The sequence below is a fragment of the Hippopotamus amphibius genome, chromosome 9 (assembly GCF_030028045.1).
Source record: "Hippopotamus amphibius kiboko isolate mHipAmp2 chromosome 9, mHipAmp2.hap2, whole genome shotgun sequence".
Taxonomy (NCBI): domain Eukaryota; kingdom Metazoa; phylum Chordata; class Mammalia; order Artiodactyla; family Hippopotamidae; genus Hippopotamus; species Hippopotamus amphibius.
This window is the reverse complement of record NC_080194.1, coordinates 10410752-10862657: the sequence shown is the minus strand read 5'-3', so window position 1 is coordinate 10862657 and position 451906 is coordinate 10410752. Positions and strand designations below refer to the sequence as shown.

At 45.3% G+C, this 451906-nt stretch overlaps 2 protein-coding genes and 1 long non-coding RNA gene across 6 annotated transcripts; 2 read left to right on the top strand and 1 right to left on the bottom strand.

Moving 5' to 3' along the window:
- The first annotated feature begins 50870 nt into the window (after nucleotides 1-50870).
- On the top strand, nucleotides 50871-87549 carry LOC130829310 (uncharacterized). Of its 2 annotated transcripts, none has more exons than XR_009047482.1 (3): nucleotides 50871-51077; nucleotides 86361-86540; nucleotides 87411-87549. It is a non-coding gene; the product is annotated as an uncharacterized LOC130829310 (long non-coding RNA). The 2 variants fall into 2 exon arrangements; XR_009047483.1 differs by lacking the exons at nucleotides 86361-86540; nucleotides 87411-87549 and adding exons at nucleotides 77348-77516; nucleotides 80430-80621.
- Nucleotides 87550-98147: 10598 nt separating this feature from the next.
- Nucleotides 98148-345594, top strand: LDLRAD3 (low density lipoprotein receptor class A domain containing 3). Of its 3 annotated transcripts, none has more exons than XM_057695997.1 (6): nucleotides 98148-98253; nucleotides 170916-171062; nucleotides 212856-212981; nucleotides 232786-232920; nucleotides 340561-340906; nucleotides 342609-345594. In XM_057695997.1, the coding sequence occupies exons 1-6, from the start codon at nucleotides 98208-98210 to the stop codon at nucleotides 342844-342846; spliced, it is 1038 nt and encodes a 345-aa protein (XP_057551980.1). In that variant the 5' UTR covers nucleotides 98148-98207; the 3' UTR covers nucleotides 342847-345594. The 3 variants fall into 3 exon arrangements, with proteins under 3 accessions (XP_057551980.1, XP_057551982.1, XP_057551981.1); XM_057695999.1 differs by lacking the exon at nucleotides 98148-98253 and adding an exon at nucleotides 138437-138526; XM_057695998.1 differs by lacking the exon at nucleotides 98148-98253 and adding an exon at nucleotides 140907-140913.
- A 37318-nt stretch (nucleotides 345595-382912) lies between these two features.
- COMMD9 (COMM domain containing 9) lies at nucleotides 382913-400125 on the bottom strand. The gene is made up of 6 exons (XM_057750573.1): nucleotides 400066-400125; nucleotides 392743-392868; nucleotides 390793-390932; nucleotides 389383-389417; nucleotides 388404-388507; nucleotides 382913-387375 (listed from the first exon to the last, which is right to left on the bottom strand). Exons 1-6 carry the CDS (start codon nucleotides 400114-400116, stop codon nucleotides 387235-387237), a joined length of 597 nt encoding a protein of 198 aa, XP_057606556.1. The 5' UTR covers nucleotides 400117-400125; the 3' UTR covers nucleotides 382913-387234.
- Nucleotides 400126-451906: the final 51781 nt, after the last annotated feature.

Here is a 451906-nt window from a genome sequence, read left to right as displayed (position 1 = left end):
ATGTCAGAGCTCTTTCTCAAATTGAGTTACTTTCTCACTATTGAATAAATTGTAATTTGAAAAGCTGGTAAAAGTGCCTTCTTTTGGTGAGCCAAGCCAATCAATATGTGCCATTTAAAATTCTCCTTTCTGCTTTTCTCCTGTTCAGGCAGGCTGGAGAAAAAGCAAGCCTTTAAAGGCTGAGATTACTGACCTGAATTTCTTAATGGAGTGATTTTCTTTTTTTTTTTTTTTGAGTGATTTGTTTCTGAAGAATAGGCAGTCTAGGGCCGGCTAAGTGGACTGCTTTCCTGGAGAGAGCGGAAGACAGGGCTTGCCTGCTGCCTGTCCACTGGTCGGGGGGAAAGGGGGGAGGGGGAACAGCCCCTACAGGAATCTGCTTGGAGAGGAATCCACTCCCACTGGCCCCAGGGGCCTGTCCTTGACAGCTGTCATAAGTATTGATCAACCACAAAAGCAGATTTTTAGAACAGTAGGTACCTGTTATAGAACACAAATATTTATGTGCAAAACTCGGAAACTTTGGCTCTAAAATCTTAAAAGGGGCTATTTTTGCCTGGTGGGATTATGAGTGACTTTTTTTTCCCTTTTTGCTCTTCTCTAATGCTAATTTTTCTTCTATAGTCTTATGTCCCTTATAATCAATGTGTCACTGGGCTACTAGATACTAGCCTATTCTATGTCATCCAATGACTCCAAATCCCCTTTCACTCTCTTCTCACATCTCCTCCACCTCTCTTTCCCTCTTCATTCCTTTTTCAAAGTGATGGTTTTTTAAAAATAAAAATAAAAAAGTTCTTTCTCCCCCATTTCTTCTCCATCCTACAGGGACGAGAAAATCCTGTCTGTGCTGCCCTCTCTCCTCTCTCCCCTCCCTTCCTCCCTCCTCACAGCCTCACTGAGAATGCTGGGGGTTCCAGAGTGGGAAAGGAATTTCTCCCACCCTCAGCCATATGCCTGCTCCATCAAATCCCCTAGATGTTTTACTTAGGAAGGCACCGCCCATGGGCACAAGCAAGGGTGGATGGCAGGAACAGGGTTGGCACGTGATAATAAGGCCATTAATCTATCCTGCAGAATTTCCTTTTCCTGAGCTCCAGGAAGAGTGGGGCGAGTCAAGTGCCGGGACGCAGATCCACAAGCTGACCTTTGAAGCACAGACATGTTCGGGACTTGCCAGTTTCTTCATTTGTCAATAGGGGAGAATAATGTCCCTTCCTCATCAGTGTATAATGAGGATCAGATGAAATAATGGATGTGAAAGTGTTCCAAAAGGTCAAAGTCCTACAGAATGAATCACCAGGCCTAGTAAGTCTCTCTTCTTAATTTCTTTCCTATCTGTCTTCTCTCAGCTTCCCTTGAGCCTACTCTAGTCAAGGCCATCATCATCCCAGACCTGCTCTTTTGGTCTCCCCGCCTTTACCCTTTCCTCACCTCAGTCTCTCCTATACATTAATGCCCAGTAATCTTTCTAAACCCCGTTACTCAGCAAGGTGCATCCCTCAACAAAAATTCTTTTTGACCAAAACAAAACCCCAAATTCTTAGCCTGGTGGTGGTGGGCAGAATTCTAAAACTGAGCCAGTGACACTCATCCTGTACAATCCATTCTCCTCTGAGTGTGGTTGGAACCTGTTAATAGGATGAGCTATCACTCCCATAATTGTGCTATATAGCAAAAGGGAAATTATCCAGCTGGACCCAACTTAATCATATAAGCCTGTTAAAAGCAGAGAGTTTTACCCAGCTGGTAGCAGAAGAGAAAATCAGACATTAGAAGCATGGGAAGGATTCAACAACAGGCAGCAAGGAAACAGGAACTTCAGTCCCACGACCACAAGGAGCTGAATCCCATCAACTAAAGGAGCATGGATGCTGATTTTTCCCCAGAGCCTCCAGATGAGAGCCCAATGTGGCCAACACTGTGAGTTCTGCCTTGTGACTCTTAAACAGAGACCCCAGATGAGCCTACCAGGACCTCTGACCTACAGAACTATGATATAATAATGGTGTTCTTTTAATCTGCTGAATTTTTAGCAATTTGTTATGCAATGTCTTAATTTAAGCTGCCTTAGTGAAAACCCATAGACTGGATGACTTAAACAACAGAAAGCTATTTCTCATAGTTCTGAAAGCTGGGAAGTCCAAAATCAGGGTGTCAGCATGGTCAGGTTCTGGCGAGGACCCTCTCCCTGGTTTGTACATGGCTGTCTTCTTGCTCTGTCCTATATGGTGGAGAGAGAGAGATCATCTCTCTGGCCTCTGTGAGGGTACTAATCTCATTCATGAGGGCTCCCACTCTCATGACCTAATTACCTCCCAAAGGCCCCACCTCCTAATACCATTACATTGGGGATTAGGGCATCAGCGTATGAGTTTTGGGGGAAGAAACACACACAGCCCCTAGCATGCAGCCGTAAAAAATGAATACGCTTGATATTTCAAGACCTTAAGAGTTCTTATTCAGCCTACATCTCTAACCCATCTCTCAAACTTAAGCTCTGGGGTGATTGTGGGGTCAAACCTGCACTCTGTCACTTGCTGGCCAGTAAATAGCATCTATTCCTTCTTTATATATTTAGAACATTTATAGAACCTTCCTCATGAGATTGTTGGGAGGATTGAATTAGATAACCTAGCAAAGCACTTCGTACAGTATCCAGCAAAAAGTATACGCTGGATAAATTATTTTTTTCTTTGTGGTGTTATTATATTCTCTGCAGACGTTCCACTTAAGCCAAATGGGTTTATTTATTAACGTGGGAAAATGCATTCTTTTCTTGGCTCACATCACACCCCCTCCCGTTGCTGATCTGCCTCTCAGATACCCATCCTTCCCGGCCTTGCTCAAATTCCTCCCTCCTCTGGGAAACCTTCCTAGATCCTTCAAGCTCATAGTGGTCTATTTTGTGTTAACTGCTCAAGAACGAGAGAATGGTGTAAATACTTAGACTGTCTCATCTCTAATCACTTAAAAGGATTTTTTTTTATTATAAAAGAAATGCCTGTTTGTTAGAGATAACTGGAAAAATCCATAACAGTTCAAGGCAGGAAATACATCACCTGCTGCCTTTATTAACATTTCTCCCGGTCTTCCTGTTTTTGTTGTTTATGGATATATAAATGTATAGGTATAGGTTGCCTTCAGAGAATAAATCTTTGCCTTAGTCCACCCAGGGCATGCATCTGCCTGAGAAGAGACTAGGATGTGTTCCCAGAAGGGATTCATAGGGAAAGTACAATGTGACGTTTGAGCCTTAGTCATGCAAAATAGGATTTTGCAGAAAACGAGGGTATTATGAGAAGTTTTAGCCAAGGTTCCTGCATTAGTTTCCTATGGCTGCCATAACAAATTACCCCAAACTTAGTGGTTTAAAACAACACAAATTTATTCTCTGACAGTTCTCAGAGGAAGTCTTCTGGGGCACAAGACGTTGTTAGGGTTCCTTCTGGAGACTGCAGGAAAGGCAGTTCCTTCCATAGTCCAGTCTCTACAAGCACCCACATTCCTTGGCTCGTGGCTACATCACTCTGATCTCTAATTCCATAATCACATCACCTCCCAGCTTTAACCCTCCTGCCTCTCTCTCATTCTATTGAGATCTGGTTCTATTGAGATCACCTGGATAATCCGGGATAATCACCCCATCTGAAGATGCCGAACTTAATCATATTTGCAAAGTCCATTTTACTTTGTAAGGTAACATAGTCACAGGTTCCTGGGATTAGGATGTAGCCGTCTTTCAAGGGCCACGATTCTGTCTACCAAAGTGCCCTCGAAAATAGAGCCTGAAGTAAGGATTGTGTGCTGATAGTTTTATTGTGATGTATAAACCCAGGGCAGTAAGAGTGAGGAGAAAGGGAAGTAAAGCAACAAGAATGCAAAGCAATGCAAGATGATGGTGACTGAGCAGACCACTGGCTCAGGATGAGCTGAGGACAGACACACAGCAGGTTGATCAGTGGGTGAATGGTTCAGCCCTGTGTGAGTCTCTGGCAGGTTGTACAGAGAAACTGTCTCTTGGAGCAGTCAGTTGAAGGGAGGAATGAGAGGGAATTTCTCTGTCAGGTTCCCTCCCATCGCTGATTTCCCATTGATCAAAGGTTGCCCCACGTGGAGAGAATTCCTACATATTTCTGGGCTGCATCATTTGGACCCCTCTGAGAGTTTTTTGGAAGGCCTGCGCCCTTCAGTGTGGTATTGTGTCTGAATCTAGAAGAGGTGGGAGGAACCAGACACTCTGAGCATTTGGTCAGCCTCAGGAGGCCTATAGGGAAGGGACAGCCAAGACAGAGCCGTCAGCTGAGGGGCCAGATCGCAGGTGGAGCCAAAAGAATCTGAGAAAGCAGGTGAAGTCAGGAGAATCTGAGGAAGTCCCTGAGATGTATCTGACACATTTCATACTTGAATCCCTCAGATCTACCAGACCTCCCTACATATCCTCTTCCAGCTCATAATATGAGGCCTGCAATAATTTTTGAGAACAAGATGGCCTCACTTCTCCCTGAGAGGGGAGGTAAAAACCTAATCACTCACAGAGTCCCTTCATGGTTATGACCAGCCTAAATTTCCAGTAAAACAGAAGGCAAGAAGATTAATGGAGCAAGCTACAGTCCCCACTGTGCTGGTCCCCAGGCCTTGACCAATATTCATCATTCCATCCTCTACCACCCATTCAGGCCTCTCTCCCCCTTGGCCTGCACATCTGCTGGTCTACGTTACTAGAGCTTGGTGTGCCCTATCTGGTTACATGGGAGATAATTTGACACCAAAATTTTATTCTCTCCAGAATGACTTCCCAGGCATTGGAGCACCAATCTGGAAAATTGGCTCTGTGGTATGTCAAAAAATAAATTAGGGGACTTCCTTGGTGGCATAGTAGTTAAGAATCCACTTGCCAATGCAGGGGACACGGGTTCGATCCCTGCTCCAGGAAGATCCCACGTGACACGGAGCAACTAAGCCCGTGTGCCACAACTACTGGGCCTGCACTCTAGAGCCCACGAGCCACAACTACTGAAGCCCGTGCGCCTAGAGCCCTGCTCCACAACAAGAGAAGCCACTGCAATGAGAAGCCCGTGCACCGCAATGAAGAGTAGACCCTGCTCGCCGCAACTAGAAAAAGCCTGTGCGCAGCAATGAAGACCCAATGCAGCCAACAAATAAATAAAGTATTAAAAAATAAAAAAAATAAATTAGGCTGTCCCTCTCGTGTCCACGGCGAGGATGAGGTTGCAGTAGGTACAGGGCTTCAGGATCAGGCAATAGTGCCTTTTGCAGCTCAGTCATTGGCAACCAGGTCGGCAAGGTTCCCGGCTGGCTTAGTGTCACAGGACCAAACAACTCTGCAAACAGGAACAATCAGCAGATACACCATTGGGTAGAGAGGAGTTCATTAAGGGCTACCGTGAAGAGCCCTAGGTGTTTGGAAGGAACTCGAGGATGGGAAGCTGCTAGGGAAGCAGTTCTAATAATAAAATTATTTTTGCAATAGCTACCATTTATTGAGCATCTGTGTGCCAGGAGCTATATGAGGCCCCTTTTTAAAAATAGTTGATGGGAAAAACAACATTGAAATAACCACAGGATCTAAGATTAAAAACTGCCTACACTTCAGTCACCTAATTAAATCAATATTTTCCTTTATTCCACATGCAGATCCAGTTCTTTCATATTCCTTATAACGATAGATATAACTTAGAATATTAATTTCCACCCTTTCACTTTAATTTTTACCATAAATAATATTTGCATTTTGTGAAAATCACAATTTATCTTGCTCTCTTCTGACTTTCCCTTCCCCTACGTTGTAACCAATGTTAACAGCCTGGGAACACCTCTCTGCATCCCTCTTTCTATGTTCATGGCAATAATAACAGCAAACCCTTGCTCAGTGCTTATTACAAGATAGGTATTGGTTTTTTTTTGCCACATTACCTGTTGTAGCTTGTTTAATCCTCACAAAAACTTTAAAGGAAGTATTAGTGTTATCCTCAGTTTTTACACATGAAAAACCTGAGGTCCAACATACACAAAATATTAAAAAATATAAACAAATACCTATATACAAACAAAGGAAGTTTTTTGATCATTGAAAATAAATAGGAAAAGTGGAACACACAGTACACATTTCACTGCAGTAGCTTTTCCAGTATCGGATATCATTGCCATCTCTCTAGGTCAACAGGTCCAGCTCTAACAATTTTTAGGAGCAAAACAAGGCCCGTTGTTTGAATGTCCCATCATTCATTGGCCCTGTTGATGGGCATTTACAGTGTTTTGACTTCTTTTGGCCACTACAAATAATGTAGCAATAAATATCCTAGAATGTAAATCTCTAGGTGCTAGTGCTTTTACTTCTATAGGATAGGGTCTATGGACGTTAGTGCCAAATCTGGAATCCTCTGTATGAAATGATAAGCACAGCCGTGAGCTGAGCCAAAGTATCAGACTCTTGAAATATGTGAGCTCCTCAGAGGTCAAGGAGAGAAGATATACCATTTACACGGCCAAGGGGATGGTAGCCAAAGAAGATACAGAACTTAGGTGGCCCTGAGTTGGCCTCCTCCTGTGCCCTCCTCCCAGGTGGAGGCCAGCTCAGGGCCCAGCCTCCATGCATAGCCCAGTCAATTCACAATTTCTTTGGACACCTCTTGGGCATAGAGAGCTGTAGTAACCACACTGAGTACCGAGGTATCCACCTCCTAGTCTCAGAGTGCTCATTCCAAAGAAGGAAAGGAGGAAAAAAATGAAACTACTTATCACCTCTTTCCACCTCTCTAGGAACTCTTGTTTTGCCCTGGGGTGGTTCCCGTTAGTCTCTGCATCACATCCTGCATTTTTGTAGCTGTATCACTGGATTAGGATAACATCATGGAGGGAAAAAGTGAAAGAAAACACAAGAGATAAATGAGAGAGGTGACAGATAGTGGTTGGAGTGAAAGAATAGATATTCTTGACCTGCCTAGTGGGAGAGAAAAAAACTTAAATGAGTGTTTACAGTAGTCTAATATGTAGAAAAACATGTATGTATTCAAGTAGGAGAGCATCTTGGAGTAACAAGAAAAATGTAAAAACTGATTGCAGTAATTTAAAGGGTTTATTTTTCTTGCATAGCAAGAAGCCCAAATGTAAGTAGCTGCCCGGCCGGCAGCTCAGCGATATCAGGTCCAGCGTCTCTGTGTGGTTGCTGGGTCGAAGGGAAGAAGCATTAGTAATGTTGCTAGATGTTCCCAAATTCCGCTATATAAGGGTCAGACCATTTTGCATTCTCTAAAATACAACATATATTTTAGACAGAAGATAAATATTCCTAACACATAAAGAACTTCTAAAAATTGAGAAGAAAAAACACCAACAACCCTATAGAAAAATGGGCAGAGTTTATGAATGGTTTTGCACAGGGGAAATGCGAGTGACCCCAGTGCAAATATATTGTAATAGCTCAACTTCCTCTGAATATGAAAAATGCAAGATAACACTATACCGAGATATCATTTCTCAGCTATCAGATTGGCAAAAATCCATAGTCCAACAACATATTCCGTTAATAAAACTTTCAGGAAACAGATTCTCTCATAAGTTGCTGGTGGAAGTGCAAAAGGATACAGTCCCATGGAGGGGAATTTCAACCATCTAGCAAAATTACAGGTTCTCCTGACCTTTGACGCAGCAGTCCCACTTCCAGGAATCAATCTCAAAAAGTGAACTGGTAAAAATACAGTGACGTATTATAAGGATGTCCATTGCCAGTAACTGTACTAGAGAGAGGATGGAAATGATGCAGATGTCCATCAGTAGGGCTCTGGTTGAATACATTATGGTGCATCTGTACCATGGCATATTCTTTTAAATTTATTTTTATACACCTATAAAAATGCATACGAAGGCTCTCTATGCACTTACTTGAAATAGTTTCCAGGATATATTGTTAAGACAAGCAAGTTAGAGAACAGGGTTTATAGAGTGCTATCTTTCATTTGAGAAAGGGGGGAGGTATATGAATATAGAAACATATATGCTTTTGTTTATTTATTTATTATTATTTATTTATTTATTTAGGCTGCATTGGGTCTTTGTTGCTGCGCGCGGTCTTTCTCTAGTTGTGCCGAGTGGGGGCTACTCTTCATTGCGGTGTGTGGGCTTCTCACTGCAGTGGCTTCTCTTGTTGCAGAGCATGGGCTCTAGGCACATGGGCTTCAGTAGTTGTGGTACATGGGCTCAGCAGTTGTGGCTCGCAGGCTCTAGAGTGCAGGCTCAGGAGCTGTGGCACATGGGCTTCATTGCTTCACAACATGTGGGATCTTCCCGGCCCAGGGCTCGAACCCATGTCCCCTGCACTGGCAGGCAGATTCTTAACCACTGCGCCACCAGGAAGTCCCATATATGCTTATCTCATCAAAAGGTAATAATGGAAGAAAAAACCAAAAACCAACAAACATGGGGGACTTATACGGAGAGAGAAGGGACAGGATGGAAGGGCACAGTTGGAACCTAGACAGCTGCATGTAATTCATTGTATCGTTTTAACTTTGTAGCCATGGAAATGTTTCAGATAAAAATAGAGTTAAAGACAAAGAGGAAATTTATAAAAGTTGGAAACATGGAAACTCATAACAGTAATAGCATATTAGATTGGTAGTTTAGCAACCCAAAGAAGAGTGGTTACAGATGACTCTATAAACAGTATGTTGACAGTATGTCCTTAAAGGGGTAGATCCTAAGGACTAAAAAGAACCATGAAGAAATCTTAAACTGCATTCAGTGGTATATCAATCAGGATAGACTACACTATGTTCTAATAACAAACCCAAGTCCTGGTGCCTTCAACAACAGAAGTTTCTTTTCTCCCATGCTACATGTTTATTGTATGTTGGTTTCAGCTCTGATCTGTATCATCTTCCCTCTGTGACCCAAGCAGGAAGGGAAGAGCATCTGTGTGGAATATTTTGCCAGTCATTGAGACAGAAGACATCTTCCTGGAAGTGACCATCACTCTTATTCCACTCTAAATTTTTTGGCCAAAGAAAGTCACATAATCTAAGCTCAAAATGTCAGGCATGTATGATCCTCTCTCAAGCACGCTCTCAAGATGAATCTCAGAAGCACTGCAGAGATTAACACCAAATATGGGTGAACAATAATACAATCTCACACAGAGAGTTAGGAAGATTCGTATTTTTATTTTGAAACTATCGCATGCATTATTGTAGGATCAACAAATACGTACTTTTATTAAGGTCATTACAAAGATCTGCAGCATAAAAGACAAAAGACACAAGTATAAACCCAAAGAACTGGAAATTGGGAGTACCAATATGAACTCATAATTTATCTTTCTGAAAAAGAGGAGAACATCGTAATTGTCCAATGGAAAGGTTTAGAAGCAATGGCAACCTTGCAGCAATGAATACGTCTCATGCCTCAGTTGTGATCTAAAGGCCATTTTCTTCTGAAAGGGACCAGCTACACCTGACCTAGCCCAGACCTACTCCACCCTGCTCACCTTCCTCACTCTGGGCCTCAGTCACTTCCCCAGCTTTCCGCCCAGAGCATCCCGTCCAGGTTTCCACTGCGGCTCTGATTGTAAATATATACTACTGTGTAAATATATGTTGCTGCTACTGCATCCACCACAGTGAGGCTAGCCATTAGCAGCACCAACGGATGGAGACCACGATGCACCTGTGCACTTCTGGATTGGACCCACAGACGTTACGGTTTCCCCATCAGCTCTTTGGAGGGCCCAGTTAGCACCACCTAGATATGCCAGAATATAACACCATTTAGCACAAATATCAAACAAAGATAGGAGGTGAGAAGTAACCACTAGATGAATTGCTTGCCTTTCTTTCTTCCTGGTGGATTGTTCAGAAGTGCAGCAGTTTCTCATGACGTCCAGTGTTATCAACGAACCACCAGTGCTTTTTGTGTTTGCGAAGCTCCGGCAGCTTGGTAATTACTCCTTAGTGATTATTCTCCCTCCTCTCATGCCTCTCTTGCATTTTCCCATGTATCTTGCTTTCCTGGGATTGCTCATCCCAGTAAATTGTTAGAGCATAAATGTTTGCATCACATTCTATTTTCTACCAAGCTCGGGCTAAGACTGTTGTTACTAGAAGTGGCGCTTAAGAAGCAGACCCTCAGGATGGATTCTGGTGTTGGGTTGTCTGCCTGACTGAATGCAGTAAGCTCCCACTGCGATTGCTGAGCAGAAACCCTGATAGTGATATTATGATTACGAAAGCTGTCACCTGTGGACAATTTTTATGAGGTGAAATTTTCAATTATCAGGTGGCTTCTGCACTTGATCGTAAAGAGATGGGACGTGGGTAACTGCTTTTGAGGGCACTGGAAACTTTGAAACAAGAAACTAATGCACCCAGGACAGTCCATTGCCACTTTAAGGCACACAGAGGGCCTGTCTGGTAGCCTTAAAGTTTCCATCTCCTACCCCTGCAGGTCAGATCATGCTGAAAATCAGTTCAAGGATCTGATTATAAAGGGTCAGAACTACAAAGGATACTAAATGTGTAACCATAATAAATGTCTATGTCGAAGCAGAGCCCTGATGGAAAAAGGGTGGGGTGCTAAGACATAGGATGGGGACATTGGGTAGATGAGCTTCAGATTCTTGAATCAACATTCTCAAAACTACCCTGACTGGGAAAACACAGCCCCATCCTTTTCATCAGAACAGCCTCCCTTGTCTGTATACCGGAATCATTACTGACCTTACCTGAAGTCAGTGCCTCACTATATGAAGCTTGGTCTTAAGATCCTCTTCTACTCCTCTTACTGTTCCCAGGCTAATAACGAGGGTCAGATCCCAGCACGCCTGTGTGGGGAGTTATAATCCCCACTGTGGGAGGAAATTGCCTACGCCTGAAATAAATTTTAGGAACGGGCTGAGTTGTACCAACAGGAATCAAGAAATATATGTGGGAGTGGATCTTTAGGATGTTAGACTAGAAGGCGCAGAACATCTGAGGGCACACACCTGTGTGTGTTTTGACAAGGGCTCTTTGAAACTTGGACATGACAATGGCGTACAGTAAATGAGGTAATAATGTCGGAACCGCCTTAGCAGAATATTGAAGAAGCCAAACAAGTCAGGAAAATACTAATGGTAGAATGGAGTAAGACCTGAAAACCCATCACCAGACTGTGTGCTCCTGGAGCACACAGACAATGGCTTATTCACTAAGGCAACAGAGACTTCACTCGTGAGAGGGGCACTGGCGTCCTCGAAGGCCAGGTTGACAATGAGGGATATTACCATGGAACCAGGCCTCCTAATATCAATAGGAATGGTGGGATTCTGGAATGGCAAAAAACATGTGGCAGCACCAAACACCAGGGCAAGAGGCCTGATTATTATAATTGGCAGAAGGCCAGAGTGGCACTCAGGACACCTTGACCTGCATTTGCGGCATTGGCTAGTAGACTTGGGTGTTCGTAATAGTCAGGCAGGTGGACAAGACTGTTCAGTTTTTATAGTGAAAAAGTGCTGATAGCTGGAGAGCAAAAGGCTAATCCCTATCCTTCATCCAGTTTCAGATCTCAGTCAGCTCACAAACCCTTAGGCTGTAGACGCAGAGATTGGATCCTCTTAAAGAAGTACCCCCTAATGCCATTTTGAGTATATATAGGAAGTAGTGCTCCAGTATTTCCCCAAAGAGACCTGTTGCCTTTTGCCAGGGTAATAGTACACTGGGGGAAAGTATATGGGTCCACCCTTGTTTATTTCTCTGGTTCCCAATGATAACTTTGGTTAGAATGTATAAATGGGATTAATGTCTTTAAGAGATCCTTCATATTGGTTCCCTGGCTGATGGGGTTAAAGCCATTTTTATAGGAAGGGCCATGTGGAAGCTGTCTTTTGTCCTAGCCAGGAGAGTAAGTCAGAAGCAATACATCATTTTGAGAGGAATTACAGAAATGAGTTCTACTATCGAAGACTTGAAGGATGCAGGGATAGTAGCTCCCATCACATCTCTATTCAATTCACTTCTCTAGCCTTTGCAAAAAGCAGACACATCTTGCAGAATGGTGGTGGGAAATGACTGTGAACTTAATCAGGTGGCCCCAATTGCAGCGCAGCTGCCTTGCCAGTTGTAGTATCTCCGACATTTGATATGTGGCTGTTAATAGGGTGAATTATTTTTTCCTTTATCCCTAATAATAGGAAGGTCAAAAGCAGTTCTCCTTCACATAGCAAGGAAAGCAATAGATCTTCACTATTGTTTCCCTGTTGAGAGATGTATTGCAGCAAAAGAGGTAGGTGCCACCGGAGTCTGGCCCACCTGTTCGTGTCACTTACTCGTGCCGTCTGGATTTGGTCAGGCCGAATGCTGAATGGAGCATTTTTTTCATACAGTGGATTATTGCTGTATCCACCCAAACTTATGACTCACTGGCTCCGATAATACTCAGATCACAAGGAACATTTGTGGTTACATAGTCATTTAGTGTCCCATGGTCAGGCGTTAGTCATGGGTAGAGCCCAGTATCAAGGCAGGGCCTTGCTGCAGGGCTCCAGGAGTCTGTGCTGCATCTCTCTTACTGAAGTTTGTGGAAAACCCCACAGCATCATTATCTGCCATAGTTACCTCTGGTACCATCAGAGCTGCAGGCTCATATAGCCTAGGTTGGGGGAGCGTGTACGACTGCCCAGACAAGCTGGGGAGACCTTTTTTGGCTCCGAGCCTCACTGGAAATTCTCATCCCTCTGAGTCACCCTACAGGACTTGGACTTGGCTCTAAAAGCGCGAATGTAATGTTGACTGTAGCCAAAAATGGGCTGCTGCCACGTCACAGCTCCACTTAGAGGTGGCCCCAGAAATCATGGTGGAGGAAATCCTCCCACTGGACAGAGTTGCCAGCAGTACGTTGGCTTAACGTGTGTGGAAATGTTGACTTCTTGCCAATAGTGAATGTCTCAACTTATTGATCAGGGACATGGTAGGAAAAAGACTACAGTCCATATACCACCTCCAGTGTTCTCACCTGCCAGGTGTCCCTGATCTGGCCTATTAGCTGACATTTCACCCGGCCATTCCACCATTTTTTATCAGGCTGGTCATCCCTTGATGATGAGGGGCATGAAAGACTGTGCATCTTTGGTTTGAGCCTAGTGGGTCACTCCCGCTTGGTAGTAAAATGTGCTCTTTGGTTTGGTGGTAATGTAGTATATGGTTCTATCATGATAGAGCAGGCATTTTGTCAGCCCTTAGATGGTGGTGGATGGTGGTAGAGACACTGAATAAATCAGGAACAAGGAAGTCTGGGGAAGAGGTACCTGAATAAACTTATGGGAATAGGCACAAAATATCTAGTTGACATCAGCTAGCCTCTCTCCTTGGCCTCTGCAGTGCTTGCAGAGTGGGCCATGAGCAAAGCAGCCATGGTGGCGGGAATGGAGGCTACACGTGGATCCCAAATCATGGGGAGTCCTCTCCATCAAAGCTGCCCTAGCTTTGATGCTAAATGCCTAACATGCGAGCAGCGGGGACTGATTCTGAGCCCTCAGTATGGTTCCACTTATGGGGAGATCAGGCCGCCTCCTGGGAGCAAGTAATGATATCAGAATCCTTCCACTTTTTTTTTTTTTGTATTGGAAGATTTTAATTTATTTTATTTTATTTTTAATTGAGTATAGTTGTTTTACAATATTGTGTTACTTTCTACTGTACAGGGAAGTGGAGATCTCTGAGCTATGCAGCAGGTTCTAATAGCTATCTATTTTATACACATTAGTGTATATATGTCAGTCCCAATCTCCCAGTTCATCCCACCCTCCCTTTTCCCCCTTGGTGTCCATACGTTTGTTCTCTATGTCTATCAGACTCCTTCCACTTTTGAAAGTCATTCTCCCTGCCAGCCAGAATCACCAGCTACTTAAGATATAAGGGACTTCCTTGGCGGTCCAGTGGTTAGGACTGCACACTTCCACTGCAGGAGGCATGGGTTTGATCCCTGGGCGGGGTACTAAGATCCCACAAGCCACACAGCACGGCCAAAAAGAAAAAAATCAGTCTCTCAAAGACATAGGTTTGGTTTATCTTCCCACTGTGCCTCCACCAGCACCACTATCTGAAGGTTGACAGAATGCTTGAGCTATATAATATATGATATTCTACACTACTTCATGCTAGACCGGAGAGAACATTTTACTACAAAGCAAATACGAAACATTGGGCTCAAAAACCACAAGATACTCCAGTTTTCCATGTACCTCGTCGCCTAAGGGTGACCAGCCTGACAAAAAATGGTGGAGAGGCCTGGTGAAGTCTCAGCGAAAAGGCCAGCTCAGGGATACCTCAACACGCTGAGCCAGAGGCAGGCTACAGTGCTAAAGTGTGTGGGTCCAGAAACCAGAGGGTGAAAGCAGCCTGGGCCTCCTCACCCTCACTCCCACTTGACATGCCAAATTTCAGCTTCGTGTTCTTACCACTGTGGCTTCTATTGGTCTAGGGCCTGGGAACCCAGACGGGGATGCTTTCACCAGGGTTATAGTAAGGACTCCACTGCACTGGAAGTTATAGAACTAAAATAAGTGGTGGAGGAATGAGATGGGGAATGTATATTTTGGCCGTTGGGCCAGCTGTGGTGGTAGGGACTGTAGCTTGGTTTGCTAAACCTCTTTAGGTCTTTTTAGGAGATTGCAACTGAATATTTCCTGAAAGAATTAGACTTGTACCTCCACTCTCGGGAAAGAAATGAGGATGATTTATTCCATGTGAGATCTGAATATTATAGGAGGGTGGGCGTATGTCTGAGAGACAGAAGGGATGGAGGAACCAGACCCAGTTAGTGAACTAGCGCACGTCTTCTTGGCCCGTCTCCTCCAATGGTCCTTGCACACTTACCTTGCTTCCTGGTCAGTGCAGCCCTGACAACAGCTCACACTGTTGTCTTGGTTGGAAAGCGGTGCCCACGACCACTGCCACCAACACACAGCAGTCCCCACGTACAGCAATGACTGGCAGGGAGAGACCATCTTCACTGCACACTGATGGGTCTGGACACGTGGAGACTCTGGCTTCCCCTACAGCTGTGATGGGAGCCAAGAAACACAACTGGGGGGTGCAGGGGGGTCACAGCACGTGAGAGCAAGTGGGAAAAAGGCAGAAGGTGGGCTGCCACCCTTCTTCCCCCACCAACAGGCTGTTCTGAGACACTGTGGCTTCACACCTCCTGTCTCAAGAGGTGCTGTTCAACCAAGCTATTGACTGTGTTTCCTGTGAAGCAGGGCGGCCTGGGGGTGCCTCCCCTTGTGCTCCATCTCCCCCCACTGCCTCGCTTTCTGTGTTCACCTGCCTTGTTTCCCTGGAACCGCCCTCTTCCCAGTTAAGTGTTAGCGTATATGTTTTTGCCTCAGCCTCTGTTTTCTACTGAACCCGGGCTACTCAGAAAAATGGCTGATTACCCTCCTGGAGAAAGAAATGCACACGATGAGCCTGGGATATCTTGTTGTGCAGGACGCTAATGGTGTCGTGTCAAAAGGACACAGGAGCCAATTTGAAGGGGTTCCAACCGGCCAAAGATAGGACAATGTAGGCATCAAAAGAAATGTTGACCACAGTGGATTTAAACACATCAAGTATCTTTAAAATCATGAGTTCTTAATGCTACCAAAAGAAAAAAATCATTGGTAGCTGGTGCACCAACTCAGCTCTGAAAGTTGATCAAGAAATCCATTATGTGTCTATTCTATCTTCTCTGTAAAAATTATACTTTAGAGGCATTAAATAGCTGATGAACTAAATTAGAATTCTATCTAATCAATGCAGAGGAATGATAGATTTAGAGAATCACCTGTGATGATTAATTGTACGTGTCTACTTGACCAGGCCATGGGGTGCCCAGAGACTTGTTTCTGGATGTGTCTGGGAGGATGTGTCAGGATGAGATTAACATTTGAATCAGTAGACTGAGTAAAGCAGATTGACCTCCCCAATATAGGTGAGCGTCATCCAGTTCATGAAGGGCCTGAATAGAACAAAAAAGCAGAGGAAGGAAGAATTCATTGCTTCTTCTGTCTGACCACCTGCGCTGGGACATATTGGTTTCCCCTTGCCCTCAGATTGGAATTTACACCATCGGCCCCGGGGTCTCAGGCCTTTGGACTCAGATTGAATGAACGACAGGCTCTTCTGGGTCTCCAGCTTGCAGGTGGAAGATCATGGGACTTCTCGCCCTGCATAATCCCACGTGAGCCAGTTCCCCGTAATAAATCCCTTTGCAGAACCCTGTTGGTTCTGTTTCTTTGGAAAAACCCTGACTAATACTTCACCATGTTGCAAACACGAGTGAATGAATAGATTTGGCAGTGACTTTCAATAAACACTAACATGATTAGACCAAAGGTTGATAGGAAACGTGATCGCGGAGAGATGACACATCTGAACCCAGTGATCATTCCCAGGGTCGCGGGAAGTGAGTGGGGCAGATACTCTCTTCTCGTGATGTGATGCAACAGAAGGCACCACCCATGAATACAGAGCCTGAACCTCATCAAGCCTTTAAATCTGACAACCAGCTTACAGGAAATTCAGGGCACGTAGGAACAAGTTAAACGACAACACCACGATGCGATCAGGCAAACCCAGAATGTGAGAGATTCTACGACAGGACACATGACCCAATTTTTCCAAAAAAATAATTGTGATGTATGAATTTTGGCTTCTGATTGGAATGAACCAAGTATTAAAAGACATTTTTGAGATAATGGGGAAGTGTGAGCATAGACTAATAAGATGAGATGGTGCTGTTAAGTGGTTTTTGTTCGTTTTATTAGGTATGATAAGGCATTGCTGTCATGCTTTTTAAAGTTCTTCTCTAATATAGATACATACTGACCTATAGATTCCTGGGATTTCCTTTAAAATACTCCAGAAAAAAAAGTGGGAAGGTATAGATGAAACAAGGATGGGAAGTGTTAATTGTTGAAGTTGAGTGGTAGCTACCTGGGGGTTTTTATACCATCCTCTCTACTTTTTTGTGGATATGCTGGTTTTTCTACTTTTTGCCCCTAGATCTATTCTCTGTTCTGCTTTGCCTTACTCTATGCCCTAAGAGACCGATCTTGTTAGAGGGAATCCCCCAGACCTCTGTGTTGGCTGGTGTCTGGGTGGGCTCGGCCAGCGGGGGTCACCAGCAGCAGGTTAGCAGTTCGGAGCAAAGAGCAGTCAGGACATTTATTCCCCCTCGCTTCCCCTGCGCCTTCCTGAGGTTCTAAAAGCTCTGTTCTGCTATGGCGGTGGTAGTAGTTTGCTAGGGCTGCCGTAACAAATGACCACAGCCTGGGTGGCTTCCACAACAGAAACCTCTTTCTCACAGTTCCGGAAGCTAGACGTCCGAGGTCAAGGTGTTGGCAAGGCGGGTTTCTTTGGAGGCCTCTCTCCCTGGTTTGCGGATAGCTGCCCTCTCTCTGTGTCTTCACGTGGTCTTCCCTTGATACACCTCTGTGTCTGTATTTCCTCTTACAAGAAGAGGAAATACAGACACACCAGTCATATTGCATTAGGGCCCACCCAAAGGACCTCATTTTAACTTCTCTCTTTAAAGACCCTATCTCCAAACGGGGTTTAGGACTTCAATACATGAAATTTAAGGGGACACAGTGCAGCCCAGAACAGCAGGGGTCAGCACACTTCTGCTGTCATGAGCCGGACAGTAAATATTTCAGGCTTTGCAGGCAATACAGTCGTGATCACCGCTATGTAACTTTGCCATCGTAGCATAAAGCAGCTACAGACAATATGTAAATGAGTGAGCATGGCTGAATTCCACTAAAACTTTATTTACAGAAACAGGTGGCAGGCCAGGTTTGGCCCACGGGCCATTGTCCACTGACGCCTGCACCTGATGACAGCTGATGGTCAGCCCCCTTCTCGTGTGTTCACTTCTCAATGATCTTCAGGCCAAAGGGCGGTAACAGTTCCAACCGTTGCTAATCCCTGGGTGCCACCCTTCCCCGCTCTGGTTCCGTGAACCCTGATCCCACTCTCCTTACCTGCTTCATTCAGGTCTCTTTGGCTAAATGCCTTTTGGGTGTAACACGCGTTTCTGGGCAGGACACATTGAAATAGCATATGTTCCAAATTTCCCATGGAAGAATTGTAATGAAAGAAAACAACAGATTTGAAAAGCAAAATTGATATGACTTAGTTCTTGGCTCTATGGCCCAGGGGCTGGATAGAGAATCTGGCAGGCACTCAAGGTGGGAACCAAGATGTAAGTAGGGAGCACGCCCAGGGCCTGACCAAGCCAAGAGACAGGCCAGGGGGCCGTCCACCAGCCACGGGCTTCCCTGGCCGCCACCTGGGGGCGAGCGTGGACAGTCACGCCTCGGCAGGGCCAGCGCAAGGATGTGGAGGCCACCACCTCCCCCTGCTGCCACGCGTGTGGCCGCAGGCCTTCTCCCCACACGCAAGCACTGTCTCAGAGAGGAGCGGGACCGTGTGAGAGGCTGAGAGGGTTTTTGTTTGTTTGCTTGTTTGTTTTACTTAAAGAGGTGGACCATGATGGCTAAAAACTTGCATTAAACTGAGTGTACAGGATTGGACTAGAAAATATTTTATCCAGCGGCTGGGGGCCTGTGAAAAAAATCCGAGTAGATAAGGACAAATAAGGAAACTACATTTTCTCGGCAGCCCCAAGAGACGTGTGGGTAATTTGAGGACTGGATGCTACTGTCATAGGCCTGTCCGCTGAAGCGCTAGTCAGAAAAGGGAGCCTGGGCCTCCTGTGCTGAAATCGGCTCCCAGGTGTTTCGGACGCAGGGGTGTTCCTGGACAAACCCAGAGAACCACAGAAGCCAAGGGAAGCTTCGCTGAAAGGTGCAGAGGCGGCCTGCTACCCACTCCGGGAGACAGTCCTCAGCCCTCACCAAAGGCTTCCAGTCAGAGGGCCTGAGAGGAACCTCCTTCACCACAGCTTCACCGTGCTCTGCCGGGTACTGAAGTCCCTGGGAACTGAAGCCAGCCAGCTGCCAGCCGGCCTCCTCACTCCTCTTTCCTCTGCTTTATGAATCCTGAGGAAATTGCGCATATTTCCCTGCCTTGGGTGCTCAACGTGCAGCTGTTTGCCCCTGTTTACCTACCTCCTGAGGCCGTGGGGAGAGGAAACGAGGAGGGTGAGCTCATGGGAAGGGGAAGCAAAGCAGGGGGAGGGGCAGAGCCAAAGGGCATCCCTCACTCAGGTGAGCGCACGGGCCCTCCCCGACTGCGGGGTCTCAATCCTGGATATGCTTGTGAACCTGTATCCAGAACGCCTGCATTCATCCAGAAGCACCTGGTGGTCAACGTGCTGTGCTGGCTGGGCAGTCGGGGCCTTAGTTTGGGCCGCTGTAACAGAATACCCTAGACTGGGCGGCTTATAAACAATGGAAGTTCATTTCTCAGAGCTCTGGAGGCTGGAAGGTGAAGATCAGGGTGCAAGCAGGGTCAGGGTCTGGTGAGAGCTCTCTTCTGGGTCTTCATGTTGGGTTTTCACATGGCAGAGAGGGTGAGAGAGTTTTCTGGAGCCTCTTTTATAAAAAAAAAAAAAAGGCGCACATCCCAGTCATGAAGGCTCCCTAAAAGCCCCACCTGCTAATACCGTCACACTGGGGATTAGGATCTCAACATAGGGATTTTGGTGCAGTCGCAAACATTCAGTCCGTAACAAGGTACTTAAAAATAAATTATTAAAAGTAACTAAAATTATTTTCTTCCTTCATTCAACCAGAATGTATTGAGCACCAGATTTGAGCAGGTTGATGTTTTAGGCGCAAGGGGTAGAGTGATGAATAAGATGACAAGGTAGGAGTGAGATAACAAACGATACACAGGTACATGTGTACACACACACACACACGTATATACTTTATGTGTTTGTGTATACATACATTAAATACCTGCATGCTATACTCATGCTCATGTGTATACAATACATATATAACATGAGGTAAGGATGGGTGCTTTGAAGAAAAATGGAACACGGTGAAGGGAGAGAGGACATCAGGGGTCGGTAGCTCTGTCCTGCTGCAGCAGTGTCTGCCCATTTTTTCTGTAAAGGGCCGGACAGTAAATATTTAAGGTTTTATGGGCCGTATGGCTCTGTCACCACTACTCTATCCAGGTTACCCCACTCCTTGGGGCTTTGGGGAAAATACTTAATCCCTGTGGTGCTGCCATTTGCATGTTAGAAAATGGGACTCAAGAGAGTCCCTACTTCTGGTGGTTGTTGAAGGATTACATGAAACAATATTTTTAAAGTTCTTGGCACCAAAGAAACACAAAAGATTGCTGCCTTTGTTACACCTCCCACTCCCCAAGTCTGCAGGTGAGTAGGGCCATCAGGTCACCTGTCCTGTCCTCACACTTGGTCCTATCTGTGCAGACCCCTCTCTGCCTTCTGGTCCTTGGTATCAGAGGAGGCCCAACCTCAGACTGACAGCCTGGTCTGAAGAAGCCCCTTGCGAGAGGAGGCAGAACCCCCACACAGACATTAGCTTGATTCACCTTGTTTACTCCCTCACAGCAATCCTGTCCCTTTGATAGAAGAAGAGACTGAGGGTCATGGATGACGAGAAGTGCTCAGTTGTCTCCATGACACCATTCTGTTTGACACATCATGATGCCTCACAGACAGGGAAGGGTTCCAGCTGAGACAGGAGCAGACCAAGTGGTCTAGAGATGGAAAAGAAGGGGTCCCTCCTCCACTGCCGTCCCTCCCCCTGCCAATGTTTAATCTGCCCTTGAGATTCCCCAGATTCTGCAGAATCACACCTCTCCGGTGTTCCCTCCTGCAGCTTCTGTGCAGACCCTTCTCTGGCTGCATCAACACCACCCACTCTGTGCTCCGTAGCCCCAGGGGCCTCCTAGTATGACTAATACATTTGCATTAATGAATAATAAAAGCTTCTTTGATGGTGGGAAGAACTCCCAGGGAATGTTTACATTTCAGCAGTTTTCATTCATTTGAAGGTGGACATGTCCCAGTGCTGTTGTCAGGCACCCTGGCAGCCCCTCTGAAGATATTTCATTTTGGTGAGGAAGGGGATAGGGAAGCTTTGCCCCATTTTGACCGATGAGGAAACTGAGGCTCCAAGAGTTTATAAATGTAGTAATGCCTTCCTGCTTAGATCATGCCACATTATATGCCACTGAAATCAGGACGATAAATGCCATCATATATATCAAGCATACAGTTCAATAAATAGTGTTTACCTGCCCCTCCCCCTTTCCAATCCACCAGCCTCAAGCTGGAAGAAATGTTTAGGTAAGGTAAGGAAGGACAGTTGAAGCAGGACATTAAGAAGGATATGGAGAAGGAGAAAATGAAGGGCTACTTGCACAGACATATTGCACATTCATCGTATCACAATTTAGCACTTGCCAAACCTAACCCACTTCCCATAAATCCATTTACTGACATCTAGAACCCCCACTGAGAAATCTATTTCTGATCTCCTTTTGAAGACTTATTTAATTCTCAGTGAGCATGGCCCAGTGACAAGATATTTCCAAGCAAAGGGAGGGAACCTAATTCTCTTCTTGGTTTCATTTGTTCTGGAACACTTGTGAGGGCTCAAATCCAAGGGGAGAAGAAATACCCTCCGACTTCAGGCAGCACAGCAGGGACATAAAGAGGAAGCAACAATTTCCAAGTAAAAGGAGGCAAGTAAAAGCTCTCTCAACACCACTTTACCAACTTATCATTTGTTTGAACTTGGAGGGAAATAGGACTTTCCAAAGCCAAGGGCATGTGGAACAAAATGAATGTTTCAGTCTTATTCTGCAAAGGTTTAAGAGGAAGTATACTTTAACAGTGGAAAAGGGATGGATGGATGGATGGATGGACGGATGGATGGATGGATGAATAGGTAGATGCATAGGTAAATTGGTGAATGTATGGGTGTCAGGGGTGGGGCAAGTGGATATGTAGGTGCATAGATGGGTGGATGTATAGGTGGATAGATGGGTGAATGGGAAGAAATGGACAGAGGAATAGGATGGATGGATGGATGGATGGATGGATGGATGGATGGATAAATAAATGGGTAGGTGCGTGTGTGTGTGTGTGGTGGGTAGATAGGTGGGTTATTGGATGGGAAGACAGTATAGATAGATAGACAAGGAAGAAATAGAGGGATGGGTGGATGGATGGATGGATGGATGGATGGATGGATGGATGGATGGATGGATGGATGGAAATTTAGGTGAATAGGAAGATAGGGCAGCTAGGTGGCTAGCTAAATTCTGCTCATGTTTGTGTTTTGTTTCACCTATATAGTATTTGAATTAGTTGGTCTCATTAAAGCACAGAAAAACATACCTAAAAATCTGGATTTTTGGCCTCACCTGAAAAAATCAGAGGCTCTGGGAAAACTGGGCCTACATTCCTTTGTGGCAACAACTGCCTGGAGCTGAGTAATGGCTGCCCCCTTTAGACAGATGTGCAGGTGTCAGTCTCCCAGACAGAGTCTGGGAGTCTCCCAGAGTGGGGACCACTCCACAGTAGCTCTGACACCTGCCAACTTCACTCTGTGACATTATCTACCTGTCCAGTAGGCATTTGTTAATTTATCGAGAGACCTAGTAACTATATAGGCCCTTTAGTAAGTAGGCACGTGTTAAGTTTATTATTCAGCAACTCTGTCCTCAGGCCCCTGCTAAGAGGCTCTCCATTATCCCTTTTCATTACTTCCAGTGGCACAATCCAAACCTTAGAGGATGGGGATGGAGGGCCTTGCTGCGCTGCATACCTCTTCAGTATGGAGATCTAACCTCTTAGCATGACATGAAAAGCATTTCAGGATCCAAATTCCCACCTACCTATTCAGCCATGCACATAAACTACTCTATCCCCCTCTGCAAACGGAAATATCTAAACTGCTTTCCCCTTAGGCTGGACATGACCCTGCAGTCCTTTGCCTTTGCTTGTGCTATTTCTTCAGCCAGGAATGGGACTTCCCATCAGTTTTCGTCCGTTTGGTGAGCTTCTCATCCTTTAAGGCTCGGTATGAGCATGGCCACCTCCTTGAAGCCTTCTCTGACCACCCTCTCCAGACAGAATGAGATACTCTCTTCTCTCTATGCCCCTCACTTGGACAGCTCCACAAGCACAGCCCCATGTGACTGTCTCTCCCAGGAACCACACCCCCCCGTTTGTATCCTCAGGACCCAGCACAGTTTCTAGCCTGCAGCTGGTCTCCGTACATGTTTGTTACTGAGTTATTAGCTATGCTGTGCTCACTTCATCACTGAGATGTCAAGAAAATGCTTTACTGCTAGAGCCACTCAGGCTGTACGCTGCACACCTGCAGAGGGCACGGACATAGATTAAAATAGGAATGGCACCCCTGGACTGTGCGGTACACAGCAGTATTGGTGAACGTGCCCACAGACCATCCTGACAGGCAAACCACAAGAACAGAATTACCACCCTCCACCCGACGCCAAAGTCCATCAGAATAGATTTTGTCTTATTTACTAGCTATGTAACTTTGGACAAGTTACCTAACCTCTCTGTGCCTCAGTACCTTCATTTGTAAAAGAGGGATAAAGAGTCCCTTCTTGATGGGGTGGTATGAGAATTATATTGAACAGTGGTGTCTGACCTAATCACCACCACCATCATCACCACCACCACCACCATCATCATCGTGACCACAAACACCATCACCACCACCGCCGCCATCACCATCACCATCATCACCAACACCACCACTACTTAGACGTTCTGGATTACTTTGGTTCTAGACTATGAAGATTTGTTTGGCCCACATATCATACAGCCCATGGAGCTCTGTATAGGGTTGGCCTGGATGCCCCCTCTCCTGCTTCAACATCTCATGGAAGTTCAAAGCTCTCCCTAGGATTTCTCAGATTCCCAGGGTTGGAGGATTTACATTCTCAAGACTCTTGTTGCTGTTTGTTCCTACTCTGGTCTGTATCACTTTGATATGAAACTCAACTCCTTCCTCTACCTACCCATGTATACACACATGCACACACACACACACCCCACTCCTTCTAAGCATTTGTGGGTATAGGAGATTTCCCCCAATCAGGGTAAGTTGGAGGGTGGGGAGAGATGGAAAAGAGTTGTAACCACAGACTTGTAAAGAACTTCAAATTAACATTACATATCCCAGTGCTTTAAAGGTCCCCTGGCCACCATCCCACCAGACACCTGTCTCCACCAGTCTTCCCTACATATCGCGTGGTCACCAGCCTCACACTTTCTCATGGGCACACCTCTCCCTGCCCCTCTCTGAAACAAAGTACCAGTTGCTCTCCTGAACTCACTCAGACCAGTTTAGCTTTGTCCTCTGTCACCTTGGTTCTTGCCAACACCCATGCTCCTGGGATATTGCCTCCAACTCAGATGTAATTCATTCCTCAAGAATTCTGGGGCCAGCTTCTAAGGCACTAAAATTTTCATCTCTGCTGTGCTTGAGTGGGGCCAGCTTCCCAGGCCTGCAGCCAGTGCAGATACATAGAAATCCATATTGAGAAGGGCCATGCTGTTCAGTCACTATCTTGAAATTCTTAATAATTTTATATTTAAATTCATGTTTTATAAGTGAAACCCAGTGGGTCTTCACTTCAATGAGGCTTGAAGCCTAAGTCATGCATGGTCTCCCCTCCAGCCACCTTCCTGCCTTCTCAGGACAGATCCTCGTCTACCTGCTCACTGACCCCTGGTACCTGGGCCCGCCTGGCCTCCTCCTCCCCACCACTGCCCCATGACCTTTCTCCTGGAGCGTACAGAAGGCATGCACTTATGCTGATTCATTAATTGAAGGTATAAAACTCAGCACATAAAGGATGTTCTACAAATTTCTTGTTTTAAGTTGCCAGGTCAAGGGCCCTTCTGGTCTGAGGCCCCACGTCTAGACCTCTCCAGGCTCTTGGCTTTCAATTCTCCCACCTCTGAGTCGCTCCTTTATTTCATCCTAGACCTGATAACATGGTCCTTCCTCCAAATAATATCCAAGTAGGGACTTCCCTGGCAGTCCAGGGATTGGGACTCCATGCTTCCACTGCAGGGGGCACTGGTTTGCTCCCTGGTCAGGAAACTAAGATCCTGTATGCTGTGCAGTATGGTCAAGGGAAAACAAACAAACAAACAAAAACAAGTACTATTTTCTTCTATCAATTGGGTGTCACTTAGTCCAGAGGCTCTCACTTGAGTCAGAGATGTCTATTATTTTCCATTATTCTCCTATTAAGGTATTCTGTACAGAGCTCCATCTTCTTCCTCAGAATCCAGCTCTTCCTCTGTCATTTGGCTGTAGTTCCTGACAGCCTCTGAGGTGTATCTATAAGCTCTTTTCAACTCTGATACCAAGGGTGGAGTTTGCCAAACTATTCCTCATGTCCCGCACTCATCCTGCCTTCCTTCTCCCCCACCCATAAAGCTGAAGCCACGCCCCTCCCATCCTCAGTTCAGTCCTTCTTTCTGGGAGTTGGGCCCAGAGTTGGTGGTCTGCACTAATGAGGATGTCCAGGCTAGGCAACCTTCACTTCACCCCCATTGTGCAAATCCTGGTTCGTTTGACCCCTGAGCCCATGTTCTTGGAAGCATTTCCTCATACCCTATCCTGAACCCAGGTAAGGCTACCATGGCAGACAGTCTTCCATTGGTCCAGAGTTGCCTGGGTCACCTGAACTTTCCTGGATGGCTTTGGGTGAGGACAGTTATATCTCTGCACCATTTTCCCTCTACCCCACCTACCACTTTTTCTCAAATTGTCAGGAGACCAAAGCCTAAAACTTTGTTCAAGGGAGCTAGAGAAGTAGCCTTGACCTTCCTCCCACAGGCTCTCCTCACAGCACTGAGTGGGACCCTTTTGAATCAGATGGGGCAAGTGACATGAAGCCAAGTTAATGACTAGACAGTACCCCTGACTTTCAAGAATCCCAATTCTCCAGTTGCTTTGTAAGTGTTGATAATTGTTGAGTTTGCCATCTTTTCCAATACAAGGGAAGGCTGTACCTATACTACCTTTCCCACAGGTGCCTAGAATGGGGTGGATTATCAAACATGGACAGCCAACGTATAGGTCTGTATGTGGCCATCTCTGCCCAGCCTCTTCTTCTGGTAACTACGATGATGGATTCTTTTCAGTTGTGTCTGTCTTCCATGTCATGTGATTCATGGGGGCTGCTGGTCTAGGCATGTGACCTAAGCCAGACCAGTGAAATAACCCATCCCCCTGGCCAGGGTAACTTGCCAAGTGAAAGGGGCATGTGATCCACACCGACCAATCAGGGACCTTCCCTGGGATTTTATATATGGGCTCCAGGAGAGAGAAGCTCTTTTCTTCTGCTGGCGTTTCCAATGAGAGTGATGTCAGTCCAGAGCTTACATAGTTTGGGAGCAGACCTCTCTCCTCTTCTTCCCTTTTGCCACTGGAGTGTATGAATACATTAAGGGAAGCAGAGTTTGGAGATGGGAGGAGGAAAAGATGGCAGAAAGGATTAGAGAGAAAGGGAGAGAGAACAGTGGAAGGAAGAGGGAGGCCCTCCAGAATCCAGCACATGCTTGTAACCCGTTCCCTCCACCTCCTCTAATCAAGCCTCAGCTGCTCTATCTCTGCCTCTCTCTTTGTCCCTTTAGCTCCTGCAACCAGGCTTTGATGTCAAATTATCCCAGTGAAAGAATCTGACTAGTCACCCTTGACCTTGCTGGACCGGATACCACCTCATAGGCTGAAAATTAGAGTATGGACGGGCTGTCCTTAGGCAAGGTGATCGATCCCCCTATGACCAGAGAGATGGGAGTCACAAAGGTGCCACAGCAGCAGCTTAGAGGAAGGAACACCCAGAAAGGAGGTGGAGACACGGCACAGCTTCTGGGACTGTGGCTATCCAGTGCCGCCAGCTGTCCCCAAATTGGGTTCTTTAATATTTAATACTTGTTCATTCATGGATGGAAACTGCTGAGTTGATTGCCTGTAACTAACTCATACAGAGTTCCCCCAAATTAAAGGGAGCTAGACATGAGAGACAAAAAGCAATTTCCTCAAAAAATTAAATTTGTTTTTTTTCTCTCTGTGTCTGATTTCCTTTGGATTGGCCCTGATTTCCTTATGACTTCCAAAATGCCCAGACTCGGCTTGCATCTAGAGCCGAGTCTCCGGGCCAGGGCCAGGCCCAGGCCCTGCCAAGAACAGAGAGGCTGGCTCTGCAGTGAGGTCTCCCTGGGACATATTAACCGCTGTCAGGGTGTGAAAGATGATCAGCTGTTAGATTAATTCCTCATAAAATATCACTTAGGCCAGAGCAGGTTAGCTAAATATGTGGTCTTAAGAATTATACAGAGCTTCTCTTTTGGCTCCAATAAAGAAGAGAAAGGCAGGGCTACAGAGGTATAATTGTGTGGGGACCTGCAAGCCTGCCTCTGGGCTGGCTGCCAAGGTACTTGAGGGCAACACCATTACAATGAGAGGGTTGAGGTTTTCCTGTCCCCCACAAGATCTTCCCTGCACCCGCTAGCCCTGCAGCTTCCTTCAGCTGAAGTGGACATCAGTGGAGATCGAGAGGTTCCCTCCCTCCTTTCCTGCGGGCAAAACCCAGCCTCCAATCTCTGTAGACTTTAGTGAAAGATGCCAGGAATGTAGAGTGTAGGGAAATGCGGAATGTGGTGAAAATGCTTTGTCAGAGGTACAACAATGATAACACACAAGTTTTTATTTCATCACTGAAAGAAGCATGATACTCACAGCTCTCCCTTAGATGGCCTCTGCTCTAGCTATGCTGGTTTTCTCAATATTCTTCAAACACAGCTGACATGCCCCCACCTCAAGACCTTTGCACTGGCTGTTTCCTCTGCTTAGAATACTTTTCCCGTAGATAACTACGCAGCTTGCTCTCTCATTTCCTTTGGGTCTTTACACAAACGTCACCTTCTGGATGAAGCTCTCCCTGGTCACTGTATCTGAAGTTTCAGCCACTCCAAACTGTTGCTATTCTCCATCCCTGTTTCATTTTTTCCCTCCTTATCCCTGATTATTATTTACACTTGATACACTTTACTATTTAACTTATCTGTTTCTTGTATAGAATATAAGCTTCATGAGGTCGGGGAATTTTTTTCTATTTCATTCACTGCTATATCCCCACCAATCGCCCCCCTCTTATAAGATCCTGCTTGTACAGTGCCTGGCACCTAGTAGGTGCTCCAAACATATTTGTTGACTTAATTAATCCATTGGAGTGAGCCCATGTTTGAAACTGGATCTGGGTTTTGATGTGTGTTCAGCCAGTTAGAAACATTACTTCTCTCTGAGTCTCAATTTCCTTATCTGTAAATCGGGTATAATATCTTTTCTGTAGGGTTTCTGGGAAGGGTCATGAGATAATGCATGTACAGGAGTGCACAGTGTCTGGCTCGGAGTAGGAATTACATAACCAATAGTTATCTTGCTATTGCAAGAACCTCCGTGGTTGTTACTACCCAGAAGCTTGAGAACAGTTCAATAGAAACAGAAAGAGAAATGAAAACCTTCAAGTCTGCCTGGATTGGGAACTGGGGGCAAAACAAATCTTGTGTGCAGGGAGTTGTGGCTATGTAAGGCCGTGTGTGTGCGTGTGCGTGTGTACATGTGTGTACACACCCACACACGTGCATCCCATTCATGTAGAAGTTGAGTTTCATGGGTTTGAATCCCCATCACAGTTATTCCAAGCTCTATCTTCGGATGCCTGTGTGAGCACAAGTGTAGATACCACACTCATACACACAAGTACTCAATATACACAGTCACACACAAGGTGGTCCCTCTACCTCACCCCCACCCCCAAGGGAGAGGCTCTGTAACAGGGCAGCTACTTTACTGTTTGTGTCTTGGAGGACTTGGGAGAGAAATTGCACCCTTACAGCCACGACTGCATTCAAGTTCCTCCCCAGATGCCGTCCCCGGCCCAAGTATGACTCTCTGTCCCTCCTCCCTGACCCTCTTGACAACCTCAGACTGAGCCTTCTGAGTCTTCTTGAAGGGACTCACTGCTTCAAGACACAGAACCCCTCTAGTGGTCTGACTGCAAAGGGGAGTGACGGCACTGCGTGAACATGTGCCTGTCCCAGCCTCAGGCTAGGTGGACAGAAGACACACATGGAGCAGGACAATCGTGGAGCCAGAGTATGAAAGATAAAGACTTTCTGAAGGGCTTCCCTGCCATGGCAAGGCACCCTGGGGTCCAGACAAGGGGGTGGCTTCTGGGGCAGAGCAACACCTGATGAGAATGGCTGATGTGGTCCTCCAGCCTCCGGCCTCTCCATCCCACCCCATCCTGCGCTCCCTGCCACAGTGAAAATAGCGCCCTGGGAAAAGAACTGGCTTCAGAATCAGGCAGTTTGGGGACTGAAATCTTAGCTCCAACACTTGGTAGCTGGGAGAACTTCAGCAAATTACTTAGCCTCTCTGAACCACAGTTTCATCATCTGTCAAATTATTTGGACAATAACTCCCTTGTAGAATTGATGGGAGGATTTAAGCCAGAGCCATCATGTATTGCTGCTCAGGTTGTGCACTGCACAAATCCAGGTAGCCACCATAAGGCCGCAAAGTCAATGACAGTGCTTGGATTGTGCAGGTATGAAATATTGTGTTAGAAGCATCTGACACAGGGCCAGGCACCTAGTAAGTGCTGAATCATGGTGGCCAAAAAGCAGGCTTATTAATCATACTTTTAATTCACAAAGGGACAACAACCTAGCTTTCAGCTAGCATAATAGTTTCAGAGTAGAAAGTTACAGCCATATGAGGCAACTTAGGTGGTGGTAGAGATATAATATCCTCAGGGAATCTATTTTCATTGTTCTTTAGAGCCCAGAGCTCTAGAAGTTGGTCACAGCTCTCTGTTTACTGGACATTTTCTTGGTGAGTAGTCAGATAGCTTGCAGTGCCTTGATGTATGTGCTCTTGAAATCATTTGGTCTTAATGAGGTGAGGTTTGATTTAAGTGGAGTGTAATTGCCTTTCCCTATAAAACAGTGGTTTTTTTTTTTTCTTAAAACATAATGCACAGGAGGAGTCCCAGTGAGACAGCCAGGTCTTACCCCGTCTGCCTACAGTGAAGTCCAGCAGCTGGCAAGTCACACTGACAAGCAGAGAACCTCCAATCAGCAGTTCAGAGCCTCTCTCCCAGATGTCCATCAGATATTAAGGGGCAGATTACTGGAAGACAGAGACTAAAACAACAATCCAAAAGAAAAGTCACAAAAGAAAGGAAGGGAAGAAGGCAGAGGGGTGGGGGAGAGGAGAGAGAGGAAGGAAGGAAGGAAGGAAGGAAGGAAGGAAGGAAGGAAGGAAGGAAGGAAAATGGAAGGAAGGGAGGAGGAAGGAGGGAAAATTAACTCATACAATTAATTCAAAGCAGGAAGCAAAATAACACTTCCCCCAAATTTGTGATTAGTAGCCATAATGAGAAGATGTTACGACTATAAAACAAGAACAAGGGCTCATAGTAAGAGAAGATGAACAAGAAAAAAACCACCTGGAAATTTAAAATGTGAGAGCAGAAATAAAAATGCAGTTGATAAATGAGATGATACAGTAGAGGACATACCCCAGAAACTCAAACATAAGAACAGAGATGGAAAATGAGAGAAAACGATACGGTCTGTCTGACGGTCTAAGTCCAAATAATCGAGAGAGAAAAATGGAGGGGAGGAAGAAGTAATAGAACTTTTTCTAGGACCAAAGAAAGTAAGTTTCCAGATGGAAGGGGCCTTCAAAGAACCTAGCATAATGAAGGAATTCTCACATCAAAGTCTGGCATTCCAAAATTTCATGTCACCAGAAATAAGAGACGATCACAAAAGCTGTCAAGGAGAAATAGATATCAGAATGACATTCGACTAGAAGGCTGCAGAACAATGCTTTCAAAGAACAAATGATTGTCAACTTGCATTCTGTAACCTGCCCAATTATCAATCAGGAATGAGTATAGAATAGAGACGTTTTCAGAAACGCAGGGTCTTAAAAAGTTTGCCTACTATGTACTGTCTGAAAGAAGTTACTGAAGGATGCGATCCATCAAAATGAGGGAGTAAACTGAGAAAGAGGAGTGGACCAGCAAGTCATCCATCCAGCACAGGGCAGGGGAGAAAGGGAATTTGCAGGAGGATGGAAGAGAGAAGACCAGGAAACAGCTGAAGAGGAAAACCAATCCAGAGCAAAGTAGGAAACGAGAGGTATCCATGCAGAGTGATGCTGGGAATAAAAAGTAAATACTGGTAGATTATTTGACGTAGTTGATTGTGCCAGGAGACATTCCATAGTTGTACAGAAGGTTTTACCAGAAATTTGAAGAACACCGAACAATTTTTAAAAGCAGTTAAGTACCAGAAAAGTAAAAAATCATACAACTACCTCCTATAAGAACTATTAAAATTTTCTCTCCATAATATCTCTTGACAAATTATACCCTTTTCAGACAGCAAGCATTTTCTGCTTTTCATTTTATTTTTGCTTTTGAGACAAAAAAATTTCACCCAGAAGCACACTAAGTATATATGCCGTAAGAAGTGATAGTTTGACACTATAATTTTAGGCAATGACACACATGCCAACTGATTCAACAGTTTCCAGTCAGAGACTAGCGTATTGGACCAATGTGAGATACTTACTCTGTTTGGATGCGCCCCAAATGCTTTGTTATGCAAGGAATGCCAAACAAGAAAGACCTTCTATAACACTTCAGTCTGTAAAGGTGCACACTCTTTCCTTGTGTTTCCAAATACTCTCATCTTTAGCCTTTATTTAGTCCTAGAAACATTTTTTTACATACTCCAACTTTAAGTGCAGCTTGAGTGAAAGATATTCGTGAGCCCAAAAAGTTTGATGAAGAAAATGGTACAGCAAGAACATAACTTCAAGAGAATGATTCCTGCAACAGTCATATGCTTAAGTCTACTCTTCCTCCTTTGGTGAATAAAATAAGCCTTCATTACATCACAGTTTATATATATAATATATATATATGTATGTGTATATATATACACATATATACATATATATAAATGTGTATGCGGTATATAAACACACACACAAATTGTATGTACTGTCAAGTTATCATGTATTATTTATTTAAACTTGCTTTTATTATTCAATTGATTTATTTTTCTACCTGTGAAAATTGTCTGGGCACCTGGGGTTGCACTGGAATGCATCAATACTTTCCCCATTAAAATTAATGGAATTCTTTTCTTTCATTGAACAGCTTTTTACTTGTTTGTAGGGTTTTCAGGATCAAACTAAAATCTGTAAAAGGAATAGGTATTTAGGAAATGAAGTGTAAATACACTACTTGCCTCAGCAGTGAACACTATTAACATGGCCCCAATCATGAAAACCACAAAAAATGAATTTAACAAAAGTTCTGATTTAAGGCATATGGGTGAGGGTGCTATGTCAGAGCTGAATCTTCATCTTTCTTATTAGGAAGTCAACATATGGCATATAAACCTGGAAGGTCAAGACTGGCGATACTAACGAGTGATTTAGAAAAACAAAAGTGAGTGCTAGAAGCAGCAACTGAAGGGGTTAAAACCGGTTGCCTCTGGAAACGAGGACTGGGATGAAGACGGGGTAGGAACTCTTTGCTATAAACTTCATAGGACTGTTTGACTTTTTAAAGTGGGCAATAACGTTGATAAAAATTTAAATTATGTTTAAAAAGGTAATAAATATTCATTAGGAAAGCTCAGAAAATACAAAAATGGAGAGAGAATAAAATAAAAGCCATTCATGACATATCAACCCAGAAAAACCACTCATGAAACACTGGTTTTGAGTTTTGAGTTTTTCTATTATACATGTGCTGCTGAGAGAAACCTGGCCTCTGTTCACTGATGCCGAATAGAAACACGGAGACAGAGCTTTGGAGGAGTGGAAAGGAGTAGCTTTATTACTTTGCCAGGCAAAGGGGGAACACAGTGGCTAGCGCCTCAAGAACTGTGCCCCCCTCCCTGGGGAATGGGGAGAGGTCTTATAGTCGGGGCTGGTGGTCAGGGGTAGGCGATAAGGATCAAGGCGGTCCCAGTCCTGCATTCTTCTGATGGCTCAGTGGTGAGGGAAGTAGGGGCCAGCATCCTCAACCTTCAGGTCCAACTGGTCTGGGGGCTACGTGCTTGTGGGCAGCACACCATCGTTCACTTCTCGCACCTGGAGGGGGTTTCAACGTCTGCAAAATAGCTCAAAAATATTGTTGTGTGTATTGTTGCTGGGGAAACAGGACCTTGCCCCAAGGCTGCTCTTGCCTGTGTCTCCCAGGTCTCGTGCATCCCCTCCCTTCATGAATCAACAACTGCTTGAATGTGCCCACTGGAACTCAGGGAAGGTCATGGAGGCTGTATGAAGGCTGTTTTCCTATCATCAAAGAAATAGGGGACACAGAAAGGCTTTGTGCCCAGGAGCCCCACAGGGCCCTGCTCAGTATCACATAATATATGCACATTTTTTTTTAAAGTATGAGACTGTTGTTAATATTGTTTTGCAACATGCATTTTCCGACAAAGTCACTGTGGGGAATTTTTCTGTATCGATATTCATCTACTACATCATTTTAATGGCTGCATATTCCCCATCATATGGATATACTATAATTTATTTAATTCAACTCAACATGAACCACTAATTATTCAATCAGCCTAATTTTTCCAGCAAACAAATGCAACTTTAGCTTATTTTGGGAAGATAGCAAAAAAGGATTGTGTTCTCTTTCTACGTTGTGTTCAATTGTTGTCTTCAATAATTTCTATTTTGCTTTACTAGCAAAAGAGTGAGAGATTTCACTTGCTCTGAGATTTTCCTCTGACAATCCACACTGTTTCTTTTTGAAATATCTCTCCCGTTAAAATTGTAAATGGAATGCATACGTGGTAGATGGCTGTTCTTGCCTGGTGATGTCCTTTTTTGGTTTTTAGATAACAGCACCTCCGTTTTCCTTGGTAGAATCCCTTCTCCTTCCTCCTACAGTGCTCAGCCCATGTGGTTTGGGTGAAACTGACCCCACCTTCCAATCCAGAAGGTGTTTGCAGCCTAGTTTTTCTTTCTAGCCTCAGTGAATGGTTCAGGGGTGGATGTGTGCACAGAACTGATTCAACAAAGGTCAACTCCAGACTTTTACTGGAACATTTAGAAAGGAGGAATTCTTCTCACTGGGATTGCTGAGCTGAGAAAAGTGTAAGTCTGGAGGAGCCATTCGCCATGACAAAGGGAGAGGCTGCTTTGGGATAAAGCCAAAGAGCAGGAAGGATGGGCTAATAGATGCAGAAAGTGAGATTCCTGCTGACACCTTTTGTGCACCCGGATCAGCACTGACTGGTGTCCTTAGCCACAGCTGCATGATTTAGCAAACTTCCCTTTTTTAAGTGAATCTTTTGAGTTGGGGTTCTGTCATCTGCAAGTGAGTGCGAATGTTATTAACATAGATTCAAAGTCAAATAATTTAAACAGAACAAAAACCATAAGGTGAAAATTTAAAAATTTCCTCCTTACCCCCTCAATTCTCAGTTTAAGCTCCCCAGAGTCTGTCCTTCCTTACGGTTTCTTACATATGCTTCCAAAACATGTCTGTGCATTTACAAATATACCAGTTTTTGAAGATATACAAACAGGATTATACTATCTCTATTGTCCTGCAACTTGTGTTTTCTACTTCACCATGAGGTGAAGGACACCTTCCCTCACCACATCTGGACATTTAGTTCATTTCTCCTAAGACCTGCAAAGAATTCTATTATATGAACATCCCATATTCCAACCAGTCCTGTACGGATGGCTCTTCAGTTCCACTTGGTTTTTCGTCATTAGAAAGAAGCTGTGCTGAGCATCCTTCTTATATAGTTATATGTGGCAAATGCTGAAGACACTCATGCTTCTGGCCCCTCGTTACCCAGACCCCTCCCTTCCAGGATACCTTTAGTGGGATATGTGTAAGCAGTTGCTAGCTGCACAGTGGAAGAATAACTTTCAGAAATGTTTCTACTACCCACAGTGCCAACTCACAGGGATCAAGATACAAAGGTACAGGGCCATAGATCATGATTCACTAAAAACATGTGATAACAGAATTATGTAGGGAGTGGAAGAGAAATGGTCTGAAATGCACAGAGCCAGAAGCTAGTCTATAGAAATTTCTTCCAATCATCAGAGGTATGAAAACGGTTTTGTTTCTCACTGAAATCTGTCAGAAACATACTTGATAGTGCAACATGTATAGATACCTATAAATGTACATATGTTTTTTTTTCTTTTTTGATGAGAATCGTGGAGCATAGAATACATCAAAATTTCTGTCTTTGTAGGGCACAAATGTGTACAAGTAGTACACACAGTGACTATGTCTGTGGGAAGCGGCATGTTTTTTGCATCAAAGAAAGCTATCAATAATAAATGAACAAATTTCCATTTACCATGCTATGAGAAAGACTGAATTATCTTCTTATTCTCTTTATAAAAAAATTTCAAATGTCATCGTTTGTATAAGAGTGATCAAAGAATATGCAGCCAAAAATAAAATGTAGGAAAGAAAACATAATGAGTGCATCAGGCAGTCAATTAATAAAAATATTACTTTACTTCTCTGAAGTTTGTGATGTTTATGTTATTTGTCACCATTTTAGAATTTGTCATTTTTGTAATTTCGTTTCTCATTGTCGGTAAATATTCACTTTTGTGCCTGACTTGTATTTGTAATTTTTTTTAAGAGATGCTCTAAAATTTCATGAGCTTCAGACTCTACAAAACTTGGATTCATACCTGCATAGTAGCAAACATATAATATCTGAAGCCAGACTGTACAGCTTGAAATCTCAGGTAAGTCAGTGCTATAGACTGAATATCTGTGTCCTCCAAAATTGATGTGATGAAACCTAATCTCCAACGTGATAGAATTTGGAGGTCAGGTCTAACGGAGATGATGAGGTTGTAAGGGTAGTGCCCTCGTGAATTGAGATCAGTACCCTAACAGGCCGCCCTTGCCCCTTCCACCATGTGAGGACACAGCCAGAAGGTGGCCGTCGATGAATCAGAGAGAGGGCTCTCATCAGAACTCGACCATGCTGGCAACTTGATATTGGGCTTCAGACTCCAGAACTGTGAGAAATAAGTTTCTGTTGTCAATAAGCTATCCAGTCTAGGACATTCTGTTATAGCAACTCAAGATCAAGGCTAAGATGGTGATCTACCAGCTCTGTGACCCAGGTCAGATTACTTCACTTCTTTGTGCCTCAGTTTCCTCATCTAAGAAATGGGGATAATAACCTCAGAGGGTTGTTGTGAGGATAAAATGAATTAATACCTATATAGAACCTAGAACCTGGCAATCAGTAATAGTCAATAACAACTCTGGTTATTCTGCACTTGTGTAGCTATCTCAACAGGATAGGTTCCTAGAGATATAAGTAATTATATTAATTTTAGTAAAGAATGTGCCAAACTGCCCTCCAAAAGCCATGCCAGCTTACCGTCCCACTATGTACATAGTGACATACATCAGAGTTGTGGAGTCAGGAAGCCCATCCCAGATGGACCTATGACTGTGGTCTTGACCACATTCCAGATTAGTTCAGTCCCCTGAACCCTGTTGAAGCCAAGCTGGTCAGTAGCTGCTAGGAATGGTGGGCCCTGCTCCCAATTAACCCATCCTGCAGAGCCCATGAGCAGCTCCCATGTACCAAGCACCTTCCCTTCACTGCGCTCAGCAGCCCTGTAGGTCAGGCAGGGCGGGGCAGAGGTTATTCTTTCATGGAAGATGAAATTGTGGCTCAGAGAGGTAAGGGACTTATGTGAAGTCACCCCAGCAGATAAGAACCAGGGAGAGGAGCAAGACTCCAAGTCTTCTGAAAACCTAATGCATTTCCCACTACACCTTGTTGCCTCTCAAAAATCTTTCCATTAATGAAACATACTCTTTAAAATGAAATACATTCATAATGAAATATACCCTTTTCTCCAAGTTCGTTGTGAAGAGCAAGCATTAAGGCTATATCATGTATTAAGTGTGCACTTAGAAAAATAAATTTAATTGCATCTTCATGATTCAGATCAAATCCACTCTGTTTTAAATTTTCAATTATGGTAAGATATAGCTGTAGAGAATGTGCTTTCCATCCTAATTTGAGACCTCAGATGGCAGCTCCTTTTGTACTTCTATCTTTAAAAACCTACCTCCCCCATCCCCCAGTCTTGTTATCTTCTCTTCAACTTGCCAAACAAACCTTCTCCAAAAAATAGAACTGATTAAATGCCTAAGAGAAGGAAGTGAAGAGCTCAAAATTAGTAGAGTCTGTTCCCACATGTTCAGGCTAATTTAACTTTTCTTACATGACAAATTAGAAAGCAAAAGAAAATTTTGCATAGAAGGACAATTAAGAATAGACTAGAGGTGTCCTCTGTCCCAAATTAGGACAGGATTCCATAATTTGGTTTTACATGGATGACATGCAGGAACTAATGGGTGGATGCTTTTGTTCTCACCCAGCAAGTGGGTGAGAAAACAAACTGAAGATTAGCCCACGATGAAATGTACCTCAGGCCTTCTCTTCAGCAAGCTGGACTAACTACCATGTTACACGCTGTCTAGCTCATGGAAAATGTGAAAATGCCCAGGGCCCAGGGAAGTGTGGTCAAGTCTAAAGACAGATGATAGATAGATAGATAGATGATGATAGATAGATAGATAGATAGATAGATAGATAGATAGATAAATAGATAGATGATAGACAGATAGATGATAATTAGATGAATCAATGAAACGAGAGACTCCTCTCCAGAGAGATTTATTTGAATATGCAACACAACAGCTCCCAGGCCATCTTCTAGCTCACCAACTCTAGTAATTTTTAGTGACTGTCTCCTTCCTCAAAGCTCTAAGAATACTCAAAAAACCTGCTCTGCAAGTATAATTATGGGGGTAGATTTTTAACGTGCAGGACTTGGTACACAGAAGCCACTTATTACTCCAGTTGCCACAGGAAGTTTCTTTCTCTGGCAAAGCATAGATGTCTACATGTAGAGATTCCCAGCTGCTGACAGCCTTAAATTAGCCAGAGATTTGCCTCTCAAAATGAGCTTTACAAGAGCTCAAAGGTCAATTAACCCTAAATAAGAGCTGGCAAGCTCCCTATCCACTTCCTGATGAACCAGAAGAAGAGAGAAGATAGACAGTAAGGTCTGAAGTTTTGAGCATCTGGTTGTAATATCAAATATAATTTTTTTTAATAACAGGTAATAGAAAATGACTGTGGCTAATTTAATTAAAATGAAATGCTAGCATTTATTGAAAGGATTTATAATGGCCCAGAGAATCCCAGGAAAAGCTAAACATAAGAACTTCATCAAGAGTAGAACTCCCAATAGTTCTGGGAATCTGGGGAGCAGGACTCCAGTAGCTCTGGGAAATGGCCTGCCTCCAAAGAACTGCCTAGGAGAAAGGCCTTTTCAAATTATTTTTCCATCAGGTTCCCCCACCTGATTCAAATTGTTGGGTGAGAACATTTGATTCGCCCAACCTTGGCACAGGGGCACAGGACACAGGGTACACAAGCCCGTCTGTGTACAGTGTCACAGGAGTTATTCCCCAAAGGCCAGCTGATATTATTTTTTTTTACGTTTTATTTATGTCTTTGTCTTTATGTATTTAAGTATTTATTGGCTGCGTTGGGTCTTCGTGGCTGTGCATGGGCTTTTCTCTGGTTGCAGTGAGCGGGGGCTGCTCTTCGTTGTGGCGCGTGGGCTTCTAATTGTGGTGGCTTCTCTTGTTGCAGAGCACAGGCTCTAGGCCCACAGGCTTCAGTAGCTGCAGCACATGGGCTTAGTAGTTGTGGCTCACAGGCTTTAGAGCACAGGTTCAGTAGCTGTGATGCATGGGCTTATTTGCTCTGTGGCATGCGGGATCTTCCCGGCCCAGGGATTGAACCCATGTCCCCTGCATTGGCAGGCGGATTCTTAACCACTGTGCCACCAGGAAGTCCCCAGCTGCTGCTATTATTTTTAAAAGGCCAAAGAGATGTGGGCAAACAAAAGCAACAGGAATTCATTGTGCTTAGTTTCTGTCTGTAACCCAAAGAAAAATGTATGCCAAACCTTCCAAAGATTTCAGGGCCAACGCACAAAATGCCCAGTGTTCTGTTTCTAAGAACTAAAGATCATAGACAGGAATGAACTTTCCCCACCCCTACCTCACATATCAAGGACAAGACCCACACCTTCAAAGGAGATAAAGGGTATGGGCTACAGAGCAGTGAACAGCGAAGCTCTGTGCAGTGAGAGCCATGAGAGGACGGTGCAGGGTAACATAGCCCGGTGCCTGGCCTGACCTGGACTCAGGGAGGGGCAAGAAGGAGTCAAGCGTGAGTGAGAGGTTGGCAGTCTATAAAGAGTATGATGTCGGAAGGCAGGAAAAGGAGCACGTGTTACCTTGGAGGGGTGCTGACAGTGGTTCCGTTGGTCCAGAGCACAGGGGTTTGGAGCAAATTGAACTATTGGCCCCAATACTTCACTCTCTGCTGGCTCAACCTTGCCCTGGGCAGGATGAAGAGTACTTCTTTCTGCGTTGACTTTGACTTGACCATGAAACTGGTAGATGTGTCAGTGCACCAATCTCAAGAGGCACCTTAAGAGCCTGTGTCTTAGGCATTGTGTGTTCCACTCACCTCCATGAGTTCTGCCCCTGCCATGAGAAGGCCATGCCTCAGCTTCTCTGCTGCCCCGAGGAGGATGAAAGACACATGGAGGAGGGCCTTCAGGCCAATCCACAGAACTGCATCTAGAGGTAGAGCCACGCAGCCAAGCCCAGTCTAGATCACCCAACCCAGCTGCCACAGCCTGAAGCAGAATTGCTCCAGCTGACCTTCAGACCCATGAGAATAAATGATGGAGGGTTCAAGCCCCTGAATGTGGGGGTGGTTAGCTATGCAGCATTACTGTGGTAAGGGCTGAGGTATATCAGAGTGACAGTAAAGGAGCCTGAGAAGGGACCAGAGAGGTAAGCAGAGGCTTAATTGTTGAGGGCTCACTAAGCCTATTAAGTTGAACTTGTATCTTAAGGGCAGTGGAGCCCACTGAAATGTGTTATGTAAGGAAGTTACACAGTCAGATTTCCTTTTTAAAAAGCTCACAGTATGGGTTTATAAGGTAGACAGGGTTGGAGGGGGTTGGGGGAAGGGGCCAGGAGAGATTTCCTAAAGTTCTCAAACTAACAGTTTTCTGAAGTGTACAATTGTACGCACTTTTCTTCCAGGTATATGGCTTTCTTATGGACTTTTTTAATGGTATCTTTAATGAGCGAAAGGTTTAATTGTTATGAGATCCAGTTTATTAAACTTTTCTTTTACAACCAGTGCTTTCTGGGTCTTTTCTAAGAAATCTTTGCCTCTCTTAAATTAGGGATGATATTCTCCTGTTTTTTTCTAGACGCTTTATAGTTTTAGGTTTTAAATTTAGGTCTATGTTCTACAGTGAACTAATTTGGGGATATGTTGTAAGGTGGTGTCAGGATTCATTTTTGCCCATGTAAATACCCAGTTATTTCGGCACCTTAAAAGAGATGTTTTTCTTTCCACATTGCATTGCCTTAGCTCTGACGTAAAAACCTAATTGGCCATATATGTTTGGATCTATTTCTGGATTCCCTAATCTGTTCCACTGATCTGTTTTTCTACTCATACACCACGTTGTCTTCATTACTGTAATTTGAAATCAGGTGATGTAAGTCATCCAACTATGTACTTTTTCAAGATTGCTTGACTATTCTAGGACCTTTGCATTTCCACGTGAATTTTAGAATTAGCCTGTCAGTTTATACCTTCTTCCCAAAAAAGACTACTGGGATGGTAATTAGGATATTTCTATAGATTAATTCAGTGGAACTGACATCTTAACGTTGAATCTTCCCATTCTTCAACATGAAATGTCTCTTTATTCAGAGCTTTAATATTTCTCAGTAGGATTTTGTAGCTTTCTACATAGAGGTCTTAAATATCTTTCATTATCTTTGTCCCTAGGTATTTCAATTTTTCAATGCTAAGGTAAGTGATATTGAGTTTTTTATTTTCCAACTGTTTGTAGTTCTTTTACATAAATGCAATTGATTTCTGTATATTGGCCTAGTATCTTGCAATCTTTCTAATGTTAAACACATCCTACATAGCTGAGGTAAACTCTACTTGGTAAAAATGTATTATATCCTTTTAAAATAAAACATTAATTTAGTTAAGAAATTTTGCATATAGGCACAGGAGGGATATTGGTCTGTAATTCTTTCCTTGCCATGTCCTTGTAATGTTCTTAACCCTGACACTTACTGGAGTTATGCAGGACTCAAAATGAGTTGAAAAGTTTTCCCTCCTCCATTATTTTCTGAAAAAGTTTGTATAATGTTGGTATTATTTCTTCCTTAAATGTTTGATAGAATTCATAAGTGAAGTCATGTGGACCTGGAGTTTTCTGTGGCAAGGCTTTTAATAATACAGAGGTATTCCTATCTTATACTTCTTATTTTGTGATTTCTGTAATTTGTGTCTTTTAAAGAATTTGTCAATTTTAAATTTTCCAATTTATTGACATGAAGTCATTAGGTATAGTCTTTTATTTGTCTTTTAACGACTATAGAATCTAGTAGTGTCTTACATTTCCTTCCTGATACTGACAATTTATGTTTTCTTTTTTTCTTGATTGGTCTAGCTAGAGGTTTATCTGTTTTATTACTCTTTCCAAAGAAAACTTTTGGTTTTGTTGATTTTCTCTATTATTTGTCCACTTTTTAGTTCACTGTTTATTATTAAAAACTATTACTTACTACTTTTTATTACACTCATCATTTCTTTCTATTTGCTGTGGGTGTAATTTATTCTTTCTAGTTGCTTAAGATGGAGGCATAGATAATTGACTTAGGCCTTCTTCTTTCCTGGGATAAGCATTTAAGACCATACATTTTACTCTAAGTACTTCTTTAGCTGAATCTCACACATCTGGATATGTTGCAGTTTTATCACCAAGTCAGAATATTTTCTTATTTTTCTTGTGATATCTTTTTTGATTCATGGATTATTTAGATGTGTATGGCTTAAATTCAAAATATTTAAATTGTTCTTGATTTTTATGTTAATTCTCTTATTGTCAGAGAATACCTTCTTCATGACTGTAATCCTTGGAAATGTACTGAGGTGTGTTTCATGTGCCAACTTATGGTCTATTTTGGTGACTGTTCTGTGTACATTTGAGAATACATATTCTGCAACTGTCAGTCAGTATTTGATGAAATGCCAATTAGGTTAAGTTTGTTGATAATCCTCTATATCTTTTCTGATGTCTTATATGTTTATGCTATATGTTTATATAACATCTATCAATTCTTAAGAGAGGAGGGTAAACCTCTTCCACTCTCATTACGGATTTGTCTATTTCTCCTTTCAGTTCTAACAGTTTTGCACTCATGTATTTCAACTTGTTGTTGGGGATATATACTTGCAGGAATTGTATGTCTTCTTAATGAGTTGACTTTCTTGTCATTATGGAATGTCCCCCTTTATCCCTTGTAATTGTTCTTGACTTTGTCTGATAATATGGCCCCTCTTGTGTTTTCACAATCATTACATAGTTGTCCTTTTCTACTCTTTTTCTTTTAGCTTGTATGTGTCTTCATATTTAGAGACTGTCTCTCATAAACACTGTATAATTGGGTTTCATTTTTAAAATCCAGTCTGGCAGTATTGCTCATTTTATTAGATTGTCTAGTCTGTTTAGATATAATGTAATCAGTGACTTGGCTGGGTCTGATTCTACCATCTTGCTGTTTGTTTTCTCTTTGCCCCATTCGTGCTCTCTTTCTCATTTCCCTCTTTTCCTCCCTTTTTTTTTTTTTTTTGGATTAATTAAATGTTTTCTAGTATTCCATTCTATCTTATCTATTGGCTTTTTAGCTATGCCTCTTTGTCTCAATTTTTAGCAGTTGCTCTGGGGGTTAAAATAAGCATATTTTAGTTATCAGTCTATCTGTGATCGTGAATTAACTTTATACCACTTCACATATAATGTAACAACCTCATGCAGTATACTTTTATTTTCTCCTTCTTATGGCTTGTGCTACTGTTGCTAATATAACTTGCTTCTAAATAGATTATACACCTCACAGTACTTTGCTACTGTTTTTTGGTTTTAGCAGTCAAATGTCTTTTAAAGAAAATTTTTAAATGAGAAGAATGTCTTTTATATTTGTACCCAACATATTTTCTATTTCTTGTACTCTTCTTCATGTAGATCTGATATCTTATTTTTTGCCTGGAGAACTTCCTTTAATATTTCTTAGAGTGTATGTATGCTAGTAAATAATCCAACTTCTGCTTATCTGAAAATGTCTTTATTTACTTTTTTTTTTTTTAAGGCTGTTTTTGCCTGATACAGAATTCTAGGTTGACTGGGAACTTTTCGTTTTTATTTATTTTTTTTTATTTTAAAACTTCAAAGATGTTGTCCCATATCTTCTGACTGGTTTTATGACAGATGAGAGATCAGCAGGATTTCTTATCATTATTCCTTTGTATGTAATCTGACTTATTTTTCCTCTGGATGCTTTTAAAATCTTTTTTATCTTTGGCTTCCAGCCATTTGTTTATGAAATGACTAGGCGTGGTTTTCTTTGTACTTATCTTGAATAAGGTTCATTCAGTTTTTTTTTTAATCTGAATGTTGACATTTTGTTTGACCAATATTATTGGTCATTATTCCTTCCATTTTTTTTCTTGCCTCATTTTTTCCTCTCTTCTCTTGTTAGGACTCCACTTACACTCATATTATACTGCCTGATGTTTTCCCACAGGTGACCAAGTCTTTATTTATTTTTTAAAATCCTGTTTTTTTTTTCTCTGCGTAAGTTTAAATAATTTCTGTTGATCTGTTTTCAAGTTCACGAATCTCTTCTTCGGGATTGTCCAATCTAATGAAGTTTTTCATTTCATAAATTGTGTTTTTCAGTTCTAGAGTTTCCATTTGTTTGTTTTTAAAGTCTCTCTCCATAGAGAATTCTATGGATACATTGAGAAGTCCATCTTTTCCCTTAAATTCTTGAACTTACGTGTAATGGCTGTTTTATAATCATTGTCTGCTACTGACTGCATTTGTGTCTTCTCTGGGTCTGTTCCTATTGACTTTAATCTCCTGGTTATGTGTCACATTTTCTTGCCACTTGTGTGTCTAGTAATTTTTTTGAATGCTGAACATTATGAATGCTACAGTGTTGAGTTTTCATTTTAAAGAATTGTTTTCTTTTAAAGAATGTTGAGTGTTGAGTATTACTTTGGCAAGCATTTAATTCATTCATGGCTCACTTTGATCCTGTCAGGGCTTGTTTTTCAGCTTTGCTAAGGTGGATCAAGAATAGTCTGTGTGGTAGGACTGGAGTAGTCCTGGTCCTTGGATTGGCCCCTCTGGGGTCTCAGCTATCTCAGCTAAGTGCCCAAAGTGTTCAGTAACATGTCTACACTGAGACTGGCCAGAAGCCCAATGTCCCCCATTACTGTGTAACCTCAAGAATTTCCATCAGTTCATCGTCTCTCAGTAGCTAGTCTCTGCCCAGCCATGCAGGGTTTTGCCTTGCACATGTGCAGCTTTGTACTTGGCCAAAGCCTGAAGGGGACATGAGTGCAGATTTCTGGGGCAGCTTCTCTGTTCAGTTCTTTCTTCTTTGATACTCTACCCCATTAATTCCAGTTACCTCAGCAGCCTGAACTCTGTTGCCTCCACCCAGTAAGACAACTGCTGTCTTTTAACATATACTTTCTCATGCCACCCTTTGGAACATATCCCATGGTAAAAAGCTAGACTGAATGTAGGGTTCACCTCATGTGTTTGCTTAAGGTTCACTGACTGTGTTTTTTTGTAAATCTTTGAGTAAAGATTTTTTGTAAAGCATTGAGTAAAGCTCTTGGCACATATTAGGTGCTTAGTAAGGTGGTTTTTAAGGAGGAGGGCATGATTAATTTGGCTCACTTAAGTCCTGCTTCTGGAAATACCCACAAGGCTCATCAAGGGGCCTATCCAGAGAATCAATCTCCATCTCCTGCTCCCACTCCCTGTTTCCCCTCAGGGTAATCAACTTTCTCTTTAGAAGCTGGCAAGCAGTCTTTTTTGCACATTTGGGTTACACAGTTTGTAAAGCTTTGCGCATTCAGAGACTGATCAGAATTACATTCATCCACAGTTAAGACGTACACTGTTCTCTGGGGGAGTTGATATAGTTTTTCCAGATCAGCTAAATGCTCTCTGGGAGAATTATTGGTGGGGAGGGGAGGCTGTGAATAACCTAGAGAAAACCATCATTCGAAATGTATCTTTGAAGCCCTGCATGTAATTTCTCATGTGATCAAGAAGAGAACGTCTGAGGTTGTTCAAAGAAGGATGCTGAAGAGAGGAAGATGGTGGCTCCAGTGGGACCTCCCAGGAGGATAAGACCAGATGTAGGAGGCTCTTAGGCAAAAGAAATCCCCAGAAGATGCCTCCTGGCTCTTTTTATTCACCTGAAACACCCAGTTCCACCTCATCTTCCTGTGGCCCATTTTCTGGACCAATGAACCAGATGAAAAACAGGCCATTTTCTCTTGTTTCCGTCTTGACTGGGAAGATCAGGTCTCCAAAGGGAGGTTTATTTCAAGACTGCTTTGGAGATACATTTGGATTTTTCACAGTTCACTGTTATCTATCATTCTACACCCCCTACACCCGCCTCACACACACACTATATAATTAATGCCATCCTCCTTTCTGCAAAAGATGTGTCCTTTGGCTTTATGGCTTAATGACCCCTTTCTTGCCTTAGAGACAATGAATGGACAATTTGAGTTTGGAATTCCTGTAGTTTGGCCGGTGGAACTAACACTCTAATTAAGATTTCCTATTCACCAACAAAGCACTACTCTGCCCCGGCCTGCATTTTGGTTCAGAAGCACAAGACAAACAAGGGATTGAAAAGACTAAATGTGTGAGAGTTTTAATTTTCCTCTGGGGGAAAGAAAACAACAAGTTAAGATTTTCCTCCAAGCAAACAAACTGTTTTCCATATGTTTCCAAGAAAAAACTGCTTTCCTGTTATTCTGCACGTTCCATGGATGATTCCAGTGGGGGGATCTTAGGGAGCTGCATGTTTTCTCTTATTGCAGGGAAAATATGTTTTCCCACTCACAGGCTCGACGCTCTAGTAGTTGGGTTTAGGACGCCCACTCCATCTCCACTTCTGAAAGGGAGCCAGAGAACGAGGAGGAGCAGGGTTTGGTTTCTACAAGCTGTGAGGACCACTGGGTAGGGGCCCAGCGGGTCCTGGACTCATGGGCCTGAGTAAGCTGCCGTTCCATACTCCTGTCCCTGCCCCCAGGGTAGATGGCGAGGGCGGGGGGTGCCTTCTGCAGAAAGATGGTCTAGAATATCTTCTACAGTGTAACCTCTGGACTCTGGCTCCTGGGACATCTGTAGACCCCCACTCTCAAAGCACGGAGCAGGGGCTGGGGTGAGCCTTCTAATCCTCGCTAGGCTATTAAAAACACCTGATCTTGTCATTCCCCTATTTCAATACCTTCAATAGTTCCCCCATTGCTTTTAGGACAAAGTCCATACTCCCCAGATTTTCTCACGAGGTAAGTTCTCAGTAACCTGGTGCGCCTGTATTTTTACTCTCATCTTTCACTACTCCCTCTGTAATCCTCTCTCCACTCCCCTCCCCAACCCTCACCACGTTCTCCCCTCCAGCACACAGAAATGTTTGCAGTCCATTGAACGCACTGGATTCTCTTTCAGCTTGGGACGTTGTTCCTGGGGGCGGGGGCAATCCTCACATGCCCCACCTTGCTGACTCCTGTTCGTATTTCAAATCTCAGTGCAGGATCGCTTCCTCCAGGGAGCCTTCCTTCTAGGCTGGGGTGGGTGTCCCTTCTACCTGCTGTCCTAGTTTACCACACTTACCTCATCCCAGCTGTTCACTGACAAGTATTACTGGGCAGGTCTATGTAACAGCCACTGGGCTCGGCCCTGGGGATACAGTGGAAAGAAAATAGGAATAAACAAGTAAAAGAAGCAAATAAGTAAGGACATACCATTTACATTAAGTACTGGGAAAGAAGAGGATATAGAAATGGAAAATAAGGAGTGAGATAAAGATTACTATACTATATTTTTTTAAGATTTATTTATTTTTATTTATTTATTTTTGTCTGTGTTGGGTCTTTGTTGCTGTGCGCCTGCTTTCTCTAGTTGTGGCGAGCAAGGGCTCCTCTTTGTTGCAGTGCACAGGCTTCTCATTGCGGTGGCTTCTCTTGTTGCAGAGCACAGGCTCTAGGCGCATGGGCTTTCGCAGTTGCAGCATGCAGGCTCAGTAGTTGTGGCGCATGGGCTTAGTTCCTCCGTGGCATGTGGCATCTTCCCGGCCCAGGGATCAAACCCATGTTCCCTGAATTGGCAGGTGCATTCTTAACCAGTGCGCCACCAGGGAAGCCCCTACCTGTACTATTTTACTCTAATTTCCTCTTTACCTCTCTGTCTTTCCATTAGAAAGCAGTTCCTCTAGGGCAGAGATTTCTATTAATCACCTCTTTATTTCTTTTTTTTAAATTAATTAATTAATTTATTTTATTGGCTGTGTTTGGTCTTTTTTTGCTGTGCAAGGGCTTTCTTTAGTTGCGGTGAGTGGGGGCTACTCTTCGTTGTGGTGCGAGGGCTCCTCATTGCCGTGGCTTCTCTTGTTGTGGAGCACAGGCTCTAGGCACGTGGGCTTCAGTAGTTGCAACACATGGGCTCAATAGTTGTGGCTCACAGGCTCTAAAGCGCAGGCTCAATAGTTGTGGCACACGGGCTTAGTTGCTCCGCAGCTTGTGGGATCTTCCTGGAGCAGGGATGGAACCCGTGTCCCCTGCATTGGCAGGCGGATTCTTAACCACTGTGCCACCTAGGATGCCCCCAATCACCTCTTTATTTCTAATGCACAACATAGGACGTGGCATATAGAAGGCACTCGATAAGAGTTTGCGGTTTGAATCATAACCATTTTCTGTTCCATTTCTAGGCTTATAGTCAACTCTGATGAAAATTGGAAATGTCAAATCTTTTTCCAAGAGGAGTAAACTGGGTAATTTGGGAAACAACCTCCAAATCTGCCATGCACCTATGATTCTTCATATGAGAGGAGCGTGTTTTAAAATATGTCCTCAGAGAGAGTGGCCCAAGATGGTGGAGTAGAAGGACCCTGAGCTCACCTTCTCTCATGAGCACACCAAAATCACAACTATCTGCAGAACAACTATGGATGAAAGAGGCTAAAATATGTCCTCAAATTATTTGACGACACTCCCTCAAAAGATGTAGCCTAATTCTCTTCCCCGTGAAGGTACGCGGGTCTTGGTGACTGACTTCTAAGGAACGGGATGTGGCAGAAATGATGATGTGCTCATTTTGAGGCAACGTCATGAAAGGTAGAGACATTGCCGCCTCCCTCTTTCCCTCCTCACCTTGTTGTGTGGGAGGCCAGCTGCCACATTTTAAGATGATCCAGCAGCCTCTGGAGAGACCCATGGGGTGAGGAACTGAGGCCTCCTGCCAACAGCCAGATGAATGAGTATCTTGGGAGTAGACCCATGAGTCCCGGTCAAGCCTTCAGATGACTATGGCCCTGGCCAAAACCTGGCTGCCACCTAATGAGACCGCAGACACTTAACTAAACTACTCCCCGATTCCTGACCCCCAGAAACCTACAGGTAATTAATGTTTGTTTAAAACCACTCCATTTGGGAGCATTTTATTATGCAGCAATAGATAGTTAATATAATTCATCTGCACACTTGAATGTATGTAGAAAGACAAAGGAGTTAGCTGGACTTCCTCTGCAAGGAAGGACTCTTCCGTTCCACAGAGGAAAGGAGGATTTGTTTGCAAAATCAGAAGGGTAGTTACTTTTTTATCTTTAGGGAGACTGGGCCTGTCTTGGGATCCTGGGTTTCTGTCTTTCTCCACAGCATCTCCCTATGACTCCAAAGGAGCTGTGAATACAGTGTAGGCTTGTCATTTCTCACTCATGCTGCTTGCAGACTTTCTACGTGCTTAGCCCTGTGCTAAAGAGCTTTGCATATATTAATTCATTTATGCCTCACTACAACCCTGTGAAGACTGTTATGGTCCCTGCTTCACAAATGAGGAAACTAAGGCACTGAGCAGTTAACTAACTTGCCAAGCAGGCTCTTAATATTGGAAGAATGAAGGCCTACGCTATGACAAGCATTTAACAGACACTTTAATATTATTTCATTTAATCAAAAAACAAATCTGTAAGGAATAGATCAAAGCCCTGTCATTTAATGCTAACAAAAATGAGGCCCAGGGAGGTTAAGTGACTTGCCCATGGTCACACAGGAAGTGGCACGTATGGGTTCAAAGTTAGGCCCAGCTGCCTGCCTGTTCCCACTACCCTCTCCCTGCTCTCAGCTTTAGATGTGTGCTTGGCAAATCCAGAAAAATCACCCAGGTACTGGCCAACTGCCTAAATGGGTAATGAGGTGACAGCCCTGAATTCACACACCCCCAGGCACCTCCAGGGAGCGGTTCCCTGCGCCCACATCTATGCCAATGTGCTTTACTGCAAACCCTAGGTAAGAGATGTGTGGGCAAAGCAGGCAGGGAGGAAGCAGGATAAATGGGATGCAATAAAACCCAGCAGGTTTGTCTTCAGGGCGGGAGTTCAGTAAATCCAGAGGCACCTGTGCTTGTGATGTTCCTGAGGCTGAAGCTGCCACTGGGCTTGCCTATACTTCCTGGATAAAGCAGGAATTCAGAGGAGATGGGGGGAAATCTCTTCTGACTGTCAGGAGTGGGAAGAACCCCCAACCATGAAGTCAGACAGGCCAGCCCCAGGACAAATCGTGAAGTGAGGGAAATTTGTACTGTGTGCCTATCTACCTGCCTGTCTGTGTAGGTGCGTAACCTGCTTCCCTGTACCCAGCATGCACTCACTCATCCTCATCGGTTTTAGTTCCCTCCCTTTGCCCCTCTCTTCCTTACTCAAGGCCTTCAACCGCAGGGTTTGAAATACCCCCTTGACTTAACATGGAAGTCAAGATGGCTTCCTCATGAGCTAGAACCTGTTAGTGCTCCCTGAATTTCTTTAAGAAAATGGGTTGGGAACTCCTCTTGGTACTTGGGATGATTGAGTTTTGCCACAATACAGGGGAAGAAAAGAGAGCTGTGTGGTTCAAACTTGAGCACTTAAAGATCACCTGGAGACCGAGCTACAAACAGACTGCAGTTTCATACCAGTATTCTGATTCACTGGGTGTCCCTGTGAGTCTGCATTTGTAAGCCATCTGTTGATCACACTTTGAGAAGCTGAAAGAAAATTACCATTTAGAGTGGATCCATTAGGCCTGGATTAACAACAACTCCAAGCAGAGCTAAGAAAACATCCCAGTGAGAGGGCTCAATTCATACTTCTCATTCTTTGAAAAATTATGAAGACCCTGGTTGCCTCTAACCAGTTGAACATAAAATTTTATATCAAGAGATGAAGGGAGAGCTTGTCTGCAAAATCAAAAGGGCAGTTGCCTTTTTATCCTTATGAAGCCTGGGCCCATCTTTGGGGTCCTTCATTCCCCTTGAAGAGCTGGTTTTGTTCATTTCTTGTTTATACCTGTGGTAGACAGAATTTTGGCCCCCGTGACCTTTGCTTCTGGCTTACACCCATGAATATGTTATGTTACATGGGAAAAGGGACTTTGCAGTTGTAATTAAGGTTACTCATCAGTTGGCTTTAAAATAGGAAGATTATTCTGGATTAACTGGGTGGGTCCAATGCAATCACATGAGCCATTCAAACTAGAAGAGGAAGGCAGAAGGGAAAGTCAGGGAGATTCAGAAGGCAAAAATGATTTAACATGGTGTTTTTCACTTGAAGATGGAGGGGCTATATAAGAATGAATATGAATGGCAGCTCAGTTGATAGCTAGCCAACAAAAAAGACCTCAGTCCTACAACCTCAAGGACTGAATTCTGCCAACACCTTGAATGAGTTTGAAAGTGGAATCTTCTCCAGAGCCTTCAGGTAAGAGCCCTGCTGGCTGACAGCTTGATTTCAACTTTGGAGTACACTGAACAAAATCCAGAAGTGCCTGCCTTATTCTTCACCTACAAAACTGTGAGATAGTAAGTGGGTATTGTTTTAAGCTGCTAAGTGTTTCTTACACAGCACTAGAAAACTAACAATATCTAAGTGCTGTTATTTTTTTAATGTTTTGGTCTGGATTTTTTTTTTTTTTTTTTTTGGTTTGTTTTTTATAGTCTAAGACTTGAATTCATTGATAGATGGTTTCTCACAGCCAAGCTCCCTGCCTCTCTTGGAAGACCCTGTCAGGTTCCATGTCTTGCAGGAAGCTTTCCTCAACAGAGTCATCTTTTATCATCAGCAGTAATGGTCTTTGCCAAAAGAAAGTTCTTATTTTGTTGGTAAGTGAAAGTTAAGGATGGGGTGAAGGTGATAAAGGATTGAATGTATGTATGGGGAGGTGGGGTAATGTTTGGGAGCCAAACAGAAAGATAAGTTGGATGATTCATTCATTCAAGAAATATTTTTTTTCTTTAAGAACTTTTATTGAGATACAGTTAAAATACAATAAACTGCATATATTTAGAGTGTACAATTTGGTATTTTTTCCTTATTAGTAATGTATATATGGCAATCCCAATCTCCCAATTCATTCCCCCCCAACCCTCTCCACTTTCCCCACTTGGTGTCCATATGTTTGTTCTCTACATCTGTGTCTCTATTTCTACCTTGCAAACCAGTTGATTTGTACCATTTTTCTATAGTCTGCATATATGTGTTAATATACGATATTTGCTTTACTCTTTCTGACTCACTTCACTCTGTATGACAGTCTCTGGGTCCATCCATGTCTCTACAAATGTCCCAGTTTCATTGCTTTTTACAGCTGAGTAATATTCCATTGTATACATGTACCACATCTTTTTTAGCCATTCATCTGTTGATGGACATTTAGGTTGCTTCCATGTCCTGGCTATTGTAAATAGTGGTGCCATGAACATTGGAGTGCATGTGTCTTTTTAAATTATGGTATTCTCAGGGTATATGCCCAGGAGTGGGATTGCTGGCTCATATGGTAACTCTATTTTTAGTTTTGCAAGGAACCTCTATACTGTTCTTCATAGTGGCTGTATCCATTTACATTCCCACCAGCAAAGCAAGAGCATTCCCTTTTCTCCACAACCTCTCCAGCAGTTACTGTTTGTAGGTTTTCTGATGATGCCCATTCTGACTGGTGTGAGGTGATACCTCATTGTAGCTTTGATTTTCATTTCTCTAATAATTGGTGATGTCGAGCAGCTTCTCATGTGCCTCTTGGCCATGCATATGTCTTCTTTGGAGAAATGCCTATTTAGGTCTTCTGCCCATTTTTTGATGGGGTTGTTTGTTTTTTTGATATTGAACTTCATGAACTGTTTATATATTTAGAGATTAATCCTTTGTCTGTTGATTTGTTTGCAAATATTTTCTCTCATTCTGAGGGTTGTCTTTTCGTCTTGCTTATAGTTTCCTTTGTTGTGCAGAAGCTTTGAAGTTTCATTAGGTCCCACTTATTTATTTTTGTTTTTATTTCCATTACTCTAGGGAGTGGATCAAAAAAGATCTCGCTGTGATTTATGTCAAAGAGTGTTTTTCCTATGTTTTCCTCTAGGAGTTTTATAGTGTTTGGCCTTATATTTAGGTCTTTAACCCATTTTGAGTTTATTTTTGTGCATGGTGTTAGGGAGTGTTCTAATTTCATTCTTTTACATGTAGCTGTCTAGTTTTCCCAGCACCACTTGTTGAAGAGGCTGCCTTTTCTCCATTGTATATCCTTGGCTCCTTTGTCATAGATTAATTGACCATAGTTTATCTCTGGGCTTTCTATTCTGTTCCATTGATCTATATTTCTGTTTTTGTGCCAGTACCATACTGTCTTGATCACTGTAGCCTTGTAGTATATTTTGAAGTCAGGAAGCCTGATTCCACCAACTCCGTCTTTCCTTCTCAAGATTGCTTTGGCTATTCGAGGTCTTTTGTGTTTCCATACAAATCACAAAATTTCTTGTTCTAATTCTGTGAAAAATGCCATTGGTAATTTGACCAGGATTGCACTGAATCTGTAAATTGCTTTGGGTAGGAGAGTCATTTTCACAATGTTGATTTTTCCGATCCAAGAACATGGTATATCTCTCCATCTGTTTGTGTTGTCTTTGATTTCTTTCATTAGTGTCTTATAGTTTTCTGAGTACAGGTTTTTTACCTCCTTAGTTAGGTTTATTCCTAGGTATTTTATTCTTTTTGTTGCAATGGTGAATGGGAGAGTTTCCTTAATTTCTCTTTCTGATCTTTCATTGTTCATGTATAGAAATGCAAGAGATTACTATGTGTTAATTTTGTATCCTGCAACTTTACCAAATTCATTGATTAGCTCAAATAGTTTTCTGGTGGCATCTTTAGGATTTTCTATGTATAATATCGTGTCATCTGCGAACAGTGACAGTTTTTCTTCTTTTCCAATTTGGATTCCTTTTATTTCTTTTTCTTCTCTGATTGCTGTGGCAAGGACTTCCAAAACTATGTTGAATAGTAGTGGGGAGAGTGGACATCCTTGTCTTGTTCCTGATCTTAGAGGGAATGCTTCCAGTTTTTCACCATTGAGAATGATGTTTGCTGTGGGTTTGTCAGATATGGCCTTTATTATGTTGAGGTAGGTTCCCTCTATGCCCACCTTCTGGAGAGTTTTTATCATAAATGGGTGTTAAATTTTCTCGAAAGCTTTTTCTGCATCTATTGAGATGATCCTGTGGTTTTTATCCTTCAGTTTGTTAATATGGTGTATCACATTGATTGATTTACATATATTGAAGAATCCTTGCATTCCAGGGATAAACCCCACTTGATCATGGTGTATGATCCTTTTAATATGTTGTTAAATTCTGTTGGCTAGTATTTTCTTGAGGATTTTTGCATCTAAATTCATCAGTGATATTGGTCTGTAGTTTTCTTTTTTTGTAGTATCTTTGTCTGGTTTTGGTATCGGGATGATGGTGGCCTCATGGAATGAGTTTGGGAGTGTTCCTTACTCTGCAGTTTTTGGAAGAGCTTGAGAGGGATGGGTGCTAGCTCTTCTCTAAATGTTTGTTAGAATTCACCTGTGAATCCATTTGGTCCTGGACTTTTGTTTGTTGGGAGATTTTTAATCACAGTTTCAATTTCATTACTTGTGATTGGTCTGTTCATGTTTTCTATTTCCCCCTGATTCAGTCTTGGAAGGTTATACCTTTCTAAGAATCTGTCCATTTCATCCAGGTTGTCCATTTTATTGGCATATAGTTGCTTGTAGTAGTCTCTTATGGTGCTTTTTATTTCTGCAGTGTCCGTTGTAACTTCTCCTGTTTCATTTCTAATTTTATTGATTTGAGTCCTTTCCCTCTTTTTCTTGATGAGTCTTGCTAGAGGTTTGTCAATTTTATTTATCTTCTCAAAGAACCATCTTTTAATTTTATTGATTTTTGCTATTGTTTTCTTTGTTTCTATTTCATTTGTTTCTGCTCTGATCTTTATGATTTCTCTGCTTCTACTAACTTTGGGTTTTGTTTGCTCTTCTTTCTCTAGTTTCTTTAGGTGTAAGGTTAAATTGTTTATTTGGGATTTTTCTTGTTTCTTGAGGTAGGATTGTATTGCTATAAACTTCCCTCTTAGAACTGCTATTGCTGCATCCCATAGGTTTTGGATCATTTTCTTTTTATTGTCATTTGTCTCTAGATATTGTTTGATTTCCTCTTTGATTTCTTCAGTGATCTGTTGGTTATTTAGTAGTGTATTGTTTAGCCTCCATGTGTTTGTGTTTTTTACAGTTTTTTTTCCTGTAATTGATTTCTAATCTCATAGCGTTGTGCTCAGAAAAGATGCTTGATACGATTTCAATTTTCTTAAATTTACCAAGGCCTGATTTGTGACCCAAAATGTGATCTATCCTGGAGAATGTTCCCTGTGCACTTGAGAAGAATGTGTAATCTGCTATTTTTGGATGTAATGTCCTATAGATATCTATTAAATCAAGCTGGTTTATTGCGTCATTTAAAGCCTGTGTTTCCTTATTAACTTTCTGTCTGGGTGACCTGTCTGTTGATGTAAGTGGGGTGTTAAAATCCCCCACTCACTCAAGAAATATTGATTGCACGTTTATTATGTTCCAGGTGGTCTTCTAGGAGTTAAAGATATACTGGTAAATAAGACAAGGTCCCTCTCTGATGAACTCTACATTCTAGTGAAGGGAGGCAGATAATACGTAAGTCGACAACTAATAAAGAAATTATTTCAGACAGCAGTAAGTCCTACGGGGAGAAAACCTCCACTAATATATGGCTTCCAGAGGAAGCCACTTTAGAGACGGTAGCTGCTAGAGTCCTCTCTGAGGAGGTATTGTTGAGCTGAGACCTGAATGATGAGGAGTCTGGAATGTGTCCAAACAGGTGAACAGTAATTGCAAAAGCCCTGAGGTTGTAAGGAGCCTGACGTGCTTACTGAACAGGGAAGTAAAAGACAGTTGACAAAGATGCCTTGAGCAAAGGGTAACGCAATAGCTGAGGTCAGACTAGTAGACAGAGGCCAAATCAACCAGAGCCTTGTAGACCACAATTAAGAGTTTGGGGTGATTATCTGCACTAAGCAGCCACTAGATGTGGAATATTATTGCAACTGCTTCCAGACCAGTCTCCCTGTATTCAGTCCCTTTTCCTTCCCAGTCCCTCCTCTATTCTGCTGCACCTGAGTGACCCTCGTAAATGGTAGGTCTGGCTATGTCACTCTTTAAAAACTGCCAGTGAATCCCAGGGCTCACAGGGTGAAGTCCAGACTGGATTGGGCAGACCCTCATGGTAAGTCCCCATCTTCACTCCCAGGCCTGTCTCCGGGCCTCCCTCATCTCAGCCCTACGATCAGACCACATTAAACCATGCTTCTTCTTCTGAATACCCTCTACTTTTCTCTCCTCCATGTATCAACATCAAGGGTTACAAGAAAAAAAAAAAAACTTCCTTGCAGCAAGTTTACCCTAGGGACTGTGGATAAAGGTAAGAGTTGATCTAGAGGAAACAACAAGGATGGTGAGTCAGCAAGGGACCAGCAACAGCAGGGAGCTGTTACCTGAAAAGGTCTGAAAAGGCAAGAGGAAGGAGTCATACCAGCAGAGCCTGGTGGGAGTCGTAGCTTTGGACAGGAGCTGGGGCGGGGGAGGGGGGCGGGCAGTGTGCAGCTGCTGTCAGAACCTTAGCAGGCTTGGAGGGAGCAAATAAGTATTCCAACTGCTCTAACCTTGCACTCTCCTGCCAGGGCCTCTCATTGCCTACAAAACAGAAAGCCAGAGGGCAAGGCTGCTTGGTGATGTGGTCATAGAGGTCAGCTATGGGTCACAGAGGAAAAAAAGAATGGGCCAGATGGGAGAGGGCAAGGCCAGTACCCAGACTTGCTGTTCTCATTACATGGAATATCTTCTCCCTGGCTTTTTACCAGGAAAACTAGCAGTTTCTCTTCAAAGCTTTCTTCCAAAACCTACCTGAGTGGAAGGAAATATTTGGATTTAAAAAGTATTCTACTAAAGGCCTTTCATTGTCCAAGAAGTAGCAAAAGCATTAATTTATATTAAATTGTTTTAAGTCAAGAACATATGGTATAATTTCTAGGGTATCCACTTAAAAAAAGATAAAAGAATGTAATATATAAAAAGATAAAAGAGGGTGGAAATGAAATCATTAAACGCTTGAATAATTGGAAAGAAGGCAACAAAGAAGTTGAACAAAGAGGAAAAAATTATAAGATGTAGATTTAAACCAAATATATAATTTTTTCAGCATTTACACTAATGTGTAAATGAACCAAATGCTTCAATTAAAATTTAAAAATTGTCAGACTGAATTTTTAAAACTCAACTATGTGAAACACTCCTTAAGTATAAGGACATAAGAATGTTAACTATAAAAGAATGGAACAAAATATAGCATACAAACATTAAGGAAAGCAAAGATAGTGTAGCTATACATAACAAACTAAATATTACAAACATACTAAATATTACAAAAGAAATGATATTTGATGATGATAGAGTCAGTCCACGAGGATTGATTTAACTCAGTTTAGCATGACTCTGCTAAAGTTTTATGCAGTAATAAATAGCCTCAAAATATATGAAACAAAAGTTAACAGAACTAAAAGGAGAAATAGGTAAATCTATTTCTCAGTAAGTGATAAGGTAGACAAAAAATTCAATAAATAGAACAACACAATTAATAAACTTAACCTATATTGAACACATTCAACAACTGCAGAATATATATTTTATTCAAGTGAACATGGAATATTTACCAAAATTGACAATCTACATGACCAAAGCAAATCTCCATGAATTTAAAAGAATTTAAATCACACAAAGCATGTTCTTTGTGCAATTGAAATAGAAATAAATGACAAAAAGGTAACTACACAATTGGGAAAAAACTATGGAAACCTAAATGAATGGAGGGATAGACAATCTTCATGGATTGGAAAGCACAATATTGTAAAAATGACAGTGTTCCCAAACTGATATATAAATTTAATGCAAGCTAAAACAAAACCCCTGCTGTTTTGTGTGAGAGTATGTGTGTTTGGTGGGTATTGACAAGCTGATTTTAAAATACATATGGGAATGCAAAGTGCTAAGCACAGCCAAAACAATATTGAGAAAGAACAGGGCTAAAGGACTAACACTATCAGGTATCAAGACTTATAATGTTATATAGAGTGTAGAATTATTGCAAAAAATATACAAATAGACCAAAATAACAGAATTTAGACTCCAGAAATTGATACACATATATATGGTCACTTAATTTATGATAAACTAGAAAAACAGATTTGCTTCAAATAAATTGTTCTAGAGCAATTAGAAATCTTTCAGGAAAAAATCTTGATCCTTACTTTCCATTACACATAAAAAACAATTCTAGATGGTTGCAATCTAAACTGAAAGATAAAACAAAAATGTTCTAAAAGTAGGAGGACCTCTTTGTGCCTTGTAGTAGTTAATATGTCTTTAGCAAGACATTAGAAAGTACTAAAAATAGAGGAAATTGGGCTATGTTAAAATAAAGAACTTTTATTTTTCTAAAAACATGATTGAAAGAGTGCCAAGAAAGTCCACAGTGTGGGATAAGGTGTGTATAATACGTAATTCAGAAAGAGGACTTGTATTCAGAAAATATAAAGAACTACAAATCAACAAGAAAGTAAACAAACATACAAGTCAGTTAGTCAGTGGAAAAATGGCAAAGACTTAGACACTTCACAAAAGAGATCAGTCAAATGGAAAATAAACCTATGAAAAAATGCTCAAGTTTATTAGATATCAGAGAAATGCTAACCAAGACTCCAGTGTGATATCACATCTACCAAAATGAATAAAACTAAAAAACCAGATCTACTAAGCATTGGCTAGGATGTGGAGCAACTATAATCCTGTATACTGCTTGTGGGACTGCAAACTGAAGGTATTTATGAAAGTTAAACATATGCAACCCTATAACCCAGCAAATTTTACAGCTAAGATATCCAACAGAAATGCAGTCATCTGCTCCTCAAAAGACACATGAAGAATATCCTGTCATACTAGCCCACATGCAGTGTCATACTGGAAGCCACTCCAATGCCTGTCAATGTCAACATTGTAAATAAATGTTGTATGTTCACATAATAGAATACTAAGCAGCAATGACAACAAATAAAGTACAATCACATTCAGTAACATGAATAAATCTCATAAACACGATGCTGAGCCAAAGAAGGCAGAGAAAAGTACATAGTACATCATTCTATTTATATAAAGTATATACAACAGACTTTATTGTGTTCAAAGTTAGATGGTAGTTACTTTAATGAGTGGGTAGTGGTTGGCATGCCAGAGCTTCTGAGGTGCTGGTTACCAAGGATGTTCAATTTGTGAAACTACACCAAGTTGTACGCTAACAATTTGTACACTTTTCTCTATGTATGTTATATTGTAATGAAAGGGTACCAAAAATCAATTCCTGGTGGATTGATAAGTAGGACTACTTTAAGACTAACAACTTCTTGAATAACATAATCCCACTGAAAGGGGAGAAGAAGAAAAGAACTAACTTAAGTTACTCTGGAAAGCAGGATGATAATTATATTCTGTAAAGCTAAAAGCAAAAAGAACTGTGTAGAAACACTGTACTCTAGTTAAGTAAGTGTGTTTCTCATAAAGGGTATGGGTTAGGAATTCTGAAACTAATTTATGCATGTATGACATTTGAACAAATAATACATTGTAGGTCATGAGAGTTGGGTTTTTCACTATCAGAGAAAGAAGATAAAAATTAGAGAAGTGGGAAGGGTCACATGAGCCCTGTGGTGTTGGACAGAATCTACAGTATGAGTTCCTAACTTTTAATATACACACACATATATATAGATGTGTGTGTGTCTGATGTATACATACCTACATATACTTCTTATTCCTTTCTGTTGAAAGAGCCTAGAAGCAATGACACCCCAGTAGCAATGAGCACACCTAGCACCAAGAAATTGCTTCTAAATACCAACCTATAATTCAAGGAACCAGGAATCGCTGGGAAAATGATTGAGTCTAGGGTTTGGACAGGGAAAATACAAGGTGAGCATGGAGCATCATGTGGAACCAGAAAGTAAGGAATTGCCAAGGGTCAAAAAAAAATATGGGTGATGTTCAAAAGGCACAAGAGCCAACTTGAAAGAGCTCACATTGATGAAATCTGGGGCAATTTGAGGAATAAAATAAAAATGAAAAAAGGAATATAACCAACAGAATAAAATAAATGTCTATGAATCCATACTAATACAATTGAATAAATAAATGGGAGCAAAAGGACAGCCCTTCCTTTCATCAGAATTTCCAATTAATTAATCTGGAAGGAATTATAGAAGTAGAAAATTACTATTAGGCAAACAACATAGTAATAATTATTACAGGCAAGAATCATCAAGTGATGCCAAAATTAGTGGATGAAAATATAGTGAGAAACAGGGTATCTGCACAGTCTCCATGTCTCCCCATGGGATACTTATTACTTACAAAGGGAAAAATAGTAATTTTACTTTGGAGAATCCTGGCACACATCACCTTAATCAACTGATCAAAGTCAACCTGGACATAATAGGACATATTAATATACATGCCTTCTGATGTGACACACCAAGAAGCACAACGTCACATCCATGGTATGCGTGCCACCCCCCAATACATAATCTCAACGACTCATGCAAAAAACTGACAACATCAAGTGTTGGATCAAGGATGGGGCAAAACCAGAATTCTTACGTATTGCGGGTGGTAATGTGAACTGGCACAGCCACTTTGAAAATCTGTTTGGCAATTACTTATTCATACAGGTAAACATACTCTCACCATACGACCCAAGAGTTCCATGCCTAGGTATACATCCAAGACAAATTATAACTTGTGCTCACACAAAGGCTTTTACACAAATTTTTATAATGGCTTTATTTGTAAGAGCTAGAACTGGAAACTCAAACGTCCACCAGCTGGTGAATAGATAAACAAATTGCGATACATCCACACAGTGGAATACTACTCAGCAATGGAAAGGAACAAACTACTGATATGCGAGCATGAGTGTATCTCAAATGTACTTCTTTCTTCTAAGTGAAAGGAGTCAGAGGCAAAAGGTTCTATGTTGTATGATGCTATTTACATGGCATTCTGAAAAAACAAAACTACAGGGATTAAAACAGGTAGTTGCCAAGAATTGGGGTTAGGGGTAAGAAGCTGACTACAAAGGCACATGAGGGAATTTTAGGGGGTGATGAGACTATTTTGTATGTTGACTGTGGTAGTGGTTACCTGACTGCAAACATTTATCAAAATTCAGAACTGAATGCTAAAAAGGATGACCAAAAAAACAAAACCCAATAAACCAAAACTTCTTAACGATACCATGTTTATAGTTACTAATGCTTAAAATAGTGTTGATAATCATAAGACAACACCAGACAAAACCCAAATCGAGGGACATTCTACAGAATAACTCTTCAAAAGTGTCAAGGTCATAAAGGACAAGGAAAGACTGAGGAATTGCCACAGATTGGAAGAGACCAAGGAGACACGACAATGTGGGATCCTGGGTTGGATCCTGAAGTGTAAAAAGGATAGTAGTGGACCATTAGCAAAATGAGATTAAGGTCTGTGGATTAGTTAATAGTATTGTGACAATATTAATTTTCTGGCTTCAGTAATTACGCTATGATTACATAATGTGTTACACTTAGGGAAAGCTGGATGAGGGGTATAAAAGAACTCTGTTATGTTTGCAAGTCTAAAGGTTTTATAAGTCTAACATTATTTCAAATTAAAAAGTTTAAAACCATTCATAATTTCTATTTATCAAAAGATTCCATGAGACTGTAAAGGCAATCCGCAGAATGGGAGAATGTATTTACAATGTACATATCCAACAAAGAATTCATTTCCATAATAGATAAAGAAGTCTTACAAATTAATAAGAAATATATATGCATATATATGTGTGTATATATACAGTATATATGTATATATATAAAACACATTAGAAAAAGGACAAAAATTGTGCAAGGTGCTTCATAGAAGAGAATATCTGACTTGGCCAATAACAATAAAAGTTATGCAATTTCATTTGTCATCATGAGCACGCAAAATAAAACCACAATGAGACGCTGCTTCACACTTAACAGAATTGCTATAATTAAAAGGCCAGTAATACCAAGTGCTGGCAAGGATTTGAATTAATGCTGGATTTTCACATCCTTTTGGTGGGAGTGTAAATTGGGACAATCTTCCAAAGGTAAAGATATTTGTGCTTTGTCCCCCAGCAATTCTGCCCCTCAGTATATAGGACTAAAAATATATGTGTATATATTCACCCAAAGACATGCACAAAAATGTGATAGCAGTACTATTTGTAATAGCCCCAAACAGATGCAAACCAAATGTCCATCAACATGAACTGTGGAGTATTCACGCAATGGAATAGTATGCAGCAGTAAAAATGAAGAAATTACTGTTATACATGATAACACAATTGAATCATAGAAACATAATATTGAGCAAAAAGCGGTAAAATTCCTCTGTGATGACAGATGTCAGAACAGCTGTTACCTTTGGGGAGAGGCAGGCCGTGGTGACGGGGAAAGGGCCTGAGGGGACAATGGCTACGTCTGTGTATTCACTTTGTGAAAATACATTGAGCCATACCCTTATCTGCATTTGTTACACTTACAAAATATTGAACTCTTAAAACCTTTTGGAAAGAAAATAAAGGAAAAATAGCAATGTTTTCATAGAACTATTTCAAAGTGCCACTGTTTTGAAAAAAACACAATTTTCTGGGTAAAACACTTCTCTGTACGGGTGAAGATAACATCTGGGATCAGACCTTTTAAATGCAGGTCTGATGTAAAATCCAAGACTTCTATATGCTGAAGCAGTTGCAGCAACGTAAACAGATGCCAAAAGTAAGCAGACAGAAAATTAGAGAAGAAACTAGCCATAGAAATCTGGAGAACCAAAAACAAACAAAAAAATTAGTTTCTAAGAGATCAAATTGGAGAAGTGAAAATACATGTTTTATATGATAAGCAAACCACTCTGCCCATGGTGATTTCGGGAATCTGCCTTCTCAAAGTGAAAGCCATGGGTTACCACGTGGGGCAAGGATAAAGAACGAGAAAGATACATTGCATAACGAAAGGGCATCAGAATGAAACGAAGATAATTCCCTTGGACATGAAATGCAATCAAGTCAAGACCCATATTTTATCTCTGCTGAAGGCAGTCTTATTTGTTAGTAAAGTGCTGGGATAATCAGCCATTGTTCTCCCTGCCAAGACTGTCAAAACAAATACAAGCTTCTTAGCTCAGTGCTGAAAATGTCTGAGCCTTTAGAGAACAGCTGGGCAGAAAGCAATCTTTTCAGTTTCAGCACATTTTTCCCCAAGTATTAGGCTGTCCGAATGCAACCCACATCAAAGCATCCGTGACACCCACTGCAGGGACAGACCTGTCATGTGAACACAGCCTATCAAACCCGAGCAAGCAGAATGCACAATGGAGCCACTTTAAACTTGTCCAACTCCACAACTAGAGGAACAAGGACTCTGAAGCATAAAAAGCTACTCTAAACAAATAATTTCTTTGAGCTGCTTTTTTATAAATACAAAAAAAATAATGCTGGTCTGCTTGCAAAATGCTGTGTCTCGATAAGGCTCCGGGAGCGTTAGAAATGATTCGTGATCTCTTGGCTATCCATATCAATATTGCCTAAGGGACACCTTCTCCCAAGCTTTTTCAGAATTATTCTCCAGCTATTAAGTCAATTTTATTAAACCATGTCTTATTCATGGCTTTGTAATTTCTGCTAATTAGGAAGTGTATCATTTAGGATGTTTGGGGTTGCAAGTAACAAAAAATTAAAAATCAACTCAACAGATTTAAACAATACTTCTCTTATCAAGTAACAAGAATCTAGGATGTAATGTACAACATGGTGACTACAGTTAATAATCCTGAATTGCATATTTGAAAGTTGATGAGAGAGTAGATCTTTTTTTTTTAAAGCTCTTTATTGGAATATAACTGCTTTACACTGTTGTGCCAGTTTTTGCTGTACAACAAAGTGAATCAGCTGTATTTATACACATATCCCCATATGCCTTCCCTCCCACGACTCCTTCCCACCTTCCCTATCCCAGCCCTCTAAGTCCTCACCCATCATCGAGTTGATCTCCCTGTGTTATGCAGCAGCTTCCCACTAGCTATCTGTTTTACAGTTGGTAGTGTATATATGTCAATGCTATTCTCACACTTCGTCCAGGCTTCCCCTTCGCCCCCCCCCACCCCCACCCCACCCCCGGCCCATGTCCTCAAATCCGTTCTCTACATCTGCATCTTTATTCTTGCCCTGTCACTGGGTTCTTCAGTACCATTTTTTTAGATTCCATTTATATGAGTTAGCATATGGTGTTTGTTTTTCTCTTTCTGGCTTACTTCACTCTGTATGACAGTCTCTAGGTCCATCCACCTCACTACAAATAACTCAATTTCATTCCTTTTTATGGCTGAGTAATATGCCATTGTGTATATGTGCCCCATCTTCTTTATCCATTCATCTGTTGATGGGTATGTAGGTTGCTTCCACGTCCTGGCTATAGAGTAGATCTTGAAAGCACACATCACAAGAAAAAAATTTTAAACTATGTATGGTGACAGATGTTAAATAGACTTATTGTGGTGTCATTTTACAATATAAACAAATATTAAGTCAGTACATTGCACACATGAAACTAATATAATGTTATATGTTAATTATACTTCAATTTTTAAAATAAATAAATAAAATAAAAAAGAATCCCAGAGGTAAAGCAGTTCCAGGTGAGTTAACCCAGTTGCTCAAATGGGTCATCAAAGGCCCAAGCTCTTTCCTTATTTCTGCTCTCTTATCCTAATGCTAGGTCCCCTCATGGTCATAAGATGGCTGCCACAGTTCCAGGCATCACATCCAGATACTAAAGTGTTAGAGGATAGGAAGTGTTCCTGTGAGTTTCTTTTTATCAGTGAGAAAAATATCTTTGCAGAAGGCCTCTCAGAAGATTTGTCATCATGTTTTATTGGTCACAATTGTGTCATATGCCCACATCTAAGCCAAAAGTGATCACAATGCAACCATTAAACTAATTTACTTCTAAACACAGGCACAGGGTAAGCTTTCTATGCCTGGTGTGAGGGAGGAATGGATACCCAAATATATGTGGGATCCTGCCAGCTAAGAAGAAAGGGGAACAAGCTGTTAGGTGGGCAACCGTCTGTGTCTGCTATGATTGGGATGCAGAGCAAAATATGTTTAGCTAAGATGAATTTTTGGCTTAACCATGTATGCGCAGAAAGCCTTTTAGAGTGTGACCTTGGTTATTGAAAATTATTCTGAAACATATTAACCCCCTTTTTTCCCTACTATGTAAAGTGGAATGACATCTTTGATGCCTCCACACAGTGACACTCCTCTTCTCCGGCCCCTCGAGACCTCCTCCTTTATCCCCATCCTCAGGATTGGAGTAAGGAGCAAGCCTCGGCATCCATGTCTTTACATCGGGCTGCTGCCTCCTTGGTCATAGATGATTGGAGCTGAAGTGTATACAGTGGACCCCAGCTGGACCAATCAGCTTCTCTTCCCTGGGAATCTGGACTGCAGGCACCATCTGATTGCATCAGTTTCTGGGCCTGTGACACAAAGTCTCCAGAATTATCAGGCAGCTGTTTTCACATTTGGGATGTGAAGAAAAGTTGATGTTTGGGAAGGTAAAAGTGAAGCAGACATATAGAGAGACACAGACACACGTTTTGACTCAAGTCCCCTTAAAATCTGCCCCCCCACCCCCACCGCTGGCACACACACCCAAATCCAGACCCAAGCTAGCTGGAGATAGCCTACGTTACTTGCAGCCAGGGTCCTAATCCGTAACCTGAGAGCACAGCGTCCCTTTTCCAGGGTGACTGAGGGATGCTGCGGCATTTTAGGGTCATCATTCAGAACTTCCAGTTCTCATTAGTCAGAGCTCTCTGTGCATAAAGCAGAAGCAATGAGTCATACCTGTCATAAGTCCACCCCAGAAGTTGCTACAAAAGTTGCCTTTGTTTGATGTAAATCCTAACTCTTGGTTCATTTCCTAAAGCTTTAATTCTTCTCCCTAAAAAAGTGTTTAAGCAAAACACTTCACAGTAAGGAGGACGGTCAACTGTGAGCGCTGTGTGTTGCGTTGTGCTGTGCGTTGGAGAGGCAGGGGATGGGACTAACATACTGAGTTCCAGCAGTTTGCTTTCCATGTATTGTTTACTTTAATGCTCACCACATACCACGCAGCAATCACTATTAAAACATTTTACAAATGAGAACGCGGAGTTTCGCAGAAGCTGATTGATTTTGTTAAGGGGAGGAAGAGTTTAAACCCTGATGTCAGGAAAACCACAGCTAACAATGTTTTCGCTATTCCACGTTGTCATACATTAAAAAAAAAAAGTGCCTCGATTGGATGTCTTGTGAGATAGATTCTGACGAATGGACTTTTGACTTTGGTTATTATGAGTATTTACCATACTAATACCAAATATGTTGTATATTCAGGGAAAGAGACAGACTCAGGGAGGATGACTACCTAGCACCAGATCTATGAAGATATTTCTACATTTTCTAAATTAATCATTGCTCCATCTGGTAGAAACAGAGGACAACAATTTTTAGCACCTTACTTATAAAGGTGGAAAACCCAGAAGCCAGAGAACGTTAAGTGACGGATGCAAGAGCCTTCACTGGACCTAGAAACACTTTGTAACCATCTGGTTCTGGCGCTCGCAGTAGGTGTACATTCTTAAGCTGTTGATTTTTCTTGACTAATTAAAGCTGATTGGAGTTTTAGAGTTTGGCTCTGTTTTTGTTTTCCCCCATCTTTCACATGCTGTCTTGCTGCTGCCAATTAGCAATAATGTTGGAGAAGAGTCAGTCCTGGCTGTTCCCAGCTTGTACGGGAACCTGTCAGAATGAGATTAGGTAGCATCAGGCAAAACCGTACACTTCAATGTGGCTTGTTGCTAGCAAGACAATTGTGCAATGTTTAGATCAAACTTTCCAAACTCAGAATTGTCACAGACACATAAAGCTGTCCCTCTGGAACATGCTGCAAATCAGAACCAAATTTCTATCCTCCTGCTGCTGTTCTGCAGGCCAGTTGACTTTTCTCAACCTAGTCAATGTTTTCCTTGTTTTATTTAGTTTTAAACAATAAGGCGGGTGACTTGTTTTTCTTCATTATGAAGAAATGTCACATGCTTATTTTGATGCATTCCAACATCACAGACATAAAATATAGAAAGGGAAGATTTATTTTTTTTATTAATTTTATTTATTTATTTATTATTTTGGGGGGGTACACCAAGTTCAATCATCTGTTTTTATACACATATCCCCGTATTCCCTCCCTCCCTCGACTCCCCCCCCACCCTCCCTCGAGTCCCCCCCACCCTCCCCGTCCCAGTCCTCTAAGGCATCTTCCATCCTCGAGTTGGACTCCCTTTGTTATACAACAACTTCCCACTGGCTATCTATTTTACAGTTGGTAGTATATATATGTCTGTGCTACTCTCTCGCTTAGAAAGGGAAGATTTAAATTGGAGTTTGTAATACTGTCAGTAGCTTTTCCTGTAAATCTAGCCAATGTCAAGAACATCTTGGGGAATGTAAGCCACAGGAAAACTCCAATTAGTCAAAATGCCCAGGGAATGGGAAATTCCAGGTTATCTCAGAGTTCCCCAGAAAACCTTTTCACATAAATGCTTAATTTTGAAATCTTACCGAAAGTTAGGAGTTGAATTTCCTGCCCTAAGAAGCACAGCTTACTCTGAATGTGATTTAATGCTTCTCTGATAGTTGAGGGTCAGGCTGGACCTCAGGCTAAACACTCTGGACCCTAATTCCCATTGTCCAGAAAACAAAACAGGAGATTGAGTAGAATTTGTACTTGACCCCAGGATATGTTTTTGAAGTTCCTTGGATAAGCTTTTTCTTCCATGTATGTTGCTCCTTTTTTCTTGTAGAAGAAAAGAAAATTCTGCAAAACTGGGGGTTTTGCCTATACAAATTCCAATAAAACCAAGATTTTACTGGATTTAAATTTTTTTTGTTTAGTGCTAATGAAAGATGCAAGTGAGGCCTCAGCCACCAGGACTTGGAAGCCGTCCTCCTCCCCTTGGCCTCAGGCCCTGCACAGGGGGAACTGGAGGAGCAGCGAGTCCCTGCCCTAGCCTTCCCTGCATTATCACTCCCCCCCACCAATACAGAACAGAGAGGCAGGGGTTCTGCACTTGGTCACTTCTTCCCAGATTATTTGTCACCGTCTAGACCAGGGTTTCTCAACCTTGGCATTACTGACATCTCAGGCCAGACAATGCTTTGCTGTAGGAGACTGTCCTGTGCACGGTAGCGCAGTGTGTTTAGCAGTGTTTCTGCCCTCTACCCACTACATGTCAAGAGCCTTCCCCCGAGCCCCCCAGTTGTGACAACCAAAAATGTCTTCAGACATTGCCAAATGTTCCCCAAGGGGCAAAATGCCCCCCAGTTGAGAACTACCAGTTTAGACAGAGACACACTTATTCTTTTCTCTCCCCCCTCTTGTCAAGATTATGAGTTTTCTTGGCCTTGGCAAGTAATTTCATAACATATTTCCTGTGCTATTTCATGGAGGAAAAAAAAAATCATTCTCTGATGAAAGTAATGTTTTGATTTGAATTGTGCGAGGCAGGTCTCATTAAAGCAACTGCAGGTTTGGCATTGTTTCTAGAAGGCGGTAGATGTGTTTTCTGAATCAATGCTGATTTTGATTTTTAAATACTGAATTTTCATACTTTCCTAAATTTCCTTTGAGGTAATTGTCATCATGGACATCAAGTCAGGGCCTTAGCCACAGCCTCTCGTGTGCTACTGTCATCCTCAATCTCATATTTGTGTCCATTGCAGAAATATTTTTACTACTGTTGCTGCTTCCTAATGCTTAAGAGATTTTCCACCCAGTTTTTTTTAATCCCTTATTCCCTCTCTCCAGTGGATTGAGTTACATTTAAATTAGATGTTCTTAAAAAATAGTCAGGGACTTCCCTGGTGGTGCAGTGGTTAAGAATCCGTCTGCCAGTGCAGCGGACACGGGTTCAAGCCCTGGTCCAGGAAGATCCCATGTGCCGCGGAGCAACTAAGCCCATGTGCCACAACTACTGAGCCTGTGCTCTAGAACCCACGAGCCACAACTACTGAGCCTGCATGCCACAACTACTGAAGCCTGCACACCTAGAACCTGTGCTTCGCAACAAGAAGCCACTGCAAAGAGAAGCCCACGCACTGCAATGAAGAGTAGCCCTGCTTACCACAACTAGAGAAAGCCCCCTCACAGCAACGAGGACCCAATGTAGCCAAAAATAAATAAATAAATAAAAACAAAGAAATAAATCAAAAAAAGAATAGTCAGTAGATTCAGAAAAACATCTGCTTAATTGGTGAAATTTGGGGGTTAGTTTTATATCCTTGATTTTAAGCCTACAGAGATATTTCTGGTAGAGAAAGAGAGAGGAGTTAAATTGTTTTGGAGAAGCAGATTTTCTGTATGTTTAATGCTACAGTGAAAGTCTCTGTGCAAAAATCCTTGTGCACATGTCTCAGCAGAACTTTCAGCTAAAACTTGAGAAGACAAATACAGGGTCAAAGGGTATGACTGTTTTTAAGGCTCCAGACATGTCGCCAAATCATCTCCGGAAGGTGGTGCCCATTTTCAGTCTCTTTATTGGGGATTCTCTTTAAGGGCTTCCGTCTTGTTCTGTCAGCCTCCTCCAGGCCTGTGAAGACATTTCCCACAGGACCTTCTTCAGATATGTCAATGTAATAAGATCCATCTCAAGATATCTGTCAACAGCCTCCCTGGGCCCATCTCAGACCATCTGTCAGCAGCAACTCTAATATATTTTGAGAAGATGCTGAGGCAGTTGCCAAAAACACGTTTGCAATATTGAATCAGGTTTTCCAATCAGTGAGGTTGCAGAATTGAACTGTGTGAATGGCAGGTGACAATCTTAGTCCAATATCCAGAGACTCCTAGAAGGAATGTGTCCTTGTAAATTTTAGGGCAGCTACAGGAGAGGGAATGTGGATTACCTTTCACGTGAATTCTGTAGAGCTCACACCATCCCAACCATGTTGTAAACCTGGCAGCAAGAATTGATTGCCAAGGCTCAGCTTCAGGCAAGAGTGGGGAGGAAAACACCACTTTGATGCAGGGCTGTAGTAGTTGGAAAGGTACAGTGGTGCCACCTGACTCTCACACATGCAGCTGGTACCCTGAGTGGGTGTATATTCTGTGCCACCAAAGATACATAAGTGTGATAACAGACGTGCTCCCAGGAGATAGAAAGAATCAGCTTTCTTACAGTGTATGAAATGGTCTGTAAACTGGAAAGCATTGTCCGTATACAAGTTTATTACATTTGTCACTGTATTGTTATGAGCTCTGAACTGACTTTGAGATCTGGAATTTAAAGCATCTAGAATCTATCCGTTTTATTTTAGATGCACCAAATTGTAATTGCCTGGTGTCATCCCTTCCCTAAATGCTCCCTGGCCACTTGAACTCTAAAGAATCATGGAGCGCAAACCAGCCTTTAGCTTTCAAGAAGCTGGTATAAATTTCAAGTGTTCAGATGACCAGAGTTGCCTCTGCTCTCAAATGGATGATGTATTCTCTTTACTCTGTACCACTGGCTGAGTCACTTTTTGAAGTGTCACAGACAAACACAAAGTCCCCAAATACCCAGTCTGTTCCTCAGCTCCCTGGACCATATCATCCCCTTGACATCTAGTCTGAATGAAACAAACCACCAAAGCCAGAGCAGATAGAAACCACAAGGAATGCATAGGAGACAGAGCCCAGGGCCCACCACCTTGCCAACGAGGCAGACTATCTGGAAAGGCAGGCCTGACCTGAAGGGCTTCTCTCTATAAATAGCTTTAATAAGAACGGGCTGTACTTAGCCACTTTCAAACAATCTCAAGGCATCTTATCTGTTTCTCCTGCATGTGGCTTGTCGAGGATAAGAATGGCCTGAATTCTTTCTGTCATTACAAGGCAACCAAAATGGGAATTAAAACAGCGAAGATTTTTAAAGTAGCTTACCTATGTTATTTCATATGGTTGTTTCAATAATTCTACAAGCTAGGACTTTTTAATGTCTCTCAGAGAAAAGGAAACTGAAGTCCAGAGAGGTTAAGTGTCTCACCCAAGGCTACACAAGAAAGAAGTGGCAAAGCCAGGACATGAACCCCAAACTGCCTGACTTTAAGGTCTCTGATCCCCCCGTTATAGCACAGTGGAGTCCTGGGCTGGAATAGTCTTTCTGGATCAGTTCTGAGAAAACCTCATCCCAGCAGATCCACAACCTTCCAACTCTGTCTCAGAGCTGCTATTGAACTGCTGGGGGAAAGGAAATGGGTAGAAGGTGAGAGATCCAGTAAGAATGGGAACTCAAGAGATTTTATCACTTTGATGAAAAATGACTATTACAAGGCATGATATAAATTTGCTTATAAATGTGTGCAATTTTTGTGTTAATTTTTCTACCTAAATGAACCCATTCTACTCTACAACAGCATGTATACTTTGCCTCTGTCTCCTTGCAAGTTTCTGTTTCGTCTCACACTCCTAGGACCTGGGAGCCCTGGCCATCTGTGTCACATCTAGAACTTAGAATTGCCTTTCATCTTCCTTCAGTCCTGAATCGGTATGGAATTCAGGGACAGTATAGACAAGAGTGTATGACTGTGGCAGACATAGTCTGCCCAGTTAGGGTCCCATTTCCCCAGTCCTCTCTGCCTCGAGCTGGGCCCACGGGACTAGATACTGCCAAGAGACTGGGAGGTAGTTAAGAAGCAGGTGTGTTCCTTCAAGCTCCCTCTCTTCCCTTCCACCTGGATGCAGAGAACGTTGGGGCTCAAGGGCAGTGATTCTGAAACTTGAATATGCATCAGAATCAACTGGAAGGCTGTGAAAGCACAGATTGCTGGGCCCCATCCTGAGAGCTCTTATTCACCAGACCTGGTTGGGATCTGAGAATATGCAAGTCTTACAAGTCCCAAACGCTGCTGATGCTGCCAGTCTGGGGCCCATGCATTGGAAACCATCGCCCTAGAGCAATGCCCCGGGGAGATCTTGCTTGCACTTCGTACTCCTCTGGGGGCTATTTTAAACATTTTGATGCCTAAGCGGCTATTTAAACCAATAAAATCAGTCTCCTGGGGTGGGGCCTGTGAATTAGCATTTTTGAAGCTCATCAGGTAATTACAAAGTGCAGTGAAAAGTTGAAAACTTGCCTTAAAGTGGAGGTTTAAGGTGGAAAGAACATGAGTCCTTAAATCACTAAGTGTAGGAGAGCAGTCTGTCGGTGAGAAGCATCCACTTTAGGCTGTTACGTGAACAAGAAATAAACTTTTGTTATGTTAGGCTGCTCAGATTCCGGAGGTGGTGTGCTACTGTAGCCAGCATTACTTTAACTAATACGATAATGCTAACTATTAAGAACAGGTTTTCAGAAATTCTTTTTTTAAAAATAATTAATTAATTAATTAATTTGGCTGTGTTGGGTCTTCGTTGCTGCACTCAGGCTTTCTCTAGTTGCAGCGAGCAGGGGCTACTCTTTGTTGTGGTGCACGGGCTTCTCATTGCCCTGGCTTCTCTTATTGCGGAGCATGGGCTCTAGGCACATGGGCTTCAGTAGTTGCAGCACATGGGCTCAATAGTTGTGGCTCACAGGCTCTAAAGAGCAGGCTCAATAGTTGTGGCCCACAGGCTTAGTTGCTCTGTGGCATGTGGGATCTTCCTGGGGCAGGGATCAAACCCATGTCCCCTGCATTGGCAGGCGAATTCTTAACCACTGCGCCACCTAGGAAGCCCCAGAAATTCTCTTTTTACCTCCTGCCTTGTTCTCCTCTGAGAAGGAAAGTATCTATCTGATTGGTTCCAAGACACTTATTGGCTCACATTTTCTAAAGGTGACATTTCAGTGGAAATGAGATTATAGCACACGTAGCATAGATAGAGTCTCTTTTGCTCTCTCTTCCTTGCAGCCAGAATGGCAGGGCAACCCTACATTCCCTTCTCCCCCGCCCTTTACTTTCTCTCTACTTGGACACACATTCATCATCCCACCTGGAAGCCAATGCAGAGTTCTTGACCCAGCCTAACAGGTGTTAAAGTAGCCAGATAACACCCAAGATGGAGTCACTCATGCTAAGCCCCACATTGGCAAACCAAAACCTAACGAAGTTTTGAGGCTCAGTTCTCCCAGAAAAGGAACACTGAGGTCAACCAATCAGGGCTTTCCTGCTCAACACAAGTTACCTGACACAGCTTACTTTCTCCAAGACTTTTTTTTTTGCTCCATGTAAGGAAAGCAACGGTGCTTTAACCAATCCCTAAATGGCCAGTATAGCTACCTCGCTTCTGCTCACTTTGGTCTATAAAAATCTCTTGTAAAATGCTTTGGAGCTCCTTTCTAGCTGCCAGATTGGATGCTGCCCAATTCCTGAATGGCTACCTAAAGCCAATAAGATCTTTAAAATTTACTCAGTTGAATTTTGTTGACATAGGACTTGGGCAGCCACTGGGCAAATATTCTGGGCAAAGGGGACACAATGCTCTCTTTTCCTTCCCTGATGCACGTCAAAAAACAAAAATCAAAACCAAACCGAACCACAGCGACAAAAAACCTGATCAAACACACATCAGCCAATGCCAGAGAATATCCAAATGGGTTATATCTGAGAATTGGGATTGAACAATGAGGAGAAAGAACATGAGGACCACCCTTCATTCTTGAATCTGCATTAGGGTTTTGGACCAAAGCTCTCCCTAAAAATAGAGTGCTTCTTACTACCTGCATGTGGCAGTGCAGAGAATGTGGTTGGTAGGCCAAAGCAGGATTCAGGTGATTCTGGGTTCTCTGGCCCAATGTCTTCGTATACCATCCCTTAGCGAAAAAGATGATGTAATCAAGATGGTAACATAAACACCTAAAAGGTATGGTGACCAAAGAAACGACATGGATGACTTTTTGAGAATTCAACCCATATCTGTGTTCACTTTAAAGCAGGTCCAGCAATCACTCGAATAATAAACTGGACAGATTTTCCCCCCATAAAAACATCAAGTGTTACATGGAAAGGAATGGAGAGGCTAATGGCTCTAAAAACATATTTTGCAGCTTCTGCCTTCTCATGATAAATGTGAAGCGACAAATACCCTCAGGTGAGAATTGCTTTCCTGGCTGAAGGGCTTTGATCTGCCGCCGGCTCCCTGCCACCCGCAGCTCTTGTTCTTGGGTCTTCCTCTCAACTTACCCTAGCGAGAGATAGACAACTCTTTCAGTTGCAAGCAACAAAATCCAACTCAAGACAGCAGGAGCCCAAAGAAAATTTACTGAATCACATAATTAAGAGTCTGAAAACAGGGCTGATTCCGGGGTTCAAACACTGTCCTCAAGGTCTCATTCTTTTCCCGATTTGACAGTATTTCCAGACAGACGCTCCCCATAGGTACCCAGATGCTTACAAGGTGTCCAACCTCATACCTCTCGTTCAAGTCCAGCAAGGATAGATCAGGAATCTCCTTCCCAGAATTCCCAGGGAAAGTCTCATTGCCTCTCTAATTGGCTCTAATTAAGTCGCATGATTATTAATGAGCCAATCATTGGCAGCCAAGGAAATACAATGCTCTGATTGGCTTAGGCCTAAATCACATGCTCTATTCTTAAGCCCAGGGTCTAATCCTTTTCGAATCAGTCCACTGTAAAGGGAAAGGGCTGGTGAAGTCAGGAGAAGGAGGTATGGAATCTGAGTGGCCAGAAAGCCACAGATGCCTGCCAAGGTGCCCCTAACTTACTGAGTCAGCTCCAGAAAATTCTTTAACTTGTTTCTTCCAAAAGGCAGTTCAGCAGGCACATCTAATTTTTTTTATACAGCTTTTCCAACTAGTGACAATAAAAGGGGACAATAGAAGGGAAAGCTGGAGACAAGAATAAGCCTAAAAAGGGACCAGAATCCAGGGGCAAAGATCTCCTAGGAAGAATAAGACCGTTGGAATGAAGACTGTGTTACCGGATCTGATTGTCATTTCCCCAGGCAGAGCAGCCCGCAACACAGGACCTGGATACTAAGTGTTGGAGATATTCTTTTTTCGAGGAGACTCATCAGGCGGTTGCTTCTTCCTGTTAGCTGCGGGCCACTTCTCTTTCTCCACTCTCTTGACACACACACACAGGTCCTTTTATAATGCTCCATGGAAACCAGAGATGGAATGAATCAAAAGTGGTCAGAGGAACCATTGTTCTCCCTTGTAAAATAACTGAACCCTTGTTAATTTGTTGCCAGCCTTACATTTCTCCCGGAGAGATCCCCGTTGGATGGAGGCTGTAAACAGGAAACTTGAAAGCCTCTGTCATCGTTTGTATTACTTATTGTTTGTGGGCAGCTGCAGGGGATTCCCCATCCCAGAGCTCGTGCCTGGGGGTTGAGTCCTAGTGGGGAGATGAGCAGTATCTATTTCTAAGAACCCTTGGAGGAGAAGCTTCACTTCTTCAAAAAGAAAGTAGACATGTGGCTCAGGGATGAGGAAAGAAGCATTTTTTTAATAGGTGGCAGACTTGCCAGAATGGTAAAATAACTCTTAGTTTTATTTGGTGTACAATCAGCAGGCCCCCGCACTGTGGCCAGAAGAAAATATAAACATCCCTTCATTTCCTATGGTACAGCTGAAGATGGGCTACAGCTATTGAGAACGCGGAAGCGTTGGGGTGTTAGGGGTAAATTGCAAGGCAGAGTGTACGTCAGAACTCCTCCTGCACGTGTCCAAGGGAACCCTTAGTGCGAAGATGGTGCCTCGTGAGGGTTAGGAACTAGGATTCTGGTGCCAGACTGCCTGGGTGTGAATTGTAGCTCTCACACTCACTGGTTGTGGGTTATCGTGAACGTTAGCTAAATTATTATATGTAAAGTGCTTAGGAAAAGGACCAGCTCATAGCCAGTACTTGTATGTATTAGCTATGGTTATTACTAACCACAGACATATACGTGGCAACTTAATAGAACATTAACTTACTGTTCTATTTTCTGTATTTCTTTATCCGGGGCATGGGGCAACCTCCGCGTGGCAAGCAAGGGCTGACCCCAGCACCAGGGCAATTCTGTATTAAGTCCTTATTTCCTTGGGAGTCCCACTCTGACTTCATCAGAGTGGGAGCCCGTGTATCCAACCTCATGCCTATCTAAGAACCCAGCCTCCTCACCTCATGCTCTGTACTTGGATCTGCCTCTTTCCAGGGTGATTAACTATTGAATTTTCTCTGAAACTCTTCCCACAGAGGTTATGAGCTCAACCTTTAATCTCAGAAGTTTCTTCATGGCTGAACACAAGGGTCAAATATCAGTATAGTTCTCAAATTCTCAAACTTTCCAGTACAGCTCTCCAAATCTGAGTTGTCTTCCGTCTTTGGAATGTAAACCCGATGAGATTGGGGACTTGATGGTGTTTGTTCTTGAATCAGGTAGTCACTGGATTTATTTATTGAGTTAATAAGTGGATGACTGGATGGAATCAGCCTTGACTTTTATTTCATGTAGAACATCAACCTCACAGACCAGGTTGGGTTTTGCCCAGTTCCATTTTCTCAGTGTTGGCCGGTGCACAAGGAAGCTCAGACCTGCTGGTGCCTTCTGCAGCTTTCTTGGGTCTCCGCTCTGTAATTCCCAGTAGCGAGCCACTCCTCACCCCCTCATATACCCAGAAAAACAAATTAAAGTATAGTCTAAATCTCTTCAGGAGGGAAAAAAGGTTTTCCTCAAATAAAAACAAAATCAAGCAATACTGCCTGTGAAGCAGGCAATTTACCAAATGAAACATTTCTCACAGTAGGGACCAAATGGATTTCTAGGTACATTCAATAAAAATTGAGGTGTTATCTTCCAGGTTATTTGATTTTGTGGGGTCTCTGTACCTTTCATTGCCTTGAGCTATTTTACAACTTAGTAAGTGGTAGCTAATCAATACCAATGCAAATAATTCTTTACTGTAGACCTATGTGAGAGGTTTCTCTTGCTCCTTAGCAAACTACCACAAATTAAACAATTTACTGTAACATAAATTTATTATCTTGTATTTTCTGTGGGTCAGGAGTCCAGGCACATGTTAGCTGGGTCTTCTGCCCAGGGTCTCAGCAGGCTGACATCAAGGTGTTGACCTGGTCTCTTCTGGGGCTTGGGTTCCTCTTCTAAGGTTACTGATGGCTGGCAAAATTCATCTTGCAATTATACATTTGCAGTCCTGCTTTCTTGCTGGCTCTCAGTTCTCAGATTCTAGAGGCTGCCTGCCATTTCCTGTCACGTGGCCCTCCGCTACTTGGCGGTTTGCCTGTCAAAGGCCAGCAGAATCTTCATGCTTCAAATCGCTTCCTTCAGGAAGGGTCCGGTATCTTTTAAGGGTTCCCTTGATTAGGTCAGACCCACTCAGGCTAATCTCCCTTTTGCTTAAATCGTAGTCTCAAAGATTTAATTACACCTGCAAAATCCCACTTCACCTTTGTCATCTAATGTAACCTAATCAAGAGAAGAAATCCATTATATTCACAGTGCTGCCCATACACAAGGCGAGGGGATTATACAGGATGTATACCCCAGGAGGCAGACAGCTGAGAATTCTACCTACCACCACATGCACATGGCTTTTGAAAGCTGTCCCCACCATCCTCCGTCAAGCCAGTGCTGCATCTACTGAATGGATTTATTTCAACCTATATGTGTATGTATCTGCTTTTTGAATTCTCCCTTGATCCCATTGTATCATCTTACTGGTTCCTTAATTAACGGATGTCACATAAAATCTTTGACGTGTTCATTTTATATTTGTAGGAGTCATGATTTTGAAAATATTTTACTTTAACATCACTTTTATAGTAATTATTTCATAGTTTCTCTTAAAACAGTGGATATGTTGCTTACTTTTCCATGCATAACAAAAGGGTTCTTTCCCTTTTCCAGAAAATACTCCAAAGAAGTATTCAAATTGTACCTCTTGACACCTGATACTATTTGCTGCTTTGAAAGGATGATGTTTCTAGATTTTACTGACCTCACTTTAAGAGGCTTGATCCTGGCACCCAGTAACACCGCTACTGTCACTTTAGCATTAAAAGGGGCAAATAGCCCCACCTTACGACTTTTAGATTAACCTCCTTGTTGTGTACCCAAAATAGCAAAGGACCCTGCTGACATTTTCTCCTGGAATCTTGGGATTCTAGGATTTTGCTACTGGGACTGGCAGAGGGTCTTCTCCTCTCTGTGTTCAAAATGATACACATTTCTCATCCCTACTAATGACTTTGTGGGGAAGAAAATGTCAGTAAAATTAGTAATCTATGCTTAGCATGGTGCCTGGTACAAAATAAGTGTTCAGTAAACGACAGCCCTCTGCTTTCTTTCCAGCCACACGGCGAAGAGTGAAGAGAGAAAAGACATGGGTTCCCTGCCTTATCCTGGGCTCAAGCTCCTTAAAGGCAGGGCAAGTCTCTCACAAGTAACTATGGCTCCCAGCCCACTCCTGTTTGTTTTCCTAAGCAAAGCAAAATCTTGCTTCTGCCAGAGAAACAAATGAAAGCATCATACCAGTTAAATAATACGTAATAGTTGTATTGGTATCCTGTCTTCTCCCAGTCAGCTAACTGTGTAATGTGTAAATGCTTATCGGGCATACAAAATCAAACTTCATAAAGGGTTGTAAAGTGAAAGGAGTGATTCTGATCCGTCTGGCGGAGTACAAGGCCACAGGAATTGTATTTTGCTTCCCTTTCTCCTGTTGCGATAGCCCGTGGGTGGACAGTGGGTGTTTGTCAAGTGGAGTAAAACTGAAGCTTTGTTCTCACTCAAGAACAAAGCTAGTGGCAGAGGCTGAGCTCTGCTCAAGTAAAGAGATCAGGTGCCCACTCGGGAGGTTAAGGCGAACGTCCCTGTCTGCGCATGCGCAGGAAGGCTCCTTGGGGGTCAGAAAGGGAGGGGGCGCCACCGCAAAGTAAGTGTGGACATGCACCCACAGGCCTCAGTGGTGGGATCCATCTTAGCAACATTTGTGCGTGCATCTTGGGGAGGGTCCTAGGACCGGTCAGGTGTAAAAAAAGAAACAAGATAATCAGGCAAATGTAAACAAAGACCCGGAAGGACGGTCCTGTATAAATGGTTTAAATCACCTCTTTATTATGTTCCTCCTTCAGTCCTCTCCAGGTCTGTGTGTCTGCCCTGCTTCTGACTTAAAAATAAATAAACGTTTTCTCCGTGTGTTCTCCCATACATTGTGCCTTGTCTCTAATCATAAACTTTGTACCTGTTTTGCAGTTTTTGCCTCCTTGAAACATTTTTGCTTTCAGACGGGGTAAGGATCAGGGAATTTTGCTTCTCGCCTCTAGCCCCTGATGCACTGGCGGCTAGGTTCAATCCCTACACAGAGAAATAAGATTCTACTTCAAGACGACTGTCCCTCCGAGAACACAGTCAGGAGCCAGGCTGACATTCTGGACAATCATAACAAAATGATTTGCCTGTCCAAGTTTAAAAGGCATCCATCCCATTTTTATAACTGGTCCCGCTAGTCCACCCCTCATGCTACCTCCCTCTCAAGTTCCCTCTCTCTTTGCCTCTGCCTTCAGAAGCAAAGGCTGTACCATCATAGCTTTTGCCTCCAAAGCCATTAGCAGATGTTGAGTATGTTTCAGCAAGAGGTGTTCTGAAGAGACTGAAAATCCACATGACTGCCTTTATGCATTTTTCATTACTACATGGTAAGGGTGACATAACAAGCTAATTGAGAAAAAGCATTAAAGAGGGGGCTTAAGAATGGGGAGGCGGTGTAACTTGCAACGTACAACTTGAAAAGGCATTCGAGCGTGAGCAAGGCAAATCTTGGAAATTGCTTCCGGATCCACTGTTATAGGTTGCAGCTGCTAGCTGTATTGATTATTTTTATGTAATTTACTTGTTAGAATTTCTGCTAATGGACACTTCTGAATCATCTTCTCCAGTTAATGTATCTAATACCCATTGATCAGGTCACTGGCTTATTGGTTACCTACTTTGCTGCTAAATGATTCTCTATGATTGCTCTTTTCATTACACATTTTTATTCCTGGAGCAGCTTCTACTGTGTCCCATCACACTAATGGAAATTATTGATATGGAAATTACTAGGCACTGAGCTTACAAATTCTATGATACGCAATAACATTCCATTTCTTCAAGTGGTAGAATTGTCCCCGTATAATTAGCAGTAAATATTGACATGTCAGTGAAATTAGTTAATTAAGTTATCTCAAAGCAAAAGAACAAGAAGAAATATGTTTAGAAAGGAAAGGAAACACCAAATATTTTACATTATTATGCTTACTTTGGTAAAAATAAATATAGCGAGTTTGATGTTTATGTTTAACACTTTGTGTTGAAAATTCTTTAGCATCCTTAATTAAACACAAGAATGTTTTTGATTATAGTTGCTGCAAACATGCCCATGTTACAGATAGAAAAGTTAACCTCGACTTCCCTGGTGGTGCAGTAGTTAAGAATCCGCCTGCCAATGCAGGAGACGGGTTCAATCCCCGGGAAGATCCCACATGCCGCAGAGCAACTAAGCCCGTGCGCCACAACTACTGAGCCTGTCTCTGTCCTCTAGAGCCCACGAGCCACAACTGCTGAAGCCCAGATGCCTCGAGCCTGTGCTTCGCAACAAGAGAAGCCACTGCATGAGAAGCCCCCGCACTGCAACAAACAGTAGCCCCTGCTCTCCGCAACTAGAGAAAGCCCGCATGCAGCAATGAAAACCAGTGCAGCCAAAAATAAATAAATAAGTAAATAAATATTAAGAAAAATTAGCCTTGGTGTCGCTAATATGTACATTGTGTTGTCCAGTATGGTAGCCACTAGCCACATGTGGCTGTTGAACTCTTGAAATATGGCTAGTCCAAATTGAGGTATGTTCTAATTATAAAATGTACACCAAATTTTGAAGAGTGTAAATATCTCATGAACATTTTGTTGATTGTATGTTGAAATGATAGTATTTTGGATAGTCAATAAAATGTATTATGAAATTAATTTTATCTCTTTTTTTCTTTTAAAGTGGCTACTAGAAAAATTGGAGTTATATATGTGGTTCACATTACATTTCCCCTGGACAGCACAAGTCCGAAGTGTGTAGTGTCTAGTGCTATGCTGTCCAATAAAGTAGCAAATAGCCCCACATAACAATTATGTTTAATTCTAAATTGCTTTAAATTCAATTTAAAATTCAGTTCCTCAGTTGTACTAGGCATATGTCAAGCACTATTGCCGTACATGGCTAGTAGCTACTATTCTGGACAACACAGGTAGAAAAGACTTACAGAATCCTAGAAAATTCTGCTGGAAAGTGCTGGTCTAGAACATCACTAGGCAGGCATTGGAACTGAGAATGCCTCTCTGCTAAGCCATTGTCCACTGAGACTGTAATGAAAATAAATGTGTCATGGTAAAGGTAAAACTGCAAATAGTGATAGCGTGTGGGTGGCAGTGATGGTTATTAAATAAGGGATTCGTCCTTGGAAATTCCCATCTTCTAAGTGCTGCTCAGAGACAATGTTTATCCATTGGGGTGATCACCTAATTTTGATGACAGAAAAGATGTAAATTAGGTGGAAAAAACTAGAAACACTTAGGATGTTTTGTTAAGTTTTAATGAACACGAGCTTCCATGTCACCTCTGATCCCCTCTTGGCAGGGGTCTGATATCTGATGTCCAAAGAAGTTAGGCTACAAAACAGGGTCTAGGTCTAGGAGCCAGAGAACACCAGTGTTTATTCCCCTGGGCTGCTGCGCCGTGGTTAAGGGAGTAATGAGATCAGTCTGTTTGTTTAGGGGTTAGGGGGCTGCAGGATGGGGAGGTCACAGATGTTAAAGTACGCACGTAAGGGGAAAATTCTAGGAAGTCAAGAGTCAAAATTATTCTTAAACCGCCACCTTCAGAATCACAAGCCGAAATTAATGTCTTCAGTCTCTCTTTGATTTTAGCTGTGACCTCGTTTCCCTAGAGCCAGAGAAGGCCCAGGAGTAGTCCGAAAACCATGGGAAGGAGAAAAGGGGGGAGATGAGCCAGTTTCTCATCTTTTTCCTTTGGCACACTCTCTTTTTTGTGATGGAAGGGGGAAGAGTGTCCAAACACACTTATTTGAACGTACACACGATGGAACGCCTCTGCAGTTCTGTTTGCTTTATTCTGTTTGTCCAGGAGGGAAGATACCAAGAGAATTTGTTATGACTGTCCTCTGTTTTCAGAGAAGGAAACCAAGCCTGTGAGTGATTAAGTCCACTGCCCACGGTCACTAGCTGGTTAGTAGCTAAACCGGGATTTAAACCCAGGTCTCCCTGAAGCCAGACTCTGCTTTACATCAAAATGCCTGTCTGGGGCACCCAAGACAGGGCACAGTAGGACTCCCTGCCGCCACCCTTAATGGGTATAAACGAGTTAACACTGTCTATTGCTTCCGAGGTGCATTACTTAGCCTGTGGGAGTCTCCATGGGCTGGAGTACAGAGGCTAAGAATCTTTGTCTTGTCGCTGATAAATGACCTGCCGGCTCTTAATCCTGGTCGCATATTCCTCATTTGTAAAGCTGTTGGCATATTTGCACTAAGTGGAGTGCTCTCTGCCAGCTTAGCTTCCCGTGGCAGTTTGGGATTTTTTTTTTTTTCTTTAAGATTTTATAGAGCTGAGTATAAAATGGGAATGTTTTCACCAACGCGTAAGCCTCTTTAGTGAAGCTAATTTATAGAATTTAAATGTTCCTCTCCAGCAGTTGAAACCCAAATTCCTCAGTAGTGGAGAGTGGGGGCCGAGAAACAGGAAACCACTGTTTCATTGTACATGCTCCACAATAAAAAATTCAACAGCCTAAAAAGTGCAAGCCGGAGAGAATTTTTTTAGACATTTTCCCCTACAAATTTGAGTCACGGTGATGAACACAAAAAATTGGACGCCTCTCTTCTTTTTTTTTACCCCCCACGGGGCCTGGCAGCCGTGGCTTGGACCTCTGGGGTGACCCAGCCTGCGTGGCACAGTGCTGGGCGTGGCACCCAGCCAGTCACTCAAGTCACCTTTGCCAGGAGCTCACCTTCCAGCCTTCCCTCGGGAACGGCGTGACCGGGCGGTGAAGAGCCAAGTTGGGCAGCTCCCACGAGGCCCTTTTGCACAGTCGGCTAGAGAGCTTAGCACTCAGCCAAAGTCTGCAGGAAGCTTCCGTGGTAAGGTTTTTTTTTTTTTTTTTTTTGGAGCTACTTTCTGCTTCTATTTTATATCCCCATCCCTGTTTTAGTGTCTGTTTTTGTTTCCAAATGATGAGCCTGCATGAAATCTGCCTTCTCCATTCTCCTGTGGAACCAGGCAATATATATAAATAAGTAGGTATTTAATACATCAAAAGAGCAGCTCTTTCTCCTCAATTCTTATCTATGGCTTTAGGAGTTCAAAACCTTCCTTTTGTCTCTTGTCACTTAACCCTAATCATACCCCAAAATGCAAAATCCTCTGCGGATATGATGGGTTTTTTTTTTTTTTAATTGTATGTGGCTGACACCATCCTAGCCCTCAGGTTCGGAGATTATGGACACTGGATACTAGTAGAATGAATTCAACAGCTAACATTGAATAAGTGCCTTCTAATAGAGACCTCATCCCATTGAATTCTCACAACAGTCCTGAGACCAGCACTGTAATCATCATTCGCATTTTGCAAATGAGAAACAGGATCAGGAAGATTCTGTAACTTATCCAAGGCCACACTTGTGGCTTGTAGATGGCAGGGCAAGCACCCTGGTCTGAGTCGTGTATGTCTCAAGCGCCACACTGAGCAGAAGGCCAGCTTTGCAGATTGCCCATGATGGAACAGAAAGATGTTCTTCAGGCTGGCCTCCAGACTGACTGAGACCAGAAGACAGGGTAAATTCGGGTACCTCTCATTACATGACATAGCTCTGTATTTGGAAATCATCGTATTAGTCCAGGCTAAGGCAGACTCGGCTACAATAATAAATCCCAAAGTACTGGTGGCTTAGCGTCATAAAGGTTCATTCTGCTCACGCAGAAACCCTTGTGGAAGCCCACGCTGGAAGGAGACATTGTGTGTGCAGCTGCTTCAGTTGAATTCCCATTCAGCCTGAATGGGAATTCAGGTACCAGACCTGTGAAGGAAGAAGCCTTCACATGCTTCCTGCTCTTAATGTTTGATATCACCTCCAGCTAGTCACATCTTCTTAGCTAAGGCCCCAGACATCCTGCAGAGAGAGAGTAAGTCATCCCACTGTGTCTTCTCTGAAGTGTTCTCTACGGAATGTAGGACCCTATTAAAATGATTGTCGTTTTGGGGGTGGCTGGTTCTGAGTCGACAGATAAACTCAGCATACACACTGGATTTGCACGTGCTGCACACTATACCTTTCAGTCACTCAGCAAATATTTACTGAGCATATGCTAGGAGCCAGATGCTACTCCGGGCCTATATCAGTGAACAAAGCAGATAAAGACTCCTGTCCTTGCGTTCCACAGGGAAAATAGTTGCTGGTTTTCCCAAATAATCATTTAAAATCTGTTTTTCTAGGAACAAAAGTAACATTTGCTTATTCTATAACATTTAAGAAATATAAGGATGTTTACAAAATACAAAAACATCCAACAGAAAATGATAATCCCCATGCGGCAGCGATGCGTGATCACTCACTATTGTGTTATCTTACGCACAAACACACACGCACACTCTCCAAACGTCAGTCACATTATGTATTCAGTTTTATATTCTATTTTTTTTTCCATGTAGGGTGTATTGCAGACTGTCTTAGTCCATATTTGGGCTGCTTGTAACAAAATACCCGAGGCTGGGTGGCTTATAAACAACAGAAATTTCTTTCTCATGGTTCTGGAAGCTGGGAGCTTCAAGATCAGTATGCCTGCAGGCTGGTTGTCTGGTTCATAGATGGCATCTTTTTGCTGTGTCCTCACATGTAGGAAGGTGTGAGGGAGCTCTCTTGGAGCCTTTTTTATAAGGGAACCAATCCCATTCATGAGGGCTCCACCCTTATGACATAATCACGTCCCAAAAACCCCACCTCCTAATACCATCACCTTAGGGGTTGGGATTTCAACATTTGAATTTTAAGGTGACACAGACATACAGACCATAGCACAAACTTTTCCTCACATCACAAAATTATGATTTTTTAAGCTCTTTATTGGAATATAATTGCTTTACACTGTCGTGCCAGTTTTTGCTGTGCAACAAAGTGAATCAGCTGTATTTACACATATATCCCTATATCCCCTTCCTTCCATGACTCCTTCCCACCCTCCCTAACCCAGCCCTCTAAGTCCTCACCCATCATCGAGTTGATCTCCCTGTGTTATGCAGCAGCTTCCCACTAGCTATCTATTTTACACAAAAGTATTATCTTTAATGGCTGCATATTGTTCCAGCCTGTAGCAATACCAACTATTTAACCATTCTGCAACTATTTTACGTTTAAGTTGATTCTGATTTTTCACTGTGATAAGCAACTCCCCAAAGAACAATCTTGTACACGAATCTTTGGCTGCATCTCTGATTAGTTGTTTAGAATATAATCAGAGAAGTGGGATTACTAGTTCAAAGGGTGTTCAGTTTCTTGATAAATATTGCCAGGTTGCTTTCCAGAGTGTTAGCACCAATTTACATTCTCACCTGTATTTTATGAGATGCCACTCTCCTGCCAATATTCAGTATTAGAGTGTTTCTAATCTTTGCCAATTTGTTACATTAAAGAATGGTATTTCATTTTAAGACCGGTTCACTGCCTAGGTTGCTCAGTAATTATTGGGATTTGCTTAAACCTGAGTTTTAATCCCAACTCTGGCACCTTCTAAGGAGATATGTAACCTCTCTAAGCATCAGTTTTCTTTCCATCAAATGGTGATAGTTATTCTGAATTCTTGGGATATTGAGTGGATTAAATATGTCAGGTTTATAAACTGTTTATGAAAAACTGTTTAACACTGTGCCCGTCACAGAACAGATAAATGGTAGCTATTATCCTGTGTGTTATTCACAACTCAGAAATTATCAACACATGAATAGTTCCAGCCTTTTTTCTCCCCCTGTGTCTTAATGACGATTCTGATTTTGCTCTACCATATTTCTTTCCCTTCTTTCTCCTCTAAAGGGGGGCTGCTATCCTTTTGGGCTTTTGTAAATTAGAATTAGTAAGAATGAGAGAAAAAAGTACAAAGAGACACCTTGACCAGGGACACACCCCCCCACCTCCAGCGGCTAACAGTAGTGCACGTGGATCTGGTGTTGGCTGCGAGTAGGTTGGTGGTGGCAGAGCTTAGCTGGGTGGTTCTGCTTCAGGCTGTGGGCTCACTGGACTTAGCCCCAAGCTGTGAATGGGTTCAGCTCTGCCCCAAGGGTCCTTGATCTGGGGCCTGTATGGAATAAGCAGAAAATACCCAGTGTGTTCTCATAGTAGATCACCAGAACAAATGAAGTCAACAGAACTCACAAACAAATTTAACGCCTTTACTCCCATTACATCTGCTAATATTCCAGTGGGCAAGGCAAGTCACGTGGCCCAGGCCACCATCAGTGCAGTGGGACGTCTCCTCCCTGACAATAGAAGAGGGAAGGGAGTGAATGTGTGCTGAACAAAGGATCGTAATGGACGTGGCCTGGAAATTTCTGGAAGAGGATGTTCGACAGTGTGTGGTGGAAGGAAACTGGGAGAAAAAAGTGAGTATGAGACATGTTGGGTACATGTGACATCTTACAAATCAGAATCCTTTTGATTTCTAAAAGTCTCTGGTTAAGAACTTGTAAATTACTCTCTGTCTGTCTGGACTGGGCTTTATCAAATGGTCCTTCTCCTTGGGATTGACCTCACTGTGTAATGGCTTGCATGGTGTCACATAATGGAAACAATTACTATCTCTTCTACTGTCACAACCCTACATAGCTCTTCCTCTTTGCTTATCTTAGAAGTTTTAAGCATTTTCTGATAGGTCTGTTTCTTTTTCTTCCAAAAGTACGGATAGTGGCTTCCTAGTTGTGATTTACCAAGCAGAGGTAGTTTCCACAGGAAGTGTGTCAGATGCCCCACTGCCAGCTCATCTAAAGTAGGGCAGACAACAAGTTTGAGAAAATTTGGACAGAAGAGCCCAGGGGCAGAGAATGAGAGCAGCCCACTGGTCTAAATCATGGCTCAGAAGCTCCAAATCCACTCACAGAACCTTCTGGTGAAATCAAATAGTGAGCACAGGGCGTGACACTGGTGACAGAGAGCCAGAAGAGCTCTAATGAGAGGAACCGGGTCGTTTTAGTGGCCTTTATTGTCTGTGTGAAAAGCTTCCCCTCGCCTCCCTGGAGAGACCACTTACCTGGAAGATGATACCCAGGTTTGCTCAGCTCTGCGGTCAGCTGGCATAACCTTACCCCACATTCCTGGTAGGACGAGGGGCTTGTTAATAAGTTCATCCCAAATATTAGTTCTCATCCACTCTGACTCTAGGTAGACCAGCTGAAACCTTGGCTGTATTAGCTCTGCTTCTGTCTCTAAACGTCATCTGCTATAACTTTACCCAAAACATTTATGCTTTGTTTCAGAGAAAGCCGTGTTTTGACCTCTTAAAAAATCCAAGCTAAGAAGAATCACAGACCGTGTGAAGAATTACACTAAATAATTGGTCCTCAGCCTTCCTAGCGCTGTGGCATGGGGCTTTCTCTGGAATAATAAGCAACGTATGTGCTTTTAAATACACAGTATGTTTGAGTATTGGGGGTAGGGAATTGTCTGTAACTCTGTCTCTGTAAGTCATCAGAAGACATTTTAAAGAGTTTTAGAAAATCTATGGCCGAATTGGCTGTCTCCCTATTTCCATAAAAAGAAGAGAGTATGTATATAAAATATCTTCCTTCCCATCCACAAACAGTTGCTTTTTTTTTTTTTTTTAACTTTCCTGAAGTCCCATTATAGGCAATACTTTCACAAGGTTAAACGCTTCGACTCAGGAGTTGAATAAGGCAGGTTTCAATCTTCAGCCATCTCCTAGCTCTATGACCTTTTGTAAAGTACTTTACCTTTCCTGTGTCTCAGTTTCTTCTTCTGAAAATGAGGAAAAGAATAGGACCTACCTGTGGAATGTCAGGTACCTGGCATAGCGAAAGCCTCATCACTTGCGCGCGTCGGAGTTGGGCTGTGGCTACAGCGGGCAGCTTCCCCACATGCTCGGGCTGGATCCTACCTCTAGCATGACCGCGTCTCTCCCATTAAATTGCCTGGTCCAAGTCCTTGTCTCAAGCTCTGCTTAAGGGAATCCCAACTAAGAAAATTCTCAACAAATATTTGCTCTTATTATTTGTATGGAAAACCTTTTCTATTCCTAGGAAGACCAGTTTTGGAGCTCAAGTTAAAGATACATGTTGAGACTCTTTTTTTCTCATTTGATATTTTATTTAAATCAAAAGATATACCAAAGGGTAAACATTGGCTCCTTTAGTTACCCATTTAGCAAATTCTGTGAAATCAGACTCTTCCCCCAATACTGGTTGTTTCTGTACCTCTCTTCCTCTCCTGCCTCTTCTCACTCTTGCTTTAGAGAGGAGCTGGACAGCCGGTGTGATGTGGGGGGCACTCAGGTGACTTGGTGTCTTTACTCAGCAGTCAGCTCTCTGTATTGGGGTGTGCTGCCCAAACCTCAGCCCTGGGTGTCAAGATTGGCAGTAGGTGCTCCAGAGTCCTTTACCCAATCCCTTTTTGATCCCGCATACCGGCATTGGCAGGACAACTGAGCAGGATGAAGATACTAGCCAGTGACCATAGAACATTTTTTCCCCCTCAGGGCAAAGCCAACTGGCCCACAACAGTATCAACCTCCACTTTGGCTTCATTGGCTCAGTGCTGAGAGATCTGAGCCAACTGGCCTTCATGGACGGCTTCTAGCATTACCATGGCCTGATCTTTCCCCCTTGGAAACTTTCATTGTAATTACCCTGGTGTTTTGCCACCATCAGCCTCATGGCTATGTGGTGGAGAGCTGAACCTTGCAGGTGGGTGGGCACACCTCTTCAGGTGGGCTTGTATGGGTAAAAGCCCTCCTTCCAGTTCTCTTTTAAATTCAAAACCTCCCTGGCTTTGGCCACAAAGGCACAGGCATTGCCAAGGTGACTTTATTATGTGTATCTTGGAGTATATTGCCTTTTGTGTATGCAGTTCTGTTTCCTGGAATTATGACTTCTGGTAGGATTGGGGTTGATTTCTGGCTATCGTTTTTCCAGCTGAAATGTTTTATTGTTTCACTGTGCCGTTTCATGAAGTTTAGTGAGGACACTCATCCTGCTCTGGGAAGGTCGTTTTAGAGGGTGTTACTGCTCTCAGCTTCTCCTCCTGCCCGGCCAGCAGCCATGAAGTGTGAGAGCAGAGGTGAGCTGCAGCTCTGATGCTTATTGACTGTAGGACTGTAGCCTTATGCCTTGACCTCCCTGGACCTCTGTTTGCTTAGCTGGAAAGTGGAAATAAAGATAGGACAAAAGGGATCAATTGAATCAAAGTAGGAAGCAATCTAAAGTATTTGTTCATTTAGTAAATATCAAAGGAACTCTTGCCAGAGTTCCCAGCCTTAGGGAGTTAAGGTTTGGTGGGGGAAGACGACACATTAATGGTCAACTAAGATACAGACACATAAATCCTACAAACAGGGATAAACACAAGGTGTTATAAGAGCGCATGGGAAGGAGGCTTCACTCAGTCTTGGGCTCATGGAGGGCTCCTTGGGAGACGTGTAGGAAGATTAAGAGCTATTAATGGTAACATTAGTTATGATTCGTCAGGTGCTTACTATGTGCTGGGTTGTATGCTGAGCACGACCTGATTTAGATGTCATAATTGTGCCAGTCGCATGGGGTCTTAATCTCCCTTTACAGTCAAAGAAACCAGCTCAGAGAGGTTAAGTAACTTGCCCAAGGACACACAGCTAAGTGGCATGGTCAAACTTTGTAACTAAGCTTGATCCCAGAATGCTTGCTTTTAACCACGGTGCACATCTCTTCATGTATGACTCTGCTTAAAACTGACCATTTGTGACTTCCTGTTGCTCAAAGGTTAGTGACTAAACTGCTTAACCGGCCCCAAACCTCTTGCCCACTTCTCTGGTCTCACTTTTGCCTCTCTGTCTGCTCCTAACCCCCGTGACAGCCTCAGCAGCAGCTCATGAAGGATATACTTGGTTGAGAAGTCTGAACTCGCCCTGTGGGCAATAGGGAGCCGTGGAGGCTTTAAGCAGATTGAGTGGCAGCAAGACAAGACCTGAGAAGGCCAGTTAGAAGAAGGTTGAAGCAACTCAGGCCAAGGTGCAGGGGTATCTGAACGAAGGGAGGCGCAAGAGGGAAGGAGAAGAGTGAATTGAATTCAAGAAGTGTTAAGTAGGTAGAATCTACAAATCTTGGTGACTGATTGTGTTGGGGAGGAGTGAGTGAGGAGTCCAGGCTTATCCCCAGATTTCTGGCTTGAATAACAAAGCAGAGGGTGCCAGCTGGTTTTAAAGAGCTGTGATCAATGCCTAACAGAAGCAAACAATACCTGTAATTCTATCACGTTTTTATTACATGCATGTTGAAGGGTCCTGGAAACTGTAAAAAATTTCCCTTCCCTGTCTCTTTTGTTCCTTCTCTTCCACACTGGGTGTGGGAATGCACTGAAAACTACAAAAAAAAAAAAAAAAAAAAAAATCCCTCTTCTCTCCTCCCCCCACCCGGAATTGAGCTGCAAACCCACACAGCATCAGCCCCAGATTAGGCAATCAAACAGCACCCGAAATTAAGCTTTTAAACATTAAAATCAATCAAGCCCAAAGAATCTAACTTGAAATGAAGAGGTGTTTAAAAGAAGTAGGCTGAGGTGCACCGAGAAAAACAACTTAAATTATTAAAGCGGAGTTTTCATGGTGCAGAGAAAATGTTCCAATAATGTCAGATTAAAAATGTAAATCTATTTACCTTTCAGATGGTTTTTTCGAGTGCTCTTCTTAAAGTCTACTGCTTACCTGTTTGTCTATGAAAAAGAGTCTGTTACTCAGGGAAGGGGATCAGACCTAGCATGCTGGAAACATTGTCCTGCGTTTGTCACTGAGTGAATATCTCCTATCACTGTTGGCTTGTTAGTTAATTACTGTATAAATTTCCCTACTGAAAATGGAGATCTTGCTCAGTGTTGGGTTCTTCTCAGAACTCAAGTACCAAATGTTCATAATGTTTAAAAAGATGGTTTCTTTCTTCTCTATTCATTCCCCCACTTCCTTCTTCTTGACCCCGTGGTGCATTTGTAGTATTGTAATTATGACATTAAAATCACTTTTATTTCAAGTGACTTGGATGACTAGAATATAAAGTTAAGAGGGGTTGGAGACAAAATTGCTCAGATGGAGAAACTGAGAGGAAGAAAATTTTTCTTAAGTCAGTGACCTTCAAGTGAACTTACATTCAACAATGATGCAAGGAAAGCAGACAGGTCATGTATTCATTCACCAAATAAAACATCTATTATCAGTGCCCTGGAAAAGAAGTATGTTGTGAGCCCCAAATGCAAGCTGCATATGAAATTAAAAATTTTCCATATTAAAGAAGCAGTAAGAAGCCAGCCGAGTTAATTGTAATGTTATTTTATATAAACCTATATATCTAAATACCGTATTTCAACCTATGGTCAGTGTAAAGATTATTGAGATGTTTCACATTCCTTTTCGTACTGTCCTCGAAATTCAGTTTGGGTTTTATACTTAGCATCTGTCATAATAGCCACCTTTCAAATGCTCAATCTAGCTACACCTAGTCAAATGTAGCTAGAGGCTACCGTATTGCGCACTGCAGATCTATTGTATATAATTCAAGGACAGTCTTTCCTCTAAGTGATAAAGCAAGAAGAAGTTTATACACTTAATGAATCTACTCTCCCATCCCCCTTTCCAATTGAGAAAGAAAAAAAAAGTGTCTGTGATGAAATCTGGCAATATAGCTCTGTTGATAAATTGCAGGTTAAATTCTTTTTCATATAATTGTTGGTTGGTTCCAGGACTGGTTGCAAGTGAAAAATAACTCTTTTAAGAGTGTAGACAACTTCATTCAAGGGGCAGTAAACCTGAGGCATTAAAATAAATAACAAGCTGCATGTTTTTTTCTTTAGATGGGTAAAATTTTCATCCTTTCAGATGGTACAAATTTTCATTAATAAATGTCAGCAGATCTCTCTTCCTCAAGCTAGTGACTATATTAAACATGAATTATAAGAACTCTGTTGGTTCTCAGCAGTATTTTTCTGTAGATTAGTCTGACAGTTTAAAAATATATCTATACATTTGGCAGCTCTGGGATGACTTTAATTTCTAGCTGGGAGACATGTCAAGTTCAGCATTTTTGAGCGGTGGGGACTACTCTAATTAGATGCATCTCGAAAAGTTTTCTGGGAGTTGAATTGTATTACATAGTAAATCAAGTTCTGTTTGGTGTGCTGAGCATCTTCACCTCTTTAGTCGCAAACCCAGTGAGCCCATTATCTTTCAAGCTGCAAATACATTCTGGGTTTTATGAACTGGAGGTTACTTTGCTGTAGAAGGCAGAGAGGTTCAGCATGGAATTATGGGAATCCTTTGGAATCAAAAGGATCTGACTTCAAGTCTCGGTTTATTTCATGGGTTATTTTGGGCCAGTCACTTAAATTCTCTGCACCTCAGCTTCCCCATCTGTGCAAAAGGGATCATAATTTTCAACTCAGAGATTGCTGTGAAGACAAATGCAATTGCAAATGCACAATGTCTGATACAGACACTTGATTAATGACAATTCTCTCTCACTGCCTTCCTCCGGGTAATGAGATTCAGTGATGGTCAATGTTCACAGACTCAATGCTTATATTAAGGTTTCTGTATTAATTATCTGTTGCTCTGTAACCAATTATCTCAAAACTTAGTGGCTTAAAGCAACAAACATATCTGATCTCCCAGTTTTCCTGGATCAGGAATCTGGGCACAGTCAGCTGGGTTCCTCCGTCTTAAGGTCTCTCATGAGGTTGCAGTCAAGCTGTCAGCCAGGGCTGTGATCTCATCTGAAGGCTTGACTGGGGGAAGATTTGCTTTCAAGTTCAGTCATGTGGTTGTTGGCAGGGTTCAGTTCTTAGTGGGCTGTTGGATTGAGGGCCTTTGTACCTCAGTAGCTGTGGCTGGAGGCTGTTATAGTCCCTTTCCAGTTGAACCTTTCCATAGTGCAGTTTACAAATTGGCAACTGGCGAGGGGGGGGGGGAAACAGGTGCCTGAGTGTGGGTGTAATGTAGTTTTGGAAATAACACCCATAACTTTTGCTGTATTCTCTCTGTTAGAATTGAATCACTAGGTCCAGCAGCACTCAAGGGAGGGGATGACATAAGAGTGTGAATTCCAGGAAACAGGATCATTGGGGCCATCTCAGAGGTTGCCTACTACGGACTTCCGCAGCTTTAACCTTCATATTTCCTAGTATCACTTCCCCTTCACATGTAGGTCCTCAGCCAATAATGCAAATAAGAGCTGAACAAATCAGGGCTGTGAGTCTGCAACTCTGCAGAATGCTTCACATAGCCCTTATGATAAAGGACACTGTATTGCAATTTGATATATGTCTGCCTCCCCAGTTAGACTGTGAGCTCTATGAGGACAAGGAAATGTGTACTCACTGCAGAAATCCAGAGTCTACAACAGTGTTTGACACAGTTCTCTCTCAATAACTGTCAAATAAGTAAGGGGATCAGTGAGTTCTCTTGCTTCATGCAACAACTCTAGGAGGTGAGCATGATTGTTATGTCTGTTTCATAGAAAACTGACACTTGGAGATAAAGTGACTTTCTCAGTTTCACACAGCTAGTAAGTGGTGGGACTTAGGAGCTCAAGTATTTCAAGCCACCTCAAAGCCCGTTCCTCAGTTACTTGACTTTGTGGACTCATGATAATCATATGTGAGGGGTAGACAGTGCCCGCATGTGTGCGTGTGTGTGCTGGGCATTGTGCGTTTCAGGAGGCGTGCAGTCATCTTCTGCCACCAGGCAGCCTCTCAACAGGCAGATTCCAGCATCCGCTGCAGTTTGGAGTGGAACAAGCCTTCCGTGGCTGTATCCTCAAGTGAATTTCTGTTTTCTTCACATACCAGAAAGAAGAACGAAAATCAGATGAATAAAAGGGAGCACATAGGGCATGGAATATGGAGCTCTTGTGAGCCACAGAAGTGACTGGGGGAGAGGGGTGGACCGTCTCCTACCATCTCTCTGCCTGATTTTAATGAAGCTAATGCCTACTTGTTTTCAGTAAACTTTTTGTAAGTAAAGTTTCTGTGTATCTTTTTAGTGTCCCTGGCTCTTCCTCCTCTCGGTAGTTCCACACATGTCCTTACTCTTCTTCAAGCTAAAGCATTTTTTTAAAGTTTGAAAGTTGCTTAGGTGCTTTGGAAGAAAGGTAATGATAATGACAATAATTTTAAAATAAACTATGATAACAATCAAACGAACATTTGAGTGCTTACTATGTAGCAGGCAAAATTTAAAGTGTTTTCCAAGTATGAAGTCATTTGAAAGGTCCTATAGAATCATTGTCAATCCTCTGGATGGCGTTAAAGGCAGAAGTACTAGTTCTCTATTACTGCATAAGGAATCACCCTGAAAGTTAGTGGCTTAAAACAACAGTAAATATTTATTATCTCTGACAGTTTCTGTAGATCAGTAATTTGGGAGTGGCTGAGTGGTTCCAGCTCAGGATTTCTTACAATAGATAGTCAGATATTGGTCCAGGCACAGTCATCTGAGGGTTTGATTGAGGTTGGAAGTTCTGCTTCCAAGATGGCTCATTCCAAGTTGGCAGAAAGCTCAGTCCCTCTCCATATGGGCCTATCCACAGGGCTGCTTGCGTGTCCTCACAACACGGTGGCTGGCTTCACCCAGAACAAGGGATCTAAGAGAGCAAGGAAGAAACTGTTATGTCCTTTGTGACCCAGCCTTAGAAGTTACCCATTGTCACACCCACAATATCCACTGGTCACACACGTCGGCTGGCCCCATTCAGTGTGGGAGAGGACGACACAAAGCATGGCTACCAGAAGCCAAGGAACTTTGAATGCCATCTTGAAGACTGGCTATCACAGCAGCTGCTTTGTAAGTATGAACCACAAGTACAACCACACCAGCATCTACCTTTTCTTGAGCATTTACTATGTGCAAGGTACTGTGCTAAAGACTTTACATATCTCATTGACTCCTGACAGCAACCCTAAGATCCAGGTGCTCTTATCATCCCCATTTTACAGATAAGGAAACTAAGGCTCAGAGAGGCTGATAACTTGCCCAAAGTCACAGACTAGTGCGTGGCAAGTGAAGAGAATTGGAGCACATGTAAGAAGAAGCTGAGCTCAAGTCTCCTTTGTGCTATTTTCACCTGTGGTGTCACTGGAGCTGCTGTGAGGAGTTAATAAGAAAAAGTATGGGAACTATAGAGCGTTCTACCAAAGACCACATAGAGACAAAACTCTTTCTTCCCTCCTCCAGCAATGTGAAGCCATGTTCGAAGCACATCTCCAAGGTCAGAGTGTCTCATTTTTGGTAAATAAGAGACACGAAGCACTCTGGTTTCGATTTTTATGAAACCAGTTGTAAAAAAAAAAAAAAAGAAGAAAAAATACTTGGGACTGGCTCCCTGAGATCTGGACAATTAGCACAGAAACCTATCACATTTTCTGGAAACTGAGTGTCCTGTGCTTTTGATAGAATTCTAAAGAACTGGCAAAGAGGAGAGTAATAAAGTATAAAGAATGGTTTTACCTCCTGCCCAGCTTATATGGTGAAGAGGTTGGGAGTGATTCAATATAAGTAAAAAACAACCATTGAACGTAAAGAGGGCTTTACATTGTTGGAATGATTTCAAAGATATTCATATATTTAAAAGAAATGTGTGTGTGAGAGAGAGAGACAGAGACAGATACAGAGAGACAGACAGAGACAGACAGAGAGACAAGGCAGGCACACTAAATCATTCCCAGAGTTGAAGTTCATGTGCCCAAAGGAACACAAGGAAACAAGAAAAAGGGTACTGGGTCAAGTCCATTCTCCTTCCATATTCCTAATGTTTGGGGGCAAATGAGCAGCTGTAAGAGAAAGTATTTGCCTTCTTGTGTATCATTATCAGAGGCCAGAGGGGCCTCATTCTGACAGGCTTCCTGGAAAAATGCACATACATACACCTGAAATTTGCATAAAATTTGGGGGGCTTTAACACTCGCTGAAGCCCATGAGATGAGCTCCCTAGTGCTCACGGGTCCCAGGATAAAACCCCCAGATGCTAAATCTTTTGGAGAATTTGTTTATGTTTTCCATACTTGACAAACTACTTTGTAATATGGTACTTGCTCAACTCTCCTACATCGCATCCCATTTCCTCATTACCTTGAACTGTCACTGGTATTTTAAAATTTTGACCTGATCTACTTTAGCCTTCATGTTTCCAGACTAGAGCAGATAATTAAAAAGCGAAGGCATTGGATTTCAGTATCCTGCAGGTTGTGCCCAGTGCATCTCAAATCTAATGTGGGCATCCTGTCTGCAAGCTCCCTCCCCTGCAGTCCCAGCACCCACAGCCTCCCTGCTCATCCAAACAGGTACAGTGTATAAACAGTAAAATTCACTTGTTTTAGGTGTGAGTTTTAGGGATGTAGTTCTCTTAAGTTTTGACAAATGTATAAAGTTGTGTAACCACCACCATAATCAATATGCAGAACCATCCCACCGCCTCAGAAAGCTCTCTTGTGCCCCTTTGCACTCATCCCTCTTCCCCAGGCCAGCCCCTGATAACGACTCCTCTGATTTTGGTCCCTATAGCTGTGTTTTGCTCCCTTGCCCTCACCCCTTATGTCTTATAAATGGAATCACACAGAATGCACCGTTGGAGGCTGGATTCTTTCTCTTAGCATGCTTTTGAGATTCTTTCACGTTGTTCCATTAAATGACGGAACACAATTTGTTAATCCAGTCCTCAGTTGATGGACATTTCCAGTTTCTGGCGATTACTTGCATTCATTCTTTTTGTTGTTGTTGTTCGGTTTTTTGTTTGTTTGTTTGTTTTCCTGGGGAGGGGAGAGGCTGGAGCATGAAAGTATCATTGATTCTTCCTCCATCTAAATCCTTTGAGAATTGTCATCAGTGCTGTCTTGGAGCTCCAACTGCACTGGAGCAGCTGTTCTTTTTTGTTTGTTTTTTAAAGAAAAATTATTTATTTATTTATTGGCTGTGTTGGGTCTTTGTTGCTGTGTGTGGACTTTCTCTAGTTGTAGAGAGCAAGGACTACTCTTTGTTGTGGTGCCCAGGCTTCTCGTTGCGGTGGCTTCTTTTGTTGCAGAGCACTGCTCTAGGCATGTGGGCTTCAGTAGTTGGGGCTCGAGGGCGCCATCATTGTGGCTCACAGGCTCTACAGCACAGATTCAGCAGTTGTGGCCCACGGGCTTAGTTGCGCCCTGCCATGTGGGATCCTCCCTGCCCAGGGCTGGAACCCGTGTCCCCTGATTTGGCAGGCGGATTCCCAACCGCTGGGCCACCAGGGAAGCCTGCAAATTGGGGCCCAAATTTCCCCCGGTCTAGGTAGGTAAGATTCAGAGGAAATAAAGCACAGGACAATGCTGTGTGCCTAGTCCACGTGTGGTTCACCATCAGTTTCCAAATCACCTAAAAGTTTGCTAGAAAAGCAGAATCGCAGGCTCCACCCCATACTTACTGAGTCAGAGTCCCGGTGCGTGGGATGCGTAAGAGAAGTCTGGGAAGCACTCACAGTATTCCACTCTTCCTACTCAAAATAATACATATATATGTATGTATATATATATATATCTTTTTTTCCCCCTCGTAACATTTGGCCCCTTCTTCCCTTCCAAGTTTTTCTTTCCCTCCCTGGAGTAAACACATTTTGCAGTTCCGTAAAGAATTCAAGTTTGGGACTGAGGAGATGGTGAGCGCCGCATCCTTGGAGGATGGAGCAGCAAAAAGAGGGAGGAAAAAGAGAAAGAGAGGGCAAGAAGAGAGCCCGGGCGTTACGAGATCCTCGCAGCCAGAGGGGGTTGGCAGCGACAGGCCGCCAGGGCCGGACCCTCCGCGGCCCCCGGGGCGGCCTCTTCGAGCCTGGACACTCGGGGCAGGACCCGGGCGCGGCGCGCAGCCGGGTCGCTTGCAAAACTTCGCGGAGCCGGGCCGAGGCCGGCGGGGCCGAGGAGGGCGGGGCGGACGGGGGCGGGGGGGGGGCAGGGGGGCGGGGGGAGGGACAGCGGGGGGCGGGGCCGGCGCGGCGAGGGGCGGGGTCAGCGGCGAGGCCGCGGGGGCAGCGACGGCGCCGGGCAGCGGGAGTGGCGGCCGCGCCATGTGGCTGCTGGGGCCGCTGTGCCTGCTGCTGAGCAGCGCCGCGGGTGAGTCGGGGGGCGTCCGGAGAACTTTCTGCGGGGCGCGGGGCGCGGCGGCCGGGCTGCGATCGTGCCCCCTCCCCTGGCCCGGGCTGCGTCTCCCGGCGCGGGTGTGCACGGAGGGCGGACCCCGGCGCCGGGCTGGCCGGGACCCCGGCGAGGGGCCGCGGCGGGGTGCGCGCCGTCCTATTGTGTGGGCGTGCGCGCCGGCTTGTGCTGTGCTGGGTGTGCACGGGCGGGGCTTTGTGTGCAGGCGGCTCCGGGGAGCCCGGCAGCTGCCCCGATTGGGCGTAGCTGGAGAGTTCGTGCGTGCGTGTGTGTGTGTGCGTGCGTGTGTGTGTGTGTGTATGTGTGTTGTGTAGGGGAAAGGAGGAAGGGAGGAGACAGGAGAGAACGCTTCCCAGATCCCATCATCCCAGACGCGGGGTGCTAGGTGCTGTGCTAGCCTCCCCAAGGCCTCTTTGGCTTCTCTTCTGTGCACCCCCCGTGCCTCAGTTTCCTACCTGAACCGCGGGGGCGAGTGGTAATCGCCATTCCCTGCCATTCCTCCCTGGGACTGTGTGTGGTTTGGGCAAAGAGAGATGAAGCAGGGCCGGACCTGGGAATTATTCATCTTTCCCACTAATTCCGGGAGCAGGACATTTATTAAAATAATCTGATCACTCCCGCTAGACCTACAGTAGACACCGTGACGGGCGAGATGCCCTGGGAGTGGACCGGGCTTCATCTGCCAGCCCTTCGAACGTGGCAGCGCTGTAGCGTGTGCATCCTGAGGTTCCCAGGAACTTTTCTGCTGATGTGGGTGCACTCTGAATTCCAGCCCGGAGCCCTTCCCCTGCCCGCCGGCCACAGCTGTCAGCTGCCCCTCCTGGGGTCAGCACACCCTTGGTCCCCTGATGTTTATTTCTGGGCAGCTGATGCCCAGAAAAGTAGGTGACGGGGCCCAGTGGACTTTCTTCAGTAGAAGCTGGCTTGCCTGACATCGGTGTCATCCACATTCATGCCTGATTCTCCCAGATGCTTCTAGCTACTTGCGGTGGAGGTGTCTTTGGAGGTCTGTTTGTTGGGGAAGCTGAGACTCACTTAACTCTGAACTTCCCCCTCCCTGGCAGGTGTGCACTTGGAAAGAGAAGTCCTCCTCCTTGCCTGAAGGCCCTGGTCCTGGCCATCCTCAGAATCCGCTGGGTAGCCTTCCTCCACTCTCAGACCTATGACATCATCCCCACTCCTCGGAGACTCCCATTTAGATGTCTGTGGGTTTGCTGTGGCTTCCAGTGAGGGTGGAATGCTGGTGGCTGCTGTGGGTTTTTTACCAGGTCTGGGTCAGAGTGCTGTGTGTTTCTCCTGAAATATTGGGCCACCCCAGGGAGAGAGTTCCAAGGGGACACTGGCAGTCACAGATAAGCGTGAATGATTCTTTGGAGGCTGTTAGAACGGGCAGATTTCCAGGACATCTCAGACACAAAGACCTGCCTAGATGCATGCTCTCAGTTTGCATTGCCCTGGTGTGTCCCTTGATAACGCCCAAGTAGGACAGTCTGGAAGCCAGGTCTTATGCGTGTCCTCAGAGAGCTGCTTGCGGCCCAGTAGAAACTGTTATTTATTGCATCTCCCAGTTAGTACTGGCTTGCTTTGGTTGAGTCTCCATCCCTGTAAAAATAGCTGTAAAGTTAATTTTGTCTTTCTCTGGTCAGCACTGGTTATTTAATATGTGTGTGTACATATAAAATAGGGCTAAAAGAAATAAAATAGTCACAGTGGGGAGGGAAAGATGTGTGTGTGTGTGGGGGGGGGGGTTGGTCACAGAGCACCTAGCTGTCCCAGGTGGTGGTTTTCTGTTATCTGCGGTCATTAAGCTTGTGTGGTTTTGACTCACCTTTACAATTAAGTTGCTGGTTTAGAAACCTCTAGGCAGGTTGTGGGGGGGGGTGTGTTTTTCCTGTTACGTTAACCATCATCCTTCTAGCAGGGATTCCACTTTGACTTGACATGTTACCAGAAACAGGGCTGGTTAGTTTTCTTGAAGCTTTAGTGGCTCAATTTGAGGTTCATAGTGGGTCAGAGACCCTACCCTTCTATCGCATATCCTACACCTCAATCCTCTTGTGGGAAGTTGGTAGAACAAGAGAGATTATAAGCGCTGGTGCTTTGGATTTCTGTCTCTCTTTAATAGTCTGTGAAGGAACCTGGGGTCAGAGGGGAGCCCTAGTCTGAGTTCCGGGTCTTTGTAGGGCTGGAAGGCCACTGCCGTTTCAAGAGCAGTCTGGAGGCCTTTGTTCTTCAGGAACCCTCTCAGACACTTTCGTGTGTGTGTGTGTGTGTGTGTGTGTGTATTTTTTCTTCCTTTGTTTTTATTGTTTGTAGTAGGGAAGTGAAGCATCGATTTTGACCGTTATGATTTTTTAATGTATCCTGTGAGAAACGCCCAGCCTGTCTGATGTCCAGCTTTCCTTCCCGTGCTGGGCTTGATGAGTTTAAGCGTGTGGATGGTGAGGCATGTCTAATGGTGGCCAGGCCCTGCGGGGGGTCAGACGGCTCCCCTCCTTCCTGGCTGACCTTTTAGGGACTCCCTGACATTCTCTGTCTGTCAGTGAAAAGGCTTGATTTCTCCCGTGTGTACCCAGGAGTGTGGGTGTTGACCTTTTCTCCTGGAGAGGTCTGCCTAGTGGTGTGAGCGGGTGGGTTTTATTATTATTTTTTTTAATGAACTGAGTGGCTTCATGCAGCCCAGGCGGGTCTATGAGGCTGTGTGCACCAAGTACAAATAAACACACCTTGTGGCTTTTCGTCTTCAAAGAGATGGATGAAGGCTCCCTGCTGGGGTGTGAGATGTTTTTTCCTGACAGCCCACTTAGGCCTTTTGCCTTGTGATAAGTGAAGGAGAGACAGGGATGTGAGCCAGTAGGAGAGGGAGGATGGTACGTTTTGGGCCTCCAAGGCTGGTGTGGATGCCGCATTGTCGGAGTTATCTGGATAACCTGAACGTGGGCTTGTATCATCACCTTCGTAAAACTGTTTCGAGAATTTGGGGATTGAGACGGTTTCTAATCAGATAATCCGTGAAAGTCATGGTCTTTTCAACCTTGCCTCTTTCCATGGGCAGGGAGAGGAAAGGGAACCCAATATTTGTGGACCGTCTCCCATATGTGAGATGCTTTGCTCACTGTGAAACACACAGTCCCGTTTAATTTTTCCAATGATGTTGTGTGACAGGAAGGCGTTTTGTGGTTCCTGAGAGGCCATCCGTGCCCAGGGTACCACATTCTAACTCAGGTTCCTCTTGGCCCCCTGTCTGGGCTTTTCCCCCTATTTCTAGGCATCCTTCCATGCCTTTCCCCCACGTGCCTTTGTGCATTTACAATCCATGAGCTCGTTTCCATAGACAGCCCACCTTCCCAAATCTGTTCACTGTGCGGTCACAGCAGTTGGCATTTGTGGTAAATACATAAAAATAAATCCCAGTCCTTGAGTAAAGATGGAACTTTCAAAATAGCACCCGTATTTTTGCTCTGTGCATGGGAGAGGCATACCTGGCATAGAGATACCACCGGCCACACTTACATTTCTTGACCCCAGTTGTAGTTACACAGGGGTTTGTTTTCATTCATTAAGCTCTGTGTTTACCTTTCCTCCTTTTCTTATATGTTTATTGTATTTTACAATTAAAACGTAAAAGCTGTTATATGCCATGGAGGACTCAGAGTGACGGAACTGTTTCTAGCCATGAGGAGGCCCTGAGGGCAAATTATTTTTGGCTATGGGGTTGTCTTGTTTGTTCTCTTTCCCTCTTTCTTTCTCTCTTTGGGGTGTTTTGGAAAGGCATGGGCCACCCTCACGGTGCAGCTATTTTTGCCTCTGCCTCTACCTGACAGTTGGGGAGATTTTTAAGATGGCCGCTCCTGTGTGTGTGTACGCGTGTGTGTACGCGTGTGTGTGTACGCGTGTGTGTGTCTTTCTTTCATTGTAATTGTTGTGAAAGAATCTACTCTCGGGTCCTGAGGAGTGCCCTTAAAAATGTTTGCTGAGAGACCAGCCAGGTACTCTGAGGATGCAACATTTGCCTGTTACATCTGCTGGATGTTTAAAATTGCTTACAGGGTAAGTGGACTTTTGGGACAGGGTAACTGCTCGGTCAGAGGGATGGCATGTGTTTATTTCAATTCAGGTAGGATTGCTAGGGTTTCTGGAGATGGCTGCAGGGAGGGGGTTAGTCTAGGGAAGCGTCTCTCAGCCTTGGTGCTGTTGCCGTTGGGGCTGGAGAGTTCTTTGTTGGGGGGGGATGTCCTGTGCATTGTAGGATATATAGCAGCATCCCTGGCTTTTGATGACCGTAGCAGCCTGTTCCTCCCTGTCTCCCCCAGTTGTGACAACCAACAGTGTCTCCAGCTCTTACCAGCTGTCCCCTGGGGGCGCAGTTACCCGTGTTTGAGCACCCCAGTTAAGAACCCCTGGTCTGGCGCGACTGCCCCCCTCGCCATACATCTCGAGCGTTCTTACTGCTCATCCAGAAGTGTCCTCTGGATGTAGTGGTTCAGGATGGCATCCTTCTCCCAAGGGTGTCTTGGGCATCAGGTTTCTGCTTTCTGTTTCTGCAACACCACAAACTCAGTGTGAAAGTACATTTTTATCCAGAAACACCCTCCGCACTGACCTTCTCCTCCTGCTTCCCTCTTGTGCGGTAGTGAAAGCGAGGGTCGTTGGAGATTGTGGATTTGTTTCCCTTGGGAGAGACAGGCTCAGAAAGCAGATAGAAGGCAGGTGGCGGGTGACACCAGAAGCCGCTTGGTTCCCTGAATGACTGCTGAGCTTGGGAGGCTCACTAGCCCTGGGCGCTGGAGGAGGAAGCTGTCTGAAAGTTTGCCTTGGGAGTTGCCTGTTGAAATCTTAGCCTGGAAGTCCCCCTGCCTCCTCCCTACCGAGCATCCTCCCTACAGAGCAGTCATTGTTTCTCTCAGTTCCCCACCCCTCCCCATGATTCCTTCCCCCTTCCCATCAAAAGCAGTTAGAGCTTGAGTTCCTTCTGCAGGTGGGTAGGCGTGGGGGAGCCCCAACTGTTTGTACTAGCAGCCAGTTGGTTTTGGAAAAATTTTCATCTACTTTCTTCTCTCAAGTCTTTTGCAAGTTACCTTCTGTGTCACTTTGTAACTCTTGCATTCCTTTAAGACACTTTGCCTCCCAGCTGTCCTTCTCCTTTGTTCGGTGGCCAGCCTTCCTTGAGTTTTTTGCTTCCTCCTCTCTTCAGACCAGCAAGGGTGCATTGTCTGCTGCTGTCTTCTTTTGTGTGTGAAGTTGCAGGAAGAAAGGAGGTACCAAGAGAAGGGGGCTGGGTTTGAAGGGGAGAAGTGCCCTCTTCCATAAGGCACATGAGCCTCAGTCATGTCCTCTTCCACAGGTTTCTCCAGGGAGCCCCAGCTTCCCGAGCATGCCAGTCTTGCTTTCTTTTTGTCTCTGGGTAACTCGAAAACCCCTCTTGACCCTTTATTTGGCACTTCACTAGTGCAGTACCAGCTCTGGGCTCTAGGGGTGCAGGGCTGTGTAGAACTTGTTCTTGGCCCTTGAGGAATTAAATGATCCAGTGATGGAGATGGGGTTGTTTACCTCTGTCATGATCTGGGAGGGCAGAGGCACTTAGGGTTTTGGAGGCGTTCCTCAATGTGAGATATACATTGGGTCCACGACCTTCATGGGAACAGAGCTCTGAGGATGTCACAAGGCCTTGGCAAACGTGGATGTCTGGTCGTTGGGAATATTAGTGGATGGGTCATTCTTTTTAAAAATTTTTTATTTTATATGATTTTTAAAGGTTACTTTTCATGTACAGTTATTACAAAATGGTGGCTATATTCCCTGTGTTGTACAATACATCCTTGAGCCCGTCTTACACCCAGTAGTGTTTGTATCTCCCACTCCCGCACTGCTACTTTGCCCTCCCTGCACTGGTAACCACTCGTTTGTTCTGTACATCTTTGAGTCTGCTTCGTTTATGTTACATTCACTAGCTTGTCGTATTTTTTAGATGCCACATAGAAGTGATATCGTACAGTATCTGTCTGTCTCTGTCTGACGTATTTCATGGAGCATAATGCCCTCCAAGTTGGGTGGGTCATTCTTGATCAGGTTTCAGAGGTGACGGCGCATATCCTAGCTTGCTTCTTTAGCTTTCGCTCTCCGGATAAAATGTTGGGGTACGTCTGTGGGTGTTCTAAGGCTCCTTTATCTCTAGGCTAATGAGATCCTAACAAGACATTTCTTCTGTGGCTTTAGGCAACAACCTTTATCTTGTCATACTACCTATAGATACGTATATGTACATACTACATATACGGTATATGATAAATATGTACATGTATAATATGTATATGTTGGTATATATATATATACACACATGCACGCATATCTTGGTCTTTATATATATATATCCTACCACTTTTAGTCTCTAATCCTACTAGATTATGTCTTATATATATATATCTATATATATATTATACCTCTTTTAGGCTCTAATCCTACTAGATTATAAACTCCTTAAGGACCAGGATCATAGGTTAAATGTGTATGTCATATTTCTTATTTCTTTTGAGGGTCTAGGAGCCTAGTAACAGCTACCACTCACTGGAGGCTTACTCTGCCTGGCAGGATGCCAAGACTGTACATGTATCATTTCATTGTAATCTTCCTGAATTAAAAACATTACAAAAATCATACATCGGATATATGCTCATGATAAAACTTTCAAGCACAATAGAAGTCATTGCAATAAAACATTAAAATCTTTCTTCATCCTCTGTTTACATTTCTCTCCTCTTTTGAAAATTACTATTAACTGTCTGGTATATATCAATGTAGTCCTTGTGGATTTATACACACACATGCATGTGTGCCCATCGGGTTTAATGAGCTCATACTTGTCTATATTTGTAGTTTTTTGACTTGCTTTTTTTACTTAAATACTGTATTTTGTCAATTGTACTTTGAGTTACGTGAATTGGTCACACCTGCCTCCTGTTGTTTAGACCTTCTGGTTGTTCCAAAGCATTTGGCATTTTCCCTCAACTTCACTTGCAGTTCACTTTATCAGTTCGTGAATGGCACTCCTTTTGTCTCTTATCTCAGAAACAAAATTTAGTATGGTTTCAGCTATTTGTGGATATCTTCAAGCACCTTCCTTTAAGGTGCTTGGCTCATGCTTTGCAAGAAAATATGGAATTGTAGTCATTCTCCAATGACAGATACTTGTTTCTCTATTTTCAAATTTGCATAGTTTCCTTGCCGTTTTGTATACACAATAATTTTTCATTTCAGTGCAAAATTTTAGTGTCGTCTTTTAAAAGACATTCTGAATAGTAGATAAATTCAACCTCTGCATTACCAAGAATGCGTAGAACTGGATGGAAGTGATGACACACATCAGCGGCTGTGACCAGCTTTGCCCAGGAGCTGCCGGTGACCAATAGATTACAGCTTCTGCTTACTCTGTGCTCTCAAAAGATACTGTTGCCCGTTGGGCACATCTTGATTTCAGAGATGTTACACTATTAAAGATGCATTAGACACATCCTGATTTCGGCTGATTTCGGAGATGTCCCAATACCAAAGGTATGTGTCTTCTTGGCCATCTTTCTTTTAGTTCTTATATAACTACCCATCTTTTAAAAACAGCTTAAAAAACATCTGATATAGGTGAATACCATAATTTTTTTCATGCCTCCTGTGCTGAGAAATCTTACTTAATTTTCACAGCAGTTTATTTAGGTAGACAGTATGCGTTGTCATTTTTGAGATGGGGAAACTCGAAGGCTAAGGAACCCTGTGGCCAGTGAGAGCTGGTTTCAGAATTGGCATGTAGGTCTGCACAACTTTAACCTGTGGTCTTGACCACTGGCTCTACTGCTTTGGCATTGAGTAGACACTCAAGTTCACGTGTATTTGAGCTTGTGTACATGTGAAGAAGGAGGTGTCCTCCCTAGCGTGTGCTAGAGAATTCCATCACTGGATAGTGAGTGGTGTCAGTACTGAGTCCATGCTTATTATGTTGGATAGAATGATGTGTTGGAGAGCCATTGGTCGGGGGCGGGGTGGGGGGGGTACCTCAAGTTGATTTTATTAAAGTGGCCTGTCCTTGACAGATTGAAACTGACATTTTGCTGTTCCCCCCTGTGGGGGACTTGTTGTCACAGCCATTTAAATTGGCCTTTGTAGAGGCTTCCTTTATTAAAAGAAACAATAACAACAATAAACAAATTATTTCAGCACCATGAGACTTGCCTCTGAATGTATTCACGATGGAGAATTTTTTCCCCCTTTGATGGAAATACGAGGATTTTGTTGGAATACCAACCAAAAGCAATTTCTTTTTCGTCAGTATTTCCTTCAAGTAGTGCTGGGTGCCAAAGAGAAGGACCCACTGTTTGTAAAGTCTAGAAATACAATTTCAAGGCAGAAATACAGTGCTGATTATAATGTCTCATATAAAAAGAAAAATTTAAGATTTTTCTTACTTACTCATTCTGAGCTTAAGCTTGTATGGTTCACATATGGGAGAACGTTTTCTGAACTAGTCATTGATGTTATTTGTTGCAGAAGGTGAAATGGTAATGTACTGCACCAGGAAGAAACCCCAGCTGGAAAGAATTCGCCCCATCTAGTTGCCTCACACCAAGGAACTCTTGTGGGTAGTAGGTCCAGTGTTGTGAGGAAGGAACACTGCAGGTCTGAGAAGCGTTAATAACAAGAAGCAAACCAGAATTAGCCTCAGAATTCCAAACCCTCCCTCCCAAGTTCTCTCCTGAAGACTGTCTTTCTCTTTAATGAGTCCTGGTGGTACCAGGAGAGTGTAAATTGGGTGAATTCACAGGTGCTCAAGTCCAACTGTGATGTTTGACAGGCAGCCTAGTGCTGGCTGAAGACGAGGGTTGTCTCTGGCCTGGAGGGAGGCTGCAGAGAGGGAGGGTGGCCAGTTAGCTGACTCGGGGATGGGCCTTCAGGAACTGGGTGCTGGAGGGGTACAGCCTGTATGAATAACTTGATTTAGAAGACGTGTGGACCCAAGGTGCCAGCGTTCCATGTGGGACACTTGTGTGTCTGTTGGCAGAGAGAAATGCAAACATAAAGGGTGTGTCATTTTATTGCATTGAAATCCCTTCTCGTTATTATAAGGCCTGGTGAGGTTAGCTTTGGGGATATCACAAATGCGCTGTCTTTGATGGCCTTACCGGAACATTTTCCCTCAGCTTTTGCCTTGAATCAGGGCAGTGTTCTCCAGGAGTCATTAAACTAATTGGACATGGCTGAGAAGTGAGCCCTCGTCACACTTGCAGCTCCACAGTCCGTTGAAAAAAAAAAGGTTCTCAGTTGGTTTGGAAAGTGCTAAATTTAACTTGTTTTTTATTATAAAACTAAGATGGGGCAGTTTGGGGACAAGGGAAACGTGATTAGCAGCATAAAGGGTGTTTCATCAGAAAAAAATTTCATCAGAAAATAATCCAAAGCTGTTAAACACTGTTGATGCTAAGAGAAACCAGAACAGAACTGAATGGGGGTTTCAAAAGCAGATTTTATACAAGTTTGATTAAAAGGTGTGATAGGAGGGAGCTCAGCTGGCAGGGCCCTGGCGGAGCAGGACTGGAAAGAGTGGATGCTAATTGTTGTAAAAGAGATAAAGCTGGAAAGAATGACTCGCATCAGGAATATTCTGTAGTAATTAAAGATTGAATTAAGCTTGTAGACGTTATAGAGAAATGATAACTGTCTGTGGAACCGATGAAGGGCAGTCGTGATGCAGTAGGGGAAGATTTAGCATGCCCAGAGTTCATTTATGTTGCCCAAGTAGGTAACAATGACAATCCAAGAAAAGCTAACAGATGTCGAAAAAACAGTGAGGGTGCTCAGTTTCTGAACAAGAAACATACCAGAGGATTTGGAGTGGATCAGGAGTTGGACTGTGTGTTCAGGGAAAGGAACACTGCCCAGCATTGAGGGGGCGATCTCAGGATGTTTTGAAAGTACCCATAAAATGTAACTCAGCGATAATCTTGAACAGAAGAAAGAACTCTCCCATTCTTGTGTGATTCAAGTTCCATGAGGTGGGATAGGGTCTGTCGTGTTCTTTGATGTCCATCTTATTCGCTGTTATAGTGCAGCATCTGAGTCAGGGCTTGGCTTCGTGTCAGTCACACAGTAGGGTTTTCTGTAAGCTACCTGGAAGGTACGGAGGTGATCACTCAAGATAAGTGACTGTGACTTTGAAGAAAAGAAGCAGTTGAGGGAAGAATGAAATTTCGATGTTGCCCTTCAGTGACATGTTGTTTCTCCTCTAGATTTTAAACCCGTCTCATTCAGCTTCCAAGACCTGCAGAGATCTTTACAGAGACACCTGTGGCTTAAAAAAATGACAGAAAGAAAGAGGCCTTGGAGAGGGAAATGGATTATAGCAGTTGTAAAATCAGGTGATAAATTAGACAGTTGGGAGTCTAACATGTGGCATATAAAAAGGGTTTCTGACAGGTGAATGAAAACTGCTGTGCATCTTAATTCCATTTGAAAGGAGTTTACACAGTTTACTTAATGAATACGCGAAGTTACCAGGGGGAAAAAGTGAAAACAGTTCTGTCTTATAAAATATCAGTGTTAAAAGCATTAAATAGTAAGAAACTTAAGGTTATCTTCTGGTCAAATTTAAAAGGAAATAAAAGTTTGCTACTGAAACCACACAAATGATTCAAGGAAGGTAGCGCATCAATCAGTATAATCTTATTTTTTTATTTTATTTTATTATTTTTATTTTTTATTTATTTTTTTAAAGAACTTTTATTGAGATACAGTTAACAGATAATAAACAGCATATATTTAGAGTGTACAATTTGGTGTCCCAATCTCCCAATTCATCCCCCCCCCAACCCTCCCTGCTTTCCCCACTTGGTGTCCATATGTTTGTTCTCTACATCTGTGTCTCTATTTCTGCCTTGCAAACTGGTTGATTTGTACCATTTTTCTATAGTCCACATATATGTGTTAATATACGATATTTGTTTTTCTCCTTCTAACTCACTTCACTCTGTATGACAGTCTCTAGGTCCATCCATGTCTCTACAAATGTCCCAGTTTCATTGCTTTTTACAGCTTAGTAATATTCCATTGTATATATGTACCACATCTTTTTTATCCATTCATCTGTTGATGGACACTTAGGTTGCTTCCATGTCCTGCCTATTGTAAATAGTGCTGCAATGAACATTGGAGTGCCTGTGTCTTTTTGAATTATGGTGTTCTCAGGGTATATGCCCAGCAGTGGGATTTGCTGGGTCATATGGTAACTCTGTTTTTAGTTGTGCAAGGAACCTCCATACTGATTTCCATGGTGGCTGTATCAATTTACATTCCCACCAACAGTGCAAGAGTGTTGCCTTTTCTCCACACCCTCTCCAGCATTTACTGTTTGTAGATTTTCTGATGATGCTCATTCTAACCGGTGTGTTGTAGTTTTGATTTGCATTTCTCTAATAATTAGTGATGTTGAGCAGCTTTTCATGTGCCTCTTGGCCATCCGTATGTCTTCCTTGGAGAAATGCATATTTAGGTCTTCTGCCCATAATCAGTGTAATCTTAGAGGGAAGTGAAGGGTGACAGAAACACATAAGTTATAAAACTAAGTGTACAACAAAATATCACTAACTCTGGTGGGAAAAAAAATCACACATCTATTCATTGTAGGAGACATACTAAAATCCAGGCGATACAGAGTGAGAAGTTAGAGAAATAGAGTCCTATATGCAAGGGCTACTTTTGGGATATCAGATAACCAGGGTTCCTGCAAATGGCAAAAGTTGCATTAAACAACAAGTATCTGATAATGCCATGTAGAAAGACATGAAGAATTAGGAACATAATTAAAGGGTGTTGAAGGTTCTTTGAAGATAAAATTAACGAGTGCTTGCCAAATTTTGGAAGGTTAAAATATTTAAAGAGTACCTAATTTTAATGTTTCAAAGAAAAGGTCCTTGGGAATAGGGAACACCGAATCTAAAATGTGCTAGTGGGTTGGCAATGAGTGTCTGCCGTCAGGGATGGTGGGTGAGACCAGCTGCTTCCTTGGGACTCCCCTGGGGGCCTTTCCTCCACACACCTGCTCCCTGGGTTTGTGGAAGTGTTTGCTAACCCAAGCTTTGGGGATAAAATCCTTCCTGCTAATGAGATGAGAAGGTTGATTAAGCTTCCAGTTGGGCTTAGTCTGACACCAGTGTCTGTGGGTGGGAATTTACAAGGGCAATTTAAGGCCTGCTGTGTGGATAGAAAAGGAGACTTTGCAAAAGTGAATGAGAAGAAAAATCTGTTTTTACTTTTATATCTTAGTATGCATTGATGTTATTTAAATTATTAGAAAACATTTTCCTGGTTGAGTGTAGTGTATTTTCTCCTTTAAGTTGGTAGTATTACCGTGGGATTATGGTGTAGAGCTTTGCTACTCAAAATGTGGTCTCCAGGCCAACAGCATCAGCATCACCTGAATCAGAATCTGCACTTTAACAAGATCCTCGGGTGATTCCAGCTCACGTTAAACTTTGAGATGCACTGATGTGGTAGCTAAGAGTGCAGACTTCCGAGTGAGCCAGACTGGGTTCAGATCCCAGCTCACTGCCTCAGCTTTGGCCAGGCTTCTTCAGCTTTTTCCAACTCACTGAGTCTTCATCTGTAAATGGGGATAATAAAGGTCCCTACCATGTAGAAATATTTTAAGTGAGATAATGCAGGTGGGGCTTTTAGCTTTTATTATTGCTCACTGATATAACTAAATGTTATTTAACATTTAGTAATACGTTAACTAAATGTATTTAAATAATTATTCAGGTTTATTGTAAAAATTTGGACAAAAATTTAGAAAAATGTAACTTACAGTTCTGCGATCTAAAGACTGTTAACATGTTGGTTTATTTTCTTTGATTTTTACGTAGTTTCGGTCCTATGGAGAGTATAATTTCACATCCTGCTTTTTTCACTTGTGAATATAGCATTGGCATTTTTCATCATTAAACTGATGTGGGAGAACAAATGGTCTAACATCCCAGAATGGCTGGGTGTATTCTTTGATGTTGGCTATAAAAATCTACTAAACCAACCAAGTCAGTGGCATGCTCTTTCACAGCTTGTTTCCTTGTCTATACATATGGGCTACTATTACCTGCTCCATCTGATTTTACCTGGTGGTTGTTGAATATCCTTTGAGAACCATGTATGGGCAAACAGCTGGTAATAGAAAAAATTCTGTTCACATCTATGTTACTGTAAGTGGGTGGTCTTGCTATGTAGGAAAAGCCTAGAAACATAATTACCTCCATTGACTCCACAATTCCACTTCTAGGACTTTATTCTGATGAAATAGTTTGGGATGTGTACAAAGATTCAGCTATGAGGATGTGTTTACCAGCATTGTTTTTAATGGTGAAAGGCTGGAAGCTAATGCTTCCTAGAAAGGGTGAGTTATCACATTAACGTGATAGAATACTATGCAGACAGTAAGAAAGATGCTCTCCAATATGATATCCACTTGCTACGTGTGGCTACTGAAAGTTAAGTTAGTTAAGATTAAATAAAATAAAAAAGCAAATTCTTCCATCACACCAGGCATATTTCAAATGCTCAGTAGTCCCATGTGTCTCGTGGCTGCCTTACTGGGCAGCTTAGATGTAGAACATTTCCATCACTGAAGAAAGTTCTATTGGATGACACTGCTCCCAAAGAATAATTCTTATGTGGAAAGAAAATTCTTAAGAAACAGAATGATTCAGATTTGTAGCATGTGTGTGTTATATGTTGCCCCTTGGTGCTTGGGGCACAACATGGCATTTCTTCATTTTTCTTAACTCAGTCAAATCTGGCCCTGCATGCCCTCACTCACCAAAAGCTGGAGATTTGGTGTAAGTCAATTGTTGAATTCCGTAGGTTCTGTCTTGGCCCCTGGATGCCTGACCTGGTCATTGGCGTTACTATTGCTTTTTGTCCTAAGACCTGTTGTTTAGCTTGGACGTTCTTGTCTGCCAAACACTTCAATCCACCCCTTCCCATAAATTAACTCTCCTCCACATTTTACAGCAGTGGTTTACAAGCGTTGCATGGAGAGGAAACCACTATGCCCCTCCCCCATTCGGATGGGTGGGAAATGTTACCTATGGGGAGAAAAAAGGCAGAAACCGCACTACATTAGTAATCAATAATAAGAAAACATCTCTCGATTTGTTTGTGTGCTCAGCTTCAGTCTGGTTTGCAGACCCTGGTGGATACTGTGGAAGAGGGCTCTGCGTGGTGGGCCCTTCATCCCTGCCGCTTCCAGCAGCATCAGGCCTCCAGGCACCCAGGCCTCTTGAGGAACATCCTCCCTGCCTTGCCAGTTGGGTGAACCGATACAGATGACCCTTGCCCTGACTTCCTTCTATTTCTTGTTGGGTTTTTAGCAAATGATTCTGGCCAGCTTGACTGAGAAGGCTTTCCCAGCTCGTTCCTTCCCCCGCCTCTAAACGCAGCTTTGTGTCTGTAGTGTGTACCCTTGCTTGCTGTCTGGTCTCACTGTTGATTTAAGCTATGCCTGTGTTTGTACAGTTTTTCAGACAAAGCTTCCAATACCCTTCACAACTCTAGTAGCGAATTTCCTTGTCTAGAAAGCTTTCCTCTCATATTCCATTCCCAGCATCGAAAGAATTTCACTTCTTTTTAAGTTTGATATGTGTCTGTTTTGCGAAATGATTATTAGCAAGTAAGTTTAGTGAATACCCATCAGTTTACAGAGTTACAGTGTTTTTTTCTTGTGCTGAGAACTTTTAGGATGTGCTCCCTTAGCAACTTTCAAATATACAATACAGTATTGTTAACTCTAGTCACCATGCTGTACCTTACATGCCCAGAACTTAGTAAGAATAAAGCTGGAAGTTTGTACCTTTTTACCACTGTCACCCATTTTTCCACTCCCCCCGGCCCACCCCCTGCCCCTGGCAAACACCAGTCTGTTTTGTTTCTATGAGTTCCGTTTTTTTTTTTAAAGATTCCACATATAGGTGAGATCACACAGTATTTGTCTTTCTCTGACGTACTCCACTTGACATAATACCCTCAAGGTCCATCCATGTTATTCCAGATGGCAGGATTTCTTTTTTTTTTTTTTTATGGCTGAATAATGTTCCATAATCTCACTTTTTAACGGCTGCCTCTACCTTGCTTTTGTTCATGTTGAACTTCACACGTGGTGCTCCAGCTTATTTATGCTTGTTCCCTACCCTTGAGTGGTTCTTAACCTATATGGTTATAAGAGTAGCCTGGGTGTTTCAAAATACATACTTTTTAATTACTTTCAATTCTGGAATCTCTCAAACATCATAAAAGGACCGAGAATAATATAACAAATACTCGTGTACCTGTCACACAGATCTATCAGGGTTTTAACATTTTCCATATAAATTCAGATTTCTTAAAGAAGAATCTATTACAGGTTCTCTCAAAGACTCTCCCCCATCTGATTACCTGCTCTTCTGCCCAGAGGGCACTACCATCCTCAAGTTGGCATGTAGCCTTTCTGTCCATGTTTTAATCTTTTGCCCCGTTTGTGTGTGTCTCTCCAATGCATAGTATTTTCAGGGGTTCGTAAATGCTGTCATTCTGCATGTACTTTTGCAACTTACTTCTTTCATTTATTCTTATAATGTTGAGGTCCATCTCTGTTGCCACATATAGATGTGTTTTTTAAACTGCTCTAGCATATCCTGTTGTATAAATACACTGAAGTTTGTTCACTCATCTCTTAGTAAGACATTTAGGTTGTGACCATAACTAGCCACACTGCGCTGAAAATCCTTGTGCACAAAAGCAGAACTTCATAATATTCTGGAAGTAGAATCCTGGATCAAAGGGTTTGCACATTCTTTGCCTGTCTAGATATTGCCAACTTACCCTCTGAAATGGTCCTACCCATTTATACTCCCATTAGTGGTTTATGAGAGCACCTGCTTCCGCACATTTCTTCCAATATTTGGACTTGAGTTCTTAATTAGTCTCCCCAAGGGCACAAAGTGGTAACTTGCTATGGTTTCAATGGCCTTTCCCTAGATTGCCAGTGAGGGGTGTGCGGTGGACTGTGGCTAGGCCTCCCCACCTTGTCCCCCAATCCCAGGTCCCCCAATTGGATGTAGGTGGAGAACCGGGAGGGCACTGGGCATAAGTGCAGGTAAGAGGTGGTTGCTCCAGTGTTGGCATGGCAGGAATTTCCAGGTCTGGAACTCCAGGCCTTAGGGGTAGGTCACCAGGTCTAATTTTGCGGGAGGGTTGAGTGTCTGCTTTCTGCACGGATTCTGGGTGCTCCTGTGGCTCAGCATCTCGAAGGCAGTTCTGGGCTCCTCTGTCCTGGTGGGTGTCTTACTTTGTGAAGGCTGCGGAGGTCACTGAACTAAGGGTGCTCCATGGAGAGAAAGCCAGCAAAGCAGTGGGGAGCCACTCTCTGGACTTTGCTTCTGATGGAGGTATGATGGCTCAGAAGGCAGGCAGGCTCTTGAATCAAATGGTCTGGGTTCAGATCCTGGCTGTGTGACCTTAAGCCAGTTACAGAGCCTTTCTGTGCCTCAGTGGGCTCTTTCCCTGTAAGAGGGAGATAATGCCAGCCTCATAGTATTCTCGGGGACAGTGGATGTGATCATGCACTCAGGGTACTTAAGCTGGGTGCCAGGCAGTTCAAGTAGCATCACCACATGCTTATTAATCCATGCTCTGCGGCTGGCTTTCAGGGCTAGGGGTGTCGTTTATGCCTGAACTCCCAATGTCCAGCCCAGTGCTGGTACTGAAGTGGGTGCCCAGTGAATGGTTGTTGAATGAATGTATGAGCTTCTGCTTCGGTGTGAACTTCAGTTTGTCTGTACCGCAGACTGTGTTAAGCCTATTGAGTTTTATTTCTAGGAGCAATGGAAATATTTTTGACCTGGGATGACTGTAATCCGGATGGTGGTCTTAAAACAGAGATGAGGACTCTTGGTCCCCCTGGCATTTTCAGTCCTGAAGTTTTTGGTCACCAGCCATGAACGTGAAATCAGGTTTTTCTGACTCATTTTCACGCTGACTTTGAAAAATTTATTCTTTCCATTTCCCCTCTCCCTGAGATGTTTTTCCCTTGCCTGCTTGGCCTTTCTGAAACACATTCAAACAGCTCTTTTTTTTTCTCCCTTTGGTGGCTCTGAAATACCCAAGTATTTGGAGTTTGCACTTAAGCGTGTCTACAAGTTCTAGAGGGTACACTTCTTCATGTCCTAGGACATATAGAAGGGTCAGTGCTAAGTTAGACTCTGGAAGGAGAGTCCTGAGAATGGTGGATATATTGTAGGTCTGCTGCAAGTTCCGGTGGGTCATCTCAGTCTGTTTTGCCTCTACAGAATCCTTTTTTCCATTTTTAGATGGAAGAGGGTGTACACACCCTGTGGGGCCATCATGCAGACTAAGTGACTGATGATAATTTTCCATGTGTTGGTTCTGCTCTGACTTCAAGGGAATGAACAGCTTGCTTCTGGGTGGTTCATTAACTTTCCTGGATTCTCTGGAGCACTTCCTTCTAAATGAGTTCTCAAGGTGAACAAAAGAGCCTCCAAGATTTTGAAATAGAAATGCCCTTCCTCTAAGTACATTTAGAGGAAGACATATGCACTGTTCCCTTGTCTGTTTAAAGGATTTTCATTTATTTGAGAGGTGGGGGATGAGAGCAGAGTGGAATGAAATCGAACTCTCTCTGGACTTGAGTTCTTTGCATGCATGGGGCACCATACAAAGGCCATTTAGTGGATCCAGAAACCCAGGGGGAGGAGGAAGAAAACAGAGGGTAAAGGGCCAGCTTAGTAAAATAAATACATAACAATGCCACATGGAAAGGGTGACTTGAATGAAGGGAGGGAAATGTGGTAAAGACTAAACCAAAAGAAGACAGAATCAAAACAACACAGCAGTCAGAGTGCAAAGTTGTACGTGTTAATGGGAGAGCAAAGTAGAGTCATGTACTGACGGTTAATGAGAATTGTGGGGTGGAGAAAGTGCCAGGCCCAGGGACAATGGATTTCAGTCCCACTGGATTAGAATTTTAATTACTGTCCATTTGCATTGCCTGGGATTTGGGGATGAACATATTTGTGCGTGTGTATGTGTGTGTGTGTGTGTGTACATGTGTATATACACAGCCCTGTATATAGATGTGTGTGTTTATAGACATGTAAACATTGCTAGCTTTGGTTCTAGGAAGAAATTCAGCATTGGACATAGCTCATCACAGTACCTCTGCTTCTCTATTTTAAAATGATCTATTAGGGATGATATCACTGGCTTTTTAGAACAATTACTTATTGTTCACTTACTTGTAAGGCACTGTGGCAGGTACTGGTGGATGTACAGAGCTCCCCTGGACCCTAAGTAATTGTTTTAGCACGAGAGGAAAGATGTGCACATAGGTCTGAATGAGGCATATGTGGTCATGTGGAGAGAGAATGCAGTCGGGAGAGTGGCACAGACCAGATGCTGCCCGAGTTCAGAGGAGGACCACACTTCTTCCAGCGGTGATGGGTACACAGGGATTGTGAAGGTGGCCCCTGACATGGGCTTGGAGGAAAGGGTGGGAGTGAGGCTGGAATTCCAGGCTGCTAGAGGCAGAGTCCCAGAGGTGGAAAGGTATATGGTGTGTTTGGGGACGCACAAAGATTACAGTTTTGCTGGAGTCTCAAGGAGCAGCGGGAGATAAAGCTAGGAAGAGGGCGTATCTACCATGCAGACTGCTTCTACTAACCGTGTTCCCAGTTAGTGGCACCTGCTGTGTCCCAGGCACTGTGGAAAGTGCTTTACACACATGATTTTGTCGAATCCTCTCGAGATCCCCGTGAGGTAGGGACTGTCACCATCACAGCTAGACCCAGTAGGGGACTGATGCTCAGAGAAATGAAACAACTTACCTGGACTTGGATAAGAGCTAGTCTGTGGACCCCAGGCTTTTCCAGCGCCAGGGCCTGTTCTTTGGTGGGTGGGGTAGTGATGACCAGAGATGCCAGTGAGAGCTTGGGCTTGTGCGATTGGCACTGGGAAGCCTTTGCCTTGATGAAATCTGTTTGGACAGGCTGGGCTTGGCCTTTTCTGGAGGCTCTGATATGTCTGAGTAATGAGGGCCTGTCCCGGGCTGTCAGATGCAGGAAGCGGTCTGGATTTGGAGACCTTGGAGTAAGCAGTTTCCCTTGGATGGTGAGAGCAGCAGCTGGGTTTGTAAATTAGTGAAGAAGTTGAGCTGGGGAGGAAGTGCAGGCAGCCATGCATGGGCGTAGCCAGGGAACTCCCATACTTGAATTTATGGACCAGGACAACCACGAAAAATAAACCAGAAAAGGCTGGACTTCTGATGTTGGCTCATCTACTTTTATTGATCAAATGAGGACAATGAAAGAAAAATCACCTTTTACCGTATCAGCACCGCTTTGTAATAGAAATCACATTTTAGCACAGCACTGTAAGAGTGGCCCATCCTCAGAACAAGGGGTGGCCCTTTAACGGGGTGAGTTTAGTTCTAAGGAGAGATGCAGCAAATGTTCCTTGAGATTCTTATTTCGTCGCTGACCACTGAACACTTTGCAGTGGACCAAGGTGTTCTTGCGATGCACACTTGGGAACCGCAGGTAGAGGCTGTCTTGTCCTGAGGTGTGACTGCCGGGGAAGGAAGCTGGAGGCAGAGGCTGGGGGCAGTGGAGGATGTCGGCAACCTGTGTGCAGGTGTGCGGGTGTTTAGGATTTAGGGCAGGGTTTTCTAGGGCCAGGGAGCCCTGACGATGTCAAGAGGGACTGGGGAGGGCTCCTGAGAACACAGGAGGGTGGGACACGCAGGAGAGAGGAGGGAAGGAAGAGGAACGGAGGGGGTGGGTCTGACATCTATTTAGCACCTGCCAGAGGCGCATTATGAGAGATTTTCACGTACTCCTCATAAAAAGTCTCTGGGAGGCAGAGGCACGATTGTTCCCATTTTATAGGTGAGGAAACTGAAGCTGCAGGTATTTGATGTACCGAAGCCACCTCACAGCCAAGTTGCAGAATTGGGGTTCACGTGCTGTTTGGAACCTAAAAGGTGACATTTATTTGGAGTAACAGTCGTGATGTGTTGAGGCTCTTCTGCGTTTCTCTTGGGCCTTGGTGGTCGTCTTGTGACCTGGTGACTGTGTTGGGCACTTATATTCCTAAAGCGCAGCCTCAGTATTTGGCAGCTGGCAGACGGGACCATATTGATGTGCAGATTTCCTAAGAGCCTCCAGCGTGTGCACCAGTCCTTGGATCAGCTTCACAATTTTATCCACAGGCCTGCATCGTGGAAGCTCGTGTCTTACCTGTGGGTGGCAACCGGTGCTCTGGTTTCTCCACCTCGGGAAAAGGCGATCCCCGATGTTCAGAGCCGCCAGGATTCAAACCCTGGGCCTGCCTTCTTGTCCAGGCCCATCTCACTCACGTCTGTGGAGCGTCTCCCTCACATTGGTGTGAACCCCTGGAGGCCCTCCTGGAAAACTCATAATGGAATCTTTGAACAGCTGCCCAAGGATGGTTTTCAGATTTTCAGCCATTTTTCTCTTTTAATGGAAGCTCCGTCTGGCTCGTTGGTTAATGGGTCCCAGCTTCTCCTAGGCCACTTATTTCCTGATTTTCAAGCATTATCCGTGGAGAAAATCCACCCTGCAGGAGCTTATGCCTTAATGAGCCCAGTCAGAGTCGCTCTAAAGTCGTGGGCAGCAGCTTTGATCGTGGTGATGGGCGCTTGGGTTCCACCGAGGTGGGGCATGGGGGTCTGGCCCTGCCCATGACGTATTCATCGCTTCCTTGGCCGCACAGCCTGCCCGGCTCTGCTTGGGAAGGACCAAGCCTCAGCTCCGGGCGCTCTCTCTCCCTACAGCCTATGTGGCTTCCAGGGCCTCATGTCTGGACGTTTCTGCACAGCTGGGAGGCAGCCAGGTGTTGGAAACAGCAGTGCATACCTTGGGTAAACCCTGGTCCAGCAGCCCATGCGGCTCCTTCCTGGCAGACCAGCTCTTCCTTCTCCTCCTCCAAGGCATGTGGGGCCCACGTGCGGGAGCACGCTTGCTCAGAGACCCACTGATAAAATATTTACATCAGTGACTTGGTACCAAGCCTGGTTGTATGTTTTAAAAGTCTTAACGACGCATCAGCCATAAGGATGCCGGCTTCCTGACTTTTGGTTTCTTGCTTGTGGTTTTTGTTTTTACGAGGAGTGAAGAAGCCGGGGCCCGATCTGCTGGGAAGGAGGCTGCTGTGTGGGAGAAACTGTTCCCTTGTGTGGCGTGTTGAGAGTCCCGTGTGCCCCCGGCAATGAGCTTAGTGCGTGACATCCGTATCTCTTATGTCTTTAATCCTCTCACCATCTCCTAGGTGGGTTGAATTGTGTCACCCCCAAATGTATGTTCATGTCCTCACCCCTGGTATTTGCGGATGTGACCTTATTTGGAAATGGGGTCTTTGCCAATGTAATTAAGATGAAATCTTGCTGGATTAGGGTGGGCCTGCGTTCCAAGGACTGATGTCCTTAAGAGGAGGGGACGCACAGATAGCTACACACAGGGGAAGATGACCCTGTGAAGACAGAGGCAGAAATTGGAGTGATGTAGGTACAAGCCAAGGATCACGGGTCACCACTGGAAGCCAGGAGAGGAAGCATCTTGCCTAGAGCCTTCAGAGAGAGCGTAATCCTGCCAACACCTTGATTTCCAACTTCCGTCCTCCAGAACTGGGAAGTATAGTTTTTTGGAAGTATAGTTAATTTACAGTTTTGTGTTAGTTTCAAGTGTGCAGTAAAGTGATTCAGTTATTTATACATATATATATATATATATATATATATATATATATATATTCTTTTTCAGGTTCTTTCCCATTATAGCTTATTACAACATATTGAGTAGAGTTCCCTGTGCTACCCAGTAGGTCCTTGTTGTTTACCTATTTTATGTATAGTAGTGTGTGTGTGTTAATCCCACACGCATAATTTATCTCCCACCCATCTCCTTTGGTACCATAAATTACCAAAATTTGTTTCCTTTGCCTGAGTCTGTTTCTGTTTTGTAAATAAGTTCATTTGTATCGTTTTTTTAGGTTCCATATATAAGTGATGTCATATGGTATTTGTCTTCCTGTGTCTGACTTACTTCACTTAGTATGATCATCTCTAGGTCCATCCATGTTGCTGCAAGTGGCATTATTTCATTCTTTTTTATGGCTGAGTAGTATTCCACTGTATGTATGTAGCAAATCTTCTTTATCCATTCCTCTGTCAGTGGGCATTTAGGTTCCTTCCACGTCTTGGCTGTTGTAGATTTCTGCTATTTTAAGCCACCCAGTTTGTGATAACTTGTTAAGCAGACCTAGGAAACAGTACAGTAGGAATTACCTAGAAAGGAATTAATCCCATTCTGCAGACGCACAAACCAAGGCTCAGACATAGTAAGCATCCTGCCCCAGGTCACTCAGCTCGTGTGTGGAGACAAAGGAATGAGGGACTGCATGGGGCTGCTGCCAAGGCCATGCTTTCTGGTCACCTTAATGCGCAGTTAGCACTCAGAGGGAGGTCACACAGTTGCAGTGTAGATCTGCTTTTGATCTGGATTCAGCCAGAAGTTTCTCTCGGTGAGACTCTGGGGAACCCTTGCTTTGGCTGAGGGGACACAGGTATTTCCTGTCCAAGGGATCTGAGTGTGGGGTGGAGATATATTGTCATTTCTGTGACATGACATGTGTGTTCAGGGAGGTTCGTAGGTCATCAAGGGCCAAGCCTCATTCTACAGAGAGGTTGGACAGCTTGCCCCAAATCTGTCAGTAGTTGGAAAAAAGAAGAGAAATAACAGAAGATGGCATCCTTCCTGATCTCTCTAATCCTGTCTGTTCCCAGCTGTGCTCTTACTTCCCAGCTGTGCTCTTACCTCCGTCTGCTCTGTCCCCACTCCTTGTTCTCAGCTGGGAGGAACAGAAGGAGGCAGGGGTCACACGTTGGAAAGATATTATTCTAAGGGCAGTGGGACCCCCATGAGACTGGAGGGTTTATGGAGGGGAGTGCCGTGACTTGTCGGGTATTGTTATGGGCTGAACTGTGCCCCCTACCAGTCCCAAATTCATGTGTTGAAACCCTAACCCTGTACCCCAGAATGGGTACCTTTAAAGATAGAGATAGGGCCTTTAAAGAGATCGTTAAGTTAAAATGAGGCTAAGGTGAGCCCTCATCCCATCTGATCGGTGTCCTTATTAGAAGAGGAAATTTGGACACACAAAGAGAGGCCAGAGATGCAGGCACTCAGAGAAAAGGCCACGTGAGGACACAGTGAGGAGGTGGCCGTCTACAAGCCAAGGAGAGAGGCTTCGGGAGAAGCCAACCCTGCCCACACCTTGATCTTGGATTTCTAGCCTCCAGAACTGTGAGAAAATCAGTTTCTGTTGTTGGAGCCATTCAGTCTGTGGCATTTTGTTCCGGAGGCCCAGCAGACTCACAAAGACTTTTCAAAGCGGAGTGTGGCAGCAGCGGGGAGCACGGATGGGAGTGATGTCGTGGGCACCCAGAGCAGCTGGGAGCTTGCAGGGAAGAGATGAAGGCAGCCTGCCCTAGCGTGCTGGCTGCAGAGGTGGAGGGAAGCGGGCAGGTTACAGAACAGGGTAGAGGTGGAATCCACGGGCGCTTGTCATCGATTACTGGAGGGGGCCTGAGTCGGGGAACAAATACAGGAAGACCCCGGGTTTCTGCCTGGATGAGTGGAGGCTGCAGTCGCGGGATCCAGGGAACACCTGCAGGCGTGGGGGGCCAGGAGTCCGAGTTGTCTGTGGGAAGACATCCTGGGTTTTGTATCTGGAGCTCAGAGGAGAGATCTAGGCAGTGATGGGGATTTGGAAACTGCCAGCATCTAGAGGGTATTAAGTCACAGGCGCCAACGAGGTAGCATCTGAAGTGGAGGAGAGCTGAGCTTCGTGGAGCACAGAACTCTGAGGACTCCAGATCCACAGGGAAGATGCCGCCCAAGGAGCTCTAGAAGGGGAATGGCCAGCTCTCTGTGCTGAGCAATGAAGAAGAGTTTTAGGACATGTGCTGGGTGGAGACAGAGATTGGGAATCTTTAGTGTGGATGTGTGGGGAAATCAACCAGGGAGTGAGGGGAGTCTTAAAGGAGGAAGAGCAGGGGACCAGAGCAACCACAACGGCTTAGACATTTTCATCGTGATCTGTCTTTAAATTGGTGATATCTATAATGGTTCTGGGACTTCCCTGATAGCGCAGTGGTTAAGAATCTGCCTGCCAATGCAGGGGACATGGACTCGATCCCTGGTCTGGGAAGATCCCACATGCCGTGGAACAATTAAGCCTGTGCACCACAACTATCGAGCCTGTGGGCCGCAACTACTGAAGCCCGTGCACCTAGAGCCCGTGCTCTGCAACAAAAGAAGCCACTGCAATGAGAAGCCCAAGCACTGAAATGAAGAGTAGCCCCCGCTCTCTGCAACTAGAGAAAGCCCGTGTGCAGCGACGAAGACCCAATGCAGCTGAAATTAAATTAAAAAAAAATTGTTATAATGGTTCAAACTTTGAAGAAAGTGTGGTAAAAAAGTAGTTCTCACTCTCATCCCTGTTTCCTCACTGTGCAGGTTACCAGGTACCAGTTATACTAGTTCCCCAGCCCAGAGGAAACCAGCCCCCAGATTCTTGTGTGTTCTTCCAGAGGTAGCTGTTTATGGCTACATAATATATAAATGATATGTAATACATAGACAGAGGTTTATAGGTGGATGTTCATATATAATATCCATCTATAATGCATATATATACTATTGTGTATATGTAGTCTACATTTAATTTCTTTATAGAAATCATAGCATACATGCTGGTCTACAATTTTTATCTATATACTGAATTGAATTTTGTTTTGAAAAAGAAATACAACCATATAGTTTAATACTCATAAGGTACAAAAAAGGCACACAATGAAAAGTCTCCCTCTCACCCTGTCCCCAGCCACTCCTAGTCTCCTCTCTGGAGGCACCTCTTGTTTGTTTGTTTGTGTGTTGGTGGTTGTTTTTTATTCCTAAATATATTTCAAAGCTCTCTCTATCAGAACAGAAAGAGCTGCCTCATTTATTGTTATGGTTGATGGTATTCATGGTATTCTGTTTTGTGGGCACACTGTAAATTACTTAACCAGTCTCCTATTGGTACATAGGATGGTTTACATCCTTGCTGTGACAATGTTATAGTAAATAGCCTTATACATAGGTTGTTTTAAATATCCGTAGAATTGTTGAAGAGCTGAGTGCGTTTGATGTTTTTGTAGTTCCTGCCTAACTGTCCCGGCAGAGAGGCTGTTGCAGTTTACCCCCACCAGCTGTAAACGTGGGTGCCAGTTTCCCCACTGCTTTCCAACTCACTATGTTATCAGACATCTTATCATAGTCACTGTCTCATTGTATTGCTCTTGTAATGAGTGAGCATCTTTTTAAAATTATGTTTTCTTATTGATTTGTAGGAGCTACTTATATATTAGGGAAATTAGCCCTTTGTGACATATGTTGCAGAATATGTCTTCTGACTTTAGTCAGATTGATTAATCCTTTCTTTCTAGATGAAAAAAATTCTTCCAGATTTTCACATCAGTTTAAGCCTTCCTCACTCCAAAACTACATGTTAAAATTTTTGTGTTTTCTCCTTTTGATTTATTTTTAATATTTAAATCTTTTATCCACGTGAAGTTTATTTTGGTGTCATGTGTAAGTCAAGGGCCCAAATTAATTTTTTTCCAGGTGGCTACCTATTTCTTCCAATCATTTGTTCAATAATTCCTCCTGCCTACTGACTAGACCTGTTATTAGTTTTCTATTGCTGGGTAACAATACTGTTACCAACGTAGTGTCTTAAAACAGCACACGTTTATTTTCTCACAATTTCTGTGGGTTAGGAGTCTAGGCGTGGCTTAGCCAGATTCTCTACAAGGCTCCAATCAAAGTGTCCGCTAGAGCTGAAGTCTCATCTGGGGCTCGCCTGGGGAAAGATCCATTTCCACACTCACGTGGCTGTTCGCAGCAGGCAGCTGGATCGAGGCATCATTTTCTCACTGGCTGTTGCTCTCAATTCCTTGTCATGTGGGTCCCCAGCAAGACCTTTTGTTTCATCAAGTCAGCAAGAGGAAGGGGGGTCCTGCAGTCTTCTATAACATCTTGTCATGTTTGCTTTGCTAGAACCAAGTCACAGTCCTGTCCACATTCAAGGGGAGATGATCACACAAGGGCATGACACCAGGAACCATGGAGGGGCCTTCTTGAGAGTGTGTCTGCTACCTTATCTTTTTATAATGTGATTCTCTGTGTATATTTGAACTCATCTCTCTAATGCCACCAACTCTTAAAGAGTTCGTAAAGGAAGAGACACCTGCTCATAGATGGGGAGGTGCTGCCATGGAGCTGTGCTCATCTTTCCCAACTCCCTGGCCTTGGAGTCTAACCCTGGCCACTTGTGGACTCTGTTTCATTGTGGCACTTCGGCATCTGGCTCTGTTCCTTGGCTGACCTTGATACGAGGGGCTGCCTGCTGCCTTCTTGTCCATATACCATGTCTCCAGGCTGAGATAACCCAGCAAGTGCTTGGGTGTAATGAAAGTTTGCAGCCTCACTTCCTTGCATTTGGTCCTGGAATTCTGTGTCTTATTAGAGACGCTGCTCATATTAATGAATTTTACCTTCTGGCCGCACCACTGCCTCCAGATGCAATCAAGTGTGTGGTTGCAACTTGAAAATGTTATCCTGGTAGAAGGCGGTAATAGGATAAGCTATGGGGTGTTTCAGATGCTGATGGATTAGTACTATTCTCCCTGGAGGACAAGAGCATGCACAGTAGGCCTCTGGAAGAAGGATGGAAATTCTAGTAGCTGTGTTCTCTCCACTTTTGTTCTCCCCACATTTCCTGAAGTCAATTTTGTTACCTATAATTTGTGGCCAAAAAAAAAAAGTAAATAAACCCCCATTCCCTTTCCCAAAAGTCATTATGGATTGATTGGCCTGCTGGGAGGAGAGGATTTAAAAAGTAATTAAGAGATGATGGGTTAAAGGAAATTAACAAAAAACCCAACAATAATGAACAGTAGATGAACTGATATGCTAATGGTGTCATCTCTGGCACTGGGCTTTGTAGGGTGGAGAGGTATAGGGTGATACACTGATTCTTGGTGAGGTTGGGGAATGGGCCCTCTGGCTGGTCTGGGCCAGGCAGCTGGCCTGGAAGGAGGAGGGCAGTAGGGGGCTTTTGAAAAAGTGGAAGCATGTGAGACCAAAAGAGAGGATTTTTCTGTCGCTCTTATGTGCTGATGGTGGTAGAAACTTCTCAGAGCAAGTAAGGACTTGGGTGCTCAGGAGGATGGCCACTTCGAAGATGCCCTTGGCAGGGCTGGAGAATCAGTGGATGCAGAGAGGGGACCATTTGGCTATTAGGGTAGGTGGAGCTGGACTGGTGCAGAATGGAAGGCTTTCGTTTCTCTAGGAGAGCAGGGTGCCAAAGGGAGGCCCAGGCCCTGAAGTAGAAATGGGGTGGTCCCACAGTTGGGGGGCGTCAGGGTAGGATAAGGTGATGTTGGCAATAAACCTGCCAGGTAATTCTTTTTTTAAAAAAATTAATTAATTAATTTTATTGGCTGTGTTGGGTCTTTTTTGCTGTGTGCGGGCTTTCTTTTAGTTGCGGTGAGAGGGAGCTACTCTTCGTTGTGGTGCGCGGGCTCCTCGTTGCCGTGGCTTCTCTTGTTGCAGAGCACGGGCTCTAGGCACATGGGCTTCAGTAGTTGCAGCACATGGGTTCAATAGTTGTGGCTCACGGGCTCTAAAGCGCAGGCTCAGTAGTTGTGGTGCACGGGCTTAGTTGCTCCACGACATGTGGGATCTTCCTGGAGCAGAGATCAAACCCGTGTCCCCTGCACTGGCAGGCGGATTCGTAACCATTGCGTCACCTAGGAAGCCCTGCCGGGTAATTCTTTAAACTTGTTGTTAGTGAATCGTATCATGGTAGAATTTGAATTTTCAATTAAGAAAAACATAGTGGTAGGGAATAATTCTGTGAATCCAGAGATGTGAGGGGTCAGTGTCCTGAGGGGAAAAGGAAGTTTGTGGAGACGACTTGCTGACCTACGGGTGGTGGGGCTGGAAAGTTTCACCGCTACATCAGGTGATGGGAGCTGGCTCAGGGGAGCCTCCGAAGGAGGTTGTATAGAGAAGAGAGGGGATGGGGGTGCTGGGAAAATGGACGAAGGTGGTTTCCTGGAAACACTGACACAGGCACACTCAGGAATGAAGATGCTGATATATCCCGTGTACACTCCTTTCCCCTCTCCCCGGCCAGTGAATGAATTTTGTTTCGTTCTTCATCAGATTTACTATGTCTCAGGCATTGTATCAGGCACTTGGGGATTCTGAGCTGAATGACACAGTCTTCTCTCCAGGAGCTCAGTGGAGTGGGTTTGGGAAACACCCTTTCAGGTGTCTGAGATGCTGTTGGAATGAATGAGACTTCTTTCCCAGAAGAGTTTGTTTTGGTTGAATTGTGTTGTGTGGCATGGTAGACAGTGACTTAAGTGGTATGTGTGTATGTTTAGCTGTGTTATTTTAGCTTTTTATTTTTCTTGGAGTCTTAGGAATAGATGTGCTTAAAATTTATTTATAAAAGTGTTTTGTTTGGGTGTTATTGGTCTATTGAAACTCAAACCAAATTCAATAACTTGCTTAATTTGCATGAAAAGTGCATTGCTCAGGCATGTATTTAGCTCCTTGAGTAGCTTTCAGGGCTCGCTGGAGGTAGGTAATTCAGGGTGGCTTGGTGGCTTCATGTTGTCAGAGACCCAGGCTCTTTCTCTTATGTGTTCCTGTGCTAACTACTTCATGATGCAAGATGACTGCTTGAATACCAGCCATGTCATCTGAATTCCAGTCTGGAGGAAGAAGGAACACACTAAGCGGGATGGGCTCCCTCTTCTTAAGGATCCTTCCTGGAAATCAAACCCAGAACTTCTTTTTACTTCCTGTTGGCCAAAACTTAGTCACGTGGCCACATTCTGCTGCAAAGGAGATTCGGTCTAATCAGGAGTCCTCTTAATAATTAGACGAGGAAAAACCATAATAGAAAAAAGAAACCATAATAGAGGATGCATGAAGAGATCAATTATGAGGGAGAAAGGAGCAAGTCATGGAGTCTTACTTCTGAAAACTTCTTTTAGGATAATAAATGGTACAGGGTATATCACATCACTGAATTAGTATATTATAGAAAACATGTTCTCCCAGGCAGCCCTGAAAGAGGAATAAGAGGTGCCTTGGGAGAGCTCAGGTGGGGAGAGCCCCGATAAGGTGCTTTAAGGTGGTGGAGTGAGGGAAGACAGACAGCAGTTTCCAGCCTGAACGCCTTACCCCACAGCGGACGCTCTCGGCTGTGGATGTTGGTTTGCAGGGCTGCATCTTCTCACGCAAGCAGCCCATGGAACGTGCTTCAGCCAGGGTGAAGTCTTTTCATTGATTTAATGATGGCTTGTGATTCTCCAGAGGGATGCAGGGTGGGATAGCCAGTTTACAACCAGGAGCTCTGACTCATGTTTTGGGGGAGGAAGGGAAGTCACACCGAAGCATCTCCCCCATTGCATCAAAGGTAACATCCATTGTAGGCTCTGGGGGCTGGATTCCTGCCTTCCTCCAGTCTCCTCCCCCTCAAGGTGGGCATGCCTGCTGTACAGAGCTGCACTATACAGTCCTCGTCCAGGGTCATCCAGGCTGTCCAGGGCGAAGTGCCTCATCCTTTCTGTTTGTAACATTCAGGTGACGTGTGCCTGGTACTGATGTGTGCTCAGTGTTCCCTGCGAGCATCTGCTCTTCTTGCTGTACTAAGCTTCTTGGTTCCCTTGGGGCTGTTTCTCGCATATCTTTGCGTCCCCAGCGCTGCTCTGCTTGGGATGTGTGGTGGGACCCAGTGCCTTAGACGTGAGGGCCTTTCTAGGTGGCAGTCCTGAAAGGGTTTCTCTGTTTTCCTAACCTCTTGGTGCCATCTAAGGAGGAGGCACTGCTTTACCTAGAGCAGATTATCGAGCTGGAAAAGACAGTTAAAAGGTAAATTGATCACCAGCTGAGCCTGGAAGAGTCAGCTCCTTGAAATATTTGAATTTTAAACACCCACATTCAGAGCTGTTTCTCTAACAGTCTTAGTGCCTTGGGTTAGAGGGAGGGAGAAGGATTCCTTTAGCTTACACGATTGCTTTAGCTCTTGATGCTGTGCCGGAATTTGGGCACCAGCACGCAGGTGGTATGGTTTCTGCTGTTAGCACACTGCAGCTGAGTGGGGCGGGGAATCCCAGATGGGACAGCCGGGTGGTAGAGTTTGGCCACAGGCCAGAGCAGGCCGAGGATGGCCCTCAGAGGGTTTACAAGAAAATACCCAGCTGTATAGTTCCTTAATTCACAGCTTGATCATCCTGGCTAGTTTGGGGATCAACCAGCCTATGACCTTTGTGACTTTGGGAACTGCAGTTGCATTCATTGGCCCTGCGATTGTTGGGTTGAAGGGTGCCAGGGTCTCTGCAAAGGTGCTTTGTAGTCTGAATGAAGCTCATTCCTGAGGCCGGGCAGAGGCTGGTCCCCCGGCAGTGGGCGGTGTCAGAGTTGGACCTCTTGCGTTAGCAGAGCTTGCTTTCTTGCTCCATTGCTTGCTTTAACATTGTTTGTCTTTTTTATTATAGCCATTCAAATTTTTTTTATTGCAATAAAATTGACATGTAATATATTAGTTTCAGGTGTACAACGTAATGATTCGATCTTTGTATATATTGAAAAATGATCATCACAATAAGTCTAGTTAACATCCTTTACAACACAGTTACGGATTGTTTCTCCCCTCATGATGAGAACTTTTAAGATTTACTGTCTTAGCCACTCTCAAATACACAACCCAGTGTCCTTAACTATAGTCACCAGGCTGTACCTTACACCCCCAGAACTTGCTTACTTTGTAACTGGAAGTTTGTACCTTTTGGCCCCTTTCACCCATTTCACCCACCCTCAACCTTCTGCCTCTGGCAACCTCTCTGCATCTGTGAGTTGTTCTGTTTTTCCTTTTTTTTTTCTTTATTTTTTTTTTGTAGATTCCACCTGTAACCTGTAAGTGAGATCATACAGTATCTGTCTTTCTCTGTCAGACTTTTGTTTCACATAGCAGAATGCCTGAAACGTCTGTCCATGTTGTTGCCAAAGGCAGCATTTCCTTCTTTTCTGTAGCTGAACAATATTCCACAGTGTGTATATACATTTTCTGTATCCGTTCATCTGTTGGTGGACACGTAGGTTGCTTCCTCGTCTTGGCTGTTGAGTATAGTGCTGCAGTGAACGTGGGGGTGCATGTACTCTTTTCAAATTAGTGAACTTTAGGTGAGTGCTGAAACCATGGTTGTCAGAGTTTCTAGTCTATTTGTTTTAGGTTCTTGTCATCCATTTGCCTCTTCTGAAGGCATTAGGATAAGTGAAGTTAAACTGAACCAGGTTAGTTCAAGTTCTTTCCTATGTACCATGCATGAAAGAGAATTTATAAGATACATTGAACCTCGTAGTTCTATGCGGAGACATGTGATGTCATAGGTGGGACAAGGTCCTTGAGCCAGTGGCTGTCTCCTGGCTAGGGCTCTCCTAGTCCCTTGGTTTCAACCTGACTCTCAGATCTGTCCTCTGACCTTCTTATTAGCTGTTTATCAGTGCTGAGCTTTATCAAGACTGTTAGAAAAAAAGGTCTCATATCCCTGCTCTAGAAATGTCTGAGCTGATTTTGAATGTTCTGGTCTTTAAAATAACAACGTGATGGACAGTTTTTAAAAATGGAGCCTCTTAATTGAGCCTTAATTTCTTTTGAAGTAGTTTTATAAGATTTATAACTGTGTTTAGTAGCTCTCTAATGACACCATCATTTGCATAATGCTGATTACCCAGGCAATTCAAAGTAATTTATAGCTGTATCTGCATTATCAGGTGGCACATATTAACCCCATTTTATTGCTGGGGAAACTGAGGCTTCTTTGACCCAAAAAAGTCAAATCACAGGAGAGGAATTACACTCAGGATTCAAGATTTCCTGGTATTTCCCCTCTCCTCGTCACCCCTGTCTTTATGGAGATGGGCATGCCCTTGTTAGGGAACGAAGCTACTGGCTGGTTAGTTAGCTGGTTTGAGTTACTCCTTTTGGAAATGGGATTACTGTTTGTTTTCATGTATAAAAAATGGAAATTCTAGTTCACTTGGCTCTCCCACTGGGAAGGTTAATGAATGAATGTGAACTTTGTTAAACAGTTTGGGGAAATGACAGAATGAGAAATGTTATTTTATTAATGATAAACTTGGGTTCTGCTTTCGGGCCTCATGCAGGCATTTTTCAGTTTCTCAAATGTGGATGCCAAAGGTGCTGATAAAGCTTAGTCTACTTACTTTCTGTCTAACCCAGCCAAGGACTTCTTTTAGAATATTCCCGTACAAACCAGATGTTTTGAAATAGCTTGCTACCAAACCGCAATTATTAAATAATAATTTGTATTGTTAAAACATTAATGAAAGACTTTTATAACTATGAGAGATTCCATTCAAGGAAGTAGTTATTGTTAGCACATTAATGTGTTTTGATTTCAGTACACAAATGGACAAGTTTGGTTGGTCCTTTTGAGTTAGTCCTGGGAATATTCGGTATCTCCAGCCTTCTGGGGACCTTAGTTTGGGAGCTTTTGTTGAAGACCCATGGGTCACTGCTGATCCCAGAAAAGTCAAGGCATTATCATTTCGGTTTTGGTTTCCAAATTGGTTGAGAAGTTTCATATACAAAGAAAAAGAAAAAAAAAATGAAGAAAATCTTTCTCTCTGGGGCCCAAGGTCTACTTAGAGCTATGCCCAGGGACTTTTAGTTCTCTTTTCTCCACTTTCATGGTCATTAGGTCACACTTCGGGGAAAAACAGAAGGAAGTGGGAAGGCAGAGCCAGTGGAACGGACGATTTCACTGTGAGAGCAGGGGCTTTACAAACAGTGACTTGAGACCAGACCCGAGTTCTCTGTTTCTCAGCTGCGTGACTTTGGCTTTGTCACTTAGCCTCTCTGGTCTCAATTTTTTCATCTGCAAAATGGAGGCAATAACTGCCACAGTGGATTGTTTTGAGGTAAGGACTAAATGGAATCATGTTGATAAAAAAGCAGTGTCTTAGACTAGCACCCAGAATAGAAGCTTTGTAATATTAAGAACAGGAAGTAACTCATGGAAGTTTCAGATCTTATTGCCCTTACGTTGAAAAGGTTTGTTTTCACATCCTCATATTTTTTAAGCATATACTTCTCTGACGTTCCTTTAGAAGGTCCTGATCCTGTGACTTTCGCCCCTCTCTTTGGGGAGGGAAGTCAATTTCAGTGGGACCCTCTCTTGGCCTGAAGTTTGCCAAAGCCACCATTGGCATAAATAGCCCCCTGGCAGGATGGCCTTGGGAATCCAAGGGTGCTTGCATTTCCCACCAAGTCGGCGTTGCCCTGGCTTCAGCTGTGAGCCGGAGCCAGTGGCAGCGCTGCTCAGCCCAGGCTGTGGATGTGCCGTGTGGGTGGGTGTTTGAAGCACATTTTGGTTTCATGTCAGAAAAGCTGCATTTCCCACTCTTGGTTCTTCCAGTGAAAGATCAAGAAAGGTCACTTCTTACTTGGCCTTGTGACCTGGAAGCTGGAGTTCCCTGGTCCTTCCAGCACCAGTTTTGCCTCCTTAGCTGTTCTCAGTTGCAGTCATTAGGCCCACATTCAGGGCCTCTTTGAAGACTAGGATCATATCTATCCTATATTGGGTACATAAAATATATTATCAGAATAAATATATTATCACAGTGAATTTTACCTGTTCCTTTTTAATTTTTTTTTGTAATGCAGCTACTAGAAGCATTTAAATTACATATGTGGTCTGCATTATACTTCTTTTTTTAAACATAATTTTATTTATTTATTTTGATTTTTGATTTTTGGCTGCGTTGGGTCTTAGTTGCGGTGCGCAGGCTCTTCGTTTCGGCGCGTGGGCTTCTCTCTAGTTGCATTGTGTGGGCTTCTCTCTAGTTGTGGTGTGTGGGCTCCAGAGCACGTGGGCTCTGTAGTTTGCGGCACCCAGGCTCTCTGGTTGAGGCATGTGGGCTTAGTAGTTGTGGCACGCGGCATGTGGGATCTTAGTTCCCCGATCAGGGATCGAACCCGCATCCCCTGAATTGGACGGAAGGGGGATTCGTTACCGTTGGAGCACCAGGGAAGTCCCTGCATTTTATTTCTATTGGACCATATGCTGGTTACCGCCATCTTCTTGCATCTGTGTAATAAACGGCAGGGACCTGCCTGGGTTACATGGCTGAGTTGAGGGTTGGTGGCAGAGGTGGGCGTGAGGTGCTCTTCTTGGCTAGCGTTCCTTCTGGAGGGTAATGCTGGAGGGTCACACGTCCCCCTGTAGGGGGGTGCGGGGAGTTGAATCCCCTCCCCGCAAAAGATATGTCTACCTAGAGCCTGTGAATGTGACCTTATTTGGAATAAGGCTCATTGCGGGTGTAATTAGGATCTTGAGATATCATCCTGGATTATCCAAGTGGGGTCTAAATCTAATGGCATGTGTCCTTGTAAGAAGAAGAAAGAAGGCTTTGTGAAGACAAAGGCGGAGACTGGAGTGATGTGTTCCTGACCTAAGGCACATCAGGGAGTGATGCTGGCAGCCACCTGAAGCTGGGAGAGGCGTGGACTGGATACTTCCACAGAGCCTCCAGCAGAACCAACCATCCATACCTTGATTCTGGACAAGCCACATGTTGCAGTAGTTACGGCAGCCTTGGGAAACTAATACGTGGGGAGAGGGCAAACCCACTATAGCTATTGGGCGTGGGCACGGAGTTCCCTGAAAGAACTAGAAGAAGCCAGTGCAAAATCAGGCTGGGTTGTTAAACCTCTTGCTGTCACAGACCACTTGGAATTATTCTGGAAATTAAAAGTGACAGTGTATACAAAGTGCATAGTGCAGCTTCCACAGTGAAGGATGCTTTCATTGTTATGTTGAAAGGCATTCTGCCGTTATCTTTGACCTTGAAGATGAGGTGGAGGCAGGTCTCCTTTGGGTCAGTAATCCTAGTAGTCTAGGGATGCTTAGTGTCCAGGCATTTTCTTTGTGGCTTGTGAGGCTGTCCTCCAGGTTTTTGGGTTATTTTCCTATTTGTTTTTTTGGCTAAGGGAAGAGAAGGAACAGTTTGCTAATTATGCGGGGTTTTTTTTCCCCCTGCTTGATGAGAAATCTCTCTTTTTGGTGTCATTAAATGCTCAAATTGGATCCCTCATTTTTGGGAAAACAGCACGACATGCTGGTTTACCTAGACATTTAGGTCTCCCGCCAGGATTTTTAGAACGGGCCTCACACTACTAATTACAAAAGAGAAAGGGGAAGAGAAAGACTGTTAGATGGCTGTATTCAGTGCACCAGGTGGTTTTGCACCATTATTTCAGTTCATCCTCAGGTTAAGCCTGTAAGGTGGGCGTTATTACCTGGTTATGGATGGGGAACCAGGTCTCTCAGGGGCGAAGTGACCTTTCCGGGGCACCCGGCAAGTTGGAGAGCTGAGAGCCGCACCCAATCAGACCAGTCTTACAGCATCAAGAGATCTTTTCTCTGAGGAAATGGCTGCATCGCAGCTGAAGGTGTTATCTGGGCTGCTTCGGGTGGGGGGGGCTGTAGGTGTCCCTCTGGGTCCCTCCCCTACGACCCGCACACCCAAGCGGGCCAGGAGCCGTCCCTGCAGCGCATATTTTGGAAATCATCCTTGTTTACTTGGTGCTTCCTTCCACCTCCCTCTCTCTGATTCTGCCGATTCTCTGTTACACTTGTCGCTTAACTTTCTGACCTCTAGCATTTTGAGTTTTTTCTTTCAGATGAGTCGGGAGACACCGTGGGCTTCATGGGAGAGGGTGTGTCTGCACCTCCTAGGAAGGGGCCTTGCTGAGGTGGAGGGACCTTGGGTGGATGGCATGTCACTGCTGAGAGTATGCACTGAGACCTTTTAGCACCCTGGCTCCCAGCAGGCTCTGGCTTCCTGAGGGAGGCAATGGTGCTGGATCCTCAGGGGAAGTTCACCTTATGGTGTGTCCGAGGTGGGAGGGGGCTGAGCCCTGATGCCAGTGTCTGGAGGGACACGTATTTGAGAGGAGAGTTGCACTGATGAATTCACATGAGAATGTTTCCCTTTTCACAAGAGGTGTTCACTACCAAACGTTTGTTTGTGTCATGTAGCCGGGGGCCACCAAGACGGGACAAAGATCTCTGCTCCTTACAGAACCATTCTAGGTGCAGCTGGAGTGGACCTGATTATCTCTGGGAAGAGGCTCACTTCTGGTTACTACTGTATTTTGTGAGCAAGAAAATACCAATGTCACTGCCTTTTTAAGCGATCTTCTCCTGAAAACCTTCTCATGGGAAAACCACTCTGTAGACACAATGGCAAAATTTGGTGCCTGTTAGCTAGGAATCAGGGCATGGGGTTTATTTAGAGCTAGACAACCCAGCCCAAATCCTGGTTCCACTATTTGCTCCCTATGTGACCTTGAACTTGTTACTTAGTCTTTCTCAGCCTGTTTTCTCATCTATAAAATGGGGGATGAAAATGGCTAGCTCTCAGTTGCTGTTGGGATTTTATTGACAGCTGTATTATAGGGTTACTGTAAAAAATGACTATAAACTGTCTGACTTACCACAGGAATGTATTCTCCCCCAGTTCTGGGGGCTGGAAGTCTGAATTCAACATGGCAGCAGGATTGCTTCCTTCTGGAGGCTCTGAGGGAGAGTCTGTTCCATGCCTGTCTCCTGGCTCCTGGGGGTTGCCGGCCACACGCGGCACTCCTTGGCTTGCAGCTGCATTACTGCTGTCTCTGCCTTCATCTTCATATGGCCTTCTTCCCTGTGTCTCTGTCCAGATTTCCGTCTTATAAGGATACCAGTCCTTGGATTAGGGTCCACTCTGACCCAGTATGACCTCTTCTTAACTTGAACCTGCAAAGAACCCTCCTTCCAAATAAGGTCACATTCACAGGTCCTCGAGGTTAGAACTTGTACATACCTTTTAGGGGCACGCAATTCTACTTACTGCGATAGCCTTGGTAAAGTACTGACACAGGATACACACATAGTGGGTCTTCAGTAAATAATAGTTTCCATTACTCTTCTGAGTAGAGCGGGAAAACCTACGTGGAACTTTCTAACTGAATTTTGCTGTATTTTCACGCCTTTGAGGCTTAGAGTGTCAATAAAACCGGAGCATTTTCTGTTGTTTTTTGGTAATGCACAGCTTTTATTTGCAATATGATGCTCTTCTAGGGTATGTATAAGAGCTGCCATGCATCTCAATTACAGAATACGTTTGGCATTTGGATTTTGAGTGACTTTAGCCCAGTGCTGTCAAGGTTTCCTTCGGGCACTTTTGTCCTGCTTAACGATGCAAAACAGAAAATGCACACAAATGGTTCCCCCAAATTAGGCCTGTCATCGTTATTGCTTCTTTTACCTCCAGGGCCCCGAGCTGCAGAAGCTTTTTCACTGCGAGGCAGGGAGGGCTCTAAATCTCCCGCCTCCATATATTACAATTTATATTACACGCGAACATGGTGAAATTAATTGTGGCCAAGGCAGGGAAGACGGGAAAAACCTATAATGGTTTATCATGTTTTGTGGGCTTTGTGAGGGCCATAAATTGAAGGCATATAGGAATTGTATTTATTCCTTAGATTTCACAAATTTGTCATGTTCCCTTTCTCTAAGGATGACAAGTTCTTCAAGACAACAGGATCTCTGATTTGGAAGTAGAAAAAGAGGCGACCATGGAGATGATCCCAGTGTCCCAGGCGACTGCAGAGCTGTGCCTCTCAAGCTTCTTTGGTTACATGGCTGTTAATAGCTAAATTATTAATGCAGCTTTGCTGGTGGAGGGAGCTGCTTTTGACCGTTGTGTCTCTGACATCAGCTCTTTAATAGCTGCAGTTGTAGGAGTCAGATTTCCTGTGGAGCAGTTCATAAATTGAATAGTGTGTGTGTGTGTGTGTGTGTGTGTGTGTGTGTGTGTTGGAAGGAGCTTGTAGTAGCCTCTGACCTTATTTCATGAGTGCTTTTGTGTCTGGAACCTTGAGATGCAGGAATTTACATCTTGGAATTGGATTCCTCTTGGAGCTGCTTAAACAAGGACATTTACCCATTACTGAGTTCCACTGGTAGCTCAGCAGCTTCCATCAGCGCGGAAATGCCCCCTGCCTCCGTCTGTTTGGACAGTGAAGGTGCATATTCCATTGAAATTCACTGAGATGATGGGCTCTTCAAGATCCCAGTGAAGCAGTTTTGGCTGTCGATTCTCTGTGGCTGCATCAACGGGAATGCAGCTTTGATTTGTTGGTCTTTGTTTCCTTTTCCAAAGGAAAATCCATGAAATGATTTTTATTTTAAATCACAGGGTTGTATAACTATCAGGAACCCTGTAGCTCATTGGCTTCAAACTTTGTTGATAGTGGCCCGTAGAAACATATTTATATATATCCACACAAGCATTTGTACATACATAGTTCAGAGCAGTGTTACTCATAATAGCCTCAAAGTGCAGACAACCCAAATGCCCATCAGTGGATGAGTGGATAAATAAATGTGTTATATGGAATGACTGCTCATGGGTTTGGGGTTTCCTTTTGGGGTGACGAAATGTTCTAAAATTGATAGTGGTGCCGTTTGCATAGTTCTGAATACAGTAAAAAGCTGTACACTTAAGATAGATGAATAGTTTGGTATGTGAACTATATTTCGATCAAACTTAAAAATCACGCTTACGTCGCAAACTGACATCGGCGTTTGTATGAAGCCGAATTCAAACTTACTCTTTCTGTGCCTGGCACATTCTGACTTATCCCAATCTATTCCATTCCAGCTCTTTACAAAGTTGCTGCATGTGACCCACCAAATCAATTCCATAATCCACACTGTCAGAGATTCTACTCCCTTTGACAGACGAAAAAATCAAGTTCCAGAGCTTAAGAAGCGAGCACAGGGTTGCACAGTTTGTTAGTGGCGGAGCTGAGGCTACAAACTGGGCCTTCCGATGCCCAGTCCACTGTGTTTGCCAAGACATTGGGTGTTCTTTTTAAAAGAGTGAGTGGAATTTGGGGTAAAAAAAGGTGCTGGCCATGAATAGCCTCCTTGTAAACACCTCATGAGGCCTGGAGTGGTGGAAGGCTTAGGACACAGAAAAGGGCTGACTGCAGTCTTGCGTTGAGCCTAGTGTCCAGTGCAAGACACATGGCGTGGCTGCAGCATATCCAGAAGGCCCTGTGTGTTTATTTTTCAGGCAGAGATGCTATTTTCTGAGCATTGCAGAGTAAAAACATAAGAAATTCCTAGCTGCCTGGCTTCTGGCCCTTCTACTGAAAGTAAAATTCGAGATAGGGGATGACAGAAAGTTAGGAAAATGCAAGCAGGCAATGAGGGAATAAAGAGGAGCTGGGTTCCCCTGCAGCTCTTGCATGAGTCAGGTGGTGGCAATTAATTGTCCCTGAGTAAACAGCCCTGGCCAGAGATACAAATAAAAGAGAATTTTTCCCGGGTAAAGGATGGGGAGGCGGTGGGGAGTGGAGGTACCCCAAAGTCCCTGGTTAGTCTAGGTGCCCGGTGCCTTCGCTGCAGGGTTCATTTCTGAGGACTGAAGGGCTGATCCAGCCCTGCTCTCTGCTCCCGGGTCTGTGAGAGACCATTTCATGGGCAGGGCTGTTTTTTCACTGTTTTCCTCAACTTTTGGACAGAACACTCTACCTCCTTCGTTAATTATATGTGTAAATATTTGCTCCTTCCTAGCAGGACCATTTCCTATGTTAAAAAGGGGTCACGTGGATTCAAGGTTTTCTTTTCTCCCTCCCACTATGAATGTAGTTCTGGTGAAGGGGGACAGAACACCTGCTGTTTAGTGAGGTGTGGGAGCAGCCTGTTTGTCCAGTGGTCTGGCCTTCAGTGGGATTCCTGGAACCCCGACCTACCTAGGAAGGAATCTGCCATTGGATTGACATTGGATTGACGTTGGATGACAGCAGTGAGCCTGCTGTGCACGGTTTCAGTGTGGGTGGAGATCTGTTTGTTGATCAAGAATTGATGTCCTCCTTGGCCTGATTGAGAGGGTGGGGGGCAGGAACCACGCTGGAGGGAATCCGAGCCGCAGAGGTAAGTCAATAATACTTAATAAAACAATAACAGAAACCAGTTTGAGTTTAAAGTCTCACTTAAACTCTCCCAGCTTCTCAGCATAGAGGCTAAGACACTGCTGAGATTGAGATTGGGCAGACCTGCCTCAAGTCCTGGCTCTCCAGCTGCCTGCTGTGTGACCTTGGGAATGTTTGCTCCCTTTCTCAGCCTCAGTTTCCTCATCTGTCCACTGCGGATGGTAATGTCCTCACCTCATGGGATGACAGACGGTACACGCATAAGCACTTAGTGTGCAGAATGGCCCATAGCATGTGCTCAAGCAGTGACAGCCATCTACATGATCAGGTGGTGACTTTTCTTATTCCCCTGTGACAGATCAGGAAGCAGAGATGCAGAGAGCTTATGTCACCTGCTCAGGGTTCACAGCTCAGAAGGAGTGGGGCCGGGACCTGGGTTCAGGTGTGTCTGACTCTGGACCTCGTGTTTTCACCACGCTGCCCTCCTTGCTTATCATGTAATTAAGGGGTTAAGTTTAGAGAAGTCACCTTGGCCTTGGGCACTGGACCTTGCTGCCTTTTCAGATCTGCAGGTCTTCCCAAAGGGAGTTGACTCACCCACGCGACCTCAAGGATGTTCACTGGAGAAAGGGAATCACACGGCATGTAAGAGTGGGCCGGCCTGAGCCTCCGTTTCTCACGTCCCTCTTCCTCTGTTCCTGGAATTACTGGGGCCAAGGAGGTGTTTTCCGCCTCCCTTTGGAACTGAAGATCTCTGGGCTGGTTTTGGGTTGTGCAGATTCCTTTGTCATCCAGTTTTCAGCCTTTTGTGCATGTCTGTTGCAGATTACAATCGGTCCTGGCAGATACAGGCCTTCCCCCCTCCCTCCCCCCACCCCCCCACCCCCGCTTCTTTCACGCTTGCAGACATTCCTAGGGGCTAATAAGTATTGGACGGGCCCAAGAAATTGAATAAACACACCTAATATGAGGTTGATTTTCAGAGGTCCTCCCACCAGCCTCCTTTCAGCCATAGCGTATTTGGTCTCCATCAGACTTATGTGTGCAGCTATGTGAAATCACTTAGAGTCTGTTGGGCAGGGCTGATTAAAAAACAAACAAACAAAAAGCCCAATAAACAATCCTAGAATGAGCCTCTGGAGAGGATTATCCTGGATTCCCTTGAAAAATATCCTCTGTGGCTCCAGGGAGGTCAAGGTTGTGATTCCAGGGGGCCTGTGGTTTGTGAAGGCGGCGGATCCTCTAATTGGGGCCTTGGTCTGGTGGCTTGAGGAGTCCTGTGGATAGTAAGAGCAATTTAAAGCAGGCTTATTCCTGGAGTGGTTATTGCTTTTGTTCAAAATGGCCCATCGAAGTCAGGCCCTATTAAATACAGCCGTTTAACTGACACTTAGCATCTTTAGGGAGATAAATTATCCTTCGGCCTGGTCACCTCCTCTTTGAAATTTGCTCACCGCTATAAGCCCTGGGAGGGTAGTTGGGGCAGACGCGTCTGCCCACGGCAGCCCACGCATCAGTCATTTGTTCAGCACACGTTCAGCGAGGACCTGCTCTCCATCACTGTGAAGCTGGGATGTTTGATGAAAATGGGCCTTGCTTTGAGGGGGATGGCAGCCCTTATTCAGTCATGAACGCTGATTGAGCACCTACTGCATGCAGAGCCCTGTGCCTGGCATTGTACCGGAGACATTGGTGGCAGAATGTGCGTGCCCGTGGGGCCCTTACAACCGTGTGCAGAGGACCCACTTGAAGTCACCTAACAGGGTACAATGTAGAACTGAGCATATGTTCTGTGAGGGACAGGAAGATGCCGTGAGCACAGGGGAAGGAGTGACTGGTTCTGTCGGTTGGATTGAGGAAGGCTTTGTGGCGGAGGTGGCGTTAACTGATCCTTGAAGGACATCCTCGCGGATGAAAGTCAACCAGATTAACTTTAAAGGAGCTTAAAGCAGGGCTACTCTTTAGGGACCTGGACCAGAGCCAGAAGGCTCTCCAGGTCAGAGGCTGCTCCTCTCCCCATCTGTGTGGATGCCTGCGTGGTCTCTTCTTCTTGGTGTTCCCGGCCTTTTCCTGGCACAACTGCTGTGTTCTTGCCCTGCCCGCTCCTTCCTCCAGCTTCACGTTCACGCCATCCCGGTCCTGTCTCCCTCATGCTCTTCCTGCTCAGCATCCTGCTCACTGGCCACCTGTACCCTAAAGACCCCAAGGGAGGCATCTGTGCTTCCTGCTCGTCTTTTCTGGTTGTGCCATGGGTGTCTCTGGTCCCTGGCAACCCCGTCTTGGATTGGAGGCCTGCCTCTGGTGCAGTAAGCAGGGATCAGGGTCCAGCTCGAGCGACAGTGGTAACCTGCTCCTCAGCGGCCCTGGGCCCACCAGTGTCTACGAAGGGTGAGCCACCTGTGCTACAGACCAGGCATTGTCGCTCAAGAGGGGTCTCTGAATGTGCCTACGGACATGTCTCCCAGGATGTTCTCAGCAGCTCTGTTTGCAGCAGTGAAACGTTGGAAGTGGTCTCAGTGTCCGTCCAAAGGGACTTAGTAAATAAATGCTGGCGCTGTCCTAAAATGGAGTGCTATCTGGCAACTAAAATTAGGGGACTAGATCTTCACACATCAATGTGCATAAATCTTTCCAGGAATTTAGAGCGGGAAAAAGAAAGGCTCTATATGGTATAGGACACTTGAGTTTATTTTAAAACCACACAAAACAGGACTGTCTGTCTGTCTAGTGTGTATGTATATAGTGTGTAGATATAGATACATGATTATATATCCACACACATACATAGTACATCTATATAGTACATGTGTACATATATATATTATATACACACACACTATCGAATTATGCATGTGTAGTAAAAGTAGAAAACATGGAAAGAAGATTCACACCAGGTTTGTCGTTACCTCTGGGGAAAGTGGAACGGAACGGGATGATGGGTGGGAGGGTGCTCTCAGTCATTCATCTTAGTAGTATTTTATTCCTTAAGAAAGATGTGAAGGGACTTCCCTGGTGGCGCAGTGGTAAGACTCCGAGCTCCCAATGCAGGGGGCCTGGGTTCGATCTCTGGTCAGGGAACTAGATCCCACATGCATGTTGCAACTCAAAGTTTGCATGCCACAACTAAGGAGCCCTTGTGCTGCAACTAAGGAGCCGGTGAGCCACCACTAAGGAGCCTGCCTGCTGCAACTGAGATCCCATGCAACCGGAAAAAAAAAAAGATATGAAATATGGCAAAATGTTAATATTTGTGATTTGAGGGGTCTGGGCCCATGAGAATCTATTATATGAAAATCTGTGCTGCTTTTTACCCTTGAGATATTTCATATTGTTAAAAAGGATGTTTAGAGCATGGGAGATTGTGTGGGGGAATCTGGAACTTAGTCTGTCCTGGTGATACAGGTAGAAGGTGGGTGGGGGCTGCGTCATGCAGGCCGTGAATCTTCTCGCCAGTGGGGTTTCAGGTGGAGGGCCGGGGGAGGCATGAAGCAGAGACGGTGATGTGGTGAGTCCTCAGTGAGAAAATGACCGAGGGGGGAAGAGGTTGCGGATCCAGAGATTGGGTGGGATGCTGTGATGATGGTCCAGACAGAGTGGATGGGCGCCAGAGCCGGGAGGGAAAGGGGGTGAGTGGGAGGGCATGAGGTGAGGCAGCGGGACCTGGCAATCACATTCCCAGGGCGCCCTTACCTCTGTGCCCTTTACACTCCAAGGCGATGCTGGCTGTGGAAGTGGTGGAACCGGTTCACCTAGACTTGAGGGCTATGTGTTCTAGCTGTTCCGTGGTACCTGCTGTATCAGGGAACTGCCCAGAAAAGCAGATTATGGTTGGAATGAGAGCTTGGAGAGAAAACTGACTCTGAGGAGGTGGTCTTCTCCAGGTCTGACTGGTCAGGTGAATGTCCACGGCATTTTGTGATTTGAGGGTCATGCAGGCAGTCTTGAAATGTAAAGTGTCCGTTACATTTCCAGGTCACACATTAGCGATGCCACTTATTACAGAAAGATTCTGTGGAGGAATTAACTAATGAGCTTCATTTATGCATTACTGTATAGTTTATCAAAAAAATCTTTTAATTGAATTCTTAGGGGAAACTGTCTCTTCAGAGACAAAGCTAACCTACTTTGATATATTCTCTGACAGTTTGGTTCTATGATGGTCTTGGTCCCCATTAAAATTCTGAAAAATAATGTTCATTGCTATTCTTCTTTGTTATTTGTTGTTGAAAATATAGTTAATCAGAAAGAAAATAAAAATCAGCAGTAATCCTACTATTCAGAAAAAATTAGCATATTATCCTTTCTGACATGTTATATATGTGTTTGTAAATATATAGTTTTAAAACATGGTGGACATTTTTCTATTCATTAAAACATTCCTGTTTTAGTTTACCTTCAGTTGTTTTTACCCTAACTCTGCTGGTCAATATAATTTTTATTAGCTTTATTTTCTGTAGTCTATATTATGGAAACAATAGACTTTTATGTTGTCTCCTAACTTAGGACGTCTGTTCTAATACTAATTGATTTTTTTGAAACCACACAAGACCTGTCTTAACTGAGCTGCTCTCTGTCTAGGGAGGATGTTTCCACGTCCAGTCACCAGTTCTTCTGCACCAGTTTTAATGGCTGTATTGAATTCTGTCCAGTAGATGTTCCATGATTTATGTAACCACTCCCAAATTTGGGGCATTTGAGTTGTTTCCCAGTTTTTGTTGATCATAAGTATCGCTGTGGATAACGTGTTTGTAAGATGGTGTTGGTGCACATCTATAGTCCTTTCTGTGTATTAGAAAAATCCCCAGAAATCCGACACCCATTCGCGTCGCCGGTATTGAACGGCCAGGAGCAGAGACCGTTGTCTGGCACTGGTTCCTGTAGCACAGGAGCCCCATAACTCACTGCTTCAGCCTGTGTCGTTGCTTCTTCCTGTGTCATCCTCACCCTTTTGTTAACAGCTAGACGCACAGCCAGACTGCATTATTCTCTTAGTATGACTGCCTTGCCCGGAGAAGAGCCCCGTTGGTAACCTCATTTACTACCATTTCCTCTTGGTGCGTTTTTTCCTCCCTGAGCTCTGGCTCTTTGTCTTAACAGCCACTTAGGGTCACGTTGGGTCTTCCTAATCTGGGCATCAGGCCCCGCCAGACTCCCACTTGGCTGAAGGCCAACGAGTCTCACTTCACAGACGAGGTCCCAGAAGGTCTTGGGTTGCTTAGGTGGGTCAGGGTCCCCTGTGGTACACCCATCCCATGGCGTCCCACTTCCTGGTAGAAAAGAATGAGAAAGGGACCACCTAGGTAATGAGGTGGTGTTTTTGTAACAGAAGCCCACCATCATCCTGCAAATTTATTAATGTAACGATAGCCACTTCCTGCAAGTTTATTAATGTAATGATAGCCACTTCCTCTGTAACTGTGTCAACTCTATTCATTAGCTCTCTGGTATAAATTAACCTTGCGTGTGTTATTAGGTTACCATATACATTTTTGTTAGGTAAAGCCACACACATTTCCAATTAAGACAAAGAATGTGCAATTTCCTGAAGTCGGGATTGAGGTCGTAACCTTGAGTGCTCAAAAATTCCAAGTTTAATTAATCCACCCAATTGTGATGACTAAGAGGAAATGTCCTATCAATATTAGATGTGATGAGATGCCAATCAGGCTGTGACAAGTCCCTCTTCTGATGGCCCAGCCTGATCTTAACTTATCTGGCTGGTCCAGGCAGTGTCGTCTATCAGCGTGAGCGCGTCCCCTCTGGACGCCCGCCACCTTCGATCCTGATACCCTTTCTCTGTGTCAGTGTAAACTATACACAGATTTTGCCATTGTGGGAGTCACGTGCTGCTTTCCTTCCCCGTCACCTGTGTTTTCTCAGCCTTGCTTTCCTGCTACAGTAGAAGTTCCTTCAGTCCGGAGGCCTGTGAGCTTTCCGAGCTGAGTGGCATCGGAGAGGCTTGGTCCTGCCACGTCCTGTTCCTTGCAAGGAATGAAGTGTTTTCAGTGTCTTTGTCCCTCTTCTCAAGAGTCACACTCCAGAGAGGGAGCATCTATTCAGCTTAGATCACAGCAGTTCCCTTTGCCTAGAGTGTGCAGGACCGCTGGTTGTGGTTCTGTTACATCGTAGCCTTTGAAAGAGAGGTAATTCCAATAAAGCAGAGGGAGAAATGGGCACTGAGTCACTTAAACCAATCCCACTGCCCGTGTCCACTGTAGCTGTGGCTTGAAAACAGCCTGCTCACTCCCCCCCCCCCACGCCACCCCCCGCGTGGGCTCTGGGACCTTGTGGGTGGCACCATTTGATATTCTCTGGCTCCAGCCATTTGGTCTCCTTTAATCTTTTTTCTCCCTGAATCGTGAAGGCCGCATAGTTATCAGAGTGACAGTTAACTTACAGATGAGGCTCTCAGTTTAGAGAAAAAAGCCTTGGATTTAGGAGGTATATATAAGTGGGTTAAAATTTTGGCTCTGTGACTTACTAGGTGGGCGATCTTGACTTTCTGCATCCTTGGTTTCTTCATGGGTGCAACTGAGAGGATGGGACACCTCCCAGAGTTGTTCCGAGAATTAAAAGGCACAGCCTTGGTGAAGGTACTGCACTGCATGCCCGCGACCTAGGAGGCTCTGAATGGACGTGTGGTGTTTTCTGCTTCCCCAGAGCCCCGATGAGCACCTGGGACAGGCTGTCCCTCCACAGATGGTGCAGCTCCCAGGATTTCAGAGCGTGAGTCTGAGAGTCACACAGACGTGTCTCCACACTGAGTATGTGACCTTGGGCAAGGTGTTTAGTCTCAGAACCTCGGTTTCCTCATCTGTAAAGTTAGCGCTAGTTCCATCCCCACGCACACGGCTGTAGTGAAGGATCACATGCAGATGTAGGTTTTGTGTCCTTAACGCAATGCCTGGCACGTAGATTGTCCTCCATTGCACGGGGTGAAATCTCCCGATGGGCTCAGCCCCAGGGATCCAGACCCCACTTCCGGCGGCATCTGCCTTGCTGCACTGGTGCCTGTTCTGGGAAGCAGCACTTCTGGCTCAAGAGACAGGTGCTGCTCTTACCCCACCACCCTGTGCAGAGTTTCCCCTCCCTGTCCCCTATTTGTGTCTCAGCCCCACACAGTGGACCTCGGTGACCCTCGATCTGCGGGGAGAACGTTAACAATTCTAATTCCAAGAGCTTCGGAAAAGTCCCACCTCCCCAGCAGGCACTCTATATTTATGCTTTAATCTTCATAGATTCCTCTGAGCTGCTCTCAGCTCTCCCGAAACCCCGGAGTAAGTGGACATCGTGCATGCACCCAAAGTAATTAATGCACTTTCTACTAGCGAGGGAACATGTAATTTGCAGGAATGTGTGTCAAGACCCACCCTGCTAAATTTATACCCTGTAATTTGCAGCGTTTGCTGGCATTGCATGGGCAGGTGGGTGAGTCTAGGCTACCTGCTTTGCAATTATATCTGCTGGCCAATGTTGCAGGATTGAGTAACTGGGGAGATGGAGATCTCAATCGTTTAAATAAATTAGAACCGGCTCTTGGGACCCATCCGAGATCGCCCTCTGGTAGAGGAGGCTGGTGAATGATGTTTTCTTTGCACAAACTTGAGAGCCTCTGATAAGGGCCAGGAGGGGAAGAGGCAAAGACGCGAGTCTGCAGGCTTTCCTGGGTGTGGTGGACCACAGGCCTCGAAAAGGCGTCTCTGTAGCACTTCCCACCTCTGACAGGCCTCTGGAAGAGGAAAACACAGAACTAATGTAACAGAAATGGTTTTATGGTCTGTTTTATGAGCTGCATCAGCCCTAATAATTGGCTCTGGGGAGATGCTTGTCAGTTTTTAAAACTGGAAGTCACTTCATAGCCTCTGCAGACTAGCGATTTTTGTAAAGTCCTCATAAATTTTCTGTTTTGAGCAAGCTACAGAAGAATCTTGTGGCTGACGTGCAGGTTTCTTGTTCTGTGGGGTGCTGGGGGTGGGGGGCGGCGCTGTGTGAGACGGCTGGGCTTTCTTTTCCCATGTCATCTTTTTTGGGGGCCAGGTGGAAGAATTCAGCAGAAGATAAAATAAAATGCAGTCAGACCCAGCCCTGGTATAAATCCCAGATCCTTAATTACTCCTTGTGACCTTGGGCAGACTATTTAACCTCCCGAGCGGCCTTTCCTCATTTGTGAAATGGAGCTAATGATTCCTTTGAGTAAAGCTGTTGTAAATATAAGATGTTTGTAAAGGCAGCTGGCACGTGGGGAACTCAATAAATGGCGATTATCATCAGTGCCACTTATATTTGGGGAAGGCATTTTATTTATCAGTTGTAAACAACACTTGGCCACACAAACCAGGCAGAATTGGTAAACAAACTGGGTCAAATCCTTTATTCTTTCCAAAAGCCAGTTGTGTGTACACCCTGAGACCTGAAGGAGTCGGGATGGATGTAGTGGATGCCACTGATGGGAGTGGGACTGTAGCTAAAGAAAAGCCTCACTTGTCCTAAGTCCAGGGTTTCTTAAAGAGGCTGGGATTTTTATTCGGCCTTGGGACCTCCGGAAGCCTTGAAAAATAAAAGGAGGAATTTAGAATCTGGAGAGAGAGAGAACGAGAGAGAGGGAGAGAGAGATTCTTTTCTTTCCCTCGGGAGTTGGTTGTGGTCCAGGATTGAGGCTTTAAGTGCTCCTATTGCAAGATAGGGTTTGTAAATTCACGGACAACTCTGTGGATCTCTCACTTCGGCCAGGTGAGAAAGAATATTTTCTCTACGTGTGCATGCATGCCTGTGTACGTGTGTGTGCGTGTGCATATGCATGTGTTGGGCACACGTATGACATGTGCGTGTGCGTGCATATGTGCCTTTGTCTGTTCTCCTAAATATTTATGGGCTGGGAGGTTGCAACTGGGAAAGGCTGGTGTGTAACTGGCTAAGTACTAATAAGCATGTTCAGGAGAATTGAGGCCCTTGTTTTGTCTTCATTAGAAATGAATCCGCTCTCCTTCGCTGTGTTTCTGCAGGAAACTGTGCTTGCTGTGCAAGGAAGAAGTGCTGCTTTGTTTTCCTTGTAGGCCTTCCAGCTTGGGCTTCTATTTCCACAGAGGCCTTATTTTTAAAAACATGTTTTTACAGCAGAATTATAGCTCTGGAGATTACGGCAGTCTCTTACAACTTTGGTTATGAAAAGAGTTTGTGTAGTGTTTTTATTTCTTCTAGTTGACCATTTTCTCACCCTCCTTTTTCTTCCCCTGGGACTGTGCCAGGTATCTCCTTCCTGTGTGCTTTCTTCTCCTTTGTCCAGCACTCTGAGATCAAGGCCTAGCTCCACACTTTCATTGTCATCCTGCTTCCTGGAATCCAGGGAAATGGATTTTCTGCTGTTCTCACGTCCCAACCTGTCTCCAACTCCTACCTGTGGCTGCTTCCACCTTTTCCTTCCTAGAACGTCCCTGAAGAGTTCATTTCCTTCTCTTGGCATCACTTCCTAGGAAATTCCCTTTTCTGCTCTGAGACTGGCCTTTTTTGTTTCCTTAAATCAGATGCTTTCAAACAGTTCAGGTCCACTGGTTTGGGATCAGACATCATCTCTGAGGCTCTGGATGAATTCCATTTGCAGGATTTGGGTGGCTGTCCTGGTCACCTGGCTGAAAAGAAAGCTTGGAAAAAAGTCCAGAAGACAGTCCTGCGTTATTTTTCACTTCCATACCTGAAAAATTAGTTTCCATTAGAACAGAGATGGTTTTTCCTCCTGTCAAAGGTGTCTGTCAAAAGGAGGGAGGTGGGACCTCGAGGATGAAATGAAACTCCTCAGGAAAGGATGGCTCTCCCCTGGCTGTGCACCCTCCCAGGTGGGTTGGTGCTATTGAAATGCAAATGCCATTTGTTCTGTTATTGATTTGCTCGCAGAAAGTAGCAGAAATTTAATCCATGCAGAAAATGCTATGAGTCACTTCATCTCCTACAAGAGTTTAATTATTATTATTATTATTATTATTATTATTATTATTATTATTATTGCAGAAAGGAGCACATCCAAAGGCAGGTCTAGAAAAACAGCTTTCAGAAAGCTAGTTTTATTTGTCTTACGAAGCAGTTATTTTCCAGAAATCTGTTAACCGGTATCAGGAATTTTCCAGCTTTGCATACATAACCACTTATTACTGTCCGATTCTACTCCCTGCGTTTCTCTCTCTTGTTGCTGCCTTTTGAAGATTTAAAGGAAGTTGTTTACATAGTGCTCAGCAACACCCCGACTCCCGCCATCAAATCCCCCCAGCCGTGGAGACTGAAGAATACACTTTGCTCCCACGTGCTTTTGTCTGGGTTGTCCAAATGCTCCACTTTGAAGCTCGGTGGAGCGTCCTTTACTGCTTGTTACACTTGGGGATTGTCTGCCCCTCGCTCCAACGGTGCAGGCTGAAGAAGTACAAACAGAGTGCAGCGTTAGCTTGAGCAAAACATATAACTAGGACAGTGGATCTGCTGCCAGAAATACCATCTGCTGTTTTCCAAAGCCAGAGATTGATCACTTGGGTCGTCTCCTCCTTCCGCAAATAGTCGCGGAGAACCAATATATTTATTTACTTTAAGTTCGACTAGCTTTTCGTCATATTTCCTGTTATTGGGGGAAATGTATGTTGGAGTTAGTGGAGCCAAACCCAACTCTGATTCCCAAACAGATGCCTAAACATTTCCAATAGCTTCCGACTCGGATTTTCTTACTGTTTCCCTAACCCCCAGTGTCTTTCTAGGTGGGGCTGCCAGGTTAACCGTTCAGAAGTGTTCCTCATCTCCTGTCACTCCCCTGCTTGAAACTGGCGTTGGTTTCTCATTGTGTACAAAGTCGAGTCCACACTCCGTAGTCTAGCTTTTAAAGCTTTTCTCAGCCTTCCGTCTGTTGTTCCTCGTGACTGTTTGCTTTTGTGCTTCTGCTTAGATTAACATTTCATTTGGAATGCAGGTCTACACCCCCACCGCACCTCCACCCCATCGCTGCAAAACCAGCCTGGTTGAGAATGGCTCCGCGGAACATTCCAGGACGCGTCCTTGGAATACATTGCTCCTTCCTTAGAGATTCCTACATCCCATTTTCTACTCCTTCCTTGTGGCATTTATGACCCCGGCTTTTACAGTGACAGCTGTTGAGGGGCACGTGCCTCTCTGCTGGTCAACTGTAGGCTTTGAATGTGCCCCCACCGTGTAGTCCCCACAACCTGGAGTATGTTAGATGCCCAGTAAGTTCTTTGTGGGTGAGCGAATGAGAATCAGTTGAATGAATGACTGGATACCATGCAACGCAGCACACGCTGGGGAACAGGTAGCTATTAAATGTAAGCATCTGCACTGTGGACCCAGTGCAGTGGTGAGATGTCATTGTCCAGGAGAACATTGCCTACAGCAGTTTAGCAATGAGAATGCAGCGGTTGCCTATGGAGACCAGTGTCACGTCCGGATGGCCCCCCAACACTCCAGATGTGTGTTGTAACGATTTGTGTATCGGAAGTGCCACTATTCCAATAATAGGCAAATTAGGACCTTGAAAGGGTGGAGAGAGACCCATAGCTCTTGTGGCTTGTGTTTTCTTCATAATAAGGTCTGTTTTTGCTGTTTTGAGAGTACAGTGGTGGTAAAGAAAGAGTGCTTTGGGAAGCCCGATGGACTTTGATTTGCATCCTAATTTTGAAACAGGAGGAATTGGGCCACCGTCCACTCTTTGGCCTTTTATGGTTGGCCTCAGAACTGTTAACGGCACTGGCGGGTGTGTCATTTAACACATGCTGATGTATTACAATGAGCATATAATGAGGCTCAAGGTCTACTGGAAGTGGAATCTTCCACCGTCTTGGACCTAGCTGGTTCTCGCTAGTTTTCATCATGTACTATGGCTGTGTCATTGTTTTAAAGGGTGTGCCCTGCCCCCTTTCCCTCTTGTTTCAGTTTGTCACCTTGAGTCTCACTCTCCTCACCTGTAAAAAAGGGGATAAAAGCTACTCCGTAGGGATGCAGCATGGATTAAGTAACACGTGAAAAGTACTAGTGCAGGTCTTCACACATCGTGGTGCTCCGTAAATGTAGGCATCACTTCTAAGAGAAGCTTGGGTGGTGGCCTGCCGCTGGCTTCATGCATCCGCGACCTCATAGTCTGTTTTTTGTCACTGCTGCCCGTGAAGAAGGTGGTTTCTGACGACTGATTTTTATTCGTAAATTTAGATTGCCTTCCTTCTATATTCTGAGATTAGGAATTCTTCCTTCTATACTCAATAGAGGTTAGGAATTCTGAGTGCTGTATCTCTATTGAAAGATGTGAACCTCTTGGAATTTTGAAACTGGAAAAAAAAAAAAAACTATGGATGGAAAAACTGGAAAGAAAAAACAAAACAAAACCCTGGTGCTTGGGGGCAGAAAACGGAAATTTATGCAGTGTTTTAAATTCTAACTTCATTATACTTCTGAAGTTACGTGTTAATTTTGAAATATTATTGGCTTGCCTATAGATATTTGCTCTCTTTAGAGCTAGAAATGCTGTTCTGATTTATTTGTATGGACATTCTGAACAATATTTTGTTTTCTACATGTTTCTGAGCTTTCTTCTCTCTTGTTCTTCAAGCAGCACTGCGGAGAGTGCCCGATTCCGAGGGAAGTTTGGTAAAAACAGACATTTTCTTGAGCTTGTGTGCTGTTAGCGGGGCCCCTTAGCCTCTTGGCAGTTTGCTTATGAGCACCGACTTTGAAGAACTATTTTTTGGATGGTGTTTTTCAAAATAACCCCTTCTCTCCTCAGGAGTTTATAAACCCCAAGGGAGCGTTGGCGGTTTTCCCTCCTGTTGAGGAGGTGACAGTGATGGTTCCAGGAAATCTACCCCCCCCGCCCCCGCCCAGTTTTGCCTACACTCCCAGGCTGTGGCTCAGTTCCTCACGTTGATGTGTTATCTGCTCGCATCTGGAAGGCGCTGGAAGAGAGCTGCTGCCAGGCGGGGTTTGCTGGCACCCCTTTTTTTCCCTTAATAAAGACACTATTTTTGTGAAGCCTTCAGTTGGTTCTTTCTTTTCAGGCTTTCCTGGTGTGGTCTTTGGATCTGTGACTTGCTGCTGAACTGTGGGTCTGTGATTCTTGGGCCTCGTGAGGTGTTCCTTCCACACCTCACCGCCTCCCTGCTCTCAGAGTCTGAGCGTTGAGCCGGCCTTTTCCGTGTTTACACAAGTTTGGGATTTGTCCTGGGGTGGGGGAGGTGGCAGGAGATTGAATTGCTCTGGGCTGCGGTTGGAACAGAAGCTGTTTGTTTTGTGGGAGCACGAGAAGCTGATCTGAGTGACAGACAGACAGCAATGTAGTGTTATTTGTGTGCAGAATACAAGTGGATGGTATCACCAACCTGGGCTTTGATGACATAGACAGAGTTGCTGGAAGGGTGCAGTAGGCAGGTGCAGGCCGGTACCCCGATGCTCTTAAAATCAGACACTCCCCTTGGCAGGATGGCTGTCCTTGCCTGCTCCTGCTTCCATGCCGTGCCCTCCGGAGGTGACAGCCACCGTGCTGGTAAGCTGCAATCAGCCTTCCTTCCCTGCGGCTGAAGCTTCTCTCCCTGAACATCTGGGCAGCAGTGGGGGTGACTTGGCAGGGCCTGTTTGAAAGCATGATTATAGCAAGAGAGAGAGAGAGGGAGGGAGAGAAAGCCAGATTCAGAGTTCCCACGTCGCCTCAGGCAGAGATCAGCATTTAGTTGCCTAATTTGTGGGTTCATCAAATATAAATCGTTTTGGATTGCTTTTCTCTCCGTATAGTTTTCTATAAACTTTACATTTTTCTTCCTGTCAAAGACAAACAAAAAACCCTTTTTATTTAACCAAAGAAGTGGGGAACCCTCAAACTAACCACATGGGAAAGTTCCCTGAAGACCCAGGTATCCCTGAGAGCCAAGAAGAGCCCCCAAGAGTTTGGGGAGTGAGGTTGAAGGTAGCCAGAGGTGACCTTGACTTTCCAGGAGGAGAGTCCCAGACCGGGTCAGACTCTTTTTGGAATGAGGGCTGGAGCGGCCGTGTGGCCTTTGCAAATGCTTCGCAGAGGCTTGTCCTTCAGCCAGGTTCGGTGGCTGGGTCCGCAGAGCCTCCTGCCAGGCCTGGGAAGTCTGCGTGCTTGGGGTTTATCGGGGTGGGGCTGATGCCGTTTTGGGCATTGGAGAAAAGGAGTGGGACTGTTCTGATATTAGGGGAAAATGAGCAAATCAATTAAAAACAAAGGCTGGACATTCCATTCCCCCCTCCTCCCACTGCCAGTCCCCCCGCCCGTCAATAGATCGTGGCATTGTGGCCTGGGGACCTGGCGTGACTTTGACCCGTGGGTTTGCTGGCGGCTCTCACTGTGGAAGGGAGGAGAAAGTCCGAGAATGGACGGAGATGGTGCCTGTGAGCCAGCTACTGTTCAAGAGACGTTCTTTTATTAAGTAAACTTTTTACAGAAGTTTAACATACAGACTGAAAAGTGCACAGATGTAAAGCGGGGAGCTCATGAATTTTCATGAAGCAAACACACCTGGGGCACCAGTGCTCAGATGGAGAAACAGAGCATCACCAGCACCCCAGAACCCCCATGGTGCCCCCCCCACCCCATCCTGGCTTCCAACACCATAGGTGACTTTTGTCTGGTTTTGAAACTAGCAGGAATCAGAGCACCTGGTTCCTTTTGCTCAACCTTAAAAAACATCGTTTCCTCCCCCTTTTCCAGGAGGCGGGTTTTGGGATGACCGTCCACCCACTGAGGTTGCGGGGACAACTCTGAAACCTTGGCGACCAGACGTCCCACCAGGCTTGGGCTCCAGGCTCTGGGGCTTTCGCTCCAGGCGCCCTTGAATGAGCCCTGTGTCTTCCAGCAGAGAGTGTGGCTTGCTGCCACCTGGAAGGCCCAGGAGCGTGGAAGCAGGAGTCCAGAGCCGCTATAATTGTGGGCTCACAGCAAGCCCAGCAAGCCTTGGAGAGACTCACCACATTCCTCGCAGAGGACAAATTAGATTTATAGCCCTTAATCAGAGTCAGGGCCCCTGGTGCACACACACGGGCCACCGGGGCGGGGGCTTCCTGTGGGGAGAGGGGCTGAGCAGGAGGGGGCCCTGGAGGGGCGGCCACAGTGCTTTTGTAGAATATGTACTTGGGTTCTGAAAGGGGGTCAGAGGGAATATAGCCCTTAGGTGATTTTCCAGAGTAACTCATTAAGAAGCGGCCATCCACAGGTTTTTCCAAATGATTCCCTATTCAGGTTTAACATTTTATTTTGTTTTTTTATTTTTAGTTTGGGCCAGCGGTGGGGGCTGTCAGTTTCATAACTATGTAGAAGTATTCTTACCCAGACTTGTTTCTCTTAAGTTTTAAGGCATCTTTGTCTTTTTTTATATTTTGTAAAATTCATGAATGGATGACCTTTTCCTTTTGGCTTTTGCTTCTTAAAGAAGCCTCTGCGTGTGCGCGTGTGTGTGCGTGTGTGCGCATGTGTGCATGTGTGTCTCTTTGTGTGTCTGTGTATGTGTGTGTGTGCCTGTGTGTGTGTCTGTGCGTGTTTGTGTGTGTGTCTGTGTGTGTGCGCGTGTGTCTGTGTGTGTGCGTGTGTATGTGTGTGTGTGTGCGAGTCTGTGTGTGTGTCTGTACATGTCTGTGCGTGCCTGTGTGTGTCTGTGTGTGCGTGTGTGTCTGTGTGTGTGTGCGCGTGTGTGTGTGTGTATTTTGATAATGAGCAGTGTTGTGCAATTCCTCCTTCACATTACTGGAGGTTATTACTCTTAGAAGTTCTCCAGGCATATTTACTATGGCGATATTTTAAGAAATTCGTCTTGAAGAAAAGATGCCAAGAAAATATAATATATATATGTTATGTTTTCTCTCTATATATTTTCTATATATAGAGAGAGAAATATTCTACATTATATAGGATGTACATAATTTGGGGGGGCTGCATTGGGTCTTCGTTGCTGCACGTGGGTTTTCTCTAGTTGCAGCGATTGGGGGCTACTCTTCATTGTGCACAGGCTTCTCATTGCAGTGGCTTCTCGTTGTGGAGCACGGGCTCTAGGCACGCAGGCTTCAGTAGTTGTGGCACATGGGCTCAATAGTTGTGGCTCCCGGGCTCTAGAGCGCAGGCTCAGCAGTTGTGGCGCACAGGCTTAGTTGCTCTGCGGCATGTGGGATCTTCCCCCATCAGGGATTGAACTCGTGCCCCCTGCATTGGCAGGCAGATGCTTAACCACTGTGCCACCAGGGAAGTCCCTATAACCCATGTTTTTAAAGGACCTCAATTCCTCCCCTCAGCGTGTATGTTCTAAGAGCGTGCAGGTGTAAATGTCAGTACAGGGGCTTATATATGATCACATACGTTTCTAGAGATAAACAAGACGTGGATTATGCTCTGCTTACTGTTCTGCCCCTTGCTTCCCCCCACCGCCTATGTTGTAGATGCTCTTCCATGTCAGTACATTCTGGATCCTGATTTTTGTTTAAGGGCTGCAGTGTTCTAGCTGGGTATGCCACGTCATATTTACCCATCTCCCTCTTGGTAGGTGTGTAAGTTCTTTTAAGTTTTAATCTTTTACAAATAATAACGTAAAAAAAATAATAATAATAACGTAAAGGGAAAAAAGGCCTTCTGCCTGTTTCTCTATGCATTTATATATTCCTAAGGATAGATTCCTAGAAATGGAGTCAGTGAGTCCAAAGCTAAGCTCATGATAAACAGTGCTGGGCACTGCCACATAGCCCTGGAGAGCTTGTACCAACTTATGCTCTCACCAGTAGCGTCAGAGTGCCAGTGTCCCCACCTCCCATGCCAGCTCTCAGCATTATCCACCTTGTTAACGTCTGCTGCTCAGATTGTTGTAAAACATGGCATTTCCACTTGCATTTGTTTAACTACCCGTGAGGTTGTACATCTTTTATCCGCTAGCCATCTGCATTTTTTGTGACATGCTATTTATTTCCTTTATCCATTTGTCTCTTGGTTTCTTATTGATTTTAAGGAGTTTTTTGCAAATAGAGAGGCGGAGGATAGTTTTGAAAGATAACGTTTAGGAAAAAAAAATCATCTTGGTTGGCATTCTTGGCTATAAAGCTCCATAAAAGGTCATCTAGTCCATCTTCTTCTTCTTGGCGCTGGTTAAAGGCTTTGGTTTTCTGTTTTGTTTTTATTTAATTAGGTGCAAATTTTCCTCTTGGCTGGAGAGTCCCGGCTGTCTGTAAACGCATTATCATTGGTGCAGCACGGGGTGGCTGGTGATGTGCCCTGGAAAGGGAGCGGTGCCAGGCAGGGGTTGGTGCCTGCTGCAGCTGGTGACTGTGGCTGTTCAGTGAGAAGCTGAATCCCTCGCCTCGTTTAAAGACCGCAGCATCTCATGTCTCCAGCATAAAGACACATGATCGATGAAAGAAGAGACAGGGAGCGGCTCTTGAGCTGTGCTGGCGGTTCTGGTTCATTGTGTTTCTTTATTCTGCTGGCATTTCCTAGATCCGTGCTGCTCCCTGAACTCTCCTGGCAGGTTCACACGGAGCCGGTATTCTTCCCTCCGCGTCCAGAGCCCGTGGAGGGCTGCCACCTTCCATACTGGTAAACAAACCGGGCTGTTTGTTCAAAGGAGGCCAGGGCTGCCAGGGATGGAGGTAGCTGGGGGCCTGGGTCCCAGGGCTCCCGTGGCCATGGATGACAGGCAGACCCTTGACAGAACGGCTTAGACCCCTACGTTCCTCCAGGCCACCCTCACTGCCTCCCATAGGAGAGGGCTTGCTGCTTTGCCTGCTCTAGATGAGAGTCCCAGCCGCAAATGCCACTGTCTTTGGTGCAGCTGTCACTACTCCCTGGATACGGAAAGAAACAAACAAAGGCCAAGTGTGTGGGGCGATTCACTGCTGGGGGGGCGGGGATCGACCTCCCCGTGGGAAGCCCAAAGCCTTGTCTGGGGCCACCTGCAACCCAGTATGGAGCAGCAACAGAGGGGGCCTGACTCCTGTGGGTGTTATCAGCGACTAGATGCACCTGGGCCCGGTGCTTCTTCCCCAGGAATGTGTGCCCAACCTGTGCGCCGGCTCTGAGAGCCTGGGCCGTCACAGAATGTTGGCTTTGTCTCCCGGGCAGCTGTGTCAGCTGTTGCTGACAGCCCATGCCCTAGACAGAGTCCTCGTGCCCAAAAGTTCTGGAGGCCAGCTCTTACCTCTTACCTGGGCTACATGTGAATTTTTACTCTGAGCCATGAAGAGTTGTGGGTTTAAGCTCTTGTGAATCCAGAAGTGAAGATGGCTTTGTAGAAAATCCCAGATTTCTCTGGAAGCAGAGTCATAATAATGATGTGAATAGGTACTAATGATATGAATAAAAATATTTGGGGATCCCACTCCTCCACCCCCATTTTTCAAATAATCAAGTTGAGATCAAATTATTATCTGGGTATGAAGAAACATGTCTTCGTTCTGTAACTCTTAAGCCGTATACAAGTGTGGACTGTCCACACGATCGAGGAATAATTTTAATGTGCAGGAATAATCCACAAAATATTGGGTGAAAGACTTTTCAGAATATTACAGCACAAAGAAGCAACCATCCATATTGCCATCCCTCCGTTCCACATTGTGTCCTTGGCTCTGGGCTACATTAGGACGCGTTCCCTCCCTTGGTGTAAAAGTTGCTCATGGGGTGTTGCGGGAAGACAGGCACACACACGATGGAGCAGTGTGATAAGCAAGCAGATAGAAGTTTGTGCAAGTTATGCTGAGAGTTCTGACAGGGGAGCTTGTAACGTGACCTGTGCGTTAGGGAGGAAGCACGGGAGAGGTGGGCTGGCCAGGACACACAGGCCTCCTGTACTGACCTCAGGGCCATGGCCTTACCCTTCATGGGATGGGGCTATGGGAGGATTTTAAACAGTGAGGGATGTGGTCAGATTTGCTCTACAGTTATGTGAAGGATGTCAAGGTCAAGACTGGATCTCAGAAAGTCAGCGAGGAAGCTGTCAATGCAAAGCCATAAAGGGAAGAGAGAAGGATTTGAACTAGGGTTGTGAATGGCAGGGGTGGCGAGGAAAGATGGAAGTGGAAAATGTTTTGCACTGGTTGATTGATGTGGGTGGAGGTGAGGGGGAAGGATGGTTGTCTGTTTTACCCACTGAAATACTGAGCAATGCAGGAGGGACAGGTTTAGAAGAAAAATCCAGAGTTCTGTTCTGGGCCTGCCGAGTTTGTGTCCGGGGTGGAAGTGTCCTGGGCCGTAGGGGATGGGAGCATGCAGCTGTGGGTGGAGGATGGAGTTGAAGGGAAGAGAGCTGAGGTGGAGGTTGACCCTCAACCTCCAACGAGACGGCTCATCCGGGGAAGATGACTCTGTCGCTCAAGCAGTGGGAGACGCAACTCTGGAGGTGGAGGATGGATGGGTGGAGGGAGAGGAGCCTCCAAGGTGATGGAGGAGGAATGGTCAGAGAGCCAGGTGTGTGGGGAAGGTGGGGAAACAGGAGAACGCGGTGTTAGGGGGGCTGAGGGGATAGAGCTTCAGGAGGAAGGAGCTGTCCAGCTGGTCCATTGCAGCAGCGTTGTGTACAAGGTAAAGACTGAAAATAACTTTTGAATAACACATGTTGGGGAGGGTGTGGAGAGAAGGGAACCCTCCTACACTGTTGGTAGGAATGTAAATTGGTGCAGCCACTATGGAGAACAGTATGGAGGTTCCTCAAGGGTTACCATATAATCCAGCAATCCCACTCCTGGGTGTGTCTCTGAACAAAGCTATAATTGGAAAAGATAAATGCACCCTTATGTTTACAGCAGCACTGTTTACAATAACCAACACACGGAAGCAACCTGAATGTTCATCAACAGATGAATGGATAAAGAAGATGTGGTATATATACATGATGGAATATAACTCAGCCATAAAAAAGAATGAAATAATGCCATTTGTAGCAACATGGATGGACCTAGAGATTATCTTACTAAGCAAAGTAGGTCAGAAAGAGGCAAATACCATATGATATCACTTATATGTGGAATCTAAAATATGACACTAATGAACTTATCTATGAAACAGAAACAGACTCACAGACACAGAGAACAGACTTGTGGTGGCCAAGGGGGAAGGGGCACAGGGGAGGGTTGGATTGGGAGTAGTATGGGACTAACAGATGCAAACTATTATATATAAAATGGATAAACAACAAGGTCCTATTGTATAGCACAGGGAACTATATTCAATATCCTGTAATAAACCATAGTGGAAAAGAATATGAAAAAGAACACACACACACACCCCCCTGAGTCTCTTTGCTGTATACCAGAAACTAATACAACATTGTAAATCAACTCTGCTTCAATAAAATAAATAAATAACTTTTAGATTTAGCAATTTGGAGGCTGGGGAGGCCATTGGTGACTTTGTGAGAACAGACCCAGGAAGGCGAAGGAGGCAGGAGCCAGCTGTGCGTTCGAGGACTGAAGACTGTGCAGGCCGCAGGGGCTGAACCTGTTGAGAGGTTAGTCATGGTGTCGGCGTTTACCAAGCCTTTGACTTCTTTCCGGCGTCTTGGTGCTGAGCTGCACCCATTAGCGTTGCGTATATTGCGTTGGACTAACCTGCACTGAAGCCACGTGGTAGGGCAGCTCCAGGTTATCGAACAATCGTTTCTTAATGAACAGCTCCTGTCTCCCAGTCTCCCATCTCCCTGATAGGATTCTATTCTGTTCAGTTCAAGGTGGATCCTTTTACACTTGAGATCAGCTTTCCTCTAATTATTAATCATGTAACTTGTATTATAATGGTATGTCTTGTGTAATGACATATTCAGTGCCTAAATGACATCTAGTTTTTATATAATAGTCATTCTTTAATAGTGAATAATAATACCTTTAGTAAATGAACTCTGGCTAATCATACGGCTTCTGTCTGCATGTTGTCATAAAACATATGAAAGTCCCGGGAACGTCCACTGAAAGTTTAGTATATGTATTTTTTCCGTAAGAGGTTTTCTAGTGCAAAAGATACACAGTGAGAGTTGAAATGTTTTCGGATCTGGGTCTACGTGAGTCCAATACCAAGATGGACAAAACAGCCCTCTGGTCGCCCCAGGGAGCTTATCAAGCTTCTGTTTGGTCCATATCCATGTTATAGATGAGAAGACTGAGGCACAGACGGCTTAAGCCGTGCCCTGAGCTTGGGAGGAGTGGAATTAGAATTCAGAATTTGTGGGCTTCAGGCCGACCTGAAAGAGACCAGCTCTGGGATCCCTCTTTCAGATTGAATTTGCTTTGTTCTCTGGGCCATCATAAACCACCCTTCACAATGTGGAGAACCCGCACAGGTTCACCTGCACTTGTAGTTACCAAATCCAACAAATCTCTTGCAGAGGTGACTTGCTCACTCTGCAGTCAGCGCCCTTTCAGGTATGTAGACTGATGTGGGGACTCCAGCAGTAAATACTGCTTAATTCTGGCACTTGCTCGATGTACAAACATCATTTGCTCAAGAAGTCAGCTAATTCCTCCTGATGGAGGGCCTGTTGGCGCGCTAAGCATGGAGGGAGGGTGTGCACGTGAGCAGATTGTAGAAGCAGGATGGGCTGGTTTAATGGATTAAGCTACTTAAGAAAATTTAAAAAGACGCAGCAGTTATTATGTATTCCCCCCTTGCTCGGCGGAAACAGGCCGGCGTTTTTGATTTCCCTGGCAGAATTTCTCTCCTAATCGGAAGTGATAAACTAGACAGTCGATCATTTGCTGAGACCTGATGGGAGATAGTGACTCATCGGAGGGAACCAGAGAGCCCTGGACTCCGTAGGGAATGGGGCGCAGGTCTGATTCGTGGCCCTTCAGAGGTTATTTTCTCCTGGGGCCGGCAAGTGGGGGACCTGTCATCTCCATGTGGTTGGCACAGGAGGTCGGAGTCCTCAAGTGCGGAGACGAGAGTTGAGTCTCCTCCAGGGGCTGGAACCTGGGTTCTCTGGCCAGTTCCAGCCCTGCCCCTCCGATTGGCTGGCTGGTATCTGGGTCTTAGTCTCTGTGTTTAAAAAGGAGGAACTGCCTTCAGTACCTTCCTTGCGGGGATGTTTTTAGTTCTTCAGAGGAGGAGCTCTGTGTAAATCCTGAGTATTATTTTTAAATGTTGGAGAATGTATCTAGGACGGGCAGATGGCGAGTGCCTGACGTGGGGACCGGGGGTATGGCCACAGAAACAAGAATGAGCGGTCAAGAGCTGGAAAGGAACTTGGATGTCATCTATGACTGCCTTATTTTACACCTGGGGAAACTGAGGCCCAGGGGGATGGAGCCATACCTCCAGATCCCGACAGTGAATCCCATGTACCTTTCTCTTTTGAGCTGCTTCATAACCACGTGGTTTGGAAGGGTTGGTTCGTGGTTATAGTTTGGCTGCTGTCAAAGAGCCTTAGGAGTGATCAAAGAAGGATGAATTGTTTCTTAGGAATGATGAAACTGAGACTGTCTTGACAGTGTCAGAAGAAACAGCCAGGGTCAAATTGTGAGCCCCTTTACTACGTTCTTAAAGCCTAGTGACTATCTTCAAAATCTGCTTTTTCAGACCTAAGTGACCACTCGTCTCAGCCAGCCAACCAGCCCCACCTGCTCAGGCTGTGCCCTTTCCAGGGAGGCAGAGGGAGAAAAGGGGCCCAACTTTGTCTAAGTTACCACTATGCCAGCTCTCTGAGGAGAGGCAGGGAGATTGTGGAGGGAAGGAAGGAGTAACAAACTAGTACTGTTTATTAAACTCCTACTATATGCCACCTACTCTGTTATATTTACTTTATCCCTCTATTATATATGTGTGTGTGTGTGTGTGTGTGTGTGTGTGTGTGTATCTCACATCCCTCTATCCCTCAGCAATGCTAACAGGGAGGTGGGGTCACCCCAGTTTCACAAGTGGAAAATTCAAGCTCAGAGAGGGTGACTCACCTGTCTGAAGTCACACAGCTGGTTACAGTGATAAGAGAATCTGGCATTTGGCAATGATGATGGGGCGTGCCGAATCACAGCCTTGGGTGCCCCAGCTCAACCCCCTCCCCCATTTGCTCAGCCTCCTGCAGCCCCATATTGGGGGGTGGGGTGAGGGGGCAGATGGCATGGGCTATTCTGAGAAAGAAAGCTTTCCTGTGGCTTTTTCCCATCCTGACATCTCAGGGAGTTAGTATTTAAAAAATATCTGACCTTCTGGCTGGGCCTTGCTATTTTTATTTTTGGAATGTCATGGCTTAGTTAGTTGGGTGGGTAAATCTGTCTTATGAGATGTGTTTATTTTTTTCCTCCACAATCCGCTTCTGCCCTGCAACTGTTGCTGCCTTTCAGAAAATGAAAAGGGTTTGTAATAGACTGAATCTCGCAGATGGATGTCCTTGCATTTTTTTTTCTCAGTGTGAACACTTGCCCCCTTTTATCTCTCCTCCTTTTATAGTGGATGGGATTTTTGATGCTAGAACATTAGTGGTAAATGGTTCCATATGTCTTTCATAGACTTTTCTCAAATATTAGTGTAATATTTGTTCTTTATAATACATTTTATTAATGAAACATTTTTTAAAGGATGAGAAAAAAGACCAAGAATAACACAAAGAAAGCCTGTGTGCTTCCCCCCAGCTTCGTTGAATTCTTTTTTTTAACTTATTTATTTTTATTTATATATTAAATTTTTTTTTGGCTGTTTTGGGTCTTCTCTGCTGCATGTGGGCTTTCTCTAGTTGCGGCAAGCGGGGGTATTCTGTTGTGGTATGCGAGCTTATCACTGTGGTGGCTTTTCTTGTTGTGCAGCACAGGCTCTAGGCGTGCAGGCTTCAGTAGTTGTGGTATGCAGGCTCAGTAGCTGTGGCTCACGGCCTCTAGAGCACAGGCTCAGCAGTTGTGGTGCGTGGGCTTAGTTGCTCCGTGGCATGTGGGAACTTCCTGGACCAGGGCTTGAACCCGTGTCGCCTGCATTGCCAGCCAGATTCTTAACCACTGTGCCACCAGGGAAGTCCCTCCATTGAACTGTGATATTTTGTCATCCTCGCTTCAGGCTGTTTGAAAGAAAGAAATCTTACAGTTGAAGTTCATGGAGTGCCCCCTGATCCCATTCAACAGAGGGTAACCACTGTCTTGAATCTGATATTTTCCTTTCCTGTACATTTTCAAAAATACCTTCACATCTGGATGTAACCATAGAGTAGTACGTTTTTCAAGCTGGATTTAAGTTATATTCTGCAACTCGCTTTGTTCGTTAAGCATTAGGTTTCTCCGGTCGACCCATGGTGATCCCTGCCACCCCAGTTCGTTAAATTGCAGCCCTGGCTAGTATTCCGTGGTTGTGAATGGACCCAGTTCTTCACCCGCTGTTCTCTTTTTGATGACCACTTGGTGTGTCCTGCAGTTTTGCACAGCAGCAGTGCCTGGGTGAAGGCTCTCTTGCTGCCGTCTTGTGCACACTTGCCCCCCGGCCTGGGGTGTGCACCGCCGGAGGATTGACTGGGTTAAAGCCTCCATGCATATCTTGAACCTCACCGGGAGTTGCCACATGACCCTTCTGAGTTGCTCTGCACGTGCAGCCTGGCGGTTCACGTTGTATCCCATCATCTCGCCACGTGAGAATGTCGGACTTCAGAATTTTGCAAGTCTGATGGGTGTGAAAGAGAACTCCCTTGTTTCGTTAATCATTCTCTGATTACAGGTGAGGTTGAGCCTATCTGAAGCGGCTATTTGAGTTTTCTCATCCGTGAACATACCTGTTCATTCCATTCCTGACCGGTTTTCTGTTGGGCAGCCTATGTTTCCATACATGGTCTTGTAAGAAAATCCTGAATATGGGTCTTTGTGGCTTACCTGTATGGTGGATACCATTTCCAGTTAGTTGCTTATCTTTTAAGTTTGTTTATAGTATCTTTGGATGCCTGGCAGTTTTACATTTTAATGCAGTGTTATTTATCATTGTTTATGGCCTGTGCTGTTTTGAGTCTTGTTTTAGAAATCCTTTCTTACCCTGAGCTCATGAAGATATGCTTTGGGGCCTAAATGAAGCTTATTTTGCTTTTCTGGCCTTATTTCTTGGTTTACTTTGGTATTTTCCATACTTGTCATGGGTTTATCTGTGCAGAGCGGAGTATAGGCTGCAGAACGATTTCCAGTGACTGTACGAGTGGTTGCAGCCGTCCTGGGGCAGATGGGCCTGGGTTGAACTTGGGGTCAGAGGTGAACCCCCCTCTTCTTGATCCTTTGGCTGTTTCTGAGAGGTGCTGAAGTGTGGGGATGATTGGTCCGCTCTGAAGCCTGGCTTATCTGCAAGCCTGATAAATTGGTTATAAAGTTGTCCCCTCTTCCATCTTTCAGTTTATCTTCACTGCCTGATTCGTACTTCCTGCTGTGCTGTCGATTGCAGCTGAAAAGACAGAAGGCACATGTGGCCAAGTTCTCACCTGGGCCTGCCATGTGGGTCACCCTTGGTGAGGACGTGGCATGTGTGAAAAGAGAGCACCTGTAAAAGCTCATCCAGAAAAGTTCTTTCCTTCTCTTCCTTCCCTCCTAGGAGCTCATGTTTTACAGAACCAGTCTCATTTGCCCATTGTCTTTTACACAGAAGTATAAGCAGGTTCAGGTAGCATTTAGATAAATTCACAGAACCTGAGCATGTCAGAACCAGACGGGTCCTTAGGAGTCATCACTCATGCAGTCAACAAGCATTTTCTGAGTGTCTGCTGGGTGCCTGGCACTTGCAGGGAACACAGGGTAGCAGGGCTACTGTGAAGGCAGAGAAAGAGAACGGATGTTAAACTCCTGCCAGGTGTTAAGAGCTTCAGTAGATGTTAGATTTTCCCTAGTGAGAAGTCAATCATCAACTTCTTAAGGGCCATTAAAGGGAGGCTTTAAGAGGGTTGGGGATCAGGGTGGGGCAGGGCTCAGAGCTCACCTTTGAGAATCAGCGTCTTGAGGAACAGCATCCCCCAGTGGTGCCGTCTGGCCCCTGAGCCGTGGACCCGGGACCTTGCAAGGGCAGCATCCTGACAGCCCTGCAGATCCCCGCGACGTTAATGCCGCTTAGACATAATTTTCCTCATGAAACGCAATGAAGCGTAACTAAAAATGTAAGTAACAGCTTCGGGCCCTTAATGAGGCTATAAATACAGTTCGAAAATAATTTACAAAGCTATTTCCTGGTGAAGAACTGTCCTTTTCCTAGACCTGTTTGCGTTCTCTTTGCTTGCCTCATTATACTAGCCGTTGGCTTTCTTTTCTAACTCATTTTAAGGAGGAGACAAAGCATGTGTCTTTTTTGTAGTGGCTGCTGCTGTGCATTGCACGGGCAGCCAGGTGAGGCGCAGACGCTGGGCGGACAGCTAGGCTCACTCACTGTTCAGGTGACTCACTCCATCTGTGAATTGTTCCTGCAGGAAAGTTACACCCGATCTTCCTTCAGGGTCAGTGTAAATGTAATACACGGTGCGTATACATATGAAATCTGTGGATGCCAAGGGTCCGCCTTCCTGGGCTAAATCCATGCGTCATTTTATAACTTCTCACCTATGTCCCTGTGCTGTATCTTCCTTGAACAGGTGGGTACGCAGAGACTGGGGCTCCTGGAATGAGCTCACGGGGCGGCAGGGCAGTGTGCCAAGTCTCGACAGAGATGGAGACCTGGCTCTGCTTACATGCTTGGAGACAGAGGGCCATCCTCACTCCGGGGCTCAGACGTCCACGCATGACTGCTCCCTCGCTGGTGACAGCCAGGATGCTCCCCGTGGCCAAGCTCTAATGGGAAGCAGTTTGGTGAGAACCAGATGGTTCTGGGAAGTGCTCAAGACAGATGTCTCTGGTTCCACCTGACTCCGATGCCGCCATGAGGAGCAGTCTGGGGGAGCAGTCCGGAGTCAAAGGGGATTTTCCAGGATTGTTTAGAAACGAGTCATTACAGACCTGCTCGCTTGGTGCTTTCGTGTGCCCGTGCATGGACTGTACGTGTGTATTTGAAGGAGGGAGTCGAAGGGAAAACAGGCAGTTGTCTTCAGTGGCCTCATAACGTTATGTTGGTGGCATTATGTTCCAGGCAGTGGGAAGAGCTATGTTAATTCTCCAGGGAGGTTTTAGAGACGATCTAGTTGAGATCTGCAATTTGGAATGCTAAGCTCTATGTGTGTCTGTACGTTGATGTGCCTGTGTCTTGCTTTGCTCTTCATTGAGCCTGCAGACCGATGATCGGGAAGCAAAAGATAAAAACTAAGGTGACTGGGCAGAAATCTGAAAGCAGGGCCTGCTGATAGCTTGCAGATGCCAAGTCTGCATCTTGCATCACCATAAGGGGTGATCTTAGCGACAGGAGATCAGCAGAGGGAGAGAGGAGCATGTGGAGGTCTCCAGCTGGTGGAAGAGAATTCCCATTTCTCAGCTGGAAAGGTCAGCATTACTCACTGCACGTTCCCGAAGGAGCAGGATGCAGCAGCTGTCTTCAGTTTTTGCAGTGCGTCCTCATCACAGTGAAATTTGTGGGTGCCAGAAATTTTGGAAGAAGCTGCAGCAGCAGGCTCTTTGCTTTTGCCCAATGAGGAAGGACTTGCAGTTTCTTTTTTTTCATTCTTGGTGCAGATGGTGTAGTTATTTTAAGTAAGTGATGTGCTGCTGCAGTGAAAATGGGCAACTCTTTTTCATTTCTCAGCTTAATGAAAAAAGGAAAAGGAGAAGGAGAAATCCCAGCTAGCCAACTTTGTGCTAATGCTTGTCTTTTTGGATTCTAAATGTGTCCCAAGACACTGAGATGGGATAAATATTTCAGCCACTAGAAAGTCCTGCTGTCGGCCCGAACAGATTTCTAACCTCTTTTAAAACAGACAGGGTAGTAATTTACTTGCACAAATCCAGACACCTCCCTGTCCCTTATTTTTAACTATGTATGTACAGATCCCACTCACCTTCCAGCGGGATGAGGCGGGGATAGATGGAACTTTCCAAGGAGGAGCATGAGGGTTGGGGGATAAATCAGTAACTTAGCATGTGGTTTTCTTCTGAGAATGACCACAGATATTTATTGAGAACCTATGAAGTGTCAGATGCCCAGGACTCAGTGCAAAACAAAGCAATGCCCTTCTGCCTTCAGGTGCGTGCAGTCTGGTGAGGAGATAGTGCAGATTCGTCCGTGAGTGCAAGCTGGGATGAAGGAAGACACAGGACACTACCAGAGTGGAAAACAGAGGGATCAGCTTTAGGTTGGGTGTCAGTGAAGGAACCTCAGAGTCAGTGAAGTAAAGCTGAGGTCGGAGGACGAATGGGATTAGCCAGATATACCAGTTTGCTGGGGCTGCTGTGACAAGGTACCACAGAGTGAGTGGCTTCAACAATAGAAATTTATTTTTTCTTGGGACTTCTCTGGTGGCGCAGTGGTTAAGAACCTGACTGCCAATGCAGGGGACACAGGTTCGAGCCCTGGTCTGGGAAGATCCCATGTGCCGCAGAGCAACTAAATTCCAGCGCCACAAATACTGACCCTGTGAGCCACAACTACTGAAGCCCATGCACCTAGAGCCCGTGCTCCACAGCAAGAGAAGCCACCGCAGTGAGAAGCCCAAACAGCAGCAAAGAGTAGCCCCTGCTCGCCACAATTAGAGAAAGCCCGCACGCAGCAACAAAGACCCAACGCAGCCAAAAATAAATGAATAAATAAATAAACTTTAAAGTATATTTTTTAAAAAATGAAATTTTTCTTACGCATCTGGAGGCTAGAAGTCTGAGATCAAAGTGTGCAGGGTTGGTTTCTTTGGAGGCCTGTCTCCTCGGCTTGTAGATAGCTGTCTCCTCCCTGAGTCTTCACATGGTCTTCCTTGTGTGTCTGTGTCCTAATCTCTTTTATAAGGATGCCAGTCCGATGGGATGAGGGAGGACCCACGCTAATGGCCTCATTTTAACTTAATCACCTCTTTAAAGGCCCTATCTCCCCATAGAGTCACATGCTGAGGTACAGGGGTTAGGACCTCAATATATGAATTTGGGGGACACAATTCAGCCCATAACACCAGGTGAAAGGTGCGCGAAAGAATTGGGGTGAGTGAGCAGCGTGTGTGGAGGACCACTGCAGGGAGGACATCCGTGTTGGAGGAAACGGTGGGAATGAGGTTGTAGAGGTAGGCGGGGCCTGATCATGGCGGGCTTTGTAAACCATGGCGGGGGTTTTATGTTTAGTATAAGGGCACAGAGGAGCCGTCAGTAGTGTTTAAAATCTCCCTCTGCTGTGAGGAGAAGGAACTGGGGGGAGTGAGAAGTGAAAGGTGGAAGGTTGGTTGAAGCCAGGATTTCTCAAGTTGGCACTCGACATCTCGCGTTGGGTAGTTCTTTGTTGTGAGGGCCTGCGCGTTGCATCACAGGCGTGCAGCAGCATTCACGAGAGGCCACGATCAAGAATGTCTCCAGACACAGCCAAAACTGCCCCCCGTTGAGGACCCCTGGTTTAAAGGGGCGCAGGGTCTCGGCAGCTTGGCTTGAGTGGTGCCAGTTCAGTGAGGCACCTTGGATGGGTTTGAGGAAGATTTTTGGAGACAGAGTCAGCAGGATTTAACCTCTCTTTGCCTCATGCTTTCGAGTTTGACGATCCTGTCACTCACCTAAAGCACAAGGCCCTGCACCGCTGCCTGCGTGATGGAGTTGCTCAGATGCTCACAAAGACTGCTTCTCCGAGGTATCGTTCACCTGGCCCTGCGGATGTGCGCTCCTGCCAGTAAGGCACTGGGAGCCCTGCGGCTGCAGGACCACCTGTGTCGAACCCACGTGGCATTTCATCTCTGCGTCGCACCCTCTCATTTGTCAAGTGCCCGTGCCCCCAGCCTCTTGACTCTCAGAGCAAGCACTTTGGAATCGAATCTGGCCTGTTTTCTGGCCCTGGAAATCAGAACAAGAGTTCACAGTCTCGGTGATTCTTCCAGGGGGCACGCCTTCGAGGCACGAGCTCTGCACGAGAACGTGTAAGTGATTTCCGAACAAATCAGAGCAGCAGTTATGTTCTGGAGCTCTGTAGAGTTCCCTGCTGGCGGGGGGAGCCCAGAGCAACTGTTAGGAAGCAGCTGGAATGTGTAGGTTTTCAGGGTTATGATTGTGTGTCTGGCCGGGATCCAGCACCTGGCTGTCCTTCTAGGCTTCCCTCCTGTGAGACCACTCCAGTATCTCACACCTCTGCCCAGAGATGGGGAATTGCTTTCATGACCATCTCAGGGTTGGTGGTGGCTTCCTCAAGTCCAGTGTTGAGAGGGAGTCTGATATTGAGGGTGGGCTGACTGGACAGAGTCCCGTGATGAGTGATGTCTGACGTGGGTGGAGAGTTGGGAAAATAGAGGCACAGTACATTCACGATTCCTGACTATCAGAGCTGTGTAGGTTTTTGTTTTTGTTTTTGTTTTTTCATTCCATACCCGTTGTGGCCTGTGCTGAGCTTTCCTGCCCTGGTCTTTGCCATCTTTCGGTAGACCTGAGGGGTCCTTATGTTTCATCTCTGTGTCTGTCAACGAACACTGCAAATGCCGCTTCTTTCCTGTGACCTTTCTTTAATGCCTTGAATTTTGACTTTATCTTAAGAACATTGGGGAACCATTCAATGGCTTTTTAAAACTGAGAAGTGTCATGATCGATTTGCTCTTTAGAAAGATCCCTCTGGCCGCAGAGATGGACTTGAGGGGAAGCAGGGGTCACTCGTGGCAGTGATCCTGGTGAGAGATGGTGGTGATTTGGGCCACCATCATGGCTGTGGCAGTGGAGGCTAGCCTTGGTGATTGGCCATCGTAGGGGGTGATTGAGTGAGGAGGGGACAAGGAAGGGTTTTAGGAGCCCAGGGCAGATTTTTAGGGCAGATGAAGCCCCTTGCAACTGCTCTCTAGAATTCTGCTCTTCTAGAATTCTTCAGTGAATTATGAAAGCTCACTTTCAGTAGGGTGTCATGTACAGTATTAATTCCATGCAGTGGGGCAGGTGGTCCACAAGGAATACCCGTGGCACCTGGGCTAACGTGGTACCACTTGCCTGTGGCTGTGTCTTTTCCAATTTGTTACCCACTTGTTCCAGTTGTAAAATGTTTTTAGTATCACCCCAGTAATACCATAGCCATGCAGCAGAGTGACTGCCCATTTCTCCTTGGGGAGGTCAGGGAACACTACAGAGACAGAGTAACATAGAACTTCTGTGCTAACAGGTATGTCAGGATTTACCAGGAGACCCCATGGGTTGAAGGGCATTCCAGGTAAAAATCACAGCACGTGTAAAGGATAGTGGGATGAAAGAAGGTGTGATGTCAGCAGTCTGGCATGAGATGCTTCTCTTTGGCAAAGCTTGTGGAAGAGCATCATGGGTCCTGCTCTCCTCCCGCTACCCCCAGGCAAGTCTGGACACTTTTCTTAGTACAGGGCACTAAAATTGTTAGTATACCCTTGTGCCTTTCCAGCCTGGAGCAGGGAGCCCTAGCTTTCATCTCTGCGTCTTTAGCACGTAGCAGAAGTGTCTGGTCATAAATGTTCAATAAATGCTTATTGAAGACTGAGGAGGGAGCCCTGGAGGGACGGGTCTTTTTTCCTCCGTTTCCTCTGAGGCCGTTTCATTTCCTGATGGCTCCTGATCTCCCAGCCATTGATCACACTGGCTCAGACGGATCATATTGATCCAATTCTAGCTCCCTTGACAGTCTGCCCCCAGGGTCTGTTGGTGGATGAATTCAGCTCTCTTTGGCCTTCCCTGTTTGCTTTCCAGCCCAAGAGTTGGCACTTTTGGGTGAGGGCCCTGGCATTCTGTGCCTGTGATCAGTGGAGTCGAGTGTATACTTTGGAGCCCGGTGCAGAATCTCCGGGAACTCTTGGCAAGCAATCCAGGGACCTTGGTATTCTCTTAGGGTTAGAAGGCCTGTGTTGAAGTTTTGGTCTCGCCTTTCCTCCCCGTGTGAGCCCCGGCAGATCAGTTTTGTGGGCTGGGGCTCCTGTTTCCTAAAGTGAAATGATCTCCCAGTATTCCTGCTGACTTGGCCCAAGTTCAAGGATTCTGTGATCATAGGGCCACAGAACCTGAGGCCTGGAGGGAGCCTGCAGTTCCTACTGGAGGCACTGAGAGTCCCACACTTACTTCCATCTTGGAACCTTCCTTTTTAGCCACTGCTGACGTCCAGAAAAGAATGTTTGTGTTTTATGATTAGGCTTTTCGACAGAGAAAGAAGAAAAGTCTGTGAGTGCCTGTTGTGTGCTCAGCACCAGCGAAGGGCTTTCCCTGGATTTCTCCATTTAGTCCTGGCAGAATCCCTGGGGATGGGGCAGATTATGGGTCCATTTCACAGATGAGGAAACTGAGTCCCAGAGAAGTAGTGTCACCCACCAGAAGTCTCACGTACACAACCCGTGTTGAGAAGAGTTGTGGGGGTCCAGGTCCCTGCCGCCTTGGCGGCGCTGTCTGACCACTGTGTCCCCTCTCTCCCACAGAGAGCCAGCTGCTCCCTGGGAACAACTTCACCAACGAGTGCAACATTCCAGGCAACTTCATGTGCAGCAATGGGCGCTGCATCCCCGGCGCCTGGCAGTGCGATGGGCTGCCCGACTGCTTCGACAAGAGTGACGAGAAGGAGTGCCGTGAGTGGCCCGGCGCTTTGCTGGGGGGGGCGGAGTCCTGGGGCATCGGGGAGGAGTTCCAGGTCTGGCTCAGCCGTGTACCCTCTGATGCTGCCAGTGGCAGGGCTGGGGCCTCTGGCCAGCTGTCCCCTGAATGACGGGCCTCTGGCCTGCCAGCATGCCTTCTCCGCCTGTAGCTCTGTCTCAGAGCATCATGGTCTGTGCAGAAACAGGGGTCTTGGTGGGGTGGGAGCCACAGCTTTAGGGGAGCAGAGGACCCTTCCACCAGGCTCTACTCACTCTCACCCAGGGGTACTCTCCCTGCCTTCAGTTCACCTGGATTTGAACCCAGGGCTGCCTGACCCCAAGGTCCAGGCTGGTAACCATCTTGCACATCTTCTACGTTGTGCAGTATTCTTGAAGATTAAATAAACTGTCGCTTCACGTCAAGTATCTAGCGTGGAGTTGGTACTGACTTTATAATAATCTGCTTCCAAATGCCCTTCTCTTTGCTGACACCTGGACATCATCTTCCACTGGGCACCACCAGGACCGGGATTCTTTCTGATCCTCCTCACCCCTCTCGTTCTTCAGCCTCTTTCCTGTTTTGTACCTGAAATCGGCGTGAGATTCGTGTCAGTGGTTATCTGTGAGAAAGGAGGCAGGAGGGCTGTGAGTTGAGAGGCCTCCCGGGAGGGGACCGATCATCGCCTTTGCCCTGTAGAGGCGTGTTTGTCTTCTTTGCCGGAGTGTGGTGCCGCGAAGCGCTCTGGCCACAGCACGCCTGCCAGCAGGAAGCACACCCAGGAGTGCTGGGCCCAGGGTTGTCCGGTGCCTGGGGACCACACAACTGGACAATGATTCTTGGCTCTTTTCTGGGCTTTGGGCACCAGGCCACAGGGCCTCTTGCACAGGAAAACTATGTGTTCTGGCTCGGAATCTGTCTCCCTGGGAGCCAGCTGAGGAAATGAGGAGAGGATGATAGTTTGAACGTTTCACCTAGCTGTCAGTGGGAGTTGAGGCTCAGCCTGTGGAAGCACAGGAAGGAGCACTAGGTTTGGGGCCCCCTCCGGAGCCAGGCCCCCTCTGCCTCGTGACGTGCATCCTCTAAGACTGGCCCCTCGGAGATCCGTCCAGAATCCCTGTCGCCCGCCTCGACTCTGCAGAGAGATTTTGGGAGGAAGTGGGTCAAGAGTATGTGTTCTGGTGGGAAGTACTTCATCGGGTTTGCTGGATGTGATTTCTTCTGAATAGACTACTATCCATAACGCGTTTTTAATTTTTGCAGAATTTTTTTTTAAAAAGCATTAAGTCTGTTTCAGCTTTTTCTCTTTCGAGCCTGGCTTCAAAATTGCTGGACGTTGGATGTTGTCATTTGAGTTTCACATGAGAGAGTATGCGTGAACCCTGTCCTCTATCCCGTTTTGAGTATTATTAAACACTCTGAATACGCAGGACGATCATTTTCAGAATATGGTGTGTGTTTGAACTCCGGTAAATGCAGATTGTCTTTAGCTGAGCTGGGCGTGTTCAGAACAGGACACTGGGACAAAATGCAGGATTGGAAGTTGAGACCTGAGTTTTCTTCCCAGCTTTGTCAATTTCGGCTGTGTGATATTAGCGTTCTCTGTGACATGCTGTGTCCTGTGCCAGTCCAGTTCCATGAACTCATGCGTAAACGGGAAGAGTTGGTGGAAAGAGAGGGCTAAAAAACAAGGAAAAGAAGAGATGGTGTGGGCAGCTGCCTGGCATGGTTTGGTTTGGTTTGGAACAGGCTCACCTTGGCTATTCTCCATTATTTTTTTCTCCTCATTTCCTACCCTTTACCCCCAAGTGTAGTAGAGACTTGATGGACATTTATTTAGTCTTTTGATCAAAACATAATTTAAAAAAACTGTGCACATAAACACAAGCATTCAAAAAACCTTTCCTCTGTTGCCCTTCTTTTTTCCTTTTGGTCTTTAAATGATAAAAACAGAAGAACACTATAAAGTTTAGACAGTAGAGGGAAGGAAAAGAAGTCCTTTTTCTGAGACAGAGTTTCTTTGCATTTCAGATTTCTTACATATTCCCTTCCAGTCTAGCACCTGAGGCTGTGAGCCCTGGAGAAGGGCAACGTCCAAATCCCAGCCCTCCGTCCCATCCCTCTCCCCTCATGCTGTGTGATCTTAGCGGAAGTTACCAGAATGGTCTAAAACTTATGCATTGGAAGGATTAAATGAGAATTCCTTAACTTTCTGCTGCCTCAATTCCCTTCTCTCCAAATGAGAATAGTCAGCCTTCCTAAGAGGCATTGTTTTGACATTTTAATGCATGTTAAGCACACAGCACAGTGCCTGGGTACAGTCAGTGACTTGTAAATGTTAACTGTTATTGGTCAGTTTGCACAAAGTATCGTCATTGTCATGGGGACACATGATTGAGTAACCTGCTTTTTCAACCTCACTTCAGAGACCCTTTGCCACATTGTCGCATATGTAGCAACTGTAATGGTTGTTTTGTGAGGTTACCTGCTGTTCCATCAAGTAGATGCACTGTAACCTAATCATTCCCCTATCATCGAGTGTTTAAGTCTCTTTTACTTTTTGACTTCTGCTGATCAAAATGTTTAGGGTCAATTAAGGAACTTATCCATGCCCAGAGGATAGAAAAACAGCATGGTTTCAACCAGAGCCAGGATAGGCTGGGCTGAGGTGTCCAGGATAGGTACCATCTGGTCCATCCTTTCCAAGGCTCTCTGAGAATGGTCCTTTAGAATTCGTGCCACCTCCTTCTGTCTTGCTCAGAAGTTACAGGGTTCTTTCTCTGATTCTTTGAAACAACTTGGTCCTTAGAGGAAGGAGAGTAAAGGTGGCTGATGGTCTCACTTGGGAGAGGTGATTGCCTCAGATGCCCTGTGAAACAGCTTTGGCATTTGGAAGAGAATACACTTAAACAAGAAGTCTTGCCCTTTCCACAGGGTGAGAGAAGGGCTCAGGGAAGCATGTCTTGGACGGATACGAGGCAGAGAGCAGCTATTCTGCATCCATGGCAGAGGAAAGATTTTTGTGAGACAGGAAGAAACTTTTTTATTATAAAGGTAATAAAATCCCATATTGTAAAAACTAGGGGAACAGGAAAGGAGAAAAACAGAATCCCACATACCGTCTGTATGCTAACAGACCCACTATTAGCATCTTACAAGTTTACATTCAGGCTTTTCTCAGTTGCAGTCACCATAGGTATACACTTTTATATTTTAATTTTTTCCCAGGTAACATTTCAACATTCTAATATTTTTCTATATTTTTCCCCATATTTCTCTACCACTTTTAATGCTTAAATAGTCCATTCACTTGGTATAATGTAGTTTATTTACTTATTGTTTGGCATTGATGTCATTTCCAGTTTTTCAGTGTTAGAAATAGTATTCATAGTTGTGAAATGAGGGTAGATATAACTTTCCCCTTGTTTTGAGAAATTTTCTTCAGCTCAGTTCTCAGAAGTGCAATGACTGGGTCGAAGGACAGGAACCTTTTCTGCCCTTGATCCAGACTGCCCACTAGTTCTGCTAAGTTCTGCACCAGCTTGCTCTCTCACTGGCAACATGTGAGACGTCTGGCTTTATTTTAGTCTTTTCAGCATTGGGAAATATCTTAAAAATAAAAGTTTTTCTGGTTCATTTAATAGCCGAAAGCAGTTACGTATTTTCATTTTCATTTTTTAAATTATCTGAAGAGGTTGAATGCTTTCCCATCCCCCTATTTACTAGTTGTATTTCCGACCTTGTGAAATATCTATTAACGGACTAGAATAAATTTCCAATTGGGTTGAGTCATTAAATTTTCCACCTGAGAGTTTTGAGAATAGAGGCTCATTTGGGGATAGTCTGAGTGTTATTTCTGTTCTTGATTAGTGGAATGCTCCAAATGATTGTTTTATCCAAGTAACTTTTTGTTGGAATAAAGGAATAAGGATATGTTTTAGGAAAACATAGAAGTTCCATGAAAGCACTGACTATGACAAGAGCAGTGACATGCCATTACTTGAGCTTCCCCCAGCTGCATGATCCTGGGCTCTTTATATTATAGTAACTCGTGGATTGCCACAAGCCTTATGAGAAAGGGACTGTTAGTATCTCCAGATGAGGAAACCGAGCCACAGAGAGATGATTGCCAGCCGCCCCAGAGAGTAAGTCCTCATACCCTCCCTCTGTCAGAGGCCACTGGTGGGTTCACTCGGTCTTTTTGTGCACAGCAGGGATCTGTGTTCGTGCTGGACAGGATCATACTGTATGTTATCACTACCGACCTGCTTTTTAAAGAAATTAAGAAACATCTGTAATGTTTTTCTATGTACAGGCATACCTTGGAGATACTGTGGTTTCACTCCTAGACCACCGCAGTATTGGTTTCCCAGTGCATATGAAAGTTGTGTTTACACTATACTTTAGTCTGTTAAGTATGCAATAGAATTACGTACATATTTTAATTAAAAAATACTTTCTTGCTTAAAAATGCTAACCATCATCTGAGCCTTCAGCGCGTTGTAATCTTTTTGCTAGTGGAAGGTCTTGCCTTGGTGTTGACGCTGCTGACTGAAGGCTGGGGTGGCTTCTGAAGGCTGGGGTGGCTGTGGCAATTTCTTAAAATAAGACAACAATGCAGTCTGCTGCATCGAGTGACTCTTTCATGCACGATTTCTTTGTAGCGGCAATGCTGTTGATAGCATTTTGCCCACAGAACTTCTTTTAAAAGTGGAATTAACCTTCTCAAACTTGCTGCTGCTTCTTAGCAACTAAGTTTATGTAATGTTGTAAATCCTTTGTCGTCACGTCAGCAATCTTCACAGCATCTGCACCAGGAGTGGATTCCATCTCTAGAAACCACTTTCTTTCCTCATCCATAAGAAGCAACTCCTCGTCTGCTACAGTTTTATCGTGAGATGCAGCAATTCAGTCATATCTTCAGGCTCCCCTTCTAATTCTAGTTCTCTTGTTGTTTCCACCACGTCTGCAGTTACGTCCTCCACTGCAATCTTGAACCCCTCAAAGTCATCTGTGAGGGTTGGAATCTTCTTCCAAACTCATGTTAATGTTGATATTTTGACCACTTCCCATGAATCATGAATGTTCTTAATGGAATCCAGAGATTTTTCATTTTCCTTTGCCCAGATCCATCAGAGGAATCGCTATGTATGGCAGCTATAGCCTTACGAAATGTATTTCCTAAAGAATAAGACTTGGAAGTCAGAATGACTCCTTGATCCCTGGGCTGCAGAGTGGATGTTGTGGTAGCAGTCGTGAAAACAGCAGTGCTCTCATGGTACCTCTCCATCAGAGCTCTTGACTGACCATGTGCATTGTCAGTGAGCAGTAGTATTTTGAAAGGAATCTTTATTTCTGAGCAATAGGTATCAACAGTGGGTTTAAAATATTCAGTAAACCATGTTGTCAACAGATGTACTGTCATCCAGGCTTTGTTGTTCCACTGATAGAGTGCAGGCAGAGGAGATTTAGCACCATTCTTAAGGGCCCTAAAATTTTTAATGGTACGTGAGCATGGGACTGAGTTTAAAGTCACCAGCTCTGTTAGCCCCCTAACAAGAGCCTGGCCTTTGAAGTTTTGAAGCCAGGCATTGACTTCTCGTCTCCAGCTATTACATTCCTAGATGGCATCTTCTTTCCATATACAGCTGATCTGTGTGCATTGAAAGTTTATAGTCACCTTTATTGATTATCTGAATTCGATCTTCTGGGTAACTTGCTATAGCTTCTGCATCAGCAGTTATGGTTTCACCTTGCACTTTTGTTAAGGAGACGGCTGCTTCCCTTAAACCTCATGAACCAACCTCTGCTGGCTTCAAACTTTTCTTCTGCAGCTTCCTCACCTCTCTCAGCCTTCAGAGAGTTAAGGGCCTTGCTCTGGATTGGGCTTTGGGTTAAGGGAAAGTTGTGGCTGGTTTGATCTTCTGTCCAGACCACTCGAACCTTCTCCATGTCCGCAATAAGGCTGTTTTGCTTTCTCATGATTTGCGTGTTCACTGAAGCAGCACTTTTAATTTCCTTCAAGAACTTTTCCTTTGCATCCGCAGCTTGGCTAATTGTTGAGCATTAGAGGCCTAGCTTTCAGCCAGTATTGGCTTTCGACGTTCCTTCCTCACTAAGCATAATCATCATTTCTAGTTTTTTTTATTTTAAACTGAGAGGCTTGTGACTCTTCCTTTCACTTGAACACTTAGAGGTTGTTATACGGTTATTATTTGGCCTGCTTTTAATATTGTCGTGTCTCAGGGAATAGGGAAGCCTTAGGAGAGGGAGAGAGATGGTGGGATGGCCAGTTGGTTGGTGGAGCGGTCAGAACACACACAGCATTAGTTAAGTTCACCGTTTCATATCGACGTAGTTCGTGGAGCACCAGAACAATGACAGCAGTAACATCAGCGATCACTGGTCACAGGTCACCATAACAAATATAATAATAATGACAGCACTTGAAATAGTGCAGTCATTACCAACATGTGGCACAGAGACACAAAGTGAGCAGATGCTGCTGGAAAAACGGCTCCACACAGTGTTGCCACAAGCCTTCGGTGTGATTTGCAGAAAACTCAGTAACTGCAAAATGCAATCAAGTGAAATGCAACAAGACGGGGTGTACCTGGAAGTGTCTTCTCACATGGCTCTTAGTCCTGTGAATCTCGGAGAGAAGAGACTGTGCTTTATCACTGCCCCTTGCTGTCATAATAACTCTGCACCTTTCGAGAACATACATGTGAGCTGGAATCAAGAGCCTTAAGATCTCCTGCCACCTCTGTGTTCTCACCACCTGGGGGAGGGATCTTGGAGGGTCGAGATCTGTGGCACAAGGGGGTTCGTTTTCTTCTTTGAAAAACTGTATTGATTGCTATCTTTGAGGCATGTACAGACTTTTAAAGTCTCAGGCCCCTGGTGTGTGTGTGTGTGTGTATGTGTGTTGGCGGGGATGGGGATAAATTCAAGAATCTTGTCAAATGATAAAATTTTAACGAATCTCCAAATCCAGAGACGTAGAAAAACAGATGCAAAAATGGAATTTGAACTTTATTTGCTTTTAGTGTTCCCAGCCACTTCTTGAGCACAGCTTTTAACTGCTCTGGTGTGATGGCAGAAATCCAGGAGATTAAGTTGAGAGGGCGAGTTTGAAGTAATGATCACCAAGAAATGTAAAAGGGGAGGAAAGCCCAGTCCGAAACGCTTTCTTTTCTTTTTATGGTCTTTCTCAGCGTCGGCCTCTAGGTGGTGCCACACATAACGTTTTCTTCTAAAGCTGGTGCTCCAGGGCAGGCAGAAATGAGGGGGAGGAAGCCTGGCTTCTGCGTTGTTCTCCTTACCAAACTCCAGCACTCATTCAGCCTTTTCACCAAGGCACCTACGGCTTGGCGCCCATGCAGGATGCCGCAGGAAATCAGGCAGTTTCCACGGGATGGTACAGCTTGCTTCTTCCTCTCCTAGGCTGCTCTGTCTTTTCTTAGAAAAGGGGGCTGTGACAGCGGACGTGCTGTGGGCCTGGGAAGGCAGACCGTCAGTGAGTTGGGAGCTGCAGCTACAGTGGGATCCAGTCGGCCCCTTTGGCTGAGTAAGAAGCAAAACTGGTGTGACACTACTGTGTCCCCACCCTCCAGACTCATGTGTCGAAATCCTAACCCCAGGCCCTCAGAATGTGACCTTGCTATAGAAAAGAATGTGTTCAGAAACATAGATGGACGTGGAGGGCGTTACGTGAAATAAATCAGACAGAGAAAGACAAATACTGTATAATATCAGTTATGTGTGGAATCTAAAAATCACAACAAACTAGTGAATGTCATAATCAAGAAGCAGACTCAAAGGTGTAGAAAACATACTGGTGGTTACCTTGGGGCGGGGGGGGGGTGAATTTAAGAGGAGGGGATTAAGAGGTACAAGCTATTAGGTATAAAGTAAGCTGCAAGGATATACTGTACACCATGGGGTACGTAGCAAATATTTTCTAATAGCTATACATGGAGTATAACCTTGAAAAATTGTGAATTCACTATATTGTACCCCTGTAACTTTTATAATATTGTATATAAACTATACTTCAATTAAAAATGTTAAAAATTAAAATAGCATGAAAAAACAAAAAGAATGTGACCTTATTTGGAGATAAGGGCTTTGTAAAGGTAATCAGGTTAGAATGAGGACATTCGAGTGGGCCATATCCAACATGCCCTTACAGAAAGGGGGGAATTTGGGACACCGAGACCCATGCAGAGGGAAGACGATGGGAGGACAGAGAGAGAGGATGGCCATTGACAAGCCAACGAGAGAGGCCAGGGACAGATCCTTCCCCACAGCCCTCAGAAGGAACCAGCCCTAATGACACTATGATGTAAGACTTCTGGCCTCCAGAAGTGGGAGACCGTACACTTCTGTTGTCGAAGCCACAAAGTTGTGGTACTTGGTTACAACACCGCTAGCAAGCGAACCCAGCCATCTACCCATCTCTTGTTTTTGAAAACATTGTTGTGTAATGAGTGAGCGACAGCTGTCCCACAGCTGTGTAACAGGATGGCGGTCACAGACATCCCACTTCTGTTTTTTTTTCTTTAACAGTTTGAAAGTAAGAATCTTACTGTTACAGGTTGAATTATGTCCCTTCCGAAGACATGTTGTCGTCCTAACCCCCAGTACCTCCGAATGTGACCTTAGTTGGAACTGGGATGTTGGGGATGTAATTAGCTAAGATGAGGTCCTCCTGGAGTCATGTGGGCCCTTGATCCAACATAACTGGTGTCCTTAGAGAAAGCCGTGTAAAATATGAGGGACGAAGGCCATGTGACCACAGAGGCAGAGATGGGAGTGGTGCAGCTGTGAGGAAGGAACGCCAAGAATTGACAGCTGCCCCCAGGAGCTAAAAAGAAGCAGGGGAGGACTCTACCCTGAGTCTCAGAGGGAGTGCGGCCCTGCTGACACCTGGGTTGCAGACTTCTGGCTTCCAGACACGTGGGAGGATACATTTCTGTTGCTTGGAGTCCCTCCGTCTGTGGTGCTCAGTATGGCAGCCCAAGGCATCGAATGCACAGACGTCTCAGGGGCGATTCAAGTGGTTTGGGCTCCTGTGGGCCAGCCCAGCCCGGTAGGTGTGGGCTTTCTTCTGTCAACCTCCCTGCCCTCCCACCTGCCATGTCGCCCCAGGGTGGTGGTGGGGGAGCTGTGCTCTCCGTCTCTGCTGGGGCACCACTCTGCTGTGTCCCGCGGTTGAGCTGTCCCGTTTTCCTCCTGGTCTTGGAGCTGGTAGGCCATTGTTACATGCTGAATTTCAAAAGCCTTCTGAAGATGCTGCGCTTCAGAAAACGAGCGTCTAGACCATCACTGTGGTTTAACGCTGTGCTTCAGAATGAAAACCCACATTCCTTCCCAGCACTCGTGCTGCAGAAGGAATCCAAGACCTCTGTGTGTTAATGTTCTCCCTTTCTAGCTTAGTCATTTGGTTTGTGTATTTGTTCTTAAACATCTCGGGTAATTCCAGGCATGGCCTCCACTTAGTTTCTTTCGTCTCAAATGTCAGACCATAAACCCTGTGGTTAAAAACCGGGGCTTTGGGGGCCAGCCTCCTTTTATGACTTCTGAGGCTCTGGGCACCAGCTTACCTACCACTACACCAATTTCCTCATCTGTAAAATGAGGATAATAACAGTACCTACTTCATGGGTGATAGTTAAAACATTTAACAGGTGGTATGTCCAGGTGGTAATCCAAGTTAGAAATAGGGTGAAGATCAGCTCTGCGCACCACAGGGCATTGCTGTCCGTCTTAAATCAGCTAGTGTATGTGAAGCTCGCAGCTGGGGTGCCCGGCCCAGGTTAAGCATTCAGTAAATGCTAACTCACATTATTCCCTCAAAGGTGCCAATGACATTATCCTCAAACCCAAGTCTGCGGTGACATTTTTGGCCTCACGATGCTAGACGTCCAGCGTATCCCTCGCCCGCTCCCCCAGAGACACACACCGGCCCTCTCTTCCTGCTCTTGCTCTGAGAGCCTAAGCCTTAGAAACCCCTTCCTTTGCTGGGTCAATATCTTCTTTTCACTCCAGAGACTCTTGAACACACAGTCGTGAGCTCTTATGGAATTCTCATTGGCTTAGAGCTCCCAGGAGCCAGCTAGGCACGGAAGCTGCTGTATGAGGGAAGGAAACCAATATCTGAGGGCCTGAGGTGAGCCGGGCAGGCTCTTTGGGTCACAGGGAGGGGGGTTGGGAAGTCACCCTCCTGCGTTCAGCTGGGAAACTGTGTCTTCACAGCCCTGCACTTGGCCCCCACCCGCCAGAGTGTTCCCAGTTCTGCCTGAGTCCCACACAATTAAGCGCCTAAGTGGATTTTGATGACGGCATTTTGCTGCATCGCTTGAACAGTCTTCTGAAATCTCTGCCTTCACTCTGTTGGCCTGAAACCCGCACCACCTCCTGCAGCCTCCAAGGTCTAGGACTTGTAGAAGTCACAGCCTTCCAAGTCCTCTCCCCCCCTCCCAGATGTGCGCTTTGTGCCCTGTGCCGATGGCGCAGTCCAGATGTTGGGATTGCAGTATGAATTCCCAGGGAGTCACCTGACAGCTACTTAGGGACAATTTCCGGCTTGTCAGGCTACACTTGACCTTAACACGAATTTGACCATATGCTAACTTTCCTAAAAGGGCCCCAACTGCTGTTTGAAGATGCCAGCAATTTTGCAGCAGGTGGAGAAATACGAAGTGCTACAAAACTCTCCGGGTATATCAGTTGCCTGGGGCTGCTCTAACAAAATACCGCAGACCGATGGCTCAAAAGAACCAAAATGTATTCTCTCCCAGGTCTGGAAGCTGGATGTCCAGAATCAAGGTGTCCGCAGGGCCGTGCTCTCCCTGAAGGCTCTAGGGAATGGTCCTTCCTTGCTTCATCGCTGGCATTCCTTGGTGTCTTCGACTTATAGAGTCAACACTCCAATCTCTGCCTCTGTCATCACATGCCGTCTGCCCTGTGCTTGTGTCTCTGGGTCCAAAGTTCCCTGTTCTTAATAGGATATCCATCACTGGCTTAGGGTCCACCATCATCCAGCATGACTTCATCTTAACTTGATTATATACATGCACAGACACTACTTCCAAATAAAGTTCCACTCTCAAGTTCCAGGACACTAATAACCTACCACACCGGGTGCATATTGACAAGGTAGGGTATGCAGTGGTCAGTGGTCTGCGCCACCCAGGACCAGGCCTGCACCGTCAGCTCCCTGGATGTCCCTGTGCTGGGTGGGTTCTCACTGCACCCACTTGGGGAGATTTGTTTTTATTGTTTTACTCCTCCCTTTATAGCTGGTGGTCATGGAACAGGACCAGGTGTGTCAATAGAACAGGAGTAGTTGGAGAGCCTGGGGAGAGTGCTTTATATGAGAAAAGTAGTAAATTTTTTTTAAAATCAGTTATAGAAGCAGTCTTACTTCTATGACCTGGTGTCTTGATTTGGCTACTTCCATGATTTAAAAAAAAAAAAAGGTACTCAATGCTGGTGCATGTGTAGGGCAGCCTGTGAAAGTCCTGTGTCTTTAAAAGCCACAGGGGTGGGAGGTGCTGTAACTAAATTGCTGCCTGTAGTTCTCTGCCTTCCAGTCCACCTGGGAGGAAGTTCGGAGGACTCCCAGCCAGATTGCGCTGTAGGCAGCTTTTTTGTCCTACACAAGGACATGAAAAACATGAATTAGTTGCTAATGTTTCTAAATCGGAAACTTGCTCATAAAAATTGGGATTACCAGGTTTGCTTGGAAAATTAGATTTAGTGTTCGGATACTCTGCACTCAGGAAACCTTGTTTCCCCTCCGAGTCTATGGTGCATTTCACCATCTTGCTCATTCAAAGGCCTTCCGTGTTTCTTTAATTGTAAGGCATGCATCTTTTTACGTTTTCAGGTCTCTGAAAGTGAGATGCCTCTTATAATCGATGGGGTAAGAAAACATGTGTCCTAGTTTAATTGGCAGAGTTTTTTCTTTCTTAGTTGTATGTAAACTAGTGGCATCCCTTATAATTGGTGGTGTCTTAGAGTCGGTGGCATTGAATTAATTTTCTGGCATTGAATTAATTGTTAGCATATGGTGTTTCAACCAAAGGTGCTGACATTTCCAAACAGATAAACGTACCATGTGTGTCTGTTTTCCTTGGGGTGCTTGCTGTGCTTGGGGACAGGAGGCATCGTGCAGAGTGGGAGGGGCCTGTCCCTGGGGCCACAGGGCATGGGTTGAGTCCTGACTCTGGCACATGTGAGCTGTGGGCCCTGGGCAAGGTACTTAGCCTCAGTTTCCTTAAATCCCGTGGAATTTTTATGAGGATTAAATGAACTAAAACCTTGAAAACTCTTCACACTGCTCCTGGCACAAAGGAAGTGCTCAGTAAACAATAGCTGTGCTTTTATTGGCGGTGTGGAGTCACGTTTCTGGTTTAGATCTCAGCTCTGCCACTGGCTAGTCACTTTCCTTCTGGAGCCTTTGTTTGTTTTTCTGCAAAATGGGAGCAGATCCGGAAAGGGTGTATGAGAGTCAGATGTTCGCGTGCTGGTGTCTGGCACACAGCAGGCGCTTAATAAAATATGCTTTCCCATCTTCTCCCATCCCCAGCAATGCGTATTCCCTGAAAGGGAGAGTCTCTAGGGCTGCCAGAGAGTGTTTGATCCAGGCGTCCCTTGGGATCCTTCAGTCATCAAAGATGGGCTGGAAGGTGCTCGCTAGATCCTACTTTCTAACAGATTCTGTAAAGTAAGGAAGATGGACCATTCTATTTCAGAAATACTGGGAATATTCAGGATGACAGCACACTAGTCAAAGTGAGCAAGTCCTCTTCCTGGATCCTTTTCAGAAGACAGAACCCAGGGACCCCGTAATGCCCTGTTTTGAGGCAGCCTAGGGTGGGAGAGCCCTGTGCCAACACCAGTGATTTCAAGTCCCCGTTGCCCCCGGCCCCAGAAGGTGAGAGGAATCAGACTCTCTACTGGAGGTCCTGGTTCCCCCTCCATTGGAGCTGGGACAGGAAACCCCAGACCCTCTGGTTGGGGGTGGGGTGGGGGCGGGGATTGAGTCAGGTCTGTTGAGGTAAGGTGTCCTGGAGCCTAGATAAAGCGTGGTAGGAATATGTGCAAGTTAGGATCTCCCTAGAGGAGAGGAACTTTTTCATTTCTGGAGTCATCAAAGCTCCCAGTTGTTAGACAGTTTTGTTTTATTATGTGGTTAAGGCTCGCCCTCTCACATCCCTGCTGGTGTCATTCTAATCCTTTTCTGGTGGTAACAGGGAGACTCGAATGGCCTCTGCCAGAACCCCCACCAAGCCCCATTTGGTTTCCTTGGTCCCTACCAGGTGGTGGCAGCTGCTGTTTGGGACCTGCCAGTGCTTTCTTGGAGACCACCAATTTACATGCCAGTACTGTCACCAGCTGAGAAGTTAGTGGCACGGAGTCAACCTGAAGTCATCTTTCAAATCAACTCTTTTGCACAAGTTTCAGCTTCTCTCCATCTCTCTAGTCCTCCCCGCCACTTCCAGAGAACTCTTATTACCAGCGCTGTGTGCTGCCTTTTCCCTGCCTGCAAGGGGAGAATCTCAATGAAGTGCCCCGAGCTGGGAGGGTTCATGTTCCCGTGTCCCTGGAACGCGTGTGGCCAGGTTGTCTGGGCCCTGTCGTTCAGGCAGTGCTCTTGTTGCCAGGACTTCGCTGGAGCTGCAAGAGGGTGTCAGTGGTAACAGCCTCCACAATTGCTAATAAAATTTAAATGGCTGCAAAATCACAGAACATCAAAAAATTTTTTCCTGACACATCCAGGCAAATCTTGCTGATCCAAGTGAGGCTGTGACTATGCAGTCTTTTTATTTTTGTCTTTTAATGCAGACTTGCACTTTCATCTGCGATAAAGCTAGTTTGCAATTGCCTAATGACTTTTTCAAAAATTCAGAGGCAGATGAGAAAGTAATAATTAAAAGAAGAGGATACAGTGCATGCACGTGATTTCGACACGTGAGCGGAGTGGTTTATTTGCTAGTAACACTTGAAGACTAGTTTCCTGCCGGTTTAGAGTCGGAGCACAGGGGGGCAGAAGAGAATCTTTGAGGTCAGGAAGGTAACTGTATTCCCCTCTTAAAAAAGCATTTGAGGAACTTTTGGCTTTTGACGTGGTGACTACCATGTCCTTTGTTAAGATCCCTGCAAGAGGAATCCCGTAAAATGTAGGCAATGTCTTTGGGCAAACAAGGCTGTCAGGTTTTCTAGATTCAGTGGTTGGAAGAGAAAGGACTAAAATGGTTACATGCAGGTGTTCTGTGGCCCACAGCACAGAAAAGCTTCAGGTTAATTCCAAATTAGGATACAGTCTTTGACTCCTTTGGAAAGGCGTAGTTGGCATGTCCCTGGGTTGTTTATTTGTCTCATCAGTGCTTTTCATTTTGGGGGGATGCCAGTGTGGTGGCAAGGGAATCAGTGTCTCCGATTCTCAGCGCGATTTAAATATGCAGGGGCGCAAGACCACGTTGGTTCCTGCTGTCTCTTGTTGGGGGCAAGGGTTGTTGGCCTCTCCAGTTCTTTTGGGATCTAGCGGAAAAGCCTGTGACCGTTACTGACCTAAAGCACTTTAGGGAGGGATCGGGCACTGTTGGAGGCGCGGGCGATTCTGGTGAGGTGGCTTTCCTGGTTCATTGAGGGCGTCACGTGCCCCAGAGCAGGGTGGGCAGCCTGCTCTCACGGTGACTTTATGGCGGTCACCCAGCGTGGTGTGTTTTTTTCTCTTGGCCATTTTGTACCTTTCAGCCAACAAGAGGAGAGCCTGCCCGTGGCTGTGGATTTGTTCCCGAGTCTGCTCAAGCCCATCCCCGTGACTCTGCCACGTGTCTTGAGGCCTTTTTCTGTTGAGCTCCTGGACACAGCCTGTTCCTAGATGCTCAACCAGACAGTCCCACTGCTCTCAGTGCCCGGGCAGCCCGGTGGGAAGCCCTGTCGGGGATGGCAGGGAGCAGATGGTCCTGATGCAGAGTACAGCACGTCTGCGCCACTCGGGGTCTGACATTAAAAGCCAAACTGTGGTTGTTCCCGGTTCCCTGGAATTGAAGACACCAGCTGGCCTGATGCTGGGGAGGGGTGAGGGAGAGAGGTCACATGCTGCCCACAGTCAGGGCATGTTTCTGGGGTGCAGCAGTGACAGTGCAGGTGCTGGGCTGCCCCGCTTCCGCATCCCTGCCATCACTCACGACCCCTCTGAGTGTCTCCTGAGATGGGAATGTTGCTCCGCTTCCCCATTTTGCCTCTTGTTCGCAGTGTGCTGGGATGTTGGTTCTAGTGGTGACTTGAGGAAGAACCTGTGCGGCCGCCCTGACTTTGGGGACAGGTCTGGCATAGCAGTTAGGACCCAGGCTCTGCCACTGCGTTATCCAGGTCTGCTGAGATGCAGACGCCAGGACGAGATGAGGCGTCCTGGGAATGGGAGCAGGGGAAGGCAGGGAGGGCAGACATGGAGGTGGGGCGTTTGTGGAAGGAGAGGTGGAAGGAAGGAGAAGGAGGAGGGCAGGAGAGTCTCAACTGCAGTGCAGGCCACGAACGGTTCCACCAGGACCACAGGTGTCCTGGAGCGGAAGGCACCTGTTGGCGGTGTCCCAGGTCTCGCAGGGAAGGGCGGGTCTCAGCACGCCTGCCTGCCCCGTCAGTCAGTGGTGGAGAGCAGCCCATGGAAGGCGCGGCGTTGGCCCGAATGTGGCTTCGGGTCCAGTGGTGCAGAAGCTCCCATCAGTCGTGTTCCCTGCCCCCGGAGAGCTGGTGGTGCATTTTCCTGACCCCCACAGCCACTGATGAGCTATGTTTGTGCATTCACTAATGCACTGGACAAACATTTATAGAGCACCTACTGTGTGCTCGGCACTTGCTGGCACAGGGCAGGAGGAGGAGGGGGATGGTGAACAAGGACATCCCTGTCCTAGGAGAGGCCAAACAAGTCAGCCGAGGCGATGAAGCAGGGAACAGGGTGTGACCCATGCTGGGACAGGGGCACATCCTGGGTGCTGAGATCCCGCAGGAGGGAGCCCCGATCTTATCTGGGGCATCCAGGGAGTGTTCTGAGGGAAGCTGCTGTCTAAGCTGAGACTGGGAGGTGAAGGATGAATAAACCAGTAGCAGATGGAGGAACTTGCAGGGAAGGGAAAGCCTAATGGGTAAGCGGAGGGCGCTGGGTATTCAGGTCTGCCTGTGGTAATGCCTGTGGCTGGTGCGGAGGAGGAGCACTTTTCAGGGGTGTTTAGAGAAGTATGGGGTGGGGGGCAGTCATGCGGGGCCTTGGGAGCCAAGGGTAGGATATGAGCCCTGTGCCTAGTGGTCAATAGCCCGATGAGCGGGTCACATCAAAGTCTACCACTTCCCGGCTGTGTGACCCTGGGCAAGTTACTTAACCTCTCTGTACTTCAGGTGCCACATCTGTAAAATGGGTCTCAGGTAGTTCTGTTTCACAAGGTTATGAAGATGAAATCACTCTCTGCAAAACTCTTGGAACAATACCTGTCACTCAGTAAGCATTCAACAAACGTCAGTTGTCGTTCTTACCATCACTCCATGCTTTAAATTCTCGTGCACCAGAGTGCTGGTACAGCCGTCTCCAGTGCCTGCCAGCTGTCCTCAGTCCCCAGACTTATCAAAATGACATGACTCATACGTTTTCTGAATGAATGAAGGGGAGGTTGTAGGGTTATCTCCAGGGCTCAGCAGGAGCTGCTCCACATCGTATCGTCAAAAACAAAAACGAAAAATGAAAAAAGAAACCCCAGTGACTACGTTTTCCTTGAGTTTTCTCTTGAACAACAATTGAAGGGGGCTTTAAGCTGTTCCTCACCGGAGGTCCTGGTGTCTTAGGGAAGCCCTTATCCAGCGTTTCCTAAAACGCGCTTGGTGGGTCACCCGACTTACTATTCATGTAGATTTGGGGACAACTCAAAACCCACTGAAGCAGAGTCTCTGAGGTTGAGGCCCAAGAATCTGCCTCTTACCAAGCAGCGCTGGGGAGTCTTGTACCCATGATATTTTGAGACGTTCTTGACCTATGATTTAACTAACAGTCTCGTGAAGGAGGAAGTTATGTAGGACAGATCTTGCACCGTCAGCCTCTTTACATATCAGGGGAGCAGGGATGCCCAAGCAGAGCATCCATCCTGAGAAGCCCAGGCAGGTAAGAAGCATCCCAGCTAGTGTGTTGGCCTCCGGAGCAAAATATACTAACAGAGAGCGCTAAGTAATGTGGTAGTGACGTGGTTAGTTCCTTGATTTGCTTTTGAGGTGCTTTCGTGCATATTGTCTCCTAAAGAAAGCATATGCAGAGCTAGTGCTATCCCAGCGCTGCCCGTGAAAGCAAATGACTTTATCTGAGCCAGAAATGAAATGCCCAGGAAGAGGTGCCCGACCTCTGGAAATCTCAACAAGGAACGCCAACAAGATTAAATCCCTGTTAATGGCGGGTGACTCTGGGAGGTGGGATAATGGATAATTGCTCTTTTCTAACTTATTACTTCTGTACAAGAGGGAGTGCATGCTGTGCTTCAGAGCACACAACCCTGGCACAAACCTGCTGGGGGTTTCCTGGTTCCTCTGCATCCTGGGTAAGTTACTGAATCTCTCTGTCCCTCAGTGTCCCCATCTGTAAAATGGGGAATGATCAAATAGTATCGGCCTCATAGACTTTAGATATATTTATACCTGTTAGGTGTTTAGACAGTGCTTGACACTTACAAAGCCCTTGAGAGGAATTGGCCATTGTTATGAATAATATCGTTACATACGTGCAATAAGAGGTTTTTAGGCGATTAAAAGGTGTATAAAGAGAAAGGCTGCCCAGGTCCTAGAAACTTATGTGTGAAGGGTCTAGAAAATCTGCCGTAAGGACTGATAGGGATGTGTGAGGACCCAGCTCTCTGTTTTGGGGTCTCATTTTTTCATCTCTATAGAGAGGAGTGAGACTCCCATCAGTGTGTCAGCCTGTGCTTCTTGGAGGGCCAAGGGTTAGTGCCCCAGAGGGAGAGAGGAGAGCAGGGGAGCAGAGGGGCCTTTGAACCGGGGCCCTTCTCTCTCTGAGAGCAAAGCAGCTGCGCATCTCTCTCTTTTTAAATATCTGGTGGGCTTTGCATAAGATTTCATTTTCACAAGCGGGTCTGCAGTAAACAGACAAGAAGAGTCGAATCCCACTGGGCCAAATCCTGAAGAACTCCCTCCCACCCTCATTCCAGCCTGACATCTGCCATTCCAAAGGCAGTACGGTAATTGTCCTTTTCCAGAACAAAGCTCACTTCCAACATTCATAGCATGAGAGTTCTCAGAAACTTGCTTCTTCTGATGAGCCCAGACCTGCTTTCTGGAGCTCTTTAGCGGTAGCTGTGGGGCACCCGAGGAGCTAATGAATTCCCTGGTTTTAGAACCTGTTTTCAGGCTTTGGATGATCTCAAGTTCCAGCTTCACTGATTGCTCGCTGTGTGAGCGGGTGAGGGCCTCTGCCTGTCGAGGAGAGGATGTGAGGATGTAGGCAGAGGGCTTTAGTGCAGCGGTGGCGGGTGTCCGGGACGCCACTGCTCTGGGAATCGGAGGTGACTGGTGAACACGGGCTTGCCATTCTCTTCCTGTGGCCTCGGAAGAGTCACTCCGACAGCAGAGCTGACCTGTCCTCCGATGCAGACAGTCTCCAGGCCATCTTCCTTCAGGGCTGTTGACCCTGCTGATGGGCCATATGCCGCTAAGAGCCAGCTTTTTACAGTTCCCGTAGGGGCTTCCTGGAAGTGTTGTGTGAGCACCTTCTGGAAGTTGTGGGTCCCTCTTTAAAACAGTCACCCTAATACTAGTGGTCAGCCTCACTCACCCACAGTCATGGCCATGGCCATGGTTCCTGTGGAGGCCGTCAAGGCCACAGTCTTCCCATTGCTCCGCAGGGTGTGTTTCAGAAAACACACACTGTGGATGGTATGACCATGCTCTGATGCAAACCAAATCTTGGCACGTGTGAACCACGATGAAAACAATACACATGTGGGACGCACTTTCGCTGTGCTTTCTCTTGAACGTTCCAGTTCTTGTGCCAGGTTTTCCCTCCATGTTCGGCATTTCAAAAATATTTTGTTTTTCATTCCAGACAGTGGGAGTACAAAGGCAGATTTGTTTCATCACTTAATTTGCTAATTCTGCCAGGCTTTTTCTCCCACCAGTTAGCAGTCCTCCTTAAGGTGTTATCTTGAAGGCTGGCCTTTAGGAGAATTATGGAGGGGCAGGATCGTATTTACTCTGTCTGTGTGTGGCTGCAGAGGACGTGACTAACATCAAAACAAAACAAACCATTTAGGAAACTGAAGAGTGCTCCTGTGAGTGGCTTCTAGGGTAGGTTGGTAGGCTGCAGCTGAGCAGGGTAAGGGAGCAGACCTGTCTTTGTTCTTGACCCTGCGTGGAACTTAAGGCATGTGATTTTACTTTTCTGAGCCTTCTTTTCCTTCTAAGTAGAAACCTGCCCTCTGGTTTCTGCCCAGAGATATTAGTTATTTACAGGATTGACCTGACCCAGTTTGTTTGCCTCCCTTCTGATGGAAGTGTAGAACAGGAAAACACCAGCAGAGGCTGCTGCTTAAGAAGAGTGAAGATGGATGGATACATAGATGGAGGGATGGATGGATGGAGGGATGGATGGATGGATGAATGGATGGATGGATAAAAACAGGGATCTCCCATTTTGTAACCACATCCCCATTCCGAAGCCTTCCCGCCCTCCTCCCCAGGCGAGGTAGATGCCCCTGTCCCTGTTTCCATAGCCCTTTTCTACCTTATACTTGGAAACAAGCAGATACAGTAAAGGGCATTGGGTACCATCTTCCAGGTGACATTAGAAGCTTCAGGACAGCCAGAAGAGACCCTGCATACATCTTGATCACTGTTATACCCACAGGAAACCGTGTCAGCTCCTGGCACATGAAGGATGCTCGATACCTAGTTTTGAATGAACCAGTAAACAGATCCTTGCTTGCCTTCTTATATCCCTCTCACACTGCTGCTCTCTCAGAGCTGGTTTTCTCCTACCAGGGAGCCAGATGGGATTGCTAAGCAGGAACAGGACTCCTCCCACCAATAACACACACACACACACACACACACACACACACACTCTCTCTCTCTCTCTCTCTCTCTCTCTCTCTCTCTCAGCCCCCAGGATGTGCAGAGGTTCACCTGATGGACTTGCTTTAACAGACTGACCTCATCACCTTCTTTTCTCCCTCCCCCATCCTAATTCCTCCTTGTTAATGACTCATTCTTGTGAGGATGCTTTTTCCTCCCGGCCCTCTCCTTTCCCTCTGGGCCCCAAGGAGTGCGGCCTCTAGGACAGCCCTGCTTGTCTCTGTCTTTCGAAGCCTCTGCGAGGACATCTATGATTATATCTCGGTCATTGGGTCCTAATATTTTGCTGGGATTTGAAGACCAGAGGCAGGGGCTAGTGAGGGCTTCCGTGTGCAGATTCAGCTTTAACAGCTGCTCTGTTTAATTCCAGGCCACTAGGGACACTGTGTTTAGCACAGCCCCGGGGGAATGCTAAGCTTTGAAGCACTCTGGTTTTCCTGGGCTTTAGTATTCTCGTCTGTAAAAATGACTCGATCATCCCCATGCCCCCTGCAACTGTGGAGGTCTACAATTTAAAATAGAATGTTCTCCTCCCTGTGAAAACAGAAGGGTTTTCTGGCTTGTGGGCATACACATAGAGGAGTGGATTTAGGCCCGGTTAGGCTTAGGTGGAATGGCGGAGACCCGGAGTGAGCATGCAGTGTAGGGGCTCTGGGGTCAGACCGTGCAACTTATAACTGTGTACCAGGCACCGTGCCCAGGGCTCTACCAGGATGATCGCATTCAGACCTCATCCCTGCTTCCTCCAAGGAAGTCCTAATTAGTGTCCCCATGGTACAGATGAGGACTGAGGCTTAGAGAGTTAAGAAATTGGCTAAGGCGCTTGGGTGGCCCAGCCAGAGTTTTGAAAGCAGACCCTGAGGCTTGAGTGAGCTGATTGACGGCTCTGCTGTGCTGCCCCCTGCAGGTAGGTGCGTGCTGTGCCGCTCCGTACAGGGAGGTTTTCAGGGTTCAGAGCTTCTGGCCTCCCTTGCAGAGGGAGTGCACCCTGAATGCCCTATACAACACTTTCTCAACTGAAAAAAAGGATGACATTTTAAGTGTTTGGCCATTGTTCTGGAGGGTGCAGCAGGGGCTGGAGGCATCGGAACCTATATGGGGGTTCCATCAGCAGTCTCTTGCTGTCTTTGGTCAAAATCAGCTGCAGGCATATCTCGGGGCACTCTGCACTAGATGTGTGTGCATGAGGGTGCTCGGGTACGTTTCCTCGCACCCCCAAGACCCTCCCTCCATTCCAACACAGAACTTCTCAAATTCTGTATGTACTGGAAAGGCAAGGGGATCTTGGTAAAACACAGATTCTGATTCAGTGGGACTGGGGCGAGGCTGATTGCATTTCTAACTGATTGTCTGAATTTCTAACAAACCCCCAGGAAATTGCCAGTCCTGCGGGTCTGAGGTCTCTACTTGGAGCAGAGAGGGTCCGTGGGTCCCAGGCTGGCTGTATCAGAACGACTCAGAGTCCTCAGTAAGCAGCTCTCTAGGACCTTCATGGCAGAGTCCCAGTGAGCAGGTCTAGAATGGGACCCAGAAGCAGCAGGTGTTCCTCGGACCACACTATGAGAAAGACTGCCCAGCTCTGTGGTTCCTTAGCCTCTGTGGTCATTGGAGTTCCTGGGAATTGAGGCCACTTGGGGGAAGATTGGTTCATGGGCCTGGGGTGGGGCCAGGAGCCCTCTTGGGTCTTATTTTCCCAGGTGAGTCTGACCTTCTGTCCTGCACTCAGGTTTGGGACTTACCTTCAGTTTCTCCCCTGGCCCCAAGCTCTCCCTCCTGCTGGAGTCCTGCCAGCTCCTGCTCTGTTTTTCTGCTTTGCTGTGTCTGATGTGTACCTCTTCGGTCCTCTGCAGTCTGACTTGTGCATCCACCACCGTGGTGAATTTGCTCTGGGGACGGTCACCAGGCATCTCCTAGTTGCCAGGTCCGGGAGGTGTCGCCGTGCGATCCTGCCTGACCTCCGAGCAGCGTTCAGCGCTGTTGCCCTCATCCTCCACTTCCCTCCTCTGCTCGCCGGGGTGCCACCCCCACCCCATCTCCTGGCTGCTCTTCTCCGTCGCAGAGAGCCCACTGGGTCTGCTTCTCTGCCACAAACGAATCCCTTCCTTCCCATCTCATACATCCTCCCTTGATGAGCTCCCATAAACTAGTGATGCCCAAATATTTATTTCCTGAATGGTCTTTTTTAAACCACATATCAGGTCACGTTACTGCTCTCCAACTTAAAACGGGAGGCAGAGGACCTTGGAGCCGCCAGCCTGGGCTCAGACCCTGGTCCTGCCCCTTGCCAGCCAAGGACTCTTGTGCAGGTCTTTGAACTTCCTTCGCTGCAGTTCTCTCATCTGGAGGCTGGGATGAAGGGCCCAGTTATAGGTGGAGTGCCCAGTTATACTATGAGCGCTCATAGATGCTGCTTTGAGTTTGTTTTAATCATTCGTAATAAGGAATGTGAGTAATACCAGCAGCCCAGCAGCTCCCAGGTCACCTGTAGAGTCAAGTGAGACTCTGAAGTGTCTCTGACCTGACCCTTCCCTGCCTCCTGCATTCCTCCCCACCTCCTTGTCTCATGCCCCTGGGCCTTTGCACATGCTCTTTCCTTCTGTGCCTCTGTCCCCCTGGCACAGCCTTGGAGCCCCCAGGAGCAAAGGGCCATGCCTTCCTTTGTGTTCTGCTCAGTCTCAGGGGTTCTTTTTTTTTTTTTTTTAAGAAATGTCTTTTATATATATATATATACATATACACACACACATATATATGTATGTGTGTGTGTGTGTGTGTGTGTGTGTGTGTGTGTGTGTGTGTCTTAGTTGCAGCATGCAGTATGTAGTTCCTTGCCCAGGGGTTGAACCCAAGCCTCCTGCATTGGGAGCTCGGAGTCTTAACTGCTGGACCACCAGGGAAGTCCTCAGGGGTTCTTCTGATGCATGAGTCCTACTGTACCAACTTGACTTGCTCATATGTCTGTGTCCTTGTCAGACTCTTTCAGTCATGGTTTCATCCCTGGCATTGAGTGTGGCTGACACTCACCGTGAACTGTGATGGTCATTGTGTAATGAGCGAATGTTTGAGTGACAGTGAAATCGAAAGCAGACCCACTGGCGTGGAGGGCAAGCCCTTGGAGTGTGTGACATTATCTTACCTTGTTATGGTCAAAAACTTAAGAATCATCCTTGGGGCCTCTCTTTTACCAGCTGCCCCCATTCCCTAATCTAGTCCATCAGCAAGCCTGGTCTGAGCAGTGAGTCTCAACAAGGGGTGGTTTTGACTCCTCGGGTTAATGTCTGGGGCGTTTTTGGTTGTCAACACTGGGAGTGCTCCTGCATCTAGTGGGCGGAGGCCAGGGATGCTGTGAAACACCCTGCAGTGCAGAGGACAGCCGCTCATTCCAAAGAGTTCTCCAGCCCCAATGTCAATAGTGCCTAGGTTGAGACATCCTGGTCTAGAAGGTTCTGGTTCTGTTCACAGCTCTCCATCTTCCCCGCTCCCACACTAGCCCAAGGCACTCCTGTTACCTCCTAGGATGGTCTTCCTGCCTTGGCCTCCGTGGCCTCAATCCATTCTCCACCAGGCAGCTGGGTGATCTTCTACAAAGGTACAGCAGATATAATCACTCCCTGTAATGCTTCCCATCACACTGGGAATCAAACCCCGACTCCTTCGACCAGGCTGGGGAAGCCCTCCCTGATGTGGCTCCTGCTTTCCCCGACTCATTGCACCCCCATCCCCAGGGCGTTCTGCTCCAGCCCCACCCTGTCGACCTTCTTCCTGTTCTGGGTTCTTTCCAGTCTTTGGTGTGACCTTGAGATCTTCTCTCCGCCTGGGCTGCTCTCCCCTCATCCCTGCTCGGCTGGCTTCTTCTTGTCATTGAGATGTCCCTGTAACTGCTTCTGCCTCAAACGTTCCTTTCCTGATGACCCCAGCTACCCACACAGTCACTCCTATCACATTGTCTTACGTCTTCACATAACACCATCTGGCTTTGCGTGTTTGTTTGTTGGAGCTTCCCTGCCTGGTGTAGGGCTGTGTGCATCCCTGTTTAGAACAATACCGGGCACATAATCAGTTATCAGAAAAGCGATGGAGTAGGAGCAATAGTAATAGCTTATATAGAGGAGCCTAAGAATTGCTCTAAGGATTTGTGTTGAATCTCCGCATCATCTGCATTTTATAGGTGAGGGAACTGAGGCACCAGACATTTATGTAACTTGTCAAAGATCATATAGCCAGAAAGTGGCAGTGCTGGGATTTGAACTTAAGGAGTCTGACTCCAGAATCTTAATCACTCTTCAACATTCCACCACACTGCTTGTAGAGGAAATGAGTGTGGAATAAGGATGATGCATTCATATCCCTTCTTCCTGAGTACGCGATGGTAGGGCCGTCTTTGCAGGACTGGAATTTTGTCTAATCTGGCGTCAAGTGTTGTAACCCTCTCTCATTTTGTGACTCACTTATGTCTGGGTGATGAAGAGAGCGCACCCAAAATCTCTTTTCTTGTAAATGGTTAGCTTTTAATATTCTGGACCTAACTCTCCATACTCACCACCAATCTTGCTTCCTTGATTGCTTTGGCCACTAGGAAACTCATACTAAAATTTGAGCCCTGTTGCTCATAATTGTATGATCCTTCATGGAATGTGTTCTGTCTACTACCTTCTTTTCTTCTGTTTGCCTCCATCATATCCCATTTTCCTCATTTTTAGCTGATTTCCTTTCCGAAGCCAACTCAATCTAAGAATTGAGACGGAGCAAAAACAAACAAATATATGTGGAAAGCGTGTCCCTGAGCAAGTTACTTAGTCTCTCTGATTCTCAATGTTCTCTGTACAGTGTGGGTAATCATTCCTGCCTCACGTTCTTTTTTTGGTGGAGTAGAGATGGAGTAAAGTGTTATTTTCTTACTTTCTTCCCTCATTTATGGTGAGCATGAGGGAATCCCGTGCTGGTACCTGGCCCCGTGGAGGCGATGGAAGGCACCGGGTGGTTTAACCTGTCTTATCAAGTCACTGCTTTCCACTACTAACTGGTGGGCTCCATTACAGAGACGCACGGCAAATGACAGGCTGTCAGCTTGTCCTGTTTCTGGTGTCTGTTTCCACTATAGTAAATTGGTTTTTGAGCGGCAGAAAGATATTAGGTCTAGCAGGTGGAAAAGACTCCACTGCTGTGCAGTGGGCTTATATATAAAGTCTAGCCTGATAAATAGGAAGCATTTACTGGAAAGAAAATGAGTCAGGCTCCCAGGAACTTTTTATTACTGTGGCAACAGGGGATTTAGCCAGCCCCGCTTTGACTAGTGTATGCTGTAGTAGTGAGGAATGCCAACTGTTATGTCTTAATTGCTTATTAGCTCATAGAGTGTCCCAGTTTATACACTAATTGTTGCTGGAGAAAATAGCCCTATTTGAAAATGACCCAGTCACCCATTTCTTAGTACTGAGCCACTTTAGGGCTTTAACAAAAAACAGTAATTACAGTAATGAAAGCTCTTAGCCTTAGTGGTGCCGGGTAGCTTCTCAATGAATCCTTACAACCACATTGTAAGGTTGTTTCATCATCCCATTTTACCGATGCGGGAGTTAAAGTCCAGGGTAGTTGAAGTCCAGGATAACGCCCAAGGTCACAGTTCTGGGAAGGCGTGAAACCAGGATGTGGATCCAGGTCTGACTCCTAGTCCTTTATCTTTTACTGTTAATATAGGGTTATTTCTTTCTTTAAAGCGGAAGAGGCAAAAATTCAAGAGTATTGACTTTTCCCTAGCATAGGGTTCCTCCACCTCAAAACTATTGACATTTGGGGGCCCGATAATTCTTTATTTGTTGGGGGGCAGCATCCCTGGCCTGGCCACTAGATGCCTGTAGTACTCATCCTGGCTCCCCGCCCGTCTCCCCAGTATTGCCACATGTTGCCTGGGGAGCAAAGCAGAAGAACCAAGGAGGAATTTGGCCAATTTAGTACCTTCCTGGAAAAGAGCAACTCTTCCATCTCGGATGTCACCAACCCTCCTAGATTTCAGGAGTTCTTAGGAAGTCTTGTTTCTTTGTTTGGTGGTATTCAGAGAGCTGTGCCACTCATTGCCAAGATCTAATTTTAGAACATTCTCATCACCTCCAAAAGAAACCTTCTGTTATTGATTTCTAATTTCATTCCATTGCGATCGGACAGCACACATGGTGTGAATTCATTCCTCTTAAACATAGTGAGGATTGTTCTGTGGCCTCACAGTTGGGATTCCCTGGAGGATGTTTCGTGTGTGTTCTGTGTTGTTGGGTGGATAGTTCTCTGGAGAAGTCTGAGGTCTCGTTGGTTTATTCAGTGTCGTTCATGCCCCCAGGGTGGCTCATGACCGATGTCATTCCTCATTGGTTCTCTGTCTCGTCATTCTATCCATTATTGAAAGTGGGGTGTATGGAATCTAAAAAAGCAGTACTGATGAACCTAGCGGCAGGTCAAGAATAAAGACACAGAGGTAGAAAACAGACTTGAGGACAGAGGGCAGGAAAGGGAAGCTGGGACGAAGTGAGAGAGTAGCATTGACATATGTACACTACCAAATGTAAAATAGATGGCTACTGGGAAGCTGCTACATAACACAGGGAGATCAACTCTCGATGAGGGGTGATGACCTAGAGGGGTGGGATAGGGAGGGCAGGAGGGAGGCTCAAGAGGGAGGGGATATGGGGATATAGGTATAAATACAGCAGATTCACTTCATTGTACAGCAGAAACTAACACAACATTGTAAAGCAATTATTCTCCAGCAACTTTTGGAAGAGAAAAAAAGAGAAAATGGGGTATTGAAGTCTCCAATTCTTATTATTTAAATGTCTGTTTCTCCTTTCAGTTCTGTCAGGTTTTTTTTCATGTATTTTGCGGCTCTGTTTTTAGGTGTATATATTGTCTTCCTGATGGTTTGACCATTTCTTCGTCTTTAGGAACATTTTTGCTCTTAAATTCTGTTTGTCTGATGAGAGTATAGTCACTCCAGTGGTCTTCATTTGGGATAATTTTTTTTTTTAAACCCTCCTGGGTTGTTCTAATGTGCAGTCAGGATTGAGTGTCCCTGCTCTTGGAAGATAAGTTAGCAACTGAGGATTGATGTTTTGTCTTTAAAGTCAGCCCTGGGCTACCAAGAGATGACATCTGTGGGATTATGTGATTCCTGTGACTGGTATTGAAAGCATCATAGAACCCTCTGGATACCTTGGTGAAAACCTTTCCTAGAGCAAGATTTATAGTGGATTAAGTACTGTTATTTGGGAAACAGTTGTTTTCAGGTTACCTCATGACAGACAGAGAATGGTCTCTTGCTCAGCCTTTCGGAGCAGCCAGAGGCCTCCTCCTTGTCTGTGCCCTGTTGACAACCACCCAACAAAGGGTTACACCTGCCGTCTCTGAGTGAAAGACCTGTTGTCCGCGGGTATCACCACATTTAATCCTCACATCGTAGGCCTTTCCCTGGGGCTCTCTGCAGGTGTTGTAGCAACAATTAAGGAGACAGACTCTGAGCTCCAGGGCTGCTCTGTGGATGTGGATGTGGAGAGGGGCAGGTAAGAGGAGCTGTCGGACCCTTCTTGGAAGCTAATAAGAAATGCGCTTTCTCTTCACAAGTCTGAAGGTAAAGAATACACACAGAAATGAGGGTGTTTTAAAAAGGGAAACCTCACAGTTTGTCAGGGGCCCAGAGGGCAGGTGAGGGTGAAGGCTCTGAAAAGTAAAACTTGCTTTTGGCAAAGATGACCTTCACCGCCCAGCAAGATGGAAGGTGGTGTAGAACGGATTCCTCATTTTTCGTTTTTATTCAAACTGAAAACTATCTATGATTCTCACATCCCCTGACATTTTTTTTTCTTTTTTACTTTTTATTCTCATTTCTTAGGAGTTGTCCCTTGGATATTATCTTTCATAGAGTTAGATGATGCTGTTTTTGAAGTGTTCTTTTTAAGGTGGAAACCGTTCTGTTCTGGGTCTGTGCCCACATCTGTTCTTAATCCCAGGGGCTCTGATACATCATCAGGGAGTTCTTCCTCGAAACATTGAAAAGCCTCCAGAGGCTAAGTTATCGGACCCATATTTATTTATTATTGTCTTAGAGCTTTTTTTCCTCTCAAGGTTTGTCTCTAGAAGAATCAGTTGGGGATGTCTTGGTTTCCTGCTTACAGAGTCTCTGGAATTTGCATTTCAGTACCTACGCACACAAACGTACCTTCATACGCATTACATGCGTTATAAACAGCCAAAATAAGTAACCTCAGAAAACCTTTAGATTATAAAATAATGTCCTAATCCCAAACTTGCTAACTTGTTTTGCCTTTTTACTGTCATTTTTAATAAGATTATTTAAAGGGCAGTGGCAGGCACTTTGAATTCCCCGATCATTTATAGAGACTTTTTCCCCTAAAAGCCCAAAGAATATTACAGACTTGGCTCTCTTTAGTTCTTCCAGGGCTTTTTGGGAGGGAGGAGATTTCCTTGACTCACAGAGCCTTGTAATATCCTTATGAGTCCATAAAAATTTTCTTTATAAAAAACAAATCTGACACATCACTTTCTTAATAGATGTCCGCTGGCTCCCAGGGTAAGTGTGCAAACTCCTGCCTGTCTCTCTCTCAGCCTTACCTTCTGCCACATTCTGTGTTCTGGATACCCTAACTGCTCCCGGATCTTATAAACCACACCCTGTCACAGTTTGCATCGTTCATTTTGCCTGGAATGCCGTTCCCTCTTCTTTTTCACCCACACACATCTCCTAATCCTTCAAACCCTAATAAAAGGCACTTGCTGTACCATGCTCCCTGGTCCCCCAGGCTGCATGGGTTGAGCTCTTTTTGAAGTTTGTCTTGCACTTTGGTCACCCCCCACATATTTTTTTAATTAAAGTGTTGCTGATACACAATGTTTCAGGTGTCCAACAAAGTGATTCAGTTATACATATATCTATATGTATATTCTTTTTCAGATTCTTTTCCCTTATAGGTTATTACAAGATATTGAATATAGTTCCCTGTGCTTTATAGTAGGTCCTCGTTGTTTATCTATTTTGTATATAGTGGTGGGTATCCATCACCCGCGTATTAATTGAACATACGCTGTGGGCAGAAACTGTTTGAAAATAATAGTAGTAGCTAATAACTTTAATAAGAATAGCTAATACTATGTGATAATACTCTATAATACTGACACTAAATACTATATACTACTGTGTTTATAGTCTAATATCAAATAATAATAATAGCTAATATATAATATATATGATAGCTAGTACGGTATGAACTATCATAGCTAATAGTGTGTTCTGGAGAAAGTTGTAAGCAACTATTATCTTTCTCATTTAATCCCCACAGCAACCCAAGAAGGGAGGTACTGTTCATTTCACCATTTCCTGTTAGGGAAATGGAGGCACAGAGAGGTGAAGTAACTTTCAATACATCACACAGCCAGTAAGTGGTCCCAAACCACTTGATTCAGTATGTGAACCCAGGCAGGCTGACATGCAACCCTGCATTTAGTATATAATAAGAGTGTTGAAAGGTAAATGTTTATACAGTTTTTATAGTTCTTATATCTCATTGCAATTATCTGTTTATTGTCCTTTTCTCCCCCTTCTTCTGGGTCTGCTGTTCCTTAGTGAGGGGTTTCCTGCTGGCGGAAGTTATGTTTGATTCTCTGTGCAACCCCCACGCTTGGTCCTGCTTGTACCATAAAGAGACTCTGAGAATTAATGTTAATGGAATGAGTTGCTGAAGACTAAGGCCTCAGGTAGCATAAACATGACATTGGTTTCCATGTGATTTTTCTCAGAACCATCCATATATGTGAAGAAGAGCAGTTTGTAGAACCATGAACCGTGTTAGGGAGGGGAGACTGTTATCGGATTCCTACTAGATATCAAGCATTATGCGGTCTTCTCTACATGCAGAATCTCACACTGAAGTCTGTGCTGGCTTTATGCCCCCTTTACAGATGGGGAATACTGAGGCCAGTGGAGCTTAAGTGACTTGTCCAAGGCCTTAGCTGTTGTGGGGCAAAACGGGGATGGAAACCCAGATGCTGTCTACCCTAAACCCTTCTGACCTTTTAGCCCCAAGGCTCTAGACCTCCTATTTGTGTTATAAAAGAGGGGATGTTTAGAAAGAATTTTCTACTTGAATTTTCTTACAAAGCTGTTTCAACTAGATGCCTTCTTTCGATATTTATATTCCAGCTACCGTGTGGTCTTTTGCTGTCTCCACTCCCCAGTGTGTATGTATCTCTGGAACAGCAAGCTGACATTTTAAGAAATAATACATAGCGATATCTGATCAATAAACCGGTAGAGTCCACTCCAGTAGTCATGTGGAGTTGCACTGCTGGAACAGGCAAAGGGCTTTTTTGCTCAAGCAATAATGAATTTTCAAAGGCTTCCCGGGCCTGCGTTTGGCTCGCTGGGCTGTTTGTCATCTGCATTTTGACCACAATGAAAGGTCTGTTTCTCTCCCTCCCAGACTTCTTAGAGTCCAGGAATATATTGCTTTTTAAAACTCTGTTATTTTTATAAGGCCCTTTTTGCTTTCTTGCCTCCAACCAGGAAGTCATTTTTGACTTTTAAAAGGAACCTTAGTTTGACTTTTTACAAAATGAACCAGGAGACTGAATATAGTAGCGGTTTCAGATCCATTACATTCTGTAAAGTGTTTAGCCAGTGACGGCCGCGTGTGGGTATTCACTTTGGGGGTGGGGGGTGGGGGTGTGTATGATGATTCAAGGTACGTTAATTTTATAATTTGATTTTTTTCTGGTTTATTCTTTGGTGTAGGACTTATACTTCCCACGTCTTTAATGTGAGTGGAATGGCATCTAGCTCATAACACATTCCTTATGATAAATAGGGTTTTAAATTTTTTAAACTAAAGAAACAACACTGGTCCTTTTACTGATATGAGAAGCGAGTTCATACTGACCCCCTTGCATTTCTTCCATTTCCTCACTCTTCCTGCCTCCGGGCCTTTGCACGTGCTATCCCCTCTGCTTGAACAGCTGTCTCTCCACAGTCCCACCGGCACTGACGTTTCATCTCCTGTGTATCCTTGTTCTTTGAGGTATGACAGAGTTTGTGAATTAACATGAGTGCAATGAATAACCGAGTCAGGACTCAGCCTGCCTCAGCATCACATTGGTTTGCGCCTGGGCTGTGTGTGGGGTGTCGCCGCTGGGGCTGACGTTCCTCTGAGGAGGCTTTTCTGACGTCAGCCTGCCCCCCTGCTTGAAATTAGGTGTCCTCTAGCTCCCCCTTCAGTGCACTCCTGGCACTGCGTGCAGAGGCTCATTTACCAGCCGGCATCCTCCCCATCAGATAGCGAGCGTTGCTGCATCACCACACAACTGACTCAGGGCCTGACAGATAGTAGGATGCTCAGAAATATTTTGTTCTTTGCCAAGAGAGGGCAGTGGAAAAAAATGTTGGCCCCTTGGGCCCTATTTTGTGTTGTGCACAGGTAAAGTATAAATCCGTTAAAAAGTGAACAGACCTGGTTAAGAACTTGAAAGTTCTAAAAGGGCCTGTTTGTTGGAACAGCCACCATTTGAATATGAGCCCACAGCTTTTGGCGTAAAGCTGAGTTGTTTTGTATCTTACACCTGATCAGGGGAAGAAGAGAGAAACTGTTAAAATGGGGAAAGGGCATAAAGAGGCCTGTTGTTTGCTTGTGGCCTGTTGTCTCCTTCCTCTTACGGTAAATATGGCATCTAGGATGGGTTAGACTTGACTCGAGGGAGTGGTGGTCAGAGCAGGCCCCTGCAGCCAGAATTCTTGGAGTGGTTGCTTGTCTGTTCAGTGGCAACCTCAGAAAGAAAAAATAATGAGGTCTTTCGCTCTCTGGGCATAGACATAGATGGAATCTGCCCGAGAAGGGTATTCACACTTTTTAATGTTCGTTGGAATTCACTGTGTGCTTAATAAAGATGCAGATTCTCCCAGAGGATAGGCCCAGGAATCTGCATTTTACAAGCATCCCTGGGTATTGTGCTGTAGGTGGATCACTGACCTGCTCTTCATGAAACAGTGCGTTACGAGATGAGAAATTCTGGAGAAGTATTGGTAAGCAGGACAGTCCATGGAATGAGAAACTGTCCTTTGTCGGGTCTCTTAGACAGAGGGGAGAGCGCAGCCTGGGAAAATCAGCTCAAGGAGCAGCTCCTGGAAGGAGGGACACTTTGCATTAGCCCGTGATTAGTGTAACCCAGGGAAACCAGTTCCAGCAAAGATCGATGCTCCGTACCCAGTGCGAATTTAGAAAGATAGAAAGAAGAGTCATGGTTTCCTTGACTGGGTAAGAATGTCCCCTACTCTGCAGAGTAACGAAATACACAGGTGTTAAAATGAGGAGAGACAGAGACAGATGGAGCATCACAGAGCACTGGCAGCAGTGAGGGACCAACAGAACATACATGCAGAGGAACCGCGGGGTGTTCTCAGCCTGCTCCTAGGAATATCATTACCAGCAGGAGAGAATCAGCCCTCCTTGAATTTTCCTGGGCTGGAGGCTTTTCCCATAGCCATCTGTGGCCAGAAGGCAGTACCAGTTCCTCAGGGAGGAGGCAGTCGATGATCAAAAGATGCCAAAATGTGAAATACGCATATCCTTTGACCTAGCTGTTACTGCTTAAAGAGGGGGGAAAATAATGTGTGCATCTGGATCTGCATCGTTTATTGAAATCACCCCAAATATCCGTCAGTAATGGGACTTAGGGGTACATAAGATGCAGCAAAATTACCCTTAGCCATTAAAAGTGATGGTGTGGACCTGTAGTTATCAACATGAAAAGATGTCACAATATGTTGTTAAGTGACAAAAGCAGGTTTCAGAATAGCATAGTTATTTGTGTGTGCATTTAAGCAAAACTGTATGCCCAGCTTTCTGTTTATAAATTCAGTTAGTAGTTATTGACTAACCTATGTACCAGGCACTTTGGGGGGCTTTGGAGGGAGAGCAACAAACAAGATAATGGTCCTTTGCCACTTGGGACCAGCAGCATCGACATCGCCTGGGAGAGTGTTAGGAAGGCAGAATCCCAGGTCCATTCCAGACCTGCTGCATTTTGACATGGTCCTGGGGCTGTCCACTTACATGCGAGAGTTTGAGGGACGGTGCTTTTGGAGCATGTTTACCAAAATGGTGCCAGTGGATTTCCCTGGGTGGCGGCAGTTTGGGGTAATTTTTGCATTGCCCTTGTCCGTTTCTCAACGTTTGAATTTTTCACCGTGAGGTATGTCTTGACAAAGCAAGGATGCTAATCTGGCAGAAGACCCGAAGGCTCCTACTTCTGGTTCTGTGAGCTGTCTGGGGCACACGCTGGCAGGATCCTGGAGCGAGAATCAGAGGCGAGCACAGGGGGGAGGTGGTGGCTGTGGCTCATTGGGGTCACCCTGGAGGTCTGGAAGAGAGACCCTGAATACCCGCAGCTGAGGCTGGAGCTGTTGCTGCGGCCTGAGAGATGCTGTAGGTCTGATGAGCTGAGTTCCTGGCTGTTCTGGCTGAGCAGAGAGGCTTCGGCATTCAGACTCTGTCCAGCTCTTTAGTGTCATCACTACAGGAGAGTCTAGACCAGCAGCCATTGACAGCAGACCTGCACTGCAGTATCCATTATCTTCCAGGCCCAGTGGGCAACCCTGAGCCCTGCCTGGGCAGACCGGGAGACACAGGCATGCTGCCTGGGAAGAGCGTTTCTGTCCAAGGCTTGGGAAGTTCTGGCCATGTGGAAGGGGGGGCTTTCAGTGTCCTGAGCCCTTTTCTTGGGGTCTCTCTTAAATCTGATCCCTGATGAAGGGGTTGGCAGGGTATGACCCAATAGCACCCCACCTAAAGCACAGGTGTCGTTGAAAGAGGGTAGACGCAGGGGCATGAGAACTGGACTCCAGACCAGTCTGATCCTAAATTAACTTTGTGACTTTGGGCAAGTCCCACATTACCTCCTTGGGCCTCGGTTTTCTCATCTGTGAAATATGAGGCTCAGTCATTGAGTGAAGCTGTGTGGACTGCCTCCTGGGCCCCAGACGTTTTACAAAGGAAGATGGGGTCTTTGTTATGAAGGCCTCCGAACCTGATGACGCTGGGATGTCTTCTGGTTCCCCGCTCGTTCTGACGTGATCCCCAAAGACGGGTCCAGGGGCTTCGGCCTTCTTGCATTTTTCTTTAGGGCGATAGTGAGTAGAGGTTATTGCGGGTTTATGTCCTTGCTGGTTAAAAGAAGAAGTTGGCAATTGTGTTAGTCCTTCCTCCACTCCCATCTCGTTTTTAAGAATGTTTTATTTTACTGATTGGTGAAATCATCAGGCTCTAAAAGGAAAGGGAGGAAATAAACCAACCCCAGGAGAGCCCTGAGCCCTGTCTTGCTGCTGGTAAAAGCTGCTGCTTTGAAAAGTTGACAGAGCAGGTCCTTGAGAGTGGTGGATTCACGTTCAGTGGGATGGAGTCATCCTGCTGCCTTTGTCCAGGTGGTTTTAGACAGAGTTGGCCTTCCCCCTCTGCCAGGGGCTGCTGAGTTTCATGCTGAAATCTCCCCTTCGTGGAAATGGGGGCGAGCTGGGGACACTCCAGACTTTGTCCAGGACCCCTCGAGCCCCACGGGTGGTCGCGCAGGCAGAGAAGTTCTGTCAGCAGCGGGCTTCTCTCTGCCAGGTGCTCGCAGGCCGCCTGTGATCTGCCTCGCAGTTGCCTGAGCAGGTGCCTGTCGATGCAGATGTACATCATAACAGGACAGGCTCCCTGACAGACACGGAAGCTGAGCATCACTGACAGGGCAGGGAGTCTCGTGAGTGATTCCCAAAGACGGTGCAGGGCCAGGGCCAAAGAGCTGGTCAATGGAATGGTACCTAATGCATGTATAATTATTCTTGTTCTCTTTTCTCTTTCTTTGTCTCATAAAGTCTAGTCCTTTGGAGATGAGTCAGGAAGTAAAACTTGAGCCTTGACACTGTTTGTCAGCCGTGTCAGGCTCCTTTGCTTCTGGACCTCAGTTTTCTTATCTGTAAAATGGGTTTTTGTGAGAAGGAAAGGAGATGCTATCTGTGAAACAGAGCACAGTGCTCAGCCCGTACTAAGTATTCAGTAAGTGCTAGCCATGATCACCCAGCCCCACTGTCTCCTCTTATAGGCTCATTTGTATGTTTGGCAAGTATTGATTAGGTACCCGTGGTAGGCCCTGTACAGTTTGCAGCTCCTTCGAGAGCAGTGAATGAAAGTATACAAATGAGTGTGTGTGCGTCAGTCAGACCGCTCGGCGCAAAGCCAGTGACATCCCTCCTGTGAAGGAAAGAAAGAAGCAGAGTAAGTGCCTGAGGCTGGGGATCAGGGTTTTGACTGTAGACAGTGCACTGTTTAAGGAGACCTCAATAAAGTGGAGGAGTGAGCCATGCGACCCCTGGGAGAAAGGCATTCCAGGCAGAGGGAACCACAGGCTGCAAAGGTCCTGAGGCGGGCCTGTGCCTGATGGGCCCGAGGAGGAGCTGGGAGGCCAGCATAGCCAGAGCACAGAGAGCGGGTAGGTGTGAAATTGAAGGGGTGCTCCGGAGTTGCATGATGCTGTGATGGGGGCTGTAGCCCTTTGTAAAGTGTTGGGAGGGCAGTGACATTTTGAACGGAGGAGTGATGGACGTGCTGAGTTCACAGGGCAACACTCTCAGGTTAGATGTCAAAGCCTGTAGGCAGCCTTTCTTCCCTGATCCCCGAAAGGGTAACAGGTGCCTGATCCTCTAATCTGAGTGTCTGTTGCTGGATCTTACCTGTGAGTTACTACTGTGGTATCTGCTTAATGGTGCCTTTCTGTTTCCCACATCTCTTCTCTGTTTATTAATTGGAATTCTTCTCCCTCACTTACGTTATGTGTTCAACAGTTATGGGTCCAACAGATCTCTGGGTTACAATCCAGTACTCTTGTTGCTAGTTTTGTTGCTCAAGTTGTTCTAGCGTTGGCCTTTGGGAGCTCCGGCAGGTTGACTCCTGTGTCCTTTGGACACGCCTCCATCATATTTTGAGCACTTCACTTTTCTGACAACACAAGACACTCCAGGTTTATCTTGTATTTTCCCCTAGGAATGAAGCACTTCTCCAAGGAGCCCTGGTTCTCTTTATTGGATAATAGTATTTAGAAACCAAGATCTAGGTGCTGGCTGTGCTTATTGCTGTTGGGGTGTACTGCTGCCAGTCTTTCTTAGATGAGCTAGGAAATATACATATGTACACTAACCCATGCACACACATGGATCTATAGTTTTGTCTTCCTGTCTATCTATCCATCCGTCCATCCATCTATCCATCTATCTATCTATCATCTATCTATCTGTCTATCTATCTATGATCTATCTATCTATCTTTACAAACCTTGAGTTCATACTGATGCCTTCAATTCCAGTCCTAAACCTCAGGGTTCATTTTAGTCTTCTCATTCCCTTTATTTGTAATTTCTCCTTCTGAGAGTGAGAAACCTTGCTCTTATTATCTGTAATATACTTACCTACTTGTTCAATCCTAGTATTACACAAAAGGCAGTTTCAGAATTGTTGATTCATACCCCTGTGAGAAACAAATATAACTGTTTGTTATAGTACTTATAGAGATATTTATACATAAATACATATTTGTATATGTACTTATAGTATTTATATAGTCTGGAGTATTTGTGAACAGTTCTTTTTTTCTTTAGCCTTGTAGAATCCAGGCAGAATAATGTTTACCAGAGTTACTTAGGCTACTTCTTTTCTTCCCCACCTCCTTCAGTGTGGTGCTTATTTATCTGTAATATAGGTATCTTCATTTGTTGTTGGGTTTTTTTTTGTTTTTTTAGAACTTTATTGAGATATAATTTACAAGCCATAGAACTGATCCATTGTAAGTGTACAGTTCAATGTGTTTTTGTAAAGTTACATAGTTTTGCAACCTTCACCACAGTCCAGTTCTAGAACAGCTCCATCATCTCATCTCCATCTTGTGTCCATTTGCAGTCAATCTCTGCCCCTGCCTCTGGCGCCAAGCACCCACTGAGCTGCTTTCTGCCTCTATAGGTTGACTTTTTTCTTAAAAAAAATTAATGTAAAGAGATACTATCTGAGATACAGTGATCCTAATTATTTTGTTTTCCGTGATTGTCTCTTTCAGTATTTGAATTAATTATCAAAATGAAAAAATCTCTTGCAATATTACTTGGAAGTAATTTCATAGCTTCGAAGAAACTAATGTGTGAGATGATTTCAAATTAGTTTGTACTCTGTTCCTTTTCCTCCTTCCATTAATAGTGCTTTCATTCCCCAACTTGCCCAACAACGAGTATCTAAATGAGTACAAGTAGCTGGAAAGAACCCAAAAGCCATCCAACCATTTTGTAACCAAAGAATGATTCCAGGAGTGGTGTCCATGAGATGAGGTATAGATTCACACATGGAAGGTAAAACTAAAACTAGCAGCTTCCATAAGAAACCGTAGAATATTTTTTTTTAATCTGATCTGCAACTTGCAAGATTTCTTTTCTTTTTTTTTTTTTTAAACTCTTTATTGGAATATATTTGCTTTACACTCTTGTACCCGTCTCTGAGGTACACCAAAGTGAATCAGCTGCATCTACACACATATCCCCATATCCCCTCCCTCCCGTGACTCCCCCCACCCTCCCCATCCTGGCCCTCCAAGGCATCTTCCATGAAGTTGATCTCCTTTTGTTATACAGCAACTTCCCACTAGCTATCTGTTTTACAGCTGGTAGTGTAAATATGTCTATGCTACTCTCTCACCTTGTCCCAACTTCTCCTTCGCCCCTCACCCCAGCCCCGTGTCCTCAAGTCCTTTCTCTACTTCTGTATCTCCACTCTTGCCTGTCACTGGGTTCATCAGTACCATTTCTTCAGATTCCATATACATGTGTTAGCATACAGTATTTGTTTTTCTCTTTCTGGCTTACTTCACTCTGTATGACAGACTCTAGGTCTATCCACCTCATGACATATAGTTCAATTTCATTCCTTTTTATGGCTGAGTAATATTCCATTATATATATGTGCCACATCTTCTTTATCCATGCATCTGTTGATGGTCATTTAGGTTGCTTCCATGTCCTGGCTATGATAAATAGGGCTGCAATGAACATTATGCTACTTGTTTCTTTTTGGATCATGGTTTTCTCTGGATATATGCCCAGTAGTGGAATTACTGGATCATATGGTAGTTCTATTTTTAGTTTTTTAAGGAACCTCCAAACTGTTTTCCACAGTGGCTGTACCAGCTTGCAATCCCACCAACAGTGCAGGAGAGTTCCCTTTTTTTCCACACCCTCTCCAACATTTATTGTCTCTAGATTTTTTGATGATGGCCATTCTGAGCGGTGTGAGGTGATACCTCATTGTGGCTTTGACCTGCATTTCTCTAATAATTAGTGATGTGGAGCATCTTTCCATGTGTTTGTTGGCCTTCTGTATGTCTTCTTTGGAGAAATGTCTGTTTAGGTCTTCTGCCCATTTGTGGATTGGGTTATTTGCTTTTTTGGTATTAAGCTGTATGAGCTGCTTGTATATTTTGGGGATTAATCCTTTGTCCGTTGCTTCGTTGGCAAGTATTTTCTCCCATTCTGAGGGTTGTCTTCTTGTCTTGTTTATGGATTCTTTCGCTGTGCAAAAGCTTTTAAGTTTCATGAGGTCCCATTTGTTTATTCTTGATTTTATTTCCATGATTCTAGGAGGTGGGTCAAAAAGGATCTTGCTTTGATGTATGTCATAGAGTGTTCTGCCGATGTTTTCCTCTAGGAGTTTTCTAGTGTCTGGCCTTACATGTAGGTCTTGAATCCATTTTGAGTTTATTTTTGTGTATGGTGTTAGGAAGTGTTCTAATTTCATTCTTTCACCTGTAGCTGTCCAATTTTCCCAGCACCACTTATTGAAGAGGCTTGTTGTTGTTTACATTTCATTTTGAATGCCTCCCACACACACGTGGTTGATTCTAATTGTTTACTTTTCAGGTATGTGAAATATTATCATGGTTCTAAGAATCAGAGCTGTACAAATAGAGATGTGTGCGCCCTTCTTATTCCTGCTACCTCGTTCCGTCTCCATTTCCCCCTTCTTTCCAACCCTTTCCCACCCACCCCTGTAGGTAACCAGTCTCTCTAGCTTCTGGCTCATCCTTCCTATGTTTCTTTTGCACAGATGACCCAATACATGTATGTTTTCTTAAGTCACCTTCTTTTGCTATATGGAGGGGTAAAGTACTGCAGATACTCTTTTGCACTTTTTAAAAATTATTTTATTTATTTGTTATTATTTTTTGGCTGTGTTGGGTCTTCGTTGCTCTGCACAGGCTTTCTCCAGTTGTGGTGAGTGGGGACTACTCTTCATTGTGGTGCATGGGCCTTTCAGTGCAGTGGCTTCTCTTGTTGCAGGGCACGGGCTCTAGGCACGCGGGCTTCAATAGTTGTGGCACACGGGCCCAAGGGCACAGGCTCAGTAGTTGTGGCACATGGGCTTAGTTGCTGCGTGGCATGTGGGATCTTCCCGGACCAGGGCTCGAACCCGTGTCTGCTGCATTGGCAGGTGAATTCTTAACCACTGCACCACCAGGAAAGTCCCAGTATTCTTTTGCACTTTGCTTTTCTCACTTAACAGTATATCCTGGAGATCACTACTGTAAGTTCATAGAAGTCTTCTGTAATGAGCTTTTTATACTTTGGTAATCAGAAAAAGAAATTTAGCAGCTCAAGGATCAATTTAAAAATTCTGTAAGCCTAGCGGTGCTGATGAATAGCAAAAACTCTGCCATTACTTGAGCATCTAATGTATGCTGTGCTCTGTGCTAAGCATTTTATTATAGACTGTTGCACTGAATCCTTCCTAGGGCCCTATGAGATAGATGTTACCTCCAGTTTACTGATGAGGAAACTGAGGCTCAGTAATATTTAGAGACTTGCCCAAGGTCATAAAGAGTAGAGCCACAATTTAAACCCAGGACACTCTCTCCCAAGTTTGTGCTTTGTGGAGGGCACACCAGCACCATTACAGTATTTTCAGGTTAAGACAAAGCCATGTGGGTTTTTTAAACCTAAGCACATCTCAGACCTTAAAACCCTGTTGATTGTGAATCAGCTGTTGCCAGAGTTGGCATATTACTGATGGCAGGAACAGGAAGGTAATTTACTGCCTGTTTGTTCCAAAGAAATGGGCCTTCCTTCTTGAGTTCCACGGGTCCTGCCTCTAAAACAGGAGACAAGAGGGATGCTAGGTGGGGCCTGCTACCTGGGATGCAGCAGTACATCCCGTCTCACCTCGTAATCACAAGCCAGAGCATGCAGGACCATTAACGGGAAAGCACATCACCCCACGGGGCTGTTTGGTTAGCAGGGCACTCAGTCAAGCCCGAGTTACAGCAGTCTCTGTTGAAACTGTTTGTTCAGCAGGAGTGGAAGAAGGATTTCTTTGAGCAGGAGTCTGGCTTCTGTTGGGAGAAGTGACAGCCCCGGGCAGAGAGGCCGTACAGTTGAGTTGGTTGAGAGCGTGGCTTCCGGACACAGAGTGCTAGGGGCCTTACCCCAGAGCTAGATTTTCTAGCCATGTATCCCTGGGCAAGTCACTTCACCTCTTGAGAGCATGTCTGTAAAATGAGGATAAGAACCACACCCATCTTTGTCAGGGGACCCCCACGACCACCCTCAGTTTCGGTGATTTGCTAGAAAGAAACACAGAACTCAGCGTACAGTCATAGCCACGGCTGTGATTTATTACAGTGAAAGAATACAAAGCAGAACCAGCAAAGGGAAAAGGTGAAGCAGTGAAGTGAGAGGAAACCGAATCCAGGCTTCCAGCATCCTCTCCCAGTGCAGTCACACAGGAGGCACTTAATTCCCCCACCGTAAAGTGTGACATCACATGCAAAATGTTTTCTCCCAGGGACGCTCGTTAGAGACTCAGAGCCCAGCCTTTTTACCGGGGGCTGCTCACACAGGCACCCTCTGTCCAACATGTGCCCAGATCCCAAACTCGCAGAAGAAAGGCAGGTGTTCAGCGTTCACTGCACTGTTTGCATGAATAGTTTAGGCACACTGAGCAATCCCCGGGAGAGAATGGTGTGAAGCTTCCCCAAATCCCAGTTCCCAGATGCCAGCCAGGCGAGGGCCAACTTTGCAAGCAAGCTTCTCTGAGGATGGCAGCCTCGGGCCTCTTAGGTGCACAACTCTTTTCTGCTCACCATCCTATAGGGTGGTTGCTGCATGCCTTAACTGAGATGATGTAAAGCACTGGGCACACTGTCTCGTTAGTAAACGCTCACCAAATGTAGACAATTGCTTTGATAGGGTGTGAATTTTGAGTGGTTCTTCAGCATCTTCAGCTCCATTCATCATCCATCGACTCACCCATTCATTCCTTTGTTGAGCACGTTTTGATTGGGCCCTGCTGGTGCGGGGGTGGGTTTGGCCTCTTTGGGACCTTGGTGGCCGTGGGTGAGCCGCTCACTTCCTGGAGGATGATGCACGTGGGCTTCCAGTCTGGCTGGGTGTTGGACGTGGGTGCTGGTCGTAAGAAACTCTGGGGACTTCAAGGTAGATGTAAAAGGACCCAATTGCACACTCTGAGTTAGCGGGTTGGGTATGCGGTGGTCAGAAAACTTATCCTCCTGTGTCTCTCTGTCTCATTTGTCCTCCTGCAGCCAAGGCTAAGTCGAAATGCGGCCCGACCTTCTTCCCCTGTGCCAGCGGCATCCACTGCATCATCGGCCGTTTCCGGTGTAACGGGTTTGAGGACTGTCCCGACGGCAGCGACGAAGAGAACTGCAGTAAGTGCTGGGGCCCGCGCACCGCGCTCCCCTGTTCATTCCTGCTGGTGGACCCTCCATCTCGGTCCCTCTCATCTTTGTGCTTCTTATACCCACAGGCTCGGGGCTTTTCTGTCATTACCTAGAATCTATTTGTTACCACTTCTTTCTTGTGTGGATGTGTAGACGCTCAGGTACCATTTATCAGGGCCTCTGCTGAGTGCCCTGGGCTGGGGCATACGTTGCTTTCAGTTCTGACGATGGCTCTGTGCTGTGAATGCAGGTGTGTTATCCCCATCGACAGATGAGGACTTGAAGTACGAGAGGTCAGTGGACTTATCCAGAGTCGCACAGCGTATCAGGAGCAGAGCCCTGTTCTGGGCTCATTCAGACCCTCATCTGATTGACCTTCCCACTCAATACCCCATGTTTAGGTGCTTGCTTTCCTCTCACTTTGAATTCTTTAAAGAAAGATGTTTGTATATAATTATATACACACTATAAGAATATGCTCTTGGGAGTTGCCATGTGATCCAGCAATCCTGCTCGTGGGCGTATACCTGCAGAAAAGTCTAATTCAAAAAGACACATGCACTCCAGCGTTCATAGCAGCACTGTTTACAATACAGCCAAGACATGGAAGCAACCTAAATGTCTATTGACAGAGGAATGGATAAAGAAGATGTGGTCCATATATACAGTGGAATATTACTCAGCCATTAAAAAGAATGAAATAATGCCATTTGCAGCAACATGGATAGACCCAGAGATTATCATACTAAATAAGTCAGACAAAGACAGATATCATATGATATTGCTTATATGTGAAATCTAAAAAAAAGGTACAAGTGAACTTATTTATGAGACAGAAATAGACATACAGACATAGAAAACAAACATGGTTACCAAAGGGGAAAGGCGGTGGGAGAGGGATAAATTAGGAGTTTGGGATTAGCAGATCCAAACTACTATATATAAAATAGATAGATAACAAGATCTTGCTGTATAGCACAGGGAACTAGATTCAGTATCTTGTAACAAACCACAGTGGGAAAGAATATGCAAAAGATTATATATATAATATATATATGTAAACTGAATCACTTTGCTGTATACCAGAAACTAACACAACATTGTAAATCAATTATACTTCAAAAAAATAATAAATATGCTCTTGGAAAAAAAAAATGCAAGGAGCATCTCTGTGTCCAGAGTCACACTCAGCAGCTTCAGTAAGCTTCAGGTGTGCCTTTCTCACCTTTCATGCAGTTCCAGCTCCCCCAGCAATTTGCTTTGTACCTGCCGCGGGTCCCTCTGGTCACTGTTCAGTGTATTCTCTTTCCTTTCCCTTAAGTGTTTAGACTGCTGGAGCCTTTCTAACTGTAGTTAGCTTTGGACAGATTTACACATTTATCTTCTGCACTTACGTATTTTAATAACCCTTTTTTCTTCTGATTATTGTAAAGAACTTGTGAAATATAGAAAAGTATAAAGAGGAAAGCAAACTGCCTAGAAGGGAACACTGTTAATATGTGGGCTATTCTGTGATAGTCATCCCCCCATCCATTATCTACCTATCATCTATCATCCATCTATCTATCTATCTATCTATCTATCTATCTATCTATCTATCATCTATCACCTATCTATCTATCTATCTATCTATCTATCATCTATCTATCCATCATCTATCACCTATCTATCCATCATCTATCACCTATCTATCTATCTATCTATCTATCTATCTATCTATCTATCATCTATCTATCTATCATTTATCTAATCTCTCTTCTCTAATATGCTTAATTGAGGTGTTCTCTTTATTGTGATCATTTTCTCATTTTATTAATTTTTTTTCAGAACACAGGTTTTAATGACTTCAGTGATTGTTTTGATAAATTGATTTTTCCTTACCCTGTTGCTTCTATGTTAAGTCCCTGAGGAGGAGGGTGACTGTCTCCTGTGTTCTTTATGTCTTTCCAGGGAGCAGTCATTGCTGTACTGTCCCAAGAGGGACACAGAGAGTTTATAACTCTCCCGTGTGCCTTCTCCTGTTACCTTATTTCATCTTCTGGGTCTCAAATGGCAAAGATATGGCCGAGCTGCTAGAAAGTTGAATGGTTAGTAGAGTGGCTGAGCCCCAGCATAGCAAGGGTGGTGCATCTCTAACGGGGTAGCGGCCTGACTGAGCAAAATGGCTCTGGAGCTGGGGTCTGGCTTCAGATTTGTTTTTGGCCCTAGGGAAGCATGAGCTGGGCATCTTACATAATCCCCTTACACAGTGGTTTTCTCTACAATGAGGGTACTGATAGCCTGCTTTCTGGGTTTGTTGTGAGGATTCAGTGAGATAATACCCGAAGAGTGCTTAGTGTGGTGGCTGGTCAGGCTAATTGATTTTAAAAATACACAGTGGCTTAAAACAAAACTGAGTGATTAAGGGGAAGACCATATTTATTAGGATTTTGCCTTTGGTTTTGGATGGTTAGAAACGTACTTCTTTTGCCACACCCATAACTCTGAGATACATCAGGTTTTGTTCCAGAAGACCACAATAAAGCGAATATTGCAATAAAGCGAATCACATGAATTTTTTGGTGTCCCAGTGCATATAAAAGTTATGTTTACACTGTGCTGTAGCCTATTAAGTGTGCATTTGCATTCTGTCTGAAAAAAGCAATGTACATACCTTAATTAAAAAATACAAAACGAAAAAATTGCAATAATAACATCAGAAATCACTCATCACCAATCATCATAAGAAATATGATAATAATGAAAAAGTTTGAGTTACCAACATTGTGACACAGAAACACAAAGTGAGCAAATGCTGTTGGAAAAATGGTGCCGATAGACGTCTCCATGCAGGGTTGCCACACACCTTCAACTTGTAAAAAAGAAAATGCAGAATCTTGGAAGTGCAGTAAAGTGAAGCACAGTAAAATGAGGTCTGCCTGTATTCCATTTAGTCCTTTTGTAAGTGTGTATCAGCTTGATCTCAGCTTCCTGCTGTCCATGGGGAGCTTCTCATGGAACATGGGAGTTTCATATATATCATCGTACATGTGTACCAGAGAGTAATTCAATGGCAATAAAAGCCAGTGTGATGCATCACAGTATGTACATTCTAAATGTGTCCTCCTATGCACTCTTTGCCGCAATGAAACACCCCCAGTGTGATTTAAACGTTTGGATATTGGTCTTTAATTGTCTAAATGAGTAAATTATATTCATTCTAAATTGTCAGTGGGAATTAAGCCAGCATTTTCCTTTGCCATTTGAAAAGAGTGGTTCTAACTCACTATTCTGAAAACTGGTAAATAAAAGGAAAGAATCAAGCATTTTCCCTCCCTTTCATATGTGAATTCTACTTCTGAGTAGTTAAATAGCTGACTTAGGAAAGTTCTTTTTTATTGAAGAACACCAGCTAATAGAAGAATGGGAGAATTAAAGTGTGTCTATTTTCTAACCCCTAATGAAGAAATGGGTCATCAATGGCTGCTAAAACCATTAGATGAAAAATTGAAAGGGAGCTTTATAATGGATGGATCACGCAGAAAAGCCCCAAACCAGCAGTCAATCTTCTCACAGATGGCTTTGCATCAACGTTGCACTGCTGCAAGTGGATTGTAGAAACCTTACCACTCTGTGGATCTCTTTATATTAATTATAACGGTCTTCCATAGTCCATCTTCATGCTTTAGAAATCTCAGAAGACAATGTTTTAATTTTTGCTTTACCTTTTCAAGTATATTTAGAAAAAAAAACTCCAGAGGAGAAGAATCGTTTATTATATTTACCCAAATATTTACCATTCTGGTTGCTCTTCCTTCATTCCTGATGTTCCAGGTTTTTTTCTGGTATCATTTTCCTTCTGTCTGTAGAACCTCCTTTAGCAATTCTTTGAAAGCAGGTCTGCTGGCAACAAATTCTCTTAGTTTTCTTGCATTTGAGAATGTCTTTATTTCACCTGCTTTCCTGAAGGATGTTTTTACTGCGTATAGAATTCTGAGGTGGTAGTTCTTTCTTTAAAGCCGTTTTCAAATGTTGTGCCATTTCCTCTGGCTTCTTTTGCTTCCAGTGAGAAATTTGCAGTTATGGTAAATTGTTTTCTCTTAGAGAATACACCACTTTTCTCTGGTTGCTTTGAAGATTTTTTTGTTTTGTTTTGTTTTTAGTTTTTACCAGTTAGATGATAGTGTGTCTGGGTATGTGGATTTCTTTGTTTATCCTGTTTAGGTTTCTCTTTGAATCTGTAGAGTTTTGTCTTTTGCCATACTTAGTACATTTTCAGCTAGTCTCTCTTTTTTTAAAAATTTATTTATTTATTTATCTATTTATTTATTGGCTGTGTTGGTTCTTCATTGGTGTGCATGGGCTTTCTCCAGTTGCGGAGAGTGGAGGCTACTCTCTAGTTGCAGAGAGTGGAGGCTACTCTTTGTTGCGGTGAGCGGGCTTCTCGTGGTGGCTTCTCTTGTTGCAGAGCACCGGTTCTAGGCACGCGGGCTTCAGTAGTTGTGGCTCACGGGCTCCAGAGCGCAGGCTCAGTAGTTGTGGCACACGGGCTTAGTTGCTCTGCGGTTCATGGAATCTTCCCGGACCAGGGATCAAACCTGTGTCCCCTGCATTGTCAGGCAGATTCTTAACCACCACACCACCAGGGACGTCCTCTCTCTCTTTCATAAGATTGAAATATAGTTGATTTACAATCCTCTTTCTCTTTTTCTTGTGGGATTCTGATAACAATTTTAGATCCCTGAAACTCTTCATTTTTTAATCAATCTTTTTTCTTTTTATTGTCCAGATTGGATAATTTCTATTACTCATGTGTCAGGTTTACTTTTCCCTCTGTCATCTCCAGTCTGCTTTCGAGCCCATGCAATGTAGTTCTTTTTTATTTCAGTTACTATATTTTTCAGTTCTGAAATTTCCTTTTGGTTCTTCTTTATATCTTGTGTTCCTTTGCTGAGACTTTCTATTTTCTGTGTGTTTCGAGAGTGTTTCTGATTGCTTGTTAGAGTATTTGTATAATAGCTGCTTTAAAGTTTTTGTCACAAAACTCCAACTTTTGCCTTATCTTGGTGCTGGTGTCTGTTGATTATCTTTCCATGAGAGTTGGGGCTTTCCTGTTTCATGTGCCAAGTAATTTTGGAGTGTATTTTGGTTATTTTGATGATCATGTATGGCACTTTGGGTTTTGTTTAAATCCCACAGAGAAGGCTTATGTTTTTGTTTCAGTGGACAAATGACCCTGTTGGGGTCAGGCCCCAAGTTCCTAACAGCCCTCTGTGGGTTGTGGTTGCAGTTGTTTTCAGACTGCTTTTGCAGTGCTGCTTGGATCTGTCCTGTGTCTACACCTCCCAGTGGCCCGTCTGGGACCAGGGCAGTAGTCTGTGTGTTCAGTTCTCACTGTCTTTGGTGTGCTGATTGAGACCAGATCCATGCATGTGCAGCTGGGGGATCAGCCTGGGAGTTCAAAAACAACTTTATGAAATTGCTTTCCCAAGTTCCTCCCTCTCCATGATCTCTCTAATATTTGCTGGTTTCCTGGGAAGTCTGAGAGGGGGAGAAAGAGGGTAAACTTACCACCACTTCAGTGCTGGTTCAGATTTTGGTCCTCTTCCCCAGTTGGTCTGCTCCTTTACTTTTCAGAATCTGTGAGTAGCTGCTCCATGTATTCTGTCCAGGTTTTCTTTAGCTGCATTCAGTGGGAGAGCCAGGGTGTGGTGTGATAGCTGCATCTGACCCGGAATTGGATCCTCCCGCAAGTCAGTTTGAGCATCCCATGAAAAGAGACAACCAGACATTTGCCTTCTGATATGACGCAAAAGGAACACACATCACCTCTATGTGGTATCTCTGCCCCCAAACATCCAACCTATATCTGATTGAGCCTCTAAGTCTGTCTTAGTCAATTCAGGCTGCTGTAATAGAACACCAAACACCGGGTGGCGTACACCACAGAAACTTACTTCTCACAGATGTGAAAGTCCAGGATCAGAGTACCAGTGTGGTCAGGTTAGTGGTGTGGACCCTCTTTCTGGTCATAACCTCACATGGCCTTCCTGTGTGTGTGCACACAGAGAGAGGAATCCTCCTCATCTTATAAGGGCGCTTATCCCATCATGAGAACATCACCCTCATGACCTCATCGAACCCTCAGCACCTCCCAAAGACCCCACCTCCTAATTCTATCCATTAGGGGTTAGGGTTTCCACATGTGAATTTGGGGGAAACATGAACATTCCGCTCTTAACAGTAACCACTAGTTCACAGGAAATTCAGAGACAGAGGAATATGTTAGTGACCTTGTGGCTAAACAAACTGCTGGATTCAGAATGTGGAACACTCTGCACCACTTGGTTTCATCCACAAATAATAAATTCTAAGAAAAAAAAATAGAGGAAAGGGGAACCTACAGATTCAAAGAGACTAAGAAACAAACCGACCAGTTGTAATATGTGGACACTGTTTTAACCTTGATTCAGACAAACCAACGGTTTAAAAAATTGAGATAGTTAGGAAATCTTGAATTGTGATCATATATCTGATGATATTAAGGCAATATTGTTAGTTTTTTACCTGTCAGGGTGGCATCCTGTTTATTATTTTTAAATAGTCCTTATCTTTGAGAAACATATACGGAGTATATGAAAGTGAAATTACATGTTATCCGGGATGTGTTTCAAGCCTTTCTCCTTGGCCCGGGGGATGTGGAATGATGGGTGGGGTAGGACTGAAACAGCGTATTGGTAATTTTTTTTTTCATTTTAATTATGGGTTTATTGCTTAGACACTGGAAAATACATTTTTTCTTTCTTTTTTTAAATTGAAGTATAGTTGATTTACAATGTTGTATTAATTACTGCTGTACAGCAAAGTGATTCATTATACATATATATACATTCTTTTTTAAAATATTCTTTCCGTTATGGTTTATCATAGGATATTGAATATAGTTCACTGTGCTATACAGTAGGACCTTGCTATTTATCCAGTCCATACATAAAAGCCTACATCTGCTAACCCCAACCCCCTGCTTCATCCCTCCTCTAACCCCCTCCTCCAACCCCCTCCCCCTTGGCAACCACCAGTCTGGTCTCTATGTTCCTGATTCTGTTTCTGTTACATAGGTAGGTTCATTTGTGTCATATTTTAGATTCCGCATATAAGTGATATCATATGGTATTTGTCTTTCTCTGTCTGACTTACTTCACTTAGTATGATAATCTCTAGTTGCATCCATGTTGCTGCAAATGGCATTATTTTGTTGTTGTTGTTTTTGTGGCTGATAGTATTCCATTATATATATGTACCACGTCTTGTTTATTCACCTGTCGATGGACATTTAGGTTGTTTCCATGTCTTGGCTATTTTGAATAGAGCTGCTATGAACATAGCACTGCATGTATCTTTTTTAATTATAGTTTTGTCCAGATGTATGTCCAGGAGTGGGATTGCTTGATCATATGGTAATTCTATTTTTAGTTTTCTGAGGAACCTTCACTCTGTTTTCTGCCATGGCTGCACCAACTTACATTCCTACTACACTGTAGGAGGGTTCTCTTTTCTCTGTACCGTCTCCAGCATTTGTTATTTGTAGACTTTTAAATGATGGCCATTCTGACTGGTGTGAGGTGGTACCTCGTAATTTTGATTTGCATCTCTCTAATAGTTAGTGACGTTGAGCATCTTTTCATGTGCCGGTTGACCATCTGTATGTCTTCTTTGGAGAGATATCTATTTAGGTCTTCTGACCATTTTTGGATCATATTGGTAATTATTAAAGCCAGGTGATCAGAACACAGGGGTTCCCTATGCCAGGCTCTATTTTTGTATGTAATTGAAATTTTCCGTAATAAAATGGTAAAAAGAAATAAAAGGTAAAGGAGGAGTTTTGTTGGGTGATGTCTTGACTTCAGCAAATAATTGGAGAGACATATTTTTTTTAAGAGCTGTTATTGAGTTACAGTTAACAGACAATAAACAGCATATATTTAGAGTGTACAATTTGGTGTCCCAATCTCCCAATTCATTCCCTACCAATCCTCCCCACTTTCCCCACTTGGTGTCCATATGTTTGTTTTCTACATCTGTGTCTCTATTTTTGCCTTGCATTTCCTCTTTCATAGTTGTTAGCATGTGCCTTATGTATTGAGGTGCTCCTATATTGGGTGCATATATATTTATAATTGTTATCTCCTCTTCTTGGATGGATCCCTTGATCTTTATGTAATGTCCTTTCTTGTCTCTTGTAACATTTTTTATTTTAAAGTCTATTTTATCTAATATGAGTATTGCTACTCCAGCTTTCTTTTGATTTTCATTTGCATGGAATATCTTTTTCCATCCCCTTACTTTCCGTCTGTATGTGTCCCTAGGTCTGAAGTGGGTCTCTTGTAGACAGTATATATATGGGTCTTGTTTTTGTATCCACTCAGCCAGTGTATGTCCTTTTTTTTTTTTTTTTTTTTTTGGCTTTTTATTGGAATATAATTGCTTTACACTGGCCGGGATGGGTAGGATGGGGGGAGTCGCGGGAGGGAGGGAATATGGGGATATGTGTATAAATACAACTGATTGACTTTAGTGTACCAGTCTGTGTCTTTTGGTTGGTGCATTTAGTCCATTTACATTCAAGGTAATTATTGATATGTATGTTCCTATTACCATTTTCTTAATGGTTTTGTTTTTGTTTTTGTAGGTCCTTTTCTTCTCTTATGTTTCCCGCTTAGAGAAGTTCCTTTAGCATTTGTTGTAGGGCTGGTTTTGTGGTGCTGAATTCTCTTAGCTGTTGCTTGTCTGTAAAGCTTTTGATTTCCCCGTCGAGTCTGAATGACGTCCTTGCTGGGTATAGGATTCTTGGTTGTAGATTCTTCCATTTCATCACTTGAAATATATCCTGCCACTCCCTTCTGGCTTGCAGAGTTTCTGCTGAGAAATTAGCTGTTAACCTGATGGGAGTTCCCTTGTATGTTATTTGTCATTTTTCCCTTGTTGCTTTTAATAACTTTTCTCTGTCTTTAATTTTTGTCAGTTTGACTACTATATGTCTTGGCATGTTTCTCCTTGGGTTTATCCTGCCTGGGACTCTCTGCACTTCCTGGACTTGGGTAGCTATTTCCTTTCCCATGTTAGGGAAGTTTTCAACTATAATCTCTTCCAATATTTTCTCAGGTCCTTTCTCTCTCTCTTCTCCTTCTGGGACCCCTATGATGTGAATGTTGGTGCATTTAACATTGTCCCAGAGGTCTCGTAGGCTGTCTTCAGTTCTTCTCATTCTTTTTTCTTTATTCTTTTCCACATCAGTGATTATCACCATTCTGTCTTCCAGGCCACTTATTCGCCCTTCTGCCTCAGTTAATCTGCTGTTAGTTCCTTCTAGTGTATTTTTCATTTCAGTTATTGTGTTGCATATCTCTGTTTGTTTGTTCTTTAATTCTTCTAGGTCTTTGGTAAACTTTTCGATCTTTGCATCCAGTCTTTTTTCAAAGTCCTGGATCATCTTCACCATCATTATTCTGAATTCTTTTTCTGGAATGATGCCTATCTCCTCTTCATTTAGTTTTTTTTCTGGGGTTTTATCCTGTCCCTTCATCTGGTACAAAGTCCTCTGCTGTTTCATTTTCTCTATGTTTCTGTGGCTGTGGTTTTCAGTTCCACAAGAGGAAATACTGCTGATACTGCTTGAAATTGCTCTCTCGAGAGACATATCTTTAAAGAACTTTATTTCTGTGGTTGTGTTTTTCCACTGTTTGCATTCATTTTGGGGGTGGGGGGGTGGGAATAAGCAAGGACCAGTGTTCCCTTCTAGAGGATCACAGTGCTGAGATTTTGCCCTTTCACTTCCTTGCTTTCTCCTTTTTACTGTGTTTGGCCTCTTCCTCCTGCCTTGTGCGCGGACATTCTTGGGTGGAGGTGAAGCCCTGGATCCACTGGCAGCAAGCTCTCCCCAGGTCCTCTGTCAGTGAGGGTGAGGACTCCTGCCAGGGCCTGAGATGGCAGGATGGTCTGGGTGACCACGGTGGAAAATATATTCAAGCTGGATCTTCTGCTGCTGTTTTCGGTGTAGTCGTGCTCAGAAAACCCACTGTGTCCTAGACTGTGTTTCTCCCACTCCTGATGAATTCTTGCCTGAGCCCCTGAAGAGCTGAATTGCTCAGCCAGTGTGTCTGTATCTTTTAATCACGGAGCCCCTTGGTGCTTGTGTATTTCTGCAGCTTCATTCATGTCAACCAGATTAGATTCTACGTTTCCTCTTCCCCTTCAGCAGATCCATGGGTGGAAGCCTAAAGGAGCTGTGCCTCACATCAGAGGGACTGGGTGCACAGAGGATGCTTACAACCCATGCTTCTGAGCTCCATCAGCAGGGTCCCCTTAAACGCTCCTGTGTGACCTGCTTCCTTAGGGAGTCGAGCCTGGGCTGGTCATTCTCCTGAGTGTTGGCACACCGTCTTGGGCCTCCTCCAAACGAATGTCAGCTAATCAGAGAGGCCTGCCTTGAACACCCTGTAAAAATGACTCCTCTCCTCCCCAGTCTCCCACTCTGTCTCCATCTCCTGCTTCACTCTTCTCCTCTGCACTTATCACTACTTTTTGTTTATTTTGTGCCATCTCTGCTACACCATGATGACCATGAGTTGGTTTTGTTGCATGGTTCCCAGCTGGACTCCCAGTGCCGAGTGTATGGTCTGATTCTGCCTTAGCATGCGATAAGTGCATGTGGAAGAAATTACACTTCTCATGCTTCATCTTCAGTGCACATTGACCTGTCTGTCTCCCCACTGGAGTGTAAGCTTTTTAAGAACAGACTGAGTCTACAAACAGTAAATGCTGGAGAGGGTGTGGAGAAAAAGGAACGCTCTTGCATTGCTGGTGGGAATGTAAATTGATACAGCCACTATGGAAAACAGTATGGAGGTTCCTTGCAAAACGAAAAATAGAACTACCATATGATCCAGCAATCTCACTGCTGGGCATATACCCAGAGAACACCATAATTCAAAAAGACACACGCACTCCAATGTTCATTGCAGCACTATTTACAATAGCCAGGACATGGAAGCAACCTAAATGTCCATCAACAGATGAATGGATAAAGAAGATGTGGTACATACATACAATGGAATATTACTCAGCTGTAAAAAGCAATGAAACTGGGACATTTTTAGAGACATGGATGGACCTAGAGACTGTCATACAGAGTGACATGAGTCAGAAGGAGAAAAACAAATATTGTATATTAACACATATATGTGGACTATAGAAAAATGGTACAGATCAGCCAGTTTGCAAGGCAGAAATAGAGACACAGATGTAGAGAACAAACATATGGACACCAAGTGGGGAAAGCGGGGAGGGCTGGGGGGGGAACGAATCGGGAGACTGGGATACCAAATTGTACACTCTAAATGTATGCAGTTTATTGTAAAGAATAGAGAAATGAAAAGTTAAAAAATATATATATATATGAAAAAAAAAAAAACATACTGAGTTTTCTTTTATCCCCAGCGCCTAGTAGAATGCTTCATTTACAGGAAATAGTCAGTAAATGTCTGTAGAATGAATGGATCAAGCAACTAATCAAACAAAGGGTTAAAGAAGAGAGGCGGTCAGGATATATTGTTAGCGTGAGCATGTACTGGTCTCTTTTGAGGTTTCAGATGTACACCCAGAGGGCACATTTAGGCTGCACATTGTTCATTCACCACAGCTCCTACGTTCTTTCAGACTCTCATCCTCTTTCCCCAGTTTCTATGCCAAACACCATGCAGGATGCCGCAGGGGATATAGAGAGGGGTCAGATGCAGGACCCTGGCAATGTTAAGGTTATACCCAAGCAAGGGAGGCAGAAAGAGTCCTACCCAAATAATCACATGAGGGTTGACAGTTGGGAGTGCTCTGAGAACCACTGATGGGAGAGATTACTTCCCTCTGGGCTCACCAGTGGGAGTTGTTGAAGGAGTTGGACCTAAGAGGATGGCTTCCATTTAAAAGTTGGCAATAGAGTTTGGTGGAGTCTTTCAGGCTGAAGGCCCAGGCAGAAGCAGGGAGGTGTGCAGACTGTGCAGGGCAAAAGGAGCCACTTGGCTGGCAATGTGGCTCTATGCATGTTACATTTCCACATGCTTTACCTATGTGATCTCATTTTAACTTGATACTATTATGGCTTTCTTTTTGTAGATATGGGAATGAGACATAGAAAGCTTAAATAACTTGCCTAAGGTCACAGAGTAAGTGGCAGAGTTGTGACATCAACCCAGGTAGTTTAAATCCAGGCTCCAAACTCTTAACCTCTATACTGTGTGTCCCCAATCATTATTATTACAGTACCTGCTATGGGTCCCGTGCGATTCTCAGATATTTGGGTGCGTTATCTTTTTTTTTAATTTTTATTGGAGTGTAGTTGATTTACAATGTTGTGTTAGTTTTAGGTGTACAGCAACGTGAGTCACTTATACATATACATATATCCACTCTTTTTGAGATTCTTTTCCCATATAGGGAAAAGGCCATTACAGAGAATTGAGTAGAGTTCCCTGTGCTAAACAGTAGGTTCTTATTAGTTATGTATTTTATATACAGTAGTGTGTATATGAAAATCCCAGTCTCCTAATTTATCCCTCCCGCACTCCCCCCTTGGTAACCATAAGTTTGTTTTCTACATCAGTGAGTCTGTTTTGCAAATAGGTTCATTTGTATCAATTGTATTATCTTAATTTTCACAGAATCTTAAGACAGGGGCACTATTCCTATTTTCATTTTCTAGATGACGAAATTGAGGCTTCAAGGAGTTAAAGCATTTTTCTAATGTCATGTGGCTAGTAAGTGGTAGAGCTGAAATTTGAACCCAGGTGGATTTCATGCCCTCACCGCTAATCATTACAGAGAAATGTATGCTTGGAAGTGTAGGCTGGGGCCGGTCATGAAAAGCTAACAGTCCAGTTAATACGTTCGAGGGATGTAATGTACAAATGATAATATAATTAACATTGCTGTATGTTATATATAAACGTTGTTAGGATAGTAAATCCTAACCGTTCTCATCACAAGGAAAAATTTTTTTTTCTGGTTATTTAATTTTGTATCTATATGACATGATGCATGTTCACTAAACTTATTGTGATAATCATTTCATGATGTATGTAAATCAAATCATTATGTTATACACCTTGAACATATACAATGCTGTGTGTCAATCATATCTCAGTAAAACTGGAAGAGAAAAAACAGAAAAGTTAACAACCTGGGATTGTATTTTATACCCGATGAGGAGCAGTTGATCCGGAGCTGAGTGCAGAGCGAGGTCAAGCATGGCTGGAGCCTGGGGAGCTGGGACATGGTGGTCCCTTTAATAGGAGTAGGGCCATGGAGTGAGGGAGAGGTGGGGGAGAGGGGAGGTGGGCAGTTTCAGACATGCAGAGTTTGAGATGAGGGGACATTCAGGCAGCGGTGTCCACGAAGCATCAGGAGGGAAGATTTGGGGAGCCATCCACAGAAGGGCGGTGGTTAAAGTGGTGACATCGAAATTGGAGGGAGGCTGGGGGTTTGGACAGGAGGTAGGCAGGCTCAGGAGGCCTCTGCTAGGAGGAGGAAGCAAACGGCCATTAGCAATGAATCCTGGTCTGCCACTGCGCTGCCTCTAGAGGGGTTCTGAAAATTCAGATGCTCCGTGTCCTTAGAGGCTGGGGAAAAGGCAAATGGGATTAAGGAACCTTTGCCTCGTCCTGCTTGACCAGACTCGGAAGAGGGGTTTGCTCTGAGACGTGGCTGCACGTGGCCCTGCTCTGCCTCGGGGCCAAGGGCTGCTAGGAGAGGTCCTGGGGGGTGGACTCCGAAAGGAAGGCAAGAACTTGCAGCTGGCCACAGAGAAGCCGCCTCCGCTTTGAAGACCGGGGCTGCCAGCATTTTGGAGCAGTGCTTGTTAATGGGTCCGATTATTTGCAGAGAGGTTCGGGGCCAGGCGTCCTCCATCCCAGAACAGAGCACGCCTCAGGGCAGCTCCATCTCCCCCAGTTGCCCGGTTCCCAGGGAAACGGGGGCTGGGAAGACAAGATCCCCACGGAGGCCATGAGGTTGGGATGTTCGGTGAGGAAGTAAGCGGTCACCCCCCGGGATGGAGAGCAGATGGGGAATGTGGGGGATGGTGGCCAGGAGGGTCTCATTGATGTGTTTTGTCAAGAACCCTTTGAGGTGGGAGAGGGGCCGACTTCACAGACTTTAAATGAATTAAAGGCGCCATTTCCTACGTCCTGCTGGAGACAGATTGCTTCATTTCCTGTCTTGAAGCTGGTCAGTTGCTTTTGGATGACTGAAGTGGGCCGGGGGTCCTTTCCTTCAGATGTGGTTGAAGTAAATGCCGCCAGTTAATTAACCACTGAGTCTGACCTTCTCACTCCTCCCTCCCTCTGGCGGGAAGAGACAACTCTTTCCTGAGTATTGTGGGCTGGGAAACAGATTCTTAGATCTCTTTGTTTGTTGTGGTAATAATAGCTGGGAAACTTTGGAGTCGCAGTTGAGTTTTTGAAGTTAAGTCTGCAGACAGTTTTCCATCCTTACTGAAATAAATACCGTAAAATGTAATGTTCCTCTTCCTAGTTAAGGGAGTAAAATGATACATTTTTTTCAGTGACTGGGAAACCTTAGGAAAGATGAAGAAAACATACATGTAGAGCACATTAAATACTGCTAAAAGATACAGAGACATAACATCCCAAAGTAGGAAGGGTTTCGTGAGCAGTCAGTGGGGTGTCTGTTGATCAGTTATGTTTCAGGTTCCTGGGGGAGGGTCCAGGGCATCACAAGAACCCCTAAGACTTGACTTCCAATCCCCCAGAGCCTGTAGGGTTGGTCCTACATGCACCCTGAATTTGGCTTAAGCCTGATAAATGCTGCAGAGGTCCTGGAAGAAATATAGTGAAACTTGAGCTGCCTAGGGTCTTTGGGGAGATTTTATTCTGGGTAAGTGCGTCTATCTGTGACGAGGATCTCTCTGAGATATGTCACCTCTTGCCTGTTGGCTTCATCAGTATCTATGTCTGTTGGTGACAGCACAGGGCCATTCTTAGGAACGTTTGTTTTTAGACTGGGCTATAATACAGGATTGGCTTTGGCTCCTTTTAAAACTTTCTGGTCTCTTTTGAAGCTATCTTAGGCTGCTCTGCTTTTGGAATTCTTAAGGTGGCTTTTTATAGCTTTGTGGTCCCCTCCCATGGTTGTCAGCTTTTATTTCTTTCCAGCAGTTTGTCTGAAGGTTGGCAACAGCGTCCTCTCTCCCTTCCAGTTTGCTGTGTCCTTGGGAACCGGAACACAAACTTTGTTGGAATTTATGTAAACGGAGAATCAATAGACCTGGGGAGGGGAAGGCTTGCGGGTCCTTCCTGAGGACAGTCCCGTCACTGGAAGGGCACCAGCATCCCAAAGTGTGTTGTGATGGCTCGGAGGCCTTTTTTTTTTGGCTTGCTGCTGGGTTTGGGGCGTGTTCCTCTAGCATCCTCTGCCTCTGTTTCTCTGCCCTGCGTTGGGGGTAGGGACACAGTGTTTTATGAGGAGCCCTTGACAAGGAGGAATTCCAGGTGTGGCTGTTTACCAGCGCGTACCTGTGTCCTCTGAGCAACTGGGCACCTAAGTGTGAAGGATACTAAAGACAGGGATCTGTGGGCCAGGGAGAATTTTGTGGGAAAAGAGAAAAAGAAAAGGAAAGTGAGTGATCACTGAGACATTTCTGCCAGACTAGACTCTTAAAAACTTTCAGCGGAGTCTTTTAAACGTACTGAAGAGGAAAAATAAAATTAAATGAACACCTGCGTTCCCAACAACCTGTTTTAAAAATCATAGTACCTATAGTTATGGTTATATTATTATAACTATATTTACAATAGTTAATAATACTATATTATTAATAATACAGCATAATATTATAACTATATTAACTATAGTTAATAATACCATATTATGTATTTGAAAGTTGCTAAGAGAGTAGATCCTAAAAGTTTTCATCACAAAAAAGATTTTATAACTATGTGTGGTGGCAGGTGTTAACTAGACTTATTGTGGTGATCATTTTGCAGTATATACATATAGCAAATCATTATGTTGTACAGCTCAAACTAATATGTTATATGTGAATTATATTTCAATGAAAAAATCATATTACCATATTGCTTTACTTGCTTCAGATCTTTAAAATAAAAAAGTGTTACCAAATATCAGTACAAGTCTTCAGTACACCCCTCTCCAACCCGATTCTTCTCCCTTCTCTCCAGAGGCATCCACTGTCCTAAACTTAGGGTTGTTTCTTCCAATGCAAGTATATATTTTTGTACCTTCAGTAATTGGTAGTATTCTTTTGCCTGGGTAACTTCTAAGTGGTACAACACTATGCATATTCTTATGTAACTTTTATATCTTCTATAACTTGCATATATCTTCTATAACTTCTCCCCTACTATTGTATTCGTGAGATTGATCCATCTTGATTCTGGTGCCTTCATTTTTTAAAATTTTGTATTCTTTTTTATTGAAGTATAGTTGATTTACAATGTTGTGTTAATTTCTGCTGTACAGCAAAGTGACTCAGTTATACACATATATGCATTCTTTTTTTATATTCTTTTCCATTATGGTTTATCCCAGGATATTGAATGCCTTATAGTTCCCTATGTTATACAGTAGGACCTTGTTGTTTATTGGTTCATTCATTCTTCACTGCTGTTCAGCGAGGATTGGCCCCTGGGCCAAATTGGCCTACAACCTGTTTTGAAAGTTACTTACTTCAAATGAATTTGTTACCCGTATAGCAGGTTTTATTGGAGCACAGCCCTGCCCTTCATTTACAAATTTTCCACGGCTGCTTTGTACCACAATGGCAAAGTTGAGTATTTAAGACAGAGTCCAAGACCCAAAGGTTAGCAAAGCCTAGAATATTTACTATCTGGCTGGGTACAGAAAAAGCTAGCCATCCCCTGCTGTAGAATTCTAACAAGGTAGCACATGGTATTAATTCTCCTGTGGGTGAACATTTGGGTCATTTCTAATATTTTTATTTTACGAACAGTGCCTCAGCAGACATTTTTGTTTGTTCAGGATTCTCTCCTGGGTGTGTAGCTGGAAGTGAAATGACTGGGCCGTGGGACATATGCCTCTTAAACATCATCAGGTATCACTAAATTGGTCTCCAAGGTGGATCTAGCAATGTGCACTCCCAAGAATAGTCTCTGAGGCCCTCTCTCCCTCCCCATCCTGGCCAACAACCTGGGATTTTAAGACCTTAAGTTTGGCGAGTCTGCTGCAGTTAAAGTGATGCTTCATTACTGGCCATGGTCAACACGTCTTCACGTTGTCATTGAGCGTTTGCCATTGCTCTGATGGGAATTGCCTGGTCGTGTCCTTTGCCCATTTTCCTGTTGAGTTGTTTGTCCTTTTTCTTTTGAGTTGTGAGAGTTCTTTCTATATTCTGGTCCCAGTTCTTTTGGTTATATGCATCAGAACCAAATATAGTCACTCATTCTACGCATTGAAACTGATTTTCAATCCCTGTGGCTTTTTTATCAGTAGAGCTGTGTGTGAAGGTACAGTTGGTCTTAATTCATTTGAAGAGGTGTGTGATCTGGATATACACACACATACATATATACACATATATGTGGTGTGCCTGTATATACACACATGCACGCACACACACACATATGACTTTTCCTTGGGAACGTTTGTGAGGTTGAAAGGGTCTAAGGCTGAAGAGAAGTACGTAGATGCCAGTGGTGTCTGCAAGGTTGTTTCAGCACAGCTTTCCCAACTGGGTGGGGGGGTGGGGGGAGGGTGGGGAGGTTATGTAAGTTTGCAGCAGCCCCACCTCGGAGCAATTCGGGTGCCTTTCCGGGGCTGTCTGTTCGAGTGAGCTGATTGTTGCTGATGCTTTGGCTGCATAGACGTGACCCACAAGGTCCCAGGGAAGCCGGAGGCCACTGTGGTGGGATGCTGAAGGGTTTGGAGGGCTGCCTCGGGCAGAAACCAAATGTGACTTGTGGTTTTGGGTTTCCCCATTTTGGTTTTGGCTGAAGTCAGACCTTGATTTCAGCATGATCAAGTGGAACCGTTCTCTGGCCCACAGCGATTTAAATAATTAAAATTTCCATTTTCAGGCCAGACTCCTTTTGCTTGCCTTCATACTGGTCCTTCATCTTCAAAACTAAGAGCGCTGGCTTCCCCATCCCTCTACTTCCTCTGACCTTTCAAATCAAACTTTCTGAATTGAACAGTTAAAAATCAAAAAACTCCACAGCCCTTCAGGTTTCCAGGGCCCTGTGAGGTCTGCAGCTGTGATCTCTGCAGCTGTGATCTCTGTGCATCTTAACAATGGTTCTGTGAAGCGTATGGGGAAGATAGATTACAACTACCATCCTGCTGGGGAGGACCACCCAGAGATGCCAGTGCTGACTTGTTCCTGATCCCATTGCAATATTTAGTGCTGGGTCTGCCATCCCTCTCTGGTGCTCTTCGTGCCACGTATAATGCAGGTGCTGGCTCAGTTCACAGCCCGAGATCCCATGAGGACCCCTCTTCGTAATCACCAGTGTCGCTCCTTCAAGGAGGACCACACTCTGGGGGACTGAGTCAGACATAACTTGGGGAGCACGTCCAACATTTCCTGAGCCTGTGCTATGTGTCAGACTCTGCTCTGTACGTTTTCTCACATGTCATCTTATATGATGCTGAAATTAATACTGTAAGTAGCAGGCCCAGCTTCACGGACCTGTGACCAGCACAGGATCCATGCGTAGCTTAGATGCACGGCTCACTGGCTTTATGCCCAGCACTTATCTTCTTGAATTTTTAAATAATTTTTGAACAGCTGACCTCACATTTTCAGTTTGCACTGGGCCCCGCAAATTATGGAGCCAGTTCTGCACACAGATCAAGGAACTGAGGCTCAGAGAGGTGAGGTAAGTTGCCCAAGATCACACAGCTAATAAATGGCAGAGCTGGGGCTGGAGTAATTTCTACTTTGCTGCTTCAATTATGAACAGAGAGCCCCGGAAAGAGCCTTGCTTGAATTGCAGGGCAAGGAGTGGGGAAGCAAGATAAATTGTGCTGTGGAAATAGTGATTTTTCATGGGGATAGGCTTCCATGTTGTTAAGGAGTTTTGTGTTGACCTGATACTCACTGGTTGCTACCCTCCTTCTTGAGGGGAGGGGCCATTTCTGTCATTGTATTGAGGTTCCTGAAAGTGTCTGCAACAGGGAGTCGCTCGGGCTGACCAATTGGGTTACTGGGCTTCTTTGATTGCAAAGCAGAGATGGAGACCACTGAGCTCCCCTTGGTGAGCTGTAAAGGAGCATGAGGACGTACCAGGCTGGTCCGTAGCTCGGGAACCAGAAGGATTTGACGTAGCCCCTCAATTAGGTGATGCCATCGCTCCATCAGCGGCAGAGGTTCATGGATCCCCGACCCAGCCGCTCCTTCTGCTCTGTTCTTCTCTCTTGACTCTCCCGGGAGACTCGGGTTTTGCCCCAGGCCCCTCAGAGGCTGCTGGCCTGCCTAGAGGTTGACCAGTGGGGCGAGGCGTTGCCCCCTGGCCATGCTGGTATGGTTATAGGCACCAGCATGATGACGTGGGAGAAGGAGCTTTTAGGACGGAGCAGAGTAAGGCTCATCCTGTCCAGGTCATTACCTGGCCAGTCTCCCAGGACAGGGTTTGAATCAACCATCCTAGAAGATGAGCTCGCTGCTTCCCGAGCAGGACGTACCCTTGGCTGGAGAAGGGTCTAGGGGGTCCCAAGGGAACTGGCTAACCACCCCCTGGTGATCTGCTCTGCTTTCCTTTCACAGCAGCAAACCCTCTGCTTTGCTCCACCGCCCGCTACCACTGCAAGAACGGCCTCTGCATTGACAAGAGCTTCATTTGCGATGGGCAGAATAACTGTCAAGACAACAGCGACGAGGAGAGCTGCGAAAGTTCTCAAGGTAGGAGCCTCTCAAGCTCTTAAAAAAGTAATCACGACAGCGCACCACAGTAGCACTGAAGAAAGCAACATGTATCCCACGGCCAAATACAACAGCCACGTTAATTTCTGCTCTTTACCTTGCAGCCCTCCTACACGTGGTGTTAACCGTAATGCACCTACCATTTTGTATGTCTCACGCATTACATATCAAATACACATTTTCTCTTCAAAATTGTAGTTTGTCCAGCTGCATTACACGCCATCACCGTGCTCTGCCGCGGTTTTCTGAATTGTTGCATTGTTGGGGGGCATCTAGGTTGTTTGTTTCCATTGAGATATTTCTTCGGGGTAAATTTGGCACAGTGGTACATCGGCACAGTTCATGACTACACCTCGTTATAGGGCTGTTTGGAAGTGTTTTGAAAACGTTCCATTGCTGCTAGTATTGTCTGCACACATCAGGTTTTTAGTCATATCCCAGGTGTTCACTGCTGTTCTCTTTTTCCCATTTTTGCTGATTCAGTAGTCATAGAGTGATAGCTCCTCAAGTGCTTTAATTTGCATTTCTCTGATTGTGAGCGAAGTTAACATTTTCCCCTGGGTGTTTGTTTACTCCTTTGTTTCCTCTTGTGTGAATTGCCTATTCCTATCAGAGCTCTCAACCTCAGAGTTACTGGGTGGAAACTAAAGGATGCATTTGTGGATGGAAAGATGAGCTTTTTAGGGACCCAGAAGGACACGATGTGGGGGGGTGGGGGTCATATCCTCCCCTGTTAAAACTGACTGGGTGCATTTCTTTACTCATTGACTCTTTTCCAGTAAATTTGTATTTATTTCTTCAGTGGTTAGAAAAAAATACAAAGATTTAAAAATGCATGGTGATTTTAAGGCATCCTAAAAAGTGTATATTTCTAATGTTATAAACAGGTATCACCCGTATGTAATCTGTACTTTTCTCACTTAGCATTATGTTGCTGTAATCCACCCATATTATTGTTTGTCGGTAGAGTTTATTTGTTTTGACTATTATTCAGTATTTCACTGTATGACTGTATCACAGTTTATAGATTTAATAATACTGTAAACAAGAAAAGCAAGAGAAAGATGGGTAACTGGTTAATTCATATGTTGGGAGGTAGGATGGATGGGAGGTAGGGTGAAATTGGCTGCAGGTTTCTTTCAAGGTCCTGGCTTTTATTTTGGCTGGTGTTTATTATGTTATTGAAATGGATGAATGAGTGAATGAATGAACACGTGGGTTATGCATGGACCGCTGGTGAGAGTGGGCCACAAATTAAGGAATTATGATCCATCCAATCTGTATGCCTGCGGTCCATAGACGAGAAGAGACACAATGTGTATCTACATGGACTTTGCCAAAATTTGTACAGAGAGCAGCTCTGGGAGGTGAGTCTTGGGTAGAGCGAGCCTCTGACTGTCCTGGCCTAGAAAATCCCCTCCTCGCGTCATCTCCTCACCAGTGGTTCTCAAAGTGGAATCTTCAGACGGGCAGCATCAGCATTGCTTGGAAACTGTTTGGGAACGCAGAGCGCGGGCTGCACCCAGACCCGCCGAGGTGGGCCCAGCAGTCTGTGTTTTAACAAGCCCTCCGAGTGAATCGGATTCACAGGACAATTTGTGAATCGCTGTTATCCGCTAACTTTAGAGAGGTTTCTAATCTTGCCACTTGCCTAGGGATTTCTAAATTTCTGATTGAATGATTGAATGGCAAGGTGCTTCTAGCCTTTACGCAAAGTCAACTTTTTATAAACCAGAGCGTGTGGTGTTACAGCTCCTATGCCTTATGCCATCAGCAGTGGTAGAGGAGCAGCAGTCACAGAAGCAAGTAAATGTTAGCTTAGATAGGAGGGGTGGAGGAAAATTTTCCATAAGTATTGTTTCTTATATCGTTTCTTATGCATTTATGTATCCTAGACTCACTAATGGTGCCCTGAGATGGCCAGCAAACGTACTTTCAGGTCAAGAACTTGAAAGTTAGGGAATTTGTTCTGACGCTTTTAGTGACACCTACATCACTCCCATCCCAGCCCATGCCTATCCCAGCATTTTGCGGAAGCAGATTTTTGCTTGCCCTTAAGAAGAGCTGTTCCTCCGCAGGCTGGTTCAAGTCGAGCTCCTTTCTCTCTATGTATATTTGTACTCTCATATTATAAGCATGAGGTGTAGGATGAGTTGGTGGTGGACCCATACATGCAAAGCCCAACTCTTGGCAAATGCCTTACTTGGAGCAACTAACGTTAGAATCTCAGCTTTGTGCCTTCCATATCCAAACGACCTCCCTTTAGAAATGAAGCTCTGTTTACACATGCTCTCGGAAAGCTAGTCCCATCAAGGTATGGGTAACAGCTGTCCATTGCCGTCAGTGTGACAGCCGCTGAGCAAGGCTGCCCATTGTGGAAAGGCGTCTCCATTAGCTACCTAAGAACAGGAAGCTTTTTGGCCTCTCAAATCCCGCATATCCTACCTAGTAGCATAGGTACTGCTACTCATGTGCACTAATCCTGCACATAGTGGAATCAGTGAGTGCTAAAGACTGGGAAAGATTCCTTTATAGGGTGTTGTTATTAAACCATGTTTAATTTGTACCTTACGTGGTATCACACTGTTTATGTGCTAAAGTTATGTGAGTTCAAGTATCCACCATCTGTTAAAGTTCTCATAAGAAGTATAATTATTATTATTGTTTAAACAGAGCAGATGATTCCTTCATTCCTTCGATGGGAGTCGGCCCCCCAGGGGGCATGAGATGGGAATCTGGACCTCCGTCCCCTCGGCCAGTCTGCAGCTCTGCAGGCCTCTTCATGATGTAAACATCCTTATGCTCCCAGTGTGATTCTAGCCTTGAGGGTGTGCTTTTCTCTATCGTGTAGCTGCTAAAGCAACCCGACTGCTAATTTGGTGCTTAAAGGAACACTGTTGTGCCCGTGCCGGGGGAAACCTAACCCAAACCAGGCTTTTGAGAGACTGTGCTGTCTTCCTGAAGAATTTCAGAGACATCTTGAGTAGACAGCATATCGTTTTAGACCATGTAGCATTTGACCTATTGTCATCTTAATAATAGCGAATATTTATCGAGCCCTGCCCTACACGGTGCTGGGCAGCTAATGAGCTCATTGAGTTAAAACACATCCTATTTGCCTCTGCTGGGCTTCCAGCCCTCAAAAAATGCATCTTTGCTTTCAGTTGATGCGGGGAAAGAAAATTATATTTTGTAATGTTTATTTTGATGGCGTGGAGAAAACTGACCCCAAGACAGGAAATGGGGTGCTTGAAATACTTCTTATTTGGTGAGGGTGTGAAAAAAGTCGTGTCTCCACTGAGAGACTCCAGCTTCTTCTCCTCCCTTCTTCCTCTGTCCGCATTTAGTTCCCTTTCTTACACTTGGCCTTTCAAAGCAACAGCAAGCCCTGTCAGGACTTGGAGGCGGGAATGGGACCATGAAAGTACAGTCATTACCGTACCTTTCGAGTCCAGGTGGGATGCATTGGAGACCAAAGAACACTATGGTGGAATCGAGTTTTAATTGGGGCTTCATTAATTGGAAGTGTAACCTGTTACCAGATAATTCCACAAGGAGTGGTTTTGGAGCAAGCTTTGCATGTGGCTTTCTGTTGTGTAGGAACTTTCCCTGCGAGGGTCAGCAGGTGCTGCCGTGTGCGTGTTGGCTGTGGCCAGCACTCAGGTGGCCTTAGGTATGTTGGATTCCATTCTAATTGAACAGATAGATTCTTTCCAACTTCAGACACATGACTGGATGTGGCAGGCAGCCTTCAGTGGTCCCCAGCCCCTGGGATTCCTGCTCTGGTATAATCCCATTCCTTTGCATGGGATCTGGACCTTGTGACTAGTTGTTGTTTTTTCAATTGTGGCAAACTACGTTTAACAGAACTTTACCATATTAACCATTTCTTAAGTATATGGTTCAATAGTGTTAAGTGCATTCTCCAGAACTTTTCCATTTTGCAAAACTAAGACTCTATACTCATTACACAACAACTCTCCATCCCCCGCGCCCAACCCCTGCCAACTGCCATTCTACTTTGTTTCTATGAATTTGACTATTCTGGGTACCTCATATAAATGGAATCATACAATATTTGTCTTTTTGTGATTGGCTTGGTTCACTTACGGAATGTCTTCAGGGTTCATCCATGTTGTAGCGTGTGTCAGAATTTCCTTCCTTTTTGCTTAAGGCTGAATAATACTCCATTGTAAGTTGGTATCACATCTTGTGTATCCATTCATCTGTTGATAGACATTTGAGTTGTTTCAACCTTTTGGCTACTATTGTGAGTCAGGCTGCTGCGAACATAGATGTACAAATGGTGACTTGCTTTTAACAAAAAGAAAATAGCAGCAGAAGTGATGGGATGTCTGTTCCAAGATAAGATTACAAAAGCCTCCACATCTGTTTTGCTTGTCCTGTCTTGCTCACTCTGATGGCAGCCGCTGCCATGCTGTGGGCTGCGCCATGGACAGGCCCACGCAGCAAGGAAGCGGGGAGGGCTCTGACCAAGTGCTGGCCAGCTACGGAGGCCTCCAGTGGTCACAGGAGTGAGCTGAGAAGTGGCCTCTCCCTTGGTCCAACCTTGAGCTATCATCTGCAGCCCCAGGAGACAGCTTGATTGTAGCCTTGTAAGAGGCTTGAACTGGAGCTCAGCCGCTCCTGGATTTCTGAAGCCACAGAAACTATGAGATAATAAATGTTTGTTTTTTTAAGGCTGCAGCTTTTGCAGTAATTTGTTATGCTGTAATAGAGAACGGATGCCATGAACGCCTCTTAAGTGGGCCCCACTTTCGATCGTTCTAATCACAGAGAGCACAGGAAGACCCAGGTAATGGTGAGAGGGTCAGTCCTTTGGGAGGAGATCAAGCTGGGTGTTTATAAGAATAGCCATCACATTATGCACTAAGAGTCAGGCACCCTTCCAAGCATTTTACTTACATTTTCCTACCCAGCCCTCACAAAATCCCTGTGAGGGGAGGATCATCTCCCAGAAGATGACCCCCATTTTTCCAGATGATGTACCCGAGGAACAGAGGGTTTGCGTAGTTGGGCCATGTCCACTAGTGAGTACGTGGTGAAGCCAGGATGGGAACTCAGGTCCTGCGATGTATGAGTTAACGTTCTCCATCACCCCGAGATGCGGGGCCGTTTGGTTATCACTGTCCTGGGACCAGGAACGGCAGACATTGTCCAGCCTTGGTCCTGTGCGCTCAGCGGGGAGGTTGTGTACGAGGCTGGCGTGTTTTCCTCTCTTTGTACTCAAGTTCTCCTCTCAGTCACCAAGACTAATGATGCCTGTCCACCGCCCCGCCTCCTGAGGGATGCTGGGAAGTTAAGCGCTTCTGAAGAAGCCACCAATGCCAGGATAGTTAATTGAGTATGTTGGCAATTGGGTTGCAGTTTATTTATCTTGCTTGCTGTATCCTGCTGATAATGCTTAGTGGAGAATTTGGAAAGCTGGCCGTGAGGTTTGGCACCTCACCAGAGGCTCACAGTGACAGCTTTGTCCTGATTGTGCATGTGTGTGTGTGTGAGAGAGAGCGAAAGGGAAAGAGAGAGAGAGAGAGAGGAAGAGTGCACATGAGCTGTCCTTTCTGGCATTTATGTCAGGGGGCAGGTAATGGGGTACCCCCTTGTGCTGGGCCCTGAGCTGCATGCAGGGGATACAGACATGGTCTTGGCATCTCTTGAATCGTGTTCTCCCCTGTAAGTCCTATGTTGAAGTCCTAAACCCCAGGATGTGACCTTATTTGGAAATAGGGTCATTGCGCTGTAATTAGTTAAGCTGAGGTCACACTGCCGTAGGGTGGGCCTCTAATCCCATATGACTGGTGTCCTTATCAAAAGGGCATGTTTGGACACAGACACACAGAGGGAGGCGGCCATAGGAACATAAAGGCAGAACTTGGGTGATGCGTCTACAAGCCAAGGAACAGCAGAGATTGCGAGCAGACCACCAGAAGCCGGGAGGAGGCACAGATTCTCCCCCACGGCCCCCAGCAGGAGCCAGCCTGCCAATTTCCAGCCTCCAGAACCACGAGATTGGAAATTGCTGTTGGTGAAGCCGTCTAGTTGGTGGTGCATGATTACCACAAGCCTAGCAAATCCATACGGCTCCCAGGAAGTCCCACTCAGGCAGCGCACAGCCCTACACCAAGTGCCACAGCAGAAATACAACGGGACACAAAACTGCTGGACAGTGACCAACGTACAAAAGCAAAGGGAGATGAGGACATAAGGGAGCCGAGAAAGCGCTCGACGTCTTCATGGAGTCGGGACAGTTGAGAGGGCATCCTCCTGGTGGGGGGGGAGCGCTGGGTAGAGCCGTGCTTGGTTAATGGGGCATCTCCCAGCTTGCATTTTGAGATGTTCATTTTCCGTGCTTGGTGTGCAGGCCTCATTAACTCTGTCTCCACAACAGCCCTGGGACTGAAATCAGGGCACCAGAACTCCTCCGAGTTTCCTTAAAGTCCTGACCAAGACCATCAACACTTCTGTGGTCCAGTCACCTTAGGACAGTTGGAATTGGGTCTTTCACCCTCCGGTCCTAATGCCCCAGCCAGCCGATCACCCTGGTGGCTGCCAGGGGAGGGGGGTTAGGGAGGGGTGGAGTGGGAGGTTGGGCTTAGCGGACATAAGCTTTTGTGTATAGAATGGGCAGACAACGGGTCCTACTGTATAGCACAGAGAACTGTATTCACTATCCTATGATAAACCGTAATGGAAAAGAATATTAAAAAAAGAATATATATATGGATAACTGAGTCACTTTGCTCTACAGCAGTAATTAACACAACGTTGGAAATCAACTATATTTCAGTTTAAAAAAATTAAAAATAAATAAATTAGCCAGTCACCCACTCAGACTGGCATCTGGATCCTAAGCTTATGATGGATAAATAATCAGCCGCAGAAAGAATTAGGGACAGTGATTGCTTCTTGCCCTATCCTCACATAAATACCTCAAATAAAGCCTGACAGCTGAGGGAACCAAAGAGGAGGGTCCTTGTGCCTGCTGGGCACGGGGTGCCCTGTTCAGGCCACCACTGCTAACTCACCGGCTTTCCCCTGTGGTGACCAGGGCCATGTTCTGTGTGGTCCGTTAAGGATGCTGTGCTTCAGTGCTGGGGAACTGTGAGGTTTGGTGTCCCTTCACAGACCTGTCCTCCTTACGGGGCCTATGGTGGGTGGATTCTTATTTTCGGGTCTTTACTCCCCACCCTACCCTGTGACCTGCCACAGTAGCCAGAGGAAGTGTCCCTACCCATGGATGCCGGGCTTGCTTTGGTCGTGGAATGTTGGTAGCTGGTCGAGAAGGGAGATGGGAATGTGCTGTGCCCTTGCGCTTGGTCTCTTTCATTCTAATGATCTGCCCTGAGTTGAATATACTACTCACTGGTCCCTGGAAAAGTGTCACATGGGTCAGACCTGAACCCACCCCACAGTCTGGGGTCAGTCCCGGCTGAGGCCGCAAAGGTACAGCCAACCTGCAGACCCATGGGCGAGATGATAAATCTCTGCTGTGGTCAGCCACTGAGACTTTAAGCTGTGTCATGTAGCAAAAACCCGACTAATATCGGATCCTCGGGAAATGTGTGTGTGTGTCTGTATGTATTTATCAGGTATGTGTTGATGGCTGCTTTGAGCCAGGCACTATGCCCATTAGATACAGGGACATACCTTATTTTGACAAACACTGAGATGCCATCAAGTGTAAGGTCCACTATTATTTGATGTTTTGCTGAGAAAGAAAAAACGCTGACCGTGAAATTAGACGGACTGTTGATTAAGATGCATGCCAATTTCAGAATGTTAAAATAGGAAAAAAAAAATGTGGATCTTGGAATTGAAGATGGTACTAGGGAACAAGACAAGTGTGGTCTCTACTCTGATGGCACTTACATCCTAGTAGGAAAACAGGCGTTGAGCTGGTTACTGGTGTGAAGAGTGTGTGGAAAAGGCAAAGACAGGATTCTTTGGACGCGAGTGACAGGAATCTATAGGGTGCTGAGGCCTTCTTGAGAAAGTGATGCTGAAGCTGAAACGAGAAGGATGATGAGGAATTAACTGGACAAGAGGAGGGGGAGGTGGGGGGAAGGAAGCTTCTAGGCAGAAGGAAATGTAGGGTAGAAGATACAGGGTTGAGTATTTGAATAGCTTGATGCAGTTGAAGGACTGAAAGTCCACGTGGCACCCACTGGTGGCCAGGAGGAGAATAACCTGGAAGGAAGCTGGCGTGGTCAGCAGTGGCCTGTGGATTGGTGGCCTAAGGAGCCACATTAAGGATCTTGGACTTGCTCTGTGGGCAGTGGGAGGTCATGGACCAGATGTGTGAAAGTGATGACAGTGGGGATGGATGGGGCGATGGCTTCAGGAAATGTTTGGGGCTAGCCTTACACAAGGTTTGATGATAAACCACATGAGGGTGGCCCAGGGTAGAAATGGCCCGTGGCAGGTCACCGCGGGGATGCTCATTTTGTGGGACCAGAAAACTAGCTGTAGTATTTTCCAATTGTGTCTGCTCTTTGCCCTTCTGCTCAGGGCCCCCACTGGCCTGGGTAACTGAGAGGAAAAGGAGCTTGTGCTTTTGGAGGAGACCTTTGCTTTCTGTCGCAAGAAAAAACCAAGTGACTATGCAGCTGAAGATTTGTAAAGAAATCGAGGAGGGCGTGAGACGGGAGAAGTGCTAGTTTTTTGTTTCGTTTTTTAAGTATGAATAGGAAAGAGCTTCAAGTATTTAAAAAAAAACAGTAGTCTGGCGTTAGGGGATCCAGCCCAAAATGTCATGACCTAGAATTTGATGGGCGGTCAGGATTTACCACAAAACTCGTGCTACCAGACGATGTCAAGAGCATGGTTAGAGGGGTGCTAGGAGGGAGTCGTCACCCTGAAAGAATTTATTTGGCTTTACCTAGAATAAAACTGCCGGAGGTATGGTTAACGGGAGGCATGCGGAAGCCTTCTCTCCACGTTTAACATGAGAGTTTGAAAGCCCAGCTGGGCTGGGAGAGGCAGAAACGCTGACTTCGTTGGAAGAACCAGAAGGAGGTTGAGAGGGGTTGATTGTGCCTTTCACTGCCTGTGGGGTTCTCTTCTTAGTAAGTGAGTGTTTGCATCATGCAAGCCTCCGTTTCTTTAACTACTACAGCGGGCATTTGAGGATTTCTAACGTGTCCCTCATTTAGAAGCAAGTCAGAGCGATTCTGCGTTCATGACAGTAATCGCTTCCTGGTCTGGTAGCCGCTGCGCTCATCTTCAGACCTGTTTCTGAGGTCTCCCCCTTTCCCCACGCACGTCCTCCTTCTCTTCCACGTCCTGGCTTCTGCCCGCATCTGTCCCTCCCTCCCCCGGCACGTGGTAGATCCCACCTGGACCCCTAGCACAGTGTGCCTCTTCCTGAGGCAGATGGATCAAGTTTGGGGGCAGGGGGAACTGAGTGGGGGGTTTACTGTCTCTCTGCAAGTTTTCTGAGTCATGGGACAAGCCGTGTCGTGCTGTCTGATTGTTCAGGTGACCTTTGTCTGTCTGGACAACTTGTGGCCCTCAGCTCCCCACCCAGGACCCTTTTACTGTCCTGACTCTTCCTCCACTTCATTCAAACACAGATCATTCGCACCGTGGCTGCTACTGCGCGGCCCCACCCAGGTTCTGGAAGAAACACAAAGCTCGATCAGATCACAGTTGCTCGTGGTTGGCAAGGGAGAAACATAACGCCCTGAGGATGATTTCCTGAAGTGTGATGCAGGCTGTAACAGAGGAAGGAGCAGCGCGCCGGGGGGGACGTGAGGACGTGACTGGGACAGTGGGGAAGGACGTTTCCCTAGGGGACTATGGCAAGACTTCAGAGGCGTGAAATCTCTGCCCAGTCGGAATAAATAAATAAAAATGGACCCGGAAACAAGCACGAGGCTGGGCATCTAGCCAGAGGGAATAGCATGGTGAGAGATAGAGTCTGAATGGCCAGAGCAAAGTGTGCCTGTGGCGGGAGTGAAGCTGTCGGGGGTGGGGGTGGGGGTCATGCAGGCCCCCTCCCTGCATGCTGCAGTTGGAAGGTGGAGCCCGAGGAGGACAATCAGGAGAAATGAGATGCTCCTCCCTGGTGAAGGAATTCACAGGAGGGGCTGATGATCATCACCTGCGATGAGAATTCTGATTCTCCGTGGGTCTTATAGAGCTTCGCTATCCCACTGGCAGGGGAAATCTAATTGAGACTTGGGGATCCTGTAAATGAGACTGCAAAATAATAGATTCTGTGAATTCTCCGGGATGAGACTAGCTTGGGGGGTTAGATGATGGTGGGCTGGAAAGTCCCATCCCCCACCCTTGACTAGAGGCTTGCAAATCTCCTTTGTGTTATGCAATCCAGTATATATCTTTCTTTTTTCTGGGCCCCAGTCTGGCTACCTGAGAGCCCTGTGACCTGTGGAAAATGAAAATGTGCTCTGATGTTGCAACTATCTTGTCACATCCCCCAAATGCTCCCAGCACCTCTTTCTTGTTCCCTCCTTGTTTCTCTCTGGAAACTCAGCAGGTTATGTCTGGTTAGGCTTTAGGTCTAGAATGCCACAAAATGACACTTACCTACATTTCCCTTCCATGCGTTCTCTTCCCTGAGAGCTTGTGCCCTGTGTAATGAGTGCACTGCTCAGATTACCACTGGTGGGTCAGCTTTGATTGAAGGTCTTTTTTTTTAAGTCTTTTTTTTGTTTTTAATATTTATTTATTTATTTATTTAGGCTGCACTGGGTCTTAGTTGCGGCATATAGGATCTTTAGTTGCAGCATGTAGGCTTCTTAGTTGTGGCATGCGGACTTCTTAGTTGTGGCTTGTGAGCTTTTTAGTTGCAGCATGCGGACTTCTTAGTTGCGGCATGAGGACTCTTAGTTGAAGCATGCATGTGGGATCTGATTCCCTGACTAGGGATAGAACCCAGGCCCCCTCCGTTGGGAGCACGGATTCTTATCTGCTCGACCACCAGGGAAGTCCCTGAAGGTCTTCTTTTGCAGAGCACACTGTTACATGCTATGAGAAATTAAGAGAATTCCTAGGAGCTGCTCTGTTCTCTAGTTCTCTTATTTTTTCAGTTGGAGAGGAAGAGCATAACCATGCCTTTGGCCAGCACTTCTAACTTGAGAAACGTCCCATTAAGCCCTTGCGTTTGAAAGTATGTATGTGTTAATGTTTCCTATATTCTGGGTGTCAGGGTATATTGGATATGTTGTATTAGCTGCCCTGTCCTCAGCTCCTTCCAGACCGTCTGCTTCCACTCACAACCTTTGGAAGGGCAAGCCCTCCACTTTCCAAGACAGTTCCCAACTGCCTCAGCCACTGTTGACCCAACTAGGCTTGAACACCTGACCCACGACCAGTCAGTTCATGGGCTGGCCAGCAGCGAGTCGGAGTGACTGTCTCAAACCCAAACACTCGGGGTTGAATCAGCCTTAGGAGGCTAAGCAAACATTGTGTAGAGATAGGACCCAGCTATGTGGCAGCCACAGTTGGGAAGGGCAGAATTCACAATAGAGAGTGCTGCTGGTCTGCTTAGAGGAGACATCTAAGAGGCCAGAGGTGGCAGCCCCCAGAGAGAGATGGAGAGAGTATTTGCTTTATCTTGGATGGCTTCCCAAGTGCCAGCTCTAGCTCCCATGAGACCCAATGTCTCTGCCTTTCACTGAATCCTCTGGGACCTAGAGCAAAACTTTCTCTTCATTTGAACTGGCTTGAGTGGGTTACAAGTGATAGTCTACTTAAAGAGTGGTCAGTGTCAGTTATTCATGGAATCATGGAAGACTTATATTACGTACTTCAGACAATTAGGAGGGAATGGAAGATGGGGAAGGTAGAGAAAACAAGGATGTGAGCAAATTTGGGGGAATATTTAGGATCTAGTTTCTAGTGTTTCTTCTCTGATTCTTTCTAACATTAAGTTCTTAGTTTAAAAGATTTGAGACAGTCCAGGGACTATGTAATAGTTAGGAAATAGGCTAAGCTGCTGTAACAAAGACACCTCATCATATAGTGGCTAAAATATGATGGAGCTTATGACTTAAATAAATGCCTTAAATACAATGAAATCTCTCACATGTAACATCCCAGAGATGAGCAGTCTGGGCCAACAGGGAGCTCTGCCCTCCCTCAAGGCTGTCCCAATGATCACTATTTCGCAGACATCAAGAAGGAGGAAAGAAGGGGAAACCAGGATGGGCTGCTTCATCTTGAAGGAGATGACCTGGAAGTTGCACACATCACTTTTATTCCTAATCCAGTGCCCTGAACTTAGTCATGTGACCGTAGCTAGCTGCAAGAGAGGCTATTCTTAATCATTGTGGGTATTGATATGCTCAATGAAAACCCAGGAGTATATATCTGAAAAGACAGAAAGCAAGAATGGGGAATAATTGGCCACAGTCTCTTTTAAACTGAGCTGATAGTTCAAAGGTTGGTGCATGCCAGTAGCATATCTTGTAGGTTTTTTGCATGGACCACCACCAGACCACATACTTTTATCTGAGTGACATTCATTCCCACAGCCTGAGAGAGGACGCTCCGGGGTGTGTGCTTTGCCTCCTCGGGCTCTCAAGTGAAACAGGTCTGAGCTGGAGTGCTCTGCAGTGCCCACCGGGGAAACCCAGGTACACACCCAGTGCAGATGGCCCCTCTGCATCCCCAGATGTGTAGTTGAAAAGGCGCTTCACGTATTCCTTTGTTCCTTCGTGGTCTCGTTTATTGTAAGCCTGTTGTGACCCTTTTAAAGCTTTTACCTTGATCTTGGAGTGTGATCAAGATGATAGTTATTCTCAGATGGCAGGAACGTGACTTTGATTTTGCTTTTTTCTCAGAAGTCAGTGGGCCACACATTTGGGTTAGTTTCCATCTGAAGGAAATCTCCAAGGACAGGCACTTTGTCCTTATTAGCTGATCTAGTAGGCAGTCTTTCTCATGGGGCTCAGAGCCTTTTATAGATTTTTCCCTCAAACTCTTTTGGTCTACTCGTCTGCTTCCCTTCTGGAAATGTATATTTGGGCGAAGTATCTGTCTGGTGCATCCCTCCCCCTAGTCCCCAACCCCATGCTGTCCATAGACCCCATGCTGCCCACTTCTCTCTTTCTCTCAGTCTAAGTGTGACAGTTTTAAGCATGTCCACAAGTCCTTTGGCATCCTTCCATCAAGAAGTAGAGCCTTCCCCTGGAAACGGGCCCACTATTGTGACTGTTTTGTCAATGGAGTATGCTAGAAGGGATGCTGTGTGACTTCTGAGACTATAAAAGGCCACGCAGCTTCCTCCTTGCTCTTGGAATACTCCCTGTTGAAAGCTTCAGCAGCCATGGAAAGAGTCCAGCTGCCCTGAGGCCACCATGTTGTAAGGAAGCCCAAGCTGGTCTACACAGAGGGACCTTAGAGAGGCCCGTGAGAGAGAGATGCCTGGGCAGCTGCTGGCTGTGTCTGACACTGTCTGCTTACGGCAATATGGGAGACCCCAAGCCAGAAGTGCCGCTCCTGTGCTGAATTCCTAAACCACAGAAACTGTGAGCGAGAATGAAATGCCGTGGTTTTGAGCCATGTGGGGCTGATTTGTTATGCAGTTGTAGCAAATTGGAACCTCAGTCAAGCCAAAGGCATCTCCATGTGCCATTAATCTGCTCCCTGAAGGAAACGAGCTGATTGGCTCAAACGCTTCACTGGGCCCCTCATTTCCCAAGAGGGTTTTCGTGTGGCCCTTGTGTCCCCGAGCTCTGACGAAGAGGGTGTTGCACATGTAGACCGGAAAGGCTGCAGCGCGCAGGCTCTGCTTTGCCATGCCGCAGCCACACAGAGCTGCTCCCGGTCACCCCACAGTCACCCCGTAATTCACGGGGGCTGCATAAGGTGCTGCTGACGGAAGCTGAGCCCAAGTCCCTGACCCACCACTTCCTCGGTGTGAGATGGACACCTGGGGGTGGGGCGCTTTATTTTCTCTGTCAGCCCTGTGTAGGCACAGAGGATACAGAGAACATTCGATGCGAGAAAGTTAAAAAAATCCATCAGGCTTTGGGTATAGATTTAGGAGTCTGCTGATTTCCGAGACCTCCCATCACCTTACGACGGTATCAGCCATATTCGTGATGCAACACATTCAGAGCCCAGACTTCACATAGGGTCAGGCGGCAGCTCTGCTAGGGAGCAGCTCTGTGACTTTGGGCGTGTGCGTAACCACTCTGAGCCTCTTCAACACCAAGATGACAAGGACTGCCTGCAGGATTGCTGAAAGGAAAAGTGAGAGAAGGCTGCAGAGCATGGAGCTCAGAGCAGGTGCTCCTGAGTGCGTGTTCCATTCCCCAGGGCTCAGTGTTCCTCTCTGTAAGCAGCAACCACCATCACTGCTGGCCGGAGCCTTTTCCTCTTTGGAGAAACACTAAATGTAAAAAGAATCAGGTGAGCTCTCCAGGGTGCGCTGTCTCTGACAGCTAACAAGGTTTTCTCCTTCCTGCCTACCAGCACGGAGCCAGGCCCCAGGCTTGGTTTCATCTGGCATCTTGCTTCCTGGCCTACAAAAGTGGAAAAAGCAGTGGAACGTTCCAGACTGTGAACATTCAGATAGGCGTCAGGTGGAGCAGACCCTCTGCCAAGGAAGCAAAGATGGGGGATGCTCAAGGGGGCTTCTGTTGTTAAAGTGTCTCAATAATAACTTCCCTGGTTATGTCCTTGGAGAAGCTGTCTTATTGGTAAATATCAGAGGTGAATTCACATTAGCCTTTGTTCATTCAGCAGATATTATTGAGCACTGGGCACTTGGGATGCACTGTTGAATAAGCCCAGTACATTTTGTGGTTCTCTGCATTTCTAAGGGCTGGCACCAGTTTAAAAGCCACGTGTACATCTTGATTAGTTTGGAAGAAATTACGCTGTTGGTTTATCAGGAAGAACAAAGATTTGCCTTCTGATTTCAGGAGTCATCTTCTAGAGCAGAAGTTGTGAGGTAGAATCCGGGAGGAAAGGGAGAAAAAGTCTCTGGTGTGACTGATCATCCACTCTACACAATCACACTTTGAGATGTGCGGAAAAGACAAGTCCCCGCAGACGAATTTATGGCGTGTTTTCTATTAGAATTGCAAAATTCGCACAGAGGGCGTTAAAATATGACTTCGCATCATATTTAACACGTGCTATATTTAAAACTGGGATGTGAACTGAAATGTGAAGCAAAAACTGGAAGGCTTTTGCTGGGTTCTAAACTAATCTCGGTTCTGCTGTTGTCTTTTTTTGTTTCCATTATTATCCCTTATGGTTTTTCATTAAAGGTATTTTGAATCAGAACCACACCATGAATTTTCAAACGTATTCAACTAGAATGAATCTGAAGTATCGCAGCATCCCAGCTGGAACTGGACCAGTTGTTGTCTGAGTCCCTGGTTCCCCATGCAGTCTGACAGTGTGACAGGCAGTGTGACAGCCATGGCTGCAGTTCTGTCTGCAGGACTGAGGTCCACGTGGGCTCTGCCAGTTCAGAAATGCCTTAGATGGCACTGTTCTCTGCTTGGTCAGCCCTTTAGCTCCCAATCTGGTAGTAAAATTCAGATGATTCTGTAAGATGTTTATATCTCCCTGAGAAAAGATCTGGAAAGTGGAAACGGGTGTGATCAGGGTTCTGTGGAGACAGAAATTACTAAAGAGGAAGGCAGTAGGGCCAGTGGCAAGGAGTATTTGGAAATAAAAGTTACCCTGGAGAAATGCAGGGGAGAGAGAGGGCATATGGAAATGTTGATGGTGAATTTCAAAATGACGGGACAGGGGGTGGAGACATGATTGCATTTAGTGGACAGGGTCGGGAAATTTAACGCCTGCCATTGTGGGGTGCAGTCTCCCAAATAATTGTGCCCCCTGGCCCCCAAATACCATTAATGCTCTGCCTGAGAAATATTAGGCAAACTCTTTGATTTTTTAATGGAGAAAATGAAGGCCCAGAAAGTGATGTGATTTGTCCAAAGTCACACAGCTTGGAAATGATAAGACTGGACAGGAATCCAATTCTTCAGACCCTAAAACTCAGGTCTCTTTCCATTATGCTCTTTGTAAGGGGTAGAAGAACTTAAGAGTTAGTAACTAGAGGGAAAAACATCTGCATGGTATTGTAAGTGACATCAGCACATCATACACTGCGCCATTTGACACGTACACGTCTCCAAACAATAGAAGCAAAAAAATAGAGTGTGTGTCTGAAAGATTTCACTTTCTGCCAGTCGAAGGCTCTAAACTGAACTCTGCATTCAATTTGGGAGTCCTGAAAACCAATACAGGAGGTATTAGTTGAAAGTATATTGGTTTGTTTTGGGATTTTTCAGCTTTATTGAGATGTAACTTACATACCATACAAGTCATGCATTTAAAGTGCTCAATTCAGTGTTTTTTAGTATATTCACATGGTTGGACCACTATCTAATTTTAGAACATATTTCTTACTCTAAAAAGAAACCCTGTCCCCATGAGAAGTCATCCCCACTAACCCCATGCAGTCCTCCCTCCACCCTTTCTTTCTCTATAGATTTGCCTGTTTTAGACATTTCATATAAATAGAATTCTATAATATGTGCTCTTTTGTGACTGGCTTGTTTCACTTAGCATAATGTTCCCAAGGTTCATCCAAGTTGTAGCATGTATCAGTACTTCATTCCTTTTTATTGGCAAATATTATTCTGTTGTATGCATATATGACATTTTGTTTACTCGTGCATCAGTTGATGGACATTTGAATTATTTCCACTTTTTGACTTATAAATAATTCTGCTATGGACATCTGTGTACAAATTTTGTATAGACCTATGTTTTCATTTCTCTTGGGTATATACCTAGAATTGGAAATGCTGGGTCATGTGATAACTTTATGTTTAATTCTTTGAGGAACTGCCAGACAGTTTTTAAAAGTGGCTGCACCATTTTACATTCCCATCAGCAGGGTTCTGATTTTTCCAGATTCTTGCCAACACTTGTAATTGCATTATTATTATTATTATTATTATTATTATTATTATTATTATTATTATTATTTTAGCCATCCTTATGGTGTGAAACAGTATTACATTGTGATTTTGATTTGTATTTTCCTAATGACTAATGATAATGGGTATCTTCTCATGTGCTTATTGACCATTTGTTTATCATCTTTGGAGAAATGTCTATTCAAATCCTTTGCCCATTTTTCAGTTGAGTTATTTGTCTTTTTATTGTTGAGTTGTAAGGGTTTTTTATATCTTCTTCAAACAAGTCCATTATCAGATATATCATTTGCAAATATTTTCTCCCATTCCGTGAGTTGTCTTCACTTTCTTGACTGTATCATTTGTAGCACAGAAGTTTTTAATTTTGATGAAGTCCAGTTCATCTATTTCTTTCTTTTGTTGTTTGTACTTTTGGTTTCGTATCTAATAAACCAATACCTACTCCAAGGTGCCAAGGATTTATTCCTATGTTTTTTCTAAGAGTTTTACAGTTTTGGCCCTTACATTTAGATTATGATCCATTTTGAGTTTATTTTTATATATGGTGTGTGTTAGGAGTCCAAATTCACTCCTTTGCCTTTGGGTATTCAGTTGTCCCAACCCCTTTTGTTGAAAAGGCTATTCTTTCCCCATTGAATTGCCTTGGCACTCTTTTCTGCTTTGGCTTTAATAAATACACTACCTAGACTCCCTCAGCTGTATTTCTAGTCTGGGGACAATTTCACAAGTAGTGTGTGACAGTCCTTTCCTTTTCAGGATTTATATTCAGTTAGGATGAGCTGAGAAACACACATGAAAGAAACAGCTGTGTGATGATATGGCAAGAATTTTTTAAAAAGTGGTCAGATCCCTTCCTCATTGGATGACTTCATCACACCATGTACCTCTCCTTCATCAAGCCAGTGGCAGTCTCTCTCACCTGAATAATAATATTTTTTACTCTGAAGGTAGTGGTAGTAGCAGTCCTAGTTGTACTAAGTGGAAACTGTCATGTGCATGTTTACTATGTGCTGGGCACTCCTCTGAGCATTTCATACATGTCAATCATTTAAACCTTGCAGGAACCCCACGAGGCAGTAACTATTATGTACATTTTATCAATGGAGGAAATGAAACCCCCAAACTGTCACTATTTGCAGATGACATGATTTTATATATGGAAAACCCTGAAGACTCCACCAAAAAAACTACCAAAAATAATAAATGAATACAGTAAGGTTGCAGGGAACAAAATCAACATACAAAATCTGTTGTGTTTCTATGTGCTAATGATGAGCCAGCAGAAAGAGAAAGTAATCTCATTTACAGTTGTAACAGAGAATAAAATATCTAGGAATAAATTTAACCAAGGAAGTGAGAGAACTGTACACAGAAAACTATAAGACATTGTTGAAGGAAATGGAAATTGAAGAAGACATAAATAAATGGAAAGATATTCAGTGCTCATGGATCAGAAGAATTAACATTGTTAAAATATCCATATTACCTAAAGCAATCTACAGCTTCACTGCCGTCCCTGTTAAAACCCGAGGGACATTTTTCACAGAAATAGAACAGAAAAATTCTAAAATTTGTATGGAACCACAAAAGACCCTGAAAAGGCAAAGCAATCCTGAGAAAAAAGACAAAAGCTGGAGGTATTATATGCCCTGATTTCAAACTATAATACAAAGTTATAGTAATTAAAACAGCATGGTACTGGCAGAAAAATAGATACATAGATCAATAGAATGAATTGAGAGCCCAGAAGTAAACCCACACATTTATGGACAGCTAATTTACTACAAAGGAGCAAAGAACATACAATGGAGAAAGGATAGTCTCTTCAATAAATGGTGTTGGGGAAACAGGACAGCCACATGCAAAAATATGAAACTAGACCACTATCTCACACCATACACAAAAATCAACTCAAAATGGATTAAAGACTTCAATGTAAGACCTGAAACCATAAAACTCCTAGAAGAAAACCTAGGCTGTATGCTCCTTGACATAAGTCTTAGCAATATCTTTCTAGATATGTCTCCTCAGGCAAGTGAAACAAATGCAAAGAAAAGCAAATGGGACTACATCCAACTAAAAAGTTTCTGCATAGCAAAAGAAACCATCAACAAAATGAAAAGTCAGCCTACAAAATGGGAGAAAATATATGCAAGTAATATATTCAATAAGGGGTTAATACCCCAAATATATAAAGAACTCATACAAAGCAATAACAGAAAAACAAATGATTTTAAAATGAGCAGAGGATCTGAATAGACATTCTTTCCAAAGAAGACATGCTGATGACCAACAGGCACATGAAAAGATGTCATCATCACTAATTGTTAGGGAAATGCAAATTAAAGCCACAGTGAGATATCACCTCATGCCTGTTAGAATGGCTGTTATCAAAAAGGGCAAGAAATAAGTGTTGGTGAGGATGTGGAGAAAAGGGAACCCTGTGTGCTGCTGATGGGAATGTAAATTGGCGCAGCCACTATGGAAAACAGTATGGAGAGTCCTCAAAAAATTAAGAACAAAACTACCATATGATTCAGCTATTCCACTTCTGAGTATTTATCCAAAGAATATAAAAACACTAATTTGAAAAGATATATGTACCCCAACGTTCATCGTGGCATTATTTACAATAGTCAAGATATGGAAACAACTTAAGTGTCTATCAACAAGTGAATGGTTAAAGAAGGTGTGGTGTATATATATAATATATATATAATATAATGGAATATATACACATTTTATATATATAATATAGTGGAATATACTATAATATAATGGAATATTCTATATACATATGGAATATATGTATAATTACTACTCAGCCATAAAAAAAAATGATGAAATCCTACCACTTGCAACAACATAGATGGTATTATGCTAAGTGAAATAAATTAGACGGAAAAAGAAAAATACCATACATTTCACCCATATGTGGAATATAAAAAACAAACAAAATTCCCAAAATAAACGAATAAACCAAACCAAACCAAAACAACGATGCAGATCAAGAGAACAGAGTTATTGGAGGGTAAGGGTGGTGCAGAGAGTGAGATTGGTGAGAGGGTTAACTGTATGGTGACAGATGGAAACTGAATTTGTGGTGGTGAGCAGGCCATAGTATATACAGAAGCTTCACATATAATGTTGTACACATGAAACTTACGTAATATTATAAACCAGTGTTACCTCAATAAAAAATAAATTAAAAAGAACAATCGTATAAAGACATAGATATTTAAATGTTGAGTTTATTCTTTGAAAAAGAAACCCAAATTGAGATCTAAGAGACCCAGACTGCAGCTTAGAAGGGCGGTATGTCACTATGTCACAAGTGTGAATAAAAACCTGCAGAGACCAGGTGTGGGATCTTTGGAAGGATCCAGAGGAGATGGGACCACAAGGTAATCCGTGTAGAGATTGCTCGAACATCACCATCCCTTTTGCTTAGTAAATATTTGAAGAATTAATTTTGAAAAAGAAAATAAAGCCCGGAGAGGTTGGTTAATTTGCTCTGGGTCCCTCAGCTAATAAGTGAAGAGGCCAAATTTGGATTCAGCAACCCAGCTCCAGACAGCAGTCCGCACTGTCGGCATTTCAGCAACGAGGCTGAACTGCCTCTCCCATTCACACTTCAGTCCCAGCACACACTTCTAACCCCAGCACACACTTGGCACTCGGTAACCATTCATTGAATACACAATTGGATGAAATGAATGAACAGCTAGAGGAGCAATTGAGACAGAACAGCAGTGGCAGCGGGAAGGGAGGATTGATTTACGGGAGAAAATCAGAGGACTTGAAATCCACAGATAGAGTCTGCCTGCGTGAGAGTGATGTCCAAAGCCAGAACGTGCCTGGGGGAGAGGAAGTGTTTACGGTGGTAGTGACAGGGAGGAGGAGAGATGGGTGGCGGAGCACAGAGACGAGGCTGGAATACGAGTGAGGGACCACCGAGCTCACCTTGCAGCCTGTGGAATGGGCTGGGGAAGAAAACTTTGGCAGTGCCATCAAGTCAGCATAGGCACCCAGAGCGCTGGATCCCAACATGTGAAGGGTGCTGGCTGGGGGCACCTGTGCTCTGCGGGGTGCAGGGCAGACCAGTGCGGGCTCACCTGGCTGGGAGCAGCAAGACCTCGATGGCTCCAAGAAGATGGTACAGCATGTGTATCAAATGATTACCTTCCAGCAAAATATAGCTTGTTGCAGAATTCAGGAGAAGTGGTATCTCAGGAGAGAGACCTTTGCAGAAGTGTTCGGGCAGGAAGAGCTGGTTTCTGTAAAGGGAGAAACATGATGGGCTATCTGAGGCGACTGACGCTAGGAATTCTTGGCTTCTTTGCTTGTCTCAGAGTCTGTGAGCCAAAAGGTGGCCTCCAGCTTGGAAGGGTGAGGCTGTGCCAGGGTGAGACTGCAGGCCAAAGTGTGAGATGGTCTTCTGTGTAAATGCAGTGCTCACCACCTGGGGACCCTGGAGAGAGCAGCCGTCAGGAGTAGTATTGTCCACACTCTCCCAGGCACCGTGCATTAGAGTTTTACCCTGATAGGATCCTTTGAGGAAGTTTCTCCTATTCCTATGGTCCCCTTTTTACAGGAGAGGATATGCGGTTAGGGAGGTTATGGGACTGGCATGAGGGCACGGTTGATTTTATGTGACCCCTTGGCTGGTCATCCCTTAGGATGACCAGAGAGCTGGTAAAAAATTTCTGGGTGTGTCTTTGAGGGCATTTCTAGAAGAGATTAGCATTTGAATCGTGGACTGAGTAAAGCAGGGGGCCCTTCCCAGTGGAGGTGGACCTCATCCAATCCATTGCAGACAGATAAATGCACTCTCTCTGCTTGAGCTGACCATCCATCGACTCCTCCCCTCAGACTTCTGGATGTTGGTGCTCCCGGTCCTGGGGTTTCAGATTCAGACAGAGCCTTCCGCTGTTGGCTCCCTGGTTCTCAGGCGTTTGGATTTGGACTGGAGCTACACCCCCGGCTTCCCTGGGCCTCCAGTCTGCAGAGGGCGGACCATGGGGCTTCTCAGCCTCCATGATTGTCTGAGCCAATCCCTCACAGCAAATCAATCCTTCTGTGTGTGTGTGTGTGTGTGTGTGTGTGTGTGTGTGTGTGTGTGTGTGTGTGTGTGTGTGTGTGTGTGGTGTGTGTGTGTGCAAGTATCGATCTAGTCTCCCATTGGTTCTGTCCCTCTGGAGAACCCTGACTGTACAGTCATCCAGTAAATAGCAGGATTTGAACCCACACTCTGGTGACCTCAGAGGCGAAGCTCTTAACTACCACGTTCTAAAGACGTGATCCCTGCCCCCTGGGATCTTACAGTTGGGTTTGTGTGACCAGGAGCACAACCAGAAAACAGCAAGTAAGGGCTGTGCTGTGTGCCCACGAGAGCAAGCGGGGCATCTAGGTGAACAGCCTGGAGACTGTCCAAGATGGAGTTGTGGTCATGAAGATGGAGGCTGGGGTGAGGGAGGACATGGAAGGGGCTCGCTCTGCACGTTGGAGGGTTAAGAACTGATGGAGTAACCTCTCCAAGATTCAGGTTTTCCCTCTGAAAAGTGGGGACAAACCCCGTCTCCTCATGTACCATGATGATCAAATGAAATAATGTTGGGGGCGAGCGGGCGTAGGGCTTGGCACGTGGGAAGCACACAGCAGATAGTAGCTGCTGTGATGTGTCGCTTCCGTGGCTGTTGCAATTATGGTTATTAATATGCAGGCACTGTCTGAGATGCTGGACCACAAAGAGGAAGAAGACTCAGCCCCAGCCCTTGAGTCTGGGGAAGGGGAGAAGCTCAGAGCGTGGCCACACTGCTTGTTTAGCACTCTGTGCACGCCCCCACGCCCTGTCAGTACGTACTCGAGCAGATCCCGTCAAATGAGTAACCACCAGTGAATATTTTGGAATGTACATAATGCAGCATGAGAGCTGGACCCAGTCTGTGGTTTGGTAGGCTTCCCTGAGGCAGGCCAGGCTTGGCCCTGTTCTGCAGGTGGGGCTGAGGTCTGCTATGCCTGTTTCTCTTGCTTCTGGGAAAAGACATGGGCTTCCCAGGGCCTGTTTTTTTCGTGGTGGTGTCAGAAGTGCAGAAGCCCACGCGCAGCTGCACGAGCGTCTTTTAAGCCTCTGCTCACGGCACATACTGTGGTCCTGATGGCCAGAGTAAGTCATATGACCAAGCCCAAGGTCAATGGTGCAGGAAGTGTGTTCTGCTTCCAGTGAGAGAAACTGTGCACGGTTGTGTGGCTAAGGGCATGAGTGCAGAAAAGAGTGAAGAATTGGGAACAGCGATGTTTTTAACACTGAAGTTGGAGGGGGAGGCTGCTGCCTCCAGCCTGGCAGATGCATTGTTTTCCAGGAGACTTGTCTCGCTATGGCAAAGCACTCCCTCTTAACTCTCCATGCCAACCCCCCAAACTCCTGAAGGCCTGCTGCGGTCATAGAACCAGCCTGCAGCTCCAGCCAGCACTGCCTTTTATTGAGTCTGCCTCTGCCTCGTTATTTACATAGACAGTAAAATAAAGCTTAACTCAAAATTACCGTAAGTCAGCGCATCCGGGTGAAGCCAGCATCTGGACCTTCACAGTTGAAAGCAGACTAAATAAAACGGGGAGGGAATAAAAAGAAGAGCTGCAAATAAAATGTCAGGGAATGCTTAATTATATGAAGGTTATGCGGCTGCCTACATAATTGTCTGAAGTGGCTGATGGCAACAGCTGGCTGAAGGAGCTGGTCTTCGGTGCTATTTATGTGTTTATCCGGTGCCTGTCACCATAATGGCTACAAGCAGTATTGATTGCAAATTAGCTTTGTCTCATTCCTTCTCTTTCTTGGCTCTACCCTTACCACTGCCTCCCCTATTAAAAGAGGAAACATTGAATACATGGCAAAAACTTAGAAGTTTTGGCAGATGTGGGTAGGGGTGGGAGGAGTCAGCCGAGTAACACACAAACAAGCTCTTATTTTATGCCCAGCACTAGCCTAGGTATTTTTTTACATGTGTAACTGACTTTTCTAATATTCACACAACCCTATAAGGTAGGCATTATTATAATTCCTGTTTTACAGATGAGGCTACTATGCCCAGAGAGGTTAAGTAACTTAAAAAAAGTAACACAGCTTGGGTGCAGCCTAGCAATTCACTTAACCATGGCCTTCCTGATTGTGTTCTGCAAGGTGGTATTTTGGGAGTTCTTTCAGGTATCAGTACTTGGAGTGAGATTGAACTCTTCACCAAAGACTGACGTGCCCGTATGTTCCAGTTCCCAGCTGGACTCCAAACACAGCTTTTCCTGATATTCTCCACCTTGTCCAGCTGGCTCTGGCCCCATGGTCTCCTTCCCCTTTCTTAGATGTGCTAAGCTCTTTCCTGTCTAAGGGCCTTTGCAGGTGCTGCTACCTCTGCCTGGAACTCCACCCCTGCAAGGATCACAGCTTCCCTGGTCACTCTCTCTAAGCAGGCTGTCTTCCCTTTGCCCTTAATATTCTTGATGACGGCGTCCTCTGTGTTTCTCCTGGGCAGTTATTAGGTGTTTATCAGTTTTTGCAAGTCTCCCCTCGGGACTGTACATTCCTTGCAAGCAGGGGTCATACTTGTTTGTTCACCTATGTGTCCCCAGACCCTGGAACACGGAGTCAGTAGAGTGCTTTAGAGCCTGGTTCAAATCCCAGCTCTGCCACGTACTGTGGACTGTGTGACCTTAGGCCAATGACTGTATCTTTCTGTCCTCTGTTTCTCCATCTGTAAAATGGGGGTAAAGGTAGGGTTATTACATAGAGTGAATTAATTAATCCATAAAAATGCTTATAGTACGGAGCCTGATACACAGTAAGCATTCAGTAAATGTTAACTGCTGTTACTGTCATCGTTCATATTATTCACATTTTATTATTATTATTAGTGGGATATATTACATTAGAATGGATGAATGAATGAATTTTATTTACAGAAGGAGAAACGGAGGCCTCAGTAGGTCAGTGGGATCATCCATGAGCTCGGCGCCCCAATCCAGCCCTCCTTCTACCTCCTTGCTCAGTGTGAGATAGCCCCTCTGAAGTGACACAGTGATGGCAGGCTTATTCTTATGTCCTGTACTGCCCTCCACTACCGAGCACCCAACTGTTCAAAGTCAGTCTTGCTATCCAAAGTAAATAGGTTTGGGAGACTAGCCTTTGCGCGAAGTTCTGTAAGTCCTTTTGGGGCATTAGACAGGTAATTTTGTTGGTGGAGAATGATGTGTTCTTGCTCATACAATGAGCAAGATTGTTCCAAGCCACGTGGAAGGTGTGGCTGCTGGGCTCCGTGGTCCTGTTCCATCCCTCTGACAACCCCGTTCCCCCATCCAGTCTGTTATGCCAGGCTGGCCACTCCTCTTGGGAGGTGTCTGATGGTAGAAGCTATAGGCTTATCTGGGGCCCAGCCAGTGACAAACAAGGCCAGTTTAGAGCTGCTGCGTGTGGTGATGTTTGCACACCATGCCTCTCCTCATCCTTCATTTGCAGAGTCTAGTTCTGTTTTCCGCTCTCTTCCTTGCCTCCTGCCCTCCAGGCTCCAGCTGGCTCTCCGCAAGAAGCTTTATCACTTTCCCACTGCTCTCCATCCCTATCTTCTCCTCCCTTCTGTTGGTCTCTGCTCCCTGCCCTTTCCACCCACCTCTGCTGGCTTCCCCACGTAAAGCATCACCCATCACCCTTCAGTTCCCAGACGTGGGCCTGCTCTTCTTGGCAGCCTTTGCATCTCCATCCTGCGCCCTGTTCCTGAATAGAGGTTGATTCCCGCTGAGAGCAGGGTTTCCTTTATCCCAGTGTCATCTCTCATCCTTCCCAAAATGCTCAGATCTCTTATTAAAGTGAGTTATTGCAGAGACCCTGCCAGCCTCATTTCAGCCACGCCCAGCTTTCAGAGAAGCGAGGGAAGCCTGGCTCTTGCTCACAAATGGAAGACTGGTCCCCAGAAGCAGCCAGCTGGCTGTTGGCTGTGGCTTTAGGGCGAGGAAGTCTGGTGCCTGCCTGGGTCCTCCACTGGGACTGTCAGCTGTGTTTGTGTTTTCCAGTGGGCACTTGCTAACATATCCAGTGACAGGATGCTGGGTGGTGGTCTGAGTTGCCCTTGGGTTTTTAGTCTCCAAGAGGTCCAGTGCTCCTGGTGTTATGTGGCATGTCTGTGACTTTAATTTCCTTTTTAATTTCTGCTGAAAGGAAGAAAGAACTCTGTGATGCTAGGGTCTACAAAGGACCTATGTTGTAAGACCAGTGGGTGTCTTGAATGGCTGCTTTGAACATGTGTAGCCACCCAGTGTGAAACCCACTGCTGAGTGCATCCTGTGAGCTCGAGTCCGTGAGTGAAACAGTGCGGGATCAGCCTGGAGGAAAAGTCACCAAGTGTAAGCAGTGATCAACTCACGTGGTTGGGGACTTTTGTTTCTAGTTTTAAGCATTTTCCGATTTTTTACACAGAGCACATTATTTTCATATTTTAAGAGAAAGATATACATCAAAAAATAAATAACACCCATACTTCTGAACACTTAATCTTGTGATCTTAATAAAGAAGACTGGAGAGAGATAAATTAAGAGTTTGGAATTAACATATACACACTATATATATAATAAACAACAAGGACCTACTGTGTAGCACAGGGAACTATACTCAATGTCTTGTAATAACCTATAGTGGAAAAAAACCTGAAGAAGAATATACGTGTGTGTGTGTGTATAAGTGAATCACTTTGCTGTACACTTGACACTAATACAACATAGTAAACTAACTATACTTCAGTTTTAAAAAAGACCAGAAATATGACTGGTAGAAGCTAAACATACAGAGTGTAAAGTCTGTATTTTATTATTTATTTATTTATATTAAGGAAGTATTGTTATAATAATACTGCAGGTTTTTTTTTTTTGGAGTTAGCAATTGGCTGAACATGGGTTTGAAAGAATATCAGTTATGAATAGTTAATTATGCAAGTTAGAATCAGAAAATAAAACAGTGCTAGAGTTGAAGGGGGTTTTGCGCTTATATTTTTGAACTTAGATAGTAGTGCTGTTTTATCCTGGGCTAGTTCCTTGACTTCTCTGTGCCTTAATTCTCTCATCTGTAAAATGGTGTAAAATAGTCCTGGCCCATGAGGTTATTCTTGGAGTGAAATGAATTAATGTTTGTGAAACTCATAGAACAGGACTGGAACATAACAATTACTCAATAAATGCTTGCTGCTGTTGGGTCACTCTTGTGGTATTTAGGCTTTTGGCTACAGCTTCTACCTCCCTGTCAGAAGTAGCAGCTGCAGTAAAGTTACAATCATAAATTAGGAAAGATGGGTAGAGTTCTGACCACGTCGGAGCCACCAGGCACAGTTTTTTATGTAGATTATCTCATTTGCTCCTCACACCTACTTTGTACCATTTGTCTTGTTACTATCTTCACATTATAGGTTAGGGTGCAGGGGCTCAGAGAAGTTAAGCAACCTGCCCAAGATCACACAGTTTGTAAGGATTTGACCTTAACTCAAAAGCTCACACTCTGAATCACTAAGTTCCGTCATATTGTCGTATGTTTTGTGTTTTTCTTCAGGTGCCCGAGATACGTAGTTATCTTTATTTTCCCTGTCATTCATTCTGTGGGTCAAAGATCCTCTAGTTGAGGTGCTTTAATGCTCTTCCAAAGAGATAGGTCGGGAATCTCTCCAACTGTGTTCCCAAAGCGGAGTCTAAGCCACCTCCTGGTGGACATACGTCAGGGGAGGCAGGAGCCACCCCACACCCACTGATCTCAGGCAGCAGGCAGCAGGCAGCAGCAGGGTGTTCATAACTTATATGCTGGGCATTGATGGAGGAGGGATTTTAGAAATGGAAAGCAATTATGCAGCTTGCAGTTAAACTCAGAATGGGACTTGAAAGTTGGATAATTAATTTCCTGTTTGTTTATAGTACAGTGTCTAAGCAAACAGTTCATCAGCATCTGTATAAATACCCACTTTGTAGGGGCCGGGATCCAGTGAGAGGGGGCTTCTCTGTGTCCTGATAGCTGGAGAGTGTCGGTCCATCTCACACGTTTAAAGGCGACTTAACCCTGCCTGGCTGTGCACTGGGTGCTTCGATAACTAAAGACGACTCAGCTGTCAAGTGCGTGGATGCTGCCCTGGGGCCCTCGGATGGAGATGCCAGAGGGCTCCAATGAAGGGCTACGGAAGCTGTGGGCCACGGAAATTGGACTTTATTCCAAGAGCAGGGGAAACGCAAGAGGCATGATCAGATTTGTGCTTGGAAAAACCTCTGTGTTTGCAGGGTGGAGCAGTGATGGGCAGAGGCCAAGATTCATACAGAGAGACTGTGCCTGGGAGGCCAGCTCTGTAATCCAAATGGAGGCTTTCGGTGGTGTGCCCTGTGGACGGAGGGAGCGGACAGACTGGAGAGAGGCTGGGGAGGCAGAAGTAGCACTAGATACGATGTTTGTGGTAAGGAGAGGGAATTGGCTCCTGTATCTAGCTTGAGAGATTTAATGGGGCTTTGCAGCTATAAATGTGCAGGTCATCATGTGGGAAGGGAGAAGGGTTAATTTAGAAGAGTATACGGCATTAGTTCTCCGCCTACTTCAAGCAGAAAGATAACAGCCTCTCTTTCTCTCTCCCTCCCTCCCTTCCTTTTCTCTCTCTCTGTCTTTTCTTTCTTCCACTCTCTCTCTCTTTTTCCCTCTATCTTTATCTGTCTCTGTCTGTCTGTCTATCTATCATCTATCTATCTATCATCTTTCCATCTATCTACCTATCACCTATCTGTCTTTCTATCTATATTGTTTACTGCTGTATCTTAAGCCCCGAAACAGGACCTGGAACACAGGAGGCACTCAGTAAATATTTGTTGAACAGATAATAGTACTGGCTAACTTGTATCAGCCGAGATCCTGTGTGCATAGTTACCTGTGTCGTGGGAAGACAGCCACTGAACAAGCAATTTCAAATGTGATGATTCTTGTCAGCAAACGTGTGGGGCACAGTGTGAACAAGCCTGGCTTCCTTGAGGAAGGGGCATGAAGGTGAGGCCTGAAGGGTGAGCAGGAGTGTGAGGAGGAGGGAGTTGCCAGTGGGAGGCATAAGGGGAGGAGACGGTGGCCCACGACAGCACCCAGATGTGAGGGCCCAGACTGTGGAGAGGCCAGTCTTGGAAGGCCTCCTGGGGTGGGTAGGGCTGGGTGTGGCCTCCTTAGACCTTGATCCTGGGGTAGGAGGAGGCTGTTAGAGGGTTTATTTTAAAGGGCAGCTTAGGACAGAAGAACCAGAAGGCTGGCGGCAGTGGCCCTTGCTCAGGTGCAGTCAAAATGACTCTCAAGCAGTTTTATCCTCTACGCCAGGGGTGCTCTTGAGCCCAGACTGTGCCGTATCCGAGCTTCTTCTTCAGGTCCCTCCCACTCCCGTCACTGTCAACGTTTCAGCTCCAGTCTGAGCTTCTGCTCGGGGCGTGACCCTGTGCTACCTCCTTCATGGGGCCGCCGGTTCTGGAGCCGCTGTCGTTGTCCTCCCTGCCGTGCAGCGGTGGAAGCCGAGGCTTGGAGACTCACCAGGTCCTTTGTTCTAGACAGTGTCAGAGCTGATCCCAAGGCCAGTGCCCCTGACCTCTGTCCCTTTCACGAGCCAGCCCTCCCACTCCCAGAACTGAGGGTCCTCACGCTGCCCTGCGCTGGCCCCAGACCTCTGCCTGGTGCCCACCTGTTCCTGGCCTCTCAGGTTGCACTCACTGGGCTTCCTCTGGAGTCCGGACTGAGCCTTGCAGGTCCCAGCTGGCTACAGAGGAGCACCCCTTCCCACCTTAGAGGAGCTCAGGAGGTCCTCTGAGCATGCCCGTCGCCCCCAGCTCTCGCCCACCACCATTCATCCACGTTTCCATGTAGTCTGTTGCCTTTCCACACAAGTGAATCGCGAATAGTGAGGTTTAAAGCAGCAGCAGAAGCATTGCAGAGCTAGTTTGGGGCACAGGACCTCTCTCTATGAGAATAACCTGCTTCAGAGCCTTCTCAAAGGTGGGAAAGTTGGTATTTACACGAGGTGAGGTTTTCATAATGAAGTGAGGACGCAGCTGCCCGGCAGTGCCCTGCGTTAATCTGGAGTCCGCCAGTTTGTAAAATAGCTAGTTCTTTAGTTGCTTTAAGGTTGGAGGGCATTATACCCAAGCAAGAGATGCTTCCTAACTGCATTTTCGTGATTATTTTTATGAGTGAAAATGTTGTTCTTATTAGTAGGGATGATTTGCCTTTTTTTCTAGTTCTTTTTTTAAATTGTGGTAAAACATACGTAACAGAAAATTCACCACCTTAATCATTTTTAAGTGTACAGTTCAGTAGGAAGTATATACACATTGTCATGATAATTTGCCTTTTGAAATCCAGAAAAGAATACCTGGATATATTTTGTCCAAGGAGGTAAAAAGCAAGCATATAATATCCCTTCCTTGACTACTGCTAACATTTGGATAGTTTATTCCAATTTGCACAGTTTCTGTCCTACATCTTGCCTCAGTGATCCCATCTGCAGAGTGGGGTGGGGTGGATGAGGGCTGAAGGAGGCCGAGGCTTTGAGTGTGTTCTAGTGCCATCTAGTGTCTGCGGGACCTTGCGCCTGCCGGGCTAAGGCTGCTGGGTTTCTTCCGGGCTTAGGACAATAGCTCTATATACCCAGATGGCTTTAAAAGAGCACCAAGGAGATGTTCATCTTTTTAGATCAGCTGATATTTTTTCTACCTCTGGTCTCTTGGAAACTTGCAACTGAACTCCGTTTCATTAGCAGTCAGAACAGATTGTCCCTTTGAAGCTCAGACAGGGTGAGATTAATATGAACTTGATATTAAGCTATTAAGCATCAATTTGGTGAACCTATTTATAAAGGAGTGCTGAAGACAGAAAATAAAGAAGGTTGCATGATGGGGCTCTGTTGCCAAGTCCACTCTCTCTCTTTGGAAAATGTGACCCAGTCACCACTTTTTGTGCAAGAGAAGGGGAAAAAGTAAGAGAGAGTGTGTGTGTGTGTGTGGTGTGTGTGTGTGTGCGCATGCACACATGTGCGCACATGCATGGGTGAGCCTGTGCTTTGATGATGTGTGGCTATTCTTAATCACAGTAATAAGAGAAGTAATGCAGTGTAGCCAGACTTATATAATGCTGACTATGTACGTGCCCAGTGCTGTTCTGAGCACTTCCTATTTAAACTTACTTAATCCTCATAACAACACAAAAGGAGGAAGCGTGATTATCTCCTCATTTTATAGATGAGGAAACTGAGGCACAGAATGGCTAAGTAATTTGGCAAAGGTCACAAAGTCACACTGAGTGTCTTGTGATGGAGAAACTGCTGAGGACTTAGAGACTCCCGGATTTTAGTTAGGGCTCCGGTGATGGTGGGTTGCCCTCGCTCCCTGTGTTCCTCAGGCAGCTTCTGGCCGTGGCTACGGCTCTTATGTTCATGTGTCACTTCTCGTCCTGAGCACCTCACAGCACCGTGCACAGAGAGGCCCCGGTGAGCTCGTTGAATGGAGGGTTTGGACTTGTTTTAAGGGCTCCCACGGCCAGGCTGGGAGGGGCTGCGTGTGGAGGACGCACCCCAGCTTGGAGCTGGCAGGTCTGAGTCCTGTCCCAGCCCTGCCGTGACTTACCTTCCCTGCCCTGTGACTGCAGGCCAGTGATTGTCCTTCTCACACCTGGGTTCTTCCATGTGGGGAATAATAAAATAAGTTCTAGAGAGTGTCCGGGTTTTTTTTTAAGGATATGTCAGGTAATGATTATGATAGCACTTTGCCTCTCAAAAAGTTACTTTGTTTACTTTCGATCCAAAAAGTTAATCTTAATTTAGCTATCCACCCAGGTGCTTCCGGCACCTCCTGCTATGATGGTACCTCTGCTCTCTCATCTGAGAGGGCTGAGTCCATATTCTGTTTAGAGGATGAAATGGTCCAGCTCCAAGGGGACATGGTTCTAAAATGTCTCTTTTAGTTGGAAGAACCAAAAGCTGAGAAAGTCAACTTTATCACCTTCTTCCCTCTTTCAGATTTCTGTACACGCATTTGCACACACACATGCAATATGTACGTATACATGTGCGCGGACACGTGTCTGTGTGTATTTACATATATGCATGCATATTTATAACATATACTCTTGTGTATACACACATACACACATGCATACCAACCTGGATAATTTTGCATGAAGTATAGCAGGAATGGTGGTAAAACCAGGACATCAAACATTTGGATGCCTGGCCAGACTCTGGAAAACAAATCATGTTAGTCTGCATGTTACCTCCCACCATGCGAAAGTATAACGTCAGCATCTTATGGAAACTGTGAGGAGGCAGATCCTGAGAAATTTCCTGCGAGCAGGGAATGATAAATCACAATGCATTAGCAGCCCTCATTATTGCAATTTAGATGTATAAAGTATCACTGCTTGTCTCCTTGATAAACAGCGTGTGTTGTAGTTAGGTGAACTAACAATGTGAATAGGCCCTTTCAATAGGTCCTTGTAAAAACTGAGTTCTGCAAATCCTGTTTTCCCCATCAGGACTTAGGCTGCTCTATCACAGATTCTCACTCCATGGTGTCTGTAATATTTGCATGTCTGGAGGAATTGATTTCTTAACCCAAAGGTAGGAGGCTCTGAGCGGGACTTTTACATATTATCTTAGTGGCAGTGTGGGAAATGAGATCTTTTTGTCGGGGGCTCCCGTGGGTTCCCTTCTCAGATCATGAAGGAGGCAGCAGTGTAGATTTTGCAAGTGTGAGCCCAGGCTTTCAGCTGAGTGGTAGGAATTGCCCCGGTAGCAGTGGACTCAGGGCATCTGCTCCTGACCCTCATGGAGAAATGGAATCATCCACCCGGTCCCTCTTGGGCTCGTTCAGTTACAGTTGGAACCTCCCCTCTGGCTGGAAATTCTGTTGTTTGACTGAGAGCAGGAAGAATAGCTTGGAATTGGCAAGTTGGTGGTGGGTGCCTCTGGTGTTCTGGGGGCCCCGGAGAGCATCAGCTGCCTGGCACCGTGATGGAGTCTGTCCCTGGTCCCCTCTCCTTCCTCCTCTCCTGGTCCCTCTCACTCCCTCAGTTCCTCACTCTCAGTATCCTTCTCCTCGATTTTCCCTCTTTCCCCCTCCCCTTCCCTCTCTTTCCCTCCCTATTGTAGATGCAGTAAAACAAGGGTGATGCTTGATGGGCAGTTGGGATGCTTCCATCTTTTGACTCAGCCCAGGGATGCAGCTCTGCATTTGTCTATGCAGATCATTTAAACACAAGGTTTTAGAAGCACAAGGTTTTGCTGCGGCTTGTTCCTGTAACCAGCTCACTCAGGTCAAAGCCAGAAGTCCAGGGAAATATCCAGGGAAAGTTGGGTTGGACATTCCAGTTCTGTGCCCTATGATCTATGAAAGACTCATCACAGCTTTTGTCCTTTCCTGGGTAGAGTCTGGGCGGGTCAGGGACCGTTGCCATTTCTGTCCCTTAAATCTTGAAAGGGTGACAACAGTTCTGACTTTCCATTCCTCTTCCTGCCTTCTGTTCTCATTCTGAGTCTTTTCATTACCCTGAGTGTCTAAAATGATAACTTTTTCATGCCGTGTCCCACACACCCCCCAAAAAGGTTCTGTATGGGTAACACTGGGTAAAACCAAATTAAACACTTTGTTTTGGGACTGTTTCAAGCCTTGGATGCACTTGGGTGCATAAGGAATCCCTAAGTGGGGGAGGTGGTAGCTGGCATTTCCCAAAAGTACCCAACCACAGAATTGTGTCTTTGAGTTACATCTGTTTGGGCACTGCCCACAGTCTGGTTCCGCAAGGCTTTCCAGTATCATCCCCTCGGGATAAGCTGTTCCTTCCATTACCCAGTTGATCATCTGTGCCTGTGAACCTGTGCTCGTTGAGTCCTGTGCTCTATGGCAGCTGGCCTTCCTGGGTGTGTTGCTGTGAGCAAGCCGATTATTTCCAGAAGGATTAAATGAAGGCATGAAACGTTGAGTGTCTACTATGCACCAGGTGTTTCACCTGCGCTCTCTTATGTAGACTTCATAACAACCCTGCAACATAGCAGGCCTCGTTATCCCTACGTCACAGATGTGGCCGCTGATGTACAGAGGGGTAACCTAAGTTACCCAAAGCCTCACAGCCAGTAAAAGGCAGAGCCTGAATTTAGCATAAACATTAGGAAAAGTCCATGGAGCAGAACTAAGCCACACTAAGCCTCGGTTGTCACTGACCAATGACCTGACCTGAAGTTGAGCAGGGAACAGAGATGTGTGATGAGACCGTTATCATGCTCTGTGTGTGTGTATGTGTGTGTGTTTGTGTGTGTGTGACTAAGGGCTTTGCCCCTGCTGCTGAAAGCCAGAACACTTATACTCTGGCTACATGAACACCTTCTAAAATCCAGGACTCAGGACTTCCCTGGTGGCACAGTGGTTAAGAATCCACCTGCCAGTGCAGGGGACACAGGTTCCAGCCCTGGTCTGGGAAGATCCCACATGCCGCAGAGCAACTGAGCCCGTGTGCCACAACTACTGAGCCCGCATGCTGCAACTACGGAAGCCCATGCACCTAGAGCCTGTGCTCTGCAACAAGAGAAGCCACCATAATGAGCAGCCCAAGCACCGCAGCAAAGAGTAGCCCCTGCTCACCACAAATAGAGAAAGACTGTGTGCAGCAATGAAGACCCAACACAGTCAATAAATAAATAAATAAATTTATTTTAAAAAAATAAAATAAAATCCAGGACTCACTTCAGATACTTACAAGCTCACTGTTTATCTCCCCAACATCTAATGACATTACCATGTGAGTTCATTGTACCTGTAACTTCTCTTGACAGAATTAGCAGATGTTCTACAATCTGGGGACTCTGGTCAAAACCAGGGGGAAGATTCTGAAGGTAGAGCATCCCTTTGTAGCAGCCCAAGTGGAATTAGTGTCATCACAGCAGGCCCTGCATGTGCAGTTGGCCTGGATCCTTTAAATTGGTTTCCAGGAGGGTTTAAGGTTCATGAGAACGTTCAGCAGAGCTAAGCTGGTATTTATGAGCGCCTTGTGCCCATGGACTACATTGTAGATCAATACAATATATGCTCCAAATTCAGATGAGAAACGAGTACCATTATGACCTAATTAGCAAGACTCGTATTTTGAATGGATAAATAATCATTCCACCGCATAATCCTCAACCACTTCTTGAAAAATGCTGTTAATGCCTCTCTTCCCTGCTGCACAGATGAAGGCAAAGGGAAGAGAGCCACCAGTTACATATTTATTTGCTCCAGAGGTGAGTAACTGTTTTGTCTGTATTCACAGACCTGTCTAGCTCAGGCAGGCTCATTATTTTTTAAGGTTAGATAATATTAAAGCATTTAGGCTTAAAAAAAAAAAAAAGCCAGACCGCCTCTTGAGAGTGGAATTTCCCAGGTCGCACGTGACTTGGGGTTGCACCCTCCTCCTTTCATCTCTTGCATTTGAGCAGCATCAGCTGAGAACTTGACTGAGGTCGCAGCATTGGGTTCAAGGTCAGCAGTGACGCCAGCTGGCTGCCCATGGCAGAGGACCACCATCTTATGGGCAAGCATGTGGGTTCTAGAACCACAGAGACTTGGGTTCAAGTCCTCTGAGGCTCTTACCTTTTTTAGGCTTTCTGAAAGGCAAGTAAGTGAGGATGAGAATAGTACCTGCTTCCTTGGGTGGCTGAGAGAATTAGTGGGGTATCATGTCCAGTGCTCAGCACAGCGCCTGATACGTGACACAGACCTAAATCAATGTTAATTTTTTTTTTTTTTTTGGCCGCACCACGTGCAGTTCCCCAGCCAGGGATTGAACCTGCGCCCCCTGCAGTGAAAGTGCAGCATCTTAACCACTGGACCGCCAGGGAAGTCCCAATCAATGTTAATTTTTATAAGTAGTTTCTCTAGACCTCAAGTTCATCTTCTGTACAATGAAGCAGGCAGACCACATCATCGGTTCCCCAAAATGGGGTCCTCAGATTCCCACGCTTCCATAAACATACTGAGCGGGGTGGCCCACGCGGCACTTTCAGTCGGAATTAGATTCGCCCAATTTCTTTGCTCTTGGCTGGACTCATTTAAGCTTCATCGCGACTCCTGTTATCTCATGAGGATCAGAGACTTGTAATTGGCAGTTACATTTGTTCAGGATTAATAAAAAATGGGAATCCGACGAATTAGTACTTAATAATTGCATCGCAGTGATAGATGTGGCGGCCAGATTGCCATCACACATCTTAACGTGAAAAACGCCTGTCGTCCGGAAGAGGGCAGCTGTCAGAACATGCGGTCCTCGGGGGGTGGGGGACGGCTGGACACGGAAGCAGACGCGTGATGGAAGGCTTGGGACCTTGGCCTGGATGGTGTTTCCACTTAGCCTTGTGTGCTTCTGTGGGTTGGGTCTGTTTGGAGAGCACAGCCTTGTGACTTAGCAGGCAGCCCAGCTGTCCTCTGACCTCAGGTTATTATTTGAATAGGAGTCATGACCATCTTTACCTATTTGCACACCCGCCTGCCCCCTCCACTGCCACCCCTTACCCTCCAGCTGTGGCCTTGGCTTGAGCCAGATAAACATCCTTACAATCTCAGGAAAATGCTGCACTCACGTCTGCAAACTGCCCTAGAACTGCCCTCCCATGACCTAATGCAGAGTTTCTCCACCTGGGCACTTGACATTTTGAGCTGGCTAATTCTTCATCGGGGACGGCTGTGCTGTGCATTTAGGCTGTGCAGCAGCAGCTCTGACCTCTACCACTAGATGTCAATGCCCACCCTCAAGCTGTGACAATTAAAAATGTCTTCAAGTGTCCCTGGGGGCCAGAACCAGCTCAACATCCCACCTTCTCTCTGAAGATTTCATTTCCAGCCCACTGAATTCATCGGTTACTTCCAGATGATTCCGGCTTTGGTCTGTGTCTCCTCAGCCAGGATGTGGACCATGTCTTCTCCTCTCTGTGTCTGCACAGAGCTAATCTTTGTTTGATGTATTGGTGTTTTTTTTTAAATTTATTTATTTATTTTATTTATTTATTGGCTGTGTTGGGTCTTCGTTGCTGCACACGGGTTTTCTCTAGTTGCTGAGAGCGGGGGCTACTCTTCATCGTGGTGCGCAGGCTCCTCATTGTAGTGGCTTCTCTTGTTGTGGAGCACGGGCCCTAGGTGCTTGGGCTTCAATAGTTGCGGCACGTGGGCTCAGTAGTTGTGGCTCACGGGCTCTAGAGCACAGGCTCAATAGTTGTGGCACACAGGCTTAGTTGCTCCGTGGCCTGTGGAATCTTCCCAGGGCAGGGCTCGAACCCGTGTCCCCTGCATTGGCAGGTGGATTCTTTACCACTGCGCCACCTAGGAAGTCCGATGTATTGGTTTTTACTAAAGGCCTCTTGGTTTGCCGTCGGTTAACGAGAATTGAGCGCCTGATATTTTCCAGTCCCTTCAAGCGTAGCCTATTTTCTCTTAATTCTTACAACCATGCACCTCTTTACTGGGAAGGTTTCTGGGACTCAGAGATGGGAGGTAACTCCCCTGTAGTCACACAGCTGATGAGTGCAAGCCTGTGCCCTTTCCACTAAACCTCCCAACCCCGCCAGTCCAGGCGGGCAGCAAGAAGGCAGCCAGCGTCTCTGCCTGTCTGGGGGTCAGGAGATCCTCCGCGGCCGGTGTTTAACTTGCCTCTAGGAGACGAGGGTGAGAGCTGGCAGTGCTCTTCTGGATGGATATGGGGAAGAGCTAGCGTGGAGAGAACAGGCGACAACCTCTGCCTCCACAAAGCCTCACGGCAGGAAGCTGGCTGAGGTGCCAGTGTGCCTCTAACTGCAGAGTTGGGCGCTGGGTGGTTATTGGTGCTACAGCCTGAAGGCTGTGTTGGGAGTGGGATCAGCCTACCATCCTTGGAGTTGCCCTGGAAAGTGACATATCTCTCATTGGACTAAACGCCATGCCAAGGAAAAGTAAATATTCCCTCTGGCGGTGGTGGAAAGAACGGTCAGTAGTGGTGAGCAGGAGAAGGGGGGTGATTTGCGTTGCGTTGGACAGCTGTGTTTGTTATCTCTGAATGTGGCTTGTTTGTTCTTAACAGATACTGACCTGGGCAGCTCACTTGTAAAAGGGGAAGTCGGATGAACCGGCAGCCTAGGAGGAGCCAGCCATTTCAGTAGACAGAGCGCAGCAAGTCAGAACAGCAGGGGCCCCTTCTCACACTGGAGAGCTTGCCGTGTGTGTAGAAGGATGTGATGAGGATCTTCTTGTCATCATTTCCAATAATGAAAAAATTCCAAACGATCTCAATGTCCATCAGTACGAGATTAGACAAATCATATGATGGGATACCATGCAGGACGTGCGTTTTTAGAAAGAGCACGTCTGATTGATAGTATGGTGATAAAACAACTTGTATATACTTTAAAAACACACGCAAACCAGTACTACATATTGGTTATAGATACAAATGTGTAAGGTGAAAGTATTTAAAAATGGACTTTAAAGTTGCAAACAAACTCAAGAAAATGATCACCTAAAGTCAGTGGGGTGGGTGGGGGGCAGACATGCAGTCAGGAGAGGCTGGATAAAGAGACCTTTGCTTTATCTGAAAGATTTTTTTTCATTAATGGAAAGTGATAAAATCCTAGCTAGTTTAATTGTGGGTGTATGTGTGTGTGTGTAATTTTTTAAAAACTTTTATTGAAGTACAGTTGATTTACAATGCTGTGTTAGTTTCAGGTGTACAGCAAAGTGAATCAGTTATACATATACATATATCCACTCTTTTTATATCAATAGATTATTTTCCCACATAAGCCATTACAGGGTACTGAGTAGAGTTCCCTGTGCTGTACAGTAGGTCCTTATTAGCTGTCTATTTTATACATAGTAGTGTGTATATGTCAATCCCAATCTCCCAATTTATCCCTCCCTGCTTTATCCCCTGGTAACCATAAGTTTGTTTTCTATGTCTGTGACTCTACTTCTGTTTTGTAAATAAGTTCATGTCTACCTTTTTTTAGATCCCACATATAAGCGATATCATATAATATTTGTCTTTCTCTGTTTGACGTACCTTACTCAATATGGTAATCTCTAGGTCCATCCATGTTGCTGCAAATGGCATTATTTTGTTCTTTTTTATGGCCGAGTAACATTCCATTGTATATTTGTACCACATATTCTTGGTCCATTCCTCTGTTGATGGACATTTAGGTGGCTTCCATGTCCTGGCTATTGTAAATAGTGCTGCAGTGAACAATGGGGTGCATGTATCTTTTCGAATTATGGTTTTCTCCAGGTATATGCCCAGGAGTGGGATTGCTGGGTCATATGGTAGCTCTATTATTAGTTTTTTAAGGAACCTCCATACTATTCTTTGTAGTGGCTGTACTAATTCATGTGCGTGTAAATTTTTTTCGGTCCTTTTCTCTAAATTTTTAAAAAATCTCCACCCTTAATGGAGATTTGTGTGTTACTAGCCCTGCCTCCCGTGCCGGGCTGTCATGAGGATTTGATGGCGTTAATAGCTGTGAAAATGCTCCGTCAACCAGGATGCAGGGGAAAAGTAGGTAGTATTTATTTAATAAGAATAAGCACCTATTGGGCTTTACTTTGGTCCTTGGCTAAGTAGTGTTTGTAGCTTTTGGAGGCCTGGGAGGATTTGCAGTGATTTACACTCTCTGTACCTTGAAGTTCGTGTTCGTTTGTTTTGTAAAAACTCCCCAGAGCACACAGCAGGGATAAAAGTAAAAAGAAAGCAGGGATCGGATTTTTATGTGCGTCTTGGAAGGCTGGGGAGGATGTGGGAGCGGATGCTTCCCTCCAGGAAAACGGAGACAGCTGTCCTGGGGTCTGCGGTTTGATCTCCCCAGCAGTCACATCCTCTGGAGCAGATCTGGTAGACTCTGTTGCGTGCTTAGCTGGGCCACGCACCACACCCAGAATTCAAGGGCAAGTGGAGTTTGGTGGGGTCGGGGGTAGGGAGTCAGTCAATAAAAAGAGATCAGGATGCAGGAGGAAGGGATGTCGGCTAACCAATATAGATGAACATAGATGAAGGGTGAGATGCTCATATGGTGGTTTCTGTGACAACACGTGGACCGAGCTGGGTGTCCCCCGCCTGAGGAGACAGACATGCTCTACAGAGAACTCCTGCCCTTACCTGAAAAGGTAGCCAGCTGGAGTCAGCTGGGCCATGGGAAGTCAGCAGAATTGGGAGGCAGGCGGAGACTCAGAGTATAGCCTCATCTGCATTTCTGAAGGCAATAAATTCTCATGTAAGCTGCAATATTGATCTGCTCTGTGGAATTGCGGCATCAGTGTTTTTCTTTAAAGCCATACAATTGGGACCTTTCCTTGAATCTGAGATAGGATGTGCCAGGGCTAATTTGTTCCGTTTTCTGATAAAAATAAATCTCTATTGCTTGTTGCCAACCCACACCCCTTCTTCACCCTGGGGGGATGTTATGCCACAGTGTGTGAGGGTTTCAGGGCAGACAGTGCCCAAAACTCCCCCTTGGCCTTCCATCAGGACTGCTCTGAGTGCAGGGGCACCCTGAGATTCGCTCCTTGTCTCAGGCCTCTCTCTGACGATTTCCCTCTGGGGAAGGGTGGACTACAGGCTAGACCTCGTTCAGACATCCCCACTGGATTTGCTAAGTGAGCTGCAGAAGAGCTACTCGGAGAAAATCCATCCATCTGTGCTTGCTCTTTAAGTCTTTTGTCTGTCTGTGGTTGTAATCACCTTGGGTGTATTAGCTACGGGTGAAATCTTGAGATGGAATTCTTAACAGTACAGTCCGTCTACCTGCCCGCTTTAAATGTGGCTGGTCATTAACTGAACGTTGGTTACACAACCATTAGTCAAAGCTGACGAGGATTCCTTCCCTTGACCCACGGTGCCTGCTGAACTGGTTCCTGCCCCTTTCTCTCTCCTCCTTGAGCCCTAAGTACAAACGTCCACGAGAGCCCAGGCAGGTGGACAGTGGGGTAGCTGCTCAGGTCACCCCATGTACATCGGAGGGCACGCACTCCGTGAAGGGGGTGTCCCCCACTCAGCACCAGCCAGGCACTGCCACAGAGGAGGGCACTTTGCATAGCTGCATCTTCCAGGTTATCAAAAGGACTCAAAGGTTGGAAATTGTATGGGAAAGCTCTTGATTTTTAAGTGCTGGGAATGAAAATTCAAAATCTTTTACGACACTGTGGAATCACACCAAAGCCCAGCCCCCGGGCTCATGGAACCGTAGAGGGAAGAAGCCAAACTACCTCCATGGGATTTAGGTACCACTGAAAAGGAAGCCAAAGGTGTGCACCCTTTTCATCAACACACAAAAGAGATGCTTATGAGGCACCTCCTGCGTGGTGGGCACGATGCTTGATTCGTCCCCCATAGTGAGGTGGGTGGTGTTGCCTTCACTTTACAGTTGAGGAAACTGAGTCTCAGCCTGGGGAAGCAGTTTGCTTGGGGACACACGGGTGGGACTGGAACCAGTCTCTGAGCCCAGTTTCCTTCCAGAGCTTGTGACCTGGCCACCACACCCTGCCTGCTGCAGTCTCACTTCCCCTGTCAAAAAGTCACAAAGCACCCCTGGCCCGAAAGGAAACCCAAGCCTTCATCCCCCCCCCCGCCCTTGCCCCCCACCCCCGCAAAAACAAACACACACACATTGGTAGCCTGTGGCTCTAGACGCATGGCCAGAGAGGCTGGCACATCTAGCGAATGGGTCTTTGACCCCTCCACCCACCCAGCAGGCTTGGCGGACCTTCTGCAGAAGATAGATTTGCCAGAAGCACTGGCGGGTATTGTGAGCCCAGAAATAACCTCACTGGGCAGGAGAGACCTGTAGCTGGGAATTATATGTTTCCCAGCTTCCTGTTTGAGCCCAGGGAGGATGCCTCAGGAAAAGGAGAAACCGGCATAAAGAGTCTGTCTTCCAGCCTTCCTAAGCATCTTAGCTTGGGCTGCCTTAACACAATATCCAGACTGCATGGCTTCACAACAGAAACTTATATTTTCAGTGCTGGAGGCTAGCAGTCCAAGATCAAGGTCAGGCTTCTGCTGAGACCTCTCTCCTTGGTTTGCAGATGGTGGCTTCTTCCTGTGTCCTGACGTGGTCTTCCCTCTGTGCCTACCTGCACATGTCTGATGTCTCTTTTTCTGTGTCCAAATTTCCTCTTATGAGAACACCTGTTGGACTGGATTAAGGCCCATTCTAATGACCTCCTCTTAATTTAATTGCCTCTTTAAAAGACCTTACCTCAAATATGGCTACACTAGAAGTGCTGGGGGGGGGGGGGTGACTTGAACATGAATTTGGGGGTGGAGGGACACAGTTTAGCCCCCAGCACTGAGTAAGTAGCCAGACGCGACTGGAGCTGCCGAGAAGCACCCAAAGACCCAAGTTATTCAAACTCAGCCACCGGCTCTACCTTAATCACATTCCAGCTCCAGGTGCTCATCTGTAAAACTGGAATAATGTTCCCCTGCTCTCACCTCCCCACGTTATTTTGAAGATCAGATGTCTGGTAAGAACGGTGATGTGGGAGCAAGGTTTAGCTCTTAGCTAATATCGTTGGTAAGAGGGCAAGTTGCTTGTGCGTTTTTAATAACGTTTTCTCTCTTTATAAGAATGCTCACCCATTGTCCATCTGTTTTACATGATTGAAAATTAGATATAAACTATAAATAATTCTGTAAGCTGCTTCTACTTATCACTGTCCGTCAGGTTCCTAGGGCTCCATAAATGACCACAAACTTGGTGGCTTAAAACAACAGGAATTTATGCTCTCACAGTTCTGGAGGACACATGTCCAAAGTCAAGGTGTTGGCAGGGTTGGTTCCTCCTGGAGGCTCCGAAGCATTCATTCCATGCCTCTGTTCCAGCTTCTGGAGGCTTCCAGCAGTCCTTGGCAGTTCTTGGCTCACAGGAGCATCACTTTAATCTCTGTTTCTGTCTTCATCTGCCTTCTCCCCATGTGTCTCTGTGTCTCCCATCTCCCTGTCTTTACTCTTATAAGGACACCAGTCTTTGGATTTAGGGTTGTCTCGAGATCCTTAACTTAATTACATTTGCAGTGACCCTGTTTCCAAGTAAGGTGATATTCACAGTTACCAGGGGTTAGGACTTGGACAGATCTTTTTTTGGGGGGGGCAGGGGGAGGAGGCACAGGACACAATTCAGCCCACGGCACATAGTACCATGTGCATTTTCTCAAGTCGTTAAAAATTCCTAAAAATGTAAGTGTTTCAGAATATCCCATCCTATGGTGATGGTATCATTTATTTAACACTCCAGTTTACTTCATGCCCGGCTCCTGTGATTCTGACCTCTTGCATCACTGCAAAGCGGTACCTGGCTGTCCACGTGCCCTGCCGTGTTGCAAGGGCGAGCTCCCAGTTTGAGTCTGTAGCACCTCTTCTTTTATTTCTTTTCCTTTTTCCCATCAAGCTTATTTATTGCTTCTTTTCTTCTTATTCCATAAGTGGAACATGTTTGGTATGGGGATTTTAGAAAATACAGAAAAGCAAAAAGAAAACTATAAAGTGGGGGTCGGGGGATGATGCTTTCCTTGTTTTCCACCCCTGTGGCGTTCGTGTTTCAACACCTCCCAGTCATTTCAGGGGTTTAGAAGCAGAAAGGACATATCTGTGGATGCTTGGCCCACCCTCCTGATGCACCCAGACTGTATTTTCTTTCTGAATTTCTGTGGTGACTCTGGGGGGTGGGCAGGGGGCATCTCGGTTCATTTAGTGGCAGATCCAGCTTTTCTGTTCCCTCACTGGGACGTTGCCGCCTTTATTGTTTTCTTCTCGCTGCTTGCTGTGGGGAAATTATTCTGACAGTTATGTTTACCAGTGGGACCGGAAGGGAACGCTTCAGTCTGAAGGCAGTTGCGCTGAGGAGCACGTGGAATCTAGATGGGGGTCCGAGGGATGGCCAAGAAGAGGAAGGAGAAAGGGCCATCTTAAGGTTTCCGCTTTCTTAGACTCTCGGTCTTGGTGACCCTTTTGGGCGCATGCGGCAGCTGGAAACTTGAGCCAGGACTGCTCCATTCCAGCAGGGCTTCCAAACCATATCTTTGAAGTTCTGAGGGATACGGAGAATTCAGTTGTCTTCTCCCTCCACAGATCACCAACCCTGTGAAGAATGTGCTCCCCCGGCTTGGATAGGCAGAAAATGTTGGTGATGAATTGAAATAACATTTTGCCTGGAAGTTTTGGTGATGGACTGTGGTGGTAGAAGCTCTAGAAGGGGCAAATGAAGTGAGCGAAATGGACCCTCATTTATCCCTTCATCCATCCATCCATCCATCCATGCATCCACGTAGCCAACGTTGTTGGTACCCCCTCTGAACCGGCCCCCATGTGCACTGGGATTATAAAGGGAAGTAAGATCTGGGCCCTCAAGAAACTCAGAATCTAAGAAAAACAGACTCAAGGCCAACTGGTAAGTTCTGTCGAGTACCAAGGAGGCACATAAAGGGAGTATTGTAACTCCATTTGGGGGCCCAGGAAAGGTGACCTTTCTGCTGGGTTCTTCCGGACAAACAGGCACGTAGGACCGGGTGGGGAGAAGACGTGAAGTATCAAGGGCCTCTGCTCAGAAGGTAAGGAAGGAGGTGAAATCTGCCACCTCGAATCCGTGAAAGAACAGAGGGGGTGGGAGAAGCAAAGACTATCTTGGATAAAATTAGTTTGTCAGAAAGCAAGAGGGAAAACGGAAAGAAAGTAGCAGCATGCAGTCAATAGAAAGCAAAGGACCAAATAACCCAACTTGAAAGGCCCTAGAAAGACAAATGATTCAAGAGACACCTCTGTCTGTGGCTGAGACGCTGACCTTGCCCAGCAGTATCTGCCGGCTGGTGAGAGATGAGGACGGGAGGAAATGTGAACCTGACCCCTGCTCCTGCTGACGTGTTAAACATGTCGCAGCCGCCTGCCTGCTGCTGTGCTGGTGGTCAGGCGTCCGTGCCTCGCTGCATCCCCCCGTCTCGCCTCGTTCATCTCAGTAACTGGGGAGAAAACTGTCAGCTGGAGTCAGTGAGGTAGGGGAGGGCACGCAGCACAGAGCCCGAGCTTCCCTGGGGCCAGGAGTGTAGAGGCAAGTGCAGTCCTTGCCAGGGGTGGGGACAGCCTCCTTGAGGCTCTACACCTGTTTCCGTGTGTCCCCACGTTGCCGAGTGAGAAGGTAAAGCCCTGCTTCTTTCTTACAGCATCGCTTTTCTGTACATAAGGCCCAGGGAAGTGGTGGGCTGTGGGGTAGGGTGAGGTGGAAGGAGCAGAGGGTCCGTTTCCATTCCCAGAAACAGCTTTCTTGCAGTTACCACCAGGCTGCAGGCAGGTGTCGTTTACCTGAGGGTGTGGTGTTGCATCCTCTAGAGAAGAGCGGGCTCGCCTCCTAGTGGCCGTTTCTGTCTTGGATACCACCCATCCCTGGACCAAGAGCATTATTTTTTGAGTGAATGAGGCATCCATCGTTGCAGCTGAATGCCTGTGCCCTGATTCTGGGCTTCTTTACCTTGTGCCTTTGCGTGGCTTCCTGATAACGAGTCTCTCTGCCCCTCATCCTCCCTCCATCCAATCCATCTTACTCCAAGGCTAGTCCCAACTGTCTTAAAGCATAAAGCCAAGCTTCTTGCTCCATTTCGTAGGTTCTCCAGATCTGATCTGTTCACCGTTGCCTATACCCACTTCTTGGTTAAATACCTTTCACTCACGCTTTTCTGCCTTCCTGGAGTGTCTCCCTGGTCTCAGCCAGGCAAAAGATTTCCAGTTCAAATTCTCGTTCAGATGGCTCCTTTTGGTGACCCATAATCACATCTGGGAACGACTTCTGAATTCCGTTACAGCTCAGACGATTGTTAATTCTCTTAGGGTAGTCACCACACAGCAACACCACTGGCAATCATCGCACCACTGTTTATCGAGCCCTTATTACATTTAGATGGGGGAAGGGGCTGCCACATTGCTCAGCTTGAGGACTTTGGGGTCCTGTTTACCCGGGTTCCCGTCCTGACTCTTCCATTTAGCATGCGATTGTGTGAGTCATGGCTCTGCTCTGAGCCTCACGGTCCCCAACAAAGGCCATATTAACACTGGAGGGTTCAGCGAGATGCCTGGCATAGGGGAGATGCTTGACCGGGGTGGACACCACGAGCACAGAGCCGTGTTGTTCATGCTGTGCCCCTGCTTCTGAGCACGGGGCCTCGGGCAGGTAACTGGCCCACGATAAATATTTGTTGAATTCATGCTCCGAGACTGGATAAATGCCACCTGACATGGCTGCAGGAAGCACACGGTCCCGGAGGAACCAGAGCTTATTGTCAAGTGAAGTGAGTAAATTTCATGTAAGTTTCTGTCTGACCGCTGGCTGACATCTGGTTGCTGTTGAGAGAACCTTTAATTGAACACCCTGGGGCTGGGGGTGGGGAATGGCAGGGGAGTATCTCCACTTTACCCAGACCTCTGGCTCCGTCTCCTGGCTCATCTACCCAGACTTAAGAGCCAGCCCCTTCTTGCTCCCTGGGGCACTGAGACTTCCCTCTGGATTACCTTGGTTTATCTATTTCTGGATCAGTCTGTAAAGTTGCTGTAGCTGTAGACCCAGTTATCAAGTACATGATCTAATTAGCAAGACTCACTTGGAATAGCTAAGGAGAACATCCCCACATCACAATCCCAGTGACCCATTTCCCAAATGCTCTCTTTATGCTGTTTTTTTTTTTTCCTCTGCTTCTTGAACGAAGGAGAGGGGAGGGCAACAGCCAGTTGCATATTTACTTGCTTCAGTGGTGGGCGACCACTTACCCTCCCTGCCATAGGGAGTTCCTCTCGCTTGCTTGTTTGTTAATGTGTCTCTTACAGGATAAATAATGTGGAAGTGTCATCACAGACCAGCAAGAGACAGGCCAGCCATGGGAAGGTGGAATTTACTGCCTGCCCCCAGGCCAAGGACACAGCTTCTCCTAAATTTTTAAACACAGGTTGGAGTTGCACTTTCACCAGGAGACCAGGCGGGAGGGCAGCCAGAGGAGTGGAGGGAGCTCAGACCGAGGGTCTGGGACCCTGGGTTCTTGTTTCGTCTAAGCCACTGAATTGTCCCTCAGACCTTGGCTGTTCCTCTTCTGTAAGCAATGAGTTGATCCAGGATGTTCCCGCACATCTCTGGCAGTCTTCCAGAGTGGTAGTCAGTACACACAATCCCAGTTTGCACCTCTGAGAACATCACACCCACTGAAAGTCAGGCTTAAGCATCAGGCAGACTTAACTGCGAAGAACGTGCCCATTCTGCTACCACTACCAGTGTCCCCAAGTGGGGAAAAGGTGACTCACGTCTAGGGTCCATGAGAGGACCAGACCCCACGTGGCACAGCCAAGGGGCCCTTTTCCATCGATTCCTTTTGATCCGAATAGCTTTCCTAAGGCACCACCCTCGGAATCACACATCTACAGGCAGCTCCACCTGTGGTCATGTGAATTTGGGAAGACACCGTCCCACTCTTAGAAATCACAGAAGACATAAGGAGAAGTCTTACTGAAAAGAAGAAACCTGTGTAACAGTGTCTACCTAGTGTTTCCCAAACTTAATTGACCAAAGAATCTATTCTTTTTTATTTTAATTTATTTATTTTTATTTGTTGGCTGCGTTGGGTCTTCGTTGCTGCGCGTGGGCTTTCTGTCGTTGCGGAGAGCGAGGGCTGTTCTTCATTGCAGTGCGCAGGCTTCTTATTGCGGTGGCTTCTCTTGTTGCAGAGAACAGGCTCTAGGTGTGCAGGCTTCAGTAGTTGCAGGCGTGGGCTCAGTCGTTGTGACTCGCAGGTTCTAGAGCACGGGCTCAGTAGTTGTGGTGCATGGGCTTAGTTGCTCCACAGCATGTGGGATCTTCCCGGACCAGGGATTGAACCCAGGTCCCCTGCATTGGTACGTGGATTCTTAACCACTGTGCCACCAGGGAAGCCCAAGAACCCATTCTTTCCCCCTTCTCATAGCACCTTTACCCTCCTGTGCAAACCCGTTCTGTATGCTGTGTCTGCACTCAGCCAGGCACCTTGGCTGGGAATGGGCTCCGTGTCTCTGTGAAGTTTCTTGGAGCCTGTGTCCGAGGATTAAGGGCTGATTGTGTCCCCCTCCCCACCACAAATTCATAGGTTGAAACCTGATCCCAGTGTGGTGATATCAGGGGGTAGGGCCTTTAGGAGGTAATTAAGTCATGAAGGTAGAGCCCTCCTGAATGGAATTAGTGCCATTGTAAGAACAGCCCAGAGAGCTAGGTTGCTCTCTTTTCTGCCATGTGAAGATATAAGGAGAAGTTGGCAGTCTGCAGCCCCAAAGCGGGCCCTCACCAGAACCTGACCACACTGGCATCCTGATCTCGGACTTCCAGCCTCCAGAACTAACTTATAAATAAATGTCTGTTATTTATAAGCCATCTAGTCTATGGTACTTTATTATAGCAGCTCCAACTAAGACACAGAGGGACATCCGTGTCCATCCTAATGGCCGGCTCGGGGGAAGATTTTCCATCAGGGACACAGTTAACCAGCTGACCCCCCCGCAGCTGCCCCCTGGCCCCACTACGGGTCTTTCTCTTAGGTGCCCATCCCACCATCAGGCTCAGTCTGTTTGTGTGCTGCTTTCTCTCCCTTCTTTTCCCCTTCCTTGGACCTACAGTCTTTTTCCCCATTTCCGCATTCTTCATCCTCTCACCTTCCCCTTAGTTTGAACTCTGCTGGGAAGGGGACGGCCTTGCCCTTAAACCTACAGTTCTTCCAGGTTCAGGCTGGCTTCTTTGCCATCATTGGGCTTCTCACGGATCAGGAATTAATCGATGGCTGAAGGGCTCATCAGAGTGGATCTCAGCTGTCTAGGAAATCTGCTGATCTAGAATGATTTTCAGGCGTTGTCAACAATCCGCAGAGCGTGCTGTCAGGTGTTTTCTTTTCCCGGCCTGCTCTTGGCACTGTCTGCATGTGATTCAGCCACTCTGCTCCGTGTCCTTTTGGTGACATTTAGTATTTATTCGGGGCTTCTGAAGATGTGCCTCAAAATGTCATTAAGGATTCTAAGTTATTTGATTTTCTTTCTCTTTTGTTTAAAGAACTGTAATTAAAAACTTTGTTTTGAGACGGCTCACTTAAGTAGTAGCTATGTTGACTTCTGCCTCTGTTCCCCAGTTCATTTTTGCTGCCTGTTTTCTCCCCGGTCTGGCTGTCAGGTTTAGAAAATGTCAGACTGGTGTCACGTCCTAGCTTTGCAACTTTGGGCAGTTGCTTAATGTTTCTGAGCCTCGGTTTCTTCCGCTGTAAAATGAGCTTACTAATACCTCACAAATTGGTGGTAAGGATTAAATGAGAGCGTGAGAAACTGCAAAGTACTTAGCACGGTTTAGGAGCATAGTTGTCTGCAGGGGACGATAACCCTCAGGTAATTTGTGGGGGCCTGCAAATTAAACTGACGAAAGACAGGCTAACAGAAAAAATGTTACAGATGTTAATATTTTTAATTTTATGTGCACAGGGGATTCATGGAAAAGATGAAAACCCCAAAAAGTGGCTAGACCTGGGGGCTTATATACCATTTTAACAAAGGGTGATAAATTGTGGAGAAGTGACTAGACAGTGGGAAAGGGTTTGGGCTTGTAGAGGTGGTAAATTGTCAGCAGGTAAGTATATGGGGAAACGAATGGTAGGCAGGGTTATTGAGTAAGGTGTGCTTATGCAGACTCATCTCGGTGCCACCTCTGGCCCTGGTGACAAGTCATTCTCCTCCTCATATAAGGCCAGTGGACAGCTTCACAAGGGGCACTTAAGCCACCTTTACAGAGGGAAATGGATGCCCTGCTTTCAGGTAGGTTGAGGGCAGGCAGAGAGCTCCTCCTGTGTCTGCTGTTTCTCACTTGCCTTCAGCTCAAAATAATCCTTATGCCAAAGTGGTGTATTTTTTTAAAATTTATTTTTGTTTGTGTTGGGTCTTTGTTGCTGCACACGGGCTTTCTCTAGTTGTGGCGAGTGGGGGCTACTCTTTGTTTTTGGTATGCGGGCTTCTTGTTGCAGTGGCTTCTTTTGCTGTGGAGCATGGGCTCTAGGTGCACGGGCTTCAGTAGTTGCAGCATGAGGGCTCAGTAGTTGTGGCTTGTGGCCTTAGTTGCTCTGTGGCATGTGGAATCTTCCTGGCCCAGGGCTCGATCCTGTATCCCCTGCATTGGCAGGCAGATTCTTAACCACTGCACCACCAGGGAAGTCCAAAGTGGTGTATTTTGAAGTGGCATGTTCTGATCCCATTGATATCCATCCCTTTAGGGAAGGGAAGGGACCTCTTTTTCACTCCTATATTTCCAGTGGTGTCTTGCTTATAGTAGATGCTCAGGAAAATTTTTACAGTGGAAAATAGAGGAGTGGGATATGCCTATTGTGAAATCCTCTGTCGAAGTCTAATCTGGGCCCTCAGAAGCCCTGGGCCTGTCTTCCTCCTGGCTTCAAGGTGCTGGACCTGCCACAGTAGCCAGGAGACCACCTGCAAGGTTCTGTGGAGGAAAGAGCATTGCACTTGGAAAGTGCATTCCTAGATAAGTCATTTCTCTGGCTCGCCATCTCTTTAGCCGTTTCATTCCTGGTTGCACATTAGAATCACCCAGGGAGCTTGTTCTTACAATATTGATGCCAGGGCCATCCCCAGAGACTGACTCTGCTGGTCTGGGGTGGAGCCTTGTGATTCTAACGTGCAGCGAGGCTCAGAAAGCCTTGGCTTTAATTCAGGAAAACGGACCGAGTGGAGATTGTAAAACCTCATCGAGCGTGAAGCAGTTTTGAAGAGAGAACCGAGAACTCCAGTAGGTTGCATCTTAGTTGGGGCTTCAGGATTAAATCAGAAGCGGTTAATCATTTCTATGAGGTGACACCAACTTCGGAGCAGTTTGTACATCCACGCTGTCCCCGCAAAGTCCCGGTTGGCTTCTGCAGCCAGCTCTGCCCAGCGGGACCATGGGCAGGGCCCGGTGTCTCGGCAGAACGTGAACCAGGTGGTCCAGGGCCACTTGGAACCACGCAACCCATTTGTCATCATTAGCAGAAGAAGTTGGGTCTTCCCGGGGCAATTCCACCTCATTGCAGTAAACAGCAGCTTTCCTACCATCTTCAAAAAGACCCAGCATCTTTAAATAAACACAGATTGGGTTGTGTTTGTTTACCCAGACAAAGCTTCCTCTTGAGGGGAGGTTACATAAGGAACACGGTCTCAACACTCGCCCTCTGATGTGGCATTATTTGGAAACAGTGACTTGTTCTTCTGCCACCTGTCCCCCCGCCCAGGCCACCCACATGACTAGTGGAGGATGACAAAGGAGGAAGGTCACATTCATCATCTTCAGCACGATAAGGTTTCAGAGCTGTTTAGCATTTGATTTGTAATGTTTTCGGAAGGCAACATAAATCACGTTGGTGATTTTTTTATCGTGTTTGAAAGAAAAGGGAAAGTCTGAATCCCTGTGGGAGAGCGTGTGTGTCAGTCACAGCCTATTTGGATCTGGTTGAAAAGCTGCAAATATTTTTTTCCACACAGAGCGTATTCGGGGTTTTGTTGATGATGTCGCTGTTAGTACAAATCTCCTCGGGGGCTCTGAGTAACTCGAGGCGGAGGACGGGAAACAGAGCAAGGGCTGTCATTTTCAGCCTGGAATAGAAGCAGCAATTTTAAGCAATTTAAAAAACTCTATTAAGGGCAGTCTGTTGGTCTCCTTCTGGAAAGAGAGGGCCTTGTTCAGAATGCTCTTGGTGATGCTATAAGGGGCCAATGGGGTCTCCAGATTTTGCACAGAGTCTCCTGCACCCCCAAAGCCATCCATGGGGCCCTGCACCCCATTTCTTCCCCCTCAATCGTTCACATGGGAACATTCACAATTTCCTGCTGAGTGGAGGATCTGTTACAAAAACTAGAAATGCGTTGTCCAGATAAAGCGAGACCTCTAGGGGATGCCTGACAAATTTGCTTTTGTCAGAAAAGGAAAAAATTAGGGCAGTTGACGGCAGAGTTTCCCACATTGCGGCTTGTGAGAGGTTTCATAATGCTTTTGTTGACTTTTAAATTTATTTTTATTGTCTTCATTTTTTTTAAGTCCCAGCTGAGCCGTGAGTCCTTGGCTAAGAGAACAGATGAACACTGTTTTGGCTGTGTTTCCCAGCAGACTGCCCATGAGTTAGGCTCCAATCTGTCGAGTGGGGGTCATGATAAGAAAAGGGAGGACCCGCCCCCCATTGTGCATGTCTCTGTTACTTATTCCTTAAAATCTAATGGAGCAGGACCCTTCGAGGCCATTGGGTAAGAACCGAACCCGTGGCCAGGAAGCTGGGTGTCAATCTTTGCAGAAAGTAGAGTGTCTCTATTTCAGCCATTCCTGAGACAGGCAGTGTCTGGTGGGTGAGGAAATGTCTTCATCTCTCTGGTATTCACTATTTGAGCCTGCGTTACAAGGAATCTGGATTTGTCAAGGAAGATGCTCCTAGGTACTGGGGACAGAAGACACTGCCGCATGCAGGCAGGTTAGGACTTAGTAGAAGGTAGCCTGTGGGCCAGTAGCTTTCAAGTTATTTTGACACCAACCCACAGTAAGAGATAGTTTTTGTGTCACAATCAAGTATACAGTTAGGAATGCATTTTATATGTAGCACATTGATGGGTTTAATATATTCTCTTCCTTCTGTTAATTTTATGCCAGCCCTAACCCACTGTGTGAAGTCTATTTAATATTTGGTGGAGACCTGATATTTTTTTAAAAAGACGCTACAGCTCATTCTGTAAGGAGGACTTCACGTGGGTTCCAAGAGCTGCCTAGAACTTTTCCAGGAATGTTACTATCCATTGAGTTTTGAAGAGCAAACCCCCTGCTGTTCCTGACCCCGGGGTCTTTGCACTTGCTCTTCCTTCCCATCTCCACTTCTTTATCAGGTGTCACCTTCGCTCCATCTTCAGTTCTTTATCAGGCGTCACCTTCGCTCCATCTCCAGTTCTTTATCAGGTGTCACCTTCGCTCCATCTCCACTTCTTTATCAGGTGTCGCCTTCGCAACAGTTGCCCCCTGGCTGCCGTCTTTAAAACTGCAACCCATCCCCTGCCCTGCCCCTCTCCCTCTTCATTCTACTTCTCAGGTTCTGGGGTGTTTTGGTTGTGGTTTGGTTCGCCCAACAAACAATATACTTTGTCATGTATTTGTTATATTTGTCTGCCTCCTTCTGCCAGCTTGTAAGTTCCACAGGAGTTTTTGTTGTTGATCAGTATATCCCAAACAGCTGGGGAAGTTCCTGATACCGGTGGACACTCACTCAAGACTTTGTTGAATGAATACATAACATGATTAAAACATGCAGCCTCTGACTGTGACTATCTTGAATTGAGAAAATGAAGGGAAAGGCTGAGCCCCGACTTGGATTAGAACAGAAGTGAGGAAGAACAGTGAGACCAGGAGATGAGGATGGTGGTAGAGAGTGAACATCCCCAGGATAAAGGGGGAGATCAGGGGACCAGCATCAAGGTGACAGTGTGCCCACGGGGAGAGCCCACCCTCACCCCTGAGGGCCCAGGGCTGATTAGAGGGCCGCCTGGCTTCCTCTCATTCTCCTCCAAGCCCAAATCTTCCATCCACAGAGTGCCCAGGGGTGGACCCTCCAGCATCTCAGCAGCAGCGCCCAGCTGTAGGGTTTTTGTTGGGACCCCCATGAAATGTTTGGGCCCACGTTGCTGCAGGTTGCTTATGGTTGATAAGACCATGGCGGGAGAATTTATAAATCCATTGCTTTAGTGAATGTGACGGCGGCAGATAAGCAGCAGTCTCACAGAATTAAAAACATCTTCCCCCCTCCTCCCTTTTCTTGCCTGGGACACAAAGTGTAAACCTGAATCTGTGTGGTAAATGGACATTATGGTGAAGAAAAATGATAAAATTCCAACTCGCTGCTCTGTGGGGAATATTGCAAGCCACCCCGTCTTTGTTCTCGGACCCTTGCATGCTTTGTGCAGGCGGGCCGCCAGGCCCTTTGCCCACCGAAACCTGGAGGAAGATCATACTCACCAGAAGCCAATGTGATTTTCCAGCCAGAGGCGATAAGGCTGCTGCGAGCGTGTTTCCATGAAGTGATGCCAGCTGAGCCAAATCCTTCTTGAAATATTTAATTATAAGATACATGAATGCATATCCCAGCAGTTCTTTTTTTCCCTCTTAACCCATATTGAGCCTTGCAGGGAAAAAAAACAACAACAACAATTCCTGGGACTTTATCTTACTTTTAATTAGGCTCTCAGAGGTCAGTTTTATAATATTTTTATCCCACTGGTCAAGCCAGGATCAAGCAAGTCTGCTTGTCTAAGGTGAGGATATTTGAATAAAATAATGTTGTCAGATCCCCTTTGTATAGTCATAGTTTACCTTTTATGTTGGTTTTCAGTTTAAAAAATATTTTCACATAGAAGAAATAGGGACTGAAAATGTACTCATGACCTGCCCGAAGTTGTACAATGACTTGGTAAGAGCCCTTTGGAAGCTGGATCTTGAACCTGGAAGGGTACCGGTCTCTCCATCTTTACCCAGCGAGGGCTCCCATCTCTGATTTCTCTTTCCACTAGGAGAGAGGACAGGACCTTTATGGCTGTGAGGCCCTGCGAGTAAAGTACCTTTCATATGTTACACCCCTGACTCCTCCCGGGAATCCTGTGAAGCAGATCCTGTTACCCCATTTTCTAGTTGATGAAATGGAAATTTAGGGTGGTTTTATTGCCAATGGAAATCAAGCTTTGGCATCTGAGCCCCTGCAAGTAAGGTGAATGTGAGCTTTTACATACGGTGGAGAGACCACCAATAGAGAGATGTATCTACAGATAGAAAAACTAACAAAAAAATAGGCAAAAATCTCTGCTCTTGTGGAGGCCACCTTCTAAGGATTCTTTTTGGGATGGATGGAGAGTCTAACAGTTCTCAGAGGCCAACTCCATTTCCATTCTAGGAAGAATAATTAGCCCTCTTGCTAAAGGGCTAGCACAGATACATTTGTAGACATATACAACCTGGGCTCCAGACCAGGAACATTTGATTTGGCCAGTAAATTTGGTCGCTGTGGCAACACATCTCATGACTCAGAAGATGACTGAGAAACCCCATGCCTTAATCAGTTTCGTGTGCCCCACATACTTCCTGCTTCCTGGGTGCTTATGGAATGTTTAAATGGATGAAACGTGTAAACCAGTTAACGTGAGGCTCTCTGAGAATGAATTAACATCTATCAAGAGTCGTGCAGTGCACAAACTTAGAAACATCCAAAAATAACCACCACCCTCCCGAGAGATCTCTGAGAAGCAGCAATGAAAGAGCTAAATGGAAACTATAAATCTTTTCATGATAGCTTCATACGTTTACAAGTAAGTGGTTTTAGAAACAGGATTGGTGTAGAACTGCATTTAGCCTTGGTGTGCTAAGCAAATTTGCACCAAATATAAATTCCTGGCGTGGTATTTTTAAGCCATGCCGGGGCCTGGGGGGCTGGGGAAGAAGGAGAGTTGGAGGAGCATGAAAGCTATTTTTGAAAGTTTAACCTACATTTTTAGAAAGATGCGTTTTTGAAGAATTGGAATATCCATCACCTCCCACTGGCAGGATTCTTCATCAGGGGAGAAATGACAGCACATGCGATCTTCCTTGAGTTTCTTCAGATGACATTAGGAAAATGGGTTTTGTTGCTGTGCACCACGTGTGAGAAGAAGCCCTTCCTTGGCATGCCACCCTGCCCTTCGCCTCCTTATTTACAGCCTGAGATAGACTTGTTGAGTGTGAAGGGAGAACCCAGACGGAATGTGAATGCAGAGAAATGACACGTGCGCGGGGGTGCCCTGGGCCATGGGTGCAGGTGAGGCAGCGGAGACCCGGTCAGCTGTGGCTCTGTTCGTTGCATTAACTTTGATGAGCTAGACACTGAGTGCAGAATGAACCAGGCCTCAGCCAGAAGCCCTTCGGCCAAGAGTCAAGCAATGGCTCTTAATTCTGCAACATCCCACTGAGACTACTTAATTAGTCAGGGCCCTGAGCTTGGTTGATAGTGGGCCCAGCCAACGCTTGATTTGCGATGGAAATCTGCAATTTGGTGTGGCGTCTTCCTTCCTTTCTGAAAGTGTTGGCTAACATTGCCGCTTCCCCCATTCCCTCTCCAGGATAGTCTTCCCTTCTGGAATATTTCAAATGTGAGGGATAAAACAGGATTGTCATTAGACCCGGATCCTCTCCAGGCGGCTCAGCAGTCGTGACGTTCAACAGGACAAACGTGGACCCAGGCGGCCAGCCAGCATCTTTGTCCTCAGGTGGTTAAAACAGAGATCTGCTCAGCGCCTTGCCCGCCTGTGTCTGCGTGAGTGTCTGATATCAGGGTAAGCGAGGAGCTGAAATAGAGGGCAGAGAAAGCAATGCAGATGCATTAGGCAGGGAGCCAGGACGGATCAGGAAAAGGTCTGGAGTTATGGAAGGCTGAAGATACGCAGTTTTGGTTGGCTTCCAACATGGGCAGTTGCCTGCTTTAATGTGTGGATAAGAACTTGCTTGTAAGTGGTAGATGGATTGCCTGGATGTGAATGGAGCCTGAAGAGAATCTGTTCCCTTCCAGCAATTAAACATTCCCCTGCTGCTTCCTCCACTCCAGTTATTCAGCAGACCTGAACACACAGCACAGAAGTGTGTGATAGCCTAGCCTGCTTTGAATTAGCTTACGGGCTCCACATTAATGACATTTGGCCTTTGTTGTGACTAGATGTAATACAGTGACCAGGGTGGGAAAAGTGGATTTTGGAGAGTGCTGGTATAAGAGACCTACCAACCAGATGTGGGGCCGGGTGGAGGGGGTGGCTTTTAAGTATTCCTTCCCTCAACAAGACAGAGAAGGCAGGAAACCATTACTTCCTGCCCCTCTGGGTGACCTCATGGCTGCCACACCATCTGACAATCCACTTCAGTATTTAGAACACTTTTCCGAAGAGGGATGTGTGCAAGGTGACTCTAGGGTTCAAGTCAATGTTTTTTACCTTAAAGGAAAAGAATAGCTTTATATTTGATATATGGATTGACAGAAGATTGTATACGTAATAAAAAAATCGGTATATCTATATTGGGAGACTATGTTAAAAAACATATTAATAAAAATGTTTGGAGTCCACTGGTTTAGAGCATGGAAAGGGGCACCCAGATTTTGCTCCTTTTTTCACTTTGTCATTAGTGCTGAATGCCTTCACTTTTTGCTCCTTTCATCCTTGTCCTGCCTGAATGGGTTACGAAAATAGAGCCCGAGAGCTTCTAGGGAGAAGAGAGGAAGTCAGTGCCGTCCCTCCCCCTGGCCTCCGTGATCTCTAGGTTTCGACTGAATCTTGTAGACCTCAGCCATGCATAGTCCACACACTCCTCATACAAGCTTTCCAGGTGATTAGAATTGTAAAGATGCTTTAGGTGGGGCTTCCTAGGTGGCGCAGTGGTTGAGAGTCTGCCTGCCAATGCAGGGGACATGGGTTCGATCCCTGCTCCAGGAAGATCCCGTGGAGCAACTAAGCCCATGTGCCACAACTATTGAGCCCATGTGCTGCAACTACTGAAGCCCATGCACCTAGAGCCCATGCTCCACAACAAAAAGAAGCCATGGCAATGAGGAGCCCGCGAACCACAACGAAGACCACAACTAAAAAGAAAGCCCGCGCACAGCCAAAAAGACCCAACACAGCCAATAAAATTAATTAATTAATTAATTTTAAAAAAAAAAGATGCTTTAGGTGAAGCATGGGGTCCACTGGGCTTGCCCATCCCAAAAGGCCCGGTTCTCTGTCCTGCGTTGCCACCCTGCGACTGCTGCTGCTGCTGTTTAACCAATTGAGGTCACCCAAGTGTTACTTTATGTAAAATTGAACAAGATTCAAGTACTTAGAAAATATATCAATAAGCTCATCGCGCAAATGAAATTGTTCCTCCCCCCCTGCGCCCTGCATATGGCCTTAGATTACTTCTCATTCCAGAAACAGATGGCTTGCTTCCAAAAATCTTGCCTGAGCAGGGTCAGAAAGCTGGAGATGATAGCTTTCAAGTGCACAGATTTGCCAGGGAAGGAGACTGCTGTGATCGGAGACGCTCTCTGGGAAGGAGAAATGTCCAGTCTAATTTATGCCTGTCCATCGTGCATCTGTTCTCCAGTGCTGCATGCTGGATCTCCTTCCCATGAATGAACTTCAGCAAATGGAGTGTCCGTGACAGCTATTTGACTTATCCTGAAGTCTAGTAGTTTAAAGCTGACAGGGCTGACTCTTCGTTTAACTTCTTAAGTGCAGTATTTCGGACAGATAGAGATGCTTTGCAAGCAGGCAGCAAGTGAAATTTTTCTCTGTCCCAAATCTGGCTCTTAGATTCAGAAATTTGGTATTTATAAATATGTTTCACCTTGAATTCGCCATGATTGAATTATTATTGTTTGTTGAAGGGGACATCTTTTAAACTCTTACGTAGACAACTGACTTGCTTTCCAAAAGCACGATAAAATCATGTGTTTCCATTCTAAACGTACACACTCATTATAGAACATTTGGAAAATAGAGAGGAGGGAAAAATTCACCCCTATTTTCTCCATCCATAAATAGTGATTATTAGCAATTGTTGTATTTCCTTCCATATTTTTTTCTGTGCATATGTAATGGATGCTTTTAGGTCTTCCACCCATGGTATTATTTATTCAGTCTTGCATCCTACTTTTTCCGTGCTTATAATGATAAGTATTTTTCCATGTTGTTATAAACTTTTAATAAGCATTCTTAATGATTGCTTGATGTTCTACAAATGGATACACCTTATTTTACTTCGCCACACACCTAATGGTGAACACACAGGTTTTACCATTGAATTATTATAGACAAGGCTATCATGGGCTATAAAGTTTGGTTTCATAGTTTGGATTGCTTCCTTAGGATAGATTTCCATAGGATTTATACCAAGTATGAACACTTTTAGAGCTCATTGCCCTTAAATGACTAAATTGTTTTCCAGATGGATTGTCTCTTTTTACACCCCCACAAGCAATTGGACTGAACTTTTTTAACACATCCTTACCAATATGGGATAGTATCATTTTTCAAAATCATTCCTGCACTGCTAGGCAAGAAATGATATCTAACTGGCTTTAATGTCACAGCTCTGTTTTAAGTGTCGATTGAGGCTTTACTTGGGGAGACCCTGCTGTGTTTTCCATAGTTCATGGAAACTCTAGGAAAGTACTCTTGAAAAAAGAAATAATTTATTTTCATTCTGCTTTTTCGAAACTCTCATCTTTTCTCCCCCCCCCCCCCCCCCGTTTTAAGTCATCTTATGTGAAGAGATATATGACCAAACTACAGGATCAGGGAATTCATAGTCCACAGTTTCTGGTGATTGAGATGGCTACCCAGTTTTCAGGCAATAAACAACCCTGGCCGAATTTTAATTTTTCTGACGTATACCATTGAATGCCTACTGTTTACAGTCAGTAACTATTGAGTGCCTACTGTTTCCAGCCCTTCCTTCCTTCCTTCATTCCTTCTTCCCTTTCTTCCTTCCTTCCTCCTTCCTTCCTCCTTCCTTCCTCCTTCCTTCCTCCCTCCCTCCCCCTTCGCCCTCATCTCCATCCTGTGACAGCTCAGGTGAAAGTCTGACGGAGGGAAATTAACTGGCTCATCCGTGTGCAGCAGCCCCTAGTTCATGCTCCTCTTCCTGCTGAACGTGATTTATAGTTGTTTGGCAGAAGGTCAAAATCTGCTTCCTCCAAGTGGAGGATAGGAGGGGGAAATACTTGATTTCTTTGACACAGCTCATTAAAAATTCATACATATGGATCTGAAAATGAAACATTTCTCCATGTCAACATGAGTTACAGTAGGAGCCTAGAGCAAGACTTCAGTATCAGAGTGAGACAACATTCCCAAGTCATCACATCGGCATAGCAGTGCCTCTCAATGACACAAGAAAGCGGAAAGGTGATCTGGGCTCCGGATGGTGGTAATGAAATTTTTCTCTCTTTTGCCTAAGGGCTTTCCTTGTAAATAGAAGCTGGTTTATTAGAAAACCTCTCTGTCTTAAAGAACCCACTTTATTCATTTATTCTTTTGTCTACTCACTTGACAAATATTTTATCTAGTTTCAACTATTGGTAAGGTGCATCTTAATGAGACATGACTATTTCAAAATTCCCAGCTACTTCTACTATCTTTCTTAGTTCCTCTCCCCTGATCCTTTAAGGTTGTCTGACTTTTACAATGTCTAGACTCCAAGACTTTTACTATAAATACCATAATGACTGGAAACACAATCTTCTAGGCCAGTGCTTTTCAAACTGTAATGTGCATACGAACCGTCTGGAGAACTGTTAAAGTCAAAATTCTGATTCACCAGTCCACGGGGATGGGGTAGGAGAGACTGCATTTCTACCAAGCTCCTAGGAGACACTATTGCCGCTGCTCCAAGCTCCACGCTTTGAATAGTTAAGCCCTAGTCTACCTATCTTTACTGGGTTGAATAGTATTCCCCTGAAATGCATGTCCACACAGGACCTTGGATGTGACCTTATCTGGAAATAGAGCCTTTGCAGATGCAATCAAGATGAGTGTATTAGGGTTCTCCAGAGACACAGAACCAATATCTGTCTATCATCTATCTATCTATCTATCTATCTATCTATCTATCTATCATCTATCTATCTATCATCTCTCTATCTATCTGTCTGTCTATCATGTGTCTGTCTATCTGTTTATCTTTTGAGAGAGAAAGAGATTGATTAATCGATTTAAAGGAATAAGTTCACTTGGGTGTGAGAGCTGACAAGTCCAAATCTTCAGGGCAGGCCCACAGGCTGGAGACCCAGGGAAGAGTTATCTGGAGGCAGAATTCCTTCTTCCTTGGAGAACATCAAACTTTTCTTTTAAGACCTTCAGCTGATTGAATGAGGCCCACCCACATTATGAAGGGTAATCTGCTTTACTCAGTGTCTTGTGATTTAAATGTTAATCACATCTAAAGAGATACCTTCACAGCAACATCTAGACTGGTGTTTGACTCAAAGCTCGGTACCTAGCCTAGCCAAATGGACACATGAAACTAACCATCACAGTGAGGTCATATTAGATTATGGTGGGCCCCAAATCCAGTGTGATGGTGTCCCTATAAGAAGAAGGCAGTTTGGACACAGACATACAGGACCATGTGAAGACAGGGGCAAAGATTTGAGTCATGCATCTATAGCCCAAGGCATGCCAAAAATTGCCAGCAACCACCAGAAGCTAAGACAAGTCAAGGAAGGATTCTTTACTAGAGCTTTAACATCTGCTCTTTAAGCCACCCAGCTTGTGGTCATTTGTTCTGGCAGCCCTAGGAAACGAGCACAGTATCCTAACTAATAGGCCAATGACAAACCTAAGAACATCATCATAAATGCTTGACTTTTCTGGTAATCTGCTACCTTGAAAGATGGACCCAGAGCCTGGAAAGTGCACAAACTGAAGTGCTTCATCATGAAGAGAGGTTCAGAGCTAGTGTGGCTGGGAATGTATTGGTCTGGACTCTTCTTTCCCCGACTCACGAGCTGGCCTGGAAATGCTCATCTGTCTTTTCGTCCACTTTCTTCTCCCTCTGCCTCCACTTGCAGGGCAGCTGGGTGACAGATGAAGGGGAGTTAAGTTTGCTTTTCTTTGAACAAATTATGCTAATTAAAATGTCCCCCACTGGGACTGCCATTTGCCATAAGTAATGCATATTTCATTAACATTCACTTTAAAAACCAACAAGATCATAAAGTTAAGTTGGCTTTCGCCTAAATGCTATCCAGATTTAATATGCAAGATATAAACTCCCAGCATAGCAATAAGCTTGAGCAGGCAATTTTTGGTGCCTCGCTGATGCTTATTTTTAACAGGAGGGAATCGATACTGGGTGAGGGTTAGACTAACAACATGAGCTGTCAAGAACCGAAGAAATCATTAAAGTTATAATATTAACAAAGCAACATGGTTGTAGGGCAATGGAGAGATGATATTATTCTGGGTGATTTTTTTTTCCCTCTGCCTCAGGCACATTTGTTGGCATTTTAGAAGGAGATAGGATCAGGAGGTATTTTTCTGCTAAGGAATGTTTTTAAGCAAATGTCAGTTGATATCAATAGGGTAGCCTCCACAAGGAAAGCAAAGTTGTAAATGTCACTCATTTCACTTTTTAGCAACAGTTTTGTGTGTGTGTGTGTATGTGTGTATTAGAGCTGAAATCTGAAACCAGTGAATTGGACTTTAGCCAGGGGGTATCAACCAAAATCAGCGGTGAGTAACCAAAGTTACCCTGAAAAAGTTAAGTTCTTCATAACAGTGTTAGAGAGCAAGGAGAAACCACACTCCTAGATAGTGTGATTTCTCAACTATCTAATTCAGCAATTTAAGATGTCTCTTTGGACCGCCTCAGAGAGGACTTCAGACAGAACACAAGCCACACTGTTCTTTGAGCTTGAAAATGATGCTTTTAAAAGAGTGCGGGCATTTAGGTGGCAGTGTGGCTGTAAAGACTGGCACAGCGTGAGTAATTCTGTTCCCATGGTGTAACTCGCTCTGCTTTTTGACTCCTCAAGAAGGATCTTCTAAGTACTGGCTTGGGTTCGTGCAAACTCTTGTTACCCAGCATCAGCTAGACCCTTACTCGTACTGGTACTAGTGCTGGGTGAAGCAGATCCTTCTTGTTGACCTCCTGTGGGTTGGTGGTCCACCGACTCACACAGTGTCAAACCATCCTCATCCTCAACCCCCAAAGCCATCTGGCAGAAGCTCACGCGTACCACTTTGCGGAGACGATGAAGGCCACCCGTGGTGAGTTCCTTCAGCTTCTTTTCCACCTCGGGATCTCACTTTGCTCCTGCCCCTCCCCCTCCACGGTTGAGGATCCTCTCCTCCTGGAAGCTGTCGCCTTTCTTTGCCTTCCGTGGTTCACATGCCAGCCGGTCTTCCCACCTCCTCATTCTCCGTCAGGCCCATCCATCCTGCACTCAGTGGCAGATTTGTTATCCTCGGTCTTACCTCCAGTATTAACTCTCCCATTCCAACGCCTTCCAAAGACCACCCTCCACCCGCAACGCCCTTTGCCCATTGACATCAAGAGTAAGCTGCTGAGCCTGGCATTTGGAGCTTCAGCTCTAGGGGACTTCTTCGCCTCTAACCCCGTGCCCCAGCAAAACTGGATTGTTTATCAGTCCCCAAATGGATCTTGCCATCCCCATCTTCCAATGGCCAGTGGTTCTTCTCTTCACATGGGATAGTCTGTCTCCATCTCCACTTGCGAAAATTGCTACCACCCTTCAATATGCATCTCACGTACCACCTACCTGATGAGTCATGCACGCTTCTCGCTTCGAAGCCAGAAACCAGCCTCCTGCCTTGGAATGTCCATAGCATTTAATTCGTACTGCTTTTCCGACACTTCTGTTGGCGCACGTATGTTCCTGACACTTGTTCCCTTTTATTTTTCCACCTATTTGTTTATAAGCCTCTTGAGGTCAAGAGAAGTAAGAGAGTGCCATGTCACCTGACGTATGGGCCATCTGCCTTCGCTAGCATAAGCCCTCCTTAAGTGTGAACTGGGCTGAACACTCAGCAGGGCAAGTTCTGTCTGTTTGTAGCTTAATTCTTTCTCTGCTTTGAATAATGCCGAAGCTGAGAGGAAGGATGCCCCGGCTGAGAAGAGAATCCCAGGGTGTTCACTCAGCACAGATTTTGGGGCTACGCCCCTGCAGATTCTGTTTCAAAGGGTAGAGCCCAGAAGCGTGTCATTTTAATTGGTATCTCTGAAGTTTGTTGCTGCTTATAGACCTCTTAGGAAACACGGGTGCAGTGGACCATATGGATGTTGAGTTTGAATCCAGTTCTGCAGTTTCCTAGCTGTGCAGACCTGGTCAGCCTCCCTATCTGTAAAATGGGCTATTGTAATAATACTTGCTTCTTCAGGCTACTGCGGGTGGGGGTGGGGTTAAATAAAACAACAGGTGTAAAATGGTGAGCCCAGTGCTTAGATCAGAGAAGACCCTGAGAAGGTTGGTTTCCTTCACAAAGTGCCACATCCAACTCTGCATCCCGGCGGCAGGCCCTTCTCTCCTGCCCTGGTTCACGCTCACGTCCTCATCCGCAGTGTTATTTGAAAGTCCCTTCCATCGCAAGCCAGCAGCTCTTCTTCCCCTGGGTTTGTCTGTCTCTTCACCCCTTTCTGCGGCTTGTGGCCCCATGGACCTGAGTTGCCAAGGACACAACTTCAATGCTACTTTTCCTAGAATGTCTTTCTGTTGGTGTCATTGCTTCAACACATACAGAGTTATCTGTTTTTCCAGACACTTACAGACCCTGAACATACAGCAGTGAACAAAGTGGGAAGAAATCCCTGTCCTCAAGAGACTTGTGTTCTAAACAGACCACAAACATGATAAATGAGTAGGAGGCTGTGCAGGGAGCTCTGTGAGGCTGAAACAGAGTGAGGGAGGGGCCGAGGAGGAAGAGAGCCTGGAACCCGATGGTGAAGGCTCATGAGGCGTAGGAAGGCCTTTGACTTCTACTCCAGATGTGGTGGAGCCAGTGGAGGGTTTTGAGTGTAGAGGAGTGATGTGATCTGACTCCCTGGTTTCACCGGATCTCCTTGGCTGCCGTGTTGACAGTAGACTGTAGGGGGCAGTAGTGGACTTGGGGAAGCAACAGGGTGGAAGCTACTGCCAGTAACCCCGGGACCAGCCAGCAGCTGGGACCAGGTGGGGAGAAGCAGCTGGATGGAAAGGGGCTATGTCCTCCAAGTGGGGTCCATTGGAATTGTTTATGGATTTGATGTGGAGTGTGAGAGAAGATCAAGGATGGAGCCAAGGCGCCCGCCTGAGGAAATGGAAGGATGGAGGCACCAAGAACAGAAATGGGGCCCGCACTGCAGGAGGAATGATCAGGAACTCAGCTGGAGACATGCCACCTCTTGAGGTTAAGCGTGGCCCCAGGTAGCTGATGTCCAGGACAGATTGGAAGCTCAACACCACCTGTGACCCAGCATTAACTTTTTAAGAATACAGGACTCGAGTGGAAAAAAACGTCTTCCTCGATACCCCTGCTCCCCTGGGATAATTATTGTTCCGTGTTTGCTGCTTTTGTTTTGCAGATAACATTTTTCTATGTCCTGCATAACAGGCCCTAGGCTAATTAAGTGCTCGGTGAGCATCACCTCACGGTAGCCCTCGTATTTATATATTGCCCGAATTTTACAGATGAGGAAATGGAATCAGGTAGAGCAACTTTCCTAAGACCAGGAGGCTGGTGAGGGCCGGAGTTCATGGTAGATCTTCAGACTCAAAAGCCTCAGCTCTTAATCTTCGTCCTGGGAGCAAGTGGTCCAGGCTTTTGTGAAGGACCCTTCTGAAACTTCTCTAGCATCTCCTGCAGTGGGGTTGGATGTGAGCTTTTTTGCGTAGACCCTACCTAAATTGAATTAAAATAGGCTAATTAAATGTGGCCTCTTTCAATAGACTGCCATCTTTCCACTTACAGCTTTCCTTCTCTCCTGAGAATGCAGCCCCAACATTGTTTTGAAAAGTTGCTCAATTATTAATGGTTGGGGCTTCCCAGGTGGCGCAGTGGTTGAGAATCCACCTGCCAATGCAGGGGACACAGGTTCGATCCCTGCTCCAGGAAGATCCCACGTGCCGCAGAGCAACTAAGCCCGTGCGCCACAACTACTGAGCCTGCACTTTAGAGCCCGTGAGCCACAACTATTGAGCCTGTGCTTTAGAGCCCATGAGCCACAACTATTGAGCCCAAGTGCTGCAACTACTGAAGCCCACGTGCCTAGAGCCCGTGCTCTGCAACAAGAGAGACCACGGCAATGAGGAGCCCGCGCACCACAACGAAGAGTAGCCCCTGCTCACTGCAACTAAAAAGAAAGCCCGTGGACAGGAAAAAAAAAAGACCCAATGCAGCCAATTAAATTAATTAATTAATTAATTAATTAATTAAAAAATCATTAATGACTGGATAACACTTTGAAAATTGTCATTAAGTTGTGAATAAGAAGGCCCTGGCTGGGGGGATAGGAGTCATTTTTGCCTGTCTACCTCCCTCTCCCCCTTCTTCCCTTCTCTAACCCCCCACCCCCAAGTCTCATACACACACATACACACATACACACACATTCTTAGTTCACAGTTGACCCAAAGTATTAGAAGTAAAAAGTCAGACTGACTGATTTTAGCTACTAGTTAATATCTTATCTTGCCTTCCCTGCCTTTGGCCCTGAGACTTTGTTCTGAGCCTGCAGATCACAGAAAGGAGTGGGTTATCTAGACGGGACCCGTGGAAATAGCTGGGAACAAACTGTCCCCGTGGGCAGGAGAACTAAGGAGGAGAGATTTAAACAGGAGGTGGCTGTAAACAGGAGGCGGCCCCCCATTCCTCTGGCTTGGAAATGGTCCCTGGGATAGAATGATGTCCCGGGTGTGACGTCGTTGCTTGTGATCCAGTCCTTTCCAGGGAGAATAAATGAGGTTTGAAACTATATAACGCTGATCACCAAGAGGCATGCAGGCTTGTGGGTTTCAGAGCTGGAAGAGGGAGGAAAATGATGAAAGAGACTAGGAAGTACGTGGGGAAATGTAGGAAGAAGTGTAACCGCCTTGCGTGACCTCAGAATTTGGTGGTGCAAGTTCAAAATGTTGGCATCATCTCAACATTATTTTTGCTCCCCTGTTCACTTCCACCTCAGCCGGCCCTCCATTAAGAACAAGGAGCAGGTTCCAATCTTGGCAACATCTGCTGCATATCAGCACATTTGCACTCCTGAGAGCCTTGCTCTGCTTGATTTCAGAAGGTCCACAAACCCCAGCTCCACCGGGGACTGGAAAGTTGCCAGTCCCCTTCAGTGTCCTGTCAAAGCTCTTGCAGACCCCTGACTGTGCAGGACACCATTCTGGAGGCAAGAAATGATGACAAGCCCCAAGGCTTTCATCTGGCATTCTCTGCGTCTTTGGGAAGGCATTCCTGGAATAACCAGGGACCATGTGTCTCAGTTTAATAATGCAAGCTTTTAACATGTGCTAGACATTCAATATTCATTAGACATATGTTTGTTAGACATATGCAGAGCCTATTAAGCAATTAGGCAAAAGAGCCAGGCTGAGACAGTGGCGCCAAGAAGTGGCTGTCTTTGAAGAAGCACAAGGAATTTGGAGAGAAAACAAGAAGGAGGTCTGAAAGGTTAGGGCTACAGTTCTAGAAATGGATACGTTATTTGTTAAGAATGGCTTCCATGGGCCAGGCCCTGTGCTGAGCAGTTCGTGCGTGTCCCTGGGGACATACATGGTGGGATGCCCGTGTTACAGGTGGGGAAGGTGAGACACAGAGAGGTTAAGTGAGCCAACCACAGACACAGTGGTGGTTAGCTAACTTTTGAGAGATGCTTTTCGCAGGCTGGAGTGAGTAAAAGACAACCAGCATGTACTTTTACCAAACCCCAATGTAAGCCAAGGTAATAAATTTATACACACTCAATTTTTTAAAAAATTTAAATGTCACTTGCTTTGGAAATATAGAATAACTGGGTTTCAAAACATGTTTTGACTTGCCTGTCTAAACCCCTATTGAATTAAGATAAAGCACATTTACCATAATCCCCAGAGGAAAATTACATATTCTGCCCAGCTGTTCTAGGTGAGAAGGGTACAGTCAGTGAGAGGTAAAAACCTTAATCTAGTTTGGAAAAAAGAAAAAAAAAAAAAACTTATGAGGTCTGCCATCCAGAAGTCACTTTTCCAGTACTTCTTAAAGTATGGTTGGCCTCCACACCTAGTATTGTATATTCCTGGGACACCTAGTATTGAAGAATCAAAATAATGGGATAGGGCCCCAGAATCTATGTTTTAACAAGCTCCAAAGGTGATGCTATTGCACTATAGTTTGAATTCCCTTTAAACCACCTCACTCCATGTCTGTTAGCCTCTTGTCCGTATTTTCCATTTTTTGTATGTCTCTCTGCTGTGTTCTGAACAGTTCCTCCTGAGCCAATTCTCAGTTCATTTATTCTCTTTTCATCTGTGTACTGTTAAAGTGGTCCATTGAGTTTTAAATTTTAGTTACAGTTTTTTTTACTTTTAGATGTTCTATTGGCTCATTGTTCAAGCGTATTTGGTCGTTTTTTAATAGCTTACTATTCCCTGCAGATGGATGTATTCAAGCTATTACTTCTTTAAACATAGTAATCACCTTTATGATCTGGTCTGATAATTTTAATATCTGAAGTCTTTGTGTCTGTTTCTGACGTCTGTTGTTTCTCTATTCGTGGTGCCTTGAATCTTCAAGTACTTGGTATTTGGGGCTGTTTACTGCTCTTTGTCTCTGAAAAATTATTTGTGGGGATTCATTGAGGGGTATGAGATGCCTTTCTTCAGAGAGATTTAGCTTGGCTTCTGCTAGGTGCCAGGAAGGACTGCAATTCAGTAGCATCCCAAACCAACTTTATGGGGTTCCCTAGACCAGGGGTCCCCAACCCCTGGGCCATGGACTGGTACTGGCCCGTGGCCTGTTAGGAACCGGGCTGCACAGCAGGAGGTGAGCAGCAGGTGAGCGAACAATGTTCCCCATCGCTCCCCATCGCTGGCATTACCGCCTGAACCATTCCCCACATCACTCGCATTACCGCCTGAACCATCCCCCTCTCCACTCCTTCCGTGGAAAAATTGTCTTCCACGAAACCAGTCCCTCGTGCCAAAAAGGTGGGAGACCGCTGCCCTGGACTGTCTATGTTATGCAAACTCAAGGCACACAACCCATGAGAGGGCCACCCACGGCAACAAATTCTTCCACGTGGCCCTTGTTGCACCTGTTTCAGAGACAACCTTCCCTGAAGTCCCCTCAGCAAAGGGGAGGAGGTTTACTTCTGGTTCATCCTCACCCCGAGAGGAGCCCCGGATCTTCATTTCAGTTTTTGGCAACAACCAAGTTGTTCCAGATCACCATTGCTCTTGGGAAAAAAGTTATCTTAGTTTTCCAGATGCATACCTTTTACTTTTTATCACGTCTTCAATGATATTAAGATTTAAAAAAAAAATTTTTTACTCCAACCCTCTAAGTTACTTTTTTCCAGTGGGAAAGTTGGTTGGAGGAGAGAGCCCAGCATATTCCCAGAACTGGCAGTCTCTAGGCTAGAGTTTAAGAACCATATGTCTGTCCACTTTAGCTCACACTCACAGAGACAGAACAAAAAGCTCTACTCTTTGCTTTACTTGCCTTTGCCCAAAACCTTCACTTTTATTCTGCTTAGGGTATCCCCAGATAGCTCAAATGAGATGGCCATAGTCTCAAAGCAACAGTTTCTTTAATGCAATAAAACAATTAAATAATACTTTTAGAAGGAGGTCAGTGGGATGCCATCAAGTTGAGAATCCCTAGTCCCTGGGAATTCAGGGCGTAGGAAGCACAGCTGTGGAGATGAACTTGGGCTAATCGTCCCTCTCCGATCACCGTGTGCCTCTAGACGAAACATGCAGGGTGATTCATGTAGTGGCACAGGATAGCTTGTGTTCACCGCAGAGACTGATAGATGCGAACTGGAGAGGGTACTCCAGTTTCCATCATAGAAAATTGGGTAGACAGTCAATACCCGGGCTCTGACGCTCTCGTTTTCATTATCCCTGCAAATGGATGAATTGGCCTCTTGAGGTGAGGTTGCCACGGATTCTGAAGGATGCCTCTCTTTGCCACGTTACTGCTTGCCCTTCGCTCTGCTCCTGAAAGTCAAAAACACACATTCCTCTGCACTTGTGAAGCCTGATTTATCAGCCAACTCCTCAGAGAAGAAACAAGATTTAAAAAAAAGAAGAAGAAGAGAAGAAAGAAAGTAAAAAACCCTCTGGCTATAAAACACTGTTCTACATTATGCTCTGTTGATTTTGTGTCTAGACAGAGCTAAGAGACCCTTTTGTGGCCCTAGCAATACCTGGAGGTGACTGTATATTTACCTCTTTTTAGAAGAACGATGGACTTGACAGTTTTATGAATTAGACAGAGGCCACAGAGTCTGGCAGAGAAAGCTCTAAACCAAGAAGTCATGAGGTGACACTTTCAACCCTAGTTCTGCCTGTCCTTCCCAATGAGAAAAAGCATAGCCCCGCAGGGTTCCAGCCCTGACACTTTCACTCACTAATTCTGTGACCGTGGGCAAGTTACTGCCCTCTCTCCCTGGGTTTGCAACCTATAAACTGGTGTTAATGATCAGACCTGTCTCACGGTGGTGTTGTAGAGATAAGCCATGTAAATTGCTTAGAATAGAACACTTGGCTATAGCAAGCACTCAATAAATGTGAGCTCTTGTGATTATTATGCTGGCCCAGAGCGATTATATGCAGGTACCCTCAACGCCAGTAAAATAGTCCACTGTTCCAATGAGCCACGGGAGCTGAGAGCTCCCATTTCAAAAGGGGAAATTGCCAGTGGTAGCTGGCTTATTTGGGAGAGCTGGTCTACCTGCAAGGATCTTTTCAGCTCAGCACATCCTTGCCAGACTGATTGCATATGTGGTCTAGGGTTATTATGTTCATTGCCAAGAGGCATGTGAGTTCCTGAGCCAGGAGACACCCATATTAGGGGTCGACAGAATCAGGAAGTGTCTGGGGAATGCAGAGATGAGTCTATAGCACTGCCAGGCAGGTGCTGCTTGCGGATCAGTGAGATGGATGGGATGTGAATCCCATACCCAGCAACAACCCCAGGCCCATCACAAGCTCTTAGGGTTGGGACAATGTTCCGTTCCTGCATTTGACCATGGCCGAGTGAGCACATCCTCCGCAGATCCACGCATCTGCATAGAGCTAGGAGATTGTGTTAAAAACACATTCCCCTTGTGGCGTACCTGGGTATATGCATTTTTTAGAAGTCACTGAACTGCATGCTAAAGATGTGTGTGTTTCACTGGAAATGACAGTTTTTAAAAAATGAGTTTTCCTTCCCCTTATGTTGGTAGTGACGCTTTCACAGATGGGCAGGTGGTTGTCATGGCCTGAAGGGGATCCTTTTGTGGTTACCAGCTGGGAGGAGGGACACCTGTTGTGTGTCTCTAGCGGAAGCAGGTGACACGCCCCCCACTCTTGCCAACCCTGGCCCCTTTCTTAGTCTCTTCGCCACCACTGGTCTTTCACTGCCTTCTTACTACCTGTACCGTTCTTCCCAGATTCCATTTCCTTTTCTACTCTTTTAGGTTTCATCTTTTTATGATTGGAAATAATATATGCATGTTAGGGAAAAATTAAACTGTTCAAAAGTGTATAAACTAAAAAGTAGAAGTCTTTCCCCACCCCCAGTCCCATTCCCCAGAAGTGGCCACCATGAGTGGTTTGGTGAGAATGCAACCAGATCTTTTCTATGTATAGATGGTGTGTAGCTATATAATTATATAGCTGTGGGGATACATGCATACAGATGTATGTGGTGGTGGTGTTTTATTATAGGAATGGAATCATTCTCATGGTTCTGCATCTTGTTTTTATTACTTAATTGTGGGTATCTTTTCACAGCACTGCGTGCAAAGCTACCACCCCACTCTTTTTCAATGGCTAGAATATATCGATTGTTAGGATGCACTTAACCACTCTTTTTCCTGTATTTCTGACGTTAGGCAAGGTGGATGTATATAGCTCAGCTGAAGACAGACCCACTGTGGAATGGACCCCCAGAAAGGGTCCCCTCTCACTCATCTCTTTTAGGTAACACTTTCTTGGATGTTTGGGGTGATGTGGAGCTCGGGTATCTTTGGTAACTGACTGGACAGTGTTGGTGGAGTGAGAAACACTATGCCATGTCATATATCTGTATGACTAGAGGATATTCTTTTGAACGTCGAAAAGGTGGTTTGTAAGATTACTAGAGACAAACCTCTCTCCCCTGAAGACAGGCCAAAAGAATGTTAGATTGAATTTTAGGAGATGAAAGTGAGGTTTTAAGGAATAGCAAAGCCTTGTGTCTGTAGTACTTTATGCTTTTTGAAGTGCTTTTACAGTCATTATCCTACTTGATCCCACTTAAAACTCTGAAAGTGCGTCAGGTTGGTGGTTATTGTCTTGAGACTACAGATGAGACCAAGGATTACAATGAGTAGGAATCGGAGTTGTGATTCAGCCCTTTTTTGCTACTCCCAGCCCAGTGTTCTCCCTTCACTGAAAATGCACCCCAGGATGAGACACCCAGCAGACACCCAGGATCCCATTAGCATCACTTACCTATAAATCCAGGTGCCCTACATAGTTTCGTTCAGGGGAGTAAACAGTAAGACTACCTACCTTCAAGATGTCTAGTTGAAAATGGCAACTTGGACACACACACTTACCTCTGCTTCCTCCCGCACGTCCGCTCAAATGACATTGTAAAGGGTAAACCCTCAAGGACAAAGGAGAGAAGAAAAACCAGCAATAAAGAATCAGCTGGAGAACAAATAGATGGGCGATAACTGACTTCGTGGGCTCAGAAAATGGAATCCTCAGCTGGCAGTCAGGGAAAGCAAAAAGCAACCACATTTGCTTCCAGAAGGCCTACGGATTGGCAGCATGAGATAACTCTGGAAGCAGAGGTGACGGTGGGGCTCGAAACAAGATGGGTTGGCTTTTCACTAGGAAGCTGTCAGGCTCCCGGATCTGCTCCCCACCTGACTCAGCCAGATGATTGCCTGTCACACACCCGAGAGAAGAGTAGAGTTTCTTCTCTGGTGAGGGTGAAGCAGAAGGTCTCGGGAATACCAGGCATCAGGCACAGCTGAGGATGGCGGTACTTTTCTGAAGACGGATTTAGTGCAGGTTGACATAATGGACATTGAAACCTCAAGTCATTTCGCAGAGCACGGTCAGCCAGGCTCAGGAACCTCCCAGTCAGCGCTTAGAAGAGTCTTTCATGTGGGAATCTCATCGGTTTAAGGAATTGGAGATCCCCAGTGAGATGGGCCAACTGAGTCATCTCATGGTGAAGCCTGCAGTCAGCAGACCACAGCCAGGAGCTTTTTAGTGCCTCACACTTAAAAAGGAGTAGTCAGCTGAGAATCACCAGACACTTGGGGAAAGCTTTGAACATGAAGAACACACACACACACACGCACACACACACACACACACACACGGGCACACGGCAGGGGGCGGGGAGTGAAAAGCTCCTTAGAAGAAATGGCCTATACAACAAGAAGAAAATTTTTAAAAAATAAATAAAACATAACTGAAGAGACTGTATTTTTGAAATAAAACACAGGATGCCGCCCCCCGCCCTTTTAAAGAAGCAAACAGGAAAGAACTCACAAATTTAAAATATGAAAAAGCTGGGACATAAGTTTAAGGATCTATCCCAGAAAGTACAAAAACACCGAGAAATGCAAAATAAGATCGAAACGATGGGAAATTCGAGGACATGGTTAGGTTACCCACCCGAATAATAGGAACTCGAGAGAAATGCGGAAATGAAGGAAATGCCCCCTGAACCCAGAACAGGTTTCAGATAGGAAAGGGTCCACCTAATGCTCAGATCCATGAACGAAGGTAAACGTCACCAAGCCCAGCAGCATGAAATTTCACAACGCTGGGGCGAGAAGCAGATCCTACCAGCTTCCAGAGGGGGCATTAAAAACTAAATACGTAAATAAAAACAGGCGTGTACAACGGTTCCAGAGTCAGGATGGCATTGGACGTCATATTAACAGTTCGAAGTGAATTATTTCAAATTCTGCACCACAAAGGCATTTTCAGAAGTGAGAAAAATTAACAAAAAAAATACCAAATTGTACACTTTAAATATGTGCAGTTTATTGTATGTCTACATAAATAAATAAATAGATTTCTTTTAGTGCCAGAAAGAAAGACACAGAGAGAGAGAGAGAGAAAGAAAAGTAACTTCCAAACAGCCCTTTCAGGAAACTACTAATGAATATGGTCCCAAAACAAAGGAAGTAAACCAAGGAAAAAGAAGACACAGGTTATGGGAAACTAGCAGAAGTGAGAGTGAGACAGGCCCTCCAGACAACTGATAGAATACTAAATGGATTTGAATGTATTGAGAGGAGATTAGCAAAGCTGGGAAGACTTCGTGTTTAGATTGGTGAGAAATACGTACACCCTTAAACCCATGGAAAGGTAGGGGCTCTAAGGAAAACAAAAAGTTTTCCAGGAAGAAAAGTGTTTAACGCATAATATATTGTGTTGGTATATCCGTGGATAACATTTTCATGGTGAAGATAGCAAAAACACCAATTATCTAAAATTACTATCTGCCGAGGGGGCTTGAAAGTGGGCCTGCATGTCGTGGCAGCTGAGACGGAGATAAACTAGAGGTAAATTCTCATCTTCCAGAGTGGAAAGTCAATAGCCAGTTCCTGAAACTGAAAAAATCAAGAAGTAGTACTAAACGCGTGTTATTTAGCGATATGGAAGTAAACTATGAAAAGACCCAACCAAAATAGCAGGAAATGATTGCTTCTGGGAGAGGAGGGTCAAAGAGTACTATTTCTTTTATCAAGCCTCATACAGCTATCTGACTCTTTAAATTGTGTGCACATGTTCCTTTGATAAAAAATGAAAACGCAATTTAAAGAATGCACTGGAAGGAACAATTGGTCTGGAGCAGTGCTTGCACTTTCAAAGTGAACTGTCGGAGGAAGAGCTCTTTCAGGTATCTCCAGCCTCACCACAGATGGCCCAGGCACGAAGAACAGCTCTGTTTCCTGACTTGTCCCCCAGTCGTGGGTCCACCTTAATGATGCAAGCACAGGTGCAGTGGTAACGTTGCAGGAGCCCGTGGCCTGACTTTTTGCTCTGCAGGATGACTGCAGGATGAGTGGTTTACTGAAAAATCCGATTCTGAGCATTTCGGTCTACCACAAACCAGAAGGGGCAGTCGAGGTGCCCCTGAAATGGGTTTGAAGCACACACAAAGCATCACAAGGTCCCTTTGTGGAGTAGGTTGTAATTCTGCCCTGGTTGTCACAGCAAAACGGCATGGCACGTATCTGGGAAGCAAGACGAGGATTTATTCCCTTTTCTCCCACCCTCCTAAGTAGCTGGGATTAGGCACATTGATTGTGGCACCTTCCTTTACAAGCTCCAAATGCAGAATGTTACCTGATTCATCTTCCTGGCCCCCCTCAGGGTGAATAGCAGAGGCTCCTTTTCTGACAAGGGATTCTGCTCCGTGCTACCAGGCACGTAGCCCAGCCAGCCTGGGCCGCAGAGACCAAACAACACGTTTTCATGAGTGTAGCAGGTCAGAGCATGTGCTTTGGAGCCAGCCCAAAGCAGGTTCAGACCTTGATTCTTATCAGCTGGGTGTGACTCAGAGTAAGTTCCTTCACTTCCCAGAGCCTCTGTTTCCTCTTATGTAAAATGGGGATAACTGTAGTACCTGCAGGGTAGAATGAAGTTATGTGTAAAATGTGCCTTTAGAACAGCGCCTATCACATAGTATATTAAGTCACTATGATAGTGCCTTTGTCATATCAGTCAGGAGAGTCACGGAATCTCTCAGAGCCTGTCCATTTCCACAGCCTCTGTCCTCATTCAGCACTACCTTCCTCTTGCCTGGCCACAGAATCGCGTATCCGGCTACTCTGAGCCTCTCTCCCTCTCTCTGCTGTAGCTCATCCTTCAAAAAGTTGCCAGAACCATTTTTCAGAAGCACTGCTTTTACCCCTTCCCGCCCTCACCGAAGAGCCCACTGCGGTTATAAAATCGAAACACCCAGCCTGTTATTTAAAGCTTCACACAGCTGCCTCCTTCACCACTGTCGACTTAAAAAAATGCACAACCTGAGAGTTGCGAGTTGAGTTTATTTGGGGCAAAATTAGGACTGCAACCCGGGAGACAGCATCCCACATAGCTCTGAGAAACTGTTCCAGAGAGGCAGCGGGGGAAGATTAGTATGTATGTAGTCTTGGTAAAGGAGGAGTAAACGCAGTCAAATACATTTTTTTGTAAGGGGTTTCAGCTAGTCACATGGAGGAGACGTCACCATGTAGGGATTTAGTGCTTTTCTAGATATGAGGGGATGCAAGGGTTGGACTCATAAAAACGGCTCCTGAAAACATCTAACTATCTGAAGACCTGTTCCCCCCATCCTCCACTGCACAGAATGCCTCATTCCTCGTCTCCACCCTGAATTCCCTTCAGGGGATGTGGAAGGTCAGCAGCTGCAGCAGCACAATGTGATTTAGTCCTTGTACAGGCAGATGGCAAGTGCCAATTTATAGCTGACACCACTCTCCCGCTTCGCCTCTTTTCTGTCCAAGTGGCCACCGTCGTCCTCATCCACTCTTGTGTCTTCCGTCTCTGTGGGCTGTACACGGTCACTTGCCCTCCCCGGCTTCTCTCATAAGAGCATCCCTTATTTGAAGAGTTGGCTTGAAACTCACTTCCATCACAGAGTCTCTAATCACTTCATTATGCCTTGTCCGGCTGTAGCCAGCACTGGTCTCATGCAATTTCAGGTAAATTTCCCTGGGCAGGAAAACGGCGGAGTCCATTGGTGGGAAAGAGCATGAGGTTTTGGAGGCTTGACAGATTTGAATTCAAATCTTAGCTCTGCCACTTACTAGCTGAGAGACTTTGGGGACATAATTTTACCTCTCGAGGTCTCACTTGTGAAGTGGGAATTTGTAAAATGGGAACAGTGTCGTCATTCCCAGTTTACAAATGAGGACACTGAGAGATAAAATAACGCATGAGATCATTATGAAGAACTACGTAAACCCCTTAGTATCACATGTGGCATTTAGTTGCTTCCATGTCAGTTCTCTGCCCTCTGTTGTTTCCTATGTGCATGTTTTGTTGCTTCACTACAGCATCAGCTCCTTAGGTCCAGGGCCTGGATATTTTGTCTTGTAACTTACCCTTCTGTATCAGTCAGTATGTGCTAGCTAATGCCGTGGTAACATATAAGCCCAAGTCTCAGCAGTTTAAAACAATAGAGGTTTCTTTCTTGTTCACCCTGCATGTCCATCGTGGATCAGTAGGGCAGGCTCTTCTCATTTAAGAGACCCAGGGAGCTAAGCTGCTCATATTTCATTGGCCAAAGTGAGTTGCATGGCCAAGTCTAACTTCTAAGGGGATGGAGAAGTCTAATCCTGTCTAATGACCACCATGTCCTCCAGGAGCCCATCTCAGGCTTCATTCGTGGAGATTCCTGTTTGAAAGCCTGGTGTCACTGCTGGGTGTGTGGTTCTCTGTCAGGCACTGGGAGTCTTGGTGATTGGGTACGTTCCTGTTCTCCATGGGCTCACGGTTCCCTCACTGCGATGCACAAGCTTTGCCAGAAACCCAGAACAAGTTCAGTTTTCTCAAGATGCAGCTGTTCCTCTCAGCCCTGAGGACACACAAAGAAGGAAGCTTTTTCCTGTCTGAAATTATGACCAATATTCAAGGACCCCAGTTCTCTGAAGTTCTGTTCTCCCTGACTCAGTCATTCATTTATTCATTTACTTGACAAATACTGTACTTATCGAGACCTGCTATGTACCAAGCACTATTTTATTTGCAGTGATATAGCAGTAACCAAGACAGACACAGCCCCTGCCTACTCAGATTTGACAACTGGTCAGAGAAGGCAGTAGACTGCAATGGTGGAGAATGGGCTCTAAAGTCAGACCACCCCCCTGGGTTTGCATCACTTCCTAGCAACCTTGGGCAAGTTCCTAAACCTCTCTGTGCCTCAGATTTACCATCTGTAAAGTGGGAACGATAACCATACTTATGTTATAGGATTATGATAAAGAACAAATGAGACAGAGAATCCATAGAAGACATTTCATGAAGATGGTGGCGTACAGTATGGAAAGCCCTGGGTAAATGTTAGCCACGACTGCTCTCACCATTACCATCACCATCACCACCATTAGTAACAACAGTACTTAGAACACATGGTGGCAGGAATGGCATGATATTGAACCAACAGGGAAAATATTGCAATTTCCTATAAGAACCATATTTAAAATGCTTTTTTGCGTGGCACATGAGTGCATGAAAGCCTGTTTCACGTGCACCTGAAGCCCCACCCAATGGCAGCATTACAGTCACACCTCACACCACTGTTTACAGTTTTGTGCTCCATCCAGCTAATGCCCTGTGATTGGCCATTTATGTGGTTCCAACTGATCCTCTATTGTTGGCCTCTGAAGTTCCACCGTCTAATCCCTTTTGAACCAATTCAAGTAGCTTTTCACAATTAAGGTTCAGACATCAGAAAGAAGAGCTGAATATAAATTGAACATTTTAAAACAGGGAGAAAACGGCTGATACTTCTGAAAGCCAGACTAAAGGGCTGCAAAGCATCTCCATGTTACATCAGACCAGTGCCTGGGTACACTTCTTTATTGCCAGATCTTGCTCACTGTTTCTAGGCAAAAATGCATTCTAAGTCTTATCCTTAGTCACCCAGGACACTTGACCAGCAGTGATATGGTGGGTTTGGCAGGAAGGACAGGAGAGCCAGAGAAATACCGCTGTTAATTCCCCATATATGCACAAAATTCTGACATTTCTAGGTCTATAACTTCTTGTGTTGAGGATGGGCAAGTAAAGGGAGGGAAGGCATCCCCGTCCCTGCTGATCCCTCAGATGTCACTTGAATCAAGGACGTACCTGTTCCGTAGTCAGCCCATTCCAGCTTTTTGCCAAAATGTCTACCCCCCCAAAAAAAAGTGTACCCCATCCAAAAAGTTGGCCTAGTTAAATCGTGACAGATTGCTGCTCTATTTCACAGCTGCCTGGTAGCTGGATCTGTTTCTAGCTCTGGCAGGAATCGGATACATCTGGCTTCACTGAGTTATTTAATATCTTCGGCATGAACCAGAGAATGGTAGAAATGGTAGAAACTGTGTTCTTATCTTACTCTAAGACACTAGGGACTTGGAAAAAGTGTTTTTTTTTTTTCCACTTGATTTTAAAATGGTCAGAAGGGGAGGGTGGGAAAGTTCATGGGCAGCCAGTGAGTGTACTTTTGCATTCCATTCACAGGGCACGTTGTCAGGGTATGGTGATTCCCGCAGGCTGTGAAATGGGGTGGCAGTTTAACCATATCAAATGCTTAATGAAGTGAGACCCCATCTCATCAGTATTCAGGGCGGCACTGACATGACATACACTAATCCTGAAACAATAAGCTATAAGGAGATGCCTTCTTTCTTGGTTTGAAATGAACAGAGCAGCCTGGATTCTTCCACTTTTATCTCCTGCTTGAACCTGGAATGATGCCAGACTGTTGGGTTCTACCCCGGGGAATTCATATCATGTGAAAAACTTAAATCAGGTCTGTCTGCCAGGACACGTGGTCCTAATCCGTTAAATATCCCTAGCTAACAATGCACACGGGGCCCTCTAGCTCCATAGACAGTCGTGTTCTGCAAGACTATGTGAATATAACCACTTCTGCCTGCATTTTTAGGGAGGAATCAATAATTTCCCATTCCTACATGGTTTTACTCAAATCCTTCACTGACAGACAAGGCACTTGGCACGTCTTAACCTTAGCGGTAGTACGCCACCTGTTCTCAAAGGCTGAGTTCTCTTACCATGAGTCTGGGAAGGTTTCAGATGAAGGATTGGCTTTCTCTTTGATTAGCCACTTAGGAGGAACCAGAACCCTTGACTTTATCAAGTTGTGGGAGTCCAGAGTCCGGCTATAGAATGTGTAGGGAGAATGACCTTGAGCCCTGTCAGTCCCGACTCCCTTCTGGATTCAGGGAAATTAAAACATTGGAACTTGTTTTAATGAATGAACCCCGTGTGGAGCATTTTCCTTCAGAATCAAGCACTGCTGTCTGAAAAGGAAAATTTCTTTCCAGAAAACTCTGGTTTTTCATAACTACCTCTTTCATGCTTGTTCATTCCCAGTGGAGTGGTTTTTTATTTCCCTTCATCCAAAAAAGGAGATAATGTTTTTGGAATTCTGAAAGGCATGTGTGATCGAGCTTTCGTTTAACAAACCTTTCTCGGGCGCCCCCTGGGTGCTAGATAAAGTGCTGGAGGAAAGGGCAGTGCCGTGTTCTGAGCACAGATGCAGGAGCCCAGGGGCCTGGGTGCAAATCCTGCTTCAGCCCTTAGTGGCTGTGTGAGGTTGTGCTGGGTACACAGCCTTCCTGTGTCGTGGTTTCCCATCTGCAAAGTGGGGATGTCGGCCATGCTTACCTCACTCTGAGGTCCTTAGGCTAGCACCCGGGACTTGGCAAGTGCTGTGTGTTAGCTGCCCCTGCTGAATTTGCTGCTGCTGCTGCTATAGACATTATTATTATCCTCATTATTAGTAGTAGTAGATGCTGGGAACAGAGTTGTCCAAAAAACAAAACAAAACAAAATCCACCATGGTCCCTGTCTTTATGGAGCACAGAGTTTCCTCGGGGAGGCAGACAGTACATAAACGATTGTAGTAAAACTGTAACTGTAGTATGTGCTGTGATAAAAAGAGAGAGAATTAGTTCCAGGTGAACACAAATAAGAATTATCCTTAAAAAAAAAAAAAGAGAGAATTATCCTAATCAGGAAGGTCATCAAATGCTTCCCTGACAAGGGGGTGATTGACCTGAGGATGAGGGGAGGGGAGGCATTAATTCATTACAAAATAATTCAGAAGATATAGGAAAAGACCAAAAAAATCCATAATTTATCTATCTAGTGATAACCACTATTAACATTTTACTCTATAGCCTTCCACATCTTCTTTATGAATGAATGGAAAACACACACACATTATCTCATCCACAGAAATGACACCCTACTCATAAAATATATGCTTTTCACTAATGTTCTTTCTTGCACCAAGCAGCGTACCTCGGACACCTTTCTGTGTCAGCCATCGGGAGGGAATTCCTAAGAGCTGAGAACCACTCTGGACCTTCGGGCTCAGTTGTGTACCTGCTTACCCTCCCGCCCCACCCCTCCCCTGCCTCCCCGCGACCCACCTGACAGCTCTTGTCACACCCCAGTCACTGGTCTGCCCTCTATCGGCAAGGCTGCATTACAGCACCCACTTAAAGCCTTCAGACTCCCTGTAGTATAGTCTCCTGATGTGCAAATGGTATCCAGAAGCCTTATGGCTGTATCTGAACACCTCATTTGGGTTTGCAACTAGCATTTATGGGAGCCTCAGTTTAACATGTGGAGGAAAAAAATTATACCCATGCACATCATCTTATTTTTAAACCACCTCTTATATTTGGAGAGCCTGAACTCTGAAGAATTATTGTTAAGGAATTTGCTTCTTTAGTCATAAGAGGGTTCCAAACCTTATCAGCCTCTTAGAGGATGGATTTGTCTGTCAGGTCACTAAAGGTTTGTTTGAAGGTTCAGGTCATTAAAAGTCACCTGTAAAGGAGATAATTTTATGAACTCAAAAAAAAAAAAAAAAAAACAAAGGCCTTGTGCTCTGTGGACTGGTTTTCTACCTGTCTCTCCTCCCCATCTACTCAGTGACAAATTGGTTCATCCTTTTCTTTTGTGGTACAATTGAAGATGTGTCTGGTCTCTGAATGAGGACCCCTGTTAGCATATATAATATGCATTCTGTCTCATTCCAGGTGGAGTGACAGCAGCCCCTTAGCACGTGCTAAGCCTTAGCCTTGGAACTGTAGCCATCCAGCTTCCTTTGTGTCACAAAGACATGTCTTCTACCACGTGACTTGGTTTTCACCTTTCTTTTCCTTTCTGCTCTCACAGTTTCAGCTTGTATCGATCCAGAATGTGTGATGTGAGTATCCAGGGTCTTTCCATAAAACGGTGCAGCAGCGTCTTACTCTGCTCTGCCTGCCATAACAAAACACCATAGCCTGGGTGCCTTAAACCACAGAAATTTACTTCTCATAGTTCTCGAGGCAGGGAAGTCCAAGATCAAAGTACAGACCAGTTCAGTCCCTGGTGAGAGCTCACTTCTTGGCTTGTAGACAGCTGCCTTCTTGCTGTGTCTTCACAGGGCAGAGAGCGCGAGAGCAAGCTCTCTGGTGTTCCCGGATATAAGGGCACTGATCCTATTATGAGAGCACCACCCTCATGACCTCCTCTAACCCTAATGACCTCCCTAAGGCCCCATCTCAAATACCATCACTTTGGAGGTTAAGGCTTCAGCATATGAGTTTGTCGGGGGGAGGACACAAATGTTCAGTCCATAAAAAATGGGTTTCAGGGCTCAGGGTTAGGAAAAGCAGGTTACCAAGAGATGGTGGTGGGCAGAAGATAAAATCTGAACTGTCAGGATGGTAGGGCATTAAGAGGAGGACAGAGGGGCAGTGTGGCACCATGGCAGAGAATGGCACCAGATCCTAGCTCTGCCCTTTTACTGTTGTGTGAACTCGAGAGATGTGCTTAATCTCTCGGAATTTGGCTTTACTTCTCTGCACACATGGAACTGGTGATGGGCTTGTGACAACTAGTCTTTATTCAGTCGGTCAGTCAGGAAGTAACTATGGATTGACTGATTGATTACCTGTGATATGCCACACACTGTGTTGGGTGCTGAAATTAAGTGAAACTCCTGCATATGCCTACAACCAAGTGCAGGACAAGATGGGCACTCAGTCCATGATTCCTTCCTTGTCCCACACAGAACAGATCACAGAAACAGGATTAATGGGAGTAACTCAAAGGAGCTGGGGATAGCCAAGCGCTGTGGTAGAACAAATGGGGAGAAAGAGATGTTTTCCTTTGTCAAGCATGAAAGCGAAGTATCCTGGATGCGATGTTGCAGTCAGATTCTGAAAATGGGGACCAGCAGAGACATTTGAGGGTAGAAGTGGGATGGGGTGTTAATGGAAGCCACATACTCTTCTTCGGAGGCTGGAGATGCAATTATAGAACATAAAATGATAAACCCACAGCCAGATGATAGCCAGACCATGGGCTGGCCTCTCCACCCATCGCAAGTCTTGTCTTTGTTGCTATGTTGTAGAAAAATAGAGATGTGACTTCAGGGCATTTATGGGACTGGCCTTTTATTATAGCTTGACATGTACAACGCTGCACCCAGGTTAGAAGTAATCGCTTCACATTTTTAATGCACATCATACGTCTTAGTAACCACGTTTGCCATGATTGCTGGTGGTGGGGTTTTTGTTGTGTGGTTGTTGGGCTGTGGGGTTTTTTTGTATCTTTTAAATTAATTTTCAATTAAATTTTGAAAGGAGAAAGTATAAAATTAACTAACTTGCAATTAATTTCAACAGTAATTATGCAGAAATTCTAGGCATGTGAAAGATGGGGAGCAAGGAATAATTAGTCGTGGATTTTTTTTCACTACCATAATTACAGTGATGAATATGCATGAGGCCGTTTGGGAAAGGAACGCACAGCAAGCAATTGTATTTAATTAAACTTTTAGCTGGCTTAGCTTGGGGAGCCTGCGTTGGGTTTTAGTCTTCTCAAACTGTCAGCAAAGTCTCCCCCCAAATAGCCCCCAGACATATAAAGGAAACAGTCACAGGTGCCTTTTTTCTCAATTCTTCTTTTAATTGTGTACACTTCTGGCTTTCTTGGATCTTCGGCATGGCATGCATTCTTGTCCAAGGTGTGGTCTGAAGAATACCTTGGATTATCATTTTTATGGCAAGTAAGCATAGCCCAACCCTAGTACACAGGCCACCTTGTTTCCATTCAGCCTGTTGTCGAAGACCTCTCATCGGCATTCATCGGGCATTTCTTGGGGTATCCTTTAATCTAGTGCAAGATACAGGAAGTAGGTTGTAACAAGAATATACTGATAACGACATCTCCTGGGTTGAGCTGTTACTGAAGGCTCATCAATGTGCTGGGCCCTTGACACGCATTATTCTCTCCCATCCTCCTAGCCGCCCAGGCCTGAGACTTAAGGAACTTGCCCAGGGTCCCTTCCCAAGTAAATGGCAGAGAGAGATTTGAACCAGCTCTTTCCGAGGCTAAGACCTGTACTCTTTGCCCCTTACTCACGCTGATGTTCTCCAAGTGAGAAAACAGAAGGAAATCCTTTTAGTCCCTATGTTAGGCTGCATGTGGGATTTACTCATCTCCGCTTTTCTTCCGAGGCCACCCTCCTGCTACAAATAGACATTCTGGGGGTATCTAAGCCAATAAGGCAAGTCGCTCTCCCCCGCCCCCTCGTGAAGAATAACACAGCAGAGGCAGTGGTGATGGTGGTACTAGCAGTAGCAGCATAGATAATTTTTGAACCCTCAGACTGTTCACCGGTCTCTGTGCTACATACCTTATAATAACCATGTCTGATCTTCACAAGCACCCATGAGATGGCTGCTGTTACCCCCATTCTACAGATGAGGAAAACTGAGGCTCAGGAGTTTAAGTAACTTGCCAGGATTGCAAAACTAGTCAGCAGTAGAGCCAGGATTCAGACCTGGGTCTTTCAGCCTGCGGAGTCTATGGTCTACACTGGACATAAATATATCATCTTCTCAACCCCTTTTTAATGTCCACGGGCACTCACCCACCAGGTAGGAAAACATGACCCAGCAAAGGCAGCCTCCAGTTTTGCCCCTAGTGATAAGTGCCAGAGTCTGAGTGTTGGAAATCTTAATTTCTCCCGGCTACAAATAAGATATTTGGATGGTTGAAAAGACCTTTCTAGAATCTCCAGAGCAAAGAATTAGAGAAGGGTAGATTGTGTCTAACTGTGATCATAACAGGGTCTCGTGTTTATTTAACACAGAGCACTTTTTCTGAGGTTCCATTTCCAAATACTTAACCGCAGAAAGGCCTCTTCACCTTTGCCTCTCTCTGTCAGGCTGTGCCTTCTTAGCCAAGACTTTGTTTTGATTTTTGAAGCGCTCTTTTTTGAGGTCAGTGGTTACTGTCTGAAAGAGTATGTGATTTCTGCAGGCAGTTACAGCTCACCAGTGGGGCCAGGATGGCCCCCAAGAATGCTGTTTTCACAGCCCTTTTCCAATTCTCATTAAGCTGGACAGCTTTAGTTTAAAAAAAAAAAATCCCATCACAGACGCACATGCCGGACTGCCATTAGCAGAACCAGGGAGAACCTTTCACCAAGTAGAGCAATTTCCTCATTCTGTAATTAAAGCAATTTGGGGGTTGAATGTGTTTATGCGCAAACTTGCTGAAGTGAAACAGAAGTGTTTTACAATGTGCAAGTCAGAGGAAACTCGTAAGGTCTGGTAGAACATCCCAGATACCTGTCCATCATAGATACCGTGTTACAGGTGAGTCAGGCCTGAGCCAAGTCTCTGTGCTGTGTCAGGTGCAGCATTAAGAGATGAGGAAACTGAGGCACAAAGTCCAGCAGTTTTCTAGAGTTGGAGAGCCAGCTGGCCAGTGGCCGAACTGGTCAAGGCCCACTCCTCCTCCTCCCGCCCCCGCGTCCCTCTGGGAATGTACAGTGGCGCTGAACTCATGGGGCTGGTGTTCTCCTCCAGTGATTTTTTAGTTTTCTTGTCGTCATTGGAGTTTCTTTCTTAATGGTTTCAGTTTTCCTCTGGTTCTTCCATTTGCTAACTTTTCCCCAAGTATCATTTCGCTGCTTAAACGTTTCGGTCGCCTGCCAGGCAGCGCATTTAGGCCATTGCATCAGCACTTGCTCTGCAGAAGTCTGTGAAGAGCTAAGGGCCACAGGCTCACGTGCAGCCCCAGCCCTAATACACAGCCCCGTCTTCCCCCCCAGGCTCCCAGATCCTTCCTCCTCTTCGTTAATACGTGACCAGACTTCCCTGGAAGTAAGATATATATTTTCTAAGCTCAGCTGGGACTCAAGATCGATGTTCTGTTGAATATGGGTTTGCCTTACTCTTCATTCTAACAAATCCTGTGAATTTAGAATAAGGTAACAAAACTCTGGTCCCTCTTGGTCTCCAGGAGCACAGAGAGTCCTGAGATTGCTGCCATAGGCTGGGCTCACCCACAGCTGACTGTCATCAGTGTGAAAACCCAAGGGAAGCTCGAAGCTCCTCTCTACATAGAGTGTGAAACCCCAGTGCCCCTTTCCTTTGGCACTTCTGTTTCCTCCTTTCTGCTTCTTGAAACGTGACTTTCAAGGAGTAGGGCAGTTAAGGGCTTCACAGGGCCAGCCCTGTGATTCTTTTGACGCGCAATGGTGTCCACAGTGAAAGCATGTTTATACAGCATCTTTTAACCACAAAGAAAGCCCATAATGGTGGAAATGCCACAAATGACAGTATCTTTAGCTTAAGGCTCAGGGTTGAAGGGTCTTTTAAATCAAAGGACGCAGGAAGGTCTGTGACATCTTCTCTTATTCCTCAAAGTCTTCATAGAGCAAAAAAGGGTTAAAAGCTTGTTTATCCGCCATCAGACAAGATGCTTCAAAAATAGCACCAGCTTAAGTCTGTACTGTTGAGACCACAAGAGGAGTTTGTAATCATGACTGATTATGAGGTTTCCTCCTCTGAAACCAATAAAAAAATACAATTAGTTAAGTCTTCCTTTATCTCCCTCATTTGTGTGCTCAATTAGTGCAACTGGACATAGATGCTGTTGCAGGGGGGCTTTGCTGGGGATGACAGGGTGACCAGCAAACCCTCAGAAACGAGGAGTAGAATATTAATTGATGTGAATTTTGTTGACGCCCCCTGCCTGGAGATCTGTGCTCCTTGAGTCATCGGTAAAGGTTTGAGGTTGGTATGAACACCATGTGTCCTCTTGCTGCTCTAGGTGGAAACATCCCCAGAAGGAGCGTCTGATATATAAAAACAGCAGAATTAAGCAAGAGGCCCTCAACTTTCGGTCAGGAGTTATTTCTTATTTCCTCTAAACTTGGAGATTCTGAGATTGGAGAGGAAGATCACGGGGAGTCCGGAAAACTAAATCCTTGTTGGAGAAGGGAACGTTTGTTCATGGAGTATTGAGTGGCAGTGATTGCGCCTATAGTAGCTAATACTGTGTGTGGTCAGTACTGTGACTGCCGGTAGAGCCTCAACCCTTAATTTAAGGCTGGTTATTAGTTACTGGTTCCACAGATATTATAGACAACCTGCTATGTGTGTGTAAAGCTGAATTCAGTGTTTCAAAGAGAAAGGGATAGGTTATAAATGAATGAGACGGAAATCCAGCCCTCAGGAAATTCAGGGTTGTGTGTACGGGAAAGTAGCTGTATCAGTAAGTCTACAGCAAGGGAGGGAGGGAGAAGTGTCCTGACATGGATCAGGCGAACTGCAAGGGGAGGCTGAGGCGGAGAAAAGTTATGTGTAGCTGGAGAGCCTGTAGCTGGGGAGAAGTCAGGGAGGAAGCGGCTCAGCGGCCATTTGAGTCTTGAAGGCCAGCCAGGATGTGGACAGGAGGTCGTATTGGGAAGGACACAGCAGGCCAAGAGAGCTGCAGTCCTCGGAAGGAAGGACTTCTGAAAACATCTACCTGTAGAGCCTTATAACTAGAAAGACTGCTTTCCGCTCTAAGCTCTCCTAAAGCATGATTTGGCTTTGCCCTTTGTGCAGAAGTCGCTCTGGCTCAGGGTGTCTCCTGAGGCTGCAGTTATGCTATTGGCTGGACTGCAGTCTCATCTGAAGGCTCGCCCAGCGGCGGATCTGCTGTGAAGCCCACTCCCGTGGTTGTTGGCAGGGTTCAGTTCACCCTGGGCTGCAGGAATGAGGGCCTCAGCTGCTCACTGGTGGGCTGTTGGCTGGAGGCCTCCCTCAGCCCTGTCCTATGTGGACCTCTCCATAGGGAGGCTCCCATCGTGGTCCTCAAAGCAGGTGAGTGAGAGAGAGAGAGAGAGAGAGCCCATCGAAGACAGAACAAAGCCACCGTCTTTTTACAGCCTAATAGTAGAAGTGACAGCTCATCATTTCTGCCATATTCTATTCATTAGAAGAAAATAAGTCCAACCCCAACTCACAGGAAAGGGTCACACAAAAGTGAGAACCCGAGGAGGTGAGAATCAGAGGGCCCACCTCAAAGGTGGCCCACCACCCTGGGTGAGGCGGAGGGAGCAGTAGGACCCAAGGTCGGAAAGAACGTGGGGGGCTGCTCAGGGAGGGCCTTGTAAGTCTTCAGAAAGATTTTAGGTTTTATTCTAACAATTACTGAAGTGTGAAATGACCCATCTATAAGGAGTTTTCATTGTAAAAGATTATAATAGGAAAAGATTGGAAATAGATCCACATGCCCATCAAATGAGTTTTGGTTAAACAAACGATGACACATCTCTACAAATAGCACATTACAAATAGCAGCTATTCATTACAAATCGTCAGAGTTGATTCCAGGCCTGGGGCTGGAAATACAAGATGAGCCGGAAGCATTCCCTACCAGAAAGTAAACAAGCAGTCAGACAAACAAACAGAATCACAGGAGTGTTTTGGAAGGTTCCAGGAGCCAACCCAAAGAGCTCCCTGTGGCCAAAGCTGATATGACTTTAACAGCAAATTAAATAATGATAGGACTGGAGTCTAGCTCAGAGAGTGAAATAAATATTCATGAGTCCATCTGATGTAAATAAATAACCCAATCAATAAATAAATGGGAGGAAGGGGCAAACCTTCCTTACGGAAAAAACTCCAATTAATGAATGTGGAAGGAAGGAGAGAAAGAGAAAATCACCATTTAGGACAACACCCTAAGAATTGCTGCAGGCAAAATCCAGAATGAATGCTAAAATTAGTGGGTGAAAGTTGAAGCAGAAATAGGATATTTACATAGTTTCAAAGGATCTCCTCCAAGATATTAATTAACTATGGAAGGAAAAATAGTAACTTAGCATAGAATCTTGGCAGATACCACCTTAAATTAATCAAATGATCGTGGTTAATAGCCTCAGTAAATACACAGCAAGCGTCCCCTGACCGGACACAGTAAGAAGGGCCCATTACCTCTGTGATATTCTTCTTAATAATGTATATAACTACTAGGCCTCTTCAAAAGTGTCAAGGTCGTGAAAGATGAGGAAAGGCTGAGAAACTGTCACAGGTTCACAGAGTCCAGTGGAGCATGGGATTCTGGATTGGATGCTAGGACAGAAAAACAGCATTCGTGGGCGAATCTGGCAAAATCTTAATAAATCCTGTCATTTAGTTAATTGTTCCAAGGTTAATTCTTAGTATTATAGTCATTCTGTGGTTGGTTAAGGTGTTACTATTAGGGAAAGCTGAGTGTGGGGTATATAGGGACTCTGCTATTTTTGTAACTCTCCTAAAAATCTAAACTGATCTCAAAATAAAATTTTTACAAAGCAGAGCCTGGCATATGGTAAGTGCTGTATAGGTAGTTATTAAACAGGCACAATGGTACTTGGTGGTTTTTTTTTTTTTAATTATGTGTTAATATGGTTCATTAAGTGAAAAAAAATATTAATTACCATCATGTTCAAAAATAATAGGTATTTACTAATATATGCCTGGACTATTTCTGGAAACCTACACACACACACACACACACACACACACACACATACTGGTACCAGTGATTGTGTCTGGGGAGGGGAACGTGGTCGCTAGGAGATAGACTGACTTTTCTCTACAAATCCTTTCTTGCCTGTTGAGTTTGGAACCATCCATATATTGCCCATTGCAAAAATAAGAGTAAAAAAACCGAAGCAGCCATGGTAGCCCTGAGGTTCCCAGGGGTTCCTGTCCATTGCCCAAAAACTCCCACCCCGTAGCTGTGCCCAGAATCCCCTGGCACCTGGTCTGGCCCCCAGCAGATGTTCGGTAAACGGTTAGTGCATAAGCGGGTACCCTCCTCTGTCAGCCCATCACAGGATTCCTCTTTGCGTGACATCGATCCTTCTGGGTCCCCTTATTCCTCTTCCTTAGGAGGCCGGCTTGGGCCCTCTGTCAGTGACAGAAGCTTTGATTTCTCCCCTTGCTTGTTTTAACACAGCCCCATTAATGTTGCAAAATGCTTGCCCGAGCTCTCTCACCTGTCTTTGCTGTCTGGAGAGCGTTTGACAGGGATACATGGATAGTAAAATGGCCCTGGGGATACGTGGTGATTATTTCCTCTTTAAAGAATCAGGCAGGTAACGAAATCCTCCACTGCCCCAGACCCTGTAAGTTATTCATCTGTTATGCAAGAGCCAGGTTCAGAGACCCACTGCCCGGGAGACCCTCAGGTGCTGGATTGGAGCCTCCAGCACCTCTTCTTGGAGAACATTAAAACCTCCAGCCAGCCTTCACGTCAGGAGGCGTAGATCCGTGTCATCCAGGCACCTCTCACAAGACAGGATTGCGCGGTCAGGCAATATTGCTAACCAGCCAGGGAGGTGGTGGTGGCAGAGAGCAGATAGATTTTTAACCATTCAAGGTTTTTCCTATCTAAGATTGAGGCCAAGTTTGCCATTTCCTGCAGGAACATTTCAGTCGCCTGCTTCTACAGATGACAAAAAGCCAGAGCTGGTGAAGGCCCGGCTGGGGAGGGCTGTGCTTGATTTCTTCCTTGACTTCTTTCTGTAGTGGATACGGTCGTCTTATGGTTGCCACATTTGGGGTATTAGAGTAACTTCCCAAAGAGACTGAACGCTGGGTCACAGCAGCCAGCATTCCTCTTAGCTCGTTGCTTATTACAGTGTTGATCTGCTCAGGGATTCAGAATTAGACGTGTGTGGCCAGACAGTCAATCTTTTAGGCTTCGTGGGCCCTAGAGTCACTTGGCAGAACTATGCAACTCAGCCTTGTGGCACAAAAGCAGATGTGGAGGGTACATAAATGAACAGCTGTGGCTGAGTTCCAATAAAACTTTATTTATAAAAACAGGCAGTGGGCGAGACTTCCTTGATCCCTGAGCTAAACCCTGGGGTTCCAGAAGGTAAACGGTTCAAGATCAGATTGTGGAAGAGTCAAGGGCCAGATCAGAGAGGCTTCTCCAGGCCATTGTTAGGAGGTTGGATTTTGAGTTCAATGAGCAGCCGTCTTATGTACTTCCTAAAAAGAGTTTCTGGATGCTGTGTGGAAAATGGATTGGAGAGGCGCAAGGGTGGAAATTGGGAGGCCAGCTAGGAAGTCCTTGTGGTAATCCATCCATGCCACAGATGATGCCAGCTTGTTCCACAATTTGGAAGTAGAATTAACACGACCTACCCTTGGACACAAGTTGGCTATGAATGGAAAAGGGTTGGACAGGAATGGAAAAGAAAAGGCAAGGACAGGGCTGACGCCGGGACTTCCAGCTCTAAGGTGGCTAGCCATGCCCTTGTGGGGTTGTGATTGATATTTGATGGTGTTTGTATTCTCAGCCCCTCACTAATGAGATTTTATTTGCCGTGATGATGACACGCCCGAGGTAGAATTTTCCTCTCCCCTGTTTTTAGGGTTAGCTTTTCCCTGCAGTGCTATTTGTTTATGATCCTGTGGCACTCACAGACTGGAGTTAGCAGTATTGCACTCCGGCCGCTGACACTGCAGGCTCAGTAAACCATTGTGTTGCAACTCGCCAAGGCTTATTACCGGACCAGAAACCAACTGACCATCGAGTTCAAAGAATGCCTGCTAAGCATGTAATTTTACAGCTTCCACCAACCACTCCAGGTAAATAGGTACAGTAAGCAATAGAAACAGTAATTCTGTACAGCCCTCCTTACTCAGCAAATTCCAGGAGGCACGTATATCCCTTTTAAGCACGTTGCCTGCAGGAGCGGCCATGATGTCGTATGCAGGAGCCTGGGTTGGCTGAAGCCACTCTGTACACAAGAGAGAGGGGCCCCTTTGATGGTTAGAATGAGTAGAACATTGATCACTGTGTTACACCCCCCTGGCCCTGCCGGCTCCCATTGGCTTTTGCTTTTTGGGGTCTGCAGTGGAAGGCGTAGCAGAGAACTGCAGTTCCCCCTCTCACCACTTCCACTCTTCTGTTGACGTTTGTGAAGCCATTACACAGCAGAGCAGAGTTCTAAAAAGGCCACCGGGGCCCTAGCTCCCAGTTACCCTCATCACTGAGTGCTGGTAGCAACCTGAATTTCTATTTTTAAAAAAAGCCCTTTTCCACCTTAAATAGCCAGTTAAGTTCCTTACCCTCCAGCCAGTCGTGTGATACTGCCCTGGGCCAGTTTCTTAGCACAGAGGCCGTTCACCACCACCTCACTCTCTGGCTGATCGTTGGTGCAGCTCTTGGCAGGCTTCTAACAGCTCTGGATCACGGGGGGCTTTCCTCCATACCAAGCCGCCTTCCTCGCGGAGAGCAGCTTGTAAATTAGGGGCTACTGGTAACAGTTGGCTGGCTCAATAGCGTTTGTTGAAAATGCAGGGCCTTTAGGGACACTTCCTGTCCCCTCTGGGCATGGGTGGGCAAATGTGAGAGGTGGGGAGGACGCTGGCACAAAGTTTACCAACCCTAATTAATATGGCTTAGTCAAACTTTTGTTTATGGCTTAATTTCAGACCCCCACAAGAACTGCTGGGGTCTTTTGGAATAAGGACCACTAGAATTCCCGGGGAGATAGCTGCTCATTCCGTCTCCAGTCTGAGAGCTTTCTCTTCTCTTTTTCCTCCCTCCCATTTTGAATATCATCTTAATGCGCTTGTCTTCTGGCTCTCAATGGTCTTAGAGCCCTAGTTCCCTTCTGGCAGATGGATCCCCTCTCTAATTTCCCTCTGGCTCTGGGCCAGGATGTCTCCTGCTGTGGTCTGTCTGAGGCTGGGCAGGCTGGCAGAGAGGATTTTCCCATCACCCTCCTTTCGGTTAATTTTAGAAACTTGAGTTGCCATGGCAATGGTTCAGTGGGGTTTTCGTGGTTCTCTTTTGATTCAGTCATTTGCTGGTCTGCCCTTTAAATTAAACTTTTTCAATCCACATCAAAATTGGGACAGGAGATGTGCTTGGATAGAGATCCACAAAGGCACAGCAGCCCCGCGGGATGTTTTTTAAAAGCAGGGAAAAGTCTGGGTGGATGCAGGGATGCCCTTGGTTTACAGTGGCCCAGACATTTCCTGGAAGCTTCCCTGCTTGAGAGGATATGGCCGAAGGCTGGTAGAGGTGATCCTGGGGGAGCCTGGAGAGAAGCGGGGCCCCAGGGCCTCTCCCACGGGAGCATCCCGGGGCCAGGTCTCTCTGTGTTGGTTCTGGAATCCCCAGCCGTAAGCACAAGGTTCGACCCTCTATCTGGACCCCCCGTGATAAATGAACATGCCCTCAGCCAGACGTCCCTCCTTAATTCTCAGCACAACCCTTGGAAGGCCTGAGCCTCCGTTTCCCTTAAAATCCTGGCTCTTCTGCCACTTCTCTCTGGACAGCATTTCCTCTTCTCCTCCAGTCAGTTCAGGTGTGAAGAGATCAGAGTCTTTGCACAGACAAGAGGAAGTCACAGCATCCAGCTCACAATCGGTTCTCTTGGCCCAGATTTAAAACGACAGTCTTTAATGTTCCTGTCGGTTCTGTGACGGGGCGGAGTTTTAATCCCGACATTACAGATGAGGCTTGGAAAGGTGCAGGAAATCACCCAGCGTCATTCAAGGGGCCTGTGGCCGAACCAGAGCTCTGAGCCTGTCCGTCAGACTCCCAGATGTCGGCTGACCCCCCAGCTGCCTGTTGTTCATTGCATGGACCCATCCTTATTCATACCTACACCTCATTTCCCTCTGTGAACAGCCAGGGAGGTACCTGATGACCTTAGCAGACTCGGTGCTCCAAGGCAGGGACTGCCCCTGCGTCCGCTCTCAGCCCCACAGAGACACTGCACGCTCCAACTTTCAACAAGCAGCCCAGGAAGCCAAACAATAACCTCTGTAACAGTGGACCCCAAACATCTAAGACTTGATTAGTAACTGACAGCTTCCCCAGGTTTTGTTCCCATTGCCAGTTTAAGACCAACCAGAGAAAGCCAGATGGGCTCCCTTCCCTCCCCCTCCCCCGCCAGTCACGTCAGATGCCCTGCTCCTAGTCCTCCCGCCCCCCGGCTTCCCGGGGACCCGCAGCCTCTGGTCAGGGCACACCCAGATCCTTCCCTTTGGTCCACCGTGTGTTTTCCCACTCCCCTGCCTGCCTTGGAGCATCTGCCAAAACGCAGCGGATGGTGGCTCACTCCCTTGCACCCGCGAGCTCTGAATAAATAGCCTCGGCGTTTCTCATCTGGTTGTTTGGGTTCATGTGCACGTTAGGGTGAGGTGGGCGTGGGTGCCAGCACTGAAGGAAGGTGTTTCCCTGTGTGGGGCGTGAGCACGGCCGCGTGGCACTGAGCAGCAAAGGGCCAGACGGCGGCAGGATGGCCCTCCACCGCCTACCCCAGCTCGCCTCCTGCCTGTTGTCAGCCGTGGAATAAAGCAGAATGTAACTGGGGTCCCGTAGAGGGGGCAGTGGAAGCCTTCGTGGAAGGAGTGGCGTCTGAGCGAAGGACAGGAGGATGGTAGGGTCTGCAGGCTGAGACCGGGAAGGAGGGGAGAGGTCGCAGCCGAGGGACAGGGAGCCCTGCCCTGGATGTTCTCAGCCAGCGGGTCTCCACACTCCTCCTCCCGTGTGCGCTCCGACCCTGTGGGCTGCATCAGCTGAGCCTTCTCACCCACTGGCCCTGGGCGGGTTTGGCCAGTAGGAAGCATCAGCAGGAGGTTGGAGGGCGGGAAACAAGCCCAGAATATCTGTTCCCCCAGCTCCCTGTCTGCGGGCGACAGACCGGCGAAGGACACATTCCTCCCCAAAAGGCCTCAGCTCCCGTCAGGTCCCCCCCGGGTCCACATCCTCATCCTCACCCCTTCAGGCCTGAGCCTGGGAACAGCTTCCCGCGGACCCTTCATTAAACTTTTCCTGTCTCCCTTGTAAACCAGGAGGCTGTGGGACCCTGCTTTCACAGGCAGTAGGCCCTGGGCGGGAAATGGCGGGTGTGTCTGCAGATCCATGAGAACCTTGTCTAGGCTGGCGTGACCAGCACCCGGGAGGACGGGGAGAGGGAAGCGGGAAGCACAGCACAGGAGGAGGGAGGAGCCACGGGGGGCGGAGCTCCCGGTATCGTCCTGAGGAGCTGGGACCTTACCCTTGGCAAGCAGGACGTTCAGGAAGGACTGTGAGCCGGGGCAGAGCCAGGCCAGGGCACCTCTCGGCCACTTTGGGAGAGGAGATTTGCGTGTCCTGGCTCCCCGCCTCCAGCCCTGTGAGCGGTGGGTCTCGAGGTGATTCTGAGAAAAGGTTACATTGCCCCCATTTAATTTGTAAGAAGGAAGATTCTAGAGGGATGGGACTGGGGGGGGTTGTTTGTTTGTTTGTTTAACAACTAAGGTGGGTCGTCTCAGCAATCCTGAGCTCAGCCATCTGCCCATCAAATAACAATGTGACTATTTCGGCCCTGGGGGAGCTTTCACCTTTCTGGAGGAGATGGCCTCAGCAGACTTGTTGAATGGGACCTGTCCTCACACCTTGTGTATCTCAGGCTCACATCTCAGCTCTGTCACTTCCTGGCTGTGTGACCTGGAGCAAGTGACCTTACTTCTCTGAGACTTACTTTTCTCACCTGTGGAGTTAACTGAGCTCATAACCATGAAGCACCTGGCGTGTAGGGTGCTTAGTCTCACGTGAAAGATGCAAGTGCTTCTGGCAGGAGTGCAGCACGCTGAGACCGAGACTTACAGAGCCGCAGAGCTAGAGACCTTCTGCCCACCTCCCCCAGCACATCCTTACAGAGGACCACTTTGGTCACTGGGAATACAGAGATGAGTGAGCAGAATCCGATGTGTCCATACAGACGTACATTCCAGTAGGAAAGGGATGATTTGATACAAACACACTGAACAATGACAGGTGGTCACCAGTGCTGTGAAGACAGATAAAGCAGGGTAGGAGGTGGGGAGGGATGGCAGTGGCCCAGGAAGCCACCGTGACACTGACCTAGGAGTGGAGACTTGAGTGGGATAGGGTGTGAGTGATATAAATGCCTGGGGAGGGCTGTCCTGAGCAGAGGGCATAGCAAGTGCAAAGGCCCTGGGGCAGACACACGTTTCAGGTATGTCCCGAAACCACGGCAAGGGGGCAGGTGGGCGTTCAGCAGAAGTAGCCAGAGAGGGGCAGGAGTGAAGTTCGGAGTAGTATCAGAGGCAGGATTATTTAGGACCGGGGAGGAGGGGTGAGGACTTTGGGGTTTCACACTGAGTATGTGGGAAGCCACTGGAGGGTTTTGAGCAGAAGAGTGACATTAGTGAATGAATTTAAGGTTTCTGAAAGCACTCTGCAGCTAAGGGGAAAGAGAGTGGAGAGCAAGCGTGGGGGCAGGGCAGAGGTGACATGGCCGGGATGAGGGTGGCAGCCGTGGAGGATGTGAGACGTGGGCACTGGGACCAGGGCTGGTGGTCGGAGTCCTGCTTGGGAACAGACGTGTCCTGAGCTCCCCTTTGAGGACTCTTTGTCCTGCCAGCACTGGGACCAAACCACAAGACCCCAGTGTGTGCAAACAAATAGCCATTTCCTCTGAGGGACAGGGGCCCAGGTCATCATGTTAAGATTTTCTGAAATCTCCAAAAGCCATGAATTTGTTCACGGTCAATAAAACTCCTCCTCGGGAGCCCCGGTTGTAAAGCTTCTGTTACCAGCCTTTTCCCCTAAATTATTCAGAAAGGTTCTGCACCCAGAAGCTCCAAGTGTGCGCACTCAGCATTTCCCTGGGTAATAATGTTTAACAGACAGACGTAGCACCGAGAAACTGATTATGCAGAGACCATGAGGAATGCGAGGATCTGGAGGACAGACCCAGGGCAGCCTTGGGCTCTTTGCACATTTGAACAGGATCAGCTCCTGCCTACTGGGCTTTGTCAGGTGTCAAGATGGCAGGGAGTGGAATGGATGGAATTCCCAATGGATGGAATCTCTCATTTCACACGCAGGAGCTGCTGCACAGTCCCAGGCTCCTGGTGCTTGGCCGACTTCAGTCCATGATGGGGATGCTGGAGCATGACTGGGAGTGTCCTGGGAGACGGGTGCCGCTGCTGCACAGAGCGGGGGGTGGTGATAGGCACCTTCTGCCTCTTAAGTTAGCAGCTGCAGCCACGGAGCTTCCTCTGACAACATACCCCCAAAGGCCAGGGATGCCCCCGTGTTCTGTGAAAAGACAACTTCCAGAATGTTGGGAATGTGCTTATTTAGAATGTGATGTGTGTTCTGTCCATCTCAGCAAAGCACCAGGGTTGGTGGAATAGCCACATCCTCTCATGTAGCATCACAGTATACATTTGCCTCGTAAAGGCTCTGAAAAGTCCTATAATGATAGTTATTAATAATAACTAGGCTTTGTTGAGTATTTACTGTGTGCCAAAGTTCTAAACTCTTTTATGTATTTACTCTTTTTATCCATAAAACAACCCTGTGAGGTGAATTCTACTATTATCCTGTTTCACAGATGAGAATTTTGAGGCACAGAGAGGTAGAGTAACTTGTCCTAGGTCACACAGCTAGTAAGCGGCAAAGCCAAGGATTGAATCTAGACAGTTTGATTCCAGAGCCTGCACTCTGAGCAGCTACAAAGAAAGTGGTTTAATTTGCCTAATCCACTTTTTCCTCATACCTCTTTGAGCTATTTTCATGAAATACCTCTTGCCATCTCACAGAAGACTTTTCAGAATGTATTGATCAGTCATTGGAGTTATTAGAGAAAGGACTCCATTGCAAGAGCAGTAAGGCGGGGTGACAGCTGGAAGGGAGAAGTGGTAAAGGGGAAGGGAAAGCATAGAGAACTGCCTGGGATGGTGTGGCGGCTTCTGGCATCAGACTCCTGCACACAAATGCTAATTGTACCACTTGTTTGCTTTGCGACCTTCAGTAAGTTATTTAACCTCTCTGGGCTTCAGTTTTTCCCATCTACCGAATAGGGTTGTGGTAAGGATGAAGTGAAATCATGCATACAGGATGAAGATTAGCAGCAGGGGGTCCAGTTCTCACTCATCAGCTTCAAGGTTGCCCTCCTCTTCTTATTCATTGTTTGACTCTATAAATGGAGAGATTGTGAATTACCATGTTTCAAAGTCAGTTTACAGATATCAAAAAGTACTTGTAGAATACCTACTGTATTTACAAGGTTGCTTTTGGCCCTGAGTAGGGCTCCCAAGAAGGGGAGAGCCCAGCCTTTGCCCACCAGGAACGTCTCTTCATGGTGGGAGACAGGAGTGAACGTGAAAGTCATGCATGAAAAGCAGGGATTCTGGAACCAGACTGGCTGGGTTCCTCTGGTTCTTCCTCTAACAAGCTTTAACAGTAACTACTGATCATAAGCCAGGTGTGTGGAGGACTTGGGCACGTGACTTAACCTCCCTGCGCCCCCGTTTCCTCCTCTGTAAAATGGTCTGCTTCACAGGATGGTGTATTTGTTTCCTAGGGCTGCCAAAATAAATTGCTACTACCTTGGTGGCTTCAAACAACGAAATTTATTTTCTCACGATTCTGGAGACAAGAAGTCCGAAATGCAGGTCCTGGCAGGGCTGGCTCTTTGTGGCAGCTCTGAGGGAGAATCACGTCTCTCTCCTTGCTTCTGCTGGCTGCCCGCAATTCTTGGGGTTCCTTGGCTTGGGGGCTGCAAGATTCCAATCTCTGCTTCCATCGCCATATGGCCTTTTCTCTTGTCTGTCTCTGGGCCTTCCTTTCTGTCTCGCATAAAGATACTTTGAGAGTCCACCCTAATTCATCTCAAGATCTTTACTTTAATTATATCTTCAGGGATTCTTATTCCAAATAAGGTCACATTCTGAGGTTCCTAGTGGACATATCTTTGGAGGGGGGGGACACCATTCAACTCACTGCAGCTGGTTTAAGGACCACACAGAGTTCATGTGTATAAACCCATAAGATATTGCTGATAGGCTGAGAGCTGCAATGATAGTTACTGTGATGATACCATCATTATTATTACTCTGTTTTTAAGTCCAAAGCAAACATGGATGGTGGTTGTTAATATTATTTGTATTATTATTTCTTTCAAATCAGGGCTGGAGGATAGGTCAGAAAGCAAAAAGCAATGCAACACTCCCCTCTAGGCTTCTCTCCCCACACCCTTCAGGGGTTGCTACTGGGAAGGCAAGGCGGGAAGGCTGCAGAGTCTGCATGCATGGCTGGGGAGGGTGATGTGATATATTCAGGGTTCTGGATCTGAAGAAGTTTACAAGAATGACACAGTGACAGAGCTGCGTCGTGTTCAAACTGATGAGAGTACTGCAGAAGGATTAGAGGACAAAGAGGCTAGAGATAGTAAGATTACAAGGAGGTTTCTCTTCCTGGCCTGGGCCTGATGGAGACCAGAAGCAGAAGCTGGAGAAGCACTGCACAGAAGCCGTTGACCACGCTCGGTGGCTCGGTGTGGACAGAGAAAAGGAGAGCGTTCAAGACAGCCCCGGAGACTAGATGGCCAGGGAAACGCAGTCCATCCTAGGAAATCATTGCACAGTGACCACAGACTAATTTATTCAACCTCTGTCTTGGGCACTGAGTTATAAAAGGTAGACCAGCAAGCCTGGCCCTCCCCTCATGGCTCTCATGGTCTGGTTGGTCTGCCTGAATGTTGTTGTAGCATTGTTTGTAATAGTGCCAAAAAAAAAAAAAAAAAAGCAACCAAAATGTACAGCAGTAGGGAATTGGTGAAATAAACTGTGATGTGCCTATATAGTGGGATACTACATAGCTCCTCCTCAACAAAGATGTGTGTGAGTGAGGAAGATGTCCATTTGTAGAAGCGTCTGTATAGCATGAAGAAAAGCACGTGTGTATATACACAAAGAAGAGTTTTGAGAAACCTATGCTTAGTGGGTCAGCAAACTGAGGCCATTGGGCCAGATCTGATCTGCTGCCTGTTTTTTGTTTGGTCGGGTTTTTTTTGTTTTGTTTTGTTTTTATTCTATTTATTTATTTTATTAATTTTGGCTGCATTGGGTCTTCATTGCTGCACACGGGCTTTCTCTAGGTGTGGCCGAGTGGGGGCTACTCTTCATTGTGGTGCACAGGCTTCTCATTGTGGTGGCTTCTCTTGTTGCAGAGCACAGGCTCGAGGTTTGCCGGCTTCAGTAAGTTGTGGCTCGCGGGCTCTAGAGCACAGGCACAGTAGTTGTGGCGCGTGGGCTTAGTTGCTCCGTGGCATGTAGGATCTTCCTAGAGCAGGCATCAAACCCGTGTTCCCTGCATGGCAGGCAGATTTTTAACCACCGCACCACCAGGGAAGTCCATAATCTTCCATTTTACTTGATGCTACAGTTTTTGAAGCAATATCTAGATGATTTCTTAAAAATAACTTTTGATCTATGAAAATTATATATAGTTACATGCTTATTCGGGCTTAATGAAGGTGTTCAGGCATTTTTACACATAAAAGATGTCAAGAAATAAGATCTTCCTGAAACTGAGTTAAAAGAACACTTACAGTGAAATCAATTGTAAACTGTAATAATTGTTTTCTCTGCTTTAACTGGAAATTTTAAGAACTGTTATCTCTTTTCCTAAAGGATTATTAATTTGAAGTTGATATATTCCTGAAAATTTTTTTCCTGTTGAAATCTAATGCATGGTCACATGCATACATGTAATACAAACATAATTCTCAAAATTAGAGAAGATAAACAATGGCTTGGAAAAATCCATGAAATGATAGTTTCTCAGCAGTTGGTCTGACTGCCTGTCTTTGTTAATCAAGTCTGGGACATAAATGCACTCTATCATTGACGTACTATTTGTGACTGCTTTTGCACTACAGAGGCAGAGTTCAGTGGTTGTGGCTGAAACTGCACACAGATCATAAAACAGTTACTGTCTGACCCTTGACAGAAAAGTTTGCCACCCCCTAGTCTACACCAAACTATGAACTATTTTTTTTTCTAGTAGGTGTATGGGGGGAAGGAGAGGTTGTCTGTCACGAACATTTCTATATTACTTTAAATTTTGATTTTAACGTATTTTTATAATCAGAATTCAAAAATTCAATTTGGAAGAAAAGAAAGCATGCAGGAGTCACACTACCTGATTTTGAGACTTGCTATAAAGCTATATAATTCTTAACACACTTACTGGCATAGGGATTGGCGTGTAGCTCAATTAAACAGAATAGATCATCACAAAATAGACCCAGCCTTGTATGCTCAATTGATTTTCAACAAAAGTGCCAAGTTAATTCAGTAAGAAAGGATAGGCTTTTCAACAAATGGTACTGGAACAACTGGCTATGCAAAGGGAGGGGAAAAAAGAACATTGAACTTCACCTTGTACCATAAACAAAAATTAACTTGCAATGGATAATAGTTGTAAATGTAAGAGCTAAAGCTCTAAAACGTCTTCTAGGCAAAGATTTCTTGGATAGAACATAAAAAGCACAAAACACAAGAGAAATAATTAATACAATGGACTTCATAAAAAAATTTTAAACACTAATCTTCAAAAAGACACTGTAAAGTAGATGAAAAACCAAGCCACCATCTGGGAGAAAATATTTGAAAGACACACATCTGGAAAAAAACTTGTCTCCCAGAACATCTAAAGGACTCTTACTACTCAGTAATAAGTAGTCAAACAACCCAATTTTAAAATGGGCAAGAGATTTAAATAGATGTTTCACCAAAGAAGATATACAGATGGCAAATCAGTACATGAACAGATGCTCAATGTCATTAGTCATTGGGAAATGCAACTTGAAACCTCAGTGAGATACCACTACACACCTGCGAGCATGGCTAAAATTGGAAAGGCTAGCTGTGTTACATGCTGTGAGGATGCAGAGCAACTAGGGGAAAGCTAAGTGCTATAGCCACATTGAAAAACAGTGTGATAGGGGCTTCCCTGTGGTGCAGTGGTTAAGAATCCACCTGCCGGACTTCCTAGGTGGCGCAGTGGTTAAGAATCCGCCTGCTATTGCAGGGAACACGGGTTCGAGCCCTGGGTTGGGAAGATCCCACATGCCGGGGAGCACCTAAGCCCATGCGCCACAACTACTAAGCCCACGCATCTAGAGCCCATGCTCCACAAGAGAAGCCACCACAATGAGAAGCCTGCGCACCACAACAAAGACCCAACACAGCCAATTAATAAAAATTAATTCATCTAAAAAAAAGAAAAACAGTGTGATAGTTTTTTTTTATAAAGTTAAGCATACACCTCCCATACGACCCAGCAGCCTGCCTCTAGGTATGTACCCTCCAAATTAGGAAAATATATGTCAGCACAAAGATGTGCATTCCAGAAACTGCAAACAGCTACTTCCCCCCCTTAACTGGTGGATGGATAAACAAAGTGTGATGCATCCAGGCAGTGAATACTGCGCAGCGGTCTAAAGGGATGAAACAATGATACTCAGAGAAACCTGGGTGCATCTCAGAAGCATTATGCCGAGTGAAGGAAGCCACGCACGATAGACTATTTGCTATATGATTCCCTTACCTGACTTTCTGGAAAAGACGAATCCATTGGGACAGAAAACAGATCAGTGGTTCCCAGCAACTGTAAACAAGGGGAGGCAGGGGAAGCTTTGATATCTTGCTTGTGGTGGTGCTTAAGCAGCTGTTGCATTGGGTTACAACTCATCTAACTGTACGTTTTAAAAGGGTAAGTTTTATTGTGTATCCATTATACCTCACTAAGCCTGACTTTTAAAAATATTTACTCTGGAGAAAAATTAATTTTGAAAATAAATTTTTTTGTAGAGGCAGTTGGGTTTTCAGGAGGACGACGAGACATCTGTTTGAACAGGGCAGTGAACCTTCCAGAACAGGAATTCTGGGCTCAGGGAGGGGTCCGAGTGAGTGAGTGACAGTGGAACTCCTCCAGGGAGCCCTCACACTACAAGGAGAGAAGAGAAGGAAAACAGTAACGAAACCTCTACTCTCATCAGCCTAGGCAAAGCCAGAGGAGGAGACAAGATGCTTATTTTTTGACTGGATTATGCAAGATAAATAATACAAAGTAGAAAAGAGTAAACAATGAAAAGTACGGTTCCCTCTTGCATCTCTCCTCTCCCAGTTGTACCAGTTCTGTGTGTCCTTCTAGAAATACTCAAAACATTTCCTACTGGACTTTGTTGGGGTTTTTTTTCCACATATCATGATATCTTTCAGGTTATTTCACATCCATATACGTAGGGCTGCCCTAGTTTCTTAAATAAGTGTAGTACTGTCTGGACGCACCATGATTTATTTAGCCAGCCTACGACTGATGGACATTTAGATCTTTTCTGATACATTTGCTGTTGTGAACAATACTTCCAATACATATGTGTATTAAAGAGTTACTTCTCATTCGTATAAGTGTATCTGTTAGTTAACTTCCGAAGAGTGGAATGGCCGGGTCAAAGGATATGTACGTTTTCATTTTGATAGAAATATATCGTTAGTGTATGTTTGTTATCTTGATCTGTATTGTTAACCCCCCGTCACCACTCGGAGTTGTAGCAGTTTACCCTCCCACCAGCCATGCGGGAATAATGATACCTGTTTTCCCAAGTCCCGACCAGCAAAATGCGAACTCAGCCTTCGCCTGTTGCCCGGTCTAGAGGTGAATAATCGTGCCCTACAGGAAATGTCATCTGCACCTGGAGGAGGGAATTTTTTAGAAGCAAAGGAACCCCAGGTCACAGGTGTCAGCTGCTTTAGTCCTTCTGTCAATCCAGATAGCACCTTTGTGTGAATTAGAAAAAGGCCCTCCTCCTCAGGATATTCACCATCTGCCCCCAAACTGTTGTGATAACTGCACAAATCTGTGACAACTGAGGTGACAGGGCAGCCCTGGAGCACAGTCCCCTCCACCACGGGCGGCAGCCAGAGCTCCCGGAAGCTCTGAGGGCACTGTGTCCCTGGTGGTAACCAGATTGCCTGGAATTCATGCAGTAGAAGCCGCAGATAGAGGACAGGAATTCAAGCAGTTTGACAGTGGAGCGTGAGGGCATTAGCTTGAGGGACAGCCAGAATGAATGGACACTTCATTATCCATGGATAATGCACTTGGAACCCAGGTCCCAGGCAACTCTGATGTTCGTAATTTGGCCAGCGGGCTCATTAAGCTCTTAAGAAAAGGGAGTCTAGTTAATGAATTAATACAAGATGACATTTTACACACAGCAGAAAAAAGACCAGGCACCCTTGAGTTACGTAACATCATAATTTCTCGAGCGAAGTCAGTGTTTTAACATCTCTGGACCCATTTGTTTTCCATGTGAAAATCCACCCACTTTTTTCTTTTAAGAAGTACATCTCGCTGGAAAGGAGCTCATTCAGTTCTTTTCCTCTCCTCCACTCTACCCCCCGAAAAGGTGACTCTCCCAGCCTCTCCCTCTGGCCCAGAGGATAATGAAAAGGATGTGAAACTAAGAATTCACATCATTAGTTTGGGATGATGAAAAATTCTGGAGATGGAAAGCGGTGGTGGTTGCACAGCAATGTGAATGCACTTCATGTTGCTGAACTGCTCACCTAAAACCGGTTAAAATGGTAAATTTTATGTTACATATATATTTTACCACAATAAAAAAAAGAAAAAAAGGAATCTTTGTGCACTGTTGGTGGGAACACAAGTTGGTGCAGTCCCTGTGGAAAACAGTGTGGGGGTTCCTCAGAAATTTAAAAATAGAAATACCATGTGGTCCAGCAATTCCACTTTTGGGTATTTATATCCACAGAAGAGGAAAACACTGGTTCAAAAAGATATATGCACCCCTATGTTCATTGCAACGCTATTTACAGTAGCCAAGATATGGAAACAACCTAAGTGTCCACTGACAGGTGAATGAATGGATAAAAGAGATGTGGTATATGTGTGTACACACACACACACACACACGTACACAGGAATATTGCTGAGCCATTAGAAGAGATGAAATCTTGCCATTTGCTACAACATGGATGGGTATTGTGCTCAAGTGACATGTCAGGTGGAGAAAGACAGATAATGGATGAGTTCACTTGTATGTGGAATCTAAAATAAAAGCAAACAAGGGAACAGACCAAACCAAACCAAATACATAGATGCAGAGAACAGAGTAGCGGTTACCAGAGGGGCGGGGGTCAGGGGGAGACCAAAATGGGTGAAGGGGAGCGACGGTACAGTGACGGGTGGAAACTGAATTTTGGTGGTAGGCATGCTGTAGTATATGCAGAAGTCAAAATACAGTGTTGTACACATGGAACATATATAATGTTATAAACCAGTGTTACCTCAGTAAAAGAGAAAGAAAGGAAGAAGGGTAGGATGGGAGGGAGGGAGGAACAGCATTAGCTGAGCGCAGACCCTTGCCAGGCACTTTGCTCTCAGCACTTTGCATGTGTTGTATTTTACCCTGCCAGTAATCCAAGGAGATAGCCACTGCTGTTACCCAGCACCACCGCCGTTTTAAAAATGAGGCAGCTTAGGCTCATAAAAGTTAAATAACTTGCTTGAGCAGCAGCGAGAAGTGATGGCCCCCGGCTTTGACTCCTCAGCCCTGTGCTGGAAATAAAATAAAGAGGCTCTTTTCTTTTAGGCCTGAATTCTGAAACACAGACATGCAGGCCCTCTCCAGCTTTTAATTATCTAAGCTGAGAGCGGACAGAACTCCAGCAGAACCTCTGAGTGACAGCTCATTGTCTCCAGGAAAGTCCAGAACTGCCTTTCTCCTGTAACTGTCTGCAGCACGCTCCTGCCTTTTGTCTGGATCTCACTTGCTTCTTTCTGTACAGCTCATCCTTGAAAGAGTGACCAAGAAGGAGCTTGGAGAGTCTTCGTAGCCTTTAGTGCCTGTTTGAGTGTGGCTGGAAAGAAAACTAACACAAAGCCTGGAGCTTGAGGGGGAAGATCTTTCTTTGTCTTGGATTAGGATTATGTGGGGAAGCGGGAACTACATCAGGACAGGAGAGGAGACAGTGTTTCACAGCATGTGGATTTTTGAAGGAGAAATATCAGGTTCTTATTCTGACTCTTTGTTCCTCTGTGCACTTAGATGGGTTAATTCACCTCTGAGTCAACGTGGTCATCTGAAAAACAGGAATAATAAACTAATAACAGCACCTACCTTGCCGGGGTGTGTGAATACACAGATTTTTTTTTCCATTGAGTTGTATGCATTGATTGAGCGTCGACTGCGTGCCAGACACCACCCTACTCACGGGAGATCCGTGATGAACAGAGCGTGTGCAGTCTAGCGGTGAGGGGCGTGGGAAAGCTTGGCCCAGGGCCCGAGCAGCCAGTAGTCGGTGCTGCTGCTACTTTGCATCTACACGTTGGCCGCTGTGGACCCACTAAAGCCTCCTCACTGCTTCGGAGGCTGAACGGGTACAGGCTGTGGTCACAGATTTGCTCACTTAGGCTGCATGTCGATTATTCTTGCAGCCGGGCCACAAGTGTGGGTAGTTGTGGATCTTCCGCAAAGAAGAGGGGTCCCCAACTTTCTACGAGAAGGGGCCACGCTGGTGTCCCGTGCCCGCCTGGGCCTGGCCACCGTTGCCAGGTGTGTCCTGCTGACAGCGAAGCCCCTGCCCTGAGTTTGAAGTGTGAATCATTGCTCCACGTGGAGAAGAGGGGACTCGCAGCTTGCAGGGCTGGGGCGTGTTTCAGGCTTTTGTCCAAGGGCCTCTGAGGAAATGCCTGCCAACTGCCTAGCGGGTCTTGCTGGGGGACTGCGGGCAGAGTGTTAGGGGCAAGGCTCTGAAGTCAGACCACTGGGCTCAAATCAGGCACAGCCCTTAGCTCCTAACCCTGTGACCCTGGTCAGGGGACCCCCGCTCTCCGAGCTTCCCTTTTTTCATCTTCAAACAAGGCAGTTTTAGCACCTGCTTCTCGGAACTGCTGTGATGCAAGTAGGTGTGGTAAAGCATGTATCTGTATGTCTGGAACACCCTCAGTGTGTTAGCTGTTGTTCAAAGTGCTTGATAGGGAGTCACTCATTTCATGGTCGCGGCAGCCCAGTGAGGTGGGACCAATACCATCCCCATTTCACAGATGAGGCAATGACAGCACAGAGAGGTTGCCCACTTCCCAAAGGGCACACAGCCAGTAAGTTGAGTAGCTGGGGTTTAAATCTAACCTGGGCCCAGAGTCCATGATTCTAGCCTCTGCCCTGCTGGCCCTCCATCCTGAAAGCTTGGCAAAGGTCTGGCATTAAATAAATACTTTGCCAGCGTAAGGAACCCCAGACACATTGGCCCGTGTTCCTCATGTATTTATATTATAAATTTTCAGAGAAAAGAGGATTTCTGTCCCTGAAACTGTCCCTCCTGTTCCCTGGATATTATATTTCGTGGGGCTGGTTTTTTTTAACAACTGTATTGAGGTATAATTTGCATAACGTGAAATTTGCCCATTTTAACGGTACAATTCAATGCGTTTTAGTAAATGTATCGATTTGCACAGCCATCACCATATCCAGTTCTAGAACAGTCCCATCACCCCAGCGAGATCCCTGATGCCCATGCATCAGTGAATCCCCATGCCCACACCCAGCCCCAGGCAATCATTCATCGACTTTTTGTCTCTATAAATTTGCCTCTGCTGGACGTTTCATTAAATGGAATCATACGATATGCGGTCTCTTGTGTCTGGCTCATTTGCTTAGCATAATGTGTTTGAGGCCGGTCCGTGTTGTAGCATGCATCGGTGCTCTTTATGGCCAGATAATATTCCGTGGTGTGGACCTCCCACATTTGGTTTATCCTTTCACCAACGGATGGACATTGGGGTGGTTTCCGCTTTTCGGCTGCTGTGAATGGTGCTGCTGTGGACATCTGCACGCCCGTCCTGGGACGGATGTCAAGGCCGGCGGGTGAACCCACCTGGTAACCTCTCTCCTTTTCTGTTCCCTCTGGGGTTTCTCAGAACCGGGCAGCGGGCAGGTGTTTGTGACCTCGGAGAACCAGCTCATGTACTACCCCAGCATCACCTACGCCATCATCGGCAGCTCCGTCATCTTCGTGCTGGTGGTGGCCCTGCTGGCGCTGGTCCTGCACCACCAGCGGAAGCGCAACAACCTCATGACGCTGCCGGTGCACCGGCTGCAGCACCCGGTGCTGCTCTCCCGCCTGGTGGTCCTGGACCACCCCCACCGCTGCAACGTCACCTACAACGTCAACAACGGCATCCAGTACGTGGCCAGCCAGGCCGAGCAGAACGCGTCGGAAGTGGGTTCCCCGCCCTCCTACTCAGAGGCCCTGCTAGACCAAAGGTGCGTGCTGGCTGGGAGAGCCTTGGGGGGGGAGGTCACCCCATGCAGGGCTGGAGTCTGTGCACACACACCTGGGATCCCGGTCTTGCCGGGAGCCTGCCTTCAGCTGCGAAGGGGGCAGCAGCTTCTGACGTTTCCCAAGTCTTTGCAAAAGGAGGCACGTCTGTCATCTCGTTTAGCCCTCACAACGACTCACCCACGACAGTTCTGTATTTGCCTCAGTTTTACAGATGAGAAAACTGAGATTTTTAAGTTATGCATCTGAGGACATATGGCTAGGATCCTGACCAGTTCGGAGATCTCCTCCTCCCTAGTGATACCCCATGGACACGTGTTCAGGCCCCTGACCAGCTCTGGGGACTCACCTGCTACTGCAGAACAGTGCCCATATTCGAGGTTTGGTTTCTATTTAAATGAATGAGAGGATGAGTGAGTGCATAAAGAAGTTCCGTAACTTTGCACGGCATCGTCTGTGAGATAAAGGAGGTGGAATAGAGCATTCTCAAGGTCAGAACCCGCGTCACAGATGGAGCTGTACAAGGAACCCCAACATATAGTCAAAAAGCAGAGTTCCGTAGTTGGAACGGGTAGTGTATCTCAGTCCTGCCTTCTCAGCCTTCCTCTCTCCTTTGGTGACCTCCAAGGATCCCAAAGAACCCACTTTGAAGTCCCTAGAGCTACCAGAGGCCCGCTCTGTTTTCAGCATCCCCTCCCCTGCAGGGCCCCTGCTCAGCGTCTCTCTTCCACTGAGCCTGGGACTCACCACGTGTGGCACGAGGCATTTTGCAAGCAGTGTTCCCAGGCTAACCGGGCTCCTCCTTGAACCCTCTCCAGGGGCAGCTCTTGTATTATTTAATCCTCGTTTTCCCTCCTCATAAAAGATAAACAAAGCTCCAGGGGGCAGTGCTTAAGGACATCTTTGCAAATAAGCGTAAGAACACAGGACCTCACTCATTTGGACCATCCAGTATAGAGCAAGGTTAAAATTGCTGCATCTGGAGATAGACTCCTGGATTCACATCCTAGCACTGCTGCCTACTAGTTATTTGTGGTCCCGTGCAAGCCATTTAATGCCCCTTCGCCTCTGTTTCCTCCCCAGTACAACGGGCATAAAAGTAATGGCTCTCTCCTAGCATTCTCGTGAGCGTTGATAAGATAAGGGACGTGAGCTAGGTGGCGCAGTGCCTGACTCACAGTAAGCCTTCAGTAAATGAGAGCTGGAAAATAAAATGTCTTTTAAGTCATTTCGTTGCAAGCAAGGGGTCATTATTACTCCCTTCTACACATAGGGAGGCTGAGGGCTTGAGAGGATGTCCTTTCACTTACCCAAGTCTGCGCAGCCAGGACCCCCAGTTCTGTGGACTGTCAGGGGCTCCGTCAAAGCACCAGGCCAGCTGAATCCCTGCCGAACCACCCAGGGTGAGCCGGGGAGTATTTAGAATTCTCCCTCCCAAAGGTTGTGGTTTTGGCACTGTTCAGTCGGCACAAGCTAGCCGGAGCATGCTGACCTTTTATCCGTTCCCTTCATCATATTGCACATCGCTGGTTTTCCTAGTCCTTGGATTGCGTTTCTCATTCGTGATTTCAGCATCTGCTCAGAAAAGGGCAGCAGTTGGCATTGCCTGCCATGCCTGGGCTCTAAAGTATTCTCTTCCCTCTCCTCTCCCCCGCTCCCAACCCCATCTTGCTCTCTCCATCGCAGACCCGCATGGTACGATCTCCCTCCACCACCCTATTCTTCGGACACTGAGTCACTGAACCAAGCTGACCTGCCCCCTTACCGCTCCCGGTCCGGCAGCACCGACAGCGCCAGCTCACAGGCAGCCAGCAGCCTCCTGAGTGTGGAAGACACCAGCCACAGCCCGGGGCAGCCTGGCCCGCCAGAGGGCACCACTGAGCCCAGGGACTCCGCGCCCAGCCAGGGCACTGAAGAAGTATAAAACCCAGTTCCTCCAAAGTCCATATGGGTTCATCTGCTCTGACTTGTTACCATCCTAACAACTTGTGCTCGTGGGAAGCTCCTCAAGTTGCCTCAGGGAGTCGATTTGGGGCCTCAGCTGTCTCTCTGTTCACCTCCTTCCCCAGATTTCAGGGATGTTCTTTGGAAGGTGACCTGGCATTGTTCTGGCCTCTCAGTTGACCTGATATGTGGCGCATCTTTTCTGGGCAGTTACTCTTCATTCAGGGTCCATGATCACAGCCTTGCTCTCCACATCATTCTTCTGTTACTGTTGGAATCTTGCTGAGTAGGCGGTGTAAATTTGCAGGTGGCAGGATAGTGCGGTACTTAGGTAGCCATTGAGAAAGCAGTGTTTGTGCCGTACTGGGTGTTCAGAAGGGCAGAGGACACTGGACCAGGTTCTTTGTGGGCTGCTACCTTAGAGCTCCGTTTGGGGATTTGGGTTGGATGGTCCTACCAGGAGGCTATCATTGGATGGAGAGAATTCAGGGGAGTATCAAAACCTGCCTTGAACTAGACTATACATTGCTTTCGGGTCAGCAGAGGCAGGGGCCAAAGAAAACTGTTGCCGTGAGTCACGCCCCTTCAGAAGTCAGCAGTGTCATTTTGGTTTTCTGAAGGACTCAGGAACCATCAACTCTGGATAGATTCTGGATTTAAAAATTTGTCCAAAAATCTTCACTTGGAGAGCTTTATCCAGCATCGTATCTCATCCCAGAATAGGCAGGGAGCCCTCACCGTGAGTGTATCCGAGTTCTCAGCTCCTAAAATACAGGCTGCCAAGATCCTGGGTCTGCTTTGGTCCATGGTCCTTCCCCTGGTTTCTGGATTGTCACCAGAAACAGTGATGACAGCTGTGACCTGCCCGTAAAGAAGGGATGAGAACGAAACCTGAGTTAGCCAGAAATCTTCTCTGGCCCTTTGTCCCTGTGAACCACTCCCAGCCTGCCTTGCCCATTCACGCAGCTTCAGCACTCGCCTCCTGAGTCCCCCTGACACTCAGAAGTCATTTTACCTGTGCATTTGGACTTGAGAACACTGTGGGTTCTAACTCACGTGAGAACGTAATTCAGTACCTCCCACGAGAGCTCCCATATTCCTGGGCTGCACTCACCCCCCTTCCCAAGGCCCAGATACCAGCGCCAGGCTTAGGGCTAGAGTGAGGCTCAGGCCTCTCCGAACATCCCATAGTTTCTCCTCTGAGAGACATGGATAATAGACAGTTTGTAGTCAAGATTTGCCATTTGGACTTTTTTTTTTTTTTTAATCTCTTAGAAATGCATTTGAAACGGTGTGTTTGTTTTTTCCCTTCTAGTTAAGGGACTATTTATATGTGTATAGGAAAGCTGTCTTTTGTTTGTTTTTCCATTCGTGAGGTCCAAGCAAAGATGGAAAAGGAGATCGCGCCTTTGTGCGGCTAGTAGCAAGTCCCCCCAGACTGACCTGTGTGCCGGGCGTCTGTGCATTGTTGCACTTTGAGTTATTATTTATCGAGTTCTTGAAGGATGCAGGAAGAGGGACGCCTTTCTCCCTCGGCTTTTAGTCTCTGTGTTTATGCTCGCTTTCCTCTTTCTCTGTGCCCGGCCAGCCACAGCGCCCACCCCCTCAGGAAGTCATGGGTGGAAACGTAGGTGTTATTCGTCAAGAGGCCACACTCATGGGGGATTGGGACAAAACTGGAACCACGTGCAGCCACTCTGGGCAGCTGTCAGCCACGCAGAGCTGCTTTCCACATGGTCAGTAACCTTTGTGACGCTCATTCAAATGGAGCCTGCAGGAGAGGGGACGAAGTGGCATTCAGTGATCCTGTCCTGCAGACTTTTTTTTTTTTTTTTTTTAAACCAAATCCGAAGTATGTTACAGGAAAGCTAGCCACTTGGTGATTTTTTTTTTTTTTAAGTTAAGAAAAGGAACCTAGTTGCTTACATTTTCATTTTTAAGTAACGTGAGTTATTTTCTGAGTAATCCAGTGAAGAGAGAACTTACGGTGGCAGCCAGAGTATGTGAGGAGCTCTGGTTGACTGTGTCATCTCCTATGAGTCAGAGTGGCTTAATTTCTCCCTGTGGTGGCCCCTGCTTCTTTCTGGTGCTCTGGCAGTTGTTTAGAGGAAAGGATTCTAATTTTAATTAATTGTGCAGTGAGTTCATCTCACGCGCTTTTCAGCTTCCAGGCATCTTAGGAAAGACAAATGGTCTTAGTAGATAAGGAGAGCCTATTAATGTTGTTTATTAATTCAAACACAGGGACATTTTTATTATAGATTTGATTTTTTTTTAAATGGTTGTTTTTAAAAAGATATAAATAGGACACCAAAGCTGCAGGGGGTTTTTGTTTTGTTTTTTTTTCCCCTACTCAAGGTAGCAAATAAGTAGCCAGCATTATTTTTTAACTCATTCCAACCAGGATATTTTTTTATACATGGCCTAAATCTGTGCCAACCAGAAAACTATTTCTGCTCTCTTTTCTCAAAGGAGATCAGCGAGTCCATTCTCTTTTAGCATTGAAATCATTCCACTGAGATTGATCACTTATCACTTGCCCTCAACTCCCTCTGCATTGAAATCGACATTTTAAAAAAATGCAAGGAAGTGGTAATAGTTGCGAGAGTCACACACAACTTCGTGTGATGCTCACAGTTGATGTAAACTGGAAAGGCTGTGTGTGGTTGCTTTTTGTTTTTTGATTAGATTTCTTTTTAATTTTATACTTTCAAATAAACTTGCAGTTTCGTTCTTTCTGTTGGTGTGAATGGTTCTTGACCCCCTTTTCTTCTCTGTAGCGATGTGAAGAGTGGACAGCCGCTTCTGTCATGGCTTCTGCAATGAATGTATGCCCTAATAAAATGAGGAAAAGGGAGAGAATATTGACGGGACCTCAAAATATGGTGGGCGTTTAAGGATTCCACAGCTGATGTGGTTGGAATACGGAATAAAGTCGTGGATGCCAATTCGTATCAAGGGCCCTGGGATGTCAGTTCAGAAGATGGGCATTAACTATGCCCTCTGTGCCCATAGTGACTTCACTGTGGCACTGCCTGAAGGAAAGGAGCAAGTGAATATGATAACTGGAACAGATTTTGACCACATAGGGGCACGCGCTAACTCCGGCACACGTGTGCTAGTAATTAGTTTTGAACCACAGATAGCTCCTATTGGTCCCACCAGTGATGGGAGCATCTCTGTGCTCTTACAAGTCTCATTTTACGCTGCAGGGACAGTTGCACAGGACGTCAGCATGCCCAGGAGGTCACCACCACCACCACCCATGAGCAAAAGTAACTCTGGCCTTGACCAAAATTAAAATCTACACGAGAATCGAAACATAGGATCTACAGAACCAAGATGTAGATCACGCATTGGTACCCAGATGTGTCAAAAAGAAGACTAGGCTATCAGATAGTGGTATCCCAAGTAGACGCCAGGTCATGTCCTGCCTCACGTGGTCCAGAGTAAACTTTCCCAAACAATATGCCCAAAGGCTTATCAAGACATTAACTCCTTCATCTCTCAGAGTACCATTTTTTGTGGTGCTACGATGAGGAAACGATCGAGAAACGCTAATCTAGAGCAAAGATCAGTAAACTTTTTGTGTAAAGGGTCAGATAATAAATAATTTTTGGCTTTACAGCCATATGGTTTCTGCAGCAACTACAAAAGCAGCCATAGACAATACGTAAGTGGACGGGTGTGCCTGTGTTCCAATAACTACCAAAATGGGCTGGATCTGGCTTTGTTATTTGCCAGCCCCTGACCTAAAGGATCATTCCCACATTGTGTTCATGGATCCAAAGCTTAGGGCATTGTAGAAAAGAAACGCTGTGTTGGTGGCTGGCCTGGAATATTGCAACCCTTAATATGACACCAACCTCCAAAAAATTAAAAATGGAAGAAGTTAGGAAGCAGGCAGTTCAAGGACCTGTGAAATTCTTTTTAATTGGCCCTATTCGCTCTTTTCCAGTGAAGAAGGAGATATAGGATTACAATGAGTAGAGGCTTTCCCAATGAGGTCCTAAATAGTGGGTTGAATGCAAAGGTCTTGTTCAAAAAACTATTCTCAGTAGGGATTCTCTAAGGTGATAAAGTAACACAACAGTCTGTCTTTTAAAGAAAAGTTCACGGGGATAAATGATCTGGGAGGTATTGTTCGTCTTCTCCATTTAACTGGCTACCCTCGGGCAAGGCAGTAGATTCAAAGAATGAACTGTATAAGAAAGAAGGAGCTTCTGATGGCTGCAGTGGAGACGTGATACATGCCCATGAGAAAAAGAAATGCATCCAGGGAGAAAATATGCAGACTCCCTTGACATCTTATAGTTGAACATGTGAATGGGGACATTAATAGAACCCCAGTTGTAAGTGATAGGTGTAAGGAATCCCACTCATACAAGCTGAATTGTGTTAAATTTTAGAAGATGCATGGGCCAGTGCAACCGTGTCCAAGGATATGGAAATTGGTTTGGGGCAGGGCTGGGTCCAGTCGATCACCACCTCTCACTAGGAATCTGTTTTGCCCCCTCCAACTTCTGAGTCCTGCTTTTACTCGTAAAGGCATGACTTCATGGCTTTACAAAATGTGGTGGAAAAGAGGGTCCCAGAAGATCCAGGTTCATGATCCTAGAAAAAGAGATTCTGGACTTCCCTGGTGGCGCAGCGGTTAAGAATCCGTTTGCCAATGCAGGGGACACAGGTTCAATCCTTAGTCCGGGAAGATTCCACATGCCACGGAGCAACTAAGCCCATGTGCCACAACTACTGAGCCCACGTGCCACAACTACTGAAGCCCACGTGCCTAGAGCCGTGCTCCACAACAAGAGAAGCCACCATACTGAGAAGCCCTGACACCACAATGAAGCGTAGCCCCCACTCTCTGCAACTAGAGAAAGCCTGCACACAGCAAGGAAGACTTCACGCAGCCAGTAAGTAAATACATAAATAATAAATAAATTTATTTTTAAAAAAAAGAAAAAAGAGATTCTCTGTGAGAACCAATGGAAGTTCCCTTCGATGGACTATGATTGGTCATCTTTGGTCCTACGGCCACTGTTGTAGGTGGGAACTAGTCTCTTGACTGACAGCCCCACCTGAGTGAATTACATGGAGTAAGAGAGGGACAACTTCACATGGAACGGGCTGGTGGTATAGAGCCCCACCAAGGAGCAGGACCCACAACTGGCCGACACGATTTCTAACATACATGAGAAAATCGCATACAACATACGCTTTAGGCAACATAGCCAGGTCTGAAAGGAGCAGAGGCAATGTTACAGTGAAAATGTCAGGAGACTCAACAGCCTTCCCGTAAACCTACGTGGCAAGGTCAGTTTCAAGCTGCAGGCATTTGGGGCTTGGGTTAGGTGTGCTTTTCATGAGATGGTCATAAGTCACAGTAACGTGGATAAAGCCATAGAAGAGGAATTCTACCTTAAAACCTGAACTCTAGAACTTCCCCAAACCACTGAAAGTATTGAAATGGGTGAATTACCCACCAAGAGTCACCCCCAACCCACATAGAATATTTAAGTTGATGAGTTAGAGATGCATTCCTATCTATCATCCTTGTCAAGCCACCCAAAGACTTAGATTCAAATGTGCATGCTGTTAACTAGGTTTTCCACAATTAATCCTTTAAATCTACCCCCTAAGAGCTAGAACGCTTCAATCCCTTAGATAACCACCCCTTGAAAATTCTATACAGCTGAGGTCACAAGAGCTGAGGGGCTGAATTCCCTTCAAGGTTTGGGGCTTAAGGGCATGACCATGGGGACTGAGGTACAATATTGGGGGAAGCTTATTTGTTTCAATATGACAGATGCCTCAGCTGGGCAGGGTTTGTGTTCTGAATGAGGGTCATTCATGCTAAATTCCAGTAGGAGGCAGCATTTTGGCCGTACTTGGCTTTCACGTTCTCCCTGGGGAATCACCCCTGTGAGCCAGCAGAGGAAAAGGCATGCAAAGGAGCAAAGTTTATGGGCCAGGCCTGGAAGTAGCACACACCCCTCCACTCACATCCCACTGCCCGTCATCTGGCCAGTCCCCTAGCCACACCTATCTTCGAGGGTGGCTGGGCAGGTAAATTGGCTACGTGTCCCAGAAGAACCAGAAGTGGATTTTGGCACGAGCCACCAAATGTGTGTTTATACTCTTCTTTTCACTCATATGATACATTCACTCCCTCCTGAAAGAAGTAACCCAACCGTCCCATCTAATCAAAGTCTAGGACCAGTGACAATTTCTATGTCAGGTTTAAAGGTTGCTCCTCTGGAGAGACAATTTCTTAACCGCATATGGTTCTCATCATCTCTCTTCTAGGTCACCTCCCTTCAGCCAGTTCTTAAGATGCTTGAGTAACTTTCCAGTCACTCAATATAAAAGCCAAAATTGTGGTCTACTGGATCTCACACCATTGACTCCCCATTACCTATATAACCTCATCTTCTGTTAATCTCCCCTCTCCCTGAGTCTCTTCCAAGTCTGGGCCACCTTGCTGAGTCTTGAATGCACCAGGCACACTCCCAACTCAAGATCTTTGCTCTTGCAATTCCCTCTGCCTGGAACACCCATCTCCAGATACCTGGAATACTCTTCTGTATCAGAGAACCATCAGGAATTAAAATCCACTTAGAATCTTGATATTGTCATCATTGGGACTCAGCTGTAGCCACTGCAGTCGAGACTCCTGGAATAAAGACATACCAGAGCTCTCTCCTGACCAAGATATAGTTACCACCCAAATGACATTGAGGGATTCCTAGACCAAAGAAGGACATAGGAACTTGGGAAGGAGCATTGGGGAATGTATTCAAAAAGTATGATGTGAAAATTTAATTCGGACCAATGCTAATGTTATCCATGAGTCGGGAAGTGAGTCAGTTTAAGAAATAATACACTGGAATGTGCAGAAGAGGACCTAGGGATTGAGGTGGTACTTGAACACATGTCCACCAGGTGACCGTTCATGAAGTGTGACTCTTTTGCAGAGGAATTTGAGCCAGACCTTCAACTTGGAGAGAGTTCCTCGTGTGCTAGTCTGTGGATCAGCTAAGGGCATGCAGATGTGCCTAGAAACTTCCTAGGACCACACATCTCTGCACTGGGGAGGAAGGCATCCCCAGTTCAGAGATGAGGAACTGACACCTCGTTCAAGCAGGAAAATGAGTTATCAAGGTATTATAGGAAGAGAAGAAGGGGTTGGCTTCCTTGTAAGTGAAAAATAAACTGTTTAAATAACTCATCCCTTCAGTTGGAATCCATTGCCAGGAAATGATGAAATGTAAGTGTCTTGACCCCAGTTCCTGGCTTGACTTAAATCTAATAAGTGACTCTTCATGAAAATGATGTTTGTGTTTGCCCAGTGTATCAGCTGGAATCAGTCAGAGCCACTACAAGTATTACAGGAATAAGGGATTGAAGATGGAAATTAGGGCTTACACTGATGTGGGAAGAGCTGGCAGAGTGATGCCTGGAAGGCTACAGCAGGAGGATCCCAGACACAGTTACCAACGACACCAGCCAGAGCCTGGGACAGATGGAGAATGAAAAGCTTGCAAGGTTGACCAAGAAGGCACTACAGTACGGCCAAGATGGTATGGCAATGCTTTAGCTCAGGGAGAGGACTCAAACTCACGTGACCGATCACCCTAGTCCAGAGTAATGGCTCGCTGCACTTCTGCTTTCAAATCTCAGGGACTCCTTTCATTGACATATTCACCCCTAGAACCACACAGGGAAGGGGATTCCAGGAAACATGGTTCCCAGCCTGAGAGGAGAGTGGAAATAACAGGTATCCAGCCCACCTGGGGACCGTGATTTTGGTCCATGCAGTCGTTTCCAGAACAGATACTCTCTCCTCCCGGTGAGAGGGTTTCTTGTTACATAACAAATTGGACTTCATGAGTATTGGACCTTAATTTCTTTGTATTTAATAAGAAAGGGGAATTTCATTTTTGACCTCTAATTTTTCTAGGTGTATCAATAACTGGAGTTCATAGTCTTCAAAACTGGAATGATTCTATTTATTATCTAGCGTAAGCTCTGCTAAGCTGTTTGCACAACCTGTGCTGGGAAATAGAAAAGCATGGAGTTGGAGTGACTTTTATTAATGATCTGTGTTGACCCTGAACAGAACTTTCTACTGCCCACTGTGGGTCCCAAGGAGACTCATAAAGGGATAGTTGTGGGTGTTGGGTGAGCAACTTCGTGAAGACGGGAAAAAAGATGCTCATCTCCTCCCCCGAGAGAAACGCCCAGTAGGTAGAGCACAGATTAGGCTGTCAAACCAAATGAGTCAGAAGAGAAAAGATGGAAAAGTGTAAGGTGTCTGGCCCCCTCTCCATGGTTTCCTTCTCCCCTGCTTCCTGACACCTCACAGGAGCAAATGTACTAGGTAAGGGGTAAACCAAGTAAAACGATCAATTGGGCCACATCAACCAGAGAACCAATTGCTCCACCTGGGAACCGGCATTTCAGAGATTCCGGAAGGAAGAGTCAGCCTGGAGAAAAGGCGGTAAATCCTCTCTCGCTCCTACGCTTGTTCTCCCATCCTCTCCTGTCCTCTTTGCCCCTCTCTCTCTGTCCTCCCCTCTCCCCCGCGTCCTCTCTCTCTCACTCTCTGTTCCCTGGTTAATGAGTTTTAGAGACAGAGCACTTCACACTCCTTGGACAGGCGGGGTGGTTGAGTGCCCGTGGAGTTTAACCCACAGTCCCAACTGTCCCACTGGAAGATCTGAGGGTTTAGATTGGGAAGTAGAATGGAAGACGAGATTCTCATTTTGATTTTAGTTGATAGCTATGTTTTTCTCATCATTCTTTCCTGGTGGGGGGGGGGGGGGCCGTACATTACTTGGAAAGTTTTCTGGGCACCTACTATTCAAATTGACATCTTGATGTTATCTTTGGCCCTTGCCCCTAGCTTCAAACAGAGTTCACACACCAGCAGCCCAAGGGTGGCATGCAACCCAGAGATAGATTTCAACCGGCTTGTCGATTCATATCATTTGAATCTGTTGCCAGCGATTAAAGTTCAGGAGATTTCACATAAATATCTGAATGCCTGGCTTCCTTTAAAGAGCCAGGAGATAGAGCCGCCCTGGGCTCGCTGCCCACGAGTCAGACTTGCCAGAGCTGAGGAGCAGCTGCCCTGCTCAGACGGAGCCTCTGCTCCTCAGCGCATCACGCCTTCTCCCTACTGCCTCCCATCCAACCCACTCAACTCACTGAGCCGCTTGCCTGGCCCCCGTCCTATTTGGTGGAACCTGGGGGGACAAGGCTGAGGAGCTGCCACCAGACTTCTAACCGTCAACAGCAGTTTCTTTCTGGAAAGAGCAAGGGCTCAAGGCTGACAGTTGCCAACCTTGCCACTGATAAGTCACTTTCTGGGCCTCCAGTGCTCCTTCTCAAAAATGAAATCCTGAGTTCTTAGAGTGGCAATTAGCCATGCTCAGCACCTTTTTTGTGTGTGTGATAAAATATACGCAATGTACAGTTTACCATTTCAACCATTCTTAAGTGTGCGGTTCAGTGTCATTAAGTACATTCATATTGTTGTGTAACCATCGCCACCATCCATTTCCAGAACTTTTTCATCGTCCCGAACTGAAAATCCGCAGCCATTAACCTATAACCCCCACTTCCCCTCCTCCCAGCCCCTGGCAGCCACCATTCTACTTTCTATGCATGTGACTATTCTAGGAACCTCACATGAGTGGACTCATAATATTTGTCCTTCTGTGTCTTTATTTCACCTAGCATAATGTCATCAAGTCTCATCCATGTCATAGCGTGTGTCAAAATTTCCTTCCTTTTGTTTTTCTTCTTTCAAGCTTTATTGGAGTAGGATAGCTTTATACTGTTGTGCCAGTTTCCGCTATACAACAAAGTAAGTCAGCTGTATTGATACACATATCCCCATATCCCCTCCCTCTTGAGCCTCCCTCCCTCCTGCCCTCCCTATCCCGTCCTTCTAGGTCATCACCAGTTATGGAGCTGATCTCCCTGTGCTATGCAGTTGCTTCCCACTAGCTGTCTATTTTACATTTGGTCGTGTATAAATGTCAATGCTGTTCTTTCACTTTGTCCCAGCTTCTCCTCCCTGCCCCCCACCTCCCCCACCGTGTCCTCAAGTCTGTCCTCTACATCTGCATCTCCACTCTTGCCGTGTCACTGGGTTCAGCAGTACCATTTTTTTAGATTCCATATATGAGTTAGCATACGGTATTTGCTTTTCTCTTTGTGGCTTCCTTCGCTCTGTGTGACAGTCTCTAGGTCTATCCACCTCACTACAAATAGCTCAATTTCATTCCTTTTTATGGCTGAGTCATATTCCATTGTATTTATGTGCCACATCTTCTTCATCCATTCATCTGTCGATGGACATTTAGGTTGCTTCTGTGTCCTGGCTATTGTAAACATCCTTTTTAGGGCTGAATAATGTTCGATTTTACGGCTATGCCACATGTCATTTGTCTCTCAGCCGTGGACAGACATCTGAATCGTGTCCAGCTTTTTGCTATTGTGTATCATGTGGCTCGGAAAGTGAGTGTACACGTATCTCTTTGACTCCTTGCTTTGCCTCTGTCAGGTCTGTACCCCAAAGCAGAGTTGGCTCAGCGCCTTGGGCACAGCCTTCCTGGGTTTGGGGAGTCCCCCTCCTATGAGTTCTGCCCCCACCCCGCCCCAGGAAGCAGTCAGTAACTCATTTGGGAACTAGGGCCCAGACACATAACAAGGCTCAGGCCGACAGGACCCTCACTGAAGACTTGTATTTGGAGAGCAACGTGAAGAAGGAGGCACCGTGCAGGATTGGTTCTGAGGTGGAAGAGGAAATTGAACTTCAGGCCGCAGCAGGGGCAGGCATCTTAAAGGCACCCAGCGTCGATGGGGCCAGCTGTGTTTCCTGTGTCGGGAACATCTGCAGCCGAGCACCAGGCGTTCTCACTGGGGTATATTTCTCCCCTCACAGGCTCCAGCTCGATTCCCTGTTCCTCCCAGAAATTCTCCAAGCCACTTAATGAATTCCTTTTCTGTTCGAAACAGCACATTTATCGTTTGCAGCCAAGATCCTGACTGATGCAACACTCAGTGCAGCTGCAGCGTGGGGACACGAGCACTGGATTTGGAGTCCATAGACCTGAGAACAAGCGTCCGCTCAGCTGCTGATTTCTCAGCCTGACTTCACACAAGCCCACCTGTCTTTCCAAAGCTCAGTTTTGCCTGCAAAACGGTTGTAATCACCTTTACTTCTTCAAGCAGCCGTGAGAAATCCATGCTATAGGACACAGGAAATCCCTGTGAAGGGCAACAGAAACTTCTAATGGGGAGTCATATCTTTCTTACTTCACTGGCGATCCAAGCTGCCCTTTGCTTTTAAATGCTAAGCGATTTGAGAATCTTCACTACACAGGCCACTTCAGGGCAAAGTCCTGAATGCACACGCACCCAGGAGTTTGAGTGCACTCCTGTAACTGCCCTCTTTTGGAGATGTAACCTGTTGGTAAAGGCAGGGAGATGGGGAGTAGAGGTATTTATTAGCAGTACCTGATGATCCAAGTGGCCAAATGCAGAGCAGTGGTGCCGAAGAGGAGGAGGGAGAGGGTGAGGATGATTGTAATATTTACTGGTTAGTTTTTGTGCCAAGCACTTTGCTATCCTTTGCATTGTCTCACATAATCCTCTGATTCAGAAGTTGGCAAACTTTTTTTAAAAATATTTGTTTTCTTATTTATTTATTTATTTTTGGCTGCATCAAGTCTTAGTTGCGGCACGCGGGATCTTCATTGAAGCATACGGGATCTTTTACTGTGGCACGTGGGCTTCATCTCCTCTAGTTGTGGCATGTGGGCTCCAGAGCACATGGGCTCTGCAGTGTGCGGCATGCAGGCTCTATAGTTGAGGCACGCGAGCTCAGCAGTTGCAGCACTCAGGCTTAGTTGCCCCACGGCATGTGGTATCTTAGTTCTCTGACCAGGGATCAAACCCTCATCCCGTGCATTGGAAGGCGGATTCTTTACCACTGGACCACCAGGGAAGTCCCAGAGGTTGGCAAACTTTGACTCACAGGCCAAATCAGACCCACCACTTGTTTTGTAAATAAAGCCTTTTTGGGACACAGCTATGTCTATTCATTTACTATTTCTAAGGCTGCTTTCATTCCAACAACTGTAGAGCTGAGTCGTTGCAACAGAGTTCATATGGTCCCCAAAGCTGAAAATATTTGCTGTCTGACCCTTTATAGAAAAAGTTCCTGACCCTTGCACTAAATGAAGCATGAGAGATGGATATTATTGTTCTACCCACTTTCCAGATGGGGCATCCAAGGGCCAGAGACGTAAAGAGATTATTCTAAGAGCTAACTCTCGAAAGTCCTCAATTTCAGATTTGTGCTTAGAGACCATGCTCCTGCCACTGTTTTCAAGTTTCCCATCATTTTATGACAGTGATGTCCCCTCCTTTCCATCCCCCTTTCTCTCTGAGGAAATTGATATATGACCTATAGTTTCTGCCCTCCAACTTCAAGTGACGGCATCAGACCTGGACTGAGACGTCCACCTCCTGCCCCCAGGCTCTCCATCTGAACTGGACGTTGCTTCCCTAGGGGTTATTTGCTGCCTAGCTGCTTTCAAAATTGATCGGTTTCCTGAAGCCACGTTGCTGTCTGTCTGGTAAATGGTTGGAAAACTGTGCCAGTTTGGGAGCCAAATCCAGGGGCCCTGGAGAAATGCAGCTTTGCCAGGCAGGGCTGGCTTGTTTTTCTTTTCTCCCCCACACCACGTGGCATGTGGGGTCTTAGTTCCCCACCTAGGGATGGAACCCTCCTCCTTGCCTTGGAAACGTGAGGTCTTAACCTCTGGACTGCCAGGGAAGTCCCAGGGCTGATTTTGTAGACACTTCCCTCTGGAGCACGTGTGTCCAGGGTTCCAGCGCATGTCACTTCAGTATCCCTGCACCACACACACACCCCCACTTTAGGGAGCCCTGAGCCCCAGAAGATGTTTCAGCATTTTGCTCTGCTTCTCATCTGAGTCTAAAGCTTACTTGGGACGGATTAGCCTCTGACAGCAAACAACAACAGACCATGGAGAGGGGCTCCCGGGGCCAGGCACCCACTCACTGCCTGTAGCGCAGAACTCAGGAAGGAGGGAACCAGAGGGCAGTCACTGAGGAGGACAAACAGTTCCAGCAATGCCGCCTTCCTGGTTCAATCACTTCCTCACCTCTGTGGTTTTTCAATTGACTTTGCCATCTTAATTCCGGTGTCTATATGATTCATAAAACATTTCAGGACTGGGGGAAACGGGTGGCAGGAGCCAGTCCGCAAGCCCCTGGCAGATCCCTCTGCCAGGAAGGGGTTGGCACATTGCTACAAAGCCTGAGAGAGTGAGTTTGTGCCTAGGCTCTACTCAGAAGCCTCTTTCAGGCAAATCAACGGTTGATAGAATGACTCTGATTTTCAAAATGAGATGCCCACGGCCCTTACGACCACTCAGAATGGTCTCATTTGTCATTTCAGGGTGTGCCAGAGAGATGCTTTGTCACATCTAGTTCCCAAAGGCAGACAAGCCCACGCCGATCCTGGCCTTGGTGTCCCCAGGACGATTCCTGTGTGTTAGACCCTTCGCTGTGCCTCAGCAACCACATCTGTAAAATGGGAAAGGAGCTGGCCAGCAGCCCAGGGAGAATCCTCATTCTGGAGAGCCGTGGTCCCAGGAGACAAGCTCAGGGCCTGGCAGCCCTGGCAGCAGGAAAATCTTGCCTCCAGAAGGGAAGGCAGGGGGTTCTGTATGGAGTCTCTCAGTAGGCCTTATATCTTGGATAAATTGCATGTTGGAATTTAATTTGGAATCCCTGCTGTTTCCTTGATGAACGCAAACCACACTGCAATTAGAGTGATGAAGCAGGCTGCTGCCACTGCTGATAAGAGTGATCTGTCTGAGCATGGAGGGAGGGGACAGGCCTTTGGCAGACGGCTGGTGGACTCAAGCTGGGCATGTTCTGTGCACCTCCCCTGGGGAGAAGGGTCCTCAGCTCCAGGGGCATGGTGGAGGAAGGGTTTGGGGGGCACTTTCTTGGTTTGCATCCATGGCTCGTGGTCCACACAGATCCCTGCTGATGCTCCGTGGTACAGCTGATGCAGCCCCTGACTTGGGTCTCAGAATCTCCCCTCCTCCACCATCCCAGTGTGGAAGGAAACAAACATTTATTGAGCGCTTGTTATGTGCCAAGCACTGGGCCACGTGTTCGCAAGGCATGAACCCATTTGATCCACGAGGTGGCTTCATGAGATGCGTACACTCATCCTCTCTATTTTATGGATGAGAAACCTGGGATGCAGAGATTAGATACTGCACACAAGGTTACACAGCTCATAAGTGATGGCAGTAAGTAGGATTTGAACCCAATGGTCAGGACCCATATTCATTTTCCACCTTACCCATGCACTCCCCAAGCCCCAGCCTTCCAGAGACTAACCTGGTCTCTCCCTGATCATCTGCTATCTCCTCTGAGGATCCCTGTGCCTCCCTTCCCCACATCCCCATATTGCCTCATTGACAGGGGAATCTGCTCTCTCTCTCCCCCCTCACTGCCTCTCCCCCACTGGAGGAGGATGCCTTATCCGATGGATGAGGTCAGGAGAATCGACAGTCCATGCGGCCATGTGAAACAGGTGCAGGGGTGTGCCCTGCCCTCCCTGTCTTCAGGAGGAAAGCAGACTCCGCAAGGGCTGCATCTGGAAGCCTGAGCCTGGTGTTTGCTCTCCTGCCCCAGGTCCCCCACCCGGGACTAGACGGAAGGGTCAGTGTGGTTCGTTCTAGGGAAGAATAGCAGGTACAGTTGCTAAAAAGTCACATTTTGGCCTCAGGTCTGGGCTGCCCACACTCAAAGCTGATGTTTGAGCCCCTTTTGTTCAGTTCTTTGTACTGATATATTATAGGCTAGAATTCAGGAGAGAAGAAAGGGACTGGTACCTCAAACCTAACCCCTATCTCACAGACACCGGAACTGGATATCCATCAGCATGCAACGTTCACATAGCCAAACTGCTGCAGCCCGTGGCAGGTCTGTCGTTGGCATTGTGGACCACGGCTGTCGTCTGAAGACAAACACAGTGTGCATCTTGGAGGATATGCAGCGGGGGCTTGTCCAGTACTGGCTCCATTGCTGCGTATGGTAGCATTGGATCAGTTAGGAATGCTTTTGGCTGCAAACTACTGAAAATCTGACTTAAATAATGTTTTTGATGTTTTGTTTTGTTTTTCTTAGTAGCAAAAGACTCTAGGTGGCTGGCTTTCATTCAGTGGTTACATGATGTCAGGGCTGGCATCTCTGTGAGTCTCTTGACAGTTTTTGCTCCATAAGCACTAGGTGTCTGCCCCAGCTCCAGGCATCAGGTCCAAACTCAAGGTGCGAAAGATGGAAAAGATGGCACCAGTAACTCTTGTGCCTATGATCAGGAAAGCAAGTCTTTCTAGACCTTGCAGCATATTTTCATCTGTATCTCATTGGTCTGAAATAGTCATGTTGCCAGTCCTAGCAGCGGGCGAGGCTGGAAAGGAAAAGATTTGACATTTCTAGTCTGTAGTGAAGCTGGGCCTTGAAGAAAGACATTAGGTATTGTGTTAATCAAACAAAAGAGTCTGTCAGCACCTTTCTTGGATTCACTTGGTTCATCCCATTAAATGTGAGCCTGAAATATAGTTGGTTTGGGCTGGTCACACTTAGCAGCAACTTTCATCTCACCTTTTCTCTTCTAACTCCCATGGCAAAGTTCGCTCTTTGGAAAAGCCTCTTTGTCCATCCTTGGTGAAGCTGGGGGCCTAGCAGTCCTGAAGCATGGATGATGATGACCAATGACAGTGGTGGTGGTGAGAGTCATATGAGGTAAGTTCTATTATTATTCCCATTTTACAGATAAGGTGATTGAGGCTTGGAAAAGTTGCATGGCCTCTCAAAGTGACACCACTACTAAGAGCTTAAGTTTTTGGTCACTGTGCTATACCACCTCCTGGAATTCACTTTCCAGGACCAGAAGACCAAAAGGCAGCAAATCTCCAAGGACTATAAAAGCCAGAGAGAGGATATTTTAAGATTAATGATCCAAGTGATGCCACCAGTGTCCAAACTCCACTGCATGTACAGCAACAGTGGAGCCTAAGCGTGCAGCAGGCATACCGCACACTTAGCAGTATCCCACAGCTCATTAATCACTCTCAATTCAAAAGCATTTATCATGATTAGATCCAGCCCAGCGTCTGTGATAATGGATTTTTAAAGAAAATAATGTAACTAGAAAACCACACCTTCCCTGTAGGTTCTACAGGTCAAGATCTGGAGGTCAGAGTCATTCATTCATTTACAAATATGTGTTGTGTACCTGCTATGTACTAGGCATTGTTCTAGATGCTGGAAATCCAGCAGGGATTAAAAGGGATAAAAATCTCTGCCCTCCTGGAATGTATATGTCTCTCTACTCCAGGAGAGACAGGCAATAAACAAAATAAGTAAGTAAGAAATAAAGATCGTTACTTGGTGGTCCCACACTCCTAGGAAAGGACTGATTATTCTATAATCGTGGGCACAAGTTTCCACCAGAACTAGTTTTCAATCCATCAATGACAATTTTATACTTGATGAATTGATGAGTGACAACTCACTTCAATGAACACAACTCTGAAAGCCAGGCAATCAGTGACAGCATCATGGTGTGGAAGCCACCCAACTGCTGGTGGACTGGTTTCTGTGAACACACTTCTAAGGCTGGCACCAACCCATTCCTGCCTCTAAAACCAACACAACCCAAAATATACTCTTCCCAACAATTCTATAAAAGACCAGCAGTTTGCTTTGCTCAGAGAAATTTGCGTGATCAGCATGGCTTTTCCTTTACTTAAACTTAAGAAATATTTTCAGGGGCTACCCTGGTGGTCCTCTGGTTGAGAATCCACCTGCCAGTGCAGGAGATGCAGGTTCAATCCCTGGTTGGGGAACTAAGATCCCATATGCCGCAGGGCAACTAAGCTGGCGCACCACAGCTAAAGAGCCCACATGCCACAACTAAGACCCAATGCAGCCAAAAATAAATAAGTAAATATTTTTAAATAAAAAAGAAATAGGGGGCTTCCCTGGCGGTGCAATGGTTGGGAATCCACTTGCCAATGCAGGGGACACAGGTTCGAGCCCTGGTCCGGAAGGATCCCAGATGCCTTGGAGCAACTAAGCCTGTGTGTCACAACTACTGAAGCCTGTGAGCCTAGAGCCTATGCGCCACAACAAGAGAAGCCACCTCAACGAGAAGCCCGCACACCACAACGAAGAGTAGCCCCTGCTCTCCTCAACTAGAGAAAGCCCATGTGCAGCAACGAAGACCCAATGCAGCCAATAAATAAATTTATTGTAAAAAAATAAATAAATATTTTCAGATTTCACATGGTGGTCTCCTCCTTTGACAAGTCTGGAGGTTCCAGTGAAATTATTTGGAAAGTCCTCAGTCCAACAGGTACACTCACCTGGTCCTTTGTGCCCAAGGCTAGTTACTCTATACATTTCTCTGACATGTTTCATTAAAATGTCTTTGCTGAATGTATTGCCCATCTTTGTTTTGACCTGGATTGTCTTGTGTCTGTTGAATGCATAGAGAAGTCTCCTCGGGGGAGATGCAGGCATAGGCTTCAATGCAATCCAAGCCAGCCCCAAGGACTACAAGCTGGTGGTCCAGAGGCCAGCAAACGATCCATGCAAAAGCGATGGATCAAGTTTTGCCCTGGGTCCTCTTTATGTTGTTATGAGGATACTCCTCATCTTATCAATTTGTAAAAGAAGTCACTTTGTCCAGTCTATCCCAAGGTCAATAATTGTTGGGTTATTGATTATCTGACTCCTTCCTAGCCTTTGGTTGGGGAATCTGAAACACCCATAAGCACACATACTTTGGACCAACCGTAGTGGTTGGTCTTTTTTGTCGTGGGTTTGACTATGCCAAAGCCTCAAGCTCTTCCTGGCAGAATTCCTGCTTCTCATATGAATTTGCATTTAACTGGGTAAATAACAAAATATTTTTTACTTGGTGTATTAGTTTACACATGCTGCCATGACAAAGAATCACAGACTATGTTGTTTAAACAACAGAGATTTATTATTTTCTCACAAGTCTGGAAGCTTGAAGTCCAAGATCAATGTGTCAGCAAGGCTGGTTTCTTCTAAGGTCTCTCTCCTTGGCTTGTAGATAGCTATCTTCTCCCTAGGTCTTCACATGGTCTTCCCTCTGTGTCTGTGTTCTCATCTCTTCTTCTAAGGACACCAGTCACACTGGAGTAGGGCCCACCCTAATTATCTCATTTAAACTTCATCACCTCTTTAAGGACCCTGTCTCCAAATACAATCGCACTTTGAGGTACTGGGGGTTAGGACTTCAACAGATGAATTTTAAGGGGACACAATTCAGCCTATAACACGTGGAATAATTGATTGTTTGGAGGGAGTTTTGACGTATCAAAGTGTGGAAATTAATACATTTAACAATAGTTCTAAAAAATTATGAGAAAATATATTAGAAATTCAATAATCAGTAACTTTATATGGGGACAGATGGTTACTAGACTTATTGTGGTGAACATTTCATAATGTACATATATATTATGTAGTATATCTGAAACTCACATAATATCGTACATCAACTATATTTGAATTTTAAAAATTCAATAGTCAGCTTCTTTGATTGATATACTAAGGGACTCAAAACAAAACACTGACATCAAGAGAGTCTGTCTCAAACTTTTAGAATTTTGTCCTCTAGGCACTGCTCCCTACAGTCACCACCCACTTCTGTCCTTCTCTTCCTTCTGTTCTTTCTCCTGACTTTCTAAGTGAGTTTGTGTCAGGAAAGGCACAATAACATTGCAACATATCCCCTTAAAACTACTAGACCAGAAGGCACATCTATAGCAGCTGAAATTTAACCACGATCTGGTGCTAAATTGAGGGCTATAATTATAGTATTTTTGTAAACCTCAAGAAGAAAGAAATTTGCTGTAGAATTTAGGATTTTGCTAGACTGATTGTCCTGGGCTATCAGATTTTTACCAACCTAACTTTAGTTCACTTAATTGTTATTCCCCGAGATGAGGGACAATGTTAAAAGTAGCAGCAGAGGACAGAGAGAAACGAAATAACCCAGCTGTGCCACGAGTTTTTCAATGGCCCTGAAAGGGCAAGAAAAATAAGCAAGTTACTAAAATAAGGCCATTTCAGAAGACTTTCCTTACAGGCAACGGTATGCTGCTAAATATTTAACCACCAGCTCTCAACCTGAAAGGGGAGCCATGAATTGTAGGGTTTGCAGATTTCCATGGTGTAAATTCTCCCACGCTGGCCAGTTCCAAGCTAACGAACATGTCATCATTGAAGGCAATGTTGAATACAGAGGCTCTCAAGAGCCAGTACAAGCCAGCTCCAGCACACACTGCTTCAGGGTAGCTTGGCTTCATTCGGATTTGCAAATAAAATAAAGAACCAACAAGGACTCCGGGAAACTTACAACAGTATTCTGGCGTAGACCTACAGCTAAAGTCAAGAGAGTCTAGTCTCTCTCTTTTTTAACGTCCTCTGGCTGACCTGAAATAAGAGAATTGCAAAACAGTAAATTGGAATGAAAAGTTTCCAGTTTAGACATTTTTCAAGAGGAAGCTCTATAGAAATAAATAAGTTAAAAATGGAAATAAACATCTGGCTTTCTGGCTGGTCCAGAGACTAAATGGTACTTCGTGCTCTCAGAATGCAGAGCTTGTTGAAAGGATCACCTGCAGATATTGCAAACATCAGAAGGACTAACGCCCCATGATGTGTAGAAACTGAAGAGCAACTTTCCAAAATCTGTCCCATGATGGCTCTCAGGCAGACATTAACACCCAACAATTCCTGCCCTTCCTTGCTCTAAACTCCATCCAGAGTAGACAGCTGTTGTTTTGGTCTACCTGGGTACCTCTGGAGTCCTTTCATGTGGTTCAAGTGAAGCTGACCTCAGCTCCATCCTCCTCTTCCTTCAGACTAGCAGGTGACTCAGAGGTGACTGATCAGGAACTCTAGCGCCTTGGTTCAATGATAGGAAAATGATCCAACCTGTGTCCTTGATCTCCAGAATTTTCAGGAAAGATGGTATCTCTTCAGTGGAGTTAAAGTGGTTGCCAAGCTAGTAAGCAGAATCCGTTTCCCTTATACCCAGGCTTGCCCTGGGGCGGCTCACCTGTGTTCGTGCCTCTCCTTCTGTTCCCCTGCATTACTTTTCCCTTCTCCCTCTTCTCACAACCTCATGGCTGCTGTTTTTTCATGGCCACTGATGCTTCCTCATTCCTGCCTTTTGCCTTTGCTCTGTGCATCTCCCCATTTCTCCCCATTCCACCCCATGAAACAGAGACCATATCTGTTTCATGTATTATTGTATACCCAGTGCCTGGAATACTTTTGATTAAAGAAAAATTCTTGCCTTTCTCTGAGTTTTCCTTTCAAACTTGCTGAGACATGCCGTCTAATGGGGGCTGAGCACCTTCATGCCTGTCATTGGCCAGGCATCACCCTGGTCCAACCCATTATGGTCTAGCAGGGCCACCTGGAGGTAATTAAAGGCATCTGGAAAGATGGAAGTATAACGTGTTCAGTGCAAACAACATATGATGGGCAGATTCTGACTTAGCTACGATTCCTGCCCTTGTGTAATCCTCTCCCCTTGAATGTTGCTTGGGCCTGGTGACTTGCTCCTAATCAAGAGAACACAGCAAAAGTGATAGGAAGTCATTCCCATGATTAGGTTATCAAAGATTGAGACTTCTGTCTTGCTGTCATTCTCCCTCTTGTTCTTCTTATATGCTTGCCCTGTTGGAGAGGACCACCTATATCAAGGGACCTTGGGTGACCTTCAGCGAACAAGAGAAACTGAATCCTACCAACAGTCACTTGAGCTGAGAAGTGCATGAATCCTTCCAAAGCCTTCAGATGAGACCAGAGCCTCGACTGACACCTGGGTTTCAGCCCTGTGAGAGACCCTGAGGCAGAGCACCCAGCTGAGCTGTTCCTAGATTCCTGACCTACACAAATTGTGAGATAATAAATGTTTTAAGCCACTAAGTTTGGGGATAAGTTACTTATGAAACATTGCATAACTGTACTCAAGCCAAGTGATATCTCATCTCAATATCATTTCTACCTTTATTTCTTAATTGCTGCCCTTTTCTTAATGCAGGTTCTCCTGGGCTGGGCATTCGAGGCGACAGACCCAGCTCTTCCTTAGAACTTTGTTATCTTTCAAGGGCCAGAGGCAGTGGGAGGAGAATAAATGTCCATTGAAGACCTCCCAGCTTGGGTCCATATCCAAGGAGGAGACTGCAGCTCCCAGAATCCCAGGCCTCCTGTTCCCTGCAGCAGCAGTGCTGGGAGCTATAGCTTCATTACCCAGAGGCTGGGCAATTAACCCTTGAAAAGAGGCCTGGGGCCAAAAGATGCCAATGACAGTGAAAAGATGACTTATGGGCTGAATCTTCCTTCCTTCTCAGAGAATGGTTTATATTTTAGCCTAAGATGCCCACTAGGGCCCCACATTCCACTCTGGGCCTCTGAAGCCAACCTGAGCTGCCTGTGGGTTAGAGCCATCAGCTGTGCTTTCTGGCACATCCCCAGGTTCCTAACCATGCCTGAGTGACCCCTGTCACTCAGAGCCCAGGAGGCTTGACCCCAGCACCCTGTGACCCTCAGCCAGAGACAGGACACAGACTCGCCCAGCCAGGGATGGGACTGAGGCCAAGCCCCTTCCTATTCTTCCCCAGACCAGCTGTCTCCTGGGGGACACTAAACACCTAGCTGAGGCCTCAAACAGGAGACAAAGAAAGCATCCCTATTGAAAGAGTTCCTCTACCGCTTCCATCCAGTAGATCCTCTGGCTTTTCAGAGAGTAGCTGGGAAACCAAAGACAAAAGAGTCATTGTTTCCATCCTCTACAGGCTGCAGGGTGAGTGGGTGACAGGGCGGGTTCTTGCTGCCTCAGCACCTGCAGGGGGGCCCCCTCCCCACTGAAGAGGCCTCCCTTGAGGCCTTTCTGATTTGAGGGCCCTTCCTTCTCTTTTCCTCTGTACTGCAGGGCTAGTGTGCCTGGTGGGCCCGCAGCATCTGTGACCATGCCATGCTCATTTGGTAGAGGAGAGTCCCGAGGAAGGTTTCTGGCCATTCCCAGTGGGCAGCTCTGAGGGCAGATCTGTGCAGTTTTGAGAACCACAGTCCTCCTATGGCCTATATGCCTCAGTGACTGAGGAAATGCTCCAGGAGCAGCTTGGAGTGGTGGGAAGAACAGAGAAACTGGGGCCAGGAAAGCCTGGGACTGAATCCAGCCCAAGTCACCTGCAGTGTGACCTCATGTAAATTACACCCCCTCCCAGCCTCAGCACCCCCATCTGTAATCGTGCAGTAATTTTTTCACAGTGAGTCAGCCCTTATATTGAAAGGCCAGTTGAGACAGGATTAAGATGGTGGAGTAGGAGGACATGCGCTCACTTCCTCTTGCAAGAGCACCAGAATTACAACTAACTACTGAACAATCATCGACAGAAAGACACTGGAACTCACCAAAAAAGACACCCCACATCCAGAGACAAAGGAGAAGCCGCAATGAGATGGTAGGAAGGGCGCAATTGCGTTAAAATCAAATCCCATACATGCTGGGTGGGTGACTCACAAACTGGAGAACAGTCACACTGCAGAAGTCCACCCGCTAAAGTGAGGGTTCTGAGCCCCACATCAGGCTTCCCAACCTGGGAGTCCAGCAACGGGAGGAGGAATCCCCAGAGAATCAGACTCTGAAAGCCCGCAGGATTTGATTGCAGGACCTCCACAGGACTTGTGGAAACAGAGACTCCACTCTTGGAGGGCACACACAAAAATGTGCTCACCAGGACCCAGGGGGAAGGAGCAGTGACCCCATAGGAGACTGAACCAGACCTGCCTGCTGGTGTTGGAGGGTTGCCTGCAGAGGTGGGGGGCAGCTGTGGCTCACCGAGGAGGCAGGGGCACTGGCAGCAGGGGTTTGGGGAAGTGCTTATTGGTGTGAGCCCTCCCAGAGTCTGCCATTAGCCCCACCAAAGAGCCTGTAAGCGCCAGTGCTACGTAGCCTCAGGCCAAACAGCCAACAAGGTGGGAACACAGCCCCACCCATTAGCAGACAAGCAGATTAAAGTCTTACTGAGCGCCACCCACCCAGCCCAACCCACCATCAGTCCCTCCCATCAGGAAGCACACTCCAGCCTCCTAGACAGCTCCCTCCACAAGAGGGAAGACAGCAGTATCAAGCAGTATCAGCAGTATTTCCTCTTGTGGAACTGAAAACCACAGCCACAGAAACATAGAGAAAATGAAACAGCAGAGGACTTTGTACCAGATGGAGGGACAGGATAAAGCCCCAGAAAAAAAACTAAATGAAGAGGAGATAGGCACCCTTCCAGAAAAAGAATTCAGAATAATGATAGTAAAGATGATCCAGGACTTTGAAAAAAGACTGGATGCAAAGATCAAAAAGTTTACCAAAGACCTGGAAGAATTAAAGAGCAAACAGACAGAGATATGCAACACAATAATGGAAATGAAAAATACACTAGAAGGAACCAATAGCAGATTAACTGAGGCAGAAGGGCGAATAAGTGGCCTGGAAGACAGAATGGTGATCATCACTGATGTGGAAAAGAAAAAAGAATGAAAAGAACTGAAGACAGCCTAAGATACCTCTGGGACGATGTTAAAAGCACCAACAGTCGCATTATAGGGGTCCCAGAAGGAGACGAGAGAGAGAAAGGACCTGAGAAAATATTGGAAGAGATTATAGTTGAAAACTTCCCTAACATGGGAAAGGAAATAGCTACCCAAGTCCAGGAAGTGCAGAGTCCCAGGCAGGATAAATCCAAGGAGAAACACGCCAAGACACATAGTAGTCAAATTGACAAAAATTAAAGACAGAGAAATGTTATTAAAAGCAACAAGGGAAAAACAACAAATAACATACAAGGGAACTCCCATCAGGTTAACAGCTGATTTCTCAGCAGAAACTCTGCAAGCCAGAAGGGAGTGGCAGGATATATTTCAAGTGATGAAAGGGAAGAACATACAACCAAGAATACTCTACCCAGCAAGGATCTCATTCAGATTCGATGGAGAAATCAAAAGCTTTACAGACAAGCAACGACTAAGAGAATTCAGCACCACCAAACCAGCCCTACAACAAATGCTAAAGGAACTTTTCTAAGTGGGAAACATAAGAGAAGAAAAGGACCTACAAAAACAACAAAACAATTAAGAAAATGGTAATAGGAACACACATTTCGACAATTACCTTGAATGTAAATGGACTAAATGCACCAACCAGAAGACACAGACTGGCTGATTGGATACAAAAACAAGACCCATATATATGCTGTCTCCAAGAGACCCACTTCAGACCTAGGGACACATCCAGACTGAAAGTGAGGGGATGGAAAAAGATATTCCATGCAAATGGAAATCAAAAGAAAGCTGGAGTAGCAATACTCATATCAGATAAAATAGACTTTAAAATAAAAAATGTTACAAGAGACAAGAAAGGACATTACATAAAGATAAAGGGATCCATCCAAGAAGAGGAAATAACAATTATAAATATATATACACCCAATATAGGAGCACCTCAATACATAAGGCAAATGCTAACAACTATGAAAGAGGAAATGCAAGGCAGAAATAGAGACACAGATGTAAAGAACAAACACATGGACACCAAGTGGGGAAAGCGGGGAGGGTTGGGGGGGAATGAATTGGGAGATTGGGACACCAAATTGTACACTCTAAATATATGCTGTTTATTGTCTGTTAACTCTATCTCAATAAAAGTTCTTAAAAATAAATAAATAAATAAAATTTAAAAAATAAATAAAATTTTTAAAAAAGGCCAGTTGGGACTGAAACTAGGGTGAGGCAAGTAGGACACTTGCCTTGGGCACAAAGTTTCAGAGGGTGCCATTTTGTTTATGGTTTTCTTTACTGTGCAAAAGCATTTGAGTTTAATTAGGTCCCATTTGTTTGTTTTTATTTTTTATTTCCATTACTCTAGGAGACATCTCGAAAAAGATATTGCTGTGATTTATGTCAAAGAGTGTTCCACCTATGTTTTCCTCTAAGGGTTTCATAGTATCCGGTCTTACATTTGGGTCTTTAATCCATTTTGAGTTTATTTTTGTGTATGGTCTTAGGGAGTGTTCTAATTTCTTTTATTTACATATACCTATCCAGTTTTCCCAGTAAGACCCACAGAATGGGAGAAAACTTTTGCAAATGATGCGCCCGACAAGGGATTAGTCTCCAAAATGTACAAACAGCTCATGCAGCTCAATATCAAAAAAACAAAGAACTCAGTCAAAAAATGGGCAGAAGACCTAAATAGACATCTCTCCAAAGAAGACATTACAGGTGGCTAAGAGGCACTTGAAAAGATGCTCCACATCACTAATTATTAGACAAAAGCAAATCAAAACTACAGTGAGATATCACCTCACACCAGTTAGAATGGCCTTCATCAAAAAATCTACAAACAATACTGGAGAGGATGTGGAGAAAAGGGAACCTTCCTACACTGTTGGTGGGAATGTAAATTGGTGCAGCCACTAGAGAGAACAGTATGGAGGTTTCTTAAGAAACTAAAAATAGAGCTACATATGATCCAGCAATCCCACACCTGGACATATATCTGCAGAAACACATGCTTTGAAAGGATACATGCACCCCCAATGTTCATTGCAGTGCTGTTTACAATAGCCAGGACATGGAAGCAACCTAAATGTCCATTGACAGATGAATGGATAAAGATGTGGTGCATATATACAATGGAATATTACTCAGCCATTAAAGAGAATGAAATAATGCCATTTGCAGCAACATGGATGGACCTAGTGATTATCCTAAGTGAAGTAAGTCAAACAGAGGAAGACAAATATCATATGATATGGCTTACATGCAGAATCTAAAAAAAAAAAAAAGATACAAATGAACTTATTTAGAAAATAGAAACAGAATCAGAGAACAAACTTACAGTTACCAGGAGGGAAAGGTCGGGGGGAGGGACAGACTGGGAGTTTGGGATTGACATGTACACATTGCTGTATTTAAAATACTGTAGACAACCAACAAGGACCTACGGTATAGCACAAGGAATGCTGCTCAATATTCTGTAATAACCTAAGTGGGAAAAGACTTTGAAAAAGAATAGGTACATGTACATGTATAACTGAATCATTTTGCTGTACACCTGAAACTAACACAAAATTGTTAATCAACTATGCTTCAGTATAAAATAAAAAATTTTTAAAGGTGCCAGAAAGCTCCGTAACCAACATAAATAATATTTTAATGCGATATTTTAAAAAAAATCAAATTTGATGCAAAAACATCATAGGGAACAAAATATCACACTTTTAAACAAAGATGGGACCTGTGCCCATGAGCAGTCTTTGTGAGATGTTCCCAGGAGGCTGGAGATGTGGGTTGTAGCCGCATGAAGAGTTCCTGTTGGCCAGCTCAGTCCCAAGTTCAAGGGCACCATGATGGTTTGCTCTGCCTGACGCAGTGGTTAGACATACAGGAGTCGGGGGTCCCACAGACCCGGGTCTGAGTCCTGTCTTTACTAATACTTACAGCTTTGAGATCTTGGCTAATGTCGCTTCACCACTCTAAGCCTCAGTTTCCTGATATGTGAAACAGAATAATAACACTCTCGCCATCAAAAGGTGGTTGGAACACTGGACCCCTGACAGTAAGTGCTCAATCACAGTGGTTGTCGTTATGACATCATTTAACATGCTTCGGAATCAACACGAAAAACTCCTTTGGCTGGGCTGAGGATAAAACACGCTGGCGTTTTGTGGCTGCCTGTGCACCGCCTTTGTGAGCCTTCCTGATAAGCTGCATCTGCCCGGCTCTCTGGTTAATCAGATACGCAGCTGGCCTGGGAGCTGTCTGACTGGAGCTGCCTTTACTGCTGCATCTGCTGCCGTCTGGATATCAGAGGGAGCACAAGATGGGGCCGGTTGCCGAGGCAGGAACAGCTGGGGTGGATGGCCCGGAGAGTCCTGAGCAGCAGTCTGTTTGCTGCACACTCTTTTGGGATGCATGGTTTGGGGCAAGGAACAAAATAGCCTCTCTGGGATACAGGCAGCCACTATCTGCCTTGACATGCAGGGAGCATGGGGCTTTGGCCCAGTTCTGACCAGTGAGTGGTTCTGATGGTTGCAGTTTGGGGAACATTCAGGGTGCAGGTGACCCCAACAAGACAAAGAAGGGCAATCGCCATTTGGGGTGGATTTTTTTCCTTCGAATGCATCTGATGTCAGATTCAGGAAGAAGGGCTTTGAAACAGGAGTTATGAGCAGGTGATAGTGTTACTTTGTTCATTTAGTGAGCTGCAGGCACTGCCCTAGTTTCCAGAAGGACTCATTGCAAGAGAGGAAAAGCAGCAGACTCCCAGGATACAGGGCTCTCAAGCTTTCAGGGGTATCAGTATCAGCTGAAGAATTCGTTGAAAAATAGAGTTTCAATTCAGTAGGCCTGGGGTACAGCCCCCATATTTGCATTTCTAACAAGCTCCCAGTTAATACTGATGCTGCCGGTCTGGGTACCATGATGCTGGTGGAGATGGGATCTGGGGTCATACTGGCTGGGTTTGAGTAAACCAACACAGCTACTTACTTGGCTGTGGGACCTTTGATGATTTAGTCTCTTTGAGAATCAGTTTCCTTATGGATAAAAGAGGTAAGTAGGGATGATCATGATAGCACTTACCTCGTGAGTTTCCTGTGAGAACTAAAAAAGTTATACATACAAAGCTCTCAAGTCAGTGTCCAACATACAGGAAGCACTTAATATGCATTAGCTATTATGATCTGTAACATTTAAACATTTTCCAATGACAGTTATTACATGGGTGCTTTTATAAATAAAGATGAGTAAAAAAAGGTCCCTGTGTATTTATGCATGTATAAAATATTAGCATATGACTTTGAGCAGCTCACAGATCCCCCAAATCTCATCCTTCTCAATGCCTCTTGTTTAGTAGATTGTAATAGTTACCATTTTGAGCCTCTACTATGTTGAATGAAGTGTGGCAGGTAATTTACATTCTAAATTACTTCATTCAGTCCCCACCATCAATTTTTAAAAAAATTATTTATTTATTTATTGGCTGCGTTGGGTCTTTGTTGCTGCGCACAGGCTTTCTCTAGTTGCAGCGAGCAGGGCCTACTCTTCATTGTGGTATGCAGGGTCCTCGCTGCAGTGGCTTCTCTTGTGGAGCGTGGGCTCTAGGTGTGCAGGCTCAGTAGTTGTGGCGCAAGGGCTTCATTGCTCTGCAGCATGTAGGATCTTCCTGGAGCAGGGATCGAACCTGTGTCCCCTGCATTGGTAGGCAGATTCTTAACCACTGCGCCACCAGGTAAGCCCCCCACCATCACTTTTTAAGGCAGTCATCATCATTCCCATTTTACAGACAAAATAATTGAGGCTCAGAAAACTGCCAAGAGTGTGTTGGAGCCAGGATTTGTACCCAGACCCGTCACACCCTACATCACACTGCCACAATTCACTTCCTTAGACCTATTACATCACCAATTTATCCAGAAAAAGGTATTTAGCAATATCTACATGCTCATTTCCTATACGGGGGAAATAAATGTTGCTCTTGACCTCCAAGAACTTATATCTAACTGAGAGATCATGAGGAACATATAAATATGCAAACAGTACAAAATCACAGCCCAAATCATAGGTGTGGCAGAGAGTTTATGTGGTTCACCAGGTACTTCTTTGCTTTTCACATTTCGCAGCCTCCCTTGCAGCTATGTTAGGACCATGTGGCTGGGTTCCAGCCCATGAATGTGGGTAGGCGTGATAGAAGTTATCTCCAGGCTTGGCCCTTATACATATGTTATGTGATCACTCCTTTCTTTCTCGTTCTTGCAGCAGTAATTTCAGAGGCCATGTGTTCCAGGTGGCATAGCACAAGCTGGAGGAGGACCACGCAACCAGTATTGGATTGGGATGGGAGGGGGAGATGAACTTCTGTGGGTCAAAGTCACTGAGATTTCAGGTTACTGGGGTGGAATGTAGCCTCCCCTGACTAGCCAGATGGGATAACCATAATTCTATGCTGAAAAGTTCTGAGAAGACTAGTGTCATGAGATATTCAGGTGTTAAATCAGCTGAAGTTTCCATTCTAGACCTAGTGAGTCAAAATATTTAAGGAAGAGCCCTGAGAGTCTTTACTTTTAATAAGATGATATTGAGGGATGTCCAAGTTTGAGGAGCCTGGCTTTGTGGTCTGCTCAACATCTCCCAGAAATTTTTTCACAATAAAGGCACCGTCAGGTGACCATCTAGAAGGCAAGTTGTGGGAGATTTGAGGTGTGCCTGGGCTGAAGTCCTGCCTTCACCTCCTTCTAGCTGTGTAACTTCAGGTTATTTATTTATTTATTTAATTTTTATTGGAGTATAGTTGATTTACAATGTTGTATTAGTTTCAGGTGTACAGCAAAGTTATACATATACATATATCCACTCTTTTTAAAATTATTTTCCTATATAGCCATTACAGAGTACTGAGTAGAGTTTCCTGTGCTATGTAATAGGTAGGTCCTTATTAGTTATCTATTTTATATGCAGTAGTGTGTATATGTCAATCCCAATCTTCCAGTTTATCCCTCCCCTTCCCCCTTAACCCAGATAACCATAAGTTTGTTTTCTACATCTATAACTCTATTTCTGTTTTGTAGATAAGTTCATCTGTACCCTTTTTTTTTATTATTCCACATGTAAGAGATATCATATGATATTTTTCTCTCTCTGACTTACTTCACTCAGTGTGATGATCTCTAGGTCCATCCATGTTGCTGCAAATGTTTGTTCTTTTTTATGACTAATATTCCATGGTATATATGTACTACATCTTCTTTATTTATTCATCTGTTGATGGACATGTAGGTTGCTTCCATGTCCTGGCTATTGTAAACAGTGCTGCAATGAACATTGGTGTGAGGTAATTTAAGTATCTATAGAGTTGTGACGATTGAATGAGTTAATGTATTAGCTATCTATTGCTGCATAACAAATTATCCCAAAACTTAGTTGTATAAAAGAAGAACATTTTACTATCTTTTACAGGTTCCATGCGTCAGGAATTTGGGGGTGTTCCATCGGGCAGTTCCCACTCCAGTTCTCTCATGAGGGTACAGTCAGATGCTGGCCATCACTGCATCATCTGAAGGCTCCAGTGAGGCTGGAGGATCCACTTCCAAGATGGTGCACTCATGCGGCTGTTCGTCAGAAGCCTCAGCTCTTTTCCTCACAGTGATCCAAGACACCAAAGAGGAAGCTGCAATGCCTTCACACACTGTCACTTCCATCATATAAATTTCCTAGTCACACAGGTCAGCCCTGATTCAATATGGGAGGGAACTCAACAAGGGTAAGAATATTAGGGGGCAAGGATCAGTGGGGCCACATGCCAGATTGACAGCATCAAATGATGCCTGACATGTGATTAGCACTCAACAAACATTAACTATTTTTATTACTAATTGAATGATCAATAAGCTCTAGATTGGAGCTCCAGCTTCTCCACCATCTTACTGTTCTGTACTCATTCCTCAGCAGCTCTCCTTGGTGGACTCTACCTGAATACCTGACTGTGTGGCTGTGTGCTGGGCACTGGGTTCCCATCTGGGCCCCTAGGTATCCCTGGGGTAGAAATACTGTCAGAGACATGGAGAGATGCTGGGAGCCAGGGAAGAAGGGGTAGATAAATAATGAATTCTTTTTTTTAAATTAATTTTCATTGGAGTAGAGTCGTTTTACAATGTTGTGTTAGTTCCCACTGTACAGAAAAATGGATCAGCTATACAAATACATTTGTCTCCTCTTTTGGGGATTTCCTTCCCATTTAGGTCACCACAGTGCATTAAGTAGAATTGCCTGAGCTATACAGTAGGTTCTCATTAGTTATCTATTTTATACGTAGTATCAATAGTGTATATATGTCAATCCCAACTTCCCAGTTCCTCCCACCCCCCGATAATGAATTCTTAAATGGGGGTGTTACATTTAACAGGGCTTGTTCACTTTGATTATCTTACTTGAGAAATGTGGCTGGTGTAAGGAGCAGAACGTCTGGAAGGAGACTGCCCAGAGCAAATTCCGGTTCTCGTTTGTCATGATTATGTGACCTTGGGTGAGTTACTTAACTTTGTTGGATCCCAGTTTTCTCATCTGTTACAAATGGAAATAATAATAGTTCTTACTCCACAAGGTTGTTAGAATACTTAGTGGGCAAATTCAATATTCTAAACATCTAAAAGGCTGAGAATAGTGTCTGGCTCATAGTAAATGCTCAGAAAGATGACCTATTATTATTCTTCCTTCTCAAAGCATCTAGGGATGGAGGTCAAAGACAAGATAAAGAAACAAGGAAATAAAGAGTTGTGAGGCCCTGACTCAACAATTCCAAAGCAGAGCTGGTGTTAAATGTCACTTTCCTTTCAGGACTTTCCCCCAGATTCTCTAGGTTTGTTGAGTGTGGTCACACAGGGGCAAGCTTGACTGAGACTGTGTCTGTGATGCTGTGAGTCACCGAGCCAGGTGGGTACCCTCAGAGCTGCCTGGCATGCACCTCGGCTGACTTCCTCTCTGGAGCCCTGTTCTCCCCCGCCCCACCCCACGCTTCTCCCTGTCTTTGTCTTCCTTCCCTAATTCCTTTTGTTCGGTTCAGAGAGGCTCAGGGGTTCCTAAGTGAATCTTGCCTTCCTTTGATGGGTGAGTGGCAAGGGAGATGGGGCTGGGGCGGAGGGGCCTGGTGCGCAGGCAGATGTAGTGAGGCGGGGAGCAGGAAGGCAGAGGAAATCAAAGGGCTCCACATCAAAGGCAAGAGGAACCCATCAGCGGAGGATTCTCTATCCTCTGAGACGGGATCTGAGCTCTAATGCGTGAATCTTAGTTAAGTTTCAGAAACGAAGGGGTTGCCGGACTTCCTGCCTACAAAGGTGTTTGTTGAAAGGATTCAGGAATGTGACCAAGAAACAGCTCCTGTGGAGCTCTGCAAAGAAAGGAGTTCAAGTTCTAGAAGGCAGGACACAGCAGTGAAAATGACAAGGTTCAGGCTCTCCTGGAGTGTGGATTCTAGGGGAGGAGACAGACAATACCAAACAAGATCATTTCACAAATGTGATACAGGACGAAGAGAAGATGGTGCAAGGTACCTGGGGGCTGCCTTGCCCTGGGCTGCCGAGGAGGCCTCTCTGGGCAGCTCACGTTTGGGCTGAGCCCTGAGCAGCCACGCGTGGATCTAGGGGAAGAGCATTCCGGGGAGAGGGAAGAGCTGGTGCAAAAACGCAGAAAAAGTTTAACATGGTTGAGGAAGACCTGGGGGCATCAGCACGGCTGGAGCAGAGTGAACACAGGCCGGGGGCCCTCCAGAGAGGGGGCCGGGCCCTTGAGGCTGGGACAAGGTCTGCCGCTGTTATGACCAGCCCTGAGCCCCGAGCACGGTGGCACATTTAAGGGAAGGATGCGTTTAAAGTGGTGACTGGGCTACCAGGTAAAGAATGGATTTCAGGGGCAACAGCAGCAGTAGGGAGGCGGGTTAGGGGGACATCTGGAGTCCCTGTGATGTGCTCTTCTCCTGCACTCGCGTCCAGAGTGGGACTGAAGGGAGTGCGCGGGTTCGAGCCATACGGTTACTGTGGGACGGAGAACTTGCTGTGCGCTACCTATAGGGGATGAGGAAAAGGATGAGTCGCTTAGGTTTTGAGGTTTGGGGCTGAGCCCAGGGGTCTGTCTGCCTGCACAGGGGCTGCTTCTGGGTCATCCTCCACACCCTCCAAGCTACGCAAGCAGTTGGAGCCCTAGAGCCACAGAGAAGGGAGCGTCTCCTTACGACTCCCAGGGGATGGACCTCAAAGGCCACTGACCTGATGATGGCACAGGGCAGGGCTCTGAGGAAAGGGGGCTGGTTGCAGCCAGTCCTGCACTGTCCAGAAAAGAAAAGGGTCGGGGAGAGTCCCTGGTTACAGCCCCATCCCCAGCATCCTGGGACTCAGCGGCATGGAGAGATTGCACAGCCAATAGCTGGCCTTCTTTCTGCACATGTGGTCCTCTCATTAGTGCAGAGCTTGGAAGGGAGACGTTTTGGGAGGTTTAGAAAAGGGAAGTGCCTTGGATCAGGCCAGGACATGTGTGTCATGGGAACCAGAGTTCTGTGCCGTGGTAGCCTCCGGGCCCTGGCAGCCCTGGCCCTGGGGGAGGCTTATCCATGCGGCTTCGGCGCCTGGTCTGGACGGAGTACAGAGATGCCCGTGGGACCTGTTCACCCACAGCGAAGTCCAGAGGGGCCAAGCAGCCAGAGGATGCCTGAAGGAAGCATGGGTCACCCGAGAACACCTTCCTTGCCGTCCTGCTTCCTCACCGCCCTCCACCAGTGGGCTGGGCTCCACTTCCTGCAGGCAGGAGCAGCAGGGGGGCCGTTGAGGACCACATGGAGGTACTGTGGAGCATCCCTGGGTACCACTGTGCTGGAGGGGAGGATGAGAAAGGGAAGAAGGGTCTCCATGACTGATGGCAACCCCCTGAGACTTGGTTCTCCCGGGGGCAGCGGGCCCCCGACTGAACCCTCCCCTCCAGATACATGTTCGTTCACTCACTCACTCAGTCAAAACAATATGTGAGATGCTAGCCGGCAGGAGTGCTGAGCAGTTACTGGAGGAGACAGGCACCTATGTGAGAGGACTCTCAGATGGAGGCTTCCGAGAAACCCCACAAAGGCACCTCAACTTAAAGCACCGGTTTTAAACCTCCCCCAGAGCCTGAGAACTTCCCCAAGAAGCCAGCAGCATTCCCATCCCTTCGCACCTTCCTCCAGGCCTCCACCTTCCCTCTGCTGCCTGGAATAACACGTATTCCAGGAACTTGCCCTTGGATATTGGTCCAGCTCCCCACTCTCAGCCTTCTTCTTTGTTTGTTTCCATCCTCTATCCCCAGCTGCTCCTAACATCTAAAGGTCCCTCCGACCCTCAGGTCCATCTGGGGCAGCTCCGTCTCAGCAGGACAGGCAGCCTGGAGCCCCCAGCTTCAGATCACTGGCACCCCCAGCCCCACCCCCACCTGTAGGGGACATCTTCTCCTTGATTTTGACTTCTTTTCTCCCAGGATGATCCTTCTTCACACTGTAAACTCCTGCACCTTAATTTTTCCAGAAATGGAAAACCACTAGGTTTGGGGCCAGAAGGCACTTAGCCGTGTGACCTCCAGTGAGTGATTTCACATCTCGGAGCCCCTGTTTCCTGACCTGAGGATGGCTTCGTGCACATGCCGGCCAAAGACTTCGTGTGGCAATGTCTGGCGTCCAGCATTGAAGCGGGGTCACTCTGTCCTTTTGGTGGGTCCATCCCACCAAGAAACACAAAAAGATTTCTGAGTTTGCTATGGAAACGTTCATGCCGCTCAGAAGGGCTGTGTCAGTGGAAAAGCACCCAGAAACCCCCAGCTCCTGCTCAAAGCTCCACTCCTGCCCGCCAGCCCACTCCCACCGCAGGAGGTTGGATTTATACCCGAGGTCAGGGCAGAGCTGCACATCAGGCACGTAGGAAATATTTTCTGCACGGGCTGAGCTGGAGACTCAGAAACGCCTTCCTCAATCCTGGCAGCTGCCTGGTGCTGGGCTTGGAGGCTGGAGCAAGACACCTTGGCTCAGAGCCGCTTTGCCAGGAGCCAACAGAGATAAGTTTAATCTGCCGGATAAGTGTTTCAGGGTGGGGAGTGGAGCAGAGGCTGGGCCAGAAGGACACCTTCACCAGGGGCCTGAAGGCTCAGCCAAGGTCTCTAATGGGTCGGGGGGGGGGGTTCCCCGATAACCCCTCCCTGCCCTCCAGAGAGGCTTCTCATTCACAGGAACCATGACCCCTGGGTTTTTTTTTTGCATCTTAGTTATGACATGAGTGGGAAAGGCTCTCTGGTCCCCATGTACATGCTTTCACTCAACTTGTCACCCATATGATGTGCCAAGTACCAGGCTAAGCTCTGGGGATAGAGGCTGGGGATGGAGGCTGGGGGTGGAGGCTGGGGATAGAGGCTGGAGATGGAGGCTGGGGATGGAGGCTGGGGATGGAGGCTGAGGATAGAGGCTGAGGAAAGAGGCTGAGGATGGAGGCTGGAGATGGAGGCTGGGGATAGAGGCTGAGGATAGAGGCTGGAGATAGAGGCTGGGGATGGAGGCTGGGGATGGAGGCTGGATATGGAGGCTGGGAATGGAGGCTGGAGATGGAGGCTGGGGATGGAGGCTGGGGATGGAGGCTGAGGATAGAGGCTGGAGATGGAGGCTTGGGATAGAGACTGGGGATGGAGGCTGGGGATGGAGGCTGGGGATAGAGGCTGGGGGTGGAGGCTGGGGATAGAGACTTGGGGATGCAGCACGAAGTAGTGGGTGCGGCCCCTGCTCCCAGATCTGCTCATTTCAAGGACTTGTTCTGTTGAGAATTCTCTTGCCACCTGGTCTCAGTCAGCACTGGGGAGTCGAATGTCTGCATACCCATCCCAGCCACTGGGACAGCAAGAGCGGTCCCTGCTGATCTCAAATTTCTCCCTTGGCTTCTTGGTCCAATCCTCGTTATGGTCAGAAAAGAAAAAAAATTAGACATCCCAGCACTGAAGCACTGCCTAGGATCATGTGTCCAGTACCCCTTTCTCACCTCCCGGCCAGTGCTCTGTCTGCAGCGTGGCACCCCTTCTGGTTTAACCCTTGATTCCCCAAAGGCCTGATGAGGGAGCGGGGAAAGGTGAGCTCAGGTGAGGTGGTGAAGCCACTGTAAGTCGGCCCATGGAGTTTGGCACGTATACTGAGGACAATGGGAAGAACTGACAGTCCAAAGCAGGGCAGTAACACGATGGATCTTCAGTGTGTAATACTACTGAGCATACAGTCCCTGCAGGCCAGTGCTGGGCTCCAGGGATACAGTGTTGAACAAGACAGACAAGCTTCTCACCCTCACGGTACTACCCAGTGGGGAGACAGACAATGACAGATTAAATACGTATACACAGAAACTCATTAAATAAATAAGACTTTATACTGGGGAATGGGAAGGAAATAAACAGGCTTCTGGGAGTGAGAATAAAAGCAGGAATCTTCTCTAGAGAGAGTAGCCTTAGAAAGTCTCTCTAAGGAAGTGACTTTCTCACTGAGCCCTAAAGGATGAGAAGGAGCCAGTCTTGTAAAAATCAATGGAAAAACTGTCCTGGGTGGGGATGGGAGTGGGGGGTGCAGTATATGCAAAGGCCCTGTGACAGGAAAGAGCTTAAAAGAACTCTTGGAATTGATGGTTGGTGTGATAAGGAAAGTGACATGAGATCGGGAGGCAAAGTGACAGATGTCACCATGCTGAGAGGCTACTGAGAAATGACAGTGCCGTGAATGTGGAGATGAAGAAATTTGGACCAATGTGAATACGTTTCAGAGGTAGAACAAACAGGACTTGCTAGTGGGTTGAACGGGGACAAAGGGATGTGGCAATGATGTCCCCCACATTTCTAGTTGGAGCTGGTATTTTCTGAGATGGAGAAGCCTGGGAAAAGGGGGATCAGTTTGGAGGATAAAACAAGATCAGATTTACTTTCTAGAATGCATTGTGAAGGCCAGATTAGGGGAAGACAAGAAGTCCAGGGCAGGGAGCCCAGTTCAAGGTTGATGACAAGGGGACCAAAGGCGGTGACCGTGGGGATGTGGAAAAAACCCACGTCCCTGTCGATGAAGCAGACAAAGGGAAGAGCATTCTGCCTCCCCAAACGCTCTGGGTTTCCGTCTGCCAGGTGGCTGAGCAGGCCGACCAGAGGGAGGAGTTCCTTTTGGAGAACACTGAAGTGAAACCACCGTATGGAGAGGAGGCTTCCACAAGTGATGTGGAAAATGGGATCACAAGAGAGACCAGGAAGAGGCCGCAGCAATGCGACATCTTCCACAGCCAGCTGAGCGCCATGGAAGGAGGGGCACGGGACACACAGCATCTGTGCAGGGACAAGGCCGTCCCGAAACAGATGGTCAGGCGGCCATGCCCCGTCCCTGCTCCACCAAGGGGTTCACAGGGGGAAAAGCAGGGTGACCTTCCTGTGAGGCTCGGGACAGAGCATTGAGAGAGGCCACGGGCAGGGCAGGGCATGCTCTGGGGTTTCTGTCCTCCGTGCCACCATGGCTTCCCCTCGAGCTGGGTCCCAGGCTGCACGGCTGAGACCAGCTCTCCTTGGCCTCACTGTCCTCCAGCAGTACCCCTTCTGGCCTTTAAGGCCAGCCCAGGCAGCAGGGAGGGGGCCTAGGCCAGCAGGTGGGAGAGAAGGAGGTACAGCCCCTTACAGGCAAGAAACGGTGGCCTCTGGACACAGGACGTGTCATCCGTGCCTGCATTCACTCATTCGGTCACGCCTGCACGCAGTCAGCAAACACTGACCGAGCATCTCTGATAGGCAGTGTCCCAGGTGCTGGGTACCCAGGTTCTGTCCTAGAGAAAAGGCAGATCAAGGCCTGCACAACGCTGGCCACCAAGGCTTCTCGCGCCTTTCCTCCTCACCCTGTCCCCACTTCCCTTCCTGGTGCCCCGAGTTGTCCTGAATCACCGCCCAGTGCCCACTCCCTCCAGCCCCTGGACCTCACGCTGTTTATTCGGATTGAAGCCCACTTCCTTAATCTTGTTTCATGAGACTGAAATGTAGGGACGAATCGGATTGTAAGGAACAGTGGATGACTTTTTCCTGAGTTTGGCCTTTATGCCCAGAGTATGGAGAGCGTTGCAGTTATTGTAGGCCAGGGATGGCATTACTTTTCCATTTAGAAAACACCTGCAGCATCGAGGGGGCAGGCTGGGGGGCAGGGGGAGGAGGATGGGGAAAGCACTGAGGGAGCCCCTCCCCACCCATCGCGGCCACCTGCTCTCAGAAAAGAACTGAGGCGTCTTCCCGCCTGTGGAAGGCTCTGCCCCAGCAGAAGCGTCTATACGTGTTCTAAGTTCAACCATCACTGACTGGGCAGCCTCCATTTCTCAGACACCTTCATGTATAATTAATCCCCTCCAAGCTGCGCTGTCAGGAAAAATTAAACTTAATCTCTCTTTTTGGGAGATGAAGAAACTGAGACTTGATTCCAAGCTGACCTGAATTTGAATCCTGGCTGCACCACCTGCCCACGGATGTAGCTAGAAGTTATGCAGTACAAGGCCTCCTGGGCTTTGCCACTAATAAAACCTTACTGGGAAGAGTCTTATATTTTGGGCCCCTGCGGGGGGATTTCTGGCACCCACCAGCCTGCAGGCGGGAAGCTGGAAGCGATGGGGAGACAGTGGGTGCTTCCTGGGCGGGCCTGCCCTGCCCTGCCCCCATCGCCCTCCTTCTCTCTCATTTGTTGCTCTGGGCCTGAGGGGAGGGTTCTGTAGGGGAGGGAGCCTGGGCCTGGGGGCTTCCTGCGCGGGAAGCTTCTCCCCTCGCCGGGGGTCGAGGCGCGGCCTGCCCACTGCCCCACCTTCCGCAGGCTTTCCCCTTTGTTTCCGATGTTAAGCCCGGGTGGGGCGATAAGGAAAGCAACTGCGCCATCTGCTGGGCATATTGGGGAAGCGCCAGCTGCTCCCAGGTGAGGCGTGGGCGGACATTGCCCCGCGGGTGTGGTTTTGGGGCCTACGAATCTTGGGTCAACAAAGGGGATCTAACAAGTGACAAGCGAGCTCTTCCATAGGAGTTACTTTAGGGACAGAACCCCATTTCAGCCGGTGGCAGGAAACTCAGTGCCTATAGGAGCTGCCTATGACCTGTGCACTTAGGTGATGGGGATACAGGGGTGAAATGTGTGTGTGTGTGTGTGTGTGTGTGTGTGTGTGTGTGTGTGTGTGTGTACGCGCGCGCACACGTGGGGGTGAGGGGTGGGGGGTGGCCGAAATTGAGGGGAGAGACAAATCCATAGACAATTAAGATGCATTGTGGTAAGATCAATGATGCGGGAGGAATACAGGCAGAGAAGACGGGCAGTTAAGTTGACTTGCTTAGGGCCCCGTTAGAACGTGCTGCTCCTGAAGCCAGAGTATGGATAAATAGGAATTAGCCAGGATAAAGGAAGACATTCCGGAGAGAGGGCGCAGCGAGGCCTGGAAGTTTGTTCTGCCTCCAGCTCAGGTCAAGGGCTAGTCTCTCCTTTTCTGCCCCCTCCAGCAGCCGGAGAGAACTCAGCCCCTTCCCTTGAAATGCTGGTCCCCAAACTCTGTAATAGTCACAGGAGCTCAGAGCTCTGCCCTCCACTCTCATCTGGCCAGCCGACTCCCTCCCCCTCTCCCCCCAGGGCTCCTGTCCCTTCCTTCTCCGACCCAAGCAAAAGGGGCATGGTTGGGAGACTGCTCTGAGGCCTCCCCACGCCCACAGATCTGAAGTCAGTCAAGGCCAGAGAGCGTGGTGACAGAGGCGAGGATGGTCCCAGTCGGTGAGTTAGGGCCCAGCCGCCACAGGTCCCTCTGCAGGGGTCTGGATGAACTGATCTGGGGTGAAAAGGGGCACAGCTGAGGTAGATGCAGGAAGAGCAGTTCAAATCAACGGTAATTCCAGGAGTCTGCCATGCTGATCAATGCGATACAATTCAGCCGTGATGTACTAATACAGGTCAAACCCTGTGTGAGTCTGTGGGAGAAGGTGGGACACAAATGAACTTTTCCTGGGGCATCTACTGCCTGGAGTAGGAACCTGATCAGAGTTCCTGAAATCCTAACCAGGGCCCATTTCCTGAGCTGCGGAGCCCGTGTATGGTTATACTGGCCCCAGAGCCCTCTGATACGCCATAGCATCTCTCAATTCATTTTTATGTTAAGAATTTTTATTGAGATATAATTGACATACAATAAACTGCATATATTTAGTGTACAATTTGATACTTTTTTCTTGAGTAATGTATATATGGCAATCCCAATCTCCTAATTCATTCCACCCCAACCCCCCCTCACCCCCACTTTCCCCACTTGGTGTCCGTATGTTTGTTCTCTACATCTGTGTCTCTAATTCTGCCTTGCAAACTGACTGATCTGTACCATTTTTCTGTATTCCGCATATATGTGTTAATATATGGTATTTGTTTTTCTCTTTCTGACTCACTTCACTGTGTGTGACAGACTCTATCAATTCATTTATGATTTAACCTGTTGCGACAGGACTGTGTTTCACCGTGTGCTATGTGTCTAAGGTCACATGGCTAATGCAAGGTTGACACCAACAGCCAAGAGAGTCCCATTCTTCAGCCAAGGGTTCTACTTTGTAGTTTACTATAAATCTATGAGATGCGTTATCTAAGCAGTTATCTTATCTCCACTTGCAGATGAGGTGGAAAAGCCCATCAGAGTCTTTCCCAAGAGCCCGGGGCTAGTAGAAACTCAGCTTCCCAGGCTTACCTTTAAGAGTTCTTTACATTTCCTCAAATGAAGAATGGTTCTCTCTCCTTGGAAATCAGGGTTCCCTGGTACTAACCAGAAAATACTACCAAGAAATCTTTTTTTTTTCTTTCTTAAAGTAGTTGTAAAAAGGACAATTAAACCACAGAAATGTGAGCACTAAAGGAAGAAGGAAATTGTACAAAAGTCAGCATCACACAGGTGAGAGAATGTTTACGAATGATCAGTACTTGAAGTCAGGGGTTACAGGTTCAAAATAGTTCCTGTAAATGGCCAACCACTGGAAAGCTTTCAAAATGCCAGGTAGCCAGTGGTTTCTAGATGAAAATATTTTAAAAATGTAATAAAAAAAAACCCCTCTCATTTCTGATAACATCTTAGTTTACTGAACAAAATAACAAAGCACCTTCTGTACCACACCGGACTCACTTCCTGGAAACCTGGAAATACCAGAGCACAGAGCTTGACTAATGACTGTTAGACACGGCACCCACCGTGTGTGTTTAGAGAACCGGCTTGCGGGACAGACCCAAATGTCTGGCCCTTGGGTCAGTCTTTGGACCTGAAAACCACCAGAAGCAGGAAGTAGGAAGGAAGCTGAATGTTGCCAGATTAAGCGGGAAGTTCTGCCATCTGTGAAGAACCCAAGTTGTCTTTTTCCAGGATCGAGGCAGGAATGGAGAGAGCACAGGCCTTTGTGTTGAAAGACCCAGACTGGAGTTCGCCCTGGGAGTCTCCGAGCTGACTCCTCCTCAGGAAAATGCACAGATCCTCAGGGACCGATGCTCCATGGACTTTGGGAGGGTACGGTGAACAGGCGGTAAGGTATTTCGGAAAATGTTTCACACCTTTCTCGTGCCACACAGGGGATGAAGTTTATCATGAGAAAAGGTGCTGAGATGGTGTGTTGTTACAATTCTTTTGTTTGTAAGTACTGATACAAACCAGTTTAGGCAAAAAGGAATCTTTGGTTCAGGTGTCAGGGAAACAATAGTTATCATAACTGATTGCAAATATCTTATTTCTCTTCCTTCCTGGTACATGGAAGGACTGATGTTCTCTGCCCTCTTTAAAGTCAGGTGTGACCACGTGACTGGCCCATCCCTTCCGGGCAGAACTTCAAGTGCAAGCTTGATATCCACCACATTCCTTCATCCTGCCTCGGTGGCTGGGCAGGCGTGTGTTGAGGTGAAGTTTCCACGTCCTTGGCCCCTTAGTGACTACAGGGAGCAGAGCACTTGTCCCTCTGTCCCCAACCTGCACTGGCTGTGTAGCAAAAATAAACTTCTGTCATGTAAAAGCCACTGCAACCTTGGGGTTGTCTGTTACCATAGCATAACCTTGCACTGACTACACTATCTTATATCTTCCGTATTCTTGATACTACGGCATTTGGGGCCTTGACCCTGGAGAGACTGACCTCCTAGGGCTAGTGAATCTCTCGCACCCCAGCCAGTATCCTCCCTGCCCTGAATCACCCCAGGACCAGGTTCCGGACAGCTAGCAGCCACACCTGTAGCCCAGACCTGCCAAAATTATCCAAACTAGCCAACCCTCTGCTTATACAGCGTGCCTACTCCGCCTCGCCCATTCCTTCTGCGAAAATCCCAAGAAAGGCTCTGGGCCATGCTATTCCCTTGCCCTCTGCCTCCTGACCAACCCTGGTCCTTCTCCACGTGGCCCTGCAAGACATCCCATGCCTCCTGTTTCTAGGGATGTGAATAGGAACTTCCTTTGACAGCAACAGGTAGAAGCTAGGAGGTTTTTCTGAGACAGGGTCATGAATGTGGTATCTACAAACAATCCATCCTGGCCAACAGTGGGAAAACCACCCCCTTAAACGAGCATGTGAGGTGAAGGGTAGCAAACATATATTGATGTTATTTCTTGAACGTGCTGTAGGTGTGGATGTGACTAAAGGAATGTCCACCAGTCCAGACACCTATGCCGGGCTTCCTGCTTCAGTCTGTTTCTTACGGCATTCCATGGGAGGCCCGGTGACAGGCATTTGGAGATCTCTGAGGGTCACAGAAAGTAGAAGGAAAAGAGAGGCGGATGAATTCATGACAAGGCTGAACTCAACCTGAGGGTGAGACCAGGGGCCCTCGACCTGGAGATACTGGGCTGGCCTTCAGGGTCCGTGAAGGCTTGTCCTTGAATAAAAACTCAAGTGTTTATTTCCTACAGATGGGATCCACATCTTCCATCAGATTCTCAATGCGTGTGGCCCCGAACGGGCAAAGAACTGCCATTTTAACAGAAGGCAGCTCAGCCTCCAAAGGATGGCAAAGAGGAGCTTGGGTTTTTTTTTTCTTTCTTGACTTCCCTGGTGTTTTACTGGGGGTGGAGAAGCAGTAAAGATTTCTCATCTCTACTTCAGTTCCAGTATTTTCCAAATGCAGCTAAAATCACAGAACGCCAAGTCCCCTGCAGAGTCCTGTGTGTTAGAGAAATCTGGGCCCCAGTCCTGATGAGGCCATTTACTAGCGGGCGACTTTGCCTCGATGAGCGAATACCCTCGTTGATAAAGGGAGGATAAAAACGTCCACAGTCACACCAACCCCGTTACAGCGGACGAAACAGTGAATGCAGAGAGCTTTCTACTTTCCTTCCCATTAATAACCAAAGCTAAGGTTATCCAGCCCTTCCTATTTGCCATAACAGTGCTAAGTGCTTTTAGGTATGTTATATCACTTAATCTTCACAAAAGTTCTATAGAGTAGGTACAATTACTATTGCCATTTAATTAAAAAAAGTAAAAACTCGGGGGGAGCAGGAATTGAGCTTGAGCGCATCCTCTTATCCTGAGGCCCTGCCTCCTCTATCCACCCTCCCGCCCCATCCGCACACAACCACCCCAGAAGCCGCCAAAGCAAAGCTCTCAGGGCAGGCTGCAGGTTCGTGCTAATGGGTGATCTGTATACGGAGGGGAACACCTTATACTGAGCCCCTGGGACGTGTCAGGCATGAGTCAGAGACGATTCCGTCTGGTTAAAGTCCTTGAGGAGCGCTTTCATCACAGCTCTCGTGACAAGCACCTCCTGATGTCAACCGCGCTGTCTTCTGCTCTACATGCAGGGGGATACACGGAAGGTGGGGCAGTTCACAGGCCCGCTTTCAGGTCACACCACGGGCTCAGCCGGGAATGAGGATGTGGGGATCGAGAGGCATCACTGGCCGAAGACAAGGACTCAGGCTAAGGACAGAAGCTACGGAAGCGTGGCTGGAATCATGAAGTTTTTAGAACTTATTTATTTCCAATCACTCCCACTTCTTCACCCTGAGTGGCCACATTACATCAAGGCAGGGGTCTCTGGCTCCCTGGAGAAGGGAATGGGCTCCCACTTCCTATGCTTCAGGTCGTCCGGCAGGACTGAGGGAGCTCAGGAGGGCTCTGGACTCAGGGCAGGCGGGCACGCTGCGGGGGCCTGGCCCTGTGGGATCCGCCTGGCTTCTCTGACAGAGAAGCAGAACTGCTGGCACCACCCACCCGACTCCCTGCACGGCTCCAGAGCTGGAAAGGAGCTCATCAGCCCAAATGCTGGAAAGGAACATCTTAAGACGAACGCCACAATTTGGGCCTGAATTTTCCAATCAATCAGGCAGAGGCAGCTGACCAAGCAAATGCCCCTCTCGCCACCACAGCGGTCATTAAGTCCCACAAAGGAGCCTTGCGAGGACAGCGGCTTCTGCTCACCAGCTTCGGAAAGAGGAAGAAGAACGTGAGTGAGGAGAACAGCGTGGGGGCCTGGCTGCTTCCTCCCGGTCCAGCTGCGCCTTCTGGATGGCCGCCTCCCACTGTCCCCACCACCGCCCGCTGTGGGTGGCTGCGAGGGCAGCGTGTGCTGGGAGGCGGGCGGGCAGGGCGGCGGGGCCAGCTGGCCGAGTCACTTGCTGGCCATGGCGGAAAGCTGGTCCCGGATGCGGCCCAGCCCGTCTAACATCGTGTCCAGCGTCTCCTTACTCAGCTCCATGGTGACAGCTGACACAGAGGGCTGGTCCCCACACAGACTGGGATCTTCCTGGATCTGAAAAGAGAACATTTCCCCAGCGTCAAAGCTGCCTCTCTTCGACCTGCAGGCCCTACCCGGTTCTGGTGAAGCTCTGAAGAGAGGCTCTTTGCTCAGAGCTCCGGAGAGACCTAGCCCTGGAGTCACTCAGCAAACGGGGACAGGGAGGGACTGTCTCAGGGGCTCCGGGCAGGGGTGGGAGAAGCCCAGGCTCACTTACCCTCCCGCCCCCAACTCTTGGCATTCGAGTGAGGAAACATTACCTGGGCTCAGGCTGGTACTTTAGGCTGTGGGCTCTAAGAGTATGCAAGAATCCCCCGGGATGCAGGAAAAATATTACAGCCTCTAGTTACATGTATTTATATCCTTTTTTGAAAAGTAAGCCTTACCAGTAGTTAAAAACTTAGTTGTTAGAAGCGCCCTTACTTTTTCACTTTCTTACAGGTGTTGAGTTTCTGAGTGTCTGGTGGGTAGGTCAATATAGCATCATGTTACCTAGTTTTAACTAGGGTATGTGGCTTAAAAAGATTCCTGAAAATAACTGTGATGTGAAGATAACACCAATGAGGCGTGTGAACAATAAAACAAGGATCTGACACTTCTCCAACTGCTAAGAGGGGCCCTTGTTCAGCACAGTACAAACGCGACAGCCTCCCCAGACTGGACGGGAATTCGGTAAAGTACACCAAAATTCTCAAGGAGGCAATTCGAAATCTGAGTGCGTGCTCCTGCGGTTAAAGCCAAACCTTCCTGTAAGTGCCTAAGATACACTTGAGAGATCAACAAAGTATTTTTAAAAGGTATGTTTTGTGTTTGTCATCATTTAAAAATGTCTACTTTTGGTGTGTGTTTTATGATGACGGTACTTTGTTAATACACACGTACTTTCTCAATAAACACTGCATTTGGGGGGGGAGGGTGCTACATTTTTTTTATTTATGGGGTTAGAGATCCTAAAGCTTGGAGACGGGCATTTTCCCTGGCCCGCGGGGGCACCGGGCCCACTGCCCCTCCTTTGCTTCTGGCGAGCACGGCCGTGGACGTACCTTCATCTGCAGCAGGCAGGTGGGGACAGCCACGCGGCTGATGCTGTCGGAGGAGGTTCTGATGTCCACCCTCCAGTCCAGGTCAACCAGGCGCGGCAGAGAGACTGTGGGGGGGACAGCGCCGCTCAGAGCTCACAGCACCCGCATCACCACGCCTTCGTGACGGGCCGCTCCAAGGACGGCGCACGTGCAGTGCACCGATCCACACAGCGAGCCTCTGGGGGAGGCACACAGGCGGGGCCCGAGGCCTCGGCGCACGCCCCAGGCCTTCCTTACGAAAACGCGTGGCCCCTGCGCTCAGGGCAGAGTCGCGCTGGGCGGCACCTCCAGGCTTCTGCCCGAGCACCCAACCCTCCAGAAGTCAGGACAGGATGAGGAGTGACACAGGTGGAGAAGACGAGGCTGCGGCCCGCGTCTTAGGAAATGTGTGACGTCGACAACGGCGGAAAGAGCTTTTGTTTGAGAGACACAGACTTAGCTTCAAGAGGGTTCTACCCCCTGTCTAACCGCTGAGCCTCTGTTTGCTCACCTGTAGAATCAGGATGATCTCAGCCTAGCTCACAAGGTTGCGGGGAGGATTCTGTGAGTTAACGCAGGGAGAGTCTGTGGTACTGTGACTGGCTCAGAGTGAGCTTCGTGACCCTTTATCAAACACCCAGTTTTATTCAATCTTTCACAATAATTTCAATGATGGTTCATGTGTTTTCTAATGGACACACAGTTATTTTAAGTACGTAGTTATTTTAAGTACGTCACTTTCTGCTTTGGATGTTTGTTTTTTTAACAACACGCCTCTATTATATTAAGTTCATAATCAGAAAAAAATTAAAAAGTGGAATTAAAAAGAAATACATAACAAGCACTACTCGGTTTGGGATTAGGTTAATTCACTTTGGCTGTAATTAAAATCTCTGGCAGATTTAGGGCTGGGGCTGGGGAGGAGGGGGAGGGAGGAAGAGTCAGGTTTGTTGGTACTCACTCTGATTTGTGAGGGCTTCAGCTCTCCAAGTAGATCTGTTTAAGAGGAAAAGGTAAGACAAATAAAATGGAAAAGGGATGCAAATTCAGTCTCTGACGGTGAGGCCCGTGGGCCTGCGTCTCTGCTCCTTCTGTGATCTTCAAACCTATAACCACCTCCTGACAGGGAAGGACCCCAGAGACGCCTCCCTCCAAGGAGCAGGTTTTTGTTTGCTTGTTTTACAAAACTGAGTGATGTTAAGGCCATAGGTGCTGTTAGTTTTCGTGGCTGAGGAAAAACAAGAAAAGACTAAATGCATTGTAATGTCCCCGTGCTATCGTCCTCAGAGACAAAGCAGAAAAGGTCAACTTATCCTCTTTTTACTGAGCATCTACCACACAAAGTACGGCATCTTACATAAAACACATCCAAACAGGCGTGTCTAATGCTACAGCAAATCATACCATAGTGAGATGCCAAGCTGAGTCAGAGTAAACTGTGGTCATGCACGCACGAATGAGAAAGTTTCTAAATAAACAACAAAACCCTTGGGAAGTAAGCATGACCAGTTATTACTATCAGAGAGGTCTCTTCAAGCCTGCTGCTACCCAGCAGTTAATCAGTTCTGATTAAATTGTATGCATCTAAAAGGATTTGCCCAGCCAGAAAACGTACAGATGATTCACAAAAGAAATAAAAATGACCGATAACATGAAAAAGTTATTTGACATCACCAGTACCAAAGATATGTAAACTGAAATGAGGTACTATTTGCCATTTGTGAAACCGGGACTAAAAGGCAAAGAAAAAAAAAAATCCCTCGGTGCTGGTGCTGGTGTGGAGAGAGCGGCACACGCATGTCCTACTGGCAGAGAAGTAGTTGGTACAATCATTTTGATGGTCAACTTGACAGCAAAGAGCCAAAGCCTCAATACCACCATTTACCAGTAAGGAAATAACCAAGCACAATGTGCGCAAAGGTTCCACGGTAAATTGCTCAGTTAAGTGAAAACTGCCAATAGCCTAAATGTCCACTAAGGAATTTATTAACTAAACTATACATAATTTCTTCATACAGTGGAATATATTTAGCCATTAAAAATGGTATTGAAGGTAAATATTTATCAATCTGAAATATCATTAATGCTAATACTGTTACCTGAAAACAAGCAAGTTATAAAACAGCATGATCCCATTGTGTTAAAAACAAAAGCAAAACACCAACCCTCTGTACGTGTAAACAGAAAAAATACACCAGTCCTAAAAGATTTTCCATTAAGGAGTTAACACCGCTCACCGCCTGGGTGGCAGGATTACGGTTTTCTTCTTTCTGCTCACCTGTGCTTGCTTTTCAAGAATGAGCATATTTTTTCCAGAACAGGAATAAAAAGTACAAGCATTACAAGAAACTCTCAAGAAATAAGCACTTACACGCGTTCGAGGATGATTTTTGTCAGCAGGTTTTTGAGGTTTTGGTGGAAGTTTTCAGGAAAGAGGGTCAGCATTGCTTCGGCGGAGGACAGGTCCCGGAACACTGCCAGCCTGGTGAGGCGGTGCAGAGCCTGGAGCAGCTACAGGACAGACGGGGAGCCCTGGCGGTGAGGAGCGGTGGCGCAGGGGACAGGGCACAGGGCTCTACCCCCTGCTGGGAAAAGGGCCACTACTGCCATTCAAACTGAGTCCCAGGAGTCCAGAGGCACCCGGCACAGATGCTGAAGCCTGCATGCCTCTGCCCAGCTCCACGTTCACCTGCTGCTCAGAAGACACATGGCTGCCTGACCGACGATGCTGTCAACCTGCCAGAAGGTATCTGCTCGTGGGCAAAGGGTTAATAAATCCCCTTCCTTGTGCATGGACTCTGACCTTAAGCTAACTTTCTAGCCTGTTCCCCTGTGATGTGAGAGAAGCGGAAAGTCAACTGTGTTACTAGGCAACGCTGCACGGGTCCCCTGCCTCTGGGACCAGGAGGCCTGCAGACCGGGGCCCCCAGCTCGGGCTTCCACGAGTGTGGCTGCACAGTATGCACCTGCAGCCGAAGCTGTGCTTACTGAACTGCTGCCAGAGGGACTGGCTCCTGGGGAGTCTGGGCTTTCCATCCAGAGTGCGTGGACGGTTACGTCCTTGCCCCCAGGTTGTCACCTGGGAAGGCGAGGAGAACAAAGAGCTCCAGGCCAGCTGTGCAGACCGCTCTGTGAAAGGAGTGCCTGGCACTGCCCTGATAGGATGCTGGGTTCCATCCTGTGTCCTTCCAGGTGAATCTGTAGCCGGGCATGGCCTGTGCTCGTCTTGTGAGTATAACAGTGTTTAGCTGAACCTGACAAGACTGTCCAGAGGGAACTTTCTCTGCTTTAGGGCTTTCTCCAGTGCCAGGGGAGGTTGCTCAGCTCAGAAAAGCACAACCCAGAGGCCAGGGGACATGAACCCTCCACTGGTGAAGGGTGGGAGCCCGTGGATAAACGCCCCAACCCCCCTGCTTTCCAGGGTGACCAACGCCGGGGCACGTTCCACAGGGTTTCTTACAGGACCCCAACTGCAGCTGTGCACAACAGTGACAACAATGAGTGACTGGTCATCAGCATAGCTTTCTACTGGCTCGTCTCTCTTCCCTGTTTGACTTTCCTCACTCCCTCCTCTGCGCTTTCTAGAATCACCTCCTAAGTAACTACCAGCAGCCCAGTCTTTGCCTCAGGGTCTACTTGTGCGGAACCCGAACTAAGTCTCCAACTCATTTCCATCATCTTGCTGCTGCCTCTCACTGCTCTACAGCCAACTTCAATGAACAAAGCTCCAGATCAAGAATAACAATGACAACACTATAGGCCTGCTTGGATGAACTCCTGTTTTAGAAACACAGCTGCCATGGAAAGACAGGTCTGTGAGTGCCACAGAACCCGAGTCACCTTCCATGTCCTCTTGGCCACCCGAGATCAGGTGAGGTCCAGCAGCACATCCTCCGAGTCATACTCAGGCCTCGGAGCTTCTGCCCAGCCATCCCTGAAAAGTCTGCCTGAGCTATCCAGCCAACAGCTCATCAGCACAGGTGAGTTACAGGTTGGGAAAGAAAACCCTAACAAGGCTGGCTTTTGCCCATGCTCTCTAGGGAACCCGCCTGAAAAGGAAATGGCCAGGAGCTCTGATTCTGGGTATACTTTCCCCATCCGTGCCTCAGTCATCACAAGGACGTGAAGGTTTAAAGACAATGGCTTTTAAGTTCACTGATGTTAAAAAAAAAAAAAAAAAAGCATCTATTTTAAGTTTGCTCTAATGTCAGCAGACATTTCGGGGGAAAATTCCCTTGGACGTGGCAATGACTGGGAAGTCAAGGAAGAGAAAAACGCGCCGAGAAGCCAGCGGCCAGAGGCCGTTTCTGACCACACTCACTTGTTCTGCCTCCTCCTGGGTCACAGACAGGCTGGAACACGTCATATCCAAGAGTTTTTTCGAGCCAAGGGCTGAACTGGAAAAGCTCTCTTGGCACAGCTGTCTGACAACATCTTTCGAGGAGGCCTATAAATTAATTCACAGATGGAAAAAAACAAAACAAGAAACAAACTCAGACTCTAAACATACATTTTTTTAGAACATAATAGTGTCTCGGTCATGGTGTGACACCTAAGAGGTATACAGGACACTTCCATTTCTGGGAAGGGGTAGATGTACTTTTCCTTATTTTTCCTGCTAAACACAACTAAACTCCCTGGGCACTTTATAGAAAACAAATGTAAGATGACTCTGAAAGGGGAGAGAAGACAGACCTGCTACGGACCTCATGACCAAGGAATGACGTGGCCATGTTATGTTCTGAGCCCCTGATCTTATTTAAACCTATTTCAGCTGGCTTTTTCTGACACTGCTCAGGTGGCAGGGGGAGCGTGGCGGGGGGCGGGGAGGGTGTTGCTTCATTACTACTAAATGGAGATAAAAGTGCAGCTCCCCTACTTGGTTCCTGTTGGCATCCAAAAGCAGGGGTTCGCTGCTGCTACTGGGCAGGGGTGGAAGCTCTGGCTCCAAGCAGTTTCCAGTAATACGGAGGGGTGGCAGAACTCCCTACCTCCAGCTGGAGACGGAGGTCCAGCTCCCTACTTGGCCTTCTCTAACACCGCCCTGAAGGGCCTGTTCCATCTCAGCCTTTGCTGACATAGGGGAAGCAGGACCACAGTTTTTTCTGTGGTGTTTTGGTGGAATAGAGCAGTTACTGTCCAAATGTTTTCTGTCTTCCTAAGCTGCCCCTTTCTTGGTCTTCGGCTGCAGAGAGCAAGTATTTGTTGGAGTTTGTTTTTTTTCACCCACTGGCATTCTGGGTGGCCCTCTTCTTTAGCTCGAAGTCTGGGATATATGAACAAAAAGAAAAGCCACTGTCTGATGTAGCTCTAAAATGTATATAGAGGAAATACTTAAGACAAGTATATTATAAATAAGGGTAGGACTATAAAGGGACTACTTCACTCTGACTGGTAAAATGATGACACTGACATTGTCACTGAGATTGTGATGTTCTGTAAATAAATGTAATGAGCTGAACAACCCCTATAAGGGTTATAAAGAGAAATGCATTTTAAAATGCTACAGATAAATCAAAATGGAATTCCAAAAAATGGTCAATTGGTCAAATAACCCACAGGAAAGCAGTAAAAGTAAAGGAACAATAAATAAATAAAAGAACAAATAGAAAACAAAAAAAAATAAAATGGCAAACTTAAGTTCTACTATTTCAATAGTTACACTGGCTGCATGTGGTCTAAATATACCAATTAAAAGACAGAAATTGGCTGAGTGGATTAAAAAAATCTACAAGATATTTACAAAAATATCTACAAGATATCTTAAAAATATCTACAAGTGGATTAAATGCTACCTACAAGAAACTCCTTTCACATATAATGATACAGACAGATTAAAGGTAAAAGAATGGAAAAAGACAGATCATGCAAACAATAACCAGGAAAGCAAGAGTGGCTACATTAATATCAGATAAAGCAGACTTCACAGCAGAGAAAATTACCAGAGACAGAGACATTATATGCAATGATAAAAGGTTCTGTCGACCAAGAAGACATCCTGAATGTGCATGCACTCAGCAAGAGAGCTGCAAAATATGTGAAGCAAAACACAGGCAGAACTGAAAGGAGAAATTGACAATTCCATAAATACAGTTGGAGGCTTCAACACCCATCTGTCAACAATTGACAAAACAACTAGGGAGGATTCAACAAGGACAAAGGAAAACTCCACACACCATCAATCAACCTAATGGACATTTACCACACGCTGGCCAGCAACAACACAAGACACACTCTTTTCAAGCGCTCACTGAACACACACCAAGAAAGATGATATTCTGAGCCAAAAAAGAAACCCTAACGAATTTAAAAGAACTAAATCATTCATAGTGTGTCCTCAGTGATCACAATGGAATCAAACTAGAAACCAATAAGAAGGATAACAAGAACACGTCCAAACATTTGGAAACTTAAACAACATACTTCTAAATCATTCACAGATAAAAGGGAAAGTTAAAAAATTACACTGAATGGGGACTTTCCTGGTGGTTTAAGGGTTAAGAATAATGTGCCCTTGCAATGCAGGGGACACTGGTTCGATCCCTGGTCAGGGAGCTAAGATCCCACCTGCTGCAAGGCAACTAAAGCCTGCGTGCCACAGCTACTGAGCTCACACGCTCTGGAGCCCATGCACCGCAACTACAAAGCCCGTGTGCCACAACTGAAGAGAGAAGCCCATGAGCCGCAACAAAGAGCCCGTGAGCTGCAGTGAAGAGCTGATGCAGCCAAAGATAAAAAATAAAAAATGAATTTTTTTAAAAAAAATTACACTGAATGAATGAAAATGAAAAACAACACCAAAATTTTAGGGGTACAGCCAAGAAGGTGCTGAGAGGGAAATTTACAGCATTAAATGTATACATTAGAAAAGAGGAAAAGTCTCAAATAATCTAAATTCTTACCTCAAGAACCTAGAAGAACAAAAGCACAACAAATCCAAAGGAAGAAGGTAGGAAATAACAAAGAGCAGACACCAAAGAAATTAAAAACATAAAAAAGGAGAAATCAATGCAACAAAGAACTGGTTCTTTGAAATATCAAAAAAATCAACAAACTTTTAGCAAGGCTGACAAAGCTAAGAAGAAAGGAGACACAAATTACCAATATCAGGAATGAAGCAGGGCATATCACTACAGACCTTGGAGATTTCAAGAAGAAAATAACAGAATAACTACAAACAACTCTATACACATAAATCTGACAGTGTAAATGAAATGGATCAATTTCTCAAAAAACACAAACTACCACAACTCTCCCAATATAAAACTGAAAACTTGAATAGTCCTATAACTATTAAGGAAATTGAATCTGTAATTTTAAGACCCCCAGAAATTGCCAACCCCAGATGGTTTCAACAAACATTTAAATTTTGTTTAAATTTAACAAGGAATTTAAACAAACATTTAGAGAATTCTAACAAACATTTAAAGAAAGAATTAACTAATTCTACACAATCTCTTTTAGACAACAGAAAAGAAGGAAACATTTCCCAATTCATTTCACAAAGCTAGCCAAAATCAGACAGATTGTAAAAAACAAAACAAAAAAACAACTATAGACCAATATCCTTCATAAAAATAGATGCAAAGATCCTTAACAAAATACTAGCAAATAGAATTCAGCAACATATAAAAAGGATTATTCACTACAACCAGGTGGAATTTATTCCAGGGATGCTAGGCCAGTTCAATATTTGAAAATCTATGTAATCCACCATATTACCAGGCTCAAGAAGAAACTCATAGACTATCAATCAATGCAGAAAGAACAGTTGACAAAATTCAACATATATTCTTGATGAAAACACTCATAAAATTAGAAATAGAGGGGAACTTCCATAACTTGGTATAGAGCATCTACCAAAAAACCTAGAGCAAACATACTTGATGAAAGACCAAAGCTGGGAACAAAGCAAAGATGTCTGCTCTCACCACTGTTATTCCACATAGCGCTAAAAATTCTAGCCACTGAAATAAGGCAAGAGAAAGAAAGAAAACATTCGCAGATCAGAAACGAAGAAATAAAACTGTCCCTACCTGCAGATAACATGACTGTCTATGAGAAAGGCCCAAGAAATGTATAAAAAAACTATTAGAATAAGTGAGTTCAGCAGTTAGCAGATCCAAGACACACACACAAAACTCAGATGTATTTCTACACACTAGCAATGAACATGTGGACACTGGAATTAAAAGTACAATATCATTTGCAATTGCTCAAAAAAAAAGGAGAGAAATACTTAGGTATAAATCTAACAAAACATGTACAGGACTTGTATGCTGAAAATTATACAACACGGATAAAAGAAATCAAAGATCTAAATCAGTGGGGAGACACATCACAGTAATCAAGACTGTATAATATTCTCAGAGGGATAAACAAATAGATCAATGGAACAAACTAAAGAACCCTGAAGTAGACGCACTACAGAACCCTGAAGTAGACTCACATAAATATGCCCAACTGATTCTTGACAAAGTTGCAAAAGCAATTCAATGGAGGAAAGAAAGCCTTTTCAACAAATGATCCTGAAACAAGCAGACACTCACAGGCCAAAACCAAAAAAAATCTCAAACTGTCTCACACATCTTATACAAAATTAATGCAAAATCAATCATGGACTTCAATGTTATATAAATGTAAAATATAAAACTACAAAACTTTTAGGAAAAAATAGGGGAAAATTTGGAGACCTATGGCTTCACAGAGTTCTTTGACTTTACACCAAAAGCGTAATTCATTAAAAAAATCACAATTCATAAAAGGTACATTTTTTGAAAAATTACACTTCATCAGAATTAAAACTTTTGCTGTGCAAAAGCTCCTGTTATGGGTTGAACTGTGTTCCCCTAAAAGTCACATATTGAAGTGATAATCCCCACTATCTCAAAATATGATCTCATTTAGAAATAGGATTACTGCAGATATAAATAGTAAAAATAAAGTCACAGAGTAGACCCTAATCCAATACAACCGATGTCCTAATTAAAATGGGACATTTAAACAGAAAAATGCAAACAAGGAGAACTCCCTATGAAGATAAATGCACAGATCTATAAGCCAAGATACACTAAATATTGGCAGAAACCCACATAAGCTAGGAGAGAGGCACAGAACAGTTTGTCCCTCAAAACCCTTAGAAGGAGCCAACTTGGCTGACACCTTGATCTCAGACTTCTGGCCTCCAGAACTGGTAGACAATAAATTTCTGTTGTGCCAGCCACCAAGTCTGTAGTACTTCGTTACAGCTGAGCTGGCAAATTAATACACCCCTATGAAGAGGATGAAAATAGCTAAATTCCAGGAAAGACTACGTGCAAACCACATATCTGACAAAGGACTACTATCTACAACATATAGAGAAACTCAAAAGTAAAAAAGCAAACAATGAAATTAAAATATGGCAGAAGACATAAAGTGATATTCCGCTGAAGAAGATATACAGATGGTAAATAAGCATGCAAAAAGATGTCCAACATCATTAACCATTAGGGAAATTCAAATTAAAACCACAATGAGATACAAATACACACCTATCAGAATAGCTCAAATAAAATATAATGATGCCAATAAATGCTGGCAAGGATGGGGAGAAACTGGACCACTCATGCATTGCTGTTGGGAATGTAAAGTGATACAGCCATTCTGGAAAACAGTTTGGCAGCTTCATAAAGACAACAAAACCCCCTAAACATGTAACTAGCAAATGATCCAGAATTGTATTCCTGGGCATTAACTTCAGAGAAATAAATACTTGTGTTCATACAAAAACCTGTATACAAATGCTTATAGCAGCTTTATTTGTAATAGAAAAAACTGGAAATAATGTAGATGTCATACCATGGAATACTACTCAGCAATAAAAAGAACTAGGAATACATATAACAGGGCTCCAGAGAATAGGGCTCAGTGAAAAAAAGCCAATCCCCAAAGATTACATATTGTATGATTTCACTTACATAACATTCATGAGATGACAAAACGACAGAAATGAAGAACAAATTTGTGAATGCCAGAGGTTAGGAAGGGGGTGAGGGCAGAGGGGAAGTGGCTGTGGCTCTAAAAGGGCAATGTGAACAATCCTGTGGTGAAGGAAAAATGTTCTGTATCTTGACTATCAATGTCAATATCCCGGTTGGGATATCATACTATAGTTTTGCAAGATGTTACCATTGGGGGAAACTGGGTAATAGGTAAATGGGATCTCTCTGTACTGTTTTTTGCAAGTGCCTGTAAATCTATATCTCAGAATTAAAAGTTTATGTAATTTAAAAAAAAAAAATAAAGTACATAGGACAATAGGAATGCAAATGAACTATTGCTACATAACAGCAAAGAAAAGAAGCCAGACACACACACACAAATATGCCATATTATTCCATTTATGTGAAGTTCAAATGTGGGCAACATTAACTTGACATATTAGAAGTGAAGATAGTGGTTACTAGTGGGGAGCAGTGAGGGAAATAAGGAAGGGACAACACAGAGACTTCTGCCGTACTGGTAACATTTCACTGTTTGACTGTGGTGGTGGTAATAAATCATCACACGGCGCACTTACGATTTGCGTACTTTTTTGTGTGTTACACATTAATAATGATTTTTTAAAGTTTATCGAAGAAAAAAAAGCCCTCAGAACGAGAGGTATTGGGGTGGGGGTGGGGCGCAGAGCAGCCACAGTAAGGGTGAAAAGGCACTGGGTTGGGAGCTGAGAGCTCTAGGTTTCCAGTTCCAGCTGTGTTACTTCATTTCTTAATTCATATAACAGCTATTTATCGAGCACGTGCTGTACGCTAGGTGTGGAGGTTACACTTGTTGGGTATACATTTGTGAATAACAGCAGATGCCCTCAGAGATGGAGAATACAAGTGAACACCGGGGAGGCAGCTAAAACAAAAGGAGGGCCATCGCATGGACCAATGACGATGCTGTGCCAACTGCGGAGTGTAATTAACCCGACCCTCTTCATCTGGCGTTTTTTCAATAAATGTTCCCTCGTGGATCTCACGTTCTTGTGAGAAAGACAAACTGACAAACAGAGGCATGATGTCAGCTAGCGACAAGTTCTAGGAAGGAAGATAAAGCCGCTGCCGCTTCTATAGGCAAAGTCATAAAATAAGCAAAAAATTCCAACCCCCTACAAAGCCAAATAAAGTACATCCCTTCCAACCTCACAATGTTTCAAATGAGGAGAATGTTTTGGCTCTCAAATAGGTCCAAGCAAGTACAAACCCCCCAGGACTCAGGAGAATACAGAACGCATGCTTCACTCAAGGGGCCGACGCAGAGGAGAGAACCACAGAATGCAGGCGCGCTGCGGGATGAGGTGGGGAACCGGCAACCAGCACTTACCTCCCCCAGTGCACCAACCCCGAAGGCCAGCCCCAGAGCCTGCTACGAGGGAACATCTGTACAGCGCCTTCAGGTCCACTGTCTTGTCTCCCCACTACCCTGTCAAAGTGGTATTCATTTTGTTCGTACTTTCAAAAAGCTCGGAAAGGCGCAACGACCTGCTAGGGGTCACAGTGAGAGGCAGTGGCAGAGTCGTGCTCCAAATCAGGGTCCATTTATTCCCAATTCCTGCTCCGTGCGAAGTCTCGGAGACAAAGGCCCGCCTCGCGCTGTCCCCACCCCTCCCATTTACCTTCAGCAGGCTCTGGAGGGCCGCAAAGTTCTCCGCCGTCAGCGCCGCCATCTTCCCCGAATCATGTGACTGCGGTCCCTGGAGAAGCGCGATCACGTGGCCCCGACAGCCGCGCGGGGCATGCCGGGGGCTGTAGTTCCTTAGGGTGGCGGGAGCTACCTGAGTTGCGGCACTACCGGATGGGGAGGAGCCGAGAAGGGCGTGGGAAGGCTTTATAATAAAGCTCAGCGCGCTGACTTTAGGGCTGTGGGCTTTGGAGGATGCGGGCGCTGGATGGTTTTCAGGGGAGGAAATTGGCTTGGTTTGTCCACTTACCAGGGCAGGGGGAACTGATTTTCTTTTGACACATGAGGGTGGGCTGGCAGAATTGGGGAATGTATCTGCAGGCTTGGCAAGCGCCTTGGAAACGCAGCTGTTCTGGAGTCATCATCGTACCTGGCCTCTTAGAATTAATACGTGACTGTACACAGCATTGCAGTTCTTGGAATTTACCCCACCCCGCCTGTCTCGAAGAATGTAAAAGTGCTTTCACGTGTACGGTTTCCGTTCTGTCTCTGGGGTAGGTAGGAGCTGGTACTATTAACCTTGGCCAGAGGAGGAAACGGTGTTGATGACTTTCTCTAGTCCTAGGGGACATCGGTTTTGATGAGCTGGTGAGGAAGTGTTTGGGAGAGTGAGGAGAAAGGGAATCCAATGAAAGATACTGGTTCCTAACTAGATTCCTACTACGCTTATGGCAGGGAATGAAAGGGGTGGTTCATGGAAATTATGTGATTCATTTATTCAACAAGATAATTATAATGAATGTAAGGATGGTTTTGAGTGGGCAGTCCAGGACTCTGATTTGCCTAGTGATTAGAGGTCCTCCCTCAGAACAGACTCAAATTGTAAAGTCCTGGAACTTGGTTTTTAAGGAACCACCTACCTCCTCTGCCCTCTGACCCCAGCCTCTGCATCTTTACGGTCTCTTGGCCCTTTCTTCTTCCATCCACAGTTCCTTAGCAAAATTTGGCTCAAAACAGGTTCTGATAAATTCAAGCTAGAGAAAGAATGTCTAATTGTGAAAGTCCAGGAATTGGTCGTTTGTTTTTCTACCTCCTACTCCTCCCACTCCTTTTTTTCTCTCTCCCATTTTCTGTGAGGTTGTTGCCTAGCCCCAGGAAAATAAACCCAGATTGCCTGAGGATGAACCCATACCTGGACTAGAAGATTTTAGACCCACCTTGTCCTGGGGTCCTGATCCCGGCTCTCGTTCTTGGCCTCTCCTCCTTCTCTTCTCCCAGGACCACATGGCTTGATTCTTGTTTTCTGCCATATGTCCCTGTAAGATCTGGGTTTACTCCTGTCTGTATCTACAGGGCCAGCCCAGTGCCTTGATTGAATTAAATGTTTCTTAAATAAACAACAACCCCTCAAAAGTGGTTAGATGAAAATTACTTTCTCTGACTTTTCTGCAAGAATATTACCTTATTATTTGCAGGTCTGCGCCTTCTTGTCTTACTTTGGAAAGATGGGCAGAGTGGTCACCAGCCTCTAAGGTGGCCCACAACGACACATCCTTGTGTAGTCCCCTCCCATGTTGTGCCAAGATTAGTCTGTGTGACCAATAGCAGGTGGCAGAAGTGGTGGTGTGTCACATCTAAGATTAGTTATAAGCTAATTAACTTTTAGTTAACTTAGTTTAAGTTAAATGAAGATTAGTCATAAACTAATTACAAGTTAACTGCAGCTTCCAGGTACTCTCCTTCGTCTGCCCTCTTTTGCTTGAATCTCTTGCTCTGGGGAAAGCAGGCTGCCATGTTATGAACAGTCCTCTGGAGAGATGCACGTGGTGAAAATCTGAAGCCTCTGGCCAACGATCAGCAAGAAGCCAAGGCCTGCCAGTAGTCTCATTATTGATTTTGGAAGCAGATCTCCAGCACTGGTAGAGCCTTGAGATGGCAGTAGCCTTGGCCAATATCTTGACTACAACCTCACAAGAGATTCTGAGCCAGAACCATCCAGCTAAACCACTCCTGGCTCTCTGGCCTTCAAAAACTGTGTGATTGTGCATGTTTGTGGTTTTAAGCTGCTAAGCTTTGAGGTAATTTGTTACATAGCAGTAATAACTCTTCCATGGAGGCAGAAAAGCACAGGGGCTTTAGAATTCAACCTAAGTTTGAATCCCAACTCTACATGGTATTAACTTACCTTGAACAAATTCTTCAACTTCTCTCAGCTTCTTGAATGTCAATGGAAGCTGATGTTGATCAAAAAAATGATGTTGATTAACTTACCCGCCCCAGTGGGAGGATATGCGGTTCTCCTTGCCAGTGCAGGCAGGCATGACATGACGGGAAACCCTGGGCTCGGTCAGTGCCAGGCAGGGCCTGCAGCCCTGCACCAGGTCATCCCATTGTGCTAGGACTGCCCGCATCGCCACTGCCATGTTGCAGAAAGGTTTGTCTATGGTCTGGGAAGCTTCGAGCAATTCCTCTGCCATAAACATTTACATGGAAAGGAATAGAACATAATGTTAGAGTTTATTTCCATGATTTGGTCTCACTACCTGGTTTTTGTTAGACCTTGTCTGATTTCTTTCCAATTCTGGGTACATGGATCTGTGCTTGCTTTCATTTATTTAATAAATTTGTATTATTAAATAAATGTATTAAATAGATTTATTTAATAAATGTGCCACACTCCATTCTAAGCCTCTTACACTTATTGATTTGTTTACTTCCCATAAAAATCCTGTGTGATACACACACACACACACAGAGTACTATAATTTTTTCCATTTTACATATGGGGAAACTGAGGCACATAGAAGTTAAGTAACTTATCCAAGGTCACACAGCTAAAATTTTGGCAGAGTCCAGGTTCAAACTTGAGCAGTTTGACTCTAGAGTCTGTGCTGTTAACCACCAAGCTGTACATGTCTCCTTGTCTTGCTATAGCTGGAAACTCATGCTTCTTCTGTCTGGATGTCTGACTGCCTTCCCAGGGGGCAAGAACAATCTAATGGTATTCCTGGACAATTGACCCAGTGGTATGGTAAGAGACTAGACAATGAGTAGAAGGGGTAACTTGGGCTTTGGAAAAAAGATCAATTTCTGGCCCCTGTGTACTTCTGGCAAGTTATTTCACCACTGAATCTCAGTTTTCTCATCTGTAAATTAGGAGCAACAATAATAAAAATACCCTTTGGCCATTAGAGGGAGCTCAAGGATGACTTATACCCCAAATGGAAAAGGATTATTTACATGGAGACTTGGTCCGAGCCATTGGTAGCCCTGAAGAGCAGAGCTTTCTGTGCTCTGGGAAGGAGTTGGCATTAGGGTGGTCAGCCGACCATCTCAGTTTGCCCGGGACATGGGACTTTCCGTGCTAACACTGGGACAGTCCCTGGCAAACCATGCTAGTTGGTTACCCTCGTCTGAGCCCTGAGCCTTTGAGGAAGACTGTCCTTTTGTCCTGTCTTCTCCAGTGGGGCTGTGGTGAAAAGAGTGATATGGATAAAGAGTTTCTTTTTAATAGAAGGTGATTAAGGGCAGCAATCTTAGTTTTGAGGTTCTTTTTTTGGTAATGGCTTTATTGAAATATAATTCACATATACAGTTTACCCACTTAAAGTGTAACAATTCAATGGATTTTAGTGTATTCACAGTTATGTCACCATCATCACAGCCCATTTTAGAACATGTTTTATCACCCCCAAAAGAAAAACTATACCCTTTAGCTATCATACTGCCAACTGTCTTCATCACACACAGCCCTAGACAACCTCTAATCTCCATTCTGTATCTATAGATTTGCCTATTCTGGACATTTCATGTAAATGGAATCTTGTGTGGTCTTTTAATTAATTTCTTCCACTCAGCCTACTGTTTTCATGGGTCATCTTAATGTTTTTATGGCCTGTATCAGTACTTCATTCCTTTTGACTGTTGAGCAATCTCCATTGTGTGGCTACACCACATTTCATTTGTCCAGTCATCATTTGATGAATATTTGGGTTATTTCTGCCTTTTGGCCATCATGAATAATGCTGCTGTGAACACTCTCAGACAAGTTTCTGTGTAGATTTATGTTTTCATTTCTCTTGGGGTGTATACCCAGGAGTGAAATTGCTGGGTCATATGGTAGCTTCGGGTTTAACTTGTTGAAGGACTGCCAGGCTGTTTCCCAACACGGTTGCACCATTTTACATTCCCATCAGCAATGTCTGCGGGTTCCAGTTTTCCACATCCACACCAACACTTGTTAGTATCTTTTTCATGATGACCATCCCAGTGGGTGTGAAGTGGCATCTCATTTTGAGCAATCTTGTTTTGAAGTTGCATTTGCATAGCAAGCACTTTTGGTCACTTAGGCCTATACTGATGTTCATTTGAGGTGACTGATGGAGATTATAGGAGCTTACGTTCTCCGTCTGCCCTTTGGTCCCCCCACCAAGTCCAGGCTTTATCAGAGGAACGCCTGCAGGAGATGGAGTAGGCCAAGGGACTGTGGTCCTTGAGGGAGAGCCCCCGGACTTCCCTTTTCCTCACCCCCATTTCATGGACTGGGAGGAGGACAGGTATCCAGGAAGACCGCGTTTCTCATCTTTTTTGATCTTATGCCATCTGCTCTAAGTCAAGGAGTGGCTTTGAAGTGACCCGATCCGCTCACGGGGAGACTGCAGGCAAAGGGAGGCCAGAAGATCCGAAAACGACAGGCATGGCCTGGCTTAGCAATACCCTCTGATTCGAGATTCACTTTGCACTAACGGTGGCTTGGGAAACACCATGGTTGAAAATCGGGAAATCTGATGTGAAAATCCAGATTTCCGGGTGGCTTTAAAGATTGAGAGGCCTGACCGTGCCATTGCCACCTTTCCACTCTGCCACCATTGCCTGGAGCTGAGCCCTCGCTGCTCAGAAACACTGGCTCAGGTGCTTGAATCCCACTGTCCCCACTACTCCCTGTTGTGTCACAGTTGGCCCTCTCCCCACATTTGTCTCTTGCCTCATCCCTGAGGGTGTGCTTTAGTGTCCAGCTTCCCTGAGGGACCTAATGGGGCAAATGTAGGCCATAGTAGGTGGTGAGGCTGAATTTGGGTATTCAGGACCCTGGGTTTCCAGTCATCCCCAAACCCTCTCCTCATGAGTCTAAGCAAATCACAGGTGTAATGTGAGCATTGAATTTGTCATTCATGCTTCTAGAGCAATTTTTACAAGCCAAGTAATGTCCTATGAGTTCTGCATGTATTAACTCCCTTAATTCCCACAGTAACCCAAGAATGATCCCAGCTTACAGGTGGGGAAACTAAGGCTCAGAGAAAAAAAAAAACTCACGATCTGTGAGTAATTCGTGGCAGAACCAGGATTTAAAGGCAGGAACCTCATTTTGTGAACTTGCTCATAACAGAGTGTCTGGTCTGTAAGGGGGTCCCATGGACACTACTAATAATGATTCATTTGGCCTTACCAACTGCAGGTGACGTGCGACACGGCCAAGCATTAGTCCGGGCCAGGTGCCTCCTCATTAAAGCTGAGAGTTGGAGCGTTTGAAGAGATGGCAGCTGTGATTCTTTTCGGCTCTAATTTGTGGTGAGTCTCTGAAAACTGGTAAGAGAAGAGGAGAGGGAGGGGGAGGGGCACTTGGCAATTTGCCATACCTAGAAGATGAGCATGGAGCCAGTCACTCACTCCTGATGGGGTATCCCCTGCCCCACTACAGAACATCAGGGGCTGGGAGTCCGAAGTTGCTCTCCCAGCTCTGACTGCCCTGGTGGCTGTGATTAGTGAAGTCCAGAGCGCACCAGACTCAGGAGGGCACTGTGGCCTCGTTTCCCGTCCTCCTATCCCCAGGAGTAACACAGAAGTGGCTGGTAACACACAGCATTGTCCTCACACACACAGGGCCTCTTTGTTTCCCTGATACACAGAGAGGAGGCTGTAACAATGGCCTTGAATGGCACTTTGCTCCCTTTTCTCCAATGTTACACTTGTTTTTTCAGTCCTGGCATCAGCTAAACAATGATTTCCTGCGGGAGGGTGTCAGCTTTTCATCTTTTCCGCCTGCTCCTCCACGGGTCCTCAGGGCCCAGGGCAGTGGGAACCGAGTAGAGAGCCAGGCCCAGGGACAGCTGAGCCCCATCAAAATGTCACCTTCTCGGGAAGCTGAAAGGCTGTGGTACCTCACCTCTCCCCTGCCAGATGGGACCTGCCCTGGAGAAAGGAACCAGACCAGGTAACACAGGAGAGAGGCTAAGAGCTTCTGGTGGGGAGCAGGGGCTGAAGGTCATGGCTGAGGGTCCAGCCCGAGGAAGATGGGTTTCTGCTTTCAGGACACTCTGTTTGCTTGAGAGCCACTGTCTGCTGGTAAATAAATAAAGAAGCAAAAGCAACTGAGGTCAAGTTGTGCAGGCTCCCGAGTAGGGAAGCACTCTTCCTGTCTGACTCCCATTCAACGCCTCTGATGTCTTTGGGTGACCAGAAACTCCAGGGTGCCTGTGGGTTTGTTGAGATGACTAGTCCTCTAATAATAGCTGCCAGAATTCAGCTCTTTCTCTGTGTATTGTGTACGTATACATATGACTATATGTAACTGACTATATTGTTAGCAATTATAGCAAGTACTTATACAATGTCCTTTCTGTTCTTGCTTAATTCAAACCCAGGCAGTCTGGTTCCAGAATCTGTGCTTGGCATCACCGTGCCTCTTGCGTGATGTTCTTTACAATAAACCAAGGGTATTGCAAGATTTCACTGGGAGGGGCACCGACCTATAATGGTAACTATGTGTAACTATGTATAATGCTAACTATTGTGTCAGGTGAGGTTCCAAGTGTTTTGCATCTCTTTCCTCATTTATTCCACAGAATAACTCTATGGGATGGGTACTTTATCATCTCCGTTTTATAGATGAGGAAATTGAAGTACAGAGACGTTAAGTAACTTGCCCAGGGTCACACAGCTAACAGGTGGCAGAGTCAGCATTTGAACTCAAGTTTTCTCTGGAGCATTATGTGACTCTAAAGGCTGCCCACCCTGTGGCTGGTTTGGAGTTAGTCTCCTTCTCTGGGTCACGAGGTGTGGAGGGTGGCATTCTGACCTTGGCTTTGGCGAACATCAGCACTTGAGTTGTCAGCTCCAGGAATGCAGAAGCTCTCGAGTAGTTTGCCTGTTGTCCTTAGCTTTTTTTTTTATTATACTGTATTTTATTTTTTTTAATGTTTATATTTATTTATTATTATTTATTTATTTATTTGCTGCATTGGGTCTTCTTTGCTGCACATGGGCTTTTCTCTAGTTGCAGTGAGTGGAGGCTACTTTTCACTGCAGTGCGCAGGATTTTCATTGTGGTAGCTTCTCTTGTTGCAGAGCACGGGCTCTAGGTATATGGGCTTCAGTAGTTGCTGCACATGGGCTTCATAGTTGTGGCTCATGGGCTTAGTTGCTCAGTGGCATGTGGGATCTTCCTGGACCAGGGATTGAACCTGTGTCCCCTGCATTGGCAGGCGGATTCTTAACCACTGCACCACCAGGGAAATCTCTGTTGTCCTTAGCTTTTGCTGAGCTCAAGGAAGATGGAATTGCCCCATGGTGACAGGGAAGGAATTTGGAATGATAACAATTGCTCGATGAGTACCATCGCTTACTTGGCCAGAGACAGGCTAAACTGCTACATATGTAGGAGAACAGATGTTAAATAAGCAGGACTCACCAGGTGTATTCAGGAAGCCAACTTTATTTGTGTGTATCACTGCTCCTAAATTTTTTGTGGTGCCCCACTCTTTCCTTGCCCTGGGATGAAAATTAGGACAGGATAACTTTGTAGTTCCAACACTGTCTCAGTTCAGTAATTGATACATCCAGGTGTGTGCAGTAATCCAGACCTTCAAATTTCCTTCTGAGTGGAAACCGCCTTCCTCCTCCAGCGGGGCCTGGAGCTGGGAAAGGGGATCTGTGGTCAGTTTCTTGCCTCCCTCCTTGAGCTTCCATCTGGCTGACTGAGGATTCTGCGCCCTGGCAGGGAGAGGAGGAAGAGGAGAAGCAGAAAGTTCTTACCTGGTTGACACTGTGCGAAACTTCCATCCGACAAGCTGGGCCTGGTGGGTGTGAAAACTGCTTCTTTGTCTCTTGGTACAATTTTGTGGATTCTTCAGGAACACCCTCCTTCCTTAACTTTGGGGATTTATAAACTGCCAGTGTCTTGAAGCAGGTGCCTAAGACTCTTTCCTTAGTCCCTCAGCATCTGAGTGGTCTGTGTTAGTCAGCTAGGGCTGCCAAAACAAATACCACTGACTAGGTGGCTTAAACAACAGAAATTTATTTCCTCGCAGTTCTGGGAGTTAGGAGTCCAAGATCCAGGTGTGAGTAGGGCTGGTTTCTCCTGAGGCCCCTCCGCTTTGTTTGTAGATGGTGTCTGCTCCTTGTGTCCTCACACGGCCTCCGCTCTGTGTACGTGCATCCCTGGTGTCTCTTTGTGTGTCCAAATCCCTCTTCTTGTAAAGATTGGATAGGGGCCCATTCTAAAGGCTTCATTTTAACTTAATCACTGCTTTAAAGCCCTATCAGCAAATACAACTACATTCTGAGGTACTGGGGATTAGGACTTCAACATATAAATCTGAGGCACACAATTCAGCCATAACAGATACTGTCCACTTCTTTCTTTCTTGTTCTTTTTTTTTTTTTTTTTCCTTTTTGGCCACACCGCACAGCTTGCAGGATCCTAGTTCTCTGACCAGGGATCAAACCCAGGCCCCTTACGTGCAGTCCTAACCACTGGACCGCCAGGGAAGTCCCAGCCATCAGCTTCTTTCTGTGGAAGTTTATTCCTGGTGGTTGTCTTAAATGGAGCTACACAACACACAGAGTTGCCTGCTGCACACCTCTGGCGTATGGAAAATACTCGGCTCCCCTTTCCCCTGGCACATCCGAAGCCCCCAGCCCCTCCTCACTCCAGCTGGCCACCCCATCTCTCTTGCTTCCTTGGTTTCTAAGTCATGATTTAGACTTCAGCCCTTGGTGATGTCCAAGCTCCAGGGACACAGGGTCTTTGAGATCAGTCCTGAGAAGTAAGGACTGGGCAGTTGGGACTTGGAAGGTACCTACGGCTCACCCCAAAATTCCTGCTCTGCTCTCCCGCTGTTTTCCTTATCCAACCCTTCTTTGTGGGCTGGAGGTGGTCCGATAATGGGGAGAGGGATTTCTTTCACAAGTCCTACATGGTGGTGTCACATCTCACTTTGGAATGCGTCATCCATGGTCTTGTGGCTTCAACACAAATGGAGACTAAAATTGTCTTTTTCATCCTGCTACACATACAGCATCTTATTTACTTCTCATAATGATAAAAGGGTGAAGTCCTTGTTTGTGCTCCAGTTTCAACACAGGGGCTGGTGCCAGAGGTGACAAGTATATCAGGAACATTCACAGGTCCAGTATGAGATGAACTTCAGGTACCAAGGCATCTCCGCTTGAAACCCCTGCCCCTTCCCCAGTATCACTTAATCAGTGGAATCATGACATGGGTGGATTTTTTTTTTTTTTTGTAGAAGTGCATCAAAGCAATATTGTGTTCTGAAAACCTTACCCGAGGCAGAAGGGGCCATATCATCTCACCTTCTGTCTCCTAGGAGGTACTTTACCTAACAAAGACCTGAAAATATAAAGATTTTTTTCAAAATTTTTTATTTTATATTGTAGTGTATTTGATTTACAACGTATTAGTTTCAGGTGTACAGCAAAGTGATTCCGTTATACATATACATCTATCCACTCTTTTTCAGATTCTTTCCCCATATAGGTTATTACAGAGTATTGAGCAGAGTTCCTTGTGCTATATAGTAGGTCCTTGTCAAATATCTATTTTATATATAGTAGGGTGTATATGTTAATCCTAACCTCCTAATTTATTTTTAAGAAACCTCCAATCATTTTGACTTTTAATTATTTTCTTTAAATATAAAAAGTCCAGGGCTTCCCAGGTGGTGCAGTGAGTGGTTAGGAATCCGCCTGCCAATGCAGGGGACACGGGTTTGATCCCTGCTCTAGGAGGATCCCACATGCCGCGGAGCAACTGGGCCTGTGTGCCACAACTATTGAGCCTGTGCTTTAGAGCCCATGGGCCACAACTATTGAGCCCATGTGCCACAGCTGCTGAAGCCCACGTGCTTGGAGCCCGTGCTCTGCAGTGGGAGAGGCCACAGCAGTGAGGAGCCCGCACACCGCAACAAAGAGTGTCCCCTGCTTGCTACAACTGGAGGGGGCCCGCATGCAGCAGCGAAGACCCAACACAGCCAACAGATAAATAAACAAATGAATAAATTCATATAAAAAGAAAAGTCCAGGCCTGCCGTTGCTCATCCTTGCACAGTTTCCTAGGAAAGGGAGGATGAAAAATGTGTCTGGCAGCTGTTCAGAAGCTGTGCGCTAAGGCTATGTCCAGCCCTGGTCTGCGCTGGGCCAGGTGGTATCGGGGGCCCAGGGGACCGAACTGGGATGGGCTGGGGCTGCAGCTGACTTGGACCAAGGAGGAAGGAGAGGATGATGTTCCTGTTCATCTACTGAGCAGTGATGTCATGAACAGCTGTGATGCCCAAGGTCTTTGTGGGCACTCTGCCAGGAAGGGATGGGTCATTGAATGGACCCTGGAAAAAGTGAGGTCTGAGCTTCTCTCTGGGTTCTCAGAGGAAGATGGAACACTGGAAGGAGGGTGTTTCTGGTGGAGGGAATGGAAAAGTATCATGCGCTCCAGAGGCCTGCAGATGGCTTGGAATGGCCAGAGATCAAGGGCGGGTGTGCAGGAGAAGGAAGGAGGGAGGGAGAGGGAAGAAGGAAGAAGCTGGGAGCTGCCAGATTACTCCTGAGGCTGGAGAGGGAGGCTGGGCCCAGGTGGGAACCCAGCGGGGCTTTAAACAAAGAAGCCCTCCGAGTGGGTTTGCCTTGTAGAGAGTGAGCTCTGAGGCAGGACAGAGACGCACTGGAGCAGTGGAGGGGTCAGGACTTGGGGAGCTGGGGAGCCAGGCAAGGGATGAGGAAGGGCCAAACCGCAGCCCCGGCCTCGAGATTGAAAAGGGGAAGGGGTTAGGCCATAGGGAGTGTGGGAGCGTGGGAGCTTGTGGGGTCAACCGAGGGCTCTAGACATGCAGACATGACCCTCTGGTTTCTGACTTGGGCCACTGAAGAGATGTTCTGCTGTTTCTGAGTGTGTGTGTGTGTGTGTGTGTGTGTGTGCATCTGTGCACATCTGTGTGCACGTGTGTGGAGGCGGAAAGCTGGGCTGGGACTGCAGGGGGCTGAAGACCTCAGCAGGAGGAAGTGGTTGTTCTTTCAATAAATACCTACCGAGGGCTGAGAGGAGGGAAGCAAAGGCACACGTTCCATTCCTCTCAGAGCTCACAGCCCAAGGAAAGGAGCAACTCAAATGCAATGTAGCAGAGGGACAGAAAAAGGGAGTTAGGAAGGGGCTGGGGAAGTTTGCATACAGACCAAGTATTCAGTTATTAGAGAATGATTCCTTTTTTGTAGGTGTTATTATGCTATTATAGTTTAGGTTGGAGAATAGCCCTCAGCTTTTTTTCTTTCTTTGAAGACGCAAGTTGAAATGTTGAGAGTTGAAAGGTCATGATGTCTGTAATGTACTTGGAAACAGGAGAGCATCAGATCCAAGTAGGAGCCCTTCTTTGTGTTCTCACAGTATTCTTACTTCCCATCAATGCACTTGCTACTTTAAATTTTTGTTGTGAAAGATTTTACATAGAAAAGTCAAAAGCCAAAAGAGCAGTACAAGAGTACAGTGAACTCTCCTATACTTCCAACAACTGATGACGTTTCACCGTATTTGCCCCTACTTGGATTTGATGGATAAGAGAAGCTTCCCAAAGAAAATACCATCTAACACCTGAGAGATGAGTAGTCAGTGGGCAAAAGGGATAGGGAAGCACTTATGGGGGAGAATGTTCCAGGCGGATGTAATAGTATGTGTGAAGACCTGGTAGCCTGTTTTGCTAGAGGAACAAAAAGACATTGAATGTGAACATAGAGTGAGAAGCAGGGAGTCACCAAGAGGTGAGACGGGAAAGGCGAGCTGGTCCTGCAGAGTCGTGGGATGGGTAGGAGGGTTTGGATTTTGTCCTGACTCTGGTGTAAGCAAGGAGGCTGCGTTTCAGAAAGATGTCACTCATGAGTATTGAGCTGGTAGCATCTGGCAGCCCCTGTCCTAAGCACTTCCTCCAGGGTAGTTCACTTAATCCTCACGGTGCCTTTTCCAGGGACCTACAAAATTAGCATCTCTATGAGATGAGGTAAACTGAGGCACAGCAGGGTTCAGTAACCTGCCCACGGTCACAGATCTGGAGGAGCCTGAAGGAGCCAGGATCTCCTGGTTCCCAGAGCCCATGCTCTTAACCACTAGGCAACACTACCTCTCAAGTCCTGTCATCCTCTGTGTGAAGAAGGAATTGGAGGAAAGCAGGAAGACTGCTTAGGAAGTGATTGCACACACCCGGGCACGTAGTGATGGTGACTTGAACTAAAAAACAGTAACAGTGGGGATTTCCCTGGTGGTCCAGTGGGTAAGACACCACACTCCCAATGCAGGGGGGCCTGGATTGGATCCCTGGCTGGGGAACTAGATCCCACATGCATGCCACAACGAAGAAGTCTGCGTGCCACAACGAAGATGCCCTGAGTGGCAACTAAGACCCAGCCCAGGCACAATAAATAAATAAATTAATTAAAAAAAAAAAAAAAAACAGTAGCAGTGGAGATGGAGAAAATGGACGAGACAATCATTTTAGAGTAAAATCAACAAGACTTGGTGATGGAACAGTTGTGTGCAGGGGGAGTTCAAGATGGTGGCCAAAAAAGCCATGGGACGAAGTCAGAGCGTGTCCTGTAGTCAGAGGAGAGATCTCCTCCTCATTCCCAGCATCCCCTTCATCTGTGGGAAGCCGCCTGCTGTACATCCCGCTCACGTTTCTCTTACTCTGGACTCTGCTAACCATCATTTTTGGATCAACTTGACATTTTCACCGTTTGAATTTTGTCACCTGCAGCTGTTGTCATCTGTAGGTCAGTCCTGTACCTTAAGTTTACCGGCAGAGTTAGGCCACAGCCTCTGGTCCCTTTCCTACTTGTCTCCCAACCCACCCAGCATGCTGTTAGCCTTGAGTGATGGGCTGTGAACGCGTGCGCTGCTTCACCAGCAGCCCTTGATCCTTGCACCTCTTCAGAGGGCTCAACAGGGATGACAAATTCAACAAATATTGAAAAACAATAGAAAGAAAAATACTTGGCCGTGTCCTTCTAATGCTTATTGATTTTTAAGATCTTCTCAGGCATGAAAACAAGATTCACTGCTGGCATCTTGACACTGGATTCCTGTTAACTGGAAGAGCAGCTTATCGACCAGACCAGGCTGGGGGTACCCAGCAGAGCAGGAGCAGCCAGCCTCCCCAGCAGGTGATCAACCCCAGAGATGGAGGCCACTGGGAGGGAGCGTATTCACCCGAAGGGAGGGCCACGGCAACCCAGGGAGGTCCTCGTGTGTCCCGGGAAGCCACTGAGGCTGCATAACTGTTCCATACCAACCCTCTGGAGGCCTCATATTTTTTCTTGCTAAAGGCCCCAAGGATTCCAGTTTTTAAAATTTTTTTTTAATTTTTAATTTTTTAAACCATCCAAGCAGTTTTTATTCACTAATATTCATAAATGCAGCAGCCTCATCAGAGATCTCAATTTTCCTCTTCAGTTTGAATGTAGAGTATTAGGAAAGCCTTTTGCGTGTCAAGGTACAGGAAGCAGAGATCACCCCTGACCTGCTACCTATATTTATCCAGGTTATTTTTTTTTCTGTGTCAAAAATGGTACAAGTACTATATGAATTCATGCCCAGAGGACGTGGCCCTGCAGGGTGCAACATGAGCCCTTCTGCGTGTACTTCCATTCTTCTCTCCGCGTGAGTGGCTCATTTAGCCACAAATATTTATTTTGCTGCTCCTATGGGCTACATCCAGTTCTGGGCATTGGTGGCACAGCAGCGCACAAAAGGAAAAGATCCCTGCGCTTCTGGAGTCCACTTCCTAAGGAGCTTGGTGTGTATCCTTCCAACCTATACTTATATCATTTATATCTATCACTGTATCAATGTCTGTAGTTCTGTATCTGCAGGGTCATGTTGTACACATGATTCTGTGACTGGATTTTTCTCTAACAATGTGTCTTGGAGCTCATTTCACGTCAGCATAAATGGGCCTTCTTCATTCTTTGAAAGCTGGATGATGGTCTTCTGTAGGGATAAACCCCTACAGATAGATTTACAGGTTGTTTTAATTTTTTTCCCACAAGCAATGCTGCAGCAAACTTTCTTCTGCATATGCTATTGTGTCCGCAAGAGTCTGCACCCTTGCTAAGTAACCATGAGTAAGTTCATTAACCTCTCCACGCCTCCGTGTCTTCATGTATGAAATAAATATAATAAGAGCACCTCCCTCCGCTCATGAAGGAAATGCTGACTAACCACAGTGAGATGGCTCTTCAGATCCACTCAGAGGTCTATAATCAAAGAGACAGATGATAAAAAGTGTTGGTTGGTGAGGCTATAAAGAAATTGGAACCCTTGTACACTGCTGCTGGGAATGTAAAAGGATGCAGTCACTTTAGAAAAAAGTTTCGCAGCTCCTCAAAAGGTTAAACATAGAATTGCCATGTGACCCAACTATTCTACTCAGATGAATATATCTGCGATAATTAGATACGCGAGTCTAGGCGAAAACTTGTATACAAATGTCCACAGCAGCACTATTCACATTAATAAGAAGGGAGAAACAGCCCAAATGCCCATCAACTGATAAATGGATAAACACAATGCATTGTATTCATACAATGGAATATTATTTGGCATTAACAAGATATAACGTTCTGACACCAGCTACAGCATGAATGAGTCTTGAAAAGATTGTGCTAACCGAAAGAAGCCAGTCACAAAAGACCACATATTGTATGACTTCATTTGTATGAAACGTCCGGAATAGGCAAATCCATAGAGACGGAAAGGAGATGGGTGGTTGCTAGGGGGTTGAGGGCTTGAGGCAATGAGGAATGACTACCGATGAGAGTTTTTTTGGGGGGTGATGAAAATGTCCTAAAATTGTGGTGATGGTTACACAGCTCTATGAATATACTGAAAACCACTGAGTTGTACACTTTAAGTGGGTGAATTGTATGATATTTGAATTGTATTTCAACTGAGCTGTTATAAAAAATATAGTATCTCCCTCATGGCTTGTGAGGATTAGTTGAGATGACATAAAAACGTGGAGGACAGTGCCTGGCATTCTGCAAGCTCTATCCCAGTATCCACCCCTCTTGTTGTTGTTTCTGGAGAATGGATTCCTAGAAGCAGAATTGTTGACCCAAAGTGTTGGTGCATTTTTTATTTTAAAAAAATGTTTAATTAATTTTTTACTGGAGTACAGTTGCTTTATTGGTGCATTTAAAATTTTTTTTGTTTAGTTTTCAAAGACTCTGCAAAGTTGCCCTCCAAAAGAGTCTCCACCAATTCACCCTCAGAGGTAACATACAAGGATGCCTCTTTTTTCTCTTTTCTTCCTTTTTTCATTGTTGCCACCACTAAGAAGTTTGGAAGAACACACATATCAGTGTTCACCGCGGTTTCCTTTAGGTGATGGGATCATGTGTGAATTGTCTTTTCTTTTTCCCATATTGCTTATCTGCATTTTTCATGTTAAAAATGGAACGTTGTATTAATTATGCAACGTTTAAAAAATAAAACATAAAACTATCCCCCTTCTACTCTTCGTCATGGGACTTTTGCCCCTCCCAGGCTTCAGGGGTTAGGGTAGGAGACCTTATACTTATCAGTCCATCATAAAGACAGGTTGTACTGTAACTTGCTAGAAGAAACAGCCAGAGGGCGACAACTGTAAACATAGAAAAATACAGAAATTGCAGCTGTGAGCCCAGGCCTGCACTTTCTTGCAGCACCCCAAACCCTATAATAAAACTCATGCCTCTGAGTCATTTGCACCCTTCTCAAGCACCAGACACTGCAAGTTTTCAGATGCTTCTTAAATATGCCTTGTCATTTAATCCTTACAACAATTCTCTGACATAGATACTGCTGCAAAAATGGAGTCAGAGAAATTGAGTGATTTGCCCAAGGACACAGTGCTGGTCAGTAGCTGGGGTAGATGCTGGTTAAGATGGTTTAGCTGTGAGTCAAGAGTCAGGAACTGGGATCTTTTATGGCCTCACTGAAGAGCGAGGACATGCTTAGGGCCAGCTTCAGGGCAGGTTGATTGATTCAGCAGTTCGATGATGTCCTCAGGACACTTGTCCTTTCCATCTCTCTGCTCTGCCATCTTCTGACTGGTTTCATCTTTGGGAAGTGCATCTCAGCATAACAAGGGCTCTAGCAGTGACATCTCAGCATAATAAGGTTCAGGGAAAGAAGAGAAGGTTGGTTTCTTTCTAGGGCTTTCTCCTGACAGTGAAGGAAGGTTTTCCTTTCAGCAAACTCTTCCCACAGGCACAGTGTTTGTGTCATCAGCCCATTCCAGGTCCCTTACCTGTTCTCGAATCAATCACTGGCAAAGGGAATAGAATTACCCCGAGCCAATTAGGCTGAGGTTTGTGTTGGAGGTGGGTCACTGTTTCCCGAGGAAGGGAGTTCCTTGAGCAAAATTAAAACTCTTCTTGGAAGGCAGAAGGGGAAATGGATGCTTGAGAGTTGGGTGGGGAAACCAATAGTATCCGGCATAAGAAGAGATTCAAATGTGTGTTGTCAAACTCAGGAGCATCTATTCCTGGCCACTGCCCTGTTCTGCATCTCAGCCAAGACTTCCATTTGCTAGACATTGATTAGTTAGGGTGAAGCTTATAAATCATCCACATCTACAGCTGCCTCTTCTCTCTGCCTGCAGGTCCTATCTTCTCTGAAGGGGGGCTTGAAAGCTTGATTTAGAGGGCAGATCATGTGGAGTGAAGTAGTGTGTTTTTAAAATATCCCAGCTCAACTAGATACTTTCCATCTGGGAAATCTCTAGAATGGGAGACTGCCATTTCACATTCCCCTTGGGTCTCTCAAGAAAGGTCCCGTTGGGATGGTCTCCTCTTGGCAGCTTACAGGACTGACTTGATTAATAGGACAGTATCAGTTGGTAGATTTAGAAGGCTTTAGGAAGATGTAGTTGACCTCCCTTCCTGGGAATCAGGCTTTTAGCTGACATGATAGACTGGAGTATTATTCAGCAAAGCCTCACTCATCTCTCTTGCAACTTGGACATAGTATGCTTCTGGCCCTGCTAACTTTGGGCTTGGTTATTGATTTGTTTTAGCAAATGGAATGTGAGTGACTGACTCTAGCAGAGCCTTTAAATAATGCTTACACGGTCTGGTTTTCATTTTAACCATTATGAGAAGGACATATCTTGGGTAGCCAGTGCCGCTTCTCTCTGGATCACAGGACTAGTCATATGGGACAGACCCAAGCCAAACTGAAGTAGAGTCACCCTCGCCAATCTGCAGACCTACGAATAAGAAAAATAAATGCCTGTTTTCGTAAGTCACAAGTTTTTATTTTGCAGCAGTGTTGCAACAATAGGGGATGGCTACAGGTGATATTTTCGAGTGTTGCCCAAAGGGAATGGATAATATGGCAGACATATAGGACCAGATGTCAGGACATGTCCCATCGAGCAGCCCCTGGGGGAGTTCCCTAGCGGTTCACTTAGGACTCTCCACTTTCACCGCTGAGGGCGGGGGTTCAATCCCTGGTCAGGAAACTAGGATCCTGCAGGCCACATGGCACGGAACATCACATGCTGAATATAACTCAGGGAGGGAGTGAACTGGAAATGTTTTGGTGAATTTCTTGGAACAGCCCAAATTCTAAGAATTTTCTGTAAATTGTTCCCTGACCCATTCTCACCCGAACAAGCCTCATGGCCAATAAATTGCTACACCACGTGTTTCATCATCAGTGCTCAAATGTAGTAGAATGTAAGGGAGAGAGCATCGGGCATGGTGTGGTTTTGTACCAAAGTGTAGCTCGTGCCTAGACTGTAACTTTGGGTACATCACATAAACTCTCTGAGTCTCACTTTCCTCACCTGCAAGTTGGGAGTGGTTATAAAATAAAGTGATCATGTAGAGTTATGGTTTTCAAATTGTACTGTTGGTTAATCAGAGTTCTTTTTCAAAATCAATATCTAAAATTGATGACTGGCTGTCACAGTCAGCTTACATAGTCATTATTTGGCACCATGTCTTTTGTTGTTGGCAGAACCTGCCAGGTATCTTCTCAGAGTCCTTAGGTTTCCCTACAGCCTAGTTTGAAAAGAACAACTTATAGTGAAACTCCTCTACAAATGTGGCTGGTGGTGGTGGTGGTGGTGATGGTATTGGTGGTGGTATTGTTGTTGTTGGTGGTGGTGGTGATGGTATTGGTATTGGTGTTGGTGGTGGTGGTGATGGTGGTGGTATAGGTGTTGGTGGTGGTGGTGTTTGTGGTGGTATTGGTGATGGTGGTGGTGGTGATGATGGTGTTGATATTGGTGGTGGTGGTGGTGGTGGTGGTATAGGTGTTGTTGTTGGTGGTGGTGGTGATGGTGGTGGTGTGTGATTTCAGCCTCTCAAAATGTTTCCTTGCCTCTCTTCCTCCCAGATCTCTCTCATGGGATGAGAAATGTGAACTAAAAGCCACAATTAAAGTTTGTTAAGAGTGTTTTGGAACATTTTAAGGTTGAAGGGATGAAGAGACTCAACCGCACTCACCAAGTCAGTCATAATTACAACACGATCACTGCTGAAGTTCTGGGATGTATCTCTGCAGCAGGACCAGGCAGATCCTCAAGCTGGGAGAATGAGAAATACATGTTCTCTAAGTGGATCATTGGGAATGATGGCAAGAGGAGTCACTCTTATTTAAACTCCTTGGTATCCAAACCTGTGCAGTCTAATTATTGGGGACACAGCAGCATGTAATGATCATTGGTTCAAAGTACATGCTACATCTTGAAGCATCCCCACCCCACGAGGTGTCATCTTGAAGCTGGCATCCTACCTGCATTTTTAGGAGGTCATTCTAATCTTATATTAGGCAAGTAGCTTCTAGGTGATGCAGTATAATGTGAGACCAGTAGATCTTATGGTTATTGTAATATCTCCTTTGCTGTAAAGCGAGTCCGTTGGCAAGGCAATGATATGCAAGATCCCGTGACAATAAATCAGACATTCTGTGAGCTCTGGGACAGTAGAGCTTCCTGAGGCAGGAAAGGCAGATCCATACTTGTAATATATTGTTAATTCCAGGACCTCTTCCCTACTAGGACTTTGACTTTAGTATAGGCGACTTGCTGGGGCTATGAATTCAACATGCTTTGAAACTTTGCCATTCACACCATCGGATACTGTGCTTCATTTTAAGCGCAGTCTGCTCTCTGGCTGCAGGAGATGAGGCTCTCTTTAAGTGCTTGTAGGGACTCCTGGCTTTTACATCATAACTTGAGTTGCTAGCTAGATGATTGTAGCATGTCAGTTTCTTCCTTCCATGTTCCTGTTGCACTTAACCTCTCATCAACCAACCAGCTCCACAGTCCTCACCGTGACCCTTATCCCCACATCTCTCCAATGCTGCATTTTGCATTCCCTTCACCTGTGTCCCACCCCAATTCACTACCCAGAGTCTTAGTCCTTTGATGCTCCAGCACCCTAGGGATTAGCAGCACCTCACCTGCCACCAGCAATTGGTCCTTGCTGCCATCTAGCCATCGAGTGATCCACCTCCCAGACTCCTATCCTGAGATTCTGCTTCTTAGGATCACTTGTGGTACCAAGAAAACCTTGAGACAAGGATTTCAGTACCAGGAGTTCATTTGACAAAGAAAAGGAAGCACCAGCAGGGAGTGGGAAAGTGAGATAGGCAAGGGAAGTCTGGCAAATTGTACCTCATCAAGCAAGTTATTACAATGAGCTTAATCCTGCTGGGGAAAACTTGTAAACAATGTAAAACACAATCCTTGGAGTTTTCCCACCTGAGTGGCAAAGGAGCTGGGTTATTTATTTATACCAACTTTGGTCAGTCATTAGTTGAAGGCTGCTGGGGTAGTGGTTGTGGTGGCGATGATGCTGTTAATTACTGAACCCTTCCAGCCTGCCTAGCACGTGGGCAGAGTGGACATTGGTAGCTGGAGAAAGCCCTTGGGCAAAGAGATGCAGATGCTGGTCATTGAAAGCCAGGCCAGTGTGCCCTGAAATGGTACCACCTAAGAGAATGTGGGCAGGGCACCAGGGTGGGAGGAGGGAGGAGACAGCTTGAGAATGCAGTGACTGAGTTTAGGGAAGGCAAGGATGTGAGGACAAACTTGGAAGGGCATCCAAGTTGTCCTAATTCTCATTATTTTAGTGCTAGTCCCATTCTAAGGTGTGGCTGCTTGGCACAGATGTTTTTAATGAAAATCTTTTTTTTTCCTAATTCTCTTCCTTTATTCTTTTTTTTTTTAAATATGTTTTCCCCTCAGATCTTTATTGGAGTATAATTGCATTACAGTGTTGTGCAGTTTCCATTGTACAACAAAGTGAATCGGCTGTCTTTAAACATGTATCCCCATATCCCCTCCCTCTTGAGCCTCCCTCCCCTCCTCCCTGTCGCACCCCTCTAGGTCATCACCAAGCATCAAGTTGATCTCCCTGTGTTGTGCAGCTGCTTCCCACTAGCTATCTTTACATTTGGTAGAGTATACATGTCTATGCTATCCTCTCACCTCATCCTAGTGAAAATCTTAAAGGGGTAAGAGAAGAAATACATACCATTTCTTGGTGACAAATCTAGCATTGATGTGACATTTTCACAGCTGCAGGCACGCATCTCTGCCTTGGGTTGGGGAGGGCTGGGGACACGAATGTCTTAGTGGAGAAAAGTATTGCTCAGCCTCTAATGAGCCCAGCCAGAGAGGCCTCCCTGCTTAGCCTCCTGCTGAGTTGTAGGCTAGGCTGGGTTGGGTTTTATACTATCTCAATAACATCCCCCCCAAAAAAAAATTATAGTTTAAAAAATGCTCTATGAATACATTTACCTTGTTCAAGATGTCAGTTTTTTTCTGGGCTGAGGGGAAATGGAATATTTGGGAAAAAGTGGACATGACAGTCTCTCCTGGTGTAGTAAGATCTTAGAGTGGAGCTTTTGCTGAGTGTGTTTTGCTTCTTTGCTTTGATAGATTGTGGTGGTGGATCGTGTCAGAATTGGGGGATGCCCATCAACCTCCCTCCTTCTCACAAAGTTCTAACCAACTGAGGTGTAGACACAAGGAGTCAAGCTAACTTATGAATCGCAGAAGTTGGAGACCATCAGCATGCCTGTTAATAGGAGGAAGCTTAAGTAAATATGGCACACCCATAAATGGAATACTATGCAGCCATGAAAAAGAATGAAGATGCTCTTTCTGAGTATTCACATGGCAAGAGCTCCAAGGCAATGGGCAAGAGTGAGAGGGATTAATAACCACTAAGTTTGTAGTGATATATATTGATATATATATGTGTGTGTGTGTGTGTGTGTGAATCACATAAGGCAGAGCTTGGAGATGAGAAGAGGGTGAGTGGGCACCTGGGTGGGGGGGTGGGGGTGGGGAGAGACTCTTCACTGAATGCCATTTTTGGGAAACATGTACATAAATATATTCCCTGTATATATCTAGAGATCTAGGGAATGACTCAGAGAGGGGAAGACAGAGGGGATGGATTAAAGTAGTTGCTTTGCCCCTCACATTAATCAACTGATTGCTTCTTATCATGACTTTGGGAAAGGGAGAAGGAAAAGGGTGGGTTGGAAGATGTGAGAAGGTACAAGTGAAGAACAGAGGGCGGGGTGGGTGCTCTGCTGAGGTGGCGAGCACCGTCTCCATCTGCGGGTGACACCACTGCTGCGCTCCCAACGTTTCAGTCCGGTAGGTGTGCTTGACACTGAGCAGACGCTCGGAAATATGACTGCTGGGGTCCAAGCCAGCCAGAGTGCTGTAGAATCTTGTCACCTGAAAAAAAATTATATTTTATTTGGTGGACTTGCTGAGGACTTAGGCACAGAAGACAGCCTCTCAGATAGCTCTGAGGGGCTGCTCCGAAGAGGTAAGGGAGGAGCCAGGATATATAGAAGTTTTTGCAACAAAGGCCAGGTAGTCAGAACATCGAAAGAATACTGTTAATTAAAAAAAAAAAAAAAAAACCCAGACATCTCAAGTTAATGAATTCAATGCTTTTCTATATATGGGAAGATGCAAGAGTCTGGGTTTATTGAAATCATTCCTTTGATACCCACCTTAACTGTCTAGGGCCAGTATCCTGCTTTTCTCCACCCTGAATCCCCTCAGGGTGCACAGTCAGCGGAGGCTGCAGTGGCTGATGGCTTGGTGGCCACCACATCCTTAGTTTACTGAGATAGCAGGTGACACTTTCCATCCACAATGTGTTGGCAGAGCTCTTTACTACCACCCAGTTGGGAGTTAGTCTATGGTGATGGTTAAGTGCATGGGGCCTAGCATCAGAATAAACATGTTCACGTCTTGGCTCTGCCACTAACTAGATGTGTGCTTGAGAATTCCTCCTTTCGTCACTTGTAAAACAGCAATAACACTAGCACCCACCTCACTGTTATGAAGCATCACATACAGAGTGCACAGGACAGCACCTGGCCTATTATAGATGCTTAATCACTTTGGGAGTTTATTTTTACTAGTTTAGTCATTTCTTTTTGTGGCCAGAAGCACAGACCCTGACTCTGTATATAAGACAGATCAGAGTCTAGAGTTTCTCTCGTGGTCAGGGCAACCCACCCCTTCCTGACTTCACTGGCTGATGCTACAGCTGCATTTCCCGTCCAGCCTCCAAGCGGCTCTCTGGAGAAGCCGCTCTGCTGGCAGATGTGTCCTGCCACAAGATTCCAGAGGTAACGCCAGATGTTGGCATGCAGCTGTGCTCACGGAACACCCTATCAGGGTTTACTCCCTGTGTAATTGCAAAGTAAATGGCTTAATGTTATTGTGAGAATACCTCTAAAATTTATGGTTCCTCTACTAGGAGAGTCCCCTCCTCCCACTTCTCAGCTGCACCAGATCCTTCGTCTTCTTTCAGTCTCAGGGAAAGAAGCAACGAACCCGGAGTCCACCCTGGGTGGGAAACTTACTTGGAGCTTCGTTTGTGATGATCTCATCTTGATCAGGGCGGAGGGGGCAGGGGAAAAGAAGTAAAGCCAGTGTAAGCCACGTTGTTGTGGATTTCCCACTCTTAATAGCGTTATGTTTTTTACCCTGCTTTGTGAAAGAAGTTTTAAGGCACACCTCGATGTTCAAGGTTCAAAGAGTTAAGTGTGTTTCAGATTTTAGGAACGTTGAATCCATCAGAGCTAGTTTTGTCTGGTCCCCAAGTTCTGGTGAGAGACAAGCTTTGCTTTGTTGTGTGGCCAAAAGCTGTCTCCTTTTGAAGCGGCAGGTGAGCCGATGACAGACAAGCCTGCCATGCAGACGTAATCAGACAGAGGAGGCTATGCTCGGGGTGGGGAGGGGCCTGGGGACCGGACATCTGGCTTGTGAGCCCCATCACATCCCCAGGGTCTTTTTCTTTATGAATGTCTCAAAATAGGGGCCCAGCAGCAGCCAAACGTCACTGACCTTACCTGCACTGCCAATTAGATCCACCCAAGGAAGAATACAAGCTAGAGTCTGGACACTGTCAACTCAGGAACCAGATGTTGGAGGATAGAGGACCCCGCAGTTAGTGTCACCACTGAATTGTCCATGTGCTGGACTCCAGGCAGCACATGCTGAGCGGTTTAGTGTAGTCGTTCAGATCCTGAGCTCTGAAGCTGGATTGCCTGAGTTCAAGTCCCAGCCATGCTTCTTACTAGCTGCTGTGTGCTTTTGACCCAGTTGCTTAACTTCTCTGTGCCTCAATTTCTCTTCCATAATTGTGAGGGGTAGATGAGCTGGTAATTGGTAAAGTACCTATTTCATAGTAAGTGATATAGAAGTTTGGGCTCAAACACCCTGTAAGGAGTCTTTTTTTTTTTTTCTTGTTTAGTACCTGATAGTAAAGAGTACTAAAGAGTACAGTTGAGCGGGGTGGTTGGCAAGAAGGAACTGAAATGAGCTCCCTATTGATGGCTGTTGTAACCTGGATGCATGTCAGTTGGCCCCTTAGGCTTGGGCTCTTGCATCACATGTGCTGTTTCTGTTTTTGCTTTGCAATAATCCAGATCTTGGCACCTGAATAAGTTACCCTAAAAGAATCTCCTCACTCATCAGCAAGCAATATCCTTGCGAGGCCTGAGGAGGGGATGGGAATGTTTGCTGACTGCACACACACACACACACACACATACCACTGCAATAACTAACTGCTTCTCTCTCAGGATTTCTTTCCTCCCAAGTCCCTGGTTGGCTGTGTTTTGAGAGTTTCCTTTGGTGCCCTTTTCCCCACACCAGCTTCCAACGGTGTTCTCCTCTTTCTGCCTCTTGGGAACTTTAAATTCTTTACTTTTTAAATAACCAGAGCCGTTTGGCCCTGCCCCAGCTCCAGCGCACAAATTTACCCAATCAAAAGCTTCATAGCCCAGCATCCCCAACTTGATTCATTGGATGGATGAAGATGTTGCTTTCCTAAAGGGGCTTCAGAGCGCTTTGCAGACATCCAAATGCCCATTCCTCTATTGACCACCTACCGCTCTGTTCTTCACTAACTCTGTGATGGCAGGCCAGGTACTCAAGCTCTCTGCATCCCAGGTTAGTCACCTAAGAAATGAAGATAACGACAGGACTGACGGGGCCGTTGTGAAGACAAAGTGAAATCTTGCCTGCAAAACACAGAGCAGTGTCTTGTGTTTAATAGGAATGCAGTCTACCCTTTTTGAATAAATAATAGCCTGAGCTCTCACAAAACATAAATGGGATTTCTCCCAATAGAAAACGGGCATTGGTAACATTTTATGAGACGTGCGTAAGGCATTAAGAGCACAAAGGAGGGAACAGTTAGGGCTATCTAGATGACATTGGGAACTTTTTTTGCAAGTTAGTCCCTCTGCACATTAGTTTCCTCTATTGTAAAATGGGGATAATGATAGTACCTTTTTATATGGCTGTTGGGAAGAGTAAATCAAATAATGCACGTAAAGACACAGACTTGTCCGATTTAAAAGTTTAAGAAACTGTAGCTGTTATTATTAAAAGCTTATGCCTCGAATTGAACTATTAGGACCAAAAACTATATTTGCCTCCTTTCCTGGTATAACATTCACATTTGCAAAGTTCAGATGTATTTAAGTCATCCCAGTGCTATTTTACTAGAGGCTTTAGTCGAGACAGAAATTGATTAATTTAAGCTGATAGCTCTGGCTTTAGAAATTTTAAATCATTACACAATTCATAAACTTCCTAATGGTTCTCTCTTGATATTTAGTTTTGGAAATCGTAACTTCTTTTGGGGCTGTTAGCTTTGTAGTCGTTTCCTTTCATCAGCTACACATTAAGAATTAATTTGGGGTACGAGCTAATAGCCCAGCACTCCTGACCAGTGTTCCCTTTGATTCTGTGTAAATTGTGAGCAATTGGCTGTATTCCACAAGCAACTAGTTATGAAGATAGAATATGCATGAGCAGAGTTTAGTGTTGGGATCAAATAAGGCTTGCAGCAAATCTAATATGACGTTGTAAAGGATACGCAAAATCAGTATTGTGCTGTGGGGTAATTAGACATAAATGCAGCTCACACAGATGACCGACTGTAGCTACCTTGCCCCCAAACAAGTCCTTCCAGGATTCGCTACCGGAGAAGGGAGGGGTCAGTTAGGAGCAGAAAGGAGCTTTGGGGCACCTCAATTCCCCTGAACCCAGAGCATCCAGATGTCTCTCTTTTGGGATGGGGCCTAGGTGACCCGGGGGCTTATTGTTTAGGACCAGGACATGATGAAATCAATCTCCTCCTGGTTCTTACAGGGGTTTGACTGCAAGGGAAGTTTGTTAGTTTAAGCAGGGGTCAGCAAACTTTTTCTGTAAAGAGCCAGATAATAAATGTTACAGGTGCTGAGGGCCATATGGTCCACATTGCAAGGACTCAACACTACCATTGCAGGGCAAAAGCAGCCATTGTCTATACCTAGGCTAGTGGGGTGGGCTATGTTCCAGTAAAACTTTAGTTAAAGAAACAGGTGAGGGTGTGGATTTGGCCCTTGGGCTGTAGCTGTGGACTCCTGGTCTAGGCTAAGGCTCTGGACGGGAACCTGGAAAAGTGGAGAACCTGAATCAACACTTTCCTGAAGCAGGCTTGCATCTGGCTTGGGATGAAATAAGGGTGTGGGAACCCAGAGCAGAGGGAAGCCTCAAACCCCCTTTCCTCTTCCTGTTTTTCACAGGACTTGCCTATCTCAATGAAGGCAGCCAGCGGCAAAAGTGGTACAGAACGGATAAGCGTATGGGGACTAGATAAGAGTGTGGGGACTGACTAATTCAGGTTTAAACCCTAGCACTTTCCTGATGTAGCTGTGTGACCTTGGGCAAGTTATTCTACCCCTCTGAGCCCATCTGTAAAAACTGGGGTGATAGAACCTGTCTCAGAGTTATAAGGGTGAAATGAACTTTGTGATGTAAAGCCTTTAGCATGCATGAAATGGTCTGCATACTGTATTTTATGGGCAGTTTAAGGGAGCCTCAAGAGTGTGCCTTTTGGGTTATTTTTCACCTCTCACACAGACTTTAGCATACAACTTCCCATAAAATGGGTTTGTGTTTAGTATTATTTGATTAATTCTACGATATACCTAGGAGTGGAGGTGTTGAGTCGTGGATTGTCAGTGTTCAGCTATACTAGATACGAAACTGCTTAGCAGACACTAAGTAGGCTCCAAAATGTCTCTACCTATTTGCATTCCCGTGAGACTTCTTATGAGAGTTTTAGTTGTTTATCATTCTGGTTTCTGGTGGTTTTCATTGGTGTCTCCCAAGTTAGTGATGAGTTTGTATGCTTTTTCATATACTAATTAGCCATCTGAATATCCTCTTCTAGAAGGTGCCTGTTGAAGTGCCAAGTTTCTTACTGATTTGCAGAAATTCTTCATAGAGTCTGGATACGAGAACTTTAGCTGTTACAGGTGCTTTCTGATAAACAGAAGTCCCTGATTTTAATATAGTTCTTCTTATCAGTCTTTACCTTACCTTTTTAAGCTCAGTGATTTAAGTAAATTATTTGGTACTCTTTTCACCACCTCGCTTAAAACACTTCACACAGCTGATCAATACACACCAGTTAGAACCAGAGGATTAGCTAATTTCCTTCCAATCCTAAGATGTGATGAATCCATGAAACCCATCCAGTCCAGCTGGTGTTCATTTGGGTTCCTTTTCAACACACCTGGAAAGTGTGGATATGGATGTACGGGGCTCCTGTCAGCTATGAAGCGTTAGGGACACCAAGGGTGGAGATTCTGGAGTGCAGCCTGTACCAGGGCAGGATTGCAGGGGTGAGTATAGTGAGAAGGAGGTTTGAGCAAGCATGCAGTACAGCCAAGGAAGTGTCTTGGATATCTGGAAAAGTGAAAAGGAATTAAGAATGAGTGGGTCACAGGAGAGATTGGAGGGAAGGGAGATGGGGGAAAAGGCAGAAAAGAAGGTTTACATTTGGTAGCAAATGTCAAAGACTCAAATATAACAAAAGAAGGGTGTTCTTGGGAGTTTGGCCTGTCGAGAGCTGCTTTCCTTGAATTTTCCTTTTTTATTTTTTAAACTAGAAAAGGCCTGATAGTCCAAATCATATAGCAATAATTTTTTTTAATAATAGAGGCACTTAATACCCATCACTTTTTTCTTTCCTGGTGGGAAATAAAATGGGTTATTAACTCTTCAATAGGTACTGTGTGAAAAAAAAAAGGGGGGGAGAATAAAGGAAATTTCAAACCAGAAGCAAGCACTGTGGTGTATATATATATCCCAAGATTATAGAACTAGGCTAGCCTCCTTTTCTTTGAGGTTCTGCATAGGTCATATTGGAAGGCCTGTTCTATCAGACAGAACTCTTGTTTGCAAAGGACTGGAACCCCTACTTGAAGGCTTCAATGGTAAAAGGAAAGTTTTGATTCTAATAACTGAAAAGTCTAGAATGGGTGCTGACCTCCGGTGAGGCAATTTCTAGCAGCTCAAATGATATCATCAAGGATTGGGGGTTTTCTCCGTATCTTCACAGTGCCTTCATTACTGTGCACTTCATCCTTTGCTTATATGCAAACCTGCATTCCCTGGTAGCGTCCCACTTGCCCTTCACGACAGCAATATAACTAAGGCAGTTGTAGCCCTCAACCCACACGGGACTCAGGAAGACTGGGAATCTCTTCAAAGGTCTTCCGCTGGAGACCTAGGATTCGCAACCTCTCATTGGCCCATAGCGGGTCACATGCTCTTGCTGCACCCAATCATGTGGCAGAGTCTAAGGAAGGCTAATTGTATCAGATGGTCAGGATGCTCTGTGGAGCTGAGTGTGGCATTGGCCCCACCCAAACTGCACGGCTGAGAATGGGGGAGGAGTGAGTTCAACAAAAGGAAGGGTGCTGGTGCTGGAGGGGCATCAGAGACCAGCCATTAAACCTAGCAAGCAACATTTGGGAAGCTTTGTAAACAAAGACCAGCCCAGTTCTTTAGCAGCTAAAAGGCTATGAAAGTGCAGCTTCCTTTGGTAACTGTTGGAGTCAGGAGACCTGGCTGGATTGTGGCTCCAATATATTTTTTTAATACATCTTTACTGGAGTATAATTGCTTTACAGTGTTGTGTTAGTTTCTGCTGTACAACAAAGTGAATCAGCTATATGTATACCCCATATCTTCTCCCTCTTGAGCCTCCCTTTCACCCTCCCTATCTCACCCCTCTAGGGGCTCACAGAGGACCAAGCTGATCTCCCTGTGTTATGCAGCAGCTTCCCACTAGCCATCCATTTTACATTTGGTAGTGTAAAGATGTCAGTGCTACTCTCTTACTACGTCCAGGCCTCCCCATCCCCCTCTGTGTTCTCTAGTCCGTTCTCTACATCTGTGTCCTTATTCCTGCTCTGTGGCTCCAGTTCTTAACAGTTAAGTTTTCCAGCCTTTCTTAGTTTCAGATCCCTGAACTGCCCAGTGTGGAAGTTATGCCAGTCCTCTTGTTATTGGTGGAGTAAATGATAGAATATTTTCAGAAAGGTTTTGGACAATATGAAAAAGATGTGGATTTGAGTGTATGGTGTTTTTACCACTAAAGATCATAGCAGGAATAAGCAAATCCCAAATGCAGCATATCCATTTTAAGTTTGACTTCTGAAGCTAATATTTGTGCAAAGTAAAATCAATAGCATTGATTGTGATAAAAGTACTAACCGCTGACATCTATCAAGGACTTACTATGTGCCAGGCACTGTTTTAAGCATTATTTCATTTAATGTTCAAACAACCTTATGAGTTAAGCATCATTATTGCCCCAACTTTACAGATGAAGAAATTAAGCTGCAAAGAGGTTAAGCAAGTTCCTCTAGCCAGCAGTGGTAGAGCTGGGATTCAAATCCAGGCAGCCTTTCTCTAGAATCTGAACTCTGAACCGCTGTGCTATTGACGCTAATAGTGTTGAAATCTACTGCTTTGAAAGTCAAATGATGGAGCCAAATTTACCTATACCATTTTGGGCACTAACATATGTAATTAAGCAAAATATATTAATGGACTCATTAGCCTGTGAAAATAAATCCCTAAATAGAAGCATTTAGTATCTTGGTATTTTCTCTCGTGGTGACGTGGTTCTTTAGTCTTGTGTGTGTACACATCCCAAGGCAAAAGCATGTTAACTTTGGGAGTACAGCTCATAGAGTAGAGTTTGGAATCAAAAAACTAGAATTATAGGCAAAGCTCAACCAATTATCATCTATAACCGTGTCACATTTCCGTTTTCTCACTTGTGAAGTAGAGATGGTGTCTACTGCAGGGAGTGAGCAAGGGGCGAAAATTAGATGGTGCAAAGGACTGTCCTTTGAGAGCTTTGAAGCACCATATAGATCTAAGACATTTCTTAATTTTCTTATTAAAAATGCTCCGAGAGACCATTTGTGTCATCAATGAACTGTGTTCCATAGGAACAGCATTTAATATCTGTATTTCCATGGTATTGTGCTTTTAAATTTCCTTGGAGTCTGGCGCTCCTACGTGCCCAGATTTCTTTCCAATGGAGCTTTCTGCATCAGCTCTCAGTATGACCTAATGGGTTACTTTACCTACTCTGGGGAGCTGCCTGAAGTCAGCATAAACCAATGCTTCATGGAACTCTGAGGGAGTGTGGGCAGCCTGTATAAGCACATGCATCTCCAGCCTCACAGGGCCTGACTCCGGCTTCCCACCACTCTTGGATTCACCCACAGGTGTATATATTGTATTTCCTTAAAGTCACATCCTCTTTCCCATCGTACCTGGTTTATCAGTTTTTCCACAGTGGATGCTTGCATTGAATTTTATTTTATTTTTTGTTTGTCTACTTGCCATCTAATATCTATTTATTTTTGTTCTGGTGAAAGAAGTCTCCATAATATTTTACACTGTACTGGAGCTGGCGAGTAAGAGCTGACTTAATGTGTAAGCCAGTTGTCAGACACGGCCATTATTAAGAATTAAATTATATAAATGTGCAATTAGTAATAAATGTTCAAAACTCATCACTTCCTAATTATTTTGCTACACGTTGCTATTATCTCAGCCCTGGGAGCATATTTATGTCTATTGTATCTGTGGTGGTTGAAATAGTATTTAATGGAGTGCTACTGTGCATTTCCTCCCAGCTTTGCATTCAGTGATAGGTTGATGGCTTGAAGTCAGCTCTGGTAGGAGTATTTACACTAAGGAATTCAGCAAATCTGGTAAATCAGGGCTCCCCACCTCCCTGCAGAATCCTGGCTTTCCCCACTGTTAGCTTCAGGGGGTGAATCCTTATTGACTTAAACCAATCAATAAGCCTCGTTTCTCTGCCCATAGTGAAAGGCTGATTTGGGCCAATGAGTTTCTGACCCAAGACTTTTATTTGCCTGTGGAAGGGATGAAGCTATTTTTCCTGCTTGGGCTGCAACCACAAGGGGAGAGCTAGTCCAAGAATCAAGCTAACACATGGAGGAAAACAGACAGAAGATGAGAGATGGAAGTCTGGATTTTGGAAATATTTATTAAGCCTCTGGATCAAGCTGCACCTGACTTTGATCGACCTAAATCAGAGATCAGCAGATTTTTCCTGTAAGGAGCCGGATAGGAAAGTCTTCTGTCAGAGCTACTCATTTCTGCTATTACAGTGCAAAAACTGTAAAGAATACATAAACCAGTGGGCATAACTGGGTTCCAATAAAACTATTTACAAGGGCAGGTGGTAGGCAGGGTTTGGCCTGAGAGTAATAGTTTGCAGATTCCTCGTCTAAGGCTCTAAATTCCCTTTTTTTTTTTTGCTTAAGCGTATTTGGCATGGGTTTTCTGACACTTGTAACTGAAAAAGCCTGAGCTAATGCAGGTTCACAGGTTGTGAACAATACAAATTGACCCAGTTTTTAAAGGAAAAACAGAGACTTATTCTCAAAATAAATGGTAGCCAAAATTTAAATCCCCAGGAGAGAGATTCCCATTGTTCTAGCTGAAGTCACACGTCCAAGGGAGGGAGATTTACAAATCCTTCCAAGACCACATGCAGAGGGGCAGGGGTTGTTTCTACAGGGAAAATTAAAGGGTTATTATAAGATGAACAGGGCCGGGAGGCTCCATCTACTCCGCTAGGACAGGTAAAGTTTCCCAAATCAAGCATGTTTAGCAGGCGCCCTGTACACGCAGTTCACCAAAGGCAGTTTTGTGTGTTAGAAAAAAGCTCTCCTTGACAGAAGAACTGTGTCCTAGTTTTACCTCTGCCACTAATATGCTGTGTTGCCCTGGGCAAGATATGAAACTTCTCTGGGACTGAGTTCTTCAAAGTACTAAAAGAAGGCGATGAGCCAGGAATCTTTAAGGGCATGTTGAGTGCCAAGTTCTGGTGGTTCTTTTTATATGTCAATTATCTTTCCTGTTAATCTCTAAGGCTTAATACTCTGTGCCCTGTGGTTCACCTTTTTGCATCATCATGAGCTGAGGGAGCTCCCTCCTGTTACTTAATTTCTGTGAATATGAATTTCCTTATCTGTTTTTGGTCCCACCCTGGAAAGTGGTGTAAGGATTAGATTGATGGATGCTTGGAAGGCAGTGTGTGTACTTGTTCAAGGTGTGGCTTTGGAGTTAGACTAGCAAGACCCAATTCTTCTTTAGCCTTTTTTTTAAACTGTACCATTGAGCAGGTTATTTAAACTCTTGGAATCTCTATTTCCTCATCTGTAAAGTAAGGATATTTGTAGAACCCTCTTCTCAGGAGTGTTGTGTAGATTAAATGAGCGACTGCATGTGATATGCTTCATACAGAGCCTGGCCCACAGACAATCTGTAAAGGGTAGTTGTTTCTTATATTTGTTTATAATGATTTTATTCGGTTTATAGAAATAAGTTCCTAATAGAAAATTCCACCTGTTTTTTACTTTTCTTATTATGGAACTTTTCAAAAGTAATTCTTTGGGTTTTGAGGCTTTTGGTTGCTTTGTTATTTCTCTAAACTTGTGAAAGTAATCCATACCTAGCTTTTAAAAATATTTGGTTTTCTAACCATTACCATAGGATGCTTTTGGCTAAAGTAACAGATTTATATGAGAAAGGACATTGATTGGCCCATGTAATTGCAAAATCATCTAAGGCTTAATATAGCGCTCAAGAATGGCACCAAAAATTGCTTTCTTCCTCTCACCATGCCTTCTGTGCAGAGTATTTCATGTTAAAACGATCTCACATCATGGTCATAAGATGGTTGCCAATAGATCCAGGGGCTACCTGCTTCCTCTTCCACATCCTTCCGCAAGAGAAAAGGTCTTTGCCAGTGGCTTTCTCAGAAAAGCAAGAAAGTTGCTTTCCAATAAGCTTCTAACAAATATCTTTTAAGCTTCATTTGCCAAGATGAGGTCATGAACCCACGCCTGAGAGAAATTATGCCCCCAGAGGCTGCCCATCACCCCCAGGCTTAACCTAATCCGACCCACCTCTGAAGCTGCCTTTGTCCACACAGCACACGGAGGATGCAGAAGAGGCAGACCCCAGGGAACTTTCTGCCAGGACTGAATGGTAAGGCCAGAGCATTGGCTCACGTCCATCACTTCTGTTTTGATCTTCTGTGTTGTTTCTAAGCCCCCGTATTGGTTTGCTAGGGCTGCCACGACAAAGTACCGTGGGCACAGGGTGGTTTAAAGAACAGAAATTTATTTCCTCCCAGTTCTGGTTGTTAAAAATCCAAGATCAAGATGTTGGTTTCTTCTGAGGCCTTGCTCCTTGGGTGGCAGGTGGCTGTCTTCTCCCTGTGTCTTCACCTGCTGTTCCCTCTGTGTGTGTTTGGTCCTAATCTCCTCTTCTTATAAGGACACCAGTTATACTGGATTAGGACCCACTCTAAGAATGTCATTTTATTACCGTAATTACCTCTTTAAAGACCCTATCTCCAATATGGTCACATTCTGAGGTCCTGCGGGTTAGACTTCAACATATGAGTTTGAGGGGACACAGTTTAGCCCATAACAATTCCCAATCTCCAAGACTGCTCCTCAGAATAACTATTCGTAATGGTTTGTTACATATCTATAGTTCATAATTGTTCAAAAAATGTTCTTTGAGATGAACCTACGCTGACTTTGCCTGAGATTAAGGCGGCTGTTTTTTCCATGAGATTCTCTTAACAGTCAGAAAATGTTTCACGCGCCTGACAATTTCACCCTAGTAAAGTTTTAAGGCAGGTGTTACCAGTAATTAGGGTAGCTATTTCTAGAAAGTAAAATGCACCAATATACCCAACATAAATTCTTGGTGAACCTCTCAGAATGAATTGGTAGTAAATACAACCCCAGAAAATGCAATGATTTAACGTAATGGTTTAGAGTGAACTGTGGCGACTTTTCTTTTCATCCACCTGGCACACTTTGATCATACCATTTTTTTTAGTTTCTTTGGGGACTTTGCTCAACTCCATGTGCCCTTTGAGTATTTGACAGTCAAATCATGGCCCACCACCCACCACAACACACCTCTGGCCTCATCACAGGGTTAAGCATGTGATTGCATCCTCAGGACAAGGTGATTTGTTGAAGGACTGGGCATATGGCCCAAGTCAGCACTTACCTGGATGTTAGGAACTGGAGAGGGAGGTTGGTCCTCCTGTGTGGGTTGGATCGTGCCCCCCCCCCAAAAGATATGTTGAAGTCCTAACCCCTGCTACCTGTGAATGTGACCTTATTTGGAAATATGGTCTTTACAGATATGATCAAATTAAGATGGGGTCATCCTCATTTATAGTGGGCCCTGATCCAATATGACTGGTGTCCTTATAAGAAGAGACGTGTATAACACATACACACGACTAGATATAAAATAGATAACCAACAAGGACCTATTGTATAGCACAGGGAACTATACTCAATACTTTGTAATAACCTATAAGGGAAAAGAATCTGAAAAAGAATATATATACAAATCACTTTGGTGTACACCTGAAATGGACACAACATTGTAAATCAACTATACTACAATTAAACAAACAAACAAATAAATAAAATAGGAATAATAATGGCAAAAAAGGAAGAGAAGCAAAACAAAGGCACATGAGGAGAACACCATACAAGGATGGAAACAGAGACTGTAGTGATGCCATAAGCCAGTGGGGTCTCCCAGCCAAGAAACACTCAGGGTTGCCAGCAGCCCCAGGAGCTGAGAAAGACGTGGGCCAGATTCTCCCCAACAGCCCTTGGAGAGAACATGTCCATGTGGATACCCTTATTTCAGACTTCTAGCCTCCAGAACTGTGAGAAACTAAATTTTTGTTATTTTAAGGAATCCAGTTTGTGGTACTTTGTTACAGAAGTCTTAGGGAATTAATATACTTCCCATCCTCTTGAACTGCAAGTTCAGTCCTCCAGAAACTGAGGATTCTGAGTGTCTAACGTCGCCAGGCTGGGATTATTTCCTTAGGATGGATTCCTGTGAGTCAATTGTTGAAGTTAACAAACGTGATGATTTTTGTTTGTTTTTTTAGGAGGTAAACATTTTTATTACTTTTTATATGTATTACACATGGCTTCCCAAAAAGTTTGTATGTTTTGACACTGCCAGCAATGATGTATGCCATTTTATTTTACTTTAAATTATTTAAAATATCAAATATGCCAAATTCAGATAGTATGGTGAACTCCCACGCCCCATCACCCAGCTTTAATAATCACCATTTTGCTATTCTTGTTCAGTCTGCATCCCCTCTCCCCCACCAATATCCATCATTTTTTTCTTTCCTGATATAAATTGTAGATATTATAGCTTTTCATCCATAAGTACTTTAGTATGTATCTCCAATAGATAAGGACAAAAACCCCCAAATCCAAATCAATAACACACACAATGAAATTAACACAATCCATTCAATTTCCCCAAATTTTCAAAACAATTTTTTAACACTTGCTGTATTGGAATCAGGGTCCAAACCAACATTGCACTTGATTGCTATACCTCTTGTGTCTTTTAATCACTAACAGCTTCCCCTTTCCTCTCTTTTCCATTTTTCCCCCCAAATTCCATTTATTTGAAGTCCCTGGTCAGTCACTTGTCATATATTCCTCGGCTGGGCCCCATTCCTCATTTGACTGATGGCACCCCTGTGGGACCCTTAACGTGCTCCTCCCTCCCCTGTCTCCCCACCAGGTGGTGAGTGGCACCGGCTCCATTAGACCCTTTCCCTTAAAGTTGCTAAGCTCTTGAATTGACTTTTTAAATGTTCCCTGGAAAGACTGTAACTATTTAAAGAATCTAAGCCATCCTTAAGGACCCAATTAAATGTCAGGGTAAGTGATTGTTAAAAGCTTGCTTTAGTTAGGGGCAATAAAAATAAAACCCTGTTATCCTTATCTGGGTAAATTCCCCTAGAGGCCAGAGGGAGATGAAATATAGAGGTGGTATGAAGTTTTTAAGACGTAAGTCAAGTCATTCTGCATTTACTTAGTGAGTTTTCTAGCTCTGTGCCCCACAGCTGGAGCCCTCGGACAAACAGCAGAATGAGGGTAATACAGGTAGCTATCCATTTAATACCACCTGCAAGCCAGTCAGTCTCTGGTTCAATTAACCTGCTGAGGAGAGAAAACTTTTCATCTACACTCATGTTCAGCGTTTGGAACCTGCAAATTAATCTGTCAAAAGATAGATTAGCAAGAGAAAAGCCAGATTTTTATTCAAACATGTATGGAGGAGTTCACAGAAAAATGTGACTCAAGGAGGCAGTTAGAATTTGGAGCTCTAAACCAACTTAATAGAGGAGGAGGAGGAGAAGGGCATTTATGGAAAAACAAACAACTTTTAGAAAAGATAAATGGGCCCTCAGGGATTCCTTGATAGATGTAATTGTTTTGTCACCATGTCTCTTTAGGTAATTTCTTATCCTGCTGCCACCTTCTCATCTCGAAGGATAGGAGTCAGTCTTCCCTGGTTGTGAATTCCTGGGGTAGAGGTTTATGACAGTTTAATTCTTTGGGAAGTTTCTGCTTTTATGCAGATAAAGGGAATTCAGAACAAGGACTCTTCACAGTGGTGTATTCCAGATCCCTTTGTTTACCCCATCTGAAACTTCCCTAGAAGTTGCACAGATAAAGAGCTAAGTTATTTGATTAGCCCGTATCCTATTGACCCAGCCTCTCAGTCCCGAGAACAGATCAATCCAGTTAAACAGTTGTGTGTCATTTCAGGAGCTGATGGTGCAGAGGGAAGTAGGGCCAAAATTAGGCCTTTGTATGGCACAGGCAATCAGACATTTAATGAGGAGCGTTTCTATGGAAACAAAAGGAAAACACAGATTAATGGTTGGAGCTGATTACAAAACCCATGTTTTTCTTTTCTTTTCTCTTTTCTTTTCTCCTTTTCCCTCCCTTCCCTTGCCTTCCCTTCCCTTCCCTTCCCTCCCCTCCCCTTCCCTCCCCTCCCCTCCCTTTCCCTCCCTTTCCCTTCCCTTCCCTTCTTTTCTTTTCTTTCCTTTTTTCTTTTCTCTTCTTTTCTTTTTTCTTTTTCTTTTCTTTCTTTTCTTTTCTTCTTAGACCAGAGGGCAGGCAGTTGAGATTTCTAAATACTAGCATGAAATGTCTTTGGGTGGTAGTATAAAGATGGCAGTGGCAATGTCACAGTCATGGCTATTCCCTGGAGGGGACCATGGAAGCTGCAATTGTTCTGGGGAACCTTCTGAGTGGCCCACACTGTTGTGGTGATAAATCTTTTGAAGCTATGTCAAGTTGTCCTGTTCAGCGTGCAGGGCTTTGAAAAAGGGACATTTTAGTTCTCAGTGATGCCAAGACAAGAGCGTAGGAGAAAAATTGGAAACATTAATTACTGACAAAATGAGTGAGAGAGCAGGATCCAGTTTACAAGAGGTGAAATAAACTCAAAGACAATGAACAGAACTAGAATCTGATAACCCATAAGGGTGGATTATAGTTTTCCATTGAAACATAAAATTACTCTGTACAATCACCCGCATTCTGATCAAAGATAATCAGGGTAAGATTACTCTTATTTTCAAAATAATGAGTGGGGGAGGGTGCAGCAGCATGCTATAAAGGGTTTATGTTGTTCATTTAATTGAGGAGGCAAGACCCTATTCATCTACCTGAGGGATAAACTATTTTCAAGTACATGGCATTTATTTAGAATGCAGATACGATATGGTCTACTTAAATGAGAGCTTTGACAGGATAATTATAGGATATTAATAGATTCAGAAAAACAGGTTCTCCATGAGGCAACTCGTGGTTAGCCAACTAGATAATAAGCAAAAGTAAAAACCACTTTTCTTTATAAATATTTTCTTATTCCAAGTTTCTTTGATTTACAAAGCTTTGCTAGTTAATCCAATTAGTGGGTTTTCCTGTAATTTCAAAATGGAAATAGTCTGATTTAATCTTGAGTATACCTCAAAACACAGTCAAAGAAATAAATAGAAGACAAGATACAAACAGAGGAAGAGGAGAGCATAGGTGTGAGGATGGAAACACGTGCTTCCTGTGAAAGCACCAGTCTGGAAACTCCTTCCTGTAGGTGCCAACTGAGCTGCCTTCAGGCCCAGTGCATCCCAGAGGTGGCTCATTTTATACCACTTTCACCATTTTTGGCCATATCTGTATGCCAATAAGGTGTTGTTCACTTAATAAGTTGGAGTGTATTTTTCAAAGTTAAATTTACTTAGAAAGGAAAACCATAGTTACTTGTAAAGAAAGATGTACGATGCCAGCCCCAGCAGCTCAAGGATTTTTCCGTTTTGCTTTCTGCTATATTCCCTTAGAGCCTAATAAAGTGCTTAGTAGATACGGAAGGTTTACTGCATGAATAAATGTCATTGTCATCAATAGAAAAGCAAGTATTTCTTTAAGATACGTTGTCAATATACAGCTATTACGAGCAATTAAAAATGTTCATCTTCTTCCCATGCGAATTCTCCTTGCATGCCACTAGCAATGTATACTACGGATCACACTTTTCTTGGCCGCACAGGAATTGTCACTGCAGAAATGATTTCATTTCATTACTTACTTAGTGTCTTTCTCATTCACTAGACAGGCAACTCCATTCTTAATGGTTTTGTCCAACCCTGTATCCCTAGCAGCTAGTATGATGTGGGGCACATAACAGGGATCATATAACAACCCATGAATGAATGAGTGTCTTACCTCATTTAATGCTTACAGTAACTCCAGCATGTAAACTATTGATATTATCTCCATTGTCACATAGATGAAGAAGAAACCAAGGCACAGAGGAGTTAAATAACTTGCCAAGGGTTACAGAGCTGGTAATTGAAGTAGCCGGGATCCAAAACCAAGCAGTCTAACTCAGGAGCCCTCCTTTTAAAATGTTATATGATATTATTTGATTTTCTCAGGTCCAGCCTAAGCCACCAAGGTGAGATTTTAGTTAGATCAGCGAAGAAGCAACAACTTTTTTCGACATTGTCAAAGTACCTTATACTCTGTGTATTTTTTACTTTTTTATCCCAAGTCTTAGAATGATTTTCCTTCAAAACATGTTTCAGCACATGCTGATTTGTGATGGTTAATTCTGTGCATTAACTTGACTGGCCAGAGGGTACCCAGATATTTGGTCAAACATTATTCTGCGTGTGTCGGGGGCGGGGGTGGGGGGTGTATTTTGGATGAGATTGACATTTGAATCCATAGGCTGAGGAAAGTAGATTGCTCTCCCTAATGTGGGTGGTCCTCATCCAATCAATTGAGGGCCTGAATAGAACAGAAAGGGCTAAGAGAGAATTCCCTCTCTCAGCCTGTCTTTCACCTGGGACATTGGTCTTCTCCTGCCTTTGGACTTGGACTTGGACTGGAACCATACCATTGACTCTCCTGGGTTTCCAGCTTGTCAACCACGGATCTGAGGATTTCTCAGCCTCCACAACTGTGTGAGCCAATTCCTTATTATATATATAATTTTATTAGTTCTGTTAGAATTCTATTATAACAGGTATAAATTCTATTCATTCTTTTTCTTTGAAGAACCCAAACTAATACACTCATTTATTCATCTTGCCTAAATTACTACATTAACCTCCTCTCTGAGCTCTCAGCCTCTGAATATTCCCTCCTTCCATTCCCACTGCATAGTTGCTTCCAGACTATACTGCATTGTGTCTTCCACACCAAATATTCATCTTGTTACTCGCCTGCCCACAAATTTCCAATGGTTGCCTGATGCCTCAGGATAAAGCGTATAGTCTTTGACTTGTGTATCAGTCAGGATTAGGTTTGGCTTCATGTTAAAATAGATCCCAAATAACAGTGACTTAAACAGTACAGTTTATTTCTCTCTTGTGTAACCATTCAGAGGTGGAATATGTGAGGCCAATATAGTTATCAGGGAGCTTGGTTCCTTCCTTCCTCTGCCAACAGACTTAGCATTCTGCCTCTTGATCTAAGATAGCTACTAAAGCTCCAGCCATTGTGTCAACATCCCAGAATTTACATATAAGCCTTTCCCTTAAGTCCCATTGTTCTTAACTAAAATCAGAATTTAGTCACACAACTGCACCCAGCTACCAGTGAGGCTGAGAAGTGCAGTCTATTTTAGGCAGGATATTTTACATATTTTGTTTAAAAGGAAGAAGGAGAGACATCTAACAATCTCTACCGTAGGTTGGCATTGAAGGCATTTTTCAATCAAGGGTCAACCCAGCTTTCCAGATTTCCTTCACCTACTAGCTGCTCTGAACACTCTGTCCCCATGGAGTTCCTTTGCTCACTGTCCCTGAAACACACCTTGTACTTCGTCACCATCTCTGTTTACTCAGCCCTCTTGGAATGCCTTTTTGCTTCATATCCAAGCCGCACCTCTGTTTCTATGAGACTTTCCCCTGACTGCTTGAATCTGAGCTGATTTCTTCTGAAACTGAACATTGCAGCAATGGAATTGTGTTTGATTCTTTCCGACACCCACACCCTTCTGCTCCAGATTGCCCTTCTTTTGATGACTCGAGCAGCGTAAATCTTTGTGTTAATTTTTTACACATGCAGGTCTTGTCCCCCTCCGCCATCCCCGATTCTGTAGATTCCCTGAGGACAGGAGCCCCTTATTCAATGAACATTCACTAGCTTCACTGTCATCCGCGCTGGGGATTCAGCAGTGAGTAAGACTCAGGGCCTCTCCTCAAAGTCTTCATATTTCCCATGGAGTCTGGTTTTAAAACCTGGACCCATTAAGTGCTTCATAAATTTCTGTTGCATTGTCAGTAATAAGAGCTAACATTTATTTAAATGACTATTACTTATATTCATAGTAATATTTATTGAGTAATTAGGATGTGCTAGGTACTGTGCTAGCTTTTCACACGTATCACTTCATTTCTTATGACAGCTATGAGATAGGCACTATTAATCTTTACAACTTGAAAATGAGGCACAGAGAGGTGAAGTCACTCGTTCAAAGTCACACAGCTGATCAGGGGTTGAGCCAGGATGTAATCCAGGCAGCTTGATGCCGAAGCCCAGGCTCTTGGTCATGTGTTAAGAAGGTGACTGGGAAGTGAGGGTGGTCTTGTGCTTTGAAGATTTAGTGGCATCTTTTAAATAGCCATCCACAATTTGGACTTTGCCTGCCACCCTGTCCCAGCAGGAAGTTTGGCTAGCCTGGGCACTGCCAACCTATCACGCCCCACCGGAGTCTCAGCTGTCCCCTCTCTTCCCTTTTGATTGTCAAATCCTACTTTGGATGCAATAAAAGCAATTCATCCCCCTCTGTATTTCGTGGAAGCTACATGGCTTTGATCTCCTCCGTTCTGCATTGACAGCATGGAGTAAGTAAGGACAGGCTCCCAGCTGGATCGGGATCACTGACTTGTTTTGTCTTGTGCAGCCCAGCATTTAATGTTTTTTAAATTGTCAGCATTTACGAATTAGATGTCACACAAAATCTGGATTTGGGGCTTCTTTTGAAAAACTGGAAGATTTTAGAAACACTGGGTCTGTATGCCCACCGGCTCAGGCTGTCAAGTTCAGATGGAACACTTTCTGTCTAAATTGGCACAGTGCCCCCTTCCCTACAACCCAAACACCTTCAGCCACTTTCATTTCCCTTACCCGTCAGCAGCAAATAGCACATGTTTATAGCACTATATGCCAGACACTGTGCTAAGGGCTGCACCTTTCATTGTCACAGTCACCTTTGGAAGAGGTACTATTACTATCTGCATTTTACAGATGAGAATTTGAAGGTTCCCACTAATAATATGCAAGGGCTGGGACTCACAGCCAGGCATTCTGGCCCCACAGTCTTTGCTTTTGAGTACCATCCTCTATCTGTCTCTGTGGGCGTTGGAATCCTGCCCTAAAGGACAAGGGAGGTTGGGAAGGGACCTGGCCCCCGCGTTGCCTGATGCAGATACATTGAAAACACAAACCCACAGAACTGATTTCTTGTACAAATAACTTGCAAGCAGGGAAAGCCTGCTTTTCCTTATTGCTCTGAACAAAGCTGATCCTGCCCCAGAGGAAATCAGGGTGGTGAAAAAGCCAGCGGGTACCTGCCAGTGCCTTTGGGGCCATCTGAGAGCCAGCTCTCGTGGGGAGTTTTCCCTCACCTCCTCTTCCCTTCCTTCTTGGCACACAGAGAATTAATTAATTCTGTAAAGCCTCCATCCAGCTCTCACTTGAAATGTTAGCTCTGGAACAAGTGTAATCCATCTCATTCCTGACTGTCTCCCAGGGAGGGAGGTGGGGATGAAATACGAGGCCAGGCTGAGCAAGCATCTCAAGCTTCACGAAGGTGTCCATGGTGGTCACCCAGCCTGTCTGAGCCCCCCTGGGCTGTGGAGTCCACAGAGAGATAAATGGAGCCTGTAGCACAGAGAGAGGTTCATTTAGTCAGGCTAGCTGCCTGACAGCCTCAGGAAACAGAGCCCTCTTCATGTGTTCTGAGGCAGAGGCTGGGAGTGCATGGCTGGTTCGGGTGGGTGATGGGGAAGTGTCTTCTCACCGGGGGAAGTGTCTCTGAAGCTATTCATTGAGCCCTTCTGGGTGCCAGGCGCTGTGGATGCAAAGATGGGCGTGTCTACAGCATAGCGTTACGACCTGAGATGTCAGGTGGACTTTGCAAGGTGAAAGCCAGTGCCTAAGAGCTCTGGAAAAATCAGGAGGCTGAGGGTGAGAAAGAGAAAGAGAAGACATAAGAGACAACTAGAAAAGGAGAGAAATTTGGGCATGGCGGTGAGAGGAGACAGCTATTGGGAAAAGTTTAAAGTTACCGCTAGGCAGTATACACTGTGATTCCAAATCCACACGCATCCATCTTTGCTGAAGGTCTTCAGTGGAAGAGCCATTGCTCACGAATGCCATGTTGCAGGCAGACCTCTTGGGAGGATGCCACAGACTCAGGGTGGGCTGGTGGGGAGAGCTGAGACCTCCCAGTGAAGGCTCACTCCACGTGCAGTTCGTGAACGCCTTGTCTGCACCAGGTCTGCAGGGAAGGCTCCATAAATGTTCGTGTCCGCGCCTATCATCACGGTCATTATTACGCAGCCAGGTTCCATCTGTCAACACCAACCTGGAAATACAAAGCTGAAACCCAGTGGGGCCGACAGGAGGGGGACAATGCCCTGCGAGAACAAAGGGGAGTTTTCCTACAACACACTATTTCTAGAGAAGGCTAGCATTCCACAAAGCCGACTTCAGGAGATCCCAGGCTGGCCTTGGGCAGCTGCAGGGCTGTGCCAGGCCCACCTCAGTAAGACCAGCAAGATGCAGGTGGCACGCCTCCCAGCTCAGTTGCCTGCAGAATGAGAAGAATGTTAATTAATCCTGTTATCTGAGCTGCATACTTTCTGGTTTAATTCCTCTGATAAAACCACCCTGAATGAGAGCTCTTTTAATGGGATTCCTGAGGTGCAGTGAGCCCTGGAGTGGTAGGGGGTGGAGGGTAACCTTTGTGACCCTAGGAACCTGGGGACTCGCACTGACTCTCTCTTCTCAGTATTCTGACTGGAGACTTTAGCATCCAGGTCGCTTGTCCCATTCAACACGGCCACATTTCAGGAAAGAATGGGAAAATAGAAATTCATGAAAAAAAAAGAACAAAACCTTAATCTATTTGACCTTAAACATAATACAGACAGTTATTTTACCAGCAAAATGGGTTTATTCAAGAATGGCAGAGAATTACAATTTGTGACAAGAATGTGCTAGCAAAAACTATAGGGAAGTCCCGAGAAACAAAGGAGAGGACCCTCATTTCACAGAGGAAAAGGGGAATTTGGGAGGGGCTGTTATAAACAAAGAGTTCATTGGAGGAAACTGGGAGTGCAGAGTGTGGTGGCTCTTCATTGGCTGAGTTGTGACAGTGTGTCATTGGCTGGGCTATTTCTGGGCAAGGAGAAAATCTTCCTTCCTCCTGCTGGGGCTGTAAAGCAGTAACCTTCTTCCACTTGGAGATGGGAGGTACGTCTCTTCCTATTTGGGGTCTGCAGAGCAAAAGAAGCAGTAGGGCATGAGAGCTCCTCTCTGGCCTCCTTGAATCCATTGTAAGTGAGGTTTCCTTTTTCCAGTTTCACAGTTCAAAATCTGTAAGGGAGTATATTTAAGAAATGCAAAATTCAGAATATGGAGCTACCTAGAATTTTTGGATTAGATTTAGTCATCACATAATTGTGGTGTGCTTACATGTTTCAGAGTCTTTATTGCTTTATAGGTGTTATATGTGTGACTTACTCTAAAATACTTAAGCATAGATCCTGTGATATTTGTGTATACTATTTGAAGTGACACCCCAGGACAGCTACCATTCTAATCAGGCATCTTCTCTTCATGGGTAGTCACCTAGAATTATGTCAGAAAAATATCACTCCAGAAGAGTCCATTTGAAGTGCTTCAGCACTTCTGAGAAACACCAAATGTTTTACCAATTAGCAAACTAAGTGTCAGAAATAGATTTTCATTGGTGCAATTAGGAGCATGTTGATAAGTATAATGGTTGTTAGACAGGGGCTCTCAACTACTATCAGTGAGTGGTGTTCAAGATTTGTAAATAGGCTAACATGTTTTATTATTGATACCCCCCACCCTTGCGTGAAAAATATATAAGAATACAAGTTTTTACCCCTAAATAGCTCTCTATCTAACTATCTGGAAAATTTCTTGGTTGTCTGAGGCTGACTATAAGGCTTCCACAATCCTCTCTCTGAAATATTGTTTCAGGTGCCTTGGGAACCATTTCATGCAAGGTGGTAGTTGGTCTGAGCAGCTAAAAAGACAGCAATAAGGGACTTCAACTGAGCAAATAGCATGGGTTATAGGAACTACATTATTCCTGCTCACTGACAAAAGTTTGCAAATGTTGATAGTATAAGGGAGAAAAAAAGAACGTTTCCTCTATCCTCTTAGGTTCAGTGTCTGGGATCTGTGAATTAAACTGACAAAAAGATGAACAGGAGAAAAGGTTTATTTTGTATGCACATGGAGGGCCTCACAGAAAAGAGGTAAAACCCCCCAAAAGTGGCTAGGCCTGGGAGCTTATATACCATTTTAATAAAGGGTGATGTATTGTGGAGAAGTGGCAAGACAGGGAAAGGGGTTTGGGATTCTAGGGGTGGTAAGTTTTGGGAAGGTAAGTATATGGGGGGACTAATGGAAGAAGAGGGTTGTTTAGTAAGGTTTGTTATGCAGACTCAGGTCTCACAATAATTCTGTGATGGAGGCACTATTATTACCTCCACTTACTATTGAGGAAACAGGTCTGGAGAGATTGAGTCACTCGTCCAAGGACACAGAGTCAGGATATAAATCTAGGTTATTGAATTCAAAATCCCATGCTATTTCTACCATGCAGAAATACGTTTTATGACTTTTTTTTCTTGATTTTACAAATATCACATACTCACAGGAAAACTGGAAAACATATGAATGTATAAAATAGCCTAATTCCACTACTCAGAGAAAACCAGCTTAAACTTTGATGTATTACTTACAGTTTTATTTCCATGCATAGTTAGTTGAGATTATACAATGCCTATGGTTTTATGTCCTGCTTACTTAGCACGTTTAAATATTTCTTCATACCATTAAAAGTCTCCATTAACATCAGTTTTAAGGTGAACCTAATATTCCACCCTGCGGCTGTGTTATACCACCTGTGGTTGGCCATTTAACTTCGTTCTGTATTTTACTACCATCAATAACAAGATGGCCATGCTAAAGGTCATCTCTTGTTTACATTTCTCACTATTCCCTCAGGGCAGAATCCTGGAAAGGAAATTTCTGGATCAAAGTGCAAGAACATTTAATGTATACTATGAGGTATTAAAATAGACCACAGTGTACCCTGCCATTGTAAATAACAAAGACCGGCATGACTTTCTAAGACTCATTAAAAATCAAGATAAATTAAAACTGAGGATTTTGAGTGAGAATGGACAGACCAACAGTCAGGTTTATTTAGTTCTTTCTTTTCCAACCAGGAGGGGGCAGCACAAACAAATACCAATGGAGATTGAATTTGACATTTTTGTAGGGTTTTTTTTTTTTTTTTTTTTTGGCCAAACTTCCTTTGTAAAAATTTAGCAACAACAAAGTCATCACATTTACAGGCAGGGGCCAGAGGGGAAAATCTAGTTTACTTGAGAGATTTACAGCTTTCAGGAATGTTCCGGAAGACTGATCCAGATGGCAAGAGGCTAGAGAGAAAAACGTCTTTTCCAGCGTGGGCTTGCACCCGAGGCTGGGAAAACAGGTCAGGGTAATAGCTACAGCAGGAAGAATGGTGCTGGTCTGTGGGATTGATGATGGCATCCTGTGCCCAGCGAGAGGTGTCTGAGGGCCAGGAAGTGGGTTTATCTTCCCCAACAGGATAGCCGGAGGAAGAAGGAGGCACGTGACGGCCAGCCTGAGGAAGACCTTTGGAACGGCAGGCACAAGGTCGGTGATACGAGGAAGGGAAGCATTAATGAATCACAGAGAGATATGCTGGGTCAGACACAGGACCAGGGCCGGTAAGTCTCAGTAAGGAACGTGACTGCAGTGTACCTGGAGCTGGGGTTGCTGACCTGAGGACCTGAGGTGTGCCTTGGCTAGCATCTCCAGGAGGTTTGTGCACACCCCGAATTTGCACAGAATCCTTGCAGAAAAATAGACACTTTTTTTCCAGGAGGAAAGATCTGTAGCTTTCTGGAGTCTATGACCCCAAAAAGATGAGAAACAAGTAATTTGTATATACTTCCTCCACCTCTAGGATCAAAGGCACCCTCTCTCTCCAGAGCTGAACTCCTTCTGCCCTGTTTCAAAGGCACCTCTTTCCCCACAAGTGGCAGAAAACCCTGCCTGGATGGAGCGGTGGGGTGTGCCAGCCTAACTCCTGGGTGATGGAGGGCTTAGCAGAAGGTGTGCGTGGCTCAGGTGGCAGAGACTGGATGCTCAGGGGAAAGCTCTTTGGTGCAGCCAAAGGCTGGGAAGCATCCAGGTGAATCTATCAGGACAAAATTTCTGCTTGGAGATGTACTTTCTTTTCCAAAAGTTTAATTCTTCCCATGGAAGCCAGGCAACACCCAAGGCTGCTAGAACTGCTGCTGAAAGAGGCTATGGGCACAGTGGGAGTGTCATGTATGAGTCCTGTGGATCTCTTCTTTACATCCCATTTCTTCTGGAGCATTTTAAAATGACAGTTATTGTTTTTAATTCTTAAATTTTTAATTGAAGCATAGTTGATTTACAATGTATAGCAAAGTGATTTGGTTTTATATATGTGTATATATATACACATATATACATATACACACATACACACACACACACATATATATATATACACATTCTTTTTTTAATATTGTTTTCCATTATGGTTTACCATAGTATATATATATATATTTTTTTTTTTTTTGGCACACGGGCTTAGTTGCTCCGTGGCATGTGGGATCTTGCTGGAGCTGGGATCGAACCCGTGACCTCTACATTGGCAGGCGGATTCTTAACCACTGCACCACCTAGGAAGCCCTACCATAGTATATTGAATATAGTTTTCTGTGCTATACAGTTGGACCTTGTGATTTATCCATTCTATATATAAAAGATTACATCTGCTAACCCAACCTCCCACTCCATCCCTTCCTCCCTGCATTGGCAACCACCAGTCTGTTCTCTGTGTCTGCGATTCGGTTTCTGTTTCATAGATAGGTTCACTTGTGTCATATTTTACTTTCCACATATGACTGATATCATATGTTATTTGTCTTTCTCTTTCTGACTTACTTCATTTAGTGTGACAATCTCTAGTTGCACTCATGTTGCTGCAAAGGGCATTATTTCATTGTTTTTTATGCCTTAGTAGTATTCCATCATATATATGTACCACATCTTCTTTATCCGTTCATCTGTTGATGGACATTTAGGTTGTTTCCATGTCTTGGCTGTTGTGAATAGTGCTGCTGTGAACATAGGGGCACGTATATCTTTTTGAATTATAGTTTTGTGTGGATATATGCCCAGGAGTAGGATTGCTGGATCATATGGTAATTCTAAAAAAATAGACATTTATTACAGCATTGACTATAGCTGCCGAAACCTGCGAACAATCTGAGGGTCCTTCAATAGTACAACTGCTATGATCAGTTTTTTACCTACACCCCATTTTTTATTGCAAATATGCGGGTTTTTTTTTTTAACCATACCAAGCAATTCTCCTGTTCTCTGTGGATACCAACTGGGGGTCCTACAAGTCAATTCAGTTTTGACACTAATTACCCTGTTAAGCCAACCCCACAGGCTAAGGGCTCAGTTGCACAAAATTGCCTGCCTCACTTCAGATGCCAATCGAACGGAGTGGGTCCCCAGGTGACCCAGGCTCCTGTCTGATCTGGCTACACCCTGGGGATGCCCACCACCCCCTCCTTAGGTTTGATAATTTGCTATAAGGGCTCACAGAAACTGGGGAAACACTTTACTTACTATTACCAGCTTATTAGGAAGGAGATTACAGAGGGTACAAGTGAACAGCCAGATGGAGAGGTATTTAGAGTGAGGTCTGGGAGGATCCTGAACATGGGAGGCTCTGCCCCTGTGGAGTCTGGGTTGTGTCACCCTCCCAGCATGCAGGTGCGCTTACCAACTGGATGCCCTCCAGACCCCTCCCTTTCGTGTTTTACAGAGGTTTCGTTACGTAGGCATGATTAACTAAATCACTGGCCACTGGTGATTAACTCAATCCCCAGTCCACGCCCTACCCCTGTCCCCTCCCTGGAGGTAGGGGGCGTGGTAGAAAGTTCCAACCCTCTAGTGGTTGGTTCCTCTGGCAACCGGTCCCCATCCCTAAAAGACCTAGGGAGCCACCAAGGGTCACCTTATTAGCATTAACTCAGGTTTGGTTGAAAGGGGCTGATTATGAACAACAAAAGACACTCCTCTCACCCCTATTACTTGGGAAATTACTTGGGTTTTAGGAACCCTGTGCCAGGAACCAGGGAGAAAGATGAAATATTTATTTCTTACTATATCCTAATATCGCAAATTGTAAAATCATAGGATAAGTTATAATTCATCCATACTGTGAAATGTTAAATAGCTTCAAAAAAAGAATGTTAGGTCCATATGCAGTGACCTAAGAGAGGGCCATGATATTTTCTTAAGTGAAAAAGCAGGTTGGAGTATAGTGCATAGAGCAGAAATGGCCAAATGTTTTCTGAAATGGGCCAAATATCAAGTATTTTTAGGCTCTGCCATTGTAGTGCAAAAGCAACGATACACAATATGTAAACGAATAGGCTTGGCTGTGTTCTAATAAAACTTTATTTACAAAAGCAGGCAGTGGGTCAGATTAGTCTGCAGACCATAGTTTTCTGACATTTGGCATACAGTGTGATCTTTTTGAAAAGAACCCCTGAATATTGTGTATATATTTTGTAAATATAGGGTTCAAGCTGTTAATATCAGGTACCTTGGGGAGAAAAAGGGTGGAATGGGGAGCACAAGGATCATTCACTTTTCTTTCTTCATTTCTGTTTTGTGTGATTTGAGATGGAACACATGTATTGCTTTTGTAATTTCTTTTTTGAATTCCCCAAATGACGTAATTAAATGTTGGGAATCCTCAGTTGTACCGGAGTGCCTCTGCCTGTACAGTGGGAAAGTTGTGACTTGGTTTAAGGAGGTTTTAGTTGGCCGCAAGCTGCAGAGGATAAGTAATTGGTTGAAAAAAAAAGAAAGAAAGAGAGAGAGAAGAGAACAGAGCAGAAAAGAAGAAAACACCTAACCCAGTTTGTGACAATGACAATGGAAGTCTTACCGAATTAAGTCTGGCCGCTCATCACTCAAAAATCAATACTCGAGAGAGAGACAGATGTTGGTAGAAAGTTGCTTTTAATCAGAATGCCGACTAATGTGGGAAGATGGTGGACTCAGTGTCCCCCAGAAACCATCTCCAAAGAGTCTGCTAGGCCATGAACGTTTTTCAAGGGGAAAAGGGAAGTAACCTCAGTTAACCACTGAGATGGGGTTCAGAGTCCTCACCAGCCCCCACTGCGTGCAGGCTTTTTGACTTCTTGTGATTTTTCTTTAGACGCTATCTTGGTCACAGAGCTTGTTCACGAGGTTACTGAAGGGGACGCTAGGGAGGAGATCTGCTCATCTATTAATTACTTATTGTGTGACCAAACGATATGAAAGGTGTGTTAGGGCTGGAGGTGAGCAGAACGTTGGGGGTGCCTGGTTTAAAATTAGTGAGGAGACAAAAGGGTGCCTCCTGCAGAGAGCTCTTTCCTGCCAAAAGCTGCTTACAGGAGCATGGTTCTGTGATGAATAGAGGGTCAGCCTCACTGTTCTTGGTACCAGTCAAGCCACACCCAGGGCTCTCTTTCAAGCTTGGGGTGCTGGGGTGTAAGGCAGACGTGGGCAAACTAGATGAGCGCTGAGGACAGAGGCTGCGAAGGGGAAGGGCTGGGGAGTTCCTTCGAGAGGAACGGAGCCTGCCGAGCCGGAAGCAGAGAGGGCGGGCGTGGGCTGGTGTGGAGAGGGGACAGTGTCCGCTCCCCGAGCCCCAGCACCTGTGCCTGAACCACTGCGACCCATTGTCTCTTGTCAGGCAGGGGACAGTTCAGCCACTGGGGGTATTGGATGAGATCAGACTAGGTCATCCTTACACAGCCCCTTTCTAAAACAGTCCAGAACAAGCTGGCCTGGGCAGGACGGGGGGGTGGGGGTGGGGCCGTGTCCATGGGCCTGAGCTCAGGGCCTGAGCTTTGGGGTGGACAGACCTGGGCAAGCAGCTGGGCCCTGCCAGTTAAGAGCCCAGCAACCTTGGGGCAAGTTTCCAAACCTCTCTAAGCCTTAATTTTTCCTCTGTAATGGAGAGAAAATAATAATAATAATAGTGATAATAATATCACACCACCACCTATTTCACAGGCTTATTGAGAGAATCAAATGAGCCGACACACATTTAGCAGTTTCCATGACGCCTGGTGCAATGAATAAGCACTTAGTAGATGTTAATAGTTTGTTGGCATGGCATTTATCATTGCGATTGTTACACAAAAACAGCCAGATGACGCGTTCGATTTACTGCTGGAGTCTTGTTAACCTTTGGTTAACTTTCTGCCTCCTGATCTTCTGTGACAAAATGAGGCTTGTGTTGGCTAGGCTGCATTTCTTTCTCCGGGGCTCAGTTTTCTCACCTGTAAAACAAGACTTCCTGGCACTGCTGTCCCTATCTGGTCAGGCAGATGAGGTATGAAAGACCCCGGGATGCGCGTTGGAGAGCAGAAGGCAGGATACAAACGGAAGGTGACGTGGTACCCAGCGCCGGGAGCTCCCCGCCTCCCCTTTCTTGGGACCCAAATCCTGTTCCTCCTTCGACCAACTCAGGTCTTTCTTCTTCTGCCCACACGGATATGTCCCTTGTCAGGACTTTTGGGCATCCTGTTCACCTCGCCCGTGTGGGCTGGTAGTGCTACGCCCACCCTATTATCTGTGAATGAATCAGTCATTTTACATGGATGTGTCACAACCAAAAGTGGGATCTTGGGGAGAGGGGATTTAGTCTTAGGTATTTTCAAGTGAGTATTAATAAGAGATGAATTTAAAACTCATCATAGATGCTAAATTCAAGGAGATTGCTGTGTGTCAGATAGAGTGCTAGATGCCTTCACATAGAATTTAAATTTAGTATCACAACACCTCTAAGGTGTATCAATGATCCCACCCTACCGAGGAA

Excerpts from the sequence above, each read along its gene's own strand:
- LDLRAD3 (XM_057695997.1), top strand. The coding sequence starts at position 98,208 with ATGTGGCTGCTGGGGCCGCTGTGCCTGCTGCTGAGCAGCGCCGCGG. Across the intron at positions 98,254-170,915 it reads GCTGCTGAGCAGCGCCGCGG|AGAGCCAGCTGCTCCCTGGG; the intron begins GTGAGTCGGGGG and ends TCTCTCCCACAG. Across the intron at positions 212,982-232,785 it reads CAGCGACGAAGAGAACTGCA|CAGCAAACCCTCTGCTTTGC; the intron begins GTAAGTGCTGGG and ends TTCCTTTCACAG.
- COMMD9 (XM_057750573.1), bottom strand. The coding sequence starts at position 400,116 with ATGGCGGCGCTGACGGCGGAGAACTTTGCGGCCCTCCAGAGCCTGCTG. Across the intron at positions 389,418-390,792 it reads AAAATCATCCTCGAACGCGT|ATCTACTTGGAGAGCTGAAG; the intron begins GTAAGTGCTTAT and ends CCTCTTAAACAG. Across the intron at positions 388,508-389,382 it reads TGAAGCCCTCACAAATCAGA|TCTCTCTGCCGCGCCTGGTT; the intron begins GTGAGTACCAAC and ends TCCCCCCCACAG.